This window comes from Schistocerca americana, chromosome 7 (genome assembly GCF_021461395.2).
Source record: "Schistocerca americana isolate TAMUIC-IGC-003095 chromosome 7, iqSchAmer2.1, whole genome shotgun sequence".
NCBI classification, from domain to species: Eukaryota; Metazoa; Arthropoda; class Insecta; order Orthoptera; family Acrididae; genus Schistocerca; species Schistocerca americana.
In genome coordinates, this window is record NC_060125.1 from 194335940 (window position 1) to 194793761 (window position 457822).

The window sequence follows — 457822 nt, forward strand, 5'->3', positions numbered from 1 at the left end:
GCTAATATTGTCTCAAAGAAATGTGAGCAGACTAACATGTTACATTGTAATATTCTTCCATCCATTTTCTTGCACAATGTCATTCACCGGTGAATTTTAACCTGTGGAATGACCAAAAGTATTTTTATACAAATGTTTAAAAATGCCTTATCTTAAAACTATTTATACATTGTTGTGTGAATCATTCATATTTTGTATAATTTTGAATATAATCTCTCTGTATTTAACTTATGGAGTTATCACTGAAAATTAGTTGTCATGTCTTCAAAATTCCTGCTATTGATATATGCTCTTCTGGTGCATTGTAAAATCTACAAAGCTTTAAAAGAACATTTTGTTATCATTAATAGCATTATCATTTATGTGTTATAGAACACTAAAACTGGTGATGGAACTCAGTATACTAAGCTTTAAATGTTATGAACATGTTCACAAACTCATAAGATAATTTGTGCAGGATTTTATCTATAATCCTGACAGATTGCTGGGGGCACAGTAAGTGTCCAATACATTCCAAATTTATTCATCACTTCAAGAATGTCATAGATTGGTGTCTTACTAATGATATTTTGTTAAGTAATGAAAGAAGCAGTCGTATGTTCACCTAAAAACCACAAATGGTGTGTATTTATCACAGTGAGTGCATAACTAATTGGTTAGAATCAGAACCCTTATCATATGATAAGGGTATTAAGTCTTATGCTTTTTATTAAACTGGAAATCTTTCAGCTTATCAAATAGTATAATGTATTTTCAAATCCACATTTACTTACACATGCTGAATGGAAGAGAAAAAGGTCATTGTTGGTTGTGTGTGTGTGTGTGTGTGTGTGTGTGTGTGTGTGTGTGTGTGTGAAGCAACATATTAAATGACAAATAAATTATTTGCCAGCTTTTTGATGATTTAAGATTTATACTTGCTGAATAAAACTCTGCAGCATGTACAGAAGTAATAAAGGTTGTAATTTTTTTCAGTTGTGTGCATGTGAATGTGCAATTAAGTATTCACTATAGGCTGCAGACTTCCTTTTACTTGACAGTACATATAATGAACACTGTATTGATATAGTAACATTGTTATTCTTAATTTTATCCTTCTAGAGAGGTTAATGTACTGTAACCAGCAGAAAAAAATGTAAATATGCAGAAAAAGCAGACTGGTGCCAAGTAGTGTGTCAGTGAACTTCATAAAATGAAAGCAGAAATGTATAAGTTGAACTTTTGTTTTGTAAATTTTCTGCATTTGTCAGTTTAATCTGTACTGTTAACAGAGTATAATATAAGCTGTTGATTTTCTATGGTTAATGTTCAAGGCATCATGAATAAGTTTTATGCTCCATATGAAAAATTGATTTTTATATTTTGACATGTATCAGGTTTAACAGGGGCAAATCTGCTCCCGACAGTTTACTATGTACACACACCTTTATTGCTTGCTGACACCATTCTCTTTCTTGTTTACCCTACAGTATTTTGCTGTGAGTTGTATACCTTTGATTCATCGAGCAGTTCACTTGATGGAAATGCCGTAAAGTTTTTCAATTGCTTGTCAGTAATACGTTATAGATTTTTTATTTTTTTGACTTACAAAATAAATATTTCCATGTTTAATACAGGAAGAGCTGTTAGTTGGTTACAGTTTTCAAACAGTGATACAACTTACACTGATCGAAATTAATTTGTATAAAATCAGCTGTATGCACAATGTGCACAACCTGATAAAATATTTATCAGTGGGAAAGAAGTGTCTTTCTTTCTTTGACATTGAACATATTGAAATATGTAACATTCTGATAATTATCATAACATGAAGAGTAGTGAGAACTGGACGTGTATTACCAAGAATATTTTGATAAAATGACATTGTATCAATATATGCTTAAAATACATGAGTTGTGACCTGTATGTTTACTAATAATTACAACATACCAATTTTTATTGTTTTTTTTTTAATTTTTTTGACCCATGAATGCCAGTTATCCCTTATCCTCCTGTCGATGAGGCAGAGAGAGCACAGTTTGAATACTGGCCTCAGTCATCTCATAACATCTTCTAGTGGAGGGCAGTGAGTGATGAAATTACTCGCAGAAGTGCAGAAGTTATTTTGGTTACACACAGTAGATAGAGAAAGTGCTTACTCAGTAGAACAGGCCTGTATATGAATGAGACAGTGACTGCTAGGGGCTAGGTATCAATTTGGCACAGTATGCGGAGGAGTCCACAACAAACTCTGCTGAAAAACTTTATAATGTCCTTTTTACAACCTTTGTGCAACAGTTAATTAAATGGATTTTAGAAATATGAGTACATCAGGCAAGGAATAGAGAAAAAACAAGTTGGTACAGTAACAGTAATGAGTGGGACATTTGTGGTAAGAGAAGAAATCTCTCTTGGATAATCATTGCAAAAGGTATAATCAAAAAATGGGAAGTCCATGTTGGTATATCAACAATTATGAAAGGCACAGGTTGCTATTCACTGTAAAGATGACATGCTGATTCAGGAAAATACACATAGGCACACTTCATGCACAGGTGACTGCTGTCACCAGCCACTTTCACCATACTGCAATTGTTGCACTGAACAAAAGCAGCAGTTGGAAGTGGAGGAGGAGGGATAGCAGAGTATGGATGGGGGGAGAAAAGAGTGCTGTCAGGCTGTGCAGGGGCTAAAAGGCTGCAGGACAAGGCTACCATGGGCAGTGTCAGGGGGTAGTGGGGGGGGGGGGGGGGGAGGGGTAGCGGAGAAGGGGAGGAGCAGAGAGGGGAACAGACTGGCGCTTGGGTTGGCAAGGAATGGCAGACGTGAGGAGACGTGAATGGGGAGGACTGAGGGGGCAGAAACTGTTGGGTGGTGGGCATGGTGACAATATGTTATCCTAGGTTGAGGCCAGGACAAATATGGGAATGGAGAATGTGTTATAAGAATAACTCCCATCTGTGCAATTCAGAAAAGCTGACAGTGAAAGGGAAGATCCAGATGACCCAGATTATGAAGCAGCCATTAAAACCAAGCACGTTATGTTCAGCCGCATATTGTACCCCAGAGTGGTCCACTTTGGTCTTTGCCGCAGTTTGGCAGTGGCCATTAGTTCTGGAGGACAGCTGGCTGGAAAGCTGTCCAACGATTGCAGCAGAGCTGCGTGGCTACTTTCCTAAGAGGCCCAGCCTCTGGCAGGGTAGGATAAGATTGTGACAAGACTAGAACAGGAAGCGCTGGTTGGGTGGACTGGGCAGGTCTTGCACTTGGGTCTTCCGTGGGGATATGTCACTGTGCCAACGGGCTGGGATTGGGAGTGGCATGGGGATGGGCTATGATGTTGTGAAGGTTGGGAAGGGAATGGAACACCCCTTTGGAATGGATGGGGAGGATCTTTAGTATATACCCAATTTCAGGGTATAATAGATAGTCAGAGCCCTGACACTGGATTTGGTTTTGATGGTCCAATCGACAGTGGTACTGCATGACAAATGGGGTAATTCTCTGTAGCTGGTTCTTGGGGGTGGTGGGAGGATTGGGGGTGTGTGAGGATATGGTATGTGAAATCCATTTGTCAACTAGGCCTAGGGGTGCTGCCTGTCCGTCAAGGCCTTTGCGAGACTTTCAGAATAGTGGGGAAAGGAGTTCTTGTCACTGCAGGTATGCTGTTTGTGGGTGACCAGACTGTATGGGAGGGACTTTTTGGGATGGAATATGTCAAAATGCAGTTATAATTGGTGGTTGATGGTTTAAGGTTGACAGAGGTGTGGATGGAGCCATCAGAGAAGAGGAGATTAATGTGGAAGTTGGCATGTTGGTCTGGGGAGGACCAAGTGAAGCAGATGGGAGAGAAGTTGTTGAGGTTGTGAAGGACTGAGAATAGTGAGTCCAAATCATGAAGATGGTATCAATAAACCTGAACTAGGCCAGGGGTTTGGGATTTGGGAGGCTGGGAAGGTTTCCTCTACATGGATTACAATCAGGTTGGCATAGGAGGGTGCCAAGCAGGTGTTCATGGCTGTGCTGCAGATTTGTCCCAGCCTCTACTTACGATAATCTACTGTCAGTGCTCTTCTGTGAAACCCCCCCCCCCCCCCCCCCCCCCCATCCATTCTCTGTTATCACTTCCCTTTCACTGCTCCACTCCCAACTGATGCTTTTGTTCAGCACAACAACTGCAGTCTGCCCAGAGTGACCAGAGACAGTGGTCACGTGTGTGTGAGGTGTGCCTGCTTGTGTGAATTTGTGTGTGTGTTTTCGTTTCTTCTCTGAAGAAGGCTTTGGCTGAAAGCTTAGTGTGTAACAGTCTTTGTATAGTGCTTGGCTGCAACTCAATGTGCCATCTTTTCAGTGTATAGCAATCTATCCTTATCAGAAGTGTTTGACATGAAGGTTTTGTAACATTTCCACTTCATAAGCAAGATGACATGGATGGCAGCAACCACCTTGGCAGTGATGTTGGTTGATTTTATAGGGACAGAATGATATTTGAAGAATTAATGACATGGGGTAAGAGCCAGTTGCTGATATGCATGCTGCAGTGCTAGCAAGGCAAACCAAGAAGTGAGTTCAAAATCAAGCTGTGAACATACAACAGCATGATAGAAAACTATTACAGAGGTTCCCTTCCACACTTACTTAGTGTTATAACTTCAAGTTGAACAAATATATTTCAACGAAGACGCAATACATGAAAGTCATGGATCAAGTAAACAGAGTAAGACGTGTGTACACTTTAACAGTCAAATCATAACTGAGTCCGAGTCTAGTGGCCGCTGGCTGGCTGGCCGCTTAGGTGGCACTGCTGCTGCAAGGCTGGCAGACAGCGCCGCATGTAGAGGATGTGCGTAACTGCGCGGCGGCACTTTGAAAGATCGGCGAGTCACAACAACTTAGCTTCTTTAAAGTGGAGCAAAAGATTCATAAACCACTTATTAGAAAAAAAAATTTCAAGAACATGTACAAAGTACTGTGAAGTTAAAATGGAAGTATAGTGAACTACTACTGTGGTGGAGAAATCTCCTGAAGTTCAAATAACAAAAGAACTTTGCTGGTATGATTATACAAATATTTTAAGGTTAGTGATAATTTGAACAGACTTGGAAGTCTTCATTGAACACTGTGACAGTTATGGAGTATTAAAAATCAGAATGTTTTTTCACTGAAAAGGAAAAATTAAATTTCAGTAATAAAGCTGACATATTATATTAAAATTCAGTCATATGATTTTTGCCAAACATAATACAAATCTTACAAATGATACTGAGCTATAAAAATGTGCTCAGACATATTTCGCTTCTCACATAAGCTCTGTATATTGTAATGTTTATTTCTGCATAACCTATAAAATGACTTCATGTAGCTTAATAATACTTCAGAAACCATGTCATGTGATTACTTTAAAGTGTTGATTTAGCATAAATTACAGCTATCTGGGTGCTTGATGTGTCTTAGAGGAAAGTGAAAATTATACATAACATTTAACCTTCATACTTGCCAGAGACTTGAAGGTAGTTTGCAGGTACTTCTGTAATTTCACTGTCTAGAAGTCCTAGTAGATGTATGTGACCATCAAAACACTAATTTCCAATGTAACCATTCTATTTTATTTTTTCCAGTTGTATTTTGTAAAACAAAACTCGACGGGAAAAATGTCTATAGAAACTGTCAAAGGACTGATTTTTCACAAAAACTGAGCTACTAATGAACTAACAAATGATAGTTTGTTTATGCATCTAAAAGCTATGAAACAAGTGAGACCCTAACACACGCACCTTTGGCCTTTGTGTACACTGTGTTTTAATGAGCAACATTTGTAAAGGGTAAACTTATGGAATTACTAACAATTTTCTAAACAAAAATGAATTACATTTAATATGGATATATTTTCAAACTACAATGTAAATGAAAAAGTACAGTTTTGGAGCAGGCAGACTGCTACTCATCACATATCATTTTCATGTTGTTATTGCATTCAGTACTTTCCTTTGTTTGAAAAATATAGTTTTTATTTTTTAAGAATTAAAATCTCATTTATAATTGCAGGTTTGAGAAATGGTTCATTTGTTTATCGTATTATTTTCAAGTAAATTTCTTTAAATGAAATGTGTCACCTGAACAGTTTTTGCAGTTAGACTGGGAAAAATATAATTAAATTAACTATTAAACAATAAAATTTTGTTTTGCACCTATTAAATAAAATTTTTACAATTTTGAAGAAGTATGAATTATAAAATTTGTAGTTAGAAGAATATGTAAAAGAAAAAACATCACTAATTGCATGGTCATACAATTGCACATTCATTGTTTTTCTTTATCGCAGAAGTAATGGTAAGATGAGGAACTTCGTTTGAAAAATACTATGTTTACGTGTTATCCAAAATCATAACCAAAAATATTGCTCACGTTAATTTGGTGATAGCTTCACGTAAATTTGTTTCTTCATTAACCCAGATGTATCATCTAATTCAGCTGTAAACATGCATTGAAAACTAGTAACCTGAAACTGTATCATCCATTGCTAGAGACAATCCTCCAAGCCCACCTAAACATTCCCTGATAACTTTCCAGGAATTCGTAACCTCTGATCTCACCACATCTTCCTTCTGCCTTGTTTCCTTCTGCTATGGGACCAAACTCACGACCACAGAAAGAACTGTCAGTCACCAAATCAAAACACATTCTTCATGCAGACAAAGATTTGATTACCATTATTATGAACCACAATGATTATGTGGTGGAGGGTCTGTCAAGCACATTCATTTGAAGCTTTGCTACAGTGACAGAAATGCTCATCTAAAATCTGTAAGTCCTCCCTGAAATCACTCTCCCAAGTCAAACTCTCCTCTCTCCTACCACTTTCTATATGTCCCCTTTCTACATGTTTCCCAAGAGCCATAAGCCTAACAGCTTGGTAAACCCCCACTGTAGCTGGTTTTTGTGCCACCACTGAAGACTCTCAGCTCCTTTAGACCATCATTTTCACTTATTGTCTACCATCCTGTTAAGAATTGACTCATGTGCTTCTACTGTATGTTTGCAATAAAAATGGGATTTTTTATTCTAAATAGATAATATTATCACTAAAAATTTAATTTATTTTTGCTAATTTGATTGTACAGTAAAACTTTTATATTTAGATGTTTAAAAGTCTGTAAGATAATGTATTTTTATGTTCCCTTTGGAGTTAATTTCAACACCATAAGGATGCTTGATTCCGGTGAGTCACCCCAAATCTCACTCTCAAGGTGACAGATTTTGGTGCATGCATCTGTGCAACTGCTGACTACAGTGCCATCTCCCATGAATGAAAAGAAAAAAATGTTTCAGATAAACCCTAGCTATTTTTTAGCATAGAATCCAAATCTGTTTTGGCATGGACAAAAGGTTGAAAAGGTTGACTTTTCAACTGGAAAATTTTGTCATTGATGTGTGTTTTTTGAGATGCCCTGTATATTGTGAAAAGAAATGGTCCTGTAACACTACCTTGGAGTACACCCAAAGCTACTTGTATGTGTGAAGACTTTCCTGTTGAGAATGACATGCTGTGTTGCATTTGCTTCAAGGTCTTCAGTCCAGTACCACAGTTGGTCAGGTATTTCATGTGCATATACTTTGTTCATTAGGCGGCAGTGTGGAATTGTTTCTGGAAGTCAAGGAACATGACATCTACCTGGGTGCATGAAGGTACTGCTATCTGGGTCTTGTGGATGAACACAGCAATCTGGGTTTCAAATGATTCTAATTTTCAGAACCCATGTTGATTTCTCTAGGGGAGAGTTTGGTCATCAGATATGTCATAATATGGGAGCATGAAACATGTCACACAATACAACAGATCAATATCGGAGACATAGGCCTATAGTGCTGTGCATCTGTTCAATGGCCCTTCTTGAAAATGGGAATGCTTTTTTCCAGTCATTAGGAACTCTTTGCTGCTCCAGAGATGTACAGTACACTGCTGCTAGAAGAGGGAAAAGTTCCTTAGCATAATCTTTGAAGAATTGAATTGATATCCCGTCTCGTTCAGTGGCCTTTTCTGAGTTGATTATCTATCCCATGGTCATTTATTTCGATGTCTGTCATTTTCCCACCTGAGTGACGATTTATAGAAGGAACAACAGGGTGATCTTCCTCTGTGAAACAGTTTGGAAAACGACATTTAGTATTTTGGTCTTTTCTTTATCATCCTCTGTTTCAGTGTCATTATGATCACAGCATATCTATATAGATGGCTTCAATCAATTTAGTGATTTAATATAAGACTAAAATTTCCTAGGATTTTCTGACAAGTCAGTAATAGAGTTTTACTTTTGAATTCAGTTAATGCTTCACACATGGCCCTCCTTACACAGATTTCAGCTCAGTTTTGTTAGTCTGTGAGGCTTTTGCTACATTTAAATTTGCAGTGTAATTCCCCTTGCTTTCATAGCAGCTTTCTAACACAGTTGTTGAACCATGTTGGGTTTTTTCCATCCCTCACAACTTTGCTCAGCACATAACTGTCTAAAGCATATTGTACAATGCTCTTGAACTTTGTCCATTGATGTTCAATATTGTCAGTGCTGGAGATGAAATTTTCATGTTGACCTGCCAGGTAATCTGTTCTCTTGTTACTCTTGGTAAATTGAAAGACCTCCCAACCATTCTTTATATTCCTGTTTACAGTCATATTCAGTGATGCTGTAATGTACTTGTGAACACTGTTTCCTTGTTCTACACTAACTGAGCTGAAAAGCTCAAGTCTGTTTGTCAACAATAGGTTCAAATTGTTTCCTTCATGAGTCATTTCTCCAATTAAATGCTCAAGATAATTTTCACATAAGACACTTGGAACAGTTTAACATGATTCCTTTTCCTACAACCCATCATAATCACTTGAGTCTCCCAGTCTACAGCTGGTAAGTTGAAATTTCCACCTAAAACTATGACATGGTCAGGAAATTTGCAATGACTATCTTTGATCAACCTACGCTTGTCTTCACCCAAATTATTTCACATTCTGAATTTGAACTAATCTCATTAGATATTATCCATTGTTTAATGTTATAAACCCCCCTCCACCACCATCGTTCAACTTATTTTTGCAGTATACATTCCAGTCAAAGTTTAGAGCGTCATTGCTATTAACATCCGGTTTTAGCCAGCTGCCTCTCCCTAATAGTGTGCGAGCATTGTTACTGTTTATAACTGAGGCTTGTTCTGGGACCTTTCCATAAATACTCCTGCAGTTAACTAATACTGTATTAACATTTTCCTTCCCTGATCTGACAAATGCTACCCTATCTGCAATCAGAATGCATCTTATCAGACCTGTGGAGGGATTTTTCTATCCTAAAAATCCACATGTGTATGTAATACATCTCCACTACAGCCACTACCCTAGTTAACTGCTTACTACGTGTTGTGTACACCTGACCTATTAAGGAGGGGCCTACATTTCTCCACCAGAGGCCCTCATGTACAGGGCTGTGGGGACTGTTTGCGAACTTATCAACTAACCATACAGTCCAAGCAAGCCACATAGCCTCACTCTCTTCTAGTACCTTTTGTACATTTATACCAATACACCCTCCCCCACAAATTCCCCCACTGATTTATTGCTCACTACTTTGCCCTGGCTCTCTTTATTTAATATGTTTTGATGATGTACAAGTCTATTTGTCTTCATCTCACCTGTTCTCCCAGCAATATACCTCTGGCTGTATTATTACCTACACCTGTCACATGAGAAGAACACTGCAACTCCTACCTGCACCAGAAGAAGTTCTTTCTAACCCAATATCTAACTGCCATTCCATTACTACCCCTCCTTCTCAAATATCCTGCCATTCTCAACCTCTCAGCTCCTTCCAATTCATCCTGAAAACTGTGCACAACACAAATTGCTCATCCCAGTTAATGTACGGTGCCACGATTACACAGCTTTATGTATAGGAGAAAACATTTAGATTATCAAGACAGAGAATATAAGCTATGTACTTTAAGACACAGACAAAAGAAGTCTTTAGAAAGAAGTGGATGCACTTCTGAGTACAAAGAGAACTGTTATATATTTGTAATGTCACAGTACAGTGAGGCAGTGACTGTTGTTTCTCATGATTCTTTGGAACTGAGACGCAAGGGATTTTATAACATGTAAAGTGTGCTTTGGAGACCAACATAAGTTTGTAAGCTAAGTTTCCATGACATGATTTCATGTTTAAGCGCTTATGTACCATTCAGTTCCTCCATTGTATGGTGAACAGTGGATAGTTTATTTATTCTGTGGTTTATAGTCTATGAGAAGACAGTTTTTCTGTCCATAAGAACTGAAGTTTAACAAAATTTGTATATAACTGTTGATACATTTCTGAGCATGAAGGAGTTATTAAGTATTTGTAATCTCATAGAGGGGCAGTGTTTCTCACAAGTCTTTGGAATGGGGATGGGGGGCAAGGGGAGAGGAACTATAATTGCCACATAGAGAACAAATTGGCAACAAATAAGTAATTCTTGCAATAAGTAATCAATACTCTGTAGATAGTCTTCTAGATTTTTCTTCATTAGTAATTTATTTCAGTACTGCCATATACTCTGAATGATGTTTGTAATTCCAGAATGAGATTTTCACTCTGCAGCAGAGTGTGCACTGATATGAAACTTCCTGGCAGATTAAAACTGTGTGCCCGACCAAGACTCGAACTCGGGACCTTTGCCTTTCGCGGGCAAGTGCTCTACCATCTGAGCTACTGAAGCACGACTCACGCCCGGTACTCACAGCTTTACTTCTGCCAGTATCTCGTCTCCTACCTTCCAAACTTTACAGAAGCTCTCCTGCGAACCTTGCAGAAGTTTGGAAGGTAGGAGACGAGATACTGGCAGAAGTAAAGCCGTGAGTACCGGGCGTGAGTCGTGCTTCGGTAGCTCAGATGGTAGAGCACTTGCCCGCGAAAGGCAAAGGTCCCAAGTTCGAGTCTCGGTCGGGCACACAGTTTTAATCTGCCAGGAAGTTTGATGTTTGTAATTGTTTGCCATTGTTTTTCTACAACAGGCTGCAAGTGGCACAGTCATGAGGCTTTTCACATAAGAGGCCCTGAATACTGGACAGTGATTTTATGTTGCTTTAAGCTGATATCAGGCATTTACTTTTAATGCTCATACACTTGCACAAACTTTACCTTCAAAGGCTGCAGAAATAACCTACTTTAGAGTAACACAGCAATTTTTTGAGTAACTTTTCGGGGACTTACTTCAAGTCTCTTGTAAAGTAAATAGATAAGGAAGACTTATCACTTGCAGAAGATGGGAAGATAACATTAGAAAACTTAGATGCTTATAGCTTAAGAATGTTGCATGAAAAACTCCAGAGAAGACCTTTATGCAGCAGTGGATATCGAAGCATGATGTTGAAGAATGAAGGTTAATAGCTATATGAGTTTGGAAGAATGAATGAAATAAAAATGCTGAAGATAAGGCAGAAAGAAGAAGAAGAAAAAGAGTTTGATTTAAATTTTAGGAGAGAATTTTCACTTATATGTGGTAGGAAGTCACCAATGGTGTTGCTGCAGTGGTAATACCGGTTCCCATCAGATCACCAGAGTTAAGTGCTGTTGGGCTTGGCTAGTACTTGGATGGGTCACCATCTGGGTCTGTCAACTGTTTTTGGCAAGGGGGTTGCACTCAGCCGTTGTGAGGCCAATTGAGGGGATACTTGACTGAGAAGTAGCAGCACTTGTCATGAAGACTGACAACGGCTGGGAGAGCAGAGTGCTGACCACATGCCCCTCACTGTCTGGATCTCGTGGCACCAAAGTGCTGAGGATGATACAGCAGCCAGTCAGCTTTTGGGCCTTCAAGGTCTGTTTGGATGGTGCTTGTTTTTGTGGTAGGAAGTCTAAGAATTAATGGAAAGAGATGAAATTTAAAGTCCTATGTAGGAAACAGAAAGCTGTGGAAAAGAAGACAATCAATAAATTTGAAACTTATTTATATGGAAAAGATAAATATGAGCAGACAAGAGGGAAATGGAGGAGAGGAGGGTTGGTGTGGGAGGGGAAATAATGGGGGAACAGCAAAGGTAGGGAGAGAAAGTATCAAAGATGGAAAGGAGTGGTGGAGAGAAAAAGAAAGAGAGATTGTTTGTGCTGAAGTTCCAGAATAAGCATATCTCACATCTGGAAAAAAAGTTATGAAAACCGTACCCACTTTATTGACTGTTGTATACATTGTGCAAGTCTGAACAAACATACATATTGGTTGTCTGATAGACATAACAGTGGAGCACAGACTGATGTGCTTCAAGCACACAGATAAGTGCAAGAATTGTACCACAGTTATGTGTTTGCTTACTTATGGTACAGGAGGGCAGATATTTGTGCAATCACCTTCCTGATAGTGGGACAGTAATTTTTGACAATGTTACATTGTCACTCTTTGACCAAAATATTAAGTTCCATTAAAAAGTGTTGATGTCATAATAAAGCAGCTATAAATGCTGAAAATTAATTACTTGTGTATATCAAATAATCTGCCAATTTCCCACTGTAGCCTTGCAATATATTTACTCTGGTTATATTTGAGTTGGGCTGTCTTAGCTGTCCCACACTGTATATGATCAGGGACAGTGGTCGTCAAATGATTTTGCTCAAGAGCCAATAGTGAGATTGTGGGGATCACATTGGGCCACACATGTATTGGTCTTCTTTGTTGGTAACCTACATAAATTAATTTGTCATGAGTGCCCAAGAGACCAGCTGTAGTAACTGCCAACTGCCAAGTACCGGTACAATACTGATAGTTAAATTCAGCACCATTCAGAACACTTCGTGTCAACTGTTCTCTGTTTCAAGTTGCTGCCACACTCAGTCACTCCAAAGTTGTGATACTGTAATTGTCTGATGAAGTGATGTTGTGTTGTCTGTGTGGATGGATGACTGACTAATAACAGTAAATGTACTCATATTTAAATGCATTAAACAATATCAGGCATGATCACAAAAAATTACTAAATGTTTTTGCATGTATTTTTCTTCTACTCATTGTTTTATGCCACAAAACATTAATTAATTGAATGTCCTCTGCAAGTAAGTCCTGCATTTGAGGATGATAGCCACTGTAATGTGCATGTGTGAATCACTGTTATTTCTGTGACAAAAATTATACCATAGCAGCTGATTGGTATGAGCTGTGCACTATAATAATGTCGTGTGACGAGGGCCTCCCGTTGTGTAGACTGTTTGCCTGGTGCAAGTCTTTCGATTTGACGTCACTTTGGCAACTTGCACGTCGATGGGGATGAAATGATTATGATTAGGACAACACAACACCCAGTCCCTGAGCAGAGAAAATCTCCGACCAAGCCGGGAATCGAACCCGGGCCCTTTGGATTGACATTCTGTCGTTCTGACCACTACTTCTCTCTCTCTCTGCAACTTCTATGTACCTATTTTATTTGTTTGACAAACCCTGGTGTCAGGGCTATATTTTATATGATTAATGTAACTATGCAGATGTTTGCCTAAACGATAAGGACATATCACTTCATGTTGTTATAATACTGCGTCTTCTGAAGAAGATAGATTTATATCTATTGAAACCTAGGTAAAGATTACTTTATCCTTTGCAACTGGTCGGCTGTTCTTAGTCTGATTTATCATGGTTAAGTTATTTTTCGGTAATAGTTGTAAAAACAGTCAAAAATACATGCTGCCAAATGCTCCATCAGATCTTGAGCTAACTAGAACCCCAGAACCTTTCAGTTAACAATATTTCAGAAGTTACCAGTGTAAGTTATTTTTATTTATTGTTATTTCATCCCCCTATGTCACCCATGGGTGGGAGGGGAGGGGTGAGCTGTCAGCGGTACAGACTATGCCCTCTTCAGCCAATGGACAATAAAGAAGTAAATTAGCTGAAAAAACAAGAAACAGATAGTGGAGATATATTGCACACACTGAATTTAAAACTTTTTAAAGTTGAAAAATAAAATGGAAGCTTTGAGATATGGAACAGATAAATTTTTGTACTGGTAGTTAAAAACAGTAATAATAAAAGGTAAAATGAAACACAATAAGTGCACATTTTAAATGTGTTGTCAAAACTTTGGCATGTGAACTAAATACTTTACTGTCATTAAAAGTTGGAAGGATCTGCCATGGAAAAGGAAATCAGTTGTTCAAGGGGAAAACTTTGGTGGTATAAGGATGGAGGACAGGTGCATTGCAGCTATGGGGTAGGAGTGGCTATTGGGACAGAAGAGAGGGTTGACTAGAGGGGGGAATTAGTGGCACAACTCGTAGTTGGGAAAAGGAGGGTGGGGAATGAAAGTCATATGGGGAAGAAAGGGGATAAGGAAATGTGGGGAGGTGAGGGAGAGGAAGTCCTGATAAGGTGGACTGGGTAGGTTAGACCTATAGCTGGTAGGATGGGTAAATATGGAGGCAGAGTTCATGACCTGGAAGGAGGAGATGGTTGGAGTTTAACTGGGAAAGCATGTGGAGGGTGAGAAAGTGTGTGGAGGGTGAGTAAGTGGAGGGTTGGTAGGATATGTTGGTTAAGGAATGGCAGCATATGAAGATTGGAAAGTTGGATGGGGAGGGGGGGAGGGAACAAAACGATTACTGGAGGCGTTCAATGTGAGTGAGGAGAGGCTCAAATGTGATGAGCTGGTAAAGGATCCTTGTGGGTGAAGGTAAATCGATGTGGAAAATGAAGTTGAGTGCATGGCTTTTAAGGATCTGGAGGGACTTATAGAGCTTGGGAGGGGCAGATATACATGCAACATTTGCATAGCAAAGGATGGGGCAGATTAGGGATTTGTACATGTGAAGGACAGTGGAGGGGTGTGGTCTCAATGTTCAGCCAGTTAGCAGTTTTAGTCTATTGTGGGATTTTTGCTGGATGGTTGATAGGTGAGGTTTCTGCATTAGTTGCTGCTTGAAGGTTAGTAAGCCTGTACCTTAATCTACTCTTCTACATAATTTCTGTCAATATTGAGGCACTTGTCATGACGTTGTACCAGTTTTTGAATACCCTCCTCATAGAAGTCTGCCACCTGACTTGTTCAACCACTGTATCACCACTGTTTTGACTTCGTCATCGTCTTGAAGACGCTGACTGCCCAGGTGTTTCTTCAAGTGCAGGAACAGATGGTAGTCTACTGGGTGCAAGATCGGGGCTGTACGGAGGATGATCTAGAGTTTCCCATCGAAAAGATGTGATGTGGTCTTTGGTCTGATTCGCCACATGCGGATGGGCATTGTCTTGCAGCAAAACGATGCCCTTGCTCAACTTCCATGGACTGTTGCTTTGATTCTGGTGTGACGTAGGCCACCCATGTTTCATCGCCCGTAACAATTTGGCTTAAGAAATCATCACCGTCGTTGTGGTACTGCTCAAGGAAAGTCAATGCACTGTCTAAACATTTGGTTTTGTGCACATCCGTCAACATTTTCGGTACGCAACGTGCGCACAATTTTCGGTAATTCAAGTGCTTGGTCACAATGCCATACAAAACACTATGAGAAACATAAAGAAAGTCATCCAGCAAGGAGGAAATCGTAGAGCGTCTGTTTTCTCTCACCGTATTGTCCACTTCCTGCACCAAACTTTCATTAAACGACCGAAGGACGCCCACTCCATTGTTCATCATGCACATTTGTTGGGCCATCTTTAAATGCTCTCACCCACTTTCTTACCATTCCATCACTCATAATGTTTTCTCTGTAAACTGCACAGATCTCATGATGAATATCGATCGCTTTTAGGCCTTTAGCACTAAGAAATCTTATAACAGCCCGTACTTCACAGTCGGCAGGACTCACGATTATCGGAGGCATCTTAAACACTCAGTACAAGGAAGAATCAGACTGTAATGGTGTCAATGCGTAGATTAAGGTACAGGCTTTCATGTAAAAATAAAATTATTGAAATATCTTAGCACATCTTATATTAATTTCAAAATGGTACTTACTCAAAAAACACACCTCATAAATAGGCCATCACACCTGTACTTGAGAATAAATTGCACAGACCTGATAATATATCATCATCAAAAGCGTAAAACTATTCCCAACATAGAAGAAACTAATTCCACAACTGTCGCTAAAACTTCAACACATTCACTTTTGAAGCAAAAGCAATTACGTTTACAAAAATATTCGTATATTAGAAAGTTGAGTGAAGTACAAGAATGGGCGAACCATTAGAGACATAAAAATTTTTAAATGGCAAGGAAGGTGCTTATGATAATAATCGACAACAACAGAAACACATTGACGGAAAAAAACTTGCAGCACCAAAAAATAATTACTGTAGATCTATGAAAGTTCATGAATACATACATGCATGTATTGCATTGTACAGGTGCCAGAGATTGGTTTGTGGGATGGGGCACCATGCCTGTTGCACTTGGTCAATCAATACAGACCGGTTATTGTTTGTTGCTTGTTGTATGTGGGCGAGCGCTGTCCTGTCAGAAAACACCGTTTCCAATGATGTTTATGAACGGCAGCACAACAGGTCGAGTCACCATACTGACGTACAAATCTAAAGTCAGAGTGCTTGGGATAACCACGAGAGTAGGCCTACTTCTGCTGTCATACAAAATGGCACCCCACACCATAACTCCAGGCATAGGTCCAATGTACCTAGTACTCAGACAGACTGGTTGCAGGAGCTCACCTGACCTTCTCCTACCAACACACGACCATCACTGGCATCGAGGGAGAACCACCTTTCACCAGAAAACACAACAGACTGCCACCCTTTCCTGCAGCTACTACTCATCTCGTTACAGAGAAAGAAAGTGTGGCTGCCCTTCATAGCCATCTCTACACCCCATAGGTGCTTTTCTGTCTGGAATTGTTCCAGCTTTGAAAAAATTACTGCCACATTACTGGAATTACACCAAAGCAGATATATATCCTGCTATTCAAAAATATGAGTTCAAAATGCTTATGGATCACCAGCAAATTCTGGTGCTGTCTCGCTTGTTGAATTATTGTGTACCAATGAACTCTGAACTACCTTCTCCTGCCGGTAGCTCTCAGCTCTCTACCTCAGGGAGTGGATATCACAATACAACATCTACTGCTCAAAGCCAACAGTCAACTTCTCCCAACCCTTAACTGTAACAATTTGAAGGAATCTATCACCAGTCTGCTACAGTGAATGAATTACAAACACCATCTTCTACTGATTGAGACCAACCGGCCGCTTTGTCCACTTATTCATTGCAACAGCTTTTTCATACTCCTGCCAAACGAAAATGAAGCTGAAAGACAGTTTCACATTTAGTTGCATCTTCATCTTTGAGTCGCATTTCATTTGCATGTCTGAATGGTTCTGTTCTCAATGTGCTTTGCACATGCATAAACTAACACATAGAGCAGAGGCTTATTTCTTTACTTATGTAACATATACTGGTATTTGATTTGTTATATGCATGTTTTGATTGGCGGTGATGGATGTTTGTTCATTTCTGATATTTAATTTCCAATAAAGTGTGTGTGTTCATTCCATTATATTATATCCAAAACCTGAGCAATCATTAACACAGAGCTCAAGAACACAGTCTGGAATAAAATAGGAGGGTAAATAAAAACAACTAATAATTAAATGTGTGTATATTTCCAAGTTTACATGAATGAATACAAGCAAGTTAGACAAAAGATTACTGTTTTGAGAGTGTTGGATGCAGCTACTACATTTTCTTATGTGTAGATGTTTGATAACTGAGCAGAGACCCAGTGAATATTTCTGTTACACGAAATGTGTCTGTCATTGTGATCCCTCCTGCAACTGTAAATTTTGTAATGTGTGATCTGCTCGTATACACTTGCTGAATGATGTAATTAAATATAGTTCTACTGAATCTTTTAATAAAAAATCCGCCTACGGTAAAGTCTAAATTTTTGAGGCAATATGGCAAAACTGTTTTCTGATGTCCTCCTGGCACAACTCAAACGAGAGTTGAAGTTACGCTTACAATTTTTCAGATTATACTCTGAATATGGTCGCATTAAGAGGAAATGCTTCATCAGGTACAAAAACGTTGGAACTTGAGTATCAGTGTTTGGTATGGTGGAATTTGCTGGTACATTAAAGGCACCTTATTGAAGCGCTTTACCAAAATGTGAATTGGGCGCCTCGCCCCCGCCCCTCCTCTCTCTAAATCACTGTTCTTCTCAGCAGCAATTGAGTTACATTGAGCTTCTACAAGAGTCAAAAAAATTATAGAGACTGTCTTTTTCAATTAAATAATAGTGATCCAGTTTTCGAAGGAGGCTGAATAATAATGTGTCTCTCATCCAAAGCTCCTATACAGCTGGGAAAATTCTACATTTCATAAAAATCCTTATTGATGTTCTTCCAAATTTGCTCTTTTAGATTAGGCATCAATTTGCCCATCAGATTGTCTGTACTTTATCTTGCGGGTTTCTCGTACAATCTTGTGAAGCATACTGCACCTCATGCGATAGCTAAACGAAATAGTGTTTAGCGTATTTCCAGCGGCCAAATGTCGGAAGAAAGGTAAAGGATATAAGAAACGAAAATTTCACATGTGGTCTTAGCCTTAACGAATCAGTATCAATGAAACACAAGAAAAACACTCAAGGCTATACAACAGAAGCCAATAATGATGAATGTTAATTTCATATATTTAATGACTTATAAACTGTCAACTTGTCTGTTAATTATATTACAGATGAACTAACATCAAGCAAACGGTGAGCTGTTCTTTGGTGTGATGGCTTCTCTCCAGCGTATGCTTCGCTTTTTCAGATAAACTTCTAACTTGTTCAATAGTAAGTTGAATGAATTTTCTGACATTCTGAAACATTCATATAGCTTTGATCAATCGACCGTCAATTCACAGTACATAGTAGCAAATTCCCCTTCTGTATATCCACGTCTGATGAACCCGCTTCCGTTTTTTCGCTCGTTTTGCCTCTTCTTCATACAAAATCACAGCAATCAGTGTGAGACGATTGTCCGAACACTTTGCCATTCCGTCCGCTCAAGTGCACTGCCACATCACAGTCTAATATATACAGTCGCGACACTCTCGCTGATTTTTGTTATACATTGTGACAACAGCACACCAAGCGGTGGAGAAGCTACGCTGCTAAATACGGTATTCAGTAAATGTAAACAGTATCGTTTATATTCATTTTTCACATAGTTTTTACGAAAGGCAACGTATGTAGCGCAATAAATTGCAGTAATAATAGGAAGAAGACACCACATTTGTCATTCTTCAGGTTTCCTAAGGACCCTGAGAGGTATGAAACATCACATTAGAGCGCTCTTTATTTACAATTTTTTTCTAAACTGCATTGAATTACTGAAGTTGTTTTTCTTTTTTAGGAGCAAGAAATGGTTAATAAATAGTAGAAGACAGGACCTGCTGCAAAAAGATGTCCTTTATTTGCACAATAGCCTGAAGTGTTTCGCATTACATTTCGAGTCAGTCCAGTTCATGAGCGCGGAAAAGAAGAGATTGCTATGGAATGCAGTTCCTACGTTATTTGACGTGCCGAATAAGCCACAACTAGTGACGATGAAGAGAAAATTACCATACAAACGTGAAAGTGTTACTGCAAAACAATAAAACTGTCTCCTGACACAGAACAAACAGCTACCACAAGTGTTCCAACACGAGAGACATATATAAAATCACTAACAACAGAATCTGCAACACAGACATGTTTTGAAGATGAAATGCTTAGATTATGTGAAATTATTCGCGTGTTGAAAAATCGTGTGAAATGTAAAAACGTGCAAATCATTAGACTTCGTACAAAATTACTACGTGACAAGCAAAGTGCCCGTCATAAGAATAAACTGCAACCACAACGTCACAGGACACAAGTACAAAAGGACAAGCTCATTTTAAAATGTATTGGTTCCAAATACTTGAGAAAAGATACTTTCGATTTAATGATAAGCCAAATCAGTATACCATTGAATGGAAAATGTGGTGCGAGATGGAAAGATGAAACTAAATTATTTGCACTTAGTTTCTTGTATTATAGTACTCAGGCATACAGTTTTTTATCACACTGTTTTAGCCTTCCATCACGTACCTTACAAAGGTATGTGGAAGATGTACAATTAAACTGCGGGATAAATAATAACATATTTCATCTTTTCAAAAAAATGGTTCAAATGGCTCTGAGCACTATGGGACTTAACAGCTATGGTCATCAGTCCCCTAGAACTTAGAACTACTTAAACCTAACTAACCTAAGGACAGCACACAACACCCAGCCATCACGAGGCAGAGAAAATCCCTGACCCCGCCGGGAATCGAACCCGGGAACCCGGGCGTGGGAAGCGAGAACGCTACCGCACGACCACGAGATGCGGGCTTTCATCTTTTAAAGCAGAAAGTGCAGCAGTTACCTGAAACTGATATAATTGTTAATTTGTCTATGGATGAGATGTCACTAATGGAAAATTTTATATATGACAGCTCTAGGGATCGTGTTATTGGATTTGGAGACATGGGATTCATACGTACATCTGTGGTTGCCAATACTGCATTAGTTATAATGATTAACGGCATCTTCTCAAATTTTAAACAGCCATTAGTATATTATTTCTCCAAAGGACCAGTAGGAGCCACCCATCTGATGCGCATATTTTTTGAATTTGTCAAAAAAAAAAAAAAAAAAAAAAAAAAAAAGAACTCACACAGATTGGTTTGGTTGTAAAAACATGAGTGACTGACCAAGGCATGAATTTTGTGGAGTGGAGGCACAGACTGGGTATCACACCAGTTAATCCATGCTTAGTTCACGAAGGGAGTAAGATCTACTTTTTTATGACACCCCACACTTGATAAAAAGCATACATAATAATTTATTCAGGTATAACACTACCCACACAACAGATGAAGGATGGATTGGCACTGCTTCATGGAAGGACATTTCGTCAGTTGTATTCAAGTGATTATGAAAGGAAGTACAAGTTGGCCCGCAAGCTCACTAAAAGAGCTGTCCAACTGCCAGCATTTTCAAAAATGAAGGTAAGCACTGCAGTTCGTGTGTTGAGTCATGTAGTTGCAGCAGGCATTGAGACACTTGTTACTTGTAGCAGCATATCATCATCTGCTACTGTTACTGCAGATTTTTGCCAAAAAGTAAACAATATTTTTGACATATTTAATTAGTATAGTATCAAAAGGCTTGTATTCTTAAGGAACTGCATTACAAGTGCCTCAAGACATTTGGAAATATTAAAGACACCGAAGCCATGGATACAGTCATGGAAATTTGTAGATGTTGATGGGAAAGATTTTTCATCTAGGATTAAGTGTGTTAAAGGACTTCTGGGTGACGTAAGTGCTTTGAACATATTTGTTGATGATGTTTTGGATGGAACCAAGTTATATTTATTAACATCCAAAGTTAATCAAGATCCACTGGAAAACGTTTTCTCAGTGATAAGGCATAAAGGTGGTTTTTGTAGCAACCCATCACAATGACAGTTTTATGCTGCATTTAATAATTGTGCTTCAAACAAATTAATGAACACACACAGTGTAGCTACCTCCAATTGTGAGGGGATCAACTGGGGTCAGACAATAGTGGATATGAAAGCAGTGCCCAAATTACTTGTTTCACCACTGTTGGACATCAGTGACACAAGTTTAGTGATCAGACTACCAAATGTGGAAGTCCAAACAGACCTCAGAGAGGCAGACAGCATGAGATACGTGTTTGGGTATGTATTAAAGAAACTGCTTACAATTCATGACTGTTATAAATGTAGGACAGTACTTGTAGATGGCAGCCAAGACTTAGATGCAAATGACTAAGTTTATTGTCATTTTAAAAGTTATGAAGGCAACTTTGGAAGCCTATTTATTTGTACAGAAGATGTCAAAAATTTTTAACTCATTGTGAGACTAAGATGACTTCTACTTTTGATGAATATGCTCACATAAGTAATTGTGGTGCTTTCTTTGTGAACATGTTGATGGACATCCCCAATTTTCCACCTGGGTGCTGTGCTGAAACCAAGCTTCTGTTAATAAGACTGTTTGTGAAAGTGAGGGTCTTTTACATTATTAAATTCAGGAATCAAGACTTAGTCTGTAGGAGCAAGAGAAGAAATAAAAAAGTGATGAAGCTGGCTCATTGGGTTGCTAAAATGTTAGGACTGACTGATTTGTTTAATTTTATTTTCTTCAAATGTATCAATGGGGTATAATAAAGTTTTAAAACAGTCATGCTTTTTATTGAGATAACCTGACAGCACAAAGAATAAGATGGAAATTGTATTTTTGGAAGCAGGCTTCCTGCAAAAGCAGAACGTAATGGAAAGTGATGTGTCGCTTCATTTTTAAACAAGGAAGAGCATCTATATACTTCATATGTGGGATATACAGTGTGTACAAGTGCGATTGTATGCTACTTCTTAAGTATTCATTCAAGAGTATGTTGCAGCTTAAGACATTTCATTCAATAGTTCGTGATCTGTTTACTTATATTTCACTATCATTTATTTCTCTCGCTGTTCTCCTAACACTTGTGATGCAAAAATATACTAACTATTTTGTAAATTACGTACAAAACGAACTAAAGACAAACATTATTTTTACGTAGCGTCTGCCGTCAGAGGAAAGCGAGCTTTCTGGCCGCTAGGGACGCTAGTGTCACTTGAACTGTCAAATGGTAACAACTTTCACAGCAGTGAGTTTCGCGACTGTATATACAGTGTGTTAACGTGTTAACTGTAAGACGGCAGAGTTGTGAGGGGAGTGCGAGGAGGAGGAAGCAAGCATTGGCTGGCGAGGGGAGTGGAGCCTTTGGGGGGAGGGGGGGGGGGGGCAAGGCACGCCTACGTACCAGTTGCAGTGCTGGCACTACAAATTGCGCGTCATGCTTACACGAAAGCAGATGAAAGGCTTGTTAGTAAAACTCGCTTTAAATGTTGTTCGTAAACGACACTGAAATCGTCATATATATATATATGAACCGTAGGCCTACCGGTAGGGGTTGTTGGCGACTCCCGAGATGGGCCAGCAACTGCCTCTTCACTCATTTTGATAATGTTTAGCACAACTCCACAATAAAAACACGCAGAACAGTACATCGCAAAACAATAACGAAGCAGACGACAATGGCTACCTTGAACAACACAGTCAGCTTCGTAATGTTGGCAGCAGTCTCGTTGACAGCAGTCGAAACTGCGTGCCTACCGAAGCCTCTCGACGCTTACCGACTTCTATCGATTCAGGACTAGTGAGGGGTCTGCCATCTAAAAGTTTACACACTGTACTAGACTGTGGCCACACGCTGGAAGAAATACTGACCACAGCGAATTGGCGTCGCTGTTGCATCACGGACGGTGCGAAGTCAAGGCACTGTTGCGTCGCTGAAGCAGCCTAAATGTGCACGCCGTCGACGGAACTACTTGTGTTAGGTCAAGGGATACACAATGACTAAGACGTCACATGTGAACGATAGAAATTACAAATCATCATAAAGAGACACGGCATTTAACAATGAAATCCACAGCGTCGAGTCCATGCCGCACAGTCTGGTTTAACTGACGAAGTTGGCAGCGAGAAAAAACAACATATTAGCAGCTCGAATTCCAGTGACCTCTACCATGTGAGTACTACAGAGACGAGAAGCCAAGAAAATGAATGCACACTGTAATCGTACTGAGGATAAGAACAGCCTGACGCAAAGACGATAACCGGAGATGACATTTTCAAATGGAATTTCATTCCACTGATAAGTCATCTATGATTTTAAAAGGTAACTTAGTGTTCTGACAAAAAAACGTGGTTTAATGCCTGATATCCGTCTGTAACGCATTCGAAATTATATAAGTAATTTCTCACGATATGTGCATGAATGTGTGTTTCAGGACACCGTAGTGATGTATTAATCTTGTTGAGCGTTGTCTATACTTAGAGATGGCAACTTCAATGGGAGTGTGTAACATCTAGTATTACGAAATTCCCTTACTTACAAGACTTATAAAATTAATGTTTCTCCAGGGCAAACTGCTTCAGACAAACAGTGATAAATAGTCTGGATTACTGGTTAGCAAAATTAAATTATCCTGTTTAAAACTGCTGTGTGGAGGACCTCCATATTCATTAAATACACATGTCTGAGAGAACTGATGTTTTGCAATCGATTTGACATTGCGTTTTTGGTGTCAAGGATTAGCAGAAATAAGATTCTTATTGTTGGCTTACCTTCTAACAGCTATCGTTGCTCGGCACTCTTACTGCAATTCATGGTTTTGCAGATGGGGACAGAAACATTCGTGTTGTTCGCCATTCGACTCATCTCCAACTATTGTTACGCAACGGCGTGGTGCATTGAAGAGATTCCTGTATTGTTAAAAGTTGCGTCACGTCACAATTTGTGTTGTTTACTGTAATATAGTCCGTAACCTGATGGTAATTACCACCTGAGCGGTAAAAACCAAAAGAGTTTGATTGGTTTTCAGTCATGAAACTAAATTATTATTAATTTTGTAAGACTCTAATATTGGTTATGAAGTTATCGATAATAATATATTGTTCTTCACTATTTACAACAGTCTGGAAACATTGGGATAACGTTTAGATCCCGCGACTGTAGAAATCACGTGATTCTGAGGCGATGAACACTTCGAGCTATGTTTGGAGAGCATTTGCATCCAGGAAGGAAGTTGTTTGGAGATTGTTCGATAGAGAGCGGAAAAGGTGAAAACGTGAGGGAGCAAGATTAAATGGCTAAGGTGGGTGTGGAATAACTTCACAACCCAACAGCTGTATAGTGTCTTTTGTCAGCCTAGCAGAGTGGTGGAGTAGCATCACTTCTCGCAGTCTTCCAGGTCGTTGTTGTTGGACTGCGTCTGCAAGACGTCTCAGCTGTTGGCAGTAAATGTCATTAGTGATTGCTACACCTCGGGAAGCAATTCGCAGTACACCACATCCTCGCTGTTCCACCAGATGCATAACATTATGTTTTGAGGATGCGCGCATGTTTTGTGCAGGGAGTTGCCGCTTTTTGTGGGCTCAACAGGTCCTTTCCTTTCCTTATGTTAACATAAAGACACCATTTCTCGTCACCATTAACGATTGAGGATGGTAATGGTCGATGTTGTTCATGGGCCACTTGATGACGACCACGCGAAGATGCACATTGGTCACCCGCTGAGCTTCGTGATTTTGGCTTAAAGCATGCAGTATCCATACACTCGACTTTTGAATCTTCCCCATAGTATGCAAATGTTGCACGATGGTTGAGTGATGACAGTTCATCACATTTGCCAGTTCTCGATTACACCGACATGGATCATTTCGGATTACTGTGTTTAAATAATCATTGTCAAATTCTGAAGGTCTTCCTGAACGTCGGGAGTCACTAATGTCAAAACGAGGCTCCTTAAAACGAGAAAACCATTTTCTTGCCGCGCTTTGTTCAGTGGCATTATCCCCATACGCAGTGCAAATGGTTATGGCTGGTTCCGCTGCTGTCACCCTTCTACTGAACTCAAACGGAAGAATATGTCGGAAATTTTCTAGCGTCCACAGCTCCACTCACTATCTCCAAATGATGAGATGACAATATGTAAACTCAAATAGCAACACTGAACTAAAAATAGAAGATGGCGATCAATAAATAAACTGATAGCAACCAGAATACCATCAAGCAGAACAGAAACGCTACGAACATATGCACCATCAAGCAGAACAGAAACGCTACGAACATATGCACCAAACTAATACACGAGGACTGCCATACAACATTATTGTTATTATTATTATTATTATTAGAGCGGTCAGACTCAAAGCATTAACAGCCTGAAGTCTTCTGGTTTCTGCCAGTTCAGAAGTAAGGAGTTCAGCAATCAAGTGATTTACAAACTGTAAGTATAGTGCACACTTTCTAACTTGTTTGACTCTACATGAGGACGCGGAATGCAGTTGGAGTTAACTCCGCTAAGAAGAGGGATAGTGCAGGGGAAGCATGTTTTGTAATAAGTGTGTACCCACACTGTGGATATTTGCCTTCCTTATATGAGACGGAGTTCATACGGTAGTATCCTGACCACTCGTCTATTGTAGAGTGCCTAGGAAGCTGTTTTCTCGGATCGCTGGACAACAATTCAAATAATTCGTATTAATGGAGGTTATTAGAGTGAGTTATATTGACGATGATTAACTTTTCGTAGTCACAGAAGTGTGTCGCAAGCAAATGACGACATGCAAGTAATCAATGTCCTTCGGTATATACAATTTCTTTGTAAGCAAAACAATTCAGTTCCAGAGTCACTGCTGTAGCGTTGTATGACAGCTCGTCTTCCACTGCCGGCCGTGGCTACACTGCGCGGCGCTTATATTCTCTTCGTATAGATGCCGCACCTGTCTTGGTGTCGTCCTAGTCAGCGTACTATTGGCTGACGCCGTCTCACAGCCCTCTGCTATTCTGTTCTTCATGTCGTGCAGGCGCTTGTCGATACGCCGGTACATTCCTCCCTCCCCTCCTTCCCCTTCCCCAAAGCGACGGTCCTTCGTCGTGTAGGGAGCGCAAAAACGGCGGTGGACGCTTCGGCGGAGCGGAAGCTGTAACTGCAGGGGACGTCAAGCTTCCGGTTGTAACCCGCCATCCGGCCCACGCTCTGGCGGAAACGTCCCCCGGAAAACGACCAGGAGGGTATGTGTCGACCTCCGGAGGCCAAGAACCAGATGTAGAAGGCATTAGCTGCTGCAGTGTGGGTGCATCCAGCTTCATTGGTAGGACGAGAACAGGCGGAGGAGGCGAAGGCTCCGTCTCCATGGGGTCGTCCCGCGGTGTCGTGATGACACCCTCTGGCAACTGTTGTGGCTGTTGTGTTCTCGGATCCTTGAACCTGGAGGCAGAGACACATAATGATCACCACGCACATGGCAGTGGCAGATTTGATAGTGATGTCGGCCCTGCAATCCGTTTGGGCCTGATCAGGTACATGCAAACGCAAAGTCGACGGACGATCTCGCCTCGCGCCCACCGTCTGCTGCCGCTAAAAACCCTGTAAAACACAATATCGTGCGGCGCGAAGCGATACTTGCGGCCTTCCTTCAGCGCCGGATGGTGATAAGGGTGGAGCAGGTGGTGCAGTGTCCGATGGCGGCGGCCGCGAAGCAATTCCCCCTGATGGTTCATCTCGTGGGTGGGGACGTTAGGAGGCGAGAAACAGTTGCAACGCTTGATCCCTGGTGTGTCCGATGCGAAGTCTGGCCATCTGCTGCTTGAAGATTCTGACGGAACGTTCTGCTTCGCGGTTTGACTATGGATGGAACAGTGCACTAGTCAGATGCTGTATGCCATTGCGTTCACAGAATGTTTCAAATTCATTTGACGTTAACTGAGGGACATTGCCCGACGCTATGACTTCATGTACACCATCAAGGCAAAAAATAGAGGACAACATCTGAATTGTTCTACGTGACGTTGTCGAGTTCATTGGCACAGCAAAAGGAAACTTTGCTACAAGAGTCAACCACAATCAATCAACAAGTGTTCCAAAAAGGTCCCGCAAAGTCCATGTGCACACATTGCGATGGTGATTGCGACTTAGGCCAAGCAGAGAATTTTTGTGGCGGAGTGGACTGATTTTCCGCACATGCGTGACACTGTGACGTCATCTGTTTTATTTGGATGTCCATACCCTGCCAAGTACAGTGTCGACGCACAAACTATTTTGTACGAACAATCCCCCAGTGGGGAACAATCCCCCAGTGTCCTTGGTGAAGTAACTGCAACATTTCTCTTTGCAAAGCTTTAGAGATCAACATACGTGACTGTCCATTGTCATTCTGAACAAGAATCACACCTTTCTGTATAGCGAGGCTATGCCGACATGCAAAGTATCGGCGCACTGTAGAGTTCTTTATGCTATGCAAGGAACGAGGTCAAGATGTGCGAATGTATGTTAGCAAAATGTTCAGTCTAAATCAGCTTCCGTGGCCTGTGCAATTTTCCTGTAGTTCAGCGGAAGAGGCTGAAGCAATTTAGAATCCTAAGCATTGATGTGACAACAAGATGCAACGGAAGCGTCAAAGTCTGTATTATGGCCAATCGGAAGACGTGAAAGTGCGCCCGCATTACCAGTTTGAGCTGTCGGACGGTACACAATCTCGTACTGGTATTGAGACAACAACGAAGCTCATCTTTGCAATTTTTGTGAAGTTCGTACAGGAACCGGCTTCGTCGGATGAAACAAGGACTGCAAAGGCTTGTGAACCGTTGCTAAGTAGAATTTTTTGCCATACAAATAGTGGTGGAATTTGGTGATACCGTACACAATAGCCAAAGCCTCTTTCTCAATTTGTGAATAATTACACTGAGCTTTGGACAATACTTTTGATGCGAAAGCGATAGGCCTGTCTTTATCACCAATTCTGTGCGAAAGCTCTGCACCGATTCCATAAGAGGAAGCGTCGACTTGCAATACAACTGGTTTGTCAGGATCAAAGTGAACTAAGCATCGATCACTGAGCAAGCCATCTTTAAGTTTTTGAAAAACTGCTTGGTTCTCATCTGTCCAAACGAAGGGGAAATCCTTGCGACGCAAGCGATGCAAAGGAGCTACAATTTGTGCAGCATTCGGTATAATAGTTCGTTTTCCGTGAGACTGACTGGAATTCCGGGACACTTCGAGGAACTGGCTAATCTCGTATGGCTAACAAATGCAACCGAAGGGGATGTACATCTTGACTGGTTGTGACATGATCAAGATACTGCAACTCAGGTTTAAAAAATCATACTTGTCCATTCTACACTTTAGACCTGCATCAGATAGCACATGAAACGAAGCACGCAAATTTGCAATATGTTCTTCAGGTGTACGACCCGCTACGACAATATCGTCCAATTAGTTTGAACAGCTTGGCGCTTGACCATTTAGCTGTTTCAAATACCGTTGGAAAATGGCGGGTGCGGAAGCACTGCCAAAAGGCAAGCGTAAATATTTAAACAAATCCCAAATGAGTATTCACAACACACACTTTTTGAGATTCTTGACTGAACGCTATTTGAGGGAACGTGTCACGCAAATCACTTTTTGAAAAGTAGCAACCAGCGTCTAATTGTCCATGAGATCTTCTGGGCCTGCCAACGGATAAGTATCAATCACAGTTTGTGGGTTGACTGTGGACTCCGCTGCGTTGCAATTCTTTAAGTTCAGCAGTGACTTTGTCCCATAATGCAATCGGAACAGTTCGGGCCTGGCAAGTTTTCGGCTGAGCATTGTCTTTCAGAGTATTATGTGCAACAAAACTGTTAGCCTTGCCTAAACCTTCAGAAAAGAGTTCCAGGAATTCTTTCAGCAAGGTAGCTACACTGTCTTTTGCATGGAATGCAGACGTTGACAACATATTGTCCTAAATGTTAAAGCCAAACAAATCAAATGAATTAAGACAAAATATGTTCTCACAATCGTGTGATTGTAGCACCGTGAAAATCACTGTATGCGAATGATACATGGCAGGCAAAATACATTTTCCGAGAAAGGAGAATGTCTTGTCCATCATCATAAGCCATCAGGTACATGCTAGTTTTAGACAGAAGCAGGGAGGCCTAACGGTCGGTGGCGGATACATATGGTGGTGTCGGCCTCCCCCCCCCCCGCCGCTCGCATTGTCACCCTCACCGCCCACGCCAGTCAGCCCGCGTTTCTTTCGTCAGTCTCGACTCGACTGAATCGAGTTATCGAGTAGTTGTCCTTTCCTATGTAGCACGCACGTCTGCGTCATCGTATTTAATACGTTTCTGTCTGGGACATACGCATCTATTGTTACAGTAGAAAGAAGTTTTTCAACATTGCGGTTTACAAAGACATGACTGAGGTCGACAATAAAGGAGGATCGACTTAATGGCTTAGCTCTGTTGAACACTCACCTTGACATTGATTGTCCTATTGACGACGTAATTAAGTAATTTTCCAGGAAGAATTGGCGCATAGAAGTCATCATTTAAGGAAGAGAACCATAATTGTAACTTTTTTATATCATAAGATGGAATTGTCTTGTATATGTTTATGATCAGTTTAAATAACACTTTCTTAAACTTAGCATGTGACTTGATTATTTTTTACTACAGTAAAGTAAAGTTAGCTCAAGGTACCTTTAGTGCCCCCTCCTTGAGGTTTTTCTGTATCCACCACTGCTAACAGTTCATATGTATTACGATTCAACAATGTAACAGAGGTACCCGTGTCCAACTGAAATTTCACACGTTTTCCACAAAGAAGCAGATGAACAAAAAGTTTGTTGGTCTGGCGCAGCGCTGAAGAAACTGGTTGTTTGCTACTTTTGCTAATGCCTGTTGCAGACTTTGAATATACTGCATTAATGACATGGTCCTTGTGACTAGCTTTTTGTGAGTGGGCCGAATTGTTACCTTTGTTCCGTTGCAAACATACAGATTGTACATGTCCCTTCTTCCCACAAGATTAACACTGTGCTTGTCGGGAGGGGCAGTCCTGGGGTTTGCACTATGAATACCGTCAAGGGCACGACTTAATTCTGTTTGCCTGTGTAGCTGCCTGTTTAGCGAGCTGCTTACGTGGTGTGGAGAGCTGTTTACGCGGCGTGGCGAGATCAAGCTGCAGCTGCCGAATGGGCTGGTCACAAACATGGGACTCAATCTGAGAAATTGCTGACTGCTCAAATTTATCGGCCGACAGGGAACCTGAATTGTACTGTGGCGCCAGCAAAAACACAATGAAAATTCTGTGACTGCGAGGCACGGGGTTTTCTGTTGAATCCTCATCGTCAGTGTAGTATCCTGCCCACTCGTCCAATATAGAGTGCCTAGGAAGCTGTTCTCTCCGATCGCTAGACAACAATTCAAGTAGTTCGTATTAATGGTGGTTATTACAGTAAGTTATATTGACAATAATTAACTTTTCGTATTCACAAAAGTGTATCGCAAGCAAATGGCGACATGCAAGTAATCAATGTCCTTCGGTATACACAATTACATTGCAAGCAAAACAGTTCAGTTCATAAGTCACTGCCGTAGAGTTGTATGACGGCTCGTCTTCCACTGCTGGCTGTGGCTACGTGGCGCTTATATTCTCTTCGTGTAGATGCCGCTTCTGTGTTGGTGTCCTCCTAGTCAGTGCACTATTGGCTGATGTCTTACAGCCCTCTCTGCTCTTCTGTTCTTCATCGTCATGCCGGTGCTTGTCATTTTACCAGAACACATACACTACCCAAGCACAGCAGAGGACAATGAAATGTGGGAGTCAAAATTTATAGATGTGAAGGTAGATTTTCGACCATGACAGCTATGAAATAGAACACAAGTAACTGAATTAGTTTCGAGTGTGGCTTATGATGTGCTCTGACTGACAAGGGAACCTCCCCATCGCACCCCCCTCAGATTTAGTTATAAGTTGGCACAGTGGATAGGCCTTGAAAAACTGAACACAGATCAATCGAGAAGACAGGAAGAAGTTGTGTGGAACTATGAAAAAAATAAGCAAAATTTACAAACTGTGTAGTCCATGCGTAACATAGGCAACATTAAGGAAAGCTTAAGCAAAGGAGCGTCGTGGTCCCGTGGTTAGCGTGCGCAGCTGCGGAACGAGAGGTTCTTGGTTCAATTCTTCCCTCGACTAAAAGCTTTATTTTCGCAAAGTTATGATCTGTCCGTTCGTTCATTGACGTCTCTGTTCACTGTAATAAGTTTAGTGTCTGTGCGACCGCACCGCAAAACCGTGCGATTAGGAGACCAAAGAACGTGCCTCTCCAATGAGAACCGAACACATTTGATCGCAAGGTCATAGGTCAACCGATTCCTCCACAGGAAAACACATCTGATATATTCTATACGACACTGGCGACGGTATGTGCGTCACATGACAGGAATATGTAGTCGACCCACCTAACTTGTACACTTGGCGAATGGGTAAAAAGATTCTTCTGCCTTGCCCGATTTAGGTTTCCTTGTGGATGTGATAATCACTCCAAAAAAAGTGATTAAAACATAAGAATTTGTCACATAAACTGAAAATAAAAAATTAAACTTTTTCACTCGAGGGAAGACTTGAACCTAGGACCTTCCGTTCCGCAGCTGCTCTCGCTAACCACGGGACCACGGCGCTCCTTGACTCCTTTAGTCATTGATGTTGCCTATCATCCCATGGACTACTCAGTTTGTATATTTTGTTCATTTTTTTCATAGTTCCACACAACTTCTTCCTGTTTTCTCGATTGATCTGTGTGCAGTTTTTCAATGCCTATTCACTGTGCCAACTTATAACTAAAACTGAGGGGGGTGCGATTGGGAGGTTCCCTTGTGAGAATAATAAAAAAGATTGTTAAACATAATCATTACTAAGTGTCTCATTGACTCATTTACTTGTGGATTATTAAAACACTCAAAAAATTAAATACAATGACAGCAAAAAACGGGAACACAAAAATAATCAATGTAGAGTAATATAATTTTGGGAATACATTTCTCTAGGTAACATATTTAATATTGCAAGATCACAGGTTAATAAAAGTATGAGATGAGCCAATGCAGATGTGGAATTCTAGTATATTAATAACCAGTGACCGAGCGAGGTGGCGCAGTGGTTAGCACACTGGACTCGCATTCGGGAGGACGACGATTCAATCCCGTCTCCGGCCATCCTGATTTAGGTTTTCCGTGATTTCCCTAAATCCTTTCAGGCAAATGCCGGGATGGTTCCTTTGAAAGGGCACGGCCGATTTCCTTCCCCGTCCTTCCCTAGCCCGAGCTTGCGCTCCGTCTCTAATGACCTCGTTGTCGACGGGACGCTAAACACTAATACCCTCCTCCTCTTGCTGTTGAGGGTAATAACCAGTGTAAACAACAGAATGTTGAATGCAAGCTTGCAAACGTGCATGAATCGGGTTGTAAAGGTGCTGGATGTCAGTTTTTGGGTTCAAAAATGGTTCAAATGGCTCTGAGCACTATGGGACTTAACTACTGTGGTCATCAGTCCCCTAGAACTTAGAACTACTTAAACCTAACTAACCTAAGGACATCACACACATCCATGCCCGAGGCAGGATTCGAACCTGTGACCCTAGCGGTCACGCGGTTCCAGACTGTAGCGCCTATAACCGCACGGCCACGGCGGCCGGTAGTTTTTGGGATGAAGGTTCATGGCTGTTGCACATGGTTGGTCAATACAGGGATGGTTAATGGTGTTTGTGGATGTTGCTGGAGTTGTTGTCCGATGGTGTCCCATATGTGCCCAATTAGAGACAGATCTGATGATCAAGCAGGCCAAGGCAACATGTTGAGGCATTTTAGAGCATGTTGGGCTGTGATAGCGGTGTGTAGGCAAGTGTTATCCTGTTGGAAAACACTCCTTGGAATGCTGTTCTTGAATGGCAGCACAACAAGTCAGATCACCATACGGAAGTACAAATCTTCAGTCAGGTTGTTTGGGATAAGCACGAGAGTTCTTCTGCTGTCATACAAAATCACACCACAAGCCATAACTCCAGGTGTAGGTCCAGTGTGTCTAGCACACAGACAACTTGCTTCCTTCTAACCAACACAAGACCATCATTGGCACTGAGACCTAACCAGCTTGCACCATAAAACTCAACAGACCTCCACCCTACCGTCCAGTGAGCTCTTGTTCGACCTCACTGAATTCGCACATGGTGATGGTTTGGGGTCAGCAGAATCCACGCTACAGGGTGTTTTGCTCTGCACTGTTCTTGAAGTAACCAATTTGTAACAGTTAGTTGTATCACTGTGGTGCCAACTGCTGCTCAGTTTGTTGCTGCAGATGCAGTACGATGCGCCAGAGCCCCATGCCGGACACGGTGGTTGTCCCTTTCGGCAGTAACTTGGCTATTTCATCTGTGGTTGTGAGTACGTCTGATGATCTTACAAAGTTATTCCTACATTTCAGCATTTGTATGTTCATTTAAAGTCCGGTAATGGATGCGCTACCTCCTGCTCCATTTTATTTCTTTTCTGGTCCAGAGCTATTTCTTTTCAAAACATAAGACAGAGCTATCTCTGCCAGGTGATAAAAATGGTTCAAATGGCTCTGAGCACTATGGGACTTAACTGCTGTGGTCATAAGTCCTTTAGAACTACTTAAACCTAACTAACGTAAGGACAGCACACAACACACAGCCATCACGAGGCAGAGAAAATCCCTGACCCCGCCGGGAATCGAACCCGGGAACCCGGGCGGGGGAAGCAAGAACGCTACCGCACGACCACGAGAAGCGGGCCAGGTGATAAAGCTAAACACTTGGCATAGGTTGTAAACAGGCTGTTATAAGCATGCATGTTTCATTGAGGACTACATCCACCAATTTGGCGTGACTTGAGTCATGCCAAACAGGAGATGCATACTTTGCAGTGAAATAACACAGAAGTTCGAATTCTTACTGCTTGACTACGCCACTGTGAAACAGGCATTTTTCTCAAGAGAATATTCCTAGTAGGAAACTTTCAACCCATGCAGTAACTCTTGTATGTGAGAAATCTGTAGGGTATTATTCTTAGATATTATGGAGTGTCACTTGAAGCGTGAGAGGGGTGGGGGAGTGGGGGGGAGACTCTGACGACGTGAATGAGAGAGGGTGAGTGACTGGCTGAGTGAGAGCTTGTGCCGAATATGATAATGTAAATATTGTATGTGTGTGATGTACTGTGTGCCTGTATTGTGATTTTCTCCTTGCCTGTGTATATGCTTGTGAGTACATTTGAGTGTGGGTGCCCGTGTAAATATTTATGCCTGTGTGTAAATACATTCTATTTATTATTTTTTTATAGTAAGTAGCATACTATGTGTGCATGAATACATAAGCGGGACAAAAATTATGAAAATTATAAAAAAAGGCTAAAAATGTGCAGTATGTAAAAAAGTTTAAAAACTGGAGAAAAATCACAAAAAAGTTAAAAATTGAAACTATAAAAAAATAGCTTTACCGTATCTTATGCACTTCATGTGTGTGGGTGATTGTGTGAGTGCGGTGTAAATAGAATAGTTTTTAAGTTTCACCTACTGCTAGCTGTCCAAATCATACTAGTTTTAAGTGTGAGTTCCACCTAGTTCACTTTAGTGCAGCTGTTTGGGATGAACATTTTAGGGCCATCCACTTCATTTTATTATTAAATTATTTCAGATGCCTGAGGTGGAAAATATTTAGAACCAGCATGCAAATTAAGTCTTCTGTTTCGGTGGAACATCACTAGTAATAGCGTTAGTGTAAGAGAAACTGTACCTCTGCAATAGCTGTAATCAGTACTGCAATGTAAAGTAAAAAATTTGTTCAACCAGTACTATCTTTTGTAAAACAAAGGACCTGCGAATAAAAAAAATTCAAACAGTAACTAGAGCTGTGAATTAAAAAGCAGCATTAGTTCGCCTATTGTAAAAACAACAACATTTGTGACTGTAAAGCTGTATTACTACTGTGAAAATTTATTTCTGAATAAAAAAGTGTTATTCGTTACCATACGTCTTTGTTGTTATTTCACAAATCTCTACACTTGCATGTTTATATAAAGGCCGTGCAACATGCAAGAGTTATTAGTTTGAAGCATGAGGGAGGTGACATTTAAGATGGAGGAAAATAAAATATATGTGATGGTTGCATGGGATTTCGCCTATCGAGCTGCATGTATAGTTTTTTGGGAACAGGCGGCGCGTGACAGCGTCCGCTTCCAAGGACATACAGGGTGATTCAGAAAGATATTGAAATATTTTAAGCCGTAGCTTCTTTTGAACAGCCTTTCTTGCTTTGATGACTTGATGCTTAGTTGACATCTCGTTATGTACTAAGTGGACTTCTGTGCAGCATGAGGTTTTATACATCCACTCTTCTTTTTCTTATGTGATATGCACATATATTTACAAAATAATTGAACAACGTACTGGTTCCTACATGAGCCTGATAGATGTGTTTCAAATTTATATTGACCTATTTGAATGCTGTAATTAGGTTCACATTACCCCTTGCCAACTGTTTTGGAATTCTGGAATATGTGTATTTCATATAAAATACGTCAACAGACATATGGCGACAAAAACAGAAATATCGTCGAACTTGATCTTGGTTTTCCACAGAAACACCGTCAAGTATGAACACCGTGTTTGGCTTTAATTTTTCCTGTGGAGGGATATCATTGCTTCCACTGTATGTCATGTATATCACGCCATCTATACCCTGCAATATGTCCTGTAATAGTTGGTGTTTGGGCTGAAGCAGTGTTTTTGAAAGTACACGTACATGCTCAAAGCGGACTCCATTCAGGTGTGTTAGCAGCGACAGGAGAACATTTGTCTTGCCGCAGTTGAATGGACCTACAATTCTTGCACGTATGTTGTCAGGAAGGAGTGCGCCATTCTCCTTCTTACAGTCATCTTGCGCACCGTCACAGCTCCAGTCGCTTACAACAAAGTCTTGATGCTTCACCCATCCTGCCACGGTACATGCTACATCAGGTATTGGCGTAAAATTGGTTTTTATAGAAAATAATGAACACTATGCCCTGCCAAGATTCCGATTATGTCAGATACTGGTGTGCAATGGACTTTTACAAAGAATTTAATTAAATGACATAATTTTCTTCTGTTGCATGTTTGCAGTGAAAATACCGGCAGCAGTAGCTTTAGTGCTTGTAATATCATGAGAGGTAAGAAATAAAACACATACATTGTTAAATACACTTTTATTCAGTAATCATACAGGGGGTGCACTACATCACCAGTACACAATGTAGAAAATAAAGCCTGCTTGTATGCACAGAATTCAGCATGTATTTCTTTCAAGCTTATTGGCAGTACATAAGTTTCCGTTGGCACCATATTGACCCACTGTTCGAAGTTATCTACATGCACACTGTTAATACATAGATACTATGCAATGTCCCTATACACATCTTTAATGCGAGGCAGCCAACTGTTCAGTCTTTCCAACACTATGGATAGCACCATCTGTAGACTGAACAAGTTTGTAACGATGGAGCGTTGTAGGTAAATGGACGTGTCACGCGATGTCACACAGAGTCATCGTACGCTGTTGTAACAGGTAAGAGTTAGAGCAGCACAGTAAATGTCCGCTGATACTCGGCGGTCAACTGCTGTTTCATATAGGCTTTTGCTCGGGACAATTCATAACATTCCACCTCTGTAAACCGGACGTTAACACTTTTAGCTGCTTTCTCGATTTCTATCACAACACGCCACTCGCTGTCCGCAGATGCTTCTAAACCGGAATGTAATTGCTTCAAACCACTAGCGGTTAAATTATACACTGAAGTGAACGGTTTTTTCCTTCTCATCTACTACATGCTCACTTTGTCCATACAGTATCACTGGAATATTCTGTGATGGCTCATATAATGGGGTCCAGTGCTGACCTGTGTTACGCTCATTTGGACCAACAGTGCGCTTCTGCGAGTCAGCGACTGGCTGGGTGTCTTCAGCCGACAGTAACAGCTCTGTGTCCTGCTCCAACAAACTGATTAGGTGCGCGACAGTATCCCACGGTGCTGCAGCTGCTGCGGACCCCGACAGGCTGGGACACGTCGGTGCTGCAGACCCCTACAGGCTGGAGGACGTCGCAGCCATTGATGAGCAAAGAAGAAAAACCGTTACAAGCGATAATAGGAGCACAAAGACTTCAAATTCCTCACACAATAGTAAACACAGATGTTAAGCAAGGGGTGCTTACTCTTCTGCAGCTTCTTCCTATTCTGATGCTGCTACTGCGGCTGGGCAACACTGCATGATCTTGGCTGGCGCTTCACGCCGACTTCAACTGGGATTGTTGAGCTGCTGGGCCTGCCTCATATCCCCAATGTGATTGGATACTGCGTTCCTATTGGCTACTGCCAATTTCAAGTGCCTCTCGTGGTATATTTGTTGCTTGGTTCTCTGGATTAGAGGCAGGTGTCTCTTGTGAGGTGAAAATCTGACTGAATTTCAAAAATGGCGGCAGTTATGACAACAGCATTAGTCTGCCTCTTGATACCATTCTACTGCATGGCCATTAATCTGCTGGACAGTATTTCTCTTCTCCTTCAGGCACTCATCCAATATAACTCCTTTCCAGTTTACATGTAGGAGACTATACACGCAGTCCTAGGCTATATGCTTACAGGCAAAATGGCAGCTAAACTCCTACCGGTCAGACACCAATAGCTCTTTGATTGGACACATTCCACACAGCAGTGAGGATGGCGAGTGAGTGATGATGGGATGAGAGGGTGGGTTGGTGGAGGGAGAAGTGGATGGGGTTGAGCAGTTTAAACACTTGTATATATCACATTTATGAATATGCTTCAACTGAAGCGAATTAGCATCAGCTGCCCATCTCTTCCGTTTTGTAAGAGTGAATGCTTAATGTGGAATATCTCGACAGTTTGCACATGCGCATGAGCATGTTTCAGTTGTGAAATGAATCTTGGCTCTATCCCTTCGAATTGTCACTATCAGCTGAACCGAATTTTTCTGCTTCTTTCTCCTACACTTTTCCATTATCATAGTCTTCCATCCCCCATGTAGTGAACTGTGGCTACAGTCCTCCTTTGAATGAATACATGTAATAAAGCTATTGAAAGTCTTTTATCCTTCACATTCATCTCTTTGATCGAACATATTGCAATGCTTCCACAATGACAGCTAAGCAGGGACTGAACCTCTCCCACCAATTCTGGTCACATGAGTGGAGAAAAAAAATTCGCACCCAAATTCGAATTTCCTGCCAATTTCTGTGGTGTGGGACGTTAGCACAGCACTGGGACGAAGAAATTCCTATCATTTTTGAAGTTTCCATCAAAATTCGAAATTTCTGACAAAATTCGCCAATAGGGTACGTGGGGGAGGGGGAAAGGTGGTGAGGGGGAGGCGACAGGGACCCACGTGTCAGCTGGGGAAAACATATGACATCATCCGGGGACAGGGTTGGTGATAGGCGGGGGGTAGGGGTAATTAATTGCTCAATTTAATTAATTTGCCTATCAATTTGATATCAAAAGTGCACCAGAAGCCCCATCTCCCTACTACTCATTGTGTCCTTTGGCAAGAGAAGGCCTTGGTGCAGTGGAATGCAAAGAAAGTTCATCGAAGGTCCGTGTGCTGCAGATCATTAGCCTTCTGTATTGCGTTCATAAAATAAACGGCACTGTCTCTTCGTTTTGTTTCGTTGTTGAGAGCTTATAGCAAAGTTAACGAGTCAGATTTGATCACTGAGACGTTTTTCAGTACAACTGATCTGGCTATCTGGAGGCTTGCAACATGGCCACTGCCTCTATGGCACATTCAAAATATAGACGGCCGAAGGTATTTCCAATTTTGCATTTTATACTGAGCAGCTGAAGTCCCTCAATCATCTTGTACAAAGATGGACTTATAAAGGCAAGGACATATGGTAGATCACTTATTTATAGTTTCTCAGTGAATGTTTGAATCGCATCTGGCCACTCATTTTTTCAAGGCTGCGTGAATATGGTCTTAATGTTTGGCGTCTTACTTTTGGTGGAGCAGATGAATGTCGCACTGAGTTAACAGCTGAGAAAATGGTTTTTCGAAGTAACGGTTCGTGAGGTGAAGTGGGTAAGAAGGCGTACGCCTTTTAGATAGCAGTTCCGATAAAAAGTACGCTTCTTGTTTCAAGACAGAATTAATAGTTGCTCCGAGGAAGCTCTTTAACTTCTGACTATTGGGGGTGTGCAGTGTCTGCATTCTTCATAAAATAATTTTATCTGCCAGCAACTGGCGCCAAATGTTGAGACGCATTTCCGTTGCATCCAAGAGCAGAGCATTTTTTGGAGTTGACTGTATCCCTCCGATTGCAACACGACGGTATTGTATTTCGTGTATCTTGGCAAGGGCTAATTTCGTATCATAGAGAGAGAAGACTGAGTCGTAATTTAATTGATGTCACCCCTGCAGTGTATTCGGGCTGAGAATTGTGGCGGAATAGGAGCCAATGCCCGGACGATGTTTATCGACTATTCTAGCGATGTCTGATGTGGGCTTACCATGTCAGTCATGAACTGCACGTTAGTCCAAGTTAACATGCAATACAGGTCACGTAGGGTCTCATAACTTCATCTACGCAGCAAAATGATGTACATGTATGCGAGTAAATATCACTACCTGTGACTTGAGAGATAATATTGCTAGCTTAGTTTTTTTATCAAGCGACTATCGAGTATTATGGCTAGGGTCTGGATTCTAATGACAATTCTTTTTTTTTCTTGAACTTTGGTATAAAATTTACAACAATTTATGCACGAATCTAGGTAGCGTATGAAAATGTATTTCTATTGTGCGTAAAATTCATGTTTACATCTTTAATTAGTAACTGATCATATTCGGGTCAACAAGTTTTGCCATAAGAGATAATATTTCGCCCAACATTTGCCAGAAATGCATATATTTATCGTATGTTTAAGAACACAAGAATAAAAAACATGGAAATGCTACTCACATGACAATGTTTCAGGTGATATTGTTACAAATAAGGGGTCGACAAAACTCTCTCGAAGCCAACAAAGGCGGCTTCTGATGTAATAAACGTCGCACACGTTCTCACTCTATTCAGTTTGAATGCAAAATCAGTCTGGTTCAACACGTCGGAAGTAAAATGCTTCGACAGCATGAAGTTGCGAGGTTTCGTTCCTGGTTTTGGAGAGAAGCTCTTTAGCACTGACGAGGAAATACATTTTTGTACACTATGTGAAGTTAAGTTTAGTGCAGAAAAACGCTTTAATGGGCAACAACATAGTAATACCGCCAACTACAGCAGCTGTGTGAAGAGACGTGCTGAAAATGACAGCAGACAAACGCTGCTATTTAAGCAGACAGGTCCGCCTTCGACAGTGCAATCATTCTTCAGATATTGTGTGAGATGATGGTGTCTTGCAACATCCTATTGGAAAATCTGAAGAACCCTCGCTTCAGACAGTTCGTGGAGAAGTACAGAACACTCCAGTTCCAGGTGAATCAACACTGAGAATGAACAATTTATCCGTTTGCTACGAGGAGGTTATCAACAAAATGCAAATTAGTCTTGCTGACCGAAAGGTCTGGATGTCGATGGATAAAAGGCACCGATATGTGTGGGCGTTATGTTCAAAATGTTGTTGTTGGTGTTCTGATAGTTGACATGGCTGGAGAAATGTTCCTCCTAACGTGTGAAGCTCTCGAGAGAGTAAACAACTCTACAACTGCCATTTTGATTGTCAACTCTATGAAGCTGCTGTGACCGGATGATGTGAACAATGTTCGCTGCTAGCAACAGATATACATACAAGGGTAAGGCGGCCAAGTAGGCTTCAGATTTCTGCCCCAGTATAGCGTACGTCGCTTGCCTTGCACATGCCTTACACAGAGTTGCCGAAGAGGTGCGATCAAATTACTCCGATGTGAACAAATTAATTTCTTGTGGCACGAAAATCTATTTGAAAGCTGCGCTAAGAATGCTTAAATTCAAGGAGCAAGCACTTTTCCTACCCCTGTTCTTAAATGATGGGGTTCTTGGCTTAATGCTGCTGAGTATTACTGCACTACTCATACCAAAATGAAGGCAATCTTTTGTGATCTTGATAACAATGAATCAAGTGCTGTTAAAACTGTGAAAGAGGTCTGTACAGATACCTTTTCTGGAAACTTAGCATACACCAACGCCAGCTTTTCTTTGGTATCAAAAGCCAACACACGACTGAGAGCTGCTGATACTCAACTGTGTGACGCGCTGGATATTGTGAAACATGTGCAGAGTGAGTTGGGTAGAGCTCGTCGTCATGTGGCTGACCAAGTGAACAACAAATCGCAAAGTGATCACCAGTAGAATGCTGGATATTCTATATCGCGCAAATTTAGTGACAGTTATTCCTGGAAATGCCACAACAATTGAAGAAAATGAACCAAAGCTGGGATGCAGCGACCTTGCCGCCTTCAAATGTGCTCCTGTGATGTAGAGAGTACCTTTTCCAGGTACGAACCTATCCTCAGCAACAACCAGAAAATGCTCTTCGTGAGCCAATATAACTCTGCAGAAACTAAAGATTGATAGGATGTATTAACTAAGTTGGAATACTTTTAACAAGTGGTGTGGAGTAGCAAAAACATGATTTTTTTGATAGGTCTTACTGTGCTCAATGAACGTCGTGTTATCTCCAGACACTTGCAGGTATTTCAAAAATAAAAGCTAGTTGATTTCAAACACTACAAAATGTAAGTATTAATGAATTTTGTATCACATGGTACGAGTGTTATTCATAAGGTAAGGTCAGATTTCTTATAAAACATGAACTACCACAGATTCTTTAAAAAAGTATTTTGTCTGGAAGCGCGCGACCTCTAAGGTCGCAGGTTCGAATCCCGCCTCGGGCATGGATGTGTGTGATGTCCTTAGGTTAGTTACGTTTAAGTAGTTCTACGTTCCAGGGGACTGATGACCTCAGATGTTAAGTCCCATAGTGCTCAGAGCCATTTTTACCGAGCCATGATTGGTAAATGTGGCTTGATCACTAAACGAGATAAAGGATACATCTGGAGTATGCTGTCTTAATGCCCATCTGAAGAAGTTCACACGATTCTCATAATCGTTTCCATGCAGCTCTTGATTGCGAGAGATGTAACAGGGCTGGCACCTATGTCGATAGAGAATGCGTAGGACATTTGCCTGACTCACGCCACTTTCTCGTGCGATTGCGTAGCAGCTAACGTGCGGATCAACTGCACCAGCAGAAAAAACATTAATTTCCCTTCTTCTGTCGTCTCTTAGATGGTTATGCAACAGTTTTCGTAAATCTCAATGAGATTTTTTAAAGGAAAACATGGTGATATTTAAATTAATTATAATTTTTTTAATTTGAGTTCCAATCTACTATAAAGGTTTTCGTTATTCTAGTCCATTCTACGAGGGGTCACTCAAAAAGAAATGCACACTATTTTTTTTAAACCCATCTTTTATTATAGATGTTTGAAAGTTTTACAGAGTGTAGATACACCCTTTAGGAACAATATTTTCATTTCTCCACATAATTTTCATCCCTCTCAACTGCCTTACGCCATCTTGGAACCAGCGCCTGTAGACCCGCACGGCAAAATTCTGGACCAACCTGTTGGAGCCACTGTTTGGCAGCGTGCACAAGGCAGTCATCATCTTCAAACCTTGTTCCACGAAGAGAGTCTTTCAGTTTTCCAAAGAGATGATAGTCACATGGAGCTAGGTCAGGGCTGTAACGAGGGTGTTTCAGTGTTGTCCATCCGAGTTTTGTGATCACTTCCATGATTTTTTGACTGACATGTGGCCGTGCACTGTCGTGCAACAGCAAAACATCCCACTTTTCCCGATGTGGTCGAACACGACTCAGTCGAGCTTGAAGTTTCTTCAGTGTCGTCACATACGCATCAGAATTTATGGTGGTTCCACTTGGCATGATGTCCACAAGCAAGAGCCCTTCGGAATCGAAAAACACCGTAGCCATAACTTTTCCAGCAGATGGTGTGGTTTTGAATTTCTTTTCTTGGGTGAATTTGCATGATGCCACTCCATTGATTGCCTCTTCGTCTCTGTTGAAAAATGATGGAGCCATGTTTCATCACCTGTCACAATTCTTCCAAGAAATTCATCTCCACCATTCTCGTACTGTTCCTAAAGTTCGCTGCATACCGTTTTTCTTGTTTCTTTGTGAGCCACTGTCAACATCCGGGGAACCCACCTGGCACAAACCTTTTTTAACGCCAACACTTTCAGTATTCTGCAAACACTTCCTTCCCCTATCCCAACGTAGCGTGACAATTCGTTCACCGTGATGCATCTGTCAGCAGTCACCAATTCGTTAACTCTCTGCACATTGTCTGGAGCGTGTGCAGTACGAGGCCTGCCGTTGTGAGGACAATCCTCAATATTGCCGTGCCCGCTTTCATCACGTAACCTGCTTGCCCACCGACTGACTGTACTGCGATCGATAGCAGCATCTCCATACACCTTTTTGAACCTCTTGTGGATGTTTCCCACTGTCTCGTTTTAACAGCACAGGAATTCTATTACAGCACGTTGCTTCTGTCGAACGTCAAGTGTAGCAGCCATCTTGAAGACATGCTGTAACGGCACCACCCACGGGAACAGGTTGGACTAAGTTTGAAAGCAAGCGGGAAGGATGCATCTACACACTGTAAAACTTTCACACATGCAGAATGAAAACTGTATTTTTACAAAAGTAGTGTGCATTTCTTTTGGAGCGACCCTCGTAGAACTCACTTTACGTATGTCTTACATGATTTTTACGTCATTCTGTCGACATTTTCAGGTTATTTTAGTGATAATTTTCGAAGTATTTTAGGTCATCATGATCTGGCAGCTGCGGAGACAGTTCCTTTTTCATACTCGTAAACTAAATGATTCTCAGTGGGACAGTAGCCCCTACTGCCACCCCCCCCTCCCCCCACCTCCTCAGTGGCCCCTTGGTTGAGTCCCTGGTCTTGCTGCTGCCTCCTACGTGTGAGACGCTGCTAGTGCACGCGCCAGGACCCAATTGGTGGTAACGAGGGGTCCGTAACAAGGTCCTCCGCTTCGCTGCCGCTGGCGGGGACCACAGTGGTGTACAGCGCCGAGCTGTGAGGGCCGTCGCTTTCGCTGCCAGACGTGAGTATTTCGCGACTCCGTCTTTGTCTCACCCTGAGGCTGCCCGAGCAGAATTCCTTTTGGCACGGAAGTGGCTACCTTCCAAGAGCAGCAAAGTGCGCTCCACCCTACGCATTGTAGGTTTTTTTAAAAGTATCTGCATTTAGCTAATTAGCTACATATACCATAGGTCATATTAACTATAATCATTGTGATAGGGACCCTGTCATTTGAATAAAATCTGCACAGACTTATAAATATCTACAGCTAAAAGCTTTACATCTACAGGTTTCTATTCAAGAATTGTTTTTGAACCTGGGTCCTGTAATATTCCATCCTAATCAGTACGCAGCAATTTAAAACTGTATGCTGGACCGAGCCTCGAACTCGGGACCTTGGCCTTTCGCGGGCAAGTGCTCTACCATCTGAGCTACCCAAGAACGACTCACGCCGCGTCCTCACAGTTTCACTTCTGCCAGTACCTCGACTTCTACCTTCCAAACTTAATCTGCCAGGAAGTTTCATATCAGCGCACACTCCGCTGCAGAGTGAAAATCTCATTCTGGAAACATCCCCCAGGCTGTGGCTAAGCCATGTCTCCGCAATATCCATTCGTCCTCAGAGCTTCACTACTGCCAGTACCTCGACTCCTACCTTCCAAACTTAATCCGCCAGGAAGTTTCATATCAGCGCACACTCCGATGCAGAGTGAAAATCTCATTCTGGAAACATCCCCCAGGCTGTGGCTAAGCCACGTCTCGACAATATCCTTTTTTTCAGGAGTGCTAGTTCTGCAAGGTTCGCAGGAGAGCTTCTGTAAAGTTTGGAAGGTAGGAGACGAGGTACTGGCAGAAGTGAAGCTGTGAGGAGGGGGCGTGAGTTGTGGTTGGGTAGCTCAGATGGTAGAGCACTTGCCCGCGAAAGGTAAAGGTCCCGATTTCGAGTCTCGGTCCGGCACACAGTTTTAATCTGCTACGAAGTTTCATATCAGCGCACACTTCGCTGCAGAGTGAAAAATCTCATTCTGGAGTATGCAGCAAAGTTAAGTATCAAAATAAGTGTATTTTAGGTGCAAACATTCATAATTCTTGCTCCACTTATTTATCATTGGTAGGAAATAATTATAATCAAAATATGTCCTCTTATCTTTCTGCCGCACGGGGTAGCCGTGCGGTCTGGGGCGTCTTGCCATGGTTCGCACGGCTCCCCCCGTCGGAGGTTCGAGTCCTCCCTCGGGCATGGGTGTGTATGTTGTCCTTAGCGCAAGTTAGGTTAAGCTAGATTAAGTAGTGTGTAAGTCTAGGGTCCGATGACCTCAACAGTTTGGTCCCATACGAGCTTACCAAAAATTTCCTTATCTTTCTCTCTTCCCACCTGCTTATTGTCTAAAGCTGTCAGCACATGGGACGAAGCAGCTAACGTTGGCATGCGAGCAGATGGGATATCCAACGTGACGAGACACACCGAAATTAGCACATTGCGCGCACTGGTTAACGTGATATTGCGTTCTCAGCACTCTCCAGCAGCAGTTGTCGGCTTTATTTCGCTCGCAAACCATACAGTTTGTTCACAAAAATGGACACACGTAGAATTCCTACGTTATCTTCATTTAAACGCACATTCCCTTTCTTAACCTGTGCTAGTCGTATTCTTCTGTCTATGGTATAAATAAATAAAAACTTTAATAATATCTGTGGACATGTAATAAAACGAAAACGAAAGGTACATGTCCATCTGGTAAGGACATCAGCTGACAGAAGTTCACCAAATCAAACAAACTCACTCCTGACAGAGAGCGCAGTTACATTTACATAATATCAAATATTACAGAAATTATTTCCATTAATTTCGAAGGGAAGTTCCACAACATTTTAGGAAACCCGAAGGTGAAAAAAAAGTATACGGTAAGAAGCGAAATCTCTACCGTTCGATCTTCAGTGCCATAACATGACGCCTCAGCCAACTACGCTATGATATATTTCTAAGTCCAGCAATCTCGTATTTTTAGTTCCCTAGACGCTTTAATCGCCGAACTGTTATTAATTGGTATATCTCGTTGGCCCCTGTCTCACGTGCTGTGACATACGCGGTACAGCCTGTTTCTCTTGTGGGCTTCGAATAGCAGGAAGTGACGTCACAGAACTCGCAGAACCTCTGTTCACATTAGCTATGTGTTAACTGAAACACATTTTTCGCTTTTTTCGTCATTTATTAGCCTCAGGCCAGCTGTTCACGACACAGCTTCTGCAGACATGTGAGACAAATTACAGACATCTTGAGACCAGTGGCATAGGATCTTTAAAGATCGAAAGCTAAACACACACGTGTTCTTCTGAGAGTATTGTATCAGTGATAGTTTGTAGCACTGTAGAACTTTCCCACAAATTTTACATCCTGTATTTGGTAAACTTGTTTGTCTATAATTTCCTGCGTCTTTCCTGTAGCCTTTTTTAAATATAGAAATTACTTTTGGTGGGTACCATTCTTCAGGTACAGAACAGTTCTTCCAACACATATTTAAAAAATGGAGGAAGCAAAATTCTGAAATGGTTCCTCCGTATTTGATTAATTCAGCATTAATGCCATCTAGGCCAGTAGCTTTTCTAGTTTTGTTACATTTAAGGTTGCTTTTAATTCTTTTATGTTTATTTGATCTACAGAGTTATATCAATTTTTATAGAATAAACCTCTTCATTATCTTCATCATATCATAAATTTCTTTAATGGTGTATCCATTGATTATCTGTTATTGTATTAATGTTAGCAGTATCTTCCTCTACTTTATTCATATGCTTCGTAAGTTTAAACGCTATATTGTACCTTCTATGAATGTCGTGTTCAACATTAGCACTGAATTTGTCCCAGGGGGTGTGATGGAATAAATGTGGAGGTCAGGATGCCCGTAGTCCAGGATAGCTGTGAGGCAGTGACTGGATGCCTGGTAGACGTCCGACGTATCGTCAATGAAAAAGTAGTGATAAACCACATATTTATTGCTCAATGCCACAATAGTCGTGCCGATGTCTAGAGACGCCGACGTCAAGGACACAGCTTATAACCCTACCACCACTATCATAATTTAGTATGCTTTTACCTAAATAACAGGAAACCCTGTCTCTATGTTGCCACATATAACACTCTTACTAAAATTTATATTAGTTTACAAATAAAGTGCAGTGTGGGAGGACAGTCCTGTTAATAGAAAAAGCTAATCACAGAGTAGATTTGACCATGTGTTGTGTCTACTGCATAAATAACTCAAACTATTCAATTCTTCTCCTAAGATCTTACCCAGCTTTTAGATGGAAACGCAGTTTCAATAGTATTATATTGAAGCTAGGACAACTCAGTTCCAAGTTCACTTAGTGGTTTAAAACATCTACTAACGGTCGCCAGCCTATCCAGGCAATGAAACAGTGAAGTGTTGGGAAAGCAGAAGTATGAATTTTTCCTACTTTCTTGTTACTGTTTAAGTTGCTTCCTCAAATAACTATTAATTCACGTAGACAATGTTGGACTACACCCTTATACATTACATTTTTAAAAGAGAAAAAGCCCAGAAGATAACTTCAACGAAACTTAAAAAAAATTGGCCAGGGGGGCCTTTAGAAAAGCACTTTCCATAATCAACAAACTTAAATACTAAAATACTTAGCTGCTAAAGCACACACTTTTCATACTGAACATTTCACTTCAAGACAACCTCTTTCTTATTGGAATTTACTTTCAAAAGCTATTACTCTTTGAACTAATTCTGTGTATTCATTTAATAGATTGTAGTAACTTTGCTTCACTCTGACTGAATTTTAGGTGAGCAAACTTTTACTATAACACTTTGCAATAATTTAGAAAACTTTCTCATTATTTACGCAAAAAATTAAATGGTGCCTCTTTGTATTAATTTGGCACTTCATAAGTCTGTAAAACAGGATACTTGGATTAATCAAACACCAGGAAGGAACCCTATATAGGTGTATGATTAGGATGAAATAACAGGGTAAACCAGTTTCTTTAAAGTTCAAGAATGATTATTAAAAAACAGTTTAAATTAATGGTTCACGCTGTACAAAAGTGAAATACAAATGAATCTTATCTTGTGGCTGTAGGCTTGGGTGTGGCGAACAATTATAGCTTCTACACTCCCATAGTATCTTGCTGTACGGGCTCGGGCTCTATTTCTCCTCTTGGCGTCGTTCAATTTTACATACAGTTGTCCAACAACTTGCAGCTATGCCGTAAGCCGTTTGCAATCTTCATCCGTGGCATTTTTGTGCAAATTTGCAGGCAGAGCTTCTCCTGCTCCACAAAGGTGTTGCCTCAATCACTGGTGCCTACAGACTGTGTCGCTTAATTCCCGCGCCTGCTCTAGGCAGCGCGCCAATTCGCCCTTGCCACCCTTTCCACTCCTCAGAGGCACTTCCGTTTCAAACAAAAGCACACTGGCTCTTACATAACATCTATTTCCTACACTGTTCCTAAGGGTGACCATTTCTTACAATTGTGAAATTTACATCAACATGAACAGCTTATACACAGAAATAATTTTAAATACAAAATGTCATCAGAAAATTATTTAACGTAATAAACAATTAGAATAGTATTTTACATACATCACTCACATACAATGCAAAGAACTTGGATCTCCAATATATTACACTTTACTTTACACATACATGAAATGAAAATTTTAAATAAAAACAATTGTAAAAATTTAGACTAACCATAAACAAATAGTGTTGTACGCTGACGCGGAAGACGTCGTGGTTAGCCCGTTCCACGGCGGTGTCGTGCAGGCGAGGAAGCGATGACGCAAACGGCAAGGCAATACCGTTGACACCACCCAGTCGGCGTTCCACTGTGGCAGCTGCGTTGCGTAGAGGCGACCGAGTAGCTGAGGTTGAGGCACGCCGTGGCGCGCGAGAACACTACGTGGACCCAGTGTAGGAGGGGTGCTCACCACAGCAACGTCTGCCCACGAGCACAGGCTGGCAGCCAGGAATTTGTCTGCCCAAGTGACGGCGGGTGAGTGGCCACCTAGCCCCGGACATGAGCCACAGACCTGCAGTGTGGATGCTAGCAGCAGCTTAAGTAGGGCCGGCAGGTGGCCCACCAGTTAAGAGTGCGCTAGATCCATAGCAAAGGACATGACACCAGTGCCAGAGCTACGCGTAGCAGCAGCAGAGTTTGGGGAGCCAGTTGAGGCATGTAGACTCGTAGATCAACGTAGATCCTTCCTCAGTACTGGTAGCAAACAGACTGCGATACTTTTGACTACAAATAACAAGTATTCATACAGTCTTTCACTGTCCTTGTTTTGCTACTGCGTCTGTTTTTGTAACACAGGTCACAATAAATTCGCGGCTCAGATGTGAAATAACGATTCTGCAGTGGCTCTGTCATGCTGCTGCGTCATTGGTATTTCCACTCCAGCTGCGTCCTGCAACGTATGAGGGGCATTCAATAAGTAGTGCAACAGATTTTTTTGGGCCAATTTCGGTTGCAAAAATGGAGAATTTGTTTAGGGACATAGTGGAATATTCCGGCTTGATCCGCAGTAGTTTCATGAAGTTCCAATAGGTGGCGGTGCTACACGTAGCCTTCAAAATGGCGTCTGCAGCTGAGCTGCGTTCCAGGCAGAGATCTGTCATTGAGTTTCTTTTGGCGGAAAACCACAGTATCACGTGACTCGTTGGGCGAGGCGTCTGTCATCATCACCGCAAGTCGTGCATACCTGTCCTATCCCTCGCGTGCCGACGGGCCACATACAGCTGTAACTCCTACAATGTCGGAACGTGCGGACACTCTCATTCCATGTGGTCCACGGTCACAATCAAACACTTCGCTGTTTAACTGGACGTCTCTGTTGGTAATGTTGACTCACTTGTTCAGCACTTGGGGTACTCAAAGGACCGTGACCGCTGGATTCCTCGCCGCCTAGTGCCGGCCGCTGTGGCCGAGCGGTTCTAAGCGCTTCAGTCCGGATCCGCGCTGCTGCTACGATCGCAGGTTCGCATCCTGCCTCGGGCACGGATGTGTGTCATGTCCTTCGGTTAGTTAGGTTTAAGGGGCTCCGGAACGCCCTATACTTGCAATGTTAAAATAACGCTTATAAATTACATCTTTCCTCACAAAGTATTTGAGGTAGGAAGTTGAACTTTTTACAGATTATTTATTGGAATATGGGCTACAACTTAACACAGGGATTTTACAAAATTTTAGTTCAGTTATTAAAGATGATTTTTTTCAATTGTAATGAAAATTCACAACATTTTTTTGCAATTTTTTATTTATATATTCAAAAATATACAGTTTTTTGGAAAAAGGCTGTGTTAAATTATGCAGAAGGCACTGTGTAACATTTACTGAAAGTTTGAAACAAATATGTTTGGAAGATCCTTAGAAAACATGTAATTAGTATGAGAAAATAAAAGTTTTGGGAATCGAGCGACAAAGATTGGATTAACTTTTTAGTGCATTCCATGTCCATAGGATGGATTATCTTCATCCTCTGCAAACTCCTCCTACAGCTTCCTCTTGTTCCTCCTCCTGTTTACTCTTGTTTGTATTTCTAGACTCTTTACAGCCCTGTCTGCAGCCCGAAGGCGTTCCTTGTCTAAAGCAAGCATCGCTCGTACCATGTTAGAACCTATCTTCATTCCCATATTTCTAAATACCTTGCACCTTACAATGTTGCCATCATTGAAAGTCGCAACAGCATCATACACACCAAAGTGAAGTGTTTCTATTCCAAGAAATACAGTCTTGGGGATTCTCGACCATATAACACTATTTACACTTTCATTGGGGTTTTGAGTTTTTCCGTGAATACACTTTTTCAACAGTTCAGGTGCTGCTAAGTCTCTGAAAATAGCTTTTATCACCTCCATTATTGCATGAGGCAGACTATGCTTATGAGTGTACACTTCACCAGTTAGCAATCCTTTGTTATATTTACACCAACTGTCTTCTTCTTTGGGACACAAGCTATGTTGGGGATTTTCATCGTCTTTATTGTTTACAGTAATAACACATACCTTTGGCTTTCCAACATTTCTCCTTTTCTTAAAAGCCTTCAGAGGATTTCTAATAACTCTACTTTTACTCATTATTATACTTCAACAAAACAGAGCCTCTAGAAACAGAATTAATTACGAATATTTTCGAGATAACGACAGAGTAAATAAACATGAAACAATCGACAATCACACCAGCGATATATATTGAACCATCACAGGTTAGCCACAACACATACTTTATCCTACATCACTAAAATGTACTTGATGAACACGGACGTTAATAATAACACCATTTGACAGCAGTTTAACAGCGCCACAGTGGGTCACGCCCATGTAGAACATATTTCAATAAAAATTTAAAAATAGTTGTAGTCTTCGGAATTGAATAAATTATATATCTCTTAAAAGGTAATAGTCTACAGATTCAGAAAACGCAAAAAAGTAAAAATTGAACTTTTCATGATTTTGAGCCTTTCCGGAGCCCCTTAAGTAGTTCTAAGTCTAGGGGACTGATGACCTCAGATGTTAAGTCCCATAGTTCTCAGAGCCATTTAAACCTAGCCGCCTATCAGAAGACCATACAGAGCGAAGAAGTACCGTCTGTGCGGAATTGCTTGCGCGTTATGAGACTGATCGTGACCAATTTTTGTCCAACACTGTCACAGGTGATGAAACAGTTTTTCATTACTTCGGACCGGAAACGAAACGGCAATCCAACGAGTGGCGTCACACCACTTCTCCTCCGAAGAAAAAGTTCAAAGCCGCACACTCACCAGATAAAGTCATGGCGACGGTCTTGTGGGACTTTGAAGAGGTTATTCTGTTTGATTGCCTCCGTCGTAGTGCTGCGATCCAGTTCGAAGTATGCTTTGAAACGCTTAGCAGATTGAAGATACGACTTCAGCGTGTTCATCGCTACGAGAGTGCGAACGGTCTTCTCCATGACAATGCAAGGCCTCATGTAAGGCTGTGCACCCGAGAGGAGCTCAAAGAACTTCATTAGATTAGATTAGACTAGATTCAGTTTTCCTTCCATAGACCCAAAAAATGGATTTGATTCTCGCGGGTGTGGAACATGTCAGAAAGTATGACATAAAAACAAAAACATTTGAATATAATACTTACTACCCTGATCATTTGTCAGGAGATAGTCGAAAATAAGTTAATACAGTGTAGTAAACTGGGACAGCTAATATTTACAGAATTAACACACTGTCAGAATGAAACACTGTTATCCACTATTAATAAATTTATCATACACAAAATACCTAATCTTGACTGCTGTGACCAAGTGTTGTCAAAATTGAAATCTAACTGATATTTTTACTTAAGCTGACTCAGCAGTATCTGTTAAGGTATTCATCTATGGAGTAGAAGGAGTTGCCTATCAAAAAGTCTTTCAAACTCTGTTTAAACCGTGCTTTATCTGAAACCAAATTTTTAATGGTTACTGGCAATTTATTAAAAATGTGTGTTCCTGAATATTGGACCCCTTTTTGGACCAAGGTAAGTGATTTCAGGCCTTTATGTAGATTCTTCTTATTCCTAGTATTGATACTGTGTACTGAGCTATTGGTTGGAAATGGAGATGTATTACTTGGAACAACTTTCGTTAAGGATTATATATATACTGAGAAGCAGTGGTTAGAATACAAAATTCCTTGAACAGGTTTCTACAAGATGTTCTTGAATTTACACCACAAATGATTCTTACCATTCGCTTTTGCACTCTAAAAAGTATTGCTCGGTTTGATGAGTTGCCCCAGAATATGATCCCATACGACACAATAGAATGAAAGTAAGCAAAATATGCAAGTTTTTTTATATTTATATCTCCTACATCTGACATCATCACAGCAAATACAGACTTGTTTAGGCGCTTAAGCAATTCTGTGGTATGCCCTTCCCAACTGAATTTACTATCGAGTTGTAATCCCAGAAATTTAACAATATCAACCTCTTCGATCTAGATGTCTTCATATGTTATACCTATGCTGGAAGGAAATCTCTCACAGGTTGTGAACTGCATATAGTGGGTCTTCTCAAAGATTAATGACAAAGAATTAGCTTTAAACCACTTATTAAGGTCAGTGAAAATTTGATTAGCAGCTATTTCTAAATCTGTACTTGATTTGCTACTTATTGCAATGTTTGTATAATCTGCAAACAAAACAAACCTTGCATCTGGCAATGTAACAGATGAGAGGTCATTAATATACACAAGAAAAAGCAATGGGCCCAAAATGGAACCTTGAGGAACACCACATGTAATTACTTCCTGGTCAGATGAAAACTTACTGCACTTACTGCACAGGTATTTCGTATTGGACTGTTCTTCCTCATCCACTCTTATTTTCGTCTACATGTACACTTTTTTCGACGTTTCAGATGACGTAGGCACCTAACTATTCTTACTGCACACACTCACGTCCACGAATATGTCCGCATATAATTTCAGTTCTCTTCAGGGCTCTGTGCCTCAAGGGAAACGTTATAGAATCGCTTTGTTGTCCTTCCGCCTGTCTATTTGTGAGACTGATAAGAGCCCTCTCTCTCACGAACGGGTATATGTATCATGTTCAAATTAATGTCACAAATTAAGGACTGTGGTCTCTTGAAGGTGTAAAAATTTTAATCTTCTGTGTCACTTCAATAAAGAGATTTATGTCACATATTTTCATACTCGGAAACTCAAACATAAAAACCATTAGGGTACTTCCCGTAGACTTAGAATAATGAAATTTGGTGAGAAACAAGGTTTCATAGTGCAAGTAACGAAAAATCCGAAAATTGCCAATTGCAATTACGTCAAACGAAAAAATATCTTTGTCTATTTTTTTAACCTTCTCTTTGTCTGTTCGTCTGTTAAGACCCTTCTTCTCTGAAACAGTTTGGTGTATCAAGCTGAAATTTATGTCATGCATTAAAGTCTACTGTCCCTTGGCGGCGGAAAAATTGTAACCTAAGTCCATGCAATCAAAAGGTTCTGTCATTTATGTAACATATTTTGATATTCGAAAGCTCACTCATCAAAACTTCCCGTTGACCTAGAATCATGAAAATCAGTGTGAAGCAAGGTTTCAAAGTACAGCTAAACTAAAAAAACATGAAAACTATAATTATATCACATAAAAATATGTTTTGCCATTTGAACGTACATTACATTCATCATCCGTCAAAAGCATAATAGAGGAACATTACTGCATGCAAACATAAAATGTTAGATGTAGTCACGTTTTAGTAAGTAAATAAAATATGTTTTATTAAAACTTCACTCTCTACATACGTAAACTGAAGCCCCCCACTCGCTTGTGTTTGTGTGTACTAGCTAATCATAGGAACTACTGTAGAGATTTTGATGCGACCTTGGAATTGTCGATACTCAGGATGGATGAACTATATATGTAATATTAAATTTGTACGGGACCCTTAGTCAGTGAGTCCTACTCGCTCTTGACAAATTTTTTAAACCTTTTTGCGGCGCTGAGCTGGCTGAAGGGATGCCAGAAAATACTTTTTGCTAAAAATAAATGTTAATAACTACGTCCGTGAACAGTGACATTGATCAGTAAGGTAGGTAGCTATCCGATAATCATTGACTGAAGTTTCACTAACGTCTTGTTCTTTCCTTCCTCAAAAATCTTGAAAGGTCCTTGTCCACGATGCTACAGACCTGCTATTGAAACATTTCCAGATAATCAGTACTCACTATTGGACTGTTTTCATACCTAAAGTTGTGGCCGGATGGACTACATATTCGAACGTCAAAGTCGAGTGTTCCGAGTTTCTGACGTCATAGTGAAGAAAAACTGTTTTGCTCGAATTCGTACACAACGGTGAGTTGAGGTTGGCTACAGAGTGATGCAGCAACTGTCTTCGTACGAGCAGAAATGATTAGCGAACAAGTTAACACAACAAACAGACGATTTACTTAACATGTATTTCTCCAAGTGTACAAAGACGCATTACAAATAATGCAGTAAGAAACAGAGTCCAGCTATCACAATGTCAACAAGGATGAGGCTTCTAAATTAAGTACAAACAATGATGTCATAGCTAAGAGGCTCCAAGTGCGAGTGGGCTGTGTTGCTGCCACTGACCGTTCTATATCGCGGAGGGCAGAGCCACTGGGGATGTGGCTCAGCGGGTCGCCGGATCCCACATTGGCGTCTGATGGAAACTTACAATTCCGTTGCCAACTTTCAGACGTCTGTGCGATGGTATCGATACACGATAGCACAAAAAACACATTGGTGAGTATTAGTGTATGCATGTGGTACAGTCGGCAGCAGGCCAGCGTTCGTCAGAAGTTGTGTTGTCACATGCTGGCGGGAAGAGAGGAATTTACGATGGGCTTCCTGTGGGGGATCATGACAGGCTGAGCGCATGGGATGGCACCCTCTGATTGGGACACTTACTGGGGAGCTGTGGTGCCCCTTTGTGTCTGAAGACGGCACGGGACGTCGCATCGCTCATGTTCTACAGACTCGCAAGAGAATATGTTTTCTTTAGAAACGAGGAGTGACTAATGCAGGTAGAACCTCTGGCTGACAAAGCTGTCCCTTCAGCGGCGCTGAGCTGGCTGAAGGTTCCCCCCTGAAAACTTCTTTTGCTAAAAAAAAATGATGCCGAGGAAAGCGGTAGCTGAAGAATGCGGAAGCAGGTAATATCTTTTCCAGACTCTCATGAAAGCACAGAACGCTTCAAGTTAGATGTTTGTCTTCTGACTTACATTCATGTGGGGGAGGACCTGCCATGAGAAGCTGGAGGGGTAAGTTTGGTCATGCATTTGCTTCAGGCGGTATCTTATTCTGCGATAGAAGTCTTAAGAGTATAGTCTGGTTTGTAGAGTGAACTTGCTCTTATTCAGAGTCAGGTAGTGAGCGGTAGCTTGCCTTGATTCGGGATACAATTTTTCCATCCTGCACTGGGCGCTGCAGTGGACTTTGACCATTAGCGTTAATGGTTTGTGCAGGCATCCTTGGGTAGCAGCCAGTGAGGGCGTGACATTCAGCAGCATCACGTCGCCTGCGATTGCAATCATCGAACCAGCCGCGGTGAGAACAGCGTGTAGTGTGAAGCTTGGTGGTGGTGGTGGTTAGTGTTTAACGTCCCGTCGACAACGAGGTCATTAGAGACGGAGCGCAAGCTCGGGTTAGGGAAGGAGTGGGAAGGAAATCGGCCGTGCCCTTTCAAAGGAACCATCCCGGAATTTGTCTGAAACGATTTAGGGAAATCACGGAAAACCTAAATCAGGATGGCCGGAGACGGGATTGAACCGTCGTCCTCCCGAATGCGAGTCCAGTGTGCTAACCACTGCGCCACCTCGCTCGGTGTGTGAAGCTTGAGACAGCAAAGTGCGGTAGGATGGTTAGATTTCAGATTAGGCAATGTGGGGCTAGATTAACAGTAATATGTATTCCTGCAGACCACAGAGTTTAGGCGCGTAGTTAATTACCTTTTGCCCTTTCACCTTGTACTGTTTGAGTCGAGTAATCACGCATCTTAATAGTTAAGGTCGAGAGAATATGAGTCATTGAGTCATGACAGAGGTAACTGTGTTTGTTTCCTTAACTGTTGAATCCTGCCTAGTTATCAAAGATGGGGTTTCTAGGAAACCAGCTTCTCGGATCGCTAGACAACAATTCAGGCACATCGTATTAATGAGTTTTATTACGAAAAGTACATGACAATGCTTAACTTTGTGTTAAACAGATGTGTCGCAAGCAGAGGGCGACGGACAAAATAAACGATGTTCTTCTGTATGAACAATTTCCAAGTAGCTGGTCTTGAAGTGCCTAATCTTGATGCTGCTGCAGAAGTGGGCCGCCACCAGTCGGCGAGGCACTTATGTCATCTTCGCATAGAGGCCGCTGCCGTCGCGTTGTCATCCTGGAGAGGGGTCGGTCAGCGTGCAATTGCCTGACGTCTTCTTCACAGGCCTCTCCACTCTCTCGTTGCCGAATGGCGTGCCGGCGCTTCACTTTATGCCGTAACAACAACCACCACAGTCTTACTTCCAGAGATTTCAGATAAATGTTAGGTTGTGTGTTGTTCATTATTAATGCTGTGTCATTTCTTGCCTTGGAGAATTCTACGTAATTATCCTATCCAAGCGCATTTTTCGCTCCTGGCGACCTAGTTTATCTTGTGTTTTTCTAAATCAATGAATGTTGTTGGATCATCAAATCTGATTTAGGAGATAGTGTGACTACCTGAATTATTGTACCATTTAATGCACCTCTATAATTTAGTTGGTATGGCTCTTATATGACTGTTTCTTCATTTATTCATAATCTGTCAAGTATCGATTTAGTAGCTTTTCTTGTCTGTGTCAGTTTTGGACCATTAGATTCATACACTATACCCAAAGTGTCAGGAAAGAGAACAAATTTTGCTTTGTCAGACGAGAGGAGTACAAGCATGTTATCTGTACAACCATCGTTTCAGTGTCATGGATAGCATACTCTTCATGACCACCAAGCAAACAAAATAAATCGTCATCATCCATTCCAGCCTCTGACCCTATATTCTCCAGTTGATCCACCTATTGCACTAGGATGTGTCTTATACGAAGATGTTGGTTTAGCTTTACGTTCACTTGTGATGAACAGACGTTGACAACGAACATGTAATCTAGTCATGCCATGTCTGTTCCAAGTATCAAGCACGCTGCTCCCCTCCTTCTGCTAAGGACCAAGGAAGGAAAATCGTGCTGTATTTCAGATGGCAATTTGGTTGCTGGTAGTGGGTACTGTCTCTTACGTCTCCAGAAGAAACAGCTACAAATCTCTGATCTGGGCCCTTTCCACAATTTTTGCAGTTTAAGGTGCAAGATCAGACAACGGCCCACAATTCGTGTCATCTGCACTCAACGATTTCTGCCGCTGTAGCGGCGTTTAATACCTGATCACTGTGTATCGAGCTTTTTAGCAAAAGTAATAAGAAGTAGTATTGATTAGCAGCTGCAGGCCAATAACCACAGTGTTGCGACATGTGGGTCAGAATAAGATACATGTAAGGGGATTGCGAGATGAGGTTAGCTGTGCTCAGGAGAAAAATGACCGAAGCAGGTGGGTCGATGTCACCACACCAGGACAAATCTCTTGTTACAGGCGACGTGACTACGTGCCAGGTTTTAGTGACACAAATGCGCCTCGGAGCGATATAAATATGTCTGAATTTTGAGACAGAAGCACTTGTCGTCGCTGGAGTCCAGCACCACCACGATGCCAGGCTCACACTGGACAGCAGAGACGACTGGGGATCGCCGACAACAGACCTGAGTTCAAGACGGGGATGCGCTTCTTGCCGCCAGTACTTAAGTTCCTCACGGAATTTCGTGCCATATCACCATCAACCTGCCGTCCGCACCTGCTGCTGGCAGCACTGAATTCACTTCCCAGGACTTTAACAGAACAGCGCCAGCCGCCGCCCGACTCCTGCCATAGAACAACGTGTCAAATCCCTGTGTCAGCAGTCTTCTCTCACCAACGAAGGAGGCGCCATTCTTCAGAGTGGTGTCAGCAGGGGATCGTTGAGCCCGTCACCGCACCATTTGGTGACAGTGGTGGTAGTAACAATGCCTACAACCGACATCTGTGGATGAAGAAAATGATTCTACCGCTGCGTGGGTGCAGTTTCGTCGACGCATTGTGGAATGAGTGCAATCTTTTTATTTTATTTTTGTTCGACTGCGATGTCATGGCAAATGAGTGGGTTTTATCAGGGGTAGAGAAATACTTGTTAAGTTCAGTGTGTGGCAGGTGGACGCAGATGGTATTTGGAGGAAGCGTGAATATAAGTTCGATATTTCAGTGCCTGTGGTGTTAAGAAGATCGTTCTTTACAACGGCACAGGCACTGCAGTGTAGCATTTATCCGCCAATACCAGGCAGCAACTTTCAATTAAAATGCCCTCCCCTGTATGGGAATTACATAATGTATGTACTCGTACAGGTTGTGATGCAGGAACGACGACATACAAAAGTTTGGGTTAGGGTGTGAGTCGTACGCGGACAGCCAAAGCGGTTAGGGCAACAGGTCGCTTAAAGGTGGAAATCCAGGTTCGAGTCCCGATCTAGCACTAATTTTCTTTGTCGTCATTCCCTTATACAGCTCTTTGCAACTGCGTGTACATTTCGTATATAAATGTGTTAGTTTTCAGTTGGTTACTACGGGCAATATGGGTATCATGAACAAGAGGTATGGCTCATCGCTTATTGTTGTTATGGTGATTCAGGAGGTGTAGCTAAGTTTGGTGTTGTTTCGATGTGTAGTAGCGGTTATGAGCAGCCTCTCAGCGAGAGTTGTTAAGTGACTATAAGAAGTAATATGACAGTGTTGTTATTAAGTGTTCTCGTGATTTGAGTCTGTTTCGCGCAGAGCAAGGAATATGGCTCAGTATTTAAGTGTTAGGATAGTGGTATGTTTAAGTGGTTTCTGTTTTCTCGTTTATGGTTGTGTAACTGACAAGAGGTAATCATATAGTGGTCACCACCACAAGAGCAGGGTTTTCGGTAATGCAATGTGCTACCACAGGATAGGTATCGAGAACTTTAAGAGGCTAGCGGAGAAGAAAAAGCGATCTAGGAGATTAGTTGATGCTGAGGTGAAGGAAGCAGCTTATTACAAACTTCCGGAGTATAGGGAGAAGATGCGGAGAAAGCAGGAGGACTGGGTAATGGAAAAAGGGCCTCAAGATGTGCGGATTATGTTAATTATGGAGAGAAGTGAAACAGAAGAAGCAGAGGGGAGGGACAAGGAGGAAGCTGAAAGGGAGAAGAGCAGGCTTGTGGATAGTTTACCAGTTCCTGCTAATTACCGTTAATGTACTTGAACCATTCGGTCCTCAAAGGAGTAGGTAAGAACGTAGCAGATGGGTGGATGGTTTCTTTAGTGGGAAAATAAAAGCAGTTGTAGATGATGGCATAATACAAATTCGTGGAAATTCACGCGATGCACATAATAATCACGTTGTTGACGTTAAAGAGAATAATGTACAAGTACCAGCTTCGATATGCAGTGGAACTGTGGAGTCTGAGGTAGCAGGATCGAGTGTGGGCTCTACTGAAGTGACTGAGTGTGGGGATAGCAACATGGGTGATTTAAGTGGAGTAGTATCTCCCCCTTTGGGCGACGATGCATGTTGTGCCGAGGCCATAGAGCCTGGGCCAGATGCACGAAGTGAATATGCTGGTGATTTTTACATCGTCCAAATAGGAACTGCAGATAATGTTATTGTTTTAGATACTACGGGGAATACACAAGAAATTATTGACAGTTGTGCCGAAAATGTTATGGCAGAAACGGTATAGATCAAATGTTTCCCCAGAAGCATTGTGAACAGATGAAAAGGAAGAGGAGACGAGTTCATAGAGTGGGAAATTAAGTCGAGAGGACTGAATCTGTTGAAGAGTGAAACGCCAGAAGTTCGGGAAGCAGCTCGAGGGCAAGTAATGAGTAATTGCAAGGCAAGCAGATGACCTGCACAGCGACCTGTTTACAGCACAGCCGAAGTCTGATGCACACGATGAGCATGAAGTGGGTGAAGGATGCAACAAGAGTCTGAAAGTAAACGTTCCAACTGAACATCACACCAAAGTTAACCTTCGGCGACAGAAAGCTGTTGCCAGTGTAGAGCTGTCATGAGGTGCGTGCGTCTAGTGTGTAAGATAAACCAGTTAAACCGTGAACAAATACATTAAGGAGTGATTCGCACGGTGTAGTGCCACTAGGCTCCAGGAAGTTGTTTTGGATGAGCAGGATTTCCGAAAAACAAAGCAATTCGAGAAAAATTCAATTTTTAACGGCCGATACAATAATGGGTGACTACAGCAGGGGGATAAAATAGTGAAGGCAGCAGAGGATCAAATAGGTAAAAAAACGAGGGCTAGTAGAAACCCTTGGGTAACAGAAGAAATATTGAATTTAACTGATGAAAGGAGAAAATATAAAAATGCAGTAAATGAAGCAGGCAAAAAGGAATACAAACGTCTCAAAAATGAGATCGACAGGAAGTGCAAAATGGCTAAGCAGGGATGGCTAGAGGACAAATGTAAGGATGTAGAGGCTTATCTCACTAGGGGTAAGATAGATACTACCTACACGATAGTTAAAGAGACCTTTGGAGAAAAGAGAACGACTTGTATGAATATCAAGAGCTCAGATGGAAACCCAGTTCTAAGCAAAGAAGGGAAAGCAGAAAGGTGGAAGGAGTATATAGAGGGTCTATACAAGGGCGATGTACTTGAGGACAATATTATGGAAATGGAAGAGGATGTAGATGAAGATGAAATGGGAGATATGATACTGCGTGAAGAGTTTGACAGAGTACTGAAAGACCTGAGTCGAAACAAGGCCCCCAGAGTGGACAACATTCCATTAGAACTACTGACAGCCTTGGGAGAGCCAGTCCTGACAAAACTATACCATCTGGTGAGCAAGATGTACGAGACAGGCAAAATACCCTCAGGCTTCAAGAAGAATATAATAATTCCAATCCCAAAGAAAGCAGGTGTTGACAGATGTGAAAATTACGGAACTATCAGTTTAATAAGTCACAGCTGCAAAATACTAACACGAATTCTTTACAGACGAATGGAAAAATTGATAGAAGCCGACCTCGGGGAAGGTCAGTTTCGATTCTGTAGAAATGTTGGAACACGTGAGGCAATAATGACCCTACGACTCATCTTAGAAGAAAGATTAAGGAAAGGCAAACCTACATTTCTAGCATTTGTAGACTTAGAGAAAGCTTTTGACAATGTTGATTGGAATAGTCTCTTTCAAATTCTGAAGGTGGCAGGCGTAAAATACAGGGAGCGAAAGGTTATTTACAATTTGTTCAGAAAGCAGATGGCAGTTATGAGAGTCGAGGGACATGAAAGGGAAGCAGTGGTTGGGAAGGGAGTGAGACAGGGTTGTAGCCTATCCCCGATGTTATTCAATCTGTAGATTGAGCAAGCAATAAAGGAAACAAAAGAAAAGTGTGGAGGAGGAATTAAAATCCATGGAGAAGAAACAAAAACTTTGAGGTTCGCCGATGACATTGTAATTCTGTGAGAGACAGCAAAGGACTTGGAAGAGCAGTTGAACGGAATGGACAGTGTCTTGAAAGGAGGATATAAGATGAACATCAACAAAAGCAAAACTAGGATAATGGAATGTAGTCGAATTAAGTCGGGTGATGCTGAGGGAATTAGATTAGAAAATGAGACGCTTAAAGTAGTAAAGGAGTTTTGCTATTTGGGGAGCAAAATAACTGATGATGGTCGAAGTAGAGAGGATATAAAATGTAGACTGGCAATGGCAAAGAAAGCGTTTCTAAAGAAGAAAAATTTGTTAACATCGAGTGTAGATTTAAGTGTCAGGAAGTCATTTCCGAAAGTATTTGTATGGAGTGTAGCCATGTATGGAAGCGAAACGTGGACGGTAAATAGTTTAGACAAGAAGAGAATAGAAGCTTTCGAAATGTGGTGCTACAGAAGAATGCTGAAGATTAGATGGGTAGATCACATAACTAATGAGGAGGTATTGAATAGAATTGGAGAGAAGAGGAACTTGTGGCACAACTTGACTAGAAGAAGGGATCGGTTGGCAGGGCATGTTCTGAGACATCGAGGGATCACCAATTTAGTATTGGAGGGCAGCGTGGAGGGTAAAAATTGTAGAGGGAGACCAAGAGATGAATACACTAAGCAGATTCAGAAGGATGTAGGCTGCAGTAGGTACTGGGAGATGAAGAAGCTTGCACAGGATAGAGTAGCATGGAGAGCTGCATCAAACCAGTCTCAGGACTGAAGACCACAACAACAACAACAGCAGGGGGCACATTCAGGAACTTCCTTGTGACATAGCGGCCCACCCCTGACAATGACAATAGCCCAGAATGGCTGCTAGAAGGGTGCAGGCACGGCACATTATAAGGCTCCGAGACCTTCTGGGCTCCCTTTGCTGGGCCTCATACTTTTCGCTTTATGGACTCCAGGAACTGTCATTGGAAACAGGGGGCATCAAATGTTTGAGATAGCAGCTGGCGGGACTATTTGATCCCCAGCAGATCCGGCCATGTCATATGAGAGACCACCATCCCCCCATGTCATCTGAGAGACCACCATCCCCCCACCTCCTCCGGAAAATTATGACACAGCGGATGCCCAACCACCATCCACCAAAGCTGCCACCTCATTACATAGCGTCCTAGCTGGCATTGGCAGTCTCCTCTGCCTTCTACCTCATGCCAATACGAACCCCATCCATGCAGCGAAGAACTACACAGGACAAAGTGGAAGCTGAGATTTGTTAAGGTGTAGGCTCCCAGGGAGGCTGATCCTTGTCCTCCCAGTCCAATGCCCCCCCCCCCCTCCCCCCACGCCTGGTTCAAGCAGGCAAGTAATGCCTTGGACATTACCAGCCCTACACGTCAGTTACACGAATGAGAGGCTTGGTGTCTCACACAGCGAGTGACGAGGAAATGAAGAAGCTGGAGGCGACTCATGGCAACAGTGGTTTGTGCTCTCTGTGCTGAGACCTCTGTGTGCTGAAGCCACGTGGTATGACATGTGCGATACCCCTTGCTACTTAAGGATGGCGCTAGCCATGGCCAAGACACTTCGCTAAAGTTTATTAAGCTGTTTGTTCCGCTGAATTTGTTATAAGATATATTGACTTTGCTGTTGTGTATGGATTACTCACTTATTTGTTCTTTTGGACTGTTTGTGCTAGCTTATAATATCTTGACAATTCCAACATTTCTTTGAAGTATGAGAGATGTACTTTGATTTTCTCACGCTTTCTGACAAAGTACGAGACTGTGTGTCTGCTTCGCTGTACTTCTGTGCACTGTACTCTCGAACAGTCTACTTTTTTGAGGTCTTCATAACGCTATATTCTGGCAAGATAACGCAAGACCGCATGTTGCCTGCGCTGTGCTCATCTGCCTCGATAGAGAGGGTGTTCGACTGTTGCTCTAGCCAGTCCTTTCTCCAGATCTCTACCTCTACATGTGCCGACTGTAAACCACTGCCGGCCGCAGTGGCCGAGCGGTTCTAGGCGCTTCAGTCTGGAACCGCGCGACCGCTACGGTCGCAGGTTTGAATCCTGCCTCGGGCATGGTTGTGTGTGATGTCCTTAGGTTAGTTAGGTTTAATTAGTTCTAAGTTCTAGGGGACTGATGACCTCAGATGTTAAGTCCCATAGTGCTCAGAGCTATTTGAACCATTTGATTTGTAAACCACTTTACGGTGTGTGCCAGAGGAAACTTTGTGCGTGATTGTTGCTTCCGCCTTTTCCTGTTCTAGTCGCGGATGGTTTATTTGAAGAACGATTCCTGGTAAGCCTCAATAGAAAGTAAAATTAGAGAGATTCGAGCTCGCACAGAGGTTTCCATTACTGCCTCCTGGAATGGTTTGGCAGATGAGATATACAGCTAGAATGTGTTAGGGGTTCGACGAGAGGTTTTTGTGACTTGTATGGTAAGGAACTGCTCCCTAAAAATCAGCTTTTCCTCAACTGTTCACCGAACTGCTAGCGATGCGTATTGGGTGGGCTAGCCCTTCTCACTATCAACTATAATGAAAGAAGAATGACTGATAATACTTATGTTGTTCTGTTATTTTCCAGTTTCTGGTAGATAGCGAGCGCTATGTCTATGGACTGGTGTACTACCGGTGCCCTCGTTGTTCTGACGGCGTGGCTCCTGTGGAAGTACCTGTCGTGGAACTATGGATACTGGCAGAGTCTGGGAGTGCCCTGCCTGGAGCCTTCGGTGCCGTTTGGGAACATGAAGGACGCCATTCTCGGCAAGAAACACGTCACCGAAGTCATCAGAGACATATACAAGTAAGGTCAACGAAACACCAAAACTATGTAATCGAATATTCACGCATATTGAGTGTCCATGTCCGTCAGTAGAAATTTATACAAGACTCTAAAAGTGGTATTTTTGATATAAATGAGTCAATCAGTTCCGAGGTGTAGCATATCACAAGAACTGTACTGGTACAATTATTTAAAGGAGAGGTCTACCGGAATCACGGGAATCACTTCTACAAGTGTAACAGAATGCAGTAATGAATAAAAACTCTGTGTTCGGAAGGGGGAGAGGGGCAGCAAATGCCCCCATTAGTTTTACATGTTTTATTTTTCTACACGGGCTCTGTCATGCTCTATGTACCTAGGTGAGCACTGTGTAAGAGCATATATTCCCTGTTCGTCAAAGCTCTTCTCCTGCGTTCACAGTCATGCTTTCACTGCACGAATTATGCTCTCACCTTCTTAAAAGTTTGAACCACATAGAGAAGCCTGGAGGGATTCAAACAGGTGGAGATCTGCTGATGGCACCTGTTCTGCACTATGGGGTGAATGAGAAAATGTCGAACTCAATTTGGGGGTGTGTTTTCGGCTTCAGAGACTTCTGTGGGGGCGAATATTGTAATGGTGGAGCAAGGTTCCTTTTGGAACCTTGTCAGACCGAACACGCCAGAAATGGTTTTTGAGTCTGTTGAGAGTCTTCACATATGCCTCTGTATTGATGGTTGTCCCTTTTGCCTACATATCCACGAATATGAAACTAATCCAAAGACTGTCACGATGATTTTGAAGAAGTCCATATTTCATCGCATAATAAGCAATATTTAACGCTTTCCTAAGCCTTGAATATACAGAGACTATATAGCACCACATGCACTGTCTCACAAACGAAATATGTTTGTTCTCAAATTCTGTTAAATATTGTAAAGACGAAACAAAGCAAAAATAATTATGAGAGAGTGCGCTATATACATGAATATAATGGCAACAGATATTTTGACAGTTTTCTGGCAGTTTGCATTATAGTATCTATAGTACATTATATTATATACTAGTGACTAGATACAATTTTACATTCATAAATCTTATGGCGCTGGCTACTAAATTTACGTTGTTACAGCTTGTTGAACGCTACACCGTCGACAACTTGTTTTTAGAGCCATCAGTCTTTCGACTGGTTTGATGCTGCATGTCACGAATTCCCCTCCGGTGTCAACCTTTTCATTCAGGCTCTTGCACTTGCAACCTATGTCCTTAAGTATATACTGGACTCATCCCAGTTTCTGTCTTTCTCCACGGGTTTTACCCTCTATAGCTCCTTGTATAAAGCGAGTTATTTCCTGATATCTTAACAGATGTACTACCATCCTGCCCCTTCTTTTTGTCAGTGTTTTCCATACATTCCTTTCCTCTCCGATTCTGCGGGAAACCTCATGTTTTACCTTAGCAGTCCACCTAATTTACAACATTCTTCTGTGCCACAACGTCTCAAATGTTTCTATTCTGTTCCGGTTCTTCCACAGACTATGTATCACTGCCAAACAATGCTATGTTCCAAACGCACATTCTCAGAAATTTCTTCCTTAAATTAATAACTATCTTTGATACTCCGCTTAATAGGTCAGGAGTCCTACACACAAGAGGCGGCCACACGGGTAGCGGGGGCTGTGTGGAAGGGACTGTGCGTTTTTTTAAGATTGTTAGAGGGTCTCATGGGACCACAGAAGGGGCGTCCGTCTAAAAGAGGGCTGGTAAAACACAGTAAGGTAGTTGTAGAAACGATTGGTATTGTAGTTGTAAATTGTCGTAGCTGTGTTGGGAAAGAACCAGAGCTCCAAGCCCTAATAGAAAGCACTGAAGCTCAAATAGTTGTAGGTACAGACAGCTGGCTAAAGCCGGAAGTAAGTTCAGCCGAAATTTTTTCAAACGATCTAACAGTGTTCGGAAAGGATAGATTAAATACAGTGAGTGGTGGAGTATTTATTGCTGTCAGAGGTAGTTTGCCTTGTAGCGGAACTGAAGTAGATAGTTCGTGTGAAATAGTATGGATAGAGGTTATACCTGACAATCGGACTAAACTATTGATTGGATCGTTTTACCGACCCCCCGACTCAGAAGATATAGTTACTGAACAGATGCCGGCCGGAGTGGCCGAGCGGTTCTAGGCGCTACAGTCTGGAACCGCGCGACCGCTACGGTCGCAGGTTCGAATCCTGCCTGAGGACCCGCCAGGATAGCCGAGATGTCCTTAGGTTAGTTAGGTTTAAGTAGTTCTAAGTTCTAGGGGACTGACGCCCACAGAAGTTAAGTCCCATAGTGCTCAGAGCCATTTCAACCATTTGTCCGCAACTCGTGGTCGTGCGGTAGCGTTCTCGCTTCCCACGCCCGGGTTCCCGGGTTCGATTCCCGGCGGGGTCAGGGATTTTCTCTGCCTCGTGATGACTGGGTGTTGTGTGATGTCCTTAGGTTAGTTCTAAGTTCTAGGGAACTGATGACCATAGATGTTACGTCCCATAGTGCTCAGAGTCATTTGAACCATTTTAGCCATTTACTGAACAGTTCAAAGAAAACTTGATTCTCATCTCAAATAAGTACCCCGTTCACACAGTAATAGTCGGTGGTGACTTCAATCTATCCTCGATATGCTGCAAAAATTAGACGTTTAAAGCCGGCGGCAGGCATAAAACGTCATCCGAAACTGCACTGAATGCTTTCTCAGAAAATTATTTCGAGCAATTAGTTCACAAGCCCACTCGAAGCGTAAATGGTTGCGAAAGCATACTTGACCTTTCAGCAACAAATAATCCTGGACAAATAGTGAGTATTATGACGAATACAGGGATTAGCGACCACAAGGCAGTTGCTGATAGGCTGAATACACCTACAACCATCAAAAAGAAACGCAAAGTATATTTGTTTTAAAAAAGCCGATAAAAATGCTCTTAACGCCCTTTTAAGAGACAGTCTCCACTCCTTCCGATCTGATCATTTACGTGTAGAAAAGTTGTGGAATGTTTTCTACAGCAGTTGACAGATATATACCACATAAATTAATAAGTGATGGTACTGACCCCCCGTAACCTTATCTTCTCCTCCTTCCCCTACAACTGCATCCAACCTCCAGGACTATTAGATTTTCATCTCCCTTTACCTACTGAATTGCTCGTTCGGTATCCTCACACACTTCCTCTATCTGCTCATATTCGGCATGTGTAAGTGAACTATTATTGTCGATGGTGGCTCGCTCTCGATTCTAATGAGAACAACCCTGTCACTGAACTGGTTACAGTAACTCACTTTCTGTCCAACCTACTTATTCATAACAAATCATACTCTCGTTATACCATTTTCTGCTTCTGTTGATATTACCCTATGCTCATCTGACCAGAAATCCTTGTCTTCTTTCCCTTTCACTTCAGTGATACCCACTAATCTACATTAGGCCTTAGCATTTCCATTTTCAGATTTTCTAGCTTCCCTGCCACGCTCGAACTTCTGACATTCCATGCCCCGATTCGTAGAACGCTATTGTTTCGTTGACTGTTGAATATTTTTCTCATGGTAACCTTCCCCTTGAAAGCCCTTTCCCGCAGATCTGAATGGGGAACTAATCCGGAATCTTTTGGCAATGGAGAGGTCACCATGACACTTTTTCAGTTACAGGCCACAAGGTTGTTGGTAGAATGAGGGTGACTTCTTATGTCGGAAGTCTTCGGCCGCGATTGCTGATGATTTTTATTCAAAATTTAAGCAGTGACGGGGTTCGAACACGCGACGAAGGACGTTATGATTACTAATGAAAGACGTTGCCCCTAGACCCCTAGTAATGAAAGATAATGAGTGCTGCACTCCATTATGACCACATCCCAGACAAATGAGTAGAGTTTTTGAAGACAAGGCCCAGCAGGCAGCTGTGCGCGATGAAACAAAATCAGTTTACTTAAACGTACTCACACGCACATGTCATACAATATTCCACAGTACCTGACATATTAATTTCCTATTATTGCCTCTTACCCTGAAGTACTCAGTTTGGGATCATCTGCTACCTGTATAGTTTTGACTCCAAAGGTTTGTGACACCTTATATACCACAGTCATGCAAACTTCAGCGCATAGTACCAGTCGAATGCACAGTTTTGTCTGCTGCAGCCAGGGTGGCATTATGTTCCTTCGAGTGCAACAAATATTCATTTTTTCGGTTCACATCTGCTGATCGGTTCTGGATGACGAACCTGTGTTTAGATATTATCGTCACTGTCCATCAGCAGCCTATGAAGGTTTTCCTTCCAATCCTTGCGAGTTTATGGCAGTGATTTTTCTCTCTCTAGACTTCGGCGTTACACTAACTGTTGCGTCATTAAGACTACCAAACGAACTTTCGTTTGTGTGTAAATTAACACTCGCTGGAGCAGACTTCAATCTCTTTAATATTAGAATAAATCTATTCAACATTGTTTACCTGCACAGCGTCCCCATTGCACCTCTACCGGCGCAGAATGTACTAGAAGGCTCATTAACTACTTTCTACACGTGCCCGAGTTTAACGTACCGGTGGCAGGCTGCTACTGGCCTCGCACTTCAGTTCGGCCACTAAATTGAGTTTCGGCGCCATTCGGTCAAGCTGTCTTTTCTCATCTCTCACACCACCAACTACGGTGTTAGTCCCAAGAATACGCTTGTCTGTAACCTACGGACGAGGAAAGGGAATGTCGCTGCCGTGGGTTTGTATGTTGCAGTTTTGTGGTGTCCTGCATTACCACGAACTTACTCTGATTCTATGTCAGTTGGTTAATTTTTATTCACAGTTATTGTTAAGTTTGATATACCGATGAGTCAAAACATTATGATCGCTGCCCACAGCGAGACTGAATGCCGCCTGCTGGTGACGCGGGTAAGCAATGATGTAAGGAAAGTATACAGGGTGTCCGGAAAACAAACTTCTAGGACTTATGGCGGGGAGTGAGTACACAACATTTAGCCTGCCCAGCTAGCCGCGCGACCTAACGCGCTGCTTCCCGAGCAGGAAGGCGTGCCGGTCTCCTGCACGAATCCGCCCGGCGGATTTGTGTCGAGGTCCGGTGTGCCGGCCAGCCTGTAGATGGTTTTTAGGCTGTTTTCCATCTGCCTCGGCGAATGCGGGCTGGTTCCCCTTATTCAGCCTCAATTACACTACTTTGGCGATTGCTGTGCAAACGTTGTCTCCACGTATGCATACACCATAATTACTCTACCACGCAAACATTTGGGGTACACTCGTCTGGTATGGGACGTTCCTGGGCGGGGGGATGTCCACTGGGGGCCGAACCGCACAAAAATCCTGGGTTCGGTGTTAGGCGGCGGTTGGGTGGGTGGACTGCTGTGGCCTGATACGGCGGGGACGAAGTCTCTCCGTCGTTTCTAGGTCCCCGGTTCAATACACGATACACATAATATTATGAAGAGAAACCGATCTCTGGAAATGTACCGTTTCTGATTGAACATTTACGCAGTTCTTTTCAGACAGTAGTTAACTATTGGTAACTGCAGCACCTACAAAAATTCTGACTTTACTGTTAATAATGTCTGTGAGGTCATTAACCTACGTCATGAGCAGCAACGATACTAACACACTTCCCTTCTGCGCACCCGAAGTTACTGCTTCTTCTGTCGATGGCTCTCCATTGGAGTGAAAGTGCTGCTTGAGCTTGTGTGGGAAAAGTTCTGTTGCGACAAGACATGGAAGTATTGTACAAAACACGAGGTGAGGATCTGAGTGCTCTATGGTCGTATCAGACATGAATGCAGAACGGCATTCTATCTAAGAGCTGCTATAAAACATACTATATTAATTGTTCAGTGCAATCTCTTTATATAGGAAAGAAACATGGGTTACTATACTTTCAGTTACCAAGTTGTGGCTGTTTTTCAAGGTCACCCAGGTACCCACATTTGACTGCTTATGAATCATTATCCAAGAAGACAGACAAAAAAATGTGCTTAAGATTTTTAGTAGGGTAGCGAATAACAAAACAAACATTATTGTACGTAAGTCTTATTGACTGAAACATGTACTCGTAGATTTACACACAGAAAACTAGTCTTTCCATATGTTTGTCCGATGCAGGATGTTATTCAAACTACTTCGAGTAACATCCTGCTCAATTTGTAACTTGTAATTTAAATCTATATCTGAATCCAACCATTAATTTGTTGAAAACAAAGAAGGTATGTTCTTGAAGTCTATTTTATATCTATTTTTTTGCTATTAACTATTTCTTTTAAGGCCTTAACAGTTATATGCTCTCCTTGTAGTTCTAGCATAGAGCACTCGGTCATTTTAATTTTTGCTTTTATTTCCTGTTTTACGCTATTGTTAAAGCATTCCACATCTTCTTGGATGTATGTGGCCAACTGTCTTTCTCCAGATTTTTGCGAAATTTCTGTATAGGACTTCAAGCTTACAACATCCGCAGATCAACTTTAAACGTAGTTATCCCGTCAGTTTTAAACTCTGTAAGCAGCTCTTCTGTTGCTAGATGCGCAATGTTCACTCCACCACATTTCGATACGATGTAACCATATTTTTTTAAGCCGATCCAAATGGGAATGGATGTTAACTGACAGAGTAAACGTCCTCGAATACACGATTTTCTTCAAGCATTCCAACTTGTGGCCACTTTCCATTGCTGTTTCAGAAAATATTGTCATTTTGTGTTTCCCAGTCATACCCAAGCTCTTTCATAAACTGTGAGTAAAAAACTTTGTAAACGATACGTGGATACGTCAATGGCCTGTTCTTTTCTCAATAACTGTATGTATTCTTCCACTGTGGCAACTGATTACTCAAGTACTGCATTTCTCATTATTTGACTTTAACTTTTTCCATTCTCAGTTTCGTTTTGTGTGTACGTAACACATTAAGTGCACGTAAAGGAGAAATTTCTTTAATGAGGAATGGCTTCAGTCTGCTTGATACATTGTTTCTTCTCCCTGAGACCTGAAGAATAACACCATTCATGCGAACCAGTCCTAATTCATCAATACCTGTATCTAACGGTATTGTGGAGAACAATATCCTGGATTGAGAAAAATGTACTTGTCCAGCTTAAATATAAAACATATAATACTTGTATCATCTTTGTTCTAAGTGTTTGACAAGGTATAGGTACGCGATATCTCCGTCTTAAATTGTGACTAGACAGCTAGGTCCACCATTGCGCAGTAAAGCGATACTTACTGCAAACCCCCAAGTGTGATACGCATCGTCACCCCCGAACGGATAAGGCCCACATTGGGTGCGCGTATATTCGGATCTCCGGGAGGGGACTGCCAAGGGGGAGGTTACAATGAGAAAAATATTGAATAATCAACGAAAGGAAAACGTTCTACGAGTCGATGCGTGGAATGTCAGAAGTTTGAACGTGATAGGGAAACTAGAAAATTTGAAAACGGAAATGCAAAGACTCAATCTAGATAGGAGTCAGTGAAGTGAAGTGCAAAGAAGACAAGCATTTCTGATCAGATGAGTATAGGGTAATATCAACAGAAGCAGAAAATGATATAACGGGAGTAGGATTCGTTGTGAATAGGGAGGTAGGGCAGAGAGCGTGTTACTGTGAACAGTTAAGTGACAGGGTTGTTCTTATCAGAATCGACAGCAAACCAACGCCGACAAAGATAGTTCTGGTATACATGCCGACATTGCAAGCTGAAGATGAAGAGATAAAGTGTACGAGAATATTGAAAGGATAATACAGTATGTAAAAGGGGATGAAAATCTAATAGTCATGGGGGAATGGAACGCAGTTGTAGGAGAAGGAGTAGAAGAAAAGGTTACAGGAGAATAAGGGCTTGGGACAGAGAATGAGAGGAAAAAAACTAATTGAGTTCTGTAACAAGTTTCAGTTAGTAATAGCGAATACTCTGTTCAAGAATCACAAGAGGAGGAGGTATACTTGGAAAAGGGCAGGTGATACGAGAAGATTTCGGCTAGAATACATCATGGTCAGACAGAGGTTCCGAAATCAGATACTGAATTGCTAGGCATACCCAGGAGCAGATACAGACTCAGATCACAATATAGTAGTGATGAACAGTAGGCTGAAATTTAAGTCATTAGTCAAGAGGAATCAATACGACAGAAGTGGTATACGGAAGTACTAAGGAGTAACGAGATACAGTTGAAGTTCTCTAGAGCTATAGATACAGCAATAAGAAATAGCTCAGTAGGCAGTACAGTTGAAGAAGAATGAACATATCTAAAAAGGGCCATCACAGAAGTTGGAAGGAAAACATAACTACAAAGAAGATAACTCCGAAGAAACCATGGGTAACAGAAGAAATACTTCAATTGATCAATGAAAGGAGGAAGAACAAAAATGTTCCGGGAAACTCAGGAATACAGAAATACAAGTAGCTGAGGAATGAAATAAATAGGAAGTGCAGGGAAACTAAGACGAAATGGTTGCAGGTAAAATGTGAAGACATCGAAAAACAAATGACAATCGGAAGGACAGACTCAACATAGAGGAAAGTCAAAACAACCTTCGGTGACATTAAAAGCAAGGGTGATAACGTTAAGAGTGCAGCGGGAATTCCACTGTTGAATGCAGTGGAGAGAGCGAGTAGGTGGGAAGAATACATTGAAAGCCTCTATGAGGGGAAAGATGTGTCTGATGTGATAGAAGAAGAAACAGGAGTTGATTTAGAAGAGATCGGGGATCCAGTACTAGAATCAGAATTTTAAAGAGCTTTGGAGGACTTAAGATCAAATAAGGCAGAAGGGATAGATAACATTTCATTAGAATTTCTGAAATCATTTGGGGAAGTGGCAACAAAACGACTATTCACTTTGGTGTGTAGAATTTATGAGTCAGGCGACACACCATATGACTTTCGGAAAAGCATCCTCCACACAATTCCGAAAACGGCAAAAGCTGACAAGTGCGAGAATTATCGCACAATCAGCTTATCAGCTCATGCATCAAAGTTGCTTTTAAAAATAATATACAGTAGAATGGAAAAGAAAATGGAGCATGCGTTAGATGACGATCACTTTGCCTTTAGGAAAGCTAAAGGCACGAGAGAGGTAGTTCTGACGTTGCGGTTAATAGTGGAAGCAAGACATAAGAAAAATCAAAACACGTTCATAGGATTTGTCGAGCTAGAAAAAAAAGCGTTCGACAATGTAAAATGGTGCAAGATGTTCGAAATTCTGAAAAAAGTAGGAGTAAGCTATAAGGAGAGGCGGGTCATACACAATATGTACAACAGTCAAGAGGGAATAATAAGAGTGGACGACCAAGAACGAAGTGCTTCTATTAAAAATGGTGTAAGACAATGATGTAGCCTTTCGCCTCTACTGTTCAATCTGTACGTCGAGGAAGCAATGATGGAAATAAAAGTAAGGTTCAGGAGTGGAATTAAAATTCAAGGTGAAAAGATATCAGTGACACTATTCGCTGATGACATTGCTATCCGGAGTGAAAGTGAAGAAGAATTACATGATTTGCTGAACGTAATGAACAGTCTAATGAGTACGGAGTATGGATTGAGAGTAAGTCGGAGAAAGACGAAGGTAATTAGTAGTAGTAGAAATGAGAACAGCGAGAAACTTAACATCAGGATCGATGGTCACGAAGTAGATGAAGATAAGGAGTTCTGCTACCTCGGCAGTAAGATAACCGATGACGGACGGAGCAAGGAGGACATCAAAAGCAGACTGGCAATGGCAAAAAGGGCATTCCTGGCCAAGAGAAGTCTACTAATATCAAATATTGGCCTTAATTTGAGGAAGAAATTTCTGAGAATGTACGTCTGGAGTAGCGAATTGTGTTGTAGTGAAACAATGACTTTGGGAAAACCGGAATAGAAGAGAATCGAAGCATTTGAGATGTGGTGCTACAGATGAATGTTGAAAATTAGGTGCACTGATAAGGTATGGAATGAGGAGGTTCTGCGCAGAATCGGAGGAAAGGAGTGTGTGGATAGCACTGATAAGGAGAAGGGACAGGATTATAGGACATCTGTTAAGACATGAGGGAATGACTTCCATGGTACTGGCGGGAGCTGTAGAGGACAAAAACTGTAGAGGAAGACAGAGATTGGGACACATCGAGTAAATAATTGAGGACGTAGGTTGCCAGTGCTACTCTGAGATGAAGAGGTTAGCTCAGGAAAGTAATTCGTGGCGGGCCGCATCAAACCAGTTTGAAGACTAATGACCAAAAAAAAAAATGTGCATTTATATTTTTGGTCATATATATATATATATATATATATATATATATATATATATATATATACTTGGTCATCAGTCTTCAAACTGGTTTGATGCGGCCCGCCACGAATCCTTTCCTGTGCTAACCTCTTCATCTTAGAGTAGCACTTGCAACTTACGTACTCTGTTATTTACTCAATGTATTCCAATCTCTGTCTTCCTCTATAGTTCTTGTCCTCTAGGGTACTTGCACCGCAAATGGAAAGTGCTGTTGATATGCGCTTTTCACAGAATGGATTGGTAGTCAGGGTCTCGTACTATTAGCCCATAAAGGGAAAGGGATTGAAATACCACTTAGAAAGAGCAGAAATAGACTTTTTTTAAATGGAATAATGCCTACTGACATTAACAAACTAAAAGTAGGGTAGAATGAAATTTTCACTCTACAGCGGAGAGTGCGCTGATATGAAACTTCGCGCGGGATTAGCCGAGCGGTCTTAGGCGCTGCAGTCATGGACTGTGCGGCTGGTCCCGGCGGAGGTTCGAGTCCTCCCTCGGGCATGGGTGTGTGTGTTTGTCCTTAGGGTAATGTAGGTTAAGTAGTGTGTAAGCTTAGGAACTGATGACATTAGCAGTTAAGTCCCATAAGATTTCACACACATTAGAACATTATGAAACTTCCTGGGAGATTAAAACTGTGTGCCGGACCGAGACTCGAACTCGGGACCTTTGCTAGTGTTCTTGCACTTGCCTGCGAAAGGGAAAGGTCCTGAGTTCGCGTCTCGGTCCGGCACACAGTTTTAATCTGCCAGGAAGTTTCATAAAAACAGGGTAAATTGGAATGTCACTTGTATTTGTTACAGGACTCTAGTGCGAGTCTTTTACGAAATATTGTATTTTGAAAAGTTATCACACCGACACCTGTACATTACCTGTGTTAGCAGAGTCTAAAGATCAAGACAAGTGCATACACTAGTTATGTGGATTGTGAGCAGTAGCGAAACAGCTGACCATCAGAAGATGTGTTCGAAATGATCACCGGCAGCGGCAATACACGCTTCCAATCTGGTATGGAACGACTGCTGCACACGAGATAGCATTTCAGTGGAGATGTCTGAAAAGGCTCGAGTAATACGGCGGTGCATATCATCGGGTGTAGTTGGCATGTGCTTGTAAACAGCGTCTTTCAGCTTTCTCCATAGGAAAAAAGTCTACAGGTATCATATCCGGGGAATGGACCGACCAAGGTACAGTTCTTCTGCGCCCATTCCAGCGATTTGGAAACAATTCGTGAAGACATGCTGTAGCTCTTCGTGCATTATGGGCTGGACAGCCATCATGTTGGTACCACAGGTTCCTCCTAGTCTACAGAGGAACATCTTCTAGCATCCGTGAAAGATGGTCTGTTAGAGGGCTGCGATACTTATGCGCGTTCAGTGTTCCATCTATGACAAACGGGCCTATGAAGTGATGGTTCACTATCCCACACCAAACGTTTACACTCGATGGCCTTTGATGTTCCAAGCGACGAAATCAATGGGGATTGTCAAGAGACCAATAGTGCATGTCTCGGCGGTTTACAGAGCCGTGATTGGTAAATATGGCTTCATCACTAAACAGGGTACATGACACATCTGCGGTATCCGACCGCCGTGTCATCCTCAGTGGAGGATGCGGATAGGAGGAGCGTGGAGTCAGCACACTGCTCTCCCGGTAACTGCAACGGCAGCAAGAACATTAATTTCCCTCTCTTCTGTCGTCACTTGTTTCCATATTTTTCGTTATCTAGAAGTTAAACTACAACTTTCAAGCAACTGGTTGAAGAGGCTTATAAATATTTGCCTAGATGGTTGATGTCTATTGGGATATCTTTCCGCATACGCCATACAAGACCGAACTGCATTCTTCCTATTCTCTCCATACTCCATGAGCATGTAAGCTTTTTCTGTATTGGTAAATCCCGTCGTTCACTCACTATCTACTGCTTGGACTGTCACACACTAACTGACTAGCAAGTCGCGGTTCACTAAGGAAGGCAAACATAACAACATCTTACCGACGAATTACGCAGGTTGAATGGTACAAACAAGTGTCAGTGTGGAAGCTTTCCAAAATAAGATATCTCGTAAACGATTCGCGCTAGAATCCTGCTGCAAACACGATAGTCGTTGTTATTTAATCTACCTTTAGTTTGTTAATGTCAATAAACATTATTTCATTTATAAAAGTGTATATTTGCACAGAAAATACACTTTCTAAGTATTCTCACAGTCTGATTATTGGCTAACAACACGAGCCCTTGACTACCAATCCATTCTGTTAAAACCGCAAATCAATAGCGCTTTCCATTTCTGCAGTATTTGCGGTGCAAGTTTTAGGTGATTCACCCTGTATATTATGTCATATGCTACAGGAAGTGCTGGTATCTTTGAATGTGGAGTGTGTAAGGAGGATTAAACCAAGACTACGCATTTTGCTTCGTATAAGAAGAAAGCGCAGTTTGCAAAAGAAAAAAAAATTGGAGTCAGATCACAAAGTAAGTTGGGATTTTTTGCCTATCGAGCTGCATGTATTATTCCATGGGATCAGGTGTAACACAATCGTAGTTGTCGCCATCGATGTATCTCCTGTACTGCATGAATGCCATAGAAATCACATGTAGAAAAAATATCGTGTTTTTACACCTGACAGGCTCGAATCCCCATGCTAGCAGTGTCAGTGAGGGTATTATGACCTCAAATGCGGATGGCTTATTGGGGGGGGGGGGGGGGGGAGCTTTATGGAGGCCAGAGGCCGTGGGGGTGGTGGAGGGCTGCAGATGCCCGGCTAACTGCCATTCAAATCGGTCGACATTTAAGTGTACTACACATGATGGGGTTTGAACCAAAACCTTAGGACAGATGGATGGATATGATAGTTGCACCTGCGAAGAGAATAAGGCAAGTGCCGACCCTTGATTTCCCAGGAACTTTGCTCAGTGGAAGAGAGATCGAAATAAGCGTACACATGTCTACGCTTATCCGTAGATACTCGACCGTTTCTGAAAAATCGATGGTCAAAGTTTTCGAGCTATTTTCGTGGTCATTTATGTGGCTCTTACCGCGCAATATCTTCACGCGAAATGGTGGCGTAGTGGTTAACGTAATGGCTTCTTGATTTTTCGCCCCATGAACGAAATCTGATTGTTTTTAAAAAAAAATTGTTTTCATTTATCTACCCATGTTCGTAGAGGGTTACTGCACGAATGATACAAGGTCGTCATATTAATTGTAAAATTATAACTGGATTTCACAGTATGTGTCACATATTTATTATATAATATATGTGTGTGTGTATGGTATACTGAATGGTTACAGTCTTTTTAAATTCCCGTATTTCGATATTTCATTCTCATATCAATTCTCATTTATATTTTATTTATTTATTTATATTTATTATATTTTATTCATATATTTATTCTTCAGGAAGATTTGATGCATTCCCTTCGAAACAGAGATATTCCGGAAACCACGAGGATCGCGCCAAATAGGTTTATCACAGTGACATTTCGTCATATGAATCTCTCTCAGGAAACAAACGTCGTTAACACTGGTGAAGACTTCGCGCGGTGGCAATAATTTCGCGCCGGACCAAGCATAACGAATCACTTTTCCGATAACTGACGCTTGCAATTGATTATGAGTATAGGTACACACAGGAATTTCACCGAAAATAATTTCAGATAATTCTCTTGTACTTTTGTTTAAGTCATTCATCTGTCAAACAGTTAGCACATGAAACTTCCTGGCAGATTAAAACTGTGTGCCCGACCGAGACTCGAACTCGGGACCTTTGCCTTTCGCGGGCAAGTGCTCTACCATCTGAGCTACCGAAGCACGACTCACGGCCGGTACTCACAGCTTTACTTCTGCCAGTATCTCGTCTCCTACCTTCCAAACTTTACAGAAGCTCTCCTGCGAACCTTGCAGAACTAGCACTCCTGAAAGAAAGGATATAGCGGAGACATGGCTTAGCCACAGCCTGGGGGAAGTTTCCAGAATGAGATTTTCACTCTGGAGCGGAGTGTGCGCTGATATGAAACTTCCTGGCAGTTTTAATCTGCCAGGAAGTTTCATATCAGCGCACACTCCGCTCCAGAGTGAAAATCTCATTCTGGAGTTAGCACATGGATAAGAACGACATTATACCAATATGCAGTGGAAAAGATTTGTGTAGTATTCTTCTGCACATATGTATATATAAATGAAAAACAAAAATTAAAGTACTGATCGAATTTCGAACACTGGGCACCAAACTAAGAAGCCGCGACTCTAACAACTTTTTTTGTAACTTTTTTTTCCACTAGACCACTTCCACTTCAAAAGTTCGCTTCTATCACCCATAGTACCCCAAAAATGTAACCTACAAACAAAAACGATATCTAATACCACCGTCACTTTCACCCTAAAAGCTAACGAGGACGGATTTTTGCCAGCACTTTAAGTTCCGCTCGCGAAGAGAAACGAAACAAGCCTTCGATCGTTCTGTAGAAGAAGGAGGAATAAGGGAAAGGGTACAATATTTCCTTTTATTTAATTTAATTATTTAAATTTAATTATATTTTTTCCGGTGGTGTCCGTAGAAGCAAGGTCGTCTTCTCGTTCATCTAGGATTAAATACTCTGTAATTACTGTTGATGTCCCACATCAGTCCATCCTGTGCCATACCTTCAATCTCTTTTCACACCCAGTGTACCCCAATGTGCTGGAGGATGCGTTAACAACGACTCCAACTAATCGCAAAGAGAGAATCGTACAACACCTCGCACTGTAAAACCGTGTAGTTGCTCGTTAGAATAGTGCCAAAAATAAAAAAACTCACTAAAAAAGTGTGACAACGCCATGCGTTTAACCTACACCGTGGCATTATGTCGAGTAGCGGGGTAGTAAGTGATGTCAGGATGAGTCGGTTCGGTGGGCTCTACGGACTGAGGCGTCCGTCAAGACAACGATGCCAACCGGCGGCGTGTGAGGAACCAACAGTGGGAAGCCATATCACAAACGAAACGGTGCATGTCGGTGTCGACAGCGGCGAATATGAGGCAGAGATCCCCTGAGCCACCACTTCGCCTGAGCTTATCGAGCGTCGAAGACTACATGATGTAACTCGAAAATACCTCGAAAACTTCGACTGTCGTTTCCTCAGAAACGATCGAGTATCTACGGATAAGCCGAGATACACGTTCACTTGTTTTAATCCCTCTTCCACTGAGCGAAGTGTCTGGCAAATCGGGTTATGGCACTTGCCGTGTTATCCTCGTTAGCTGTATATAGATATTTGCACTGCGAAATATCGCTTAAATAGCACAAAATTTAAGAAAATTGTCATCTTGGTGTTCGACACCAGAGCCTTCCGAATTGCTTGAATGTGGGGTAAGGGGCGGGGCCGGATGTATGATGGCAATGGCATCTGTTGGGGCTAGACTGTTAGCTAAAAGTGAAAGTAGGCCTGGTAATTAGTCGCAGGTCGATACACCGCTTCCCGTCAGATCACCAAAGTTGAGCACCATCGGTGACAACATGAAACATATTCGCAGTTGCGAATATGGACAGCCGTCAGTGGTATAATCGAATGACGACAGTGAAAATCTGTGGCCAACCGAAACTCGAACCCGGACTTCCTGTTTATCGCGGTCGTTGCTTTACTCCTAGGATACCAGGGCACGCTTTACGGCCTGACCCAAACCTCCATTCGTAGTCAACCATGTGTCTGTAACATGCACTTGTACATCCACTATGTATTTTCAGGTACAGGGGAGATATTTTAAATGGAAGTGACTTGCCCTGTGTCGTCGAATAAATACGATATTGCAGTGCTGGTGTTGTTCAGAAGTGCGATGCCATGTTCTTTCTGACATGCAAAACCTAAGCAATACGCACTGCGGCATCTAAAGTCGTTACGAAGTACATGAAATGCATTTGTTGTTGCAAATATGGACAATCATCAGCTGAATAGTGGAATGACGACAATGAAAATTTGCGCCGGACCGGGTCTCAAACTCGGATTTCCCTCTTAACGCGAGCGGTCGCCTTAACTGCGTTAGCTATCCGTGCGCGAGTCACTGCACAAATTTTGAGTGTCTGTCATTCCCGTATACAGCTGATGGTTGTTCGTGTTCGCAACTGCGAATACATATAATGTGCTTCATACCGTGTGCAGACGCCGCAGTGCCTGTTCCTTCAGACATGCATGTACACTCATCTTCATGAATTAAAGATAACTGCAGAATGTGGTGCCACAAAACGTGGCACTACACAAAACTAGCGCTAATAGCATAGGCACATAAGGAACACACTCGACACAGATCTGTAAGTCCACGGTATTGGTAATAGTTGAGAAAACCGTTCCAGAACACATGTGCTACAAAACGCCACTGTTTCCTGCGCATGTACCCCGACATCAGTATGGCATATGATCACCATGCACACGTACACAGGCCGCACAACGGGTTGGCATACTCTGGATCAGGTGGTCGAGCAGCTGCTGGGGTATAGCCTCCCATTCTTGCACCAGTGCCTGTCGCAGCTCCTGAAGTGTCGTAGGGGTTTGAAGACATGCAGCGATACGTCGACCGAGAGCATCCCAGACGCGCTCGATGGAGTTTAGGTCTGGAGAACAGGCAGGCCACTCCATTCGCCCGATATTTCCTGTTTAAAGGTTCACATTTATGGTGGCAGCTCGATGGGGCCGTGCGTTATCATCCATCAGGAGGAAGGTGGGACCCACTGCACCCTTGGAAAGGCGGGCATACTGGTGCAAAATGACGTCCCGATACACCTGACCTGTTACAGTTTCTCTGTCAAAGACATGCAGGGGTGTACGTGCATCAATCATAATCCCACCCCACACCATCAAACCACGAACTCCATACAGGTCCCTTTCAACGCCATTAAGGGGTTGGTATCTCGTTCCTGGTTCACGCCAAATGAAAAACCGCCAAGAATTACTGTTCAGAATGCAGCTGTACTCGTTCGTGAACATAACCTGGGACCACTGTTCCAATGACCATGTACTGTGTTCTTGATACCAGGCTTTACGGCCTCTCCTGTGACCAGGAGTCAGTGGAATGCACCTTGCAGGTCTCCGGGCGAATAATGTCTGTTCAGTCATCTGTAGACTGTGTGTCTGGAGACAACTGTTCCAGTGGCTGCGGTAAGGTCCCGAGCAAGGCCACCTGCAGTACTCCGTGGTTGTCTGCAGGCACTGATGGTGAGATATCGGTCTTCTTGTGGTGTTGTACACTGTGGACGTCCCGTACTGTAGCGCCTGAACACGTTTCCTGTCTGCTGGAATCGTTGCCATAATCTTGAGATCACACTTTGTGGCACACGGAAGGCCCATGCAACGACCTGCTGTGTTTGACCAGCCTCCAGTCGCCCTAGTAATCTACCCATCATAACGTCATCAATAAGTGTTCTTTGAGCCATTTTCAACACACAGTCACCATAAGCACGTCTGAAAACGTCTGCACACTTATTCGCTGCACTGTACTCTGACATGCACCAACACACCTCCGCGTATGTGGACTGCTGCCAGCGCCACCATGCGACGACCGATGGTCAGATGCACCGTATGGTCATATCCCGAGGTGATTTAAGCCCGAAAACCGCCATCAGAGCGTTGTTTCACTATGTATCAGCATTATCCTTAATTTATGAGCATGAATGTATGTCCAAAAGAACATTGCAGCGCACTTCTGAACAACGCAGGCACTGCAATACCATATTCATCCACCGACATCGGGCAAGCGACTTTCAAATAAAATGTCTCTCCTGTACCGGAATATACATAATGGATTTATAAGTGCAGGCTGTAGACGCTTTGTTGACGAATTTCGGGTCAGGTCGTGAAGCGTGTACGGTAGCCTAATCATAAGGCGACCGTTCGCGGTAAGGGGAGAATCCGTGTTCCCAGTCCTCGTCCGGCACAATTTTTCAGTCGTCATTCCATTACACTGCTGATGGTTGTCCCTATGCGCAGCTGCGAATGCATTTAATGTATTTCATAATGGCTGTAGTCGCCGCAGTGTCTGCTCCTGTGGACATGCATGCACGTCCGGAAGAACATTGCATCGCGTTTCTGAACAACGCAGACGCTGCAATATCGTATATAAAGGTGATAACGGCCGCGAGAGCGATGTGGTGACACCATATCCCTCCATATCTGCATCCGATCAGGACAGTTGGCTGAGGATGACATGACTCTTGGTCGGTTCCCTTAGATCTTCCGAGGCCTGCTTGGCCGCAGTTTAGTTTCGTTGGAGACACACACTTTACTTTTATTAGATTACACTTAATTTCTCTGGTTTCCCTGTACGTTCCTAGTCAGACGCTTTCGGGTCAGGCAATCTCCTACTACATCTATGCACTGAGAACCACTGGGTGATCCTGGGTGATCCTGTGCACCCTTCACTTCGTTGTTCCACTACAGGGTCAAGTGACCGTATAGCAAGTAGAACGCCAGGTAACTGAAGTGTGAAGCCTTTTGTTTGCTACAGCCAGATGGAAGGCCAGCCGTTCTGCGGCTTCTACCGCTTGCGGGATCCGCTGCTGCTCGTGAGGGATGCTGATCTGGCGAGGACGATGCTCGTCAGGGACTTCCCATCCTTCCACGACAACAGTGCTCGCGTCGACGAGAACCTCGATCCGTTGTTCGCGAGGAATCCATTCTTTCTTAAAGGCGAAAAGTAAGTATCGCCTACAAAATAATACGTTTAACTGAAAATCTTTTAAATTAGACTGTTTCGTGGAGAAGTATAAACGTTGTTGACTGCATACTTCATTGTACTTGTAATTGGCTACAGCTCGCTCTGCGTTAACATCAGTGCTGCTTCACAGCATCTGTATTTACAAAACGTGCAGACTGATTTTGCATTCAGAATGAGATTTTCACTCTGCAGCGGAATGTGCGCTGACATGAAACTTCCTGGCAGATTAAAACTGTGTGCCGTACCGAGACTCCAACTCGGGACCTTTGCGTTTCACGGGCAAGTGCTCTACCAACTGAGCTACCCAAGCACGACCACGCCTCCTCCTCACAGCTTTACTTCTGCCAGTACCTCGTCTCCTACCTTACAAACTTTACAGAAGCTCTCCTGCGAACCTTGCAGAACTAGCACTCCTGGAAGAAAGGATATTGCGGAGACATGGCTGTGGCTTCTGTGAAGTTTGGAAGGTAGGAGACGAGGTACTGGCAGAATTGAAGCTGTGAGAGCAGGTCGTGAGTCGTGCGTGAGTAGCTCAGTTGGTTGGGCACTTGCCCGCGAAAGGCAAAGGTCCCGAGGCCGAGTCTCGGTCCGGCACGCAGATTTAATCTGTCGTGAAATTTCAGATTTTGCATTGTTATCCATTTAGATGGATGTAAGGTAGCGATTCTTATCTTCAGTCATTGTTGTTTGGTACCATTTGACAAAATTAACAGTTCATTGCAACACTGTTGTAAAGTGCGTTGAATTCTATTAAGCTCGAACGATACGAAGTAGATAATTTCCTGACTGTCTGATGATAGCAAGGAATAACACAGAAGGCTTACTCATTTCTAAAACTGTCAATGGCTCAGAATGTATATTGTCTCTCCGGTTTCTGGGTGTAATTTAATTTTAAATTTATTGCTTGAAAAATAATCTTTAATGTTGAAAAAATAAATGTTACTCTTCTCTCTCCTGCAAGAGATTATTTCTTGAAATGAGAATAATGTCTTTCATTTACAGAGATAGATTTTATTTTATGTGGTGCACAATAAACGTATGGTGGAGAGAAGTGTGGTGTCACCGCCAGACACCACACTTGCTAGGTGGTAGCTTAAATCGGCCCCAGTCCATTAGTACATGTAGGACCCGCGTGTCTCCACTGTGTGATCGCAGACCGAGCGCCACCACAAGGCAGGTCTCGAGATACGGACTAGCACTCGCCCCAGTTGTACGGACGACTTTGCTAGCGACTACACGGACAAAGCATCGTTCATTAGCCGAGCAGATAGTTAGAATAGCCTTCAGCTAAGTCAATGGCTACGACCCAGGAAGGCGCCATTAGTCTTACATAGTTTGATAGTTATCGTATGAAATGTCTCATCAGGAATGCTGTATTCACATGAAGGAATAAAAGTTAAGTATTCGAGGAGCTGCATACTTTTCTTATTAGCATTCACTACTTATCCTGTTCCAGAATTCACGCCCGTCTGCGTTAGATAGCGTGCATTTCGGCCTCCTCTATCTACAAGGTGTTGGCACATTTGCCAACACATCAAGAAGTATAGATCTTGTCATATAACCGTGAATCAAGAATTGTTACCCTGGCGAAATAAGTTGAAAATACTAAAAACTGAAATGTTACTAATCTGATTTCCATGTATAAATGCTTTTAACTGGCGATGAGATGGAAGCAGGTAGGAGGACCTCAGGCAAGCTGCGTGTTAGAGATGTGCCCCATCCGGTCCACTGTCTTCTCATAGTACTCATATACAAGGCCGCAACTTGAGCCCCATGGGGGCAGGGTAAGTGTTTCATGGAACCAGCCATGAGATAACAGCCAAAGGCCGCCTGAAGGTTGCACCTAATCGCCGACGGCAGAGGGAAAAATTGCGCGATGTGGACCAATTTTGATGCCACAAAACGATTAAGAAACTCAACGCGTTGAAGTGTGTCCTTGCGGCCCAGGAGGTTCTGCGGATGACGTGTAATAGGCGACGGAAATTCGTTGCCGCTGTGCGTGAGACCGTGGGGGTAAAGGTAATGTCGAGGTACCGGCAAGCAGGGGTGCCACTTCACCTTCCTGGAGGCCTCGTCCAATGTACATGGCAGACGATTTGGTGACATTCATAGCACTGACAGCGGCAGCCCCATAACGTGTGACCAATTCGTGGGGTTGCCCATTCGGGCTGATACCGGAAACAGAAAACGATGGATCACTTTGTCGAAGGCACTACCGGAGTCTATAGCGACAACCGTTGCACGGAGTTCGCAGGCCGCCGCCATCGCAGTTAAGACGCGGCGTTCCCCTGTGGCAGTCTGTATGTTAACCCGTCCCCTAGGCGTCGTTTGCTCTGGAGAGAGGATATGAGGGAGTATTGTTCGGAGATGCATTGCCAGTAATCGAGCGAAAATCTTATAATCGGCATTGAGTAGGGTGAGCGGTCTGTAACTAATGACTGTCGAACCACGGGCTGGTTTGTGGATTGGAATGGTGATGCCCTCAACAAAGGCGGGTGGGATTGCTTGGTCAGATGTCATCAGTACTTGATACATGGTCGTCCACCACGGTGAGATGAGGTCCTGGTAAAATTCAATCGGTAAGCCGTCAATGCCGGGCGATCTGTTGACTGCACCCTTGTCGACTGCGTTGTCGACTTCGTCTCCTGTGACCACCACTGTCAAAGTATCAGCTTCCGTGTGGGGAAGGGTGCAAGTGATGTAATGGAAAATGGAGTCGTCTGCTTCAGTATCAGCATCTTCTATGGCGGTAGTAGTCGACGAATGCATGAACGATGTCCTTCTGATTGGTCATCTGTGGGCCATGAGGCGTGGTCAGAGTGTTGATGATCAGCCGACGACGTCGTCGCTCGTCGGACACTATATGATGCATGTATGGAATTTCCAAACCTATATGATTGTGGAGCCGTGTCCGTATCACCACCCCTTGCAATTTCCGGCGTACCAGCGCAGTTATCCTCGCCTTAGTTCTTTGCTGTTCCAATTGGTTGTCTGGGGTTGGTGGCTGAGTGTCCAGATCTCTGAGAATCGCATAATAGAAGTCAACAGTGTTGCGATGCCAGTCAGCTAGGTCCAAACCCGTATCGCATCAGTGTCCTCCGGATCGCTGGTTTGGCGCAGTCCATCCACCATGTCATTGTCGAGCGGTAGCGGGGAAGGCTGTCTATGTCTCAGTGACTTGTTCGCGACAAGTCAGGTCATGCGGGTGAGAAGTATTTAGTTTCCATGGCCTACGGCCCACTATACAGATTGCGGTGGAAGGAGGACCATGCAGATGTTAGCGCAATGGTCGGTAAAGGCTAGTGGCCAGCGTTCGGAGCCCCGTATTGCAGATCTACGAGTCTGTGAGGCATATATCCTGTCTAGAAGGGTTGCGGAATGGCTGGTAAGAAAGGTATGGTCAGAACGGTCGCCATGTTGAACTTCCCAGGTATCCCGAAGCAGGAGGTCCTGCACCACTATGCACAGATTCTGGCATATAGTATAATGTGCAACCTGCTCTTTATGGTGCAGAACGCAGTTAAACTCACCTCCTAGTAGGCAGTGGTTGTATTGCCCTGAAAACAGGGGGGCGATTTCCTCTGAATAAAACTGGCACAGTTCATGTCGTTGGTCGGTGCCTGAAGGAGCGTAGACATGAATGATGCGTGTCTCCAAGGCAGTGAGTGCCACGCCCCGAGTTGATGGAGGGAAGGCTACGACGGTCGTAGATGGCCACTCCATGGCCCATAGGATCACTCGCGGAGACGTGTGTGGTATAGCCATTGATATCTGGGAGACTGGACAAGTGAACTTCCTGCAGAAGGGCGAATTCAGTATCAAAAACCCAGAACATTTCCTGCATAAGGCTGATTTTCCCCCTGGAACGGATATTGTTGCTATCCGGTAGGCCTGGTGGTGGGCTGCTGGAGGCTGGTCCACTCTAGCGTCAGCGCAACGGTGTGGGCGTCGCAGTGGAACGTTATCCCGCTCGCCAGCAGGGGATTCTGGGGAGAGTATGAGAATATGGAACGGATATTGTTGTTATCCGGTAGCCCTGGTGACGGGCTGCTGGAGGCTGGTCCACTCTGGCGTCAGCGCAACGGTGTGGGCGTCGCAGTGGAACGTTATCCCGCTCGACAGCAGGGGATTCAGGGGAGAGTATGGAACGGATATTGTTATCTGGTAGGCCTGGTGGCGGGCTGCTGGAGGCTGGTCCACTCTGGCGTCAGCGCAACGGTGTGGGCGTCGCAGTCGAACGTTATCCCGCTCGAGAGCAGGGGATTCTGGGGAGAGTATGAGAGTATGGAACGGATATTGTTGTTATCTGGTAGGCCTGGTGGCGGGCTGCTGGAGGCTGGTCCACTCTGGCGTCAGCGCAACGGTGTGGGCGTCGCAGTGGAACGTTGCCCCGCTCGCCAGCAGGGGATTCTGGGGAGACTATGATTAGTGGATTGGCCCCAACGGCGCAGGATCACGTAACAGGTCCCACTCCCCGACCTCCTCCTCGTGCCACGCCGTGGAGGCGGGCATTGGTGTATCGTCCATTTTGTCTGCAGAAGATTATGTAGTGGTTTGTGGTGTAGTTTCGGCTGTGCTACGTCCAGTAAACAGTTCAGCGCCCGCATGGGGCATCGGGGAGAGGGGCGCAGGCACACATGTGGATGCCTCCGCGCTCATAACGTCTTCGTCGTCAGTAGCGGATTCGGGGTAGTCGTGCGGATCGATGGTTGCGTCATCGTCGACCTGCAACTTTCCTGTTGGTTGGAAACGGTGCGGCGCCTCCTGTTGCGACGTTTCGGATAACGTTGTTTCCTAATGCGAGCCTCCTTGTCCGCCGAAGGAAGGGAGTCGCGTCGCTCTGGAGGGAAGGCCGCCGTAGGGACGATGAGCGAGTCGATCTCCATCGTGCTGCCGAGGTAGGGTCAGCGGCCGGTCGCGCGGCTCCGTCGGAGCGGGGTAGATGACCGGCCGAGGCGGTGGGCCGTCCGAGGCGCTCTCCATCGGGGTATGGTCGGGCTCCTTTGTGGCGTCGTTTGTGGCGACCCGGTGGCGTCGAAAAACGGTAGGAGAAGGAGGAGCAGAGGCGCAGGTCACCGGTGGCACGGTAAGATGCGACGGGGGTAGTCCTTCGGCAGTTGGAAGTTGCGTAATACGCCGTTGACATTCGGATCTAAGGTGGCTTTCTTTGGCGCATCCGGAACAGGTCCGAGGCTGGCCGTCTTATATAATTATTGTACGGCATCCCGTCTTAGGACTAGACGTGGCTTCGGAGACCTGTCGGACGCCGTTTAGGACAGGGTATGTCAAAAACTGTGTCCACTTTTCTGCAGTGTGGCCAGGAACTGTGCCGTACGCTCGGAGTGCCGCGACGACTTCCTCTGCAGGAAGTTCGAATGGCAATTCGGAAATTCGTATCGTACGCTTACCTAAGCCAGCGTGGTCGACGGTTACCGCCCCTACTACATTGCCACCGGCATTACAGAAGCGGAGCCCCTGTTTAGTCTCACGTAGGATGTGTTTGCACGCCGCGTCGTTAATGATTCAAAATGGCTCTGAGCACTATGGGACCCAACTTCTGAGGTCATCAGTCCCCTAGAACTTAGAACTACTTAAACCTAACTAACCTAAGGACATCACACACATCCATGCCCAAGGCAGGATTCGAACCTGCGACCGTAGCGGTCTCGCGGTTCTAGACTGTAGCGCCTAGAGCCGCACGGCCACTTCGGCCGGCGCGCGTCGTTATTGATTTTAACATAGACAGTGCTGCTCACGATCGACAAATGTAGTTCGATAATATCGGTCGCCGGTATCTTCACTTCCTCTTGCAGAAAACGCTCCACCTCGAGTGCTTTGGGTCGGCATAATAGTTGCAGAAAGTAAATCGGAGTGTAGATTTATGGTAACGGTTCGCCGTGGATCGTATACGGAAAGCAGGCACTTAAGCAACGGCCGTCAGAATGTAAACAAGGCGAGGTCGCGCTCCGCACACGGAAAACACGGAAGCGTCTGCTCTGTTGCCCTGCCAAAGCCAGACTGCCTTTTTTGTTCGTTATTGTTCGTTGTGGACGTCCCATGACACCTGTTCAAGTTCATCGTTGATCCGTTCACTCAGTTTCTTATTACAGAGGGCAAGCCTCTCAGTTATCGAGTACGCCTAATCAACTACCCGTAAAAGTGGACGCGTTACCTCCATGTTTTCAAGCGACTGTAGCACGAAAACGGTACGTTTTCGGACGAGGCTGAAATTCAAAATATTACCTACTCACACCCCTCGACAAGTCCTAGAAGTTCGCAACACGAATTTCCGAACATCCTGTATATGAATGAGTGTTTCAGTATCTCTTCATTCTGTTTAGTAGTTTAGGGATATTTGTGTGAGAGCAATGAAGTGTAGTACTTGGTGTGATGATTAGTAATAAGCACAACAGATGATCCTTTTAAAAATACTTATATAAACTGAAAATCATATTTATTTATTGGAAGTGTTGTTCAAAAATGGCTGTGAGCACTATGGGACCTAACTGCTGAGGTCATCAGTCCCCTAGAACTAAGAACTAATTAAACCTAACTAACCTAAGGACATCACACACATCCATGCCCGAGGCAGGATTCGAACCTGCGACCGTAGCGGTCGCGCGGTTCCAGACTGTAGCGCCTAGAACCGCTCGGCTACACCGGCCGGCGGAAGTGTTGTGTACGACTTTGTGCACAATCTACATCTACATGCACATCTTCGTGATTACTCTTCTATTCACAATAAAGTGCCTGGTAGAGGGTTCAATGAACCATCTTCAAGCTGTCTGTCTACCGTTCCACTCTCGAATGGCACGTGGGAAAAACGAGCACTTAAATTTTTCTGTGCGAGCCCTGATTTCTCTTGTTTTATCGTGATGATCATTTCTCCCTATGTAGGTGGGTGCCAACCGAATGTTTTCACAATCGTAGGAGAAAACTGGTGATTGAAATTTCATGAGAAGATCCCATCGCAACGAAAAACGCCTTTGTTTTAATGATTGCCACTCCAATTCAGGTATCATGTCTGTGAAACTATCTTCCCTATTTCGCGATAATACAAAACGAGCTGCCCTTCTTTGTACTTTTTCGATGTCATCCGTCAGTCCTACCTGATGCGGATCCCACACCGCACAGCAGTACTCCAGAATAGGGCGGACAAGCGTGGTGTAAGCAGTCTCTTTAGTAGACCTGTTGCACCTTCTAAATGTTCTACCAATGAATCGCAGTCTTTGGTTTGTTCAACCCATAATATTATCTATGTGATCGTTCCAGTTTAGGTTATTTGTTACTGTAATCCCTAAGTATTTAGTTGAATTTACAGTCCTCAGATTTGTGTGACTTATCGCGTAATCAAAATTTAGCTGATGGCTTTTAGTACTCGTGTGAATAACTTCACACTTTTCCTTATTCAGGGTCACTTGTCACTTTTCCCACCATACAGATATCTTATCTAAATCAATTTGCAAGTCGTTTTGATCATCTGATGTCTTCACAAGACGGTAAATGACAGCATCATATGCAAACAATCTAAGACGGTTACTCAGATTGTCTCGTATGTCGTTAATATAGATTAGGAACAATAGAGGGCGTATAACACATCCTTGGGGAACGCCGGATATTACTTCTGTTTTACTCGACGACTTTCCGTCTATTACTATGAACTGTGAACTTACTGACAGGAAATCACGAATCCAGTCGCACAACTGAGGCGATACTCCGTAGGCACGCAGTTTGGTTAGAAGACGCTTGTGAGGAACGGTGTCGAAAGCCTTCTGGAAATCTAAAAATATGGAATCAACTTGACATCCCCTGTCGATAGCACTTATTACTTCATGAATATAAAGAGCTAGTGGTGTTTCACAAGAACGATATTTTCTGAATCTGTGCTGACTGTGTGTTAATAAATCGTTTTCCTCGAGGTACTTCTCAATGTTCGAATACAGTATATATTCTAAAACCCTACTGCAAATCGACGTTAGTGATATAGGCCTGTAATCCAGCGGATTACTCCTACTTCCCCTTTTGGGTATTGGTGTGACTTGAGCAATTTTCGAGTCTTTAGGTACATATCTTTCTATGAGCGAGTGGTTATATATAATTGTTAAATATGGAGGTATTTTATCAGCATACTCTGAGAGGAACCTGACTGGCATACAATCTGAACCGGAGGCCTTGCCTTTATTAAGTGTTTTAAGCTGCTTCGTTACTCCGAGGATATCTACTATGTTTCTCATCTTGGCAGTTGTTCTTGATTGGAATTCAGGAATATTTACTTCACCTTCTTTGGTGAAGGAGTTTTGGAAAACTGTGTTTAATAATAATGGTGAGGCGAGGTGAGATACGGAGTGGTGTGGCAGCTGTCGTTGTAGGAAAGCAGAACAGCAGCAGAAATGATGAACGAACAAGTTAACACAATAAACAGAAGATTTACTTACTTTCTCCAAATCTACAAAGACTCATTACAGGTAATACAGCAAGAAACAGTCCATTTATCACAGAACGAGGCGCGAACGATAATGTCGAAGCCATTGTTGGGAGAGCGGCAGCAACTGGCTCTCGTACATTGTGGCGGCAGAGGGGCTCGGGATACAGAGCTGCTGGAGGTGTGGCATGGCTGGTCTGCCGGGACACGAGCGACCGCTGTCGGCGTCAGGCGGAAATTATAAATTCCTTTGCTATGGCGCCTGTAGGGTGGTATCGATACATGATACCACAGGAAGCGAGAGAACCTTGGAGAACTCTGAACTTCAGATTTCATGTAGGGAAGAACTTTAAATGTGTATGTAATCAGGTGCAGATCCAGGACCAAAACACTGAGAGTTTCAATTAAGTATCCATTGCCCTTATTTGGGAATTTAGGTGTTACCTGTGGACTATTTTTCTGGGTAGTTTCACCTGATTCAGAGGTTATTTACCCTTTGAGTGCTCAGGATTGGGAGTGTGGGGACAGACAGCAGGCAATTTAAATACAGGATGCCCAGGACAAATAGTCAATATTCAGGGATATCACAGGATTTGAAGCAAAAATCTTCATTCAGAAATATGCCCTACTCTGAATGATTTCTGAAATAGAACATATTTAATGTACATTGTTATTTATTTTCTTTACTATTCAATACATCGTCAGGTAACACGTACAGCAATTAGAAGACATTGCAAAATGGGCTTTACAAACTAATAATTGAAAAATATGTATGTTTAACTCATTCTCCTCTAAGCATTATCGTACATGTCATATAAGAGGTGTTCCACTGTTTACAATAAGTGTTCGAATATCCCACTGTCAACTTCAATGCATCTCTTGGGAGAACACTTCACTAATGAGGACTGCACTATCCATGATGCGACCAAACAGTTCATCTCATCATCCGTTTGTGCACCTCAGACTTCACCCAACTCCATAAACATTAATCTAATAGCGTAAGGTCTGTGATTAGCGTAAGTGCAGTTGAGATGTTCCTTCACCTGTCTGGTAAAATATGGAGGAGCTTCGTCATGCTGGAAGTGCACTGCAGTCCACGTGGCCAAAGAAACGTCCTCCAGGTGTTCAACAAACAAACATTACAAAAATATAAGTAATTCTGTTCCGTCATTCGCTAGTTTAAATTGACTCGAGATATCAACATGTTACCGATCGTGCCGCACCAAACATTAATCGAAGACCGAACTGGAAATAGGTTTCAATTGTAGCGTGTGGATTTCCCTGCGACCATTGCTGATTATTATGTGTGTTATTGATTAAGAGTGCAAACGGAATTCCATTGTTAAATGCAGAGGAGAGAGCGAAAAGCTGGGAAGAGTACATTGAAGGCTTCTATGAGGGGGGAGGTTTGTCAAGTGATAGAAGAAGATACAGGAGTCAATTTAGAAGAGAAGGGGATCCAGTATTAGAATCAGAATCTAAGAGAGCTTTGAAGGACTTCAGATCAAATAAGGCACAAGTGAACAAGAATTACATGCTCTGCCGAAAGGACTGGACAGTCTAATGAATAAAGAATATGGATTGAGAGTAAATCGAAGAAAGGCGAAAGTAATGATAAGTAGCAGAAATTCCATCAGAGTTTCTAAAATCATTAGGGGAAGTGGCAATAAAACGACTATCCACATTAGTGTGTAGAATGTATGAGTCTGCCAGTATACTGTCTGACTTTCGGAAGAACATCATCCACAAATTTCTAAGAATGTAAGAGGTGACAAGTGCGAAAATTATCGCACAACCAGCTTAACAGCTCATGCATTCAAATTGCAGACAAGAATAATATACAGAAGAATGGAAAATAAAATTGAGAATGTATAAGATGACGATCAGTTTGGCTTTAGGTAACGTGAAGGCACCAGAGAGGCAATTCTGACGTCGCGGTTAATAATGGAAGCAAGACTAAAGAAAAATCAAGACACGTTCATAGGATTTGTCGACCTGGAAAAAGCGTTCGACAATGTAAAATGGTGCAAGATGATCGAAATTCTGAGAAAAATAGGGGTAAGCTATAGGAAGAGATGGGTAATATACAGTTTTTACAAGAACCAAGAGGGAATAATAAGAGTGGCCGACCAAGAACGAAACGGTTGCGTTAAAAAGGGTGTAAGACAGGGCTGTAGTCTTTCGCCCCTACTGTTCAATCTGTAAATCGAAGAAGTAATGACGAAATTGTTCAGGAGTGGAATTAAAATTCAGGGTGAAAGGGTATCAATGATACGATTCGCTGATGACATTGCTATCCTGAGTGACACTGAACAAGAATTACATGATCTGCTGAGTGGACTGGACAGTCTAATGAGTAAAGAATATGGATTGAGAGTAAATCGGAGAAAGGCGAAAGTAATGATAGGTGGTAGAAATGAGAAGAGCGAGAAACAACATCAGAATAGATGGTCACGAAGTAGATGAAGTTAAGGAGTTCTGCTATCTAGGCAGCAAAATAACCGATGACGGACGGAGCAAGAAGGACATCAAAAGCAGACAAGCACTGGCAAAAAGGGCATTCCTGGCCAAGAGAAGTCTACTAGTATCAAACATAGCTCTTAATGTGATGAAGAAATTTCTGAAAATATACGTTTGGAGCAGAGCATTGCATGGTAGTGAAACATGGACTGTAGGAAAATCGGAACAGAAGAGAATCGAAGCAATTGAGCTGTGGCGCTACAGAAGAATTCTGAAAATGGGGTGCACTGATATGGCAAGGAATGAGGAGGTTCTGCGCAGAATCGGAGAGGAAAGGCATATGTGTAAGACACTGACGAGGCGAATGGACATCTGAGGTCATGAGTCCCCTAGACTTAGAACTACTTAAGCCAAACTAACCTAAGGACATCACACACATCCATGCCCGAGACAGGATTCGAACCTGCGACCGTATCAGCAGCGCGGTTCCGGACTGAAGTGCCTAGAACCAATCGACCACAGCGGCCGGCACGTAGGTTGGTGCTGCTTTGAGATGAAGAGGATGGCACAGGAGAGAAATTCATCAGTCAGATGACTGATGACTCAAAAAAAAAAAAAAAAAAAAGAAGGAAATTGATTCTGGGTAAATGTGGCTTCCTTAGTGAATAGTGTGTTAATGGAAGCAAACGACAACTGTTATTTAACCTGTGACGAATTTCAAGTCGTGTGGCGTCACGCCAATGTGAAGATTGTTGACACGCTATGTGTGAACTGGGTACACGTGTTCGTGAGACAATGACACGCTTAGGAAGTCGACGTGTGCTTATAGCAGGACTGCCGCTGCACCATTTCAACAATGTGTTGGTGTTACTACACAGGTTGTTGAACTACAAGTTCAGAGGGAAAATGAGAACTTGGAAGAATACCTGTTTCACGAAGTGTACTGGAAATCTGGTAAAGTCTCAACGATCAGGAATTCAGCGTGTCAAAAATGCACCGACGGGATCCTTCGACAGAAGCAGTAGCACTACCATCGCAGAAGCCGGAAGCATACACCATATCTGCGTATTCTTGCAGACGTGTGGCATTTTAGCCGGCGCGTGTACAAACACAGTCAACTGATGCTTGTCTCTGATGCATTCATCCCCTCGCACTATTTCACTCACAAGAGACCATAGACAACTATGTGTTCAAGTTTAATGGCACAAGGACGTTTCGAGCAAAGAGGTTGAAGGCAACGAAATAGGTTGGGCCACAATAAAACGTCAAAGATGGTGGGGGGGGGGGGGGGGGGGGCAGGGCGAGGGGGTAAGACGCTGAAGTGTGCGGCACTAACCAGAAAACAAATGCACATCAAAGGTGTTCTATCTCGTAAACCATGCGAAATAGGGCATATGTCCATATGAAATATTTTTCTCCAAATGAACGTTCCTGCCCTATCCCTGGGACACCGTGTTCATTCCTGTACCACGAAATAGGAGAAGCACCACAAACTGTTTTAAACTTAAGGTTGTTTTGAACACTACGCTTTTTTACTGAACTTAGTCCTGTTGGAGGCTGTATGCCGTTGCCTTCCTCTTACCTCTGAAGTGACTTACGGAAGCAGTAAAGGGCGGTCTTACAGTTTAATGTGAATTCCAGACTATGGTGTAATTTGACATATTCTACATGAACAAGTCATTGGCAAGGCGAAGAACTTGATAAATGACAAAAATAGTCCTGCGTCCGATTCGTGATCGGAATCATAGCCTTTTGATTTTTATTGTTATTCCTCATACCATTTTTTTGTACAAGTAACGTAGAATACGTGTACACTTGTACTGTTGTTTCTCCAAGTTTTCAGTATGTTGCCTTAGTTTCGTTCCTTGCCGGCAGACGACTGGGATGGTAGTGTGTACCGAACTATACTTACTTTTTCTAAGGGTATGTAAAACTTAATTTAACTGTAATAAATTGATCCCATAGAAACATCTAATCTTACGAAGTAAAAATACAATAATGATATTGAAAAAACTAATAAAAATAAACAGTAAGATATACAGGGCGATCCGAAACTCCGCCGTCAAACTTTCAGAGTGATAGTATGGAACAAAGCAAGAAAAGATTTCCAGTAACATGGAATCTAAAAATGATTATCTTAAGAGCTATGAGCACTTGTTCAGTAGAGGAAATGTGTTTCCCAGTAGCGGAGATCAACACGAGCTCAAAGATCTAAAGGTACGAATTTTAGAGACCATGTTTACTAGAAATTTTTTTCTTGCTTTCGTCCGTACTACCATCTCTCAGAATATGGAGGGTAAATAACTTTCAGTAGTATATCTGTTTCATACAATAGGGAAGATGAACTGGTATTCAAAGCTCTGGAGGTATGCATCTGAGAGTCCATGTTTACTAGGCATTTTTTTCTTGTTTTGGGCCTCACTACCGCCTCTGACAGTTTGTCGGTGGAGTTCTGGTTCATCCTGTAGAGAGAAAATGGAAAAAAAGGAACAGAAAAGACAAGAAAGGATAAGAAAGAGATTTGTCACTATTACTAAGGCAGGTGAAGGAACCGACAATTACCATGACAATTTTTTGGTAATCTTAAGCAGTCTCAATAGCAAGGCTACTTTACTTCCACTTTCCTATTCAAACTAGCTTCAGGAAGCTCATAGTTCAGAAAACAAGTTAATAGGCACCGGCGTATTTACCGTTTCACCACTTCTGCGATTCATTAGGTACTGGAGATTCAGTCTCTCTTTCAGAATTGCCTTCGTACAGGAAGAGTGCTGGGTTTCGGATCCAAAGCCATCTGACGGCTTACTTGTCGCGTTTCCCCTTCATTCGGTTTGTTCTTATCCTGGTGTCGAGCCGTCTTTTTTCTACGCCAGTCGTAACTTTCTGCCCTGGGCAGGCATCTGTTGGTCAGCGTGCTCTCTTTTACGTGCAAGAAGCCGACCTGACCTCATCTTGCGATGTCTTGTAGAATGGATTGCCCTGAAGCTGCTGTTTCCCTTATACCATCAAGGACTCACTAACAGGTGATTCCAACAGGACATGGTCAGCTATACCAATGGGTCAGCAAGTATAACTGTTTTGATCCGCTATCTTGGTTCCTGTAAATAGTGTGGATATGAACCACGTCCTGCCAGATACTGAATCAAACCAGCGTCTTGTTCTGTTTTAAACGTTTCGAGTCTCTCACTGGAATTTTAGAAGAAGTGATATGTTTGCCTTACAGCAGCACAAATTCATAAAATGCTCTCTGATGAAAATGCAATTATCTTCTCGAATCTCCTGTATTTCATTTACTTCACGTGGCTTCCTTTTCTTCATTAGAGACTTTCATTGTATCACTTTTCAGCCAAAGGTATTCGCTAACGAGCCACTCTAGATCACTTGCTCCTTGAATCAAAACACTCAATCAACTTCACTAAATGACGTCTGAAAATACCGCCAGTAGAGTTAATATCGACCCCAAGTACGTCTCTAGGTGGACATCTTATCCACTGAGTATATGTCTGAGGGGTCAGGAAATTATCTGGAAGGCAAAGGGAACAAACAGGAGCATTACAACATTTCAGTTGTGTATAATTCTAATTCGACGATTAGTAACTTGACGACTAGCCGAGCTTCTTCTGGTTATCCATCATCAAAGTATATTAAGTTTTGACTCACATAGAAACTTATCACCGAATCAGTCTGCTATAAGTACTTAACGTACTCGCTGCATGTACTGGTTCGGATTATCGAAGTCTACGACAACCGCATTATGTAACTATCGTTCAACGGTTAGTAAAGTACCACAATTTGCGAGCGGCATTAACTTTCTTTTTATTTTTTTATTGAAAACATCCGTATTGCTATGGCGTTCACAACTGTCAGATATGATGTACAGCAAGTGAGACACCTTTTTACTAACGCACTGTACAGCATAGACTTTGTGCATGGCTTCACAGGGCGTTCCCCGTGCTGCTGGTTTACGCACCACGCATTACCTTAAACCATGTCCGAGGTTTCCATTGGGATCGATTTCTAGTGCAGTTGATATGCCGAATCGCGTCCGTTGCATGCTCAACTGCTTTACCGGAAGTGGTGCATCCTGATTTTTCCTTTCTGTATTTATTAAGGCTAGCGATTTTACTTTCATGGTTACACTCGCTTAGCTCTGATCAAGAACTCCGCCATATTTGAAGAATTAGGCCTGAGAAGTTGCAGAGGATATGTGTAGAAATCCAGCTCAGGCTTTTTTCCGAATTACTAATGGAAAACCAATGATCGTAGGTATTTTGGTGAAGAATGACATTTGAACCAAGTCTGTATCGCCACAATAAAGTTATACACAACAACAAAGCTGGGAATTTCCCTTATGACCTACGGCTTCGTGTCTTATCCTTCACTGCTTACATATTTGCACGTTCCATATCACATACCAGCTTGTTTTCAACCTCCTTCTCCTCCCAGACCGTGAAATCTGAGATCTGTCTATCCCATCAACTATAACCTAATCTGACTTTAAAATAAAGACTTTAACCCTTCTTTCCTCATACCTCTGAAATCCAACCCATCTCCTTCCATGCACACTCATGCTCATAAATTAAGGATAATGCTGATACATGATGAAACAACGCTCTCGCGGTCGGTTTGCGGGTTTAAATCACCTCGGGTTATGAGCATGCGGTGCATTTAACCTGCGGTCGTTCCACGGTGGCGCCGGCAGCAGTCAACATACGCAGAGGTGTGTTGGTGCATGTCAGAGTACGGTGCAGCGAGTAAATGTGCAGACGTTTCCAGACGTGCTTATGGTGACTGTGTGTTGAAAATGGCTCAAAGCACACATACTGGTGACGTTATGAGGGGTCGAATACTAGGGCGAGTGGAGGCTGGTCAAACACAGCAGGTCGTAGCACGGGCCCTCCGTGTGCCACAAAGTGTGATCTCAAGATTATGGCAACGATTCCAGCAGACAGGAAACGTGCCCAGGCTCTACACTACGGGACGTCCACAGTGTAAAACACCACAAGAGGACCGATATCTCACCATCAGTGCCCGCAGACGGCCACGGAGTACTGCAGGTAGCCTTGCTCAGGACCTTACCGCAGCCACTGGACACACAGTCTACATGCGACTGAACAGACATGGTATATTCTCCCGGAGACCTGCAAGGTGCATCCCACTGACCCCTGGTCACAGGAGAGCCCATTAAGCCTGGTGTCAAGAACATAGTACATGGTCATTGGAACAGTGGTCCCAGGTTATGTTCACGGACGAGTCCAGGTATAGTCTGAACAGTGATTCCCGCCTGATTTTCACCTGGCGTGAACCAGGAACCAGATACCACCCTTTTAATGTCCTTGAAAGCGACATGTATGGAGGTCATGGTTTGATGGTATGGGGTGGGATTATGATTGGTGCACGCACACCACTGCATGTCTTTGACAGAGAAACTGTAACAGGGCAGGTGTATCGGGATGTCATTTTGCACCAGTATGTCCGCATTTTCAGGGGTGCAATGGGTACCACCTTCCCACCGAGTTCCCATCGTGGAGGAATACCTTGTAACATAAGATATCAGGTGAATGGCGTGGTCTGACTGTTCTTGATACCTAAACCCCATCGAGCACGTCTGGGATGCTCTCGGTCGACGTATCACTGCACGTCCTCAAAGCCCTACGACACTTCGGGTGCTTCGACAGGCACTGGTGCAAGAATGGGAGGCTATACCCCAGCAGCTGCTCGACCATCTGATCCACGGTATGCCAACCCGTTGTGCGGCCTGTGTAAGTATGCATGGTGATCATATCCCATATTGATGTCGGGGTACATGCGTAGGAAACAGTGGCGTTTTGTAGCACATGTGTTTCGGGACGGTTTTCTCAACTTCTCACCGATACTGTGGACTTACAGACCTGTGTCGTTTGTTTTCCCTATGTGCCTAAGCTATTAGCGCCAGTTTCGTGTAGTGCCACGTTGTGTGGCACTACATTCTGCAATTATCCTTTGCACCAAAATTCCTTACTTAGAAAATGCTAACCAGGTTTCAATCACACCACAATCCTCATACGTCTCAACATCGCACACATCGTCATCTCATAAAGATTATTCATATTCACTCTTATAAATCTATGTTTATGTATGTAATTATTTTAATAACTGGCTGAAGAGCGGCAATTTGACCATTTATAATCCATCCTTCTAGGGTAGAAATGGAAATAGCAGGTAAATAAAGGAAAGAAAGTCCTTACTGAAGCACAAAATAGTGTTATGATGCCCTTTGTTCTCTTATATTCTATGTGGTGTGTAGCAGCAACTCTGTTATGATTATTTGTCTCCTGCTTTTCCATTATTATGTCTAAGTGTACAGCTGATATCATCTTATGTCTGACGCTGTACAGAGTTTGCCTTCACAGTAGTAAGTCACGGGCGCTGACGTGGCAGCACTGTACTAAGAGGCGCGGCTGTTTACAGGTGGAGGAAGCTACGCTCGCAGCTGAGTCCGTCCTTCACGGCGAGCCGCCTGAAGCCGATGTTCCTGCTGATGAAGGAAGTGTGCGACGACCTGGTGCGGGTGCTCAAGGACCACTCCAAGGCTGGCGGAGGTAGCTTCAGTGACTCTGTAACCTCCCCACCACAACTGTTTCTGTCTGAGATGTAGCCCAACTTTACCTCCCACTCTACAAAGATCTACGTAGCCCCAAAATTACGTCCCCAGAAACTATTATCCAACTTAAACTCATATGCTCACTGAAGTGAGCTTTAACCGGTCTGAATACAATTTGTCTTTATGATAAATGCGCGACTGAAGTAAAACAATTATGTGGCCCTAATCAGAATTTCCACTTACCTTGCGTCTTGACAACATTTTTGCAGAGTTGTCGAAAGCACAATAGCAAAGAGCAAGCAGGCAGCGACTGAGCTATATTTCTATTCTAAATATAATTTCCAAACTATATTCAAACTATTGTATACCACATGATAAACAGTGGGATGGGGAGAGTAACTATCCCTATGAAATGATATTCCAAGACAACGCTTTTAGAACGAAGTATGTATTCAAAAAGACAGAGTAAAACTGAATCGTATCATCTTCATCTTTGCCTAGGTGTGGTGTGTTGTCTTCCAGAACCTTACCTCTGCTCTGCCGCGATTGGTCCGTTTGCTTTTAAATTTCGGAGGGCGTTGCGTTCTGTGGAGAGACCTGCTGACGACAAGAGTATCGAGTGCTGCTGCCGGAGTGAGACGGGGAGTTTAGTTACCGGTTGTGTGGCAGCGCAATGTTGCGGGAAAGCTGGTATAACATCCTGTGAACGCACGTGATTGCTACGAGCGTGTGTACCCGGGACGGCGGCAGTCGTTCTGGACGGGCTGTGTGATAAGTAAGCTCGGCGTGGCAACTGTTGACGCGGCGTGTCCGCGTTGCTATGGCGGAGCTGGGGCGATTGACATAACTCGAGTTGGTGCTGGTGGCAACCTGTCGCCGAATGCTTATCTGCCTTCTGGAATAACGGTGAGAATTTCTTGACTTGATGTGTCTCACTCAGTTTCTGCCCGTGTCGTCGGGTGCGTTTTGCTCTAAGGTCGTGTGCCATGGTGTTTCGCAATTTTAGTAGGCTAAGGCGTGCCCGAAATCCCGATTCAATGATCTGCTGTTGTATTGTCAAGTGTAACTATCACTAGAAAAGAGTGTCAACACTCTGTGCCTTAATAACTGAACCTAAAATATTATCTGTGGTTGAAATTTTGCTCTGACCCAATGGCAATAACGATCTTGTATTTTACAATTTGTTGAGTGGTATTATTATTTAGTACTGGCCGTCACATTTACTAAGTCGAAGATTTACGAAGGCCAGTGGGCGTCATTAACAGTTCCTGCCTAGACAGGCGTTATATTTTGAACTATGTGTTTCAATGTTTAGTAATTTTTATTTTATGTGTTATAGAGACTTGCTGTCATGCCCTATATGGTCGATTCGCCACGTTGGTGAAGTTTCTAGTTGTTCTGCTGGTCTGTGCCATATTGCTAAAGCAGGCGGTCCTAGCACAGCTGATTGTAAATTTTTCCAACTGGTGAGGAGCATGGGCAGATTTTAAGTGCTAGCTCACTAACTTCAACCATTCTCAAATATTTATTACTACCGATATTCAGGCCCTTCAGGCCGAGTGGTGACGTCACTACCCCTTTTCGTTTATTAATTTTATCTTGTTAGCTTGTTTCATTAAAAAAACCTTTGGTATATGAATTTGTCTTGTGGTTATATTTGATTGGCCCTTCTGGCCGAATGATTAAAGTCATTCCTTTCAGTAACTTATTTTATTTGTCAATCATTAATCAAAGGTGTTGGGTCCTTCACACCGCGATTATCTACTTATGTTGAATCTTAAGGTTGTCATGCTTACATTACAGTTGTGAATGTTCAGCGGCCCTTCAGGCCTGGAGTTTAAAAAATTTTATGGTGTTTTAATGTTTAATAAAATTAAATTGTGTTTGAAACTGTAACCTCATTTAGGTCTAAGCTTTCACTCCCTGCAGCCTTTGAACTCTGCTTACCTTACGTTTTGGTTAAGTTTTCCCATACCACGACGTATCAAAAACTTCGCGTGAACACATAACAAAGCTACGTTTAACAAAGTGAACAATGATTTAAAAAAAAGTAGAATGTTAACAGAGAATTTCTACAAAAACCAAAGAGCTTAATCGGTTAATATGTTAATGCGTGACTCAGGGAACTGGGGTGGTCTTTCTCTCAGCTCTGAACAAGCGAACAAATTTAACTAGCTGCCAATAATCATTTTCACAAATTAGGTGCCCAATGCCTCAGTCTTAACTCGACTTCTTGTCTTTAAAAAAAGTTACATTATTCAAAATTTATATTTCTTTCACCTTTCAATGTATACGTCATGTTCATCCTTGCTGTCCTTCACAATAAATATTTCTTCGTCTAACAGATACCATCACAAGTCAACACAGCACTACTGAATACGTCCATCACCTACCACACTTCAATCAAGCATCGGAACGCACCGAGACAATGAGTGTGCCGCTACAAGATCAAAGATTGTTTAACAGTAACATAATTTGCTCTGTCTCAGACATGCATATCGATAACATACAAAAAAAAATGACTTGACCACCTTACAACTGATACAATTTTCAGTCTTTTCTCTTTTTTACGGTGGAATATGAGGCTTTGACGTCACATCGACGACTTGGGCGCCAGATACGGATTGTGGCCTTGGGCTGGAAACGATGGATACATATGTGATTGGTTCGATAAATATTTGACAAATAGAATCCAATACGTTAAAATCGATGAAAAATGCTGAAAAGAAGTGAAAATAACGTCTGGATTTGTAACGGAGGGGTTACTTTTGCTACCCCTACAAAAAATGTCCACTCATCTTGTTGTAAATTTCTTCTTCTGCAGTCCGATACCCACGCCCCCCCTGTTAAAAATGAATGATGTTCTTCTACTGGACAAGCTGTAGTAAAACCAGTAGCATTATACGAATCCAACGGGTGCAACAAATGTTTTTAAGTAACAGGTTGGCTGAGCGATTAATTGAAAGGTAGTTTGCAAGTAAAAACTTCAATATATTGTGACTTATTTGACACAAAACACCGCCAAGCCAGTGCTAGTCCTAAGTTACAGTTTCGTCATTCACAGACAATCACACTCACTCGTAACAGCCTGCTTTTGGTAATGAACCAAACCCTTTACACAATGGAATAATAAACAGATTTTCTGCGGCTGAATGCTCGCCCAAATATTACACAGTTTGACCACTACGAATTTTCAGTTTGCGGACACGCCTTGTGCAACATGGAACGCGGATTTTCATTATTCAGAACTCACAGTTTACATATAGAGATCGGACTTCCATGTGTTCGTCTTTTTCACACATTCGAGACCACTTTGCGACACTTCACGGTCAAGTTTCAACCATTATTCCGTGAAATTGTTGATACATCCATGTTCGAACATGATCACAGCTGAGATCTGAACTGTACTTACACTCCACAAGGCAATTATCTTAGCTCATAAAATTCGCACGAACGTACTTTCGTCTGACTGACTGATATACATCGTAACCAATACAATATTAGTACTAAACCGCGCAGTCATGCATCTTATACTTTTGACCAATCACGACTACGGAAGCTACTACCGTCCTTAAGTTTCGCACACCAGTGTGCAATATGCAGAGCACTTTTTTTGCAGTACAATGGCACTCTCGATGTGTTCACGTTTTAGTCACTTGCCAAACTGTGTTCCTTCTCTATAAAAAGAATCTTTCCATTCGGAGGCTAACACAAGGCTAACTCGCATGCTGTTCACCACCAGACGCAAAACCAATGATCATCTTTACGGGACTCAATAGAACGGCACCAGGTCGTTATAAAGAACGTGTCGTACAGCGGCACAACAATTTATCAGCGATTATCAGCAGCACTATATTGGTCGCTGATGATGTTTTTGACCACAGGAGGGTAAGATCGTTGGATGAAACGTAGAAATACTTCTGCAAAATCACACTTGATCTAATAAATGGCAGCTCTCTAAAAGTGGATAAATCCAAGATAATGCCTATGAGAAAGGGAGTACATGATACGTGACTATAAAATTAGTTGTGAACATCTTGAACACGCCAGATCGTATATTTGGGGAGTCATACTATGTAGGTATCATTTCTTTGGGAGGGAGGGGGGAGGGGGGTCATACTACACTGAGGCGCCAAAGAAACTGGTATAGGCATGCGTATTCAAATACAGACAAATGTAAACAGGCATAATACGCCGCTGCGATCGGCAACGCCTATATAAGACAACAAGTGTCTGGCGCAGTTGTTATATCGCTTACTGCTGCTACAATGGCAGGTTATCAAGATTTAAGTGAATTTGAACGTGATGTTATAGTTGGCGCACGAGTGATTGGACACAGCATCACTGAGGTAGCGATGAAGTGGGGATTTTCCCGTAACACCATTTCAAGAGTGTACCGTGAATATCAGGAATTCGGTAAGACATAAAATCTCCGACATTGCTGCGGCCGGGAAAAGATCCTTCAAGAACGGGACCAACGACGCCTGAAAAGATTCGTTCAACGTGACAGAAGTGCAACCCATCCGCAAATTGCTGGACCATCAACAGGAATCAGTGTGCCAACCATTCAACGGAACATCATCGCTATGGGCTTTCAGAGCCGAAGGCCCTCACGTGTACCCTTGATGACTGCACGACACAAAGCTTTACACCTCGCCTGGTCGGACTAGTCTCGTTTCAAATTGTATAGAGCGGATGGACGTGTACGGGTATGGAGACAACCACATGAATTCATGGACCCTACATGTCGTCGGGGAACTGTTCAAGCTGGTGTAGGCTTTATAATGGTGTGGGGTGTGTGCAGTTGAACTGATGTGGGACCCCTGATGCGTCTAGATACGACTCCGACAGCTAACGCGTACGTAAGCATCCTGTCAGACCACCTGCATCCATTCATGTCCATTGTGCATTCCGACGGACTTTGGTAACTCCAGCAGGACAATGCGACACCCCACAAGCCCAGAATTTCTACAGAGCAGCTCCAGGAACACTTCTCTGAGTTTAAAGACTTCCGCTGGCCACCAGACTCCCGAGACATGAACATTATTGAGCAAATCTGGGATGCCTTGCAACGTGCTGTTCAGAAGAGATTTCCACCCCCTCGTATTCTTACGGATTTATGGAGAGCAGTGCAGGATTCACTGCGTCAATTCCCTTCGGCACTACTTGAATCCGTACCACATCATCTTGCGGCACTTCTGCGTGCTCGAGGGGCCCGAGACAACGCAGGTGTACCAGTTTCTTTGACTCTTCATTGTGGGTTCAAAATGGTTCAAATGGCTCTGAGCACTATGGGACTCAACTTCTGAGGTCATCAGTCCCCTAGAACTTAGAACTACTTAAACCTAACTAACCTAAGGACAGCACACAACACCCAGTCATCACGCTTCATTGTGGGAAGAATGGACACGGACATAAGTGCAGTATTAGGGAGGGAGAATGATAGACTTAGTTTTGTTGGCATGGTTCTGGAAAAATGCAGCGGAACTGAAAAAGAAATCGCAAACAAGACAAGACGCTAATGGCGACCAATTCTAGAGTACCGTTAATATTGTTCCAGCGTTTGGAATCACTCTCAGGTAGACGTGACAGGAGACATAGAATTAATTTAGAGATGTGCTGCTAATGTCATAACAGGTCACTGGAGCCTTTCTTTTTTTTTTTTTTTTTTTTTTTTTTTTTTTTTTGTCGTCAGTCTTCTGACTTGCTTGATGCGGCCCACTACGAATTGTCTCTTGCGCTAATATCTTCATCTCAGACTAGCACTTGCACCCTACGTCCTCAAATGTTTCTTGGATGTATTCCAATCTATGTCTGTCCCTGCACTTTTCACCCTCTACAGTTCCCTATAGTACCATGGAGGTTATTCCCTGGCGTCTTAACACAAGTCCTATCACCCTGTCGTTTATTCTAGTCAGTGTTTTCGAGATATTCCTTTCTTTTCCGATTCTGTGCAGAACCTTCCCACTCTTTATCTTATCAGTCCACCTAACTTTCAACATTCCTATGTAGCATTGCAACTCAAACGCTTCGATTCTCTTCTGTTTCGGTTTTCCCACTGTCTACGATTCACTACCGTACAATGGTGTGCTCCAAACGTACATTCTCAGAAATTTCTTCTTCGACTTAAAGTCTATGTTTGGTACCAGTTGATTTCTTTCGACCAGGAATGCCTTTCTGACAGTGCTCACCTGCTTTTATCTTCTGCTGCTCCGTCCGTCGTGAGTTATTTTGCTTTCAAGGTAGCAGAATTTGTTAACTTGGCCTACCTCGCGATCACCAGTTTGGATGTTAAGTTTCCCACTGCTACATCTCATTACCTTTGTCTTTTCCGGTTCATTCACAACCCATATTCTTTACTCATTAGACTATTCATTCTATTCAACCGATCCTGTAATTCTTTCTCATTTTCACTGACGACAGCACTGTCATCAGCGAACCTTATCATTGATATTCTTTCACCCTGAATTTAAATTCAGCTCTTTAATCTTTCTTTTCTTTCCGTCCTTGCTTCTTCGACGTATTGACTGAACAGTAGGGGCGAAAGACTGAATCCCTGTCTTATAGCCTTTTAATCCGAGCACTTCGATCTTGGTCTTCTAGTCTTAGCTTACTCTACCTGTAGCTTACTCCTACTTTACTCAGGATTTCTAGTGTCTTGGAACACTTTACTTTGTCGAACGCTTTTTATAGGTCGACAAGCGTTTCTTGATTTCCCTTCAGCCTTTCTTCCATTAGTGAGAACTATCTCTGTGGTACATTTAGCTTTACTGAACCCAAACTAATCATCATCTAACCGATCCTCAGTTTCCTTCTCCATACTTCCGTATATTAATTTTGTCATCTGCTTTAATGCGTGAACTGCTAAGCTCATTGTGCGACAGTTTTCGCACTTATCTGTCGTTGACATATTCGGAATTTTGTGGATGATATTTTTCAGAATGTCTGATAATGCATCTCCGGTGTCATAGGTCCTACACACCAATTTGAATGGAAATTCCGATGGAATGTTATCTATCCCTTCTGCCTTATTTCACTCTTTTAGACTCTTTTACATTTTGACTCTAATACCAGATCATCTACGTCATCCACATCGTCTCCAGTTTCTTCTTGTATCATATCAGACAGTACCTTCCCCTCATAGAGGTCTTTAGTATACTCTTCCAACATATGCGCTCTCTCTTCTGCGTTCAACAGAGGAACTCTCATTACACTTTTAATGGTATCACGAGCCCATACCAAGGTGTGACAGAAATGTTCGGGGAACGTAAAAGAGAATCCTTGGATGAAGTGCGACACTGTTCTCACCAAAAATGTACGCACGTCCGAAGGTACATTGCATGGTAATTCGGAATAGAACAGGCACTGCAATATCGTACTTATCCTCCGGAATCGGGCATGCGACTTTCAAGTAAAATGTCTCACTTGTACGGGAATATGCACAATGGATGTACGAGTATAGTTTGTTGATGACATATGAAGGTTTGGATGTGCTTGTGAGCTATACACGGAGAGTCAAATGGCAGCCGGCGGCGCGGTAGTACAGCGTGAAAATGTGTGAACACATTAACGAAGAACCTGTACGGGTTCATCGGACGTCCGCCCTTGACAAATTCAACGAACAATATTGAACAAAATGAGATTTAAAAAAATTAAAGAAAATGGTAAGGCTACCGCTCTCGGTAAGCGGAAAATACGAGTGCGAGTCATTCCATTCTACAGCAGATGGTAGTCCATGGTCGCAATTGCGAATGCATTTAATGCTTCCGTTTTTAGTGACGCATGTTCACACCTCCATACTTACAACCGCGGTGGAGTCATCTCTAACATAATCGCAACATTTTGAATAGACTGTTAGTTGTATGTTGCGACGAGTAAGGGAAGTGATTGTTCCCGAGCAGTGGCGTCTAGTGATTGGTCGCGCTGTTAAGTTTCTGCCTGTCAGATGCTGTCATTTATGTATTTTACGACTTTGTTTATTAAAGCCTTTTTTTTCCTAAAGATTTGAGTTAGTCTGTCACAGGATATTTTCTGGACTGGTAAGCCGGTGATCTATTTCTCTTGCTCAGAAGCGTAAAATATCTGACTGTGGTCTCTCGCGTTGTGGACAATTATTGTATCTAATATTTAATATAACAGATTAAGTGCTGTAGCGTTCAGTTACTTCTAGTTCCGGGACAGAAGTTAAATTACTTATTGGATATTTTTCAGACGTTTTAGCATCACCCACTAGAGTCAAAGCACTCCAACAGTCCGGTAGTTCTAATGTATTACGATATCAATTAATAACTTGGCCATTAGTTTGTCTACATTTACTACTCTGTTCATTAATGGCAATGTAATCATGTACTGGCCGGCCGGTGTGGCAGTGCGGTTAAAGGCGCTTCAGTCTGGAACGGCGTGACCGCTACGGTCGCAGGTTTGAATCCTGCCTCGGGCGTGGACGTGTGTGATGTCCTTAGGTTAGTTAGGTTTAATTGGTTCTAAGTTCTAGGCGACTGATGACCTCAGAAGTTAAGTCGCATAGTGCTCAGAGCCATTTGAACCAATCATGTACTGCTCAGTGTTTGTATACCGGAAACTGTTCGCCTTGCTGCCTATGCTGTCGTACGTTTAGACCTTGCTTTGTTCTGTAATGGGATTGAAGCCTTGGGTCTGATTTTTATGATAGAATTCTGTTCCATGTTCTTAACAAAGATTAAATTAATATTATAATTATAGTTAACTAATTGGGTCTATTTTCATTGTGATTTAAGTGCCTACAGTATTAACTACTTGTTTCTTAAATCGTGGGACGGAAAATATCTATCAATATTTGTTAATACTGTAAAATTATTTGGCGGCTATCTTGCCAAAGATATTTAATCACTGAATAAATTGTTAAATTTAATGGCCAATAAAACTGTGTAGTAAAAAGGTGAATGATGGTTTGTAAAGCCCTAGTCCAGACCTTCTCGAAACTCGCGGTAGTAGCCGTGCAGTGATACCGTAGTTGTTTATTAACGATTACTGTTACGGTGAACAGGATCCCGTCGCCGGCGAGAGAATTACTGAAACAGGAACACGACACTGAGTTTTGAAACATTTAAGCATCCTTGAAGGACTCCTAAATAAATTTGCCCCACCCCCTCCCTCTCAAACGAGGAAAACTTCATTTCATACAGGGACGTGGTACTGTGTGTCAAGTATTTATCCTCTTGAATAATTCTACACTGACGGAAAATAATTGCAACACCTATGAGTTGTGCGATGTAAGCGGAAATTGGTAGGCGTGTTTCTACATCTGAAACATGATGTCTATTCCAATGTCGCGCCATTTGCATGGGAATGGTCACTATGGCAATGGAAATCAGGTTTGCTTTAAATACACGCTGTAACGGTCGTGAGCGTTAGTTCCTTTGAGATTGGACGTGGTGATTTGATGTTAGTCAAGAATGCTTCCAAGACGACAAAGACTCGATTGTCAACACCTCACTGAGTTTGAACGAGTTCGTGTAATACGGCTACGAGAAACTGGATGTTCCTTCTGCGATACTGCAGAAAGACTTGGCAGGAATGTAGCCACTGTGCATGATTGATGGCAGCAGTGGGCACGAGAATGTACGGTCGCAAGAAGACCGGACTCCGGACGGTCACGTGGCACTACCAAGAGGGACGACCATTGTGTTTGGCGTGTGACTCTGGCGCATCATACTGCACCTGCAGCATCAATTTGAGCAGCAGTTGGCACCACCGTGACACAACGAACTGTTGCAAATAGATTACTCGAAGACAGTTCCGGGCCAGACTCCCTGTAGCATGCAATCCACTGACCCCAAGTCACCGCCATTTCCGACTTCAGTAGCGTCAAGGAAGAGCTCGCTGGAGGACTGGGCGGAGGTCTGTTGCGTTTACCGATCCTGCCTCGTTGCCAGTGGTGGCCGTGTGTTGGTTAGAAGGAGGCCGGTTGAGGGCCTGTAACTAACCTGTGTACGTGCTAGACGGAAGACCTACACAAGGAGTTGTGGTCTGAGATGTGATTTCGCATCACAGCAGGATCACTCTCGTGGTTGTATGATCACAATGTTCTTCAGAGTATATCGTTAAATTGTACTTCCATATACCTCTCTGACTTTTGACCGAAGCACAGTCTTTTCCATGATCACATTTGCGCGTATCGAGTAACGTACCCGATCATTTGAGGCGTCTACGATTCAGCTGTCTTAGTCGCAGTTGGGTTCCTACCTCCTCTTACGATATCATGAACTGTTTCTAGTGTGGTGACCTTAACTGCTCGGATCGTACTCGCTTCAAGCTTTCTAATCGTGCAACAGCGTTTAAAATAATAAAACCAGATGTAAATAAATAATTTTAAATGTCAATAAAGAGTTCACATGTACAGTGCGTTGCCTAATTCGGTTTTGAAGAGCGCAGCGGTTGATTCCGTAAAACGGAAACGTTGATAACATTATGACACGTGCGTTTCCTTATTTCATATACAATACATCAGACTAAGCATATCACATAGCTGCCAACTGACAATTACACGTCGTACCTGTTCAGATTATATGCACTGATGCGGAGGTGTTCTCTCTTTCGCAGACACTTATTTATTTTAAATTCTAGCTGGCTGGATAAGTCAGTTTAAGGTCGAAAGAAGGCGAGGGCTTACTCCCTCCAACAGGGCTGTGTGCCTAGGAATATATTACAACTAACAAAGAAACCTTTGTCTTGAACACAGATTCACTTTACTGTTTTATCTTGTGATAAAGACTGTTATTTTGCGTTAAAAACTGCTTTTATAAATGAATTTGAAATAAGTTGGTGCTGATAACACTAAAGAAAACGATATGGATCATGATCATAATGATGAAATGCGACACTGATGATGAAGATATTGTTGGCATTAAAGCTGATGATACTGATAGTTACTATGAATCATTACATTACATACTTGCTGAGCCTAAATGTTGTTGTCGCCTAGATATCCAAAATCTGTTTCATGTTGTTTTCCTTATTATTATAATATTATTATTATTAGTGTATAATGTTCAATTGCAATTTTAATCTTTTTTACACTGACCAACAGAATTGTAAAAGATGTCCGATTAGATGTAAGAAAACGTCTAATGTCCATAAAACAGACCAGAGAACATGAACCCTTTTTGAAAAATAGAAATTATTCAGCACGTATCAATCATAGTCCCATCTTATAGACCCCATTTAGTTATCTGCCGCAACAATATAACGACCGCTATTTGTCCACGGATTGCTCGGACAGTGCAATGTTGACGTGGTTTTCTCCATTACAAGCGCCACGGGCTTTTCTGTTTCAGATGGTGTAGAGGCCCACGAGATATGTTTGCGATACACGACTGACGTAGTGACTTCTTGTGCACTGGGGATCAAAGGGGGCGCCCTCAGTGACCAAAAGTCCGAAATGCTGGAGATGTTCAACTTGATTCTGGAGCCCAACACCAACAGCGCAATCAGATTCATGATAGCTTATGTCTGCCCTCGCTTGGCGTCTCTTCTTCGCCTAAGGTACGACTGCTCATTCAAACATGACGTAATAAAAGTGTTGGGTTTATTTCTGTTAATACAAGTACCGGACGACAGTCCGAAGCAGTATGTAAACTTTGAGACTGTTTTCTTTCTTGTCCGTATTAGAAGTAGCACAGTGGCAATATTTATTGTGGTACACTTTTGTTAAGCCTTTATCGTCGTAAAAAATGAGTATATGACTTAACTCGGTTGACTGGAGTTCGCGCCATCCAGTAGAGGAGGCACCGAATTCAGCGTAAGCCATGCTGTATACGTCGCTAATATTTTTACTGAGGTAAAATTGAACTTCAATTGACACTTAGTTCGATTTTTCCATATACGCTAAGGTCGCAGGTTCGAATCCTGCCTCGGGCATGGATGTGTGTGATGTCCTTAGATTAGTTAGGTTTAAGTAGTTCTAAGTTCTAGGGGACTGATGACCTCTGAAGTTAAGTCCCATAGTGCTCAGATCCATTTGAACCATTTTTTGTTCCATATAAGGTAAGATAAGTGTGGATTCCGGAAAAAATGTAGGAACACGCGAAGCAGTACTGCCCCCACTAATTCTCTTGGAAGATAGCTTTAGAAAAGGCAAACCTACATTTATAGCGTTTGTAGACTTAGACAGAGCTTTTGACAGTGTTGACTTGAATACTTTCTTTGAAATTCTGAAGGTATTATGGGCAAAATACATGGAGCAAAACTCTATTTACAACTTGTGCAGAGAGCAGACGGCAGTTATAAGAGTTGAGGGGCATGAAAAAGGAAGCAGTGGTTGCGAAGAGAATGAGACAGGGTTGTAGCCTATCCTCAATGGCGTTCAATCGGTATGTTGAGAAAGCAGTATAGGAAATCAAAGAAAAATTTGGAGTAGAAATTAAAGTCCAAAGAGAAGAAATAAAGACTTCAAGGTTTACTGATGACATTGTAATTCTATAAGAGACAGCAGAGGACTTGAAATAGCAGTTGAACGGAATGGACAGTGTTTTGAAAGAAGGATTTAGGATGAACATTAACAAAAGTGAAGCAACGATAATGAAATGTAGTCGAAATAAATCAGGAGATGCCAAGGGAATTAGTTTAGGAAACGAGACTCTTAAAGTAGTAGATGAACTTTGCTATTTGAGCAGAAAATAACTGATGATGGCCGAAGTCGTGAGGATATAAATGTAGACTGGCAATGACAAGAAAAGAGTTTCTCAAGAATAGAAATTTATTAACATCGAATATAGATTTCAGTGTTGCAGAATAACCGATGATGGTCGAAGTAGAGAGGATATAAAATATAGACTGACAAACACAAGAAAAGCGTTTCTGACGAAGAGAAATTTGTTAACATCGAATATAGATTTAAGTGTTAGAAAATTTTTCTGAAAGTATTTGTATGGAGTGTAACCATGTATGTATGTGAAACATGGGCGATCAACAGTGTAGACAAGGAGAGAATAGAAGCTTTTGAAATGTGGTGAAGATTAGATGGGTATATCACGTAACTAATGAGGAGGTACTCGACAGAACTGATGAGAAAAGAAATTTGTGGTACATCCTGACTAGAAGAAGGCATCCGTTGATACGAGACATTCTGAGACATCAAGGAACCACCAATTTAGTACCGGAGGGAAGTGTGGGGTCTACAAATCATAGAGGGAAACCAATAGATGATCACAGTAAGCAGATTCAGAAGATTTTGGGTTGCAGTAGATATTCAGGGACGAAGAGGTTCGCACAGGATAGCGCATCATGGAGAGCTGCATCGAACCAGTTTCAGACTGAAGACCACAACAACGACAAGTGCATCAAGGTAAATATTTACATTTCTGGCTTTATGCAGGAGACATTATCATTGAAATCATTTAATGTCACCATTATCTCTCAGAACGGTCCGAGTGCTCGTGTTCAGCCAGTTTTTAATTAAATTCATCTTGCATAGTTGTAAGTGCGGGAGTCATAGCTGTTGTGAAACTCCTCCAAGTAAGAGTTGTGTTTTCATTCTGCACGACGACACGAAAAATAAACATTGTTTTTCACGGGAAAAGGCCTTGCCCTGCTGAATTATTTTCCAGTTTGAATTTTACCCGTAGCACCTTTCTACTTCCAAACTCTACGGGAGTTATCATGCATGCAGGCAGGTACTGGCAAAACTAATGCAGTTATGCGAGACATGAATCTAAGCTCAGTTTTTATCAGCATTGATAGCGAAAGGAAAGGGATCAACGTCTGGTTCAGTAAAAAGTTCTGTCATTTCTCCTAGGTATCTGAAGCTGTTTACTTTCTAGACTTCCATTTCCCCTAAACCCAAAGTGTGCGACAGACTTTTAATGTTGGCCGCAAACTCAGTCTTATGTTATAATATTCATAGTCCTATCATTTTTTCTGACTGTAGTTTATTTTTTCCTTTGTTGTTTCAGGGTCACTGGGCAAGGTAATCAGTCCGCATACCATTAGTCTCCCTTTCAACCCAAAGAACTTCTTTATTCTGGATATCTTTCATCATCTCTCTTATTATTTTTCGAGATACACTGATACACTGCCGAGAGTCCATCTCCTTCTCTCATGCTGATCGTAAGCTTAAAGAAATTTGAGACCACTCACAATAAATTAACCTCTTAGTCGTTGCTGGTAAGGGTCTGTTGACGATATTCCTTATTTTTCTATTTGCTAACTGTATCAGGACCACTAATAGTGTCTTCTTATCTATGGAAGTGTAAGGTTTCTTAAAATAGACACAAAACTCTACGTGCTTGAATCGTCCTTGCATCTTTTACACTATGTACCCTTGTTTGTTACTCGCCTAACGCTGGAGCAAGTCTTTCTTCTACCCTGATGTGGAGGGTTGTGATTACTTTTAATGGGATCGAAAGAAGAGATTTCACTCCATTATTAGCATTCTTCATTTTCTTCAGGTGCCTTCGAGCCAGGTATCTCTACCTTTCAGTTGGCCACTGCCAGTCTTTCTTGCAGTGGTTAAAGCATTTTACAGTTTTAGTTACTAATCAGTTCTAGCTTCCTTTCGTTATTCTACTGAGTGAGTTGGCGCCGTGGTTGGCACAGGGTCTCGCATTAGTGAGGAGTAGTGTTTAAATATTCGTCCCGTTATCCTGAGTTATGTTTTTCGTTATAATTCTAAATTTATCACGTCGAATGCCGTCATAGAATAGTCTCGGTTTCCTTCCACCTCGCTGCCCTGTCCGAGCGTGTGCTCTTTCTTTGATGCCGTCTAGAGCTGTACTTAGGGTCTATAAACTCCAAGACTGAACTTTCGGTGCGTGAGAAATTTTATGATAGCTAACGTGCAAAAATAGCTTTTTAGAGCTAAAGGGTAATATTTAATTGTATAATTATTTACTATAGAATTTATGTTTAATAAATAGATGAGACTAAAAAATGAAAAGAAATCATTGAGGTACTGAACACGATTTATTAGCATCGATATAAACAATTACATTAAAAGGAAATGTTGAGATTAATTTCCACGGAAAAGCTGGTATTTCAATTTTAAAACTAACTTACTCTAATTTAAAGCAAACAATTTCCTATGCAAATGCAAGGCAACATAGAGGATGTAACAATTTTAAAAAACTGTACTTGTATTGAATTCAAATACAGTTAAGGTTATTCATAAGCACCTCCAAGTTTTCAGAAGACGAATGCGCGGGTAGTATAAGACATACAAAACAGTTATCGCTGTTATGTGACACGTCTCATCTACTGAATAAGTGCTCATAGTTCTTAATGCACGCATTTTAGAGCCCATGTTTACCAGACATTTTATTCTTTTTTTGGTCCATATTACGACCTTTGAATGTTTCATACCCTACAATCTTAGCAACAACAATACCCGTACGTGTATTCAAGCGTCAGAGGTATTAGCACAATTTCCGCTTGTAACTTTCGACTCGTTCGTTTCCAGACAAGAGCCCTTGAAATTGGTTACATTTATCCTTCTCCATAATCCCTGAAAACTTACAACATTATCACGGAATTACCACGTATATACTTACATGCAGGATGATCGGAAATTCCCGTTACAAACTTGTATGACTTGTAGGGAGGAGTAAGTACATAATATTTTGAATAGGAACCCATGTCCGGAAACGTATTGTTTCCGTGCTACAGCCGTTTGAAAACATGTTTGATAGTAGGTATGCAACAGCGTAGTCATCGTGGTGGGGGGTAGTTACGTGGGACCGGCTGATCTCACTGGACGTCTATCCTACCTCTCTGACCTGGTTAGACCCACATTCACCTGTCTGTGAGTGCTTAAGCGACATGATTGAGTACGCGTTTGCAGAATACACCGACATGATCCTTCTGCACATACAATTTTCGCCGCTATCACGTAAAGACTTCGAGAAAAGGTTACCTTCACCATCAGAAAGCCTGACTGTGCTGCTCCAAGGAGACGTCGCACACCCGAATTGGAAGAGATGGTACTGCATCACGTTAAAGAGAACCGTCAACGAGTACACGAGTAGTTTATTTGGTTATTAATGAGTGGAATTGTGAAACAAGTGATGTACTAGGTAACGCATCGTAAATTAATTGTAAAAGTGGTCATGCTACCCACACATTTGCAAATGGTCCTAGCACGGAAATGGTACGTTTCCGGACATGGGTTCTTATTCAAAATATTATGTACTCACTCCCCTCTACATATCCTAGAAGTTCGTAACTGGAAGTTCCGAAAACCCTGCATCAGGCGCCGGCGCCCGTAACTTCGACGCTTTGTAGTGTTGTTGGATGGTTTCCGGACACGGGTTCCTATCCTCATTTTGTTTATTATCACCCCTCTAAGCCTTTAGGTGTAATTTTGAAACACCCTGTATATCATGAGTTAACTTGAAGCACTTACGATAAAACTAAAAAATGGTTCAAATGGCTCTGAGCACTATGGGACTTAACATCTGAGGTCATCAGTCCCCTAGAACTTAGAACTACTTAAACCTAACTAAGGACGACACACACATCCATGCCCGAGGCAGGATTCGAACCTGCGACCGTAGCTGTCGCGCGCTTCCAGACTGAAGCGCCTAGAACCGCTCGGCCACTTTGGCCGGCTACGATAAAACTACTTAATGAACGGTTCAGAAAGGTAAAGTCGCTTTATACTAGTACTACACGTCCAATTAGTTCACTAGAAAACGATGCATCCCCCCTCCATACAAAACCGAAATCCGTAACACACACGTAAATCAGAAGAAAGTAATTACAACCACTCGCAAACAATTGTGGTGCGGTGACATAACATCGATGTTTCGGAACGTGAAGTCCATGAATGGCTGCAAATCGTCTCCAAATAACCGAAAATAAACATTTCTAGTCAATGATCGGTTCATCTGTACTGGAGGATCCAGTCCATTCCACGTAAACACAGCGCACACTATTACGGAGTCACTACCAGTTTGTACGAGGTGCATTCAAGTTCTAAGGCCTCCGATTTTTTTTCTCCGGACTGGAAAGAGATAGAAACATGCGCATTGTTTTAAAATGAGGCCGAGTTCATTGTCAATACGTCCCAGAGATGGCAGCACCATACGGCAGATGGAATTTTACCGCCAGCGGCGAGAATGAGAACTGTTTTAAATACTTAAAATGGGGACGTTTTCCTTACATGAAAAGCGTGCAATCATTCGTTTACTGAATTTGCGTGGTGTGAAACCAATTGAAATTCATCGACAGTTGAAGGAGACATGTGGTGATGGAGTTATGGATGTGTCGAAAGTGCGTTCGTGGGTGCGACAGTTTAATGAAGGCAGAGCATCGTGTGACAACAAACCGAAACAACCTCGGGCTCGCACAAGCCGGTCTGACGACATGATCGAGAAAGTGGAGAGAATTGTTTTGGGGGATCGCTGAATGACTGTTGAACAGATCGCCTCCAGAGTTGGCATTTCTGTGGGTTCTGTGCATACAATCCTGCATGACGACCTGAAAATGCGAAAAGTGTCATCCAGGTGGGTGCCACGAATGCTGACGGACGACCACACGGCTGCCCGTGTGGCCTGTTGCCAAGCAATGTTGACGCGCAATGACAACATGAATGGGACTTTCTTTTCGTCGGTTGTGACAATGGATGAGACGTGGGTGCCATTTTTCAATCCAGAAACAAAGCGCCAGTCAGCTCAATGGAAGCACACAGATTCACCGCCACCAAAAAAATTTCGGGTAACCGCCAGTGCTGAAAAAATGATGGTGTCCATGTTCTGGGACAGCGAGGGCGTAATCCTTACCCATTGCGATCCAAAGGGCACTGCGGTAACAGGTGCATCCTACGAAAATGTTTTGAAGAACAAATTCCTTCCTGCACTGCAACAAAAACGTCCGGGAAGGGCTGCGCGTGTGCTGTTTCACCAAGACAACGCACCCGCACATCGAGCTAACGTTACGCAACAGTTTCTTCGTGATAACAACTTTGAAGTGATTCCTCATGCTCCCTACTCACCTGACCTGGCTCCTAGTGACTTTTGGCTTTTTCCAACAATGAAAGACACTCTCCGTGGCCGCACATTCACCAGCCGTGCTGCTATTGCGATTTTCCAGTGGTCAAAACAGACTCCTAAAGAAGCCTTCGCCGCTGCCATGGAATCATGGCGTCAGCGTTGTGAAAAATGTGTACGTCTGCAGGGCGATTACGTCGAGAAGTAACGCCAGTTTCATCGATTTCGGGTGAGTAGTTAATTAGAAAAAAAATCGGAGGCCTTAGAACTTGAATGCACCTCGTACAGTGCCTCGTTGATAGCTTGGGTGCATGGCTTCTTGGGATCAGCGCCACACTCGAACCCCACCATCAGCTATTATCAATTGAAATCGGGACTCATCTTACCACGCTATGTTTCCAGTCGTCTAGAGTCCAACCGATATGCTCACGAAACAAGGAGAGGCACTGCAGGCGATGTCATGTTGGTAACAAAGGCTCCCGCGTCGGTCGTCTGGTGCAATAGCCATTAACGTCAGATTTAGCTACGCTATCCTAACGAATTCGTTTGTTGTGCGTCCGACGTTGATTTCTGCGGTTAGCTCAAGCAGTGTTGGTTGTATGTTAGCGCTGACAAATGCGGTAGCACCGCTGTTCTCGTTCCTTAAGTGAAGGCCGTCGACCACTGCTTTGTCCGTGGTGAGAGGAAATGCCTGAAATTTGATATTGTCAGCATACTTTTGGCAGTATAATATCGGAATACTGAATTCCCTAGCGATTTCCGAAACTGTATGCCCCATTCGTTTAGATGCAACTATCAGTCCGCGTTGAAAGTCTGTGAATTTCCGTCGTGCGGCCACAATCACGTCGGACACCTTTTTACACGCATCACCTGAGTGCGAATGACAGCTCCACCAAAGCACTGCTCCATTTACAGCTTCTGTACGCGATACTACGGCCATTTGTATTTGTACATATCGCTATCCCATGACTTTTGTCACTGCAGTTGTACACGCTAGAATAGAAATATTAAACATTATTATAACTCACAAACGAAATATTTAAATACCTGAATCCAAAGTAGGACAGAGCGGCCTACCTTACCTACTGCTGCAGCAGGTGTCTGGCGCCGGCTGCTGCCCAGCGATCCCGGTTTTAAAAAGAGTGGTGGGGGAAGGCAACGGAGAGTTACCTTTTCACCGCTCTTCATCACAGCAGTTCTCCAAGACGAAATACACGTGTCCTGTCGATGTAGTTTGTAATATTAGTATCTGTTTCGATAGCTTAAATAAACTTACTTTCGATAATCTAACCATGCAGGCCAATAAAAGCCATACAATTTGTGTAAAAATTTCTTAGGTCGTCGCTGAGCAGCGACCACCTGATATTTCAAAGAATATCTTACCCGCCACGGCGCAGAATACGAATTGTTCATAAATTGTATCGATAGCGATATTTTGTGTTTCTTATTTTTTGACAGCTGAAGAATTGTAATCCTCTTCTGTTACCACAGTCATTATATAATTTTTAAAGACGGGGGACGTATATGTGGCGCGGTCCGCAATCACTAATTAGTTATTATAAAATATTACTATTGTTCAGTGCTATGTAAGAATTTGTGTGTGCATCTAAGGTGAAATATCGAAGATGTGTTAAACCACTTTATTTAAAGAAACAGCCAGAAAGATAGAACATTGATTCTGTACGGAATCTATTGTTAGCAATACTGACTAAGGTAATTAAATTCGTTATTGTGCTCTCAAATGATGTAGTGCCTGCTTATTACTTAAAGTAATAGAACTCAGTACGTTGTCCTCGATGGTGAGCGTTCATCGGAGGTGAGGGTATCATCTGGAGTGCCCCAGGGAAGTGTGGTAGGTCCGCTGTTGTTTTCTGTCTACATTAATGATCTTTTGGATAGGGAGGATAGCAATGTGCTGCTGTTTGCTGATGATGCTTTGGTGTAAGGGAAGGTGTCGTCGTTGAGTAACTGTAGGAGGATACAAGATGACTTGGACAGTATTTGTGATTGCTGTAAAGAATGGCAGCTAACTCTGAATATAGATAAATGTAAATTAATGCAGATGAATAGGAAAAAGAATCCTGTAATGTTTGAATACTCCATTAGTAGTGTTGCGCTTGACACAGTCACGTCGATTAAATATTTGGGCGCAACATTGCAGAGCGATATGAAGTGGGGCAAGCATGTAATGGCAGTTGTGGGGAAGGCGGATAGTAGTCTTCGGTTCATTGGTAGAATTTTGGGGAGATGTGGTTCATCTGTAAAGGAGACCGCATATAAAACACTAATACGACCTATTCTTGAGTGCTGATCGAGCGTTTGGAATCCCTATCAGGTCGGATTGAGGGAGGACATGGAAGCAGTTCAGAGGTGGGCTGCTAGATTTGTTACTGGTAGGTTTGATCATCACGCGAGTGTTACGGAAATGCTTCAGGAACTCGGGTGGGAGTCTCTAGAGGAAAGGAGGCGTTCTTTTCGTGAATCTCTACTGAGGAAATTTAGAGAACCAGCATTTGAGGCTGACTGCAGTACAATTTTACTGCCGCCAACTTACATTTCGCGGAAAGACCACAAAGATAAGATAAGAGAGATTAGGGCTCGTACAGGGGCATATAGGCAGTCATTTTTCCCTCGTTCTGTTTGGGAGTGGAACAGGGAGAGAAGATGCTAGTTGTGGTACGAGGTACCCTCCGCCACGCACCGTATGGTGGATTGCGGAGTATGTATATAGATGTAGATGAAAGTATTTCTATGTTATCCATCTCCTATTAATGGCAACAGAAATAACGCTGTTTTCATAGTTTTCATTCAGCTACCAGGGACCGACTGCGTGTCGGCAAACGTCATTGTTAAGGCAGAAAGCGCATTGCCATTTAACTTGTTTGTGATCTAAATCCAATTTCCAGCTCTGTCTGGTCCCTTAGGTTTCTTTGTTCCTACAGGGTGTTTCAAAAATGACCGGTATATTTGAAACGGCAATAAAAACTAAACGAGCAGCGATAGAAATACACCGTTTGTTGCAATATACTTGGGACAACAGTACATTTTCAGGCAGACAAACTTTCGAAATTACAGTAGTTACAATTTTCAACAACAGATGGCGCTGCGGTCTGGGAAACTCTATAGTACGATATTTTCCACATATCCACCATGCGTAGCAATAATATGGCGTAGTCTCTGAATGAAATTACCCGAAACCTTTGACAACGTGTCTGGCGGAATGGCTTCACATGCAGATGAGATGTACTGCTTCAGCTGTTCAATTGTTTCTGGATTCTGGCGGTACACCTGGTCTTTCAAGTGTCCCCACAGAAAGAAGTCACAGGGGTTCATGTCTGGCGAATAGGGAGGCCAATCCACGCCGCCTCCTGTATGTTTCGGATAGCCCAAAGCAATCACACGATCATCGAAATATTCATTCAGGAAATTAAAGACGTCGGCCGTGCAATGTGGCCGGCCACCGTCTTGCATAAACCACGAGGTGTTTGCAGTGTCGTCTAAGGCAGTTTGTACCGCCACAAATTCACGAAGAATGTCCAGATAGCGTGATGCAGTAATCGTTTCGGATCTGAAAAATGGGCCAATGATTCCTTTGGAAGAAATGGCGGCCCAGACCAGTACTTTTTGAGGATGCAGGGACGATGGGACTGCAACATGGGGCTTTTCGGTTCCCCATATGCGCCAGTTCTGTTTATTGACGAAGCCGTCCAGGTAAAAATAAGCTTCGTCAGTAAACCAAATGCTGCCCACATGCATATCGCCGTCATCAATCCTGTGCACTATATCGTTAGCGAATGTCTCTCCTGCAGCAATGGTAGCGGCGCTGAGGGGTTGCCGCGTTTGAATTTTGTATGGATAGAGGAGTAAACTCTGGCGCATGAGACGACACGTGGACGTTGGCGTCATTTGGACCGCAGCTGCAACACGGCGAACGGAAACCCGAGGCCGCTGTTGGATCACCTGCTGCACTAGCTGCGCGTTGCCCTCTGTGGTTGCCGTTCGCGGTCGCCCTACCTTTCCAGCACGTTCATCCGTCACGTTCCCAGTCCATTGAAATTTTTCAAACAGATCCTTTATTGTATCGCTTTTCGGTCCTTTGGTTACATTAAACCTCCGTTGAAAACTTCGTCTTGTTGCAACAACACTGTGTTCTAGGCGGTGGAATTCCAACACCAGAAAAATCCTCTGTTCTAAGGAATAAACCATGTTGTCTACAGCACACTTGCACGTTGTGAACAGCACACGCTTACAGCAGAAAGACGACGTACAGAATGGCGCACCCACAGACTGCGTTGTCTTCTATATCTTTCACATCACTTGCAGCGCCATCTGTTGTTGAAAATTGTAACTACTGTAATTTAGAAAGTTTGTCCGCCTGAAAATGTACTGTTGTCCCAAGCATATTGCAAGAAACGGTGTATTTCTATCGCTGCTCGTTTAGTTTTTATTGCCGTTTCAAATATACCGGTCATTTTTGAAACACCCTGTAGTTGCTATGTCTCATATCCGGTCGTGATCGAACATGATCACAACACAAATTAAGTGGCAATGTGAGCTCTGTTATTGATCTTGAGAGCGCTACGCCTTCTGCAAACGATTTCAGGTGTAAAACTATCACATACAGTAATTAACTTTTTTTGAAAAGCCTTTGCTCTTCCCGCCAAGAAGTGGTGCAAAACTCACAACAGATTTCTGAATCTTCACAAGAGAATAATAATTTAATCAAAATATAATTTAAAAAAAAAACACCAGAAGTTCAACTCTCATCCTTTTCTGCCCATATCGCCTCAAGCTATAAAAACTGCTGTACCGCGCTACAGGTTCCCGTTATCTGCGAATATTTCCGGTTCAGATTAACCACACAATCATGTAGTCTGATTTCACCCACACAAATGCAAATCATAGGATGAGCTAAAGGTGGTTGGTGCTTTGGGTTCATTTGTTATTTGTAGTTCGCTGTTGCCATTTGAGTTTACATTTTGTCATTTTCTCATTTGGAGGTAGTAAGTGAAACTGTTGACTCTAGAAAATAGAGTGTCAAGTGGAGAAATCGTAACATTTCCGACGTATTCTCTGCTTAAATTCAGTAGAGGGGTGATTGATATTGTGCCGTGTGTGGGGATAATGCGACTGGACGGACCACGGCAAGAAAATGGTTTTCTAGTTTTAAGGACGATCATCTTGACATTAGCGACTCTCCATGTTCACGAAGACCTTCACGGTTCGATGAAGTTCGTTTAAACGCTTTAATCTACAATGATCCGCCTCAGTGTGCTCTAGAACTGGTAAATGTGATGATCTGTTATCATTCCACCATCGTGCGACATTTGCATGTAGTGGCGAAGGTTAAAAAATCTGGTGTACGGATACCGCGCGCTCTAAGCCGACAGCACAAAACTCATTAGGTGGCCATATGTGCATCTCTGCTTGCTCGTCATCAGTTGTCTCGTGACAACATGGACCATTCCTGTCCTGTATCGTTACTGATGACGATAAATGGGGTCTTTACGTTAACATAACGAAAAGAAAGCAACGGTTGAGCCCAAACAAAGACCTGCGCACATCTCACAAAAGATGCTGTTATGAATCTGGTGGGACAGTGACGGTGTGGTGTACTACGAATTGTTTCTCCAGAGTGTAAGCATCATTGTTGACATTTATTGTCAACAACTGAGACGTCTTGCAGACGCATCCCAAGAGCAGCGACCAGAAAGACTGCGTGATATGGTGCTATTAGACGATAACGCCCACCCGCATTCTGCTAGACTGACAAAAACCGTTATACAACAGTTAGGTTGACAGGGCATTTGCTTTGACTGAAGCTAATTATAACATTATCTGTGTGGACGCAGTTTGTCGAACTAGAATTTGTGGTGGCGGTGTACTTAATTAAGAATAGCAAATTTCTCTGTCATAGAACGCTGCAGCATGTGAAATTTGCCTGCACGAAGAACTTTACAACATCAAAACAGACTTTTATTATATTTCATTATCGCTATTTGCTTTCACTTACAATTTTCCCTACTAAATGCTTTGTTTAGAATATGTGTGTAATACATCTCTTATGCACTAACCGTACCCTATGTGTAGATACTGGCTGACGACAGGCACTCCCTGGTAACAAGACTTCGTATCTCAACAGAGCAAGCATGGTGTAAACAATGCTCTGGGGGAAAGAAGCAAAGCACAAATAATTAACAAAGGTTTCGTCTTGTGCGGGACAAAATTGGGTTTAGTAGGGTTCATATGTTATATATATATATATATATGTTACATATATAATGTATATAATGAACTACTGACAGCCTTGGGAGAGCCAGGCCTAACAAAACTCTACCATCAGGTGAGCAAGATGTAGGAGACAGGCGAAATTCCCTCAGACTTCAAGAAGAATATAGTAATCCCAATACCAAAGAAAGCAGGTGTTAACAGATGTGAAAATTACCGAACTATCAGTTTAATAAGTCACAGCTGCAAAATACTAACGCGAATTCTTTACAGACGAATGGAAAAACTGGTAGAAGCTGACCTCTGGGAAGAACAGTTTGAATTCCGTAGAAATGTTGGAACACGTGAGGCAATACTGACCCTACGACTTATCTTAGGAGAAAGATTAAGGAAAGGCAAACCTACGTTTCTAGCATTTGTAGACGTAGAGAAAGCTTTTGACAATGTTGACTGGAACACTCTCTTTCAAATTCTGAAGGTGGCAGGGGTAAAATACAGGGAGCGAAAGGCTATTTACAATTTGTACAGAAACCAGATGGCAGTTACAAGAGTCGAGGGACATGAAAGGGAAGCAGTGGTTGGGAAGGGAGTGAGACAGGGTTGTAGCCTCTCCCCGGTGCTATTCAATCTGTATATTGAGCAAGCAGTAAAGGAAACAAAAGAAAAGTTCGGACTAGGTATTAAAATCCATGGAGAAGAAATAAAAACTTTGAGGTCCGCCGATGACATTGTAATTCTGTCAGAGACAGCAAAGGACTTGGAAGAGCAGTTGAACGGAATGGACAGTGTCTTGAAAGGAGGGTATAAGATGAACATCAACAAAAGCAAAACGAGGATAATGAAATGTAGTCGAATTAAATGTGGTGATGCTGAGGGAATTAGATTAGGAAATGAGACACTTAAAGTAGTGAAGGAGTTATGCTATTTGGGGAGCAAAATAACTGATGATGGTCGAAGTAGAGAGGATATAAAATGTAGACTGGCAATGGCAAGGAAAGCGTTTCTGAAGAAGAGAAATTTGTTAACATCGAGTATTGATTTAAGTGTCAGGAAGTCGTTTCTGAAAGTATTTGTATGGAGTGTAGCCATGTATGGAAGCGAAACATGGACGATAAATAGTTTAGACAATAAGAGAATAGAAGCTTTCGAAATGTGGTGCTACAGGAGAATGCTGAAGATTAGATGGGTAGATCACGTAACTAATGAGGAGGTATTGAATAGAATTGGGGAGAAGAGGAGTTTGTGGCACAACTTGACTAGAAGAAGGGATCGATTGGTAGGGCATGTTCTGAGGCATCAAGGGATCACCAATTTATTACTGGAGGGCAGCTGGAGGGTAAAAATCGTAGAGGGAGACCAGGAGATGAATACACTAAGCATTGAGAAGGATGTAGGCTGCAGTAGGTACTGGGAGATGAAGAAGCTTGCACAGGATAGAGTAGCATGGAGAGTTGCATCAAACCAGTCTCAGGACTGAAGACCACAACAACAACAGGGTTCATAGATGTTCCCAAATAACCAAAACGGGGACCGGTGGGGGGGGGGGGGGGGGAGGGGGGGAGGAAGGGGCACCCCAGTTGCTATTAGCATGGATGATTCGGTTTATTGGATAGCAACGAATGACGACTTGCTAATATTTTAAAGAACCCAGGGAACAGTCCGCTAATAACGTGTTTTTACTAAGCATAATCAGTACCAAACATAATTTTACTGTGTCGTGGGCTGAGGCAGTTGCTTTTAATAACTCAAACTGACAAGCTGGCATAGTGATTATGTGGGAAGTGCATAAATTAATACCCTGAGATTCCTAAGAACTGCCATACAAAATTTATTTACAGTGAAAAGCAAAATCTCGCTGGACATTTAGCACACACAAAGGATACATAAAACTGATTCCCAGTAATGATTATAAGAACAATTCAATAATCACACTCAGACATTTTACTTTCCTTTACATATATGTTCGTTGAGTGTGGCATATGGGTTAACGCATTCAGGATGGGAACGTGGTAGCACTTTGTTACGGCTCACAATATAATATGAACCATTCATACATACATGCGACAGTCTTTACCCAAAATGTTTCTCTAATTAAGTTCCGTGGGCTTGTCACAGTACAACATGTTCGACATGGGCGGCAGTTGTGTGCACACGTAAGTCATTCAGTGACCCATGAAAATAACGATTAAATCGTAAACTATGTAGCTTGACGAAATTTTCCTCACGTACAGAAAGAATTTGGCAGACTGTGTCTGAGGGTCGGAGTGCTGAAAGACAAGTGGTAGAAGACTGCTGAACAACGAACAAAGAAAGGCCAAGTATTTCAATAAAAATTTCCACGAAAATTTGAACATAGCACACAGGTTAACTAAATGACCCTCTCATTAATAATTTACATTCACTCAGTTTGACCACTAATGCAACATACTTGGACATTAGCTCAACACAAAGCACATCTTCCTAAGTCTGCTAGTCTCATGAAATATTGATTGTGTTAAGGGCAGTAATTGTTGCTAATCTGTTTCTAAAGGATGATAGTGAATTTACTTTGATAGAAATTAAGCAAAAGTACGGCTCCTTTGTGTAATCGGAAGCGCATGGTTCGTTTGGCCTGCACACAAAGCACTCCAGTGAAAATTGCAAGAGTCTGTTTAGCTACAAAATCTCACTCATTTTCACGATCAGAACCTCTATTAGCGCCCTAACACTGTAATGAGGAATGGTTAATCAGAATATTAGTGTCGTTAAAGAACATTCAGATTATACCTCGTAGACATTACTTATTGTTACATGCACGTGCAAAGCTGTGTTGGGGGAAACGATTGATCCAAAGAGGCTTGCTACATCCCTTGCAAACAACGTGGGACAATCTAACCACTACATCTGTCGCTCCGGTACAGCTAATCTCTCTGTTCATGCTTTGGTATCCCAAAGACTGGCAAGACTAAGCTAGCAGAAAGCATATCCCTTCACTGGCAAGAAGATACGCTCCACTCATTGTATCATTCATTCAAATTCACACATAGGATTGGGAAAAAAAGGAATAATGCTGATAACGCTTTAGACAGAGGAAAAATTAGAGAAACACAGACTCTTCTCCTTCCACGAGATCAGTTACTGTCACGAATTAGTAGAGAGAGATGATAACAGCATAAAGTAAGATTAATTATTATGAAAGCTATCTAATGGATCCCTTCCACAATTAAGCCCCCTACTTCAGTTCACAGATCTTTTTTCTTGTTTTGTGACTTGTAATCTGGATGAAATAGGATCCCAGAACTTTGGTTTCTGTTCTTTGAACCATTATCATTCACAAATCTCACATACTGTAAAAAAGGTAGTTCATGAGCAAAAAATACAATGCTGCGCTGAAAAGTAATGTCTCCAAATTTTTTAGCCTATTGTCAATATCGGTTGATGTATTACATGTCATGAATATTACTTGATCGACTTTCCCACTTCAGTCACGCAAGTTGCAACCCCCTACCGCTAGAGGGCTCCGAATTGTAGCGTGCAATATATGGGTGTGTAACATCACTATGTCAGAGCATGAGAAACAGCGTGCTCTAATCAACTTTCGGATTCGAAGAGTTCGTCCACGCATGGAGCACAGTCTCCTTCAGTATGACAGTGCTAATTATGCTATACCGGGGATCTTAGCAAAAGCGATCGGCAATCCTTGTGGTACCTCAATCGTTCGTGCAGTATACAGGGCCCCTGCACGCCTCGTTGTCGTGAACTCGCCTGTCGCAGTAGCATACGGTACCAGCGCTAGCAGAGGCCACCACTTTTAAAGCTCCTACACATTTTCGCCGGCCGCTATAACGGTCGGCGCCAGAGCTGCACAAGCCAGTTCTTCTGGTTTCAAGAGCCTCTCGTAGCCTCTGGCCGGGAGCTACTCACCCCATCGCCTTAGGTCACTTTCGAAGTCCATCGTAGGCACCGACACAGCTCTATTCGGCATTCACCATTGTTTCTCTTGGTGCAATCAGACTATATCCAGGATAGACTTTTCTGTTCTATGCTTGTGTTATTCAGTGTAGCTTCATCGAACTTAGAATATTTTCCATACGAGTGTGTATATGAAGATGCTAATTGTGTTACTTTATCAGACTCTGAATCACCATATCGTCAAGTCTTCATTCCTGTGGCGCACTGCAATTATGATTTTGTTACTATCGTCGAAGGAGACATTTCTTTCCTTGGCCAATACACTTTTGTAAACTTTGATCATTGTTTTCCCTGTATTGGTCTGAGGGACACATTACAGACCTCACACGAGCGCTGTGACATGTGCAACAATCCGACGCCCTGGGTTCACTGTCATCGATCATTCTCCGTACCGCCACAGCTTGGCCCCGTCTGATTGTCATCTGTTTCCATAGCTTAAAGAAACCTTCGAGGATTTAGCTTTGACAGTGATAAAATGGGGCAAGCGGAGGTGAGGTTGTGGCTCCGTCAACAAAGTCAAACGTTCTACAGTGGCGGTATCAACAAACTGATCCGTCGTTCAGAGAAACGTTTTCGACGCCTGGGTGACTACGTTGAGATATGAATATGGCTATGAGGCGAGTCCGAAACGAAGAGTGCGCCAATTCTGTCTGTGGTCCGCTCACAGAACGACAACCACCGAAACACAGGCCAGAACCTGGGAGTACGAGACCAGCACCACCGAATGCCGGTCCCATGCGCTTGCCGACCGTTAACACTTGACGAACTGCTCGGTCTTGGTTGTCTTCTAGTGTTTGCTCCAGCGTAAAGAAAGCTTTACACTTTTACAGAATGAGGTTTGATCACGATCGTAAATGATACACTCGATTCCACTGTGTAGTACTCAGTTCAGACTACACCAGCTAAGGCTTTTAAAAATGTCTAGTGTAATAGTCATATAGCTTAGTAGCTTAGTAATTGCAAAATAGCGTATAATTCAACGAACGTGAGACAGGAACTGTAACAGAACCATTATTACAAAGGAAATAGTCAATGTCCAGTACCTTACCAGTTTGTACTTTCTTTTTCATCAATAATCTGTGTTCTCTAGTGATTTCTTACGTCCACTTTCGCTTTACTAACAATGGATTGAAGAGTTTTAATGTTCCTTTCTTATTTCAGTATTTTCATGATTCTAAACCCTAATCGGTAAAAAAAATGTTCAAATGTGTGTGAATTCCTGAGGGAGCAAACTGCTCGGGTCATCAGTAGTAGTGGAACAAGGGCGATGCGGCCTCACTCTCCATTGTAGCCAAATTTATTAAAGATGGCGGTGATAGGTATGACAACATCGCAATGACATTGTGGTGAGAAGTTCATATTTTGGCTGGAAAATAGGTCAATTGGGCTACCACCACTAACTTAACCTCCCACTCCCCCCCCCCCCCCCCCCCAGAAAATGGCAGGAGGTTCAAATTCCACCAGGACAATGCAACACACCACGGCTGCCTCCACTAACCTAAGAAAATGGTGGGAAAAAAGGGCTCTTGGGCTACCTCCGCTAACCTAAGTCATCCAACTGCCACCCATTCCTAGGAATTGGTGGGAAAAGGACTCAGCCTGTGCAGGATAAGATGAACGTAAGTATTTAAACAGTCTTTATTTAAACAATTAGAGGCAGTACCTCCATACAGTGAGTTCACAACAAGGGTTCGGAGTCTAGCTGATGTAAAACACAGCACTGTCACCAGTGGGCACCATCGTCCCTCCCATGATGTAATCCAAGATGGCAGGCTGGAGGAGAAAAATGGCATGAAAAGGACTCAGCCTGTTCTGGGCTGCTGGAGAGAGGAGGGGGTGAACTTTATTTATTTCGAAACAATTTATTTAGGGATTGTTTTAACACAGTATATTTGTTACACTGAAACAAAACACTCAACACTGACCTGCTTGAGGTCGCAGTAAACAGTCTACAGACGTGCAAACTACTCGTAAATATTGTAGTACACTGATATGCAGTTATGCAAACAACTCGTAAATTACGGAAATAATGCAGTGCACAGCCTACCGACATGCAAACTACTTGTAGATCACTGAAATTATGCAGGTGTAACGCTATTCAAACACGCTCACAACGCTTAAACAGCCGAAAATAATACAGTGTACAAACACTCATTGCCTATAAGAAAATGTTTTCGAACTGTCGTCAAGTGCAATGTACAGTGAACTGTTACAATGTGTGCACGCATCGACGCTTCCGCGAGCCACTGCCGGATAGATGAATATACGGGTGTGAGCTATTGCTCTCAGGCTGCTGCCGACGGCAGGTGAAAGTCAAGTCTGCAGTAAGAGTTCTTCGAGTATTATACTGACGTCACATGTCTATGTACATAAGAAGCAAGTCACCCTCTGGCTCGTGCGTACGCGTTTACCATTGCTGGCGCGAAACACCTCTACCTGTGGACATTGACGTCACAGGTCGCGTTATAGAAATCTATTCCAATGCTTCCCAGAATAGCACAGGGTGCATTGTTCCTAGCGATCTTAACGGGACATGCGACTTGTGTCTAGCAATGCACGTGTTTACCGTTGCTGATGCATCACCCAGAGTCTGCAGATTGGTGTAGAAAGCAAGCAACCAAGCAGGCTGGGACCCGAAATGCTGATGTCTTTGTGACAAGGGGAACCGACCCAGCCTTTGTACAACAGTCTTCACAGTATATGTTCGAGTATCTGGTAGCCGTTACTGTGGGTCCTATCATGATGGAGGTATAGATTCAGCACATCAATAGGCGTAACGGGAATAAAAATATTTTTTTTACGTGGAAACTTATGTGCACTATAGATGCTTAGATCGTTCCAGAAACATGGTCGTAAAGAGGAGATAATTACAGTACATTGTACGGTGTCAGACTGTGGTAGCAATCATAATATTTAATTGTAGTTACACTGATAAATATGTGTCTAGGTCCCAACATTCTTGTGAGTCTGGAGATGGCCGTAACCGAAAGCAAGCACTCCATCAGAATGAGATTTTCGCTCTGCAGCAGAGTGTGCGCTGATATGAAACTTCCTGACAGATTAAAACTGTGTGCCGGACCGAGACTCGAACTCGGGACCTGTGACCTGTGAGGATTGGTCGTGAGTCGTGCTTGGATAGCCCAGTTGGTAAAGTACTTGCCCGCGAAAGGCAAGTCTCGGTCCGGCACACAGTTTTAATCTGTCAGGAAGTTTCAAGCAATCCATCCTGTGTACACCACTTCGGAGAGTCCGAGAAAGCTTTCGACTTATGATGATTTCGCTCGCGTCTCCCCCTGGATGTGTAAATAGTGAACTAATACCCAGTTCGCCTTGGATTGCCTTCAGGACCACATGTCTGCACATCAGTTTTGCAGCATTATAGTTCCTTTCAATACCCATACCTCCCTAATGAAGCATTTGCTGACGTATGTTCATATAATATCTTTTGTTCAGAATTACTTATACTATCACTGTTTAAAATGTTGGCCTTTCCTCCCCAAACACCCTGTATATTCTTGAACCTTGCTACAATATTATGTGCAGTTGTGTAAGCTGCTGTATTTCCTAAAATGAGAAAAAAGTCTGTTTTATTTATTAGTTTCCGAGATGGCTGTATTGTTAACCGACCCTACTAATCAGTCCGAATAAAGAAGGTTTCACGTGCGATGTTGACTTCATGGGTTTTATTTAGCCCCTAACATAAATAAACAATATAAACCAGATTGCGTATCTCCTTGTTGACAGTATCAACAAACTTGTTTAATGAACAATCCATAGCCATTTTACATACCAAGAGTTATATGAGGGCGTTTGTGACAGGTGTGTGCCGGAAAAAGTGGACAAGTTCTTGCGCGGTGTCGTGTCTCAGACGGTGGCCCGCCGCCAGCACGAGGGAGTCTACCGCAACGACTACCTGCAGATGCTGGTGGAGCTCAAGACAAAGGGATACCTGGACGGCGCGGGGCAGGTGCTGGCCGACAAAACCTGTGAGTGTAAACCTTGGTCTTTACACTCTACAGCATTCCTCAGAAGCTTTTTATGCTGCACCTGTAAATCTACATTTACATCTACATTATAACTCTGCAGTTCACAATTAAGTGCCAGGCGGAGGGTTCATCGAATCACCTTCGAGTTATTTCTTTACATTTTTCATTCCTGAAAAAAGTGCAGGAAAAGAAGCACTTTCTGTGAGAACAACTGTGATTGCTCTTATTTTATTATGATGATCATTTCTCCCTATGTAGGTGGTCGCCATCAAAATATTTTCACACTCCGAGAAGAAAGTTGCTGATTCAAATTGCATGAGAAGATAGGTACTACCGCAACGAAAAACGCCTTTGTTTTAATGATTACCACTCCAGTTCGTGTGTCATATCCGTGACACCCACTCCCCTGTACAAAACGAGCTGCCCTTCTTTGAACTTTTTCGGTATCCTGTGTCGATCCTACCCGATGCGGGTCCCACAACGCACAGCAACACTCCAGAAGAGGACGGACAAGCGTTATGTAGGCAGTCTCTTTAAAAGACCTCTTGCATTTTCTCAGTGTATTTTTAGTGTGCCTTACACACAAAGCTATCTACGAGGGCAGTTCAATAAGTAATGCAACACATTTTTTTTCTGAAACAGGGGTTGTTTTATTCAGCATTGAAATACACCAGGTTATTCCCCAATCTTTTAGCTACACAACACTATTTTTCAACGTAATCTCCATTCAATGCTACGGCCTTACGCCATCTTGAAATGAGGGCCTGTATGCCTGCACGGTACCATTCCACTGGTCAATGTCGGAGCCAACGTCGTACTGCATCAATAACTTCTTCATCATCCGCGTAGTGCCTCCCACGGATTGCGTCCTTCATTGGGCCAAACATATGGAAATCCGACGGTGCGAGATCGGGTCTGTAGGGTGCATGAGGAAGAACAGTCCACTGAAGTTTTGTGAGCTCCTCTCGGGTGCGAAGACTTGTGTGAGGTCTTGCGTTGTCATGAAGAAGGAGAAGTTCGTTCGGATTTTTGTGCCTACGAACACGCTGAAGTCGTTTCTTCAATTTCTGAAGAGTAGCACAATATACTTTGGAGTTGATCGTTTGACCATGGGGAAGGACATCGAACAGAATAACCCCTTCAGCGTCCCAGAAGACTGTAACCATGACTTTACCGGCTGAGGGTATGGCTTTAAACTTTTTCTTGGTAGGGGAGTGGGTGTGGCGCCACTCCATTGATTGCCGTTTTGTTTCAGGTTCGAAGTGATGAACCCATGTTTCATCGCCTGTAACAATCTTTGACAAGAAATTGTCACCCTCAGCCACATGACGAGCAAGCAATTCCGCACAGATGGTTCTCCTTTGCTCTTTATGGTGTTCGGTTAGACAACGAGGGACCCAGCGAGAACAAACCTTTGAATATCCCAACTGGTGAACAATTGTGACAGCACTACCAACAGAGATGTCAAGTTGAGCACTGAGTTGTTTGATGGTGATCCGTCGATCATCTCGAACGAGTGTGTTCGCTCGCTCTGCCATTGCAGGAGTCACAGCTGTGCACGGCCGGCCCGCACGCGGGAGATCAGACAGTCTTGCTTGACCTTGCGGCGATGATGACACACGCTTTGCCCAACGACTCACCATGCTTTTGTCCACTGCCAGATCACTGTAGACATTCTGCAAGCGCCTATGAATATCTGAGATGCCCTGGTTTTCCGCCAAAAGAAACTCGATCACTGCCCGTTGTTTGCAACGCACATCCGTTACAGACGCCATTTTAACAGCTCCGTACAGCGCTGCCACCTGTCGGAAGTCAATGAAACTATACGAGACGAAGCGGGAATGTTTGAAAATATTCCACAAGAAATTTCCGGTGTTTTCAACCAAAATTGGCCGAGAAGAAATGTGTTGCATTACTTATTGAACTGCCCTCGTATGTGATCATTCCATCTTAAGTTATCCGTAATTGTAATTCCTAAGTATATAGTTGAATGTACAGCCTTTAGATTTGTGTGATTTATCGTGTAACAGAAATTAGGCGGGTGACTTCACACTATTCATTATTTGGAGTCAAGATGGTTCTGAGCACTATGCGACTTAACTTCTGAGGTCATCAGTCGCCTAGAACTTGGAACTAATTAAACCTAACTAACCTAAGGACATCACACACAGCCATGCCCGAGGCAGGATTCGAACCGGCGACCGTAGCGGTCGCTCGGCTCCAGACTGTAGCGCCTAGAGCCGCACGGCCACTCCGACCGGCTATTTGGAGTCAATTGCCACTTTTCGCATGATACAGATATCTTGTTTAAATAGTTTTGCGATCTGTTTTTATCATCTGCTGACTTTGCAACACGGTAAAAGCGTCAGCTGCAAATAATTTAAGAGTGCTACTTAGATTGTCTCCTAAGTCATTTGTGTCGATGAGAAGCAGCAGAGGGCCTGTAACACTTCCTTGGGGAATGTCAGATATTACTTCTGTTTTACTCGATGACTTTCGCGGGGTAGCCGGGCGGTCTGGGGCGCCTTGCCACTGTCCGTGCCGGCCGAAGTGGCCGTGCGGTTAAAGGCGCTGCAGTCTGGAACCGCAAGACCGCTACGGTCGCAGGTTCGAATCCTGCCTCGGGCATGGATGTTTGTGATGTCCTTAGGTTAGTTAGGTTTAACTAGTTCTAAGTTCTAGGGGACTAATGACCTCAGCAGTTGAGTCCCATAGTGCTCAGAGCCATTTGAACCATTTGAACCACTGTCCGTGCGGCTCTCCCCCCGTCGAAGGTTCGAGTCCTCCCTCGTGCATGGGTGTGTGTGATGTCCATAGCGTAAGTTAGTTAGATTAAGTAGTGTGTAGGCTTAGGGACGATAAGACCTTACCAAAAAGTTCCAGTTTCCACTTTCCGTCAGTTACGACGACCTGTGACTTTTATGGGAGGAACTCTCGAATCGATTCGCACGACTGAGGCGATAGTTAATAAGCTCACAGTTTGAAAAGGAGTCCCTTGTAACGTACAGTGTCAAAAGCCTTCCGTAAATCTAAAAGTATGGAATCAATTTCACATCCCCTGTGAATAGTACTTATTCCTTGGTATGCATAAAGAGCTAGTTTTGTTTCACAAGAACGATGTTTTCTGAATCAGTGTTGGCTGTTTGTCAATAAATCGTTTTGTTCGAGATAACACATAATGTTCTAACACAGTATATATTCCAAAATCCTAGTTCAAATCGACTTTAGCGATATGGGTCTGCAATTCAGCGGATTACTTCTATTTTCTTTCTTGCGTGTTAGTGTGACTTGTGCACAAGTGCTCACGTATGGTAAGTCTATCACCTGGAACGTTCTTCTGTCATATGATCTGCAACCTGTTGGCTAGGAAGAGTGAGGATGTTACCCTTTCTTCTGTCGTCATTTCTGTTCTACTATATTCAGTGATTTTTGACGATGGGTACAAACTATGGAAGTCGATCACTGGTAGGGTACTAAATAGAAAAAACATTGTTGTATGTCCATAAATACTTGGATTCTGCACTGGAAGCTACTCTCTTCACACAATACAGCACCATGGATAGTACTGCATTCCACTGGAATGCACAATACCTTGTGGCCTAGAGCAAGTGATCCAAGAGACACCCATGTTCAGCACACGCCACATCATGGGCTGCCACGCTCGTTCGCATGGACCAGCCTTCGCGCAGTGGCGCCACAAATCATGTGAATACGTTGTCCCAGTTTCTGCACATATTCTTGGGGTTACGTTGTTTGCTTCATGCAACTGGACTGTCTTAACAATCTATCCACCATGGAAAAGTTGTCGAGGTGCCTTGTGCACCATAATGTGGAGCAAGGCTTTACCACCATCGTGGCTGACGAATCACAGTCCACAAATATCCTGCTTTAATATTACTATTATTCAAAGATATGTGAAGTTAAACAGAAATTTACGAACATAACCTTTTCTGTGTTGGTCGAAATGATGCTCATTGTCAGTGACTACAGCGTAAGTGTATCTCATCACAGTGACCATAACAGTCGAATTGACGCAGGCCACGGATCACTGTGCTCGTATCTGCAAGGCAGTGCTCGTATCTGCAAGGCACGGAGAAGAATGTCTCTCAGGTCATTCCATTTCTGATCTTCCGTAGTATCTCTAACCCCTCCCTTTCCCATCTAAATAGAAAAGTCTTCGCCATACTGAACAGAGTGCTCCATCACTGAACACACAGGCCACTAAAAACTAACCTACGCTGCTTTCTTGGCCAGCCTTTTCTATACTGCGGCTGTGTGAAACAATGATTGTATGGCAGCGCTGACAAACTTCACAAGCAAAACTTCTCCTCCAGGTAACTGTTGCGGACTATTTATCTCGCTTATAACCGCTATCAGTTGCGAACACAAATTCTACAATAGCATTGTTTCTCCCACGGCGAGGTTGCCTCAATAAATACTTTTGTTCTTCGCAAGAAGGCCTTCGTTTCACCAAGGAGTGAATATATATCTGACAGGAAGTGCAGATGCACCTCACCGTTGAAGAGTAATATGTTGTACCTAGAGGTGACCAATAATTGAGGCGTTGAGATCAAAAAGGGGATATGCCACTCAATTGATGTTCTAAGATATAATGAAAAAAACGGTATAATTATGAATAGCCTTACTCCCAAACCTTATAGTTAGTCCCACAGAATCGTGAGGAAGAATGCAATGTTATACTAACAATCTGTAATCATAGGATGAAGGCAACTAATAGAAAATGGTAATAGAAAATGACTGACATATCGCCTTTTTTATTTCAACAACAGTCGTTGCCCTGAAATATTGACTTAAGCGACGCAGTCTCTCCATTCGGCGTTTTGATATGCCATGGAGTGCAATAAAAGCTTTCTTACATACCATTGTTTCCTCGAAGCCAACTTTCACCTGCAGATACAAGTGAATTAGTATCATAAAACAGAAATCTACATAATCGTAATACTGTAACCATATTAAATATTTGCCTTAACTATTTGCCTTAAGGATTTTACAAAACGTGGGTCAAAGATGTACATAATTCGGGAAGGAAATGGTTAATAAAATAATATTACAGTTGTCATGCTGTTTGCCTTATAATAATAATTTTCTGTCGTACGATTGCTAATGGAATTTAGGCGCGGTCTCCTTGCTTTCGGAAAGAAGGGAAGAATGTGAGCACTGAAGTACCCATCCTGTCCATCTTTGTTGGGCGTATTGTTGACTGCCGTCAACAATAGTTCCTTCTCAGCAAATGAGAACTTCTCAAAACATTTACGCCGGCATCTGTAAACAGATATTAACCTATAAACTCGGCGAATAACATATTTTTGCCGTTTTCCTGTATTAAAACTAAAATATATGTTCAAACTTTGCGTCCATGAAAGGAATTTATATTCACATTTTAGTACAATTTTTCCTACACAACTTGCTTCTGTTACAGAATATAACATTATGTACAGAGAATTCAAAGAATGAACATTGTATGACTACTTACCCGCAATCTGCACCGGTTTCCCTCCTAGGACCAATGTTTCCTTTGCAGTTGGCATGCTCCATACTCTTGACCCTCATTTGTTTAATCACATTCCTCTTCCACAATTCGGAACGTCTTTTCTTCCTTCTAAATTCATACAAATCATCTTCGGACTCAGACGAGTCTGACTGTTCCATAACCGAAGCCATTTGGAAATCTCACAGCTGATTACTGCAAACCGCTACAGTGCTGCCTTCACGCCTCACGTTCTTTCGTGCAATATAGGAACTTGTCTCTGTGACAAGTCCTCTTTTTGCACGAAACGTAATTTCAGCACTGATTTTGACAGGTAAAAATCACTGAACAAATCCTGTTTTAGAGCCAACAGATGCGGAATCGTGTTAAAATAACAACTGCAGTAATAACTCATATACCCCAAAAGTGATGACAAGTCCCGTTTCTGATCTCAACGCCTGAATTCCTTCCGCATATCAAGGAAAACTGACACCGCTTACCGCTGGTTCGTGGCCAACATGTGCAGACATGCATCAGTGACGTGGAGGTTGATACCTTCTATCGTAAATCAGTATCATCCGTAAACAGAATGAATTATAAGTGAAAAAACCAAAAACAAAACTGTTGCCGTAGAGGAAAAAGTGCGTCCGTAATGAATCCCTGCCCGTGTTACAAGTGATACAGGTGTTTGACTTATCACATAATGCTGGTCTATCTTTCTGATAATGGTAGAGCTGTTGATCAGACATGCGCTTCCATATACGGCGTACGTACATTACGAATGTGATTTCTATGATCACCATTTCCCACAAACGCACCTATCTCGCTCAAACACCTAAACATTATTGAAAACTGTTTATGGCCCACTTGTCGAGCAAAGGAAACAGGAGAATAGGGTGGGAGAGTACATGTCAATGTACATGTCAATGTACACCCCGTCACTTGCCATTAGCGTCTACATCTACATGACTACTCTGCAATTCACACTTAAGAGCTTGTCATAGTGTTCATCAGATCACATGCAAACTATTACTCTACTGATCCACTTTCGTTGCATAATCAGTACTGTGACGAGTTTTATACTGTCTCCAACGATTTCCTTTCCTGTGTCAGTACCTTCATCTCAAAGCAGCATATGCATCCATCTCCAATGCTTTGTTGGATTTATTCCAATCCTTGTCTTCTCCTTCAACTGCTTCCCCTGTCACTCTCTCTGTACTATGAATATTATTCGCAGATTTTAACATATGCCGAATCATCCTGTTACTTCCCGTAATTAGTGTTTTGCATATACACCTTTATCTGTCTGTTCTGGGGAGAATCTTCAGATTTACTATTAAACCACCTAATTTTCAGTGTGCTTCTGTAAGACCACCCCCAGACACTTCGACCCGCTTCATTTTGGGGTTTCCTTCAACATGCAAAATCATTTGATTTGTTTCCTATTCGAATTATGAACCCTCGTCTACCACACATTCTATGGAAGCAATCAGACAATAAGGGACAACGGAGCGAAGCGATTGCAATAATAGGAAACAGTGAACCTCAGCGTGTCGTCCCATTGGAAGATAATGAATAGAGTGCTGAATAACATGAATAGAACTGCCTGTGATTTGGAAATCACATAGTCCCAATCTTCATTAGCTCTTACTTGTTCTTTATCTTCTGAACAATCGCCTTCTGCAATTTGACCCATTTTTCAGAATCGTACTACGTGTTAGTACATTCATAGACACAGACTTTCAAACACTCCCTTACTTACAGTTATGATGCTTCGATGAACTGTTTGGATGAGGATGTTATCCACTGTGGCTTGTAAAATCATTTTTACGTACAAATGGCCATTTTAGAACTAAAGGTCAATCCCCAAACTCGCACAAGGCATTCATACGTACAGTACATTGGAGTTATGTAAAATGCTCGCTTGAGAATGACATAAAGGTTTAATCTGACCAATCACAGTTACATGGTAAGGCAATATTAACGATAGAAATTGAAGCAACTGGAAGTATACAGTACTAGAAGTCAAAACGTATCATGGGCCTGCAAATGAACATTGAGAGATAGTTGGCTTCATTGTTTGTAAGCTCTTCCTAGTTACAAAACTGGTAGCGTTGTCGAAAAGTTAGTGCGTACTTTGGCAGAAGCACAGTTGCGTCATCTTCCAGGATTACTTGAGGATGTATCCTTTGAGCAATGTCAGGGCGTGTGGCACGTTCGTGATAGAGCATTAGCAAATTGTATTGCTACTCTGAGACAAAATAAAGAAGAACTGGACCAACAAACCGTAAATGTTCATCAAGAATTTATAAATCACGTAAAGGTGTTCGAAATAATTCGATACCAAATACGAATAAAGTAGTGCATTCAGCTGCAAGATCGACACATTGAACACATCCTTTAATACGTTTGTGTTGGGTACGACTTCGTACAGAGAGGTGGGGCAACTGTCGTTGTAGGAAAAACAAAATGGTTCAAATGGCGCTGAGCACTATGGGACTCAACATATTAGGTCATAAGTCCCCTAGAACTTAGAACTACTTAGACCTAACTAACCTAAGGACATCACACACACCCATGCCCGAGGCAGGATTCGAACCTGCGACCGTAGCAGTCCCGCGGTTCCGGACTGCAGCGCGTTGTAGGAAAGCTGGACAGGAGCAGAAATGGTTAGCAAATACTGTAAGTTAAAGCAACAAACAGAAGAGTTACATAACTGACCTAGTAGACAGTGTCGGAAGTTCCATGCGGCTTTTCGCGGATGATGCTGTAGTATACAGAGAAGTTGCAGCATTAGAAAATTGCAGCGAAATGCAGGAAGATCTGCAGCGGATAGGCACTTGGTGCAGGGAGTGGCAACTGACCCTTAACATAGACAAATACAATGTATTGCGAATAAATAGGAAGAGGAATCCTTTATTGCATGATTATATGATAGCGGAACAAACAATGATAGCAGTTACTTCTGTAAAATATCTGGGAGTATGCGTACGGAACGATTTGAAGTGGAATGATCATATAAAATTAATTGTTGGTAAGGCGGGTGCCAGGTTGAGATTCATTAGGAGAGTCCTTAGAAAACGTAGTCCATCAACAAAGGAGTTGGCTTACAAAACACTCGTTTGACCTATACTTGAGTATTGGTCATCAGTGTGGGATCCGTACCAGATCGGGTTGACAGAAGAGATAGAGAAGATCCAAAGAAGAGCGGCGCGTTTCGTCACAGGGTTATTTGGTAAGCGTGATAGCGTTACGGAGATGTTTAGCAAACTCAAGTGGCAGACTCTGCAAGAGAGGCGCTCTGCATCGCCGTGTAGCTTGCTGTCCAGGTTTCGAGAGGGTGCGTTTCTGGATGAGGTATCGAATATGTTGCTTCCCCCTACGTATACCTCCCGAGGAGATCACGAATGTCAAATTAGAGAGATTCGTGCGCGCAAGGAGGCTTTCCGGCAGTCGTTCTCCCCCCGAACCATACGCGACTGGAACGGGAAAGGGAGGTAATGACAGTGGCAGGTAAAGTGCCCTCAGCCACACACCGTTGGGTGGCTTGCGGAGCATAAATGTAGATGTAGATGTAGAACTTTTATTTCTCCAAGAACACGAAGACTCGATACAACTAAGGCAGCAAGAAACAGATTCCAGCTACCGGTGCTAGCTAGGATGAGGCTCGCTATACTGAACACAAACGATGCGATAAGGCCACAGGCGCGAGTGGGGTGAGCAGCTGCCGCCGGCAGTCCTACAGTGCGGTGGCAAAGTGCGCTCGTAGTCCAGAGCCGCTGGAGCCACGCCTCAGTGGGTGTACACCACTGGGACCGCCAGATCCCGTGCGACTGCCGTCGCCGTCTGACGGAAACTTGCCATTTCGTTGCCAACTGTGGAACGCCTGTAAGGTGGTATTGATATGTGAGCGTACTGTAGTCGGAACATATAACTCTAATACATAAGCTTGAAAGAAATGTCGAACAAGAAACATCTAACTTGTCCAACCCATTCACTATCAAAGAGTTGGAAGACGCCATAAAAAGAGTAAACAGGCAAGGCAGCCGGACTGGATGATACGCGTATGGAGCAGATTCGTCACTTTGGAAACCTTACCAAGCAATGGATTCTACAGCTATTCAACAACTGCCTGGAACGATGCCAAATCCCTAAAATCTGCAGGAAGACCAAAGTTGTTGCTGTTCTGAAACCTCGAAAGCAGCCAATAGACGCAAAGAACTTCAGGCCAATATCACTTCTGTGCCATCTTTACAAGGTTTTCGAATGACTGTTATTTAACCGCATAACACTACTGGTCGAACCTCTTCTCATCCTAGAGCAAGATGGATTTAGGGCAGGAAAGAACTGCTGTACACAGACCTTTAACCTGACACAGCACATAGAAGATGGTTTACAGCTCGGAAATATCACTGGAGTGGCCTTTGTCGTTCTCTCTTCAGCCGATGACACTGTACAACGTCAAATCATCCTAAGGAAGATTTACGACCTTACCATGGACTTCAGGCTTACGCAAATCGTTGCCACCTGTAGTAACCGAAACCAACCGCTGGAACGCCTTGGGCTGCGGATCGGAGCCGCCAGGTGGGGAAGCCGCCGGCGGTGGAGCACGCACCACCGGGTAAACAAAAGGACGAGTCGGACGACAGACCAACGACAACTGACTATGACCAACACAACAAGGAAGAAATAAACAACGGAGGCTTGTAGAAACCACAACACCAAACACCAACAGTAAATCCACTCGGAACCAGAGCCAGGCAAATGTCAGCAACGAGCAACGACCAGAACGCAGTACAGTTGAAATAGAGACGCAATCCAGAGCGAGTACCAGACTGACTGGACTAGGTTTTTTTTCCTTTATTGTGATTTTAAAACCCGTAGAACAGGTAGGCTGGTAGCAGCACAATACGCCGCCCTTCAGCCAAAGATAGTACAATGATAAAAAAAGAGAAGACACATGAGTTGGAACAAAACGGCGGGGAACAGTAGACACATGAAGATAAAAAAACATGGAGCCGTTCACACTCGATGACAATCCACACTACGAACTGTTGACACGAAGCACAAACACTGAAGATGTCGATGGCACTGGTGAACGATGGAGTGTGACGGTGAACACTGAACACTAAACACGACGGCACACACGAGACACTGATGGCGATGATCTCTGGCGCGCGAATGTCCACTTAGCGTGTGCGAGTCCGGGGACCTGCCAAGAGGGGAATAAGGATGAGGTGGGGGAGAGGGGAGAACAAGGATGCCAATGGCTGAGGAGATGGGGGGAGGAGGAGAGGGACAGGGGAGGGGAAGCCTGGGGGAGGAGTGGGGAGAAATGGAGGAGGGAGGGGAGAGAAGGGAGGGAGGGTGCCCAAAGGAGCAAACACAGGAAGAGGGTGGGAGGATCAAAGTTGGTAGGAGGGGTAGATGGAGGGGAGGAGGGCATAATCAGGGAGAGCTGGCAGAAGCCACCTTTGGAGAGGGTAAGGAGGGTGGAGAGATGGAGACCGGGTGGGATGTGGGAATACAGGTGCGGCAGCGGGTGGGGGTGGGAGAGAATGGGCGAGACAAGCTGGTGAGGAGTATCGAGCTTGCGGGAGGTGTACAGGATCCGTATCCTTTCAAGGAAAAGGAGGAGGTGGAACGGAATGAGATCGTACAGGATCCGCGTGGGGGAGGGGAGACAGATGCGATAGGCGAGGCGGAGAGCATGGCGTGCAAGGATTTGAAGGGATTTATAAAAGGTAGCGGGGGGCGGAGATCCAGGCCGGATGGGCGTAACAAAGGATAGGGCGGATAAGGGATTTATAGGTGTGGAGGATGGTGGAGAGGTCCAGACCCCACGTACGGCCGGAAAGGAGCTTGAGGAGACGGAGTCGGGAGCGTGCCTTGGCTTGGATTGTACGGAGATGGGGGGTCCAGGAGAGTCAACGGTAGAGGGTGACGCCAAGGTACTTAAGGGTGGGGGTGAGGGCGATAGGACGGCCATAGATGGTGAGATAGAAATCAAGGAGGCGGAAGGAAGGGGTGCTGGACTAGGGCAGAGCGGGTCCCTATATACGAAACCGGAGGGAGCGGCTATTGGCCGCGGTCTGCACGTGGTGTAGCGGTGGCGCCCTCGCTGCGCGGAAGAGCCGCCGCGGACGCGGAGCCCTCTGTGGGCTGGCCACGTCCATTTGTTCTGGCGCGTGTTCGACTTCGTCCGCGGGAGGTACTAGACCACCCTGTTGCAGAATCGACGTTTCTTTGTAGAATTTCAAGGCAGGCAGAGCAGATGGAGAATACAAAAGAATGGGCTCCCGCAAGGCAGTGTCTTAGGACCAATGCTGTTTAATATCTACACCAATGACCTACCACTTTCTCTCCACCCAGGAGGCTTCCTATATGCAGACGACCTGGAATTGGAAACTCAGGGTAAGAATTTTGAGGCAGCAGAAGAAAATCTCACTGCTGCTCTGAAGATCCTCTGAGAATATTATGAGGAAAACCATCTCAAGCCAAACCCATCAAAAACCAAAACATGTGCTTTCATCTGAAACACAGAGAAGCTTCTCGACAGCTGCATGTGAACGAATGGAAAGGAGTTGGAACACTGCAATGCTCGAGATTACCTTAGTGTTATCCTGGACCGCTCCATGACCTTCAAGGCACACTGCACCAACCTTAAAGCCAAGGTTCCATCTCGAAATTGCCTACTGCGCAAGGTGACTGGTTCTGGATGGGGTGTCCACCCCCAGACAGTAAGAACAACTGCCCCGGCACTCTGCTACTCCATTGCCGAATATCCCGCTCCAGTGTGGTACAATTCTGCACATGCAAAAAAAGTGGACCCCGCCCTGAATGAAACCTGCAGGCTGATCACAGGCTGTCTCAAGCCAATGCCAATACAGAAGCTGTATACACTTGCAGGTATAGCCCAACCCGATATTGGACGCAAGATAGCTGCTAGCAACGAGGGGCAAAAGGTCTGCAATAACCCAGCCCACCCCTTGCACGAACATCAGCCGCTACCACCTCGACTGAAGTCCAGTAAGAACTTTCTACGGTCTTCTGTTCCAATTGACACAGACAAAAGTATAGCCAGGGTTTAACTGTGGAAAAAAAAGACATCCTTTCCATCCAGAGCGAGACGTAATTGAAGAAACTCTGCCGCCTGGTCACCAAGAAGGATGGTGCACATGGAATTCCTTGAACAGACTGCGCTGCGGCGATGCAAGAGCGAAGGACAACTTGAAGAAATGGGGCATCGCACAAGGCGGAGACACATTGTATGCGTGTGGAGATGAACAAACTACAAGCCATCTCCTGCCCATACTCTTGTACAGGACTGAAACTAGCCTTGGCTTATAGCAACGCAGTGTGTGTTGCCAAATAGGCCTACTGGACACAACTAGTGTAAATGTGTTTATTATGTAAAAACTGATTTCTTATTCCTGTGCATACTATGTAAATATTGATTTCTTACTATTGTGTGTATTATGTAAATATTGATTTCTTCCTCTTTTTTCCCTATGTGTTCATTTTATTACGTTTATATGTCTTTGAATTACTCAAGTATACAAATATGCATATTTTTAAGTCCGCACAGTCTATGTCCTGGTACTTCTGACACTCTATTATGCGAAAGTAGGACTTCCTTCAAAATTCAGTAATAACAACTTACCTTTACCAAACTGTGCAGTAGATTTTTCTAAGCCTTGCCAATTTCCTGACTAGGGCTGTGTTTGCAAACAATGAAGATAGGTAACCACAAATTCGCGATTACTTCGCAGACTTTTCGGTTACAGACCCTTGGTTACAAAGTAGATTTTGCATCTAGTATATTGTGCCTTTGTCTTTTTGCGTCTTCAATTTTGATATGCTCTATGCAACCAAAGAAGTTTACTAATCACAGCAGAAAGTTACTTCATGCTTGTACGTTGGGAAACTAATGTGTCACGTAGCTCACGATTTCATGCCATTGCAGTCTTCACGGATCTGGACATAGCGGCACAAGTAATGACTTTCATGACGGACGGCGTGCACACCAGCTCCACGGCCATGTCGTTCGTGCTGTACGAGTTGGCGCACCATCCAGAAGTGCAGCAGCGCCTGCGGCAGGAGCTGCAGGAAGCTCTGAGAAAGCATGGAGGGCAGCTCGGCTACGAGGTCGTCCAAGAGGCCACTTACCTGGACATGGTCATCTCAGGTCAGTGCCTCCCTTACCTTGGTTCTACACTTATCAATTTTGTCTTCACAAAGTATACGTAGGGGCATATTCAGAGTGTTCCGAATTTAGTATGTAAAAATTATGTAAATTTCAGAGCCCAGATGGTAGAGCACTTGCCCGCGAAAGGGAAAGGTCCCGAGTTCGAGTCTCGGTCCGGCACACAGTTTTAATCTGCCAGGAAGTTTCATATCAGCGCACACTCCATTCTGGTAATGAGTAGTTTGTTTTTTATTGACGTGAACGGTTTAATCTTGTATAAAATTTTCGGTCATAGAGAATGTTTAAAAGGATGAACAGTAGTCTACAGAAAATGAAGGACGCTTATCGATGAATCTTCTCTCCAAATCAAACAGCATCTTCTCAAATTCTGCTGTGCGGTCAATTCTTTATCAAGAAACTTGACCAGTTTTCTGTGGCTTGAGTGACTCACAAGGAACCCCTTGAGTGTAAGGTCGCATGTTCAGTCCTTAGTAGGGCTCATTTAAAAGTGTCTAGTTAACAACTATGACAGGAAAATTGTAAGCTGCCAATGACTCAGCATTTTGATAGGTAGGCGACAGAAAATGAGTGTCCGGGAAGTGCAGAGATCGACCTTATGTGAGATGTATGTGTCACATTTCACAAAACGGACATCGTCTATATTCAAGATGTGTTCAAAACAAACCATTAGCTTCCACCATGAACACCCAATAAAAAATTGCGGGGCACTGTGATTACAAAGGTTCGCACCACCAAGATCGATAGCGCACTCCATGGGAGGTACAAACTGTACATGAAGTACGGCTAGGTATACACTCTTAAAGAATGCACATAGAATCATTTTGGTGTAACGCGGTGATAAGAACTGCGTTAAGGCATTGATGTTAGTTGATTTTATACAACTCTCTTGGTACCTCTAATTTCCAGGGTTCCTTTCATATTAATTTTCTCTTCAAATCTCGACCGGTCGGAGTTGGAAAAACATTCCATACTGAAGGATGGGATAAGTTTGTTTATCTCATCGACAAATTTTCGGGCCTATTCCTAAGTTTCTGCGCATCAAGTTGCCCATTTGTTTGAAATTTCTTTATCTCATGTCTTACAATTCTGTAGCACTGTATGAAGTTATGCAACCATCCACTTTCTTTCTTTTTCGGGCCTTTGTCTCGCTCCAACGCGGGGTCGGCTTTGTTATTTGTTGTGTTAAATGGAGAGGATGACCGGATGCCCATCCTGCCGCCACTCTGAACCCTCCCTGGGACGGAAGTAGTGTACCCCAGCTGTCTGCGTCTAGTGTAAGTCATGAAATAGTGCGAACGTTTCGAAATGTCTGTGAGTCGTGTAACGGAGGCGGAACTTGGGGACTAGCTCGGTATTCACCTAGCGGGATGTGGAAAATCGCCTAAATACCACATGCAGGCTGGCTGGCATACCGGCCCTCGTCGTTAATCCGCCGGGCGGATTCGATCCGGGGCCGGCGCGCTGCCGGAGTCCAGGAAGCAGCGCAACGCTCTTGGCTACCCTGGCGGGTCTTATGAAACCATCCACTATGTCCCTTAAACTCACTTTAGTTTATGTCGCGCACATTTTGCTGCACTTAACGTTGTAAGTCACTATCATGCACATCCTGTAAATTCTATCGAGCATCCTCGAAATGCGCAAAAACCAGTTCTTGTAACAAGTCCGCCTCGTCCTGTCCTGAATATCCATAGCTTTTCTTAGGCATTACACGGTTATACTGCTGCGAACTTATTCGAAATCTGTTCGTAATTTTAATTTACTATGTTGCGGATGATCTTCCACGTATGTAATTACGTTTAGTATCCGATCCTTTGACAACAATTGCCCTTTACCACGTTTCACTGGAGACGGGATTTGAGGCTCCCTGCGTGGAATCGTTGATGAACTGGGCTCGATACCTTTGTCAGTATCACTTTCACCTGTTAAGCACGTATCGTCATCATTGTACTCCTCATGTACACTCTCCGCACAGTCGAGCGTGTACGAAACCATACATGTCACCGGATGATCTTGCAGGAACGTCCATATTTCATCTGCCACTTCTTTCTCACTCTGCGAAATTCCCTTCTGACGAAGCGTCAACTTTGGCAACTGTTCATGTAGATGTAATGCAATATTTGCTTTGTTTACTGTTGTCACTGCTCTGCTTTGTATCGACGCCACTACTAGCACTGTTGTGACTTACTCGTCGACTAAGCAGTTCAACTAAGCTCCTTAGCCTCATGCTGCGCTCACCGTTAGCTGCCTCCAGTGCCGCTCCCTGTTGTCATCAGCAGCCAATATTGTGGTTGCGTAGTAGACAATACGTGGGGCGTCGAATGCCATAAAAATCATCGGCCTTTTCGACCTCGCACTCATGTGATTGCTTGTCAGTGTCACGTAAGTTTCCTCTTTTTAAAATGGACTCCTGTCTAACACAATCAGATAAAGTTAGTGAACTGATTATAGATGTTGACTCTGAAATTATTGGTATATCAGAGCACCACTTAAGTAATTTGACAGTTCAGAGACTTCCTTTACCAGGATACAGATTAGCTGGCTGTTTCTCAAGGAGTTCCTTGCGGGGTGGGGGAGTGGTTATGTACGTAAAAAACAGTATTTCATTTGAGTAAATAGACGTATCACGACACTGCACTGAACAGATATTTGAATGTTTTGCTGGGCAGTTGAATTTAGTGAAACTAAACTTCTATTGTTGTTGTTTCTAAGTCCCCTAACTCCGATTTTAGAGCATTTCTGCTCAAGCTAGAGAGGGTTCTTGATGCACTTTGTAGGAAGTACCAGAAACTAATGATATGTGGTGACTTCAATACAAATTTTGTATATGATGGTGCAAGAAGAAGGACGTTGGTAAATCTCCTAAATTCATATGATCTGATGCAGACCGTGTTTTTTCCAACTAGGGTGCAGGGGAACAGTAGCACAGCCACAGACTACTTCTATTCATTCTTCATTACTAGATGGGCATTCTGTTTACGACCATCATGCACAAATTTTAACACTAAAAGGCTTTTGTACTCAAACCAATGCCATATTTAATTACAAAATACAGGGAGCGAAAGGCTATTCACAATTTGTACAGAAACCAGATGGCAGTTATAAGAGGCGAGAGGCATGAAAGGGAAGCAGTGGTTCGGAAGGGCGTGAGACAGAGTTGTAGCCAATCCCCGATGTTATTCAATCTGTATATTGAACAAGCAGTAAATGAAACAAAAGAAAAATTTGGAGTAGGAATTAAAAGCCATGGAGAAGAAATAAAAACTTAGAGGTTCGCCGATGACATTGTAATTCTGTCAGAGACAGCAAAGGACTTGGAGGAGCAGCTGAACGGAATGGACAGTGTCTTGAAAGGAGGATATAAGATGAACATCAACAAAAGCAAAACGAGGATAATGGAATGTAGTCGATATAAACCGGGCGATGCTGCGAGAATTAGAGTAGGAAATGAGACGCTTAAAGTAGTAAATGAGTTTTGCTATTTGGGGAGGAAAATAACTGATGATGGTCGAAGTAGAGAGGGTATAAAATGTAGATTGGCAATGGCAAGGAACGCGTTCCTGGAGAAAAGAAATTCGTTAACATCGAGTATAGATTTAAGTGTCAGGAAGTCCTTTCTGAAAGTATCTGTATGGAGTGTAGCCATGTATCGAAGTGAAACATAGACGATAAATAGTTTAGACAAGAAGAGAATAGAAACGTTCGAAATGTGGTGCTACAGAAGAATGCTGAAGACTAGATGGGTAGATCACATAACTAATGAGGAGGTACTGAATAGAATTGGAGAGAAGAGAAATTTGTGGCACAACTTGACTAGAAGAAGAATCGGTTGGAAGGTCATATTCTGGGCATCAAGAGATCACCACTTTAGTATTGGAGGGCAGCGTGGAGGGTAAAAATCGTAGAGGGAGACCAAGAGATGAATACACTAAGCAGATTCAGAAGGATGTAGGTTGCAGTAGGTGCTGGGAGATGAAGAAGCTTGCACAGGATAGAGTAGCATGGAGAGCTGCATCAAACCAGTTTCTGGACTGAAGACCACAACAACAACAACATTTAATTACAAACTAAGTAGGAAAGTTAATCCAACAGCAATAGAGTGTTTTTAAACCTTGTCGAGGAACAAGAGTGGCAGGACGTAATAGTGCCGATAATATAGATGATAAATACAACGCTTTCCTTAACACATTTCTCACTCTTTAAGAGTTGTTTTCCATTAGAAAAACGGTGTACTAGCAATAATAGGCAGTCCAGGTGGCTGACTAGTGGGATAAGGATATCTTGTAGAACAAAGCGGGAATTATATCAAAATGTTAGAAGAAGTCACAGTCAAGCTACAGTACCCCATTACAAACAGTATTGTAAGGTGCTTAAAAATGTCATTAGGAAGGCAAAGAGTATGTGGTACGCAAATAGAATAGCTAATTCACAGGATAAAATTAAAACCATATGGTCAGTTGTGAAGGAAGTGTCTGGTCAGCAGTAAAAATATTTCTGTTACTGATAAATCGGATATATGTACAGTATTTAACAATCCTTTTCTGAGCATTTCCGATGAATTAAATAAAAAATTTAGTTTCTACAGGGAATCATATAACTTTCTTGGAAAATGCCTCTCCGAGATTGACGTCTGAAATACTCCTCTGTGATGCGGACAAGAGGGAGATTGAGTCAATAATTAAATCACTGAAGACTAAGGACTCTCATGGCTATGATGGAGTGTCTATCAGAATATTGTAGTAATGTGCTGCACATGTTAGCCCTGCATTTAGCCACATTTGTAATTTTTCCTTTAGGAAAGATCATTTTCCTGAGTGATTGAAGTACTCAGTAGTAAAGTCGCTTTATAAAAAGGGAGAAAGGGACAATGTAGATAATTTTAGACCTATTTCTATGACATCAGTGTTTGCAAAAGTTATTGAAAAGGCTGTGTATGTAAGGATAATTGATCATTTTATATCACACGATTTGCTATCAAATGTATAGTTCGGCTTTAGAAGTCGTTTAATAACTGAAAATGCTATATTCTCTTTTCTCTGTGAGGTGCTGGATGGGCTAAACAAAAGGTTTCGACCGCTTGGCATATTTTCTGATTTAACTAAGGCATTTGATTGCGTTGATCACAAAATATTGTTCCAGAAGTTGGATCATTACGGAATACGGGGAGTAGCTCATGGGTAACTATAAAATATTTCTGTTTGCTGAAGAGACTAGCTTGGTAGTAAAGGATGTTGTGTGAAACATTGGCTCGGTTTCAAGTAGTACAGTACATGACCTAAGTTCATGGCTTGTAGAAAATAAACTAACGCTATATCACAGTAAGACTCAGTTTTTACAGTTTCTAACACACAATTAAAATAAACTGACGTTTTAATTTCACAGTACGGGCATAAGATTAGTGAAACTGAACAGTTCAAATTTCTAGGTGTTCAGATAGTAAGCTGTCGTGGAAAGCCCACGTTCAAGGTCTTGTTCAAAGACTTAATGCTGCCATTTTTACTATTTGAACGGTATCAGAAGTGAGTGATCGTTCGACACCGAAATTAGTCTACTTTGCTTATTTTCATTTGCTTATGTCGTATGATACTATATTTTTGGGTAACTCTTCCCATTCTAAAAGGATAGTTTTGGCTCAGAAACGGGTGGTTCGGGAAATAAGTGGTGTGGGTTCACGAACCTCTCGTCGACCCCTGTTCACAAGTCTGGGTATTTTGACATTGGCATCTCAATATACATATTCCTTACTCTCGCTTCTTGTTACCAATATTAACGTATTCTCAAGAATAAGCAGCTTTCACTCGGTTAATACTCGGCAGAAATCAAACCTGCATTTGGATTGGACTTCCTTAACTCTTGTGCAAAAAGGTGTGCAGTATACTGCTGCTTCAGTTTTGAATAAGCTACCACTCGAATTAAAAAATCTTAGCAGTAATCCACACGCTTTCAAATCGAAACTGAAGAGTTTCCTTACGGGTCACTCCTCCTGTTCTGTCGAGGAGTTCCTTGAAAACTTAAGCTGAAATTAAGCTGATTCTTATTGTATTGTTGATTGCGTTTACTTAAACTTATGGGTTGACTTGGGTTCATGAACATTTATTTTTATCCGTTATTACTTTTACGTTGTAATTTCATGTACTGGCACTTTCCATGACCTTGGAGATTTGCTCCTCAATTTGGTCCTACGGAACTTGACGTGTAAATAAAATAAAATAAAACGTCAACTGGAAACAGCTGACGATGGTCTGAACCAGTAATTTCCATTTGGTATTTTATGTAATAGTAATTTGAATGATCTCAATGACAAGATTTATAGACATTTTGTCAAAAATGATTGCATATGGCGAAATTTCTGTGGAGATGTAAACTATCCACATGATCTTTGAATCGATAACAAAATAAATCCGAGTAAGCTGTTTGTGACTCGAATATAGTCTACACGTCCATCTAGTTCTGTCATGTATTTTTCTGCAGTATTATTAGGTGGATAGTGAAATTTAAATTCGTTTTTTCATATTCAGTTTCAATCAAAGGGTTATACGTTTTGACACATAAGTGATCCACAATCTTGATCCAATAGCTTCCCACGTGAACAAAATAATTTTTCTATTTTTGATATAAGTTTAATTATTTGCTTTTTTAATTGAATACACTATGACATTCTTTGTGAATAAATCCACTACGTGAAATATAAAGTTGTATCCTCGTTTCGAACTTTAAAGTGGACCATAGACGTCAGTGATAACTAGGTTAGTCGTTTTTTTCGGGAATTATATTTTGCATAATAAGGCTGGCAACTCCTATTACATATCTTTTCCCTTCGACATTTGTTTTGTTACCTCTTTGTCATATTGTAAACCTATAAATTTTATTTAAATTTATACAAACACTGTTACACACCATAACGACCATAACTTTTATGAGTCTAAGCTACGATTTTATCAAGAATTTTATCTGTATTTCAGTCTCCACCATTGGCAATTGTGAGTGCATCAGCAACTACACTTTTCAAAAATTTTTACAGATTAATTTCATAATATAGTTGTTGAAGAAAAGCGATCCACATGATTAATCGTCGGTTATCTAATCTACGTCCTTGAAAATAGCTTAATGCGTTTTGATCATAATAAACTATAGTTTTATGTCGTATTAAATAGCTTTTAAACATAATGAAGGCCCAGTGTGCAGAAAGGAACACTCTAAATCCGAATATACCCTGCCATGCTTTAACAGCTGCTAGCAAAAGGAATAGACTGATGTATACTTTCATCATTTATGACTTTTCCTTAAATTTAAGAAGCTCCCAAACCATAATCGCTAGAGACTCAAGATTCGAAAGGTGACAGTGTTAGGTAAGGTCTAAATAACGTCCGTTACACGAGGCTTGCTTTACGAATTCAAAAGTCGCTTAACATTTTGGATCCTACATCCATGTAACATATTTCTATAAAAGATGATATAAATAAGTTCATTCATACACTATCCACTTATATGTTTTCTATAAAATCAATTAATGGAAGGTATTGTAATTGTTTTCTCTTCCAACGTTCTGAAAATTCATTAACTGCTTCTATTTTTATCCGTATCAGTCTTGGTAAAGTACAGTTCTAAAAATTTTAACTCACTCAAGGCCAATTTACATTTCTCTTCCATTCCTTAACTTACCACAAATCTTTCTCCTGAAAGAATTGTGCTCCTCTCAATACTCATTAGATACTGTATGTGAGCTCAATAAATAGGTAACTTTGATTTCAATTCCTGCCCAAATACACAGTCTAAGGCGTTGACAAATTCTGATACTGACACACAAGCAAAGGGAAACACACTGTATTGACAACATTTACCATAATAATAAAAAAAAACATTATCTTGATTCAGGAATCAGGTAGTTGATGAAAAGCAATTGTTATAGGCTTGATATCAATGTAATTCACGTAAATTCATGTAATAACTCATCTATATTCATCATTAAACATATGTGTGTATTCATTCATACATCTTTATATATGACTAATTTGATACTGACACGACATTTTGCAACAATTACTGAAGAAGTATTATCTCCCTTCTGCTTCTGTCAATGATCCCAGTTCTTTCCCTTTTTCGAAAGTCTTATCCAACAGCAGGCTTCCTGCAGTTTGAACATTACACTGCCGAAGGACTGAGTTCAATGGCACCAAAATACAATGAATGCATACTGAGAGGTTATAGTGTTAGTGATTCATTTGTCACAGTCATCGGCAATCAGATGAGGTTCTGGAGGCCTGTCTGTCCGCCCTCTGTTTTTACTCTGCAAGCAGTAACTGTGCTGAATTTAGTGGTAACAGTGCTTGCAACACTCATTTTAGTGTACAATCATGCCCCGCCGGAGAGTATGTAATGCCATTGAGAAAGTTCAGCAATTTGAACGGAGTCGCATTACAGACCCGAGAGAAGTTGGACGGACGTGTCGACAGGTTGGTGCACAATTGGGTACAATGTATAGGTGGTGTGTGACTGCTTTCTGCAGTGATCTGTGGAACATTCCCACACCCATAGACCAGGTTCCGAACATCCGTGTAGTACAGACACATGTCAAGATCGATGCATTCTGAGAGCACCAGAGTCAGACCGAATATCATCCAGTGAAGAAATCTGGGCACATATTATATCTGATGTGTCATTAAGGACCATTGGAAACCGCCTGCTTGCAGCAGGACGAAGATCATATGTACCTCTGACCAGACTAACACTGACACTATGACACTGTCAAGCACCGCCACTCTGATGTTGTGAAATGGAATGTCACTCTTTTCTCTTCAGTGATGAGAGAGGATCCGTTTGTATGATAGTGATGACCATACACATGTAGTAAAAGCCTATTTGGGAGTGCATTTGCCCACGTTAGAAAACCGAACCCCATGGTCCCATATGGCGTTTCTACAAGGTAAAGTAACCAGTGTCCATTACATTGCATACGGTATTATCCTCGTGCTGCTGCCATTTCTTCGACAGAAAGATGATGCAATTTTTCATACGGAAAATGCACGTCCACATACGGATACTCCGACGCAGTATGCCCAGCACTGTGTACAACTACCTCCCTATTAACAAGATCACCAGCTCTCTCGTCTATTGAACACATATGTGGTGTGGAGAAGGGGAAACTCACTCGTCCTCCAGAGCCTACAAGAACGACTGCCGAACCGCAACAAAAGGTTCAAGGTGCTTGCGAAAATCTCTCGCAGGATGCCATTCGGCACCTGTACGATCATTTGCAGGCCAGAATACACGCTTGCACCCCTGAGGGGTGCGCTGTGTATTGATGCGACTGTTTGAGTACTCTTTACCGTAACATGTATGTTGCATTTGGTCTGAATTTGCTAACGTGTACTACTACAATGATGAACTACCTGTCACATCACTTGTCAATAAAATGGCAACTTTTGAGGCTATTGCACCTTTTTCTGGCAGTGCTTTATATAAAATTAACACACTGAAAAAATTTTGAGTATCCTCAAACACCATGAAATGCATCTACATAATGCCACAACAAGGTTGTTAAACTATTTACCGAGGCATCACTTAGCCTCACCCCTATTTCTTACCCTTTATTTTTTATGAACTTCATAAGATCTTTTTCTTCACTAATCAGTTCTTCACCGTCCTCTTCAATGCTATCTCTATCCTCTCAAAAGATTAATCCGCTATTTACCCATAAACTTGAACGTTGTTATTCTTTCAAAAATTTTGTGTATGAGGCATGAATCTGTCGATCTGCATCATAGAAAATTTGTTGTTTCCAGTCTTAAAGTGCATTCGCTTTATGTAACCGATCTATTCCCGATATGGACTGTTCAGTTAAATTAAGAATTACAAGACAAATGTGACTATACATTACACCTTCGATTCGAAACGTTAATAATACTTGCCTTTTAAATTGCTGAGTTTTCCAGTGGCTCAATTTGTTTTTACTGCTATTACAGGCATTCAGTTACAGTTTTCATTGTGTTTTGTTTCATCACTTCTAAGATCCGAGAATTCTGGCTCCCTGTGTCTACCAAAGATCTCTCTTACCAGCTTTTAATCTTCACGTTCAGAAAGGGCTTCCCATATCTCGATAAGTTCCTATACCAGTGTTTTTGTTTAACAGGTAAGTTTAAGTTCGATCAGAATTGATATACGAGTGGAGTGATTGTAATACAGTAGATTCAATCCTAACATCGTGACAACATTTTTACCCTTTTATTTTATTTTTTGATCTTCTGACGAATCACTTGCTCTTCAAATTACACTGGTTTGCAAATAAGTATGGAGGCTTACTTTACAATGAGCCTTGTCAGTATTAACACCTAAGTAAAAAAAAATCGTCCAGATATTTTTTATTACACTACAAATTTTTGCAATAATAAGTTTCTTCTCTGTTTCTGTACTCAAATTTTTCAATTCTACTTTCAGTTTATTACAAACAGAAACCAAGATTCAACAATGCTTTGTTTCTTATTATATATTTGTCGTCCATATGTGCATGTTTTATATGAAAAGCTATAAAAATCACATTTAGTGGGTATTATTTGTGAACTGCACGAGGAGAAACCACGAATATATGTTATGTTCATCTAAAACAAAATATTAAACTTATTGTATCTGGCAAATATTTACCCTTCGAGATATATTTCCACAGAAATTAATGTCACTGCATTAGCGTTTTTGAATTTACAAATATGTTTTAAACAATCACATCCTAACGTGGGATGAGGGAGTGATAAAACAGCAAATGAAAAAAAAAGCTTCGTCGTCTACCAAGTTTTGGTTCCCTTGAGACAGAGCCAGACTTTTTTTAGAAAATGCATAACGCTGTGCCGTCTGTAATAATGTCATTTTATTTATCTACCGGTTTCGCTTATGAACCATCATCAACGGCAGCAAAATCAATACAGATGCAGTTGATGATGATTAAGTACCGAAACCAGGACAAAATAATACAACATTATTGCAGACAGCACAATATTATGCATTTTCTAAAATTTGTACATGCTGTTGACCATCACCTAAGCAAGATGTACAAATCTAGATGCCACAGCGGAGTTCAGTACACTACACATTGTGTTACAGTTTTCTATGTAGCAGTGTTCAGACACTGTTTAGAAGTGTGTACCGCGCACCTCAGGTCTACGAAACCGATCCGTTGCAACTAGTCCCATGTTTCTACACATTGACCTCGCAGCTGGTTGTCTATGTTGGCAATGTTGCTCAGTATTATCCAAAATTTTACTAAGCTCCCTAGACATAGTTTCTTCCCGCTGTCTGTCTGACACAGCCATTGTGTCCAGTCTCAAATATCGCCTGTAAAGTCAAGTCGCGGTGTTTGATTGTGGCGTCACATTCAAACATACACCTGCCATGTGCAGAGACCCTGCGGCTGATCCCGCCTGGATTCGACCTGAAGAAGACGTGCACGGCGGCCTACCCCTTGACGACGCCTGCCGGCCGCTCTTTGACGTTGCAGCCAGGCACCACTGTGGTCGTCTCCGTCTTGGGCCTGCACCGCGACCCTCGCTACTTCCCAGAGCCCGACGTCTTCGATCCTGAACGTTTTTCCTCAGACAAGAAGGACCGACTATCCACGATAGCGTTCACACCTTTCGGAATGGGGCCACGCTCCTGTTTGGGTGAGTTTCTAGACTGAGTGCTGTGTTTTTAAAAGGTAAGTTCAGTGAGTCGTCATTTGTCTTGATATATGCTACTTATGGTATGGTTATAGTGATATTATTGTATTCACCCAGTACTCTTCACGTTAGACATAAATATGGGACATGGAGAGAACCCACAACCACCGAACGTAGGTAGCTTGCTTGTATGCAGCAACTGTACAGTCTCGTCACAGAGCCAGATAGAGTTAGCCAATAGCAATGACAAAAATGTTGGCAATGTGGAGTGGTAACCATTTACAGTACTAACTCTTGTCTGAGATAGTTTAAAGTTCATTTGCATGGATTTGTCTTCAACTCTTGCCTGAGTCCAATGAACGACTACTACAATGACTTGTAGAATGTCCACTTGGCTCTTCTTTGGGGTGACTGTAGACACGTTTCTGATGCTGTCTTGAAGTACTGTTGATACTGAGCGGATGCTGACTGCTGAGTGGAGCAGAGCGTCTGCTTGTATCATCGTTTGGCCGATTGATGATCACTTGGGAATTATTTGTGTCTATAGTCCTTGCCATGTGGCGCCTTCTGTGGACGCTAACTTCAATACAGTGCTGCCTGAGCTGTTGGCAGTTAGGCGCTCTTTTGTGTACAGCTGTGTTCCTGTCTTCTCGAGGACACAGCAGATACAATGAATTTTTGTGGTCTCTCGTTGTTAGGCAACTGTTTCTCATTAGACGTTACAAATTCCAATAATTGCTACAGGTTTTTTATTCAAGTGCCTTTTAAGCTTTCACTTTCTTTTTAATTGGGACTTTCAGTTGATGTTTAAAAAACTGAAAACGTTGAACTTCAGAAGATAATCGAAAGCAACAATATTAAAAAATTGGTTTTTGCGTGAAGTTAGTCTCCAATTTCACTCTATTTCTACAACAGCATCTTTACTTGTTGAACGCTTGCGTTCGTGCCCACCATACGTATCAAATAAAGAAATAGACAAATAATAATCAATAATAATAGTAATATAATTATGGATTTAGGGCCCTTTGATAATGAACAGCCCACCGGTGCGTTCATTTTTCTGCTTTGAATTTTATTTTGACTTCCTTTAATTTTAATTTCTGATTCTACTCATTAAGAAAAATTTCAAAATAAAAGAGAAATTATAAAAATTCCTAAAAAACAGAGAATGTGAACTCTGGAGATGGATTTTGTCCGCAGTCGTTTTGAGACAGGTTGATAATTTACTCAAAATCGCGGTAACCGTTCAAAATTCTTCAAGGTTTCCTCGTCGAGGCGCAGGAACACCGTAATGACTGACTTTCTGACGGCTGGAACTGATCCGGAACGTGAAATCTCTTCTGGCAAAAGACCGCACCACTTCCCTACGTCGCAATAGCTAGGCTTTTGGTATCTGGCACTACACATAATTAACAGTGCCCTACGTTTTGGAGTCAGAAGCTTATTTGAAGGTGGCGCCTTCGAAGCCATAAAATGTTTGAGTGCCACCATCTCCAGACGATTCAGTTTGAACTTCGATACAGATCCATGAAAGCAGTTTCATCTCCGTCGTGCACGCGTTTTGCTACAGGCACTTCCCACCCTGCAGTTAGTAACTTTAACTTTTCATCACCCTGAACAAAAGATATTAATGGTGCTCATGTACGCACTCTAACTGAGTTCGTTCAGCTGAGCAAGGTGGTGTAGTGGTCAGCACACTCGACTCGCATTCTGGAATACAACGGATCAGGTTCACGTCTAATAATACTGATTTAGGTTTCCTGGGATTTCCATAAATAGCTCCAAGCAAATGCCGAGATGGTTCCTTTGAAAGGGCACGATCGATTTCCTTTGCCATTCTCGAAACAATCCGAGTTTGTGCTCCATGTCTTAAGGCCTTGAAGTCAATGGGATCTTAAACCATAATCTTCATTTCTTCTTTCCTTCGTTCACTCATTGAGTACAATCGTCGTATGCTACATGCACAAACTGACTGTGTTAGATAGCCATTTGCTAAGATTTTACTATGGCCAGCTGCTTTGTTTCCTTAATCGTCATCATTTTTCTCACATGTTATTTGAGAGTGGAATATAGTCTAAAAATGGTTCTATGTCCTCTCTGCCACAGACTTGATCGATAATTTCACAGTAATTATGTAGATGTAGAGCACGGGAATAGGTGGAAATCAGTCCTTTTTGGGTAGCCACCTGAATCTCGTGAACACCAACTACGCTAAGCAACCGTATTCCCACCAACCTCTGTTGCTGGACCCTGATTACGCAAACGCCTCGCTCTGCTAGACATTGACGAATTCGTCGTCTCGTCCTGTTGTGCTGTCCGCCTGCACACGCTGTGTGGAACACGCAGAGCTTGCGCACGTTGTTTTCAAGTGTCACTGCCCGCATCCTGTGACAGATGATGAACTTTTGGAACCTCAAATGTCAGTTGCTTATACATAGTTCGTTATACAGGGTGGGCCATTAATTTAGTTGTTAAAATGCATTTAGTGCAGTAATACTAAACAAATGAAAATATGAATTTATTATCAACCAGCAATACATGTGCAGTTCAATGGACCTACAAAAGATGGTCAATGCGGTTTCCGTTTAAACAAATATTACATCTTCTGAACACTAATATAAAAACTTCTCGCAGATCTTCCATTGCTATGCTATAGATTTTAAATTTCTGATTGGTTTCGTTCTTTGTAATGGTAAACATCACAAATGTTGACGGAGTAAGCCTCTTTTCTTACATGCCCCAGACTGAAAAATCCAGGGTGAGGTATCTGATTATCGTGGAAGTTATTTAGTGGTACCTTTTCTGCCAGTCCAGTCATCAAAGTTTTTATTTACAAAGTCTCTCAAAGTAACAACATAGTCAAGGTGTGTTCCATCTTGTTCCTGCTGTACCAAGGCTTAACACCTGTGGTGTCAGCAGACAACATCGTATCAGTGCTTCGAAGGTGTCCAACACACACGTGACAATTTTCCAGAAGGCAGGCAGCAGGAGGCGACCGAAACGCCACTAGAGGCTGCGGCCGCATGCGCCATGCAACGCCTGTTATATGCTATCTGAGCAAAAAATTACAAAAAATCTTTTTGACTAAATAATGTCCAAAGTCGGACTGAATCATTAATGAACTGTCGTTTCAGATCACATAAAACGCGAGCCACATCAGTGAGAGAGAAGTCTACATTGAAATTGTTAATTAAAGATTTCATACGGCAAAGTACCTTTCTCTCATGATGTAAATTAGTGCTTTGACTAGGAAGTTCTGAATTAACAGGCTTGGTTAATTACAACTTAATGATTGTGAACTTTCAAATTACGTGTGCTCCAGTTTCTGTATACTTCGTCAATATAAAACAAGCAGTTTCTATGTAGTGTATGTAAGTAATTGTTATCTCAATAAGATGGCAACAATGGCGACTGAACATGTCGTGGCCAAGCCAGTTAATTCTTATTCCAAATGTCACTGCTTATTCAATGACATGAGATATTAAAATGTAATATTGTGATTAAACTGAAAGGAGACAATGCAATAGATTTCTGTTCATTATAATTTATTATTCAATGAATAGATTTACATGGAACATATTTCCGTAAATGTACAACCACGTAGGAAAGCATGAAACAGATAACACGAGAAGAATAAATACAAGTAGCACAAAAATGACAAAGATTCTCCTTCGAAAAATCCCGATAGACACAGTTACGTCATTCATCTTAAAAGCAGCATTGTCCCTCCAAAGAATGCTTTTGTAAGACTCGGTATAGGCTTCTCGCTGGATTGTGTACAACTCAAAGACTTCCATACACCTGTCCACATCATCTTCATTTAGGCCTTGCAGTAAAGTAGGCCTATATAGTCTCAACTTCAGCTTCTTCTGAATGCTTCGTAGGCTTACTCCTGCTATTCCATATTCCTTGATTGCCTATCTTTATCATTACATCGGAGACTGCACAAAACATTGAATGACAACACTAAGATTCCTTTCTGTAGTGACACACTTTGGCCTACCTGAATGAGGAAGCTATGCTACCAACACGGTCTCTTCAGATCTTAAATTTAATTTCCGAATACCTTGTCGAGATGGTGGTTGGGTGTTGGAAAACGTTCCATAAACAAATCACAAACATCACTGTAACAATAGTCACGTTTCCTCGAGTTCGCAAAACAAATACACGATGTTCTGTACTTAACTTTCTATTTATTGTTTCTCAGATAACAACAAACTACATAACCTCAAAATCAAATGGTCAAAAGTGTGTGAAATTTTATGGGACTAAACTGCTAAGGTCATCAGTCCCTAAGCTTACGCACTACGTAACGTAAATTATCCTAAGGACAAACACACACACCCATGCCTGTGGGAGTAACGATTCCTAGTGACAACTGATTTGTGACCCATCCTGTATTGTGAACTTTTAATTTTCTTCAGGAAACACGGATTCAGCGATTTAAATTGTATTAATATTTGATTGCCAGAATATAATATAACTGTAAATGTATTTATTTATTGCTGTAGGTTACCGCACAGTGCAGTGCTACAATACAGACAATTACATTCAGAAAACACTTCTCAACAGTTGAACTGATATTCAAGGTTACCAAATCTCATCTCTACTTTGGGGATCTTCAGTTATCCTGTTGCTACTTTTAGTGTCTCGCCTCCTAATCTAATCCCCTCAGGGTCGCGTGATTTAATTCGAATACATGTCACCACACTTGCTTTACTTTTGTTGACATTTATTTTATAACCGCTTTTCAAGACTTTATGCATTGAGTTAGATTGACCTTCCACGTCTTATACCGTCGCTAACACATTTACAACTTTTTCTTTATTCTCCCTGAACTTTAATTCAATTTCCGAATTTCTCTTTCGTTTCCATCACAGCCTCCTCAATATAGAGACCTGGTAACACGGTGGTTCGACTCGGTCCCTGTCTTACCTCTCGACTGCTGTTTCCCTTTCGTGATAACAAATATGAGACAACCTGTTACACTCTGACATTGAAATCGTGCCTTTCACATTGCAGATTTCAACTGATGAACAAGAACACATCACTTCCAGGCTGCCAGCAAGTGACATTTATCAACCTAAAATTTACGTTCATCAATATTTCATCCCTTCCGTTTTCTTCTTCTCTGTCCATACCCCTGTTATATGAGTTGATTCATTGTTAGTGACAGTTGTCTAGAAGCCCTTTGCAATGCCACACCATTCCCCTCCTGTCTTGCCCCCGCCCCACCCCTCCCTGTGTACGCCATCTGTCAGGTCTAGAAGTGTGAGAACGTTGATACCAGCCCAGTATTAACTTACTTGGATGTGGAAAATCTCCTAAAAATTTCACACAGACTGGTCGGCTCACCAACCCTCTTAGTTAACCAGTGAGGCGGATTCGATTCGCGGCAGGCACACCTCCCCGAATCCCGGAAGAGATGCGTTATCGCATCCCCGGAAAATCGTGGGGCCGGCCGTGTGGCCGAGCGGTTCTAGGCGCATCAGTCTGGAACCACGTGGCTGCTACGGTCGCAGGTTCGAATCCTGCCTCAGGCATGGATGTGAGTGATGTCCTTAGGTTAGTTAAGTTTACGTAGTTCTAAGTCTAGGGGACTGATGACCTCAGATGGTCGCAGGTGATGCTCCAAAAACGATCAGCTTTGCGAAGGAAGCGGCGACACTTTCTGCGCAACCCACCCATCATTTTGCACGACAGTGCGCTGGCGCATACAGCGCAAGCTGTGGCTGCACTGTTCGGTCGATGTGACTGGGAAGTACTGTACCATCCACCATACTCCCCGGGCCTAAGTCCTTGTGGCTTTGATTTGATTCCGAAGATGAAGGAACCACTTCGTGGCATTCGCTTCAGAACTGTTCCAGAGATTCGACAGGCAGTAGACCGCTCCATTCGCACCGTCAACAGAACAGGCTTTTCTAACGGCATACTACGCCTTCCACATCGCTGGCAACGGGTTCTACTCAACGCTGGTGACTACTTTGAAGGACAGTAACAGGTGCAAACATGTCTCTTTTGTATCGGTTGTGAATAAATAGTTGCCACTATGTAAGTTCCAACCTACGTATTATGGTATGAAGTCCATAAGTTCTATAAATGTTTAAATGGCTTTTTGCTATACCACTGTATATGTTAACAAAATCTGCAGAGCAGTATATGATTATTTGTTGGCAGTTTTCAAGATATGTAACTTCATGTGGCTGTCCAAATTATGTCACATAACTTTAATTCCGAACGAGATGTTTTACCACCTAATCTTTTAGTCACACAAAAGTCTTCAGCAGTATAATTTTTACTATTTAAATTTCATATTGCATAATATGTAGTAAGATGTTCGTATTATGTTTTTGTAACTGGGCACTGTAGCTCTATGACGTGCACTGAAACTTTTACAGGTCAGCGATTCGCACTCTCACAAGTGAAGATGGGCGTGGCGGCCATAATTCTCAGTCTGGAAATATGTTGCACGCCACTTACCCCCACATCTATCGAAATGGATCCCAAGTCTGTCCTGACTGCCAACAAGGGTGGCTTGTGGCTTGCTTTCCGGCCTCTCCCTACATAACTGAAGAAGACTAAAAAGGACAGTTACTGTGGAAGATTTTATATTCTCTTATATGTGGCTCTATTTGTGTGAAAAATATGCATCAATAAAGAGGTTTGGTTCATTAGAGTTTTCTGCTTAAGAACACTGTCTATGGGATCATAATGAAAGAGTTATGGGTTTCAAAATATTCTTTGCTTTCAAACAAATCACTGGTCGCCAAATCGTGTGTGAAAATCTGCAATAATTATGTATGCACTTACGAAGTTGGTGCTTAAGCAAAGCCTCTACTTATTCTACATTTTACTTGTAGTTCCAGGTGATATTCATCTCATGAGGTAGAACGAAACAAATTACTTTTATATAATTTATTAAGTAGTCCTATATGAATCAAACTGTAGCACGAAAACTGTACTGAAATCTAATGCAAATTGCTGACTATAAAAGACGAATTGTCAGAGTATGGAACTGCAGCATAACTATTACTTACTAGTGGTTCCAATGAATAAATGGTAGGTATTGACCAATAGCCTTTATCATCTGGTGAATTATTTTTTAATGTAAATAATTCTTAGCGGATATACTATAGCTGTAGTAGAACCTTCATCTATGGCTCACCTGTGATTTGTTAAGTTCTTTTTGCACAGTCGAAAATTTCTGTTTATACACTCCTGGAAATTGAAATAAGAACACCGTGAATTCATTGTCCCAGGAAGGGGAAACTTTATTGACACATTCCTGGGGTCAGATACATCACATGATCACACTGACAGAACCACAGGCACATAGACACAGGCAACAGAGCATGCACAATGTCGGCACTAGTACAGTGTATATCCACCTTTCGCAGCAATGCAGGCTGCTATTCTCCCATGGAGACGATCGTAGAGATGCTGGATGTAGTCCTGTGGAACGGCTTGCCATGCCATTTCCACCTGGCGCCTCAGTTGGACCAGCGTTCGTGCTGGACGTGCAGACCGCGTGAGACGACGCTTCATCCAGTCCCAAACATGCTCAATGGGGGACAGATCCGGAGATCTTGCTGGCCAGGGTAGTTGACTTACACCTTCTAGAGCACGTTGGGTGGCACGGGATACATGCGGACGTGCATTGTCCTGTTGGAACAGCAAGTTTCCTTGCCGGTCTAGGAATGGTAGAACGATGGGTTCGATGACGGTTTGGATGTGCCGTGCACTATTCAGTGTCCCCTCGACGATCACTAGTGGTGTACGGCCAGTGTAGGAGATCGCTCCCCACACCATGATGCCAGGTGTTGGCCCTGTGTGCCTCGGTCGTATGCAGTCCTGATTGTGGCGCTCACCTGCACGGCGCCAAACACGCATACGACCATCATTGGCACCAAGGCAGAAGCGACTCTCATCGCTGAAGACGACACGTCTCCATTCGTCCCTCCATTCACTCCTGTCGCGACACCACTGGAGGCGGGCTGCACGATGTTGGGGCGTGAGCGGAAGACGGCCTAACGGTGTGCGGGACCGTAGCCCAGCTTCATGGAGACGGTTGCGAATGGTCCTCGCCGATACCCCAGGAGCAACAGTGTCCCTAATTTGCTGGGAAGTGGCGGTGCGGTCCCCTACGGCACTGCGTAGGATCCTACGGTCTTGGCGTGCATCCGTGCGTCGCGGCGGTCCGGTCCCAGGTCGACGGGCACGTGCACCTTCCGCCGACCACTGGCGACAACATCGATGTACTGTGGAGACCTGACGCCCCACGTGTTGAGCAATTCGGCGGTACGTCCATCCGGCCTCCCGCATGCCCACTATACGCCCTCGCTCAAAGTCCGTCAACTGCACATACGGTTCACGTCCACGCTGTCGCGGCATGCTACCAGTGTTAAAGACTGCGATGGAGCTCCGTATGCCACGGAAAACTGGCTGACACTGACGGCGGCGGTGCACAAATGCTGCGCAGCTAGCGCCATTCGACGGCCAACACCGCGGTTCCTGGTGTGTCCGCTGTGCCGTGCGTGTGATCATTGCTTGTACAGCCCTCTCGCAGTGTCTGGAGCAAGTATGGTGGGTCTGACACACCGGTGTCAATGTGTTCTTTTTTCCATTTCCAGGAGTGTATTTATTTAGACTTCAAACATAATTGTAGGTAACTGACATAATCAAAGCTACAGCTAAAAGACGTGTCTATTCCTCAAGGTTAGGTTGGCTGTATCTCAAGGAGACAGGAAGGTATATCTGATAAGAAAAACCAACTGATTTCTGGCCATGGGAATGCACTCATTCTCAAAAGTCAGCACCACATCTAAATTTTTATGTACTTCTCAGTAAGTCGTTCCTGAAATTATGTCAATAAAATGTGATTTTTAAGATAAAATGCCTTTCGAACAATGTACTTCTTAGCCAATGAAAATTACATTCTAAAATCTTGATAGACGTATTATGTGATAAGTATACACTTTATGTTGGTTATTCAACAGTTTTTGTTGTAATGTAACAGAGGCTTAAAATAAATTCAGTCATAGAACCGATGCCGGGCGCTGTGGCCGAGCGGTTCTAGGCGCTTCAGTCTGGAACCGCGCGACTGCTAAAATTGCAGGTTCGAATCCTGCCTCGGGCATAGATGTGTGTGATGTCCTTAGGTGTAAGTAGTTCTACGTCTAGGGGACTGATGACCTCAGATGCTGAGTCCCATAGTGTTCAGAGCCATTTGAACCATTATGAACCATAGAACCGAAAACTGATGAATGAAAACACCACTGACAACTGGTAACACTTCGTTTTAATCTTTCTGGGTTCACAGCTTATGGCTGCAACTAAAAATTGCTACATTAATCCTTCATGCATGTACACAATGTTCTTAGTCAAAGTATTGCCATCATAGAAAATTGTCAATTAAAAAAAAAAACTAGACGAACGAAGGCTACTAGAGAAGGTCGTCCATGTGATATCCACAACTAATGTTTCCAGGTAGATTGTACCAATAAACTGGCCATTTATTTCACGTACAAGTATTTATCTCAAACCAGACACAGAAGGTACAGCTTGCAAGAGTATTTCCTGCCCTCACTGACCTCCAGGAAACACTTACTGTGCAGTATGTAAAAACTGTTTAAGAAAGTTTAAAAAACCATCAGTAATGAAATTAAATTTTTCAACTTAGTATTATTAGATACATGACATATTAAAATGTCTTGATTGTATCAAATGTTATTCGGAATATTTTCAGTAAAGGCTTATTCTGGTCCCTAATTTCTTTCTAATATGTCAGTTAAATCAAATACTAAGAAAATATATACGATTTGTCTCTGGATATTGAGCACACACAGTCAACGAATTTTGAGTTTTCTCAGTAATTAACACAAATGTTTATTACACTGGCTCAGAATAACAGCAGCTCTAAATTGAGTTATATAAGTTACTTTTATGTTAGACAATTGATATCTATGTCTAAATAACTATTAGGCTTCTTTCCCTAGAAGACTGCTTTACCTGCTGAAATAAACATTGTTATCAGATACAACCTGGTCTTGGTAATATGTTGACAACATCATTTCATTACTAATGATGGTTGTATGAAAATGTGTTTTGGAATCATGTTTATATTTTTCAATGCATATGTTTGTACAAAACTTCGTAAACTGTACTGTATGGAGTAACACAGTTCACTTTACATTGCAAATCTAATGTATTATTTATAACTGTTCCACATAGTTGTAAACTAACATATAAAATCCAGCAAAATAATATGTGTAAGAGTTTATAAATCGAAAGAGAAGAGGATAATGCTGCAATATTTAGCGAAAGTCAGATATATCAGAAAGGTCCTCAGTTTGAACATAATGCAAAGTAGCTGATAATAAGCTAAACACAAACAACAGGAAGAATGAGAAAGAATGAATGACATGTTTGTAATATTCGTTAGTGAGTATTATGTTTTCCATTTTCTTAATTCAATTCAAATTAGAACCAAAGGGTAAAAAATTTTATACTATGGAGAAAAATATGCAGTGTGCTAGTTAAATGTTTAGATGAAGGAAGAGTTACATTAATGGTGGGGATGGGAAATGAGACCATAGGTCAGAAGACAGTTGAGAATGCATTTCCCCTAAATCACGTCTCCTTGGGAGTAGCTGATACACTAACACAACGTCGATTTACGTATTCTGTCAAGAGAGAGCACCATAGTTCAATACTCCAGAGAGGCTTTACAAGATTCTAGAGAATTTGGCTATTTTTCTCGAGATTTTTTAATGAGACAACATCCTGTCCCTGATTGATAGACTGAATATCACAACTGCTGATGGATTTAAAAATAATACTAGATACGTTTTGTCACCTCTAGTGTGAATACAGAATGTTTAAGGTTGGATTATTTTAATTTTTACATGAATAAGTCAGAAGTAATTAATGCCTGCATTGTAAACTAAGTATGCTTGCACATATGCACATCCAGCCACCCACCTGCCCACTCACCAACACACACACACACACACACACACACACACACACACTGTGATGCATACAGCAAAGAAAGGCAGGAAGTGCACTAATCATGAAACTCCAGACTGCTGGCACAATGTAAATTCTGTCTCAAAGTGCAATAGTCATGTGGAAACAGCGCTACCAGAGAGAAGGAGAATGGGAGAACTGTGCTGCTTGTGTGCAGCATGTTTTAGAATAATTCACAACGGATCTGGTAAACATTCAAACCTATAAAATTTGTGAAAATAATTATACCAGCCAATCTTAGACGCCCAGATTTGAGAATTCAACATTTAAACAAATCCAAAATATCTAATTATGAGAGAATCATGAATTCCACTTAACAATAATAAACTCAGTCACTTTAAAACTATTTGGAAAGTCAAAATTAGCTCCATTTGATGCTAAATTTAATAAAAAATGGCTGATTCATGTTGCAAAATGTACTTCCTTTGCCTGCTCAGTAGTATGAAGTATCTGATGAGTAACAATATTGACCTAAATCTATGGCAAAAATTTCTTACAATTCTTTTAGCTATAAGAATAGAGTTTTAAAAACTGAAGCGTTTGCTGTAAATAAAATAATTTTTGATACTTTAAATGTCGGTTGATGTGACTAAAGGTAAACTTCGTTAAAAAGCCTTAATCTCACTCATTCTCTTTCCTTATAATATGCCATACAAGTGATTTTCCGATCCTGTAACAGTCCCTTACAAGGCATTATGCACCTTTTATGAATCCTTAGGTCCACCTGTAACAGGACTACACAACTATATTTCACATGTGAATGTGTTTTTCACGTATTTTGAATTGTGTCCATACACTGGTCACACTGCATTTCTCAGACTATAATTATGGTTTATTGTTGAACCTTGCTCTGTTGATATGGACGAGAATTGTGTAGTATACCTATTAAAACAGACTCACAGGTTTGTTGTGAAACAGAACATATATAATTTTAAATATGAAGTTGTAAAACGTATTTACTGAGGAATAATCATCATTTTGTTGGATATGCATTGTCAGAGATATGTGAGTCTTCTGGCTATAAAATTTCTCTTAAACAGCTTCAAAATATTTGTGGCAAATACGATGGACGGTTAGATAACATAATAGCCAGACAGATATTCTAAATTGCAAAACTGTATTTAGAGTATCCAAGATGTTAGATAACATAATAGCTAGACAGATATTCTAAGTTGCAAAACTATATTTAGAGTATCCAAGATGTTAGATAACATAATAGCCAGACAGATATTCTAAGTTGCAAAACGATATTTAGAGTATCCAAGATGTCACACTAGAGGTATGTGTTTTACCTCTGAAGAAACTGCTGGGATGAACAGTAATGTTAAAACAAAGAAAGAATTTTGAAGTAGAACAGTTAATGTGAGTCATTGTTCAGAAAACAGGAAAATGATTAGCCAGGAGGTCTGAAAGTTATATGTTTCTTGACAAAAATCAGAAACGTTTTTAATTTTACAGCCCCTCTTATTAAATTTTCGAAATTAATGGCTACTAACAGAAAACGCAAACAATGTTTGTAGCCCCTTTTTGTATTTTTTACATGGATAAATATATATGTTCTGTAAGTTACACATCCAAGGATGTCTTCTTATGTTCGTAATCCATAACCCTGGGTTCGATGTGGGGCGACGGAGGGGTGAAGTGGACTGCCGTAGTCGTTGTGGGGTTGTGGACCACTGCAGCTGCGGCGGGGACGGAGCCTCTCCGTCGTTTCTAGGTCCCCGGTTAATATACAATACAATAAAATACAATCCATTTGTTCTGTTCAAGAATATTTTTGAAATTGTGCTATACTTTCTTAGTAGCAAATGCTGTAGTTATTCTGTGACCGATATTTCTTTGGCTATGTTGAAACCACATGTTATCATTGCTTGCTTCGCTTCTTGTTTTCACTGTCATGGTGGTACAACCAGTACTCGTCCGTAATGGTTAGCATCTAAATTTTCCTGACATGGCTACAATGTTCCTCTGATGCCTCAGGTCAGTGTGTAGTGTATCGATCATATTCAGTCAAAAAGTACGCCAGAACAAAAGTGAGTTGCAGCAGAGCCAGCTGCAGGCAGGCAAGAGTGTTATGCACTGCAAAGAAAAACACGGGGGACAGGCATCACAAAGCAGAGACAGCTGGATGCAGTTTAGCCGATGCTGCAAACGTTAGTGGAAAGGTGCAAGCCCTTCCTCACTTGCCACCACAGAAGTATTTAAAGTACATGCCTTAAGCCCTAAACGAACATAGTCTGGAGCGTATAAGTTCTCAGCCATTCATATTCTAAAACATTCTTGTCTCAGTATGACAGCCTTCATCACGAGCTTGTGACACCTGGAGCAACATCCCAGAATGCAGTACAGGGTCTGCTGTTCGACCACTGGACAGGGCAGTTTGCTCTGAGTCACGAGAACAGCCGCCGCAAGAGCAGAGAGCCACCTGCATGCTGGAGGGAGGTCGCAGACGCCCCCGCATAATTGTCAGCTGCGCTGTTGTGCTGTCATCATAGACACAGCCGGAGACGTCACTCGGAGGGGCACTCGAGTGATGCCATGCCGAGCCCCACTCTCTGCACTGTCAGCAATGCCGGACATCTATTGTCCCGCATAAGAGACAACTGGACGCCACCCAGCTGTTTCTGATGTACTACAGCCTAAGGCCGTAACGAAATTAATTAAGCCAAATCTACTGTCGTCATGACGTCTCATTCCACTCTCCACGGTTTACAATCCATGGGTCATCTAACACTGATGCCAGATCTTCACCTTCTTCAAACATTTGGATCCACAGTGTACAGAATGATGAGTACAAAAATTTTGATGGTATTTTGGTCATGGACAAAAGATTTGACGGTCATGCATTTTGTAAAGTAGAATTTATTGTGAGCAGATAACCATAGTTTTAGAGGTAATGGGAGTCACGGTTGGTTAGTTCAATTAGATCTGCAGAGTGTAACATTGAGGGCCACTCAGCGCCATGTATGGAATCAGTTTCATTATAATCTTATACATGTAATATTTGGGGGCATATGGCTAGGCAATTCTGGAAGTCGAGATGGATCATGATTAGACATTATGTATTTTGTTTTCTTGTCTTGTGAGTGTTAGTTCTCAAAATGAGTGTTATCAAGGACGAAACTTTGACAGAACCAGAGCTGAAAATTGTGTTAGAGCTGGAAGCGGTTAGCATATTGTTAGAAAATGTAACACAATTCACTGCAGGTAATACAGAAGTGCATCGGTCGGTAGAATCGCGATCGTCACAGCGGAGTGTAGATTTGTCAGCAGCAAGTGTAATTGCTTCTTGTTCTGTTGAGGCAACCGAGGAAGTACAGGCCTTTGTGGGAGACCTTGGAAATCTGGTTGAGATGGAAGGTTTATCGGATAAGGAATTACTGAGTGTTGCAAAATTGGGACTAACAGAGGAAGTTTTATGTAGGGTATACGGAAGTTCTAAGGGGATCACAACAATGGTTCAAATGGCTCTGAGCACTATGGGCCTTTGCTGCTGAGGTTATTAGTCCCCTAGAACTTAGAACTACTTAAACCTAACTAACCTAAGGACATCACACACATCCATGCCCGAGGCAGGATTCGAACCTCCGACTGTAGCAGCAGCGTGGTTCCGGACTGAAGTGCCTAGAAGTTCTTGGCCACAGTGGATGCGATTCGGTTAAGAACTGTGCTATATGGAGCTGGTATTTGCAACTCCCTCATGCCACCGTTAGATATTTCTCCAATATTTGTAACACATTCTGTCTCGATGCCACATCAGAGGTCGTGCGATATATCCACTTGGTTATAGGTGATGGTTAATTGAGATCACATACAGTAGATGGTGTGCTGATTGAGGTGGTAAGTAATGTACACTAGCTTTTCAGATCTCTAGCGTTATGATTTCTGATAGAAATGCTGTCAGTGATTTGGAATCAACTCTTTCCATTCAACCACATACCTGGGTTGAATCCTATGGAGGAGTCCTTTAATGATTACAGCCACTAGTGAATCATATTTCTGGCACTCTCATGTCTCAAAATGAGTCAGTCACCTTTTTTGAACCTGTCTGTTACAGTAAAATTACAACGTGGTTTTATACATTCCCTATGCATCTCGCAACTGTTCGTCAGCTTCTGCCATGCCATCCCTGCAGCTTTGCACTTATGATCATTCCAATTTAAGACGGAACTGAGCAGAAGTCGGAGAGAGCTATATCTACCACATTCTGCGATATGTGTAGAAACAGGCTAAGCTGCGTTAGTGCAACAGGACTGTGTTTTGACCATTCAGTAGAAATGGGCCACATGTTCACATAGCTCCGCCAACCATTTGCAATGTGTAAGTTCAACGCCAAACGAAGCCTGCTCCTGCAACACGAGGTAGTATAAAGACGTACGAGCAGTTACAGTGGCGTTTTTCGGGAAAATCAGGAAGACTCAACATCATACAGGTACCGTAGTCCGAAACAGATCTGCATTCCTCAGGTTCCATTCACAGAGAAAAAAGCTCCACTAACTTCATCTGACAGAGAATGCAGATAAGATTTTTACTGCATCTCTCTCTCCTGGTATATTGAAAACAAATACCGTATGCATGCCGGCATCGAGCATCTGCGGCGATCCTATTAAATATACAGGTATTGATCCATTGCACAGACCAGTGATATGTGTCAATCCCCGTACTGTAGGGGTGATATATTCCACAGACTAACAGTTGGATGGGGGGTCCCTGTGTCATTGTTTGAAACATTGTCTTTTTCTGCTGTAACTTGTTTTGTACACTGCCATAGAGTCTGTTTTTTCTGCCACAACTTCGAGGTCTGTATCAGGTTCTGAACTGACATTAACACGTTCTAATCTATTGTCTCTCACGGAAAACTAGACGGTGCATGGTGTAAATCAAGGTGTTGCTGCTGCTACACACACACACACACACACACACACACACACACATACACACACACACACTGGATGATTTTAAATAAAAGACAGTTACAACATAAAGAAACTGGAAGAGTTTTGCAGCGTCGTGGAGCGTTTCCAAACTGCTGTCTGAAGGTGATTGACGGCCTCTACATTTAAACTCGTCTGTCTCAGTGACAGAATAGCTGGTGGTTCAGTGTTCCGTTTCGATTGATTCCTCATATTGCAGTCATGTACGTGATCACTGTTTCAGTGCTAGTCATCCTGAGAAGGTGTTCCCCCTGCACCAAGACTCTTTCTCCATCTCAGACAAGCGAACTCACTTAGTCATTATGTGGTAATCAACAGCATACCGGTGAATGGATGGGATGGAAAAGACACCGTCGATGTACTGGAATAATAAGCGTCACAGTTGACAGTGTAGACAATTTTACCAATGTTGGCAATTTTACCGTAACTGCAACAGCAACTAATGGCATGCTCCCCTGATCGCTAAACCATTCCTTCTCTACTTTGCGAGTACCACTGTGAATGTTGATAGATGACTGTGTAGTATGTCCATTCATTGTTAATTCCCGAACATATACATCAAAGTATACCAGACAGCGATCTACATATTTATAGCACTTCGAGCTTAGTGTGTAATTTACGATCTTTCTCTATGCGGATGGGAGTCACAGGCCATTCTCGCATTCTTAGGATGAATTTAGAGATTCAAAGATCTCCTCACACTATCTTCGACCAATCCATCCTGCAGCACTGTCACCGAATTCATCTGCAGCTGACCAGAGGTAGACCGCCACATTCCACGTTTTGTGGAGGAACAGTGCGAACTGAGGCTGTAGCTGCTGTCCCACATCCTTCCAAGAGCACAAGATATCTCCAGATGCGCGGATGTCGAGGTTAGCATCCCTTATCGGTGTATACTAGTAGATATGCAAGTGTTGTGATGTAATAGCAGTTGGTGGATTTTATGCGTGATGGGCCTTCAGACAGACGAAGTTCGAGGCATTTTACGTAAATAAACTACGCTATCAATTGTAAAGTATTGTTCTAGTGTCTGGGATCGGTCCGAAAAATGTCTTGGTAAGAGAGAACATGAACACATGCGCTCCCAAGGGTACACGATTCTGCACATAGAACAAGCTATAATGTTAGATCGTTGCAGTTTCTGACCTGTTAGTCATGTGGAATGCAACGCAGTTAATATGCCAATGTGAGAAATATATTTACAGCCCATGACATACATCCTTCTGGCAGGTTTCTCTACGATAAACTATAGCGACAAACTGTGAAATTAAAAAACTACTTCCTTAAAACATCGATTCTGTGTGGTACATGCACAATATAGATTTCCAGAGACAGTGTCCACTGTTCAAGGTCACAGTTCAGGTATGCTCGCATTACTCGTATATAAAATGATCGCTAGTAACGGCGAATACCTCTTATAAGGAAACAGATAAACACATAGCAGTGACTTTTGACATGTGAAATTACACGTCATGCCGCCACTAACTCTGTAAACAGGACATCTGCCAAGCAGATGTATACACAGGGATTGCAGTGCCTTGCAAACACCTGTCGCTAACTTAGAATCACCGTAGTTATGAAACTTAATACTCTATTTTACAACAAGATGCGATAGTGGGGAATGGAGTACGTTCCATACATCTTCGTTCGTTTAGAGGAATATGTAGAAACAGGTTGGTCACGTTTCATCACACATGAGATGGAAGTCCTCTGATGACCGAGAGGTTTGCTGTTAACGATCGCAAGTAGACAGTGCTCTAATTCACACGCAGAAGACGCAGTTGTATACGAATCATTGGATGTTAGATGGTACAGAATAACGATGATAGACTGTTGGGGTCACAGATGTGAATGGACCCTGAGGGATGCAGATCTGCTGTATAATGCTGAGTCTTCCTAATTTTCTTGATAAGAAACACCACCATAACGTTCGTACTGCCCTTTATACTACCTTGTGTTGCAGGAGCAGGCTTCGTTTGACTCTGACCTTACACATCGTAAACGGGTGGCAGAGCTACAACAATATGTGCCCATTTCAACCGAGTGGTCTAAACACGGTCCTGTAGCATTAACTCAGCTTAGCCTGTTTCTACACAGATTGCAGAATGTGTTAGATATAGCTGTCTCCGACTTCTTCTCTGTTCCGAAAGCTGCAGGGATGGCACGGCAGAGGCTTAGGAGCAGTGGCAAGATGTATATGGACTGTCTAAAACCACTTTGAAATTTTATTTTAACAGACAGTTTAGAAAAATGTGACTAGTTTCGACATATGAGAGTGCCAGAAATATGATTCACTAGTGGCTGTAATCATTAAAGGACTCCTCCATAGGATCCAACGCAGGTAGGTGGTTGGATGGAAAGACTTGATTCCAAATCACGGACAGAATTTCTACTGGAAAGTGCAACACTAGAGATCTGAAAAGCTAGTGTACATTTCTTACGGCCTCAATCAGCACGAAATCTACTGTATGTGATCATTCTCAAACAACCATCGCCTATAACCAAGTGGATATATTGCAGAACCTCTGAAGCGGCATCGAGGCAGAATGTGTTACAAATCCTGGAGAAATATCTAGCGGTGGCATGAGGGAACTGCAAATACTAGCTTCATATACCACGGTCCTTAACCGAATGACTTTCTAAATTCGGTGATTTTATTACGAGTTTACACCATCAGTGACATGTAACTGCACCTTCGATCTGTTAATATACACTCCGGCGATCGTCGTCTATAATCAGTCTCACAGTATTCGTACGGAAAAGCCACTTCATTCGGAGGTAATGCCATACCTCGATTTATAAGTCTTGTATAGTTTTTAACATGGATATCGTTACCAATACTTGAGAGCACCTGTAGAACCAAAATCGCTTGTGACAGTAACACAGTCGTTGAAATCGTGTTTTTAACTCTGGTTGCTTGTAAGACATTTACGTTTCTCTTTCTAAGACACTGTGGTACCACTCGGAAGAAAAACTTATACATGTACACCCATCGCTGATTTTCGTTCAGTATTGCTTCTATTGTTTCGTATCGCCAGCAATCAGTTATTGGCGAAGTATTATACTTAGTAGTAAGGGATGCGTTATAATTTCGCCTTGAGCATAAGGCTCATAAAGTTTGTGTGTGTATCTTCCGACATGTGCAAAGAAAATGACTATGTCCAGTCGTAAGGAAGGTATGGATTTGACGTGGAATGGGAGAAGTATGTCAAGTCATAGGAATGGTACAGATATTTATGTTTTCTGAACCACTGCCAACAGCAGGGTGTATTTCCGGTACTTCGTTCATTGTCGAAAGTCGACCAATTGAGAGGGCGATTGTAATATTTAATTGTAAGTACAGGGATAAAATATATATGAGGCCGGTTTTCTAGGACGATTCTGCCTATGTGCGAGGAGTATGTGGCGGCGATCGCCTGTGGCTGGAATGGTTCACGTTTCCCGCTAAGGAACATAGCCGCCTGAGTGGAAAGGCCAGTTGGGGTTGGTTTATGTCACCCTCTAGACGGCTGAACAGCGAACTAATACTCAATGTGTATTGGACAGTCTTCTCCATAGAAGTTTGAGAAGATTCAATATGGACGTGTGTTTGCGCTGAACCATTATTCCCTCCCAAGTAAATTGTCCGGTTGACTGCTTGTGCACGTTTCCTGTCTTTATTTGGTTGAGAAAACATCGATTTTGGTGTGTGTTGTGTGCATCAGACAGGTGAAACAGAGGTGGAAGACACATTTGCTAGTGCTCTAGACATGAGAAGCACCTCAGTTGACTTTGTAAATTATAGGGATGATTTAGAATCTGTTATATCACTAACATCAGTATTCGCAAGTGGAAATACCAGTTTACTCCATTTTTTTCGAGTTTTCACGTAAAGATATTCGCAGGCGAGTTAAGTTTCTAGTTACTCAGTGGCTTACAGCACGCTGCACCTAGCTAAAGTTTGGGGTGTCTAGAGAAATAATTTCCAATCTATGTCTTCGGAATTATACTATGCAAGAGATACTGCTATGCAAGCGATATTGCTATGTGCTTTACATCGAGAAGTATCGCGTAAATGGTATGATATTATGGCAAACCGTGTGAAAATACGTATGTTCCTCTAATCCCATAGTCTGGAGGTGGGTGTAGAAAACAAGCAAGCAACAGGTGGGGCCCAGAAACAGTAATGCCTTTGTGGCGAGGGGAACCGACACAGGATTTGTACAACAGTTTGAAGATTAACCTCAGTCCGCTGAGGGCGCTGTGTTCACATGTCGGGCCAGTGTGTGTGGGGGGCAGATGACTTGTGACCGTCAATTACAGTGCCTGACCTACCGAACTTGTGGGAAATATCTAGTGCTGCGAGGACTATATACAGCCCATGTGCTGCATCTACATCTGCATGGTTACCCTGAAATTCACACTTAAGTGCCTGGCAGATGGTTCATCGAACCATTTTCATACTACTTCTCTACCATCCCACTCTCGAATAGCGCGTGGGAAAAAGGAACACTTAAATCTTTCCATTAGAGCTCTGATTTCTCTTGTTTTATTGTGATGATCAATTCTCCCTACGTAGATGGCTGTCAACAAAATAATGACACATTCGGAAGAGAAAGTTGGTGATTGAAATTTCGTAAATATATCTCGCCACAAAGAAGACCGCCTTTGTTTCAGTGACTGCCACCCCAACTCGCGTATCATATCAGTGACACTCTCACCCCTATTGCTCGATAACACGTAACGAGCTGCCCTTCTTTGCACTTTTTCGATGTTCTCCGTCAATCCTACCTGGTAAGGATCCCACACCACACAGCAAAATTCCAGGAGAGGATGGACAAGTGTAATGTAGGCTGTCTCTTTTGTGGGTTTGTCGCATCTTCCAAGTCTTCTGCCAACAAAGCGCAGTCTTTGTTTCGCCTTCCCCACAATATTATCTATGTGGTCTTTCCAATTTAAGTTGCTCATAATTGTAATTCCTAGGTATTTAGTCGAATTGACAGCCCTTAGATTTGTGCGATTCATCGCATACCAAAAATTTACCGGATTTCTTCTAGTACCCATGTGGATGACTTCGAACTTTTCTTTTTTTATTGTCAATTGACACTTTTCGCACCAAACAGAAATTTTCTCTAGATCATTTTGTAATTGGAGTTGATCGTCTTATGATAGTCGGTAAAAAATTACAACGTCATCTGCAAACAATCTAAGAGGGCTGCTCAGATTATCACCTAGATCATTTATGTAAATCAGGAACAGCAGAGGGCCTATGACACTATCTCACGGAACGCCAGATATCACTTCTGTTCTACTCAATGATTTACCATCTATCACTACGAACTGTGACCTCTCTGAGAGGAAATCACGAATCCAGTCACACAAGTGAGACGATACTCCATCTGCATGCAATTTGATTAATAGTCGCTTGTGAGGAACGGTATCAAAAGCCTTCTGGAAATCTAGGAATATGAAATCGATCTGAGATCCCTTGTCGACAGCACTCATTACTTTCATTACTTCATGGGAATAAACAGCTAGCTGCGGTGCAGAAAAACGATATTTTCTGAATCCGTGTTGGTTATGTATCGTGGTATATGTATGACTGATGGTCAATAGCCATATGCAGGATGCAGAAGTGATGATTTTGTATGGCGCAGGATACGAATTGCGTGTTTACTACATCGACATGATATGTGGTGATATATAGCTGCGTTGAAGATCTGTCCTACACTGAAATATTCAAGCTTTCCTCGACAGCGGCAGAGCAGTGTAATTCAGGGAATGTCTTTTTGCATTTGACGCTCTGTAGACCACTTAGCAAGGTTTAAATGTCACTGCAACATGCCGATCTGTACAAAATAGTTTTGCTACTGAAAGCCTTGTCTGCAGAGAAAAATGGCGAACAGTGCTCCCTCACTGGCAGCATCTGTAATATGGCAGGTAAATTCAGTAAGAGCCAATCTGAATGCTCCATTCATTCACAAGACCTCCTTTGTACTGGGGCACAGAAGCCTCTAGAGACTGGTTTGAACAAGATGGCGACAAGGTATCTACAGAAAGTTCTGAGAGTAACCTAATGTCCTCTTTGCCCAATTGATCAAAGACAAGTTGAAGCAGGCCATTCATCTCTGGCGGGATACTGTCCCTCATCCGCCATTGTGGCATTAGAACATGTGCACACCAGCAGCAGTAGGACACTGAAAATTCCATCCATTTTTCTCTTCTGTAGGACAGAGCTTCGAATTGTGTTTGTGTAATTGTTCTGATTTTCCGGTCTGAGCTTAGACAGTGCTCTCTTTCCAACCAACACAAATGATTAACCGTGTTTTCGCAACCATGCACAGACGTGATGAAGGCTTTTAGTGGTGAGAACCTTTACCATTTCTGGGAAGTATGTTGAAAGCAGAACGTTACGATTTCCAGGAAGGGTAACACGTGATGGATGTGGTGTCTTGTTAGGACCATCAGGAAGAATTCTGGTGTTATTCTGGGATATTTCCGTAAACAGGTCCTGTTAGGACAAGAATTTCCATGCGAACAAGCTGATATATCACAAAAGCTCCTACAACAACAAAAGTGATCGTTAACTATTGCTGCTACACTTAACGGTTTCGACAGGGAGACTTGGCTCTTATTTACATATATATGTGATGTCAGTATAACACTGAGATCCTTTTAGTTGCGCTTGTGATGGTGAGTCACTAGGCAAACATCCCTCACTCGGCAATTAGGCCTATGCTGGACCCGCAGGTACAAAAGCATTGCGTGAGCTATGGTAAACACGTGCGCGGCCAGACATGTCTCGCATGTGGGACCAGCATGTTTACACTGCTCTGGTGCTTTTTAGGGAACAGATTGCTGATACGTTGCGTTGGAATTTGTTAATGATAGTTCGAAAGCTTTTTACGTGCAATGAGTGTTTGTGCACTGCATTATTTTCAGCTGTTTAAGCATTGTGAGTGTGTTTGCGTAGCACTACACATGCATTATTTTGACAATTTTATGCTTAGTGAACGTGTCTGTACATCAGTGTACTGCATTATTTTGTGAACATGTCCTTAGGTTGTACAATGCATTATTTCAACAGTTTACAATTAGTGAGCCTGTTTGCTGAACATTATACATGTATTATTTTGACAATTTAAGACTTGTTTGCATTTCTGTACATCAGTGTACTGCAGTATTTCGGTAATTTACGAGTAGTATGGAGGTCTGTATGCTGTGCAATGCATTATTTCGACAGTTTACTATTAGCAAGCGTATTTTCAGAGCGTTTTACATGCATTATTTTGACAATTAACGAGTTGTTTGTGTGTCTGTACATCAGTGTACTGCACTATTTCGGTAATTTACGAATATTTTGCAGGTCTGTAGGCTATGTATTGTGACCCAAAGCACATCAAGGTAAGTGTTTTGTATCAGCATAATAAATAAACTACACGAAATCCATCCCTAAAGAAATTGTTTCAACTTCCCACTGAAAATAAATAAAGCACACTCCTTCCTCTCTTCACCAGCTAGGTATAGACTGAGTCCTTTTCCCACCATTTTTACCCTGAGCGCCATGGGACAACAGTGCCCCCTGGTGGTGGTACTGTGTACTAGGTCAGTTGGACTCTGGATCTCATCGTGAACACACTGGATGGAGCTACAATCTATGATAGCTCAAATTGTTCAAATAAACACTGCATGTAAAATAAAGACTTACATCCATCCTATCCAGCAGTCCAGCACAGGCAGTTTCCCTCCAATTCCAAGGAAGAGGTGGTGGTTGGATGACTTAGGTTAATGGAGGTGGCCCAAGTGACCTATTTTCCTGCCAAAATTTTCCAGCCATTTTCTTAGGTTGATGAAGATGGCCCAATTGACCTTTTTTGCCACCAAAATTTCCACTACATTTTCTGGGGGAGTGGTGGAGAGGAAGGGAGAGGGGAGGGGAGTTGGTTAGGTTAGTGGACATAGTCGAGGTGACCTGTTTTCCCGCCACCATTTCTCTTGTTGCCACCTTGTATCCACCATCTTGAGTAAATTTGGCAACAATGCAATGTGGGACGACGCCGCCCTTGCCCTAATACTATCGAGTTGTCGACTGGAATGCAGGGTAAATGGACAGTGTTAGAAGATAGTATAAAATGTTTCAGGAGTTGGCGGATGGGTCATGGATGGAGACAGTGTCGCCAGCCTCAGGCTGATCCAAATAAAGTAAGAGGAAGTAATAGTTTTAGAAGTAGAGGACTGGGGAAGAATAAAGTTTTAAACACCAACGGGGACCACAGGTCCATCTACGGTCATGTTCAATAACATTGGATGCTATGAAATCGTATGCAGAGGTGGATTGTGCGATAAGTGGAATAGTAGGAAAAAAGAGTTGTACAACATTATTGGACACAGGAGAGCATGTGTCAGTCGCCAGCAGTGGTGTGGTGAAACAGAAGCAATGGGACCCATCATGGTACAGATTGCGTGGATTTCTTGGATAAGGATGTCATGCCATTAGTGTTGGTGACTGTGGTGTGCATACTGTAAGACCTTCAGTACACACACCATCAGATTATTTGACTTGTCACTCTAATGAAGTAGGCGAGTGTCAGCAATATGTCTCGTGGTCTTATCGTGGCGTGTTTATCTTCCGCCGTTCGGTCAGACGATAGAAATGCCACTTGCACGCTTAGAGTAGCAGATTGACGGTGACCAAAATTGACAATCTGAAGTTCCTTTGGTATTGGTACATTAATCTTATTCTCACATACATCTCTGATACTTGACAAAAGTGTCTATACATTTATCTTCATCGCTATGTACAGGAATATGGTAATCTTATTAGGTGCAGACTGAAACTTGACTATAGACTGGTACAGACAAATGTAGACTCGTACAGGCTGGTACAGACTAATGCAGACTGATACAGACTGGTGCAGACAAATGCAGACTGGCTAATCGGAGGTCTGTACACTCGTTACAATACCTCGCATGTTCATGTATCACTGCGCGAGTGTGATCCGCGAGGAGAAAAGGTTCTACATTAGCAGCAATCTCATTGGCTGCGTTACATGTTAATACGTGGATCGGCGGAAGCAGAATTTGGTCCGTCTCTATAGCAGCGCCATCTCGTAGTGCGGAGACGGACGAGCGCTGCGCCTGCACTGTTGTGCTTAGCGGGGCGCGCTCTAGTGGGAAAGTTGTGTACTCGCTGACTATGCGGAGCTATGTACACAACAGTGACAAAGACTTTTGCATGGATATGGTTCAGTTTCAGTGGGGAACAACAATGCCACACCATTAAGATCGGTGAATATAGACGTTTGCCTGGGTGCAATTCAATTTACACAATGTGTAAAAATTGTTCCACACATGAGTGAGGACTATGACATAAGTCTAGGATTAGATTTCTTACATCAACATTGAGCCATAATCAGTCTTTGGCAACGTAGGGAGGAACCTGAGCGGAAAATGTTTCAGGTAGGTGAAGACATTGCTAGTATAGTAGAGCTGGGAGTCTATTGCAAAGGACGATTAAACTGTGAACATCTATACTAAGACTTTATACGCACAATTGTGTATCTAAGGGTACTGGGAAATCACTTTGGGTCATTATTAAGTCCAGCTTGCAGTATAAATTTTGTGTGTGGCAGAACTGTTAGAAGAGGATGAAGTATTAGATCAGGTGGGTTGCTTAGCTAAAATAAGTATTGTATGCATAGAAGAAATAAAGGGTGAAAAGAAGGTACATGTTTCTATAGACAGTTTTCGTGCAGAGGATGTAGGAATAGCGAAGAGGTTGTTAATCGCTAATATGGATATCCTGAAGGAAGAAGATTGGGTCATAACGGAAGTCAGCCAGGCTGGACGCCTTGTAACTGCACTATGAGGAAAAGTGAAGCACCTAGAGGAAAGCAATAGTTAATGGATGGAAAAACTACTTTTGGAATTTAGGGATTTATTTTTTCCATTACCAGCTACACATATTACATAGCACCACATACCAATGGGAAATGAATTACTAGTCTACAGCACACCATAAAGACTGTCTAGGTACTTAGAGCCAATTTTGGAGAAATTTGTCTATAAACAGCTGAAAGATGGAATAATTGAAGAAAGTAATAATGCAAGGGCGGACAAGAATAGTCGTCATGCCAAAAAAAAAAAAAAGGTCAACGGATGTAACAAGAAAATAAAGGTTTTGTTGTGATTACAAACATCTACATGCGAAAACCATAACGGATCTCTACCCTTTGCCAAAAATAACACGATCTTTGGATCATTTAGGGCTACGCAAGTGTACGTCAGCAATGGATCTGGAGAGTAGTTATCACCAGATAGAGGTTGCATCGAAGAATCGACACAGAACAGCGTTTTCGGCACAGTGGGAACTCTACCAATTCAGCAGAATGCCATTCGGATTAAATATGCACCTGCAACGTTTCCGAAATTGTTGGACAGAGTACTCAGAGGTTTAAAACCACAGAAATGCTTAGTTTATCTCGACGACATAATCGTCTATGGGATTGATATGGAACAGCATATGCAGCGATTAAGGGAAGTATTTCTAAAATTAAAAGCAGCGAAGTTAATATTGAGTACAGAAAAGTGAATTTTGTGAAACTTGAGAGTCTGTTAAGGAATTTACCAGAGTGATTAGGGAAATATGGAATAGAGTACGGAGGGCAAATACACGAGCACTGAAGAAACAGGAAGAAGCAGTGGGCCAGACAGCAAGACTGCCACGTATAAGATTGGTCAGTGGCTGATGCTATCAACTTCGTTTACGCCGAAGGGAAAGACAAAGAACATTTTTGCAAAGTATCAGGGGCCAAACCAAGTGATAGAGACTAAGTCACCAGTAAATGTAGGATTCAGCTGGCGAAGAGAAAGACAACTGTGCATGTAGGGTGGCTGAAACCTTTTCAAGGGAGTCTGTAAGTTATTCTAGAGATAGGAGATGAGGACCGGAAAGGGATAGTGAGGAGATATGTATTAGAAGATAAACAAGAGGCTGTGAATGAAACGTTAAAGAGGAACCCTTATGGATTAAGACCTGGGAGATAGTCATTTAATATATTTTATTAGATTAGGTACAGATTTAGTGTAGTTAGTACAAGCAGCTGTAGAGCAGCAGTGTGTTTTAAGGAGAGGAAAGTAATAGGTGTTTCTGCCCTTAGGTGAGATTTAGAGAAGGCGAGATGATGCAGTTCGCAGTGGGACTACTGATCTTCGTAGGGGTGGAAGCTTTATGGAATCAGCATGCGGAAGGGATAGTGCTGTTCGCCCTGCAGGAGGACGCAGTGATCACCAGTCATCTCTGGGTGATACATGTGGAATGCAACGCATGGGATATGTGTAACGAGGTGAGAAGATTGGAAAAAGCATTCGACAAAGTCCGTCAGGGAACGAAAAGGAACGGAATACTCAAAGGAAGTGCCGGGATGTGTGAGAGAATACATGGAGTGTACGAGAAATTAAGGAGTGAGATGGCCGAAGTACTGGGGGTTATTCTACATACACGAAGTAGGAGGGGTTGGATCAGTGCAGGAAGTCAGCTTAAGAAAACAATATTTGGCACTGTTGATGAGGAGGACATTCGAAGCATGAACGACACCGTAGAAGAGGTTAAGAGTGGGTGAAACGGAACAAGGACATGAGTGACTGGCACACTACGCAGGTTGCAAGTCTACAGAAGGACGTATTGAATAACAGACGACTGCTACGACACCTGACTGGAGAGGTAATGTGGTCTGCCAGAGCTATGGAGGAGGGAGATAATCAGAATATCAGAGAACTACAAACCGAAATAGAAGTCTTGGGTAGAGAAGTAGTAATGACAAAATGGTTGCAATCCGTTAAAGATAGTGTTTCGGAAGCAAAAGGAAAGTAACAGAACTACATGAGGCTAAGCAGCAGGCTTTAGAGGTCAGCAGGAGGTAAACTTATTGTCGCCAGAGCGGTATTTAGAGGGTCTAAGGCAAGTACAGAATGAACTACCGCCCGAGTTGGGGTTGGTTTTGCTGCCAGAGCACAAAAACATTCCTTTTTATTTCAAGGCAGCCACATCATCGGTGAGAGCTGATGGAGCGAAAGTTTACATTTCCGTTTCTATACCAGTAGCAGGGAAATAAGCATGTTATGAGTGCTACGCAGTTCATGCGTATGTCAAGTGGGAGATATTGAAGAAATTTGTAAGAGTAAAAACACAGCGACTATTGTTAATTGCAAAAGGTGAGGGAAGATACTCGATGTAGAAATGAAGAAAGCAAAGTTACAGAAATTTTACCGAGGGGAAATTACAATCTGTTCGAGTATGGTCATAAGAGAGGGGCAGGATTCCTGCGCAGTGAAATGGCTAATGAGATAGAAGGAGGAAAAACAATGCAGCAAAGAAGTGAACGAACCGGAATTGTACTTTCAGCAGGTCGAGGCGCATTGGTTGTACTCTGCCTTTGACGGTTGTAGTGGCTAGTTGTTTCGGGCAGGGAAAGCTTACGTCAGTAAGGAGGCTAGAATTAAACGGGAGTGGTTTGGTATTAAATGGAACAGCGTGCGAGATAATGGGGCCTACTTTCCACCTGCTCCGTCGCGATTTCAGGGATAACTCATCTGAATATTTCGCAGCCTCGTTTGTATTGGCCAAAGGAACCCATGGAAGTGCTAGCTACCACAAATATAACCAGCTTAAATCAAATGCTAGGGCCGGAATTAAGGAGGTCTATAAATATAGGTAGCCGTGGTCTAGGGGTAGCGTCTTTGATACGTAATCAAAACTTCTTCGGTCACGGGTTCGATCCACGACACTGTCTAAATTTTGATAAATAATCAGCATTGGCGGCCGAAGACTTCCGGCATAAGAAGTCAGCCTCATTCTGCCAACGGCCACGTCAAAGAGGGCGGAGGAGCGGATAGAGGTTCAGAGCACTCTCTTGTCCTAGGGTTGCGAAATGGCCCCTAAAGGCGGAAGAATCAGCAATGATCAACGACATGAGGATGCAGAAGGCAATGGAAACCACGTGTATCCACAGGACATGTGGCCTGTAATTGAAGAAGTGTCATGATGATCTCTCCATTGGCAAAAGATTCCGGAATAGTCCCCCATTCGGATCTCCGGGAGGGGACTGCCAAGGGGGAGGTAACCATGAGAAAAAGATTGAATAATCTACGAAAGGATAACGTTCTACGAGTCGGGGCGTGGAATGTCAGAAGCTTGAACGTGGTAGGGAAACTAGAAAATCTGAAAAGGGAAATGCAAAGGCTAAATCTAGATATAGTAGGGGTCAGTGAAGTGAAGTGGAAGGAAGGCAAAGATTTCTGGTCAGATGAGTATCGGGTAATATCAACAGCAGCAGAAAATGGTATAACAAGTGCAGGATTCGTTATGAATAGGAAGGTAGGGCAGAGGGTGTGTTACTGTGAACAGTTCAGTGACCGGGTTGTTCTAATCAGAATCGACAGCAGACCAACACCGACAACGATAGTTCAGGTATACATGCCGACGTCGCAAGCTGAAGATGAACAGATAGAGAAAGTGTATGAGGATATTGAAAGGGTAATGCAGTATGTAAGGGGGACGAAAATCTAATAGTCATGGGCGACTGGAATGCAGTTGTAAGGGAAGGAGTAGAAGAAAAGGTTACAGGAGAATATGGGCTTGGGACAAAGAATGAAAGAGGAGAAAGACTAATTGAATTCTGTAACAAGTTTCAGCTAGTAATAGCGAATACCCTGTTCAAGAATCACAAGAGGAGGAGGTATACTTGGAAAAGGCCGGGAGACACGGAAATATTTCAATTAGATTACATCATGGTCAGATAGAGATTCCGAAATCAGATACTGGATTGTAAGGCGTACCCAGGAGCAGATATAGACTCAGACCACAATATACACTCCTGGAAATTGAAATAAGAACACCGTGAATTCATTGTCCCAGGAAGGGGAAACTTTATTGACACATTCCTGGGGTCAGATACACATCACATGATCACACTGACAGAACCACAGGCACATAGACACAGGCAACAGAGCATGCACAATGTCGGCACTAGTACAGTGTATATCCACCTTTCGCAGCAATGCAGGCTGCTATTCTCCCATGGAGACGATCGTAGAGATGCTGGATGTAGTCCTGTGGAACGGCTTGCCATGCCATTTCCACCTGGCGCCTCAGTTGGACCAGCGTTCGTGCTGGACGTGCAGACCGCGTGAGACAATGCTTCATCCAGTCCCAAACATGCTCAATGGGGGACAGATCCGGAGATCTTGCTGGCCAGGGTAGTTGACTTACACCTTCTAGAGCACGTTGGGTGGCACGGGATACATGCGGACGTGCATTGTCCTGTTGGAACAGCAAGTTCCCTTGCCGGTCTAGGAATGGTAGAACGATGGGTTCGATGACGGTTTGGATGTACCGTGCACTATTCAGTGTCCCCTCGACGATCACCAGTGGTGTACGGCCAGTGTAGGAGATCGCTCCCCACACCATGATGCCGGGTGTTGGCCCTGTGTGCCTCGGTCGTATGCAGTCCTGATTGTGGCGCTCACCTGCACGGCGCCAAACACGCATACGACCATCATTGGCACCAAGGCAGAAGCGACTCTCATCGCTGAAGACGACACGTCTCCATTCGTCCCTCCATTCACGCCTGTCGCGACACCACTGGAGGCGGGCTGCACGATGTTGGGGCGTGAGCGGAAGACGGCCTAACGGTGTGCGGGACCGTAGCCCAGCTTCATGGAGACGGCTGCGAATGGTCCTCGCCGATACCCCAGGAGCAACAGTGTCCCTAATTTGCTGGGAAGTGGCGGTGCGGTCCCCTACGGCACTGCGTAGGATCCTACGGTCTTGGCGTGCATCCGTGCGTCGCTGCGGTCCGGTCCCAGGTCGACGGGCACGTGCACCTTCCGCCGACCACTGGCGACAACATCGATGTACTGTGGAGACCTCACGCCCCACGTGTTGAGCAATTCGGCGGTACGTCCACCCGGCCTCCCGCATGCCCACTATACGCCCTCGCTCAAAGTCCGTCAACTGCACATACGGTTCACGTCCACGCTGTCGCGGCATGCTACCAGTGTTAAAGACTGCGATGGAGCTCCGTATGCCACGGCAAACTGGCCGACACTGACGGCGGCGGTGCACAAATGCTGCGCAGCTAGCGCCATTCGTCGGCCAACACCGCGGTTCCTGGTGTGTCCGCTGTGCCGTGCGTGTGATCATTGCTTGTACAGCCCTCTCGCAGTGTCCGGAGCAAGTATGGTGGGTCTGACGCACCGGTGTCAATGTGTTCTTTTTTCCATTTCCAGGAGTGTAGTAGTGATGAAGAGTAGGCTGAAGTTCAAGACATTAGTCAGGAAGAACCAATACGCAAAGAAGTGGTATACGGAAGTACTAAGGAATGACGAGATACGTTTGAAGTTCTCTAACGCTATAGATACAGCAATAAGGAATAGCGCAGTAGGCAGTACAGTTGAAGAGGAATGGACATCTCTAAAAAGGGCCATCACAGAAGTTGGGAAGGAAAACATAGGTACAAAGAAGGTAGCTGCGAAGAAACCATGGGTAACAGAAGAAATACTTCAGTTGGTTGATGAAAGGAGGAAGTACAAACATGTTCCGGGAAAATCAGGAATACAGAAATACAAGTCGCTGAGGAATGAAATAAATAGGAAGTGCAGGGAAGCTAAGACGAAATGGCTGCAGGAAAAATGTGGACATCGAAAAAGATATGATTGTCGGAAGGACAGACTCAGCACACAGGAAAGTCAAAACAACCTTTGGTGACAGTAAAAGCAACGGTGGTAACATTAAGAGTGCAACGGGAATTCCACTGTTAAATGCAGAGGAGAGAGCAGATAGGTGGAAAGAATACATTGAAAGCCTCTATGAGGGTGAAGATTTGTCTCATGTGACAGAAGAAGAAACAGGAGTCGATTTAGAAGAGATAGGGGATCCAGTATTAGAATCGGAATTCAAAAGAGCTTTGGAGGACTTACGGTCAAATAAGGCAGAAGGGATAGACAAAATTCCACCAGAATTTCTAAAATCATTGGGCGAAGTGGCAACAAAACGACTATTCACGTTGGTGTGTAGAATATATGAGTCTGGCGATGTACCATCTGACTTTCGGAAAAGTATCATCCACACAATTCCGAAGACGGCAAGAGCTGACAAGTGCGAGAATTATCGCAGAATCAGATTGACAGCTCATGCATCGAAGCTGCTTACAAGAATAATGTACAGAAGAATGGAAAAGAACATTGAGAATGCGCTAGGTGACGATCAGTTTGGCTTTAGGAAAAGTAAAGGCACGAGAGAGGCAATTCTGACGTTACGGCTAATAATGGAAGCAAGGCTAAAGAAAAATCAAGACACTTTCATAGGATTTGTCGACCTGGAAATAGCGTTCGACAATATAAAATGGTGCAAGCTGTTCGAGAATCTGAAAAAAGTAGGGGTAAGCTATAGGGAGAGACGGGTCATATACAATATGTACAACAACCAAGAGGGAATAATAAGAGTGGACGATCAAGAACGAAGTGCTCGTATTAAGAAGGGTGTAAGACAAGGCTGTAGCCTTTCGCCCCTACTCTTCAATCTGTACATCGAGGAAGCAATGATGGAAATAAAAGAAAGGTTCAGGAGTGGAATTAAAATACAAGGTGAAAGGATATCAATGATACGATTCGCTGATGACATTGCTATCCTGAGTGAAAGTGAAGAAGAATTAAATGATCTGCTGAGCGGAATGAACAGTCTAATGAGTACACAGTATGGTTTGAGAGTAAATCGGAGAAAGACGAAGGTAATGAGAAGTAGTAGAAATGAGAACAGCGAGAAACTTAACATCAGGATTGATGGTCACGAAGTCAATGAAGTTAAGGAATTCTGCTACCTAGGCAGTAAAATAACCAGTGACAGACGGAGCAAGGAGGACATCAAAAGCAGACACGCTATGGCAAAAAAGGCATTTCTGGCCAAGAGAAGTCTACTAATATCAAATACCGGCCTTAATTTGAGGAAGAAATTTCTGAGGATGTACGTCTGGAGTACAGCATTGTATGGCAGTGAAACATGGACTGTGGGAAAACCGGAACAGAAGAGAATCGAAGCATTTGAGATGTGGTGCTATAGACGAATGTTGAAAATTAGGTGGACTGATAAGGTAAGGAATGAGGAGGTTCTACGCAGAATCGTAGAGGAAAGGAATATGTGGAAAACACTGATAAGAAGAAGGGACAGAATGATAGGACATCTGCTAAGACATGAGGGAATGACTTCCATGGTACTAGAGGGAGCTGTAGAGGGCAAAAACTGTAGAGGAAGACAGAGATTGGAATACGTCAAGCTAATAATTGAAGACGTAGGTTGCAAGTGCTACTCTGAGATGAAGAGGTTAGCACAGGAAATGAATTCGTGGCGGGCCGCATCAAACCAGTCAGTAGACTGATTACCAAAAAAAAAACCACACCAGCTGGTGGAACGAGTCACCCTGGAAACCTTATTGCATCATGTAAATTTATATCGGTAAAAATCGGTACTGGAAAGAGACGACATTGACTGTTGACAAATCAACCATCAGATCGCCACTTGTTGTGCAGAGCATAGTCCTTGTTTTGGTATGTAGAAGACGAAGCACAAGACTGGATTCAGACCCAGCCATGGTTCAGTTTCCAGTGGATTGGATACCCCAAGCATAAAAGCAGCAGAATGATAATGAGCGCAGAAGGGGTTAATAGTATAGATAATTGATTAATTTTAGCTGGTGTGTTTGGAATACAGAATTTATTGTAAAAGAACCCTAGTAATGAAACAAGTTCCATGGTGTTTGACTTTAAGGAGCAGGGCAAGGGGCCCTGTATAAATGTGTAAGATTGAGTGATAGGATTAAGGAATCCAACTGTTAGAATAATTCTTAAGAGGTGAAAGAGGGCCAGAAGGACTGGGCGCCAGATTCTCTAGTGTAAAGGATAGTGTTTGCTCGACCCAAAGGACCAGGTCTTGATAGAAAGGAGGGAAATGTAATGTATCAACCATATTCCGTCAAAAAGTACGCCAGAGTGAAAGTAAGTTACAACAGAGCTGGCCACAGGCAGGCAAGAGTGTTATGGATTCCGAAGCAAAACATGGCCGACAGGACCTGCGAAGCTGAGCCAGCTGGGCACGGTATAGAAACAGCCAAGTATGCTAGCTAGCGGAAGGTCGGAAGCCTATCCTCACTTGCCACCATGGAAGTGTTTAGAGAACATACCTTACGCCCTGAACGAACGAAGCCTGGAGCTTATAAATACTCAGCCATTCTTGTACCAAAATATTCTCGTCTCAGTGTCACAGCCTTCACGATGAGTCTGTGACACCTGGAGTGACATCCTGGAATTAGGTACAGGGTCCACTGTTCGACCAAGGGATGGAGCAGCCTCCCCTGAGTCACAAGAGCAGCTGCCGCCAGAGCAGGGTCGCCATCACAGAGTTGTCAGCTCCGCTGCCATGCTGTCTTCACAGCTGAAGCTAGAGACGACGCTGGCAGGGGAATTCGTGTGACGCCACTCTCCGCCCTGCTCATTGCTTTTTGATCAATACTGGACACCTATTGTTTCACATGAGACAAAACTGCACGCCTCCACCAAGTTGTTTCTGATGTACTACATTTGAGGGGCGGAAAGAAGAAGATAATTAAACCAAATCTGCTGTCGTTCTGATGCCTCATTTTACTCTCCACACGTGACAATACATGGGTCATCCAACAATGAGCTATTTGAATAGTTGTGAGCAGTCGCTCAACAAAGCAGGTGGCGACCTGTGTGATGCTTACAGTGTCGAGAAAGTTGTTGAAAACTGATCGGTGACTTGTTTTCTACTATTGCTTCGATACTGATAGGGCGGTGTTTGAGTACCAGGACCACAACTGGTCTGGTGATTCTTCGTTATTCAGAGAGAGAGAGAGAGAGAGAGATGGTCTGTCACTTTCTACTACATCATCCGTCCTTGTTCAGTGTTCAGGCATACTGGCAGTGTCTACTTCACCTAAACATGGTTTCTTACAATTATGACGGGCATTTGCAGGAACTTTTCCATGGCGGGAGGCAAAATTCTAAAATTTTGTTTTCTATTATTGCTTCGATACTGATAGGGCGGTCTTTGAGTACCAGGACCACAACTGGTCTGGTGATTCTTCGTTATTCAGAGAGAGAGAGAGAGAGATGGTCTGTCACTTTCTACTACATCATCCGTCCTTGTTCAGTGTTCAGGCATACTGGCAGTATCTACTTCACCTAAACAAGGTTTCTTACAATTATGACGGGCATTTGCAGGAACTTTTCCATGGCGGGAGGCAAAATTCTAAAATTTTCCTTTTTGGTATAAATGAGTTGGTCAATTTCGACACATACCGTGCCACAAGAACTAAATTTTATCAGTGATACAAAAAACTTATCATATTCTAGAGACTGTATAATTATCTACTCAATATATGAATAAAGTCTTTGTACTCTAAAATTCAGGGGGAGTAGGATCCCCTCTTGTCCCTATTGAGGATTGCTGCCACACGATTCCACCATATCTATAAAGATTAAGACACAAAAAGAATTGAAGACATTAGCAGCCAATGGGCAATAATTTATACAACTGGGGCAAGGTGACAATTTGTGCCAGACCAGGATTCAAACCCAGGTCTCTTGTTTATTAGGCAGATGCTCTGACAACTACTGCATCAAGACACAGTGGTCACCACGACTGCATGGACTACCCTAGCACACGTCCTGTCAGGCCCAAATTCTCAACTTACACAACACACTACAGATGATGTGCCCCCTCATTAGCCTCATTACTCGCGGCATCTCGCCGATTACAGTAAGAGACTCAGCTTGGTGTGCATCGGCACCGAAGGGACCATTGGCCACAGTCGCCGTGATTGTACACTGATCAGCCAAAATATTATGATGACTGCCCACCACGACATCGAATGCCGCCTGGCGGCGTTGTGGGTACGTGACGTGGTAACAAAATGATGTGAGAGAAGCAGACACCCGAACAGGGGATCACCCTAGCAAAGACATGGGTTTCCGAATGGGGAAATCCATTGAGATACGAGACTTTGACAAAGACTAGGTTATTATTACGCAGAGCCTGTGAACGAGTGTCTAGAAAACGACGAAGCTGGTCGAATGTTCACATGCTACTGTCGCGAGCACCTACAGAAAGAGGTAGACTGTCAGTGAAACCACCATTAGGCACGACTCTTCACAGAACGTGGGGTTCGGAGGCTTCCCTGCTCTGTAAATTAGGAAAGATGCTGACCTGGGGCATCTCTGTCGAAAGAGGACAACGCTGGTGAACGCACAGGTGTGTTGGAACACACCATTCATCGCACATTGTTGAACACAGAGCTCTGTGCAACCTTACGTGTTCACATGTTGATCCAACAACATTGTTAATTACGATTGCAGTGGGCACGGGACCGTCGAAATTCGACCGTCGGTTAATGGAATCGTGTCGGATCTTTGGGTGGATCACATCTATGCTACTTTAGGTCTTTGGTCTCCACAAATGCTATCATCGAGGGGAACAGCTGCTCGAAACGTGCGATGGACGCAGGCTGGTGGGATCAGTATTATGCTATGGAAGACATTCTCCCCAACTTGCAATGCGCCTGTGGTAGTAATCGAAGACACGTTACAACTGCGAACCACCAGTATCCCTTCATGGTTGATGTCTTCCCCGACGGCGATGTCATATTTCGACAGTATAACTGTCAGTGCCTCGGACCCAGAAACGATGGTTTAGGGAGCATTATAGTGAATTCACGTTGACGTCTCGGCGACCAAATTCGCCTGATGTAAATCTTATGGAACCTATCTGGGTCACTATGGGCGTCATCACTGCGTACGGAAATCATGGCCTGTGCGTAGAAATCTAATGCCACATACCCCGCCGGCCGCGGTGAAATGGCTCTGTGCACTGTGGGACTTAACTTCTCAGGTCATCAGTCCCCTAGAACTTAGAACTACTTAAACCTAACTAACCTAAGGACATCACACACATCCATGCCCGAGGCAGGATTCGAACCTGCGACCGTAGCAGTCGCGCGGTTCCAGACTGCAGCGCCTAGAAGCGCTCGACCACCCCGGCCGGCAGGCCGCGGTGACCGAGCGGTTCTAGGCGCTTCAGTCCGGAACCACGCTGCTGCTACGGTCGCAGGTTCGAATCCTGTCTCGGGCATGGGTGTGTGTGATGTCCTTAGGTTAGTTCGGTTGAAGTAGTTCTAAGTCTAGGGGAATGATGACCTCAGAAGTCCCATAGTGCTTAGAGCCATTTGAACCATTTTTGAACCACGTACCTCCACAAACCTACCAACAAACAGTCGGATCCCTGATAAGTAGAATCAGTAATGTATTTCATTCTAAAGGACAGACAAACAAGCTGTTAAGCAGGTAGTCATGATGTTTTGGCTGATCAGTGTTTCCACTGATGAGCGAAAACATTGTGACCACCGCCCACCACGACGTTGTATGCCGCCTGGTGAGGCTGAGGGCGTGTGACGCGGTAAGAGAAGTACATGAGAGAAGCAGAGACGAATAGGAAATCATTCTAGCAACGATAAGTGGCGCGACTCGGAAATCCTCCGACTTAAGTGACTTCGAGAAAAGTCAGGTTATTGTGGCCCAGTACCAATGAGCAAACTTTTCGGAAACGGCGAAGCTGGTCGGCTGTTCACGTGTTACTGTCGATCTGTGGAAAACGGTCGAAGAATGCTGAAACCACGAGTAGGCGTCAAGAAGTTGGACGTCCATACTTCGTCACGCAATATAGGGATCGGGGGTTGCCCACTCTCTAAAACAGAATAGGCGGCGATCTGTGGCAGATCTGACGGCAGAGTACAGTGCTAGCGTAGGCACAGGTATTTTGGAGTACACCGTTCAGTGCATAGTGGTGAGCATGGTGTTTCGCGGTAGAGGATCCGTATGTGTTCCCATGTTGACTCAACAACATCGTCAATTGTGATTACAGTAGACTCGGGATCATCGAAATTGGACCGCAGAACGATGAAATCGTGTTACCTGGTCGGATGAATCCCGCTTATTGTTAAACCAGGTCACGGTCGCGCCCCGGTATGCCGTCTTTAAGGCGGACAGCTGCTCGAAATGTGCGGCGCGCCACGTAGCAGGCCGTTGGGAGCAGTATTATGTTATGGGCGGCATTCAACTATGCATCCGTGGGACCTGCGGTAGTAATCGAAGGCGCAATGACAGCAGCGGACTGCGTGAACATTATTAGGGACCACCTGTAATCCCCTATGTTTCATGTCTTCTTCAACAGCGGTGACAACTTCCAGCAGTACAAAATTATTACGGCTTTCGTGGCCACTTGTTGACAAACTGCCAATTGTCTTCTGTTTCGGGTTTTTCGGCCGACGTTCATCTAACGATTTTACTGACGTTTCGCCAGCACGAGTGGCTGGCATTGTCAAAGCTTCACCCTCCATTGCCGTTGGTGAACTGGGGCCGAGCTCGCGGCCGCAGACTATACGTACCCGACGTCCGAGGGCTTCTCCGCGGTCATTTCCGGTGCGGTTCTCCTCTTGCTACCTGCGGCGGTCGTTCGCTGCAGAACGGGAAGCCAGGATCCGTTTACCTTAAGGCTTTCCTCTTTCTTGTTCAAACTGTTCGCGTGTTTTTGTATTTCTACAGCTTCTCTGAACAAGCGCGTGTGATAGTGCTTCTCTACAGCCAGAACTTCCGTGTCGGCGAATTTCATTACGTGGTCGGTCTCATTCAGTGCGTGCACTGCCACGGCCGATTTCTCCACCTGTCCCAACCTGCAATGTCGCTTATGTTCTTTGATCCTGGTGTTGATTGATCGTCCAGTCATTCCGACATAAACTTTTCCGCATGTGCATGGTATATGGTATATTCCCGACATTGCAAGTGGGTCCCTTTTCTCCTTTGCCGATCTAAGACCTCCTTGTCGGTTTGAAAATCGTCTTTACGCCGTGTTTGCGCAATATACGGCCGATTCTGTCCGTCACTCTGGGAATGTATGGCAGAAAGGCCGTACCCGACTTTTCTTTTTCTGATTCCTTACCTCGCCGAGAGTTTGACTCTGTTACACTTCTAATATAACTTGTGGAGTACCCATGGCTCCTCAGAACACTTTCCAGGTGTTGCATTTCGCGTCTGAGGTGCTGCGGCTCATATATTCGCCCTGCTCGCGTTACGAGCGTATTAATCATGCCTCTTTTCTGGCTCGGGTGGTGGTTTGATAGATTGTGCAGGTATCGGTCCGTGTGTGTCGGTTTTCGATACACGCTGTGTCCCAGGTTTTCGCCATCCCTTGTGACCAGCACATCTAGAAATGGTAGTATTTTGTCCTTTTCTGCTTCCATGGTAAATTTTATGTTGGCGTGGAGGCTGTTCAAGTGTCTTAGGAAGTCACCGAGCTGTTCTTCACCATGGCTCCACACTACGGAAGTATCATCGACGTACCTGTACCATACCTTAGGTTTGCATGTCCCCAAGTCCAGTGCCTGTGCTTCTAATTGTTCCATGAAGAAGGTGGCCACCACTGGACTGAGAGGACTACCCATGGCGAAGCCTTCTAGCTGTTCGTAGAAATCACCATTCCACGTGAAATAGCTCGTGGTGAGACTTACACCAAACGACATCCTGGTCAGCTTCGATGTTGTTTCTTTGTTTACGAGAGTGCCTCTGAGTGACGCTCTGGAGCACATCGGTTCCATTTTCCCGCAAGACATCACAAAGCTCTTCCATGCATGTCTCACCACGAGCTATTTCCTGGCTTCCCGTACTGCAGCGAACGACCGTCGCAGGTAGCAAGACGAGAACCGCACCGGAAATGACCGTGGAGAAGCCCTCGGACGTTGGCGCGCCAGGTACATATAGTCTGCGGCCGCGAGCTCGGTTCCAGTCCACCGTCCCAGCAGACTGACAGGACATCACACATGAAGTCAGGCCACATCACACGCTCCGTCAGTTTGGAGGAATAACCTTCAGGCTTAGACTCCACCGACCCACAGGGGCTCATCTGTCCCTGTCAGGCAGCAGCAGCAGCTCGGCTCCAGTTGACCACCGGCAGTGGAGGGTGAAGTTTTGACAATTCCAGCCACTCGTGCTGGCGAAACGTCGGTAAACTCGTCAGATGAACGTCGGCCGAAGAACCCGAGACACAAGCCAAACAGCACTTTGTAAACTTTCAGCAGGATAACTGTCCCTATCACATTTCCAGAATCGTCCTGCAGTGATTTCAGAAGCATGTCAGTGAACTTACGTTGATGTCTTGGCTATCAAATTCGGCTTATCTGAACGGATGAAACTCAATTGGGACGCTATAGGGCGCGATCTCCGGTCACAAGAACCAGTCGCCCGTAATTACGTGAAGTGTCTGACCCGTGCGTAGGCATATGGAGCGACAAACCTCTGGAAAACCATCAAGTACTTGTCGAATCCATGGCACTCAGAATCACTGCCGAATTGCGTTCCAGTGATGGACCAACACGCTTTTAAGTAGGTGGTCATAATGTTTTGGCTCATCATTGTATTTGGCGCCTGTTCTTTTGGGCATGTCTGAAAGAACAGGGACCAGATATACACATATATAGCTGTATGGATTGTTGCAGCATTATTCCCCTTAAGGAGCAGGAAACGAACTACCACACGATATCTACGTTGCCAGTGGCATGGCCCATTTAGTTTGGACTTATCTAGAGGTCTGTTACGATATGTGGGCCCTACATGTCTTACGGTTGGTATCGATGGTCGCGTTAGAGCCGTTACGACTTGTTTTGACACGCAAGCAGAGTTGCAAAACTACCGTAGTCTTACGTAGACTATCATAAGTAAGCATAGACTACGATATTTTCCCTAGTACCCTTGGTCAGTTAAAGCCGTTACCGTGTTACCTCTACGTTAGGTTTGTTGTTTACCAGTTGGGCGTTACCTCATCTCTATCGCTTTTCCTGCGCATGCGATCAGTGTCTTAATAGATTTTCCTAGAAAACAGAAGTATAGAAACGTCTAGAAACGGAGCGAGAGTATATGAAGGGCCGCGTAACCTACGGAACGGTTTTGTTCTGCCTATTTAGCCTCAGATTTGGAAATTTGTGGTAAGGTCTTATGGGGCCAAACTGCTGAGGTCATCGGTCCCTAAGCTTACTCAATACCTAATGTAACTTAATTTAACTTCCGCTAAGGACGACACACACACTCATGCCCGAGGAACGACTCGAGCCTTCGACGGAGGGAGCCGTGCGGACCGTGACAAGACGCTTTAGGCCGCGCGGCAACCGTGCGCGGCTATTTATCCTCATGTCTGTTGTTTAAGGATAAACAATATTTATAGCAAAATTGAAATTGTCAAAGTGTAATTAACGTTTTATTCGATAATTGTTCATCTGTAACGTGAAACAGAAGGATGTTGAAAAAAAAAATACAGGTTCATGATATACGAGGCTAATCCCAAAAGTAAGATCTCCATTTTTTTTATAAGTGCATAACTCTGTCTGTGTGGCAGTTGGTCACATTGATATGAAGAGTGCTTCACGCTCTGTGTGTAAACATGCGCACGCCGCTCTGAGGCGTTCTGCCTTGGCTTGGGAGCCGTTGAGAATGGAGTTACCGTTGGATGTTACGGCCAAGTGCGAATTGCGCGCAGTTATTCGGTTTTTGAGAGCAAAGGGCACTGCGCCGATTGAAATCCATCGCCAACTGACGGAGGCGTATGGTGAGTCGTGCATGGATGTCCAAAATGTTCGTATGTGATGTAGAGAGTTTGCAGTCTGCCGGTAAAGTCATGACAATTGTTTTTTGGGTTCGGAAATGGGTATTGTTGGTCGACTTTATGCCCACTGGGACCACAATTAACGCTGACAAGCTAACACTTGGTTTAAGAATCATGAAAGAAGGTTGTATACATGGAAGAACCCTGGAGATACTAAAAGGTATCAGATAGATTATATAATGGTAAGACAGAGATTTAGGAACCAGGTTTTAAATTGTAAGACATTTCCACGGGCAGATGTGGACTCTGACCACAATTTATTGCTTATGACCTGCAGATTAAAACTGAAGAAACCGCAAAAAGGTGGAAATTTAAGGAGATGGGACCTGGATAAACTGACTAAACCAGAGGTTGTTCAGAGTTTCAGGGAGAGCATAAGGGAACAATTGACAGGAATGGGGGAAAGAAATACAGTAGAAGAAGAATGGGTAGCTTTAAGGGATGAAGTAGTGAAGGCAGCAGAGGATCAAGTAGGTAAAAAGACGAGGGCTAGAAGAAATCCTTGGGTAACAGAAGAAATATTGAATTTAATTGATGAAAGGAGAAAATATAAAAATGCAGTAAATTAAGCAGGCACAAAGGATTACAAACGTCTCAAAAATGAGATCGACAGGAAGTGCAAAATGGCTAAGTAGGGATGGCTAGAGGACAAATGTAAGGATGTATAGGCTTATCTCACTAGGGATAAGATAGATACTGCCTACAGGAAAATTAGAGACCTTTGGATATAAGAGAACCACTTGTATGAACATCAAGAGCGCAGATGGAAACCGAGTTCTAAGCAAAGAAGGGAATGCAGAAAGGTGGAAGGAGTATATAGAGGGTCTATACAAGGGCGATGTACTTGAGGACAATATTATGGAAATGGAAGAGGATGTAGATGAAGATGAAATCGGAGATACGATACTACGTGAAGACTTTGACAGAGCACTGAAAGACCTGAGTCGAAATAAGGCCCCCGGAGTAGACAACATTCCATTGGAACTACTGACGGCCTTGGGAGAGCCAGTCTTGACAAAACTCTACCATCTGGTGAGCAAGATGTATGAAACAGGCGAAATACTCTCAGACTTCAAGAAGGATATAATAATTCCAATCCCAAAGAAAGCAGGTATTGACGGATGTGAAAATTACCGAACAGTCAGTTTAATAAGCCACAGCTACAAAATACTAACACGAATTCTTTACAGACGAATGGAAAAAACTAGTAGAAGCCGACCTCGGGGAAGATCAGTTTGGATTCCGTAGAAATACTGGAACACGTGAGGCAATAGTGACCTTACGACTTATCTTAGAAGAAAGATTAAGGAAAGGCAAACCTACGTTTCTAGCATTTGTAGACTTAGAGAAAGCTTTTGACAATGTTGACTGGAATACTCTCTTTCAAATTCTAAAGGTGGCAGGGGTAAAATACAGGGAGCGAATGGCTATTTATAATTTGTACAGAAACCAGATGGCAGTTATAAGAGTCGAGGGACATGAAAGGGAAGCAGTTGTTGGGAAGGGAGTAAGACAGGGTTGTAGCCTCTCCCCGATGTTATTCAATCTGTATATTGAGCAAGCAGTAAAGGAAACATGAAAAATTCGGAGGAGGTTCGCCGATGACATTGTAATTCTGTCAGAGACAGCAAAGGACTTGGAAGAGCAGTTGCATGGAATGGATAGCGTCTTGAAAGGACGATATAAGATGAACATCAACAAAAGCAAAACGAGGATAATGGAATGTAGTCGAATTAAGTCGGGTGATGCTGAGGGAATTAGATTTAGATTAGGAAATGAGACACTTAAACTAGTAAAGGAGTTTTGCTATTTGGGGAGCAAAATAACTGATGATGGTCGAAGTAGAGAGGATATAAAATGTAGACTGGCAATGGCAAGGAAAGCGTTTCTGAAGAAGAGAAATTTGTTAGCATCGAGTATAGACTTAAGTGTCAGGAAGTCATTTCTGAAAGTATTTGTATGCAGTGTAGCCATGTATGGAAGTGAAACATGGACGATAAATAGTTTGGACAAGAAGAGAATAGAAGCTTTCGAAATGTGGTGCTACAGAAGAATGCTGAAGATTAGATGGGTAGATCACATAACTAATGAGGAAGTATTGAATAGGATTGGGGAGAAGAGAAGTTTGTGGCACAACTTGACCAGAAGAAGGGATCGGTTGGTAGGACATGTTCTGAGGCATCAAGGGATCACCAATTTAGTATTGGAGGGCAGCGTGGAGGGTAAAAATCGTAGAGGGAGACCAAGAGATTCAGAAGGATGTAGGTTGCAGTAGGTACTGGGAGGTGAAGAAGCTTGCACGAGATAGAGTAGCATGGAGAGCTGCATCAAACCAGTCTCAGGACTGAAGACCACAACAACAAACAACAGGTGCTATGAGACTCTGAAGAAATTCAAACGGGCAATTCAGAACCGGAGAGGAGGAATGTTGAGCAAGGGTGTACACATTCTTCATGACAACGCTCGCCCACACATCGCTCGGCAAACCGTTGCTCTCCTGCAACAGTTTCAGTGGAACATAATCGCCCACCCACCCTATGGTCCTGACATGGCGCCCAGTGACAATCACCTGTTCCGTGGGTTAAAAGAATATTTGGCCGGAAAGCGATTCAGCTCCGACGACGAGGTGAAAGAAGAGGTTCATAACTTTCTGAACAGCATGGCGACGAGCTGGTATGACATGGGCATACAAAAACTGCCACAGCGTCTACAAAAATGCATCGACATAAATGGTGATTATGTCGAAAAATAGCTAAATGTTCGAGCTGTAAACTGACGTAAACCATTGTAGAAATAAAAAGGTCTATGTACTTATAAAAAAATAGAAGACCTTACTTTTGGGATTACCCTCGTAGCTGTAGAAAACGCAATTTCCTCAAAAAATGTAGAATTTAAAAAAATAGAAAACAAAAACATATCAAACACCACTTCAGTGCTTCGTCAAGTTTATATAAAACGTCTTTCCGTTCGTAATGAACAACTTTCTGACTTATCAGTAATAACACGAAACTGTCGCCTTTGATCATGACGAAGAACGTTCTATTGAGTAGAAAGGAACATGTATTACAGCCGGGCCGTTTACAGGAACAGAATGTGTACGAGGCCGAAAAGGAACGTACCTGAAAACAAACAAGGAAATAACTGAAACTTCCTGGCAGATTAAAACTGTGCGCCGGACCGAGACTTGAACTCGGGACCTTTGCCTTACGCGCGCAAGTGCACTACCAACTTTTTTTTGTTCGCTTTCGTTCGTTGTAAGACATCCTTTTAAGTTCGTTGTTGATCGATTAACTCAGTTTTTTTATTACAGAGGGCTGCTAACCATGTGACCGAACACGCTGAGCTACCGTGCTGGCGACGCACCGTCCTAACAGCTTTACTTCTGCCAGTACCTCGTCTCCTACCTTCCAAACTTCACAGAAACTCTCCTGCGAACCTTGCAGAACTAGCGCTCCTGGAAGAAAGGGTATTGCGGAGACTTGGCTTAGCCACAGCCTGGGGTTTTTTTCTAGAATGAAATTTTCACTCTACAGCGGAGTGTGCGCTGATACGAAGCTTCCTGGCAGATTAAAACTGTGTGCCGGACCGAGCACTTGCCCGTGAAAGGCAAAGGTCCCGTGTTCGAGTCTCGGTGCGGCACACAGTTTTAATCTGCCAGGAAGTTTCATATCAGCGCACACTCCGCTGTAGTGTGAAAATTTCATTCTTGTAGGAAATAACTATTTTATTTAACTTTTTTCTGAGTGAGGGCTAAAACTTTACGCCTATCTCTCGTATCGTGAAAAAGAAAATTGGTAGGCCTCGATCCCGGATTTCCTGCTTACCACGAAGAGGCTCATTGTACAGTTGGGAATTCCGAGTAATGCCTTCCTGGGTATTAACTCTCAGCCTTACTTCTTCCCCTTCTTCTACTAAACGCCACAATCTGATAAAAATTTTCATAGTGTCGTCGCTGCCGTCCACGTGTTTTATGGTGCACGAGCACGCGGCCGGCCTCAATTGGCCCCAACGAGGGGGGTCCATAACGAGGCTCTCCGCTTCGCAGAGGCCAGAGAGGACGCAGTGGTGTGTCGCACCCGCGCTGGAACGGCCGTCGCATTCTGTGCCAGACGTGAGTATTCCGCGACTCCGTCCTTACCCCACCCTGTGGCTGCCCGAAAAGAATTTCATTTGTCCGGGAGCGGCAGAGTACGCTCCAACTGACAGCTGTAGGACAGTGTAAAGTCGCTCCGGTTAGTTTATTAACTGCGTATTATAACTGCCCACGTCGTCTTGTGCCGACTCCACTGTAGCTTGAACGGATTTTTAAGTTTGTTTTAAATGCCCGACTTCTAATTGCACCACACAAGTCTCCAGGGTTGACGACACGCAATACAGTTTGTTAAAGCGGAGTTCGCCGTTATTAATTATGTGTTTAGATTTAATTTTATTACTCGTACAGTGACTCAACGTTCCTCTGTTTACCAGCGCGTCGTCAAAATAAGTATGAAATGCTAATGTCTTTGCAATACATAATGTCGACTATTGAGTTAAAGTTCGTACCTATTTTGCCATTTTTAGACAACAGAAACCTTAAGCGCTTCTGCTTCTATAGTCTCAGTATCCAATGTTCACTAATTTCAATTTACTTCCTATCTCGTTCAGTATTTAACACAAATTATATTGTAATTTTTCCTCCTATCTATGTAATTATGTAGTTCTCAATTCGTTCGAGCAATCAATCATTCATAATAAGAAACACAATCATAACTCAGTCACTCAAACTGATTCAGATATTTTACTTGTTAGAATGAAATCAGGTGATGATTCTTCTTCTCTGCAGGCTCGTGCTTTGCGGCAGTCTGCTAATCTGTACAAATAAAATGCCTCGTATTTTTGGGAGCTTTGTATAATCAGTCGGGAAACCTCAGATCAAGCGGATATTTGGCTTTGATGAAGTTTAACCTTCCGAAGAAGTAATGGAGCTCTTGGATTATTAAATGCAGGTTCGTATCCAGCGTTTCGGAAGTTCCCTTCTGATTAACAACTACGCAATATATCGATGAATATCATTAATTCTCAAATGTCAAATAATGTAAATTGTTACCTTTTGTATGAAGGAGCAAAATATATATATATATATATATATATATATATATATATATATATATATATATCCCTTTTAATCTTACAATTTCATATCAGTTATCTTTTGTCATAAATCTCAATATTGAGATTACAATTCTTCAAACAATGGTCAGGCTAATCGGCACGAAGACAATCTCGGAAGCTTTTTTCTAACAACCACCAGAGAGAATACTACAAAGAATAATTATGCGCTCATGGCATAGGTATTGTATGAAACTACTTTGCGCATGGATTCTGCGAGTATGAAGATAGAAAATTAGTAAACGTCATTCAAGGGTAGAATTGTATCAGAATAATTCATCGAATATAAAGAGATATTACAATATATCAATGTCATTTCAGAGATATTACGTCGGTTCCACACTAACGGAATAACACGTAATTGTCATTTAACATCACTTTTGTTAATAATCCTTTTTCTTATGCCGTAAATGTTAATGAATGATCACTATCTAGGAGGAAAGAGGGATTGATCCTAATCATGAAACAATAGCTTTTAATGAGCCCGCAATCGTTAGTTAAATAACAGTCACGTTCAAGGGTGATATACGAACAACTTTCGTTACGTCCGTTTTCACGTATCTGTCAAAACTAATCCTGTCGCACACAATTCAAATTGACACTGACTTTAACCCCTTTTGTCGGAACATCGAATCGTAACTATTATGTGAAAGTTTATTATAGCCCCCGAATTAATTCCTTTCAGATACGCGTACGACCGAACAGCAGAACGGAACACAAACGCCTTGTTTTAACAACCGAACAACGCAATGACGTTACATTACGACAATGTCCGCCCAACGAACATCTCTTTGACTTTATCTTCTCTACTCTGCTTAGTTAAATTATTCCTAATTACAATTTATTCAGCTATTTAACGAAAACATCTAACAAAAAATAAAATAAATTTATCCCAACTTAAAAGATCCGTTATAGTGTCTCCAAGATATAGTCAACGATAGTCGTTAAGATATGGAGCATGTCAATTGAACAAATTGTCGACTCACTTAAAAGATTTGAAGATAGTAACTTTCTTGCCAATGCAGTTCTTTTATCTTGAAAATACTTAACTATCCGATGCTCCCTGGGTATGTATTTATTCCAGTCTTCCATTAACCATCTACTCTTTCTCCTCTCTCTGTCCATCTCCTCCTCCACCTATCTCTGCCTCTCTTTCCCTTCCCCCTCGTTGTCTATCTCCTCCTGCCCCCTTCGCCGATAGTTCTTAGCCACACGGTAACTAATATGTGTACCACATTTGGTTAAAATCGATCCAGGGGTTTCAGGTTAGCTTTCACCCGTGGCTTTGTCTACGTACGCACATGCCAAATATATTTTAAACGTACTTCTACACATACGTATTTCACTTGGGTCTTTAGCGAATTTCGACCTGCAGTTTCATTCTCACGCAGCTCGATGTTTATGACGTCGTATCTCCTGAAATATATGTACTACAATGAAATAATTTTGCTGGTTCATCCAGTGGTGTATGTGCCTACTCTCTGAGAAATGTGCGGTGAATAGAATTAGTAGTATAGAAGCAATAAAATTACAATGTAATCCATCATGCAGCAGTTTTTCGCACGTATTGGTGTTTATCTCATGAACTATGTGTCGTACAATGATGGACACTGTCTGCGAAATGTGTTGTGAGTAGGGTTAGTGGCAAAGAAGTAATAAATTTAAACGTCTTGCATGATACGGTAATTTTTCGCTAGTCTCAGTGTTCATGGCATCATATCTCCTGAACTATGTGTCGTACAATGATATAATTTTTGTCGTACATTCAGTGCTTTATGCGAATACTGTCTGCAAAATGTGTCGCGAGTAAAATTAGCACTAAGGTGGTAATAAAACGTCATGCTTCATACTTCAGTTTTGCAGTATGAACAGCGAAGATAGAGTAAGGAAAAAACGTTTTTCCTTCGTCATTTTGTGGGGGTCGTCAGCGCCAAAAAGTTTCGTAAGGGTTTGAAAGCATATGTAAAGTTTGCTGCAAGTCTGTAAGAGCTCTCATTCTGAAATACTCGAGTGGGCTACACTGTTTTTTCACCCCCTCTCCTTCTTTGACAGGTAGGTGGTTCTTACATCCACAGCAATAATTTCCAGACAGTGATATGTGCACCAAGTTTACTTGCAATCGGTCCAGTGGTTTAAGAGGAGATGTGGAGGTGGAGCATACCTACATACTACATACATACATACATCAATTTTTATATTGTGTGTGAATAAACACTTTATTCTTCTTAACAATACAATGCAGAGATTCACGGCCGGTGTTTACTTGAGTTTCGGGCTGAGAGGCCGTAGTCCATTTACCAAAGTATTCCCTGACATTTTGTCTCTGACTGTGAGAGACATCTCCGCACGTAAAATGCAGAGGCCTCGGGGGTCCGCCGAATTCATAGAGCCGCAGAGAGGACACTATCATTCCCCACGTGATGCTGACTGCGTCACTATCTCTTGCTGCCGCCAACGTTCTCGATTTAAAGTAATCGATCGACATTCTGTTGGTGCCTGACCGATATCCATATTCCTTTTGTGTTCTGCTAAGTGGGTATTAACACTTCCGTCTTTGGTATCAATGTATACTTCCGGATATCTTCGTGGATTTTGTATACTCCACGAGTCGCTAATGTAGAGCGTATATCTTTATCCGTTCTTTTATCTTGCTGTGTTTCTAAAGATCGTTTCAATCACATACTTCGTCGAAAATTTCCCGATGAACGCCAGGGAACAGCTTAATATATCGACCACGTTTCCCGAGCCCGTATGTTTTAACTAAGAGTTCCACACAACCATGGTTGTCGCAGGTGTTAAAGGAAAAAAGGAAAGCCTTCATACCACAAAGCTCATTTACATGAATCGTATTTGATTTTAATACGCTGACTATACCATGCGTGTTCCCACTTTATTCTAGCGTAATTCGACGCGTTACGGATTGACAAGACGCTCATACAGGTTTTCCAAGGGAACGAAATTAGCTAATTGCTAAAAAATGAAATAAAGTGTTTATTCCAAAATGAAAGAAATTGACAGTGATTTTCGACCTCCAATATGAAACAGGTGCGAGTAGCACTCGCGATCTGAGGGCTCCGTGCAAAGTTAATTACGTATATAGACAGTTCATCCAGCCCGGGAATCGAGCAACTAGATGATTTTTGCCAGTTATCGAGACTGATACTGGCTAGATATGGGTCTCGGGTGTTCCAGAACTTTCGAAAATGTTTTAATTTTAAATATAAAATCGGATAACAAATAACAAAAGAAATATTTTTCGGTGATGTAATTATAGATTAACAGTTTTATGACATTTTCATTTACTTGTATTCTGACACCTTACTTCTTGCCAAATTTCATGATTCTAGGTTAACGAGAGTACGCTATAGGTTTCAATGAGTGAGTCAGTGAGTATCAGAATAAGTGACATAAATGGCCGTATCTTTTGATTGCTTTGTCTTAGAAGGTTCAGTTTTTTGATGCCACCAAGGCACCATAGACGTTCGTATGTGACATAAATTTCAGTTGATAGATCTGCCCGTTCCTGGGAAAAACGGATGTTAACAGACGGACAGACTGACAGTCAGATAACAAATGACAAGTGTTTTTAAGTGTGAGATAGTAACAAATTAACAGTTATCGGTTTTTTGCTTTACTTTTACTATGGAACCTTTTTTACTGCCAAAATTTATGATTCAAGGCCAGCACGAAGTTCCCTACCGTTTTGATGAGTGATTTGGAGCTTCAAAATATGTAACATAAGGCCGTATCTTTTGACTGCATTTACTTGCAAGGTTAAGTGTTTCACACCGCCAAGAGACAACAGACATTTGTATGTGACGTAAATTTCAACTTGATGCCTGTTCCTGAGAAAATGGGGTCCTAACAGACGGACAACAAAGTGGTCATTTAAGTGTTCCGAGGTACGGAGCCTCGAAAAGAGCATCGACACCTAGAACGTATTTATGTAGCTAAATGACTTGCAATTACAGATTCCTAACTGACTAATTCTGTTCAAGAATTTCCCTACAGTATAGAATGAGTTGTTATGCATTTTGCGGACTTTTATTTCCTAGTGAAGAGTGCGAAAAAGGTTTTTATTCTGGGAAACCCAACTCCATTGACAAAATTTTGGAGGTAGCGAGGAATGTTTTCTGAGATTTTTGGTACAAACGGCCCTTGCCCTACATTGGCTCGTTACCCAGTAAGAAATTAATTATGATTTTAACGAAGCGGTGCTCCACAAGTGACATGTGTTTCACTACCTATGTTTCATACTGCTGTGCCATTAAAAGTCAAAGCTGCTTATACTTAGTGAGGTCACTAGCCTGCTCAACTGCTGAAACAGTAGCATTCGACTTCTCACAGGTGGATTTATTTGGAAACAACAGTATTCTTTCCCAGTTTTTGTGGAACAGTTTCTGCTGTGGTCCGTTCGATTTCAATGTTCTTATTTCATTTTCTTACTGAAAAATATGTCAAAAACGGTAGGCAGGTACAATATCGCAGTTCAAAGAGCGACCCTGCTCATGAGAGCAAAATAATAAGTCGTATAAAATACCGTGTTTTGAAAGACCAAGCACTGCTAGGAATTTTGAGTTGTTTGCGGGAAATAGGCATAAAAATTTATGTGATTGCCTTGAAAGAAAAAATAACAAGTTTTCGAAACGCGTACATGCAAGAAAATCCTATGGTTTTGGAAGAGTGGCGCGTCTGCACATGATATTGTAAAGTCAGCTGCCGGTTGGTTTGCTATAGGGGATAGTATTTTCGTCTTTGAGAGGTTATTTCATCGGAGGGTTCGCCGCATAAGTGTTATTCCTGAAAAACGTCCATTTCCGGATCCAACATTTCGGTTTTCTTTCCTTTTTATTTACCGCTTGCCTCAGCTCTAAAGCCACAAACTGCACCACAACGTGGATACCCGCCGAAATCATCTCAGCTCATGCCTTTGAGGCACAAAGTACAACCTTTGGCGTCCTATGTGAACGGTAGCCCACGGTATGGTTCAAATGGCTCGGAGCACTATGGCACTATGGGACTTAACTTCTGAGGTCATCAGTTCCCTAGAACTTAGAACTATTTAAACCTAACTAACCTAAGGACATCACACATAGCCATGCCCGAGGCAGGATTCTAACCTGTGACCGTAGTGGTCGCGCGTTTCCAGACTGTAGCGCCTAGAACCGCTCGGTCACACCTGCCGGCCCCACGGTATGTGCAAGTTGCTACACAGTAACATGTGGTCCACAGTTTGGTTACAACCAATATATGGAAAAAAGGCGTCGTTGGTTATTCTGAATCAACGAAATCAAGACTTCGCCTTTCCGTGTGGCGTTAACAGCGCTGCGAAATCTGATCACAAGATCTTTCGTAATAATTCCTTTTCTAGTCCATTACCATTCTTTCTCCCATTCTTGCAGAGCTGCTTACCGAGACAATTATGACAGTTTCATGAAGATATTGGATCGTTTGATGAAGCATACGACCTCTTATGATCTAAATGCCTCTTTTCCAGTTGGTTTGCAAGCTCATATCCTGAGTGAGCTTTAATCCCTGTGTAGCTATAACGCAGTTGCTCTTTTGCTGTATTCTTATTTTATTTCTTCTTTCTCAAATATTTTTTTGAGATGGTTAGGATTCCTCAGATAATTTAATGTTGTTTTACTCTCGGTCTGTATTACTGCTTTTCTTCGTAAGCCACGTAGTGTGTTTTTCTTATCGAAAGATTTTAAAAGGGCAAAGCGCTGTTCCTGATTGTCTGAACATTGCATTTCATCACGTATTTTGGCTTTTTGTTGATGAAAACTGCTATGCCTGATCCTACTCCTTGTTCAGTTTTACTTCTGTCAGTGAATACTTCCATCAAATATTGCCTTCGGTTTTTTATTTCGTTAAGATCGACATTATCATCCGGATGAGGCTCGTGTTTATGAAGAATAATTGTTTCTAATGTTTGTTTCCAGTTTTAATTTCATTTCCTTTGTTTTAATAATTATTGGTGTTAATCTCGACAGAATACAAGGCTGCACTTCGTTTGAGACCGTTTTTTAGGCTTTCGCAATCACGATGTTAAATAATCGTTGTACCCGTTTGTTCTTGCTGCAATCTTACTGCCTTGTTACAGAGTCAGTCCACTGGAGATGCATATGATAACATAGGTAATATTGTTCCTATGTAGATGATCCTTTGAGCCTTTGAACCAAGTGCCCAGTTGAGTCTTTCTGATTTCCATAAAGCGTGTATTAATTTTGCACGTTTGTCTGTGACGTCCTGTGTATGGTCGCTGAATTTGAACTTATCGTCAATAATTACTCCAAAAGTTTTTAATCTGCCAACTTGCTCTAACTGTTTATTTTTCAAAAAGATACAGACTTTTGTCTTATCTTCTTACTTTTCTTTTTTGTAGTACGACTTTAGATTTTTAATCATTGAAACGAATTTTGTTATTTTGAGTCTGTTCGTCGATTAAAAGCGCTTTCAGCTGCAGTGGAGCTACTTTCTTTTGTCAGTATTACCAAATTGTAAGTAAAGGCTATTATTTGTATTCGTGTTAATTTAAGTTGAACAGTGAGCTGTACTACATGCTCCAGAACCCTGACCCACAGCAGGAAACTTGGGGGCATTCTTCGGTTATTTTCCCTTTAATCTTGCCGTTGTAGACAGACAAATACGCCGTTTGATCGTCAAAATAAATTTTAAGCAAACTGTATAAGTCTCAAGAATGTGATTTTCACTCAGCAGCGGAGTGTGCGCTGATATGAAACTTCCTGGCAGATGAAAACCGTGAGCCCGACCGAGACTCGAACGCGGGACCCTTGCCTTTCGTGAGCAAGTGCTCTACCAACTGAGCTACCCAAGCACGACTCACGCCCCGTCCTCACAGCTTTGCTTCTGCCAGTACCTCGTCTGCTACCTTCCAAACTTTACAGAAGCTCTCCTGTAAACCTTGTGTCCCTTAATTGCTAAGCCGCCTTTTTGCAGCAAGCAACCAACATGTTTGACCCGTCTAAAGAACAAAAGATGTTGAATAAATTTCTTTATTTCACGTCTATGATCACAAATATTCTAGGTCGTCAGACAACCGATTTCGGTCAGCAATGAGCATCGTCAGAATTGTTTTATAAAAACAGATCCGAAGATCGTCATTGATGACCGGTACTGGTAGTCTGACGACCTCGAATATTTGGGATCATGTTTTAGAAAAACAGATCTGTAGACGGTCATTGGTGACCGAAACCGATAGTATGAGTGCCTAGAATCTTTTTGATCATAGACATGAAATAAAGAAGTTTATTATACATTTTCGAATCACTGTTCCATTCGCGACCATGTCGCAGCTTATGAATACAAATGTTGCCACCTGCTATACGAGAACAGTAAGTAATATCTATTCCATGTGTTATATTACTTACCTCCTGTAAATAACTATGGGCACGGTATCAGGTGCATTGTCGATGAGGACTGCTTTGTCTGGGGAGATAGTGTTGCCAGGGACAACACAGATACAGCAAATCAAGAAAATTAGGCGATCTTTGTCAACAATGTGAAAAAATTTCTGTCGATAAGATTTTAAAAATGAACAATCGACTATAGTGGAACAGACAGATAAAATTCTTGCGTAAATCTTTAATGCGTGAAAAGTTGTTTAGTAAAAAAGAATCACGTCGGAGATATTCTTAAAATTATCGAATATAAAATCTTATGCCAGTAAACTATTATTTCCGGGGTTTTGGACACACTGCACAGTCATGCGCATAGATTACTGCTGTTGCTGTCTTTAGTTTGAAAGTTCTAACAATTAATTTTCCTCCTAAAAATTAGCGTTGAGGTGCGTGATCCGACAGAATGTGCTATACGAATAAACCGCTTTTATTCTAATTATGTTTTAGTAAACAAATATGTAGTCTACTTCTGGAATGTTAGAAGCTGTGGTCGCGTCATGCTTGGGAAGTGAGGAGAGAAAGCCACCCGGGGTCACAGGTCACAGGTCACAGGTTCGCTACGGTCACAGGTTCGAATCCTGCTTCGGGCATGGATGTGTGTGATGTCCTTAGGTTAGTTAGGTTTAAGTAGTTCTAAGTTCTAGGGGACAGATGACCTCAGATGTTAAGTCACATTTGAACCATTTGAGGAGAGAAATATTCCTAATTTGTTCCTTCTTTCTTATTTACCATTTGAATATATCACGTATTTACTGTCTCTAATACTGTCGATTAAAGATAAGAGAACTCGTCACAGAGGCCGGTGATTTGTGCTCAAAACAGAATATTTTCTCCGATTATTAAAATTTTTCGAGCTTTTAAACCCTGTTCGAAAAGACTTACTTGGTAAACCCAATATTTCATTCCTTTCTGCTGAGGACGTCATCGGATGGTTGAGAGAGCTGTGATGGTGGTGATGGTGGTGGGAGGGGGGCAGGGGGGAAGTATGGGTGGCAGGAGTTCTTGCTTCGATTTACTGCACACAGTGGCTCGCTGATGACGGGAGCTGAACTTCGTAACGGTGTTTATTCACACCGGAATATAACGTCATGTATTGATCTGGCCCCGTCAATACAAAGCCTGATTCGATGCAGCTTTTCATTCAAGTCTATCTCGTGAAGGTCTTGTCACCTCTGCATAACTATTGCATTCTGTTTTCAGCCACTTAGACCTGTTTAGTGTAGTCAAACCTAGCTATCTCCCCCCCCCCTCCCCCCTTTCAAAACTACTCCTTGACACCGCAGTATACGGCCCATAAACCTACAGCCATTATTAGTCAATTTACACTATGAAACTCTCTTTTCCCTAATTCTATACACTTCTTCATTAGTTTATTTACCCATCTAACGGTCAACATGTTTTTGACTTGGGAGTGCAGTGCGTCGTGGCTGAAAACACCGCTGTAATCAAGGGGTGGAAGTCATGGCTGAAACAACCTGTTTTCGGTTATATCGTTTTCTTTTCGTCGCCAGTTTAACCTGACTGTCAACCCTTCGACTGCTATGCGCACCTCTGGCGGTCGCACCTCGTGTGCTGCGTTGTCGGGCCGCTCGCCGTGCGCTGGTGCTGAGTACTTCTGGCGCGCTCGCTGTTTTTCGGCTTTCTATTTTGTTCTGGTCTGTGGACTGCTTTGGAAGAATTGGGGGTATTTATTTACAATACTTACACTTCATTTTCCGTGTGAGGTGCATTTTTATTATAATGTACAAACAAATAAAGACGTATACAATAGTGATTCTCTCAAAACAATGTTTAACAGTTTTTTATTACTGAAATTGTGTGTCATAAGTTTTGAAGTATGGATAAGCACAAATAGTTGCATTGCATTGCTTACAGCACAACGTAGTTCGTTTCCTAACACCATTTCTAGCACAGACTATGCATGTCCTATACTTTTCCCACTGATCTGGTAAATGTGAAGACACGTTAATTTTGTAGGGTAATCTTGACGTTTAGCACCACTGCTCCCTTGCGATTGACATAAGAAATTGCAAAGCTTTCTCTAATTACATTGAGACGAAATTTTTCGTACTTCATTTTCGTCCCATATTTCCAGTATAAACAAAAGGCATTGAACACGCCATCAAAATACGTGAAATCACTATGGAAATACATTCGAATAATAGACGACTGATATCTTAACCAAGAATAGAGTCTCGCAGAAAGGTGTGAATCTACAGTTCGACAGAAATCACAGTAGCGTCGCGTAGCGTCATATTGTGTCTAAAGCAAATTACTCGCACAAGTGCTATGAGGGTCCGCCAAAAGCGCTGACATTAACTTATGTAATCATGTTATGCATATTGAAACGCCATCTGCTGCGGTTAGAGCAAGCGATAAGGTGTGGTTAGAGCCCGCCAGTAGCGCCGCAAAGAAACAGGAGTCTTGTTCAGGGGCAGCTAAACAGTAGGTGAACTTCTACAGCAGTTGGCAGCACCTGGGGCACGGCAGCGCTGAACTGCTGTGGCAGACAGCCACACCTAGGATACGGCGCGTTCTGACTGCTGTAGCAGTCAGCTGCAGTCAAAGGGTTAAAACCATTCAAAATGACATACGTCTCCCGTCCCCCACGCGGATCCTTTATGATCTGATTCCCTTCCCTCATCTCCTCCTGCTCCTTGAACGAATACAGATCCTATACGTCTCCCACAAACTGCATCCTCCCCATTCTTTGGTTTCCCCCATCCTCTCCCACCCTAGCCCGTTGCCGCTCCTGTACCACAGTGTCCCGCCTGGTCTCCATCTCCACACTCCAATCCCTCGCCCAAGGTGGCTTCCACCAACTCCCCCTCTCAGATGATGTCCTCGTGCCTTCCACCTAGCCCTTCTTCCATATCTAATCCTTGCTTCCTCCCCCCCCCCCCCCTCCTCAGGGCTCCCTCTTCCCTTCTTCCTCCTTTTCCCCTGATGACCTGCTGACCACCTTCTGTTTCCTTTTCACCCCCCCCCCCCCCTGGCTACTGGCTCCTTTCCTTCTCCCCTCCACTGCCCCCTCCTACCCCTCCTTCTGGTTTCCCCATACCGTCTCTTCCCCTTCCCTTTCCTTTCCGCCCTTTACCCTGTGGTACTTTGGTGCAGTGATTTGTAACATTTTCGTTGTGGTGTCAGTGTTTCGCCAGTGCCGTGTGCAGTGCTACGTTCACCAGCACCCACAGTGTTGCAGCATCATTCATTTGCGTTCCCACTGTGGTGTTCCTTTGTTTTTGTGCCAACTCACAGCGTTCATTCTCCGCATGTTTGTGTGGCTCTCATTCATGTTGTTTTTAAATCTACCATTTCTGCTCATCTATATTTGTTCTTGTTTATTCATCAATTTATACCATTCTATGTTATATGTTCTTTTCTCATTTGATATGTTTTTCTGTAACTCTCTTGGCTGAAGAGCAGCATATTGTGCTACTGCCAGACTGCCCCATTTTTGGGAGTGAAATAGCAATGAAAAAAAAAAAAAAAAAAAAATTACCAGTTTCTGAAATAGCAGGTTATAGGTCTTTTATTCCTATTATTTCTTATAATAAACGTAGAAATCGAACAAAGATTGAAACATTTTTACTCTCTAGGTTTCCAGGTACATAGAACAAAAACATTAAATTAAATATGCAAATAATCAAAAACTTTGTCTATCCACCATTCGCTACTCTTCTCGAAAAGTGATAAGTCCTTGAAAACTACAAAACATCACCAGTACTCTCATACTGATTGTAATTCTTTGAAACTGCTAAAAAAAACATGTTGTTATCGGGAAACGTACCACTCGCTGGGAATCACGAATAGTCAGTGCTAAAAGGTGAGAACTAAGGTTAGAAAACGTCGTTTTCGTGTTAATTTGTCCACTTTCAAGCGCTCCAAGCAGATAAAGACACATTGTGTAGTCACAGCGAGCAGATCAGCTACTTTCTCTTGTTATTAAGTTCTTAATTTACTACTGTTACAATAATTTCGTTCCTCTTTCATTACTTAATAGATATGGCAGACAAATGTTTGATCTCTTAAAGCAACGTCGTAAAAATATTTCCAAACTAGGCTTGGTACCATTCTGCTGTATAACGGATGTCAGGCGACGACAGCGAAAAACTACCGTGTAGACTGTAGACCAAAGCGGGAGCAGGTGTTGCTCCACTGCACGTACACAGACGTACCTTAAGCCATGACACACGGCAGCTGGGACATATTGTCCCAGCAATACTGACCGCTTCTTTTGGCAAGCATTTGTTGCTCGTTTGTGTCGGCATTGTTATTAAAACAGCTCTGATAGTTTTTCCCATTTTCTATAATAACTCTATATTTCGAACCAATCCAGATTTTTTGAAACAATTACTCTTTTTTTGTTAAAAGATTTATTTGAAAACGGAACTTTTTAGCAATGCTGCTGTCCGTAACGGATACTTGTCATTTTTTCTTTTTTTTAAGTCGGTTATTGGCAAGAAATAAAAATCACGTATTATAACCGAGACCAAACGAAAAGCGAAAAATATCTGTTATTTAAAACTTAAATACTGGTATCAGTTTCAGCTGGTCGGTTTTTCCCATCCCTACTATAATTCCACTGTGAGAGACTTCAGTATCGGAAGGTACCTCCCAGAGACTTTAATGCCTTCCTCTTCTCTACCGAAGTTATTATTGCACTGAGCAGTTCCTATTGCTCTCTGTACATCCTGTCACAGCAACCGCTCAAAGCTGCCAGGAACTGGATCTTATTAAACTGATTCCTATGGTTTCCTGACCGGAGGATGTGTTCTGGTCCATCAGGTTTTTGGCTTGGAAATGCAACACGGGGATTCGATTCGAAAACAGTAATATACTTCAGTAAGCTATCAATATTTTCTTCTGTCTGCAAGTTTGGAAATAGGGCATTTGTATGATCCTTCTAATTGCTTACAAACATATGCGAGCCCTTAATGACGAATTAACGCAGCAGCCAAACAACGCAATGGCGTAGCACAGCAGACTGTCCGGTTATCAGACTCGGCTCCAGTTTCTGGAACTGCCAGGGGTCTTTTCCTTGGTGATAGGACTGGAATGGGGTGCACTTAGCCTCGTGAAGCGACCTGCGGAACCACTTGAATGAGTAGTGGGTCTAAGTTCGGCAAGGCCGATAACGTTCGGGAGAGATATCTTCTGACCACACCCTCCATACGTCACCCAAGTGACGCCAAATGGCAGAGGAAGACATGGCGCCCTCTCGGGATCGCGTAATCCTCTGGGCCTGACCGCGGAGCAGTTCTTTTATGCTTTATGACAATTGACTGTATTGTATTGGGTTGATGCAAAAGTTCATACCGTTTTTGTTTAGCATGTTATTGTTCTGGTTCCTATGGGTTTATTTATCGAGTGTCGTTATGGACTTGTAGTTCAAATGGTTCAAATGGCTCTAAACACTATGGGACTCAACATCTGAGGTCATCAGTCCCGCCGGCCGGGGTGGCCAAGCTGTTAAAGGCGCTACAGTCCGGAACCGCGCGACCGCTACGGTCGCAGGTTCGAATCCTGCCTCGGGCATGGATGTGTGTGATGTCCTTAGGTTGGTTAGGTTTAAGTAGTTCTAAATTCTAGGGGACTGATGACCTTAGAAGTTAAGTCCCATAGTGCTCAGAGCCATTTGAACCATTTCATCAGTCCCCTAGACTTAGAACTACTTAAACCTAACTAAGGACATCACACACATCCATGCCCGAGGCAGGATTCGACCCTGCGACCATAGCAGCCGCGTGGTTCCGGACTGAAGCGCCTAGAACTGTTCGTCCACAGCGGCCGGCCATTTATAGTTCACTGTCACTATCTGATTTTAGTGCGGCTCCCCCGTCGGAGGTTCGAGTCCTCCCTTGGGCATGGGTGTGTGTGTTGTCTTTGCGTGAGTTAATGTAAGTTAGATTAAGTAGTGCGTAAGATTAGGGACTCATGAACTCAGCAGTTTGGTCCCATAAGACCTTACCACAAATGTCAATTTCAATTTGAGTTTACATATTATCATTTTGTCATTTGGAGATAGTAAGTGGAGCTATGGACGCCAGAAAATGGAGTGCCAACTGGAGAAATCGGGACGCTTCCGACATATTCCTCTGTTTGAAAAAATAGAAGGAGCCGTGTATGGGGATAATGTCACTGAAAAAGAGCACGGAAAGAAAATGGTTTTCTCAAATAGTTCAATTGGCTCTAAGCACTATGGGACTCAACATCTGAGGTCATCAGTCCCCTAGATTTAGAACTACTTAAACCTAACTAACCTAAGGACATCACACACATCCATGTCGGAGGCAGGATTCGAACCTGCGACCGTAGCACGAGCGCTTCCGGACTAGAACCGCTCGGCCACAGCGGCCAGCTGGTTTTCCCCTTTTGGAGGAGGATCGTTTTGACATTGGTGACTCTCCACGTTCAGGAAGACATTTAGAATTTGATGATCGTTTAAAAGCATTAATCCGCAACGATCCATGCCAGTGTACTCGATAAGTGGCAAATGTGTTGAACTGTCATAATTCAACCATCGTGCGTTATTTCCACCCGCTGGGGATGGTTAAAAAATCGGGTGTGTGGGTATCGCACGCTCTAAGCCAATGTCACAAATATCAGCAGGTCGTCCTACGTACATTTCTGCTTGCTGCTCATCAATAGGCTCGTGAACAACGGGGACCGTTCCTATCCTATATCGTTATCAGTGGCGTGAAATGGTGTCTTTATGCTAACATAAGGAAAAGAAAGGAATGGTAAAGCCCAAACAAAGCGGCAACTTCCCGTATAAACACTTGCGAATATCCACCAAAAGATTATGTTATACATCTGGTGGAAAAGCGATAGTGTGGTGTAGTACGAATTGCGTTCCCGCGGTGTGGCCATCACTGCTGACATTTATTGTCGGCAACTGAGGCGTCTTGCGGGCGCCATCTAAGAACAACAACCATGAAGACTACGTGAAGTGATGCCACTGCACGACAACGTCCGGACGCATTCTGCTAGACTGGCAAAGAACCCTGTAGAGGAGTTGGGTTGGGAAGTCATTCCGCTCCCACCTTAACCAGCTGATCTTGCGTTCTCAGATTTTCACCTTATCCGTTCTCTATCGAACGACTTTCAGGGGACTTCCTTTCTGGATGAAAATGCACACTTAGGAGATCCTCGCCTCAAAACCACGAGATTGTTACAGTCGCGGAATCGAAAAGCTACGCCAGCGTTTGCATACTGTCGTAAACAGTGAAGGAGAAAATATTGGCTCAAATGGCTCTGAGCACTATGGGACTCAACTGCTGAGGTCATTAGTCACCTAGAACTTAGAGAACTAGTTAAACCTAACTAACCTAAGGACATCACAAACATCCATGCCCGAGGCAGGATTCGAACCTGCGACCGTAGCGGTCTTGCGGTTCCAGACTGCAGCGCCTTTAACCACACGGCCACTTCGGCCGGCGAGAAAATATTATTGATGACTAAAGTCTCTGTTATGTCTATTTGTTGTGTTTATTAAACTTACAAAAACGCTACGAACTTACGTAGTCAACCCAATACTAACAGCACGCAATGCTTAAGATGTGAATCTAGCCAGTTGAATATTGTCATAATGCCTGCAACCGGATACAACTTGAGTAAAAAAGTAAACATTTACAAAGTAATAACATCTGGCACTTAATTTTCTCCCAAAAATTGACTTGATTTCGTGCAGAAGTTTGTTGATGGCTTAGTTAACCATGAAAAATGTATCCTAAAGACTTTGACAGTGCCGGTGGATTACAGATGTGTGCTTAGTACGAGGCTACAGGCAACTTCCTTGATCGATAATAGAATGGTGAGACTCTGTTGGAAAGAAGCTTGTACTTAGGGAAGCACAGTATTACACGCACTGACAATGAAACACAGAAATTGGATGAGGGTGGAATACAACAGGCGCCATGCTGAGTTCTGTCCAGGCGAGTTACGCTACAAACGGTTTGTGGTTGCAACCTTTCCTGGGAGTGCAGTAGTTGTTTCGGATGCACCGCTGCACGTTTACTGTAAACCTTGGACCTTCACACAGAAACTGTATCGGGATTGAATACAAGAGGCACCATGCTGCCTTCTGTCCAATGCAGTAACTCTTCAAACAGTCTGATTTTTGAACCTTTCCTGGGAGTCCAGCAGCAGTTTTCGATGCACCACTACACGTTTACTGTAACACTTGGACATTCACATTGACGATGAAATACAGAAATTGCATTAGGATGGAATACGACAGGCACCTACCCGATTTCCCTCCAGGCATTATCGCTTCAAACAGACTGTGCTTGGAACTTTAGTTGGGAGTCCAGTAGTTGTTTCCCATGCACCACTGAAGGTTTACTGTAACCCTTGGACCTCCTCCTTGACGATCAAACACGGAAATTGCATCGGGATTGAATACAACAGGCACCAGGCTGACGTCTGTCCTGTGGACTAAAGCTTCAAACGGTCTGTGCTTTTAACATTTTTTGGGAGTCCAGTAGTTGTTTCTGATATACCACTATAGGTTTACTGTGACCCAAAAGGCACCATGCACACATCTATCCAAAGGAGTAACACTGCAAACGGTCTGTGCTTGGAACATTTATTGGGAGTCAAGCAATTGTTTCCGATGCACCACTGCAGGTTTACTGTAACCCTTGGATCTTTACAATGACGATGTAACATGAAAATTGCATCAGGATTGACTACAACATGCACCCATGCCGATTTCAGTCCAGTCAATAGCCGCGTGGGATTAGCCGAGCAGTCTAGGGCGCTACAGTCATGGACTGTGCGGCTGGTCCCGGCGGAGGTTCGAGTCCTCCCTCGGGCATGGGTGTGTGTGTTTGTCCTTAGAATAATTTAGGTTAAGTAGTGTGTAAGGTTAGGGACTGATGACATTAACAGTTAAGTCCCATAAGATTTCACACACATTTGAACATTTTCTTTTCCAGTCAATAACGCTGCAAACGGTCTGTGCTTGGAACCTTTCCTGAGAGTCTGTTAGTAGTTTCCGACGCACCACTGTAGGTTTACTGTAACCCTTGCAAATTGGCATTGACGATGAAACACAGAAATTGCATCGGGATTGTTGAACAGGTCGCATGCTGACTTCCGTCCAGGCGAGTAACGCTTCAAACTGTCTGTGCGTGGAACCTTTCCTGGGAGTCCAGTAGTTGCCTCCGATGCACCAGTGCAAGTTTACTGTAAACCTTGGATCATCACACTAACGATGAAACATAGAAGCTGCATCGGGATTGAATACAACAGGCACCATGATGCCTTCTGTACAGTGAAGTTACGCCTTAAATGGTCTGTCCTTGGAACATTTCCTAGGAGTCCAGTAGTAGTTTCCGATGAACCACTGCTGGTTTACTGTAACCCTTGGACCGTCACATTGACGATGAAACAGAGAAATTGCATCGTGATTGAAGACAAAAGGCACCACGCTGCTTCTGTCCAGGGCAGTATCGCAGCAAACGCTCTGTGCTTGGAATCTTCCTGGGAGTTCAGTAGTATTTTCCGATGCACCACTGCACGTTTACTGGAACCGCTGGACCATCACATTGACGATGAAACACAGAAACTACAACGTGATTTAATACAACAGACACCCTGCTGACTTCTGTCCAGGGGACTAACGCCTTAAAAGGTCTGTGTCTGGAACTTTTCTTGGGAGACCAGTAGTTGTTTCCGATGGACCACTATAGGTTCCTGTAACCCTTGGACTTTCACATTGACGATGAACATAGAAATAGCATCAGGACTTCAGTTCAGGCGAGTAATGCTTCATACGGTCTGTGTTTGGAAACTTTCCTGGGAGTCCAGTAGTTCTTTCCGATGCCCCACTGCAGGTTTACTGTAACCGTTGCACATTCACGTTGACGATGAAACGCAGAAACTGCATCTGGATTGAATACAACAGGCACTATGGTGACTTATGTCGAATGGAAATAACGCTTCAAACAGTCTGTGCTTGGAACCTTTCCTGGGAGTCCACTAGAATTTTTCGATGCACCAGTGTAGGTCTACTGTAACCCTTGGACGTTTAGATTGACGACGAAACACCGAAACTGCTTCAGGCTTGAATACAACAGGCTTCATGCTGGCTTGTGCCCAGTGGAGTAATGTTTCAAACGGTCTGCGCTTGTAACCTTTATTGAGAGTCCAGTAGCTGTTTCCGATGCACCAGTGCAGGTTTACTGTAACACTTGGACTGTCACATTGAGGCTGAAACACAGAAATTGCATCGGGACTAAATGGAAAATTTACCATGATTTCTTTTGTCCAGGACCTATCGCTTTTTGGACTGTGCTTGGAACGTTTATTGGGAGTCCAGTAACTGTTTCCCACGCACCATCGAAGGTTTACTGTATTCCTTGGACCTCCACACTGACGATGAAACACGGAAATTTCATCGGGATTGAATACAGCAGACACCTTGCCGACTTCTGTCCAGTGGACAGTGCTTCAAACGGTCTGTGCTTGTAACCTTTTTTGGGAGTCCAGTAGTGGTTTCCGATGCACCACTTCCCGTTTACTGTAACCCTTGGAACCTCACATTGGCGGAGAGACACAGAAATTGGCTCGGGATTGAATACAACAGGCACCATGCCGACTTCTGTCCAGGCAAGTAACGCTCAAACCGTCTGTGCGTGAAACCTTTCTTGGGAGTCCAGTAGTTTTTTCTGATGCACCACTGCAGGTTTACTGTAACCCTTGCACATTCACATTGACGATGAAACGCAGAAACTGCGTCTGGATTGAATACAACAGGCACTATGGTGACTTATGTCCAATGGAAGTAACGCTTCAAATGGTCTGTGCTTGGTAATGTTTTTGGGAGTTCAGTAGTAGTTCAGGATGCACAACTGCTGGTTTACTGTAACCCTTGGACATTCTCATTGACGATTATACACAGGAATTGCATTGGGACTGAATACAACAGGCACCATGACGACTTTTGTCCAGGCGAGTAACTCTTCAAACGGTCTAGGCTTGGATCGGTCCTGAGAGTCCAGTAGTTGTTTCCGATGCACCACTGCAAGTTTACTGTAACTCATGGACCTTGTCATTGTCGTTGAAACGTAGAAATTGCGTCTGGATTGAATACAACAGGACCATGCTGTCTTCTGTTCAATGGAGTAACGCTTCAAACAGTCTGGTCTTGGAACCTTTCCTGGGAGTCCGGTAGAAGTTTCCGATGCACCACTGCAAATTTACTGTAACCCTTGGATCTTCACATTGACGATGAAATACAGAAATTGCATCGGGACTGATTCCAAGATGTACCATGCCGTCTTCTGTCCAGGCATTACCGCTTTAAACGGACTGTGCATGGAACTTTAATTGGGAGTCCAGTAGTTGTTTCCAATGCACCATTGAAGGTTTACTGTAACCCTTGGACCTCCACATTGATGATGAACACGGAAATTGCATCGGGGTTGAATACAACAGTTACCATGCCGACTACTGTCCATTCGACTAACGCTTCAAACGGTCTGTATTTGTAACCTTTTTTGGGAGTCCAGTAGTTGTTTCCGATGCAGCACTTCAGGTTTACTGTAACCCTTGGAACTTCACATTGGCGGAGAAGCACAGAAACTGCCTCGGGATTAAATACAACAGGCACCATGCAGACGTTTGTCCAGAGGAGAAACTGTTCTAACACACTGTGCCTGTAACCTTTCCTGGGAGTCCAGTAGGTAATTCCAATGCACCACTGCATGTTTACCGTAACTATTGGACCTTCACATTGACGATGAGACATAGAAATTGCATCGTAATTGAATAAAACAAGCACCATTCTGACTTATGTCCAGGGGAGTAACGCTTCAACGGTCTGTCCTTGGAAACTTTTTTGGGAGTCCAGTATTAGCTTAGGATGCACAGCTGCTGGTTTACTGTAAACCTTGATCCATCGCATTGACGATGACACACAGAAATTGCATTGGTATTGAATACAACACGCACCATGCCGACTTCTGCCCAGGCGATTAACGCTCAAACAGTCTGTGGTTGGAACCTTTCGTGGGAGTCCAGTAGTTAATTCCGATGCACCACCGCAGGCTTATTGTAACCCTGGGACCATAACATTACGATGAAACACTAATGTTGCATCGGGACTGAATACATCAGGCAGTGTGCAGACTTCTATCAACACCGACTCAAAGGAAGGCCTCGGCGCTTGTTGGTGACGTCACGTCAGCTAGGCACGTCGAACACCAGGTCTGTTGCAGGCATACTCATAATGGTGGTGTCTCCATCCCTGATACAGGAAAATGTGAAACTATTGGCGGTAGTTGACCAACACACATTGTTCTGAGAGATTTCTGCAGTCAATGAATTGTGCAATTCGTTACACTTCTTAACAAATAGTGTACTCCTGAACTTAAATTTCCACCTGTTTTAAGGATTGACATACAAAAACAACTTCATGGTGCAGCAGCAACAGAATTCGTGCTTCTTTACCTTGTTTGTAAATCTGAGGAAGTTACGTTTGTGTTGGGTTGCTTTTACAAGAAACTGTGAACATATTTGTGCTCTTCCTTAGGTATCTTGGTTGACTATAGGGTGAGGAGCACTGAATATTAATGAAAAATCTTGCGATTGCACACGTTGGGGGAGGGGGTGGGGGACAGAAGAAGAGGCAAAAGAGAGATACTTGTTTCATCAAATAAAATTCTTTTGCCTTATAAAGTTCAATGGTTGGTTCAAATGGCTCTGAGCACTATGGGACTTAACATCTACGGTCATCAGTCCCCTAGAACTTAGAACCACTTAAACCTAACTAACCTAAGGACATCACACAACACCCAGCCATCACGAGGCAGAGAAAATCCCTAACCCCGCCGGGAATCGAACCCGGGAACCCGGGCGTGGGAAGCGAGAACGCTACCGCACGACCACGAGATGCGGGCTATAAAGTTCCTCCTTTCAGTTGCAAGAGGGGAATATTTATGTGCATGTTTAAAAAAGTTTAAGCTCAGCAGTATTTTCGATGTATGAAGATATTTTGTTTCCTATTTAGAATTCCTTTGGTTGAAAACGACTGTAGTCCAATGACTGGCAACAGCTGGACATTTACACATGTAAATTAGTTCACATTTCAAGTGACGATGTCAAATGAAAATAAATAAATAAATAAAAGAAACGAGTTCATTGTAAGGGGTTTGGGGTAAGTTTCGATAGCAAAATGGATCAAGTACATATAGTTGCTTGAATGTAAAAATTTCCGAAGCTTGCATTGGGGCAAAGCATCTTCTCATACTGATCTAAGGTTTTTTTTTTACAGGATTGAGTAATACAGAAATATGATCTTCATTTGTAGCTTTACGATAGTAAGAAAATCTTTCATCTAAATAAAACTGCAGAATCCGAAACAATACCAAACATTTTGTCCAAAAATAAGAGATTTATAGTGATAAGCACGCCCAGGCGCTTCTGCCTGTAACAGACCTGGCGTTCGCCGTGCCTAGCTGACGTGACGTCACCAACAAGCGCCGAGGCCTTCCTTTGAATCGGTGTTGCTTCTGTCCATGTGAGGAACGCTTCAAATGGTCTCTGCATTTAACCTTTCCTGGGAGATAAGTAGATGTTTCCGATGCAACACTGCAGACACACTGTAACCCTTGGAATTTCACACTGACGATGAAACACAGAAATGGCACCGAGATTGAATACAACAGACACCATGAGGTCTTCTGTCCAAGGCAGTAACGCCTCAAAAGGTCTGTGCTTAGAATCATTCCTAGGAAACCAATAGGAGTTTCCGATGGATCACTGCTCGTTTACTGTAACCCTTGGACCGTCACACTGACGATGAAGCACAGAAATTGCATCGGGATTGAATACAAAAGCACCACTCCGACTTCTGCCCAGGCGAGAAACGCTTCAAACGGTCTGGGCTTGGAACCTTTCCTGGGTGTCCAGTAGTTGTTTCCGATGCACCGCTGCAAGTTAACTGTAACACTTGGACCTTCACATTGACGACGTAACACAGAATTTGCGATGGGGTTGTATACGACAGGCACCATGCCGACTTGTGTCCATGGAATTAACACTTTAAACCGTCCATGCTTGGAACCTTTATTTGGAGTCCAGTAGTTTTTTCCCATGCGGCACCGAAGGTTTACTGTAACCCTTGGACCTCCACATTGGCGATGAAACACAGAAATTGCATCGGGATTGAATACAACAGGCACCATGACGACATCTGTCCATTATACTAACACTTCAAACGGTCTGTGTTTCTAACCATTTTTAGGAGTCCAGTAGTTGTTTCCGATGCACCACTTCAGGTTCACTGTAACCTTGGAACTTCACACTGGCGGAGAAACACAGAAACTGCCTCGGGATTGAATACAACAGGCACCATGCAGACGTCTGTCCAGAGGACAACTCTTCAAACAGACTGTGCTTGGAACCTTTCCTGGGAGTCCAGTAGGTAATTCCTATGTACCACTGCATGTTTACTGTAACCATCGGACCTTCACTTTGACGATGAAACACAGAAATTGCATCGTAATTGAATACAACTAGCACCATGCTGACTTATGTTTAGGGGAGTAACGCTTCAACGGTCTGTGCTTGGAAACTTTCCTGGGAGTGCAGTAGTTATGTCCGATGCACCACTGCATGATTACTGTAACCTTTGGACCTTCACATTGACGATAAAACACGGCACCTGCCTCTGGATTCCGACGACTTCTGCAGAAGCGAGAAACGCTTCAAACGGTCTGGTCTTGGAATCTTTCCTGAGAGTCCACATTTTCGATGAAACGCCGGAATTGCATCGGGATTCAATACAACAGGCACCATGCCGACTTCTGTCCAGATGAGTAGTGCTTCAAACTATCTGTGATTGGAACCTTTCCTGGGAGTCCAGTAGTAGTTTCCGATGCACCCATGCAGTTTTACTGTGGCCCTTGGACCTTTACATTGACGATGAAACACAGAAATTGCATCGGGATTGAGAACTACAGGAGACATGCTGACTTCTGTCCAGGGGAGTAAGGCTTCAAACGGTCTGTGCTTGGATACTTTGTTCGGAGTTCAGTAGTAGTTTAGGATGCAGCACTGCAGGTTTACTGTAACCCATGGACCTTCACATTTACGATGACACACAGAAATTGCCTCGGCGTTAAATGCAACAGGCAGCATACCAACTTCTGTCCAGGCGAGTAACTCTTCAAACGGTCTGTTCTTGGAGTCTTTCCTGGGAGTCCAGTAGTTGGATGGCTAGTTTGTGGGATTAAAGGGACCAGACTGCTACGGTCATCGGCCCCTTTTTCCAAAACTTCAAGCACTCACACAGAATAAAAACGAACTGTATACATGACAACAGATGACTTAGGATAAGAAGGACGCAGTCTGAGAGCAGACAAAAGGTATTTGAATCACACTGAGTGTGACAGTGGTTGGCCGACCATAGAGGCAGAAAAGGAAAAGCCAACCACCTAGAAAAACACTAAAAAATAATCCAGTCTAAAATCGTAGGCTGAAGGTCAGACTCATAACAAAAAATTGACAAACACTCAGATTAAGTGATAAAAACCCCCTGCCCGAATAAAACTCAAAACTAAGCCTGCCATGGCAGTGTCATCTGTTAAAAGGGCAGGGAGCGTATCACGCAGCGCGAATGTCTGCTTGAGTACAGCTAAAAGTGGACGGGCCAACAAAATGTGGACCACCGTCAAAGCTGCCCCGCAGTGACAGAGAGGCGGGTCCTCCCAGCGCAGTAAATATCTGTGTGTCAGCCGGGTTGGCCAATGCGGAGCTGAAAAAGGACAACTTAGTCCCTGCGAATGGCGAATGGCTCGCATGGATGACTGCCACACAATCGTCGTCTCCTTGACAGCACGGAGTTTACTAGGTATGGTCAGATGGCACCATTCAGCGTCCCAAAGCGCGAAAACTTTGTGGCGTAAGACTGCTCGCAAATCGGTCTCCAGGAGGCCAATGTCCAGAGTTGGTTCACTGGTGGACTGTTTGGCCAGGTGGTCATCATGTTCAATGCCCGGGATGCCAACGTGGCCAGGAGTCCACACAAAGACCACAGTGTGACCACAACGAGGAAGAGTATGGAGGGACTCCTGGACAGCCATCACCAGACGAGAGCAAGGGAAACACTGGTCGATAGCTCATAAACCACTCAGGGAGTCGCTACAGATAATGAAGGACTCACCTCAGCAGGAGCGGATGTACTCTAGGACACGAAAGATGGCGGTGAAGGATTGGATCCAGCACCTGCAACACAGAAGGGGATTCTGAACCATAATCCAGGCTCCCATAATCCAGACTGGACTGGATTAACGCCTGGTAGAGCCATAAGAGGGTAGATCGGTCGGCACCCCAGCCGGTGTGGCTCAAGCATCGCAGAGCTTCTAGACGCCGCCAACACATCTGTTTAAGCTGCCGAATATGTGGGAACCAAGTGAACTGGGCGTCAAAAACCACACCCAAAAACCGATGTGTCTCCAACACAGCAAGAAGTTCGCTGGCAAGATAAAACGGCGGCTCAGGGTGAACTGTGCGTCGGTGGCAGAAATGCATAACGCAGGTATTGGCAGCCAAAAACTGGAAGCCATGCGCTACAGCCCAAGCCTGCGCCTTGCGGACAGCGCCCTGCAGCTAACGTTCAGCAGCTGCAATGCCAATGGAGCTATAGTAGATGCAGAAGTCGTCAGCATATAAGGAAGGTGAGACAGACGTTCCCACCGCCGCAGCGAGCCCGTTAATTGGAATTAAAACAGGCAGACACTAAAGACAGATCCCTGTGGCACCCCGTTCTCCTGAACTTGAGGGGAACTATGGGAGGCCACGACTTGCACGGGGAAGGTACGGCGTGACAGAAAATTTCATATGAAAATCGGCAGCGTACCCCGAATTCCCCAACCATGAAGCGTAGAGAGGATATGATGGCGCCATGTATAATCGTACGCCTTCCGCATGTCGAAAAGAGACAGCGACGAGGTACTGACGGCGGGCAAAGGCTCACCAGATCGTCGGCGGCAGAGCGGCCTTTACAGAACCCACTCTGAGACGGAGCGAGAAGGCCCCGAGATCGAGTACCCGACTCAACTGCCGGCTCACCATGCGTTCGAGCAACTTGCAGAGAATGTTGGTGAGGCTAAGGGGGCGGTAGCTTTCCACCTGCAATGGGTTCTTGCCAGGTTTCAAAACAGGGATAACAATGCTTCCTGCCATTGCGACGGAAACTCACCCTCGACCCAGATACGGTTGTAAAGGTCGAGGAGGTGTTGCTGGCAGTCCACTGAAAGGTGTTTCAGCATCTGACAGTGGATGCGATCTAGCCTGGGAGCTGTATCAGGACAAGCAGCTAGGGCACTGTGGAACTCCCACTCACTGAATGGAACATTGCAGGATTCAGGATGGCGGGTGTGAAATGAAAGGCTCCGACGTTCCAACCGCTCTTTAATGGAGTGGAATGCCAGAGGGTAATGCACAGAAGCGGAAATGAGAGCAAAATGGTCTGCTAAGCGGTTTGCAATTATGTCGGAGTCAATAAAAACTGCTCCATTCAGTGACAGCCCAGGGACTCTGACATGGGTCCGATAGCCATAGAGGCGCATAATCTTGGTTCAAACCTGCCATGGAGAGATATGGAGGCCAATGGGGGAGACCTATCGTTCCCAGCACTCCTGCTTGTGTTGACGAATGATGCAGTGAACCCGTGCACAGAGCCGGTTAAAGGCGATGAGGTTTTCTAACGAGGGATGCCGCTTGTGGTGCAGGAGCGCCCGCCTGCGATCTTTAATCGCCTCAGCGATCACAGGCGACCACCAATGCACATTCCTCCGCCGAGGGGACCCAGAAGAGATCGCGGTCCTCAGCGGACGACAGGATCTCCACCTCTTCCCCGTATGCAGAGCTCAAAGGTTGTGGTGGGGTTGGTGCCAACGCAAGTGCATTGGCCTTAGAGGTCTTTCTTTTGGACGTCTCTCGCTGAACCTTGGGTTTCACCGGCTGGGAGGGCTTCACCGATTCAGTCTCCGGGACGGAGGAGGATCGTGAAGCCCTACGACCAGCTGCTTGTGGGCACTTAGGCCACTGTTGGGCGTCATCCTTCCCGCTTTTGGAAACCTGGGAAGGAGGGACCCAAGGGTCCCCTTGTGTTCGAGAGTAGCTGAAGAAGTGGGACGCTTCTCCAGCTTAGAAGCGGGGACGGACGTCCCCGATGGGTGGGAGGGTGTTGCTCCCGAGGTGGGTGGCGCAGGAGCAACAGGGTGGGTAGAGCCCCCCACGGGCAAGGGTTCATGTGGAGTTGTACAGCTCGGCGATCCAGCTGGAATTCTCGGAACTGATGGGGCTAGCACGGTTGTCGTAGCAGCGGTGTATGAAGATGTCATTCTCACAGGATGTAGTTGGTCATATTTCCCCTTAGCCTGACTATAGACCAGTCGGCTCAGGGTCTTATACTCCATGATTTTGCACTCTTTCTGTAAGATCCTGCAGTCTGGGAAGCAAGGTGAATGATGCTCTCCACAGTTGACACAGATGAGAAGTGGGGCACATGGAGTATTGGGATGTGACGGGCGTCTGCAATCTTGACATGTGAGGCTGGAAGTACAGTGTGAAGACATATGGCCCAACTTCCAGCACTTGAAGCACCACGTAGGGGGAGGGATATAGGGCTTGACATCACACCGGTAGACCATCACCTTGACTTTCTCTGGTAATGTATCAACCTTGAAGGTCAAGATGAAGGCACCGGTAGCAACCTGATTATACCTTGGACACCGATGAACGTGCCGGACGAAATGCGCACCTCGACACTATAAGTTGGCGCGCAGCTCGTCATCGGACTGCAGAAGTAGGTCCCTATGGAAAATAATACCCTGGACCATATTTAAACTCTTATTTGGTGTGATGGTAGCGTTAAGATCCCACAACTTGTCACAAGCAAGTAACCTTCGTGACTGGGCAGAGGATGCCGCTTTTATCAAAACTGACCCAGAGCGCATTCTGGACAAGCCCTCAACCTCCCCAAACTTGTCCTCTAAATACTCTACGAAGAACTGAGGCTTTGTGGACATGAAAGAATCCCCATCAGCTCTCGTACAAACTAGCAACTGAGGCGAATAAATGTCACTGCCATCCTGAGACTTAAGTTCATCCCACAGTGTGGCCAGGGATGGGAACGTTTTTGGATCGTATTTCTGAGCATTAAATTGAGCCCGAGAATGCTTAGAGACTGCTGGCGGCTGGCCACCAGCGAGAGATGATGTACCACTCATTGCGGGTCATCCGCCCTGATGCCACCCACTCCGACCAAGGGCCCTCCCCACGGGCGCCACCCAGCCTCAGCAAGGGCAACATGGCAGGATGGCCATTGCCGGGAGTCCCGACGCCTCAGGGAGATAGGCATCTAGTCCTTGGCATACGTGGGGAGTTAACGGCGCAAGCATTAGCAGAGCGATCCCTGTGTTGTCAGGGGGCTATACAACCAATAGGGTACATGGTGGCCCCACCACAACGGACTGGATACCGTGCTGGATCTCAGGTGCAAAAATGTCCAAAGTCGTCGTCTCAGCAAAAAGCAACACTGCACAGTCCATAGTGGTAATCGCACTCAGGAAGGTATCCTCGCCCAAGAGATGGAAAACGAGAGAGACAGCATTGCGACGACGAGAAAGCCGGCTAAAGGTCTCGCTCTTCGGAAGAATTTAGAAAGATGGAGGTCAAACCCGAGAGGGGACCATCACATAAGGCCGAAACATTTGAGACTCCTTTTAGTCGCCTCTTCCGACAGGCAGGAATACCGCAGGGATATTCTTACCCGCAGGGGGGAAGGGGGGGGGGGGGAGACCAGTAGTTGTTTCTGATGCACCACTGCAGGTTTACTGTAACCCTTGGACCTTCAGATTGACGATGAGACATAGAAATTGCATCAGCCCCATGCCGACTTCTGCCCAGGCGAGTAACGCTGCAAAAGATCTGTGCTTGGAACCTTTCCTGAGAGTCCAGTAGTGGTTTCCGATGCACTACTGTAGGTTTACTGTAAACCTTGGACCTTCACATTGACGATGAATCACAGAAACTGCATCAGGATTGAATACAATAGGCACCTGTGCTTGGAACCTGTATTGGGAGTCAAACAGTTGTTTCCGATGGACCACTGCAGATTTACAATAACCCTTGGAAATTCACATTGATAATGAAACACAGAAACTGCATCGGGATTGAATACATCAGACACCATGATGACTGCTGTCCAGTGGATTAACGCTGCAAACTGTCTGTGCTTGGAAGCTTTCCTCGGAGTCCGGTAGTAGTTTCCGATGCACAACTGAACGTTAACTATATCCATTGGATCTTAACATTGACGATGAAACACAGAACTGCATCGGGATTGAAAACATCATGCACCAAGCAAATTTTGTCCAGGGCAGTTATGGAGGAAGCGGTATGTGCTTGGAACCTTTTCTGGGAGAGCAATATTTGTTTCCGATGCACCACTGCATGTTTAGTGTAACACTCGGACCTTCACATGATGATGAAACACAGAAAGTGCATCGGGATTGAATACTAAAGGAGACATGCGGACTTCTGTCCAGGGGTGTAAGGTTTCAAACGCCCTGTGCTTGGATACGCTTTTGGGAGTGAAGTAGTAGTTTTGGATGCACCACTGCAGATATACTGTAACCCTTCGACCTTCACATTGACGATGATACACAGAAATTGCATCGGGGTTGAATGCAGACGAGTAGCTCTTCAAACGGTCTGTGCTTGGAGTCCTTCATGGGAGTCCAGTAGTTGTTTCTGATGCACCACTGCAGTATTGCTGTAACCCTTGGACCTTCACATTCAAGATGAGACACAAAAATTGCATCGGGACTCAATGCAACATGCACCATGCCGACTTCTGTCCAGGCGGGTAACGGTGCAAGGGATCTGTGCTTGGAACCTTTCCTCGGAATCTAGTAGTGGTGTCCGTTGGACAACTGTAGGTTAACTGTAAACCTTAAATCTTCACATTGACGATGAATCACAGAACTTGCATCAGGATTGAGTACAGTAGGCACCTTGACATTTTCTGTAAAGGGGAGTGACGCTTAAAACGGACTGTGCTTGGAAACTATTGAGGGAGTCCAGTAGTAATTTCCAGTGCACCGCTGCATGTGTACTGTAACCCTAGGACCTTCACATTTACGATGAAACACAGAAACCGAATCGGGATTAAATACAACACTCACCATGACGTCTTCTGTCTAGGGGAGTAACGCTGCAAACGGTCAGTGTTTGGAGCCTTTCCTGGAAGTCCAGTAGTAGTTTCCGATGTACCACTGCACGGGTACTGTAATCTTTGAACTTTAGCATCGACGATGAAGCACAGAAATTGCATCGGGATTGAATACAACCTGCACCATGCCGACTTCTGTCCAGGAGAGTAACGCTTCAAACGGTCTGTGCTTGGAACCTTTATTGGGAGTCCTACTGTTGTTTCCGATGGACCACTGCAGATTTACAATAACTTTTGGACCTTCACTGGACAGAAGTCGGCATGGTGTCTGATGTATTCAACCCCGATGCTGTTTTTGTGTTTCATCATCAATGTGAAGGTCCTAGGGTTACAGTAAACATGCAGCGGTGCCTCGGAAACTACTACTGGTCTCCCAGGAAAGGTTCCAAATACAGATCGTTAGACCGTTACTTGCTTTGTCATTAGTCGGCATAGTACCTCTTTATGCAGTCCCAAAATATTTTCTGTGTTTCTTCGTTGATGTGAAGGTCCAAGGGTTACAGGAAACGTGCAGTGATGGCTCGGAAACTACTACTGGACTCACAGGAAAGGTTGCAAGCACAGACCTTTTGCAGAGTTTCGCCCCTGGACAGAAGTCGACTTTGTGCCTGTTATATTCAATCCCGATGGAATTTATGTGTTTTATCGTCAATGTCAAGGTCCAAGGGCCATAGTAAATCTGCATGGGTGGATCGGAAACTACTACTGGACTCCCAGGAAAGGTTCCAATCATAGATCGTTTGAAGCATTTCTCGTCTCGTCTGGACAGAAGTCGGCATGGTGCCTGTTGAATTCAATCCCAATGCAATTTCTGTGTTTCATTGTCGATGTGAAGGCCCAAGGGTTACAGTAAACATGCAATGGTGCATCGGAAACTACTACTGGACTCCCACGAGAGTTTCCAAGCACAGTCCTTTTTAAGCATTACTCCCCTAAACAGAAGATGGCTAGGTGCCTATTGTATTCATTCCGGATGTAGTTTCTGTATTTCATCGCCAATGTGAAGGTCCAAGGTTTACAGCAAACATACAGTAGCGCATCGGAAACCACTACTGGACTCACAGGATATATTCCAAACACAGATCCTTTGCAACGTTACTCACCTGGGCAGAAGTCGGCATTGTACCTGTCGTATTGAGTCTCGATGCAATTTCAGTGTTTCACCGTCAGTCTGAAGGTCCAAGGGTTACAGTAAACTTGCAGTGGTGCATCAGAAACAACTACTTGACTCCCAGGGAAGAGCCCAAGCACAGACCGTTTGAAGAGTTACTCGCCTGGACAAATGTCGGCATGGTTCCTTTTGCATTCAACGCCGATGCAATTTCTGTGTAGGTCCAAGGGTTACAAACTATTACTGGACTCCCAAAAAAGTATCCAAGCACAGACCGTTTGAAGCCCTACTCCACTGGACAGAGGTCAGTATGTCTCCTGTAGTATTCATTCCCGATGCAATTTCTGTGTTTCATCGTCAATGTGAAGGTCCAAGGGTTACAGTAAACCTGCTGTGGTGCATCAGAAACAACTATTTCACTCCCAATAAATCTTCCAGTCTCAGACCGTTTGAGGCGTTACTCGCGTGTACAGAAGGCGGCATGGTGCCTGTTATATTCAATCCCAATGCAATTTCTGTGTTTCATTGTCGATAAGAAGGTCCAAGGGTAACAGTAGACACTCTGTGCTGCATCGGAAACTACTACTGGACTCCCAAGAAAATTTCCAAGCACAGTCCATTTTAAGCGTTACTCCCCTTTACAGAAGATGGCATGGTGCCTATTGTATTCAATCCTGATGCAGGTTCTGTGATTCATCGTCAATGTGAAGATTTAAGGTTTACAGTTAACCTACAGTTGTCCATCGAAAACCACTACTGGACTCCCAGGAAAGGTTCCAAGCACAGATCGCTTGCAGCGTTACTCGCCTGGACAGAAGTCGGCATGGTGCCTGTTGTTTTGAGTCCCGATGCAATTTTTGTGTGTCATCTTGAATATGGAGGTCCAAGGGTTACAGCAATACTGCAGTGGTGTATCAGAAACAACTACTGGACTCCCAGGAAGGACTCCAAGCACAGACCGTTAGAAGAGCTACTCGTCTGCGTTCAACCCCGATGCAATTTCTGTGTATCATCGTCAATGTGAAGGTCGAAGGGTTACAGTACATCTGCAGTGGTGCATCCCAAACTACTACTTCACTCCCAAAAACGTACCCAAGCAGAGAGCGTTTGAAACCTTACTCCTCTGGACAGAAGTCAGCATGTCAATCCAGATGCACTTTCTGTGTTTCATCGTCATGTGAAGGTCCAAGGGTTACAGTAAACCTGCTGCGGTGAATCAGAAACAACTACTTCACTCCCAATAAATGATCCGTTTGAGGCTTTACTCGCCTGTACAGAAGGCGGTATGATGTTTGTTGTACTCAATCCCAATGTAATTTCTGTGTTTCATTTTCTATGTGAAAGTATAAGGGTAACAGTAAACATGCAGTAGTGTATCGGAAACTACTTCTGGATTCCCACGAAAGTTCCCAAGCACAGTCCGTTTTAAGCGTTACTCCTCTTTACAGAAATTGGCATGATGCCTATTGTATTCAATCCTGATGTAGTTTCTGTGATTCATCGTCAATGTGAATGTCCAAGGTTTACAGTAAACCTACAGTAGTACTACTGGACTCCCAGGAAAGGTTCCAAGCACAGATCTTTTGCAGCGTTACGTGCCCGGGCAGAAGTCGGCATGGTGCTTGTTGTATTGAGTCCTGATGCAATTTCTGTGTCTCATCGTCAATCTGAAGGTCCAAGGGTTACAGTAAACCTACAGTGGTGCATCAGAAATAACTACTGGTCTCCCCCCCCCCTTCCCCCCTGCGGGTAAGAATATCCCTGCGGTATTCCTGCCTGTCGGAAGAGGCGACTAAAAGGAGTCTCAAATGTTTCGGCCTTATGTGATGGTCCCCTCTTGGGTTTGACCTCCATCTTTCTAAATTCTTCCGAAGAGCGAGCCGATTGGGGAAGGGTGCCTTACATGGTGCACTGTATCCGTTGTGCGTTGAGACCTTTAGCCGGCTTTCTCGTCGTCGCAATGCTGTCTCTCTCGTTTTCCATCTCTTGGGCGAGGATACCTTCCTGGGTGCGATTACCTAGTGGTAATGTGCAGTGTTGCTTTTTGCTGAGACGACGACCTTGGACATTTTTGCACCTAAGATTTAGCACGGTAGCCAGTCCGTTGTGGTGGGGCCACCATGTATCGTGTTGGTTGTATAGCCCCCTGACAACACAGGGATCGTTCTGCTGATGCTTGCGCCGTTAACTCCCCACGTATGCCAAGGAGTAGATGCCTATCTCCGTGGGGCATCGGGACTCCCGGCAATGGCCATCCTGCCATGTTGCCCTTGCTGAGGCTGGGTGGCGCCCGTGGGGAGGGCCCTTGGTCGGAGTGGGTGGCATCAGGGCGGATGATGAGGTGTGCGCCCCAACTTAGAGCGTCGAGATGTGCATTTCGTCCGGCGCGTTCATCGGGGTCCGAGGGATAAGAAGGTTGCTACCGGTGCCTTCATCTATTTATGCCCGAGGCAGGATTAGATAGAAGCTGCGACCGTAGCAGCAGCGTAGATGCAGAATTGAAGACATTGCTGAGCTAAGACTCGTCTCAAACTCCAGAAGAACTGGCACGATTAGTGAGAGTGACACAGCAAACCATTTCAAAAGTCTCAAGGCTATGGGCATGATTCAGAAAGAAGGAATTCGGGTCCCGTGTGAGCTGAAACCAAGAGGCGTTGAACGGCGTTTGCGTTTTTGTGAACAGTTGCTTGAGAGGCAAACACGCAAGGGATTTTTGCATCGTATTGTGACCGGGGACGAAAAATGGGTTCATTACGATAACCCTAAACGTAAAAAATCATGGGAACATCCCGACCATGATTCCACATCGACGGCCAAAACGGATATTCACGGCTCCAATATCATGCTCTGCATTTGGTCGGACCAGCTCGGCGACATGTACTATGAGGTGTTAAAACCAAGTGAAACAATCACAGGTGCTCGTTATCGAACGAAATTAATACGTTTGAGCAGAGCATTAAAAGACAAACGGCAGCAATACAGCGCGTGGCACGATAAAGTGATTTTGCAGCACGACAACGCTCGACCCCACGTTGCAAAAGACGTCAAAACATACTTGGAAACGTTGAAATGGAAAGTCCTACACCACCCGCCGTATTCTCCAGACGTTGCCAGATAGTCCCTCTGACTATCTTCTGTTCAGATCAATGGCCGACGGCCTGGCTGACCAACACTATCGATATCATGAATAAGTCACAATTTGGATCGATTCGTGGATCGCTTCAAAAGATTAAGAATTATTTCGACGCGGGATCCGTACACTGCCCGAAAGTTGGGAGAAAGTAGTGGCCAGAGATGGAAAATACTTTCAATGATACATGTGTAACCAATTTGTTTCATTAAAGCCTCAAATGTTGGGAAAAAATGGCGGAAGCAAAGTTGTACACCTTGTAGTAAGATCTAGCTACCGTTTATCAGATTCAAAGAAAGCGGAAGTTAAAAGAGTCCTTTAACGTTTTTCAAAATTAACTTAAAGTTCAATCCATTACTACAAGTTAACTTAGTTAATAACAATTAAAGCTATGGGGACAAGTATCCACAAGGAGAGTACGACAGTACGACGGCGCTTGAGCACTTTGGACTCTCAATACGGCGACCAGTGATACGGTTTACCTTTATGCGGCGGCTGATTGTGAACAGATGTGCCAACAATAGCGAGGCCAACGACAACACTGTAGGACACTCTCCTCATGTTAACAGGTGTGTGCCCTGGTGTCTGGTTGTAATAGCCAAACCGTAGCCTGTACGTAAGAGTTCTGGAATGGAGGTGTCCAAATCCGTTACACCACACAAAAGTTCTCTAGAGGACTCCTACCTGGTATCTTCTAAAGATGCCCGTCAGGCAACAGATGACAGCACCAGGTCGTGGCCTCTGTGAGCTGTTGTGGCGCTGTTGCGTTAAATCTGCACTAAAGCGAGGAGGAAAGCAGTAAATGCCATGGTTTACCACGGTCTGTAAGTCTTGCAACAGCACTGTCTTCAGACGAAATTCCATCTGAACTCTTTGTTTAATGTCACACCTATCACTTCTTGGTACGTTAATCTAATAATGCCTAGCCACATCTTAAAGTAATAAGGTCGTCCTTAGCGATACTTTTGTCAAAACTTATTCCGCGCGGCTGCGCTTTCGGTCGTCACATTCGCGTGCGATTACGATGCATTTAGTAACGTCATTTTCTATAATAATTGAGTGTTTCCATCACTATTGCAACCGTCTACTTTGTCCGTTGCCCCGATATTCTTTTTAATACACAATTAATACTATTCTACAACAACTGAGGAGAGACACCAGTGGTACGACCGTCTACTGTGGCCCCCGCCAACAGCCTGACTTTAGCAGCCGACACTGCTCAAGCGTCTTAACCAATCACAACAAAGGAACTTCTGTGCTATTATATATAGCTAAAGTATTGCTGAGAGTGTTGAACAGAAGGCTCTATGGCGCATAGTATAAATGGACTAGAGAGAACACATCGGATTTAGGGAACAGGAGATGCTATTGGACTGTTAAAAATCATAGGCGAAAGGAATACTGAGAAAGGAAGAGAAATTTTTACTGTTTTTGTTGATTTGGGAAAAGCTTTTGACAGAGTACAATGGAACAAGCTGATGGCTATTTCGAAGAGGAAAGGAGTAAATTTGAAGGAGAGACGACTGGTACAGAACCTATGTTTACAACAGAAAGTAGGAATAGGGATCAGAAATGAAATATCGGAAGGACGCCGCACTAAAAGGGACATTAGGGAAAATTGTTGCCTCTCCCGTTTATTGTTATGCTTGGAACAGATTATTATGATGGGCGTAGATGGAAATATTTGCTGTTGACGCGGTATTAGTGGCAGGAAGTGAACTAACTATAAGCAAAATGCTAAAGTATCTGAATGAAGCTAATGTGAAATATGGGATGAGAATTAATGCAGCAAAAACGCAGTATGGTAATCAGCAAAGGAAGGAGACTGGCAAATATTAAGATAGGACCAGCTATTATTAGCCGTGTAAGAACGTTTAAATATCTGGGAAGTACGATCACTGAAGATATGAGACACCATCAGAAGGTGAATACTTGCATTGCTACAGCGAAGGAGGTATTCAATAGAAAGAGGTGATTATTATGTGGAAAACCAGATAAAGGGCTGAGCATAAGACTTGGCAAGTGTTTTGCCTGGAGTGTCGCACTGTGTGGGCAGAAACGTGGACACTGAGACGAAAGGATGAAGAAAAAGAACTAGAAGCATTTGAGATGTAGATATGGAGGAGAATGGAGAAGATAATTGAGAGGAGAGAAGAGATACAAGATGATAGACGACATCAAAGGAAGCGTAAATTACGCGAACCTGAAGAGTATGGCAGGATGGTAGGAGACAGGAGAGAGTGGAGATTTATCAAGTGAAAACCTGCCTACGAGCAGAACACTAATGACGATGATTATCATGATGATGATGACGATATATAGCGGAGCCTTGCTTAGCCAATAGCAAACCAGAACGTTGTCTCCATGTGGGTGACGCCGGGTCACGACATCAAAATGCCACACTGGAATCTTCTATTCAGAGTGTAAGTCTTGTGAGATATTTGAGCATATTACGAATATTCGACACCCATTTTACAAAAGTGTTTTCACTGGACACAGGAGTGGCGCCATATGCCGATTTTGCACTCAGCATCACGATGGACGTATCCATGTCAGGACCTCCGAGGGGAACGAATGTTCTCTGATGACATTCTTGTTCGTTATATGGGAACAGCACATGGCGTGGTGGTTTGGGGTGCCTCTGGTTGCACAATACGATCATCTTTGGTTGCCATAGCTGTTAATTTGGACAGCAGAAGGAGTTACAATGCTGACATGTTAAGGAAAGTGGTTGCATTCTATCATTGTGATAATTGCTGACGGAAATAAGACAACAACACCAAGAAGGTGATTACGACATAAACGAAAGTTGGTCGGTGTGAAGATGATGTCTATTCTGATTTCGCTCCAATCGTATGAGAGTGGCGGTTACTGCGCTTGAGGATCCAAATCAGGTTTGCTTTAAATCCATGCTATAACGATCGTGAGCGTTAGTTACCTTTCAGACTGGACGCGCTGAGCTGATGTTAGCCAAGAATGCCTTTAAGACAACGAAGATGCCATTATCAATATCTCACTGAGTTTGAACGAGCTCGTGTAGTAGGTATCCTTCTGCGATACTGCAGAAAGGCGTGCTAAGTTTGTAGCCACTGTACATGACTGCTGGCAGCGGTGGTCACGAGAAAGTACGGTTGCAAGACCGGGTTCTGGACGGTCACGTGGCACTACCGAGAGGGAAGACTGTCGTGTACGGCGTATGGCTGCGGCGTATCGTACTGCATCTGCAACAACAATCTGAGCGGCAGTTGGCACCACAGTGACACAACCAATCGTTACAAATCGGGTGCTTCAAGGACAGCTTCGAACCCCAAATCACCGTCATTTGCGACTTCAGTGGTGTCAAGTGAGAGGTCATTGGGGGTCAGGGTGGAAATCTGTTGTGTTTTCTGATGAAAGCTAGTTCTGCCTCGGTTCCAACGATGGCCGTGTGTTGGTTAGAAGGTGACCAGGTGAGGGCCTGCAAGCAACCTGTCTACGTCCTGGACACACTGAACGTACACCTGGCGTTATGGTCTGGGGTGCGATTTCGTATGTCGGCAGGACACGCACCTTGACTGCAAAAGTGTACGTCAACCTGGTGACTCGACCTGTTGTGGTGTCGTTAATGAACAGATTTCCAAGGAGTGTTTTACAACAGGGTAACACTCCCATACTTAGCACTGTTGGAATCCAACATCCTCTATAGGATGTCGACATGTTGCCTTGGCGTGCTCAATCACTACATATGCCACCAATCGAGCACATGTGAAACATCATCTACATCTACATCTACATCCATACTCCGCAAGCCACCTGACGGTGCGTGGCGGAGGGTACTCTGAGTATATCGGTTCTCCCTTCTATTCCAGTCTCGTATTGTTCGTGGAAAGGATTGTCTGTGTGCTTCTGTGTGGGCTCTAATCTCTCTGATTTTATCCTCATGGTCTCTTCGCGAGATATACGTAGGAGGGAGCAATATACTGGTGGACTCTTCGGTGAAGGTATGTTCTCGAAACTTTAACAAAAGCCCGTATCGAGCTACTGAGCGTCTCTCCTGCAGAGTCTTCCACTGGAATTTATCTATCATCTCCGTAACGCTTTCGCGATTACTAAATGATCCTGTAACGAAGCGCGCTGCTCTCTGTTGGATCTTCTCTATCTCTTCTATCAACCCTATCTGGTACGGATCCCACACCGCTGAGCAGTATTCAAGCAGTGGGCGAACAAGCGTACTGTAACCTACTTACTTTGTTTTCGGATTGCATTTCCTTAGGATTCTTCCAATGAATCTCTGTCTGGCATCTGCTTTACCGACGATCAACTTTATATGATCATTCCATTTTAAATCACTCGTAATGCGTATTCCCAGATAATTTATGGAATTAACTGCTTCCAGTTGCTGACCTGCTATTTTGTAGCTAAATGATAAGGTATCTCTCTTTCTATGTATTCGCAGCACATTACACTTGTCTACATTGAGATTCAATTGCCATTCCCCATCGGACGACAACTCCAGCACCATAGGCATGGAACACCTTCTCACAAACTGTCACCCGGCAGCTGTACAAGACAGTGAATGCACGTTTTCATGTTAGTATTCAACAGTCTGTCCGTTACAAGAGTTATCATTATATTTGCAATGACTTACCTCACGCTTACTTTAACCTGTGATGTTGCAATGTCAATCACTTAAACATGTTATGTAGACAAATATTTCTCGAAATTTCATTACTCTCCATTAATTATTATTGCTGTTGCGTTTTCCCCGACAGTGTTATCTTTCAACAAGAACACGCACGAACTTAGACTCGCCGTCCAGCATATTGCTGCCAGAGGTACTACATTTCTCACTCTTTATACACCGAAATCAGCTTCAAATTTAGTTATGTGTTCATCCTACTACAATGTATATGTACAATAAACAAAATTTGGTATTCTTCTTGGTTTGGCATTTTAATACCCAGCATTCCAGACACTTTGGCTTGTAGCACCCAATTTACCCAAATGACATTGGTAATGAGTGGTGAATGGACACGAGGAGACAGGACAAACTTTTGAGTACCGTTCGTAGGCGCTTCCTTTTGGTTGCTGATTTCAGCTTACTGCAATTTGTTGATGAAGGGTCGTAAACTTCTCCTCTCCTCAGTACATTTATATGACGGACTGAGTGAGCAGCAGTATGCAGCTGTTTGCCGATGTCGTTGTGGTACAAGGGAGGATGTCGCCGTTGAGTGATTGCAGGAGGATACACGAAGTTTTAAACAGAATTTTGCAGTTGGTGTGATGAATGACAGCTAGCTCTAAATATATAGAAACGGAAGTTAACAGTAGCGGTAACACCGGTTCCCGTCAGATTAGCGAAGTTAAGCGCTGTCGGGCTGGGCCAGCACTTGGATGGGTGACCATCTGGTATGCCGAGCGCTGTTGGCAATCAGGATGCACTCATCCCTTGTGAGGCAAACTGAGGAGCTCCTTGATTGAGAAGTAGCGGCTCCGGTCTGGGAAACTGACATACGGCCGGGAGACTGGTGTGCTGACCACAGGCCTATCCATATCCGCATCCAGTGACGCGTAAGGTCTGACACGGCGGTCGGTCGGTACCCTTGGGCCTTCATGACCTTTCCGGGAGGAGTTTAGTTTAGTAGAATTAATACAAATGAGTAGAAAACAGACTCCTATAATGTTCGAATACAGCCTCAGCAGTGTGCTGCTCGATAGAGTCACATTGGTCGACTACGTAGGCCTAAGGCTGCAAAGCGATATGTAATGGAGCGGGCACGTAAGGACAGTAATAGGGAAGGCGAATGGTCGATTTCGGTTTATTGGGAGAATTTATAGAAAGTGTAGTTCATCTATGAACGAGAGCCTATATAGAACACTAGTTCGACCCATTCTTGAGTATTTATCGACTGTTTGGTATCCCCACCAGGGCAGAGGCAGGCTGCTAGATTTGTTACAAGTTGGTTCGTTCAACTCTCGAGTATTGTGGAGGTGATTCATGAACTCAAATGGGAATCCTTTAAGGGTAGACGACGTTCTTTACGTGAAACACTGTTGGGAAAAGTTAGAGAGCTGATATTTGAGGCTGACTGCAGAAATATTCTACTGCCGCCAACGTACATTTCGTGTAAGGACCAAGAAGATAAGACAAATTAAGGCTCGTACTGAGGCCCATAGACAGTCGTTACCCCCTCCCTCGGTTTGCGAGTGAAACAGGAAAGGGAATGACTAGCAGTGGTACAAGTTACTCTCCACCATACACCATGCAGTAGCTTGCGGAGTACGTATAAATATGTTGACGAACAGAATTGACGCCAGGTCATTTATTGACATTGGTTAAATTAGCAAAGTACAGGCCGTATGCAAGCTGTGTATTATTTGCACATAATTCCCCCAATCGAACAGTGTACTAAGTTTTAAAATATGCAGTGGATAATACTTATGTAATCAATAGTAATTGCGATGGCCGCACTGAGTTCTGCAATTTATACCGGCGGTACATAGTGATTTCATCGAGTAACATCCTACTCCCATCTCCTACTGTTCTGTGCTCATATTACTAATTGTCACTGCTGCCTCCAAGAATGATTTATCAGAAGAATTACACAACCAGGATTCATTACACCAACTTCGTCCGAACAAGCCTCAGAAAGCCCGACGGTGCCTATCTGTCGTCATGTCATCCTTAGCTGATAAGCGTTAATTGATGTGGATATGGAGGGTCATGTGGTCAGCACACTGCCCTCATAGCGGTTGTCAGGTTTCGTGATAGGAGCCACCACCTCTCAGTCAAGCAGCTCCTCAATTGGCTCCACAAGAACTGAGTGCATCCCGCTTGCCAATAGCACTCAGTGAACTCGGACGGTCACCGATGCATGTGCTAGCAGAGGCCGACAGCGCTTAACTTCGGTAATCTGACGGGAACCGGTGTTACCACTGCGGCAAGGTCGTTGGCCAGTATCTATTAGGGGTACGACAAAAGCTTCTTGAGTCCGATTTAGGACGGGAAGGTTCCCTAAAAACCTTTCCCATAACTGCTCACTGAAATGCTATGATGTATTCTCTATCTAGTCAAAGCATTTGAACATTATCAAAATAAAATGACTGATAACATCAATGGGGAGTAATTTGCCATTTCAATATTGTACTTCTCTTGTTTGTTTTTCAGCAGTTTTGTGGTAGACTGCGACCGCCATGTCCCTCGACTGGTGCACTACAGGCGCCCTTGTGGTTCTTGCAATGTGGCTGCTGTGGAAATACCTGTCGTGGAACCACGGCTACTGGCAGAGACTGGGGGTTCCCTGCCCAGAACCATCTGTGCCATTTGGAAACATGAAACATGCAATGCTCGGCAAGAAACACATCACGGAGGTCATCAGAGACGTCTACTGGTAAGTTGAAGAAAGGACTAATATCCTGTAATTGAAATTTCACGTTTATGGTGTGTCCTAGACCTCTGGGTCAAAATTGTCCAGGTGACAAAGGATCCTAAGTTAATTGTTGGGAGATAAAGACCTGATACATAACACTTTGTTTTCCATACACAACTTACACAAATATAGCCCCGATCCATGCCAGTATCAGAGCTTGCATGAAAACGGCGCATAAGATACTGTCGCAGTTGCTCGGAGATACATGCTGTCTGTCATAGGATCAGGCAGGAAGTTAGAACACTATCTCTTGCTTTTTAGTTCCTACTCGGGCGTCATACACCATTGCCCTCATGTAATCACATAGGAGAAATTCCATAGGAAGAAGCTGTTCTGTGCTGTTCTGTGCTGTGCTGTGCATGTGATAGCCATATCTCCAGTGGCGGGTATATTAATTTCCAAGCGGGTTAGTGCCTGGCGGTACATAGTGATTTCATCGAGTAACATCCTACTCCCATCTCCTACTGTTCTGTTCTCATACTATTAATTGTCACTGCTGCCTCCAAGAATGATTTATCAGAAGAATTACATAACCAGGATTCATTACACCAACTTCGTCCGAACAAGCCTCAGAAGGCCCGACGGTGCCTATCTGTCGTCATGTCATCCTTAGCTGATAAGCGTTAATTGATGTGGATATGGAGGGTCATGTGGTCAGCACACTGTCCTCATAGCGGTTGTCAGGTTTCGTGATAGGAGCCACCACCTCTCAGTCAAGCAGCTCCTCAATTGGCTCCACGAATCGTTGCAGAAAATGTCGAATGAGCGCCCCTAACGTGCGCTGTTGAAATATCTTTTAGTTTATCTTATGTATCAAAGCCAACAGTTGAGATTGTAGCTCGTGATTAGGCATGGATATTGCGGCAGTTGGAAGAGTAGAGGTAACGAGATGACTTTGACACACAATTTTTATCAAACGAAAACTATCTTCTTCGAGAATTAACAAAATAGCAGTTTGACAAACTGAACTTAGTTCCTGAGGCATGGGCATTAGAACAACACGATAAGTGAAATATAGGCAAAGAAACTAGTATACCTGCCTAATATCGTGTAGGACCCCCGCGTGCACGCAGAAGTGCCGCAACACGACGTGACATGGACTAGACATTGAAGTAATGCTGGAGAGAACTGACACCATGAATCCTTCAGGGCTGTCCAAAAATCCGCAAGAGTACGAGGGGTGGAGATCTCTTCTGAAGAGCACGTTGCAAGGAATCCCGCTGTATCAATTCTGGATGTATGGGGTGTCGCATTGTCGTGCTGGAATCGCCCGAGTTCGTCGGAATGCACAATGGACATGAATGGATGCAGGTGATCAGACAGGATACTTACATACGTGTCACCTGTCTAGACGTATCAGGGGTCCCATATCACTATATCTCCCCAACTGCACACGCACCACACCATTACAGAGCCTGCACCAGCTTGAACAGTCCTCTACTGACATGCAGGTTTCGTGGATTCATGAGCTTGTCTCTATACCTGTGCACGTCTATCCACTCGATACAATTTGAAACGGGACTCGTCCGACGAGGCAACATGTTTTCAGTCATCAGAAGCCCAATGTCGGTGCTGACGGGCCCAGATGCGTAAAGCTTTGTGTCGTACTATCACCAAAGGTACACGAGTGGGCCTTCGGCTCTGAAAGCCCATATCAATGAGGCTTCGTTGAATGGTTTGTACGCTGACACTAGTTGATGGGCCAGCACTGAAATCTGCAGCAATTTGAGGAAGAGTTGCACTTCTCTTACATTGAACGATTCTCTTCAGTCGTCGTTGGTACCGTTCTCGCAGGATCTTTTTCCGACCACAGCGATGTCGGAGATTTGATGTTTTACCGGATTCCTGATATTCACGGTACACTCGTGAAATGGTTATGTGGGAAAATCCCCGCTCCATACTACCTCGGAGATGCTGTGTCCCGTCGCTCGTGCACCGACTATAACACCACGTTCAAACTCACTTAACTGTCAATAATTTGCCATTGCAGCGGCAGTAACCGATATAACAACTGCACCAGACACTTGTTGTCTTATATAGGCATTGCCGACTGCAGCGCCGTATTCTGCCTGTTTACATATCTCTGTATTTGAATACGCATGCCTATACCAGTTTCTTTGGCGCTCCAGTGTAGTTTCTTCAGCATAATAATAAAACAATTTGAAATAAACACTGACCCACTGACAACGAAACTGGAAGAAACAACAATATTCGGCTTCTTGGCCAATAAATACAGTGATCAAAAAATAAAGTAGCGTGCCAACAGTAAATATGAAAAGCAGCCCTCAGATTGAACTGAACTTTTATACATTTACACTTAAACTAAGTAGTAGATCTACTAACAACTCCCTTCATCAGTTATTCATTATTAGCAATACTAGTACCAACCAACTCGAATGATACCTACGCAAAATTAGCAACTCTCTGTACAACAGCACATTCAGTCCTGGTTACTATTGAAAGTATAGCTGTGAGGACAAGTTTTAAGTCGTGCTTGGGTATCTCAGTTGGTAGAGCACTTGCCCGTCAAAGGAAAGATCTCGAGTCTTTGTTGGGAAACACAGTTTTAATCTACCAGGAAGTTTCTTATCAGCGCACACACTACATAGCTACGTAGTGAAAATTCTTTCTGGAGAAGAAAACTGTTTTTGAGAAACAGTTAACTACACAGCTACACTCAAGATAGGTTAAAGTATTATGACAAAAGGAGTTTAAAAATAAGTACTGGAAAGAGAGACGACAAGATATCACCCTAGAAACATGGAAGATAATGAAAGAAATGCGAACACAACATAAAGACATCGCAGGGGAGAGTCTTATATCTATGGAGGAGTAGAAAACCTATTACGAAACGCCGGCCGAAATGGCCCGACAAATGAAAAATGGGGAACTGCAGGCTTGGGAGATGTAGTAGCTTTAGAAATTCTGGCAGAAATATTTAATAGTGGTTTAAATTTTGAGGACTGCCAAATGAACGGATAAAGCAATTATTTGAACAATATTTTAAAATGATAGCCGACGCGATGGTGCAAACTCTGGAAGAATTAGCGTTATTTGAGCGTTATTTGTACTGCAGTACACCACCAGCCAGAAACAAGAGGGTTGCCATGCGCCACCGCCTGCACCAGACATTCATGGTATGAAGATGATCTGATAAAAAGATCGAAACCGGTCACCATATTAAATAAGATATGCGATCAAGACTATTTCCAATTTATTTAGGCTGAACAGTGTCGAAAACCATTGTTGTCGTAAACTTAAAAGTTTGATCGTGGTTTTTTCAAAGTAGAGCACCTGTGTAAGATTACTGACTCTCATTGATGCGCGATCGTCATGGCTAGGCACTGACAGCTGGTAATGAGATAGTGAGCGTATGTTGCCAATACATTATGTTCTCGGGATACCAGAAGACTTATGAGGAAAATCCCACAGGTGAAAGATCGAGTTGCAAAAAGACGTTGAAGTTGAATGTGATGCGAAATCACCCATACCCATAATTTTAGTTCATGTTCTTAATGTAAGAGGAATAATGATTTAAGTGCTTTTTTGAGCCTTAGATAAACAGCACAGTATTTATTTATCGCCGGCCGAAGTGGCCGTGCGGTTAAAGGCGCTGCAGTCTGGAACCGCAAGACCGCTACGGTCGCAGGTTCGAATCCTGCCTCGGGCATGGATGTTTGTGATGTCCTTAGGTTTAACTAGTTCTAAGTTCTAGGGGACTAATGACCTCAGAAGTTGAGTCCCATAGTGCTCAGAGCCAGCCATTTATTTATCCATTCATTATACTCCAGTTTCTTGGTAATAACAATGCACCATTACAGATGAAATTCAGATTAACGTAATCATTTTGAATGTGCCTTTGTCTTAAATTTAATGTTTAGTCGATTTCGTTTTTATTTTTATTTTTTATTCCTACTACTATCAGTCTAACGTTTCAGTGACTACCTGTGCGCTAGTTACATCCGGTTTTCCTAAGGCAACTTTTCCCATTCTCAGTTCGGACCCCTTTACTGTCACAGGAAAAAATCTTAGGTTTTCATTACGTTAAATTTGGTTTTACTAATTCTATTACTATTTCTGTCGTTTCGTTGTGTTAGCTCAGTTAAATCAACTATAACTACAACTACATATTGAACAACTATCACTACTAGAAATATTAGTAGGATACCACCCCATGATCGTACTACAGAACCAACTAGAACTGAAACTTATGCTGCTTGCATTATATTTCTGCTTCGATTACGTTTGATTCGTCTGGGTCGCTCACTGTCGGAGCACAAGAACAGTTAATTAATATTTTGTCTCATGTCGCTGCATTTGTTTTCTCTTCGCGGTAGCCTGAGACACACAAATACACACACACACACACACACACACACACACACACACACACACACACACACACACACGCACACTATCCTATTATTGGAGAGTATCGTACTTATTTACTTACTTATTGGCCGGTGCTATAGTCCTTGTAGAACATTGGCCTCCCTTGTCACTTTCCTCCATTCTTCTCTGTCCACAGCTTTCCTTCTCCAATTCCTGATTTTGTGATCCTTCTCCATATCATCAAGCCACTTTTTCCTGAATCTCCCTCTTCTCTTTCTCCCTTCAGGCTTTCCTATAAACACTTCCTTAACACTTAGCGTTTCTGGAATTCTCTGAGCATGCCCAACCCACAGTACCCTTCTTCCTTGCTTGATTTTCACTACCATATTTATCTGTCCAAAAGTGCTTGTAGTTTTGCATTTGTCCTTATTCTCCAGTTTCCTTCTTCACTTACTGTCCCAAATATCTTCCTCAAAATCTTCTTTTCCCATATCAACAACCAGCCTTCCGCCTTTGTGACCATCACCTAGCTTTCCGAACCACACATTAACACAGGACTTAATACAGTAAAATGTATTTGGATTTTTGTATTCCTGCTAAGATTTATGGTCTTGCCACTTGTTATCCTTTCTTGAATTTCTGCTACCGTCCTGTTATCTTATGTTATTATCGAGCATAGTGACTTAAACTTTCCACTCTTTGGTACCATTTCCCATTTATTTTTATTGAAGTCAGGATCTCCCATCACCACATATTTTGTTTTCTCTGTATTAAACTCCCAGTGCTGACATCAGCGCTGCTCCTTCCAGTGCAGTGTAATTATCCTTCAAGGGTTTGATATTCCTAGCAATTAATGCTTTGTCTTCAGCGTATGTCACCTCCTGGACCTGCCGGCTAAATAGTGTTTGTTGACATTTTCCGAATTATGTTCTCTACTGCTAAGTTAAAGAGTAGCGCAGAGATCGCATCTGTTCCGCAGCCGCCCCGCCCATGGACCTCTCCCGACAACTCTTGCTCTGTTTTGTCCTTGCAAACCGTTGCTTTCAAGGCCGTTTTGGTCAGCCTCACTAATTTTAGTGGGATTCTAAAATCCTTCATACTTTATAGAATCTTATCCCTCTGAAGGCTGTCGCATGTTTCTTTAAAGTTTATGTACAATTGATGCAGTTGCTTGTCATATTCATAAAATTTCTCTGGCTCTTGTCTCAGTAAAAAAGAGTCTGGTATATTGAGGATCTATTTTTTCTGTAACCAGCCCGATAATCCCCCAGTATCATTTCGCCCAGGTGATCTAGCCGAGAGGTTAAGATGTTACTGGACACCTGATAGGTTGTATCTAAGCGAGTAATCCCGTGATAATTACTGCACTCTGCCTTATTGCCTTTCTTATGAGATAGATTATTCCCATTTTCAATCCTTAGGCATTTCTTCCTTTATCCATATTTCCTTTATTAATTCATTAACAGCCATCTCCATCTTATTTCCCCCAAACTTTAATGATTCGACCTCTGTGTAGTCTTCTCTCACTGCTTTATTATTCTTTAAGTTTTTTATTGCATTCTTCACTTCCTCTACGTCTGGTGGTTCGATTTCCTTCCGCTTCTATTTCTAATTACAAGTTCCGTCCCTCCTCAGCCTCATTCAAGGTTTCCCCTCTGTTCTCTCCCCCCTTTCTTTCAAGTAATTCAGCAAAATACTCCTGCCATTTCTCCAAAGCTTCGCTTTTATATTCAATTAGATTTCCATTTTTGTCTTTGCTCTCGGCTGGAATCCTTTCATTTCTGTAAATCTTTTAAAGAACTTTCGTATCTCATTATTATTCCTCATTTCGTCCAAGTGCTCTATCTTTCTCCTTTCGCACTACATAAGTTACCTGCCCTCTTTCTCTTCTCTCTATCATCTTCCACTACGTGTCTTGCTTTCCTTTGCAGTATTCTTTGCCTCTCTTCATTTCTAGATTGTATTACCAGTGAGCATACCTTGTCAAACCACTTCACTGCTCTTTGGTATTCTGCCCTCCCCATTACTTCTTCTGCGGCGAGAGACTTGGCGCCTGTAGGTAGGCAACCACTAGGCATACCCAGTTCGGCATATCTACTAGGAGGCGTAAAGAATGACTCACGTGTTTTTTCTGTGTAAGTACATTTTTAAAGTGTTCAACAACCGCCGCACTAACAGTATTGACGAACTGGGAGGGTCCTAGAAGGACCCTTCGGCAATTCATTCATGCATGTGTCAATGTCGCACCCCTCTAGGATCATGCCACCTTCAAATTTCATCGAATGGCTTTGAACAGCCCCTTGTGCTTGGTTCCCATTCTGTATACAAACGTAAAAATTACGGTCGCATTGCAACTCCAAGTGGGTGTGATTACATTCAGTGGGGTTGATACCTCACGATGTCTCTACAGAAGGGCTGAAGAGACCGTGAAGTGTCAGCAGCGTCAAGGATTATCACGAATGTTGTCCTGGTACTCACTGCACTAAGAACTGTCGTTTTCAACTGAAAAATGTGTTCAGATCAACCTGTCATTGACGTCCTTTATGCTGCTCCTGACACATTCTCGTGTCGGTTCTGAGTAGTGCTACGACTGAAATATTTTCCTCTGCCACACGTAAGAAAACACTTGATTCTAATGGGGAGTGTCGTGGTGCTAACCTCCGTCGCGGACGCGTCATAAGAAGGGGTAAAATGTGGGTAAGAGGGGTAGCGACGACCTTACCATCGCTTGCTACGTTCACGGTGGCGTTTGGCAGAATTGTAGTAAAATTTGGTGCCAGTGTGACGTCCTTAACCCGTCTCACACCTTACGTGAACTTTTGAGCTCTGGTCTCTTTTCCGCGTGTTTCTCACAGTTTGAAGCGCCGCCGAGCCTGCGCTTGATGTCGCAAGGCTCACTCTCTTTTGTACCATTACAGACGAAGGTTGTAGGCACCTTTGAGCCAAATATCAAACTTATATATCGCAGTGGGAAATAATTACAGGGTTTCGAAACTGAGTTTCGAAATAACAAGCGCTTAATCATTACATGCCAGTTCGAGTGGCTCATGTGACAATCACATCAATCCTTGTAAAAAAAAGCACTCCATCTTCAGGCCACGAGTGGCCTACCGGGACCATCCGACCGCCGGGTCATCCTCAGAGGAGGATGCGGATTGGAGGGGCGTGGGGTCAGCACACCGCTCTCCCGATCGTTATGATGGTATTCTTGACCGAAGGCCGCTACTATTCGGTAGAGTAGCTCCTCTCTTGGCATCACGAGATTAAGTGCACCCTGAAAAATGGCAACAGCGCATGGCGGCCTGGATGGTTACCCATCCTAGTGCCAGCCACTCCCAGCAGCGCTTAACTTCGATGGTCTCATGGGAACCGGTGTATCCACTGCGGCAAGGCCGGTGCCACATCAATCCTTGTATTTGTAGTAATGTGTGAAACATCTTTCTACAAAACAATATGGGATATGCTACATAATCTTTGTCCTGGTTCCGTCTTCCTCTTAGCACATCATACACGCCTTCTTGTTTCACCTGCAGTTGGCAGATGGTCCTCAGTAGTCGCCATAGATTTGTACACACCACTTGAGCACCCAGGAGCTCTTCTTGTTTTGACAGCTGCACCTTTACTTCCAGTGCTATCATTTACTCTGTAAGTCGGATAATACAGTCAATAAATGCCATCTTTTACGGCGAGAAATCTAGCGAGCAGTGACGGAGCAACCTATATGCGCAAACTGTAATTATAATAATTCTGCAAACCATTAGCAGGCTTCCATTTTCCAGTGGAAGACTGATACATAGCACTAACATGCGAAAAATTAACACTGATTCTTTCATAACTTATCGTGGGACACATCTGAGTCAATGGTAGTGGAAGGATTAAGGTAAATCCCTTGAAAGAGCACGGCGATACCCTAGCTCTCTTCCTCCCTTTCTTCTTCAGTGCTCTTGTGCCCATCTGAATTTACTGTCTTGAAACAGAGCTAAACGACCGTACAGCAAGTAGGACACTAGTTAAATGAAGTGAGAAGCCTTTTGTTTGCTACAGCCAGATGGAAGGCGAGCCGTTCTGTGGCTTCTACCGCTTCCGGGAGCCGCTGCTGCTTGTGAGGGACGCCGATCTGGCGAGGACGATGCTCGTCAGGGACTTCACGTCGTTCCATGACAACAGCTTCCACGTCGACGAGAACCTCGATCCGTTGTTCGCGAGGAATCCATTCTTTCTTAAAGGTGAAAAGTAAGTATCGCCTACAAAATAATGCGTTTGGCTGAATGTCTTGTAAATCAGAATGCTTCAAGTTAAAGGGAAACATGGATAACTATGTATTTCATTGCGCTTTTAATTCTTTTCTTTAATCTAATCACACACTGAGGTGTCCAAATGTCCAAATGTCCCAGTGTGTGTGAAATCTTATGGGACTTAACTGCTGAGGTCATCAGTCCCTAAGTTTACACACTACTTAACCTAAATTATCAAAAGGACAAACACACACACCCATGCCCGAGGGAGGACTCGAACCTCCGCCGTTACCAGCCGTACAGTCCATGAGTGCAGCGCCTTAAACCGCTCGGCTAATCCCGCGCGGCTCACTTAAGTCGTGGGATACCTCCTAATATCGTGTCGAACCTCCTCCTGGTCAGCGTAGTACAGCTACACGACGCGGCACAGACTCAACAAGTTGTTAGCAGAAATACTGAGCCATGCTGCCTATATAGCCTGTCCATAATAGCGAAAGTGTTGCCGGTGCAGAATTTTGTGCACGAACTGGCCTCTCGATTATGTCCCATACATGTTCGATGGGATTCATGTTGGACAACCTGTGTGGCCAAAGCAGTCTCTCGGATTGTCCAGAATGTTCTTGAAACAGGACGTGAATAATTGTGGCCAGGTGACATGGCGCATTGTTATCCATAAAAATTCTATTGCTGTATGGCAGCAAATGGCCTCCAGGTACCCGAACATGACCATTTCCAGTCAATGATCGGTTCAGTTGGACCAGAGGAGGGAGTCCGTTCCATGTAAACACAGCTCACACCGTTATGGAGTCACCGACAGCTGCCGGCCGCGGTGGTCTAGCGGTTCTGGCGCTGCAGTCCGGAACCGCGGGACTGCTACGGTCGCAGGTTCGAATCCTGCCTCGGGCATGGATGTGTGTGATGTCCTTAGGTTAGTTAGGTTTAAGTAGTTCTAAGTTCTAGGGGACTTATGATCTAAGATGTTGAGTCCCATAGTGCTCAGAGCCATTTGAACCATTTGAACCGCCAGCTTGCAAAAACAATGCCTTGTTGACAACCGATGTCCATGGCATCGTAGGGTCTGCTCCACATTCGAACTCTACAATCAACTCTTACCAACTTTAACAGGGCGTCATCTGACCAGGCCATGGTTTTCCAGTCATCTACTGTCCAATCGATAAGGCCACGAGCCCAGGAGAGGCGCTGCAGGCGGTGTCGTGCTGTTAGCAAAGGCACTCTCGTCAGTCGTCTGCTGTCACAGCCCATTAACATAAAATTTCGCCACATTGTCGTAACGGATACATTCGTCGTACGTCAAACATTGATTTCTGCGGTTATTCCACGCAGTGTTGCTTGTCTGTTAGCACTGACAGCTCTACGCAAACGCCGCTGCTCTCGGTCGTTAGGTGCAGGGTGTCTGACACTGCTTTGTCCATGGCGCGTGGTAACGCCTGAAATATGGTATTCTCGACAGAATCTTTATACTGTGGATTTCGGAATACTGAAATGCTTAACGATTTCCGAAGTGGTGTGTCTAATGCGTCTAACTCCAACTATCATTCTGCGTTCATTGTCTGTTAATTCCCATCGTGCTGCCATAATCACGTCGTAAACCTTTTCACATGAACCACGTGAGTACAAATGACGACTCCGCCAATGCACTGCCCTTTTATATCTTGTGTATTACTATACTACAACCATCTGCATACGTTCATATCGGTATCCCATCACTTTTGTCACCTCGGTCTATATTCGGGCCTTCAAACTTTCTCTTAATTCAGACCTGGATTTTACACATACACTGTTCTTTTACATCATAGTTAATTATGAAATGACAATTTCATTATGATAAATACAGGCTGATTACAAAATAATGGTTCATAGGGTTTGGATGAATGTATTTTTCAAACTGTTACATAAAAGTAATGAATGACGCGTTGTTGCACAGTGCCTTGTTGACAACCGGTGTCATTGATAATGATGTGCAAGACATCCCGCAACAAGCTCCCCTTGTATTACACGACCAACATCTGTGCGGAAAAAAAGTTCGACCCATACACGTTCGAACATGTCCCTATCAAATATTCACCAGCACAGTAATGATGCGATTATGGAATTCAGTCAATGTTGTCGGCAAAGGTGGTACGTAAACATTGTTTCACATATCGCCAAAGAAAAAAAATGACAAATTGCAAGATCAGGAGGCCTTGGGGGCCTCCTGATGACTTACAATTCACCCTCAGCACAGTGACCAATCCCCCACTTTGGAAGTTCCTTGTACAGATGGCGACGCGCTAGTCTACAGCAATGAGACGGAGTTCAGTCTTGTTGTAATAAGACGTTTGGGATATCCGCTGTTAGTTTAGGAAGCCACCCCCTTTGCAACATTTGTAGATACATTATACCTGGTACAGTTTTCCCCAGGAAAAAAGTAGGCCACCACACTGTGCTACGTGAAACAGCATAGAAGACATTTATCTTTTGAAAATCACATTCAGTTTTCATTGTAATACTGTGATGTGCCTCACCCCATACGCGGACGTTGCGACGATTCACTTGACCGTTTACGTGGAATTTCGTCTCAGCACTGAACCCGTATTGGGGGGGACGTCATCTTCTATTGCTCCCTGTAGAAGTTCAAAATGCGGTGCAGTCGCTTTGCCATATGCGATACGGTTTCTGATTCAACTGTTCAACTGCTTATGCAGAATCTCCACCAGAGTCGGTTGCGGAATGCCCAGTTCGCGATTTTCAGGAGCAGTAGGTTTCTTGACTGCGTAGAAACGCCTCTTGTACACTTTCCACTGTTTGAACTGCAACAGCCCCGCGAGGTAGCCGAGCGGTCAGGGGCGCCTTGTCACGGTCCGCGCGGCTCCCCCCGTCGGAGGTTCGAGTCCACCCTCAGGCACGGGTGTGTGTGTTGTCCTTAGCGTAAGTTTAGATTTAATAGTGTGTAAGCTTAGGGACCGATGACCTCAGCAGTTTGGCCCCGTAAGACTTTACCACAAATTTCCAAATTTCAACTGCAGCACCTGGTGTCCGGAGTTTCTGCTGTTACAGAGGCAACCTTTATTCTTGAATTGTCGATACTACCGCAGAATCCTTTATTGGGTTGTAAATGTAAGAATTCGAACGTGAGCAAATTGTTAGTGCTCGAATGGTGGATGGATCAGTAACCGCGGTAATTGCAGTATTTGGTGTTTCAAGAGGCACTGATTCGAAGATTTATACCGCCTACAGCGAAAGCGAAAGAGACATCATCCTCTAAGTAACAACGCGGACTAAAGTGCGTGAGACAGACGCCCGCTGATGATCATGACGAAAAAATCAGACCAAGACAGCTACAGCAGTCACTACAGAACTCAATGCCCCCTCGTGAATCCTGTCAGCATTAAAACAACGCGGATGGAGGTTTATATGCAGGGAACTGCAGAGTGAGGTGAAATTCCAAAACTATTCATAAGTGATGCAAATGCCTGCAACAGGAAAACATGGTGCCGAAGCCATAAGACCTGGGCTGTGAAGCAATGGATGAAAGTCATTAGGTCAAATGAGTCTTATTTTACACTGTTCAGGTTTTTGGCCGAATTTACATGCTAGGAGCAAAACAGAGGAAAGTCCACTGGACCTGACGCGAAACCAATTCGATTCTACACAGAGTGCGCGAAAGAAATTGCCCCCCTTCTGTCAGCCGTGTACCGTAAGTTTCTGGAACAACGGAAGGTTCCAAATGATTGGAAAAGAGCACAGGTACTTCCAGTTTTCAGGAAGGGTCATCGAGAAGATGCACAAAAGTATAGGCCTATATCTCTGACACAGATCCCTTGTAGAATTTTAGAACATGTTTTTTGCTCGCGTATCATATCATTTCTGGAAACCCAGGATGTACTCTGTAGGAATCAACATGGATTCCGAAAACAGCGATCGTGTGAGACCCAAATCGCCTTATTTGGTCATGAGACCCAGAAAATATTAGATACAGGCTCCCAGGTAGATGCCATTTTCCTTGACTTCCGGAAGGCGTTCGATACAGTTCCGCACTGTCGCCTGATAAAATAGGAGCCTACGGAATATCAGACCAGGTGTGTGGCTGGATTGAAGAGTTTTTAGCAAACAGAACACAGCATGTTGTTCTCAATGGAGAGACGTCTACAGACGTTAAAGTAACCTCTGGCGTGCCACAGGGGAGTGTTACGGGACCATTGCTTTTCACAATATATATAAATGACCTAGTAGATAGTGCAAGAAGTTCCAAGCGCCTTTTCGCGGATGATGCTGTAGTATACAGAGAAGTTGCAGCATTAGAAAATTGCAGCGAAATGCAGGAAGATCTGCAGCGGATAGGCACTTGGTGCAGGGAGTGGCAACTGACCATTAACATAGACAAATGTAATGTATTGCGAATACATAGAAAGAAGGGTCCTTTATTGTATGATTATATGATAGCGGAACAAACACTGGTAGCAGTTACTTCTGTAAAATATCTGGGAGTATGCTTAGGGAACGATTTGAAGTGGAATGATCACATAAAATTAATTGTTGGTAAGGCGGGTGCCAGGTTGAGATTCATTGGGAGAGTCCTTAGAAAATGTAGTCCATCAACAAAGGAGGTGGCTTACAAAACACTCGTTCGACCTATACTTGAGTATTGCTCATCAGTGTGGGATCCGTACCAGGTCGGGTAGACAGAGGAGATAGGGAAGATCCAAAGAAGAGCGGCGTGTTTCGTCACAGGATTATTTGGTAAGCGTGATACCGTTACGGAGATGTTTAGCAAACTCAAGTGGAGGACTCTGCAGGAGAGGCGCTCTGCATCGCGGTGTAGCTTGCAGTCCAGGTTTCGAAAGGGTGCCTTCCTGGATGAGGTATCGAATATATTGCTTCCCCCTACTTATACCTCCCGAGGAGATCACGAGTGTAAAATTAGAGGTTCGAGCGCGCACGGAGGCTTTCCGGCAGTCGTTCTTCCCGCGAACCATACGCGACTGGAACGGGAAAGGGAGGTAATGACAGTGGCACGTAACGTGTCCTCCGCCACACAACGGTGGGTGGCTTGCGGAGTATAAATGTAGATGCAGATGTAGAACATGGAGGGAGTTAGGTAATGATTGGGCAGACATATCGTGGTATTCGATGAGACCCAAGGTTACTCTGCAAGTCCGTATTACTTCAAAGGACTATGTGACCATTTCGACTGATTTTCACATGGTACAGTGTTTATTCTCCATTGGTGAGGCTATGTTCCAAAACTACTGGACGCCTGTTCACACAGGTCGCATTGTCCAGGACTTGATTCGTGAGCACCAAAATTAATTTCCGCGTCTTCCCTGGCTACAGCAGTCACCAGATCTCAGTATCATGGAGCCATTGTGGCCTGCCATGGAGAGACGGCTCCGTGATAGCTATTCACCCCCTTCGCCTTGACATGAACTTGCCACTGTTTTGCAGGAAGAATGGTATAAGATTCCCTCGAAATCCAAACAGAACCTGTATTTATGTATTCCGAGGCGACTGGAATCTGTTTTAAATGCCAACATTTTCCCAGCGACATATTGGGAACGATAACGTGTTGTGTTCTTGGTGTTTCTATATTTTTGTCGAACCCCCCTGTACGTCTAAGTGTACAGCTGATGCCTTCGGACTTCTGATGCTGTACAAAGTTTGTCTTTACAGCATTATGTTACGAAGCGAAGACGTGCCAGCACTGTATTAAGAGGCGCGGCTGTTTACAGGTGGAGGAAGCTACGGTCGCAGCTGAGTCCGTCCTTCACGGCGAGCCGCCTGAAGCCGATGTTCCTGCTGATGAAGGAGGTGTGTGACGACCTGGTGCGGGTGCTCAAGGACCACTCCAAGGCTAGCGGAGGTAGCTTCAGTAACTGCTACAGTGTTCAGTCTTTCATTTTCTGTGTAATGACGCCCTATTTTCAAATTCGCATCACGATTCACATCTCACATATGGCTGGAGCTTTCAGGAAATAGCCTAGCTGCGCCAAACTCTGTTGATGTCAGATTGAAAGGTGTGTGTGTTTGGAAAGAAGCGTAAACTACCCTCATAGTTAGTAAAAAATGAACCCTAAAACTATGAAGATATTCAAAATTAAATATCTGATGTTCAAGAGAAAAAAGTAGCAACGAGATTTGACTCGAAAATTGTATACGAAAAAGTCACACAACTCAGGCTTTCATAAATTCGCCGCAGCAGAGGGAACTGTGGGCCTGAATATCTTAATATGGTTCATGAATGAATTCCTTCGCGAGTGGAATACTTCCAAGATGTGTTAGCCGTTTTCGCTTTTAGTGCCCAGGAGTGTGCAGTCTCCTCAGTAACAGAATGATCATTTAACAAGACATTGACTTCCTGTCGTGCACATTGCACTGATTAGCCAGAATATTATGACCGCCTACCGCGTCGTGGGATGGAAGCAATGAGGCCTTGGTAGGTCGCTGGAGGAAGTTGGCACAACACACACACACACACACACACACACTCACAAGTCACCTAATTTCCATAAATTCCGGGGAGGGGGACGTTGAGCTCTGTCGCCACATTCAATTACGTCCCAGATGTGTGCGATAGAGTTCAGATCTGGCTAGCACATCAATTGGAACTCGCCACTGTGTTCCTCGAACCATTCCATCACAACCATGGCCATCTGCAATGGTTTATCTCGCGCTTACATTAGTCTGTGATACTGCAATGTTGATCACTTAAATATGTTACCTAGACAAATGTATTCGCGGTATGTCATTACTGTACATTAATTACTTTTTGATGTTGAAATTTTTTTTCCGTCAGTGTAAAAATCAAAGAAGGAAACTGTAGATAATAGCAATGCAGAATATACTAGGTTGCTAACACAAAATCTATACACATCTTCATCTACGTGATTACTCTGCTATTCACAATTAAGTGCCTGGCAGAGGGCTCAGTGAACCTACTTCAAGATGTCTCTCTAGCGATCCACTCTCGAACGGCGCGCGGTAAAAGCGAACACTTAAATTTTTCTGTGCGAGCTCTGATTTCTCTTATTTTATCATGATGATCATTACTCACTATGTAGGTGGGTGCTAACAGAATGTTATCGCAATCGGAGGATAAAACTGGTGATACAAATTACATGAGAAGATCCCGTCGCAACGAAAAACGCCTTTGTTTTAGTGACTGCCACTTCAATTCACATATCAAGTCTGTGGAACTATCTCAACTATTATTTCGCGATAATACAAAACGTGCTGCCCATCATTGAACTTTTTCGATGTCATCCGTCAGTACCACCTGATGCGGATCCCTCATCGCACAACAGTGAGCCACAATAGGCCGGACAAGCGTATTGTAAGCAGTCACTTTACAAGATCTGTTGCATCTTGTAAGTGTTCTGCCAATGAACCGCAGTCTTTGGTTTGCTCTACCCACAACACTATTCATCCCTAAGTATTTAGCTGAATTTACAGCCTTCACGTTTGAGTGGCTTATAGCGTAATCGAAATTTAACGGATTTTATTTACTACTCATGTGAATAACTTCACACTTTTATTTAATCAGGGTCAATTGCCACTTTTCGCACCATACAGATGTCGTATCTAAATCATTCTGCAATTCGTTGTGGTCATATGATGACTTTACAAGACGGTAAATGACAGCATCAGATAAACAATCTAAGACTCGTATGTCTCGTATGTAGTTTATATAGATCAGTAACAATAGAGGGCCTATAACACTTCCTTGGGGAACTCCGGATATTACTTCTGTTTTACTAGATGACTTTCCGTCTATTGCTACGAACTGTGACCTTTTCGATAGGAAATGACGAGTCCAGTCGCACATCCACAGGCACGCAGTTTAGTTAGAAGACGCTTGTGAGAAACGGTGTCTGTAAATCTAAAAATATGGAATAAATTTGATATCCCCTGTCGATAGCACACATTACTTCATGAGTATCGCTACGGTCGCAGGTTCGAATCCTGCATCGGTCATGGATGTGTTTGATGTCCTTAGATTAGTTAGGTTTAATTAGTTGTAAGTTCTAGGCGACTGATGACCTCAGAAGTTAAGTCGCATAGTGCTCAGAGCCATTTTATGAGTATAAACACCTAGTTGTGTTTCACAAGAATGATATTTTCTGAATCCGTGGTGACTATGTGTCAATAAATCGTTTTCTTCGAGGTAATTCATGATGTTCCAAAATCCTACTGCAAATCGACGTTAGTGATAATTGGCCTGTAATTTAGCGGATTACTCCTATTCCTCTTTTTGGGCATCGGTGTGACGTGAGAAATTTTCCAGTCTTTAGTTGCGGATCTTTCTGTGAGCGAGCGGTTGTATGTAATTGCTAAATATGCAGCTATTGTTTCAGAATAATCTGAAAGGAACCTGACTGATATACAATCTGGACCGGAGGCCTTGCCTTTATTAAGTACTAATGACCTCAGCAGTTGAGTCCCATAGTGCTCAGAGCCATTTGAACTTTATTAAGTGGTTTAAGCTGCTTTGTTACACCGAGGATATCTACTTCTATGTTTCTCATCTTTGTTCTTGATTGGAATTCTTCCACCAACTGTATTTAATCTATCCTTTATGAACACTGTTTGATCGTTCGAATAAATTTCGGCTGAACTTATTTCCGGCTTTAGCCAACTTTCCGTACCTATAACTACTCGAGCTCCAGTGCTTTCTATTAGGGCTTAGAGTTCTGGTTATTCCCCAACACAGCTACGACAATTTACAACTATTATATCGATCGTTTCTACAACTACATTGCTCTGTTTTACCTGCCCCCTTTTATACGGACGCCCTTTCTGTGGTTTTCTGAGACCCTCCAACCTAAAAAATCGCCCAGTCCGTTCCACACAGTAGCCGCTTTCTGTGTGTAGTGGACTCCTGACCTATAAAGCGGAGCTCGGAAACACACCACCCGATGGCGCAAGTCAATGAATCTGTATCCTACACGGTCCCAGAACCGCCTGAGTCTCTGATTCGGACCCTCCACTCGGCACTGCACCAAAGCACCACAGTCGCTTCTATCGTCGATGCTGCAGTTGGTAGCTCCACCTTAATTTCACAAGCAAGACTGGCAATCTTTACTATTTCCGTTAGCCGTCCGAAACCAGAGAGAATCTGCTCCCATCCAAAGCTACACACGTCATTGGCACCAACGTGAGCCACCACCTGCAGTTGGCTGCACACTGGTTGTATAAAGTACGTTTTGCACGATTTATTATGTTTTTTAAAGCTGCTAATGTTGCAGTAATTAAAATCATCCGTAATTCAATTATATTCTTGTTATAAGACAACTGACTGCAGAATGTGGAAGGAATTTCCAGCTACAGTGATATGACATTTTGTTTGTGCAGCCTTACATACCACCCCACATAGAGCAGTTTTGTTGAACACAGTTCAGCCATATGCCCGGAGACAGTATAATTTATTGTTATGAAAGTGGGTAACAGCGCTGCCACACCCAGTTCTTCGTAAAAGTGTTTTCTGTATCTGCTCTTTTGAAATGTCTTTAATGTCAACTATCATATGTGTATTAGGATTTGTTACCTTCTATTATCATGAACTTGATTGATGAGCTCCTGTGTGACGATTTTAACTGCCTAGATGGTATGTTCTTGAAATTCCATTTTCGTGCAACTGCATTTGACATAATAAATACAAAAATAAATAAATAGTTCTAATATCAGCACAAAGATAGCGTGAAATTGATGCAATTTGGCTTTCATAAGTTCATCTGTGGACCTCATCAAATGAAATCGTTGATTACAAACGAAACTTTTGTGTTTTGCTATTGCACACGTCACGCTAAACACTTCAGACCGCTCCCAACAAACAATATTGCGTTGTATCCATCTGTAGTTTTCAATAAAAGCTGTACAGCTTACATGTACTGTCACGGTGTGACGAAATGCTCCTCTATTATACATAAATTTTTTTGATACGAACTGTAATTCTCCTTATAACTTTCTGGGTTAGTCAGTTCACAGATCGGAAGAAAGCAAAGGCTTGTCACCTCCAATAGGACTATGCCTAGAAGAGCAAAAAGCTTTTGTGTTGAAGACACCTTTACTTTACTGTTAAAACTTGGTACAACGACTGCTTTAATATACCATTTTATAGATATTATACTCGTATATTAAAGTCCCCCATCGTGTTTTCCTGTCTCTAGATGAAGGTTGATCTCCGGAACCAGTACAGGGAATTCGATACGTTTTTCACTAATACTTAGAATGATTTACGAGGCAAGTTTGTGTATATAATTTATCACTGCTACACCAGAGAAGTGGACGGTCCATGGATACGTAGTACTACTCCTACAAAGTTGGGCGGCTCACTAGTCTTAAAGAAGGTAATGTTATAGATTATGGTAACGATGAGTAACTGTATTACTGATGATGATATTGAAGTTGATGATAATATGGCGATTATCGATCGTTACATTACTTTCTTGCTGAGCTTAGATGTACCTGTTCCTTCCAAATATCCAAAACACTGTCTTTTCATTGCTCTTACTATTATTATTATTTTAATGACTGCATAGAGCCTAACAAATTTTTTTATAATTTACGTTGAGCAGTATCCAGTTTTGCAATCCATGCAGCGTAAATGTTACATTTGTTTCATTAAATGTTACAAAATGCCTGATACCTCTGATTCGACTAGGTGAAATGAACGTATAAAAATTAAAAATGCTTCAGTACGTATCCATATTTGTTCCACTTTATGCACCCAAGTATTTGCTTACCTCATGCAACAGTAGAACTACCGCTTACTGTGCACGGATTACTCGGATTGTTTCCATTGGTACGGTGATGTCCCCCCCCTTCACTGTTAGTGCCACTGATTGTTTTTAATGTTTCAGATGGTGTCGAGGCTCTGGGGATATGTATGCGATACACGACTGACGTAGTTACTTCCTGTGCTCTGGGGATCAAAGGAGGCGCCCTCGATGACCAGAAGTCGGAAATGTTGGAGATGTTCAGCCTGATTTTGGAGCCCAACACCAACAGCTCCATCAGGTTCATGATCACCAGTGCCTGTCCTCGGTTGGCATCACTTTTCCACCTGAGGTACCACCACTAATTCAAAGACGACGTCTTATACAATGACGAAAAAAAGGCAACCTCAAAAAATAATTAATAAAGACAATGAAGTTTGGGGTGCTCATTTGTCTAGGTAACATACTCGTATTTAAGTGATTAAGACTGCGAGATCACAGCTTAATGTAAGCGCAAGAAACGCCATTGCAGTGTGAAACGTACATTAATCATCGGTGTAACCGTCGGAATACTGAGTGTAAGCACGCAAACTTGCATGCATTGTGTTGAACAGGTTTTTTAAAAGAGATGGGGCCCCTCCACGCCCGCACCAACGTGGTGACCAAACCAAAAGTTCTACTGTCACCTCCGTAAACATGTTAGTTGTCTAGTATGTGGATCACAGGATGCTGGGCTGTGATGTTGTCCGTGCGTCTGGGTAAGGCTACGCATTAACACGGTCCATCAGGTGATAGATAGTGGACGAAACGCGAGTGAGGTGCAGGATGTCAGTTGGTAGGGTGTAGTTTCACACCGGTTGCATCTGGTCGGTCAATACAGGGAAAGCTAATGCTGTTTGTGGATGACGCTGGAATTGTCGTCCGATGATGTCCCATATGTACTCGATTGGAGACAGATCTGGTGATCAGGCAGGCCAAGGCAACATGTCAACACTTAGTAGAGCGTGTTGGGCTACAACAGCGGTATATGGGCGAGCGTTATCCTGTTGGAAAACACCCCCTAGAATGATGTTCATGAATGGCAGCACAGAAAGTCGAATCATCAGACTGACGTCACTCAGGGTGCGTGGGATAATCACGAGACTGCTCCTGCTGTCATACGAAATTGCGCCCCACACCACAACTCCAGCTGTAGGTCCAGTGCGTCCAGCACCCAGACAGGTTGGTTGCAGGCCTTCAACTGGCCTAACCAACACACGTCCACCATTGCCACCGATGCAGAACCAGCTTACATCATAAAACACAACGGAACCCCAAACTGCCCTCCAATGGGCTCTCGCTTGACACCACTGACGTCGAACTGGTGGTGGTTCGGGGTCAGTACAATGCACTCTACAGGGTGTCTGGCTCAGAGCTGTCCTTGAAGTAACCGATTTCTGTGAGTCTGTTGAGTCACTGTGGCACAAAACGCAGCAGATGCAACACGAAGCGCTAGAGCCCTACGCCAAATACGGTGATTTTCGCTGTTGGTAGAGCCATGTGACCATCTGCAGCCCAGACTTGTTGCGGCTGCACACTGCCGTGACAACCGCTGGCAGCAGTCATGTACAGTGGCTACATTCATGCCAGGCCTTTCTTCAGTGTCGCAGAAGGAACATATATTCTCGCAGCTCTATTACACCACTTAGTTCAAACTCTGTAAGTGAAGGTAATGTCGTCTTCGTCGCCTCAATGGCAGCCATTGGCAGTTGTGACTAATATCAGCTCCCACGTTCAATCACAAAGTTAAATAACACTCACTATCGTTACAGCATGTATTTAAGGCAAACCTGATTTGCAACCTCATAGCTACTAGAGCCACTCTTATATGACTAGCGCGATGTTTGAATAGACATCATCTTTCAGTGTAGAGAATGCCCACCGACTATCGTTTATGTCGTGCAGCTCCTTCTTAGTGTCGTAGTTTTTTCCGTCAGTTTATGTGTGAGTCTTTGTTTATTAATCATACTGCGTGCACGTCCGATACTGCCTTCAGACTTCGAGGTTATTTTTCTATTTCGTTATGTTAAAGACAGTACAATGGCCCGAACCTATTGTGGTAAACTTTAATTAAGTAAACTTTAAATAAATCTCACTCAGCCCTAAAAACTGGTTATCTAAACTGACGAAAGAAATGAAGCACTAGAATAGGAGGGGGAAACGAAATGAAATTTCACTGTTTGGGAGGCTATGTGATGTTATTGCAGTTATTATAAAATCGAGTCAGAGTTACGAAGGACGTATCAATGCGACATTGCACCGTATTTGTCCTGCATGTATGGGATGAGTATCAGATGACCGTTAAACCCTCTCCTGAGCAAGCTGGGTCCCAAATGTGGTAAATGGTCCTTTAGGTCCTGAATACTGGCAATGGGATGGATGTTATGCCCGCACTGACCCAGCAAATGTTCTGTCTCAGACATATTTGGGGATCTTACCGATTACGGGAGTACCTCAACATCATGCACACGTTTCGTTATGACACATGTTACTGTACGCGTGGACGAACATCGTCCTGATGAAAAATGACACTACGATATTTTCGCATGAGAGGTACCTCGTAAGGACACAGGATAGCGCTAATGCACTGCTGTACCTTTAGAGATCCGCGAATCACTTCCATCCGTGGAAGGCCGGCCGTTGTGGCCGAGCGGTTCTAGGCGCTTAAGCCCGGAACCGCGCTTCTGCTACGGTCCCAGGTTCGAATCCTGCCTCGGGCATGGTTGTGTGTCATGTCCTTAGGTTAGTTAGGTTTAAATAGTTCTAAGTCTAGGTGACTGATGACCTCAGATGTTCCAAGTCCCACAGTGCTCAGAGCCAGCCATCCGTGGAGTGAAACATACGCACCATGACGCCAGGAATAACATTGCTGCATTTCTCCAAAACACTGAAAAACATTGCCAGAATTGGACTTCACCCGCGTCTCCACCACAGTCGACGACGGTCCATTGCTGAGTAGAAGGCGATGTAATTCATAAGCAGTCCGTGCTTCCCGATCGCGGCACTTCTCCAGACGTAGCTGTTTGCGTTGTGATACTAACTACAGCCTACGCGTGGGATGGTAATTCTCCACTCTGGATGCTGCTAGTCTCCGACCAATTGTGTGGGATGACAAAGAACGTTCCGGGGAGTTCATTACTAGTTCTCCAAAAGAAGGTGGTGGTCAGACGTGGTCGACCGGAAATTTGACAATGCCCTCACGTCGCAAAGCAGTCCAACATCGGACCACCGTGATATTCGTTTCCCCATAAATCTGGTAATTGCATGATACAACGAGCCAGCGAAATGGAGACTAGCAATAAGGCCCCTTTCAAACTCTGTAACGTACTGATAACGCTGTCTCAAATGCATACTCAGCACTCCGTGCCCTTCATAGAGATCACAAAATATCTGACACAGTTCGTGTCCTTTGTATACTCTACCAGGCCTGGTAACAACAAAGAAACAACGCCATTGAACTCTGGTGGTGGGTTCTACCTTTCTTAGAGAATTGCAACTCTAATGATTTACATACCTGCCGTTGATGTGTATGTGAACGTATTCTGGGTACTTTACTTTTTGTGTCACGTAGTGTATGTCTTAACTATGATGGCTGCACTTTATCTTGGCAGAAGAACAGGGACCGAACTGGACGTAGACCAGCACTGCCTAAGTCAGGGACTGTAGATACCAGTAGCATTTTTATTGAAATAATATTGATCTTCAGTTGACACTTTATTTTGATACAATTCTGCAGTGTGCAAAATTCTGACAACTGAGCATCATACTACAAAAATACTACGTATCAAAATCGGACATAAAGGAAATGGGATTCTCTGATGTCCCCCAAAGAGTTCAGAAATCAGAGGCACCCCAGTCGACCTCGACTAGCTATGGGACCACCGATCGGTTGATATTAATATCATTGAATCCATAGTTTTAGGGATGTTGTCATTAAAAGTAAGTAGCTAAATATATGGACCTTGAGTAAAACTGCTCATTGATATCATTTATAATTGTACTTTTGTCTCGAAACAGTTAAGCTGTTTGCATGCACACACATTTTTAATGCAGATTGTCTTGTGTAACTTAAATCGTGGGCAATGGCCTTCTCTGCTGTACTAACTCGTAACTTGAATATTTTGTGTAATTCTCTTTTACATTCCAAATTCTATGGAATCTCTATTGCATACCAAACATTTCGGGAGAGACTGATAAAACTGCAGGTGTTTGCACCATGTTTGAATGCATTCATCCAAAAAATTAGGTAAAGAGTGTGACTTGCAATTTTCCTGTATCTAAAATATGTAAACAATACCCATACACACTCACTCACTCGCAAAGACACACACACACACACACACACACACACACACACACACACACACACAAACACACATTTATCCTTCAAAATGGTGACCAAACACTATTGTGAACTCTAAGGCAAGTGCTCCAATGCTATTTGCATATCTAAATAGTTAAAATAAGGTGCTAACTGACAACTGAGATTTAAACTTAAAGCTAGAATGATGATGTAGTAAAAGTAGACTGACTAGGCTTATAACTGCAGAAAATACATATTGGCTAAAATACAACACAAAGCAGACAAACAAACACATACGCCATCTATTGGGGGAATGTAATTAATTCCACTATTTAGGCTTATTCTTTGTGTAAGATACAATGCACATTCAGTTTCACTATGTCCACATCTAAATTGCTCTATGATGCTTGTCAAATGTTGCAGTTTTATTTCCACATCTAAAATATGCAAAGAATGTTGACGTTTCAATTTTATGCCGTCTCTTGGTGGTTCGTAGAACGAGTTGTCAGCACTTGACGTTTTAGAAGAATTTCGGAGACAATGACTTCATCCTGATGATGTATCATTTGTTGTGACGTCAGCAGCGTAAAATGCATCATGAAAAGAAAGACATACTAGCATTAGCATGTTGGAAAAAAGAAATAAATAAAGTTGTCCTGTTCCCAGATAATGTTGGCGAGTCTGACCGTCATTGGCCATTGTGAGTAGAAGCCAGCGGCAGTCTTCCGAAAATAAGAGGCACAGAGTGGACGATCGTAACAGTTTATTTCGGATCTTGAGGGAGGTAGCGTGTTTGTTGTAAGCATAGTCATAGTACAGTTCACAATTAATTGCCTTTTTCACTACTTCTTAACATACTGTTGATTACTTCGTATCACGTAGTTGTTTATTAACTATTTTAAAAAACATAAGCTAATGGCAGTCACCCTGCAAATAATCTTTATTGTACCACACAACAGTATGCAGAGTAACTGCGATCATCCTGAAAAGTATCATTCCCCACCCTGTAAACAGACCATCACTGTCCTAGGAGAAATGTTACTCACCCTGGGGGAACGGTGACCACCCAGTTGGAATGGTGGCCGACCAAAGGGAACGTTGATCACCCTTCAAAATGACCATCTTATGTCTTCCCCTGCCCCCATTGAGAATGGTAGTTACCCTATAAAATGGGCATAATTTGCCCAGTGAAGAATGTTGGTCATCCAGGGGGAATGGTAATCACTCAAGTGGAATGGTTATCACCCTTTAAAATGACCATCATTGTCCAAGGAGAAATGCTGGTTACCCAAGGGGAATGGTGGTAACCTAAGGGGAATCGTGGCCTTCCTGTAAAATCACCACCATTTGTCCACACTGGGAAAGAGGTCCTCTGGAGGAATGGCAATCACAGAGGGGAACTAGTAGCCACCCTATGTACTGAATATTACTGTCACAGAGGAAGTAGTTAATACCATGTAAATTGAACATCGTTCTTCACCCTTTAAAGCGACCATCATTTCCCACCCTGTACACTGACCATTATTCTTCACCCAGTAAACAGACGATCATTGCTCTAAGCGATATTTTGGTCACCCAGGGGACAGCCAAGGGGAATGTTGATGACCGTTTGAAATGACCATAATGTGACCTCCCCCACTTCCACGAAGAAAGATAGTCACTCTATTAAACGACCATCATTTGGCCCAGTGAAATAATGTTGGTCAACCAGAGGGAATGTTAAAGGGGAATGGTGATCAGCCTTCAAAATGACCATCATTGTCCAAGAGGAAATACTGGTCCCCTAAGGCGAACGCTGGTCTTCCTGTAAAATCACTACCATTTGTCCACAGAAGGAATGGTTGTCACCCTACAGGAATGGTAGTCCTTCAGAGGAAACGGTTGTCACCTTGTAAACTGACTGTCATTGTCCCAGAGGAAATAGTGCATACCACGTAAACCATCATTTTCCACCCTGTAAACTGACCATCATTGTCTCGTACAATAATATGCTGGGTATTGGTGGTCTTTCACATATGCATCTACTGCCTTGTCGTAAAATTTCATCTCACATTTGTGCACAAAACACCAAAAACTGTATATAGTGTTTCCACCTCTGCCTCATCATCATCATAATCAGTAAATTTCAACCATCTGACCTATATGTGACAGTAAATATCCTCTGTCTCTCTGTAATGTTTATTTTAATGTAATAACGTTGTAATATATCATAGATGGAATTAAAAAAATACAGATTTTCCTCAGTAGCTGACATTATCTCTTGGATTTATACACCACAGTAAATTTCCAGGTAACAAAATTATAATACAGAGGGAATGAAAGGAATTTAGTTTTTCACAGTAGCTGACATCTCTTCCAGTAGCTGACATGCGTTCCAGTAACTGACATTTTCTTAGAGAAAGAAGGTTACAGCAAATCATGTAAAACTGTGTTATACAGAAACTGACAGCTTATTTTACCACACTGAAACTTAAAATATTTATGAGGATATCAGGAGTGATACTCATACATGAACTGATACTTAAAGTTTCCCTGTAAATAACAGGAACATTCCTCAGCATAAGAGAGAAGTTAGGTTAATGAAAGATGAATTGAATGTTGAACCTGTTACCAAATTTGTTGGTCTATCAGGAAAAATGCATAATTTTAAGACAAAGTCTATTTACTTCGCTAATTCTTCTAGACATGTGCACATTAGGTTGAAAGTTAGCCCAGCAGTAGCGTTCATGTGTGTTTTACAATGTTGTAGAACCAATTTTTTTATGAATTTAAATTCATGTCAGACTGTGGTATTCAACTAACATGCAATTTGTTTTATTAGTGTCGATAAACAGCCTGTGTGTGTTTTAATAAATTATATAGATAATTTAGATGTGGAAATACGTAACTTTAAGGTCGATTGTGTTTGCATAGTTTTGTAAGGCAATCCAACTTTTGTCGTTAACATGTCCTGTATAATTTAAAGTTTTGTCACAAGTGCCAATATGCACTTTATAGAACTGTTAACTTGCAACAGTATGGCGATGAGCGTTTTGTGCTCGATATTTCATATGTTTGAGAAGTAATACAATTTCGTTTCACAGCAAATTTAGAATTTTTTTTTGTGGTCAGAGAGCTGTAATTATATTTGTCTATTAACTACCTGCACGTGCTTTGTACTTGATAAATAACATTATTTCAGTAGCAAAGATTTCATTTTAGAAAATATTCACCATCGTACTACGTGAAGTTTCATGTCTGTCTTTTTCCAGACACAGCTTTGGTCGTGTTTCGATGTATCTAGACAGTGCAGAAATTCTGCTTGTGTATGTAAAAATCTGCAGTATAAGTGATACACTGAAATAATATAAAATCTCCCTTCCTTTCTAAAATGGTGTTTCAGGTATTCATTTGTCTTTTGGCTTTGTTGTGTGTGGATGTGGTATTTTTACATTACTCGTTTTTATTAGATGTTGCTGTTGTTTAGTATATAGTTGTTAATGGGAAATACAGTTTTAGAGAGGCTTGTCACCGTAGTTCTGATTGGTAAATATTGCACCCTTGGTCGAAAGGTCTTGTTGAACATGACCTCTTTTATGCACAACCATTTGTAAGCAATTACAGCCAATCGGTATCATTGATTACATTTTTTTAGTGTAAAGCATGACACATTACGTTTGTTTCCCATCTATCTCAAAATTGGCTGTTGCTAAGATAAATCGTTACTGAAAAACTTGTAAGAACGTCAAATGTTGACTGTTCTATGAACCACCAAAAGACAGCATCAGATTTAAATGTCAACATCTTCTGTGTATTGTGGATTTAGAGGTATTATTGTAACACTTGAAAACAATCACAAAACAATTTAGATGAGGGTGATTGTGACTCAATACCAATAACAGGGCTAAATAACAGAATTAATTACATTTTTCCAGTAGCTGGCCGTAATTAGACTGCCTTTTTATTTTTCTGTTTGTCTGCTTAGCGTAATACTTTAGCTAACATTTGCATTCTGCCATTATACGGTTGGTCAGGTCAGTTTTACCACATCGCTCTTCCTGCTAAACCTGAAATCTCAGTTGTCAGTTTAGCATATTATCTATAACTATGTAGACATGGAAACAGAGCTGGAGGACTTGCTTTAGACTTCACTACTGCATTTTGGTGGATTGTGTGTGTGTGTTTGTGTATGTGTGTGTATTGCTATCATATTTCCAGTATGTAAGTACTTCAAGACACACCCTTTACATAATATTCTAAACAAACACATTCGACGTTGCTCACGTAATTCAGATAATTCGGATGCATTTGAGCACAGCCAAAATGTTTGCTTTCGGAATACAATGTGATCATTTTAATGCTTGATAAAATACTACAGTCTGGTTTATTTAAATGTGCGTAATCATAGTTAAGTTACTTAATTATAAATTAAATTATTATAATAATGTAAATCATGAGTGACATAGTTGAATGCTTATCAAATCATCGATCATGATGAATGAAAGTGACTGTTTCATTTTAATAGTGTGCTGATTTAGGCTGGAGAGGTCCAGGGGAGAAAGAAAGGGGACGGAGATGGGCATGAGGTTCATCGCCCTTTATGTGATAATGATGATATCACTGCTAAAGCTGATGACTTCACTGATTAGAGTGATGATGCTACTGATAAAGGTGCCTCGCTAGCGACATCGCGAGTGGACGCTGTCATGAGTCACATGTTTTCACAAATGTTAATCAAGTGGGCGGGTTGGGGTCTTTTATGATCCAGAATGCCTATAGCGCGCCTACTTATGTCTCTGTACTAATAATGATGCAGCTTAAGATTTAATTACTTTAAATGTTGTACCTGGAATCCAATGTAGTAACCTGCTGTTGCATTTTATCGCCTACCAGAACTCTTGTTTAATTTAATCCCTAAGTCTACTGGGCTGGGCCAATGCAGAAACCAATAGACGGTGGATGCATAAAGATGATGCGAACACTACCATTTAGTACATACTTGACACTCATACTAAGACACACGGACTGAAGCGTTCTGCAGAAATTACAAAATTTCAGATTTGATAATCAGACTATCATCAGCTAACGAAGATCTGGTTGTCCTCGAAGACTTGACACGCTGCATTCTCGTCCGTTTTTTGACCGTGTGATACACCAGAAGAAACTCAAGTAAACGGTAATGTGTTCCCCCTTATTTTCTAGGTGTTAGAAAGAAGTTAGCTACTATACGAATTTTGTGTTGTAATCATTTGTATCTAGATAGGTCATTTTGTCTACATTTGTTGTTGCCTGAATTATTATCACTATAATTACCTTATGTCAAGAAAGAGCTATTTCACTTCCCCCGCTGACATCAGAATTAGCCTTATTTTTCGCAGGATTAGTTAATAATTCTTCTGTTTCTTTTTCTATTACTTTTTATTCTCTGCTTCTTTTCCCATTGCTGTCAATTTTTGTAGAACTACAGCGGAGTGACAAAACCCGAAAGAAAGTAACAGAAATAACTCTAAACTAGGAAGCATTTATTTATTAGTATAAACGCCTAGTTACATGAGCTAGAGCGTTCGCCGGCTTTGATTTTATCCATCCATCTCGAATCAGGTCAGACGACTATTAGGGAACCTGACACGTGGCGACATGTGCGCTCTACATCAGAAGCTGTTACACATCGTTAGACTAACAGGCAGCATGTTAGTAGGGCACACGGTTCGTTGACAAGCGTAGATGGTGGTGTCTATGAATGCATCCTGTCGCCAACGGCTTATGTCGACACCGTCCGTTTCGCTACTGAGCCTGTGGTAGCGCATGAGAGCGTAAGTAACCTACAACCTGACCTCGCTGTCGTCGTTGTATTGAATGGCTCTGTTTTCGTGTGGAACTGCCCAGTCTGATTCTCATTTACGGCACCTGGCTGAGTCTATTGTTGGTACTCCTTTCTGGATACCAGCGCTCACTGGCTGACTTATAATTAAAATAGTCTTTGGCATACCAATGATTTTATTACACCTTCAGCGACTTGATGGAAACATGTCGGACACGTAAGCTAATTTGCAAATGAAACAGAAAACTGTTAGGAGGCATTTATGTCGCGAATAATTTCAGTGCCTAAGACACCTGTACGATCATTATTTTCCCAGCTGTTAAATGACAACATCTGCTGTCTGTCACAGACTTTGTCTATTTTTGACAAATGGACTCCACGACGTTGTATTTTGTTCGTCGCTTGAGTGTGACGAGTATTTTAGTGCATTTACCATGAGTATCGAGTAAAAGCACTGCCTTCGTGATAAATACAGACCTTAGCGGAAAGATAGGGGCAACAGAGTCAGCTACTCCACTGAATCGGTGGATTGTGCTGACTAGCAGGTATTTATATAAAGTTTCGTGTTCTTTTCTGTTGGTATAATACCTATAAGCTGGCTGCAGAACTTATTATAATAAGGGGGAACTTGTGCCAGTTTTTTTCCTTCTAATGAAGGGTAGAGGAAGAGAGGGATGAAAAAATGTCGAGGGAAGTCTGGTAGTTACTTAGGATACAGGAGCCTGCATCCTACGTTTTCATGAGGACCAGATTTTTTCGGGAAATCAGTGAAACTACACCTGATGGTAATTGTTGCTAGGGGCTTCCACAACGTCTCGTATAAGTACAAATTGTAGCATAGACATTGGTGCTGCAGTTAGGCTTGTTGTGTTTTGGATTCTGTACTAGCAGTTCCTCGTAAAATATTCAATTTTTTAAGTAATGTTGTTCCGTGCTGATTCCCAAAGTTATCTATGTATTTATCCTCTCCCTACATTTTACAATACATACATCCAAAAATTCAAAGAAAAGTATAAGCATAAGTAATAACTGTCTGTTTGCATCATTGTATAAGTGTGCCTACCAGTACCGGTTTGAAATGTAACTTACTAGTGGACTATATACTTGTAATCCGTCTTTTAAATTTTGTTTGTGTTGAAATGCTACCTGAGACATTTGTTGCAATACCCCTTATCTGGAGAGTATACGTATGATAACGATGTACAGAATCCTGTTAGCAAGTTACTAGAATAATATCGAATAAATTTGTCATATAACGATACAAATAAATGGTTATTAGCTTCTCCTGAAAAACTGCGTTTTCCACATGTTTGTGTTTTACCTGACTTCCTAACGACTGTCCTGTAAATTGTGTATCATAGATTTGCATGTACATTTTTTTAATGTGTGCATATATGTATGTATATGTATACAATATTAAAAAGTATATTACCACGAAAACTAACTACAGAGCCGTTTAAAGTAATATACGTGTTTCCTATGTGTGAAAAAAAGAGTGTGGTACAATGTCTAGCATTTTAAATTTCTGTTATTAATTTCTTGTGTAAATCATTTAACAGCATTTTAAAATATTGGTAAAACAAAACTATGTAAGTCGTGTTTAATTTCATATTTTTCACCAGGAAATACAATCACATAAGCGGAATTTAATTTACGTGTGCTTAAGAATCAGTCGCCTCACTGCTGAGTGAAAGCATGCCGTGATAAAATTTATGCTACAGCCTTGGGTTCACGAAGGTAATGGTACGAGTCATTGGATATGACCTCCATTTCTCAGGCAACTGAGGTAGCGAGCAAGTTGTTTTCTTTGTCATATGTAACTGCCAGTTGTAATAACATTTCTCCTATTCTGCGTTCATAACAAAATTGAACAAAATTGTTTTATGGAATACTGTAATTTCGTATAAAATGCATGAAAGCCTCCACTAACTTAGCTGTTTAGCTCTTCGAGGTTCCTTATTCGAACATCTGTGAAATTTTTATCTTACAATTTGAAGCATTCATGAAGATCGCTTTCTACAGCTACCAGTCGTACATCACTATCCTCTATCGAGCCTTTGTCGTTCTTAAACGTATCTTTACAGATATTAAAACTCTTGTTTCGCGAAAGATAACTTGTTTTTAAGACAGCTCAGTTGTTTTCAAAACAATTGTAAGTGAGATAGCAACATTAGAAATCGATGATAGTGAGATAAATTTGGTTATATATGAGTATGATAACTTTTTGATGGGTCTAACACGTCTGAAATTTCATAACTTAATTCCCTATGTGCCGTCATCTCGTTGAAATTCAAGGCCATCAATTTTTTGCTGAAATAGCACCCTTTCCTAAATTAAAAGGGAATTTAATGCACTATTTAGTCATTTCTCAGAATTCAAATAGCAATTTGAATTCATTATGAAACAGCTACATATTTAACAATTCATTCTAAATTAAGTCCAGTTTTGTCTGTGCATGCATTAAATAAAACTATATTCTGAGTAATTCTTTTGGATTCTTACAGTTTTTGGTCTTTCGTAATCTGTATGTTGTTGTTGTTGTTGTTGTTGTCTTCAGTCCTGACACTGGTTTGATGCAGCTCTCCATGCTACTCTATCCTGAGCAAGTTTCTTCATCTCCCAGTACCTACTGCAACCTACATCCTACTGAATCTGCTTAGTGTATTCATATCTTGGTCTCCCTCTACGATTCTTACCCTCCACGCTGCCCTCCAATACTAAATTGGTGATCCCTTGATGCCTCAGAACATGTCCTACCAACCGATCCCTTCTTCTAGTCAAGTTGTGCCACAAACTTCTCTTCTCCCCAATCCTATTCAATACCTCCTCATTAGTTATGTGATCTACCCATCTAATCTTCAGCATTCTTCTGTAGCACCACATTTCGAAAGCTTCTATTCTCTTCTTGTCCAAACTATTTATCGTCCATGTTTCACTTCCATACATGGCTACACTCCATACAAACACTTTCAGAAACGACTTCCTGACACTTAAATCTATACTCGATGTTAACAAATTTCTCTTCTTCAGAAACGCTTTCCTTGCCTTTGCCAGTCTACATTTTATATCCTCTCTACTTCGACCATCATCAGTTATTTTGCTCCCCAAATAGCAAAACTCCTTTATTACTTTAAGTGTCTCATTCCCTAATCTAATTCCCTCAGCATCACCCGACTTAATTCAACGACATTCCATGATCCTCGTTTTGCTTTTGTTGATGTTCATCTTATATCCTCCTTTCAAGACACTGTCCATTCCGTTCAACTGCTCTTCCAAGTCGTTTGCTGTCTCTGACAGAATTACAGTGTCATCGGCGAACCTCAAAGTTTTTATTTCTTCTCCATGGATTTTAATACCTACTCCGAATTTTTCTTTTGTTTCCTTTACTGCTTGCGCAATATACAGATTGAATAACATCGGGGAGAGGCTACAACCTTGACTCACTCCCATCCCAACCACTGCTTACCTTTCGTGCTCCTCGACTCTTATAACTGCCATCTGGTTTCTGTACAAATTGTAAATAGCTATTCGCTCCCTGTATATTACCCCTGCCTCCTTCAGAATTTGAAAGAGTGTATTCCAATCAACATTGTCAAAAGCTTTCTCTAAGTCTACAAATGCTAGAAACGTAGGTTTGCCTTTCCTTAATCTAGCCTCTAAGATAAGTCGTAGGGTCAGTATTGCCTCATGTGTTCCGATATTTCTACGGAATCCAAACTGATCTTCCCCGAGGTTGGCTTCTACTAGTTTTTCCATTCGTCTGTACAGAATTCGCGTTAGTATTTTGCAGCCGTGACTTATTAAACTGATAGTTCGGTAATTTTCACATCTGTCAACACCTGCTTTCTTTGGTATTGGAATTATTATATTCTTCTTGAAGTCTGAGGGTATTTCGCCTGTGTCATACATCTTGCTCGCCAGATGGTAGAGTTTTGTCAGGACTGGCTCTGCCAAGGCTGTCAGTAGTTCTAATGGAATGTTGTCTACTCCCGGGGCCTTGTTTCGACTCAGGTCTTTCAGTGCACTGTCAAACTCTTCACGCAGTGTCATATCTCCCATTTCATCTTCATCTACATCCTCTTCCATTTCCATAATATTGTCCTCAAGTACATCGCCCTTGTATAGACCCTCTATATACTCCTTCCACCTTTCTGCTTTCCCTTCTTTGCTTACAACTGGGTTTCCATCTGAGCTCCTGATATTCATACAGGTGGTTCTCGTTTCTCCAAAGGTCTCTTTAATTTTCCTGTAGGCAGTATCTATCTTACCCCTCGTGAGATAAGCCTCTACATCCTTACATTTGTCCTCTAGCCATCCCTGCTTAGCCATTTTGCACTTCCTGTCGATCTCATTTTTGAGACGTTTGTATTCCTTTTTGCCTGCTTCACTTACTGCATTTTTATATTTTCTCCTTTCATCAATTAAATATTTCTTCTGTTACCCAAGGATTTCTACTAGCCCTCCTCTTTTTACCTACTTGATCCTCTGCTGCCTTCACTATTTCATCCCTCAAATCTACCCATTCTTCTTCTGCTTTATTTCTTTCCCCCATTCTTGTCAATTGTTCTCCCTGAAACTCTTTACAACCTCTGGTTTAGTCAGTTTATCCAGGTCCCATCTCCTTAAATTCTAACCTTTTTGCGATTTCTTCAGTTTTAATCTACAGTTAATAACCAATAGATTGTGGTCAGATTCCACATCTGCCCCTGGAAATGTCTTACAATTTAAAACCTGGTTCCTAAATCTCTGTCTTACCATTATACAGGGTGTTACAAAAAGGTACGGCCAAACTTTCAGGAAACATTCCTCACACACAAAGAAGAAAGATATGATATGTGGACATGTGTCCGGAAACGCTTACTTTCCATGTTAGAGCTCATTTTATTACTTCTCTTCAAATCACATTAATCATGCAATAGAAACACGCTGCAACAGAACGTACCCGCGTAACTTCAAAAACTTTGTTACAGGAAATGTTGAAAATGTCCTCCGTTAGCGAGGATACATGCATCCACGCTCCGTCGCATGGAATACCTGATGCGCTGATGCAGCCCTGGAGAATGGGGTATTGTATCACAGCCGTCCACAATACGAGCACGAAGAGTCTCTACATTTGGTACCGGGGTTGCGTAGACAAGAGCTTTCAAATGCCCCCATAAATGAAAGTCAAGAGGGTTGAGGTCAGGAGAGCATGGAGGCCATGGAATTGGTCCGCCTCTACCAATCCATCGGTCACCGAATCTGTTGTTGAGAAGTGTACGAACACTTCGACTGAAATGTGCAGGAGCTCCATCGTGCATGAACCACATGTTGTGTCGTACTTGTAAAGGCACATGTTCTAGCAGCACAGGTAGAGTACCCGTATGAAATCATGATAACGTGCTCCATTGAGCGTAGGTGGACGAAACTAAAATGAGCTCTAACATGGAAATTAAGCGTTTCCGGACACATTCCCACATAACATCTTTCCTTTATTTGTGTGTGAGGAATGTTTCCTGAAAGTTTGGCCGTACCTTTTTGTAACACCCTGTATAATCTATCTGAAACCTGTTAGTATCTCCAGGCTTTTTCCATGTATACAACCTTCTTTTATGATTCTTGAACCAAGTGTTAGCTATGACTAAGTTGTGCTCTGTGCAAAATTCTACCAGGCGGCTTCCTCTTTCATTTCTTACCCCCAATCCATATTCACCTACTACATTTCCTTCTCTCCCTTTTCCTACTGACGAATTCCAGTCACCCATGACTATTAAATTTTCGTCTCCCTTCACTACCTGAATAATTTCTTTTATCTCATCATATATTTCATCACTTTCATCATCTGCTGAGCTAGTTGGCATATAAACTTGTACTACTGTAGTAGGTGTGGGCTTCGTGTCTATCTTGGGCACAATAATGCGTTCACTATGCTGTTTGTAGTAGCTTACCCGCATTACTATTTTCCTATTCATTATTAAACCTACTCAACCCCTATTTGATTTTGTGTTTATAACCCTTTATTCACCTGACCAGAAGTCTTGCTCCTCCTGCCACCGAACTTCACTAATTCCCGCTATAGGCCGGCCGGTGTGGCCGTGCGGTTAAAGGCGCTTCAGTCTGGAACCGCGTGACCGCTACGGTCGCAGGTTCGAATCCTGACTCGGGCATAGATGTGTGTGATGTCCTTAGGTTAGTTAGGTTTAAGTAGTTCTAAGTTCTAGGGGACTGATGACCACAGATGTTAAGTCCCATAGTGCTCAGAGCCATTTGAACCAATTCTTACTATATATAACTTTAACCTATCCATTTCCCTTTTTAAATTTTCTAACCTACCTCCCCGATTAAGGGATCTGATATTCCACGCTCCGATCCGTAGAACGCCAGTTCTCTTTCTCCTGATAACGACATCCTCTTGAGTAGTCCCCGCCCGGAGATCCGAATGGGGGACTGTTTTACCTCCGGAATATTTTACCCAAGAGGACACCACCATCATTTAACCATACAGTAAAGCCGCATGCCCTCGGGAAAAATTACGGTTGTAGTTTCCCCTTGCTTTCAGCCGTTCGCAGTACCAGCACAGCAAGGCCGTTTTGGTTAGTGTTACAAGACCAGATCAGTCAATCGTCCAGACTGTTGCCCCTGCAACTACTGAAAAGGCTGCTGCTCCTCTTCAGGAACCACACGTTTCTCTGGCCTCTCAACAGATACCTAAGGTACGGCTATCTGTATCGCGGAGGCACGCAAGTCTCCCCACCAACGGCAAGGTCCATGGTTCATGGAGGGAGGTAATCTGTATATCGAACTTTAATTCTTTCTAGCGCATAGGAGAATGAAATCTCATAATTCTATTCTGAAACCAAGATCTCTGTTCTTCTATCACGTAATATTTAACCGTATCTAGCCGTGTGTACCAATTTATCAAGTTCACTCAAAATATTGAGACGTTCATTTATGTTGGAGTGAGAAGATTACAACAATTTTTTTACGGTCTCAGTTTTTCCGGCAACTTCGTTCTGTGAAAAAGCGAATGAACGTGGAAAGCTATGTACAGTACAAGGAACATTGAGGTCCATGTAGTGTGCATCATCCATTACATAGTTTAAACTATTCACTGATTTGCTAAATTATAAACTCAGAAACCTCAGTGTGTGACTTCTGCTTTCTCACTTTGTGCTCATAACTTCAAGCGTAAAGTATGATACTAACTTCTTTAAAAAAAATTGAGCCATTGACTAATAAAGTGATTACTTTTTGAATTTCAGTCACCCCATATTGTTCGTGCATTTCAGTTACAATCGTTGAGTTGCAGATTTCATAAATATTTCTCTAGTTTATGTTACGTCATATTAGTCTTTATGCTGTAACTTTCAACGACGTCCTCTGTCATCATCGCGAACCGAGCGAGGTGGTGGCGCAGTGGTTAGCACACTGGACTCGCATTCGGGAGGACGACGGTTCAATCCCGCGTCCGGCCATCCTGATTTAAGTTTTCCGTGATTTCCCTAAATCGCTCCAGCCAATGGCCGGGATGGTTCCTCTGAAAGGGCACGGCTGACTTCCTTCCCCGTCCCTCCCTGACCCGAAGAGACCGATGACCTCGCTGTCTGGTCTCTTCCCACAAACAACACACCAACACACTCAACGTCATCGCGGGGAGTTATCTGTCGAACAAATTCACATGGTAGCACTTTCGTATGTAGTTGGCGGAATTATGTCTTGGAGACATTACAGAGTCACGGAAGATCTTCAAGCTACCAGAAATGATGTCGATGTCTGGGACGAACGAACATTAGTAGCGATGCTGCGTCCGTTAGATCATCAGCCTATAGCACTTCTTCCTTTCTTCGGCAATGGATCGCATAAAATAGGCAAAATCCTGGGCAGGCAAGGCATCAGCCCGTTTTTCGATCAATTAAAGAGATACCGTAACCAACAAAATTAAAGAAATACCACAACCAATGAAACAGAGCCTTTGTGTTAGTGTTCCTAGAATTTTAAATGAGGCATTCTAGACGTACTCTTTCGGATCGTTGTACAGAGCACCAACACCACATTAAATATCATGGATCAGACAAATCTTTAGTTTCTGAAGATAGCCTTCTAAAGAAATACACGATTATGTATGATGAAATGAAAATCTAATCCCATGAGTCTATAGACTGGGAATCTGTCATCAAAGACATCACTGAAAGCACCTTCGAGAAATTTTAACCTCTTCATAAAAAATCACATAAAAACAAGAAAATAGTGGTTGCTCGTGATTTTCGTGTGGGTTTATTGAATATCTCTGCCAATGAACAGCTATTGCAATCAGTAACACTGACATTCAATTTAATTCTTGCTGTGAACTTTGCAACAACGGGATGTAAATGTTCTTAACTGCTATTGATAATATTTTTGTGACAGATATAGGGAAGAAAGTCATATCATAAAACCAACTATAAATGCTTTACATGGTCATGACATGCAGTATATTATGTGAAATGTTGAAACTTGTCGGGATACAAAATCTATTAAATCTGAGTACAGGAGGGTAAAAAAACAGGTAAAAATTGAGAATTATATGAGAGTGCTCAAAGACTTGAACTGGATAGACGTTTACAATACTTGTGACTCAAATGGAAAAAGCAAAGCATTCATTAATAAAGTTACTTTCTCCTTTGAAAATTGTTCTCCCCTGAAGATAAATAACTAAATTATAGATTGCATACCGAGCAGGGTAGCGCAGTGGTTAGCACACTGGACTCGCATCCGGGAGGACGACGGTTCAATCCCGCGTCCGGCCATCCTGATTTAGGTTTTCCGTGATTTCCCTAAATCGCTCCAGGCAAATGCCGGGATGGTTCCTTTCAAAGGGCACGGCCGACTTCCTTCCCCGTCCTTCCCTAATCTGATGAGACCGATGACCTCGCTGTCTGGTCTCCTTCCCCAAAACAACCCAACCCAACTATAGATTACATAGAGATAAAGGTTTCATGTGAGACAATAAGGTAACTGTTTCTGCTATCTAGGAACAGCTCTGATGGTAGCACTGTAATGCATTACAAAGAATACTGAAAAACTGAAGCAAATAATCCAGGAATCTAACACTAAGCAACTTTATTATGAGAAAAAGGTAATTTCATCAGGCAGTAAAATTAAAAAAGAAATTTAAGGGGTATAGTGAAGACAGAGACATGTAGGGTCAGAAAGGAAGAGGAACATATAGCTCTAAAAGTAAATGAGACATCGGTAACAAGTGAATGTAATGTTGCAAACCTGATATACGAGTACTTTGCTTCCATTACTGACAGATTGTGGTTATCAGGTTCAGTAAACAGTTCATTATAATATCTGAGACCAGTCTCTACAAATAACTTCAGTAAAATGGAAATGACACTCACTTCTCCCTAAGAAGTAGCATTCATAATTAAATCCTTAAAATCAAACTATTCTAGTGGTCACGATAACATATCAACAAGTTAGTCAAAGAGAGTTCATGTGAGTTTGGTTCTGTCGTTAGTTATTTCTGTAATCAATCTCTTATGATCGGAACATTTTCAGGCTGGCTAAAATATGATAAAGTTAAGGGAGACAAAGAGATGCCATCAAAGTATCGACCAATTTCAGTTTTGTCGACTTTGTCAAATATATTTGAAAACGTTCTGTTCAAGCGTATTCTTAAGCATTTGACTACAGATTATATATTGTCCTACTCACAGTTTGGGTTCCATGAGGGTACAGATATAGAGAAGGTTATTTACATGTACTGTGAGAATATACACTCGATGACAAGTTAGAGGCTACTGACATTTTCTGTGCTCTGTCAAAAACCTTTGACTGTGTGTATCGCAGCACTCTCTTAAGTAAATTAGAATGTTATGCTGTCACTGAGTACTGCAAAAGGGTTCGCGTATTACCTCACTACGAGGAGACAAAGGGTGTCGTTGCGAAATACCTGGTGAGTAGGCATTCAGTCTTTATATAATTTGAAATTAATTACATATGGTGTTGCTCAAGGTTCCATCTTGCGTCCGTTGGTTTTGTGTACATTAATGACACTCGTCTCTTACATTGTCAGATGCTAAGTTTGTTTTGTTTTCAGATGATACAAACATTGCAGTAAATAGCAAGTTAAGTGCACACTTAGAAATGTCTGCTAATCGAATTTTCACTGACATAAATAAACGGTTTAAAGCCAGTTCACTGTCATGAAACTTTGAAAAGACCACTATATGCACTTCATTACCTGTAAGAGATTTCCTTCCAACAGATATATAACGTATGAAGACATGTACATAGAAGGAGTTGACAGAGTTTAATTCCTAGGATTACAACTCGATAAGAAATTTAGTTGGAAAGGCGTACCACAGAACTGCTGAAGCACCTAAACAAGTGTGTAGCTGCATTGTGAATGATGTCAGATGTAGTAGATATGAATACAAAAGAAATTCATGCTTTACTTACTTTCATTCTGTTATGTCGTATGAGACCATACTCTGGAGTAACTCTTCAAACCAAGCAAAAGTTTTTAGAGTCCAAAAGCGTGTAATAAGACACATTTCTGATGTAAATTCAAGAACATCATTTAGAAACCTGTTCAAAGAACTGTGTATTCCAACCACTGCTTCTCCATATATTTATTCGTTCATGAAATTGGTTGCAAATAATATGTCTCTATCTACAACCAACAGCTCAATAATATTATCGATACCAGGAATAAGAAAAACTTAAAGTCACTTGTCTTGGTCCAAAAAAGGAGTCTAGTATTCAGGAACATACACTTTCAATAAATTGCCAGCAACCATTAAAAACTTGGTTTAAGATAAAGTACAGTTTAAACAGAGTCCGAAAGACCTCTTGGTAGGAAACATCTTCCACTCTGTAGATAAATATCTTAACTGTCAGACCAGCTTAAGTAAAAATTTCTGTTAGATTTCAGTTTTGACGGTATTCGGTCACAACAGTCAAGATAGGTTATTTTGTGTATTATTAATGTGCTAAAGGTGCATAACAATGTTTCATTCTGACAGTGTATTAATTCTGTAAGTATTATCAGTTAAAGTTTATTCTGATGTATTCATATATCTCGACAATCTCCTGACAAATGATCAAGGAAATGAGTATTATACTCACTGGTTCTATGTTTTTTATGTTATACTTTCTGACATGTTCCACACCCACGAGAATCATCTCGTTTTTGTGTCTGTGGACCGGAAACTGAATCTAATCTAATGTGAGATCAGAGTGAGCAACAGCAACTTTAACTGCCACAATTGCTATATCCGTAGTAGTGGATGCAAACCAGCGGTAGACATTCAAAGGATATTGAGAAAGAAACTGAGCTGTCTGTCATCTAGCGGAATCAGCATCTCTGCTGCTAATGGTCCTCCATCAAGGACCTCAGTATAATCTCTGGTAACACATGGAAGTCCTATAAATTCGTGTCGTTTCCATGACATAATACACTAAGTACCTACGAAAATACGAGACGATCTATTACTCCGACAGTTATCTTTGAGGATGACGACAGCGGTACTTATTGAAAGCTTTACTGTGCAAAAAAATCTTACACGACCAGAAATTCAGGAAGTATATATCTAAGAATGTCGCCTCAGATAACTACGTTCTACATCATAGATTACCGACCTATTTTGCACATCGGAAGCAATGGAGTCCTTCGCGATAATGTTAGCAAAGGAGAATAATGGCGTAGGAAAGATTCCCGTTAGGGAGGGGTATCTCCAAGTGTTGGAGAATATTATCAAGAAGAAGAGCACAGCTAAGCGACACTTATCTCAGAATTTATTTACCACATGAAAAATTCGTTTTTAAAAGTGTAATGAAGTTGTATAGCTTAGGTTCCTGAGAAACTCCGATGGGTTGTTCATTTGCACGATTTACAACGTTTTCCTACCTCTTGCACACTGAATTTCTTCTTGCGGATCGTGACCGTTGCGTGTCATGTTTCCCAGTTTAGCGTAGCTTCTTAGTGTCTTGGCCGGCCGCGGTGGTCTAGCGGTTCAGGCGCTCAGTCCGGAACCGCGCGACTGCTACGCTCGCAGGTTCGAATCCTGCCTCGGGCATGGATGTGTGTGATGTCCTTAGGTTAGTTAGGTTTAAGTAGTTCTAAGTTCTGGGGGACTGATGACCACAGGTGTTAAGTCCAATAGTGCTCAGAGCCATTTTTTTTCTTAGTGTCTTGACTGAGACATTGGGAATGATGAGAGAGATAACAAATAACTTCTCTAGCATATGAGGAACACGTCGCATACAGTACCAATCAGGGTGCCGTGTTTCACGTCTCCATCAAACGAACGGGTCAGCATTTACAATACCACATGCTCTCGCTCCATGAGATCCTGTGAAGTTGATTGGGATCTAATTCAAGAGAATAGTGTTTACTCTGTTGATCATTTACAGATCACAGGTATGGAGATACATTCTGCTTTTGTAATCATAGAGCAACAGGCGTCGCTGAAACAGTGCATTTCGGTCCATCACCAATTCGTTGGTCACAATGAAGGACGCGTTAGCATAGCGGAAATTAGCCGACCACATGGTTTCACGTCTGTGTATTCAGTTCTTTCCAGAGTCATTGCTAGTTGTATACAATGCTAGATTACCTACGCAGGGACTTTGAGATGGAAGATCAGGTAGTTACAGCGTGGCTATGAATCCAAGATGTAGTATTAGTAGTGACCTGGATAAAATAGGAGCAGAAACTGGGCCCGCAAATGTTGGGTTTGTGGAGGTCTTTCAGCTCCATGATCGGCCTTGGCTAAACACTGCTGTAAGGCATGTTAACACTGAGCTGAACAGGATGCTCAAGATATCGGTAAAATCTCACGTAAGTGTTGTTCCAGTGGATTCTATTGGTAGGTGGGGATACACTACTCATAGTCTGCACCTAAATAGAAGGCGGAAAGATAAATTAGCTTCTCTGTTAGCAGATACTGTATGGAGGGCCACAGTCATACAAGAGATAATCCCTGTAGTTAATCTACATCTACATCTACATTTATACTCTGCAAGCTGCCCAACGGTGTGTGGCGGAGGGCACATTACGTGCCACTGTCATTACCTCCCTTTCCTGTTCCAGTCGCGTATGGTTCGCGGGAAGAACGACTGCCGGAAAGCCTCCGTGCGCGCTCCAATCTCTGTAAATTTACATTCGTGATCTCCTGGGGAGGTATACGTAGGGGGAAGCAACATATTCGATACCTCATCCAGAAACGCACCCTCTCGAAACCTGGACAGCAAGCTACACCGCGATGCAGAGCGCCTCTCTTGCAGAGTCTGCCACTTGAGTTTGCTAAACATCTCCGTAGCGCTATCACGCTTACCAAATAACCCTGTGACGAAACACGCCGCTCTTCTATGGATCTTCTCTATCTCCTCCGTCAACCCGACCTGGTACGGATCCCACTCAAGTATAGGTCGAACGAGTGTTTTTTAAGCCACCTACTTTGTTGATGGACTACATTTTCTAAGGACTCTCCCAATGAATCTCAACCTGGCACCCGCCTTACCAACAAATAATTTTATACGATCATTCCACTTCAAATCGTTCCGCATGCATACTCCCAGATACAGAAGTAACTGCTACCAGTATTTATTCTACTATCGTATAATCATACAATAAAGGATCCTTCTTTCTATGTATTCGCAATACATTACATTAGTCTATGTTAAGTGTCAGTTGCCACTCCCTGTACCAAGTGCCTATCCGCTGCAGATCTTCCTGCATTTCGCTGCAATTTTCTAATGCTGCAACTTCTCTGTATACTACAGCATCATCCGTATGGAACTTCCGACACTATCTATTAGGTCATTTATATATATTGTGAAAAGCAATGGTCCCATAATACCCCCCTGTGGCACGCCAGAGGTTACTTTAACGTCTGTAGACGTCTCTCCATTGAGAACAACATGCTGTGTTCTGTTTGCTAAAAACTCTTCAATCCAGCCACACAGCTGGTCTGATATTCCGAAGTCTCTCACTTTGTTTATCAGGCGACAGTGCGGAACTGTATCGAACGCCTTCCGGAAGTCAAGGAAAATGGCATCTACCTGGGAGCCTGTATCTAATATTTTCTGGGTCTCATGAACAGATAAAGCGAGTTGGGTCTTACACGATCGCTATTTCCGGAATCCATGTTGATTCCTACAGAGTAGATTCTGGGTTTCCAGAAATGACATGATACGCGAGCAAAACCCATGTTCTAAAATTCTACAACAGATCGATGTGAGAGATATAGGTCTATTGTTTTGCGCATCTGCTCGACGACCCTTCTTGAAGACTGGGACTACCTGTGCTCTTTTCCAATCATTTGGAACCTTCCGTTCCTCTAGAGACTTGCGGTACACGGCTGTTAGAAGGGGGGCAAGTTCTTTCGCGTACTCTGTGTAGAATCGAATTGGTATCCCATCAGGTCCAGTTCACTTTCTTCCGTTGAGTGATTTCAGTTGCTTAATGGGGCCAGGCAGACAGGTTTTTTAGGTTAAAGCCAATAGAATAAAAGAAGCTTCATGTACAGTAAATAGGGATAAAGCTAAGGGTAGTATCAATTTACTTCATCAAAATACCAGGCATATGAAAAATAAAGTAGATGAGCTGTAAGTGTGTTTAGATTATTTCAAAAATAAGAATGAAATTGATATACTTTGTCTATCTGAACACTATGTAACTGTGGGGATGGAAAGTGTCGGTATAAACAGATTTAATTTAGCATCTTACATTTGCAGATATAACATGGAGAAAGGGGGAGTTGCCATTTACACAAAACAAGGATATTAATACAAAACTGTAGAAGTAAGCAAATTTTATTGCAAACAGCGCTTTGAAGTATCTGCATGTTAACTATAGCCAGACAATGTAGTGTTGATATTAACAACAGTGTACAGATCACCATCAGGGGAGTGGGAGCTTTTCATAAAAAAATGACTCCCTGATATGCTGTCTGTCAGATCAAAAGAAAAAGTTATTAATCTGTGGTGGTTTCAACGTAAACTTTATAAACAATTCTGATACGAAAAGTGAACTAGAAGTGTTATTAATGACTTAGAATCAGTGATCAATTTCCCTACATGTGTAACTCACGATAGTGGCACTCTAACAGATAATATATTTGTGCGGCAAGAAGATGTAAAACTAGTACATGCTTTCCCTGTGGTAAATGGATTATCAGACCATGATGCACAACTGATTAACTTACAAAATCTTGCAGGATGTACAGTATAGAAACAAGTAAAAGTGTAAGGTTGCTCAGTCAAGTATCTATAGAGCACTTCAGAGAAAGTTTAAGAAATGTTAATTGGGGAGATGTATATAATGAGCCAAATCCTAATGATAAATGCAATATATTTATTGAAGCTTCAATATATTTCTTGATAAATTTATATTCCTTTTTGAACATCATTGCCAAAACAATAGTAAATGTGGCATCAAACAATTTTCAAAGAAATCTTGGATTATTACAGGTATCTAAGTGTCTTCAGAAAGAAAAAGAAAACTGCATGAGACAGCAAGAATCATAAAAAAAGTTGTCAGTAAATCAAGAAATATGTATGTTAGAGATGAAGTTAACAACATGGACAATAAAATCAAATCAATATGGAATGTTGTTGGAAGGGAGACAGGAAAAGTAACCATTGGGGTAGGTAGTATTACTATTAAAGAGACTAAGATCATCTTAACTAACAGTACGCAAGTAGCTAATGTATTTAACATTTTTAAGTGTAGGTGAAAAAACTGGTGAGAATAGTTCAAAAGAAAAAGCCAAGAAGTACATGGAAGAGTAATTTTTGAGAAATTCAGATTATTTTTCACCTAACAACCTCTTGTGAAATAAGGAAAATCATTAAATCTTTGAGAAATAGATGTTTATTGGAGTAGATGACATCTCAAACAAGATATTAAAACAATGTGGAGCAGTTACAGCTGATGTTCTGAGTCACACATGTAATGTATGACTAACTAAAGAAATTTTCCTAGACAGGTTAAAATATTCCAAAGTGAAGCCTTTCTACAGAAAAAGGGACACCACAGACGTCAATAATTACTGACCAATATCATTACTTACAGCACTTTCAAAAATTGTAGAGAAAGTAATGTACTCAAGAATAGTTTGCCATCTCAACAGTAATGGGATGCTTAGTGAATCACAGTTCGGATTTAAAAAATGCTGTTCCACTGAAACAGCAGGATACAATTTCACAGCCTCATAATAGATTCTTTAAATAGTAAAATGTCACCAGTAGGAATTCCCTGTCACTTAGCCAAAGCATTTGATTGTGGGAACCATGACATTATATTACTCTATGGCATAAATTGAACAGTATATGAGTGGTTTACGTCGTATTAGAGAGCAGGAAGCACAGTTTCTTTATATGGTTCAAGTGATTTAAGAAAGTTTGCCACTTCATCTAACTGGGGTGAAATTACATCTGGTGTCTCACAGGGCTTGGCATGGTCCCCTTCTGTTCTTGATATATGTGAATAACCTCCCTTCTTATTTGAAATAAGAAACTAAACTGACACTGTTTGCTGATGATACAAGCATAATTATGAATCCAGTAAAAGAAACTCCAATAGAAAATGATACAAATAATGTCTTTGGAAAAGTTATTAACTGGTTTTCTGCATATGGGCTTATCCTGAATTTTGAAAAAAAAAATACAGTGCATTTAAGTTTCTGCTGATAGGAGCACAGTTCCTTCCATCAATATAACACGTAAACAGAAGTCAGTAGCCAGGGTAGAGCATAATAAGTTTTTTGGGTGTACATATAGATGAGAGTCTTAATTGGAAAATTCATATTTTGATCTCCTAAGGCGACTAGTTTTAGCAACTTTTGCAGTCAGAATAATTGCCGATTTTAAGGATATAGAAATTAATAACCTAGCTTACTTTGCATACTTTCACTCTCTGATGTAACATAGAATAATATTTTGCGGTAACTCAACACTTAGGGAAAAACTATTCACTGCTCAAAAGAAAGTGGTTACAATAATGTGTGGGGCTCATAGCCACACATCTAGTAGGCATATGTTTAAAAGGTCAGGAATTCTTACAACAACCTCACAGTACATTTAATCAGTAATGAAATTTCTTCTCAACAACATGGACCAGTTTAAAAATAATAGTGACATTCATGATTGTAATATCAGAAGAAAGAATAACTTACACTATCATCTACTTAACCCATCTTTGTCACAGAGAGGGGTAAAATATGGTACTGTAGAACAATTGGCGTCTGAGCTATCCTTACGGTAAATATTCCAATCTGAACTTAGGATTTCGTTGCTAGTCACTCCCCGTTTCAACCAGCTTTCTGTTCCTAATACCATCTGAGCATTATAACATTCAATAAGCGATACTAATTCAGGAACCTTTCCTTGGATATTCCTGCAGTTAACCAGTATCATATTAACCTTTTCTACATCTGATCTGCGAGGACGTGCTTTCTCTGAGAACATTGTGGCTGATGTAAAATCGATTGTGGCAGTCATTTCGCCTTTGACACCAAGCGGTGATTTCTCTAACCTAAAAAGCTCCTAAGTGCACGCCAGACTTACTCACTATCCAACTAACCGCTTCCTGCGTGTCTTACTCTCATGACCTATTAAGGGAAACCCTACAATTCTCCATCAGATAGCGGAGGTCGAGGAATTCGCATTCGACACCGTCGCAGAGTCGTCTGAGCCTCTGATTGAATTATCGACTCCGCTCCTAACCAGAGGACCGCGATCGGCCATGGGTACTCTTCTATAAATAGTAAGCTTAGCCTGCACCTCGCTGGCTGCACCCTGCTAGTTGCCTTCACAAAATCAGCTATCTGCAGAAAAGGAGCCGAGGATACCCTCGGAATCCAAGCCGCAGGAGTCATTCCTGCCGATATGTGCCACTATTTGCAGCCGGCCGACCCAATGTGCTCGATAGACGCAGGCATGGTCTCCTGTACGTTATGGATGAGCCCCCCGGCGAACATACCGAGTGCACAGGCATTCTTGCCTGCCATACATACTATTTCACTGACGCGCTCTATTATGTGCATTAAGTTGGACCTCTCAATGATTTTAAACATGGCTGCAACAGCATAGGCGAAGTAATGGTGCTAAACTGTTCGCTTTGACCCTGTGCCCATAGTCATGTTGTACAAATGGAGAAGATGTCTCAATTATTGACGACGCCTTTGGCATAATTGTTTTATTAATCTCCATTACATGATGTAATTTCAGATGTTTTACTTCTGATGAAGGTATATTTATATGTACTGAAACCTTGGTCAAGAAATTTTAATAAATTTTTATCCTGCAACTGTTTTTGGCTGTCATCCTTTATCGTGACCTCTCAATGCTTAGAATACCCGCCTTCCGCACTTCTCCGGACTGGACAGAAATCGGCCGCTGGCTCAACAGGAGAGGCCTCAACAAGAGAGGGCTCCGTTGCTGTTCTAACAGTGGGTAATACTTCGCTAAGGCGTAAGGAGCCAGCTTCGCGGTGAGTTATCTCTTTTGCCTTCCGCCCAGTGATGCACAAACCCACCACTGCCCCCACTCACTCTCGAATGAGGACGGACTGGCCCGGAATTGAACTAGCGCACAATAAAGTATAATATTTCGGTACACAATAACCACGTAACTGCGAAGTCCCAATGCGTCTTAACTAAAAAAAATGTAGTGAAATTCTGCTAAACAGGTGTTAAGTCGGGCAGCCAAATAATCAAATAAAATTCAGGTACCATAGTAAAAAATTCACGCGACTTTTTCCAACACTGAAACCAGCAACAGATACGGCAACGATCGAAACACGCGAAAATATTCCTAATTTTCGGACACAATTTAAATTTAACAAGAAAATTTTTTTGTACTGTACCTCAAAAGTAGCGCCTTCGACGCTGGTCGCTCTTTGACCTATCAAATGTGCGTACAGTAGACAATACCTAAAAATCTCTAAAAACTCTAAATCATGCGTCATCGCGACAGACATAAAAATACTAGATTAAGCAATGTCGGGCTGGGCTAGCACTGGGATGGGTGACCATCCAGTCTGCCGGGCGCTGTTGGCATGCGCGGTGCACTGAGCCCTTGTGAGGCAAACTGAGGAGCTACTTGACTGAGAAGTAGCGGCTCCGATCTCGCAAACTGACATACAGCCGGGAGAGCGGTGTGCATCCAGTGATGCCTAATTTAAAGAGTCGTAAGGATGATTTCCACGATACTGGTCATACAAACAAATTAAAAGGCGTAATGAATTGGTCTCATCAATGTGAAGAGTATGTTGTTATAACGTAGCCCGTCGGGAACATGTAGCTTACTGATCCTCACAGCTCACCACATGGGAAAGTACACACAACTCAATGGCCGCTAACTTGCTAAATCGCACGTAAACCAGCGGCGAACAAGCGACCGAATTTGCGAAATCTCACAGCCTCTCTTACAACAATTGCCAACCAAGTATGGTGGGCATCTCCATGACATTTACGCGTTTACTAATCGAACACGTGTCGAATCGCTCTCATTTTTTGAATGTGTTCTACATTCTCAACTAATCCTTTCCCAGACTGGTGCGCAGTACTCAAGAATCGGCCGAAGGAGTGATTCTATGAGCCATTCGTTGCGTGATTGTTTCTTTGTTCATGAAGTTTGCAGGTATCGTTCTATCGAAAGGTGTTTAAAGTTATCAGTCTGTAGAATGGTTTGATACAAGCGTTTTCTTTCTTGTGTTAATCTTTCCATCAGTATGTACATATTACATCCAGCTTTCTCTTTTTTCACAACTTACTTCTTATTTATTGTCCCTTCTGTCTCTTTCTTTTTCCTATTTATTGCTCCTTTTACTGCCACATTAACAGTTCTTGGAAGCTATTGCTAATGCTAACCAATTTCTGCTTCTGATAACTTGTTAAGCGTTGCCAACGTTCAATGCCCATGTTTCAAATACCTACCTATTTTGTACTTCACCAGTCCGTTTAATTTTTAGCACTCTTCTGAAAAACAACATTTCAAGCGGTTCCAGTTTCTTTTTCTCCATATTTTACACAGTAAACGTTTTATTCCCGTGCAACGCTGCAATAGGGATCTCACTCCTAGTTCTTCCTTCGTTAGACCGATGACCGTAGCAGTCTGGTCCCTTTAATCCTACAAACCACCACCTTGCTTCGTTAAGTGAGAATAACTTCTGCTTGTAGAGTTCTTTGTCGTTGCAAAAATCATTCTTCACCTTCGTCTATCTACCTACAGTATCCTCCTTACTCTAGCCATCTTTTCAGTCTTGGTTTCTACGTAAGAAATTTCTTCTTCCTCTTTTTCTTTATCTTCTATGCTTCTTTCCCTACATCAGCTTATCTTTAGCTAATTCACGCTTCGTTCTGACCCTCTATGTGCCAGTGGTTTCATAGTTTTTCACCACTGCTATCTACACCTTTTACCGGTAGTTCCTCATCTTCCTTTCTTCTGCTCTTCTCGTGTAGGATCTTTTCTTCTTTACCTGCTCTTCACCCAAAGCATGAAAGAAAAACCAGCTGAACTAGTTGACCTGTGTCTAAATTTACTTCTTCATCTTACGTCACTCTCCACAGGCATTTCGGCTCCATCTACCTTTGCTTGAAGAGCACGAAAATTGTATTCGTTAGTTAGGCTTCGACTAATTCTTAAAGAGTGAACATAAATCGGGAGACTTCATGTTATATATTTGTAGGTTAGCTTTCTTCTCGCTGACTTTTTCGTTGAATATGAAGATTCTGGAGTATTTTTTCACTGTTCTCCTGATGACATCCAGCCGTCTCCCTACGATTGTGTGTCACTTTTCTGCTGCTACCAAGAACTCAGTTTTGACAATTGTATCAAGATGTTGTAATTTAGACCCATAACACAACTGTCTCTTGTTATACGGGTCCTTAATTAGCTTATAAACAATTTTCATTTTCCTCTCACGCATTTTATTTGGAACCTTATCCGATTTGTTATCTTCTATCAATTCTCCTAGGTAAATGAATATCTTTATTATGCAGACTTTCACTTCTCTAAGATCTAAAGTGTGTGGGGCATTTTCAGTGTTGATAATAAACTCAATGGGACACTATGACATTCGTAGTCCATCCCCTTTTACCTAACTTTGAAGTTATTTAGTTTTTTCCTTTATTGTTTCCAGGTAATTGAGAAAGATAGTCAGCCCGCATTCTCTCTTCGAACACAAAAATCTCGTTTACGTGAGATTTGTCCTCTAATTCTCACACAATTTTTTCCCAGAAGACATTTAAACAATACTGGACATAGCCTATGTCCTTGTCTATCTGTTTTGCTATCCATTCTTAACTGTCTAGGACCACGAAATGGGTCAATCTCAAAAAATTAGAGAGCCGTACATGTAAAAAAAGCCAACCGCCATACCGCAGTGGTAACTCCGGTTCCCGTCAGATCACCGGAGTTAAGCGCTCTCAGGCTGGGCTAGCACTTGAATGGGTGAGCATCTGGTCTGCCGAGCGCTGTTGGCCAGCGGGGTGCACTTGTGAGGCAAACTGACGAGCTACTTGATTGAGAAGTAGCGGCTCCGGTCTCTTAAACTGACATACGGATGGGAGAAAGGTGTGCTGACCACATGCCCCTCAATATTCGCGTCGAGTGACGCCTGTGGGCTGAGGATGACACGGCGGCCGGTCGGTACCGTTAGGCCTTCCAAGGCCTGTTCAGACATATAAAAAACTACACGAAAAACCATATAAAATTCATGTTTTGCGGTTCGGTCAACTTAAGGACACCACATTTCGAAAAGCCACGTCGCCTTAAGTCAACCTTCCTTTAAGATTTTTAGCAGTAGATGATAGCTGTACTAGGTTTTATAATTTATGTAAAAATTTCAAACAGGCAGTAAGTCAATTCGTTTCAGGAGTTTCTCAGGTGATAATCAATGGCTTAAAAAACAACAAGAAGCGGGAAAAGATTGAACTACATTTACTGTGTCGTATGTAATGACAATGTAACAAAACAGGATAATTTTTTGTAGAAACATTAAATAAATCTTTATGCCGTGTAGTGAACTGAGATGAACTATCTTCTAGTTATTCTGAAGTTTTTACAAACAAGAAGTACATAGTAAAACGAGTCTCTCACAGCAGTTGTCACAGTAAATTTTCTGTAGCTGTACTAGGTTTTATAATTTATGTAAAAATTTCAAACAGGCAGTAAGTCAATTCGTTTCAGGAGTTTCTCAGGTGATAATCAATGGCTTAAAAAACAACAAGAAGCGGGAAAAGATTGAACTACATTTACTGTGTCGTATGTAATGACAATGTAACAAAACAGGATAATTTTTTGTAGAAACATTAAATAAATCTTTATGCCGTGTAGTGAACTGAGATGAACTATCTTCTAGTTATTCTGAAGTTTTTACAAACAAGAAGTATATAGTAAAACGAGTCTCTCACAGCAGTTGTCACAGTAAATTTTCTAAAAACGAAACTCTCAGTGCCCAAAATCTTTTCAAGTTTTGGTGGGCTTTGTTCCCAATACCCAGTGCTCCCAGTACCCAGTATACTATATTTTACACCAGTGATCTGATATATGGTGTGTGTCATCAACGGCTTTTTAGCCTATGCTTTTGCTTTGCGTACAACGTCCTGTTCTACTTCAAATTTCCCGTCCTTTAATTAATTTTTTCTTGACTGAATCAGTGAAAAAGAGATTAAGCTACTAGTTTTGGACCTCCAGGGCTGTAGCAGGATTTTAAGAGACCATCGTAATTTTTGGCCGTTTAATTTTTTATTTATATAAACTGGCATTGCAGTTTGGCTGTTTTCAAGTGAAACACACAAAAAATTTCGTTTCAATACACTTTCAAAAATCTGCTCAAGCACTAAATTTTCGCTGTTTTTCACTCGAAAACGACTGAAGACCGAAATTGCCATGGTACATATTGTAAATAAAAAATTTTAACTATCAAAGGCGACAGTGATGTCCTTAAAAAGGTTTTCTGTTATGCAAAAATCCCTGTATAAGAAAAATTACGGTGTGGTTTTTGTGACAGGTTGATGCCGGAGGAGGTGCACAATTTCCTACGCAGCGTCGTGGGCCAGACGGTGGCTCGCCGCCAACATGACGGTGTCTACCGCAACGACTACCTGCAGATGCTGGTGGAGCTCAAGACCAAGGGATACCTGGACGGCGCGGGGCAGGTGCTCGCCGACAAATCTGGTGAGTGTAAATCTTACAGTCTACTACGTTCCAGAACACAATACAACAACACTAAGATACTAAGATGTAAATGTTTCCTAGGAAACACTTTATGCTACATATCAATGATACTGAGTTGGTCACACACGTTAAGCCTCTGATTTGGAGTGTTTCTCTTCTATATGTTCTACATGGTCCACAACCTGTTGGATAGCAAAAGTCAGGCTTTAACAAAACTATTTCTGTACTCATTTCAGTTCTAATATACTTTGTTATTTTGGAAGATGGATATCAACTGTAGGAGATCTCTGACAGGGTAGTAAGATCTACTGAGCATACGTCCGGAAACGCGTGGTTTCCCCGCTGGAAGTTATTTTACTCATACAGTACATTAGCGGACAGAACGATATCTTGTGATCAAGAGCAGGTGTTCCAAGATGCGCCAATGGACCTAGAGGCGTCCAGCACACGCCACAACATGCTCAACCGTGCACCTGCAAATGCACCAGTTTGCGCCCAAACGCACAGTGGATAATGTGAATAAGTTTTTCTAGCGTATGAAAATGGTGCTTGGATTGGGTTGAATGTTACGAACAACCGGACTGCCTCCAGTAATCCATCGACTTCCTAAGGTATTGTCGAGGTTGCTTTTTACCGTAATGTAGAGTTGGACTCAGCACTGCCATGTAGGAGGAATGTCCTCCATAACAAATTTCTGGTAGCTTGTTCCAGCAAGAGTGAAAGTGACTGAAATCAGATACGACGTTTATGTACACTGCATATGGAGGATCATGTGTGATGAACACCTGCGCTACTCTCAGGCAAGCCGAGTGACCATGTGGAAAATTCTCCATTGAAACTGTTACTACCTGTATCACGTACATCACGTGTACGGATTAATTATTGACGTACATTCATGTGTAGCATCAGTCCACTGGAAAATGCAGTGGCAGTTCAATGAAGAACGATTATTCCCAGCAGAAGATACCCAATAGCTACCGCTCTCACAATAAGGTCAACTGATACTGCTGGTTTATGTCCGACATAACAGAGGAATTCTGTGCGGGCACAAATCAATGATGTAGAAGTTGATGAAACTGTCTCTCTTCAATGTGCATCATCTGTGAATGTGGTGTATGGCAGGAGTCCCAGGATGCTGGCTGCATGATGAAAAAATCATCATAAATGTTCCTACAGAGAAAAGTGAGTCAGCGATGAATCCTTACACGTTGTGATACAGGTAGTAACACTTTGAATGGACGAAGTTCCACAAGATCGTTGGGTTCACCCAATATTGCTCGGCCGTGTGACTGAGAATATCACAGGTGTTGAACCTACATGATGCACAACATACGTTGTAAGTAGGTGTAGCTGATTTTGATGGTCATCCACTCCCACAAACTCGCCTATCTCCTGAAACACCAAAACAGTAGGAGAGGAGGGTGAGGGTCTACTTGTTAATGTCACACTGAAGGCGAACAACCATCTGTCCCTTGTAATGAGATAATCGGTCGTATGAATGGTTTGGTGAAATTTCCCGCGACTTTCTCTCCTGTGCCAATTGTTTCATCACAGAATCTCACTGGCACCAAATACCCTCAATTATTTGTTGGATACACTCCAATCTCTGTCTTCCTCTACAGCTTTTTTTCCCTCTACGGCTCGTTATAATATCAGGAAAGCTAATTTCTAACTCCCTAACACATGTCATATCATCCTTTCCTTTCTTCTAGATAGTATTTTCTACATCTTCCTTCCTTCGTCTTGTCTTACAGTCAACTTAATTTTCAGTATTCTTTTGTAATACCACGCGTCAGACTCATCGATTCCTTTCATTTTCGGTTTTTACGTAGTCTAATATCGTATTAAGGTGCAACGATCATATTTGATTAGTTCCCTATTCCAATTCTAGGTCATCGTCAACTACACTTTCATTTGCGTCAGTCAACCAATAATAACAAACATGCAGCAGCTCGAAGCCGTTGCAATCTAGGGAAACAGTAACGTCCTCTGGCAAGAAAACAGCGTCTCGTCCCATTGGAAGATAATTTACAGGATGTCGGTTGGTGTGACCTTGGTACAGGAACCACGCAGCTCCGATCCTCATTGGACCTTCTTAGTTATTTATCTTCTCAACAATCACTCCCTTGCAGTTTGATTGTACTTTTAAAAATCATACTGCGTATCAGAACATTTATCACTTCAGATGTTTGAACATTATCGTACTCATAGTTCCGCTGCCTAGAAGAGACGTTTAGATGAAGTCGTTTTCCACTGTGTGCTGCAAATTTCTTCACTTATATTTACAATTGGTCATTTTACAACTTAAGGTAAATCTTAAACGAACATTGCACAAATTATTAATGCATACATTGGGTATGGCATTAATAAATACAATTCGTTAACATTATATATAATGAGTCTTGTGAAATGAGAACACACCTCAGGCAAACAATGTAAAACAGTTTTATTAACAAATGCATCAACCAAAAGCTCCTCTTTGGAGAAAAGTTGATCACTACAGTAGTTTGTGAAAGTTCGTGACTGACACTGAATGTACACGTGACTGAACCGAGGCTGAGGCCCTTAATGATGGAAAGTGGAAGTCTGGTATTCACTTGGTCGCAGAGCAAGATACAACGTAAAATTTAGTTGTTAGAAGAACAATGTACGAAGATAAAGCTGACGTCTGCTTCCCAAGTCATGCTCGTTCCTAATGCCTAAGTCAAGTCCTGGTGACGATGGCGACAGACATTAGCGGCTTCCTCGGTCAGCGGTGGCTGGCGAGCGGCATGGCGTCAAGCACAGCGAAGATTCCAAAAGAGATCTCTCCAGACCTCAACGAGAGTCTGGCTTGGAGTGGAATTGCTGCACCCTTAGTACCCAGGCCCCATAGAGATACAAGAGGAACTGTTCACGACCACGTGGGCCACGGAAGCAAACAGGTCGCAGGAGCGACGACCGTTAGTGGCACACACGTTGCTGCCTGCTGGCCTAGTCAGCATGAACGAAGTTCTGTCGTCTCTTGCTCTGACGCCTTTAATGTTAGGCAGCTCGCATGCCACAGGTATGAGAAGGATTGCAGGTCTGCCAGGCGAGCGACCCTGCATCACAACACAGGATGTGTCTTACGTCGGGGCTCTTGGCAGGGGGGCCAATTTCAGGAATATTATTGTCCACAATCCATTGCCTCACAGATGGTGCTATGTGAAAGGGTGCATTGTCATGTTGATACAAACAATTATTGTCTCCGAACTGGCCCTGTACTACATGCAGCACATGGTGCAGTTAAATATTTTCTTGTCCTTCCGAATTTACCGTTTTCTTATGCACAATAAGGGGACTACAGCTTTACCGCGTAGAACACCCCAAGACTGTAAGACAATCTGTTCTGTACTTTATTGCTTGCACTACACACGATGGCAGGTAACGTTCTCCAGGCATTCAGCAAACATAAGGATGGAGCTTGATTCATTACTCCAAATCACTCGTTATCAGTCATTTTCTATCAGTGGATTCGCTCTTTACACCGCCTCAAGCGTCGCTTAGCACTGACTACAAAAATATGTCACTGCTTCTCTGTTGACAACACGATACTCCCCGGCTCCTTTTATACTGGCGAGTGAGCTTCTAGTGACATCTAGTCGCCAATTCCGTATTACGTGAGGGTCTCCGCGTACGTTTTATCAGGTAATGTACTGTGTTGACTTGAGAATCATGTAAAGAGCTAAACTGACGAAACGCACTTACAGGGTGAGTGAATGTTAATGGTCAAACAGACACAGGCCCACAGAGAAACCATTTGTGAGAGAACGGACTACGTTGTTTATAAACTCTGAAAGCATACTGTAAAACTTCCAAAGTCGTGTTTGCAAGTTTCTCGTTGGTATTTGAAAAATTGGCATAAAACTTATTTTGACATCGAAATACGTAAATCTCAGTGCCGGACGACAAAACTGTGTTAAAATTAAATTTTGACGGCACGTATGTGATGCTCATGCTACACAATGGGAAATCCAGACTAGCCAGTACATCAAACAACTTGTACGTGAGAGAGTAATTCGTTTTCGACGAAATTTACGTACGCTATCCGACTGCAGAACAAGTGACTCAGATTAAAATGTTGTTCCTGAATATTGTTAATCTTTATCTGTGATCTTGCAAACAATGACTCTACCGGAATTGTTCATTTAATTACACAGCAAATGAACATAACACTTAAAGCACCTGTCTTTCTGATAAAACTGCTTGAAAACTCACAAGATACCATATTTCTGAAATCTTTAACTGACTTAAAACCTCTGAAATGATAATTTTACAAATACACTCCAACAATTATTGTACCTTACAGTGGACATGAATTGTGATGATGGTTCAATTTGTTGGCTTATCTGTGCGCACGGAACGCTCGTGTATTCTGCATCCTGTTACTATTAAGATAATGATGAAACTATCAAAAATCTAATTTCATTTACCGTACTTGTGATTTGCAATGCAAGACGGTATCTCATCACTCTCTATAAAAATGATTCTAGAACACACAACTCGCGATGTGCAATGCGAGCTTACAGAACTCATTCATAAAGGTAAAGAAAGAGAAAATGAGAAACTAAACTAAACGACTGATAAATGAGAAGAAGACTCCAAGTTAAACTATGCTTCATTAAGCCAGAACACCTACACACATTTTCATGACGTTCTCACAACTAGATAAGTTAGCAACATATTTCTTAATAATTTTCCTGTGCACGATTACATTCCTTGACACTTGTTTCAATTATAAGACAAAATTATATAAAACCATATACTGCATTATAATATTTCTGTAGTAAACTTCAGCCGTACGCAATGTTCCAACAGTCGAAATTACACACTTACAAATATTACCTTGAAATTTCTCGTTTTAACATTCTTCTACTGATATAACCTCGTTTTCTTTACTCAAAATATGTTAGTACAAAATTCTTCTTAAATAATGCTGCCTCTACTACACGGCAGACCAGCTTCCATCCTTTTCAAACCGAGTACATAGCCAGTCTTACACACTCAACTTTGCTACTCTCTTCAAAAGAAACCTCTCTGACCAACAAGTGTGCTCTCAAGAACAGACAAAGAATATAACTGTATCGATACTACAGAGGCTGAGTACATTTATCAAGTTCGCAATTACATTCGAGTTCATGGCCAAGACTTCTTGAAACTCGACACGGCAAATACGACAGTTACCTTTCAATGATATGATAATTAAATCAAGACCCTAGGCTGTCGACAGGCGTTGATATACATCAACGGGGACACTTAAAAATATGTGCACCGACTGCGACTGGAACCCGGGATGTCCTGATTATATGGCAGACGCTCTATCTATCTGAGCCACCGAGGGGACAGAGGATAGTGCGACTGAAGGGATTTATCCCTTGCACGCTCCCCATGAGACCCACATTCCCATCTTAATGTCCACACACTACATTCGTAGTGCCCATGCCCATTACACTCATTAATCACGGCAGACAATCTTACCGAGTCCCGTAAGAGTTCGGGCAATGGCTGTGTATCCAGCACGGGACTCGGTAGGATTGTCTGTCATGAGTAATGAGTGTAATGGGCAGGGGCACCACGAATGTAGTGTGTGGACATTCCAGTTGGGAATGTGAGTCTCACGGGAAGCGTGCAAGGGATAAATCCCTGCAGTCGCACTATCCTCTGTGCCCTCGGTGGCCATGTAAGCAGCAGATCCCGGGTTCGAGTCCCGGTCGGGGCACATGCTTTCAACTGTCCCCGTTGATGTATATCAACACCTGTCGACAACTTAGGCTCTTGATTTAATTATCATTTGATTCAAAGAGAGCCGCATGGTCACCTATGGTATCTGTTCTTTCGGACATGTCCGAAAGAACAGTTACCATCTTTATACAGTTACCTTTCAGCTCTTCCTAACTACGAAAATCGTAGTGAAAAAAATTACTGTATATTTCGGCGGAAGCGGAGCTGCCTCATGGACCAGGATTACTTAAGGATACTCCATTCGAGCAGCGTCAAGATGTGTCATATAACCTGACAGAAAGTCGGCAAATTTTGCTGCGACTATGAGAGAACACGACGAAATATTCTACTAGACAGCTGTAAACGTTTGTCAAGAAACAGAAAAGCAATCGAAATTATTGGAAACTCATTCAGGATACGGTATTGCATGCAGCTGCAGGACCGACACAGCCTTCAGCGTCGCTTATCGCCTTCCTTAACAGGTGCGAGAGTACTGTGATTGCAACATGTAACTGTAATATACTAAACCACTAGTAGAACTGCCTTGCACTTTCATTAGTAGCAACAGTATTTATACCGACTACCACGCAGTTACTCTTTTAAACTATCGTTATTTTCCTAACGAGGACAGTTTTACATAGAATGAAGACCGATGGCCACAAATTAGCGATTATTTCATAGACCGTTCGTTTACCATGTTTACGAAGTACAATTTGCTCCTAGTGTCTTGAACTGTCAACTGTGTCGTTTTGCCCCATTAATTTCGAACAACCCGTACACATAAAGAAATTTCAGATCAAAGCAGGCGTTGACTTCATTCTACCGTTTCATACTTTGTCTGTTGGAAAACTAATGTGTCACGTAGCTCACAATGTCCTACCATTGCAGTCTTCACGGACCTGGACATAGCGGCGCAAGTAACGACTTTCATGACGGACGGCGTGCACACCAGCTCCACGGCCATGTCGTTCGTACTGTACGAGTTGGCGCTCCACCCAGACGTGCAGCAGCGGCTGCGGCAGGAGCTGCAGGAAGCTCTCAGCAAGCACGGAGGGCAGCTCGGCTACGACGTCATCCAAGAGGCCACTTACCTGGACATGGTCATCTCAGGTCAGCGCCTGCCTTACCTGCTTCTACGCATACCACCTTTGTCTTCGCAAAGTACACGTAGCTTTATGATACAGGGCAGTCCGAAGCTAGAGAGTCAAAAGTACACAAACCGTAGAGTATTCCAAACTGGTTACCTTCACGTAAGGAACTAATGGTTGGAAACGAATATTTAGTTTCTATTAATATAAACGTCTAAGGTTATAGTAAAAACTTCAACACACAGCAAATGTCTGAAAGGACAACCAGCAATCTATTAAAGACGATTGGTGCTTGTTGACAAATCTTCTCCTTCTACTATCCGGCATCATCCCCTCAAATTCTGCTGCACTATCCAATACTTGTCGAGAAACTTGACAAGCTTTCAGAGGCTTGAACGACACAGTTTCTTTTAACTTTGTATCCGCAGTGATGAATTGCTTTCATTCTTTTATATTGGTTTATCATCTCGCAAAATCATATGAAGTTTCAAAAGTATATTTCCACTTTCGACTGTTATTAGCCATCTTACGATCATAAAAGCAGTGGTTGACTTAGAAGCATACTGAGAAAAACACGTTCTCACTGTGCTTGTGGCTGAATTTCTCCTTCCTTTTTCGATCTGAATGTAGTCAGTGATTGTCATGCGTAGTAAATTTCATTTGAAATTTTGCGATTATTCGAGATAATAACCCATTTTAAAGAGATATTCTCAATTACAGGACGTCTCCATAATTATTTAAATATCGTTCTTTACTAAAAGTTCATTGAATTAGCGATGCAAATGTTGTGGAAGCTTTAATTTGTATTGGCAATAGAACCACAATTCCCCCCCCCCCCTTCCTCTCCTCCGGCCCCCTTAGAGAATGTGGTATACAGAGTATCCCAAGAGGAACTGTCAATCACGGGAATTATAAATCGAAGAGAAAAAAGTCGAGTAAACATTGTCAAATGCATACCTTAAGAACTAGGAGCACATATTAATCTTCAGTACGGTGAAACATATCTATCCTACTGCAAACTCTTTGATTTCCATATTTAGAGAGGTGGTAGTACGAACCAAAACAAGAAGAAAACGTTCAGCAAACGTGGGATGACGTGCATATTTTAAGTGCTCATAGCTCTTAACGTATGCATTTTAGAGCCCATGTTTGCACGAGTATTTTTGCTTCGAATGATCGTTCCTATCACATCGGTGAATACTGAGACTCCCTCCTGGGACACTTTGTACGTAGGATACAGCGAACATTTCAGTGTAATTGTATGACTTACACCTCATCATCATCATTTTCTTCGGCCTTTGTCCCACTTCAACACGGGGTCGGCCCTGTTACTATGGATGCGATGATGTTAGTGTCAGAGGGTGGACAGATGCCCTTCTTTTCGCCACCTCATACCCCCTGGGACGGAAGTAGTGTCCCCCAGCTGTCTGTGTCTAGTGTAACATATGGAATAGTGCAAATGTTTTCAAATGTCTGCGAGTCGTGTAACTGAGGCGGGACATGGGACCAGTCCAGTATTCACCTACTGGCATGTGGAAAACCGCCTAAAGATCCCATCAAGGCTGGCCTGCACACCGGATATCGTTAATCCGCCGGGTGGATTCGATCTGGGGCCAGCGCGCCTACCTGGGTCCAGAAAGCATCGCATTAGCGCCCTCGCCTAACCTGGCGGGTAACTGTATGACTTACACCTATAAATCATTTATGAAAAATTCTGACACAAAAGTTACGTAACTGTAGTTTTGTATAACAAACAATTCGTGTTCATTGATTGTTTCTTTTGTTTTATCTTTGAAAGTCCATCTTCTCATCTTTTACTAGCCTGATTTGTATTTTTTATCTCCTTTGGCTAAATCATCTTTCATTGTCATGTTATTCCGATTTCCTACAATAGTTGAACACAGCATAAAAATCACTGGCGGGTTGCTTAATACAACATATACATAAGGTATTCCTAACCTGTGATGGAGACTGCACAGGTAAGAGTCTGGTGAAGCCTTCAAGTTAATACGCAACTCACTACAAATTAACTTCTATAATAAAGTCACGCAATTGTTCGTTTCATATCTTAATCCCATGTAAACCATTTTTGTCATAAAAAATATAACCTGATCCAACCTAACCTAACCTAACCAAGGGATGCAAATGATGTATTTGTTCGTACAGTTTTAATTTTATTCACTATAATAGTACATATTCTTTCATATACCTTTTCCTCTTGTATCCCTGAAGCACCTATTATAAGTGCAGGGAGCGGACACAAAAATGTGGAAACACCAAAACCGTATTACCATGTGTAATACGTTGGCATTCAAAACAGCTTCCATTCGTCTCGGAGAGGACAAATGCTTGTATAGTATGATTCTCAAGGGCATTTTAAACCAAGCTTCCTGAACAGTAGTGGGAAGTACAGGAAACGACAATGGAAGTGGACAGCGACCAAGCACACTTCTCTCCAAAGCAGACCAGAAATTCTCAATAATTTACGGGTGTTGTGACTGTGATGACCAGGGCAGAGGAGAAAATCTGTCCTCGTGCTCGCAAATCCAGTCCTGAACGATGAGAACTATGTGAACAGGGGTCCTATTGTCTTGCAACTCAGCACCATCAAAAAAATGGCTCTGAGCACTATGGGACTAAACTTCTGAGGTCATCAGTCCCATAGAACTAAGAACTACTTAAACCTAACCAACCTAAGGACATCACACACACCCATGCCCGAAGCAGGATTCGAACCTGCGACCGTAGCGGTCGCGCGGTTCCAGACTGTAGCGCCTAGAACCGCTCGGCCACCTCGGCTGGCTCTGCACCATCATTGAGGAATAGCCACTGTACCACCATATGGACGTGATCAGCCAAAATTGTCACATAATAGTTGCGAACTTCTAGATCAAACATGAGGCCCATGGAATACCGTGAAATGACTGCCCAAATCACCACCGAACCCTCGCCATGTTTCATTCTTCGTACAAAAACTTAGACAGAGATGAAAACAATGTGAAAGAAGACTCATCTGAGCAAATGACTTTCTTCCTTTGCTGCATAGTCCAGGTCTTATGTCTTCGACAGCACGTTTTCCTGTTACTGGCACTTGCACCACTGATAAGTAGTTCGGAATTCCAGCTCGTCCTGCATTCGCAGCTTATGGAGCTCTCTTTGTTTTGTTTTGATGCGATAGAAAAGCGAACGCGACATTGACTTCTGCAGGGACTTTTGCACCTGTCGCTCTCTTATTTTTTCGTTACCATCCTCTTCAAGTACCGCCTGCCACAGTTACTGAACACGTACTTTCCTCTGCGTTGTTTTTCCGTTTTCCCTGTATATGGTATAAACTTCGATATGGTGCCACTGGAACTCAAAAACTTCAGCTGCCTTGGTTACGGAAGCAGCCGCCATGCAAGCATCAACAATTAGCCCACTTTCTAAGTCACTCATCTCCGACTCACTGCTACACAGAACACTGTTCTTACCACGGCTGGTACTTGCAACGTATTGAGGACATTGCACGGTTGTTCAAATTCAACAGGGAACCTGCAAGCTTTGCTAGTATCAGCAGTTATGTTGAAGCACGCATTTATCGCGCTGTTTCGATATTTTTGTCCATGTGCTGTATTGTCTTCTATCAGTAAGATTACAGTCTCTTCACACCTGTCCATCACTCACGCAATTCATGTCAACAAAAGAAGTAGACATGAGAGTGCTAGCGGTGAAGTGGAGAGCACGTATAGCTCCTTTGATTGTTCTCTAAAAGACCGACAGCCAGTGGAATACGAACGAGCACTAGCGAATGCCAATCGAACGCGAACGAACTCTAGCGAATGCCAGCTGAACACGAATGGAAACGTTCCCTGAGATATCATCCCCCCCCCCCCTCCGCCCGCACTTTCTGTCATTACCTCTAATTTGAAATGTGCTCTGTGAAGATAAGCTCGGCAACCACTGAGTGTGACGTCACAGAAAGACCCATGCCCGCGCATGTGCAGAGACGCTGCGGCTGTTCCCTCCTGGAGGGCACCTGGAGAAGACGTGCACGGCGGCCTACCCACTGACGACAGCTGCCGGCCGCTCCGTGACGCTGCAGCCCGGCACCACAGTGGTCGTCTCCATCTTCGGCCTGCACCGCGACCCTCGCTACTTCCCAGAGCCGGACGTCTTTGACCCTGAACGTTTCTCACCAGACAACAAGGATCGCACCTCGATGCAAGCGTTCACACCTTTCGGATTGGGACCACGCTCCTGCTTGGGTGAGTTTTCAGAGCAAGTGCTGTGTTTTTAAGGCTCGATGGACTCGAGAGATTTATTATCGCGAGCTTGCAGCGTCATTTTCTTGCGCGGTTCAGTAGTAAACCAGTAATTCCCCCTCGATCCTTTAAAGAAGAGTGCACAAAATAGCTTTAAACTCTACAAAGTAGTTAATGTGTCAAATAACTGACGCTAAACACGTAAAACCTTTAAGACTCAAAACCATAATTACATTGACGGAAAAAATCACAACACCAAAAAATAATTAGTGTAGAATAATGAACTCTCGGGAATACTATACCGGGTGACCAAAAAGTTAGTATAAATTTGAAAACTGAATAAATCACGGAATAATGTAGATAGAGAGGTACACATGCTTGGAATGACATGTGGTTTTATTAGAACCAAAAAAAAAACAAAAGTTCAAAAAATGTCCGACAGATGGCTCTTCATCTGATCAGAATAGCAATAATTAGCATAACAAAGTAAGAAAAAGCAAAGACGATGTTCTTCACAGGAAATGCTCAATATGTCCACCATCATTCCTCAACAATAGCTGTAGTCGAGGAATAATGTTGCGAACATCACTGTAAAGCATGTCCGGAGTTATAGTGAGGCACTGGCGTCGGATGTTGTCTTTCAGCATCCCTAGAGATGTCGGTTGATCACGATACACTTGCGACTTCAGGCAACCCCAAAGCCAATAATCGTACGGACTGAGGTCTTGGGACCTGGGAGGCCAAGCATGACGAAAGTGGCGACTGAGCGCACGATCATCACTAAACGACGCGCGCAAGAGATCTTTCACGCGTTAGCAATATGACGTGGAGCGTCAACCTGCATAAACATCGTACGTTCCAGCAGGTGTTTATCAGCCAGGCTGGGGATGATGCGGTTCTGTAACATATCGGCGTACCTCTCACCCGTCACGGTAGCAGTTACAAAACCAGAATCACTCATTTTCTCGAAGGAAAAAGGCCCGATAACGGTAGATGTGGTAAATCCAACCCATACTGTGATTTTCTCGTCGCGCAATGGAGTTTCCACGACAGTTCTAGGATTTTCGGTAGCCAAAATTCTGCAGTTGTGGGCGTTGACAGACCCTCGGAGCGTGAAATGAGCTTCGTCGGTCCACAACACGTTACTCAACCAATCGTCATCTTTCGCCATCTTTTGAAACGCCCACACCGCAAATGCCCTCCGCTTCACTAAATCGCCAGGTAACAGTTCATGATGCCGATGGATTTTGTACGGATAGCATCGGAGGGTGCGCCTAAGTGCCAATCAAACAGTAGTGTACGGAATGCCGGTGCGACGTGCGACTGCACGAGCGCTGACTTTCCCGTGCATAGACGAACCCGCTACAGTCTCCATTTATTTCTGAACTGTCTCAGCAGCATTACGCCTTGTGCTCGGTCGGCCATTACGGGGTCTATCGTCTAAACAACCCGTGGCTTCGAACTTCGAAATCATTCTCGCCACAGCTACATTTGTCAACGGACCTTTACCCGTTCGAATCCTCTTCGTATGGCGATAGGATCGTAACTCTGAACTAGCACATTCCCCATTCTGATAATACAGCTTCACTAAAAGCGCCTTTTCAGGTAACTGAACATGCTGCGACTGCTGGCGCATCTGATTCTCTCTCTCATTACAGCTCCTTTTATACACGATTGTCATGTGCAGTCACTGACGTTGTGCTGTCCAGCGCCATCTGTCGGACATTTTGTGAACTTCTTTTTTTTTGGTTCTAATAAAAGCCCATGTCATTCCAAGCATGTGTGTCAATTTTTACCGCTATATCTACATTATTCCGTGGTTTATTAAGTTTTCAAATTTATACTGACTTTTTGATCACCCGCTACATTTGTCTAGGTAACACATTTAAGTGATTAACTTTGCAAGGTAGCAGTTTACTGTAAGCGAAAGATAAGCCATTGCAAATGTCAGACGTCGGTGTAACTGCCAGAATGTTGCATGCAAGATGGAAACGTGTGTATGCATGGTGTTATATAGGTGCCAGATGTCAGTTTGTGGGATGTAGTTCCATGCCTGTTGCACTTGGTCGATCAACAGAGAGTCGGTGAAATGGTTCAAATGGCTCTGAGCACTATGGGACTCAACTGCTGTGGTCATCAGTCCCCTAGAACTTAGAACTACTGAAACCTAACTAACCTAAGGACATCACACACATCGATGTCCGAGGCAGGATTCGAACCTGCGACCGTAGCGATCGTGCAATTCCAGACTGTAGCGCCTAGAACCGCTTGGCCACTCCGGCCGGCAGAGTGGGTGAATGCTAGTTGTGGATGATGATGGAGTTGTCATCCGATCATATCCAATATGCGCTCGAATGGAGACACATCTGGAGATCGAGCAGGCCAAGGAAACATGTCGACACTCTGCAGATCATGTTAGGTTAGGACAGCGGTATGTAGGCGGGTGTTATCCTGTTGGGAGACCTCCCATGGATTGCTGTTCATGAATGGCAGCAAAGCAGATCGAATCACTAGACTGACGTACAAAGTTTGTCAGGGTGAGTTGGGTAGCTACGAGATTGATCCTGTTGTCGCGAAATTGCATCCAAGACTATAACTCCAGGTGTAGAGCCAGTGTGTCTAGAACGCAGACTGGGTGGTTGCAGGCCCTCAATTGGCCTCTTTCTAACCAACACAATTCCATAACTGACAGAACCAGCTGACATGGGAAAACGCAACACACCTCCACCCCGCCCTCCAACTCACAAATGGCGGTGGTTTTGGAGTCAGTGGAATGCACACGCTACGGGACATCTGGCTCGGAGTTGTTCTTGAAGTAGCCGATTTGTACCAGTTCGCTGTGTCACTGTGGTGTCAACTGCTGCTCAGAATGTAGCTGGAGTTCCAGTACGATGCGCCAGAGCCGTATGCCAAACACGATGTCTCCCCTCTCGATACTGCCCTGTGGTCGTCCGGAGCCCGGTATTCTTGCGACCATACATTCTCGTGACCACCGCTGCCAGCAATAATGTACAGTGACTACATTCCTGCCAGGTCTTTCTGCGATATAGCAGAAGAAACATACAGCTTCTCGCAGTCCTATTACGCGATTTCATTGGTAATGGCATCTTTGTCGCCTTAAAGGCATTGTTGACTGACATCAACTCATCACGTCCAGTATCAAAGATAATTAATGCCCATTACTGTTACAGTGCGCATAAAATACCTGATTCATGACCTCATAGTGGCGCTACTAGCGTCACTTTTCCTGGACTGGTGTGCAATTTGAATAGACATCTTCTTTTAGATGTAGAAACATGCCTATCACCTTTCGTTTATGTCGTACAACTTCTTGGTGTTGCGATGTTTTTCCCGTCAGTGTATGTTAGTTTTATTAGTTTTGAATTATTCATCCACACACTAATGAAAAGTCAAAACCAAAACTCAGTGAGTACCTTCTCGACAAATTGCCCTCCCCTTTAATTAACAACTAATTTTTCATGCATCTCAGTGTTTGTGACATCACGTTTCCTGAATCATGTCATAGAATGCTATAATTTTGAGAGACATTCAGTGGTTTACGTGAATATTGCCTGAAAAAATGTGTAGCAAGTAGAAGCAGCAGTAAAGAAGTAATAAATCAAAACATTATGCTTGATCCTGAACTTGAACAGCGAAAACGTACTAAGTGATAAACTTATCCATTTATTTATAATGGATGTGTGTGTTTGTGTGTGTGTGTGTGTGTGTGTGTGTGTGTGTGTGTGTGTGTGTGTGTGTGGAAGGGGGGGGTTAGGTTTCAGTGGGAAAATGTTTCGAAAATGTTTGAAATTATGGCTGAAGTTTGTTGGACCCCGCTAAATGTTCTCATCCATAAATACTGGATAAATATTGTCTGGATATTTTGCGCGCCGTGAGTTACGCTGCCTCAGGACGTATACACAGTTTGTAACTGTAATAATGATCTTGTTCTGTTATGTTAAGTTGACTGGGGACCTAGAAACGACGGAGAGGCTCCGTCCCCGCCGCAGCCGCAGTGGTCCGCAACCCCACGACGACTACCGCAGTCCACTTCACCCCTCCACCGCCCCATACCGAACCACTCTTTCAGGGTTATTGTGCGGTTCGGCCCCTGGTGGACCCCCCCAGGCAGCGTCTCACACCAGACGAGTGTAGCCCCTATGTTTGCGTGGTAGAGTAACGGTGGTGTACGCGTACGTGGAGAACTTGTTTACGCAGCAATCGCCGTCATAGTGAAGCTGAGGCGGAATAAGGGGAACCAGCCCGCATTCGCCGAGGCAGATGGAAAACCACCTAAAAACCATCCACAGATTGGCCAGCTCACCGGACCTCGACAAAAATCCGCCCGACGGATTCGTGCCGGGGACCGGTGCTCCTTCCCAATCCGGAAAGCCGCGCGTTAGACCCCAGGGCCAACGGGGCGGGCAGTAATGAACTTACTATGTTTAACTTTTCATCTAAGATTATAGCCTCTTAATCTTTAGATTATCGCTACATTTTACATTTAAAAATTCGACCACTACTTATATGAAATCCACATGTACATCTACATCTATAATCCGCAAGCCATCTTACGGTGTATGGCGGAGGTTACTTAGTGTGCCAGTATCACTCCCACCTTTTTCTATTCCATTCGTATAAGGTTCGCGGGAAGAACCGTTGCTGTTATGCCTCCGTATGGACTCGAATTTCTCTCTGATTTTATCTTCATGGTATTTGCGCTTGATGGACGTAGGAGAAAGCAATATACTAGCTGACTCTTCTACTAACGCACTCCCACGGAAGCTAAACAGTAGACCATACCGTGATGCAGAACGTCTCTCTTGCGTTGTCTGCGACAGGAGTTGGCTGAGCATCTCAACTAAACGCGCTGCTCTTCTTCCGATTTTCTGTCTTCCCTCTATCATTCCTATCTGGTACAGATCAATAACGAGCGATATTTAAGTATTGGTCGAACGAGTGTTTTGTAAGCCACATTCTTTGTTGACAGACTGCATTTTCTGAGGTTTCTTCCAATGTACTTTGCATTATTCGTGATTAGTTTTATGTGGTCGCTCCACATCAAAACTTTCCGTACACGTGCTACTAGGTATTTTATGGAAGCATCTACTTCCAGTGATTCTTCTGCAGTTGTGTAAACATGCAGTAAACGCTCTTTCTGCACATGTTTCCGCGAAATTTTGGATTTGTTCATGTTGAGAAACAATTGCCACTCTCTGCACAAAACGTCGATCATCTCCAGGCCTTCCAGCACTTCACTACACTTTTTTAACGTCGTGACTTCTCTGTATACAACAGCGTCATCCGCGAAAAACCATAAGGAATTTCCGACGTTATCTATTAGGTTATTTATACACGTATTGTGAAAAATAGTGGTTCTACAGGGCGGGGAAAATAAACGTTACTGAGAGAACAGGTCCAGGTGGAATATTCGTCTGCATGATCGAAATGATATGCTGATCTCTAGCGACATGTATCGGATTGATTTGGTAGGTCTCTGAAGTATTTTCTGGTAAACGTGAGGCACATTTTCTGGTGTGCGGGTATATTTCACATGTTTTTTGACTTGTTCAAAACGGATCCTCTCTGACGCCATTTTCGGACTAAGACTTGCATGGCACTCTTTGTTGGCTCTCTGGCACCATTAAACTTCGCAGCAAACAACTGACCACACCGTTTCCACTACTTTGTTGTCACGCAGCTTTCCACATGAATACCCGCTGCTCCTCTGTGAGCACCCTCGTCCCCTCTGCCCGCTCCACTCACACTGACGCAGCCCGAACTACACTCTGAACCACGTGTGGACCACGTGTCGGGCACACACGTGGTGTACGCTCATGGGGTGTGGATACGTGCATACACTCACTTCCAATCGTAACGACTCGACCAGTCCACTTTTATTTGTCCCATTCTGCATGGGACGCGCGCAGAGTTACTTTTACGTCTGTAGACTTCTCTCCTTTCAGAGTGACATGCTCTGTTCTGTTTGCTAGACACTCTTAAATCGAATCACGTATTCTCATATTTTGCTCACTAGGTCACGCTCGGACCTTTATCGAATGCCTTCTGGAGGTCAACGAACGCAGCATTTACCTGGGCCTCTGCATCTACTGATTTCTTGATGCTGTGCACGAACACAGCGACTTAGCTTTCATACTATCATTGTTTCCGGAACCAATGCTAGTGCCTACAGAAACAATTAAAATAAAATTTTTGATGTCCCTGGAAGCCGTTAGATAAGCTATCTGCTATTGCCCCTTGCCCCTGGATAGGGGCAGGTGCTTAGCAAGATAGACCAGCAGAAAAATGTTTCAATTCGAGCACAAAAAAGACGAATATGCTCCTGTTTAATAGACTTTGACTGAAAAGTGGTATACCAGCTGCCTCATTCCACCTTCCTCAGCACCACTAAAAATTTACCCAAATATTTTGGCATGCGAACATATTCGCTCTCTTTCTAACGTGTAACTCACATTTCACTCCCACAAGGTCCCCTTACTGTCCCGCTTACAATTATTCCATCACTACAAGTCGTTCTCTCACTCATTAAATTCGCCTAACTTTCTCTCTTTCTTTCGCTTACGCCACAGTCCCGCAGCGATCGCAGGGTCGCCGTGGTTACAACGGATTTGGCAAGGTTAGTTTTAGGGGTGGCGGGATGCTCTTCCTGCCGCCACCCTGTACCCCCCAGGACGGAATCAGTGTACCCCAGCTGTCTACATCGAGTGTAAATCGTGAAATAGTGCGGACGACTTTGAAATGTTGGCGACGTGTGTAACTGAGGCGGAACGTGGGGACCAGCCCGGTATTCACCTAGTGGGATGTGGAAAACCGCCTAAAAACCACAACTAGGCTGGCCGGCACACCAGCCCTTGTCGTTAATCAGCTGGGCGGATTCGATCCGGGGCCGGCGCGCCTACCCGAGTCCAGGAAGCAGCGCCTTAGCACTCTCGGGTAACATATTGTCATTATCTCTTTGTGGTTTTCCGTCACTGTCTCCTGTCTCACAGCCACGGTCTCCTTCTTTCTGTCCTACCACTACAGTTACGTCTCACTGTCACTGTCACCTCTTGCTCTCTCTTACTGCTACTATCTGATCCATTCCTTTCCAATGTTGCTCTTTCTCGACATTGTCACTCTCTTTTCTTCGTCATTGTCATACAGTCTGTCTCTCATTATCACTGGCTCTCACCCACTTCCACTTTCTCCTTCTCTTTATTCCTCTCTCACTGGCACTGTCTCCTTCACTCTTTCCCTAGCACTGTTCTGTCACTGAGTCCCTCTCTTTCTCTCACATCGCCATTGTCTCCTTCGTTATTCTTTTACCACAACCCCTGTCTTCTAGCTTCCAGTATTTATTACTATTGCATCTCTTTCCCAATGCCACTGTCTCCTTCTTTCTCAGCAATAAAAGTACGAATACGTTCGAGTGCAAAACTTTTTGCGAATATTTTTAACAGTGCTGAGTCTGTGAAACCATTGTAGAGATTTTGATTCGGTCTAGTAATTCCCTGGACCAATATCTTGGCAGCATCTACATCGGAAACAGGCAATAATCATTGAGCTTCTAGATTACTAGGATCAATGAACTATATATAGAGATACCTAATTAAGTTTGCATTGAAGCCTCAGTGCGCGAATATTACTCGCATTTGGCCAATTATTCTGCCTTTCGAGCACCACAAATTCTGCGGTTTTCACTAAAAATACTAGGTAATAGCCACAACATAACTTACTCAGCTCGAAGTATGATATTGAGGTCGCTTCAAAAATTTGCAGACGTTCTCCATTTGTGAGACACTTCTCTACTTTTATTCATACGAAAGCGGAGAATGTCCTTTGTTTACAATACTCACGCTGAGGACATTCTGAGGTAGGCAGATATATCCTCCGACTAGCTCAATCCATGCGAACCTGATAATGTTCTCCGAAATACCGAGTACAAAGAATGTTCTCAGTTTAACTCGTACGACGCATTAGTTAGTGCTTGCAAGATACAACTGCGAAGAGCTATGAATTCACCAGGAAGACACGCGAGAGAATTGTAATCGCCAGTCATTTTTCCCGCGAAGAAGTTGTCTTACGCGAGAATCGGGTGGTATACAAGAGTTACCATAAGATACTTTGTTGGGTCGAGGGCAAACCAGGGAGTATGGAGTAGTTTTGATAGAGAATGGCGGTTTTAAGTACTCATAAAAAGTTCTAGTTCAGACCCTGTTAAAAACCTTCGTAATACCGACTTTTAAATCATTTTTATTGAAAGAGAAACATTCGATCACTTCCCCCTGGTAGCGGGGCCCTTGGCGGTACACACTTGTTCGTAACCATAGCAACAGTTGCTGTCGGCCTGCCATGGCAGCTGCCGGTTTGGTCGTTGATTGTTTATTGAAAAGGTGAAGAAATATTGTGAAAAATGGGACATATATCACAAGGAGTACCAGATAAGGTGAAGATGAGAGCAGGGTGTTTGTGAAAAGTTTTGAGATGGTTTTGCTGCGAAACGGGACCACAGGGCAAATGGTAAGAGCAAGTATCACTATTAAACGATTTTGTGTTGGCATTGTAATGGTGACGTTATTGCTCGATTGTCGACATTAATAACTTGAAATAGCCATTAGCAGCAAGTGATTTGCTTCCTGACGATAGACTTTCGTGTGAATGTACCCATCTTCACCCAATAATAACCGTTTAAAATATAAACTGCTATTTCAACTGGTTCAGTATATAGCAATCACACTGTCTGCTATCTTTTGACTACGTTCGTACAGTGTAGTATACACTGAGGAGACAAAAGTTATGGGACAGAGATGTGTACATACATAGACGGTGGTAGTATCACATTGTTGTTGTGGCCTTTAGTCTGAAGATTGGCTCGGTGCAGCTCTCCATGCTACACTATTTCGTGCAAGCCTCTTCATGTGTTGTTTTAGGCTTTCCCGACGGACATGTTGTATATATGGTTCTCGGGCGAGACGTCGGATGTCATAGTGAAAACTCCACAATATTTCATCAGCGCAACTGGCCGACATCTTCAGCTGCGACGAACACACTAAGGCATGTTTTTTTTTCTTTCTTTATTGTTATTTTCAAACCTGTTAACAGGCAGGCCAGCAGCAGCATGCTACGCCGCTCTTTGGCCTCAGAGAACACACAAGATACAAATGAAGACATCGAGAGAAAAAACATGGTGGACATAGAAACGGAGACAAACTCTTTTTAAAATACATGGAGCCGTTCACGGGCGTAGAGTCGAAGATAAAATTTGTTCAGACACTTGGACAGAGACGAATATTGTCACACGTGAACGTAGGTGCACAAAAACGAATAACACTGAACCACTTAAGCACAAAACGACGACACACATAGAACATGAGGCGTTGATCTCCGGCGTGTGAATGTTCACTAACCGTGTACGAGTCCGGGGACCTGCCAAGAGAGGAGGAGGGGGGATGGGAGAGCGAGAGGGGAGAGCAGATGCCAAGGGCAGGGGAGATAGGGGGAAGGGAGGAAGGGGGAGGGGGAGCCCGGGGGAAGAGGGGAGGAGGGAGGGGACGGGGGAAAAGGAAAGAGAAGGGAAGGGAAGGGAAGAGCAGGGAGGGAGGTGCCGAAAGGAAAGGACACAGGAAGTGGGGGGGAGGATCAAACTTGATAGGAGGGGTAGATGGAGGGGAGGAGGACATCATCAGGGAGGGGGAGCTGGCGGAAGCCACCTTGGGAGAGGGTAAGGAGGGTGGAGAGATGGAGACCAGGTGGGACGTGGGAATACAGGCGTGGCAGCGGGTGGGGGTGGGAGAGGATTGGTGAGACAAGCAGATGAGGAGGATCTAGTTTGTGGGAGGTGTACAGGATCCGTATCCTTTCAAGGAAGAGGAGGAGGTGGGGGAAGGGGATGAGATCATACAAGATCCGCGTGGGGGAGGGGAGACGGATGCGATAGGCGAGGCGGAGGGCATGGCCTTGAACGCCATGGAGGGATTTATAAAAGGTAGGGGGGGGGGGGCGGAAATCCAGGCCGGATGGGCGTAACAAAGGATAGGGCGGATGAGGGATTTATAGGTGTGGAGGATGGTGGAGGGGTCCAGACCCACATACGGCCGGAAAGGAGCTTGAGGAGACGGAGTGTGCCTTGGCTTGGATTGTCCAGAGATGGGGAGTTCAGGAGAGGCGATGGTCGAGGGTGACGCCAAGGTACTTAAGGGTGGGAGTGAGGGCGATTGGACGGCCATAGATGGTGAGATAGAAATCAATGAGGCAGAAGGAAGGGGTGATTTTGCCTACAATGATCGCCTGGGTTTTGGAGCGATTGACCTTGAGCAACCACTGGTTGCACAAAGCGGTGAACCGGTCAAGATGGGATTGGAGAAGGTATTGGGAGCGCGGCAGGGTGGGGGCAAGGGCAAGGAAGGCGGTGTCATCGGCAAACTGGAGGAGGTGGACGGGGAGTGACGGCGGCGGCATGTCCGCCGTATACAAAAGGTACAGAAGGGGGGAGAGGACGGAGCCTTGGGGCACGCCGGCGGAGGGGAAAAAGGTGTAGGAGTCGGTGTTATGGATGGTGACATAGGAAGGACGGTGGGAGAGAAAGGAGCCGATCAGACGGACGTAGTTAATGGGAAGGGCGAAGGTTTGGAGCTTGAAGAGGAGACCAGAATGCCATATGCGGTCATAAGCCCGTTCGAGGTCCAGGGAGAGGAAGATTGCGGAGCGACGGGAATTAAGCTGGTCGGAAAGGAGATGAGTGAGGTGAAGGAGAAGATCGTCGGAAGAGAAGGACGGCCGAAAGCCACACTGGGTAACGGTAAGGAGGCGGTGCTGGCGGAGATGCTGGTGGATGCGGCGGGTGAGGATAGATTCCAGGACCTTGCTGAAGACCGAGGTAAGGCTGCTGGGACGGTAGGAGGAGACGGCAGACGGCGGTTTGCCAGGTTTAAGGAACATCAGGATACGGGAGGTTTTCCACAGGTCGGGGTAGTAACCGGTGGACAGGACTACATTGTAGAGCCTGGCCAGGGTGGAGAGGAAAGAGACAGGAGCTTCACGAAGGACTAAGGCATGACTAGAGCCCCCTATTTATGCCAGTCTTAGGCAGGAAGTGCGCATGCGTGGAGGCGCCAAAATTCGATGGCCAATAGCGACGATATCGACCGATAGCGGGAAGGACAGCAACGCCACCTGCAATGTTAAGAACCAAAGACTTCGGCGCACGCGCGGAGGCTGCCGCTGCTGCTCTGCGCTGCCGTCGGCCGCCCCAGCGACCTCTGTCGGAAGCCGCAAGAAAAGATGCGCGTCCGCGTAAGGCGCGTGACTATCCTCCCGTTGTCAACAGAATACTTATGTTGCTGGCGAATCGTCATCCGTCGTATGACCAATAGTACTCCTCTCTGCTCGATGCGACTTCAATATGGCCACTGCTGGATCCCAGGCTGTACTGAGCTGAAATCCCGTGTCTCTGTTTACAAGATTCGTCTAGTTACGTATTTCCACTGCTTCCTTAATAACACTGTACCAGTACGAACTCGTCGACTCGAGAGTTTTGGTGTGTTGATAATTCATAGAATGGCCTGTACTGAGACAATGCTCGGCCACTGCAGACTTCTCTGGTTGCTCCAGATGAGTGTAGCGTCGGTGTTCAGTACATCTCTCTTCTACAGTGCGACAAGTTTGTCCGATGTACGACATGCCGCAGCTACAAGGAATATCGTAAACACCGGATCTTCTTAGACCAAGGCTGTCCTTAGATGAGCCCAAGAGAGCTCTGAGTTTTGCCGGCGGACGAAAGACACATTTAACTTTATGCCTCTTCAATAATCTTCCTATTTCTGAAGAGACGCCGCCGATGTAGGGCAAGATGACCATTCCTCTTTGTTCTTCGCCTTCTTCCAGTTCCTCACGTTGGGTAAGCCGCTTCGGGTGTAAGGCACGGCGAATCTCCCGTTCGGAATATCCATTTTGTTGGAAAGTGGTACACAGATGGAGTAGCTCATTGGGTAAGCTGTCTGAGTCTGATATGGCTCGTGCTCTGTGAACCAACGTCTTAAGTATGCCACTTCGTTACTAAGGATGGTGACAGCTGGTGGCCTGCAAGTATAAGTCCGTGTGTGTTGGTTTACGGTACACTGAGTGACCTAACGTGCCATCTTCTTTTCTCCGTACCAACACGTCCAGGAATGGAAGTTCGCCGTTTTTCTCCATCTCCGTAGTGAACCTGACGTTGGGATGAAGCGAGTTAAGATGTTCGAGAAATACATTCAGTGATGCGATGCCGTGAGGCCAGATAACAAACGTGTCGTCCACATATCGCCAAAAACACGTAGGTTTCAATTCCGATGACCGGAGTGCTCTCTCCTCGAAGTCTTCCATAAAAAGATTAGCCACAATGGGTGACAGGGGACTACCCATTGCGACGCCGTCAGTCTGTTCCAAATATTGTCCATTGAATAAAAAATACGAGGTGAGAACATGTTTGAATAAGTCTAAAAGTTCCCCATCCAGCTTCTCGCTAATGAGCAACAACGATTCCTGCAATGGTACTCGAGTAAAAAGTGAGAATACGTCAAAACTTACGAGTATATCTGATGGTGAAAGTCGTAAGTTCCTGAGCCGACGAATAAAGTCTTGTGAGTTACGGATATAATGCTCACATTTTCCTACTAAAGGGCTCAGTTGCGCTGCCAGATGTTTCGCGAGATTATACGTTGGTGCCCCAATATTACAATAGGCCGCAGTGGCACATTGTCCTTGTGAATTTTGGGCAGTCCATATAGCCTGGGAGGTACGAGCGCCTGTGTACGTAGTCTCTTAGCAACTACATCGGAGATCGTGCTGTATTTGAGGAGCTCCAAAGTTTGTCACTGAATTTGGGCTGTGGGGTCCTTATTTAGTAAGCGATATGCAGAGTCGTCCAAAAGCTGGTGCATCTTGCTCAGATACATTGACGTGGAGAGGATAACAGTCGCATTTCTCTTATCCGCCGGTAAAATCACAATATAAGGCTCTTCTCGTAGGGATCGAACCACTGACCTCTCTGCAGCTGTTATATTGTTCTTAGGCACTTGAGCCCCTGTTAGAGCACGGCAAGTCTCCCGCCGGATCTCCTTGGCAGTTTCCCTGGGAAGTTTTAGGATGCCTTGTTCGACGGCACTAATGATGTCCAAAACAGGTTGTGTCCTCGGCGTGGGTGCGACGTTCAGTCTCTTCTCCAAGATCGATACCGCCGCGTCAGGCAAAGGTTCGTCAGCTGGATTGTATACAGATCGCCTACGAACTTCGTTGTTCTCTTCTTGTGGTAAACGGTTTCATCTTGCAGGTGGAGTTGCTGTCCTTCCAGCTATCGGTCGATATCGTCGCTATTGGCCATCGAATTTTGGTGCCTCCACGCATGCGCACTTTCTGCCTAAGACTGGCATAAATAGGGGGCTCTAGTCATGCCTTAGCAGTGTGTTCGTTGCATCTGAAGATGTCGGCCAGTTGTTCTTATGAAATATTGTGGAGTTTTCACTATGACATCCGACGTCTCGCCCGAGAACCATATATACAAGCCTCTTCATCTCCAAATAACTACTGCAACCTACATTCTTCTGAATGTGCTTACTGCATTCATCTCTTGGTCTCTTTCTACGATTTTTACCCCTCTCCCATCTTCCACCCACACTTCCCTCCAATACTAAATCCGTGATCCATTGATGTCTCAGAATGTGTCTCATAAACCGAGACCTTCTTCTAGTTAGGTTAGCTGCAACTTTCTTTTTTCATCAATTCTATTCAGTATCTCCTCATTACTTACGTGACCCGCCCATCTAATCTTCAACATTCCTCTGTAGCACCACATTTCAAAAGACTCCATTTTCTTCTTGTCTAAACTGTTTATCGTCCACATTTCACTTCCACACATGGCTAAACTCCAGACAAATACCTTCAGGCAAGAGTTCGATGTTAACAAATTTCTCTACTTCAGTAACGCTTTTCTTGCCATTGCCAGTCTACATTTCACATCATCTCTACGTCGGCCATCATCAGTTATTTTGCTTCATATTTTGTTGAAACAGCAAAACTCATCTTCTACTTTAAGTGTCTCATTTCCTAATCTAATTCCCTCAACGTCACAGGATTTAATTCGACTACATCCCATTATCCTTGTCTTGCTTTTGTTGATGTTCTTCTCGTATCCCCCTTTCAAGACACTGTCCATACCGTTTAAGTGCTCTTCCAAGTCCTTTACTGTTTCAGACAGAATTTCAGTGTCATCAGTAAACCTTAAAGATTTTATTTCTTCTCCCTGAACTTAAATTCCTACTCTAAATTTTTATTTGCTTGCTTTTACTGCTTGCTCAATGTACTGATTGAACAACGTCGGTGATAGGCTGAAACCCTGTCTCATTCCCTTCTCATTCCCTGCTTCTGTTTCGTGTCCCTCGACTGTTATAACCCCTATGGTTTCTGTACAAGTTGTAAATCCTTTCGCTCCCAGTATTTTACCCCTCTTACTTTATAAATTCAAAGAGAATATTCCAGTCAACTTTGTCAAAAGCTTTCGCTTAAGTCTACAAATGCTGTAAACGTAGGTTTGCCTTTCCTTAAAGTATCCTTCAAAGTAAGTCCTGGCGTCAGTAACGCTTCACGTGTTGTTACATTTTTCCGAAACCCAAACTGATCTTCCACGAAGTCGGCTTCTACCAGTTTTTCCGTCCTTATGCAAAGAATTCGTCTTACTATTTTGCAATTATGACTTATTAAGCTGATAGTTCGGTAATTTTCACACCTGTCATCATCTGTTTTCTTATAAAAGGACAATGCGTTGACGAAACTGTGATTTATACTCAGATGAATTGCGTGAAAAGGTTTTCGATATGATTGTGGCCGCACTACGGGAATTGACAGACTTTGAACGCGGAATGATAGGTGGAGCTAGACGTGTGGGACATTCCATTCCGGAAAGAGAGGAAATCGTAATCAACATGCGGGCAATGTACGTGACGAGTACAACGATGACGATACGTGTTTAAGAAGTAAAAGTGATACTGAAACAGTTGACGAGCTATGTAGTTCATCATCCTTGTCGGACAGGGAACCATAAATCGCGTCTCCAATGAAACGTAGGAAAGGACAATCGTTGTTGAAGAAGCGGGTACTAAGCATAATTACGTACATGAAAGATAATCTGAAGCACAGTAAAAAAAAAAACTATTATGGACAGATCTGGAATACGTCCGCAGCAATATGACATGTAGTGCGTAAGAAAAACACGAATATTCAAGGGAGGACAGGGCGCACTTGTTACAAAAATTGGTATCTGCGCGTTTGGAGGAAGCTCAATGCAATTTGCAGGATGTGAATGATAGTGACCTAATAAGTTATGCATATCAAATTGCACGCAACATAAATTGCAGTGATTTCAAGGGAAGCAGTGGATGATAGCCTAATATCAAACAGTGCTACGGAATTGGAAGAAGTAAGACAACGAAATTTCAAAGTGTCAACTTGACCATGCACAGGAAACTACGGAATGGGCCTGAAAATTTTGTAGATAACCTGCTCAGTTGTGAATTTTTTAGCACCATTATGGCACAAACCTTTCCCGTGTGAAAAACTTTGCTCACAATTTGATGTACGGCGAAAGTGTCTAATGGGTCACCCATCTTCCTTATTGTTCAATCACACGAGAGCAAACACACGTTCGAATTTTTCGTCGGTTTTTGATGTTGAATGTCTCCCTGAGCGAGGTTCATCCTCAACGTGTTCTTGGCCTTCCAAATGTGACTTGTGCGAGCGAGAAGCTTGTGCTCTTGATAGAGAATGTTCCCCATAGGTCTGTTTCATCTTTTCAAAGGTCACACACGAAAATGCCCAAGTTTAACATAAAAATTGATAGCTATAAACTCCCCTGTTTCATTTCCGTAACGCAGAACAACAACACAACTTCAAAGATGGCTGTGCGCAGCTGAAACTCGGGCTGAGTATCTGGAAGAGGTGAAAGGACCTGTCTGTACAAGTAGAACAATGCAGCATAACCAGATCGCTCGCACTGTGTCTGCCTCATTATTTTCCTCACACACCTCGTAAATCAGTCTGATAGTGCTCATAGGGTTTCTCGACTTTAAATCTGTAGGCCATACGTCGGCTGCGCTTCGTCACCTTACATGTTATGCTGTGATAGTGGCAGTAAAGCTGTGCAATTGAGAATAACGATATGGCAAGAGTTGTAGACAATTCTGTCACCGAGTGTACGTGATGTACGTGTACAATGATACATCGCCGAGTGAACGAAGTGTCTGTCCTCTTGGGCGCTAGTCGTGTGGGGTCGTAGAGATCCTGCATGGGACTTAAGTATGGCCCTCCTGAACTCACTGATTGCATATTTGCATGACAGTCATGTGATCCTGACGAACGTGAGCACACCACAGAACCATAAAACTTCATTATCCATAGACCAAGATCATACTGCTGTAGAATTTCGACATTAGCTGGTAGACTTTTCTTTTTCCATACCAGGCGTAGCGCAGTCTTCTCATAAACAACCATCACTGAAGAACGAAATCTGAATGAGAGTCTCACATACGTAATGCAGATGGAGTTACTCCTTTGTGCAGCTGCACTGGAATATTTATTGTTTGCGTGTCCAAGCATGTAAGACACTTCATGCAAGTTGGACCTTTGTTGCATGCTGCCTTCGTTATGCAGCAAATTTTAACGGCCGGCAGAGCCAGAGTGCTGCTTAGTAACACTTTGAGATGCCGCAAAGTTCATTCACATGCTGAGAACAACAGTCGATTCAACAATTGACAGACTTCCCTGATACTGGTGATACAAGGTGACTTCACCCAGAAACGATTGCAGATCCTTCACGATGAAAGGTGTCAACATCTTATGAATTGTTTCTACATGCCAAAAGGTGCTATGTATAATCCAAAATTTATTTACAGTTGTCGAAGGAGTGGCAGGTAGTCGGTAACGGTATGGGCATGGATATCGGCCGAAGGGTGTGGGCACCTGTGGGAAGTGGAAGGAAGATTCGATGCGCGCAATTTCATATCCGTTCTGGAGAACGTGATGTTGACTTCTGTGGCAGCAAGATTTGGCGATTATGAGATCATGTTCCAACAAGATCGCTCACCTATTCATATGCCACCTGTGGTTAAGAGGTGGTTCGACGACCATAGTAATATTACTGTAATGGAATCTCCACGTAAAGGAGCTGAAATGAATCCCATTGAGAATATTTGGACAGAGTAATACGGGAAAAGGAACAGTCACCGTCGATTCGCAGACAGCTTTAGAATGTGATTCATGACGTTTGGAATGAGTTACTTGAATCTCTCAGTTATGTGGCTAGAGTTGTGGACTCAATGCCTAACAGATTTCGAGCCGTTGCGGAAGCCGAAGGAGGCTACACACGATACTAAGCAACATCAGCAGAGGTTTTTTTTTTCCCCATCCCATAACCCATCAGCTGCAACAGATGTTTCAAGTTATTTTTTTTACAGACATATATTTTATATAGTTCTAAGGAAACGCAGTAAGTGGAATCTGTACAAACAAATTAATTCACAACAAGATATGTAATATTTAATTTGCTAAGAGAAGAAATACTCACGTTATATAATCATGCAGTCTCCAAAAAATACATGACACACGTGTATATGCAAGAAGGGTAAAAAGCAATTCAGCACAAATGAAAAATATGAAGAGAAGCTCGCCGATGAAGGCGTAAGTGGAGAGGAAGGTTAGGCTAGAAGGGGAGGTAAGGAGGCCCGAAAAAGAAGAGAAAAATCAAATACCCAATAGACTTCGAGTCGTTGTCGCAGCAGAGGGCGGTTAGTACATGCGATTCGGAGCAACAGTAGAAGAATAGTTTTATTTACTGATTTTCGAGGCTCTGTTTTGTGACGGCTAAACAGTGCTGCTTCATGAGCCCCACTATTGGTCCACATGTGGCTAAACATCAGAGGTGTAAAAGATTTTGAGAGTTGCCGAAGTTCCCTGGAACAATAACGTGTTTTAGACAAGAAGATGATTTTTAGTTCATTTCATTTTAACCATTTACAGTATGCTTTGAGATTCTAATCCATGATTTCATTTTATATTGCCGGCCGGGGTGGCCGAGCGGTTCTAGGCGCTACAGTCTGGAACCGAGCGACCGCTACGGTCGCAGGTTCGAATCCTGGGATGGATGTGTGTGATGTCCTTAGGTTAGTTAGGTTAAGTAGTTCTAAGTTCTAGGGGACTGATGACCTCAGAAGTTGAGTACCATAGTGCTCAGAGACATTTGAACCATTTTGTTTCCACATGTAGGCGGACGATTGGACACTAACGGAGCTCCTGGCATTGTGAAAAATGAAACACAAATTTTTCAGAGACGTTCATGGGCTAGACGATATTCCCTTGGAATTATTAAGATAGTTGGAAGTGCCATCAGTGAAAGAACTATTCAAGCTGGTGTGTGGGACATGTGAGGGACGCTATATAATCAACAGACTTAAAGAGTAGAATAATGACAACATCAATGAAATAAGTTGCTGACAGACGTAAATATTACCAAAGTATCAGCTTAATGAGCCATAGTTGCAAATTCTCTTGAGAACTACTTACATAATGATAGAACTGCCGGTAGAGGACGACCTGAAAATAGAGCAAGTTAGTTCCGTAGAAATTTAGGAACACACGAGGCAAAAGCGCCCTTATGACTCATATTAGGAGAGTCGTGCAGAGAGGCCAAGCCGCGTTTGTAATATTTGTAGATAAAGCAGTTCACAGTGTTCACTGGAATACGCTACACTGAGGTAACAGAACTCATGGGATACCTCCTAATATGGCGTCAGATATCCTTTTTCCCGGCGTAGTGCAGCAACCCGACGTGGCATGGGATTAACAAGTCGTTGCAAGTTCCATGCAGAATTATTGAGGAATGCTGCCTCTGTAGCCGTCCATTATTACGAGACTGCTACGGTGCAGGGTTGTGTACACGAACTGACCTCTCGATTATGTCCCATGCCGATCCATCTGGGTGGCCAAATCTTTCGCTCCAATTGTCCAGAATATTCTTCAAACCAATCTCGAACAATTGTGGCCCGGTGACAGGGGGATCATCATCCATAAAAATTACGTCATTGTTTGCGAACATGATGTCCATAAATGGTTGCAAATGGTCTCCAAGTACCCGAAATAATCATTTCCAGTCAACGATCGTCTCAGTTGGACTAGAGGGCGCAGCCCATGCCACGTAAACAAGCCCACATCATCATGTAGCCAATCCAGCTTGCACAGTGCCTTGCTTACAACTTCGGTCCATGGCTTTTTAGGGTCTGCTCTATACTCGAACTCTAATATCAGCTCTTAGCAACTGAAATCGCGACTCGTCTAACTAGGCCACGGTTTTCCTGTAGTCTGAGGTCCAACCAACACGGCCACGAGCCCAGGCTGCAGGTGATGTCGTGCTGACAACAAAGGCACTCGCGTCGTTCGCCTACTGCCATTTTCAAATAACTTCCGGGAATTCAGCCAGGTAACACTTTCAGCGACCGTCAATATTTCGGTGGGAGAACACTCCGCCATTTTCAAGGCAAACTGCAACGGACAGGTGACGTTCATGCAAATTTAAAACCTCGGTTCTCGGACTGATGCAGGAAAGACAACACACACACTGAACACTAGTGCCACCCCCTGTTAACGAGGTTGCTCGCTAATTTAATCTCAATTGCCTCCTTAACAACACTGTCCCAACAGCTGGACTTGCATGCCAATATCTCGGTGTTATTATATAACATGGGGTGACCATTATCCAAGCAATGTTCGGCAATAGCGGATCTACTTGGCTGCTGTAATCGTGTGTGCCGTTTATGCTCAGTATATCTGTCCTCCACGGCCCTGATAGTTTGACCAATATATGCCATGCCGCAGCTACAAGGAATGCGATATACACCCACCTTACGTCATTGTCCATTAACGCCAAATTTCGCCTAACTGATACGTTCGTCGTACGTCCCACACTGATTTCTGTGATTATTTCACGCAGTATTTCTTATCAGTTGCCACTGACAATTCAACGCAAATGCCACTGCTCTCCGTTGTTAAGTGAAGCTGCGTTGGCCATGGTGAGAGGTAATGCCTGTAATTTGGCATTCTCGGCACAGTAGTGACTCTGTGGATCTCAGAATAGTGAATTCCCTAACGATTTCCGAAATAGAATGTCCCATACGTGTAGCCCCTACTACCGTTCTGGGTTGAAAGTCTGTTAGTTCCCGTCGTGCCGCCACAATCACGTCGGAAACCTTTTCACATGAGTCACCTGAGGACAAATGACAGTTTCACCAATGCACTGCCCTTTCATACTGTGTGTTCGCGATACTTTCGCCATCTGTATATCGCTATCCCATGGTTTTTGCCACCTCAGTGCATTACAAATCCTGAACTTAATAAGGATAAAACACATGATTCACAACTTATACAGAAACCAGACAGGAGTTCTGAGAATCGAAGGACTTGAACGGAAGCGGTACTTGAGCAGGGAATGTGATATCTTTGCATGTGATTCAGTCTGTAATTTGAATGGAATGTAAAGTAAATCAGTGAGAAATTTGGAAAAATGATTTAAAATTCAGCGAGAATAAATAAAAGCTGTTTGATGTTTGCCGACGACAGCGTAATTCTGTCAGAGAAGTCAAAGAACTTTGAAGGTTGTTAAATGGTATAAATATGAGTATTAGCATTAAGAAACAAAGAGGTTTTGAAACAGAGAAAATTGTTAGCATCTAACACAATAAGTGTTAGGCAGTATATGAAGCGTGTGCAGCCTTATATGGAAGTGAAACGTGAACGATAAACGTAGCGGACAAGAAGAGAATAGAAGCTCTAGATCTACATCTACATATATATACTCAGCTAGCCACCAAGCGATGTGTGACGGAGGGCACTATTCGTGCCAAAGTCATATTCTCCTCTCTGTTCCACTTGAGGATCGCGCGAGGGGAAAACGACTCTCTGAACGCCTCATTACGAGCTCTAATCTCCCTTATCTTTGAATGGTGGTCACTGCTCAATTTGAAAGTTGGTGGTAATAATATATGCTCTACATCCTCGGCGAAGACAGGATTTTGGAATGTAGTGAGCAGCCCCTTCCGTTTAGCGCGTCGTCTGTATGCAGGAGTGTTCCACTTAGTGGAGAGAGATTCTGAAATTGGCATTTTTCTTTAGCTGATTTCATGAAATTGATAATGTATCGTGCCCCAAGAGGCACACTTGTATTACACCGAATTATTGTATGTCAACCAATTAATACGTATCCAATTGATGTTTTTAATAGATTACATTGATTCGTAAACGATATTCAGCTACATAGGAAACCTCCGAAAACCACCCTCCAATATTAGGCGATAGAGTAGACTTTCAGTAGCCTTGAACCGATCTGAGATGGTTGTTTTCTTCCTATTTGACACATTATCGAACAGACATGATCACTGGATTGCTAGATTCGTATGTCTATGACTGCATTTTGCACTTTGTTGCATCCCACAGAGTTTGAGAATCAACTTTTGGAGAAGACATCTTTTCGATCTTGAAACTTTTCACTTTTTTTCTTCCTTCACTAGTGACACATATAGATGCACTGATGAACAGATTCACCAAGAATACGACACGACCGTGTTCTTCCGACTACTAGTGATTTTGCCACTTTCCTAATGATGTAAAGTGTAAAGTGCAGCGAGTGCCCAATGAGGGGTTTAATCGACAGTAAGTGAATGATGTGCTGGGTAGTTATAACTTAGCTGCAGCTACTCACAGAGTCCAGTGTGGGCTGTAATTACGGAATAGCAGCGAAGATTGGTAGATATGCAAATGCGTTAAAGCGGAATCGATTTACTCTGAAAAAAAAAGTTCAAGTTTGGGCAACAGGTACAAATCAAGAAAGACGTATAGAAATGTTTCAATATGTAATGAATTAGGAACGTACGTGAGCATATGAGGCCAAACAAGTGAGAAAGGCATCATGTTGATTTTATTATTAAATGCTGCTTACATAATTTGTTCAATCTGAGCACCGGAGACGTTGACGAGATGATGTACAGCTCCAAATTTGGGCCTGGTGGCCAGAATTGGAACTAACTTTTTTCTAGCGTAAATCAGTTCCGCATTAACGCATTAGCACCTCTACCAGCCAACACCGAGCCATCGTGAGTAGCTGCACTTTTATTATAATCACCTGGCATGTAGAGCAGGCCACAGATGGTTCTGCGATGTTTCTGGTGATTTTCGATCCATGACGTGGAACACTGGCTCAGTTTATCGTGAACTTGAAACAAGACGTTTATTCCACCGTTCTTGTTGATCAAGTGTTGCTCTTTCTCCTACATCCTTATCATGAGCGTGCTGTGATCGTTCCCATCTTCCAAAACGACAACGGCTGTGTTCGCAAGCTGCGCCCGTACGTTCCGGCTTTGTCGAACTCTCAGGCAGTCTATCAAACCTCGAATCTCCTGCTAAATCATCCAATCTCAGTCCCACATAAAATGTTCGGCACTATTTTGAAGAGTGGGTTAAACGTAATAGCATGTATGTAATTTCATACCTTTATGGTATCTAGCCATTGGTGAGTAGCTTCAGCTGCATATGACATAGCTGAAGAAACCCGTGGATTCTCTTCCTGCTGAATTTAGGCCATTAACAAGGCTACAGGTAGTGTTACTCGTTATGAGCACGAAGTCTCGTAGAAGTCACTAATTTTTAATCCGGTGTGTTCCTATTTCTGTGGGCTATTGTGTCTGTGAATTAAATTTGCCTATTGATGATGCTGACACAGTGTATGAGAAAAGAGCAGAATAATGATGAGCGATGGTCACCACTGCAGTCTGCATTCTGTCCACCAAATTTTCCTCTGAAGCTGGAGGAACTCCATGTCCTTGCTTGAGCCGTTACCAGAACTTCCTGGAAGGATGCATACTGAACTGTCAGTGCTGGAGCGTCTATCTCTCGATGGAATCAACAAACAGCATTGTAAACCAGCGAACTTGTGAGCGATTATCACCACTAAGGGTTAGATGAGACAAAATGACAACGTAAAGTAAGCCCTCTCTAAACGTCATCTTAATCCTTACAAGCTTGCGTCGGTAACTTCTGCTGCTGTAGGGATTCTAAAATAATAAATTACGAAATGTTTTTTCTGCATGAAATATCCTGGTATGCAGTCAATAAATCGCAAATCTGTGGGAAAAACGAAGATCTGAAGTCAGATGGTGGCTTTAATTTCCGTCATAGCTTATCAGGCGAAAATGATGGCCTTTCCACATAAACATAGCTTAATTAAAAACTTATGGACATTCATTTCACTAAATTTAATTAGCTCCAACAGAATTTATTTAGCTGAATAATAATAAGACTCCATTTTATTGCTTAAGTTGTTCACGCTGCACAACACGCTAACCTTCTGATACCTTCTCCACCACGGTACGTATGAAATGGCTGATGTAGAAAGAAAATGTAATTACTGTGACTGACATAAACACTACAGTCAGCTGATTATGTAAGGAGGCAAACCTCAGAAAAAAGATAAAACCTCGTCAGGTGGACAGTCTACACCATTAACGGAAGTGCGAGGCCTTGATCACTCAGAAAATGTTCTTACAATGTAAATCGCTCATCGCAAAAACGATGATAAGAATGATTCGCATGCAAATCTGCGTGTGTTATCATGAGAGACATTTGAATGATCACGTATTCAAGATCCAAGAGAGGAATTTTGGTAACGAGAAGAAACAAAATATCGATGTAAGGGGGACCAAACCCACACATACTGCAATGTCATGACTTATCGCTACATTTCCATCTGTTTAAAATACACTCCTGGAAATTGAAATAAGAACACCGTGAATTCATTGTCCCAGGAAGGGGAAACTTTATTGACACATTCCTGGGGTCAGATACATCACATGATCACACTGACAGAACCACAGGCACATAGACACAGGCAACAGAGCATGCACAATGTCGGCACTAGTACAGTGTATATCCACCTTCCGCAGCAATGCAGGCTGCTATTCTCCCATGGAGACGATCGTAGAGATGCTGGATGTAGTCCTGTGGAACGGCTTGCCATGCCATTTCCACCTGGCGCCTCAGTTGGACCAGCGTTCGTGCTGGACGTGCAGACCGCGTGAGACGACGCTTCATCCAGTCCCAAACATGCTCAATGGGGGACAGATCCGGAGATCTTGCTGGCCAGGGTAGTTGACTTACACCTTCTAGAGCACGTTGGGTGGCACGGGATACATGCGGACGTGCATTGTCCTGTTGGAACAGCAAGTTCCCTTGCCGGTCTAGGAATGGTAGAACGATGGGTTCGATGACGGTTTGGATGTACCGTGCACTATTCAGTGTCCCCTCGACGATCACCAGTGGTGTACGGCCAGTGTAGGAGATCGCTCCCCACACCATGATGCCGGGTGTTGGCCCTGTGTGCCTCGGTCGTATGCAGTCCTGATTGTGGCGCTCACCCGCACGGCGCCAAACACGCTTACGACCGTCATTGGCACCAAGGCAGAAGCGACTCTCATCGCTGAAGACGACACGTCTCCATTCGTCCCTCCATTCACGCCTGTCGCGACGCCACTGGAGGCGGGCTGCACGATGTTGGGGCGTGAGCGGAAGACGGCCTAACGGTGTGCGGGACCGTAGCCCAGCTTCATGGAGACGGTTGCGAACGGTCCTCGCCGATACCCCAGGGGCAACAGTGTCCCTAATTTGCTGGGAAGTGGCGGTGCGGTCCCCTACGGCACTGCGTAGGATCCTACGGTCTTGGCGTGCATCCGTGCGTCGCTGCGGTCCGGTCCCAGGTCGACGGGCACGTGCACCTTCCGCCGACCACTGGCGACAACATCGATGTACTGTGGAGACCTCACGCCCCACGTGTTGAGCAATTCGGCGGTACGTCCACCCGGCCTCCCGCATGCCCACTATACGCCCTCGCTCAAAGTCCGCCAACTGCACATACGGTTCACGTCCACGCTGTCGCGGCATGCTACCAGTGTTAAAGACTGCGATGGAGCTCCGTATGCCACGGCAAACTGGCTGACACTGACGGCGGCGGTGCACAAATGCTGCGCAGCTAGCGCCATTCGACGGCCAACACCGCGGTTCCTGGTGTGTCCGCTGTGCCGTGCGTGTAATCATTGCTTGTACAGCCCTCTCGCAGTGTCCGGAGCAAGTATGGTGGGTCTGACACACCGGCGTCAATGTGTTCTTTTTTCCATTTCCAGGAGTGTAATTACCCTATCTGAACAACAAACACAGGTGTGCGATTTCATTGATGTGATCGAGGCTAAATGAAACAGTACAGTATGACATGTGACTAAAACTACTTTTTCACATTCAGCGTCACTTCTTCATTAAATCAGTCCAATATCAAACGGCACACGAATTACATTTTTAAAGCGATGATATTGGCGCGTCAAAGTCGCAACCCCCCTTTAGCCAAGCATAGTACAACATAGCCGTGTACTTCGGTGAAGAAAGTGGACTGTATAGAACAGAAGGAAATCTGATAATGAAATGACAATCATATAGCTTTACTTGTAGTTTTGCACATTTTAGTTTTGGAAAATAGACGATCGTTCTTATGCAGAGCTTATACTCCTAAAGAAGCACACATCAAGAGGGTGGCATTATTTCGTTGTCTACGGAGTGTAACATCCCTGTTAGAAAAATGTTAATCTAATGTAGAACGATCTTAACGGCCTGTAAGAGTATTGGAATCTTTGTTTTACATAACCTGTGTTTCGAAAGAAAAATATACATCGTTGATCCTCGGTCACTAGGAAGTCCTACTTATATCACAAATATTTGTGAGATATGACGCTGGTTGTAAGTACTAACGTGAACTTTATTCCTAGAATAATCAATTTTTGTTGACATTTACGTCTACCTATGATGATCATTTTTAACATTCATTTTCTTATGGGGGACTCTATCCAGCATAACTGCAGAGGCACAGCAGTAACTTGACAATTGTAACTAATTAATGACTAGATCGTTTGGCAAGGGTTATAATAAATTGGTTCAGTGTATTTACTGCGACTGCGAGAAAAATTAATTGTAATAAATAAGGGTATTTCTCAAAGCACCATACCGTAAACCAGGAACTCTCTGGACTTTCTTAAGTCTTCACAGAAGCCAACATTGCAGATAACTGACGCCGAACATCGATGAAAACAGTTTAGGAGGGAGATCCGCGGGAGGCATTAGAGGAGGATGGGGGTTGAACAGTGTCTCAACTTTACTGTAGAATCATGTTATTCGCTTATACAGGTAATTGCAAAATAATTAAGCAAATTAGCTGTTGCCGAGAACTGTCTGCAGTAAACTAGTGACACGAGATACGATAAAATCAGCGTCGTGGTGCATGCTTCAAATTATATGGCAGCGTAATAAAGGAATCTGTAGAAATAAAACTATTTCAACACTTTTAAAACGGAAAGGAGTTTTCAGTTTAAGGAAGACTTCGGATCTGATACTCAGTTCATTAACATCTCGGCGGCCATCTCATATGGTAGAGTCGGAAAACACCCAGGAGAAGCGAGTTACACGGATTAATTACAAGGATAATAGAAAAGAAGAGGACGTCCAAGAGCATGTTGGGTGGGAAGAAGATAGCACACACGACCCGTACTTGGAACATTACGTCAATTGCCATAATACTCTACACATAAATGGAACCGGTAAGAAGCACGGAATCTTAAAAATACCATCAGTTATGTTGAGACCGTCACGAAACCACCAAATCAGTATGAAGCTCATCTGGCGAATAGATTCAGATACACGACTCCTACACAATTTGCTTCAAATTGTACTAGTGCTTGAGGACGTTGTTTTCTTCTTATGGTTTGTAGCCATTTTATTCTGCTATTGTAATTCAGGCACTACGCCATTGTCAAACATAAATATTCAGATTTTTTTAATTTCTGTCTTGATTGCTTTGAACCAAAACCGATCTGTTTACAAAATTAGAAAATGAAATCAAGACGGACTATAAAAAATCTGATTTTCGAACGGTGATTGCGGACTTTCTCCAAGGACATTATATCAGTTTTTGCATGAGTATTCGGTGCCGTGTCATGGCACATTCACATTCAAGTGAATAACACAAGTTTGGCCCTTCCTTTATTTGTATCAGTTATAGCTGCTGTTGCCTACATTGCTTTAAATTAGGTCACAATTTCACTAATAACTTGTATCTGTTCCTGTCATGACAATGTGTATATGTGCTTGACAACGTAGCAGAACAAAAATTTCTCCATCGATAAGCTGAAAATGATGTTTCTTATAAAATTAATGCGGATTACGAACACATATAACGAGAAGTGAAACCACATTTCTCCATTAACCATTTCAGTTCGCCTATAAGGTATTCGTGATATGAAGGCGAACAACGCTACCCATTGATTCTACTGACAACCAAGTCAGAGCCCTTGAACATCACAGCTTTTAGTGTTCAAACTGGAAGTCTATGTCAGAACAACAGGAGGGTCCATTGAGATTTACCTTTCACTCTACATAATACTTAATGTATAACGTCTGAGCTGCAGCTCCAGGTGAACAGTAACGTTTTACAGTTGGTGTTAAAATACAGCTGATAATCACGCAGAAGAGTTTCTTAAGGGCTGTAGAAATCCGACTTGGCATGAAAAGCTTAAACACACAGGACTGACCCAGGTGCAGAAAACTGACACCAAGAACTGAGATTCAGAAACTGGAAGCCCATGATTATGAACAGCTGCTACCAGGAATGTCATTTAAAATTATACAATGCGTAATTCTTAATAAATTTGGCTGCCACTTTGCTGATCATGAGAGTTGGGAGTATGCCATTTTCATCTATGTGTGCTGTAATAACATACTGTATCTTATAAATGGTAATATGAGTCCAAGATAACTTTCAAATACTGAGGAGTAGACAGTGCTTCTGTACTCCACTTCGGTTTTTGAAATGAAGTGCACACATCTGAAGCATCGTAGGAGCTTATAGTATCGAGTTGTTATGATAATACGCTTATGTACCATAAAGTGCAGTTGTTAGCACTCTTTCATCTGTCTGAAAGCCGTTATATTGATTTTTTTTTAAAAATCTGTCACTATGAATGGGGTAATCATCTTGGGAATTATTTGTGAATAACAATTATATTATGGCAGGTATGTTGGAACAGTTTGAGCCTCTACATATATTTGTCTTTGTCTGTGATTTTTGGAGTCCTTGTATACAATACTTCTCTTAGAAATTCCGTTTATATTTGTTTAGACCTATCATACAATTCTTGGAATAGTGACAATTCTAGTTATTTGGAAATTACTTGTCTGAATGTGGTTTTCAGTTTTTATACTGTTATGGTATCACAGCCTACTGTACGATGTATTATCATTTGTTAACGACTGTGAAGCTACTTAACTTAATGTTGCTTTTCAAACGAATCATTGATATTGTTATTACTTTTCTCCAGAAATGTTTGCAGTAAGATCTAACAATTGAAAATCCGGGTTAGGACAGCAACATTAATTAGGATATATTACTACCCTCCACATGGAGGAGGCACTGGACAGCGGACAGGCACATTTGAAAGTAGACAGTTGGATATTTTTTAGCTATTGGACAAAGTCCGTCATCAGATGAAGAATCACACACATGCACAATCGCACACGCGAAGTCACACACATACAACTTACAAACTCTCACGCATATGAGCTCTTTCATCTCTGTGCCCTGTGGACAGTCTATGTGTTTCTTCATCTGAAGAAGGACTTTGTCCGATGCCTAAAAACGTCGAATAGTCTGTTTTTAAATGCGACTGTCTGCTGTTCAAGCTTCCTCTATGTGGCGAATATCCTAATTCATTTTATAGTAATGTCTCCATTATTTGCTTGTGTAAGTGTACTCTATGTCTTTATAACGTGCATTGAACCTTTTGCAGGTCAGCGATTTGCACTGTCACAGGTCAAGATGGGCTTGGCGGCCATAGTTCTCAGCCTGGAAATATGTTGCACACCACTTACCTCCAAGTCTGTCGAGATGGATCCCAAGTCTCTTCTGACTGCCAACAAGAATGGCTTATGGCTTGCTTTCCGACCTCTCCCTGCATAGGCGAGGAAGACTGACGAATAAAATTAATGTCAAATTGTTCATGTTAATTTGTATATCTTTGTATGGGTTAAAAAAACTGCACTTCAATAAAAGAGCTTGTTTCGTTCGAGTTTTCCTCTTGAGAACATTTTATGTCTGGTTTTCTTCAATTAGTGTATAGAAATCATTAACATCACCAGATTATGACTGATTTTTAACGTAATGTTGGAATAAAGATTACTAGCTTTGGACAACGTTACTATCTTAGAGCGTAATTGCAGCAAAACTGATCTACTGGTGTAAATGAATAAATAACAGATGGTCGTGAACAACTTTAATCATCTGGCTAACTATTTATTAATAACAATTATTTTGTCGCAGTTACGTTGGAACAACTGCAGATTCTACATTTATGCGTCTACCTGTGATTTATGAAGTTTGTTTTCAATAGTTTAGGACTTCTGTTCATATTTATTTGGACCTGAAGAAGCATTGAGAATATTTGATATAATAGAAGCTACAGCAGAAAATTGTTTCTGTTCCTTAGGGCTGGATTAGATATTTCCCAAGAGGAGAAGGTGCCTGAAAATTTTAGTTCTCCTCATAGGAAACCAATTATTTTCGGAATTCAGCTTAACATCTATGTTTTTTTCATATTGTGGGGTAAGTTCTGTCTGAAATGATGTGAATAAAAATATGATTCAGAGAATGAACATTCGATTTTGCAAGAGAGTGTGTACTACAATGTAAATTCTTGGCTGATTAAAATTACTGTTTAAAACTGGTCAACAAATGAGATAATGATAAATGTATACATAATCGATTTTATATTATTGATTCAACAAAGTGACTGGACACTTCACATCTATCTGACAGTTAAGGAACAGAGAAGACATCAGTGAAGAAATTATATGTTGTACTGATTACCATTTAATATTGCAACCACTATATCATAACTTACTATGTCGGGAACATATTAACACGTCGTCTGCTACATGCTTAGTAATAGATGTTGCACTGCCAGGCCAAGAGGGGCTACAGTCTTAGGCATGAGACTCTGTTATGGGTGACAACAGCCATACGGCAATCAACATATTAAATGAAAACTTTTTTTGTTCTGATCTTTGTGTTATATACATACGAAATTGAATACTAAGTACTTTCTTATGAGTTTTAACTGAAGATGATCTATATATTCAAATGTTATATTTTCCATTAATGTATGATTATATATTTATTATACTTTCAGAATAATTTAATCAAAGGCTGAACAGTCATTTATTTCTGTTACTCCATACATACCATAATAATATGGAAGTGTTTCAAATACAGAGGTTCTTATTTCTTAGGTATTATATGTGACATAAATGTTTTTACATATTCTGGAAAATCTTATACTTGGTATTTCAGTTACTTCATACTTCTCATTTATAGTTTTAACATATGTAAAAACATAAACTTGAAATGTCAGTCTTCATTGGGAGTTTTTGTAGTTTTCCAGTGTTTTCTACAACTGATTTATTTTTACTCTCAGAATGTACATATCAGTGGTATATAGCATTAGAAATTACCAATTGTGTCAAATTTCCTTAAACATTTGATTATTTTGATTTTGGATATAAACAAAGCATTCATGTCTAGTTGGTAGTAGAGTATTTGTTCTGTTGGTAAGCTGCGACAGTTTTAAACCAGACTCCAGTCTGTTAAAGAGTTTTATCTTAATACTAGTAATAAATATATAATTATTATCTAATTTTCTTCGTATCTGCACGAAAGAAATCAGAAAGCACAGAGAAATAAAATCCAAAATTTATATCTGCCTGTGTAGCTTGTTATGGAATATTCCACTAACCTTTAGTTTCTTCTTTTCTTATAAAGGATAGTATTACTGCAAATACATTCATTTACACTGCACAAAAACGAAATATTGTTTTTCTTCAATAAAAAGTTATCTTATCTAAGCTTCATAGAACAGATTGTTTCATTATTTTCATTGAGCACACATAACCAACATATTTTATATACTCAGTGTCTAGGCCAAAACTACTGTCTGAAATTTCTGGAAGAATGATTTACTGAGTTTGATATTGTTTCCTTTGCTTGTTTGGACTATCACATTTCACATTCCAGACATGGCCTGATCTTGATGATGTCTCTATGAATGAGAACTCTACGAAACTTTTATATGGTTTCGCATTTATAGTAACAAATTTTCTTGAACACGTATGTTTACACAAAACTTTCTAAACTTTAATGAAGAGAGAGAATAGCAAACCCTGTAATATTGCATAATAATGTGACATCTCTGTTATACATTGGGATAAAATGGTGTATAAACTGTAACCATATAACATCTACAGACTTGGAAGTTAATGAATTGCTCAATGTGTTCCTTACCATAGAAAATTTCTGTTTGAAGTGAAATGATTTTTAATATATGGCCTTCAGTGATTGCTTAAAATAGATGTCATGTACAGCAAAAGTATCTAACATTCAAAACAAATTTTTATCCTTGTAAACCAATATTCTGATTGAATTTGAGAGAGACATTTTGTTGCAATGTAATTTATTACATCTACTCAGTCAATTAACCACAGATTTCTTACAAAAGTCAATAGCAACAGAAGCATCAAATAACCATGTGAGACTGGACAAATTTAGACTGGCAGCCGCTGAAAACTGCTTATTGAAAGTAACTACTAATTTAAGTTCACATGAAAATAATTCAATTAAAATTATCAGTCATCCTTTTGGCTTACAAATGTTTATTTTGCTTCATAAAACCATTAAAGTACATACTGTTACTATCTATCAAAAAGAACAAAAGCAATGTCTAGTTTACAAATAGTTTCAAGAAACAATAAGAATTTGAAAAAAGAGTTTATAAAACTGAGGATGCAATTTTTAGATACAGTCAGAGAAAAGAGAAAGACTATCAGTTTGAACACAATATAAAGTAGCTGATAGTGTAATAGCAGTAAATATGCATAACAGAAGGACTGAATGAGAATGAAGACAAGATGTATATTTTGTATCTATTGAGTATCATGTTTCACATTTTCTTCGTTCAAGTGAGAAAGTATTTACTTCAGTAGGAAGGTGGAACTGTGTAAAATAGAGTCAAAGGAAAAATGTCATACCATAGATAACAGTTGTATGATGTGCTAGTAAAACGTTTATAGGAAGGATGTATTAGATGATTAGCAGATATGGGAAATGGGAGCACATGACTTGAGACACTCGTGACTCTCAAGAATGAAAACACCCTTCTGACGTCAGAATTTCGCTATGCTATGAGAGTCTGAGGATAATACTCTTGGACTCTTGGAGAATAGGCCTGTAGGCTCAGTCATAAACGGAGATGTAGCTGTCTATTGACATTGAATAGCTTACATTCAAAACGGCTGGCCTGCAGTGTTAAGCAAGACAGAAAGAAAACTACAGCATTTCATTTGAGCTGAATCACTCGTTTCACGAGAAATGGAAAGAGCTATACTAAAAGTATATAGTGAATATTGATGCAAACGAAGATGAAATTGTGGGTCTGATAATATTTTGCGATATCGTAGAAAGTAATGTGTAATGCCGTATTTATTCCCAGTGAATTAGATCCGAAACGCAAAAACCAAGGGGCTTGGTTCGCTATTTGGAGGATCGTGAAATATTTTCAAGATAGGCAGGCAACTGAAGATTACAAGTGTTATTTGACTAATAATGACAGTGCATTACTCTCACTTTCTGAGGTAAAAGATTTTGTATTATACTTAGGTTAGTTATAAAACCTTTTGACTAAGTCTTCATTAGTATGGTCTCTATTAGATCGGCTTTTCTTACAACAGCCTTACGTCTCCATTTCCTTATGTCTTCCTCTCCCGGAACGTAAAAGCCGACGTGGACGTACAGCTATGTGACATCAATACCTGTTGCTTCACATTGAGGAAGTATTGCCGCACACATTAACAAATTCTATGATATCTCGGCAAAGCGCAACGAACCACTTTACCAGTAAGATTCAAGAACAAACTGTACAGCACAACCAGAACTAGGGATACGCTACGTTGGATTTTATCGTTTTCAGTTGAAGTCCATTTTTTGTGAGTTTTATGTTGTAACTTACGTCTTACGAATATGTGACATTTCGAAGCACCAGCTCATTGACGATCTCTCGGAAACACGACATTGATTGTACGATTTTCTGTAATAAAATGACGGGGAACATCACCTTCGGGGCTTATTAAAAAGAGAAAACGATGAAATAATTTTATGTTACGTGGAAGACTATCGTAAGTTTGTATCACACTATTTGAATAGCAATATTGAGAAATTCCACATGTCCAAAAAACTAAACTTTGCAGGAGATACAAGAAACATTTGAGGCCTTATATTTGCGCTGAAATTCTGGTTTTCTGCTCATTTTTCGTTCAAATTAACGTAGAGTGAAGAATACTAATACACTGAACACAATCATGATACGTTTTCTTGACGTTAAGATAAAATTTATTTAATGGACATGTGTGCTTTCTCAATATTTTGTAGTAAATATTCATAAATCATTACTTAACTCATACATCATTATGGTAATGGACAGAAATTAACCGACTTGTGCCTGTTTTCCATTCTCTTTGGAATTATACTCCACACACTCCTGTTAATTATTTATATAAATGATATGCCCTCCAGTATTACAGGTAATTCTAAAATATTTCTGTTTGATGATGACGCTAGCTTGCCAGTAAAGGATGTTGTGTGCAACAATAGTTCTGTTTAAAATAGTGCAGTTCATGACAAAAGTTCATGTTCTAATACAGAATTCAACAAAACCCGACGTTTTAATTTCACAGAATGTGATGATTAGTGAAACTGAACAGTTCAAATTGCTAGGTGTTCAGATAAATAAGAAACTGTCGAGGAAAGCTCACGTTCAGGATCTTATTCAAAGACTTAATGCTGCTATTTTTACTGTTAGAACGGTTTCTGAAGAAAGTGATCGTTCGACGCGAAAAGTAGTGTACTCTGCATGTTTTCATTCCCTTATGTCGTATGGTACTATATTTTGGCGTAGCTCTTAGAATTTTCAAAGGATATCTTTGGCTCAGAAGCGGGCGTTTCGGGCAATAAGTGGTGTAAGTTCGCGAATCTTTTGTCGAACCGTGTTCACTAGTCAGGGTATTGTGACATTGACCTCTCTCAGTATATGTATGTATATTGCCGTTTCTTGTTGAGAATATCAGCTTATTCCCAAAAATTAGCAGCTTTGACTCAGTTAATGCTAGGCAGAACCAAACTGAAGAGTTTCCTCATGGGTCACAACTTCTTCGAGGAGGTCTTTGAAAAATTAAGCTAATTCTTATGTTATATTGTTGATTGCGTTTACATAAAGTTATGGCTTGTCCTTTTTTGCGTTCATAAACATTTTATTTTATCTGTTATTACTTTTATGTTGTAATTTCACATACTGACACGTTCCAGGACATTGGAGACTTGCTCCTCAATTTCACCATACGGAACTAGACGTGGAAAATAAAAAAATAGTCTCAATCTTTGACATATGGTGACCAATTGTATATGTCAGTGTAGAAATTCTGTTTGATTTCTTCTTTTGGTAGGAATGGCAGAAATTGCCTAAAGTCGTGCATTTCCTTGTCATATATAGGCGCATATCGATTATGCTATCTGTTTAAAGCAGTGCTGGTAACATACAATTTTGATAATGCCTATAACTTTTGTACATGTGGAGTTTCTCTTCGTTTTAGGTGATACAATGGCTGCACAACAACAAAGAAAATGCCAGAACTTACGGATTTTGTCTGTATTATGGTCAGCCTACGTATATGTTTAAAGTACAGAATCACAGGTAACTTTGTCAAAAAAATGTGCGTGTGTTGTTTCTCAATATTGCCATTTATTTTTAATAGAACTTCGTTGTATCATGATGGGCTTATATGTTTAAATTTCAGAATCACAGGTAACTCAATTTTGTCAAAACATGGCCATGTAGAGATTCTCAATATTGCAATTCTTTTGTAATGGAAGTATTATAAGCTGATGTCTTTGCTTACTGAACAGGAACTTCCCTTTTTATTTTGCAACATGTCCATGGATATGTTTTTATTTGCGTTTGCCACAGACAGAACAAAGTGATTAGTATATGAAGAAGGGGAGGAATGTGTGTTTTAATAGACGTAACGTGGGAATTTACACCCGTCCATTTTTTGTAAATAAACTGTGTGGGTTGTAGACCTGATACAGGCGACATCTGCAACTGCAGAACGCTGAAACTGCAAATCACTTTAAGCTGGCACTGTGTCTCATGCGGTTGGTTATAGATGCTTCGTTCACGTCGATGTCAGGTACCTCGTCCCGTTTGAGAACAGCTTTACTTATCCTCTTCAGTCCCAAGATATCATATATGATACTGCCAGGTTTTATTTTTTTTCCGGGCGCATACGCAGCTGAGTCTTTTCTGGCCTGTGGTACCATATAAATGCACATCGCAGTTGCACAGCTCACTTGCTCGTCCTTCTGCCGAGCACCAAGGGGTGTCAGTATTCATTACAAACTCCGGATCCTGTAACTGCGCAGCATGTCTCGGCGAAATTGAGATAAAGACAAATCTTTTTGTAATTACAAGTGTTTTCAGATGATTTACTAACTTACTAAAGCTTCACAGATACTCCTCAGTTAGTGGCGAAGCATAAATTAATGTTATAACCAGTTTATGAGCTTTAAACTTTTCCGCATCATTTATGATACCTCGAGACCCAGTCCCAATTCTATTTACGTCAGTGGAAGGGGGGTTGTATTTTTTTTGCTTGTTTACCCCAGCCTTGAGTGCCATGTTGAAAACAACACCTCAAAATGTCGGGCACTTGGTTGCAGATGGCTTACCTTTGCAGGGCGAGAACAGTGCAAAGTGCTTCCTTGCTTCACTACTGATAGGAATTGCATTACACGATAAAAAGTGAAGTTAAATTAGGACAAGTTATGTTAACCTAATGCCAGTCCATGTGGTTAATATCAGAAAAAGCAAAAATACCTTGAAAAATTTTGCTATGGTAATTTTGTTCAAGTATTTCGAACTGCTTGCTTACAGTTGTTGAAAGTTTTGATACCAAATGTGCATTTTGATCTACCTTGAAATCTACAGCAAATATGAGAAATATGTGTAGTATATATGTTTTTTCATAAAGCAACAAGAAGCTGTTAAGTTGTGTGTCCTATTATCCTGCTTAAGTCCTGAGGTATCATATATGATACCATTTATAAAAAATGCACTATTGATTCAAAAAACGTTTTGACTGCCATTCATTGTCAACTAGCATTAACACAAACCAATTAAGACAATAATAGCCCACATGTACTTTTAATATGCGCTCAGGAGTGAAGAGGTTGTTTGTCTCTACTCTATCTTTGTGTACACCATATATAAAATGTATTTGGACGCCTTGACATTTTGTTTTTGAAGCTGTTTAGGAGATTAATCGCTGCCAGAAACGACTTGTTGTATAGATACTTTAATATTTATTTAACATACGAAGAACAAAAAATAATTAAAACTGCACACTATGTCAAATAAAGTAAAACTTTAAGCAGTCGTCTATTTTAAACATACAACATGTATTTGCACACTTAATTATTTTACCAGTTTCTGTAGTCCAATTCTGGTGCTAGCATCGGCACATCGGCTGACCGTATTTGAAAACTTAAGAAAAAGTGTTCTGGCGCAAATGCAATTTGACGTTGAAGGTTTTATGGGGATAAATTAATATGAAATCAACATGGAATGAAAGCTGAAAATTCGAAATTGTGAACTTTGTTTAAAAAAGTAGCCACAAAGAACTTAAAAAACAAAGGCACATTGTGCCATACAAAGCATAATCGTACATAAATAGTTTATCTTGTTTCTTCGCCGTAAGAGGGCTACTCTTTGGAAGCGTTTATTGATTCTATCACTTTGATGTCTCCACTGGGATTTTGCCTAGGCGTCTCGAAGGGGTTTCACAACAGTGCTTTTTATTTAATTTGATTTCTTTCAGTGCAAGATTCAAGACATTCCACATATTTCCAAGAAATGTAAATTAGGATAGTGGGTTTTCTTTGGCTGTTTTACAGTGTTGTACATCAACCACATTACAGTCTCTGTAGCAGTATGGATATCACTATTATTCTGTTGAAAAATAATTTACCTACATTTCTACGGCGCAGCACAATACAAGGTTTGTATCAGAGGGTAGTTCACGTACCACTGTTTGGGGTACATGCCTAATTTTTCGCGTTCACTCACATATGCCTTCGGTACCGGTACTTCAGTATATCATTTCATCCAGTATCCCCACACGGAAGTTTCTGACCGAGAACAGCTTATTATGCACCTCTCATCTAGCGCTGAGTCATCTTTGTGGTTGGAATTGTCATACACGTTTGACCTACAGTTCCATATCTGGGAAGATTCAGTTTGTGTGTTATTTTGGGTGTTGCAATGCCTTCAGCTCTAGTGTCAAACTTGTCTAGTGCTCTGTAGTAAACAATTAATGATTTCACCCACTTTCGAATGAAAAAAATAAAACTGCAGAGACTTAGAAATATTTTACGAGTCTGCAGGGATGCTCTTGCTTTTAATTTATAAAATTTGAGCAATTGCTACAACATGCTTCTATACAATAAAGTACTATTGGAACTTTAACCACAACAGATTCGGTAATGCCGTTCATCGCAAGCCTAGCCAGCACTTAGGTATCTAAAACACCTTTAATTTACTTTTCTTCCTTCAGTTTTTTGCCCTGTATCAGGCGAGGGGCTTGAAGGAGAGCCAGAGTCCGTCCTTGGAATTGTTGAGTATGAACTTCGGGTCCATCTCGATGGGGTCGGACGTGCGTGGAGTTCGCGACACATCGAGGTTCAAAACAACAGCGGCGACACCCATTTTCACCTGAGACAGCGCGAATCTCTGACCTGAAAAATTTTAAACAAAGGTATTGATTGCAGCACACCGTCTCAAGACTTTGTAATTTGAGTATACGTAATACAGAAATACAGTACAGTCTGTATAAGAATATTCTCGATGTATATTCAGTGTTCAACTTTATGAACATATGCATATGGTTAACCATAAATAAATTATGTTGTTGACGCCCTCTTTATGCATAACTAATGCATCGTACCTATTTTTGAAGTTGCTTTCTACGCTGATCCTTATGAATATATGCACATCGTTAACCATAGTTGAATTATGTTGTTGACGGACTCTCTATGCATAACTAATGCATGATACACATTTTTGAAGGTGCTTACTACACTAATCCTTATGAACACGTGCGTATCGTTAACTCTAAATGAATTATGTAGTTGAAGCGCTCTTTATGCATAACTAATGCATGGTACCTATTTTTGAAATTGCTTTCTACACCGATCCTTATGAACACATGCATATCGCTATTTATAATTTAATTATGTTGTTGACGCACTCTTTATGCATAGCTAATGCATGATACACATTTTTGAAGGTGCTTACTACACTAATCCTTATGAACTCATGCATATCGTTATCCATAATTGAATTATGTTGTTGAAGCACTCTTTATGCATAACTAATGCATGATACACATTTTTGAACGTGCTTACTACACTAATCTCTGGTCTTCCTCTACAAGTTGAATCGCAACGCGACAGCTGTGGATTGAGTTGCACGTGACACCACCGTACTTCTGAAAGCGCTGAATTCACAAGTCCAGCAGTCAACAGCTGTGGCACTGTTAGTTAGGTAAGCCAATCCAGAGTATCCACACCAACCAACAGACGCGCGGCACGCCGCTGTTGCTCAGTTTGCATCTGAGACGCCCAACGTGACTGCCTCCATGAAGGATCGCGCGCTGCTGTCAAAGCTCTTTTAAAAGAACGGTGACCGTGCGCCAGTAGCCCTGCCGAAGTTCCGGACACTCAAGGGTATGAAAAAAAGCCATTGTTCCGATGTCTGTTAAGGGTCTGAAGAAAATGAGTGCATAATTCAAAAAGACAAGTTCTTTTGAAATGCAGTGTGGCAGAGGGAGTATGCCCACAGCATTGAGGGAGGGATCGAGCAGTGGCGTGCAAACATGCAGTGCTCAGGCAATTGCCCAAACGTTGGACAAGCTGCGAGCACGGTGCATAAAATCCTATAGAACATCCTGCCGTTTGCTTTCCATACAAAATCAGGCATGTTCAGGAGTAGCTACCTGTTGACCAGCCAGCAAAACGGTCGCTCTGGAATTTCTTGCTCGCATGGAAGTGGACCATGAATGGCCATGGAACACTCTGTGGACAGACGAAGCCCATTTCTATCTTCAAGGACAAGTCAATACGCAGAATTCCATAATATGGGCAACGGAAAATCCGCACGCACAGCAACCTGTACCAGTTCATTCTGCAAACGGGTCCTCTGGTGCGGGTTGACAGCATCGTTTATGATAGGGCCGTAGCTTTTCGAGGAAATGAGTCCTGCGGCTCCTGTTACCCGTACCGTCACTGGTAAACGCTGTGAGAGTCTTTTGCACGCCAATGTCATTCCAACCCTTCAGCACAGTGCATGTGTGGGTGGGATAATTTTTGCGCAAGAAGGCGCTCCCCCGCATATTGCACAGCCAATGAAGCGGAAGGTGCAGAGGTATTTTAGACATTCTAGAATTATCAGCCGTCATTTCCCTACAGCCTGGGCCTCCAGATCACCTGATCTTCCGTGTGACTTCTGGCTCTGAGGTTATCTGAACGATGTTATGTTCAGTGCTCCAAATACGGACGTAGCTGAACTGTAGGCACGCGTCGCGCAACGCATTCTGAACGTCACCTCTGAGACACTCAGATATTTTGTGGAAATTGCTGTTTCTTAATTTCAGCTCATGGCAGCATATTGAACATGTCTTGCGCCAGTCTCACGACAGTTAGAAACCGATGTCATTCTGATATTTACGCTGTTTTTTGCCTCAGGACAAATACCGATTTTTCCCATCCGAAGTGGTACGACCTTGTCTTGAGGAATCGACTTACCTGACTAACAGAGCCACAACGGTTGACTGTCGAACTTGTGCCGTCGTGTACATTCAGTGACACGGGTGGTGTAATGTGCAACTCAAATTATAGCCGTCGTATTGCGATTCATCTGTTATTTGTAGCCGATCCCACTTTTACGTTAAAACGCTTACAGTACCATCTATTGGACACAGTTTCGTCAGTTCTTTTGTTATTGTTCCACGATGGATTCCCCCCTTTTTTTTTTTTTTTTTTCTTTATTGTGATTTCATGCCCCTGCCCCATATGGGCAGGGGAGGGCTATCAGCAGCACAATCCGCCGCTCTTCAGCCGAGTGACGTGACAACTAAAATAAGAATAAAATAATACATACATAAGGAGGTAAAAAGGTGAACATAAAACAGAGTAAGGGGAGAAAATGGAGGTAAAAATACACTGACATGGAGACGTTCATTGGGGACAGTTAAAAAAAGTCACCAGGAAGTTAAAAAAAAAACACAGTTGGCGATTCTTAAAACACAGAGAAGACACTGGATGCGCATGCACAGGTTAAAAGTTGGCCACAGTATTAAAAACACTCCGAAACAACACACCTAAAACCCACTTGGAGCACACACGACGAAGAATAAAACTACCAGGCGGGACCTGCCGAGGGAAAGGTCAGAGAGGATGGAAAAGGAGGGGAGAGCATGGGGCAGCTGGGGAAGCGGCGGGATGAAGAGAGGAGGGGCAACCATGGGTTCACGAAGAGGCAGGAGACACATGGGGCGGGAGAGGAAAAGGGAAGACAGGGCAGGAGGGAGCGCAGAGACACTGAAAGAAGGCACAAGAGATGGACGGGGAGTAGGAGGGGAAATCCGCTCAGAAGGAGGAAGGGGGAGGAGAGGGAGCCCGGAGGAGGAGGCAGGAAGAGGGGGTTAGAGTTGGTAGGAAGGGTAGATGTCAGGGCGAAGCTCCGGGAGTGGGAGACGGTGGAAGTTGTGTTGGAAAAGGAGATGGAGGGTGTGGAGATGGAGAGAGGGAGGGACACAACGGTAAAGGCGCGGCAACTGGTTGGGAGTGGAATGGTTCCCCCTTGCGTCAATAACATGCTGTTAAAATTTAACTTAATTCTGAGAAGTGGTTCTCCTTCTACAGCGTTTTTAAAGTGGAACTTTAATTATGGACACACTATACATGTCATTACTTGAAATGGTTTTATACAGGGTGATTATAATTCAAGTTAAACTTTCAAACCGCTGTAGAAATAACACCACTGGCCAGAATAACGTTAAATTGCAACGGAATGTTATCTGAGAAGGAGGAAAATGTATGGCAGAAGAAAAATAAATAGATACAAAATGTAGCAACAAATGGCACTGTAAGCATCCTAATGTAATAGTGGTCTACTACAAATGACAAATGAATCGTACAACAATGCCTAAGATGTACGTTTGATGTTAAACAACCGGTACTACTCAGTGTCCATGGGTGTATAGGTGTGATACTGTTAGTTACGTAAGCCCATCCACCAGCGCAAGATCATGTCACATCGGACAGGAAAAATCGGTTTTTAATTGTCCTGAGGCCAAAAACCGCATAAAAAGCATCAATCAAAATGCAATACGATTATTAATTTCGGTGTGACTGGCGCAAGACATGTTCAATCTGCTGTCCACCGTTTTCTGCAATTCTGGAAATAGAGAAAAACCATATTCCACATTGTTCGAAGTGTTTACGGGGTCACGTTCAGAACGCATGCTATCAATGCAGCTAAGTTTGCAGTCGGATCGCCTAACATAACATCTTTCAGATAGCTCCACAGCCAGAAGTCACCCGGATTAAGATCAGGTGATCGTGACAGCCAGGCTGTAGGGAAATGGCGGTTCATAATTCTAACATTTCCTAAATGGCGCTTCAGCAGCTGCTTCACTGCATTTGCAATGTGCGGAGGTGCGCCATCTTGCATAAAAATGATCCCATCCACACATCCACGCTGTTAAAGAGCTGGAATGACATGGTTGCGCAAAAGACACTCATAGCGCTTACCAGTAACCGTACAGATAACAGGACCGGAAACACCTGTCTCTTCGAAAAAATATGACCCTACGATAAATGATGCCGTAAACCCGCACCACACAGTGACCTTTTCAGGATGAAGTGGTACTGGCTGATTTGAGTGTGGATTTTTCGATGCCCATATTCGACAATACTGTTTATAGACATATCCTTTCACATGGAAGTGGGCTTCGTCTGTCCACAAAATCTTCCATGGCCAATCATTGTCCACTTCCACGCGAGCAAGAAATTCTAAAACAAAGGTCTCTCTTGCTGACAGGTCAACAGGAAGCAACTCGTGTACATGGGTAACTTTGAATGGACAGAAAAGATGGATGTTTCGTAGGATTTTACGCACCGTGCTCACGGGAATGTCCAACGTTCAGGCAATTCTCCGTGCACTACACGTTTGCACACCACCTCTCGTCTCCTCCTACACTGCTGTGGCCATTGCTTCCACTGACGTCGAATCAATTCGTTTCCTCCCTCTACCAGGTTGCACACCAAATGAACCTGTCTTTTCGAATTTCCGAATCATTTTGTCCAGACCCACGGCAGTCACTGGACCAACGCCTTTTTTTCAAACCCTTCAGTGCCCGGAACTTAATGCAGAGCGACGTGTGCACAGTCATCATTCTTGTAATAAAGCTATACAAGCAGAGCGCGATCCTGCATTGAGACAGTCGTGGCGGACGTCGCAGACGCGAAAGGAGGAAAAAGCCGTGTACCCGGTTTTTTTTCTTTTTTTAAATTTTAATCACCTATACAGGCGGGCTGTCAGCAGCATAGTACACTGCTCTTCAGCCTTAAGTGGAACAATAACATGACATAGAGGTGATACAGACAATGCAAAAAATGGAGATACAAAAAACAATAAACAGGAAGCCGTTCACGCTGGATGATAAAAACACTGACACTTGTTGACACGGCGCACAAAACACGGAGAACGGCGACGGCACATGTGAACAGTAGAGTTGTAACTGCGAAGGAACACGAAACAAAACGAAGCACACACACGAGACACTGACGGCGATGATCTCCGGCGCGCGAATGTTCACTATGCGTGTGCGAGTCCCGTGTACCCGGCGTGTTTATACCAATTTCAATGGGTCGTGCGCATGACAGGGGTTTTCACTTACGTTTTCTGACATATACAGCGCCATCTATTGGTCAATTTTCAGACTATTTTTTTTCTTCCGCCATACATTTTCGCCCTTCTCCGATAACATTCAGTTGCAATTTGACGTCGTTCTGACCAGTGGTGTTATTTGTACACCGTTTTGAAAGTTGTATACTCCTCGTCCCGCGTTCCTGCGCAAATTTTTGCTCAGATATGGTGTGCGGTATTGCCTGAAAGAGGAGCAGTATTTCGAAATCCTCACTCACATTAATATAGCGGCTACTCTTCATAAACACTGCAGCTGTCATACAGGATGACTTACAAGGAACTTCTCCTCTAGCAGAGTAAAACATTACGCAGAGATTTAAATACATTCTGCCCATGTGCGTTACTTGCGTTGCTGTTATTACTCACCTATATCTGCATCCGATTTAGTGTTAACGCATTTAGTGCAAAACAAATACTTCTCGAGCATCTCGTTAATTGGTGGGGTAAAGAGAGCGGGGAACTGCTTGCTCGCTCTTCAGTTTGTAATCATATAAGGGACGGAAGTGCATGACCCCAATCCGGTTATCTGCCTTCCCTCAAGTGACCACCCTTCTATCCCATCCCCTCCTATTACACCCCCATAACACAACTGATACTTTAAAACCACTCTACTGCACTTAGATGTGGTACACACATTTAATACTTCTCTAAACCACGTTATTTAAAATTTAACATTAATTTTGTACCATCAAAAAACCAGTTTTAATAATGTGCTATATTTCCATACCGTGCAACTCGTAAACTATTAGCCCAAGAGTAAAAATGAATAGGACCTTTTTTGTAGGAAATTTAATGTAGTTTAATTTGCTCTGCGGAACATTTTCGCTAGAAGCCACGGTTTTTCGAGTTATTCGAGAAAAACGGAGAAAACAGACATTTAAATCCATTCCTACCAACGCTCACATCCCGCCCGTCAGGATTTTTAATATGTTCTTTAGGACACTCCCTCCTGGCACTGTGCAAAAATTTTCGACTACATAATTTTTCTCCTGGGCTAACAGAAAAGCTTACGTAATCGCGTTAAGTAATTGGTTGCAGTAGGCACTCGTAGCCACAATACAGAATCTTTAAATGTAGCCAGTAGGGTTTTACGAGAACAAGGTCGCCTTTCTTGCGAAGATTTCCATTAGCGCTCTTGTCTTACACCTTCATAAGGGGTATATTGAACCGTTAAGTTTATAGCAGCGCTGCTTTTTATTCGTTCATTGTTGTTGGGGAGATGTGTTGCAGGGCTTCCACATGCACGAGTGACCATACAGTAGTTGTCAACCTCGCTGATGGAGGAATGGAACGCCCTACTGCAACAACTCGTTACTTACAATGTGGCCACGAGGGAACGTCATAAATCGCGGTGAATTCATAATTATTATTATTATCGTATGCATCAATTACAGTAATACACATTTAGCAAAACAAAGAAATATATACAAAAATGAATATATGAAATTATATGTAGTACACAAGATTTAAAACGGCTGAGACTACACTCGGATGTTGATGGACTGGATCCGGCGGAGTGCCTCGTGGGATGCTTGATGGAGCTTCTCGACGCTACCAGGGAAGTGGCATTGAGATTGTGTAGTCATTCACAATGTGGCTCATTGTTTGGGTGTCACCACAGTCACATACACTGTCACTTGAAAAGCCCCATTTGTGCATGTTGTATTTGCACCTACCCTCCTCGGTCCGATATCTGTTTAACTGCACCCACACCTTCCGTGGTTGGTGGAAGCCTGGAACTGGAACTGCTGGATTGTCTACAAGTTGGTGGTTTCGGGTTCTTGTAGCTTGCCACTAACGTTTCCACTCTGCGTACTGGTCGAATTCTATGGATAGCATTTAGACTCCTATTTGATATGCTGATCTTCTAGATTTGAGGCGTTTCCTGGGCAGTGATAGCAAATCATCATGAAGAGGGATCGAGTTGTTTTCAGAAACTTGCTGACAGAGGTTGTAAAGAGCAGCCTTTCGACGGAGGTCTGGTGGACAGATGTTTGAAAGTACTGGTAGTCAGCATGTACGTGTAGACCGGACTTTACCACTGTAACTGGGTTCAGTTGGACGTCTACTTCCGCTACTTGGATGCTTCGGAGCCAAACTGGTGCACGGTATTCTGCTGCCGAGTATACCAGTGCCAGGGATGCTCCTCGAAGGACTGATGTGATTGCTCCCCATGTACTGCCTGCCAGCTTTCTCACAAGGTTCAAAGTTTGTTTGCATCTTCTTGGCCAAGTTGGAAAGGTGTTTTTTGTATGTTAAAGTTCTGTCCAGAGCGACTCCCAGGTATTTTGGGCTTTCGTTGTATCTGACTGTGCCAAGAGGGCCGAACTGTGGACTGATCTTTGCTGATGAAAGGCTATTAGAGAGGTGGAACAGGCTTACCTCAGTTTTAGAAACATTTGATCTCAGTCGCCATGTCTCAAAATACTCATAAAGTTTAGTAAGGCTGTTCGTTAGGTGTTCTTCACGTTCAGGAAGGTTTTCACTCTGATATGAAATTGCCAGGTCATCTACATAATGAAATTTTCGGCAGGTCAAATTCGGCAGGTCAGCTGTGTAGAGGTTGAATAACACTGGAGCAAGAAAAGAGCCCTGAGGTAATCCATTATTAAGTACAAGCCATCTGCTTTTCTCTTCTCCTTGATGTACTTTAAACCGCCCATTACCTGACATGTTACTTAAGAGGTTACCTAGAGTTTTGCAAGATATTGCTCTCAAAAATGTCAATAATAGGCCCTCGCAGTACACCATGTCATAAGCTGCTGACAGGTCAATGAACACTACTCCAGTTTTAAGTTTCTTTTGGTATCCAGATTCTATGTGAGTAGCCAAGGAGAGCACTTGTTCACAGCAGCTTCTGTAAGGTCTGAATCCAGCTTGTTCAGGTGGTATCATAGCATTAATTTGATCTTGAATTCGGTTTAGAATCATTCTTTCCAATAGCTTGTAAGCACAGCTAAGTAGAGATATTGGGCGGAAGTGCTCTGCAGCTGTTCTCTCTTTCCCTGGCTTTTTGATAGCGATAATTTTTGCTCTTTTAAATTTTTTGGTTAATGTTGCTGTACGAAGAATTTCGTTAAAAAAGCAAACTAGCCAATTTCGTATTACCTGCCCTCTGTGCACCAAAAATTCAGGGTGAAGCCCATCTGCACCTGGAGCTTTTCTACATTTCGTATGCGTAAGGGCTGTCTCCAGTTCAGTGATTGTAAATGGAGAAGAGAATTCCGGGTTATGTTGCAGAGATTTCTTGACTTCCGTAAGCTCTCTCTTTCCTTGCCGAAGATTTGCTTTATCTGTTGGGACCTTGGAAACTCTCACTAAGTGACTGCCGATTGAGTCGCATGAGACCGTCGAGTTTTCTTTGTTGTGGGAAGGGTCTTCTCCAAGTTTGTGAATCAGCGTCCATGCTTTTCTACTGGAGTGTGTGAAATCGAGGTCTCTTGATTCTTTATGCCATTTTTCTCTCCTTTGGTCATTAAAGGCATTCATAAGGTTCGTAGCTGTTTCTTGGTCTCCACTTTCCTTGAATTGGTTAAACAGCTGGTTGATCTCTTCATTCCGGCCAGGAATGTATTCTTTCCGGCATCCTCTGGGTATGCTCTTTTTGGCAGTAGATATTACGATCTTTAAAAACTTTGAGTATGATTTTGGAAGTGCAGGGACCTCTGTTATTGACTCGTCCAGCAATTTAGAAAATTTATCCCAATCTGCTTTTTGAAAATTCCAGCGGGATACAGGAGCAGATCGCACTGGGGGAATGTGTAGCCCATAGGAGATGAGAATGGGGCGATGTTGGCTTCTGGGAAAGTCATGCAGGACCTTTCTGATGATAGTTCCGCTACTACTCTCCGAAGGGTCCATAGTTGACAGGCAGTGGTCAGGTGTGCTCTCTGTACCCCATCGTCCAGACCTGAATATGCCTTTTCCCTTTGCATCATAATGGAGCTTTAAGTTGTTTGCTTCCATCCATTCTGACAGACTTCTACCATTTTCATCCTCTTCGGCATAGCCCCACTCATAACTGTGGCTGTTAAAATCGCCTACATATATTGCAGGATGTTCTAGCACTGGGAGTTGTTTGCGCCAAGTGCTATTTGGTGGTTTGTAGATATTTGCTCTTTTTATATTTCCGATCTGAATCACCGCTACCATCACGTTTTCTTTGTCTGATTTCTCCTCGAGAATAACTGAGACATCCTTTAAGTTGTTGCGGACAATGGTGGCAACTCCATATTGAGGGTGGTTAATTCGGGACACTAATTTATAGCCTGGGATGCGCCCTCGTTTCCACAGAGCGTTGTCATCTTCAGTATGAGTCTCTTGCAGCGCTAAGACGTCCACCCTATTCCTTCTCAAAATTTTAGATAGTATTTCGCCCTTATTTCTGGACAGTCCCTCATTCAGTTGACATACTCTGAGCACGTTTCCACGTTGGCTCTGAACAGTGCCGTTTGTATAGAGTTTCATGTTGTTGTTAATTTCGTAATCGCCGTTGGAATTATCTTTAAATAGCCTTCTGCGAGAGTTAGCCTAATTGGAAAGGACCAATTAGTTGCCCAGGGAGCACCGTCAGTTATAAAGGCACATGAAGATGCATTAGAAGCCGAAAAAAGTGACTGCTCACGTGGAGGTCTCTCGATTGCTCCATAATAATTATTATCTTTGAGTAAAAGTGTCATTATTATTCGTCTCATTGGGTATTTCTTTCCCTTACATTTTGTGACAAGGCACGCGAAAGTTACTCCCGTCATTAAGATTTGCACACCAATATACACTGAAGCGTCAAAGAAACTTATATAGCCATGTGCGTTACAATACAGAGATGTGTAAACAGGCAGAATACGGAGCTGCCGTCGGCAGTGCCTAGATAAGACAACAAGTATCTGGCGCAGTTGTCAGATTGGTTACTGCTCCTACAATGAGAGGTTACCAGGATTTAAGTGAGTTTGAACGTGGTGTTACAGTCGGAGCACGAGCGACGGGACATAGCATCCCCGAGGTAGCGAAGAAGTGGTATTTTCCAGTGCGACCATTTCACGAGTGTACTGTGAATATCAGCAACCCGATAAAACATCAAATCTCCGACGTCGCTGCAGCCGGAAAAAGATCTTGCAACAACGGAACCAATGGTGACTCAAGAGAATAGTTCAATGTGACAGAAGGCAACCCTTCTGCAGATTACAACCCTCGGCCCTGTAATGGTGTGAGGCGTCTGCTGTTGGAGTGATATGGATCCCCTTATACATCTATATACGACAGTGACAGGTGACGCGTAATTAAAGCATCCTGTCTGATCACCTGCGTCCATTCATGTGCATCGTGCATTCCAGCAGGACAATGCGATACCCCACACGTCCAGAATTTCTATAGAGTGGCTCCAAGAACACTCTTCTGAGTTTAAACACTTCCACTGACCACCAGTCTCCCCATACATATCTGCAATGTCTTGAAACGTGTTTTTCAGGAGAGACCTCCACCCCCTCGTACTCTTACGGATTTATGGACGACCCTGCAAAAAGATTCATGGTGTCAGTTCCCTCCAACACTACTCCTGACATTAGTCGAGAGCATGCCAGATCGTGTTGCGCCACTTCTGCATGCTCGCAGGGCCTTAACGATCTTAGGCAGGTGTACCAGTTTCTTTGGCTTTTCAGTGTATTTTGCGTCATTTTATCTGCTGGATACATGTGGTGATATGACAATACGGCGCTAAGAGACTCGAAGTCAATGAGATAATTTTTGCTTTGTAGATGCCTTATCTACTCCATTACCTTTTCGACTGCTTGCATCTTCGCAGGAAATAAATGTATTCGTTGGCACTTTCATGGAATTGTGGCATGCTAATTTACGTCTCTTTTAGGTAGGTCTAATATCTATCGAGTTCTGATGCGTATCTCTTTCTGCTGAGTCGCACTGCTCCCTTCAACATTATCTTATTTGGGTTGGTGAACAGTGGGCTACTTCACACAGTGCTGCGCACCAAAGTTTCACATGAGATACATTAAAGTTTAATATATGTGTATGAAAACATCGTATGGAAAGGACGGTTTGACAGGACTTCCATTCAGGATTACCAGCGTTATTTCCAGTGTAACATCAAAACAACAAAAGACGATGAAAACATTTCTGGCGAATGGTGTTCTAGGAAAAATAAACTGCTGATATCTTCAAAATTAGATGTGATAGAGGAAAGTGCTTTTGAGAACTGAAATCTGCAAACATTATTTGTTGTCTTTGTTTGTTTATCTGTCCGGGCGTGATTAGGACCATCAGCAGCACTTTCACACCGAGCCAAGCAATCTCCATGATTTGCACTACATTAAGTAGGGGGAAGCGTTTTATAACAAGTCTTACAGTAATATAGAATTCAACATTTGGAAATAACAGTAATATAGAATTCAAAATTTGGAAATAACAATGACATAACATGTGGAAATAGTAACGGCAGTGGTAGCAGAAAATAGATGCAGATAATATTTGTCACAGTTATTTCTAAAATTTGGATTCTACACTATACGTAAGGCCTCTTATTATATACTTGTCATAATGGATGTCATGTAAATTATGTGACATACCTTATAGCTCTAGTGTCGTGAGGACAAATAAATAAAATGAACAGCTAAATATTTCACGCTAATTTCAATAATAAAAACAAATAAAAACAGTTTGCTCCATCACACCCAGTTTTGAAGATGTCGTCTATTAGTCTATCTGATTAGAAGAATATAGAGACATGTTAGTTGACATTAATATGGGGGTGTGTCCACCCCTCGCCTTTTGACTGCTTGAACTCTGTTGGGGGTGTCCTCCTGCTTAGCTGGGTGGTAACGTGCTTGCCTCCCACGCAAGCGGGAGCGCGTATGATTCCCGGCCGAGTTGGAGATTTTCTCCGCTCTTGGACTGGGTCTTGTATTGTCCTCATCATCATACCATCCTGATCACCGGCGCGCAAGTAGCCCAATGTGGCGTTGAATGCAATAAGACGCACTTGGCGGCCGAACTTCCCCGAATGGGGTTTCCGGCCCAACGATGCCATAGGCTCATTTCCATTTCTTCTGTTGGGGGTACTTTCGATGAGGTGTCAGAATGTCTGTGGAAGAATGGAAGTCCATTCTTCGTCAGGGCCTGAAACCAGAAACGATAGCGATATTGGACGCTGGTGTCTGGAGCGAAGTCGACCTTCTCTTCCCAAAGACGATCCATTGGGTTCAGATCGGGACTCCTGGTAGGACAGTTCATTTCAAGAATGTTTCAGTCCAGAAACCATTGCCTCACAAATGGTGCTTTATGACAGGATGCACTGGCGTGTTGATAGAAACAGTCATCTCTGAATTGTTCCTCCACTGTATGTTGTACAAAATACTGTGAAATGTGTTCCTATCCTTCCGGATATAGCGGCTTCTTAAGCGCAATAAGGGCTCCACACGGTAACTAAACATCTTAATACCTCCTCCTGCGTATTCATTGTTGGATCTTCACGCGATGGCGGGTAACATTCTCCAGGCATTCGCCAAACTTCAACCACTGCCTCGGATTGCCACATGGTATAGCGTGATCAACACTCCAGTCTTCCACTGTCTAATGGCATCGCCACCTAAATCATCGCTTCGCAAATGTTCAAATGTGTGTGAAATCTTATGGGACTTAACTGCTAAGGTCATCAGTCCCTAAGCTTACACACTGCTTAACCTAAATTGTCCTAAGGACAAACACACACACCCATGCCCGCAGGAGGACTCGAACCTCCGCCGCGATCAGCCGCACAGTCCATGACTGCAGCGCCTAAGACCACACGGCTAATCCCGCGCGGCGTCGCTTAGCGTTGATCACAGTTACGTGTAGCTTACGAGCAGCTGTTCCACTACTGTATTCCACCTCTTTCTGCTTGTGCACAGTCACTGTGCTAACTGGAACGCTAGCAGCGCTTTTGATCTCACGAGTGATTCCTTCCGCTGAATTCAAGCTACACTAATGGCCATTAAAGTTACTACACCAAGAAGAAATGCAGATGATAAACGGGTATTCATTGGACAAATATATTATACTAGAACTGACATGTTATTATATTTTCACGCAGTTTAGGTGCAAAGACACTGAGAAATCAGTACCCACAACAACCACCTCTGCCCTAATAACGGCCTTGATACACCTGGGCATTGATTTAAACTGAGCTTGGATGGCGTGTACAGGTACAGCTGCCCATGCAACTTCAACACGATGCCACAGTTCATCAAGAGTAGTGACTGGCATATTGTGACGAACCAGTTGCTCGGCCACCACTGACCAGACGTTTTCAGTTGGTGAGAAATCTGGAGAATGTGCTGGCCAAGATAGCAGTCGAACATTTTCTGTATCAAGAATGGCCCGTACAGGACCTGCAACATGCGGTCGTGCATTATCCTGCTGAAATGTAGGGTTTCGCAGGGATCGAATGAAGGGTAGAGCCACGGGTCGTAACACATCTGAAATGTAACGTCCGCTGTTCAAAGTGCCGTCAATGCGAACAAGAGGTGACCGAGACGTGTAACCAATGGCACCCCATACCATCACGCCGGGTGATACGCCAGTATGGCGATGACGAATATACGCTTCCAATGTGAGTTCACCTGGATGTCGCCAAACACGGATGCGACGATCGTGATACTGTACACAGAACCTGGATTCATCCGAAAAAATGACGTTTTGCCATTCGTGCCCCCAGGTTCATCGTTGAGTACACCATCACAGGCGCTCCTGTCTGTGATGCAGCGTTAAGGGGAAACCGCAGCCACAGTCTCCGAGCTGATAGTCCGTGCTACTGCAAACGTCGTTGAACTGTTAGAGCAGATGGTTGTTGTCTTACAAACGTCCCCATCTGTTGACTCAGGGATCGAGACGTGGCTGGGCGATCCTTTACAGCCGTGCGGATAAGATGCCTGTCATCTCGACTGCTAGTGATACGAGGCCGTTGGGATCCAGCACGGCGTTCCGTATTACCCTGCCGAACCCACCGATTGCATATTCTGCTAGCAGTTATTGGATCTCGACCAACGCGAGCAGCAACGTTGCGGTGCGATAGGCTACAATCCGATCTTTATCAAAGTGGGAAACGTGATGGTACGCATTTCTCCTCCTTACACGAGGCATCGCAACAACGTTTACCAGGCAACGCGGGTCAACTGCTGTTCGAGTATGAGAATTCGGTTGGAAACTTTCCTCATGTCATCACGTTCTAGGTGTCGCCACCGGCGCCAATCTTGTGTGAATGCTCTGAAAAGCTAATCATTTGCAAATCACAGCATCTTCTTCCTGTCGGTTAAATTTCGCGTCTGTAGCACGTCATCTTCGTGGTGTAACAATTTTAATGAGCAGTAGTGTATTTTTTATGAACACCCTCTGCAGTACTCGGCGGTCTCGGTGCGCGAGTAGATGTGTCCAGCAGGCGAAGTCTGGCTGGTCTTGGTTTGTCTGTGGTGGCTCCTTCGTGTATGCACAGCACCAACAGTCAATTTGTGCAGCTTTAGAAGGTTTGAAATGTTTCTCAGGAGACAGCCAATGACTAGTCTACATTCGATGTCGTTGAGGTCTCCTGACCGACCCATTCTGATGTTACTACCCTACTGACAACATAATACTCCCCGCCTCACGCCTCAACTTCTATTGCCGGGTACATCTCTCGTGACATCTAGTAGTCAACTCCAAACTACTTAGGGGTGTCCATATACTTTTGAACAGATAGTGTAAGTTTCTCATGGATTACCGTTTCATGGAAAAAATATTTTCGTCGTTTCTGGTTGTTTTTCATGTAACCCTGTAAATTGCATTGCATTAAGAAAAATAGAAACCATCTCAGATGCTTACGTATTGTTTAGCAGCGTGCTCACCTATGCAGGACCGCGGCCCAAGACCGAACGGCATGTAAGCCTTGAGCGCGGTGCGGTCCTTGTTGTCCGGACTGAAGCGCTCGGGGTCGAAGCGCTCCGGGTGTGGGAAGTATCGCGGGTCCAGGTGGAGGCCGAGGATGGAGACGACCAACAGGGAGCCGGTCTGCAGCGTGAAGGGGCGGCCGGAGGCGGTCGTCAGCGGGTAGGCGGCCGTGCATGTCTTCTCCAGCGTGCCGCCCGGAGGGTGCACCCGCAGCGTCTCTGGACACGCGAGACAAGTGGGCCATGTCAAAGAGTTAGCGGTGAATATGAGGAGGTGGGCAAGCAAAGATGAACATTTCCGCTGAGTGTAGTTTCCCACGATCAACATAAAACTCATTTCAGGCAACATCTGAATGAAAGTAACATATTGCAGCCCGCCCGGTTAGCCGTTCGGTCTAACGCACAGCTTTCCGGATTGAGGAGGAGCGCCTGGTCCCCGGCACGAATCCGCCCGGCGGACTTGTGACGAGGTCCGATGAGCCGGCCAGTTTGTACATGGTTTTTAGGCGGTTTTCCACCTACCTCGGCGAATGCGGGCTGGTTGGCCTATTCTGCCTCAGCTACACTATGTCGGCGATTCCTGCGCAAACAAGTTCTCCACGTACGCGTACTCCACCATTACTCTACCACGTAAACATAGGGGCTTCACTCGGCTGGTCTGAGACATTCCCTGAGGGGAGTGGCTGGGGGGGGGGGGGGTCGGTCCACCGGAGGCCGAACCGCACAATAACCCTGAAAGTGTGGTTCGGAGTGAGGCGGCGGAGGGGTGGACTGTTGTAGTCGTCGTGGGGTTGCGGTCCACTGCGGCTGCTGCGGGGACGGAGCCTCTCTGTCGTTTCTAGGCCCCCGGTTAACATACAATACAATACAACATACTGTAATGGAAATGCCTTTACTTCTGTGACAAAAGGCAGTTCACATCTGCAAATCAAATCTGCAATGAAAATATTCGTAAGTCGAACACGGAAAATATGTGCATAATAGTAGAAAATGAACAGTGTAAACTTACCACATAATCCAAGGAAAGCAAAGGCTTGCAAAACGTTGCAACGTTTTGCACGTATTTTCGGCGTTCGATTTACGAAATTCATAACCTAACATTAAACTTTTTCATGGCAGGAACATGCATTTCACCTCATTCAGGAGAAGAAATAAAACATGTATTAAAACAAAGTACACCTGACGATGGACCCACAGGGTCCGAAATGCATAGTGTAGTTAATAAAATACGAAAAAGTTGTGACTGAAGGCGTTGTTTAATTCCTACCTCTAACGATGTTATCTATTATGCGAACGGTTCTTTGAGGTAGCTGTTACACTTAAACATGTTAACCAGAAGCTTCTTCTAACCAGTCACAAGCAATTTTCTCTAGCTGTGTGTTGAACAACATTGGTATATTGTCAGTGATGGATGTATCCTAGCTTAGGCCCTATTGATTTTGCCAGTCTTCTCCGAAAATTGTTCGCAGTAAAATGACATCTGAGATTGGATGACTGAAAAGCACTCCAGCTCGTGGTTAAGAAAAGAGTTTCGTAATGGTCCATCAGCGTTTCTAACGAGACATCCACTTCTGCACATCTTGCTGTGACATCCAGAGTGCAGTTGTCTCCATCACTTGTGTATGAAAATTCGTTTAATTTCAGTTATGTGATCTCATTTTTGTACACTTTTAGATAAGTGTTTCACGTCTATCACTCTCCAGTCTTCATCCGGATTTCTTACGTCATCCACTGACTTGTAGAGCTTATTATATTCTTTTGTTACAATTGTTGCCTTTTAGTAGGGGTATCTCTGCTATATCGAAAGCGGTCAGCAAGGAAGTAACAGTGTCTTTGTAATAATAATTATTAATGTTAGTGCTAGGCAATATTATTACGCGGGAGCACAGGAGAACGAACTGTTACTAATAGCTGCTTTGCGCTGGGACGTCTGGCCGTGACTGGAATGGAAATCACGTGGCTCGAAACAGCATCTCCTCCTGGCCGTAATGGACTGGTTCTCCTTTGCACGAAATGTATATGTGGAGAAGTTCGTGTTTGCGTGAACCATAAATTTTCACAGGGTTGTATCATGACACATATTCGAGGTCATTCACGTTGCGTGATGTATTCAGATTCTGCTTATTCTCTATGGACCATTCCATTCCGTATCTCACTTTTTTTTTTAGAATATGAACATGTTCACCTTTGCATGTCACCTCTTCAATAGGTGCTGTTTAACTCACTGGGAGAAATATTAGTCATCCTATCAACGGAAGACGCTGGTCGTCTTGGAGCACAGCATATGATGTGTATCAGACAGTCGTGTGACCCTTGACGACGACTTAATTCACGGCAGTGAAGTTGTGTGTATGTGCCAGTCGGATGAATGGAATCAGCCTAGTAGGATGTGTTGACGTGGATGGACGTGTGACAAAATGGCGAAAAAGGAGATATCGTGTTTCCATGAGCACAAAACGAATGAAGTTCCAGTTAGTTGGTATGTCAGCGCGGACTGTCTTGTGTGTCTACAAGGAACTGTGTACCACTCGCAGCCATGTAAGACGGTGTAATGGGCGATGTAAAAAGATGGTAACCAACAGGGACCGCAGGCGATTGTCACGCCTTGTGAATGACCATCGGTTTCAAACCTGATAGGAATTGCTGTTGTCAGTATATGCAGGTCCATCCCAATCAGTTTAGCAGGGAAAATTGTGAAGGGAGCAGTAAGCAATGGATTTTGGATTCGGGTATGTCGCAGAAGGCCATTACTCATAGGAGCGCTTAGTGCCATATTTGTTCAGTGGGCTAAACACAGAAACTGGGCCACTGGTAACTAGAGTCACAAATAGGTATGGCGTTTGTTGCTGAAATAAATGATTTTCAGCTGTATTGTTTTTTTTCAACGCCCGTGTAACAGGACAGTTACAACCGCAAAAAATAACTAGTTTATGAAATAACCGATTTTTCGTTTTTTATTCCCATTATTTCCTGTAGATACCGAACAAAGATTAAAAAATTTTGGCTCTCTCAGTTTCAAGATACATAGAATCAAAATATAAAATAGGAAAATAAAAGGAAACATAATCCGTCCACCGTTTTTTGCTTACCTTGGTGGACAACTACAAAAATCACCATTATTCTCTTACTGATTCCAATTTTTTTACTCTGCTCAAAAACCGTCTTGTAATCGGAGATCATGCCATTATTTAAATACTACGAACAGTCAGTGCTAAAAGGTGAAAACTGAGGTTGAAGGACTCTATTTTTCGTGTTAATTTGTCCGTTTTCAAGGGCTACAAGCAGGTAAGGGCACGTTATATAGACACAGGCAGGGGATAAGCTGCTTTCTATGTTTCTTGTGAACTATGAATCAACTGTTAAGTTATAAGTTTTTTCCTTATATCATGTCCGCAATTTGTTGTGGCTTCTTCCGTTTTTAATCTCTTAAAGCATAGGTAACATGGTACTTCACTGATACCGCACGTTGTAAAATATTTCCTGACTAGGGGTGGAGCCATTCTGCAATATAAGAGGCGTTCGATAACTAACATATAGAAGAGAGGGGGCTAGTCTTTGCACATTGCACGTACACGTGTGTCTTTTAATAGGCCACACCACGTGGTAACGCTGTACCAATTTATATGCCAAGTGTTTGTTGCTCTTTACTGTTGACATTTCTATTAAAATAGCACTTATCGCTTTTCCCATCTTCTATAATAACGCAATATTTCAAATCAACGCAAATTTTACGAATAAAAATTATTCGTTCTTTAAAAAAGTTTTACTTAAAAGCAAAAAAAAAAAAAAAAAAAAAATTTGCACTGCAGCTATGGCTAATTGATTTTCGTTTTTTTTCACCTTGTTATTGGTAAAAAAATAAAAGCAGGTATTGTAATCCAGACCAAAGAAATACCGGAAAATATCGGTTATTCAGAAATGAAATTCCGGTATCGGTTTTAATCGGTCCGTTTTTCCCATTCCAAGGCACAGAAGGCGCAATGAAGCGTCTAATCTGCAGTGTGTCTACAGTTCAGGCCAGATGTGGTTCTGCGAGACTTTGAAAGTGTTTTCTATAACATGACTGAAGTTTACTCATTCAGGTCACGCTTATAAGTAACTAGCGACCCGTCTCGGCCCCAGACGAACATCTCTAACAAGGAGAACACGGCAAGTGCCACAACCCGATTTCTCAGAAACTTCTTTCAGTGGAAGAGGGGTCAAATTAAGCGACCACGTGTCTCGTCTTATCCGTAGATACTCGACCGTTTCTGAGAAATCGATGGTCAACGTATTCGAAGTAATTCAGATGTCTTTTACAACGCATTACTCTTAGCCGTAATGGAGACACAGTGGCTATATTTTTTTCTTCATTTATTTACCCAGTCTGTGGAAGATTCTACACAAATGTGTCTTATGAAGTAAAGGGATGCAGGGGCGTTATATTAAATGTTAAATTACAACTGCGTTTTGAAATAAGCGTCATGTATGCACTATGCAATACATGTATGTATGGTACTTTAAGGAGTTACAATCTTTTTAAATTCTCATCTTATTATCTGTCATTCTTTATATCAATATTTATATTACTTCTTATATTTCATTGTTACGTTTGTTCTTCAGGAAGATATGGTGCATTCCTTTGTATGATACCGTCCGTAGAAACATTCTAAAGAGAGATCTTCCGAACACCACGAGCATCGCACGAAGGCAGGTTTGCCACACCAACATTTCTTCGTATGAATCTCACTCGGGAAAGAAACTTTGTTAACATTGCTTGAAATTTCACCCGTTGAAAATAATTTTGCGGCAAACCATACACAATGGACCACTTTACCGAAACTGGCACTTGTTTTGAGTATGAATCAAGATGCACTACAAGAATTTCAACGAGAATAATTTTAAATAATTTTCTCGTACATTTAGTGTTGTTTCTTTACCTAAAACTGGCACTTGTAATTGAATAGATATGCTACAGGTTTTTCACCGGAAACGATTTCAAATAATTTTCTATTTCATTTAGTGTTTTTTCTTTTCTCGTTTTTTAAAATTCATTCATCAGACATACAACCAGTGGACGAATAAGGACAACGGTATTTAAATACATATTGGGAAGTATTCTTGCAGTAATATCTACGTACACAGGTAGATAAATGGAAAATAAAAGCAACAATCTGGTTTCGAACACGGAGCCCAAAAGTGTGATGCTACGGCACTATCATAGCGGATGACCGAGTTACCCGCTAAAAGGCACATACGACGAAAACTTTGAGCCTCATTTTTTCAGAAACGGTCAATATCTATGGATAAATCGAGAAAAGTGTTCGCTTATTATGACTTCCCATCCACTGAGCGAAGTTTCTGTGAAATCGGGTTATGGCACTTGCTGTGTTCTCCTTATAAATATCTTCGACCTGATAACTTGCCTGACATAGAGGTAATTTTGTTTCTGGACAAATGTGAAGAGTTATGATTGAAATTCATAGAACAACGTTAGATAATTGAATATCACCATTTTCATATAATTTAAGCGATTGAAGCAGTGCACGACTAAAAAATTCTCACGGGGCACGAATGATACCTGTTCCATATTTAATTGGCGTTTCGAGTGACATCTCGAGGCAGTGGTAGGAGGAGAGAGCCACCACGCCAACAGGTCAGCAGAGTGCAGAGCCAGTTTGGCGGAAGCTGCAGCCACTTGCTGACCTCCAGAATACAGCGCCAGCAAAGCATTTTTACTTACTGAGGTACAGAAACCAAACATCTGCTCTTATCAGCTTAATATCTGGTAAGTCCTGCTTCGCATATCGTTCAGCAAATCGGCCTCTTGTTAATGGTAGCTCGTGCCAGCTTGGCACTGAAGTCGAGCGGCCAGTATTTATGAATGATTCCGAGTGCTGCCAGTCACCTTTATATGGCAACTGCATCGTTTTCACAGCAGCGGGGAATTTAATTCATCATAATTCAATAATCTACTCGATATATTGATATGGAAATGAGAGTACTGCATTGTGGGTCGGGAGTCCCCCATTCGGGAAAGTTCGGCCGCTGAGGGCAAGTGCTTATTGCATTCGACGCCACATTGGGCGACTTGCTCGCCGGAGATGGGGATGAAATGATGATGAGGACAACACAACACCCAGTCCCTGAACGGAGAAAATCTCCCGCCCCAGCCGGGAATCGAACCCGGCCCCTTGGTGTGGTAGGCGGTAACGCTACCGCTACGCTAGGGAGGCGGACGATATATTTATAAATTATGTGTACAAACATTCCTCGTGGATTAGTCTCTCTACTAGTCAAAATCGTATCAAAATCCCCACAGTAATTCTTGCGATTAGCCCAAACATACAGGCAGCTGTGGGGGACTTCAGCCAGTTCAAAAGCTGTTCAAAATAAAGTATTAAATACTTTGACGGGTGGTCGAACGAACCAAAACAAGAAAAATAGGCCCAGTAAACATGGGCTCTAAAATTCATATCATAAAAACTATGAACACTAGTTCATTTTCGCTACTGTGAAACACATCTTTTCTATCACAACTTTTTCTGTATTGCGAACGACCTACAGAATACAGCAAACAAATGAGAACACATTACTCTGTTACTGAGCGTCTAATGCAATCTTCTTTCTATTGCATACGAACAGAAATTGTGAGATATCGCTAAAGGATGCCCGACGTCTTATAGAATCATGCACAATCTCTAAATTTTAAAGGTGGTCACGAATGCTGACAACCTGCTCCTATATGTTTTGTATATATTGATGGGGCTTGCATATATAAAAGATTTCAAGTTTTCCCACAGTCACGTATCCAAGGTATTAAGGAAGGGAGAAAGAGCTGGTCAATGTGCTGGATCGCCCTGATCATTCCATTGCCCATTAAATGTCTACGTGAATTTTTCTTGGACATTTTGGAGAAAATGTGCTGGTGCTCCATCATGCATGAACCATGTACTCAGATGTTGTTCAAATGGTATCTCCTCTAGCAGCGCAGTCGAGTCGTTTGATAGGAACTGACGATACTTTGCACCAATCAACCTGATACGCAGTATTTAAGATGCTACAAGTATATCACCAATAATTCCTGCCCAAAACATTAACTGAAAATCGGCGCTGATGCCTTGGTTTTTCAAGTGCATCTGGATTTGCATCAACCCACACTGTTGGCTATGAAAACTGACAATCCCATCTCGCGTAGTATGAATCTGGTCTGCGAACAGTATCTTTGTCATAAAAAGTGGATCTTTACAACATCTCTGCTAAGGCCATTGGCAGTACTACATTCAGGAAGGCTGATATCGTGGCTGAAGGGCTTGGACACGCTGTACATCATATGGATATACCAACTGTTCCTGCAGGATTGCTCAGGCTAGAAGATGACGAACTCCGAAAGATTCGACGTATACTAGTTCTAGGATCTTCTTTCGCTCTCTCCACAACAGGAGTATGAATGGTGCGACGTCCTCCAAGATTCATCGTTGTTGGAATTACGGAGCAAGAGTCTGCTAGTCTCTGAAAAAGATGATCGAATACTTGTGTATATGATGCTCCGAGTTTTTTTGCAGCATACAGGACATGGTGTCGAAGGCTGCTTCCATTTGTCGTACCATAACAGAAGACCATATCTGCTATTTTCCGTGTGCAATAATAGGCCCCCATAATCCTGATAAGTGCAGACATGAAAACTACAATGCAAAAGCTTTTCACAAATTTATCACAACACAAAGTGGTTCCATTACAGCTAACGTCTTCGCTGCACTTACACAGAACTGTGTATACAGTTTACAGTGAGAACACTAACAGATCATTAATACATGCTGTATCCATGGACAATAACAGAGGAATGTTTCCTCATTTGTGTACTGCATTCTGTAGGTCGTTCGTAACAAAGAGCTCGTAGTCAAACAGATGTCTTTAACAGTAGCGAAGATGATCAAGTGCACACAGCTGTTAAGGCATACATCTTAGAGCTCATTGAACATTTTTTTCTTGTTTTGGTCCGTACTAACGTTCCTGAATATCTGGAATACATCTTTTTAATACTCTATGCATGAATAGAAGATATATGGAAAACATAACTATTGGCTTCTGCTGTAGCTTTCCCTGATTCACTTCAATATAATGAAGTGACAAAAATCATGGGTTAGCTGTATGCATATACATATATGGCGGTATTGTGTACACGAGGTACAAAAGGGCAATGTATTGGCGGAGCTATCATTTGTACTCAGGTGATTCATGTGAAAAGGTTTCCGACATGATTATGGCCGCACTACGATGGCGGGAATTAATAGACTTTGAACGCGGAATAGTAATTGAAGATACACACTTAATACATTCCATTTCTGAAATCTTTAGGGAATTCAGTATTCCGAGGTCCGCAATGTCAGATTTTAGACGTTACCTCTCACAGGGACAACGCAATGGTCGATGGCCTTCACCTAACGTCCGAGAGCAGCAGTGTTTGTGTACAGTTGTCAGTGCTAACAGACAAGCAACACTGCCTTAAATGACTGCACAAATCAATGGGAGAGCTGATTGTAGATTTCGAGTGTGGTGCAGACCCCTCCGAAGCCGTGGACCCAAGTTAAACAAGGCACTGTGCAAGTTGGTGGTGGCTCCATAATGGTGTGGGCTGTGTTTACATTGGATGGACTGGGTCCTCTAGTCCACCTGAACCGACCGTTGATTGCAAATGGTTATGTTCGGCTACTTGGAGATCATTTGCACCCACTTATGGACTTAAAGTTCCCAAATAACGACGTCATGTCACCGAGCCACAATTGTTCGCGATTGGTTTGAAGAACATTCTGGACAATTCGAGCGAATGATTTGGCCGTCCAAATCACCCGACATGAATCTCATCGAACATTAATGGGAAATAATCAGTTGGTGCACAACATTCTCCATCGGCAACACTTTCTCAATCATGGACGGCTAAAGAGACAGAATGGGTCAATATTTCTGCAGGGGACTTCCAATGACCTGTTGAGTCCATGTCACGTTGAGCTGCTGCACTACGCTGGTCAAAAGAAGGTCCAAGACGATATTAGGAGGTATCCGATAATTTTTGTCCCCTCAGTGTATCCAAATATAAAGATTTTACCTCACCTTGCTCCTTCAGTGTCATTATAATGTAAGTTATTCCTTAATTTCTTAACATGTGCACTATGGTCCTGTCGGTTATTCTTGTCAGTGTTTTCCACATGTTCCTGTTTTGGGCGATTATGCGGAGTAACTTCCTTTAATTTACAACATCCATCTATGGGAGCACACCTCAAATCTTGGATTCTGTTCTTTTTCGGTTTTCTGACAGTCCATTATTTCCATGAATTCTTATCCTAGTGCAAATCGTTTTTCAGTCTAGTGTTCTCTGAGTGGACATTGCACTTTCTTCGTAATGAGCCAATATTGTCAACAACAAAACCCATGATGGAGGATGTGTACAGAGTGACAATTCACACATATACAATGTCCTACACGAAGGTCATGAATTACTGCACCAGAGCTGCCTGGACTCTGAAAGTGAGCAAAGTGAGAAAGCTATCATGTTTCATTTACGGATAGTGAAGATAGTAGCATTCAGTCTCTGCTCAAGCATGATACTTCCAAGGAAGGATTTAACTCACCACCGTTATTATTTATTTATTTACTTGCTATTTTGTTTTAGTCTGTTATATATACAAAAGTACAGATCGAATGTTGCACATAAATTGGCATGAATATAGCTTATAATACTTTTAACAACATTTAACAATAATTCAAAAGTGTTAGTAACAACTAACCATTATGCTGTTTAAGAGGGGTGGAGGAATCTACATAGAATATTTACGTGAATAATAATAATAATAACAACAATTAACTAAGTCTACATGCTAAAATGTGGCTATCAGTCACAAATATATATGTTCATCTCGAATCCAGAAGGAACACGCTATTGGTCTGTTACAGTTTACTGCATTGATAGATCACAAACATTGTAATTTATAAATCTGGGCTACACTACGAGAATGCTACACAACACTAAACGAATAATGTCGTGTGACGAGGGCCTCCCCTCGGGTAGACCGTTCGTCTGGCGCAAGTCTTTCGATTTTACGTCACTTCGGCGACTTGCGCGTCGATGGGGATGAAATGAGGATGATTAGGACAACACAACACCCAGTCCCTGAGCGGAGAAAACCTCCGACCCAGCCGGGAATCGAGCCCGGGCCCTGATGATTGACAATCCGTCACGCTGATCACTCAACTACCGGGGGTAGACACTGCAGTAAAACTAAAAGACACTGCACTACTATACATGGTATCAGAACCAAGTGGGATATCTCAATTGTCTGAATGGTTAGCCACGGTGCGCTAAGCCGCAATTCAGGATTCACAGGGGATGTGCTGCTGTTCCACCCAAAGCGTAGAGATTGAGAGATTGCCGTCAGGGTCTCAGGAAATCCTTCTTGGATGTGCTATGCCTCATGGATGCTCTCTTCCACTATCTGATAAAATCAGTGCTTCAGATTATTGAAGTTATAAAAGGTGCGAATATGAAGTAGAGATGTGAGAATTTCATTATCTTTATGATTATTATTATGTTCCAAAATTATAAAATTCTTTCGTAATTCAAACCGGTTAAGGTCACTCAAAGTACCTATTACTTTCATCGCAGTCATACAAAGACCAGTTTGTTTCCATATGTTTGAAGAGAGATGGACAGCGTAAAGCCTATTTCATGAATGAGATATCTGATTGCTAAACCAGATCATAAATCAGAAACCGTACGTAAACAAAACGGGAACTGCCCCACGTTGATCGAAACCGCAAGCGCCACTCTGCTACTCTTACGATTAGATTAGAGATTAGATTACATTAGTACTCGTTCCATAGATCATGAATACGACACTTCGTAATGATGTGGAACGTGTCAGGTTAATAAAAGGTGTCTGTACAAGACCTTACATTACACAAAATATTACATGACACTCAATAATTTTTAATTTCTTTTTTTTGTGGAGGTTGGGAAATTACCCACTTACTATATCCAAAAATTCATCTAATGAGTAGAAGGAGTTGCCATTAAGAAATTCTTTTAATTTCCTTTTAAACGCTATATGGATATCTGTCAGACTTTTGATGCTATTAGGTAAGTGACCAAAGACTTTTGTGACAGCATAATTTACCCCCTTCTGAGCCAAAGTTAGATTTAACCTTGAGTAGTGAAGATCATCCTTTCTCCTAGTGTTGTAGCCATGTACACTGCTATTACTTTTGAATTCGTTCGGATTGTTAATAACAAGTTTCATAAGTGAATATATATATATATATTGTGAGGCTACGGTGAAGATTTCTAGCTCTTTAAATAAGTGTCTGCAGGATGATCTTGGATGAGCTCCAGCAATTATTCTGATTACACGCTTTTGTGCAATGAACACTCTTTTATTCAATGATGAGTTACCCCAGAATACGATGCCATACGAAAGCAGAGAATGAAAATAGGCGTGAAGCTAATTTACTCAGCTGTATGTCGCCAAAATTTGCAATGACCCTAATAGCATAAGTAGCTGAACTCAAACGTTTCAGCAGATCCTCAGTGCGTTTTTTCCAGTTCAACCCCTCATCAATGCATACACCTAGAAATTTCGAATATTCTACTTTAGTTACCGATTTCTGATCGAAGTCTATATTTATTAATGGGGTCATTCCATTTACTGTATGGAACTGTATATACTGTGTTTTGTCAAAGTTTAATGAGAGCCAATTTGCAGAGAACCACTTAATGATTTTCTGAAAAACATCGTTTACAATTTCACCAGTTAATTCTTGTCTGTCGGGTGTGATAGCTATACTTGTATCATCGGCAAAAAGTACCAGCTTTGCATGTTTGTGAATATCAAATGACAAGTCATTAATAGCAGAGGACCCCAGACCAAACCTTGCGGCACACTATTCTTGATTGTTCCCCGGTTTGATAAATCACCATTTTCTTGCATATTATGTGAACTGTTTATTTCAACTTTCTGCACTCTTCCAGTTAGGTACGATTTAAACCATTTGAGCACTGTCCCATTCATACCACAGTACTTGAGCTTATCTAGAAATATTCCATGATGTACACAATCAAAAGCCTTTGATAGATCACAAAAAATCCCAACGGGTGACTTCCGGTTACTCAGAGCATTTAATATTTCATTAGTGAAAGTATATATAGCATTTTCCGATGATAACATTGCCAAAGCAACCACATATAACGTCCACAACTTTTCAAAATTTACCCAAAGTAATGTAACTATGCCAGACACCTCTCGATAATATATCGATAATCAGACAAAGATCATAATGTGTAATTAGTATAAACAGCAGTGAAACAAAGATTGCCGGCCGGTGTGGCCGTGCGGTTAAAGGTGCTTCAGTCTGGAACCGCGTGGCCGCTACGGTCGCAGGTTCGAATCCTGCCTCGGACATGGATGTGTGTGATGTCCTTAGGTTAGTTAGGTTTAATTAGTTCTAAGTTCTAGGCGACTGATAACCTCAGAAGTTAAGTCACATAGTGCTCAGAGCCATTTTGAAATAAAGATTGCTCTCTTTTGCTGTGCTCTTTCGCTCTTTTCTTTTTGCTCTTTACTCTCTTGCCATTGTGCTTGGCTCCCTGTGTATGCTTGATTCATGTTATGCAATTAATGCTGCGGAAATGGTCATATGATGTCTTCCTTGGACTGTTACTTAATTATTTGCAACTGGAACTGTTATTAGATATCAGAATATCAAGTGCGTGCATGTGAATATCGAGCGTTTCATGTCGAGGATCTTTTGTGTTAAATATTAGGCATCAAATGTCTGCTGTGTGGAATAGTGTAAGTTGACCTTTATATCTTTAAAATATACTGTTAACATTTAACCATATTCATTTACAAACCTGTCCTTCCTTAAAGATTCATAATTTTGCGTGTTTTCTCAAATACGGAAGCATTTCTTTTGGTTATTATAGTTTGCGTGCGCCATTTCATCCGCCATAGTCTTTTTTTGCGAAATGCGAATAGTACCTGCAAATCATTTTAATATTACGAAGTCCGATAATCAATTTAATACTAATTTCCCCTAGGAAACATACTTAAATTCACGGTCAGTAACAAATTTTACCAAAAGATTTGCTCTCCAAGCCAAAACTGTGGGCAGTTGCTACTTTCAGAGGAAATTGCATCAACTTTCATAAAAGTTCAGAATTAAGTTAATCGTTTAATGAAAGAGGCCCCAGTTTCTTTTAACGTTGCCGCCATTGCTTTTCATTTTAACATAAAAATAGTTCACAAGCCATAATTGCATTCCATATTAATTGCAGATAAAGTAATTAAATCACTATTAACAGGCGGTGACGTTACACATACTGTTCCAGTATATTTCAGCAGGTTGTGAAGAAAATAAACACATTGCCATCTGTTCCTGGTAGGACTACAAAATTAGCTGAAAGGGCCAAGAAACTATGAAGTGTAATCAGTGGTCAAGTAAACCATCAAGCAGGTCATCGAGGGCTTCTCGGGTAAAGAGTTCAGCGACAGTAGGATCCGTCGATAAGTGACAGGCCTCCGTTATCGTGGCGTTTTTGGTGCCCTGTTGCCTGTCAGTTCCTTGCTGCCCGAACATCATAGTTGTGATAGTCATCGTCATTATGAATAACTGCGTTTATTACACTTCAGAGTTAGAGCACACTTCGCTATACACCTTCACTGTTCAGAAAGTGTCTACCCTACAACTCCTCATAGAACGTTTAGAATATGCCACGGTCAGTCCTTCTTGTGTACCTGCTCCCTTTCCCAGCTCGCAACATGTCAGTGCACCCTGTCCTCTACATGGAATAAAATCTTCCGGACTGGAACGGAAGTAGTTTGATAAGTTAACCTGAGAAACAAGCCAAGTGGCTCATTTATGTGGTCCCACGACGTACAGAAATCCTTAACTCTGTGACTATAAGTGTTTAAATTTTGAAAGGAGAACGAAACTGAATAATGTCTGCCAAATTCTACATGTCGAACAACTAGGAAATCCATATGGCCCTCCTGTTACGCGCTCTCGCGGTCGCTAATTCAGATTTTTATTTTGGAAAAAAATATCATATTTAACAATGCGTAAACATCAATGGTATCATAAACTGAATCTTAGTTCCCTCAGACGAAGGTGAAAAGTATGCACTGAGGTGACGAAAGTCACGGGACATCTAATATCGCGTCGGACCTCCTTTAGCAGTGGAGGAACTCGACGTGGCATGGACTCAAGAAGTCTCTGGAAAGTCCCCTGCAGAATTATTGAGCCATGCTGTCTCTGTAGTTGAGCATAATCGCGAAAGTGTTGTCGGAGCAGGATTTTGTGCTCGAACTGACGTCTCGATTATGTCCCATAAATGTTCGACGGGACTTATGTGGGGGGTTCAAATGGTTCAAATGGCTCTGAGCACTATGGGACTCAACTGCTGAGGTCATCAGTCCCCTAGAACCTAGAACTACTTAAACCTAACTAACCTAAGGACTGCACGCACATCCATGCCCGAGGCAGGATTCGAACCTGCGACCGTAGCGGTCGCGCGGTTCCAGACTGTAGCGCCCCGAACCGCTCGGCCACTTCGGCCGGCTATGTGGGGGGTTCCCAAATCATTTGCTCAAATTGTCCAGAATGTTCTTCAAACCAGTCGCGAACAGTTCTGGTCCGGCGAATGGAGCACTGTCACCCATAAAAATTCCGTCGTTATTTGGGAACATGAAGTCCATGAATGACTGCAGATGGCCTCCAAGTAGCCGAACATAACCATTTCTAGTCAGTGAGTGGTTCAGTTGAAACATAGATCCTCATCCATCGTTATGGAGCCATCATCAGCTTGCACAGTGCCTTGTTGACAACTTGGGTCCATGGCTTCGTGGGGTCTGCGCCACACTCAAATCCTACCCTCAGCTCTTACCGGATGATATCGGTACATATCTGATCAGGTCACAGTTTTCCAGTCGTTCAGGAGAGGCGCCGCAGCCGATGTAGTGCTGTTTGCAAAGGCATTCGCGTCGTTCGTCGTCTGCCATAGGCTGTTAACACCAAATTTCACCGCACTTTCCTAACTGATGCCTTAGTCGTACCTCCCACACTGATGTTCAGTTAGACCATTCCATGTAATCACAGCCGACACCATTATGGAGCCACCACGAGCTTCCTCAGTCCCTTGTTGCAACTTGGGTCCATGGCTTCGTGGGGTCTGCGCTACAGTCGAATCCTACCATCAGTTCTTACCAACTGAAATCGGTACTCATCTGACCAGGCAACCGTTTTCCAATTATTTAGGGTCCAACACATACGGTCAAGAGCCCAGGAGAGGCGCTGCAAGCGATGTCGTGCTGTTAGCAAAGGCACTCGCATCGGTCGTCTGCTGACACAGCCCATTAGCGCCCAATTTCATCGCATTGTCCTTACGGATACGTAAGGATTAAGCAGTTATAATAGCGCGCTGTTGCTTGTATATTAGCACTGACAACTGTACGAAAACGCCGCTGCTCTCGGTCGTCAAGTTGAGGCCGTCGGCTACTGCGTTGTCAGCGGTGAGAGATAAGGCCTGAAATCTGGTATTGTCGACACACTCATGACACTGTGTATCTCGGAATATTGAATGCCCGAACGATTTGCGAAATGGAATGTTCTATGCGTCTAAGCTACTACTATTCCGCGTTCAAAGTCTGTTAGTTCCCGTCGTGTGGCCTCAATCATGTCGGGAATCTTTTCACATGAATCACCTGAGTACAAATGACAGCTTCGCCAGGGCATTGCCCTTTCATAACTTCCGTATGCGACACTACCGCCGTATGTATATGAGCATATCGCTATCCCATAACCTTCAGTGTGTATCGAGCAAATAATAATGGGAGATATTGCGTGCAAGTGGTAAGCACTACACTGAGGTAAGAATTCGGGTGGGCCGCATCGAACTATTATCTGGAATGTGTTATTTATTCATATACGCTCTCATAATTATTTTAGTGACTTTTTTAAAAAATTTCATATTATTTTGTATATAGATTGTGAAGTCAGTATTCTGTAAAATACGAATGGACTAGCTCCAATCTCCGTTGGCTTTGGATTCCATTGTTCCACGAAATACGATAAATAAATGAAATACAAATAAAATAACCAGGAAACAAATGGTAATCGAAAATCAACAGTTGCCTGACAGATTCAGAAGCACATCAGCGTCGTTAACGCATTCACGCTGGCGCTGAGAATTGTATTTCTGGCTGTGGGGCGGAGAGAGTATTCGTGCTCTCCTTCATCTGGACGTTATGCTCTTCCTGTTTACCGACGTGGAGGGTTGGTCGTATTGAAACGCTATAGGCTGCTATTTTAATACAGTGACCTTGTTGTTGTGAAAGTGGCTTAAGTCCAGTCTTTTATGACTATGAGAGATTGTTGTTGTTGTTGTTGTTGTGGTCTTCAGTCCTGAGACTGGTTTGATGCAACTCTCCATGCTACTCTATCCTGTGCAAGCTTCTTCATCTCCCACTACCTACTGCAACCTACATCCTTCTGAATCTGCTTAGTGTATTCATCTCTTGGTCTCCCTCTACGATTTTTACCCTCCACGCTGCCCTCCAATACTAAATTGGTGATCCCTTGATGCCTCAGAACATGTCCTACCAACCGATCCCTTCTTCTGGTCAAGTTGTGCCACAAACTTCTCTTCTCCCCAATCCTATTCAATACTTCCTCATTAGTTATGTGATCTACCCATCTAATCTTCAGCATTCTTCTGTAGCACCACATTTTGAAAGCTTCTATTCTCTTCTTGTCCAAACTATTTATCGTCCATGTTTCACTTCCCTACATGGCTACACTCCATACGAATACTTTCAGAAATGACTTCCTGACACTTAAATCAATACTGGATGTTAACAAATTTCTCTTCTTCAGAAACGCTTTCCTTGCCATTGCCAGCCTACATTTTATATCCTCTCTACTTCGACCATCATCAGTTATTTTGCTCCCCAAATAGCAAAACTCCTTTACTACTTTAAGTGCCTCATTTCCTAATCTAATTCCCTCAGCATCACCCGACTTAATTCGACTACATTCCATTATCCTTGTTTTGCTTTTGTTGATGTCCATCTTATATCCTCCTTTCAAGACACTGTCCATTCCATTCAACTGCTCTTCCAAGTCCTTTGCTGTCTCTGACAGAATTACAATGTCATCGGCGAACCTCAAAGTTTTTATTTCTTCTCCATGAATTTTAATACCTACTCCGAATTTTTCTTTTGTTTCCTTTACTGCTTGCTCAATATACAGATTGAACAACATCGGGGAGAGGCTACAACCCTGTCTTACTCCCTTTCCAACCACTGCTTCCCTTTCATGTCCCTCGACTCTTATAACTGCCATCTGGTTTCTGTACAAATTGTAAATAGCCTTTCGCTCCCTGTATTTTACCCCTGCCACCTTCAGAATTTGAAAGAGAGTATTCCAGTCAACATTGTCAAAAGCTTTCTCTAAGTCTACAAATGCTAGAAACGTAGGTTTGCCTTTCCTTAATCTTTCTTCTAAGATAAGTCGTAAGGTCAGTATTGCCTCACGTGTTCCAGTGTTTCTACGGAATCCAAACTGATCTTCCCCGAGGTTGGCTTCTACTAGTTTTTCCATTCGTCTGTAAAGAATTCGTGTTAGTATTTTGCAGCTGTGACTTATTAAGCTGATAGTTCGGTAATTTTCACATCTGTCAACACCTGCTTTCTTTGGGATTGGAATTATTATATTCTTCTTGAAGTCTGAGGGTATTTCGCCTGTTTCATACATCTTGCTCACCAGATGGTAGAGTTTTGTCAGGACTGGCTCTCCCACGGCCGTCAGTAGTTCCAATGGAATATTGTCTACTCCGGGGGCCTCGTTTCGACTCAGGTCTTTCAGTGCTCTGTCAAACTCTTCACGCAGTATCATATCTCCCATTTCATCTTCATCTACATCCTCTTCCATTTCCATAATATTGTCCTCAAGTACATCGCCCTTGTATAGACCCTCTATATACTCCTTCCACCTTTCTGCTTTCCCTTCTTTGCTTAGAACTGGGTTTCCATCTGAGCTCTTGATATTCATACAAGTCGTTCTCTTATCTCCAAAGGTCTCTTTAATTTTCCTGTAGGCGGTATCTATCTTACCCCTAGTGAGATAGGCCTCTACATCCTTACGTTTGTCCTCTAGCCATCCCTGCTTAGCCATTTTGCACTTCCTGTCGATCTCATTTTTGAGACGTTTGTATTCCTTTTTGCCTGTTTCACTTACTGCATTTTTATATTTTCCCCTTACATCAATTAAATTCAGTATCTCTTCTGTTACCCAAGGATTTCTACTAGCCCTCGTCTTTTTACCTGCTTGGTCCTCTGCTGTCTGCACTATTTCATTCCTCAAAGCTACCCATTCTTCTTCTACTGTATTCATTTCCCCCATTCCTGTCAATTGCTCCCTTATGCTCTCCCTGAATCTCTGTACAACCTCTGGTTCTTTTAGTTTATCCAGGTCCCATCTCCTTAAATTCCCACCTTTTTGCAGTTTCTTCAGTTTTAATCTACAGGTCATAACCAATAGATTGTGGTCAGAGTCCACATCTGCCCCTGGAAATGTCTTACAATTTAAAACCTGGTTCGTAAATCTCTGTCTTACCATTATATAATCTATCTGATACCTTTTAGTATCGCCAGGGTTCTTCCATGTATACAACCTTCTTTCATGATTCTTAAACCAAGTGTTAGTTTTGATTATGTTGTGCTCTGTGCAAAATTCGACCAGGCGGCTTCCTCTTTCATTTCTGTCCCCCAATCCATATTCACCTACTATGTTTCCTTCTCTCCCTTTTCCTACACTCGAATTCCAGTCACCCATGACTATTAAATTTTCGTCTCCCTTCACAATCTGAATAATTTCTTTTATTTCATCATACATTTCTTCAATTTCTTCGTCATCTGCAGAGCTAGTTGGCATATAAACTTGTACTACTGTAGTAGGCGTGGGCTTCGTATCTATCTTGGCCACAATAATGCGTTCACTATGCTGTTTGTAGTAGCTTACCCGCATTCCTATTTTCCTCTTCATTATTAAACCTACTCCTGCATTACCCCTATTTGATTTTGTGTTTATAACCCTGTAGTCACCTGACCAGAAGTCTTGTTCCTCCTGCCACCGAACTTCACTAATTCCCACTATATCTAACTTTAACCTATCCATTTCCCTTTTTAAATTTTCTAACCTACCTGCCCGATTAAGGGATCTGACATTCCACGCTCCGATCCGTAGAACGCCAGTTTTCTTTCTCCTGATAACGACATCCTCTTGAGTAGTCCCCGCCCGGAGATCCGAATGGGGGACTATTTTACCTCCGGAATATTTTACCCAAGAGGACGCCATCATCATGTAATCATACAGTAAAGCTGCATGCCTTCGGGAAAAATTACGGCTGTAGTTTCCCCTTGCTTTCAGCCGTTCGCAGTACCAGCACAGCAAGGCCGTTTTGGTTATTGTTACAAGGCCAGATCAGTCAATCATCCAGACTGTTGCCCTTGCAACTACTGAAAAGGCTGCTGCCCCTCTTCAGGAACCACACGTTTGTCTGGCCTCTCAACAGATACCCCTCCGTTGTGGTTGCACCTACGGTACGGCTATCTGTATCGCTGAGGCACGCAAGCCTCCACACCAACGGCAAGGTCCATGGTTCATGGACATAAAATAATTTTACTCTAAATTAGTCACAAATTATGTGGTACCTCATTTGTTCAGAAAACTCTGTCGCTGAAAGGCCATATAAAATTGTATTAAACAGTTCGTTGCACCAGGATGAGAGGTAGTACCTTGTACCTCACTATATTGGTGGTAGCACAATTGCTGGGGTCGAGCGTGGGCCACCGCTGGTATACGAAGGCGTCACCGTATTTCACAGATCTTGTACTCGAAAACAAGAAAGCGTTATTTTGTAAGTTTTTATGCTGTTTGTTACTTTCCATGCCTAATTTCGTGATGAATCATTACATTGTGACTGAGTGTACGTATTTACCTCTTTACTAGAATGTCTCACTTACTTGTATTAATTCATACTGTTGATTTTGTATACTTTTAATTTCCCGACTTTTTATTATAATTTTCTTATATTTTTCTATTAATATCCACCAATATCTGATTTTATGTTTATATTACTATAGCTCGTTTGCACATCTAATGGTATACACCTGTTAATGTATATGTTATATACGTTTTAAAAACATTTTATTGGCTTTACTTTGTCGTTATAGTATCATCGACAGTTGTATGCTGGACTGTTGTACAGAGGCCTGAAGATGATGCTAATGAAGCGTCGAAAATGGTTGCTTAATTTAAAAAAATTTGGTAGAATTACGGCTGTTGGTACCGCTTTCCTTCGATTTATTTATCAGCCTCTGTTCCGCATTCACACCTACAGGGTCCTCTAAAATTCCCCATACAAATTTCTATGACTTTTAGAGGGTACTGAGTAGACAATATTTTGAAGTGGAACCGAAGTCCGGGAACGTACCGTTTTCGCGCTACAGTCGTTTGGAAACGTGTTTGCTAGGTAGGTATGCAACAGGGTAGTTGTGGTGGGGAGTGATTACGTCGGATCGGCTTATGTCATTGGGCGTGTTTTTGGATGGTGTGCCACTGGAAGTCCGTCAGGACATGTGGTTTCAGCATGACGGTGCATGCGCTCACTTTTCACGTCGTTACGGCAATATCTGGACCAACGTTTCGTGTACAGATGGATATAAAGTCGTCCAATCACATGGCCTCCACAGTCACCAGATTTGACTCCGTTGGACTGATTTTTCTGGGATCGAATGAAGATTAGTTTAGAAGACTCTCGTAGAGACAGAAGAAGGTCCGATGGCACGAGCTGTGGTCACTGCAGGACAGGCAGCAGAGATATCATGTGTGACAGAGCGTGTGTACCACATCATTTGTAGGTACAATGTGTGCGACGAACTTGGTGGTCACCACATCGAACCTTACTTCTAATTGATCAGACTTCTAACCTTCCTTTGAAAAGGACAAAAACGTTTTAAGTGTAACTGTTAAGAACAGTGTTTCTGAAAAGTAATTAAGTTTTCTTTTCGTTTCTTTGGTTATTAATGAGTCGAATTGTAAAACAGGTTATGTAGTGGATTATGTTTAATAAATTACTAGTTGTCACACTACCATCTCGTTTTCAAATGGTTGTAGACGGAAATGGTACGTTTGCAGACATGACTTGCAATTCAAAATATTGTCTACCCAATTCCCTCTACAAGTTCTAGAAGTTTGGAATGGCCTGCGTATGATGGATCTACAGAAACTATTACGTAACTCGTCGAAAGCAGAGTTTTTCGGAAGACAGCAGGCAGAAAATCAAGAAAATATATCTAATGAAGAGAGTAAAAAATGGGTCAACGAAAGAAAGCGTGGAGGTTTGAAGGAAAGTGCAGGGAAAGGAAGCGGGCGGGTGCAGTGATGGGACATACAATACGCGGACCCACGCGTGGCGTTGTTGGCGCTAACCTGAGACCACCATGTCGAGGTAGGTGCAGTCGTTGATGGCGTCGTACCCCAGCTGGCCGCCGTGTCTGTCCACCGCCTCGCGCAGCTCCTGGCGCAGCCGCTGCTGGATGTCCGGGTTGAGCGCCAGCTGGTACAGCGTGAACGACATCGCCGTGGCGCTCGTGTGGATGCCGTCAGTCATGAACGTCATCACCTGCGCCGCTATGTCCACGTCCGTGAAGACTGCAACAGGATTCGCCAACGAGGAGGCGCAGAGGTTGAAACGGTCGAGTAATGGGCACAAACTCTTTTCTCAGTGTCCGAATTAAAATTCCTAAATTAATTCGTGTGATGATTTGGATGGTTTGTTCTACAAGGGCTCTGTCGATTCCTTCCCCCATAAATACTGAAGCTTTTGATACCAAGATCGACTTTCAGCTGTGACATCATCAATGTGCCGGCCGCGGTGGCCTTGCGGTTCTAGGCGTTGCAGTCTGGAACCGCGGCACTGCTACGGTCGCAAGTTCGAATCCTGCCTCGGGCATGGATGTGTGTGATGTCCTTAGGTTAGTTAGGTTTAAGTAGTTCTAAGTTCTAGGGGACTGATGACCTCAGAAGTTAAGTCCCATAGCGCTCAGAGCCATTTCCATCTCAGCATCAATGTGGCTAATCTCATGTACGAGGGGCGTTTGAAAAGTCCGTGCAAAAATAAAAACTAATTGCGTGTTTGGGGTAAACCTTTTTTATTTTTCGACATAGTCTCCTTTTAGGCTTATACACTCCGTCCAACGCTGTTCTAATTTGTTAATACCTTCCGAATAATAGGAATTGTCCAAGCAGGCAAAATAGCTATTAGTTGCTGCAATCACCTCCTCGTTTGAAGAAAAGCTTTGTCCCGCCTGCCATTTCTTCAATTTGGGGAACAAATAGTAGTCCGAGGGAGTCAAGTCTGGAGAAAAGGGAGGATGTGAGACGAGTTGGAAGCCTATTTACATTAATTTTGCGACCACAACTGTTGAGACGTGTGCTGGTGCATTGTCGTGATGGAAAAGGACTTCTTTGTGGTCCAATCGCCGGCATTTTTCTTGCATTTCCGTTTTCAAACGGTCCAGCAACGATGAATAATATCAACCTGTAATAGTTTTACCCCGTTTCCAGATAGTCGATGAGGATTATCCCTTGCGAATCCCAAAAGACAGTCGCCATAACCTTTCCGGCCTAAGGAATGGTCTTCGCCTTTTTTGGTGCACATTCTCCCTTGGGAACCCAATGTTTAGATTGTTCTTTGGTCTCAGGAGTATAGTAATGTATCCATATTTCATCCACACTGACGAAACGACGCTTAAAGTCCTGCACAGTTTTCCTGAACAGCTGCAAACCATACTTGCAACACTTCACACGATTCCGTTTTTGGTCAAGCATGAACAATCGTGAAACCCATCTTACGGGTAGCTTTCTCACGTCCAAATGTTTATGCAAAATATTACGTACCCGTTCATTCGAGATGCCCACAGCACTAGCAATCTCACGCAACTTAACTCTTCTGTCATCCATCATCATATCACGGATTTTATCAGTGATTTCTGGAGTCGTAACTTCTACAGGGCGTCCAGAACGTTCAGCATCACTTGTGCCCATGTGGCCACTCTGAAAATTTTTAAACCACTTAGAAACTATTCTAATCGAAGGTGCAGGGTCACCGTAATGTTTTCAAGCTTCTCCTTAGTCTCCAGAGGGGTTTTGCCTTTCATAAAGTAATGTTTAATCACCACGCGAAATTCTTTTTTGTCCATTTTTTGACAATCACTCGACATCCTTGATTCACGCCGGCCGAGGTGGCCGAGCGGTTCTAGGCGCGTCAGTCTGGAACCGCGCGACCGCTACGACCGCTAGTTAGGTTTAAGTAGTTCTAAGTTCTAGGGGACTGATGACCTCAACAGTTAAGTCCCATAGGGCTCAGTGCCATTTGAACCATTTTTGAACCTCGATTCACACGAATGCCAAACACAAAGAATTAGACCAATATGGCTGAAACTTGGTGTGCGTTCTTTCCAAAGACGCTACTAACTAAACATGACCTCGATACGCGCCGGTGGTGCCATGTCTTGGACTTTGGACTGACTTTTCAAACGCTCCTCGTACATCGAATATGGTGACTATTACGTCACTCACGGGAAGGTGGCACACAACAACAACAACAAAAATATCAACAACAATTGTGTTTTACTAATATATTTGAAATTATCTAAAAACGATGATAATACTAACGTGACCCCCAGAGAATTTGGAGGTTATGGGTGGGAGCGAATCGAACAAATGACTTTCCGTCCAGTCACATTCGAACACGAACCAAAACAAAAATTAAACAAATCCCCATTAAACTATCTTTTAGGAGTACAACCGGGCAGCTGGGTGACGTCTTCGGCAGCCGCCGATATTTCTGCAGGTGCACAGCCTGTCATTCTCAGAGGACAAATGTAACGAGAAAGCCCCCCCCCCCTCCTCCCCTACACACACACACACACACACACACACACACACACACACACACACGCACACCCTCCTCCCCTACACACACACACACACACACACACACACACACACACACACACACACACAAACACGCTCTAAATACTAGCGCAACAACACAACCAAAGATGACCAACGTCACAAGTTATCGATAAAGAACAGCATTAACTCTGTCCCTTTGTTGTTTGACCAGGGAGAGGGCAGGATTCAACACAGAATCTAAGCAAACTCTTCCATATCTATTTATAAGGTCACTTGCTAATTTAACCTCAACTCCTCTCTATTCGGGGATAACATTTACTCGGCATTCTAGGAGACTTTTGGCACACATTCCATTAAAGGGTGACATAGTAGGCCTCAGCCCGCACTGTCGTCAATGTCCTGACTGCGCTGTGCACGCCACACTTTCATCCGCAGCTGGTGATAGGACACCTGCTGGGACGCGGTAAACTTTCAACATAATGGCGAGCCCACAGCAACCAGCCATCATTCGGGCTGCACTAACATGACTGGGAATAGCGACAGCATTGAAGTAAAATCAGGTCTTTTCGCATCAACTTTTTCGTGTGAACTTGACGTGCATAATGCTGAGTCTTTGAGGTAATTTTCAGTTACTTCAGAACACGCGTTGATCGATATCTGCCTCAGAGACATCCGCCTGTAAATTCAACATCTACTCTTACTCGAAATTAAATTTCTAAACAGTTTATAAAGTTATTTTTATGTAATCTTGTAGTATGATGTTGAGAAGGAATGTTCAATATTCTGACTTGATGTCTGTTTGTAACCATAACGACTAACTTGTATATCAGATTTGTTCATGTATTGCACAGCGTTTTTCATACATTTAGACTTCGAGAATTCATCATCTTACATCATTTTGTATTGACAAATTCTACCACATGTACCCTGCCTTCGTGTCTGAGTTGTTTCATGCAACTTGCATTGTATTTTGATCATGTGCTAAGTAGCACATTCTTGCCACGTTTGCATTTATCTTTCGTAAGAAATTTCAGCAGCTTAGGTAAGAGGACGTTAAATGGAGGCGAATACGATGATGATGATGAGTCCCATACTCCTTTACAGAGCGTAGGGGATCGACGCGGGAGACTACTTTACAGAGCGTAGGGGAGCGACGCGGGAGACCCGAGCCGCCTTACTAGGCGAGGTCCTAGTGGAGGTGGTTTGCCATTGCCTTCCTCCGACCGTAATGGGGATGAATGATGATGATGATGAAGACGACACAACAACAATACGATGTCATCGTAAATTATTGCTTTCAACACACAAGCTCTCTATTTTCCTGTTATCAGATGGTGTAGGCAATAGATTACTAAAACGTCTGTCCTGCACAGCTTTACATCTACAGCTGCGTGATTACTCTGCTATTCACAGTAAAGTGCCCGACAGAGGGTTCAATGAACCACCTTCAATCTGTCTCTCTATCATTCCACTCTCTAATACCTCGCGGGAGAAACGAGCACTAAAATTTTTCTGTGAGAGCCTTGTTTTCTCTTAGTTTATCGTGAAGATCATTCCTCCCTATGTAGGTGGGTGCCAAAAGAATGTTTTCGCAACCGGAGGACAAAACTGGTGATTGAAATTTCATGAGAAGGTACCGACGCAACGAAGAACGACTTTGCTTTAATGACTGCCACTCCAATTCACGTATCATGTCTGTGGCACTATCTCCCCTATTTCGCGACAATACTACAGTCTGATACAATAACGAATGAGCCTACAGTCTTTGTTCTAGTTCAGTTCTCAATTATATTACTTCCGAGTAACCCCCACCCGCCACCCCCCTTTCTCTTTTGTTGCGCTTTGCGCAAGGTTCGGCATTTCCAAACTAAGCTATCGCAGTCATATTGTGTTATTAACATTACAGATTTACTGTTTGTAATATATTTCAGAGCATAAACTAAGTTCAACCACTTTTTTATGAACGGTCAGCTATAGTTTAGAAAGGAGTAGCAGGCTTACAACCAAAAGAGCATATGTTTTAATTTATGTTAACGTACAGAGAGCCTAACAAGTACAGCAGCAGCTTTGTTGGGCAAGATCGCACAGCTAGCCACACGCAAACACATTGGCTCCCAATTTGCAAGAGCGCTAGATACGCTGTGGTGATCTGCTGCTGTTTCCACAGATGCACCAACAAGGCAGTCACCAAAAAAAGTATCCTCTTTGACCACCTCATTGCAAACACGTGCAGCATTGCAGTACATTCACACGCTTTCTGAACAATCACCCACGATACTAGGTGGTCGCGAGATGAAACAGAACAAGAGGAAAACATGGTTATAGATAATTAAGTTGAGGAACTTCACAAATGAGCTATTTACAACAGTGCTGTACATACACAATGTTTGGAGAAATGTTGTCGAATCTACGAGGGCGTTCAATAAATAATGCAACTTTTTTTTTCTTGGCCAATTCTGGTTGAAAAAAATTTTAATACTGTCTGCAATATCCTCAGACATCACCGCGTCACCTCATATACATTCAGTAACCTCCGGTAAATGGCAGCGCTGTAACTAGTCTGCAACTGAGGTGCCTTCCAAGTAAAGAGTGGTTATTGAATTACTTTCGGCGGAAAACCAGACAATCGCAAATATTCATAGTCGTTTGCACAACGTCTACAGACAACAGGAGGTAGATAAATGCATGGTAAGCCTCTGGGTGTTGTATGGCTACGAAGTCTTTCGCGACGTATTTCTTGAATGAAAATTCTCTCGGTGTACATGCCGCGTAGCACCCCTCCCCGCCTCTTATGGGTCCTCATCCCCCATCGGCTACTTTCCCCCCTCCCCCCTTTCGCTTTTCCTGTCCTTCCCCCTTTCCCCCTTTTTTTCATTTCCACATCATCTGTCCAGTTCCCCCCACCTGCTCTCGGCTGTGGTATGTCACATTTGCCAACCTTTTAGTGCAGTGTTCCAGTGAATGTTCAGTGTTGTTCGTCTTTCTAGTGTTGCGAACAGAAACCATGCTGTCGCTGGGTGTGAATTTTATGTCTTTTGCGAACAGAAACCAGACTGTCGCCGTGTTTTTTAATTGTCTGTCTATTATTTTACCAATCTGCTTCGTATGTATTTTATTCGCATCATCACCCCTTTGTTCTATGTTTTAAGTTCCACGATTTTTTCCCCATGTACTATTTAAGTCTCCGATTTTATCGCCTGTTTTTATTATTTGTTTCCTTCATCTTTTTAAAACAACGTCTGTAGGCTGAAGAGCAGCATAGTAAGCTGCTGCCAGCCCGGCCCCCTTCGGGGTGGGGGGTGGGGTGGGAGGGGGTGAATCGAAATTCAATAAAGAAAAAAAAGTGCTGCGTCAATTCAGGATAAAACTCCAAGCTTTCGACCACTTCCCTGGGCGCTGTGTCTGTCATCTACAGAACTAGGTGAAGGAAGTCTGTGTGATCTCCCATGACCACGCCGACCACACAAGTCTGTGACGCCTGCAATGTTGCAACATGAGTGCTCTCTTATTCCAGATGATCAATGAATAACAGCGCAGTGCCAGATTGACATCTCTGTTGATAGTGGTGACACACTTGTCCACCAGTTAGTGTATTCAAAGGTTTGTGCCCGTTGGGATCTTTGCAGTCTAACTGAACAGCATAAAGGGGAAGAAAAGAATATTTGTGCCGAATTGCTAGTTCGTTATCAGTCTGTCGGTGACGATCTCCTGTCACACATTGTCAGAGGCGATGATACATGGATTCGCAACTTCGTACCTGAAACAAAATGGCAACCCATGGAGTGGCACCACACAGTGTCTCCCTCAAAGAAGAAGTTAAAACTCTCAGATGGCAAAGTCATGGTTACAGTGTTTGAACCGTGGCTGGCTCATGCTATGCATTGGATTAAACCTTGGTTGCTATTCTGTTGCTATGCTGTTATCCTCTCTTTCCGCGGGTGGCAGCAGCGGTGTGTATCGATATGAGCACCTTTGACTATCTTTGGCCTGGCGTTTATAGCTTCCAGCTGGGCTGTGTTCAGGCAGTTGGTCGGTTGACGTGGAGCAGCGAGGAAATCTCCACCGCGCATAGTTTGGCTGGGCCTCGCTGGCGGCCTCTATGCGGTGTCAGAGAGTGTGGTGCTGTTCCCATTGCTACGAGGTTAGTGGCTCACCGATCCTGGACATGAAAGTTGATTTCTGACTTAATCTACCAGCAAGTCACGACTGTTCACATTGTGTCATTTGGAGTTCGTTGTCAGCTGTTGGGATATTCCCGAGAGCAACAACGTGTGTTTTCAAGTTGGCAAATTTTAGCCACCCTCCAGTGGAGTTTAACAGTACTTGGTTATTTAAACTGAAGTGCACCAGTGGACTCTTAGCTTGTCGGTGGGTCCGTTAACTGTCTGTCGGTTGGGTTGTTGTCGGATTGACAGTGGTTGGGCCGACTGCCTGTCTCACCTAAGCGAGCGTTAGTGTTTTAATTCCAGGCCTACCCTCCGAACTTCTGAGCGCCCTTGGGTGTACTGCCTTTTCTTGTTTGTTTTTGTTGTTTGTACTTGTATGGCTTCTAGCCGATTTTTAGATTAAGGTTGTTTTGCCCTTTAAGCCGTCAGATGCTTTGGGCCTTCAGCCTAATTTAAGAACTGTTTTACGTAAAGCCTTTGACATTTTTAAAATTAATGTTATTGAGTCTTAAGTGTTGGGCCTTCAGCCGATTTTCAATTTAAGTTATTTTGAATTTAAGTTGTTTTGCTCTTAAAGTGTCAGATTCTTGGGACCTTCAGGCGATTTTAAATTTAAGTTGTTTGCTCTTAAAATGTCAGATTCTTTGGGCCTTCAGCCTAATTAAGGAACTGTTTTAAGGTAAGGCCGTTTTTAATTTAAAGTGGTCTTTCCCTTAAGACATGAGATTGTATGGCGCATTCAGCCGCTAATTAAGTTCCAAAACTAAAACTGTGTTTTTTTTAAGAAAAAATTGTTCTTGGCTCTTGTAATGTTTGATCAAATAAAAGGTTGTTCGAGCGTAACTGACAGCCGCTTATTTTGGCCCTTTTCCACAACTTAAACTACCTGTCCTGTCCTGCGGGTTTAGCAGGGCGTTTCAGTGTTCTGGGTCTCTGAAGTTGTTATTATGTTCGATGTCCTCTGTAATGGTCAAACGACCTACTGCAAACTCCGATGTGAGTCTCTTACGAAACTAATGAAACGATTACAGCGCCTTCGTGGCCACAAAAATGTTAATGCCCTCCTCCTCCACGATAATGCAAGGCCACACAGAAGTCTGTGCATCCGAGAGGAGATCACAAAACGCCGGTGGACTATTCTTCCTCATCCACCCTACAGCCAAAATCTAGCACCTTCTGACTTCAATCTCTTTGGCCTGCTGAAGCGTGGGCTCCGTGGTAAGCACGACAGTAACGGCGGTGAAATTATAGATGCTGCAAGAACTTGGTTGAAATGCAGACCAACAGAATGGTAACATGATGGTATACAGGTCCTCACATTAAGGTGACGTACGTGCATGTAACAGAGAAGATTAAGTTAAGAAATAGGGTTTCATAGCCAAAGAATTGGGAAAAATATAGTGATACAAATCGTGAATAAAATAGTCCTGCTAAGAGAAAAAATGTGCTGCACTACTTATCGAACGACCCTAGTACAATATCGTCTGTAGACAGTAGTGTCAGTCCAGTGTTTATGTAATCCTTGGCCTCGTAACATCTTGGCAATGTCTGTGGAGATCCACAGCTGAGTATACTTACAGCTCCTGTCGGCGAGCACCTGCCCCGCGCCGTCCAGGTAGCCCTTGGTCTTGAGCTCCACCAGCATCTGCAGGTAGTCGTTGCGGTAGACACCCTCGTGCTGGCGGCGGGCCACCGTCTGGGTCACCACAGTTTGAAGGAACTTTTCGAGGTCCTCGGGCATCAGCCTGCATTGTAGAAGCGTAAGCAGTTAACTTGCCGGAACGTTCACGAACGAAAAGTTGCAACGACGAAGTGGACACCGACAGTACTATTACACTACTGGCCATTAAAATTGCTACACCAAGAAGAAGTGTAGATGATAAATGGGTATTCATTGGACAAATATATCATACTAGAACTGATATGTGATTACATTTTCACGCAATTTGGGTGCATAGATCCTGATAAATCAGTACCCACAACAACCACCTCTGGCCGTAATAACGGCCTTGATATGCCTGGGCATTGAGTCAAACAGAGCTTGGGTGGCGTGTACAGGTACAGCTGCTCATGCAGCTTCAACACGATACCACAGTACATCAAGAGTAGTGACTGGCGTATTGTGACGAGCCAGTTGCTCGGCCACCATTGACGAGACGTTTTCAATTGGTGAGAGATCTGGAGAATGTGCTGGCCAGGTCAGCAGTCGAACATTTTCTGTATCCAGAAAGGCCCGTACAGGACCTGCAACATGCGGTCGTGCATTATCCAGCTGAAATGTAGGGTTTCGCACGGATCGAATGAAGGGTAGAGCCACGGGTCGTAACACATCTGAAATGTAATGTCCACTGTTCAAAATGACGTCAATGCGAACAAGAGGTGACCGAGACGTGTAACCAATTGCACCCCATACCATAACGTCGGATGATACGCCAGTATGGCGATCACGAATACACGCTTCCCATGTGCGTTCATCGCGATGTCGCCAAACATGGATGCGATCATCATGATGCTGTAAACAGAACCTGTAATCATCCGAAAAAATGACGTTTTGCCATTCGTGCACCCAAGTTCGTCGTTGAGTACACCATCACAGGCTCTCCTGTCTGTGATGCAGCGTCAAGGGTAACCGCAGCCATGGTCTCCGAGCTGATAGTCCATGCTGCTGCAAACGTCGTCAAACTGTTCGTGCAGATGGTTGTTGTCTTGGAAACGTCCCCATCTGTTGACTCAGGGATCGAGACGTGTCTGCACGATCCGTTACAGCCATGCGGATAAGATGCCTGTCATCTCGACTGCAAGTGATTCGAGGCCGTTGGGATCCAGCACGACGTTCCGTATTACCCTCCTGAACCCACCGATTCCATATTCTGCTAACAGTCATTGGATCTCGACCAACGCGAGCAGCAATGTCGCGATACGATAAACCGCAATCGCGACAGGCTACAATCCGACCTTTATCAAAGTCGGAAACGTGATGGTACGCATTTCTCTTCCTTACACGAGGCATCACAACAACGTTTCACAAGGCAACGCCGGTCAACTGCTGTTTGTGTATGAGAAACCGTTTGGAAACTTTCCTCATGTCAGCACGTTGTAAGTGTCGCCACCGGCGCCAACCTTGTGTGAATGCTCTGAAAAGCGAATCATTTGCATATCACAGCATCTTCTTCCTGCCGGTTAAATTTCGCGTCTGTAGAACGTCATCTTCGTGGTGTAGCTGTTTTAATGGCCAGTAGTGTACATCTGACAGAAGCGAGCTGACGAAAGTCTGGACGCTATAGCGGGCTTGCGAGAAACCCCTGGACAGAATGCAGCCCTCAGTTATCAGTCTATTAGTTACACTGATATCCATTAAAATTGCAACCCCAAGACGACGGCAGGCATCAAACGCTGAAATAGCATGGAGTGTATTAGCTTCTTGGATATGCAAATGATTAGCACTTCACCACCTCCAGACAAAGTAGATAGAAGTAATGCCACTTACGTTATGTGAAGAAGGAAATATTACGCTGCAAACATTTTTTTTCCTTTCTGAGTCGTCAGTCTTCTGACTGATGTGATGCGACCCGCCACGAATTCGTCGTCTGTTCCAACCCTCTCATCTCAGAATAGCACTTACAACATACGTCCCAAATTATTTTCTAGATGTATTCCAGTCTCTGTCTTCCTCTACACAGCTGCTACAGCTCTCTCTCATACCCTGGAAATTATTCAGTGATATCTTAACAGATGACCTACTGTACTATCCCTTCTTATTTCAATGTTTACCATAAATTCCTTTCACTGCCGATTTTCCACAGAATCTCCTCATTCCTTACCTTATCAGTCCACCTAATTTTCAACATTCTTCTGTAACACCACACCTCAAATGCTTCGGTTCTCTTCTTTGCCAGTTTTCCCACAGTCCACGTGTCACTACCACACAATGCTGTGCTCCAAACGTACATCCTCAGAAACTTCTTCTTCAAATTAAGGTGTACGTTTGATACTAGCAGACTTCTCTTGGCCAGGAAAGGCCTTTTGCCAGTGCTAGTCTGCTTTTTATGTCATCCTTGCTCCGTCTGTCATGAGCTATTTTATTGCCTAGGTAGCAGAATTCCTCAACTTCATCTAATTCGTGAACGATTCTGATGCTAAATTCCCCGTTGTTCTCATTTCCGCTTCTTCCCATTACTTTCATTTTTCTTCGATTCACTCTAAGACCTTATTCTGTACAAATTAAACTGTTCATTCCCTTTAGTAGATCCTGTAATTCTTCTTCACTTTCACTGAGGAGAGCAATTTCATCAGCGAATCTGATCATTCTACATCTACATCTACATTTATACTTCGCAAGCCACCCAACGGTGTGTGGCGGAGGGCACTTTACGTGCCACTGTCATTACCTCCCTTTCCTGTTCCAGTCGCGCATGGTTCGCCGGAAGAACGACTGTCTGAAACCCTCCGTGCGCGCTCTAATCTCTCTAATTTTACATTAGTGATCTCCTCGGGAGGTATAAGTAGGGGGAAGCAATATATTCGATATCTCATCCAGAAACGCATCCTCTCGAAACCTGGACAGCAAGCTACATCGCGATGCAGAGCGCCTCTCTTGCAGAGTCTGCCACTTGAGTTTGTTAAACATCTTCGAAACGCTATCACGGTTACCAAATAACTCTGTGACGAAACGCGCCGCTCTTCTTTAGATCTTCTCTATCTCCTCTGTCTACCCGATCTGGTACGGATCCCACACTGATGAGCAATACTCAAGTATAGGTCGAACGAGTGTTTTGTAAGCCACCTCCTTTGTTGATGGACTACATTTTCTAAGGACTCTCCCAATGAATCTCAACCTGGTACCCGCCTTACCAACAATTAATTTTATATGATCATTCCACTTCAAATCGTTCCGCACGCATACTCCCAGATATTTTACAGAAGTAACTGCTACCAGTGTTTGTTCCGCTATCATATAATCATACAATAAAGGATCCTTCTTTCTATGTATTCGCAATACATTACATTTGTCTATGTTAAGGGTCAGTTGCCACTCCCTGCACCAAGTGCCTATCCGCTGCAGATCGTCCTGCATTTCGCTACAATTTTCTAATACTGCAACTTCTCTGTATACTACAGCATCATCCGCGAAAAGCCGCATGGGACTTCCGACACTATCTTCTAGGTCATTTATATATATTGTGAAAAGCAATGGTCCCATAACACTCCCCTGTGGCACGCCAGAGGTTACTTTAACGTCTGTAGACGTCTCTCCATTGAGAACAACATGCTGTGTTCTGTTTGCTAAAAACTCTTCAATCCAGCCACACAGCTGGTCTGATATTCCGTAGGCTCTTACTTTGTTTATCAAACGACAGTGCGGAACTGTATCGGACGCCTTCCGGAAGTCAAGAAAAATAGCATCTACCTGGGAGCCTGTATCATTGATACCATTTCACCCTGAACTTTAATTCCATTCTCATAGCTTACTTTTATTTCTGCCATTCTTTCTTCGAAGTATAGACTGAACAGTAGACGCGTTGAATCGTACGTCGCCAGACTCACACATTCTACACACCAACATAAACAGTTTTGTTCCCATTTCCAACAACGATTTTAGAAATCCTGGTGGGATCTTATCTACCCCTTCTGCCTTATTTTATCTTAAGTCGTCCAGTGCTCTTTTATATTCTGATCCTAATACAGAATCCCCTATCTCTTCCCTACCGACTTCTGTTTCTTCTTCTATCACGTCATGAGACAAGTCTTCCCCGACACAGAGGCCTTCAATGTAATCTTTCCACCTATACACTCTCCTCTGTATTTAACCTCGGAATTTCCATTTTACACTTAATATTACCATCCCTGTTTTTAATTCCACCATAGATCATTTTGACTTTTCTATTTGATGATGCAGATTCCATTATCAACCGTAACTTCAGAATTACCTTTCTGGTGCCGTTACCTTTCCTAACGTTCGGTACACTTTCAGTCAATCCGTAAATATGGACCGTAGGAAGCTTATATGTAATGTAATACCTACATTATTTAACGTACCAACTAAACCTCCACAACTGTAGCTTAGGAAAAACCACACAGCTGCAGTAATAAATCGTCAGGAGCAATAAAACCTTTTGCCCACATAGAAGAAACCAAATCCACAATTGCTGCTAAACCTGAGCCACAAATGGCGAGAATCTTCAACACATTCGTTTTCGAAGCAAATGTAATTGCAGTTACAAAAATATTCCTGTATTAGAAAGTCGAGTGATGTGTAAGAATGAGCAAGTCGTTAGACTCCATAAAATTGTTTTAAGTGTCACGGAAAGTACCTATGATAATGACAACACAGAACAGAAGAAATATATGCTTGTCATACGTGAATTATGTGTTTATATTCTCTTCATTTTAGCTGTATAAGTTGTAAGTAGATACATATTCAAAGGTATTTCTTCATGAATAAGTTGTAGATCCTGTTACTGAATGAATGTTATTGGGCTGATTTTACATATATTTCACGATAGCTCACGTCGCTTGTTAATTTACTAACGTATGTAACGCAAAAATATAACAATTATTTCGTTAATTAAGTGATTGCGTTCTCACGCTTGGAGCGCTAGTGTCCCTCCAGCTGTCAAACAGTAACAACTTTCGCACTCGAGTGTGTCGTGAGTGTATGTGTTAGACTCTAGCACATCATTAGATGCCGCCTCAGCTCAGATAGTTCATCAATTATACGTGAGTGATGGTGTTCGAGTCTCTTGACAACCCGTGACCATTAATTTTGTTTTCAGACGGGGATAGATATGTAGGACGTAGTGCCCAAGAGAACAGCCGAAATCCATTTGTATCGAGGTAGGTTGGGACAGTGTGAGTTAATACGATGTCTTGCGTTATATTGTTGAAAGATAACATCACGGGGACTTCGAATATAGTATACAGCCACCAGCCTTAACTTACCATAAGTCTAACGGCCACTGTTAAATTATAAGCTATGAGAGCTAGAGGAGAGTGTGTTAATTACCCAGTGGCACACCATACCATCGCGCCTGACGCTGAGCCTGTGTTACGATGGCGAATTCAGTATGGCAAAGTTCGTTCTCTCGGAGACCCCATACACGGCTTTGTCCATGTGCTAGTTCTGCAAGGTTCGCAGAAGAGCTTCTGGGAAGTTGGTAAGGCAAGAGACGAGGTACTGGCAGAATTGAAGCTGTGAGGACGGGTCGTGTGTCGTGCTTGGGTAGCTCAGTTGGTAGAGCAGATGCCCGCGAAAGGAAAAGATCCCGAGTTCGAGTCTCGGCCCGGCACACAGTTTTAATTTGTCAGGAAGTTTCATATCAGCGCACACTCCGCTACAGAGTGAAACTCTCATTCTGGAAACATCCCCTAGGCTGTGGCTAAGCCATGTCTCCGCAATATCCTTTCTTCCAGGAGTGCTAGTTCTGCAGGGGTCGCAGAAGAGCTTCTGTGAAGTTAGGAAGTTAGGAGACAAGGTACTGGCAGAATTGAAGCTGTGAGGATGGGTCGTGAGGCGTGCTTGGGTAGCTCAGTTGGTAGAGCAGTTGCCCGCGGAAGGCAAAGGTCTCGATTTCGAGTCCCGGTCCGGCACACTGTTTTAATCTGTCAGGAAGTTTCAGCCCTGCAGGATTCATGGTATCAATTCCCTCCAGCACTGCTTCACATATATAAGTCAAGTCCATGCCAAGTAGTGTTGCGGTACTTCTGCGCGCTGCACGATATTATGCAGGTGTACCAGTTTCTTTGGCTCTTCTGTGTAGTATTGTAATTTATATCATGACTAAACAGTACTTGTTAGTCCACCATTTAAATCTATTTTCGTGCTTAGATTGAGTGAATCATCATTTCATTGCCATATAAATCCTTTGATGTTGGCTACGTCAACCATTCAATATTATGTATATAACCTTCTTTATTGTTTTATTATTTACTGCATTGCAATCACTGTTGTTTAAATTCGCATTACTTGTTGATGCTTGGGTACATTTGAGTAAAGTATCGCAGGATACAACTGTTTCTGTGGCTGATTAGCTGCTGGGCACGAAAGCAGACATGTACAGCTCGAGCCTATGATGCTGCTGGAGCCAATATTCCTAACAGAGCCGTCATTGCGAAACAGACTCTGACACTTAATCTTGTCACATGGATTTACATTTTAAACAGAATGAGGCAGGTCCATTCCAACTGAAGGCTGAGAAATATTTTTAATTTTATTCTGGACAATACGCCCTGGACGGAAAATGAATGCCTAGTGTATGTAAAAGTATATTCGTCTTTGAGTATGGAAAGTTGACGACATCCTAAATATGTATAGCATATCTGTGACGCTGAACTATTAGGTTTGTTCTGTATCAGACTATTTGTATATTTTATTGTTACTTTATGGGCTGACATTTCGGCTACACCAGCGACAGAAGCAGGCAACCTACCTGAGGCGTAGCATAATGGCCAAGGACGGGAATGTTGTGATGAACATGAACTTGAGGAAGGTCACGAAGCCCGGCTGGAAAAGCTTGCGGAACAGCTGCAGCATTTGCGCCTTCGGGTCCTCCAAGGCGTCTCCTTTGATTCCCAGCGCACAGGAGGCCACCACGTCCGTCATATATCGCAAGCACACTTCTCTTGCTTCCATACCATCTGAAACATGCATCGATCCTTTTTACATCTGCTGTTGCGAGAAGACAATTGTCACTTCCATCAAAATAAGGGGTTATTTTAAGAACCACTTATGAATCACATAGTAGTTTATTCACATCAAATGGACACTGGGAATTTTTTATTCCTTCGCAGAAATATCAGTACAAAGAAAAATGTACAGAATACAAGAAGATTACTCCATGAATGACCAAATCAGATAACCTCAAGAACATCTAGAGTACAATGCCTCACAAAAGTAGTGAAGCACCCAGAAGATAAGATGTCAGAGTAATTTCATAAACATACGCACCATCGGTGGGTATGTAAATGATTATCGTTGCAATTTTCTGTGACTGGTAGAATGGTCATTAGTGTTGTTCGCACACCTGGTGGGGTATATAATGGGCGCGACGAGGTCAGATGATGAACGGTCACTGTGAAGGGTACGAACATGATTCGTACTTGTATGAGACAGCATTATCAGTATCTGGAAAAGTTTTAAACAGTATGAAATGTCCCCTTAGAAAAATTATGAATGACTGTGCTAGTAAACTTCTACGTTATTTATACAAAGACAGCTGAGTAAAACTGAACGTACTCAGGCAGTTCTCTTTATTTATTCTGATCATCACTAAACTGACACACAATATTTTTTTAGCGCAACGCAATCTGACTTTCAATAATCCGTGCAAAAGAATGGCCCTGGCTAACAATAACCTATACCTTTCATGAATCACTTACCTCAAAAGTTACTCGAACTACTGCAATACGGCTCAACACGGCTGCGTTTGGATTGGTGTCGTGACTGGGAAACATGGACTTTTGATGAATGACGTCGCATTTTGTTCGACATGAATCGAGTTCCTGGACTACCCCAGACGATCTTCGTAGGAGTGTATGGCGGCGACCTGCAAAGGGGCCCCCGACTCTTTCAATGTTTTGGAGTAGCACAGCGGTATAGTGTTTGTTATCATGGAGTGGGAAGCCATGAAGTGTGACTTCAGGTCACGACTGGTAGCGATTAAGGGAAATATAACAGAACTTTGGTATGGCACGGACATCTCGGATCCTCAAGCGTTACATCTCATGTGACGTATCGTGGTGCCGTTTTTCACTAGAACAATGCTCGTCCACAAGTGGAATATGTCTCTACGAACAGTCTGATGACGAGGTACTCCAGTGGTCAGTAATATCTCCAGACCGTGTATGGGACGTCATCTCCGCCCTAGTATCAGCAGGTGTTGTTGTTGTGGTCTTAACTCTGAAGACTGATTTGATGCAGCTCTCCATGTCGCTCTGTTCTGCACAAATCCCTTCATCTCCGAATAACTACTGCAACATACATTCTTCTGAATATGTCAACTGTATTCATCTTGGGGTCTCTCTCTACGACTTACACCCCCTCCCCTCCCCACACACACATACGCTTCACTCCAGTATTAAGTTGATGATCCCTTGATGTCTCAGTATGTGCCCTCTCAACAAATCTCTTCTTCTAGTCAAATTGTGCTATAAATTTCTTTTCTCCAAAATTCTGTTCAGTACCTCCTCATTAGTTATGTGATCTACCCATATAATCTTCAATATTCTCTTGTAGCACTACTTTTCAAAAGTTTATATTCCCTTCTTGTTTAAACTGTTTAGCGTCCATGTTTCACTTCCAAACATCTCCGCACTCCTTACAAATACGTTCAGAAAAGACTTCCTCACACTTAAACAATCTTTATTCGATGTTAGTACATTTCTCTTCCTTAGAAACGCTTTACTGGCCATTGCCAGTCCACATTTTATATCTATCGCCAATTATTTTGCTTCCCAAATAGCAAAACTCATCAACTACTTTCAGAATCTCGTTTCTTAACCTGTTTCGCTCAGCGTCGCCTGACTGAATTATACTACGTTCCAATATCCTTACTTACTTTTGTTGACCTTCATAATCCTCCTTTCGAGACACTGTGCTTTCCGTTCAACCGCTTTTCCAAGTCGTTTGCTGTCTTTGACAGAACTGCAATGTCATAGGGAAACTTCAGAGGTTCTAGTTCTTCTCCCTGGACTTTAATTCCTACTCCCAATTTTTCTTTGGTTTCATTTACTGCTTGCTCAATGTGCAGACTGAATAACACCGGCGCTAGGCTACAGCCCTGTCTCACTCCCTTCTCAACCAGTGCTTCCCTCTCATGCCCCTGTACTCTTATAACTGCCTTTTGGTTTTTGTACAAGCTGTAAATAGCCTTTCGCTCCCTGTATTTTACACCTGCTACCTCCACAATTTCGAAGAGAGTATTCCATTCAGCATTGTCAAAAGCTTCCTCGAAGTCTACAAATGCTATAAACGTAGTTTTGCCTTTCCTTAACTTATCTTCTGCGGTATGTCGTAGTGTTAGTATTGCCTGGCGTGTTCCTACATTTCTCCGAAATCCAGACTGATCTTCCCGAAGATCAGCTTCTACCAGGGCTTTTCCATTTTTCTGTAAAGAAATGGTGTAAGTATTTTGCAACCATGACTTATTAAACTGGTAGTTCGGCAAGATTCACACCTGTCAGCACATGATTTCTATGAAATTGGAACTATCATCAGTATCAGAAGTGCCCAGTATTATATAAAGGATCAGTGAGCTTGCCTCAAGAGAAGATACAGCGCTTTTATGACACACTAGCGAACCGAATTAGTGCTTGCATCCACGCTAGAGGGGATGCAACACCGTGGTGATAAGTGGGCTTGCAATGCCAAATTCTTTTCAAATTTGACTCGACATAGTGGTTACTGAAATAACACCACATACCCTCCCAACCCGTGAAGTTTCATTCAGTTTCCTCCACCTCTTCTGCGTGCTTCACTTTTCTCGTGAGGCAGCGTGGACATTTCTCGCTGCAGGATGCGGGACAGAGAGGGAAGCAGAAGTGGTCGTTGACTTGCTCTTGCCACCAGGCGCAGTAGCTAGTGATTACTGGAAATACCCATTTTTGGAGATTGCCTCTGGTTCTTCTGACTGCTGATCTTAGGTGCCAGAGAGTACACCAGTTTTCCACTTGTATTAATGGCTAGGAGGGAGATTTTGAGATGACTGAGCAGAATGAGGATTTTTCACAGCTTTTACTTTCCTCATTTCTCCTGTTACTTTGGATGGAGTTGTTTGTCGTTCCTCGTTTTCACGAAGCTTTAGTAGACTCAATCTCCTGGTGGGAAGTATATATTGATATAATACATGACTAGGCTTTATGATCAGGCTTGTTCCACATCGTCTGTAAGCTCACGACGTGTGTCTGGGAAAGCCACACCTCCCGTAGGAAAGTAGTGTAGACAGTAACCAACTGGTAATAAGATTGCATATCACGTTCGGCCCCTCGTTTCCTCTTTACCATAGACAGACCAGTACCGGACGGGACATCCGTATTCTGTTACGGAGTATGACAGACTAGATAATGCCGTTGTTCTTAAAGTTCGTGAATGACAGCCAAAAGTACTACCAGTTATCTTTGTAAGGACGCTATTCCTGGATTCTAATTTCATCCTTGTGTTACGGCAATACTGTTTGGATTTCAAGGTACAGTAACGTGTGACACCAAATTATTTTCGAAATGGGATAGCATCAAAAATTTCTCCAAGTCTTGAGACACTGAAATTACAATGTGCCTGCCCTTCTTTAAGAGGAAAATCACGCATTTGAGCTTTAGCTGGGTTTCAGTGAAGTTGATCGTTACTGTAATTTCTAGAAGAGCTTCCCCTAAGGAAGTAGTCAGTTGACGAAGCCAAATGATCGACATGAACTCGTGGTGTAGTTTAGCAGTGACTGGCCATTAGCATAATAGTTGAGAAGAGCAGGGTCCAGTGCGCCTCCTTGTGTGTTTTCAGATATCGCTATCCGCTACGTTTTCTCTGAAGTATATACTGAACCTTCTGCTTCCGAATAATTTTTCAATGAGTTTTGGTGAAACCGTAGATCCTTTGAAAAGTCAACAAATCTTTTCCTTTTGTTAATATACGACGATTGATAGAGTCGTAACCAGATGCTAGGTAGATGAAAGCTACAATTGTAATATTGCATGTTTCGAACCCATAATCTGTTTACTGTACTGGATTAAGATTTAGGAATGTATGTGCAACCCTTTATTGATCTGAAACAGGTCTTCTGATGAATTACTGATGGCTCCATCATGTAGTACAAATATTCAAAAATATTCTTTCAAAGATTTCATGTAAGTGACACAATAGTGATTCTGATCTATAGCTTTTACCATCTGATGGTGGTTTATCTGGCTTCAGAAAGGATGTCACATTTCACTTCCTCCATATTTTTGAAATATGACATGTTTTGTGTCAGGTATTATAGACTTTCTGTGTCTCTCTCTTTCTGAAATGTTTTATCTCTAACTTTCTTATGACAGCTATTCCTGTTTTTTACCATTTTTGGAACAGCCAACCACTGTTTTTAATTCAGTTATACTAAAACGTTGCGTAAGTTAATCCGTTTCGTGTCCGTCATCCGCTTTATTTTATATCATGAAACTCTTACACAGTTTTCATGTTTTCCGTTCATGAGGAACTGATGGGTAAATGCCTGGCAGTAATGTTTGCATGCCGCATAACAGCCACTGAGTCGTTACTACGTCTCCACAGTGGACTGAAGTGTTATATGAAATCAAAAGACATCGAACAGTCATGCCTGATACGGTAGACTTCCTGTCTGAAGATAATTTCACCCTAGACGCGGGTTTGTACCTCGAAAATTTTTCAGTTACGGCCGCTGGTTCATAACAGTATGTATAAGAGAGTGTAAGTACTGCGAGACTACTTTCAGCGTGTGTTATGCTTACTTCGTGCTTTCATACAAATAATTTTTTTTTGTACACGATCTATAGTTATTACAGAATACAACTCATCAAAAACTACTGAATGAAAATACAGTAACTGTACTTATGCCGAGACGTTTACATCGAAAATGACATAATCATAAATAAAGCAAGGGCCGTACTCAGACATTTTATGAGAACAGTTACATGTCTTACTATCCAACATTGTGGCCATTCGCACAGCGAAAAATATTTAAAATTTTATTTTACTACTGTATGATACCTCAGTTACGTTTTTACTGCAGTGTTATGGTTTTTTTATGTTTTCACTTTTTATTTTGTTACATTTTTTCTACTGTGATTGTTATATTATGTTTTAAGTCTAAGTTACAGTCTACTTATTGAAATCTAACAAATAATTTTGGTTGAAATGTAATTTACTGCTCGTTCTGACAACGTATCTAGTGTAGCGAGTGTGTTGCGTACCTAGTCAAGGGAAATTTGTCTGGTGATTTTACTGAACACTGTTGCATATTGGATAGTACAACATATGCAAAATAATAACAGAGCGAGTTGGAATGATGGTTAACACAGTGGTCTCGGATTTTCGAGAGGCTGGGAGCTAAGTTACGTCCAGCCGTCTGGATTTAAGTTCGCCGTGGTTTCCCTAAATAGACTGAGGTGAAGGTATGTCTAATAGGCTCCTTGGTATTGTCTGCTCTTGCCAAAATGGTTAACCCACCTTACAGTTTCCCGATATGATCGTAATCTTAACCTTTAGCTTAATCACTCTGATTACATTCAAGCTTCTGACAGAAGTTAAGGACAGAAGTGGAGATTACAGTTATTAATTAAGTTGTCACGACGAACGAGAAACTTCAAAAAGCCAGAAAATGAATCATTGCTCGCTTTCGGTGCTGCCTGAAACGTCAGCTACCAAAGGCGACAGACATAAGTAGCCCTACATTCTATGACCAACCAAGCTGCGTCTTTAGCAGCAGTTCTGGAAGGACCATTCTGGAACGTTAAATTGTAGAGTACTGGAGTCTTCCTAACGGTAAACTTCATCTTGGAGGTGTATCCCTAAGTGCGCAACCATCCATGTTGATAAAAGACTTGGTTTTAATGGAAATCGTCACCTTGGTGATGGTCAGGAACTTGTATTGCCACTGGTTATCGACTCGCAAAAATCAGGGTAAGATTACACTTATGAATAATCATTACCTTTTTATGATCTCTCTATTACTCTTACATCATACATAAAGTGTATATGATAATTTTCCCACTAATTACACAGGCCAAAAGTTGTTTCTGTGCCGGGGTACTTGGAACTTGTTTCACTGATGCCCTAAATTCAATATGGCATTAGTTTTGGATAGGAGCTAAAATTTCTAACAGACGGTATTCCAGTGAAATATACATTATACTGTTTTAACTTCAGTCCATGAACCAAAAAAATACTACGCGGAATTTTTATTATTACATTACACAAATATTATTATATACAGAAATCAAGGAAAAAAAGTCAACGATAAAAACAACTAGCTACTGAACACTTCGGAATGTTCTTTTCCGCGACATTCTTGAATGTATTTCGGAATAGTCTCTTTTTACACGCCAACAATAATCTGTCTGCGTATCTCATCTTCCTTGGTAGCAGCTCATAATAGCTTTAATGCACTGGTGAAGTCATTCAACTTGTTCATCACTGGTGACTTCTAAATTTTCAGGAAAGCGGTGTAAGTGCCTGAGTAGATAGTGCATCTTAATACTCATGTTAAGCTCAAAGGATCTGAAAAAGTTAAGCAACATATTTACTACTTCAACATAGTTTACAACTCTGAATTTGTCCAGAAAATTTCCGACAACTGCAGTGGATGAAGTCCAGGCTTTTCGCTTAACTCTTGTCATAGAATTTGCGAAGATGGGATCCTTAATGAATTGCCTTGTTTGTGGGCCGTCAAATATTCCTGCTTTAATTCTTTCCGTACTCAATTGAGGCATTTCCTCTGTACATGCAAAACATAATCCATTCTTATCCTTTAAAACTGATGTATAAGACATAGCATGATATTGCAGTGGAGGAAAGATGTGGTTTTCTCTCTTTCAACTAAGAGGTCGTTAATAAGACTCTTTTTCTTTCTTAGGCCACTGTCTTGTAACCCAGTGCTATGTTTTGCCTTTTCTATCCCAGAGGAACAAGAAGCAAGGATGTTTGGTGGACCACTTTGCTGACCAAGGAGGAAGTTTATGATTTTTCAGTCCACACAAATCACTCATTGATGTTCATGATACTTTATCTTCTGCAAGACCAAAGCTATGATGTTATGTTCTTCTTCCACTTTCGCTGACTGAGGAATTGGTATTGAACTATTTAGTTCCCGCTGTCTAGAAGGACGCATTTCAAACTTCCTTTTGAGATATCAGTAAATATACCCCAGTCATCTGGAAAATGTTCAGGAAGAATCATTCTTTCCAGAAATCCTCTAATTTGGTGACAAAATACAAGACTGTCTTCTTGACAGAGGAAAGGTAGCAGACCTTTTTCTCTTGTCCTGTAAAAGGTAATTTATGTTCCTCGTTCCAGTAAATTTTTATGGTACAACCTGGAAGCCAGTGAATCAGCAGCTTCTTTTGACAGGCTGAGACCTCGGTGAGGACATTTAGTTCATTCTGGTTTGAAACGCTAACGAATTCTTGATATCCCTCATAATCACTGTCGTCTTCATTAGTATCATAATGACAAAACTCGTTCTCACAAAACTCTGCTAACTGATGAAACAGACGTGATCGGCAATTTCTCAGAGTCAGGGTCAGGACTACTTGGAGAGACTAAATCAGAATGAGTCTCCTTGCAACGGTTATTTCGATAGCTTCCTTTAATATTTACTAGGCAGAAATAACAGTAATCGATATTGTTTTTGGGTTTTCTTCAACCCATCGGCACGCCGAGCTTCAGAGTTTTTCTTTTCCTGGTAGTCCACTGTCGTAAACGTTCTGTAGAAGTTTTACACACCAGAAGCGGCGCCAAAGTTTTATCCTGATCACCAGGCCTAACACGAAAGTATCCAAGATAAGCTCACTTTACGAAGTCACTAACAGTTTTTCTGTTTACTTTCAAAATGCATTCTCCGCATTTGTAGTAAATCACATCAGGATGATTTACACTTTTTTTCTGTTTGCAATTATATATTTTATTCAATAGGAATCTACAACACAATACGTTTTAACTCTTTCCTAAATAAAAACACGAGGCGTATTCGGAAAGAAAGGTCTTTCCGAACAGCCCTCGGAAAACCCTCGAGGCCAACTTCGCTCTACCTTGTACTGGCAGGGCTGACAAACTAACGCCAACTCTAGCGCTGAAGGTCACTTAATTTACCAGATGCCTACTGCATCTAGTGCATTTTCCTGTAAATAACCGGACGGTGGACTAACAATAAGGCCAATACACGGACTCAATGCCTGTATAAGTTATTTAGAGCCAACGGCGTTGCCGCAGTGGTAACACCGGTTCCCATCAGATCACCGAACTTAAGCGCTGTCGGGCTGGGCTAGCGCTTGGGTGGGTGACCATCCGGTCTGCCGAGCGCTGTTGGCAAGCGGGGAGCACTCAGCAATTCTGAGGCGAACTGAGGAGCTACTTGATTGAGAAGTAGCGGCTCCGGTCTCGCGGAAATTGACATACGACCAGGAGAGCGGTGTGCTGACCACATGCCCCTCCATATCAGCATCCAGTGACGCCAATGGTCTGAGGATGACATGGCGGACGGTCGGTGCCGTTGGGCCTTCATGACCTTCTCGGGAGGAGTTTAGATTAGTTCGTTTTATAAGTTATTTAGAACTGCACAAAATAGAGTTTGAACTGCACGTATCGTATACAACTGCACGCCTTTCTTTTCTTAAACTGATCTAAAAAGTAGAGCAGCTAGATAAAAATTGATTCCATTTCACATTCAGCTTCCCAAATACAGCTAAAATCAGTTATAAAACTCTAGGCACAAGAAACTTTCTTATAGATCTATGTTATTCATTAAAGATGCTGAATTATGGTTTAGCCTCAAGCCCTTCGTCTTCTCCAGTCGAATTGATTCTAAGGTTTTATCATCAACTCTTGAGGTTGTGTCTTCACACCCAGATGGTTTTCCGAAAACGATGTGGCTGATTTCCTTTCCTATCTATGTGTATTCCGAGCTTGCTATCCGGTTCTCAATCTCTAATCTGCATTTTATCTCCTTCGAAATAACAGCAGTTAACGGTATTACACATCTTTTATAAGGCACTATCGTAGGGCCGGCCAGAGTGGTCGAGCGATTCTAGGCGCTTCAGTCTGAAACCGCGCGACCGCTACGGTCGCAGGTTCGAATTCTGCCTCGGGCATGGATGTATGTGCTGTCCTTAGGTTAGTGAGGTTTAAGTAGTTCTAAGTTCTAGGGGACTGATGACCTCAGAAGTTAAGTCCCATAGTGCTCAGAGCCATTTGAACCATTTGAACCACTATCGTAGGGAGAGCGGTATAATGCAATCTTGAATCACATTCATTTATTCACAGTTCACTTGTGTCATGCAGCTTTGTCAATGTTTTTGCCGTAATTTAATCTCTCCAAACTCGTCGGATATGTAAAGCTATCGCCACTGTTTATCGCTCTTTTCCTTGGTGTTTGCAGTATTCGATACGCATTTTTTTATTGTGCGGCCGTAGTGGTCTAGCAGATAAAAAATTATACTTCTGCTCTGGACGAACCTTGTTCACCTTGTTCAATCCTCGGCAGAGGTGGGGATTTTCCTTCTTTTCAGTCCTTCCAGGACGTTCCCAGGTTCTCTGAGCCTGCTGTCAAAATGACTACCGGGGATGTTCCCAGGGGATAAAAGGCAGCCCGGGCGAGAGACGTGCAAACCCTCCCCCTCCTCGTCCTCTGGCGAACAGAAATACTGCAACTTACATTTAGTCAGGCCGACAGTCGGGTCAAGAGCCTGAACCACAAACTTTACCTTTATTGTTATGCTTGGCTTGGACACCTCTCTCTGCTCGGTTACGACAGTTATTTTTTATGCTTGTTTATTCTCAGTTTCCATAATTACTACTTTGGAAATACTTCCGTTGGCTCACATCTGTCGACAACAGATTTCTCTTTTATTCCTGTAAAAAAAAAATCATAGTTTTCTTCTACTGGAAAAGTATGTAACTATTACCACTTTTTACTTAGTCGAAAGATATTTCCTTTATCTCCAGTCGTAGGATTGCTGATTACCATTGAGATGACTAAAAATTAGCAACAGATTGTAATTTACAACGTGCTTCCTGACAGGAACGTCAACATTGATTAAAGTATCCTACAGGATGACAGGCATTGTACTATATGAAAGAAATCATCGTAACTTCGGAATGCTTTGCATTAGGACGATCAAACTGTAGGGTTGTCCGCATGCCATGATGGGAATTAGTATGCGCATTGTTGTTTGGTTTAGCGACAAAGCCCACTTTCATTCGGATGGGTTCGTCAATTAGCTAAATTGGCGTATTTTGGGGACTGAGAAACCGCATTTCGTACTCGAGAAGTCTCTTCACCCCCAACGGGTGACTATGTAGTGTGCGATATTCCTCGATGGCACGATGACTACCGAACGGAATGTGACGGTTTTGGAAGATGATTTCATCGCCATTATCCAAAGTGACCCTAATTTCGACAAGATGTGGTTCATACAAGACGAAGCTAGACCTCACAGAAGTAGGAGAGTGTCTGATGTCCTTGAGGAGCACTTTGGAGACTGCATTCTGGTTCTGCGCTATCTAGAGGCCATTGCCATGGGCCTCGATTGGCCGCCGTATTCTCCGGGTCTGAACACATGCGTCTTCTTTTTATGGGTCTATGTTGAACACAAGCTATACAGCAATAAACACAAAACCACTGATGAGCGGAAAACAGACGTTCTGGAGTTCATCGACAGCATCGGTGTTCCGACACTACTCGCAGCTCATGCAGAATTTCGCTATTCGTTTCTGCCACATCATCGCCAATATTAGCAGGTGTATCGAACATGTCATAACATAGATCCGAATGTCTGTAGTGACGTCCATATGTTGAATGAAGTGTGTGCACGCCGTAGTTTGTTACTAATTTACGTTTTTTCATGTAGTTCAATAGTTGTCACCATGTATCTACGCGGTACATCCAAACGTTTCGAGAGTGATTTTATTCCTGGCGTACCAACGATCTCAGCGTAGTTATTAATGTGACAGCTTCAACTAACAACTTAGAAAAAAAAGCTGTTCATTCGACCAGTCAGTTGCGAGGAGGCAGTGTCAGGGAGTGTACATGTGATCGTAGCGTGTCAAACTGTTACGCAATAAATCGCAATGAAGGAACATCTTTAAATAAAGTGTTCGACTTATTCTTCCGAATGTTTGGGAGAAGAAAAAAGTGTTTGGAAAGCTTGTCTCGCTCACCTTACACCTTGGCTCCTCAATAAAGAGAACGACGCATGGACGCCTGCAGCTATTTATCTCAAATGCAAAACGTGGTAAATTCTTTTCTGTAAGAAATCATTAAAAAATGACATAGTGCAGAAATTCACATGAAGGGTTGATATTTTCAGGGCATAACCGACACTTAAGCCAGTGGGATGTGTGAGCCGGGCAATATTCGAAAGAAGGACTTTTTTGACAATTTCGTATAGTTGCCTGAAATTTCCGTGCGTTGTTCTCAAGTAAAGGGGGACGACTAAAACACCTAAGGCTTCAAACCCACCATATTGACTATTATCTATTTTTTACGAATGCAGTGTCTGGACTTTTTGGACTGATAACAATGCACTGCTATTCTTTCCTCGGCAGCGAAACGATTCCTGTGGCACGCCAGAGCGGCTGCTTACCTTTGCCAGCACCGGCTCCCTCCTTCTGCAGCACCTGCACCAGCTCGTCACACACTTCCTTCATCAGGAGGAACATCGGCTTCAGGCGGCTCGCTGTGAAGGACGGGCTTAACTGTGACCTCAGCTTTCTCCATCTGCGACAAACAACATTTGTTACCAGCTAAAAAGCCTCTCATTGCTCAATTACAGACTTTTCCCTTTCAATGAAGCCTGAATAAGACGCAACGGTAACCAGCGAGAATGTATTGCATAAATAAAGGAAAAGGTTTGAACGTACATTCAATATGATAAAACACAGAAATAATGTTAATTTATCGACTTCAATGGTGGCTAAACTACGTGGCTGTGAATTAAATTATTCGAAGAAATACAGCAATCACTCACTTTTTATACAACTCTGTTTAGGCCAAAGGCCTTTCTGGCTTTGACCCATCTTCAGTTGACATAACACATTTGTGCTTTCATCAGCACTACTTTAGTATCCACAGCAATTTGAACGCTGCAGCTGCCCTGTGCCAAATAACAATCCGTTTATCTATTAAGTTTTCCAATTTGTAAATTGCGTTTAATTAATAGTTGGATGCTCTTACTTTTATTTTGCAACTTTTATTTCGTTTTTTCATATTTATATGTATAGCACACACACTTTTAGCTACACTGCTTCACTGACACACCGAAGAATTTGCTCTGCGATCGACATATGTGCTTGTTTACATCGGAAATTACACTTAAAATTTTCTTATAGATTCCGAAACGAACTTATGAAGTTAGTTCTGCTTATAGACTTAACATCGTCTGTAGGACTGAAAATGAAGTATGTCTGATTACTTGTTTAATATCCGTTGTATGTACAGTAATTAGTCGCGAGAGGTCGTTCGATAGGTAGTTTCTTAGGTAAATTACATAAATTGAGTATATTAACAATTACCATAAATGTTTAACTATCTACTTGGGTAATGACTCGCTAGCATTAACAGAATGTTAGTGAAATCAGACTGGACATTAAAAAAGTAATGTACAGTGTGAATCACCCGAAACTTGTACCGCAAATATTGCGGAAATGGAAAGTGCAATTGATGTGCGGTTTTCTCAGAATGGTAGTCAGGGGCTCGTACTTTTAACAAATAAACAATGTGATAATACTTAGAAAGGGTATTTTTGTGGAAACATACAATCTTTAAATAGAACAATGCCTATTGACGCTAACAAACTAAAAGTAGGGTAAATCAGAATGTCAGTAGTGTTTATTGCAGGAGTCTAGTGCGAGTCATTTACGAGATATCGTACTTTGGAAAGTTCCCATACCGACACATGTACAAAACCTGTGGTACCACACACTAAAGCACAACACAAGTGCATACACTAGGTTACTTGGATTCTAACCAGTAACAAGACAACTGCCCTTCCCAAGTTGTGTTCAAAATGACCATCGGCAGCGGCAGTAAACGCTTCCAGTCTAGCGGAGATGTCCGAGAAGGCTGCAGTGATACGTCGCTGCGTATCATCGGGTGTAATTGGTATGTCCTTGCAGACAGCGTCTTTCAGATTCCGCATAGAAGGAAGTCTACATGCGTCAGATCCGGGGGACAGGCCGGCCAAGGTGCAGGTCCTCTGTATCTAATCGAACGATTGGGAAACAATTTCTGTTGGTACCAAAGGTTCCTCCTAGTCTGCAGAGGAACGCCTTCCAGCATACGTGGAACATTGTCTGTTTGGAGGCTGTGATACTTGTGCGCTTTCAGTGTTCCGTCTATGAAACACGGGCCTATGACCTGATAGTTCACTAACCCACACCACATGTTTATATTCCACGGACGCTGCCATTCCACCTGATGAAACCAACGGGGATTGTCAACCGACTAATAGTGTATGTTTTGGCGGTTTACCTGGCCATGATTGGTAAATGTAGCTTCATAGCTAAACAAGATACACTACTGGTCATTAAAATTGCTACACCATGAAGATGACGTGCCACAGACGCGAAATTTAACAGACAGGAAGAAGATGCTGTGATATGCGAATGATTAGCTTTTCAGAGCAATCACACAAGGTTGGCGCTGGTAGCGACACCTACAACGTGCTGACATGAAGGAAAGTTTCCAACCGATTTCTCATACACAAACAGCAGTTGACCGGTGTTGCCTGGTGAAACGTTGTTGTGATGCCTCGTGTAAGGAGGAGAAATCCGTACCATCACGTTTCCGACTTTGATAAAGGTCTGATTCTAGCCTATCGCGATTGCGGTTTATCGTATCGCGACATTGCTGCTCGCGTTGGTCGAGATCCAATGACTGTTAGCAGAATATGGAATCGGTGGGTTCAGGAGGGTAATACGGAACACCGTGTTGGATCCCAACGGCCTTGTATTAGCAGTCGAGATGACAGGCATCTTATCCGCATGGCTGTAACGGATCGTGCAGCCACGTCTCGATCCCAAAGTCAACAGATGGGGACGTTTGCAAGACAACAACCATCTGCACGAACAGTTCGACGACGTTTGCAGCAGCATGGACTATCAGCTCGGAGACTCTGCATCACAGACAGGAGCGCCTGCGATAGTGTGCTCAACGACGAACCTGGGTGCAAGAATGGTGAAACGTCATTTTTTCGGATGAATCCAGGTTCTGTTTACAGCATCATGATGGTCGCATCCGTGTTTGGCGACATCGTGGTGAACGCACATCGGAAGCGTGTATTCGTCATCGCCATACTGGCGTATCATCCAGCGTGATGGTATGGGGTTTCATTGGTTACACGTCTCGGTCAACTCTTGTTCGCATTGATGGCATTTTGAACAGTGGACGTTACATTTCAGATGTGTTACGACCCGTGGCTCTACCCTTCATTCGATCCCTGCGAAACCCTACATTTCAGCAGGATAATGCACGACAGCATGTTGCAGGTCTTGTACGGGTCTTTTTGTATACAGAAAATGTTCACTGCTGCCCTGGCCAGCACATTCTCCAGATCTCTCACCAATTGAAAACGTCTTGTCAATGGTGGCCTAGCAACTAGCTCGTCACAATACGCCAGTCACTACTCTTGATGAACTGCGGTATCGTCTTGAAGCTGCATGGGTAGCTGTACCTGTACACGTCATCCAAGCTCTGTTTGACTCAATGCCCAGGCGTATAAATGCCGTTATTACGGCCAGTGGTGGTTGTTCTGGGTACTGATTTATCAGGATCTATGCACCCAAACTGCGTGAAAATATAATCACATGCCAGTTCTAGTATGATATATTTGTCCAATGAATACCCGTTTATCATCTGCATTTCTTCTTGGTGTAGCAATTTTAATGGCCAGTAGTGTATACGATGAATCTGGAGTATCTTGTCTTAACGGTCATGTACAGAAGATGATTCTCATAATCTTTTCCATGCAGCTGTTGTTAAACAGAGACGTAATAGGGATGGAACCTATGTCGATGAAGAATGCGTAGAACACCTTCCTCACTCATGCCACTTCCTAGTGCGATTGCTCGAGATCTAACTTGCGAATTAACTGCAACATCGGCAGAAACAGTAATTTCCCCCTCTTCTGTTGTCAGTTGTTCAAATCAAATGGTTCTGAGCACTATGGGACTTAACTTCTGAGGTCATCAGTCCCGTAGACCTTAGAACTACTTCAACCTAACTAACCTAAGGACATCACACACATCCATGCCCGAGGCAGGATTCGAACCTGCGACCGTAGCGGTCGCGCGGTTCCAGACTGTAGCGCCTAGAACCGCTCGGCCACACCGGACGGCTTAATTACGCAATCCTGCACTGTTTACTGTATTTATTTCTGGATTCATTTATGAAATAATAATCGAAAGTAATAATTTTACAGAAACTAATAGAAGTTCATTTGTCAAGCAAAATTGTAAACCATTTGGAATACTGTTATTTCAGCTGAGTGAAACAGTCGTAAGCATACCTCTGATGTGATTGGACGTAACTTTGTATTTTGTGCGGAAAACGTAATTTCGACTTTGTTAATGTGAAGAATCAAAATAGTATATGATATACTAAAATGTGACAGAATATATTAAAGTAACAACATAAATTCTGTAACAACAATCTTCAAACGTATTTAGATAAATCAAACAGTGAGGATCTAAAACGTGACATTTTCAGTTTCAAGAATCAGAAGCCTAGACGAGAAGATCTGGAGCCAACTCTACATAAAAAGCTAAGTAAACTAGGAAGTTTATTGTAATCTTGCTCCTCTCAGCTCTTCAAAAAAGATTGTGGACAATAGCTGCAAGTAGGAAGGAGGGGATAAACTACAACCGCCGTACAGTAACTGACTGGTAACTCGCAATAGACTCAAGAAAGACACAAGCACATTGTAAGCAAACATGAAAATATCGTATCTAGCAACTACATAGGTTGTATAGCACAAAGAATATCAGTGTGGAAGCTTTTCAAAACACGATATCTCGTAAACGACTCGCACTACAATCCTGCAACGAACACCAAAAACAGTCTAATTTACCCTACTTTTAGTTTGTTAACGTCAATAGACATTGTTCCATTTAAAAAGAGTATGTTTCCAAAAAATCATCCTTTTTAAGTATTATCACAATCTGTTTATTAGTTAAAAATACGAGACGCTGACTAAGAATCCATTCTGTGAAAACCACACATCAGTAGCACTTTCCATTTCCATAATGTTTGCGGCGCAAGTTTTAGGTGTTTCATCCTGTACAAAAAATGTTCCCACTTGGCTGAAACAAACCTGCGACCATACGTGCTGCCCTATTTTGGATACGTTAAATGTTCCCTAACAGCTCCATTTGGTATAGGTTGCAGGCAGTTGATCAGTTTTCAGAGATGGGTACGAAATTTCATTTATACACTGATTCCATTTTTCCAGCATCCTACCACCAAATCGAAGTATACCACTTGCTCCATGTACCCTATGTGATTATTCTAGCCCGCATCTCGTGGTCGTGCGGTAGCGTTCTCGCTTCCCACGCCCGGGTTCCCGGGTTCGATTCCCGGCGGGGTCAGGGATTTTCTCTGCCTCGTGATGGCTGGGTGTTGTGTGATGTCCTTAGGTTAGTTAGGTTTAAGTAGTTCTAAGTTCTAGGGGACTGCTGACCATAGATGTTAAGTCCCATAGTGCTCAGAGCCATTTTGATTATTCTATTTCGTATTCCTGTAAATATGTATACCCAGGTATTTGTATGAGTTAACTGACTCCAGTCATGACTCACTGGTATTGTTGTCGCAGGATATCACTTTCTTTTTTTTTTTTAGTTCTGAACATTTAAAGCGAGTCGATAATATTGCCACCATTTTGAAATTTTTGGAAGATCTGACTGAATATTTGTACAGCCTTTTTCCTACTATATTTAGTTACAGGAAATCGGATAATCAGCAAAATTTCTGAGGTTATTGTTTGTATCGCTGACAAAGTTATTGATTTGCAAACACGAACAACAAGAGTTCCTTTCCTGCTGTACACCTGAAGTTACTTATAGATCTATCGCTCACTCTCGAACCAAAGAGAAATTACGAAACTGTAAAACCGCTCTTTTCTCAGCTTCCTGCCCTGACTACACCCAGAGCATCGTATTCACCTTTTGCTACAGGCGTGCTATGACCTTGTCTTCACGCACACAGTGGAGTAGACAAGGCATGATGATACATTAAGAATGGAAGGAGTAGCACTTCTCCACGTTCCACTACAGACTCAGTTAAATATACATATTTTGATAAACACGTACAATGATGAAGCTCACAAGACTGAACATGGTAAAGAGACAAGAAAATAGGTGACAGAAGTGCCTGAGTACGAGATAGTTATTACTGGACCAGGAGATGACGCTTAGTCAATTAAGGAAAACCACACAGGACACGTATGAAACTTAAGAAATGAAGCCCGTAACTGTGGGCAAACGAGAGAGATAGTGTCTAATGATGGCAGATGAGAATTAGTTTAATTAATGATTAAAAAGCCTTTGAGACTGATTATGATAGTACTGTGTTACAACGTTCCCCTTGTGTTAACAAGTACGTGCCCCAGTGTCTCGTTGAAACGGACAAGCAGTACATGCGAAGACTGTGGTTGGAAATGTAAAAATCCATCGCAGCTCGCCCAAGTCTTCTAGAGGACTCTTTCCATGATATCTTCTAAAGATGTCCCTCTCGCAGCAGACGATAGCACAATGTCGTGGTGAGTTGTTGTGGCGGTGTTGAATTAAAATTGCAGGAAAGTGAGGAGCAACTCTGCAGTAAAGAGCGCGTCATGCTTTTTAGGGTATGCCACGTTTTATTACAGTCTGTAAGTCTTGCCAAAGATCCGTGTTTAAACAAAATTTATAACTGCTCTCTTTGATTACAGTCATACATATCAGTTGCTGGTACATTAATCCAATAACGCGATCTTCCGTAACAACAGCTGTTTCCATCACCATTGCAACTGTTTACTTTGTCCATAATCCCGATATTCACCGTAGTAAACATTTAAAATTATTTTGCAGCAACTGATGACAGCCAACACCGATACGACTTCCTACTGTGACACTCACTAAGAGGCTGGCGATAACAGCAACGAAAGCAAGAGTTCCTAATGACACAAAGGAGCTTCTGACTCGAACGTTTTAGCCAATCACAGCTAAGGAATTTTTGTGCTCCTATATGTAGTAGAGCCTTGCTTAGCCAATAGCAGGTGAGGACGTTGTTTCCAAGTGAATGTTGCCATTTCACGTCAGCAAAATACCACACCTGAACTTACCCGCACCATTCTCCCCAGACTTCACGTCTTGTGACATACTGCATCGTATCACGAATAATCGATACCTATTTTAACATAAGCCTTACAATGTGAATTAAATTTTACTATGATTCATGAGTTCATACACTACTAGACCATTAAAATCGCTACACCATGAAGATGACATGCTACAGACGGGAAATTTAACCGACAGGAAGAAGATGCTGTAACACGCAAATGATTAGCTTTTCAGACCATTCATACAAGGTTGGCGTCGGTGGCGACACCTACAACGACCTGATATGAGGAAAGCCTGGTACATTCAAGAGCGAAGGACCATTTACGATTAGCACAAAGGACTCTCTTACAACGGAAACCGACGTCTTGGTGAAAATCATTAACTTTTAAATTAATTATAATTACGACCAGCAAAAATTGTCTTCAGTACCTGCACACCGGGGCATAATTACTTTCAATCTGGTATCTCTCGTCCGCCATTGTACTATACATGAAATCATACACTATTGGCCATTAAAATTGCTATCCCAAGAAGAAATGCAGATGATAATCGGGTATTCATTGGACATATATATCATATTAGAACTGACATGTGATTACATTTTTACGCAATTTAGGTGCATAGATCCTGAGAAATCAGTACCCCGAACAACCACCTCTGGCGGTAATAACGGCATTTATACGCCTGGGCATTGAGTCAAACAGAGCTTGGATGGCGTGTACAGGTACAGCTGCCCATGTAGCTTCAATACGATATCACAGTTCATCAAGAGTAGTGACTGGCGTATTGTGACGAGCCAACTGCTGGGCCACCATTGACCAGCCGTTTTCAATTGGTGAGAGATCTGGAGAATGTGCTGGCCAGGGCAGCAGTCGAACATTTTCTGTATACAAAAAGGCCCCTACAGGACCTGCAACATGCGGTCGTGCATTATCCTGCTGAAATGTAGGGTTTCACAGGGATCGAATGAAGGGTAAAGCCACGGGTCGTAACACATCTGAAATGTAACGTCCACTGTTCAAAATGCCATCAATGCGAACAAGAGGTGACCGAGACGTGTAAGCAATGGCACCCCATACCATCGCGCCGGGTGATCCGCCAGTATGGCGATGTCGAATACACGCTTCCAATCTGCGTTCACCGCGATGTCGCCAAACACGGATGCGACCATCATGATGCTGTAAACAGAACCTGGATTGGTTCACATGGCTCTGAGCACTATGGGACTCAACTGCTGAGGTCATTAGTCCCCTAGAACTTAGAACTAGTTAAACCTAACTAACCTAAGGACATCACAAACATCCATGCCCGAGGCAGCATTCGAACCCGCGACCGTAGCGGTTCCAGACTGCAGCGCCTTTAACCGCACGGCCACTTCGGCCGGCGAACCTGGATTCATCCGAAAAAACGACATTTTGCCATTCGTGCAGCCAGGTTCGTCGTTGAGTACACCATCGCAGGCGCTCCTGTCTGTGATGCAGAGTCAAGGGTAACCGCAGCCATGGTCTCCGAGCTGATAGTCCATGCTGCTGCAAATGTCGTCGAACTGTTCGTGCAGATGGTTGCTGTCTTGCAAACGTCCCATCTGTTGACTTTGGGATCGAGACGTGGCTGCACGATCCGTTACAGCCATGCGGATAAGATGCCTGTCATCTCGACTGCTAGTGATACGAGGCCGTTGGGATCCAACACGGTGTTCCGTATTACCCTCCTGAACCCACCGATTCCATATTCTGCTAACAGTCATTGGATCTCGACCAACGCGAGCAGCAATGTCGCGATACGATAAACCGCAATCGCGATAGGCTACAATTCGACCTTTATCAAAGTCGGAAACGTGATGGTACGCATTTCTCCTCCTTACACGAGGGATCAGAACATTTCACAGGGCAACGCCGGTCAGCTGCTGGTTGTGCATGAGAAATCGGTTTTCTCATGTCAGCACTTTGTAGGTGTCGCCATCGGCGCCAACCTTGTGTGAGTGCTCTGAAAAGCTAATCATTTGCATATCACAGCATCTTCTTCCTGTTGGTTAAATTTCGCGTCTGTAGTACGTCACCTTCGTGGTGTAGCAATTTTAATGGCCAGTAGTGTAGATAAAAGGATTGTTATTTGGCACTGGGGAGTTGCAGCGTTCAAAATGCAGTGGATTCTAACGTAGTGCAGATGAAGGCCAATTACTTTTGATTATTATTTCATAAATGAATCCAGAAATAAATATAGTAAGCAGTGCAGGATTGCGTAATTAAGCCGTCCGGTGTGGCCGAGCGGTTCTAGGCGCTACAGTCTGGAAACGCGCAACCGGAACGGTCGCAGGTTCGAACCCTGCCTCGGGCATAGATGTGTGTGATGTCCTTAGGTTAGTTAGGTTTAAGTAGTTCTAAGTTCTAGTGGACTGATGACCTCAGAAGTTAAATCCCATAGTGCTCAGAACCATTTGACCCATTTTTTGCGTAATTAATAATAGATATTTTAAGTGTATCAATAATTCATAATTTCAAATGTTTCGAAATAAATAATTTTAACTGTACAGTCAGAACTAGTACTTATCGATTAGAATATCGAAACTAAAAAATTTTGTAAGGCAATTTGTTTTCATGAATTTTTGCCTGAAATGTAATATACTGTGAATAAAGTTATATGGAAGTTTTCAGAAAAGCAACTGAAATAATATTGACCTGTCCAAAATTGGAAAAATAAACTTGTATCGACAACTATTGTCGAGGAAAAGTAATGCTAGAAGAGGATGTCCCGTTACACTGTCCAAGCTGTAGGTCGTGAGTGAACTATGGGATTTGCCAACGCAGAAAAAGGCGACATGATCATGGTGCATGTAGAGAGTGTAGGAAAATGCAAATCGTTCTTGAACGGTACATGCGGCAGGATATCCCAATATACGTCAACCATCTGGGTAATTATTTATCAACCTTTCCAACCAGTTACGTGAATGTGGTAATGTAACACCTAGACAACGTAACACAAGGAAACAACTGACAACGCCGTTCGGAGTGGCCGAGCGGTTCTAGACGCTACAGTCTGGAACCGCGCGACCGCTACGGTCGCAGGTTCGCATCCTCCCTCGGGCATGGATGTGTGTGATGTCCTTAGGTTAGTTAGGTTGAAGTAGTTCTAAGGTCTACGGGACTGATGACCTCAGAAGTTAAGTCCCATAGTGCTCAGAACCATTTGAACCATTTGATTTGAACAACTGACAACAGAAGAGGGGGAAATTACTGTTTCTGCCGATGTTGCAGTTAATTCGCAAGTTAGATCCCGCGCAATCGCACTAGGAAGTGGCATGAGTGAGGAAGGTGTTCTACGCATTCTTCATCGACATAGGTTCCATCCCTATTACGTCTCTGTTTAACAACAACTGCATGGAAACGATTATGAGAATCATCTTCTGTACATGACTTTTAAGACAGGATACTCCAGATTCATCATATACACTACCGGCCATTAAAATTGCTACACCAAGAAGAAATGCAGATGATAAACGGGTATTCATTGGACAAATATATCATACTAGAACTGACATGTGTTTATATTTTCACGCAGTTTTGGTGCATAGATCCTGATAAATATCCAGAACAACCACCACTGGCCGTAATAACGGCATTTATACGCCTGGGCATTGAGTCAAACAGAGCTTGGATGGCGTGTACAGGTACAGCTACCCACGCAGCTTCAAGACGATACCGCAGCTCATCAAGAGTAGTGACTGGCGTATTGTGACGAGCTAGTTGCTAGGCCACCATTGACAAGACGTTTTCAGTTGGTGAGAGATCTGGAGAATGTGCTGGCCAGGGTAGCAGTCGAACACATACTACACTCCTGGAAATTGAAATAAGAACACCGTGAATTCATTGTCCCAGGAAGGGGAAACTTTATTGACACATTCCTGGGGTCAGATACATCACATGATCACACTGACAGAACCACAGGCACATAGACACAGGCAACAGAGCATGCACAATGTCGGCACTAGTACAGTGTATATCCACCTTTCGCAGCAATGCAGGCTGCTATTCTCCCATGGAGACGATCGTAGAGATGCTGGATGTAGTCCTGTGGAACGGCTTGCCATGCCATTTCCACCTGGCACCTCAGTTGGACCAGCGTTCGTGCTGGACGTGCAGACCGCGTGAGACGACGCTTCATCCAGTCCCAAACATGCTCAATGGGGGACAGATCCGGAGATCTTGCTGGCCAGGGTAGTTGACTTATACCTTCTAGAGCACGTTGGGTGGCACGGGATACATGCGGAAGTGCATTGTCCTGTTGGAACAGCAAGTTCCCTTGCCGGTCTAGGAATGGTAGAACGATGGGTTCGATGACGGTTTGGATGTACCGTGCACTATTCAGTGTCCCCTCGACGATCACCAGTGGTGTACGGCCAGTGTAGGAGATCGCTCCCCACACCATGATGCCGGGTGTTGGCCCTGTGTGCCTCGGTCGTATGCAGTCCTGATTGTGGCGCTCACCTGCACGGCGCCAAACACGCATACGACCATCATTGGCACCAAGGCAGAAGCGACTCTCATCGCTGAAGACGACACGTCTCCATTCGTCCCTCCATTCACGCCTATCGCGACACCACTGGAGGCGGGCTGCACGATGTTGGGGCGTGAGCGGAAGACGGCCTAACGGTGTGCGGGACCGTAGCCCAGCTTCATGGAGACGGTTGCGAATGGTCCTCGCCGATACCCCAGGACCAACAGTGTCCCTAATTTGCTGGGAAGTGGCGGTGCGGTCCCCTACGGCACTGCGTAGGATCCTACGGTCTTGGCGTGCATCCGTGCTTCGCTGCGGTCCGGTCCCAGGTCGACGGGCACGTGCACCTTCCGCCGACCACTGGCGACAACATCGATGTACTGTGGAGACCTCACGCCCCACGTGTTGAGCAATTCGGGGGTACGTCCACCCGGCCTCCCGCATGCCCACTATACGCCCTCGCTCAAAGTCCGTCAACTGCACATACGGTTCACGTCCACGCTGTCGCGGCATGCTACCAGTGTTAAAGACTGCGATGGAGCTCCGTATGCCACGGCAAACTGGCTGACACTGACGGCGGCGGTGCACAAATGCTGCGCAGCTAGCGCCATTCGACGGCCAACACCGCGGTTCCTGGTGTGTCCGCTGTGCCGTGCGTGTGATCATTGCTTGTACAGCCCTCTCGCAGTGTCCGGAGCAAGTATGGTGGGTCTGACACACCGGTGTCAATGTGTTCTTTTTTCCATTTCCAGGAGTGTATATCCAGAAAGGCCCGTACAGGACCTGCAACATGCGGTCGTGCATTATCCTGCTGAAATGTGGGGTTTCGCAGGGATCGAATGAAGGGTAGAGCCACGGGTCGTAACACATCTGAAATGTAACATCCACTGTTCAAAGTGCCCTCAATGTGAACAAGAGGTGACTGAGACATGTAACCAGTGGCACCCCATACCATCACGCTGGGTGAAACACCAGTATGGCGATGACGAATACACGCTTCCAATCTCCGTTCACCGCGATTTCGGCAAACACGGATGCGACCATCGTAATACTATAAACAGAACCTGGATTCATCGGAATAAATGACGTTTTGCCATTCGTGCACCCAGGTTCGTCGTTGAGTACACCATCGCAGGCGCTCCTGTCTGTGATGCAGAGTCAAGGGTAACCGCAGCCATGGTCTCCGAGCTGATAGTCCATGCTGCTGCAAACGTCGTCGAACTGTTCGTGCAGTCTTGCAAACGTCCCCAGCTGTTGAGTCAGGGATCGAGACGTGGCTGCACGATCTGTTACAGCCATGCGGATACGATGCCTGTCATCTCGACTGCTAGTGATACGAGGCCGTTGGGATCCAGCACGGCGTCCCGTATTACCCTCCTGAACCGACCGATTCCATATTCTGCTAACAGTCATTGGATCTCGACCAACGCGACCAGCAATGTCTCTATACAATAACACGCAATCGCGATAGGCTACAGTCCGACCTTTATCAAAGTCGTAAACGTGATGGTACGCATTTCTCCTCCTTACACGAGGCATGACAACAACGTTTCACCAGACAACGCCGGTCAACTGCGATTTGTGTATGAGAAATTGGATGGAAACTTTCCTCATGTCAGCACGTTGTAGGTGTCGCCACCGGCGCCAACTTTGTGTGAATGCTCTGAAAAGCTAATCATTTGCATATCACAGCATCTTCTTCCTTCGGTTAAATTTCGCGTCTGTAGCACGTCATCTTCGTGGTGTAGCAATTTCAATGGCCAGTAGTATAATAAAAAATGGTTCAAATGGCTCTGAGCACTATGGGACTCAACTGCTGAGGTCATTAGGCCCCTAGAACTTAGAACTAGTTAAACCTAACTAACCTAAAGACATCACAAACATCCATGCCCGAGGCAGGATTCGAACCTGCGACCGTAGCGGTCCTGCCGTTCCAGACTGCAGCGCCTTTAACCACACGGCCACTTCGGCCGGCAGTAGTATAATAATTTAGGAGGACCATTAAGTAAATAATGCAGCACTCCGTCTTCAGGCCACAAGTGGCCCATCGGGACCATGCGACCACCGTGTCATCCTCAGTTGAGGATGCGGATAGGAGGGGCGTGTGGTCAGCACACCGCTCTCCCGGTCGTTATGATGGTTTTCTTTGACCGGAGCCGCTACTATTCGGTCGAGTAGCTCCTCAATTGGCATCACGAGGCTGAGTGTACCCCGAAAAATGGCAACAGCGCATGGCGGCTGGATGGTCACCCATCCAAGTGCCGGCCACGCCCGACAGCGCTTAACTTCGGTGACCTCACGGGAACCGGTGTATCCACTGCGGCAAGGCCGTTGCCATTAAGTAAATAATGCAACTCACTTTTTTTTCTCAGCCAATTTCGGTTGAAAAAAATGTGAAATATCGCGGGAATCCAGAGCATCGCAGACATTCACAGGCGTTTGCTGAATGTCTACGGAGATCTGGCAGTGAACAAAAGCACGGTGAGTCGTATGGCGAGGCGTCTGACATCATCGCAATAAGACCGCGGAAACCTGTCAGATCTCCTGTGTGCCTGCCTATCACACGCAGTTGTGACTCCTGCAATGTTGTAACGTGCGGACACTGTCTTTCGATGTGATGGATGAATCAGAATCAAACACCTTGCTGTTCTGGTGGACGTTGCCGTTGGCAGTGCTTAGACACTCGTCTGCCGGTTGGGATACTCAGAGATGTGTGCCAGCTGGGTTCCTCGCCGACCAGCAAACCATGAAGAGCATCGAGTATGACACAATGTAGAATGCACTCCGCGGGAGTGGATTATGGGGAGGTTATTGATGCAGCAATACGTTCTCTCCGACGTCGACTAGTAGAATGGTACTAGGTGGGCATACAGTCCCTCCTAATAAGGTGAAGTAAAGCCGTCGCAATGAACGGAGGTTACGTTGAAAAATAGGGTTTTTTAACCAAAACAGTGAGGACTAATCTGACGAATGTCGCAAGACGCCATCATGGTACTGCAATATTAATGGCTAGCAATGTACACCTTTCCAGTGTTCCTTTATATAACTGGAGTCAGAAGTAATACCCAGTTTAAGCTTTACAAACTGAAGAGCTGGGAAAGAACCATTTAATGCTAAGACTGTACATACAGAAGTTTTCGATACTATTTCTTACCACATGATGCAGTGCTTCCAAACAGAACTTGTATCTTAAACTCCGTGCAAGAGAGCAATATTCGTCTTATGGGAGGCATAGTAAATTGAAAGTTTATCTAGAAATTTAATTTGAGAAAAAATTAGTGTAATTGTAAAAATTTTTACCTTTCTTCCACTGAATAATCTAAACAAGTTTTATTCCTTTCTGAAATCATCCCCAATTTCTTTACTGACTTCTCAGTATACAGACTGAGTAACAGTAAGATAAGCAACAACTCTGTCTCCATCTCTTCTCAATTACCATCTACCCCTCATGTCCTTCAACCTTTGGGGCTGTGCGCTGTAAACTGTACAGGTTGTACATGTCCTTCCGATTTCTCTCTTTTATCCTTTAAATTTTCACTCTCTGAAATGCGATCAGGAGTTTTGAAGTTTTCGACACTCACATGAGTTCAATGTCGGGTTTCGTATCATTTTGATTGGGCATGTTGTGGATATCGAACACATGGTGATCTCTTGGTTGTTCGGAAACTAATCCCGCGAGCACCACGGATGAGATGGTGACAGAAGGGAGGAGAAAGGGAGGGGTGAAACTACTGCATGCGCAGAGGTGCGCTGTTGGAGGGAAAGGCAGGTACTGCCGCTTAGAAGACCTTGTACGTCGGAAGAGCTTCTGTATAGTGACAATATGTTATCTTATTTAAGGTAATTTCTTTGGTTCGTGTACCAGTTTATTTACTCTTCCTATACTTAAAAGTTGATTACAAAATAGTCACAAATGGACCTATTAATACATATTCTGTACTTGTGATCATAGAGGGCCATAGGGACTTCATTTAGTACAATGGGCACCTCCAGGGTTTGTCATATTTTTCACTTTCGGTCATTGTCCGCAAATACAATATGCAACAGTCATAAACTGAAAGAATTTCGGCTAATTGCATCACAAGTAATCGTTTCGCAAAGGAGCGTGAAAAACTGGAGATAACTGCTGTTGCTGAAACGGTAAGACATGATCTCCTGCTTGAACATCTGCGTGTAGGAGGGGCTCAGAGCTGGCGAGATTGAATGGGGAAGGAAAATAAGGACTCTCCTCCCGCCATTTAAAACTGATGATATCGGATTGTTTTAATAGTTAGTGTATGTTTTCTTTAGAGGACAAGTGAACTATTTGAAAATATTCCCGATGAAAATCTGTCATTTGTGGAGCCGTCTGCCTTATCTTGCCACGTGATGCCATCATTGGTAGCGGTGTCCATATTGCTGCACTACTAATGCTGATGATGTAGTATAAATAAAAGGCAAATCTTCGCATGATATTATTAATTACTCATTATTCGAGAATTACCTGGTGAGTAACCTCCGTTGTCTTGTAGCGGGGGAAGCAGTGGGGATACTGTGCAGTCACCTTAATGTCGCCAACTGTAAAAAGCATGAATAATTACCTTTTGTATCGCGGAGCGCTGCGAGATGTGCAGGAAGAGGGTGAATGGAAGTACCGACTGGGATGTAGATCCATACCGACTTCAGTGGCGTGGCCACCTGTTGTAGGTTTCTCGGGTGAGGATGCATGATGCTTCAGCCAGATCGAGATGGTCCGTAGATTCTCGATTGGGTTTAAATCCGGGGAGTTTGGTGGCCAGGTGAGTATGGTAAACTCATCCTGGTGCTCTACGAACAACGCACGTGCAGGGCGAGCTTTGAGACACGGCGCACTGTCCTGGTGGTAGATGCCACTATGCTGAGGGAAAACAAACTGCATGTGGGGGTGGACATGGTCGCCAAAGATTGGCGCTTACCTACGTTGATCGATTGTTCCTTCCAGAATGCTACGAAAACATCCCCCACACCGTAACGTTGTTGCAGGGTGTTTGCATACAGACGATTCAAGCTGTACGCACCTGCGGCCATCTGTCCAGTGGAGCATCTGAAGAGGCCGTCCGTCGCCACTCAGTGGGCCTTTATTTGCGGTATTGGCGCGCAAATTCCAGTCTTCGGCGCAGATGAACATCATTCAGCATGGGTGCATGAACCATGAGCCTGCTTCGGAGGAACATACGCAGCAACGTTCGCTGAGACACTGTTGGTAGGCCACTGGGTCATCTGGGCGGTCAGATACTCAACTGTTGTACGGCTACTCGCCCGTACATATCTCCGTAGCCGTCGTTCAACTGTCATCTATGACCAGTGCTGTACTGCAGTTGTCTTGGCGCCGGTGTTGGATAGCGCCATTTTGCCACGCAAAGAATACTATAATCACGGTTGGAAAGCGAAAAGTTTACAAATATAGGCGTTTCGGAAAGCCAGTGATCATGCCCTATTGCAGTTCAGATAAATTGCTCCGTTATCGCATTGCAATTACAACTATCGTGTATTCCACGTCCCCCGAAACGCTTTATATAGCATCCACTGGATTGCAGCCACCTGCCGCCTGCGAGTAGTTATTGCAGGTTGACGTCGAACATATGCGGTGGTCAAATTAACGTGACTGGACCGTGTATGCATTTGTAATACTTTGGGTAATACAGACCTCTGGAAACGATGACCCACTTCTTGTAGCCCTCTATATATCTTTGGTTTTACTTAGTGTCCGATGTTTCGGCGGGAGATGTGATCGTAATATAATTATTGTTCACGGGCTAGCATAGCGGACAGTAGAAGTGTGTGAAGTGGGGACTGAGCAAACATAGTAGAAAGATCTGCTCTAAATGTTACACGACAAAAGAAGTAAGGATCAATGAAATAATTAAAAAAGTGAATGAAACATTTATTTGAAAAATTACTAGTTCCGCATGATGAGTGCAAAATAAGAAAATTCAGAACTTTCTGCAGATTGCGGAATGACTCCGGTCGACAATCATCGAGAGCATCGGTCCATAAAGATAAGTACAACTAAAGTTTTTATTCACAATTAAAGCATTGTGTAGATTGCAACAAACTCGTCATTTTTGAGTAAACTGGAGTTACAGTTAGATACTTTCTAAATTCAGTCTTGGTTATTCAGTGAGCGCAGGGGCGTTACAAGTTGCAGAGAGAATAATACGTCTCTGCACGAACATAGCACAGTACCGCTATGCCGCTCTTCCATTGTATCCAGTGAACTCATACACGAAGTGCATATCGGCCAACACTTCATTAGCTACTCTATCCGCACTGGTGGGTAACGCTGTTGACGTATAACTGATGCTCTCAGAAAAACAAACCCGAGACAGAAACGAGTAATACCGAATGCAAGCTTTAGGGTGAAGAGTGAAGAGGAAATTACTTTTATTAACAGGAAATAACGTGAGTGAACAGACCAAGTTCGCTCCTTAGCAGACACACAGCACGCATCGCGTACCGTCGACATTCACACTGTTGTTCGGATATTTTCAAAGCAGTACAGATGCAAAGGTGGATAGAGGTAATAAATGAAACTATACGCAGTTACTCGGTAACGAGTCATTGCAGAGTACGGCTCTCTTATGCCAACATTCTCAGAAACCGAGCGAGGTGGCGCAGTGGGTAGCATACTGGACTCGTATACGGCAGGACGAGGGTTCAAACCCGTGTCCGGCCATCTTCAATTAGGATTTATACGATTTCTCTGAATCGCTTCAGGCAAATGTCGGGTTGGTTCCTTTGAAACGGCGCGGCCGACAAAGTTCCTCATCCTGCCCTAATCCGATGGGACCGATTACCTCGCTGTTTGGTCTCCTCCCACAAATCAACCAACCATTCTCAGAAAATATCCCCCAACAGCTTCAGAAATTGTTTCCATGGATTTCGTGTTCACCCTGGACTCTAAAAATCTGGTCTGCTTCTCGACTCTAATTACCTGAAAGTACGGTAATTTGACCTCCACAACAGGAAGGGATGTCCCAGCATGTAATTCACTACATTATTGAACTAGAGGTACTCACTTCTCGCCCTTAAGCACGAACGGGTTCCTGGCGAATATGGGGTCGATGTCTTCGTTGGTCTGCACGTTGTTGTCGTGGAAGGAGGGGAAGTCCCTGACGAGCATCGTCCTCACCAGGTCGGCATCCCTCACCAGCAGCATCGGTTCCCGGAAGCGGTAGAAGCCGCAGAACGGCGCACCTTCCATCTGGCTGCAGAGCGGAAACAAGACAGTCTCTATATTATTCATTTCACAGTAGGGCTTATACTCAGGTGACAACAAAAAATGGCTCTGAGCACTTTCGGACTTAACTTCTGAGGTCATCAGTCCCCTAGAACTTAGAACTACTCAAACCTAACTAACCTAAGGACATGGCACACATCCATGCCCGAGGCAGGACTCGAACCTGCGACCGTAGCGGTCGCGCGGTTCCAGACTGTAGCGCCTAGAACCGTTCGGACACTCCGGCCGGCTCAGGTGACAACAGTAATGGCATATCTCCTAATATCGTATCGTACCTTTTGCTAGGCGTAGCTCGGCAGCTCGGAACTCAACAAGTTGTTGGAAGTCCCTCGCAGAAATACTGAGCTAAACTGCTTCTATAGCCGTCCATAACTGTGAAAGTGTTCCCATTGCAGAATGTTGTACGCGAACCGACCTCTCGATTACGTTTCGATGGGATTCATGTCGGACTATCTGGGTGTCCAGATCATTCCCTCGAACTGTCCAGAATGTACTACAAACCAATCGCGAAAAATTTTGTGTCCCAGTAACGTGACATGAAGTCCATGAATGGCTGCAAATGGCCTCCTTATAGCCTAACATAATCACTTCCAGTCATCGATTGGTTCAGCTGGCCCAGAGGATCCACTCCATTCTATGTAGACGCAGCCTGCACCGTTATGGAGTCCGTCCCCGGTAGCTGAGTGGTCAGCGCGACAGACTATCAATCCTAATGGCCCGGGTTCAATTCCCGGCTGGGTCGGAAATTTTTCTCCGCTCGGGGACTGGGGTTGTGTTGTCGTAATCATCATCATTCCATCCCCATCGACGCGCAAGTCGCCGAAGTGGCTTCAAATCGGAGGCACCAGGCGAGCGGTCTACCCGACTGGAGGCGCTCGTCACACGCCATTATTGTACAGTTACGGAGCAACAACCAGCTTGCACAGCGCCTTATTGATAGCTTAGGTCCATGGCTTCGGGGGTCGGAGCCACACTCGAACCCTACCATCAGCTTTCACCTACAGAAATCGGTTCTCATCCGACCAGACCACGGTTTTCCAGTCATCTAGGGCCCAACTAACACGGTACGACACCAGGAAAGGCGCTGCAGGAGACGTCGTGCTGCTAGCAAAGGCATTCGCGTCGGTCTTCTGCTCTCTTAGCCCATGAAAGCCAAATTTCGCCACACTGTCCTAACGCATGCGCTAGTCATACGTCCCACATTCATTTCTACGTTTATTTCACATAATGTTGCTTGTCTGTTAGCACTGGCAACCATACGCAGTCGCCAGTGCTCTCGATCGTTAAGTGAAGGCTGTCGGCTACTGCATTGACCGTGGTGAGAGGTAATGCCTGAAATTTGGCACTGTAGGTGCACTTTCGATACTGGATCTCTGAATATTGAATTCCCTAACGATTCCCGAAATGGAATTCACATCCATCTACACTCATTCTCATGAATTAAGGATAATGCTGATACCTGGCGAAAAAACTCTCTGGTGGACGGTTTCCGGGATTAAATCACGTCGGAGTATGACCATGCGCTGCATCTGAGCTGCGGTCGTCGCACGGTGGCGCTGGCAGCAGTCCACATACGCAGAGGTGTCTTGGTGCATGTAAGAGAATGGTGCAGCGAGTAAGTGTGCAGACGTTTCCAGACGTGCTAATGGTGACTGCGTGTTGAAAATGGCTCAAAGAACACAACACATTGATGACGTTATGAGTGGTAGTATACTAGGGCGACAGGAGGCTGGTCAAACACAGCAGGTCATAGCACGGGTCCTCCGTGTGCCACAGAGTGTGATCTCAAGACTATGGCAACGATTCCAGCAGACAGGAAACGTGTCCAGGCGCTAGAGTACGGCACGTCCACAGTGTACAATACCACAAGAAGACCGATATCTCACCATCAGTGCCCACAGAGGGCAACGGAATACTGCAGGTAGCCTTACTTGGGACCTTACCGCAGCCATTGGAACAGTTGTTTCCAGACGCAGAGTCTACAGACGACTGAACAGACATGGTTAATTCGCCCGGAGACCTGCAAGGTGCATTCCACTGAGCCCTCATCACAGGAGAGCCCGTAAAGCCTGGTGTCAAGAACAGAGTACATGGTCATTGGAACAGTGGTCCCAGGTTATTTTCACGGACGAGTCCAGGTGTAATCTAGACATTGATTCTCGCCGGGTTTTCATCTGGCGTGAACCAGATACCAACTCCTTAACGTTCTTGAAAGGGACCTGTGTGGAAGGGTCGTGGTTTGATGGTGTGAGGTGGGAGTATGATTGGTGCACGTACACCCCTGCATGTCTTTGACAGAGGAACTGTATCAGGTCAGGTGTATCGGGACGTCATTTTGCACCAGTATGTCCGCCTTTTCAGGGGTGCAGTGGGTCCCACTTTCGTCCTGATGGATGATAATGCACGGCTCCACCGAGCTGCCATCGTGGAGGAGTACCTTGAAACAGAAGATATCAAGCGAATGGAGTGGCCTGCCTGTTCTTCAGACCTAAACCCCATCGAGCACGTCTAGGATGCTCTCGGTCCACGTGTCCCTACACGTCTTCACACCCCTACAGGAACTCCGACAGGCACTGATGTAAGAATGGGAGGCTATACCCCAGCAGCTGCTCGACCACCTGATCCAGAGTATGACAAGCCGTTGTGCGGCCTGTGTACGTGTGCACGGTGATCATATCCCATATTGATGTACATGGCGCAGGAAACAGTGGCGTTTTGTAGCACACGTGTTTCGGGACGGTTTTCGCAACTTATCACCAATACCGTGGACTTACAGATCTGTGTCGTGTGTATTCCCTATGTGCCTACGCTACTAGAGCCAGTTTTGTGTTGTGTCACGTTCTGTGGGACCACATTCTGCAATTATCCTTTATTTATGAGCATGAGTGTACTTCCATGTATCACTCCGCGTTCGAAGTGTGTTAATTCCCGTCGTGCGGCCATAATCACGTCAGAAACAGTTTCACATAAATCAAGTGAGTACAGATGACAGCTACTTCAATGCACGGCCCTTTTATATCTTGTGTACGCGATAATATCACTATGTGTATATCACTATCCCATGCATTTTGTCACCTCAGTGTATGGGGGTCAGTGTGTACGAGGCTTCGGCTGTACTCCTATATCATCCTACCGATGGCAACATACGCATTTGAGAGCTAGACAATATCAGCAAAATCATCACAGAAACTCAATGTTTTTCACCAAAGATGATTGAGGCGAATTCCGAAAATAAGCTATCGCGACAACTTTTCAAATGAAGAAGTGCTGAGAAAAAGTGATCTACGCAGCGTGCATAAAATCGTTTCTTAAAGAAGACTGACGCTTGCGGGGTAAATGGGACATGTTCTACGCATGAAAGGTGGAGAATCCCAAGATCAACACTGTTACGGAAACCAATAGATGGATACAGAAGTAAAGGAAGACCTCGTAACAGCAGGAAACTAACTTTTGCAAAGGATCCTCAATGCATGGGCATGAACGGGTTGAAAGCTGAAAACCTGGCAGCAGATCTAGTTCGCTGGAGGCAATTTGCTGCTCGATTTGCTACCTAGTGTTGGGGGAACGAAATATAAGTACGTCATAAACTTCCTTACCAAAGTTGCTCAAGTTCTTAGTACTCATAGATGATGCATTCAATCAACAAGCAGAAGTTAAAAAAGAGACAAATACTTCTTTCGTGGTAAACGGATTGGCAGATCACAATGCACATTATATAATTTAAATCCTTGTCCAGCTCCGAAAGTAAGGAAACAGTTCGGCCGTATGCTGCCGACCGGCGAAGAGGTTCTGAAAATCGGCGCGCCTTCCTGCGTCCGTTGAAACGGCTGGCAGCCGGCGGCTCGGCAGAGCATTTGGAGATGCTGCGTTGGTTCAGTCCTGTGAGTCGTAACGCACCAGAAGTTGTGTAGGCAGTCTCTTGGTTGGTGAGTGACCAATGAAACGCAGTCTTTGGATCGCTTTCTCCAAAACATTTTCTGTTCGTTCTTTCTAATTTAAGTTGTATATTACGCTGTTCCATTTTCATCACGCACAACAAAGACACATCTTTACTGATGATTCTCTCCGAAATTACGTGATGGCTGCATGGAACTGAAATTCGGCCTGAGCATCTGGAATGATTGAAAACACCGATCTACACAAGTGGAACAACACAGCGTTGCCAAATAGATCGCACTGTTGTCTTGTTACTTTTCTCACACACGTCGTATGTAAGTGTTCTATGATTGTTCTGTCGACACGTCCCACGTCATAACGCCTATCGTGAATTTGATCTGTGGAGCAAGTAACTAACAAAGCGTTTTGTTTATTTGATACAGCAACAGTCAGTCGTTAATCTTCATTTTACAGCTCTGCATAACAAAGGCTTAGTAGTAGTCAGCACTTACCAATAGATGTCTCTGACGGCCTCTGAAACATGTTTCTTGCCTAGTATGGCGTCTTTCATGTTCCCAAACGGCACGGATGGCACCGGGCAGGGGACTCCCAGTGTCTGCCAGTAGCTGTAGTTCCACGACAGGTACTTCCACAGTAGCCACGCCGCCAGAACCACCAGGGCGCCCGTGGTGCACCAGTCCAGGGACATCGTGTGGCGTCGTCACTGGAGGAAATACGAACTATTTTACGGTCTTCTCAGCATTCACTTACGTGAATTATCGGTACCTATGTGCCCACAAATATAATGCAAGTAGCTGCAGTGCCCAGCATTGACCGGGATGTTTAATATCTGCCACACAACGTAAGTGGCCTACGCCTTGTTGATAATCATAGCGAATTCAAACCGCATGGGAAACTGTAATCGCTTTAAACCGAATGGCATATTTGAATGATCGGTGACAATGGAACGCGATGAATGAATACGTCTTCAGCTGCGGCACTCGTAAAAATCAGGGTCAAGGTTACTGGTTCTGAACTTTGCAAATATACACCAATTTCAAACAAAACGGTTAGTAATAACAATTACATCACAGATTAGGCTTTTATTCCTTTTTAAATTATAAATTAAAGTAATCTAACTGCATTGCATAACGTACCTCAAATGTTATAGTAAAATAAAGATTTTTATCAGTTCCCTGCAAAAAATGTTTTGACTCAAAAAATACGTGCATATGCCAAATGAGCAAATATTTCACATGTTTATCAATATTTTGTATAACTTAAACACACCTTTACAGTCAGCAGGCGAGAAAACCCCCTGATTACTTCAAAAGAAATTTAGCTGTTTCTACATTCAAAGCTTTCACGAAAACATAATGAAAGTATATTGACAGTCAGCAAAGATATAATTGTACCAAGCTCGAATAAAACCGTAAAATAACACTCTTATCGTAAAGCTTGGGTTTCACAATATTCTTCGGTTGTCCGTCTGGAGTGTAAACAAACCAACTATCCAGCCGCCCACGCCCGCGTGTTCTATCAAGCGCTTCTGTTGTCCTTTTATCCTTTATGTATTTATGTACTGCGTACACTAAAAAAAATAACCTATGTCCGCCGAATCACTAATTAGGGAGCGTGGAGAAATTTGATTTAAATCGGCCAAGAACTTTTAGAAATTGCTGGTAGCAACCTTTCCCCTTTATATATTACATACATACATGATTTAAGTGAGATTTTGAAAACTTATGTAGACAGTGATCTTCCTCTTGCCTTCGAGGTAATGTATGCAAAATTTCATGAAAATCGGAATAAAACTGTAGGTTTGCATAAATTATGAACAAACAAGGAGACATTCTTCTATATACAGGGTGATTCAAAAATGCATGTAAATATTTTAAGGGTGTATTTGTGAGGTAAATATAAGACAAAAATGTTCTATAAATGTTTTTCCATAAACGTTTAATTCCAGAGTTATCGTTAAATACGAAAGTCATGTCCGTATCAAAACGACGGCAGTGCAAGCAGCAGGATGCCATATTCTGGTACGTAATTCACATACGTATCTCCCAACAGTTGATTCGAAACTGCATGAATAGTGTTTGTTTTTGTTTGCACGTGATGTTTACTCCTACTGTACGGAAGATGGCGCTGATGTTGTTGGTAACGGAAAAGTACGTCCTGTCGTTCATTCATCGTCGGAAGGCTAAAGGTTTCGTGCACATGATGTACTCAAACAGTGAGTATGCTGATATGCACCTTGTGTATGGTGCAGCAGATGGAAATGCACTTGCAGCAAGACGAAGGTACAGTGAGCTGTTTCCAGGAAGACGGTTACCAAGTCATCAGACGTTTGTATCTGTGGACAGACGTATGCGGGAGTATGGCATTCGTCCTGGGCCACATTCAGGTCGACCACTTGAGCATGCAGTGAACGTCGAGGAACATGTTTTGGACCTGGTAGACCAAGATCCATCTATCAGTACGAGACAAATTAGTGCAGCTGTACGACTTCCACAATCTACTGTATGGCGGCTGCTTCGGAGACAACAGTTGCATCCATTTCACCTGCAAAAAGTGCACGAACTGACACCTGAAGACTATCCTCGCCGTCAGCAATTCTGCCAGTGGTTACAAGAGCGTCATTTGAATGATCCAATGTTCATTCGGCGGATATTATTCACAGATGAGGCCATGTTTACTCGTGCGGGTGTAATCAATTCGCATAATATGCACCAGTGGGCTGTCGAGAATCCTGGCGCGAGAATTGTGCGTGGATATCAACATCAATTCTCCATAAACATTTGGTGTGGTATTGTGGGGAATTACTTACTCGGACCTCATGTTCTGCCTCCAAGGCTGAATGGGCACGCGTACTGCGAATTTTTGGAGGGAGAATTGCCTGGATTGTTACAGGATGTCCCTCTTGCAACACGAGCCACCATGTGGTTTATGCACGATGGTGCTCCCGCCCATTACAGCCGCAACGTAAGGGCGTACCTCAATTCTGCGTATCCACATCGATGGATAGGTCGCGGAGGACCAATTGCTTGGCCAGCCAGATCACCTGACCTGAACCCTTTAGACTTTTATTTATGGGGCCGACTAAAGACATTGGTGTATTCTTCTGCAGTACCGAACAGAGAAGTGCTACAACAAAGAATTGAAGGTGGTTGTGAAATTATTCGTGGAGAGTTGAACGGACTGTGTAATGTGCAGAGATCATTGATGCGACGAGCACGGGTCTGTCTGCAAGTTCAGGGACAGCATTTTGAACATGCATTGCATTAAGATTTGTGCAAATACAGTACAGTACAGTACAGTCTGTAAAATGCTTCAATTTTCCTTAGTTATTGTGCATTGCTGTAGTTCAATCAACAGGACCTAAATTAATACAGTGTTCGCGAGGAATTGTTTCAGTTTGTTACGTCACGTTTATTTATCAGTTTGCGTTGTTAGTCCAAATGCACTGTAATTAAACTGTGAACTCTGGGAATTAAATACCTTACGTTGTATTGAATGTATTATCCTGTTTTGTTCATAACTCTGTAATAAGCCAAGTATGGAAAAAATTGTATAGAACATTTTTGTCTTATATTTACCTCACAAATACACCCTTGAAATATTTACATGCATTTTTGAATCACCCTGTATATTTAACGCTAAACAAACGCGTACTTGAAAAACCGCAGAACCTATAAATTTTTATAAATACATGGATGTACAGCCGCGGTGTGGCCGCGCGGTCGGAGGCGCCATGTCATTGACTGCGCGGTCCCTCCCCGCCGGAGGTTCGAGTCCTCCCTCGGGCATGGCTGTGTGTGTTGTTCTTAGCATAAGTTAGGTTAAGTAGTGTGTAAACCTAGAGACGGATGACCTCTGTAGTTTGGTCCCTTAAGAACTCACACACATTTGAACATTTTGAACATGGATGTACATTCATCAGCAATAAAGTGATCTAATGAGAAATAAATGTGGGAAATACGACTAACGTATCCGGTAGGACAGTGCAGGCAATTTTGGCGTTAATGGGCTATGGCAGCAAACGATCGACGCGAATGCCTTTACTAATGACATCGCCTGCAGCGCCAGCAGTTGGACCTTAGACGACTGGAAAATCGTGGCCTGGTCATAGGAGTCCCGGTTTGATGTGCTAAGCGCCGATGGTACGATTCGAGTGTGGCGCAGACCCCAGGAAGCCATGGAGCTAAGTCGTCAACAAGGCACTATGAAAGCCAGTGGTGGCTCCTTAATGGTGTGGGCTGGATTCTCTGGTCCAACTGAACTGATAAGTAATTGGAAATGGTCATGTTCGGCTATTTGATGAGGACTTGCACCCATTCATGAATTTCACGGTCCCAAAAAACGATGGAATATTTATGACTGACAATGAATTATGTCAATGGACCACAAATGTTTGCGACTGGTTTCAAGATCATTCTGGAATATTCGAATGAATGACTTAGCAACTCACCGAATATTTATGGGACATAATCGAGAGGTCATTTCGTGCACAGAATTCTGCACAAGCAAAACTTTCACAGCTATGGACGGCTGTAGAGGTAGCATTACCCAATGTCTCTGCAGGGGGCTTCCAACGACTTGTTGAGTCCATGTCAGGTCGAGCTGTTACACTACACCAGTCAAAAGGAGGTCCAGCACGAAAGTGGGATGTATCCTAGGACTTTCATCACTTCAATGAAGGTAGCACATCTATACCTGATACATCTAGTGCCAAGTTATTTGCTTTGAGCGAATTTATTTCGAATTAATTGGCATTTTAATTGTTCGTCCGTGAGGCTAGTGTATAGAATTCATTTCCTTCCTAGTGTTTTAATACTGTCATGGGAATACTACATTTTATGTGGTTTCCTTTTGTTTAGATTTACATGTTTCGTGAAATTGTGATCCACTTGGTCCATCATAGAACAAAACTAATTTTGTTGCCACTGCTCATTGAATTAAAGAACAACACGCAATTATTATAAACTGCCTTCGATTTGTATAGCACAGACATTTATCAAACTCGTTCTCATATTTTTACGTGAAGGAATATTTAATCTGAGAACAAGCTGTTAAGTGCATTCTGATTTCAGCAGAATTATTATTCAAAACGAGTGTTCATCTGCAGAAATATTTTTAGTTCTTTGAGTGCACATCATAGCCAGTAAGGTAAGTCAGTGTCGGCGAAAACTTCGAGACGTCGGGCTGATCCTGACTATGTTAGATGTACTGCATTTCATATTCATTTGTGAACAGGCGTTAGGCTTACAAAGTGAAGTCTTACGTCATCATTGGACGTGATCAGCCAACAAGGAAGGTCCAACAGTGTCCGACTGCAAAACCAGTGGTGAACATTTTGAGCTCTTCACACCACATAATTATTTAGAGCTAATACTAAGAAGCGATACGAAATGGGTGTAACATGTAAAATCAGTGTTAGGAAAGGGGAACGGCAGATATACTCGTGCTGGAAGCGTTCTGGAAAAGAGCAGTTCATCGCCAGCGGAAATCGCGTGCAATATACGGTAATGTGGACGATTATTATAGGCTACTCTACAGACGTTTGGAACTCTTTATGGAATAGATATAACCACGGTTATCGAACGAATCCGGAGATTCACTGCTAGGATCGTAACGTGGCTGGACGCTGTGGTGACAAAGTCATGAGACAGCGATATGTACACATACCGATTTCGGTAATGCTGTGTACACAAGGTACAGAAGGACAGTGCATTGGCGGACCCATCATTTGTACGCAGAATGGCCCACAGTGTCAAGAGTGTGACAAGATTAACAAATTTGAGGCATTACCTCTCACCATGGACGACGCAGTGACCAACGGACTTCACTTAACGACCGAGAGCAGCGGCATTTACGCAGAGTTGTCAGTGCTAACAGACAAGCAACTCTGCGTGAAATAACAGCAGAAATCAAAGTGTGACGTACAAGGAACGTTTCCGTTAGGACAGTGCAGCGAAATTTGTCGTTAATGGGTTATAGCAGCAGACGACCGACACGAGTGCCTTTGCTAACAGCTGATGGTAGGCTTAGAGTTTGCCGCAGACCCGACGAAGCTATTTACCCAAGTTGCCAAGAAGGCACCGCGCAAGCTGCTGATGGCTGCATAATGGTGTGGGTTGTGTTTACATGGAATGGACCGGGTCCTTTGGTCCAACTAAACCGATCATTGACCGGAAATGGTTATGTCCGTCTACTCGGAGATCATTTGCAACTATTCGTGGACTTCTTATTCCCAAAGAAAGATGAAATTTTTTTGGATCTCAGTGCGCCATGTCACGGGGCTACAATTGTTCGCGATTGGTTTGAAAAACATTCTGGACAATTCGAGTGAATGATTTGGCCACCCAAAATGCCCGACAAGAATCTCAACGAGAATATGTTGGACGTAATTGATAGGTCCCTTCGTACACAAAATCTCGCAACGGCAACTCTTCTGCAATTATGGACGCGTGTAGAGGTAGCATGGCTCAGTATTTCTGCAGGGGCTTCCAAACACTTGTTGAGTCCATCCACGTCGAGTTGCTGCACTACCCCTCGCAAAAGGAGGTCCGCACGATACTGGGGGGTATCCCACTACTTTCGTCGCCTCAGTGTATAGCCCATATGAAAATGTAAGACTGCGATTGCAGTCGAACCGACAACGCTCGCCAGGCATCGTCGCCAAAGCTCTTCAATGTGCATGGAGGCGATGGCTGCACTGCGGTTTTAGGTATTGAAAAGACAACGAACGCATATGAATGAGCTATATCTATGTCTAAAAGAAAGTGGTGAGCGCTCAACTTACTTCCTCAGTTATTGGAATAAGCAAACAAGTCTTAGACATACGAGAGGTAAGGAGAGAAACGTTTTATTACATAGTCGATTCGTGACTGTGACACTTACATTCACGATCGACTATATCTCTTTCATGTAACTATTTGTGCCATATGCTTAATGTGATACCTGTGTCATCAAGTTCTTTGATTGAGTATCTATGTAAATGTTTATTCATATTTCCTGTAAGTCTGTATCATTGTAATATATCTGTTTATATATTTTCCAAATCTGTGTTCTGATCAACTGCTACTGTTTTAAATAGAATTTGTAGAACTAGTTCACTTACTAGTCACGAAGGTTTGTAATTATGTAAAATCTGAATGGAAGGCGGGATGCTAACGTAGGCCGCATGATGGGAATAGAAAAGGTGGATTTGGCGGAAGAATCGGAAGCAGTGTTTGAGGCACAGTCAGCCGATGGTTAACATGCAAACTGTTCAAATTTTCTTAGCTGAATGATGATAGGAACGTAACAAGGTTAATGTGATAATGCCTCGGATGTGGAAGATGACGACTAATTATTCGTGAGATTTACTGGTTGGCTCTGAACCACAAAAATTCGGCGCCAAGAAAACAGTTTTCAGGGCCTTTATGGATCAAGATCCGTGAGTAAGTTTTCTGCCTTACTTTAGCCAGAGAAGATCGCCACAGCCAACACTTATGTCTCAAGTGAAGTGTTAATATTGTTAGAGGTTGGTGCATAAGTTCGTAGAGTTTTTGGTTTGTTTGTTGGTATTCCGGTTGCTATAGGTTTATTTATCGAGTGTTATTTTATATTTGTAGTTCACTGTAGCTATTTGAGTTTATATATTGTCATTTCGTCATTCGGAGATAGTGAGTGGAGCTGTTGACGCTATGAAATGGAGTCCCAAGTGGAGAAATCGGAACATTTCCGACATATTCTTCCGTCTGAGTTCAATACAAGGGTGACAGCAGCGGAGTCAGCCACAAACATTTACGGCCTTTATAGGGAAAGTGCCAATGTGCAGAACACGGCGGGACCGACGACCGTTGCTGTCTGGTCCCTTAAACCCACAAACCAACCAACCAACCGGAAAACGGCAAGAAAATGGTTCTATCGTTTTGAGGAGGATCGTTTTGACACTAGTGACACTCCACGTTCAGGAAGATTTTCGGGTGATATCAGAAATTGAGTCCGCCTTTATGCAAAACACCTTGTTATTCATTTGTTTCTTTATCATCCCAAACTAGTTGCGGTGACAAATATCACCATCATCAGTGGGGATTTTTAATCTAAAACATGCAGAAAATAACATGGTTATACAAACACAGTAAAACATTATTACATTTTTAGTATTCGTCTTTTGAAATTTGGTTTTCCACGGAAACTTTCATATTAAGTTATTTATTGTATGTTACAGCATGTTTTAAGCAATTATTGGCGCTGTTTGCAGCATATTTTCTATGCTCTTTTTTCTGTTGCCGTTTTTACTTACCGAACATCATGTAATCTGCAACCATGTGAGCGGATGTTAGTAAACAAAATGCTAAAAGGTGTACTTCGTATGTCACCAATATATACCTGAGGTTGTGGTAGTGTTGTGGAAACCAGTTATTTGGTGTGTACTGAGCTGTTACTTAGCTATTCGCACTTTGTTTCTGATCCAGAACATTACGTTATCCTGCTGTTCGCGTGTGTCGTGAGAGGTGTATCGCATGTGGCGAGAAAGGCTATGAAAACAGTAGCGCGAATTACGACGACTTCTGTTCATTATTTATGTCTCTGTGCGTGATGGGGAAGTGATTCTTTTGCGAGTGTGTGCTTTCTGTTCTGTGTTCTTGGTCAGTTCTCTCAGAGCGGTAAAGAGCGTGTTGTTGCAAAGCGTTGTGTTGTCATTTATTACATTTTCCCCTTCGACTATAGCCTTTTGTATGTAGTAACTTTCTTCTATTGTTAGTTGTCGGTATAGACTGTTGCTGTCTCTCAGAATGTGTAGATCGTTTTCTATATTAGTGGGGTTGTGGTTTTTGTTCATTAGGTGTTCTGCAAAAGCTGAATCTGTGCTGTCACTTTTTAAAGCTCTCATGTGCTCTGTGTACCTCGTTCGGAAATTTCTGCTTGTTTGTACTACGTCTTGGGTCTGACAGGAGTTGCAAGTGAGTAGATATATTTCCGCGTTGCTGAATTTGTCTCAGGTTTTTCTGACTGGCCTTAGTCTTTTCTGAACTGTATTGTTTGTTCTGAATATTATTGGGATCCCTTGTTTTTTCAAGATGTTTCCTATTCTATGTGATATTATGTTATTGTATGTTAGTGTGTACCATCTCCCTCTTTTTTATGAAGTGGTGTAGTCTACTCTGTTGTCTGTGTGTACTGCGTGTTTCCGTTTTACCTTGTTGTTGAGCTTGTTTATGATGTCTGTTTCGCAGTCGTTTTCAACAGCAATTTGTTTGATTATGTTTAGTTCCTGTGTGTAGCTGTCTGGTTTAAGAGGTGTTCTGTTTATCCTGTGGAGCATGTGTGTGAAACTGGCATATTTATGCACTTTCGGGTGATTGTATGAGCTGTGGATAACAGTGCTTGTGGATGTGGGTTTTCTGTAGATGGAGAATTCATGTTTCAGGTTGTTTCTTGTGATTGTAAGATACAAGAAATTTAGTTTCTTGTTGTTTTCTATTTCCATTGTGAAGTGTATTTGTGGGTGTACTGTGTTGATGTTGCTGTGTAGCTCTTCTGTCCTGTTATGTGTTTCAACTACAAGATAGATTATGTCATCCACATATTGGTAGCGGTATATTATTTTGTACCCTCCCTATTTTACAATGTTATTGAATATTGTGTGCTCTATATGGTCCAAGAAAATGTTGGCTAAGGTTCCACTGATGGGGGACCCCATGGGAAGCCCCCCTTGCTGCAAATAGAAGTTGTTGTTGAAAGTGAAGTAATATTGTTCTGTGATTAGCCTAAGAATGGATGAGATTTCATTTTATTTGTACATCTGGGAATTTCTTGCATTTTAGCTGTTTTTCTGTAATTTTTATAGTTTCATCTGTGAGTATGCTTGTGTACATGGATGTTATGTCAAAAGATACCAGTTTTGCTGTTGGGGGGGGGGGGGTGTTGACATGCCTAATTTTTTCTCTATTATGTCTCCTGTGTTTTTGAGGCTTCTGTTGTTTGTGTATGTGTATGTCTTCTGTAGGAATGTGTGCGTGTGTCTCCCTAGTAAGTAAGATGTGGCTTTTCTGAAGTCGACCACTGGCCTGACTGGGATGAGGGGTCTGTGGACTTTTTGCAGGCTTGTTTAGAGTGGAGCTTCAGGGTTCTTTTGTGTCATTCTTTTTGTCTGGTTCTATGTCATGGGGTGTGTGATGTTTTTTGAGAGAGTCTTTACATTTCTTTGGTATCTTTGTGTTGGGTCACTGGTTAACTTGCTTACTTCATTCTCTGCCAGAAATTTTTCTGTTTTCTCAATGTATTCTGCCTCTGTTATTAAGACTAGAGCATTCCCTTTGTCTGCCTTGGTGATGAGAGCATTGTGTTGTTTTAGTTTTCTGTGTTGGCTGTCTATGGTTTTCTCATCAGATGTTTTTAGTTTATTTGTGTTTATGGATGGTTTGTTCTTTCTGATGATTTGCTTCATTTCCTCTGTCACTAGTTCTCTTGTTAGGCCTGGATTGAAGTCTCGAATGTTAGTGTTTTACTGTGTTTGTATAACCATGCTATTTTCTGCATGTTTTAGATTAAAAAACCCCACTGATGATGGTGATATTTGTCACCGAAATTAGTTTGGGATGATAAAGAAATAAACGAATAACAAGGTGTTTTACATCAAGGCGGACTCAATTTCTGATATTACTGTTTTTCTATGCAAACACGGACCAAATGGAAGAGTTCCAAGAAAAAAGATCTTCGGGGTTTGATGAAGATCGTTTACACGTATTAATCCACAATGATCCACGTCAGTGTACTGGAGAACTGGCATATTTGATGCATTTTGTTCATTCCACAGTTGTGCGACATTTTCATGCAATGAGGAAGGTTTAAAATCATGTGTATGGGTACCGCACGCTCTAAGCCAAAAACATGAAAATCACCTGGTTCTTTCGTCATCATTTGGCTCGCGAACAACACGGCCATTTCTATCCTGTATCGTTAATGGTGACGAGAAATGATGTCTTTATGTTAACATAAAGAAAAAAAAAAGGAATGGTTGAGCCCAAACAAAGCAGCAACTCCCAGTACAAAGACCTGTACGCAACCACAAAAGATAAAGTTATGCATCTGGTGGATTAGCGACTGTGTGGTCTATTACAAATTGCTTCCCCAAGGTGTACCTATCGTTACTCACATTTATTGTCAGCAGATGAGACGCATACGCAGTCCAAGAACAACGACAAGGAAGACTGCGTGAAGAGACCCTTCTCCACCATAACGCGCGCCCGCATTTTGCTAGACTGACAAAGAACTCTAGACAGGAGGTGGGTTGGGAAGTCATTCCGCACCCACCTTCATGACCTGATCTTGCGCTCTCAGATTTCCACCTTTTCCGCTCTCTATCGAATAACCTTCAAGGAAGTTCCTCACCGGATGGAAATGCGCTCCGAAGACGGCCCGAAGAGTTCTCTGCTTCAAGACCACATGGTTTATACAGTTTCGGAATCGAAAAGTTACCCAAGGGTTTGCAGACAGTTGTAAATAGTGAAGGAGAATATATTATTGATGACTGAAGTCTCTGTTTTGTGTACCTGTTCTGTTCATTAAACTTACGGTAAAAAACTATGAACTTATGAACCACCCTAATATTTACTTGCAAGGAACGATTATTCGCTTTATTTGCAAATATTAATTGTTTTTAGTTAAACTTAGTGTCGAAGACCTTGGATTACTCCTTTGTCATGTTATTTAGACAGGGCAGTTTTCCTAGTGAGGCAGTATATCCGACTATCCTCTCTCTTTGAACAGAGAAGTATTTATTGCTTTAATGGTCCTCGTTGACTTTTGTGAAGTAGTAGTTTTCTTAAGTGTTATTTCTGAAATACGTCACGTAAACTGGCTTAGAGGCATAGATCAAGTTTTGCAAAAGCCTAAAGTCAAGTAAAAGAACTAATTACGTTGTTTAATTTTCATTCTTGCCAAAAGTTAAGTTCAGTATTCAAAATAATTGAACAAAACAGTGATTATATTAAGTTCTTATTGGCCATTGTAGTTTAAGGCCCAACATAATAAACATTGCTACACGGTTCTGTAAAAGTGTTTATATTCTCGTATTTATGTTTAAAATTGTTTTTGCACTGTGTTTTACTAGTCGTGTTGAGGTCTCACCTCAGTCAAGTGATAAAATTGTTTCTGGGTCTCCATTGAGCCATAATCACAATAGCTGATATCAAGTGATTTACAGTAGCCTTCTTATTCTGAATTTAGACAGTGAGCGTTAATGAGAGTCAGTTTGTTGCCAAAAAGTTTTAAGTCTACATCTGCGTAGCTCATGAGAAATTGCTGTTGTAATGCTTCCTAGATTATGTCCTATTTGTAAAACAGTTCAGTATCAAGCAAAGTGATACAGACTAATAACTTTTAATAATGGACAGTATAACATCTTGGTAACACTTTTCTGTATTAGATTGGCGACCGTTATTCTTTCCTTTAATTACAGTTTACTTTATAAGTTCGATTCTCACTATTTCGACTACTGCTCCCTACCAAATCGTAATATTTTGTATATCGAAGTATAGTTTGATATCTTAACGAACAGCACACGTTCACGGTCAAAACTAAATTACTTTCATACAAGTAGCATTTTCGGTGAACTACTACTATAGCAGTAGCCGGTAGTGTTATATAACGACACTGAAAAACAAGATAACAAACACAACTCCAAATAACTTCAGCGAATAAGACATTTATCTATTAACTTTCGTGACTGTCTTTCATGATACCTGTGAAGTACACCTCACATCACAGTTAAAACGTGTTTTGAATACCCAAAACTGCCCCGTATTGCGAGGCAGACTTTTGAAATTTGGCCCGAAGGTGCCTACAACATTTCTCTAAACTGACGCAAAAGTGTGGCACCTTGAGACGACACTCTCGTGCCCGAGGACGTATCAAACAGCAACGTATCGACCTATGTGAAAAAGACCAGAGATCAGGAGTTCATGTGAAATGAAAGGTGGGTTAATGATGTCACATTGGCACCAAATTTCACCAGAATTTTGTCCAAAGCCACTGTGGACGAGCCGCGCCACGGGAGCGTCGTCACACTCTCTCTTAACCACATGACCACTGCTCTTGATGCTCTGCGAATAAGGTCAGAACTGAGACGCGAGCGTTGAAATCCCACAGTTCTCTTATGGGGGGCCGAGGAAAACATTTCAGACGCAGCGCCGCTGGGAATCGACACCAAAAGGCCTCAAGAGGTGGCGTAAAGGGCGTCAAAGAAACCACCCCTTCACTTGGGGTTCACTCTCACACATCTGACAGCTAAAACCGACAGTTCACAGTGCGGTAAACAACAGGACGATGTTCTTGAGAACGTTCGACACTGGTGACAATCCACGAGAGATTCAATCTCTCTCTGAGAGCATCGTGGGGCGCCAAGCACCACGAACGTAAACCGAGCCCTTTGGAGTGTAGCACGACCACAGTTTTCCCACTGGTATACAGGGTGGAACCACTGTGGACCTTTCAAAAGCGTTCGAAGAAATTTGAAAGTGATCCAAAGTAGCAAAGGATATTTTTCGTTTTTCAGCCCTCCTTTTCACACCTTCTTGTTGCATCATCATGAGAGAGTGTAACATTGACAAATGCGTGAATAAAAGAACAAAGGGTCTCTCTAAGACGTCGAGTTCGGCAACATGCCTGGTACCTCCCCTGCAAATTGTTGAGCACATCAAAAATATACCCATTCAGCTGATTGGCGCTGTAATTCAGCTCTAGCGCCTGACGGTAGGCAACCCCTTCAACTCCCCTTAGATTCCGATGCCTACAAGCAGGCGCTAGAGCATTAGTGGAGAGAGCCTTAGCGCTTTTATTCATGAATGGGTCAGTGTTGTACCCTCTCGTGATCACGCCACAGGAGGGTGTGAAACAGGAGGGCTGAAAAAGCATGAACACCCTTTACTGTTCTGGATCACTTTCCAATTTCGTCGATTACTTTTGAACAGTCCCTAGTGGTTCCATCCTGTATAACTGGGGAATAACTGCGGTCGTGCTACACTCCAAAGGCGTCAGATTACGTTCAGTGTGGTTGCAACCCCACGCTTCTCTTTGAGAAGATATCAGTCATCCGGGGAGTTTCAGCAGGGACAACGTTGTCAAGAACATAGTCCTGTTACTCACCGCACAGTGAACTGTCGTTTTACACGTCGAAATGTGTGAGAATCAACGCCCAAACAGAAGATGTGGGTTTCTTGATCCCCTTTACGCAGAATTCTGGGTTTTTTGCGTTGCTTCTGAGCGGCGATACTAAAATTTTTTCGTTGAGGCACCCATAGGCGAACTGCGGGCTTTCAACTCTGGCCGTCGTGGTTTCGACTTTCATCGGAGAGGTGTCAAGAGAAGGAGTGAAATGTGGCTAAGAGCGGGCATGGCGGCCTTCCCACCGTGCGGTTTGGCATAATTGTGGCGAAATTTGATATCGTAACGTCAGTAAGCCACTTCATACCTCACGTTAACTTCTGAGCTGTGACCGTTTGTCGCATGTATCGACGCTTTGCTGTTTGAAGCATCGCTGAGCCCGAGGGTTACGTCGAAGGTACCACGCTTTTGTACCATCATAACGTCGTAGGTATCTTTGAGCCAAATTTCATAATTCTGCGTCGCAATGGGAGACAATTACGGAATTTCAAAAAAGAGACACTTTACTTGTGTTGTGCAGTGTACAAAAATAAATTATGGAACAAACTACTGTGAACATCTAAATCTCTGAGAAGTGGAAACTCATAACACATTTACAAACCACCTCATATAACAGAATCGCCTTGCTCTTGGCATGTAAACGCCAGTAAGCAGTAATAATAACTCGTAGACAGCTAATGCTCACTTTCGACAACACACAGAAGACCCACAATAGAAATTTTAAGCATTAAAATAGACACACGCCATCCTCCTCACTTGCGGTTATAACTTAGACCTAAATCTTCTGATAACGATTTTGCCTGCGCTGCATATGACAAGCTGAATTACGTATAGATATGAGGGTGAAAGGGGTGGGCATTCACACAACGTGCTTAGTCTAATATAAGTCACCGTTCAATATTTTTTTTAAGTTGTTCGAAACTTGTAGTTTCGAATAAAATAACAATTTCAGACCGTAGATTCTGAGATACGTCCATATTATTATCTTTCGCACCCTCAGGAGGCCACAGACTCCTTCTTTCTTGCATAAATCTTTAACATTTCTCACAATTCATGTTTTGCATGACGGAACGTCGGTCAATTCAGGCGAAGAAAACAAACGGATTTAAATTCCACCGACCGCCGAACGGTGTCCGTAGACTTGGGCGTTGAGATCGATCGCACATACTGGCGAGTTGCTTTGAAAAGATCGATCGTCTTCGGTCGGCGCCGATCACCGGCGGAATCCAACGATGTCGCTGCCACTGTGACCGTAGCTTAAAAGAGAAGCTAGAGGAACTTAAATAGTAACTTCTGGAACAAAGGGCGTCGTAGTTCTAGCAAAACCATGTTGTGTAAATCTACAGAAACTGTATTCGAAGGAAGTTGTGTGACCATCCTGCTACTAAAATGTAGAATTTCACGGCCGGAAATGTCATGTCCATTATAATTATCCGGGCTGTTATACCGTGGTTGGTTGATGAATTCTTTGTCAATTCTCAACGTTTCGTACCGTCTGCGGAGGACATCTTCAAGGGGGTCCGTAGTTCGATGGAAGGTCCAACACACCCACTGGCTCGCTACTGACCAGTGGGTGTGTTGGACCTTCCATCGAGCTACAGACCCTCTTGAAGATGTCCTCTGCAGACGGGGACGAAACGTTGGGAATTGACACAGAATTCATCAACCAACCACGGCATAACAGCCCGGATCATTATAATGGACGTGACCATTCTGCTGTTACTGTGATACATCTCAGGGGTAGGTAAGAGCGGGTACAATCGAAAACTGTGGGAAGATAAAACGCTAACATTGTTACGAATTATCCACGACCCGGCGTTGTACTGCGGCCTGTGAATCATAAAGCGCTATTCAATGATTATGTTACAAAATTTCGTGGATGATGGAGAAGGACAGAGGTATCAATTTATGCAAGGGACCCTGCTCCGGAAACGACCGAGTCAAAAGTTAATAACAGGAAATCCTTCTGATACCTTTGGCAGTGGACCTCTTCTGGTGCAAGTTCTTTGCTATCCATATTTTGGTAGTAGGTAGTACGGATCAGAACAAGAAAAAATTATCTATTAAACATGGGTTCTAAAATCCATACCTTAAGAAAGACGAGCATTTGTTCAGTAGAAAAAATGTGTTTCACAGTAGGAAACATGAACAAGCGAACATAGCTTCTAAGGTATACATTTTAGAGCTCCTGTTTGCTAAACATTTTTTCTTATTTGATTCATGTTACCTCCCCCCAAAATAAGGAAGCAAAAAATTGGCACCAGAAGAGGTTAACTGGCAGAAATTTCAAAACCAAATACTGATCAGCCATAACATTATGACCGCCTACTTAACAGCGTGTTGGTTCACTTATGGAACGCAATTCGACAGTGATTCTGCGTGCCATGAATTTGACAAGTACCTGATATATTTCCAGAGGTTTGTGGCAACAGATGCCTTCGTACGTGTCGGACTTAGATAAGTCGAATCTGATGACCAAGACATCAACATAAATTGACTGTCATGCTCCTCAAACAATTGCAGCACGATTCTTGCCTTGTGGCATCGACGCTCTGCTGGAAGATGCTATCGCTGTCGAGGAAGACATCAAGCGTAAAGGGTAACAGGTGGACCCTAACAATGTTCACGTAGCACAAAGCTGTCATGGTTCCTTCGATTACTACCGCAGGTTCCATGGAAGGGCAAGTGAATGTCCACACACTGCTTCCATCGGCCTGCGTCCGTGGCGTGCTGCATGTTTCTAGTAGCCGTTCGCCTGGATGTCGGCGTATCTGGACACGACCCTCGACCTGGTTTAATAATACACTACTGGCCATTAAAATTGCTACACCACGAAGATGACGTGCTACAGGCCGACAGGAAGAAGATGCTGTGATATGCAAATGATTAACTTTTCAGACCATTCACACAACGTTGGCGCCAGTGGCGACACCTACAACGTGCTGACATGAGGAAAGTTTCCAACCGATTTCTCACACACAAACAGCAGTTGACCGGCGTTGCCTGGTGAAACGTTGTCGTAATGCCTGTGTAAGGATAGAAATGCGTACCATCACGTTTCCGACTTTGATAAAGGTCGGATTGTAGCCTATCGCGATTACGGTTTATCGTATCGCGACATTGCTGCTCGCGTTGGTCGAGATCCAATGACTGTTAGCAGAATATAGAATCTGTGGGTTCAGGAGGGTAATACGGAACGCCGTGCTGGATCCCAACGGCCTCGAATCACTAAGAGTCGAGATGACAGGCATCTTATCCGCATGGCTGTAACGGATCGTGCAGCCACGTCTCGATCCCTGAGTCAACAGATGGGGACGTTTTCAGGACAACAACCATCTGCACGAACAGTTCGACGACGTTTGCAGCAGCATGAACTGTCAGCTCGGAGACCATGGCTGCGGTTACCCTTGACGCTGCATAACAGATAGGAGCGCCTGCGGTGGTGTATTCAACGACGAACCTGGGTGCACGAATGGCAAAACGTCATTTTTTCGGATGAATCGAGGTTCTGTCTACAGCATCATGATGGTGGCATCCGTGTTTGGCGACATCGTGGTGAAGGCACATTGGAAGCGTGTATTCGTCATCGCCATACTGGCGTATCACCCGGCGTGATGGTATGGGTTGCCATTGGTTACACGTCTCGGTCACCTCTTGTTTGCATAGACGGCACTTTGAACAGTGGACGTTTCATTTCAGATGTGTTACGACCCATGGCTCTACCCTTCATTCTATCCCTGCGCAACCATACATTTCAGCAGGATAATGCAAGACTGCGTGTTGCAGGTCCTGTAAGGGCCTTTCTAGCTACAGAAAATGTTCGACTGCTGCCCTGACCAGCACATTCTCCAGATCTCTCACCAACTGAAAACGGTGGCCGAGCAGCTGGCTTGTCACAATACGCCAGTCACTAGTGTTGATGAACTGCGGCATCGTGTTGAAGCTGCATGAGCAGCTGTACCTGTACACGCCATCCAAGCTCTGTTTGACTCAATGCCCAGGCGTATCAAGGCCGTTATTACGGCCAGAGGTGGTTGTTCTGGGTACTGCTTTCTCAGGATCTATGCAGCCAAATTGCGTGAAAATATAATCACATGTCAGTTCTAGTATAACATATTTGTGCAATGAATACCCGTTTATCGTCTGCATTTCTTCTTGGTGTAGCAATTTTAATGGCCAGTAGTGTACTACCACTACTACTACTGCTACTACTGCGTATTCGCAACAAATTTGGGAGACAGTATCCACATATATAATCGAAAGTACCTGCAAAATTATATCATTGCACTACACATAATTCAAGAGATATTGAGAAGCTTGGAAAACTAAGGTTTGCTTAAAGCGGAGCGCAAATTTCCCATACTATACTGATTCAGCGTTTGATAACAAGAGCACTTAGCAATTGCCAACGAACTTGACACGTAATTTCAAACCTTTTATTAACTATTTCTCGCTTAATGTCAAATATTTAATACGATAACTCATTTGTTAAAAGTCATAAGTTTTTTTTTTTTGTAAAAGAGAGGTCGAGTCAGTAAAGAATCGGGGCTTACTCATTTTCTAATAATATATTATTGAACAAACTGCTGCACTGGTACAAGTATACTGAAAGATACTGTTCTGTTCATCATATTCTGGTACAAATGTACCATGCTCGAGGGTACTGTTCTGTTCATAGAAAGTATGAACTTAAGACTAGTAGTAAAAAAAAAAAAAAAAAAAAAAAAATGGAAAAAAATGAAACTGGATTTTTCACTTGTCTCCCTGACATTTATGATTAATTAGACTGCCTACATAAAAAAATGAAGCCCTAATGCAAAAAGTAACGCGCTCTATTGGATAAAATACGAAGTAACATACGCTTAATAAAGAATCGTGTGCTTCGAATTTATGAGAATACTATGAATATCGACTGATCTTTAGAGTTTCTGCTGTAATTAATTAATATACAAAACGAGCAGTGAATATCGACTGATCTTTAGAGTTTCTGCTGTAATTAATTAATATACAAAACGAGCAGTGATGAAAGTGTTTCCATTTATCGTGTTTCGAAATAGATACATATTCGATAAATTACATACCATTCGTATTTCTACCGACCGAATGAACTGAACGTCCTCAGCTCGTGGCTTATTGACTCCGGCACGGTAGTGCAGCGTGTTCGGTCAGAGGGTTAGCTGCCCTCTGTAATAAAAAACTGAGTGAACGGATCAACGAACAACCTGAACGGGTGTTATCGGACGTCCGTCCCGAATAAATTCAACGAGCAATATAAAACGAAATGAGATAAAAGAAAAGTAGTTAGTGTTTCTGCCTCTCGATACGGGTTTCCTCGTTCGATTCCCGCCGGGGTCGGGGATTTCCTCCGCCCACGGACTGGTGTTCGTGTTTTACTAGTTTAAAGCCACGTGCCTCCCCCATTTTACTTCTAACTGAAAGCGAAATCGCGAAACTAACAACGGGACGCCCGAGAGAGGCGCTTACCGCCGTGGAATGAAAGCAGTAGTTGTAAGAGCAGTCGCGACCCCTGATTGGCCGAGGGGGGGGGGGGGGGGGCAGAGACTTACACATTGTTCAGAAAACAGCGGCGTGGCTGTAATAAAACAGAAACGGAAGCCACACGTTGTAGAAATAATTTCTGGTGTGCACTGAGGCATCCCGTCAGTTCACCGGTTGACGACGATCCACTGGCAAATGATTTCTTGTTCGATGGGTTCAGAAACTCATTTCGGAACTTTGATGTGCTTGACCATTTTTTAAGTGAATACGCATTGTATTTCCTACTGTTAGCAGCGCGTAAAAGTTGGAACGTATGGCGTTCCGTGGAAGGCTTACGTGAGGCGGTTCGCGGTACACCTCGAAATCGGGATATGCCGCGAAAGTCGGAACGTGCGGCAGCACCAACTATACTTACCCTTATGCGGGGCCAAAGCAGTGGAGGCGACTGTGCGAAGCGAAGCGCTGCGCGTCGTTGCCTAGCAGCGACTGACCCCACTGGCCCGCCTAATAGAGCAGTTAGGCCCAATCGAGGCCACTCGCCCTCCTGTTACAGTTCCTCCATCACCACCTCAGCTGTGGGCGTCACCGCTCAGCGTTCCTACACTGGCAATAGAGATGATTGCAGATTTATTTATCTAGGCAATGTAGTTTTCATCATGACTGCTGTGGGACGAATTATGGTATCGCAACGACTGTCAGTTCCTCCAAATGCGTACAGGGATGCCATGTGAAGTGCGACGTTACCACAGATCGTTAACGTAACAAATAATTCTCAAACGAGGCAAAGTGTGTTGCCGGTTGGCTTGTCTTTGCCACTATAGTATCCCAGGAGCCATTGTCAGCATTTATAAATATGACAGCGACAATAATTCAGAGCAAAAAAGTCTAGAAAACATGACTCTAAAACGCATACCTTCTTCATTTTCAATGTTGTGAAGCATTGCCTTCCATATTTTAAGAGGTGGTAGTTTGAACCAAAACAAGAAAAAAAACTGTCTATTTAACATGGGCTGTAAAGTGCATACCGTAAGAGTTGTTAGCATTGTTCATATTCGCTACAGTGAAACATCTTTTCTACTGAAGAAGTGCCCATAGCTTTTAAGGTACTGGCTTTAGAGCCTATTTTTACTAGACAATTATTTCTTGTTGCGCTCCACACTATCTGCTTCCAAAATATGGAAAGGAAAGAGCTTGCAGTAGAACATATTTGTATCACAGTATCGAAGATGAAATAGTGTTCATAGGTCTTAAAGTATGCAGTTTAGAATCCATGTTTACTAGAATTGTTTGCTTCGAAAAATCGTTCCTGTCATATGTTTGAATACTGACAGTTTCTTCTGGAACACCCTGTATTTCCTCAATAATGTGTCTTTTCCTTACGTTTTCTTAATTTTTTGATACTTTATTTATCTTCTTTCTTCCATACAAAATTTAAATGATCATGTATCGTGCAGCCTCCGACTAGGAAACACTGTTTTGCATTATAAAGGCAGAGATTTTAAATTTAAAGTATAGAAACTAAACTCGTTATCTGTAAAGTTCTTTATACTTTATGCAAAAATGACATTGACTCCATTTCTGGATTTTAAAAGTCTGAGATTTAAATCTGAAATTTCTTTGACTATTGCTGTTAACATTCAGTCTTTTGACGAAATCTCTTGAGATCCTAAGCAGTTATTTGACAAAGACAAGAGGAGAACATATTAATTCTTACAACTAAGAGGTAGACATGAGGAAAAAAGTGTTTACATTGAAAACATAATGCTGCTAATACGTGGAGAGTCTCAGTTTTTCATCCTTACCACGTAGTTTTGCTATAAAGTTCATCAGACACGAACATAAATGTTTGTCTGTACATGTCACCATACGCACTCTGAATGAAAATTTCTTTCTAATACTTTGTTCGTTTAAAATAATTTTTTTCAGAAGCAATACATAAGAGAACGAACACAGTGCACAAACATATACATGATTGCATGTTATTATGCTCATTTTAAAGTGGAAATTCAGATCTCTTTCTGCATTCGTATATATTTATTCCAAGTACACAGCCTAAGTCTTGTTAATTGTTTTGTTTCAATACATTAATCAGTATGGTGTCTTCCTCTTTTATAAATAAGTTGACAACACATTATTTTTTTAAATTGTTACGAGGAATTAACCTAAACGAATTTCGTTGGGATGGACCTCTTAGTCTTCGTCCAGGCATTCATCCGTAGATGCTTGATAGCCATCCCAAAAACCTGATGCAGATTGCCTTCTGGCATCGTTGTTAGAACTTGATACATTATTTTCAGGGACAGTTTTGGCATCAGGCAAGTAGGATGTCTTCACAACAGCAACGTGGGATGACAGGATGAGCTGTCAGTAGGAATCTGGCTATGAATTCTTGCGATGCATCTCATCCTGGTAAACATGTAACAAATTGTACAACAAATATTAGTTTAATTCTTTACAGATAATACACTGCTCCCAGTTACCTGTACGGGGACAAACGTTTTGTAGTCTTCCGTAGTTCGCATAGAAAGAAACACAACATGTGTCAAAAAGAATAAAACAACAATTGCAGTCAATATGAGTAACCTAAAGGTGTAATTTTCAATGTTAAAAAGAACACGGCAAAAGTTTAGACAAGACCTTTCTGTATTGAAATAGTTCATCTTTATTTTAGTTTTGGCCATTAATGTTATACAGGATGTAACTAAATTCCTTTCAGACTCTTTGAGTACAGGTTACGTATACGGTACCAAAAGAAGAAAACATGTCCTCTAAAAATGGGCTGCGCAATGATACATTACGAGCTATGAGCACTTCTTCATCTTCGATATTGTGAAGCATGTCTCGTCTACTGCAAGCTATTTGTTTTCCAATTTTGGGAGGAGGTTATATGGACCCAAACAAGGGGAAAATGTCCAGTAAACATGGGATCTAAAATAGATACTTTAAGAGCGATGGGCACTTGTTGAATAGAGGAGATATGTTTCAAAGCAGCGTAGATGAGCAAGTGATCATACCTCTTGTCGTATGCGTTTTAAATCCGGTTTATTGCTACGGTATGTTGATGTTGTTTATTGCACTTCTTTTCTTATTTTGATCCGTACTATCTCTTCCCAAAATAAGGAAAGCAAAGAGCATGCAGTAGAAGAGATTTATTTCACAGTATCGAAGATAAACAAATCCTCATACCTCTCAAGTTATGCACTTTAGAGCTCATGTTTGCTGGACACTTTTTCTTGTTTTGACGTAAGGGTCGTGTCTTCAAAGTCTGCAAAGTGAATTCAGCTACACCTTGTACATTAGGTGAACTGCTGCCAGAAACAGAGACAGTTCGGCATATTTCCACGTCACTTTATCTTTCGTATTTAAGAACTGCATTAGCAGCTCACCTCTCGCAGTCACTGTTCTACTTAACGCAGAAGTCACCAAACTACGTCAGTTAATCAGGCCCGATAACTCCACTTCAATTTGCTTGATAAAACGTACGTAACACGAGACATTGTGATACAGTTTAAATTTCAGTATTATTTTTGGATGCTAGGAGATCTTCACACACACCGATATTCTTTATTGTTGTACACACGGAGACCTCCTGGCATCCATGTGCATTGAATTTATTGCATTCAGTACTAAGTTATTGTATCCAGCTATTCTTGTTTATTGTAATTTTCACTTATTCCGCGCCATCCCAAGACTTTAATAATGTTTATAATTCAGTGTCTTGAAAGAAAGTGGACGTTCAGCGTCGCGTCTTCAATGAAGAATGGTAAGTAAACTGCTTGTCTGTGGACACAAAGGACCAGAAAACTACATGAGTTAGATGGATTGAAAGTGTTGCCGTTTTGAAAGAGTACAGAGTTCGGTACAACTACAAAAAAAAACCTGTATCAAAATATTCAAAGTTTTGTGGAAAGCTGCACTCCGAGAAATATGGATCCATGAAACGTAATTTAGAAACTCAAGAAAATCTCTTCACGTAAATGATTGCTGGAAATTAATCTGTCAGTCGTGCAAGTTACAAAATGGTGCACAAGATGGCA

General features: G+C 42.9%; 4 protein-coding genes and 1 pseudogene across 4 annotated transcripts in view; 4 read left to right on the plus strand and 1 right to left on the minus strand.

Moving 5' to 3' along the window:
• LOC124621803 (bumetanide-sensitive sodium-(potassium)-chloride cotransporter) overlaps positions 1–1938 on the plus strand; it is a 597202-nt gene extending 595264 nt beyond the window's left edge. The window contains exon 19 of the mRNA XM_047147239.1: positions 1–1938. This exon is cut by the window's left edge and continues 1038 nt beyond it. The gene's annotated coding sequence lies outside the window, so the exon portion shown is untranslated.
• Positions 1939–65207: 63269 nt separating this feature from the next.
• LOC124622495 (probable cytochrome P450 6a20) lies at positions 65208–165905 on the plus strand. Its single transcript, XM_047148208.1, has 8 exons — positions 65208–65420; positions 84127–84315; positions 101666–101796; positions 113114–113321; positions 133757–133923; positions 147378–147599; positions 159005–159265; positions 165661–165905. The coding sequence occupies exons 1-8, from the start codon at positions 65224–65226 to the stop codon at positions 165828–165830; spliced, it is 1545 nt and encodes a 514-aa protein (XP_047004164.1). The 5' UTR covers positions 65208–65223; the 3' UTR covers positions 165831–165905.
• A 39138-nt stretch (positions 165906–205043) lies between these two features.
• Positions 205044–340533, plus strand: LOC124622183 (cytochrome P450 6j1-like). Its single transcript, XM_047147829.1, has 9 exons — positions 205044–205088; positions 246191–246413; positions 254829–255017; positions 260749–260879; positions 265876–266083; positions 298861–299027; positions 305658–305879; positions 309841–310101; positions 339042–340533. The coding sequence occupies exons 2-9, from the start codon at positions 246217–246219 to the stop codon at positions 339209–339211; spliced, it is 1545 nt and encodes a 514-aa protein (XP_047003785.1). The 5' UTR covers positions 205044–205088; positions 246191–246216; the 3' UTR covers positions 339212–340533.
• Positions 340534–347655: 7122 nt separating this feature from the next.
• LOC124622142 (cytochrome P450 6j1-like) lies at positions 347656–454266 on the minus strand. Its single transcript, XM_047147773.1, has 9 exons — positions 454201–454266; positions 434642–434853; positions 430033–430221; positions 411775–411908; positions 399903–400110; positions 393055–393221; positions 384821–385042; positions 363260–363520; positions 347656–348142 (listed from the first exon to the last, which is right to left on the minus strand). Exons 2-9 carry the CDS (start codon positions 434836–434838, stop codon positions 347976–347978), a joined length of 1545 nt encoding a protein of 514 aa, XP_047003729.1. The 5' UTR covers positions 434839–434853; positions 454201–454266; the 3' UTR covers positions 347656–347975.
• Positions 408385–408502, plus strand: LOC124623421 (annotated as a pseudogene).
• Positions 454267–457822: the final 3556 nt, after the last annotated feature.

Coding starts and splice junctions, on each gene's coding strand:
- LOC124622495 (XM_047148208.1), top strand. CDS start 65,224: ATGTCTATGGACTGGTGTACTACCGGTGCCCTCGTTGTTCTGACGGCG. Junction 133,924..147,377: donor GGTGCTGGCCGACAAAACCT/GTGAGTGTAAAC, acceptor ATGCCATTGCAG/TCTTCACGGATCTGGACATA. Junction 147,600..159,004: donor CCTGGACATGGTCATCTCAG/GTCAGTGCCTCC, acceptor TGCCATGTGCAG/AGACCCTGCGGCTGATCCCG.
- LOC124622183 (XM_047147829.1), top strand. CDS start 246,217: ATGTCCCTCGACTGGTGCACTACAGGCGCCCTTGTGGTTCTTGCAATG. Junction 255,018..260,748: donor TTCTTTCTTAAAGGTGAAAA/GTAAGTATCGCC, acceptor GGCTGTTTACAG/GTGGAGGAAGCTACGGTCGC. Junction 305,880..309,840: donor CCTGGACATGGTCATCTCAG/GTCAGCGCCTGC, acceptor GCGCATGTGCAG/AGACGCTGCGGCTGTTCCCT.
- LOC124622142 (XM_047147773.1), bottom strand. CDS start 434,838: ATGTCCCTGGACTGGTGCACCACGGGCGCCCTGGTGGTTCTGGCGGCG. Junction 430,222..434,641: donor GCCGTCAGAGACATCTATTG/GTAAGTGCTGAC, acceptor TCCGCTCTGCAG/CCAGATGGAAGGTGCGCCGT. Junction 348,143..363,259: donor TGGGCCGCGGTCCTGCATAG/GTGAGCACGCTG, acceptor AAAATTTTTCAG/GTCAGAGATTCGCGCTGTCT.